Here is a 576,716-nt window from a genome sequence, read left to right on the forward strand (position 1 = left end):
CTATTCCAACAATACTACAGGTATTTGATGAATATGTGGCCAATTCAGGATATAATATATATTGGGATAAATCAAGCTTATACACAAATACTTAGGATGGGTGAAAAAGATCACTTGAGTGGCCCTGCTTGGCTCGGTCGGAGTTTTATGGAAATAGGGAACCTGAAGGGGTTTCGGTCCTGGGATCTCATGAGGATACCTAAAGTAGGAGATGTCTTAGAAAATGGAGAATTGATTCCTTTTACCTCCCTCCAGAAAAAATACCAATTGCACTCAACACAACATTATAGATACTTACAGCTGAAACATGCATGGAGGGCGGAGGGAATAGAAATAGAGGAGCTTCCAGAATATGCCCCACTAGAAGGCAGGCTATTTCAGGAGAGTATACCCGATAAAGTGATCTCATATACGTATAAAACTATCAATAATAATCCTCCCGACAACCTGCAGGAACTTAGAGATATATGGTGTGGGGAACTAGGAGAGGCAGATGACACTGAGGCCCATATTAATACTATTTTACGCAAACCAGCGCCGGTGCTGGTTTGCGTCTAAAAATGTACCACCGCCTAACACCATTCCAACGCGCCATGCGGGTGCCCTATTTAAGGATTGACGTTAGCCGGCGCTGCGGGCTGGTCAGAGTAAAAAAAAAAATTACTCTAACCAGGCAGCACCAGCGAAGGGGAAAATGGGTGTTGTGCGTCAAAAAATGGTGCAAGTCAGGTTTGAGTAAAAAATCATGGCTCAAACTGGACTTGCGCCATTTTTTGACGCACAACCCCCATTGAAATGACTCCTGTCTTAGCAAAGACAGGAGTCATGCCCCCTTGCCCAATGGCCATGCCCAGGGGACTTCTGTCCCCTGGGCATGGCCATTGGGCACAGTGGCATGTAGGGGGCCCAGATTAGGCCCTTCATGCCACATTAAAAAAATAAAAAAATACTTACCTCAACTTGCCTGTACTTACCTGTGATGGGTCCCACCATCCATTGGTGTTCTCCTGGGGTGGGCGAGGGTGGCAGGGGGCATCCCTGGGGGCAGGGAAGGGCACCTCTGGACTGCTTCCATGGTCTGAAACCATGGAAGTGAGCACACCGGTCCCTTAACACCTGCCCTCACCCAGGCGTTAAAAAAACGGCGCACATCAGGCTGTGCACCGTTTTTTTAAGGCCCACCCCCTCCTGTGCGTCAAAATGACACAGGAGAATAAATAAGGCGCACAGGCCTTAAAGTCATTTTTTGGATGGGAACGCCTACCTTGCATGTCATTAACGCAAGGCGGTTTCCCGCATCCAAAAAATGACACACACTGAGGTTTTTTTACGTCTGCGGGGTAGGGCATCATAGTTTAAATATGGGGCAAGGTTTGTGCCGAATGTGCATCAACATTTTTGACGCACATTCGGCGCAAACAGAGTATAAATATGCCCCTGAATGAGAGACATCACTTATGCTTCCTAGAGTAGCGGCCATAGAAACAAGACTGAGGCTTATACAATTCAAAATACTGCACTGCATTTATTATGACCGAGTCAGACTTAATAAATTCAGGAGAGCTGAGTCACCGGAATGCCTGCGATGCAAAACGAGAGTAGGAACTTTCCTGCACATCCTTTGGGACTTCCCAATAATTCAGCACTATTGGGATTTGGAAAGGATTCTTAATGTATCCCTCCCAGCAGATCCAAAGTATGTACTTCTAGGCATCCCACATAGATATCCTACAAGCACAGCTGCTCTTCTGTAACTTGGGGTAGGTGGTGGCTAAGAGAGAGAGAGAGAGAGCGCGTAGGTGGGGGGCTTCAGAACCGCCAATGATAGCCGACTGGAAGAAGGGAATTGATCTATACATGGCAGCAGAAAAAGTCACATATAAAGCCTAAGGTTGCCTGAAGAAATATGACATGATTTGGGGCCCCTGCTGCAGGTACTTTGATCTGGAAAATCCAGATGAAGGTGACATATTTACCCCAGAGAGATGGTAATAACTCCAACTCTTTCGTGTAATTTAAAAATGATTGTTGGCAAAAAGGTTGCTTCTGGGGCAATGGGATACGTTTGATAATTGTGTGCTACGCAGGTGCTCCCTGCTCAATGTCTGGCTTTATCACTTGTTCAAAACCAATAAAAAATATTTTTATAAAAAACAGAACATCACTGACTGACATATGTGGTATTTATAACTGCTTTACACCCTCCTGGATAATCCTTAGCAGCTCTCCACAGCTACCCCTTTGAGAGCTCTGGTTATCTAGTACCTCCTACACTGTCATTAAGGGTTGCCTGGACTCAGTACAGGGTGCCTCACCTACAGGTACACCATATACTGAGCCAGCCTCCTACCGCTGCCACCTGAGAGAGGTGGAGATCAGAGACATCTGGTCTCGGTCAGAAACCAGATTCCACATCAGCCTGTTGGAGCTGCGTGTGATCCGGCTGACATTAAAATACTTTTTTCCCTCTATCATGGAAAAGATGGTACAGGTGTTCATGGACAACACCACCGCCATGCAGTACTGCAACGAACAGGGCAGGGTCGTGGACCCTTTTTCAAGAGGCTCTGTTACTCTGGATGTGGCTAGAACTGCTGGTGGTTCAAGATCTGGTGGGATCCCTGAATGCCAGAGTGGATGATCTCAGCCAAAAATGCTTAGCAGATCACAAATGGCATCTCCATCCGGAGGTGGTGAAAGGTCTCTTTCATCAGTGGGGAGAGCCTTGGTTAGATCTGTTTGCCTCCACAGAGAATGCACAATGTCAGCAGTTTTGCATGTTGGAGTTTTCAAGCTGGCAATCGCTTGGAGATGCTTTTCATCTCGATTGGAACTCGGGCCTCGTGTACACTTTTTTGTCCATGCCACTTCTGCCCAGAGTTATCAAGAAGATCAAGATTGACCAGGCCCCAGTAAGCCTTGTGGCTCCGGACTGAGCACAGCAAGTCTGGTATCTCAAGCTGCTGAGCATGTCCATTGATCCCCTGATCAGACTGTCCATTTGGGAGGATCTTCTGTCGCAGCAGCAGGGCATGGTTCTGCACTCTAACCTGTCTGCTTTCTGCCTTCTTGCATGGTGATTGAGCAGTGACAGTTGACAGCCTTTGACCTTTCTCCTGATGTCTGTAACGTAATCTTGGCAGCTGGGCGTACCTCCACCAAAATGCTATACGCCTGTTATTGGAAGAAATTTGTGGCATGGAACACACACAAGCCTGTTGACCCTCTTTCTGCCCTTCTTTCTGAGGTCCTGTTTTTTTATCCTTTCTCTAGCCCAGCAAGGCTATGCTCTGGGCACTCTAAAAGGTTATCTGTCTGCTAAATCGACTTTTTTGTGGTGGCTTGATCAACCTTCTTTAAGTCCCCTATTGTTCATAGGTTCCACAAAGCCTTTTTCCTCCATTCCCATTCATTATGCCCCAATGGGATCTGAATTTGGTGTAGACCTTTCTGATGTGTGCTGCTCCTTTTGAGTATCTCCACAATTGTCCTCTCGGGCTTCTCACTTTGAAAACAACCTTCCTTGTGGCCATAAATCTGCTCACAGGGTAAGTGAGCTTCAGGCTTTGTCATCCAAGCCATCCTACCTTTCTATCTATCCTGACAAAGTGATGCTTCGCACTAGGGCCTCTTTTCTGCCAAACGTAGTCACAACATTTATTGTCGGCCAATCATTCACCTTGCCTGCTTTTCACACACACCAACAGCCTTTTAAGAAAGAGGAGATACTCCACTGCCTGGACCCAAAAAGAGCATTGCTGTTCTACTTTTATCGTACAAAAGAGTTACAGGTGGATGACCAACTCTTTGTATGGTATGTGGGTGCAAAGAAAGGTTGGGCAGTGCAGAAGCAGACCATCTCCAGATGGGTCATATTCAGCATTCAGCATGCAATTCTATCCTTCATGCTGATAGTTCACACCCTAGACACCAAATAGCTTCTATTCCCTTTGCGGAATTTGTGAGGGCTCGACGCAATTGTAGTTTGGATGAGGAGTTCTTCCAAGAGGTAGATGATATGGGTAGGAGATTTTTAGCACGAGGCTACTCGAATAAGACGGTGAAGAAGGCTCGTTTTAAAGCCAAACGCTTGGAGAGATGTGATACTTTGAAAACTAGAGATCGAAGTAAGATGAGTGATCAATCTAATGTAGTCCGGTTTATTACAGACTTCAATGATGCTTCTTTGATTTAAAAAACAATTTATGAATAAACATTGGGGTTTACTGTCTCAAGATGAATCAATAAAAGAGATGATACCTGAAAGAATACCAATAACATATCGAAAAGGTAGAAATTTGAAGAGTATGTTGAGTCCTAGTTTCACTACTAGTTCTCCTGACAAAACATGGCTTTCTACAAAACTTGTGGGTTTTTTCAAATGTGGCGGCTGTGGAGTATGCCGCTGGGCTTGTCATAACATTAAGGAGTTCTCTGATGGAAAAAGACAATTTAAAATCTGTTCATTCATCAATTGTAATACGACTTATGTTATGTACATAATACGTTGTAAATGCTTTAAGATTTATGTGGGTAGCACAGTACGCCCACTCAAGACTAGAATTGGTGAACATGTCCGAGCGCTTAAAAATGATGATGTTAGATACCCAATAGTAGCACACATCGCAGATTGTAACTCACAATCAGTACATAAGAGCTTTGAATTTTTTGGACTGGAACATGTCCCTAGAGATCCTAGGGGGGGTAATAGAGAATTAGCCCTACGTCAAAAAGAGGCACTTTGGATCATGAGATTGAGGGCTGTGGAATCAGGTCTTAACTCTGATAGGGAATTGGAATTTTTCCTATGCGACTGAAATTTTGATTTCTGCTTATATGATATCTGTGCTTGTGAGCTCTGTATCATCTACTTATGTGTTTGATGCTTTGTTTTTGTATGTCAATGTTTCCCATATTTAAGAGGGACACAACATGGAGTTAACAACCAAAATCCTTCAACATGGTCATTTTGATACTATATAGGGTACTTTTGACAGTAATATCATGTGGGTTGGGCACAACTTAGATCAATTTTAGACTGAACACTATTTTAGAGGAAATATCTCTATTCAATGGATTGGTTGTGGAGTGGGCATTTTGTGCAGTCATGGAGAAGGTCTATTCCTGTTTTGACTATGAAAGAAAAAAGACAGAAAAAAATTATATTTTGCCGAGTTAGTGTAATTGTCATTGGTAACAGTGGAACAGTGAGTTCCACTTGTAGCTTCAATATTGAGGTGGTTATAATGTTGTTTAATTTGAAGCCGAAGTTCGGTTGATACCGACTTATTGAAGTATCGCTTGTCTGCTTTCTCTTTCCATGATTTTACATTAGTATTGCAATCGGAAGTCTATTTAGCTTCCGGTTTGTATACGCGTTGCAGCGGAGTCACATACTCGCAGTTCAGCGTTCTTCGATACATGCGAATGCTGCTCTCGCAACATTACACAACAGTATGGTGAGTGCCGGGTTTGGTGTTGCTTTATCTTCTTGACTCTTTGAATAACATCTGGCTCTGATAGGAGACTCATAGTCGAGCTCCTGTTTATTGGGATATATTGTCAGCAATTTGTATAATTTTTACATTGTAGCGCACGGATGATGTTGAACTAATACGGGAAGTGCTTTGTTACATTTGGACTCCGAATTAAAGGTATTTGACATGGGGTCTTATGGGGCTTGCATGGTATAAATGAGGTTTTAATTGCTTGGCTATACTACTCAGTATTATGTGTTAATGAATCATATTCCTGTTCTTTGTTTACGTGTTAGATCTGGAAGTTCGGTTTACAATTTAGATACCAGATAATGCTCGATAAATACGGTCGATTATTTTTGGATGTGGAAGATCCTACTAATTAGGATTTGGACTCTGAATTAAAGGTATTTGACATGGGGTCTTATGGGGCTCGCATGGTATAAATGAGGTTTTAATCGTTTGGCTATACTATTCAGCACTATGTGTTAATGTATCGTATTCCTGTTCTCTGTTTACGTGATAGATCTGGAAGTTCGGTTTACAATTTACACACTAGATAATGCTCGATAAATACGGTCGATTATTTTTGGATGTGGAATATCCTACTAATTAGGAGGTATTACTAAAGATTTTCGTAAACATGTTGGTTGACACGGAGGTTATTTTCTGCATGGATTTAGGTTTTTTTGGTCAGCACATGCAAATTTATATCCTCTCAATTTGGCGGTTGTTTGTTTTCTTGATTTAATGGGTTTCATTGGTGTTTGTGGGGAACACTTGTCTAATATATATCTCCCATCTGTCCTATTTCACGTTTGGGTGAATTTTGATTTTAAGGGACACTGCACCAGTATTGCTTGAGATTTTTACACTTTAGGTTCAGGTTCTAGGATCTTTACTCATTTATTTACTTTATTTAATTTTCAACGACTAAGTTTAAGTATTTTGGTTTCTAACTCACTGAATATATTTACAATTTTTTAGCCCTGAAGAAGTCGTTCGGGATTTGAAAAAGAATTTCCCATGACGAAACACGTGTTGGCTTGAATTGTATTATTATGGAGGGGTTTCCAAACATTTGAAGAAATTATATTTGGATCTTTGGATTGGATTGGACATTTCAAACTTGTATTAAAATTGGACACTTGATTTCCTCAAGATTATTTATTTGGGTCATATGTTTATTACAATTGTTATGATTGGTGTGCCGCATATTGTATCATTTGATGGTCGATTTTGTATAAACCTGTAAGGGATGGGTGTGTTCCCTTGTGCAGGCACCCTTCTTTTTGATGTTTAAATTAATTTTTTGCCACTTAAGATCCTGAGCGCTTGCACAACCCTAACTTTTCACCCCATCAGCGAAGTCTTAGTATTTTTAGGGGGGCTGCTTGGATCTGAGCTTGAATATTCAGATACTGTATCATGGATAGGACTAAATTAGCAGAAGATTTGTTTGACAGTTTAGCTAGGGGGGTTACACTCCAAAACACGTTTCGCGACAATTCGCGCGTACAAAATGAAGGTTTAAGAAGTAAATTTATTAGATTAGAAAAACTGAAAAAAAGCAAATTGTCTAAATGGTGGGATGGGGCCACACTGAAACAATATAAAACATTGAATCGCATCCCTCGTGGGTTGAGATCCCAGATTTTCCCCACGTATGATGATTTGGACCCAGATTTGTTGGCTCTTTGGGATAAGGAGCTAACAGCTAGTTCAATGAGACTCATGGAGATATTGATTACTAATGCTGAGAGGAAAGTGACCAAGCTGCAGGCTGAGATCGAAACTCTTGAAAGAGAAATTGAGGGTTTGAACTTGAAAGAAGCGACTGACAAAAATTATAAAATTTTAGAAGAAGTAATACTCAAATTTCAAGAAGAGGTGACGCAGAGAAAAGCGTGTAAACTGAAGCGGGATGAGAAAGATTACCTGACAGGGAGGGTTTTCACTTTTTCTAGCAAATATGATCATTTGATCCACACCAATTTGACTCTTAGGAGCCCTAGCACGTCCAATGTTTCAGATTCGACATCCATTAGTACCCCGGCCACAAGTGATAGTGAGGTGGATGGGGTTGCGAGTACGCTTGCTCAAGGATGTGATAACATAGGAGGGAATACTTTTTTACAAGAATTGATGAGGATGAAACGTGGCAAATATATCCAAAACAAAAGTACAAAAAAACAAGGAGGGACAACAGAGGAACAGGTGGTAAAGGCAAAAGATCGAGATGGGGTCACAACAAGATCCCGGGACGAAAAAACTTAGACTTTGATGGGACACCATCCATTAATGTGATCAACTTTTCTAAATTCGAGCTAACTACAGGGGCCAAGAGCCTTCTGGCTAGAGGACTCAATTTTTGTCCCAAATCCTTTGGGGACCCTTGTAGATCAAAGATTGATTTATTCAAATTTGTTCGCAAACTTAAACTCAAGAAATATTTTCATCAGCACCCGGTTACAAGCTCTAGATCTGATCTGCACACATCCTCTTTGAGCACATTGTCCATTGAAGAAGTATATGACACAGCACTTATTGTATCCTTAGCTGAGAGAGACCAAGATCCAGGCATTCTCTCAAGAGTGCTACAGGATTTAGAAGTAGAATCTGACACAAGCATTTCCAGTGGTTTGAAGAAGAAATCCTGTTGGACACCGAGATCTTGGAGCTTGAACTCTTTTGACAAGTTTTTTGATTTGGTATGTCAGGATTTTGATAAATATCTGGCAAAGAATCATTATAGACAATTTACAAAGAATTTGAATTCGGAAGAAGTAGCTGCACTCACAGCACTTAAACAAGATAAAGAGATTATTATTAAGCAAGCAGACAAAAGGGGGAATGTGGTTCTGATGAACAAGATTGATTATGACAATGAGATTTTATCACAACTTAACAATACAATCTGTTATGAGAAGATTTGTGGGAATCCAATCCCTAATCTTACCTACATGATCAACAAGAATTTGTTGACTTGGAGGGATAAGGGGTTACTTAGTAAAGACGAATATCTCTATTTGAGTGTGGATCATCCTAGGTATCCCTGACTTTATATACTACCCAAGGTACATAAGGGTCTGCCCTTTCCACCGGGTCGACCGATCGTGTCAGGTATATCAGGACCTACTGAGAGACTTTCTGAATTCGTTGACTGTTTTTTGCAACCGTTGGTGTATAACTTACCATCCTTCATCAAAGACACCACACATATTCTAAGTATTTTGAATGATGTAGAGTGGGATAGTAACATGTTATTGGTGACATTGGACGTGGTTTCACTTTATACGTGTATCAACCATGAACTGGGACAAGAAGCTATTCGGTTTTTCTTACACAGAAGATCGGCCAGTCTTTGGGAACACACTGCTATGTTAATTGAAATGATTAATCTTATTCTCACTAATAATTTCTTTCTGTTTAATAAAGACTGGTTTAGACAAAAACAAGGTGTGGCGATGGGATCCAAGTTCTCCCCCTCCTATGCAAATCTTTTCATGGGGTGGTTTGAACACAAATGGATTTGGGGCCCTGGCTCAATTTAATGGCAAACTTTTATACTGTTTTGGGGAAGGTATATAGATGATTGTTTTTTGATCTGGACTGGTGGAGAACAGAATTTGGTGGAATTCTGCAATTCTGTTTGTTTTTTTGATTTAATGGGTTTCATTGGTGTTTGTGGGGAACACTTGTCTAATATATATCTCTCATCTGTCCTATTTCACGTTTGGGTGAATTCTGATTTTGAGGGACACTGCACCAGTATTGCTTGAGATTTTTACACTTTAGGTTCAGGTTCTGGGATCTTTACTCATTTATTTACTTTATTTAATTTTCAACGACTAAGTTTAAGTATTTTGGTTTCTAACTCAATGAATATATTTACAATTTTTTAGCCCTGAAGAAGTCGTTCGGGATTTGAAAAAGAATTTCCCATGACGAAACACGTGTTGGCTTGAATTGTATTATTATGGAGGGGTTTCCAAACATTTGAAGAAATTATATTTGGATCTTTGGATTGGATTGGACATTTCAAACTTGTATTAAAATTGGACACTTGATTTCCTCAAGATTATTTATTTGGGTCATATGTTTATTACAATTGTTATGATTGGTGTGCTGCATATTGTATCATTTGATGGTTGGTTTTGTATAAACCAGTAAGGGATGGGTGTGTTCCCTTGTGCAGGCACCCTTCTTTTTGATGTTTAAATTAATTTTTTGCCACTTAAGATCCTGAGCGCTTGCACAACCCTAACTTTTCACCCCATCAGCGAAGTCTTCATATTCAGCATTAAGATCTGCTATGTACTGGCCAAAAAGCAACCCTCCGAGGGGTTGCATGCTCATTCTAATCGAGCTAAAGCTTCAACCACTGAGTTAGCACACAGAGTTAGATTCCTTGACATCTGTCAGGCAGCAACGTGCGTATCTCTGCACACGTTTACCATACATTACTGCCTGGAATGTCAGGCCTGTAAGGATGGGCACTTTGCGTGTTCGGTTTTGCAGAACTTTCTAGTATGAACTTGGTTCGCAGACCTACCTCCAGGGATGGTATTGTCTGGGTATCTATTCAAAGGTAAGCAATCTGCAGCTAGAAGTCTGTCAGATTAACATGTTGCATACCTTCTGTAACACCTTATCTGGTAGATACAATATCTTGCTGCAGATTCCTTGCTGACCCACCCATTCTTCCCGTGAACTGATTTCTAGGGGCAGGGACTCCCCTTTAGGGCCTTAGTTTGGACACACCAGTAGCCCGTTTCTTCATGGCTCTGTGCTTCTGGTGGAGAAAATCAAGAAAAGAAACTGATTTCTGCGCACCAGGGATGCACCTATATTGAACCCACAATATCATATCCAGTGTGGACGATGCCGACAACAGACGTGGAGCCGAACGACCACCTAGCAAGGGTACTGCTCAAGAAAATCTGACGTCTGGGGAGAATTCAAAGGTAAGGAATCTGCAGCTTAATATTGTCTCTACCAGATAAGGTGTTACTGAAGGTAAGTAACTTTTTCATTAAGACATCAAGAGCGATGGCCAAGAAGCAGCCTCCAGAAGGATTGAGGACCCAGTCAACGAGCGTTAAGGTTGCTACAACCAAGTTACCATATGGAGTGCCTGTCCTGGATATTTGACAGGCTGCATTGTCAGCATCAGCAAGAAGCACTTTTGGCTGGACAGCTAGGTTCAACGGGATGGGTATTTTGATCCTTCAGGACATTTAGGTCCGAATCATTCCACAGACACACCACCAAAGTTACTGCTTTGGGCTCTACTTTCAAGGTGAGAAATGTAAGGTTAGAAGTAACCATCAGATGAACAAACTACCTTTGGTAACTGTCTTTCTGGTGGATATCTTAACTGAAGATTCCTCACTTCCTTTCTGCCTCCCCATTATATGGAGTGGGCTTCTACCTCTCTCCATCCCATATATAAAGAGCCCAAAATAGAGATTTGGATATTGCTATATACAATTAGTTGTGAGGCTCTGCATCCAAGGGTGCAGATGATGTCCAGAAAGAACTGACGCCAGTGCGCTAGAATGGCACCTATGTATTTCCAATTGTCAATTCCAGAGCAGAGTGGAGTCAACACTGAGCTGTTCAACACCACCTTTTGGCTTGCAGAGGACTGTGCTGATAAATGTTTCAGATCCATTCTGGCTCTTGGAGATATTTAGAGATGAGCATTCTGTGGTTAGAGTATCCACCAAAAAGATTGTTACTGAAAATAACTTATTTTTATAGCTTTTTTCTTTACGGAAATTATAGAAGGCAATGTCAGCTGAAACTCCATCCATCAGTGTCCTTGGAGGCTTCAACCTTCACTTGGGAAATACGATATCAAACAACTTTGCTGTCCTCTCACACTGGAGGAAAGCTGCATACTTGACCTCCCAATTTCTAAAAAAGACACAATTGAGAGGCAATCACCTATACCTGTGGACTGGCCCAACCGTTTCTTTTTTTTTTTGTTTCTTTATGTACTCCAAAACATCCACCTAAAGGCAACCAAAGAAGCCAAAGGTGTGGTCAGAGATTTCAAAAGGCATTGACCAGACTCTAGTATAAACTGATTGCCAAAAAGATAATGAACACTCCAGGCAAATTGGAAGTTGATGGAAAATGAAGTCCGGTTGTGACAGAGTTTGCAAACTAACTTGCCCTGTTAAAACTAACTACAATGAGGAGTCCATATAGTGGTTTTCAAAGCAACTCCTAGAAGAACTACAACCCTTGAAGAAACAGAACACACATAGAATCACAACCCATTCAAATTGACTCTTGAAACTCTATGAAACAAAAGAAATGAGGAAAACAAATTGAGGTCCAAGAAACGTTTTTCAGAACAATCAGCAGAGGTAAACACGGCGGTGGCACAGAAGGCAAGCCCATCTGCGCCCATCCAGCAACTGGGACTAGGGACAAGAAATGCTGATCCTTCTGGCCCAGATAGTGAAGTACTTGGCAACTCAGTTACTCGCTCTTCGCCCCACAACATTGGACGTATGTTTGCCTATCACCCACTGTAACCTCCTCTTCATGCTGCTGCCATTGTGATTTTCATATGGTAGCCAGGCCTCTAATTATATAACCGATGATAACGTATTCTAGTTCCCATTCCAAACCCCTCTATTAGTAGTTTTGTGGCTCCAGCACTGACGGATTCCAGATTCACTACTCACCGTTTTTTTATGTTAACTGCCGCTCCTTGGTTAAGCATCAGCTGGAAGTTTTTAACTTTTTAATTGCTAATTGGCTGAATTCAGGTTTTCTTTTTTTACGAAAACCTGGCTTAATGACACTTTCATACCTGATATTATTGTATCTCTACCTGCGGATTATTGCATGTTGAGACCGCATCGTCTGGACAGGAAAAGAGGTGGGGTGCTATATTTTTCAAGGCGCAGTATCAGTGTAAAATAGATAACCTGCCTCTCTCAGGCTCTGAGTCTATTTTCTTCTCTCGGTGCTTGACAAGGAATTTCATCTTCTCTGGCGCCTTGTTCTATTGTAACCCTGGGCCAAAGTGCAGTTGGTGCCCTCTGCTGTCGGAAGCTGTTTCCCCTTTTAGTTTCATATGTTCAAATAGTAATATCTTAGGCGATTTTAATGTTCACTTTGATGATCTGAATTGCAGGTCTGTCTCCTCTTTAGTGGCTCATCCTAAGGCACTAGATGTATATCTACTTAACAACCTGCCCACTCATGTAGTAGGACATCTACTTGACCCTCATTTAATCTGACGTCAGTGTCAGTTGATAGCCCAATTTCTTTGGTTTGGTCCGAACACTTCACAATACCATGCTGTATTTCAACTACTACCACCTTAAATTATCAGCCTTGAGGTTCCGCTACTTGGTCTAGACAGTGGTCTAAATGTATCCAGCTATTCTAGGTTCACTTCTGCAGGCAACCCTAGCAGAACTCAGTTTGTCAGTGGACATAGATTACACTGTCATCGACAACTGAGTTCAGCCGTCCTTTGATTTTGTACCCCCACTTAAAGCCAACACTAAATCCAGATTACTTCCCCTCCTTTCCTTGGTTTAAGGATTCCTTACTTGGGCTTAAAAAGAGTGGCATATGTTTAGAGAGGACCTGCCGTAAAACATACCAATAGGAGGACACGATGAAGTATAAGCTGGCTTTAAGGACTTACTATAAAGAGTGTTGCTGTGCTCGGGCTTCCTTTGATTCTGATAAAATCACTTTGGCTCAGAATTGCTCTAAAACATGACTTCCAAATTGTTAATTCTTTATCAGATCCTGCTAAAACTTTCTCGTATGCCCATACTTTTGCAGACTCAGTGGGATGATCTAGATTATCTTTTTTGTAAAAAAAGTGGCTAATATCCAGGCTTCCTTCTCTTATCTGCATGAGAGAAGGGTTGCTATCCTGTCCAGTTTCTCGGCTTGGTCTTCAGGGACTTCTGCCCCCCTACTGAACTCCCTTTGTTTATCTCCTTACTGACCTCTATTAGGTCCAGTTCTCCATTAGATCCTCTACCTGGCATTTTGTTTAGCAAACTGTGTCCCCCCACCTTTTTTTCCACTGTGATTACTCTTCTAAATTAATCGCTATTGGAAGGACTAGGGACTAAAACCTGGAAACATGCTATTGTAAATCCTTTATTGAAGAAACTTGATCTTGATGCTCTTAATTGGTTTAACTATCAGCCCATTTCGCTTCTGCCACTATTTGCAAAAATTCTGGAAAACCATGTTACCGAGCAATTACCCGCCTTTGTGGAAACTAATTTTCTTCACCCCTCACAATCTGGATTCAGAACTGGTCATAGCACTGAATCCACCTTGCTGGGAGTCACCGAACAGCTTAGACACCAGATTGACAGGGTAGGTAGGCTTTTGATGCCGTCTCACACCAGTTGCTCCTTCAAAAGCTGGAGGATTCAGTAGTTGGCCGGTGCACTCGAGGAGGGCTACACACCGGAAAAGGCATGACGTATGCATGCCTTTCACTAATAAAATCAAGCAAATTTTAAAAGGCAAGCCCACGAATGAACGAAAGTGACGGGCATGACGTTGGCGTGGTTATAAGCCCACAGAGAGATTACACCAGGGCCAGAGCACTTGCGCGCCCTCGACCCTAAAAATGCATTATCATGGACTAATACTGGCTGCCAGCTAAGGTGGCAATAACAGGCACATTACTAGGCTGTGCCATACTAAGAGGGTCAGCACAATATAGATTGTCCTTTGTGTTGCCTTATTGCTGTCTATTGTGGTTTTTGTCTTTCAGAGACAACAATCGCAGACAGCTGATGGAACCAGCCCCCTCCCACAGACAATAGGGATTATAGAGATATATTTAATTCCTCAATCTTAACGATTGTGTTGCTAGTTGCAAAGAACATATGGCCGGATATTCCAACAATCCAAGGATGGCCTCTATCCACATTACATGTATAAAGCTTTGCCAGGCATTGGAGTTGTATACACTCGGGTATTTAAACAGAAGCCAATTCCCTCACTGTAACACAACACATCGGACCTAGTCACAGTAAAAAAGACTTGCAGGTAAAATTATGCTTTTATTCAGTATTTGAAAGGTTTAAATCTGGCGTTTTAAACGTTCAACCATTTCATGCCATTGGATATGTAATTAAAGGATCCCAGTAGTTTCATTCAAATCACATTAGTGAATAAGAAATCGCTGATTTCTCCTTATCTGCTGCTTCAGGACTGCACTTTAAAAATAACCACGTTGTCTTTGTTGCCTCCTACATATTGATAGAGGATTTGCTTTTCACCTAGTCTCCGAGAAATGGTCAACCAACCGTTCAGTGTAGGGTGACCACCTGGCATTGAGGCAAATTCTGGACAGGGCTGTAAAAAATTCAGGACAAAGGGTCAAAATTCAGGACAAAAATTCAGGACAAAGGGTCAAAATTCAGGACAAAAATGCAAGAACAAACGTCAGTTTTACAGACACACGCAAGAGAGGCCATGCCTCAGTATGTTGTCAGTGCATTTATGTACTCTTTTTTAACATAGCACTATTTATTCACTGTGGACCTTTTGTGATTGCCTCCTGGTGTGCTACATTCAGGTGTCACATTACGTCCTTGTTCAGTAGTAAATTAATGCCCTTCACAGCAAGGCCATCACCCCTACCCAAATCTACCCGATATTTCCTGAAGAGAAAGTAACAGCAAAATTTTTATTATGTTTCTGAACATTTCAAAATCCCTGGCAAACAGTTTGGAAAACATTAAGGTAATTAACCTTATGCAATTTTAAACAAATTGAACAAAAACATCTGGCTTACCCCAACCGCCCATAGACTTTCAACCTATTTTTTTTTAAAGAGGCAGGGCAGATGGTGTGGGTGACAGTCTCACACCTAATGACAGGATGTGATGTACCCATAACTTGTCTGTAGTCTCACTGCACTCTGCGCCAATGGCACTCTAAACAACTGCACTGTACGCCACTGCCCTCTACTCTGTACCACTGTACTCTACGCCACTGCTCTGTGCCACTCTACTCCACTCTACGTCACTGCACTGACACTCTACTCTGCAGTGTTGCACTCTCCACCACTGTACTATACACCAATGTACTATGTACTACTGCATTCTATGCCACTGAACTCTGTGCCACTCTACTCTGCATCACTCCACTCTACAGCACTTTGCCCTACTCTGCACAACTCTACACAACACCACTGCACTCCCTGCAATGTGAGTCTACTCTGCAATCTATGCCACTGCACCACTCTACACTACTGCTCTCTCTGCTACTCTATTGTATGCCACTCTACTCCACTGCACTCTATGCCACTCTACTCTGTCCCATGCCACTGCACTCTAAACCACTGCACTCTACGCTAATGCACTCAAAACAACTGCACAGTACCCCACTGCACTGTACTTTGCACCACTAGGCTCTACGCCACTGCTCCTATGCTACTCTACTCCACTCCACACCACTATGCCACTAGCTTTAAGCCATGCTGAACAGCAGCTACTCTGGTGTATAACATGGCTAATGGCTAAAACACATTAGCAAAGCCAATAATTATTTCGTAGATGAGACCTATTGGCTTTGCCAATGTGTGTTAGTACTATGAGGTACCGAGGTACCTGAAAGAACTGTGAAAAATACAATTACATCATACTAAAGGCTGCTACAAAATGCGCAAATACATTTTGGTTAAATTAAAAAAAAGTGCTTCTCAAATACAGATTTGAATAATATAGTTTATACCTAGTGATACAAAAAGGGATAACACTCCATTAAAACCACACACTCCACAGCTCACCTTGGAACACCATTACAATACCTCTCTGAAAGAAATATCTTTGCCACCAGAAAACTTCAAGTGAGTCCTTTAAGTAAAGACAATGCAGGTTTTCAAGCCCCTTTGTATTTGCAGATTTACCAGTTGCCCACATTTGCATATATTTAGGGAAGGAGACCCCCCTGGCAAGAAGGCCTTTTCTTATCTGTCTGCCCCTCCCTCCCTCAGAGCACAGGAGACCCCCTGCCTTCCAGCCGGCTGGGGAAACTCCTCTGCCCCTAATTTCGCCCTGCCTCCGTTGCCCTTTAGGTGAAAGGCTAAAATTACGGACAAATGCTGTCCGTTAAAGCTTTCATCACGGACAGCAGGGCGAAATTACGGACAGTCCTTGAAATTTACGGACGGGTGGTCACCCTAGAGTGCTGTTTTATTACATACATTCTCGCTAACCTCTACCAGCTTACAAAGTTTACACCTGTAAAGGGGGGCAACTTTTAATTGAAGTGTGTTGCTTATAACAGCGGAGTTCATTTTAATCGGCGCCAAGACATACCTTTGACTAACGTGTCCTTTAGCTTGATTGACACCTGCTGCAGCTGCGCATCTAAACCCTCTTAGACACACGAGAGCTGACCACTGCAGCCTTAAGTGAATCAAAAGCAAACATTCAGGCCCGTCAGACTGCCGGACTTTGTAAAATATAAGGCAGTCTGTAGGAGGAAAATAAGACTTTTGTTGTATCTTTGGGTTTCATAAATAGGGGGCCCTTTGCAAGGCTCTAAATTCAATTTCTACCATGTTGTTTGGAAGTGAATTGAAAGGAGAAAAATATTTTTCCTTCTAGTTCTGATTGTGTGCATTGCTGCTTCCTCCTCTTCATTATACAGACCCCAGGTCGTGCTTTCTGCGTTCTCAGAATCGTTGTAACCTATTTGATGTGTATTGGACCATTCGTTATTCCTTGCTAAACCTGCTTAATTCTTCTCAACTGTGCCGATTGAGTCTCCCATCACTCACCCATAATGTGCTAAAACAAACCTGATTGCAGTATGACCTTGATGATTTTCTACCTTTTCCCAAGAGGCAACATGTACTAATAAATGTTCTGTTGCCTGCTGAGGTCCCCTACTATTGAATTATAAGGAACCGCGGAAACCACTGACTCGAAGAATTTTATACTGCACACTACTTTTTTCAGATCCACGTTATACTAAAATTCTAAACATACCTATAAATTCCAAAAATGTGATAATACATTACCGCTGGGAAACATACAAAGGAACATTCTGGTATATAATCTTTAAATGATAAACAAAGTCATCCTTCACATCTCTGCAGTAAAAGGTCGGAGAGGTGGGGAAGAAGTCACTGATGGTAACATCATTCTATTGGAAAAGTAGACTAACTATAGAAGCCAACAAGTCGGTTCAACGCTCTTTATTGCTCTTGCATTATAATTAATACTTTCTCTATTCAACCCTATGAATGGATTTTTAATTTGTAGGTAAGTGCTTAAACGACACGTGTAGCTATAACCCGTCATTAGTATAGCAACTTTTCAATGTTGTGGGTTGCAAGGAAGAAGGTCTAAAAATCAAAAATATTTTTGAAAAATATGATGCTTATGTTGACCACGTGGCGTTAGTGCTAGTTTGTCTGTGTTCATTTGTTACAGAAGTTGTGTGGATACATCAGTTAAGACAAGTGTTTAATTTGAGCCTGTGCGGGGCACTGTGACATATTTTGGGAGGCCTGGCACTTATTTTTTCTGCATTAGGCATTTACTGCGAGCGAAAGACAAATGAGGAAGAGAACGACGGAAAAGCTTCACAGAGGGAGAAAGCTAAAAGCTGCAAGAGTGAGTTGAAGCGGCAGGGAGTGGCTGTAAATGGATTAGAGGCCTCATGATTGTGCAGCCTCAGTATTCTGTGCCCCAACATGTAAATGCAGCAGCCACGTGTTTCAGAGGAGAGCTTTGGGCACCGGCACGTAGTTAAGACTAGAAACGTGAAGCAGAGCTATTTTATATCGACTTGGCGCAAATCACAACAGCGATAGCAAAGGCAGTATTTTCTGTTGTGACAGGTTTCTGTATCGTGTGGCACTTTATTATGGTGCTTATGTTTCAGTATCTTGCATGTTATTTACATGCAAGGATAACCTTTCAAGCTGCAACATAAACATTTGAAGAGTGGATGCATACAACATAAAATAACAGTATAAGGGCATGTGGCTTCCGCAGAGAGGTGAACGCATGCTGACCCTGGAAGCATCAAGGGGCAAACAAAACATTAAGGAGCCTCTTGGCATGTATTTATAGTGTCTGTCCAAATCACAAAATGCTACAAAACAAGCAATTGCCCGGTCGGTGAGTTCGTTGTTCCCACTTTGCCTCAAACTATTAGCTTTTGAGTGCCGCTTGAGGAGATGTGTGTGTGTTCACAGGGTCTTAATAAGAAGATGATGTATGTGTTGCTTTTTCTGCTTGAGTTATTAGCATTGTAAACTCCTAACCGGACGGACGTTTCATGCCACATAAACTGATAATGAAAAGTAAAACAGTTTCACATATGCGAGCTGACGGTTGCCCTGAGCATTAAAGAGTCACAGAAAAGGAAACAGAAGTTCGCCCGCAGTGAAACTTATTGGCAAAAGTGCAATTATCCCTGTAACCGGCAAAAGTAGAATTATCCATGTAACCAGCAAAAGTAGAATTATCCATGTAAAAGGCACGATGTCACGCAAAGTGCTTGACTACTGGCCAGTGAGATCACCCTACCTACGAAATAGGAAAAAGTAGTCCAGAAGCCATACGGAAAACATGGAGCCTCGTATCTTTTCAGTAGTTGGCAGGTGCGGTCGAGGAGGGCTAAACACCGAAAAAGGCATGATGTATGCATTCCTTTCACTAATGAAATCAAGTGAATTTTAAAAGGCAAGCCCACAAACCAACGAAAGTGATGGGTGTGACATGGGCGTAGTTAAAAGCCCACAACGAGATTACACCAGGGACAGAGCGCTTTGCACTCAACCCTAAAAATGCTTTTGGTTACAGACCCACGAAAATCAAATCTGATAGGTATCCTCCCAGCAGTGTATTGGCTACTCTCGACAAGCAGGATTTGCAGTGGGTGGGGCGTTATGCTGATTCACTACACGTGTCAGTCCTAGTTGTGAAGTTTTTGCACGTGATGTGACGTGGCGTTGTCTTCTTGATGTTCCTGGTGCGGGATCTGATCGCTGTAATTGGTGCTGGCCAAGTCAGTTTTCAGAGTGTTGTGTGATGAGCTCACCAGTAACAGAAATTCCCATCTGCAGGCTTTCGCAACCACTTCACGTTTTGTGTGGACCAGTCACAGATTTGAATTTAAACACATTCCATCGTGTGCATGCGTGTACCAAGTCATATTTTTATCAGACGTAACTTGTGAATTAATTTACGTCAGTCCCTCCTCTGCATAAAGATTGTGTGTCACATTAATTTCTCTTGAATATGTAGTAGGGCTTACGGAACCGGCTTTAATGTCTGAGTATCTGTCATGTTATGTGTTTAGGATGGGTGGTTAGCGGTTTTTCACTTTACAAATGGCAAAGTGATTGATGCTGAAAGCCCTAGGTGGTAAGGAAAAGCACAGGGTGTAAAAAAAATGAATGGGAGCAGCAAAGGAAAGTGGTACAGGAATAGGAGGCTGCAAAGTGGAGTCAAGCAAGCTTGGCAAGGGGGAGTCGCATTGGAGGGATGGGAAGGATAGTAATGTATGGTTTGAATAAGATTACCAAATTACTTTGTCGCCAGTGAGGCAGTACATCACCCTGAGATTTCATTTAGCAGCCTAATCAATAGTGTTTACCATCTCCATGCGCTTCAAAGATTTCTATAATGCTACACCGCATCATGAAAACAATGACCATGTTAATTTTGGGTAAAGGCAGCTGTATCCCCGGTGCAAGGGGAATTCCATGGTCCATGCTCAAGGTTACAGCTAAGTTGTGACATCTATTTAGAAAGGCTCTTTGACAGAGAAATTTACAACATCAAATCGTCAAGAGATGGCTGCTGATAAACATGGGTTGTGGGCGTTTCCATCTTAATCCACAAACCCAGGGTTTATTGCTCAACAAAAAAGCACTTTGACACCTCGCCAGGGATAGTAAGCGCTATACTCTTTACAGTACAGTTACATTGAGAAGACAGCACGTTTAGGTGGAGGTGCGCCTAGGTGGACTGCTATCCTAACAGCCACGGAATGGGGAGCCATGACCAATAAGTCAAAGGAGCTGCAGGTCAAAAAAGTTTGGGAACCACTGCTTCACACAGTCAGCTACACTTCCCTTCTACAAATCTTCAAAAATTGAATAAGGTTAATTGAAACACTTCTGGTATGGTTCAAGTCATAGCTTTCAATAAGTTAAAACTAGCAAACTCTCTCTCCAGCCTCTTCTGTCTTTAAGGCATGTCCCAAAGTTCCTTCCTCTCCCTGACACTATTCAATGTGAACCCCTCAACTCTCTCCTTAGCAATTCCAACATCTTTCTGTCTATATGCTGATGATAGTTATACTAGAAGGTCTCCTTGATGCAGAACAATGCAGTCTCACAAAGACCCACAGTGACTTCCAATGCATGTGGTAGCTGCATAATTTCAAATTGCCCGTCCCTCCACCCCCTTCTATCTCCACCACGTACCTCCACTAGCAAGCCAGGTTTGGATACCTACCATGCTTCTGAGTTACTCAACTGCAAACCTCCTATTGTGGAGAATGCTAAATCTTTAGGATTAATTCTTGACGAAAACCTAAATCTTTATGCATGTAAACGCAGTTAGAAACGGAGCTCAAAACCAAATGAAACTCATCCTGGCCATTAAATCTCTTATCCCCTGCAGAAGACTTTAAAACCGTGGTTCAATCACTAGACCTCTCAAGACTGGATTATGGCAACTAAATATTGACTGTCATTCCCAAAGTACAAGTAGCTCTCAAGTATGTAGCCTGGCAACTCTCTGGCTCCAGAAGACCAGAGCACATCAGCCAGTCCTAATAGAAATAGATGGTTTCCTGATTAGGAAAGGAGTTAGTTTACATAGCTCTCATGCCTATACACGGGGATACTACTCACTACTTGGCCATCAACATGGTAATGACCCCTGACCAGCTTTGGCCAGGTGAACACCCCCCGCACGCACAGCACCACTGAGCCGTGCCCGTGTCTCCTCGCCCTCGCTGCTACAAGGGATCGAGGCCCTCTTGGACCCGATCCTCCCTGGTGTCTAGTGGTAAGCGCCAGTGTGTCTTTCTATTTTCTTTTCTTTTTTCTCTCTTCCTTGTATTCTGTGTTTTTCTAAATCTGTAATCTCTTTGCCTTTGCACTTTTTGCCTGTGTTTCTGTTTTCCATTCGTTGCGCATTTCTTTTCCTGTTTTCCCACTCTGCTCTCCCCTCCCGCTGCTGTGTCCCTGCGGCCCCACCCCCTCGTGCCCCCATTCGCACACGCCTACCGCCTCCCAGCTGCTCCACCCTCCCCTCTCCCCCTCCCCTTGTTAATGGCGGTAGCTGCGCGCTGAGGTGAGTGACCCCTGACAGGTTTTGGCCAGGTGAACACTCCCCGCACACACAGCACCACCGAGCTGTGCCTGTGTCTCCCCCTCCTCACCCTCGCTGCTACAAGGGATCGAGTCCCCCCTGGACCCGATCCTCCCTGGTGTCTAGTGGTAAGCGCCAGTGTGTCTTTCTATTTTCTTTTCTTTTTTCCCTCTTCCTTGTATTCTGTGTTTTTCTAAATCTGTAATCTCTTTGCCTTTGCACTTTTTGCCTGTGTTTCTGTTTTCAATTTTTTGTGCCTTTCTTTTCCCGTTTTCCCACTCCGCTCTCCCCTCCCGACGCTGCGTCCCTGCGGCCCCACCCCCCTCGCGCCCCCATTCGCCCACGCCTACCAGCTGCTCCTCCCTCCCCTCCCCCCTCCCCTTCTTAATGGCAGTCGCTGCGCGCTGAGGTGAGTGACCCCTGACCAGTTTTGGCCAGGTGAACACTTCCCGCGCGCACAGCACCGCCGAGCCGTGCCAGTGTCTCCCCCTCCTCGCCCTCGCTGCTAGAAGGGATCGAGGCCCTCCTGGACCCGATTCTCCCTGGTGTCTAGTGGTAAGCGCCAGTGTGTCTTTCTATTTTCTTTTCTTTTTTCTCTCTTCCTTGTATTCTGTGTTTTTCTAAATCTGTAATCTCTTTGCCTTTGCACTTTTTGCCTGTGTTTCTGTTTTCCATTCGTTGCGCCTTTCTTTTCCCGTTTTCCCACTCCGCTCTCCCCTCCCGCCGCTGCGTCCCTGCGGGCCGCCCCCCTTGCACCCCCTTTCGCCCACGCCTCCGGCCTCCCAGCTGCTCCTCACTCCTCCCTCCCCTTCTCAATGGCGGTCGCTGCGCAACCGCGCAGCGGGTGCGCCTCTGGCAAGCCCGTCTGCACCCGTCCGCGTCTGGACCGCGCCCAGCGCCAGAACACTTATACCCCACAACAGCCACACCGCCAGACTTCGCTACGACGCCAGCACCCTCCTCGCACTCAACACTGGTCGAGGCACCACCTGCTTCCAGGCCGCCCCAAAAAGCACTCATGGACCCTTCTCCTGCCGCACCTGTAGCTTCACCTGCGACAGAGCCGCTAAACATCCCAGGACCGGATCCAACAACCTCCACTGCATACTCCTCAACACCTGCTCCGCACGCATGCACGCCATCGAGCTCTGGGACCTGCTCGACACCACCACCCCTGACGTAGCCTTCCTGACCGAAACCTGGTGGAACGACACCTCGGCGCCTGACATCGCCATAGCCATCCCGGACGGCTACAAGATCTCCCGCAGGGATTGCATCAATGGAATCGGAGGAGGCATAGCCATCATCCACAAGGCCACCCTTGAAGTCCACACCCACCTGGATGACACCCTCAAGTCCACCGAACACCTGCACTTCAGAATCCACACCGACCCCAATACCACCCTCAGAGGAACGCTCGTCTACAGACCCCCCGGATCCAGGGCACCGTTCAGCAACGCCATCGCCAACCTCGCCAGCACCTGCGTACTCGCCTCCACAGATTACATCCTCCTTGGGGACCTAAACTTCCACCTCGAGAACAACAACAACGCCAATTCCACCTCCCTGATCGCCAACCTCGGGCTCAGACAACTTGTCACCGCATCCACCCACACCCCATCTTCTCCACCAGCGACCACATCGCCTTCAACCACACCACCGAACTCCACTGGACCGACCACCACTGCATCCACTTCACCTTCAAGAAACAAACCAAACACCACCACACCGAGCAACCACCCCGTCGACGCTGGAGCAAAATCACTGAAGATCAGCTGACCAAACGCCCTAGCCCAGAGACCGCCCACCGACCCCACTGACCCTGACAACGCGGCCCACAACCTCAGGCAATGGATCAACGACTGTGCCAACCACCTTGCACCACTCAAAAAACCCTCCAACAACTAAACCAGCAAAAAAGCCACCTGGTTCACCAACGACCTCCAATCCTCCAAGCGCAACTGCAGGAAACTCAAGAAGAAATGGCTATACGAACGCACACCCAACAGCCACACAGCACTCAAGGATGCCACATGCAGACATCACCACCTCCTCAGGCTGGCCAAGAGATACTCCTTCAAAACCCACCTGGAGAACAATGCACACGACAGCAAAGAGCTCTTCAACATCGTGAAGGAACTCTCCAACCCCAGCGCCATCACCAACGACATCCCACCCTCCCAAGAACTGTGCGACGCACTGGCCACCGCTTTCCACCGAAAGATCACCGACATCCACAACAGCTTCAACACCCTGACCACCCCTACCACGCCAATCTCCTCCTCCACGAACCCCACCCGCACCAACCGCCTGACCTAATGGACCACCGTCAACGACGACGAGACATGCAAGACCATGAACTCCATCCACTCAGGATCACCGTCAGACCCGTGCCCACACCACATATACAACAAAGCAGACAGAGCCATCGCACCCCAACTATGGAAGGTCATCAACATCTCCTTCTAAACAGCGAGATTCCCGGAAAGCTGGAAGCACGCCGAAATCAACGCCCTTCTCAAAAAACCTAAGGCGGACCCCAAGGACCTCAAGAATTGCCGGCCCATCTCCCTGCTCCCTTTCTCAGCGAAGGTCATCAAGAAAATCATTAACACACAACTGACCCGCCACCTCGATGACAACAACATCCTTGACCCCTCCAAGTCCGGATTCAGACGGAACCACAGCACCAAGACCACCCTTCTTGCCGCCACAGACATCAGAAGCCAACTCGACAATGGCGAAACATCAGCCCTCATCCTCCTAGACCTGTCAGCCACCTTTGACACAGTCTGCCACCACACTCTGAAAATCCACCTCCACGAGGCTGGGATCCAAGGGAAAGCCCTCGACTGGACCACAACCTTCCTCTCCGGCAGAACCCAGAGAGTCCGCCTCCCTCCCTTCCAATCCAAAGCCACCAACATCATCTGCGGCGTACCCTACGTTTCATCCCTCAGCCCGACGCTGTTCAATATCTACATGGTCCCCCTCGCACAAGTGGCCCGCCAACACAACCTCAACATCATCTCCTACGCCGACACCAAACTCATCCTCTCCCTCACCAAGGACCCACACACCGCCAAAACCAACCTTCACGAGGGTATGAAAGCCATCGCCGACTGGATGAGACGCAGCCGTCTGAAACTGAACTCAGACAAGACGGAGGTCCTCATCCTAGGGCCCACCCCCTCCACCTGGGACGACTCATGGTGGCTAACCTCGCTGGGTGCCCCACCGACACAAACCGACCACGCACGCAACCTTGGCTTCATCATCGACTCCCCCCTCTCCATGTCAAAACAGGTCAACGCCATCTCCTCCTCCTGCTACAACACCCTCTGCATGCTCCGCAGGATCTACAAGTGGATCCCGACCAAAACAAGAAAAACAGTGACACAGGCCCTCGTCAGCAGCAGGCTTGACTACGGCAACGTACTCTACGCAGGCATCCCGTCCAAGCACCTGCAACGCCTCCAACGCATCCAAAACGCCTCCACCCAACTAATCCTCAACGTTTCCCGCTGCAACCACATCACCCCCCACCTGAGAAACCTTCACTAGCTCCCCGTTGACAAGAGGATCACCTTCAAGCTCCTCACCCATGCACACAAAGGACTCCACAACACCGGACCAGCCTACCTGAACAGCAGACTCAGCTTCTACACCCCTACCCGACAACTCCGCTCCTCCAACCTCACCCTCGCCGCCGTCCCCCGCATCCAACGAATATCCTACGGTGGCAGATCCTTCTCCTACCTCGCCACCAAGACCTGGAACACCCTCCGGACCAACCTCAGAAAGACCCAAGACCTGCTTACCTTCAGAAGACACCTCAAGACCTGGCTCTTCGAGCAGTAGCAGCCCCCCCCCCAGCGCCCTGAGACCCTCACGGGTATGTAGTGCGCTCTACAAGTATTATGATTGATTGATTGATTGATTAATTCCAGGGGGTTCCCATCACTCACACTCACTAAGATAAGAAACTCCCTTATTCAAATAAACAAGAGCCTGGATGCAAGTTTTCTCATGGAATGCTCTCAGAATCTGGAACTCAGTTCTTCCTGACATCAAGATAAATTTATCCCATGAGAACTTTGCGTTAAAAAACCCACTGTTCCAGCAGCTTATCCCATTGTAACTGGGGTAATCCAACATCCATAAGTCTCAAGATCCAGTTGGATACGAAGAATCCTTTAATTATTATAGACTGATAGTCATATATCGGCAGGGCTGCAGTGCTGACCTTCTCTTCATCACCTTCGACCAACTCCTGCAAGTACAGCTGGGTGGGTGGTAGCTCCTACTCCTACTGGACTTCACTGTGGCTCTTGGACTTGGTCCCCTCTCTCCATAGGTCTTCCACTCCAGGAATCCACCGCTGATTTCTTGCAGTCTTGTCTGATTGTCTTCTTTTCTTCTTTTCCTTTCTTTTGGGTGGTTTGGAGAAGTTCCAGTGATATACTCCTGCTTTACTAGACGCTGGGGGGTACTGTGTTACTTATCTCTATGGTTTTCTAGTGCTTCCAGTTCCCCTCTACACATTCCACTTATCTAGGTGGGGGTCCTGTGTTTGTATTCCATTTTTTTAGCATATGGTTTGGGCTCCCCCCAGGGTCACTATTGTCTAACTGCTTTTGTACTGTTTTCTAACCTTTTCTAGGCCTTTTGCTGTTTACTAGTGTATATTATCAGTGTATTAGTTACTTCCTATTGGAGGGTTGCCCTTCTAGTACTTTGTGGTATTGTGTGACCAAAAATAAAGCACCTTCATTTTTGTATAGCTGAGTGTTTTCTTTCATGTGCGTAAGTGCTGTGGGACTACAGTGGTTTTGCATGAACTTTGCAGAGGGGACCCACGCCACTGGTCGTCGCTGCAGAGGGGTGCCTGCTGAAGCAGGGAAGTGACTCCTTCACTTCAAGAGAGATTCCTTCGTTCTTATGGTGCCGGCTGAAGACAGGCAGTCCTCAGAGGATGCACGACCTGGAAACAGTTGCAGTTGCAGGCAGGAGCTGTAGATAATGTTGCAGAAGTCATCTTTGCTTCTTTGTTGGAGTTTGTAGAGTTCCTGGAGGGTCCAGATGCACTTTCGTCATCGGTAGAAGGTGAAGTAAAGGATACAGAGGATTCCTGCTGGAGTCTTGCAATCCGAATCTGAGGAAACACCCAGAGGGGAGACCCTAAATAGCTCTGAAAGGGTGATTGGCCAGCTGCACAGGTAAGCACCTATCAGGGGAGGGCTCTGACGTCACCTACTAGCACAGGCCACTCAGATGCTTCCAGAGTGCCCCACCACCTTAGAATTCAAGATGGCACAACCCAGGGACCCTCTGGAGGAGCTCTGGGCACCACCCCTGGGCTGGCATTGGACAGGAGAGTGGTCACTCCCCTTTACTTTGTCCAGTTTCGCGCCAGAGCAGGTGATGGGGGTCCCTGAGCCGGTGTAGACTGGATTATGTAGGGAGGGCACCCTCTGTACCCTTCAAAGCATTTCCAGAGGCTTTGGGAGGCTAACCCTTACATGCCTGTAACACTTATTACCAAAGGAAGAGGGTGTAACACCCGTCTCCCAAAGGAAATATTTTGTTCTACCCTCCTGGGCTCAAGGTGCTTGACCAGCAGGAGGGCAGAAACCTGTCTGTGAGGTGGCAGCAGCTGTGGCTGCCTGGAAAACCTCAGAAGGCTCGTATGGCAGTTCTGGGGTCCACTGTGGAGCCCCCAGAGTGCATGGAATTATACAACCAATACTAGAATCAGTATTGGGTATAAGTCCAAGATGTTAGACACCTTACATGGCCATATTTGGAGTTACCATTGTGCAGCTGGACGTAGGGATTGACCTATGTCTAGTGCACGCGTAACATGGCATCCCCGTACTCACGAAGTCCAGGAAAATGGTCCTGACGATGTGGGGGCACACACAGGTAATTAGCACCTAGCCTTCAGGGTTGGAAGGCCTGACATATAGGTGACTTATAAGTGACCTGGTGCAGTGTAAATGGCAGTGAAAGGGTTCATGCACCATTTCACACAGGCTGCAATGGCAGTCTTGTAGATGCCTTTGCATGGGCTCCCTATGGGTGGCAAAAGTAATGCTGCAGCCCATAGGGATCCCCTGGAACCTCAATGTCCTGTATACCTTGGTACCAAATTCTATGGACTTATAAGAGGGCACCAGTATGCCAATTATGAGTGGAATACTGTGTTAGCAGTATCCAACAACCAAATTTAAAGTGGAGAGAGCATAAGCCCTGGGTTTCTGGTTAGCAGGATTCTAGTGACAAAGTCAAGCACACTGACAAACAGGCCAAAAATGGGGGTAACCATGCTAGGAAGAGGCTACTTTCTCACACATGCTGATAGTGACTGATGAAGGAGAGGAGAGTGCACCCCTTCCAGACCTCTTATCCTCAAATGCACAAGATGGCAAGTGTGAACGGAGCATTTCTCCCTTCCACTGTAATAGAACAGCAACAAAGAGACTGCTTTCAGCTATTGAAGCAGTTTGCTGGACTGTTTTCTCTGACCCCAGGTCTGACAACATGGTGTACCTATGATGTGGACACCGGCAACAGCTTGCCTGGCAAAAGCAAAATATACAGGTTGTCTAACCAGGACAAGGCCAGCATCAAGGCTGAAGTTGCCACAAATGCTGGAATCGCCCTTCAGTAGGCCAGTGGTACTGGTGCCCACACCCAACCCCAAAGGGGGCAATCCTGTAGTGAGGTTGTGTGTGGAATACAGGGGCCTCAGTGCAGTCACCAAGACTGGTGCCTTGCCCACCCCATACCAAAAGCTAATGAGCTCATTGATAGGTGAAGGCAGTGAAATATCTGAATACCTTTGACCTGACATCAGGTTATTGGTAGATGGCCCTCAACTCAGGAGCTAAGGAGAGGTCTGCTTGTTTGACACATGAAGGCCACTTTCATTTTAAAATGATGCCCTTTGGGTTGAAAATACACCTACCACCTTCCAGAAGTTGGTGCATTGAGTAATTTCAGATCTGGGGAACTTAAGTGCAGCTTATCTGGATGATAAAGCTGTATGCAACTCTACCTGGGAGGAATGCCTGGTCTACCTCAAGGAAGTGCTTCAGGCACTGCAACAGGCAGGTTTGACTATCACGGCAAGCAAGTGCCAAATAAGACTTGGCTTTGTTGTGTACCTCAGCCACGAAGTTGGTGGAGGTCATGTACACCCTCTTCAACCCAAGATGCAGACAATTCTGTCTTGGAAAGCTCCTAAGGCTCAGACCCAAGTCACAGCTTTTCTTGGTCTCAATGCTTACTACAGGAGATTTGTGAAAGGGTATGGTACCATAGTGACACCATTAACTGAACTTAATTTCAAAAGGCACACCAGAAAAGTCATCTCGACTGAGCAGTGTCATAAGGCTTTTAACACCCTCAAAGAAGCTCTGTGCTCAGTACCTGTCATGAAGGCACCCGACTTCAGTAAGGAATTCATTGTTCATACAGATGCCTCCGAACATGGGCTAGGTGAAGTGTTGTCACAGGTAAAGGATTTCAACCAGGACCGGTCAGTTGCCTTCATTAGCAGGCGACTCCTTCCCAGAGAGCAGCGTTGGAGTGCCAATTAGAGGGAAGCCTTTGCTCTCGCTTGGTCCCTGTTGAAGCTTAAACCCTTATACACAAGAAGTATGGGGTGTGATTTGGGAACCAATGGCAAAGAAATTGCCCTGGACCCTTTAGTCTCAGACTTTGAGACTTGGTAGTGTGCCAAATGTAGCTGTGCAGATGGGGGGAATTTTTCCTTTACGGACTAGGTGGTCTCACACACTATATAGTGTCTTGCTTCATCGTATGACCACCTAGCCCTATCAGGGTAGGGAAATGCCACCTGGACGGACTCATCTCACTGTTGTGAGAACTCAGAGGAAGTGCTGAGATTAAAGTTATCTGGATAAACCAGGGATCCAGTTGTGCTACAGAAAATATAAAAACACCTAGTCAATCACCTGTGTGATAGTACACCTTTATTCGTGGTGACTGCTGGTGAGACTAAAAACAAGTGATGGGACACCTATTGAGGATAATGGCTTGAAGGGTCACCTATTTATTAATTAATGGTCAACATGTTTCTGCCCTCTACCAAGAGCCGAAGGAGGTCTAGGGGCATTCATCAGGGCCTCAGATTCCTAAATGTATGCACTAAATATGCGAGTGTAGAGGGAAGGTGTATTGTAGGGCTACCTCCCGAACTAATCAGGGGTATGTCCCATGGAGTGTGAGTTGTACGTGCTTTGTTGCTGTACCCTTCCCCCATTGCGTGACTGTGCAAGTCAATTCATATTGGAATTGCTTGTTCCTGATATTCAACTGTGTGCAGCTGCTGTGCACACGTTGTTTGGTGCCTTGTTCAACATGATTTGTGTCCCAGTGCAGCCTCCTTCCAGGTATGGTCCTGCTGCTCCCATCGCAGCTGTGCTGGTGTTGTGGTGGTGCAATTTGTGACTTTTGTCAAACTGTCCCTGTGTGCATTGGGCATGGCATTGTTGGTTCATTGTTGCATGTGTGTGTGTTGTGTGTGTCGCTAGCAGGGTTGTTTGATGGTGGTGTTGTGTGTGTGCCATGGCAGATGGATTTATTTGTGTGTTGTATGTGTGGGCAGTCAATGGTCAGTGTGGGTGTCAGTTTGAGGAATGATTTTTTATTTGTACATTGGTTGTGTTGTTGTTGCTGTTTGTGTGTGCATGTTTGTGGCCTTCTATATCCCTAAGCCTGTGTTGTGTATCCATGCGTATATGTTTGGTATTGCCATGCTGTGTGTGTGTGTTCTGGCTGAAGTGTGCGTGTTGTGAATGTGTGTGTGTTTGAGTTGCAGTATGCAACTGTGTGTTTCTGGAAAGATAGGTGTAACTGCTTGCCTTGGTTTTCCTCCCCCAAAATGTGTTTGGTAAAGGTAAAAAAATGTTATACATATTATTAATACAGGTAGGTGTACTTACGGTTGGTGTCGTCCACGTCAGCGTTGTACCCCTTGTCTTTCGGTGAGCAGGAGTGGTGGCATGACATTTAGGAGTGGCTCCATGGTGACTCCAGACGTGTATTTCTGTCTGCAGGTATGTGTCTTCCTTTAAACTGCTAGTTTCCGCCTTCTGGTACATGGTGGTTGGACCGTGTGATCACATTGGTGGTGTGCAACCTCATAATAGGTCTGGCGGAGACATGGTCTCCGCCAGTCTGTTTATGCCTCCAGAAGACCATGGTGGTCTGTGCTGCCTGGCAGTGTCGGCAGTGCGCTAGTGGTCTTCTATTACTTCGGCTGCCAAACTCATAATATTCTGGTTCGCCCCACCAGCCTGTTGACGGTCGTACTGCCAACATGGCAGTCACAGGACCGCCAAACTCGTAATCAGACCCTTAATTTGGAAACCCAAAAAGATAGACCACCAAAATATGTCTAAGGACTCTTAACTCCACAACCCTAAAAATGTGGGATGATGCTAATAACAAGCTCCACTTGACAGCATACCCATCTTCCCAAGCACCCCTTTACCTTAATCCGCACTTTATACTAGCATTATATCTAGGGCCCTTTGCTACCTGGTATCAAAACAACTGTCTGAGAGTAAGTGGCCTATATTCTAAGAGTGGAATTAAGGGCCTTATTACAAATCTGGCGGTCGGACCGCTGCAGTTGTGGTGGTCCAACCACCACATTACGTGGTTGGCAGGCACACCCGCCAACCTACTGGCATCCCTGCCAGGATCTCCGATGTGATGACCGCATATGGTGGTGTTGCCCAAAGATAAAAAAAATTGGAAAAATATACTGACATGCATCAAAACTATAGTGGGCTATCCCATTCAGGAAACTATTTCCCATATCTTCTTTGGAGCTGCTCCACCAAGGTTACATTATCAGAATAAAGGAGATAAATACTAGTATGGACCCGACTTGGTGGCATCAAAAACCACTGTAGGGAGGAGGGCGTTGCCTGATCGTCCATGCAGTAAGGCATAAAACTCAGAGGTTCCGAGTCCAACGGGGTCTCAAGGCCTTATTATTCGGCGTCCGATTGTCCTCATGAGTGGCTGGAGGCACTGGGAGAGACTGTGTTCACTGCCACAGCTGAAGTCAAAATGGCGCCCACCCAGATTAGCGACCACAAGAAGTGAGGAAATACCAGCATAAAACCAGCCATTGGCACTTACAGAGACGGGGATAAGGAGACTCTGTGTGCATAAAACAAGATTGCTATCCCCATTGGCTCTGACCTGCATGCGGTCCGACACATCAGCATTCCGGGAGCTGAAAGAATCGTCGTCCCCAAGAACAAGCTGATAGTGAGGGAAGAGGAATCGGAACCAGCCAGCTCCGAGAGACGCAGCTCCTGCCTGATTGAGTTACTGGCCAGGAGAGGCAAAACAGAGCTACGGAGAACGAAATGAACATTTTCCACCACCGTCAAGAGTGGTAAATCAGAAGGAGGGGCACGGCAACTACAGTAATTCTGGGTAATCAACTCTCTACAGAGAGAAGTGACACCGTGAAGTCAGGTGCCAGGGAAAAATTGCCTGTGGCTAAGGAAGACTGCAGGGAGGAGTGGGAGAGTCTGCCGTGGAGTCAGAGGAGAGGCGGGGAGAGTGAGATGCACTGAGACTGGTGGACCCTGAAATGGCAACAGAGGCACCCATACCACCTTGCAAGAGTGCCATATTGACAGGAATCAGTCAGGGAGGATGAAAGTGCGGGTGGTGAAGCACCACAGAACGCAAATAGAAGCCAAGTGAGAGCCAGCCCTAGGGAAAGCTCAAGCTCACAACACCTTTTTTGCAGCCCAGAACAGCAGGGGACTCCGACAAAAGAAGGAAGACAACAACGGAGACAGTGGATGCATGGTGAGACCTATCTACTTGAGGGCTGGGGACGCCCCTTTTTTTCTTTCCTCAGCCACTCCCTTAGTTTGTGAAGGGTGAGAAATGGGCTAACTGAGGCCTGTGTGGAGAGACAGGGGAGGGAGTGTATCCAGAAGAGACATGGGACACCTGCCTAAACTTGGATAGATTGACACTGGGTGCTAATGTGAGGGGCGAGATCTGATGACATCTTATGAGTACTGGACATGGGCCGGACAGTGGCCTGCAACAATAGTTGCCATCGGTTTTAGTACCCAGAGTAGAGGCTCAGTATTACAATTTACCATCAGACATGATGAGGGAGAAATTGCTGCACCAGTCATACATCACCGCACCATAAGATGGCCTCCCCGGAGCAGAAGCAGGAGGTTCAGCGACAGAGGGGCAAAAAAAAAGCGAGGATGGTGAATCCTTGGTGATGCATATGGCAACCATTCTACAAGCAATTAAGGGCACCAAGATGTCCTTAGAGACCGAAATAGGGAGTGGTGAGTGAAGTGGGACTGCTAAGAGAGGACACAGGAAACTGACTGGGTAAAAGAGTTGGAAGATCAATTGGGAGTTATCCGGCTGCAAGTGAAAGAACTAACAAGGAAGTGTGCTGACCTGGAGAAGGGAATGAAACTGTTGGCAGGTAGATTGGAGAACACTATTGGATGGTCCCACTGCCACAATGTGAGAATTGTTGGGGTGCCAGAGAAATCGGAGGGACTGAACATTGAACTTTTTGTGGAGGAATGGCTGGACAAGACTGTCCAACAGGGTAAGCCATCCTGGTTCTTCTCTGTTTACCGTGCACACAGAATTCTGTCCTATGCACCACAGCCAGGGGCCAATCATAGTGAGACTGATGAACTTCAGAGAGACTAATGCCATTCTCAAATGCAGCGAGGAAACATGGCCCGTAGTCTATAGAGGGACATGAAGTCCAACATCAGCAAGGGACCTTTGTACCTTTCAAAAACTGTTAAGACAATTGGAACTCAGGTACTCACTTCTATACCCAACAAAGTTGAGAGTGGAACAGGATGGGGAAGGTCACTTTCTAACCGTATTGGATGCCTCTTAATGCCTGGAAAATCGTGGACTATGGTTGAGCCCATCGCTGAGAGAGAGGAGACAAAAGGTGAAAACCAGCACTGTCATGAGGGAGCAGAACAGAGATTCTTCCCCCACCAAGGAATTGGTGAAGGCAGCACAGGAGCAGACCGTCAAAGAGTTACAACAACGCACGGAGGTTCTCAGCAACAACAGGTGGAGGCCTCGTGCCTCAGAGGAAGAGGGTAGTGCTACAGAGCGAACAGGCACAGGGCACGAAACAGAGGACAACCAGATGCCGCTGGTAACACCCATGACTTCAGAGCACTTGGGGTAAGAAGGGCCAGGATTGACGATGTGGTCGGGCACAAATGGGACTGGCCTCTGGGAACAGGGCTCGGGTTGACGCTAGAACTTTCATCATGGACTAGAGACTGCCTAAAGTATTATTTAACATGAGGGCAACCTACTACTAGAGGCCGGCAGCTATGCCCCAGCGACAATTGCACACATTTTTAGTTAATGTTTGGTTTGGGATTTACACATACCATAAGTTGGGGGGGGGGTGATTAGTTGGGGATTCACTGTACAGTAAGGTAGGGAGGGGGGTAAGTTTAGGGAAATTTCACAACATCTTGTAACACTGGAGGTTTGTGAGCATCTTAACCATACAGAACACGGGAAGTCAGACCCAAGCAAGGAAAACTGAACTACATCTAGCATGACACACCCACATTCAATAACTTTATCATGGAATGTCAATAAGAGAGATCAATAGAATTAAACCTGAAGTTGTGTACCTACAAGAGACACATTTAATTGATATGCAACACCGTAGTATGGGGAGAGGAAGGTGTAGATTGGCAGGATACACACAATATACTTCAGGCTTGAGGGGGTGATGATTCTGGTCAGGAAAACACACCCCTTTCACATAAAGCACACATGGACAGATGCATGGTTGTTATACTGCGTTTTTGTGAGAACACGAGGGAGAGGTAGTACTGCTGGTTAATGTATATACCAGCCCGGGGCTCCAGGAAGAAGCGCCAGGGAAAGCGAGTAACATTATGTTTGTGACCCCACTGGCCTTATTTGTTCTAGGTGGAGACTTTAACCTGGTACTTAACACATCGAAAGATGGGATGAGCCCCCAGGCAGAGGGGGAGGCAACTAGAGGAAAACCGGAAGGCTTCACGCAGGCACTAGGTTTATGTGACATATGCAGGACCCTCCTTCCTGAGGGAAGAGGGTACACTTTTTATGTTGGGGCCCATAATAGGCTCTTCAGACTGGACTACGTTTTCACCACAGACAAGTCACTCTCAAGATTTATTGCAGCAAATTACTTAGCTAGGGGTCTAAGTGACCACTCTCCCTTACTAGTAACAGGACCTATTGGCTTTTGGTGATGACTGGCCCATGAAAAGGCTGGGAGGAGACCAAATGAAAGATCTAGAAGCGGATATTACAGAGGAAGAGGAATCATCAGCAATGGGTCAAATGCAATCCGGGAAGGCCCCAGGACCGAACGGGTTCCCGATTGAAATGTTTAGGAGGCCGTGGAGGCAGACGGTGGCTCCTCTCCACTCGTCATATATGAGGGCAGTACAAGAGGGGTAACTACCAGAGGACATGCACACCACAATGGTGGTGCTGATTCTGAAGGCAGGCAAACCTCCAGATAGCTGCAATTCCTACAGTCTGATATCACTTTTGAATGTCAAAATCAAAGTCCTGGCAAAACATCTACGGGACAGATTGAGGGCTTTGGTGACAGACTTAGTACATGGGTCCATGCCAAGTCATTCGACTAAGCTGAATCTAAGATGGCTGCATAACAATGTGGCATCAGCCTGAGATTCACTGGCTGGGAAGGTGATTGCTTCCCTGGATGTGAACAAGGCCTTCAAGTCGGTGTAGTGGGCCTACTTGTTCGGGGATATGACTGAGATGGGATTTGGTCCTACTTATATTAAGTGGGTCAGATTATTATAAGCACAACCCAAAGCTAGAGTGCGGATTCATGGCCACAGATCACAGGAGTTCTGCATTCAAAGAGGAACATGGTAAGGATGTGTCCTCTCACCAATGTTGTTTGCACTAGCAGTAGAAGTATTTGCAGCCATGGGTGCATATGGATGCACAGGTGTGGTGGGTGGCCTGGGGAGGCGGGAGCTGGTGAAGAGGAATGCACTTAAGTCTACTTAGATGACATATTACTTCACTTGACCAATGTGTCCCAGTCGCTAGACAGATTACAGAATAGTTTCCTTATATATTTTGAACACTCCAGTTTTGCCATAAATTGGGAAAAATCACTGTTGTTCCCGATTGGGGGATGTACACCTGGGGGGGGGGGAGGGGGCGGGGATCTCATCCTGCTGCTTCGGATAGAACAGTCAAAGTTTAAATATCTGGGGATCTGGATAACTAAAAACTCATACTCCTACTATGAGGCTAATTTAGAACCCCCACTTTAATGTCTGGAACAGGATGTGAAACACTGGCAATCACTGCTGATCTCTCTGTTAGGGAAAGCATCCATGTTTAAGATGGTGGCACACCCTAGATTCCTTTATATAGTTCAGAAAACCCCCTACAAAATAGCGGAGAGTTTTTTCACTAAGGTGGCTAACTTAGTAGGGACATTGCTTTGAACAGGAAGGCAATCTTGAATATCCATGAAAGGCCTTCAAAGGTCGAAATATGAAAGGGGTATCGCTCTACTGAATGTGCGGAAATATTATGAGGTGTAAGGTTGGGTGATGAATGACTGGGCATACGTAGATTGGAACAACCTTGTGTTTAAAAGAGATAGGAATGAGAGCAAAAAGCTACATTCATGCATTATATGGAGGTAAAGTGTCACCCGAAGCATGCCCGGTGACAAAGACGGTAGTTGATACTTGGAAGAAACTGACCAGGGAAATGGGATGGGGCCACAGACTGACTCCTAAAACACCACTATAGGAGGGATTCAAATTATGGTTTGTAACAGCACTAGGGAGGTGTGAGACCTGGCAACTCTTGGTGTGGTTTCCCTGTACTTTTTACCTCTGATCTCCTGTTTATGGACCCTGTGCTGTAACTCTTTTTTTGCTGGTTTTGATACTTAGGGCACTTTACCACTGCTATTACTGCTACCATGGTTTCCCTAACTCAACTAGTCTCCACTACACTTCCCAGAGTTAGCCTTGCTACACCCTTGGATTGACTATTAGTAGTATTAGTCTTCCCACCATTACTGCTATTGCTAGGGGCACTAGTTGTAGGAGTGGGGGTTGTAGTGGTGGGAGGTTTGGTGCTTTTCTTAGGACAGAAGCTGTCTCCTGCCCTACTGTCTTTATTTCTAGAAATATAGCACCAAAGCTTTTTGTTCTGATTGTTATGTGAAGAGGATTTAGACCCACACCTAGAAGAGTTTTGTGGTCCTGATGAAGACTCTTTCTTATCTTTGTCCCCACCTTTGTCATGAGACTTACCACCTTCCTTCTTCTTGTCTTTGTCACCCCATGTATGAGATTTTCTGCTGACCCTTGTTCTGACTCATTTGTCTGCCTTTCCCAATTCTTGGGGAGAGGTCAGATCTGAGTCTCTCAAGCATTGATGCAACAAATCAGACACACAATTATTCAAAATATTCTCTCTCAATAGTAAATTGTACAAGCCCTCATAGTCGGACACTTTGCTGCCATGTAACCAGCCTTCTAAAGCTTTCACAGAACAGTCCACAAAGTGAACCCAATCCTGTGAGGCCTCTTTTCTGGTCTCCCTGAACTTAATCCTGTGTTGCTCAGTGGTAAGACCAAAACCATCTGAGTGCAGTTTTGAGAATTGTGTAATTGTCTGCATCCTCTTCTCTGACAGTAAGAAGTCTATCCTTCCCTGTGAAAGAGAATAACAACCAGTGGATAGCAGCCCACTGCCTTTGAGCGGCCCTTTGAACTTTACAGGCCCTCTCAAGTGCAGCAAACCACTTATAGATGTCATCCTCCACCTTGTATGGGGGAACAATTTTGTGCAGGTTTCCTCCCTGCCTCAGTGATCCTTGAAGCCTGAGCCGTTGCCACTATGGGGTGTTAGCCCCAATACCTGCCTCTCTCTCTCTACTGCCAAGGCCTCCGTATCCAGGGCTAGCTGTTGCCTCCTCCAGTCTCAGTTTCCTGAGCTCTTTATCTATAGAGTCATCCCCTGAAGTTGTGCATTGTGATCTCCTAGAGACTGAAGTGATGTGAGAGTGAGCAGAGGGAGATCTATTCCCAGGCTTAGTAACCCTTTCTACTTGCCCTCTGGGTGTAAAGGGGGCCCTACCAGTATGGCTTCCCTTGCCACTACCAGCTATGCTAGTGGGTCTGCTAGGAACACAGTGATCCCTTGAGGGTCCCTTCTCTAGATCTAGAATGTTATTTTCTACCCTCAGTTAGGGTCTACTTCTTCCTTCTCCTCCTGGCCACCAGCTTGATCCTGGTCATCCTGGAGGAGAAGGCCCAAGAGCAGACTCTTATTAGGGATCCTCCCCATTTCCAACTTTCTCCCTGCACACAACACCTTCATTTCCTTGAAGGTCAGGTTCTCATAGGGAGAGCCTATGACCTCAGAGCTGTGTCCATTAGCAGACATGGTGTGTGTTAGGATAGTGTAGGGTGTGCCTAACCTACTTAACTCCTAGTCTCTCAGAAAGAAGTTTAGAGCAATACCCTAGCTTACCTAAACTTTAGAGACTACCTTTCTGCACTAGATACTATGTATACCTATAGGTAAGGAGTGGTCTTTCCAGTGGAAAGCACCAGGTGACAGAGTGATAAGACAATTGCAAGTGCTTATCACACGGCTGTCATCAATGAAGGAGGCTGGCCTGGTGTATGGCGGGTCTCTATGTTACTTACACCTGATACAAGGTCCAGGTATCCCTTATTAGTGTAGTATAGTCAGAGGCTAGAAGCCAGGCTCTCTAGAGGTAGCTGTGCATGAGCAGCCAAGGCTTATCTAGGAGACATGCAAAGCTCACGCAATACCACTGTAGTCACACAGTACTTGCACACATGAAAAAAAAACTGTGTTACAAAAATAAAGGTATTTTATTTTGGTGACACAAATACCAAAATTACCATAGACGCTATACTCTCTTAGGAGGTAAGTAATACACAAATTCTATGCACTAGTATGTAGAAATAGGCATAAAAACAGTAAGAAAACAGTGCAATTAGTCAAAATCACAATATAGAGAAATAGCCCTAGGGGGAGCACAAACCATATACTAAAAAAGTGGAATGCGAAAGTCGGTTCCCCACCTAGGTAAATGGGGTGTGTAGTGGGGAGCTGGGGGTACTAGAAAAGCCCAAAGGTAAGTACCACAACACCCCCCAGTGACTAGCAAAGCAGGAGTAAATCACTGTAAATTTCCCAGAACACCCAATTGGGAAGAAAGAATTATTCAAAGCCCTGAAGAGACTGCAAGAAGCCAACAGTGGATTCCTGGACAAGAGGACCTGTGGAAGAAGGGTACCAAGTCCAACTAGCACAGCAGCATCCATGAAGGGCAGGAGCCCCTACCCACCAGGCTGAAGGTGCAAGTGATGAGTCGACGGTGATGAAGGAGAGTCAGCACTGCACCCAAGAAGATGAAATCGAGTTCCTGGAGGATGCTGGTGATGTCCCAAGCCGAAAGGAGAATTGCAATTGGGTTTGCATCTTCGGATTCTGCCAACAAGCCTTGGCACACGCAAAACTTGCAGTTGGCGTAAAGTGGAGCTGCCCAGGACCAGGAAGGACCAGGTGGACTCTACCAAGGAGGGGGAGTCAGAAGGGGCCTTAGGCAAAACACGGAGAGCCCACAGAAGCACAGGCGGCACCCACAGGAGTCTCACAGGACCGGGACATGAAGGTCAAAGAAGGAGCCCATGCAGCACTACAAAAAGTGATCCCACGCCACAGGAGAACCACTCGGGAAGCTGTGCGTTGCAGGATGGAGTGCTGGAGGCTGGAGCTTCAAGCTGCCTGAAGATCCCTGCAAATGATACAGTGCACGGAGGTACTGTCCTGCATGGGCAAGCAAGGGCTTACCTTCACCTAAGTTGGACAGTTGGAAGAGAGAACTGTCGGAAACACTTCAGTCCACCACCCATGATGCAGGATCCACACAGCTCAGCAGGAGAGAAGATCCACGCAATCGGTCATTGTTGCAGTTGATGCCTGCAGATGCATGGGAGTGACTCCTTCACCCCAAGGGAGATTCCTTCTTCTTTTTGGTGCAGGCTGAAGGCAAGCTGTCCTCAGAGGATGCGCAACCGGGGAAATGTTGCAGTTGCTGGAAGAAGCTGTGGATACAATGTTGCAGGAGATGTCTTGCTTCTTTATTGCAGCTTGTCGGGTCTTGGAGGGTCCAGATGTAGTTTCTTCAGTCAGAAGTCGATTTGGAGGGTGAAGAGGGATCCTGCTGGAGTCTTGCAATCCGAATCTGAGGAACCACCCAAGAGAGAGACCCTAAATAGCCCTGAATGGGGGATTGGTCACCTAGCTGGGTGACCTCCTATCAGGAGAGGGCTCTGATGTCACCTGCTGGCACTGGCCACTCAGATGCTCCCAGAGTTCCCTGCCAATTTGGAATCCAAGATGGCAAAACCCAGGGACCCTCTGGAGGAGCTCTGAGCACCACCCCTGGGGTGGTGATGGACAGGGGAGTGGTCACTCCCCTTTCCTTTGTCCAGTTTCACGTCAGAGCAAGGACTGGGGGTCCCTGAACTGGTGTAGACTGGATTATGCAAGGAGGGCCCCAAATGTGCCCTTCAAAGCATTGGCAGTGGCTTCAGAAGGCTACCTCTCCCAAGCCTATAATGCCTATTTCCAAAGGGAGAGGGTGTAGCACCCCTCTCCCAAAGGAAATCCTTTGTTCTGCCTTCCTGTACTTGAGCTTCTCAAGCAACAGGAGGGCAGAAACCTGTCTGAGAGGTGGCAGGAGCTGGGGCTGCCTGGAAAACCTCAGAAGGCTGGAATGGCAATACAGGGTGTCATCTAAGAAGCTCCCAGAGTGCATGTAATCATACAACCAATGCTTGCAAAAGCCTTGGGTATGATTCCAACATGTTTGATACCAAACGTGCCTATGTTCAGAGTTACCATTACGTAGCTGGACATAGGTAGTGACCTATGTCGAGTACACAGGTTAAATGGCATCCCGCACTCATGAAATCCAGGAAAATGGTCCTGAAGGTCAAGGGGGAACATCTGCTAGTGCAGGGGTGCCCTCAAGCACAGGTACTCTGCACCCTGCCCTCAGGGCTGGAGGGCCTGCTATAGGGGTGACTTATAAGTGCCCTGGTGCAGTGTAAATGGCGGTGAAAGGGTGCGTGCACCTTTTCACGCAGGCTGCAATGTCAGTCCTGCAGAAGCCTTTGCATGGGCTCCCTATGGGTGGCAAAAGATATGCTGCAGCCCATAGGGATCCCCTGGAATTCCAATGCCCTGGGTACCTATATACCATATACTAGGGACTTATAAGGGAGCACCAGTGTGCCAGTTGTGGGTGAAATACTGGCTTACCAGTATGCAACAACAAAACATAGAGGAGAGAAAGCATAGTCATTGGGGTCCTGGTTAGCAGGATCCCAGTGAACACAGTCAAGCACACTGACATCAGGCAGAAAATGAGGGTAACCTTGGCAAGAGGGTACTTTCCTACAGGTACAAGCAGTCAGGCTCATCTCAGAGGCAATGTGTAAAGCATTTGTACGAACACACACAGTAACACAGTGAAAATACCACAAAAGGACACCACACCAGTTTGGAAAAATAGCCAATATTTATCTAAATCAAACAAGACCGAAATTACAAAAATCCAGCATACACAAGCAAAGATATGAATTTTAAAGTAAAAAGAGTTTTAATCCAAAGAAATCAATGGATGAGTTCTTTTAGCACAAAGTACCTGGTGTGCGTCAAAAATAAAGTTGCATGGGCGAGCATGCGTCAGAAAAGCAAGCAAAGCGTCTATTCCTTATTCGCAAATAAGACCGTACATCGATTCTTTCTCCGCCGGGCAAGCAATGTGTTGATTCTTTCCTCTCAGGGAAGAGATATGTTGATTTCTGGACAAGCGGCCTCAGGTCAGTGCGGTGATGTTGAAGATTTTGACACCCAAGGTAAATTCCGATGCGCTGTACGAAGGATCCACATTGAGAACAGGCGCTGCGTCGATTCTCCAGCCGCAAGGCAGGGGCTACATTGAATTTTCAGCTGCAGGACGGGAGCTGTGTCGATTTTCTGATGCGCACACAGCGGTCCGTGGATTTTCCCCCGCAGGTTACCAGATTCCACTTCTAAAGGCCCAGGGTCTGGATTGGGCACCACTTAGCATTTCAGGACTCTCAGCAGATCAGCCCAGGCACTGGTAGATGAAGTCTTTGATGTCCATGAGACTTCAGAACAGGGGGTAAGCTCATCCAAGCCACTGGAGAAACTTCACAAGCAGGATTTCAGAAAGCAAAGTCCAATCTTTTCCCTCTTAAGGCAGAAGCAGCAACAGGCCAGCACAGCAAAGCAACAGGCAGAGTGGCAGGCCTCCTCAAGCATCAAGCTCTTCTCCTTGGCAGAGGTTCCTCTTGATCCTGAAGTAATCTAAAGTTGGGGGGGTCAGCAGTCCAATACATATACTTATTTCTGCCTTTGAAGTAGTCAAACTTAATCTCTCTATCTTCTCCATATCTCTATCTTACCAATGGGAAACTGCACTGAAACAATATTTAAAGGCAATCCCCATGTTAACCTATGGAAGAGATAGGCCTTGTATTTCACTATCAGGACATGTAAAACACAACAGTGCATGTAACCTCTTTCTTGGTATGTTTACCCCTTTTTTTCTGCTTGATGTCAGTGTGTTTGACTGTGTTCATTGGGACCCTGCTAACCAGTGATTATACTCTGTCCCAAAACTCTGCATTTCATCCCACAAGTGGCACACTGGTGCCCCACTGTAAGTCCCTAGTATATGGTACCTAGGTACCCAGGGCATTGTGGTTCCAGGGCATCCCTATGGGCTGCAGCATATATGTTGCCGCCCGTATAGAACCTGAGCAAATGGTTCTGCAGTACTGCTATTGCAGCCTGTGTGAAAAGGCGCAAGCACCCTTTCACTGCCACTTTTCGCTGCACCAGGTCACTTATAAGTCACCCCTATGGGTGGCCTTTTAGCCCAGAGTGCAGGGTGCAAAGTACCTGTGTGTGAGGGCACCCCTGCACAAACTCCAGACCCATTTTCCTGGACTTCGTGAGTGCGGGGACACCATTTTACGCGCTTACTGGACATAGGTCAATACCTATGTCCAGCTACATAATGGTAACTCCGAACATGGGCATGTTTGGTATCAAACATGTTGGAATCATACCCCAATGCTTCTGCAAGTATTGGTTGTATGATTCTATGCACTCTTGGTGCTCCTTAGAGGACCCCCAGTATTGCCATTACAGCCTTTGGTGGAGGTAAGAGCTTGTCTCCCCACACAAGACAGAACTCCCTTGCATGGCGTATTTTGCAGTTGCCAAGACTTGTTGGCATCCTTTCACAAAGTTCTTCATGCACTATGCAGCTCCGGCCCTCAGCACTCTAACCTGCAACACACATCTTCCTGAGTGGTTCTCCGGCGGAGTGGGATCCTTTGTTGTAATGATGCATGGACCTCCTTTTGCATCTTCTTTGTCCCCATGCTGTGGGACTCCTGTGTGTGCTGCCTGGTCTTCTATGGGCTCTCTTATTTGCTGAGAGCCCCCTCTAACTCCCACTCCTGGGTAGAATCCACCAGGTCCCTCCAGGTCCCAGGCAGTGCCATTTTCCAATAACCGCTAGCTTCCATCCAGCAATGCAAACCAGACTGCAATCTTCCATCCAGCGTGGGACAAAATCTGCACCAACCAGGAACCCACATCCGTCTTCTTGGGTGCAGTACTGACTGTTGTCTTCACCGGTGGTTCTTCTTTTGCACCTTCATCTGGGTTAGCAGGGGCTCCTGTTCTCCCTGGATTCTTCTGTGCTTCTTGGACTTCGTCCTCTTCTTCCACAGGTCTTCAGGTCAAATAATTCACTGTTGGTGTCTTGCAGGCCCGCCTGGTTCTTGCAGTATCTTCTTTCTCATGTTCTTGTGTGTTCTAGGAAACTTACTGTGATTTACTCCTGCTTTCCTGGGTTCTTGGGTAGGTTCTATTACTTACCTTTGGTGTTTTATAATACTCCCAGCGCCCCTCTACACACTACACTTGCCTGGGTGGGAAACCAACATTCGCATTCCACTTTCTTGGTATATGGTTTGTGTTTCCCCTAAGCCCATTTCTAACTATTGTGAGTGTCACTATTTGCACTTTTTTCTAACTGTTTTCACACCTGTTTCTGCATACTAGTGTATATAATCTTTGTATTACTTACCTCCTAAAGGAGTATAGTCTCTATGGTATTTTTGGCACCAAAATAAAGTACCTTTATTTTTGTAACACTGAGTATTTTCTTTCATGTGTGTGAGTCCTGTGTGACTACAGTGGTATTGCATGAGCTTTGCATGCCTCCTAGATAAGCCTTGGCTGCTCAGCTACAGCTACCCCTAGAGAGCCTAATTTCTAGATACTGCCTACATTTCACTTATAGGGGATAACTGGACCTGGTATAAGGTGTAAGTACCTTAGGTACCCACTACAAACCAGGCCAGCCTCTTACAGTGGCAAGCTACCAATGGAGTGAGCAGGGACTATGGGAGCTGTGTATCTCCCTTACCCTGACTGGAGTGAGGGTCCCTACTTGGACAGGGTGCAAACTGACTACTTACTGGAGACCCCATTTCTAACAGGGGGTTTATGGGCTGGCACTCCATTGACCTGTCAACATTGGCATTTCCCATGGGTAGTCCCCTTCTCCTATTTAAGACAAGAATATCAGAATTCGGAAACACACTGTGGCCCTCATTCTGACCTTGGCGGGCGGCGGAGGCCGCCCGCCAAAGTCCCGCCGTCAGGTTACCGTTCCGCGGTCGAAAGACCGCGGCGGTAATTCTGACTTTCCCGCTGGGCTGGCGGGCGGTCTCCTTCAGACCGCCAGCCAGCCCAGCGGGAAAGAGGCTTCCACGATGAAGCCGGCTCGGAATCGAGCCGGCGGAGTGGAAGCTGTGCGACGGGTGCAGTTGCACCCGTCGCGTATTTCACTGTCTGCGCAGCAGACAGTGAAATACATGTAGGGGCCCTCTTACGGGGGCCCCTGCAATGCCCATGCCAGTGGCATGGGCACTGCAGGGGCCCCCAGGGGCCCCGCGACCCCCCCTACCGCCATCCGGATCTCGGCGGTCCGACCGCCGGGATCTGGATGGCGGTAGGGGGGGTCAGAATCCCCGCGGCGGTGCAGCAAGCTGCGCCGCCGCGGAGGATTCAATGGGGCCGCGGTACACTGGCGGGACCCCGCCAGTGGTGCCGGTCCGACCGCGGCTTTACCGCCGCGGTCGGAATCCCCATTGAAGCACCGCCGGCTTGTCGGCGGTGCTCCCGCGGTCCTCCGCCCTGGCGGTCAAAGACCGCCAGGGTCAGAATGAGGGCCTGTGTCTGTTAATGGCCATTTGAGCCATGCACTCAGGGAAACTGTATCCTTAGACGAGGGAAAGCAAGAAAATTACCTGTTGGAAAACAGACTCCTCCATGGGCAGGTAGATAAGAAATTGATCTCACTCACTTATGGTATGGTGCTGAGAAACACACAGACCTTCTGCTAAAGCTACAGGGTAAATGGGAACAGGACCTGGGGGAATTCGATGAGAGGATTGGCCGGAAGCGATGGAGCTCCCCATCGAAGTGGCAACAGTAGCAAGCTTTAGCCTGATCCATGATGATCATACATAGGGTATATTATAGGTGTTCCCTGCTATGTAGAATCAGCTGGAAGAGGGGTGCAAACTGCCCTAGAAGCTGTGGCTTGGAGGGCATCTTTATGCACACATTGTGGAGCTGCCCCCGTATACGGAAGTTGTGGGAAACAGTGAGGAAATTGTTAGAGGCAGCAACATGACTGACCTTGGATCTGTCACCGCGATTGGCAATACTGGGCGTATGGGACCCAGCAGACCACTCACATTACCAAAAACTGTAAGTTAACCTCTGCTGTATGATAGCAAAGTGGGAAATTTCACAGTGTGGGGTTCTGGGCCCGCCCAACATATCAAACCTGGGAATTGGGGATGGAATTTTGTAGCACAGAGAAGTATGCAAAGAGAGAGGGTGCATAGAGAAGTTTGAGAAAATATGGGGGAAGGGGTCATGAAAACGGCTTAAGAGGGGAGGACTCGATGGACACTTCTTCTGCAAGAAGATTATGGGACAAGAGTCGGACGCTGGGAAGTAATTGTAATAATGTGAATTGATGCTACTGATAAAGGTCTTGTAATAGGGAAGATATTTAACTGAAAACAGTAAAACAGAAAAATGAGTAAATAAATAAAACCACTCTGGAGGCTTATTGGAAGAAGAGGAATCCTGCAGATATTCACCAACGGTATAACTGCTTTCGGCATTTTATGGTCATGAAAAATCTTTCCTGGTGTTAAACTGATGACGCCAAAAATTGTGAGTCTGGGTGGGGACCCCTGCTGAGCTTCCTACTGGAGGAGGAATACCTCTGAGAGCTTGTCCACCTAGATTTAAATATTTCAACCTTGTTTTAATGTGAAATGATTTTACAAGTGAAATGCTCTCTTTTCTTCGGTGACCTCAACAATCTACAACACTTACTTCTTGTATGTATTATATTATGGACTTATTCTGCACTCATGACTCCATATACAACTGATGTAATCTTCTGCGGTGGGGGCAGGGTAATTTATTTTGAAAGGAGGGGAAAAAAATCAGATGTCCTATCTCATGCCTACTTGTAACTATTTTTGATTGCGGTGTTCGGAATGTCATATCGTCTATACTTCAGCATACTACTGTAAACCCTTTTGTTGCCATTCTGTACCACACTATGGAGTTGAAAAGTGGTAACATTATCTTGTTACCAGAAATCGCAAGGCCAACATTTGATGGGTCCAGCGTCTTCCCACACCTAGTCTGGATGCGCCTTTAATTTCCCAGGCCGTCGTTGACTTCGGCCCCCTTGCCTAAGCTTCCATTCTTGCTCCATGGTACAAGACAGTTCCTAATCTTCCTGTGCCGATAATGTCTTTGCTGGCACCATTACTAGATCCAGTGCAGGATCAGTCTCTGGACCCCAAACCGATGTCTGCCTGCACCAGGCTTAGCTTGCTCTATTAAATGACTAAGGGACAACCAACGTGGTACAGCCAGATCGTCCGCTTTAACCTCTCCTTCAACACCAGTACTATAAGAGGCTAGAGGCCTTATTCAGCTGTAACTTCGATGCAGCCTGTCGCATACTTCATGTACCTTATGACACTAATGATGACGAAGAGGCAAACATTTTACTTCCACTCTCATTGCACTGATGAATGACTGTAAGTAGGCTTGCAAAATGCCAGTGGGCTAAATACCTCAGCAAAAACAGAACTAGACTAATCTTTTGATCCACTAATAGAAAGGTGCCTTTTTTGCTGTAGTAGTGTGAAGAGCAGCAGAAGAGCTAGATTTGCAATTGCCTATTCTGGAAACCAAATGCAATTAATTGAATGAAATTAACCTTATTTCACTTAATCATAGCCACTATTACCATTCATAAAGGCTCTTATGACCACTTCGTCCAGCCATGGGCAGCCACTCCTGTGGATAGTCTGCACAGGCCAGCCCCTGGCGACTGACTTTTTGACAAAACACCCAATGCCCTGAAAGTCTTGTGGTGCAGGCAAAACAATCCTTATGCTTATTTTTCAGATTCGGACCCCCTCCCCAATAGGGAGGCTAATTGCACTCTGCTTTGGCAAGAACATGTTTCTCTCTGCTAACCTAGCTTTGGAATCTTTGAATGTGGTGAGATGCCTTCTGAACAGGTATGCCCATGGCTTATGAACATGGCCAGTGAGATCTTGCCGGCTGTCGCAGAGGACATCAGGGCTTCACTGGCCTTGACAATCTAAGATGGGTAGGTCAAGTCAAAAAGTGTGTAGACCTTAACCTGGACACCACTGACTGCATGGGCCATGCTATCAGCACCAGTGTAATGCTTAGAAGGCTTGCCTCAATGCAATTAACCGGATCTTCAGGGGATGTCCAAGCATCCCTGAGTGACATATCCTTCGATGCGTCTAGATTATTTGGTGAAAAGGCAAAAGTGTGGCTCAACAATTCTAAGATAGTCATACCACACCTCAGTATTTAGGGTTATAACCCCCAACCACTCAATTCCACCAACAATGTGGAAAGTTTGAGGACTCCTTCAGAGGCTTGACTGACTGGCTCTATAATGTTTCCTTACCGGTGCAGCCGCATTCTCTGCCATTTTGGCCCAGAGGTTGTGGTAAATGCTGAAGTCATTCACACCAGTGACAACAGGAGTCCTCTAACTCTTCCTCCTCTGCTGCAGCGGTCCCCAAGCTGCTTTGGTTTGTCCTTCCAGGCCCATAACCAGGTGGTAGGGGGCACAACACAACATTTTCTTCCCTAGCTGGAAATCCATCATGTCCGTTTGAATTTTACAGATTGTTCAAAGCGGCTACTTCTTGCCTTTCATTTCAAATCCACATCTTATCTCCCCCCACACCAGAGAGAATTTTTGACAGACCATGCCTCTACCTTGTAAGAAATCAGTCTCCTGGGGGACAAAGGTGTGACGCTGGACTCTGAGAGGAGCGAAGGGTGCCTTTCACAATACTACTTCTTGCTGCAGAAGGATAAAGGCCTCAGGCCTATACTGGACTTCTAGCTTTTAAATGTTCTTCTAAAGAAGTACCATTTAAAATGCTAACCATGGCTGAGATCCTCTCTACTCTTGATTCAGGGGACTGGATGGTGTCTCTTGACTTGCAGAATGCTTATTTTCTTATACCCTTTGTGCAGTCTGGTTCACAGTGGCATCTGAACACTTCCAATTTGTTGTGCTGCCCTTAAGTCTTACCTCAGCCCCACGAGTGTTCATGAAATTACTGACAAAGGTCACAGTTCATCTTCAGAGGTTAGTCTACATGTATATTCCCAAGCTTCGCTGACTGGCTGCTTAAGGTGGGCTCACTGTAATAGGTCTCAGAACACCTCTGCTCAATGGCCAGATTTCTGATCTCCTTGGGGTTTCCATCAACAAGCAAAAGTCCCTTCTGTGTCCTGCATACAGAGTTACCTTCATAGGATCTACCATGGACATGATTGTGTTCAAGGTCTTCCACAGCTGCAGCAAGTCTGTGACATTCAGAATATGTTTTTCACGTTTTGGTCTCAGCCCTGGATGTCTATGAGAATGGTTCTGATGCTTCTTGAGCTCCTGGCCTTGTGAATGTCACTTATCCAATAAGTCAGCTGGAACAGGCAGAGCCTACAGTGAACCTAAGGGTAAATGGGCCCAGCATTAGAGTTGCCTCTCTGACTCATTTCAGATTTTGCAAGAGACGGTTCAGGCCCTCCTCTGGCAGATGATGACCAACCAGACAATTGGGAGGCCTCTCCCCCGCCCCCAAATGTATGTCACACTGGTGACTGATACATCATTATTGAGTTAGGGAGATCTTCTGGGGAGGTGGAGATCCAGGGTCTCTGGTCTTCAGTAAAGAGTCAGCTCCACATCAACCTTTGGAGCTTGAGCCAATCTGCCAGGCCCAGAAAGCATTCTCACCAACCATCAAGGGAAGGTTGGTAAAGGTCCTAACAGTCCTAACAGACAACACAATCACTATGTAGTTCTGAACCAAGCAGGCCAAAATGTCCTGCTGTATTGTTATTTGCAGAACCTGTCTGCAACCCGCATTGAGCTAACGTACATTTTGTACGTATCCCTCATTACTTACTCTGCCATTGTTAATAATTTGTACTCAGGCTGCACTTGAGCTTTTGTGTCAGTGTTTTTAGAATTTGTATCTCATTTGTTGTTTTAACTTGTTACTGGGGACTGTGTGGGGTGGGCAGGATCTTTTTTGCTTCTTTCACATTGGTCGACACCCTCCGGTCTGCCGCAGCACTATTGGCTGTGAAGAGGGTGATGTCTTGTATACTCACTTCCTGGTGAGTTTACTGCCTTTTTTGAATTTCAGCGGTCTAGTTGTTAGCCACTTTCCACTTGGCTCCTTTATAATGAGCATGCCATTATGGACATACAGCGGAACCCTGGCTCCTCGGTACCCGCGTTGAAGTAACGTACATATTTTACTTATCCCTGATTACTTAACCTGCCATTGCTAATAATTGGTACTCTGGCTTCTTTCACATTGGTAGGCATCCTCCGGTCTGCAGCAGCACTATTGGCTGATTGTGCAGAGAGTGTAAAGGCTAGTATACTCGCGTCCTGATGAGTATACTGCCATTTTGAGTTTCGGCGGTCAAGTTGTTGGCTGCTTTCCACTTGGCTCCTTTATAAGGAGAATGCAGCTAAGACACGTACAGCAGGCGTGTCGCTGGTGCGGCAAAGGCAAGCCCAACTGCACGTGTCCGTGTCTAGATGTCACAAGGGGCCAGGGATTCTGCCAGTTTTGAATCAATGAATGGCCTGGTTGTTTGTAAGGGTAAAAATCTGTCTCGCAAACACCTCTTAGACCTCCAGTATTGTAACCCTATAGCAGTTTTACCCTTTATCCTTGATGTTTCGAATCCCCTTGTAAATCAATGTCCAAGCTGTGACTTTCATTTTACAACTAACTTGGACTCCATGACATACCTATAAATATAAGCCACCCCCAGTCAATAACTTTTAGCCTTACGTCTCTACACGTTGGTAAGGTCCAGTGTGCTTTGCTTAATACACATTCTTTGATCAAACACAAGATTAAAACACAGGCTGATTCTAGCAGAGGTGATTGACTAGGTCTAGATCCCATAATCCTGAGTATCAATCACGGGACGGAGGCAGCTTTCTTTAAACTGAGGGTCTCAGCTAAGGACATCTTTTCTGAGATCCTAGTTTCAGACCGCCTGGCACAAGAGCCAGCTTTATCAAATCCCGGGGGCAAGCGGATTAACCTTACCGACTCATCTCCCTACTCTCCTTTCCAGCGAAGGTCATCAAGAAGATAGTCAACAGCCAACTATCTCGCTTCCTGGAGGACAACAGCCTACTCAACATCTCCCAGTCCGGCTTCCGCAAGAACCACAGTACCGAGACCGCTCTCATCGCTGCTACCGATGACATCAGGAGCAGGCTTGACAAAGGTGAAACCGTTGCCCTCATCCTCCTTGACCTTTCTGCAGCCTTCGACAGTCAGTCACCACACACTTCGCACACGCCTCCACGTCACTGGAATACGCCACAAGGCCCTGGACTGGCTCACATCCTTCCTCTCTGGCAGAATCCAAAGAGTCCGCCTCACACCGTTCCTGTCAAAAGCCACCAAGACCATCTGGGGAGTTCCTCAGGGATCCTCTCTCAGCCCCACTCTCTTCAATGTCTACATGGCGCCGCTCGCCAGCATCATCCGATCCCACGGCCTCAACATCATCTCCTACGCAGACCACCCAGCTGATCCTCTCACTCACGAAGGAACCCGCAACCGCCAAGACCAATCTCCACACCGGATTTCACGCCATCGCAAACTGGATGGAGGCAAGCCGCCTCAAACTAAACTCGGATAAGATCGAGATCATCATCTTCGGCTCCAACAAATCAGCATGGGATGACTCATGGTGCCCTGCCACTCTAGGAGCTGCCCCAACGCCCACCACCCACGTACGCAACCTCAGCTTCATACTGGACTCATCGCTCTCTATGACCCAGCAAGTCAACGCCATCTCATCCACATGTTTTAACACCCGCCGCATGCTTTGCAAGACCTTCATATGGATCCCCATTGAAACCAGAAGATTGGTCACCCACGCCCTCGTCAGCAGTAGACTGGACTAGGGCCACACACTCTACGCGACTTGGAAAGCAGAGGTAAGTACCTAGTTTTCCCTAAAACCAACATGAAAACTTTTGAAAAGAATTATGCAAGACCCACCCAAGGCTGGAAGAACCCAAAGGTGGATCCTGACAGAAGAGGCCCTGCAAAGGAAGGGAACCAAGTTCAGTTCGCAATGGAGTGTCCGGTTGTGGCAGGAGCCACTATCCACCCTTCTGTGGTTGCAGGACCAGGTTGACGGTGGCCGAAGGTCAGCAGTGCAGCACAGGAGCCGAAGAGCAGTCCCAGGAGTGATGCCAGTGATGTCCCACGTTGGCGGTCGAGATGCAGTTGGTCAGTGGTGTTGGAAAACCACCAACAAGCCTTGGCAAATGCAAGAGTTGGAGAAGAAGGTTTTGTAAAGCTGAAGAGGACCAGCAGGGTCCAGGGGACTCGTCCCAAGGGGTGAAGTCCGGGGTGACCCTCAGCAGCTGGAAGAGACAGGGAAGAGGAGGCAGCCCCCACAGGCAACCCACAGGTAGAAGATCCACGGAGCCGGTTGTCATTGCAGTTGAAGCCTGTGGATGCAGGGGAGTGACTCTTTCACTTCAAGGGAGATTCTTTCTTACTTCTTGTGCAGGCTGAAGATTCATCGCCCTCAGAGGATGCACAGCCGGGGAAATGTTGCAGGAGCTGGACAGAGCTGGAGAAAGAATGTTGCATAGCAAAGCCATTGTTGGGGTGGCAGATTGTTGGTTCCCGGAGGGTCCAGTTGCAGTCACAGTGGCCAGAAGATGAATAAACAATGCAGAGGAGTCCTTCTGGAATCTTGCATGTTGAATCTGAGGACCGACTAAAAAGGGAGACCCTAAATAGCCCAGGAAGGGGGATTGGTCACCTAGCAGGGTAACCACCTATCAGGAGGGGGCTTTGATGTCACCTACCTGACCTGGCCACTCAGATGCTCCCAGGGGTCTCTGCCTACCTTGCATTCTAGGTGGCAGAATCAAGTGGCCACCTGGAGGAGCTCTGGGCACCACCCCTGGGGTGGTGATGAACAGGGGAGTGGTCACTCCCCTTTCCATTGTCCAGTTTCGCCCCAGAGCAGAGACCGGGGGGTCGCTGTACTGATGCAAACCAGTTTATGCAAGGACGGGCACCAAATGTGCCCTTCAAAGCATACCAGTGGCTTGGGGAGGCTACCCCTCCCAAGCTAGGTAACACTTATTTCCAAGGGAGAGTGTGTTACCTTCATCTCCCACAGAAAATCATTTGTTCTGCCTTCCTTTGCCAGACCTGGACAAGCAGCAGGAGGGCAGAAACCTGCAGCGCAGGCTGCTTGGAAAACCCCAGAAAACTGGTAGGAGCAATGCTGGTGGTCCTCTAAGCAGCCACCAGAGTGCAGGGAATCATACAACCAATACTGGCAACAGTTTTGGGGTATGATTCCGACATGTTTGATACCAAACATGCCTAGGATCTCAGTTACCATGATGTAGCTGGACACAGGTGTCCAGTACACGGGTAAAATGGCTTCCCCACACTTACCAAGTGCAGTGTAATGGAGCTGGAGTTTGTAGGGACACCTCTGCTCATGCAGGGGTGCCCTCACACACAGGTACTAGGGCTAGAAGGCCTACATAGGGGTGACTTACAGTGACCTGGTGCAGTGACCAGTAGTGAAAGGATGCATGTACTTTTTCACGCAGGCTGCAATGGGAGGCCTGCACGCACATTTTGCATTGGTTCCCATCGGTGACACAATACATGCACAGTCCATGGGGAACCCCTGGTGCCCCAAGGGTACTTAAGCACCATATACTAGGTACTTATATGGGGGCACCAGTATGCCACTTGTGGGGTGTGCAAACTGTAAGAGGCTGGACTGGCTTGTAGTGAGTACCAAGGGGTACTTGCACCTTGCACCAGGCCCAGTTATCCCTTATTAGTGTATAGGGTGTCTAGCAGCTTAGGCTGATAGATAATGGTAGCTTAGCAGAGCAGCTTAGGCTGAACTAGGAGACGTGTGAAGCTACTACAGTACCACTTAGTGTCATATGCACAATATCATAAGAAAACACAATACACAGTTATACTAAAAATAAAGGTACTTTATTTTTATGACAATATGCCAAAGTATCTCAGAGTGTACCCTCAGTGAGAGGATAGGAAATATACACAAGATATATATACACAATAGCAAAAATATGCAGTATAGTCTTAGAAAACAGTGCAAACAATGTATAGTTACAATAGGATGCAATGGGGACACATAGGGATAGGGGCAACACAAACCATATACTCCAAAAGTGGAATGCGAACCACGAATGGACCCCAAACCTATGTGACCTTGTAGAGGGTCGCTGGGACTATTAGAAAATAGTGAGAGTTAGAAAAATAACCCTCCCCAAGACCCTGAAAAGTGAGTGCAAAGTGCACTAAAGTTCCCCTAAGGACAAAGAAGTCGTGTTAGAGGAATAATGCAGGAAAGACACAAACCAACAATGCAACAACGATGGATTTCCAATCTTGGGTACCTGTGGAACAAGGGGACCAAGTCCAAAAGTCACAAGCAAGTCGGAGATGGGCAGATGCCCAGGAAATGCCAACTGTGGGTGCAAAGAAGCTTCTACTGGACAGAAGAAGCTGTGGTTTCTGCAGGAACGAAAAGGGCTAGAGACTTCCCCTTTGGTGGACGGATCCCTCTCGCCGTGGAGAGTCGTGCAGAAGTGTTTTCCCGCCGAAAGAATGCCAAGAAGCCTTGCTAGCTGCAAATCGTGCGGTTAGCGTTTTTGGACGCTGCTGTGGCCCAGGAGGGACCAGGAGGTCGCAAATTGGACCAGGAGGTAGAGGGGATGTCGAGCAAGACAAGGAGCCCTCTTAGCAGCAGGTAGCACCCGGAGAAGTGCCAGAAACAGGCACTACGAGGATGCATGAAACGGTGCTCACCCGAAGTTACACAAAGGAGTCCCACGTCGCCGGAGACCAACTTAGAAAGTCGTGCAATGCAGGTTAGAGTGCCGTGGACCCAGGCTTGGCTGTGCACAAAGGATTTCCGCCGGAAGTGCACAGGGGCCGGAGTAGCTGCAAAAGTCGCGGTTCCCAGCAATGCAGTCTAGCGAGGTGAGGCAAGGACTTACCTCCACCAAACTTGGACTGAAGAGTCACTGGACTGTGGGGGTCACTTGGACAGAGTTGCTGGATTCGAGGGACCTCGCTCGTCGTGCTGAGAGGAGACCCAAGGGACCGGTAATGCAGCTTTTTGGTGCCTGCGGTTGCAGGGGGAAGATTCCGTCGACCCACGGGAGATTTCTTCAGAGCTTCTAGTGCAGAGAGGAGGCAGACTACCCCCACAGCATGCACCACCAGGAAAACAGTCGAGAAGGCGGCAGGATCAGCGTTACAGAGTTGCAGTAGTCGTCTTTGCTACTATGTTGCAGTTTTGCAGGCTTCCAGCGCGGTCAGCAGTCGATTCCTTGGCAGAAGGTGAAGAGAGAGATGCAGAGGAACTCGGATGAGCTCTTGCATTCGTTATCTAAAGTTTCCCCAGAGACAGAGACCCTAAATAGCCAGAAAAGAGGGTTTGGCTACCTAGGAGAGAGGATAGGCTAGCAACACCTGAAGGAGCCTATCACAAGGAGTCTCTGACGTCACCTGGTGGCACTGGCCACTCAGAGCAGTCCAGTGTGCCAGCAGCACCTCTGTTTCCAAGATGGCAGAGGTCTGGAGCACACTGGAGGAGCTCTGGACACCTCCCAGGGTAGGTGCAGGTCAGGGGAGTGGTCACTCCCCTTTCCTTTGTCCAGTTTCGCGCCAGAGCAGGGCTAAGGGGTCCCCTGAACCGGTGTAGACTGGCTTATGCAGAATTGGGCACATCTGTGCCCAAGAAAGCATTTCCAGAGGCTGGGGGAGGCTACTCCTCCCCTGCCTTCACACCATTTTCCAAAGGGAGAGGGTGTAACACCCTCTCTCAGAGGAAGTCCTTTGTTCTGCCATCCTGGGCCAGGCCTGGCTGGACCCCAGGAGGGCAGATGCCTGTCTGAGGGGTTGGCAGCAGCAGCAGCTGCAGTGAAACCCCCGGAAAGGCAGTTTGGCAGTACCAGGGTCTGTGCTACAGACCACTGGGATCATGGGATTGTGCCAACTATGCCAGGATGGTATAGAGGGGGCAATTCCATGATCATAGACATGTTACATGGCCATATTCGGAGTTACCATTGTGAAGCTACATATAGGTAGTGACCTATATGTAGTGCACGCTTGTAATGGTGTCCCCGCACTCACAAAGTCCGGGGAATTGGCCCTGAACAATGTGGGGGCACCTTGGCTAGTGCCAGGGTGCCCTCACACTAAGTAACTTTGCACCTAACCTTTACCAGGTAAAGGTTAGACATATAGGTGACTTATAAGTTACTTAAGTGCAGTGTAAAATGGCTGTGAAATAACGTGGACGTTATTTCACTCAGGCTGCAGTGGCAGGCCTGTGTAAGAATTGTCAGAGCTCCCTATGGGTGGCAAAAGAAATGCTGCAGCCCATAGGGATCTCCTGGAACCCCAATACCCTGGGTACCTCAGTACCATATACTAGGGAATTATAAGGGTGTTCCAGTAAGCCAATGTAAATTGGTAAAATTGGTCACTAGCCTGTTAGTGACAATTTGGAAAGAAATGAGAGAGCATAACCACTGAGGTTCTGATTAGCAGAGCCTCAGTGAGACAGTTAGTCACTACACAGGTAACACATTCAGGCACACTTATGAGCACTGGGGCCCTGGGTTACCAGGGTCCCAGTGACACATACAACTAAAACAACATATATACAGTGAAAAATGGGGGTAACATGCCAGGCAAGATGGTACTTTCCTACACAACCCCCCCCCAAACGAAGGACAATAAGACTAGCCATGACCTGATGAGTCTTCATTGTCTAAGTGGAAATATCTGGAGAGTCCATCTGCATTGGAGTGGCTACTCCCAGGTCTATGTTCCACTGTATAGTCCATTCCCTGTAGGGATATGGACCACCTCAATAATTTAGGATTTTCACCTTTCATTTGTTTTAGCCAAAGTAGAGGTTTGTGGTCTGTTTGAACAATGAAGTGAGTGCCAAACAGGTATGGCCTCAACTTCTTCAGAGCCCAGACCACAGCAAAGGCCTCCCTCTCTATGGCAGACCAACGCTTTTCTCTAGGGCTCAACCTCCTACTAATAAAAGCAACAGGTTGATCCTGGCCCTCAGAATTAAGTTGTGATAGGACTGCCCCTACTCGTAATTCAGATGCATCAGTTTGGACATAGAATTTTTTAGAGTAACAAGGGCTTTTCAGGACAGGTGCAGAGCACATGGCCTGCTTCAGCTCCTCAAAAGCTTTCTGACAGTTTGCTGTCCATAATACCTTTTTAGGCATTTTCTTGGATGTGAGGTCATTAAGAGGGGCTGCAATGGAGCCATAGTTCTTAATGAACCTCCTGTAATACCCAGTGAGGCCTAGGAAAGCTCTCACCTGCGTCTGAGTGGTAGGGGGAACCCAATCAATAATTGTTTAGATTTTCCCCTGAAGTGGTGCAATCTGTTCCCCACCAACAAGGTGTCCCAGATAAACCACCTTACCCTGCCCTATCTGGCACTTTGAAGCCTTGATAGTGAGGCCTGCCTTTTGCAGGGCCTCCAAAACTTTCCATAGGTGGACCAGGTGATCATCCCAGCTGGAGCTAAAGACAGCTATATCGTCCAAATATGCTGCACTGAAAGCCTCCAGCCCTTGCAGGACTGTGTTCACCAACCTTTGAAAAGTGGCAGGTGCATTTTTCAAACCAAAAGGCATTACTGTAAATTGGTAATGGCCTCCAATGGTTGAAAATGCAGTTTTAGGTTTAGCATCTTCTGACAATTTGATCTGCCAATACCCTGCAGTCAAATCAAAAGTGCTTAGATACTTGGCAGATGCCAGTGTATCTATGAGCTCATCTGCCCTGGGTATAGGGTGAGCATCAGTTTGGGTTACCAGGTTGAGACCTCTATAGTCTACACAAAACCGCATTTCCTTCTTTCCATCTTTGGAATGGGGTTTTGGTACAAGTACCACAGGAGAAGCCCATGGACTTTCAGAGTGCTCAACCACTCCTAGTTCTAACATTTTCTGCACCTCTTGCTTTATGCAGTCCCTGACATGGTCAGGCTGCCTATAGATCTTACTTTTGACAGGTAAACTGTCTCCAGTATCTATAGTGTGCTCACACCAAGAAGTGGTACCTGGCACAGTAGAGAAGAGTTCAGAGAATTGATCTAGGAGATTTATGCAATGGTCTTTCTAATCAGCAGTAAGACAATCAGCCAAAACTACACCTTCCACAAGAGCATCTTGTTCTGTGGAAGAGAAGAGATCAGGTAGAGGATCACTGTCTTCTTCCTGTCCCTCATCAGTTGCCATGAGCAGGGTGAGATCAGCCCTGTCATAGTAGGGTTTCAGGCGGTTTACATGGAGTACCCTAAGGGGACTCCTTGCAGTGCCTAAGTCAACTAAATAGGTGACTTCACCCTTTTTCTCAACAATTGTGTGGGGTCCACTCCATTTATCTTGGAGTGCTCTTGGGGCCACAGGCTCCAAGACCCACACTTTCTGCCCTGGTTTGTACTGAACCAAAACAGCCTTCTGATCATGCCATTGCTTCTGGAGCTCTTGGCTGGCCTGAAGGTTTTTACTGGCCTTTTTCATATACTCAGCCATCCTTGATCTGAGGCCAAGTACATAATCCACAATATCTTGCTTAGGAGCTTTTAAAGGTTGTTCCCAACCCTCCTTTACAAGTGTGAGTGGACCCCTAACAGGGTGACCAAAAAGAAGTTCAAAGGGGCAGAAGCCCACTCCTTTTTGGGGTACCTCCCTGTAGGCAAAAAGGAGGCATGGTAACAGGATATCCCATCTCCTGCGGAGTTTTTCAGGGAGACCCATAATCATGCCTTTGAGAGTTTTATTAAATCTCTCCACCAGTCCATTTGTTTGTGGATGATAGGGTGTTGTGAACTTGTAAGTTACACCACATTCCTTCCACATGGCCTTTAAGTATGCAGACATGACATTGCTTCCCCTGTCTGATACTACTTCCTTTGGGAAGCCCACCCTAGAAAATATTCCTAGGAGGGCCTTTGCCACTGCAGGTGCTGCAGTGGTCCTTAAAGGAATTGTTCAGGATATCTTGTGGCATGGTCCACTACCACCAAGATAAACCTATTGCCTGAAGCAGTAGGAGGGTCAAGGGGGCCAACTATGTCAACCCCTACCCTTTCAAAGGGAACCCCAACCACAGACAGTGGGATAAGGGGTGCCTTTGGAGTGCCACCTGTCTTGCCACTGGCTTGACAGGTTTCACAGGACTTACAAAATTCCTTTGTATCCTCAGACATCCTAGGCCAATGAAACAAGGGGACAAGTCTGTCCCAAGTTTTCATTTGTCCCAGGTGTCCAGCTAGGGGAATGTCGTGGGCTAGAGTTAGGAGGAACTTTCTGTACTCCTGAGGAATCACTAATCTCCTGGCAGTTCCAGGTTTAGGATCCCTTGCTTCAGTGTACAAGAGGTTGTCCTCCCAGTAAACTCTGTGAGAGTCACTGACATCCCCATTAGCCTGTTTGACAGCTTGCTGTCTTAGACCCTCTAGTGTGGACAGGTCTGCTGTGCCACACTCAGCTCCTCCCTGGCAGGCCCCCCTTCACCCAAAAGCTCAGCAGTGTCTGCTTCCAGCTCCTCTGGTGTAGGTTCTGCACAGGGTGGAAATTCTTCTTCCTCAGAAGTAGAATCCACTGTAGAGGGAGGGATAGTAGGAAGTGATTTGCTTCTACTAGCCCTAGCTTTAGGGAGCACTTGGTCCATTGTTCCAGGATCCAAGCTTCCCTGTCCTTTTTGCTTTTTGGCCTGAGCCCTGGTTAAAGCAAAAATATGCCCTGGGATGCCCAGCATTGCTGCATGGGCCTCCAACTCCACATCTGACCAAGCTGATGTCTCCAAATCATTTCCTAGTAGACAGTCTACAGGTAAATCTGTGGCTACCACAACTTTTTTTGGACCAGTAACCCCCCCCCAGTTGAGATTAACAACAGCCATGGGGTGGCTAAGTGTGTTGTTGTGAGCATCGGTTACTTGGTACTGGTGACCAAGTAGGTGTTGTTCAGGGTGGACCAGTTTCTCTATGACCATAGTCACACTGGCACCAGTGTCCCTGTAGGCCTGAACCTCAACACCATTTATTAGGGGTAGCTGCTTGTACTTATCCATATTAAGGGGACAAGCAACTAAGGTGGCTAAATCAATAGCCCCTTCAGAGACGGCCATAGCCTCTGTGGCCTCCCTAACAAGGCCAACCCCAACTAAGTTACCAATAGTGAGCCCAGCTACTCCCTTGGATTGGCTATTAGTAGGTTTGCTCCCACCACCACTGCTATTAGTAGGGACACTAGGGGTAGCAGTAGGGGTTGTAGTAGTAGGAGGCTTGGTGCTTTTCTTTGGACAACTGGGATCTGTTGTCCAATGGCCTTTTACTTTACATAAATAGCACCATGGTTTCTTTTCTTTGTTTTGATTAAAGGAGGATTTGGACCCACCACCCCCACCAGAGTGTTTTTGTGGGCCTGATGAAGACTCATTTTTAGATTTCTCCCCACCCTTGTCAGAAGACTTACCATCCTTCTTTTTGTTGCCATCTTTGTCACCCCCTGTATGAACTTTTCTGTTCACCCTTGTTCTGACCCATTTGTCTGCCTTCTTTCCCAATTCTTGGGGAGAGGTCAGATCAGAGTCCACCAAGTACTGGTGCAACAAATCAGACACACAATTATTAAGAATATGCTCTCTCAGGATCAAGTTATACAGGCTGTCATAATCAGTAACTTTACTGCCATGTACCCACCCCTCCAAGGCCTTCACTGAATGGTCAATGAAATCAACCCAGTCTTGTGAAGACTCCTTTTTGGTCTCTCTGAACTTTATCCTGTACTGTTCAGTGGTTAAGCCATAACCATCCAGGAGTGCATTCTTAAGAACTGTAAAATTATTGGCATCACTTTCTTTCACAGTAAGGAGCCTATCCCTACCTTTTCCACTAAATGATAGCCATAGGATAGCAGCCCACTGCCTTTGAGGGACATCCTATACAACACAGGCCCTCTCAAGTGCAGCAAACCACTTGTTAATGTCATCCCCCTCCTTATAAGGGGGAACTATCTTATGCAGATTCCTGGAATCATGCTCTTTTGCAGGATGACTATGGGGAATACTGCTGCTGCCACCATGGGTTTCTAAACCCAATTTCTGTCTCTCCTTCTCTACTTCTAAAGTCTGTCTATCCAAATCCAGCTGTTGCTTCTTGAGCTTCAGTCTGGTTTGTTCCACTCTCAATCTATTGAGCTCCCTTTCTAACAATCTGTCATCAGGGTGGGTGGGAGGGACATGCCTTGAAACAGAAGTATGGTGAGAATGGACAGAAGGAGACCTGTCCCTTACAGAGGGCACCCTAACAGCTTGGCTAACAGAAACATCAGTACCACTGTGGTGAGAATAAATGCTTTTGCTATGATGTGAGACAACACTATTTATATGGTGTGGCTCTACATCATTACCAACTATGCTAGACTGTCTAGTAATGGGCAGGCTTGGAAGTTTCTTTCCTGAATCTTTTCCTGGGGGAGTCCCTGGATCAGATTGGGAACCATTAGCTACTTTTTCAACAGATGGGGCACTTCTAGCCTTATCCTGTTCTCTAAGCTTGTTAAGTAACAATTCCAAGGAAGGATTCTTCCCTACACTCAAACCTCTCTCTATGCAGAGACTCCTTGCTCCTTTCCAGCTAAGGTGATCATATGCAAGTTTGGACAGATCAACATTTTGGCCTGTGCCAGACATTTTTTAGAGTGAGTAAAAGTGATAGAAAAAGAGAAAAAGTTTGTCAGAGCTTTTAGAAAGACAGACAAAATAAACTTTTAAAACTTTTTAGAACTTTTTAGAAAGTTTAGAAGTACTTTTCAGCACTTAGAAAAGAGTGAAAAGAGGAAATGCAAAACTTTTTGGCTATGTGTATATACACTGAACTTGTTTTGTATATTTTTCTCTTATGAAAAGTACAATGACAAGAGTGGTAAGTAGTCTCAAAGCACTTATCCCACCGCTGCACAACCAATGTAAGAGGCTGGACTGGCTTGTAGTGAGTACCAAGGGGTACTTGCACCTTGCACCAGGCCCATTTATCCCTTATTAGTGTATAGGGTGTCTAGCAGCTTAGGCTGATAGATAATGGTAGCTTAGCAGAGCAGCTTAGGCTGAACTAGGAGACGTGTGAAGCTACTACAGTACCACTTAGTGTCATATGCACAATATCATAAGAAAACACAATACACAGTTATACTAAAAATAAAGGTACTTTATTTTTATGACAATATGCCAAAGTATCTCAGAGTGTACCCTCAGGGAGAGGATAGGAAATATACACAAGATATATATACACAATAGCAAAAATAAGCAGTATAGTCTTAGAAAACAGTGCAAACAATGTATAGTTATAATAGGATGCAATGGGGACACATAGGGATAGGGGCAACACAAACCATATACTCCAAAAGTGGAATGCGAACCACGAATGGACCCCAAACCTATGTGACCTTGTAGAGGGTCGCTGGGACTATTAGAAAATAGTGAGAGTTAGAAAAATAACCCTCCCGAAGACCCTGAAAAGTGAGTGCAAAGTGCACTAAAGTTCCCCTAAGGACAAAGAAGTCGTGTTAGAGGAATAATGCAGGAAAGACACAAACCAACAATGCAACAACAATGGATTTCCAATCTTGGGTACCTGTGGAACAAGGGGACCAAGTCCAAAAGTCACAAGCAAGTCGGAGATGGGCAGATGCCCAGGAAATGCCAACTGTGGGTGCAAAGAAGCTTCTACTGGACAGAAGAAGCTGTGGTTTCTGCAGGAACGAAAAGGGCTAGAGACTTCCCCTTTGGTGGACGGATCCCTCTCGCCGTGGAGAGTCGTGCAGAAGTGTTTTCCCGCCGAAAGAACGCCAACAAGCCTTGCTAGCTGCAAATCATGCGGTTAGCGTGTTTGGACGCTGCTGTGGCCCAGGAGGGACCAGGAGGTCGCAAATTGGACCAGGAGGTAGAGGGGACGTCGAGCAAGACAAGGAGCCCTCTTAGCAGCAGGTAGCACCCGGAGAAGTGCCAGAAACAGGCACTACGAGGATGCGTGAAACGGTGCTCACCCGAAGTTACACAAAGGAGTCCCACGTCGCCGGAGACCAACTTAGAAAGTCGTGCAATGCAGGTTAGAGTGCCGTGGACCCAGGCTTGGCTGTGCACAAAGGATTTCCGCCGGAAGTGCACAGGGGCCGGAGTAGCTGCAAAAGTCGCGGTTCCCAGCAATGCAGTCTAGCGAGGTGAGGCAAGGACTTTCCTCCACCAAACTTGGACTGAAGAGTCACTGGACTGTGGGGGTCACTTGGACAGAGTTGCTGGATTCGAGGGACCTCACTCGTCGTGCTGAGAGGAGACCCAAGGGACCGGTAATGCAGCTTTTTGGTGCCTGCGGTTGCAGGGGGAAGATTCCGTCGACCCACGGGAGATTTCTTCGGAGCTTCTAGTGCAGAGAGGAGGCAGACTACCCCCACAGCATGCACCACCAGGAAAACAGTCGAGAAGGCGGCAGGATCAGCGTTACAGAGTTGCAGTAGTCGTCTTTGCTACTATGTTGCAGTTTTGCAGGCTTCCAGCGCGGTCAGCAGTCGATTCCTTGGCAGAAGGTGAAGAGAGAGATGCAGAGGAACTCGGATGAGCTCTTGCATTCGTTATCTAAAGTTTCCCCAGAGACAGAGACCCTAAATAGCCAGAAAAGTGGGTATGGCTACCTAGGAGAGAGGATAGGCTAGCAACACCTGAAGGAGCCTATCACAAGGAGTCTCTGACGTCACCTGGTGGCACTGGCCACTCAGAGCAGTCCAGTGTGCCAGCAGCACCTCTGTTTCCAAGATGGCAGAGGTCTGGAGCACACTGGAGGAGCTCTGGACACCTCCCAGGGGAGGTGCAGGTCAGGGGAGTGGTCACTCCCCTTTCCTTTGTCCAGTTTCGCGCCAGAGCAGGGCTAAGGGGTCCCCTGAACCGGTGTAGACTGGCTTATGCAGAATTGGGCACATCTGTGCCCAAGAAAGCATTTCCAGAGGCTGGGGGAGGCTACTCCTCCCCTGCCTTCACACCATTTTCCAAAGGGAGAGGGTGTAACACCCTCTCTCAGAGGGAGTCCTTTGTTCTGCCATCCTGGGCCAGGCCTGGCTGGACCCCAGGAGGGCAGATGCCTGTCTGAGGGGTTGGCAGCAGCAGCAGCTGCAGTGAAACCCCAGGAAAGGCAGTTTGGCAGTACCAGGGTCTGTGCTACAGACCACTGGGATCATGGGATTGTGCCAACTATGCCAGGATGGTATAGAGGGGGCAATTCCATGATCATAGACATGTTACATGGCCATATTCGGAGTTACCATTGTGAAGCTACATATAGGTAGTGACCTATATGTAGTGCACGCTTGTAATGGTGTCCCCGCACTCACAAAGTCCGGAGAATTGGCCCTGAACAATGTGGGGGCACCTTGGCTAGTGCCAGGGTGCCCTCACACTAAGTAACTTTGCACCTAACCTTTACCAGGTAAAGGTTAGACATATAGGTGACTTATAAGTTACTTAAGTGCAGTGTAAAATGGCTGTGAAATAACGTGGATGTTATTTCACTCAGGCTGCAGTGGCAGGCCTGTGTAAGAATTGTCAGAGCTCCCTATGGGTGGCAAAAGAAATGCTGCAGCCCATAGGGATCTCCTGGAACCCCAATACCCTGGGTACCTCAGTACCATATACTAGGGAATTATAAGGGTGTTCCAGTAAGCCAATGTAAATTGGTAAAATTGGTCACTAGCCTGTTAGTGACAATTTGGAAAGAAATGAGAGAGCATAACCACTGAGGTTCTGATTAGCAGAGCCTCAGTGAGACAGTTAGTCACTACACAGGTAACACATTCAGGCACACTTATGAGCACTGGGGCCCTGGGTTACCAGGGTCCCAGTGACACATACAACTAAAACAACATATATACAGTGAAAAATGGGGGTAACATGCCAGGCAAGATGGTACTTTCCTACACAAACTCCTAAGCAACCAAATTTAGAGGGAGAGAGCACAGTCACTGGGGTCCTGGTTAGCAGGATCCCAGATAAGAGTTAAAACACACTGACAGCAGGCAAAAAGTGGGGGTAACCATGCCAAAAAGAGTGACTTTCCTACACACCCATCTCATAAGACTTCTGCAATGGTATGGCACACTATTTTCAACATAAGATTCCAGATATTTACTCCATCTTTGAATTCCCTCTGGTAGATGATTCCCCGCCTAATGGCACGTGCTCTTTTAGCCACCAACTCCTAGAACTCTTTCATTTCTTTACAGCAGACTAAGAAGCTATTATTGAACATCAAATTAGGACCTGTGCTCTGCCAAACCATTTCATCTGGCCCGGACCCCTTTGCTGACTTTCTGCACAACACATTTATTGTTCAAATTTATTTATTGATAATTAAGACTGAAAAAAGGGACAGGGGAATAGGGATGAAGATACAAAAGGGCGCCGCAGCGCCCAACAATCTCCAACTAGAACCTGGCAACAGGCTGGTTCCCCCCCTTAACCTCCCCTCGCCCGCCCCTCCCTCCGGGAGCGCTAGCCTGTAATCGTGGCCATCAGATAGGAGTTGGAGTCACAAGTTTCCCCGTCCCCCGCGTACTTGTCAAATGGGCCCCTGTTCGTGTAGTCGAAGGAGTCGCAAGAGCTTGGGACATGTCAGTTCCCTAAACTCACCAGAAAGTACCATCAGAAATGGATGTCATAGCTCTCTAAAGGAATCCCCCTGCGATGAAAGGGATAAGGAGATCCTCTCCATCCCCAGGATCAGCCATAGACTCTGTAACCACCCCACCTATGTAGGAATATGAGACGTCCCCCAGTGTGTCTGAATATTTTGGAGGGCCGCCCCCAGCGCCAGGCCTATCTGTCGACCCCGCATGGACTTGAGCGGGAACGTCAGGGGATTCAGAAGACCCAATAGAATATAGGCCGGAAAGCATGGAAGTTGGGTGGTCATGCGAGTGTCGATGTGTCCTGTAGGACACCCTCCCAGTACCCAGCCAGCATCGCACACTCCCACAGTAAGTGGGTCAGTGTGCCTATAGTGTTGCATGGTCGATTTGGTGAAGTCTAACCAGGGTAAGATACCAATAAGTGGTTATCTTTATCACAGTCTCCATGCTCGTGGCGCAGCGCGCTGTGTGGTGTGTCCTGTAGTGAATCGCCTCCCACTCCTTCGGTGTGAAGGATCTCCCCAGCTCAGCCTCCAAATGAGTCCAGCCCGGGATGCTAGAAATTGGAACTGCGTGCTGCAGTAGATTGTACAGATCCGATATAACGCATTTGTCCGTTTTCCTGGTCAACAACCATTTTTCGTACTGTGTGAGGGGGCGGCAGGCCTTCTCCCTAATCGAAGGGTGCATTACCCAGTGCCTGATCTGGAGGTATGGCATTCTCTCTGTCTCCGGGAGAGACTGGGACCTTCGAAGATCTTCGAATGAGGGGATGCCCTGTTCGTCGAACAGATGTTCTACAGAGCGACAGCTGGAGATTGTCCAGGCCCGGTAGGCGCGGCTGTCCAGGCCCAGGGTAAAGTCTGGATTTCCCACTATGGGAGTCAAGGGGGAAGGGAAGGAGGTCAAGTCGCCCGAACGATTTGCCTGGTCCCACACCTTCACTGTGGCTCTGGTGATGGGAGACAAATATAAATCCCCTGGCCTATGACGGTGGGAGAGGAATCGGATCCCCCAGAGAGGAGCGGCCGCCACCGCCTGATCCATGAATAACCAGCATTTGTCCGATTCCGATCTGGACCACTCCACCAGGTACTGGAGTTATGCGGCTCTATAATACTGTTGCACGTCTGGAACTCCCAGGCCCTCCCTCACCGGGGCCTGTGCCGCCAGGGCTCCGGCCATTCTAGGTCTCTTACCCCCCCATATAAAGCGGTTAATTTCTCTCTGCAGTGTCTAAAGGGAGCCAGATGGAGGTTCCACCGGCAGTGTCTGAAAAAGGAAGAGGGCCCTAGGAAGGATCGACATTTTAATGGCCGCTATTCTACCAGTCCGCAAGATGGGATAGCGTCACCACTCCGCGAGGTCGGCTTTGACCCCCCGCAGGATGAGGCGGTAGTTGATAGAGGCAGTCTCCGTCACCGTTCCGGCCACCCGGAGACCCAGGTAAGTGATGGAGCTCTCTTCCTATTGAAAGGGGTAGCGCTGTGTCAGCTCGTCCAGTGTCTCCCCCGGTAGTGCCAGGTCAAGCCCCCTAGACTTCGAGAGATTACCTGGAAACCCGATACCGCTCCGAAAACCTCCACCTCCTCTAGAAAAACCAGGAGGGACCTCACTGGGTGGTCAAGTGTCACCACAACGTCATCTGCATAAAGCGCAATCGTGTATGCTTTCCCTCCGAATCTGACCCCGGTTACCTCCTGTCTATCCTGCACTCTGCGCAAAAGATTCCATGTATAGAGTGAAGAGCAGGGGGGGACAGCGGGCACCCCTGTCAGGTCCCGCGTCCCACAGGGAAAGGAGTGGATGACACCCCGTTGATCCTAATCGAGGCCCTCGGCTTGCTGTTTGCCCCCTCTATCCAGGCCCGGAATCGGGGCCCGAGGCCAAAGTGTCTGAGCATTGCATGGAGGTGTGACCACTGAACACGGTTGAATGCTTTTTCAGCGTCTATGCTAAGCAACAGTGCCTGCCACCGCGTGTTGCGCCTTGTCCACCGTGTGCAGAAGACGTTCCGTGTTGTCTCCACACTGTCGGCCCGGGATAAAGCCCGCCTGGTCAGGGTCCACCAGGCCAGGCATCAGAGGGTTCAGACGGGTCGCAAGGATGCCCATCAGGAGCTTAAAATCGACATTTAGTAGTGAGATACGCCTGTAGGAGCCATACTCCTCTGGGTCCTTTCCGGGTTTGGGGATGACCACTATGGCCGCATCCAGCACAATACATTTATGAGTATATTGCAATCTGAAGTCTTTCCTTCTTTATGGAAGAAAGCAATCTTCACCCCATTGTTTAAAAAACATAATGCAGGCCCAGAAGATTTCAAAATCTATCGTCCTATCTCCCTACTTCGCTGGCCAGAGACCTTAGAAAAATGTATTATCTTGAAACTTGTGAAGTTGATTGAGGCCCAAGGCACATTGGATCCATTACAAAATGGATTTAGAGCAGGCCACAACACAAAAACTGCCTTTGTGGTTGTGATGGACTGTATCTGCCGTTAGGTTGATCGGGGAGTGCTAATCTGATGATGCTTTGCCTGTCTAGGCCATGGTCTGGCTGGCATCGATGATTCAACAGATGGACGACATTGAGGTTGAAGGCCTGTCCATCCGCCTACTATTGTCTTTTCTTTTCTTACAGATAGAGTACAAACGGTCAGCTGCAGACGTTTTAAGGCAGAGGCTTTTTCCTTTCAGTGTGGTGTTCCCCAAGGATCGACTCTTAGTCCAACTCTTTTTAATGAGTATGTTGCTCCTCTGGAAGCTCTGGTGTGGTCCTTTGATTTCAAAGTAAAGCTGTATGCTGATGACACTCAAATTATTGTCTCCATTTCTAATGATCTAACCTCAGTTGCTGAGAATTTCAGACAATGTATGACCAACATTAGCAAATGGATGAATGATGATGCCCTGAATCTTAATGCTGGCAAGACTGAAGTATTGATTTTTGGCCCTCAGTACATATTTTCATATCATCAGAATCCTTAGGAAGATTTTTCCTTACATTCCGGAGGACTTACTCCAGTTGGTCAGTATTGCACTCATTACATCACGTTTGGACTATTGTACCTCTTATCTGAACCTCAACGTCTCTTGTATCAACAAATTACAGGTGGTCCAGAATGCAGCTGCCCGCCTCATTCTGAACATCCCTAGGCATGTTTCGTCAAGGAGGGCCTATGGTCTCTTCTTTGGCTCCCTTTTAAAAAAAGGATTGTTTTCAAGGTTTTGTGTATGACCTTTCTGCCCCTACATCAACAAAGCTTGGATCAGATGAACTCTTTATTTCACTGGTATTCCCCTGGTAGACTGCTCACTACATGTACCCAGATTTTGCAAAGCCAGTTGGTGAGTAGGACACTCTCAGTGGCAGCTGCTAGGCTGTGGGACACCCTACCGACCCACATCACGATCGTGATGTCCCTCTCGATCATTGAAAACATGGCTCTTCAATCTCCATCTCTCTTGTACGGTTTCTGTTGTGCTCCTGTTTGTTCTGCTCAACGCTTTGACACCCTCTGGTTTAGTGCACTCTACAAATTTCAAATACATAAACAATACATTGTTTTGTTATTGGTCAAGCACATCCTTGCAGAGAGTACAGTTAAGAGTTACTTGTAGCTATTTCGGCCTTTTCTATGTTTGCCTCGCTTTAAATCTAGGTTGTGATGCATTTTCTGAAGGGCAGACTAATATATTTCCTCCGAAGCTGTTTGTTGTGACTCAGTGGGACCTAAATCTAATCTGTACTTCCCCATGTGCACAATACTTGGGCTTACAACAGTTTCTCGTTACAGCTTCTGACAATCAAAAGTCATTTTTATTAATGACACATGCCCATTAAGTGAATGAACTACATCTGCTTTTTCTGCTACCACTCTACACCACTTTCTTCCTGGACAAATTGGTACTGATGACTTGAACTGCCTTCCTACCAAATCTGGTATCATCCTTTCATGTCGATCAGTCACCTACTCTGTTTGCACAGGAGAGGCTCTGTCACCTTCACCTGAAGCTTTGAGTTTCTACACTGCACAAGAGATAATCAGCTCTTTGTGGGGTTCACTGGTGCAAAAGAGGTCTCTGAGGTGATTCATCCTCTGCATTAAATTCTGCTATGCGCTGGCTCAGAGAAACCTAGAAGGCCTTTGTGCTCTTTCCACCAGAGCCATCACCGCTAAGAAGGCACTGGCAAGATGGTGCTGGTTCTGGACATGTGCCAAGCTGCAACTGTGACGTAGGTGCACATTTTCACGCTTGCACACATCTGTGGCACAATCCCATACACACAATCTCAGAGACACACACAAACCACACATACACAACACCTTCACACACTTGGACTAACTTCCACGCCTTACACACAGACAACCACTCTCTACACACAGAGTGGCACCCACCATCATGATTGCATAGATGCAGCCCCATACTCAAGTCCAAGCAAGCCCACAAACAGACACATGTACACACACATACACACTTAGACCATCCAATGCACAGATATATACACACTGCACCCCTCCCACATACACAGCCCCCTTACACTGTTGTATGATGGAACCACGCATACCATTACCACTCACTACCTTTACAACACAACCATTCACTGTAAAGGCATGCATGGTAAAGATTTATGCGTGGTAAAGGCATTTGTGTTGTAAGGGCTGCGTTGTAAAGGTAGTGTGTGGTAATGACCACGTTGTAGTTGCTGTTTTCCCCCCTTATACACATGATGCCCCCACACACACAGTCACGGCTTCCCTCACAATCCTGTACACCAAATGCCACTAAAACTTGCAACTTACATACCCAATGGACAATGGGTTTTGCTTCTCTTCTGATAAGGTGAGTAGTATGTCATAGGATAATTCCTTGATTTGTTTTGTTATACGCACCTCACTTCTTCTTTTATTGTTATTCCTTAACTCTCCTGCAATTGTGGTTAAGTGTGACTAAAAATGTTAATATAATATAAGTATAGCTCTATATTTCATGCACTGTCAACAATTCGATTCTTTCTCTTTTTTCAGGAATACTTGTGTGGCCACTTTAGGGTTCCTTCCTTAAAGGCATGCAGATTAAGACTAATGTTCAGGTAGGTTGCTCTACTGCAATTCTTAATCTTCGTTAATATTATTGTGTTTCTCTCAAAAGTACTTAATATGTGAGTCTCTTGTTGAATATTGCAGGTTATCAGTAGCTTTACATTTTAGCTTTACCTGGAAGTGACTTGTCATTTAGAGACGCTAATTCCCGTACCAAAGTTTCTCAATATTAGTCTATGGGGCATTTCTCACACCACTAGTCGCCTGAGGTGAGATGCTACTGAACTCAGTGTTTTGGTTAACTGAGGTGGTGCAGCTGCATAACGCTATTCTCTTCAACAGAGATGCATAATGAAGACCCTAAACCTTTCTCTGGTAACTCCACCATAAGACACTACACGGATGAGAAAGAAGGAAGCCCGAGACACTTTTACACAAGCATGTCAAAAACCGATGCCACTACCCTAACTACTAACCGGCGAAATATGGGACATTTGAGAAAGGGAACTTGTCTGTGGAAATTCCTCAGCTCAAAAAGCAGCAGACGCTCAACATTCTACTGAGGAGGAAACAGCTAGTGCGGGTCAGTATCTTGCTCCATGGTGACCATCTTGAGATACCTTTGGTGCAGCCTTGTTGCCCAACTGGACAACTCTGTTTTCTGTGCATGTTGAGATTTTCTCCTAGAACCGCTATAGTTGATGGTGCATACACCATGGGTCTTTTGTCTGGTGCTCTTCTTGTGCACCTTGATACATACATAACACCCTCACACACCTAGATTAATTCCACCTTTTAGACACACACAACTACTCCCCACACAGTGTGTCACCCCATCACAATTGAATACATTCAGTCACACACATAAGTACATGCAAGCTGACATGCTCACTTATACACACATGTAGACATACGTATACAATTACATCATCCAACACATACAACACACCAACACACACATAACTCCCTACACACACAATGCCCCCACATACCGTCACAGCAACCCTCACAATCCCACACACAAATCCAGTAACACAGACAGATGACACACAGACAATACCCTCATACACTTAGACCCAAATCCACCCCATACACACACACCCACTCCCAGAGACAGTGACAGTAACCATAACAGGTGCATAGATACAGCCATGCGCACACATTCATGTGATCCCACATATTCACTTTCACACACACACGTACACAGTTGAGCAAACGCACATACACATCTACCCACTTTCAGTTATCTACATAACAGAGTGACACAGTAACATATACAACCACGCAATCGCGTATACACTCACTCACATACACACTATCACAGCTCCAAAAAGCACTCACATACACACACAACCCAATACATGCATACCCACCTACACCACTAAAGTACCCTTCACACACAGACTTACACTGAGCCTTACAGCACACACAGACACTGTTACACACACAAAACCAGTCTTATATACAGTCACACAACCACCCACAGAACCTTAAACACTGAATTATATATAACCCTTCCTGCGTGACACAACCAATCCCAAATACACACATTCAGTCAAACACACACAATGTACATACATGCAGATAGTGACACAACCCTATACACAGTCCCACACAACTATATACTAACTTACAAAGATACTCACACATCTGTCTAGATGGACCTTCACATCCAAACTGATACACCTACTCACTCAGATACACAGTAACTCCCACACACACAGTCACAGAATGACACGCAGGTTGATACATACACATGTGCACACAGACTCCTACACTGACATACTGATACCCCCCAATAAAGAAGCAGACATACGCCATAGTGAGAGACACGATTAGTCACAAATACACCTTCTCACATTCATTCATATATATCAACTCTCTTGCACGCACCAAGACACTGTTGTACACAGTTCTCTAGAAAGTTTAAAAACAATTTTGTTTTAAAATTTAATTAGATCCGCGGATCCACTGTGAGCAGTTATTTAAATGGAATTGTGTTAAATCACTGGTAACTAGCCTCACGGTGGATCCGCGGTCTGGTTAATAAATTAGAAAAAGTGTTCGAAAAATAAAAATACAGTTCTTTGTTAAGTAAGTGGTTGTGAAATGAAGCCTTTGTGTTTATAGTGTGATGTACACACTTATAGATAGTACTAGAGACAAGCCTTCATGTTGTTGAGGAAGATGCAGTTCCCTTCTGCTATGAAGTGGACTCAGTTCTTTCGAAACACACCTGGCATTTCGAAGCAGCTACTAATATGGTAAATATAGCCCATCTTCTGGTCATGGAGAAATGCTGGAATTGTTTTATTGAGTTGTTTCCTAGATTTCTCAATCTTTGGACAAAACTCAGATGACCACTGCCACTTCTTCCCTTGACATATTTTGGAATATATAAAGGCAGTGTGGGACTACAGAGCCATCAATTGTGCCAATTTCATCGTTATTTCGATTTCAAGACCAGATCCTGTGATTATGCCCAGATCACTTTCACCACAGTGCAGAATGATGAGGTCTGGGCACTTGCAATCCAAAATGCTCTCAAGCATAGGCAACAATAGATACCACTTCATACCTCTCAGGGCAGTCCAAGTTATGTCTACTTGAGGTAATCCTAGATGTTTATCAATGTCACAATTTTTTGAATCCTCTCTGGCCCAAAAGACAAAGCTGAGTCCTACAGTGTACACTCTCACCATGATGCTACTCTGGAGGAACTGGATACAAGAGGAGTCACTAACAGAATGAGATGTTTCAGTATTGAGCATGATAAGAAATAGGGAAAAAGCAACAAAGACTGTGATTGGTTGAAGGTTTACTGTAGTACAGTAAGTAAGGTCGTGAATACATGCCATCTGAATTGTTCACTCTGATTGGGAGATAGCAAAAAGTGTCTGTTCTACATACCGTCATAGGTTTAAAAAAAATTCCAGTGTACACAGTGACGTCTAATTAAATAGTTTTTCAGACTTACAGAGCAGCCTACACTTTATGAACTTATCACCTTGGGCTCAGTTCTAGGGATTTTCAAATTTGTCATCAGGGAAGACCGAGGATGAGTCTGGCTGCAGCGTTCTATATGGTCTGAAGTCTCTGTAGGTGGTGTGTGGTGATTCCTACGAAGAGGGTGTTGCTGTAGTTCAGTCGGCTGATGATGAGGGCCAGAGTCACAGTGCGTTTCGTGTGTAGCGATAGCCACTTGAAGATCTTACGCAGTACGCACAAAGTGAGGAAGCAGGCAGAGGAGATGACATTCATCTGTGATTTCATGGTAAATTTGTTGTCAATTATGATTCCGAGGCTTCTGGTGAGGGAGTGGGTGCAGGTCCTTGGTCTGATGGCTACCAGGAGTTGTTCCATGTGTTGCTTCTGTTGCCAAAGATCAGTACTTCTGTCTTGTTTATGTTGAGCTGCAGGCAGTTGTTCTTCATCCAGTCAGTGACGCTTGTCATGCATCTGTGGAAGTTGGTTTTGCTAGTGGAGCTGTCATCGGTGAGTGAGAGGATGAGTTGGGTGTCATCTGCATAGGAAATTATGTTGAGACCGTGACATTTGACGATGTTGGCCAGCAGGGTCATATATGCGTTAAAAAGCGTGGAGCTGAGAGATGAGCCCTGGGGGACACTGTAGGTGATCTCCTTGGGTTTGGAGGTGTGAGGTGGATCCTCTGGGTTCTTCCAGTGAGGAAGGAGGTAATCAATTTGAGCGCGTTCCCTTGGATGCCGATGCAGTGGAGTCTTTCGATCAGCAGGTATTAGCATATGGTGTCGAAGGCAGCAGAGAAGTCAAGTAGGATGTCATCAGTGGCTGTGATCAGGGCGGTTTTGGTGCTGCGATTGCTGCGGAAGCCAGATTGGGAGGTGTCAAGTAGCTGGTTCTCCTCTAGGTATGTCATGATTTGCTTGTTGATGATCTTCTCCAGTACCTTCGCTGGGAATGGTAGCAGGGTGACTGGCCAGTAGTTTTTGGGTTCGCTGGAGTTGGTGGAGGGTATTTTGAGTAGTGGTTTGACTTTAGCATGTTTCAAGGTGTCCGGAAAAGTTGCAGTAGTGATAGAGGTGTTGAGCAGGGTGGTGAGTTCCTAACCAATCCTTTGGCTTCCAAGGTTGAAGATGTGGGGCGGGCATGATTCTGTGGGAGATCCAAAGTGGATAAATTATATGGTGGAGGTGATGTCCTGGTGTGAGAGGCTGTTCCAAGTAGTCAGTGTGTGGTTCGTGTTGGTTACTGTGGTGGCGTATCTGTCGAGGAAGTCTGTAGGTGTGGGTTGGGGTTCGAAGTTTCTGTATATGGTTGCGATCTTGTTGTGGAAGAAGTGGGCAAGGTTCTCACACAGCTCCTGTGAGGGTGTGATGTTGTTTTCACTGGCAAACAGGTGGGAGAATTCCTTAACAGTGTTGAAAAGTTTCTTGGTGTTGTTGGCACTGGTGTTGACATGTACAGAATGGCCCTCTTCTCTGTTGCCCTCAGCAGGTGGTGGCAGAGTTTTAGGGAGGTCTTGAAGGCTGCCTGTAAGAAAGTAGTCTCTTTCTAGCTTGGGTACCCCCAAATTTGGCTTGCTTGTCAGTGTGTATAACTGTGTCTTCTGGGATGCTTCTAATCAGGACCCCAGTAGTTATGCTCTCTCCCTTAAATTATGGTTATGGCATACTGGTAACCCAGTATTTCACCCAAAATTGGCATACTGGTGCCCCCTTATAAGTCCCTAGTATATGGTACGTAGCTACCCAGGGCATTGGGGACACAGGGGATCTCTATGGGCTGCAGCATTGTTTTTGCCACCCATAAGGAACCCATTTAAAGGCTTCTGCAGGACTGCCATTGCAGCCTGCGTGTAAAGGTGCATGCACACTTTCACTGCCATTTACAGTGCACCAGGTCACTTATAAGTCACCCCTATTGCATGCCCTTCAGCCCTGAGGGCAGGGTGCAGAGTACCTGTGTGTGAGGGCACCCCTGCACTAGCAGAGGTGCCCCCATGACCTCCAGGACCATTTTCCCGGGCTTCATGAGTACAGGGACGACATTTTACGCGTGTACTGGACATAGGTCACCACATATGTCCAGCTACATAATGCTAACTCCGAACATACCCATGTTTGGTATCAAACATATTGGAATCATAGCCCAATGCTTTTGCAAGCATTGGTTGTATGATCCATGCACTCTGGGGGCTCCTTAGAGGACCCCCAGTATTGCCATTCCAGCCTTCTGAGGTTTTCCAGGCAGCCCCAGCTGCTGCCGCCACCTTCTCAGACAGGTTTCTGCCCTCCTGTTGCTTGAGCAGCTCAAGCCAGGAAGGCAGAACCTCGGACTTCCTTTGGGAGAGGGGTGTTACATCCTCTCCCTTTGGAAATAGGTGTTTCAGGCTTGGGAGGGGTAGCCTCCTTAAGCCTCTGGAAATACTTTGAAATGCACAGATGGTGTCCTCCTTGCATAACCCAGTCTACACTGGATCAGGGATCCTCAGTCCCTGCTCAGGCACTCAATCGGACAAAGGAAAGGGGAGTGACCACTCCCCTGTCCATCACCACCCCAGGAGTGGTGCTTAGAGCTCCTACAGCGGGTCTCTGGGTTTTGTCATCTTGGATTCCAAGTTGGCAGGGCACTCTGGGAGCATGTGAGTGGCCAGTCCCAGCAGGTGAAGTCAGAGCCCTCCCTTGATAACTACTCACCTGTTTAGCTGACCAATCCCCCTTTCAGGGCTATTTAGGGTCTCTCTCTTGGGTGATTCTTCAGATTCAGATTGCAGGACTCCAGCAGGAGTCCTCTGCATTCTTTACTTCACCTTCTTACAGAGGAAACTGCATCTAGACCCTCCAGGAACTCTACAAACTGCAAAAGCAAAGACGACTTCTGCAACATTGTATCTTCAGCTCCTGCCAACAACTGCAACTGTTTCCAGGTTGTGCATCCTCCGAGGACTGCCTATCTTCAGCCTGCACCAGAAGAACAAAGGAATCTCCCTTGGAGTGAAGGAGTCACACCCCTGTGTCAGCAGGAACCCCTCTGCAGCGATGACCTCCCAGCGTGGGTCCTCTCTCCAGACAAAGTGCGTGGATCCAGCATCAGGGGGAGTAGACTGAAGGGGTCCCGTTGGTCCTGACATCCACTGTCCAACTTTGGTGGAGGTAAGAGCGTGCCTCCCCACGCAAGACAGTACCCCTGTGCACTGCATGTTTCGCAGTTGCCAAGGCTTGATGGCATCGTTCCATGAAGTTCTTCATGCACCATGCAGCTCCAGCCCCCAGCCCAGCACTCTATCCTGAAACATACAGCTTCCTGAGTGGTTCTCCGGCGGCGTGGGATCCCCTGTTGTAGTGCTTCGTGGTCCCCCTTTTGCATCTTCTTTGTCACCGTGCTGTGGGACTCCTGTGCACGCTGCCTGGTCTTCTGAGGGCTCTCTGAGTTGCTGAGAGCCCCCTCTGACTCTCCCTCCTGGGTAGAGTCTACCAGGTCCCTCCTGGTCCTGTGCAGCGCCATTTTCTGCTAATCTCGAACTTTGCATGTGCCAAGGCTTGTTGGCGGAATCCAGCAATGCAAACCAGATCATTCATCTGGCGTGGGACATCGTCTGCATCAACCAGGAACCTGCATCTGTCTTCTTGGGTGCAGTACTGACTGCTGTTCTTCACCGGGGGGTTTTCTTTTGCACCTTCATCGGGGTTAGCAGGGACTCCTGTTCTCCCTGTACTCTTCAGTGTTTCTTGGACTTGGTCCCCTTCTTCCACAGGTCTTCAGGTCCAGGAATCCATCATTGGTGTCTTGCAGACTCTTCTGGTTCTTTCATAATCTTTTTTCTCGTGTTCTAGGAAATATACTGTGATTTACTCCTGCTTTCCTGGGCTCTAGGGTGGGTTTACTACTTACCTTTGGTGTTTCCCAGCGCCCCTCTACACTCTAAACTTGCCTAGGTGGGAAACCGACTTTCGCATTCCACTTTCTTAGTATATGGTTTGTGTTCCCCCTATGCCCATTTCTAACTATTGTAATTTTCACTATTTGCACTGTTTCCTAACTGATTTTACAGCTATTTCTGCATACTAGTATATGTAATCTTTGTATTACTTACCTCCTAAGGGAGTATAGTCTCTATGGTATTTTTGGCATTTGTGTCACCAAAATAAAGTACCTTTATTTTTGTAACACAGAGTATTTTCTTTCATGTGTGTGAGTACTGTGTGACTGCAGAGGTATTGCATGAGCTTTGCATGTCTCCTTGTTAGGCCTTGGCTGCTCAACCACACTACCCCTAGAGAGCCTGGCTTCTAGATACTGTCTACATTTCACTAATAAGGGTGCTGCAGCGCTACGGAATCCTAACTATTATCTATACTGAATACTGGATTCTGCGCTAGAGGTCAATCGATCAAAGCGACATAGATTTGAGGAGAAGTCATCAATGAGTAATGTAAGCTTCAATAATAATCGACATAAACAAAGATATCGAACTTCAAACAATAACCACACCAGTTTATTCAGAAGAATTATAAAATGTATTTCCCTAGATTAACAACGCTAATGTCACAAAAATAACTCTCAGACACAAATGGTAAGCATATAGAATTAATAATGGTTGATTAGAATGTCTTATATATCTCAATTTAATCAAAACAACCAAACAAATAATCTCCAAGAGAATTACACTTATTAATAATACCAGAACTGGTAATAATGGCAAAGTATACATTAGTACAACACTCAAAAGATGTCAATGTAAGTCATGAGCATTTCAAGTTAATTCCCTAACTAACCAGAAATTAGCACTAACATGTTAGGCTTCATGTAAAAAGAATTTAGAAACACAAATTTAGAAAAACTCTTTAACTCAGCTTATTATTAAAATTATTAATATGCAGCAATCAAATTATAAGTTGCAGCTGGTACCTGGAAAGCAAAAGAGACACATATAACATTACAATGACATACGTTACCAAACTCGATAGCAACAAGCAGTCTACTTCATCAAGGGGACACCATCAGGAATATCTTCAGAAGAACTGGGCCTAACAACAGCTAAACCAACACTGCTACAGGAACACTGGAATCTAACGACTTCAACCTCTCCCGCTAAAATCTGCAATCTCATCTCCTCTTAGAAAATCCCACCTACCTTGTAATACTAATCTGTAAAATAATTATGATTGTTCAGTTCATGGGGTGGTTACGTTTCAACCAATAGAAAACTAAATTGATAACCTAAGATACGACAATACTACATTAACTAGAACATCTTCTCAACAGTAATTTTTCCTTTTCCATCTCGTCTGTAGCTCCATTGTTTCATCTCACCCGAAACTTTTCTTCTCAGGCAGAAACTTTTACTGTTACTAACTCTACTTCCATCCTTGAGGAAAAAATCACGTATTAGTAATTTTTTCAAACAATAGAACATTGAACTTATGCAATGCTCAGTTAAAACATGGCCTTGTAAGACATAATTCAGAAACCCACTAGGGGTAGCTGTGGACACATCTATTAAAGCACTGAATGCACATTTACTTAAGCATTTGGTTTATGGAAAATAACCACAACATTTAGTTAGAATTTTGCTCAGCTAGGAACAGAAAATGAACTGTGGTAACAATTTTCAAATGTCACCCGTTTTACACGTTAATTCCATCATACATTTAGAATACCAAAATCATTAATAAACATATTAGAAAATTCACACTCTCACAATCCCTCCTCTGATGACTATGTATGTCATCTCATCAATCAATAATAAATTCATTTATTATCATCAATTTTCAGAATTTAGTCCCATTTATTTTCGCATTATTTCTCTTTCTCCTTTTATTTTCACCATAAGATGTATTCATCTGAATTTAAAAAAAAATTCTATTCTTTTCCAATTTTCTTCTTTTTAAACATTTTATCATTTTATATATTTTCCAAATTCCAATTAAACAAAATACAGTTATTGACACCCATTTTGCCATTGTCAAAATAATACTTCTTCCCACATTACTAAAAGAATTCCCCACAATCCCTTTGCCAGCTTTTTCCCAAACCGTAGTTTCTGTTAGTCCTTTTAAATCTTCTTTATTAATAGTTACATTTTTAATCAGCTCTTTAACTTTACCTGAATTGTCAGGTATGAATGAACAACAATGATTTGAACCAAGTAATTTGCAAACTCCGCCCTGTTTCACTAAAAGAATGTCTGACGCAAGTCGGTTCTGAAGTGCCATGGCTCTTGTAGCAGCCACTTCTGTATCTAGAAGAATAATAGCTTCAGAATATCTTGTCAACATGTTATCCACTATTGTAGACAACTTTTGTATTTTGATTGAATTCAAGACTGCGCCCGCTGAAGGAATTATAGCCCCAAAAATGTCTCCCACATTGCTAGAAATTGATTCTCGCTTGTGTCTCGTTTGAAATTTCATTGTTTCAGAAATCTTACTCAGGTCTTCCAACTGATAGATTTTCAGAAAGACCATTCCCAAATAACATGTTCCATACCATCCTCTAGGAAGATGGTAATATGCATTTCTCTCACAAATATGATAAATCCCAGGTACTGGTGGATCCTGTCCATTCATCATAAAATCCCACTTACTCCTGAACATAACAACATGTCCACACTCACTCTTTCCTACAAACACTATCGTTCTTACTCCAAGGACTGTATATACAAAGCCTTCCTACATGTTCAGCATCTATTGTTAGTTTTCCTTGTTTAGTAATTTCCGTATAATCATAATCAACTCCAGGGTTTCTACTTATTATTCCCTTATCTGTCTTTGCCTTTATTTCTCTTATTCTGTCCTCTGTATTATCTAAGAATGTATTTTCTATAGGAGTTAGTAAACACAATTGGGGCCATATGTACGAACACATTTTCCCATAGACACAGAATGGGCAAAACTGCTTGCTACATCTGGCCCTAGGTTATTTCTATGAGCAAAAGCAGTACCAAAAGTTAAAGTAGGCTCAAGGAAATCTCTCATAATAACTATGTTATTATCTTTCGCTATTCTATTCAAATAACCTATGACAGGTACAAATGGCAATACCATGTCATAATTTGAATAGAAATATGGGATATATTCTTGATTCTAGAAACGTGTTAGCAAAAGACTGCAACTTATAGCGTAAGTTACAGGCAAACTATGGTAAGTAGTTCCTTCTTCCACTGAAGTCGAAATCTGCGTACATACATAACAATCTTTCGGGTCCATCACGTCAACATACTCATCCAATAAGTGATAGAAAACATTAGAAGAAAGCTCTTTCTCTTCATGTAATTATTTGACATCTATTCTAAATTTATCTTTTGTTAGTGATGAATCAATTATATCTAAAGAACTATCAATTTTCGAAGTCTGGTTGGCTCCATTCATCTCATAAACAGACACTCCTATGAACACCAATAAACATGTTAACACACTCACTACCGCCAAACCAATACTTAACACTTTACAACAACTAATTCTACTGTTTTTGGTTATTAAATCACTCATGTTTTCTATAATCTAAAAAAGTAAAAAAAACTAAGACAAATTCCAAAATGTTAAAAAAATTCAAAACAAAACTCAAAAATCTCTCCTAGAATGTTTTTTTTTTCTTCAAAAATTCATTCACTCTGGACAGTCTCCTTGTCAACTCTGGTATAGCAGCTCGTCAAATCCACCTATTTGTTTGTCAACTCCAGTCAGTATAAGCACTTCTTTCATATAATTTTTCCCAATATCTTTTCCCAAAGTCTTTTCTCGCAATCTTCACATGCCAAATACAAATTTTCAGTGTATCTATCAAAACAAAAAGCGAAAAAATTCTTGTTGCCAGTCATTTAAATTAAGTACGCCCATTCTGGTCCTTCATATCTCTTGCTTGCAACTCTTTTTCTTTTTGGTCTTCTGCCACTTTCACCTTCTTCTCCACTAGTATTTTCTCCTTCATGCAATTCTTTTTCTTCTTGAATTGGTGGAACTACATTAACCCTTCCACTCTTTAGGCCAGATGTACGAAACAGTTTGCACGTCGCAAACAGCGATTTTCGCTGTTTGTGATGTGCAAACTGCACTATGCAATGCATAAAGCCCGTTTTGCGATTCGGTAACCTGGCTACCGAATCGCAAAATGGGTTTGCGAGTCGCAATTATGAAGGGGAGCGGTCGCAAACCAGTCGCAGTTAGCACCCATTTCAAATGGGTGCTAACCCATTCGCAAAAGGGAAGGGGCCCCCATAGGACCCCTTCCCCTTTGTGAATGGCATTAAAAACATTTTTCCAGAGCAGGCAGTGGTCCTTTGGACCACTGCCTGCTCTGAAAAAATGAAACAAATACGTTTCATTTTTTAGTTTTGTAATGCATCTCGTTTTCCTTTAAGGAAAACGGGCTGCATGTTAGGGTTTGTGCACAGCAAAGAGCATGTCCCCTCTCACTGCACTAGTGGGTTCTGTAATAGCTCCCTTTTAAACTTACTATTGAAAGCCTTTCTTGTTATCTCACCTTCCCCCTCCCCCCCCCCAGGCTTCTGTGTATGTTGTTTAATGTGCTGTTTTGTTTACACATTGGGCCTTGCTTTTACCAAGGCTTCTTTAAAACACTCCTCTCTAGGCCATGTGTTAATTTAACTCATTTGCATAATAACTGAAACTCTGCACACCTTTCAAGAACATGTGCAGCATGTGAGGACCACACCCAGCTCTTCAAACCACACCCAGCTTTGCACACCTTTCAAGAACATGTGCAGCATGTGAGGACCACACCCAGCCCTGTCTATAAAAGGCAGCCCCCGAGCCTCACCCAGTGCTTGTGCTCGTCTACCTCCCGCTTACCTGAGGACAGATCCCTCGGCGCTGGCACTCCTGCTCTCTACAGACTTTCATTGGCTTCAATGGGCGCAGCTGCTGGCTCTTCCTTCTTCCGGTTTCCGGTTCCTCCTTGCCTCAGCCTCTCTCCTACAAGCAACCTGCAAAAGAGAAAGAAGACAAGGTTAGACTGATCAGTATCTCTTGCCAGCAACAAGTAAGTGCAAAACTTTTATTACCTGAAAGAACTTTGACAACAATTTCTGGATTCGTGTATAGACAATTTGAAACAAGATACCTTTCACGAACATTGTGATTCAAACTCTTTGTTACAAGAATACTTTGCGGAACTTTGTGAAGCAAACATTTTTTTATGGAACTTTTAAGAATCGAACCGTGGAAACCATTAACAGCAAGGCAAACAGTAAATCAAGGACTTGCACAAATTACATGCTGTATTTTGACGTAAAAGTACAGTATTTGTTTTTATAAAAGATTCTGGAAATATGGGAAAAGTGAGTCTGCTATTGGCAATTTAGGCTTTAGTTATATTAAGATGAATGTTTGATATTGGTAATTCTGATAACGGTATTTGTTTAATGTTTTAGAAGCTTTAGAGTAATAGAAAGCACATCCCAGAGCAGTAACACATTCCAAACCTGGAAACTAGAGACCAGGATCCAAGAGGTACTTTTAGAAGAAAATTTCTAATAAATAAAGGGATAGTCAGGAACCCAGTTAGGAATAGGATGTACTTATCTGTTCTTTGTTTATGTTTCATTAGGCACCAGTTTCTACAGAAGTCAGAGAGGGCCGCAGATTTGTGCAGCACTTCAACAGTGGAAACGCAAGAACGGTGTTGTCTCTTTATTTTATTTTATCCACTTCCCCCCTTCCCTTGAGCTTCTGTTCTTAGTGCACTGTTTTAAAAACTAGTGTGCTGGAACAAGCAGTTTCAGGTTGGGGTCGGATTGTCTTCAACCTCCATCAGAACTGAACAAGGACTCAGGTGAGCTGGGCTTTGACAGAAGCACAAGCCTTAAATAAAAATAAAAAATAAAAAAAATTCAGTTCTGGTGGACGATGAATATCGGGGAAGAAATAGAGGGCATTGACGTCACGGATATGGCACAGGCCCTAAATGAGGACTTGGCTCATAATGAATCAGTGTCTGGCATCTTGCAACATATGCAAGAGGAAATAGAGAGATTAAAGATGGAGAATACCTCTTTAAAACAGGATTTAAGCAGGTATAAATTTAGGGTATCTCAGTGGAACACAGCTTTTACGCCTTTGTTTAAAACCTCCTCAGAGACAGGGGCGCCATCAAAACATACAACTTTGCCTCCCCCAGTTGAGGTCACTGTTAATGTTCCTAATGCTGTTCCCTTAGCAGCACCTGAACGTTTTCATGGAGATAGTAACAAATTCCATGTTTTTATCAATCAATGTCAATTACACTTCGTTTGTAAGCCACAACAGTTCCCTACTGATGCTACGAAAGTGGCATTCGTCTTGTCTTATTTGGGTGGCACAGCAGCGAATTGGTCAATTCCTTTCGTGGAGAGAGATGATCCCATCCTCCATAATTGGAATCAATTTAAACGTACCATGACCAGCCTTTTTGCAAAACACACTTTCATGCAGGCAAGTGATAATGAACTTTTAAATCTTAAACAAGGTAACAAGGATTTATTGACCTATCTCACTAGTTTTAATCGTTTACTCACCGAGACACACTGGCCAGAAGAAAAGCGTGTCTCCCTTTTCTATAAAGGTTTGAGAGACGAGTTAAAAGACGCGCTGGCTCATATCGTTGATTTGCCAGAAGACTATTCGGACTTTGTAGATTTAGTTGTGAAATTAGAACATAGACTAGGAGAAAGAAAGGGAGATAAATACAAACTGGAATCACGGTTAACTTTTATTAGACACGAGAAGAAAGACCCAGATAATAAACTCCCTGAGCCTGAGCCTATGCAAATAGGGACACTCAGAGGTTCACTCACATCAGAGGAAAAAGAAAGAAGGAGAAAACTTCAATTATGTTTATATTGTGGAAGGGCAGGTCACTTTGCCAGAGAATGTCCAGTAAAGCCTAAAAATCCACAAAAGGGTGCTGTTTCCTCCACCTCCTCAACTGAATCGGGAAACGATTAAGCTCGACAAGGGGAGAGGTTACTTGTTCGAGAAAACATCTTAATCAAACCTCTAATGCTGCAGCCTTCATGGTACCGCACATACCTAGACATTTCATAATTCAGGTCGTTTTAATTGTTACTACCCAAGTGAGGCATTCTCTCCCTGTCCTACTGGACTCAGGCGCGACAGGAAATTTTGTGGATAATAAGTTAGCTGAAAACTTAGGACTTCCTATGTGCCTAAAGCCTTGTCCAGAAGCAGTATGTGCAGTGGATGGGTCAGAATTGACCTCTGGATTAATCACAAAACAAACAAGTCCACTTGTTATGGTCTGTCAGAACAGGCACACAGAGGTGATTAGCTTTGATCTGATAGATACTCCTAATTTTGGTTTGATTCTCGGGGTACCCTGGTTAACAACTCATAACCCAAAAATTGATTGGGTGAAAAGAAATGTTACTTTGGATTCCTCTTTCTGTAGAACCAATTGCTATCAAGAAGCAGGTACAGAACAGAGCACAGTATTACACTGTGCTAGTGTTATACAAGATGAACCAAGTCTCCCTCCTGAATATTCTGACTTTAAAGACGTCTTTGATCCAGTAAAGGCTAGTGTGCTGCCCCCACATAGGTCTTATGACTGTCGTATAGATCTTATCCCAGGGGCCCCTTTACCTAATAACAGAGTATATGCTTTGACTGACGAAGAAACCAAATACTTAAGAACCTACCTAGATGACCTACTACAGTCTGGGTTCATCCGTCATTCCACATCTCCGGTGTCATCTCCACTCTTTTTTATCCCGAAGCCGGTTAAATCCCTGCGCGCGTGTATCGATTATAGAGGACTAAATAAGGCTACAATAAAGAATAAATATCCTCTTCCTCTAATACCTATGTTGTTGGATCAATTAAGACATTCTACTGTATACACTAAACTAGATCTGCGGGGAGCTTACCACCTGGTCCGAGTAAAAGAGGGGGATGAGTGGAAGACAGCTTTCAAGACAAAGTTTGGTTTATTTGAGTACACAGTAATGCCCTTTGGGTTATGTAATGCCCCTGCGGCCTTTCAGTTATTTATAAATGAGGCCCTACACGAATTCCTGGACGTTTGTGTCATAGTATACATAGACGACATCCTCATTTACTCTAAGAACTCAGAAGAACATACCCAACATGTTTGTGCAGTATTATCAAAGTTAAAAGAAAATCATCTTTTTGCTAAGTTAGAAAAGTGTACTTTTAATGTCAGCAAGGTGGACTTTTTAGGATACTGCCTGTCACCTCAAGGAATAACTATGGATGTAAAGAAAATCAGTCCTATTGCTGATTGGCCAGAACCATCCTCTGTAAAAGATATTCAGAAATTTCTGGGTTTCGCCAATTTTTATAGGAGGTTTATTGCACATTTTGCAGACATTGCGGCCCCAATAACTACCTTGTTGCGGAAAGGGCAACGATTTCTTTGGACTGATGAGGCGGCACACGCCTTTCAACTCCTAAAACAAAAGTTCACTTCAGCCCCAATTCTGAAACATCCTGATCCTGACTTGCCTTTTTTTGTTGAAGCGGATGCTTCACAAGTAGCTTTAGGAGGAGTTCTCTCTCAACGAGATGCAGTAGATGGCCAGTTACATCCTATAGCCTTCTATTCCAAAAAGTTATTACCAGCTGAACAAAATTACACTGTGGCTGAAAGGGAACTACTAGCTATCAAAGTAGTCTTTTCAGAATGGAGGCACCATTTAATAGGAGCCAAGTACCCAGTTACAATCTTTTCTGACCATAGGAACCTACAGTTTTTTGGATCACTTAAAGCACTAACACCACGTCAGATGCGCTGGTTAAATATTTTTAGCACATTTGACTTTGTAATAACCTATAGACCAGGTGCACAACAAATTCAATCTGATGTGTTATCTAGATATGGACATACTTCAGACATGAAACAAGATAAAATAGGAGAACCCATTGTTCCTCCCCAAAAGTTTTTGGCACCAGTACAACAGAAGGATTTCATCACAGATCTATATAATGCACACATGCAAATAGCACCTCAGGATTGGTTAAAAGATTCCCATAACACAATACAACGAGGTTTATTGTATCACGACAACATGCTGTTAGTGCCCACCTCTGAATTACAAACACAGGTGATAATTTGGCATCACGCCTCACCGTTGGCAGGTCATCCTGGTTGGGTAAAAACCCTGGAAAATGTGCAAAAACACTTTTGGTGGGACACTATAAGAAAGGACATTAAGCAATTTGTCACTACCTGTCCAATTTGTGCAAGACATAAATCTTCTCATAAGGCCCCTGACGGTTTGTTAATACCAATGCCAACACCCAAGCAACCTTGGCACACTGTGAGCGTAGACTTTATTGTAGGTTTACCACCTGTAAAATCTTTCACAACAGTGTTGGTTATAGTGGATTTTTTATCTAAAATGGCACATTTTGTACCATTACGGAAATTACCCACGGCGGCAGAATTTGCCGATATTTTTATTAGGGAAATTGTGCGTTTACATGGTTTGCCAAGCAAAGTGGTGTCAGACCGAGGGAGCCAGTTCAACTCTAAATTTTGGAAAAAATTATGTAAAAAACTGAAAATAGATGTGGCATTATCCACTGCTTTCCACCCAGAGACAGATGGACAGACTGAACGACTGAACCAAACCTTACTTCAAACGCTACGTTGTTTATTGGCTGATTATTCTAGTGAATGGTTGGAAGCTCTCCCTGTAGCGGAGTTTGTTTATAATAATACTGAGCATTCAGCTCTACTTTGCTCACCATTCTATTTCTTGCAGGGGTATCATCCAAGAGCTATACCCATTTTGTTAGAAGATTCTCTGTTACCTACAGTAACGGATAGACTAACAAGGTTAGGTGACATACAAGACAAAGCCAGGAAACATTTATTAAAGTACAAGGAAAGCATGAAAAGACAAGCAGACAAACACAGATCTGAGGCCCCAATGTATAAAATCGGTGACAAGGTATGGCTCTCCACAAAGAACCTAAACATAGAGGGATCCCGAAAGCTGCAACCACGTTTCATTGGAACCTTTAGTATAACTGCCATAGTAAACCCGGTAACAGTAAAATTAGATTTACCAAAAGAATATCCAGTACATACTACATTCCATGTGTCCTTGCTTAAGCCGTACAATCCAAAAACCCGACCTGAACCACCACCTCCACCCATACCAATTAAGGGAAATCTAGAATATGAAGTGAAAAGCATAAAAGACTCAAAAAGAATTAGTGGACGTCTGTTTTATTTAGTAGAATGGAAAGGATATGATGAATCTGAGAATTCATGGGAACCAGCATCATATGTACATGCCCCACAGCTGATTAGACGGTTTTATTTAAAAAATCCAGGAAAACCCCGTCCTGTAGGAGGGCCTTTGAGGGGGGCAACTGTTAGGGTTTGTGCACAGCAAAGAGCATGTCCCCTCTCACTGCACTAGTGGGTTCTGTAATAGCTCCCTTTTAAACTTACTATTGAAAGCCTTTCTTGTTATCTCACCTTCCCCCTCCCCCCCCCTAGGCTTCTGTGTATGTTGTTTAATGTGCTGTTTTGTTTACACATTGGGCCTTGCTTTTACCAAGGCTCCTTTAAAACACTCCTCTCTAGGCCATGTGTTAATTTAACTCATTTGCATAATAACTGAAACTCTGCACACCTTTCAAGAACATGTGCAGCATGTGAGGACCACACCCAGCTCTTCAAACCACACCCAGCTTTGCACACCTTTCAAGAACATGTGCAGCATGTGAGGACCACACCCAGCCCTGTCTATAAAAGGCAGCCCTCGAGCCTCACCCAGTGCTTGTGCTCGTCTACCTCCCGCTTACCTGAGGACAGATCCCTCGGCGCTGGCACTCCTGCTCTCTACAGACTTTCATTGGCTTCAATGGGCGCAGCTGCTGGCTCTTCCTTCTTCCGGTTTCCGGTTCCTCCTTGCCTCAGCCTCTCTCCTACAAGCAACCTGCAAAAGAGAAAGAAGACAAGGTTAGACTGATCAGTATCTCTTGCCAGCAACAAGTAAGTGCAAAACTTTTATTACCTGAAAGAACTTTGACAACAATTTCTGGATTCGTGTATAGACAATTTGAAACAAGATACCTTTCACGAACATTGTGATTCAAACTCTTTGTTACAAGAATACTTTGCAGAACTTTGTGAAGCAAACATTTTTTTATGGAACTTTTAAGAATCGAACCGTGGAAACCATTAACAGCAAGGCAAACAGTAAATCAAGGACTTGCACAAATTACATGCTGTATTTTGACGTAAAAGTACAGTATTTGTTTTATAAAAGATTCTGGAAATATGGGAAAAGTGAGTCTGCTATTGGCAATTTAGGCTTTAGTTATATTAAGATGAATGTTTGATATTGGTAATTCTGATAACGGTATTTGTTTAATGTTTTAGAAGCTTTAGAGTAATAGAAAGCACATCCCAGAGCAGTAACACATTCCAAACCTGGAAACTAGAGACCAGGATCCAAGAGGTACTTTTAGAAGAAAATTTCTAATAAATAAAGGGATAGTCAGGAACCCAGTTAGGAATAGGATGTACTTATCTGTTCTTTGTTTATGTTTCATTAGGCACCAGTTTCTACAGAAGTCAGAGAGGGCCGCAGATTTGTGCAGCACTTCAACAGTGGAAACGCAAGAACGGTGTTGTCTCTTTATTTTACTTTATCCACTTCCCCCCTTCCCTTGAGCTTCTGTTCTTAGTGCACTGTTTTAAAAACTAGTGTGCTGGAACAAGCAGTTTCAGGGTGGGGTCGGATTGTCTTCAACCTCCATCAGAACTGAACAAGGACTCAGGTGAGCTGGGCTTTGACACTGCATTACAACAACAAAAAACTGCTTTATTTAAAAGCAGTCACAGACATGGTGGTCTGCTGTCTCCAGCAGGCCACCATCCCTGTGAGTGCCACGAGTCTCAAGGGGGTTGCAAATTGCGACCCACCTCATAAATATTCATGAGGTGGGCATTTGCGACCCCCTTGTGAGTCGCAAACTGTGTCAGGGACACTGTTGTGCATAGGGTTTTGTGACTCGCAGCTTGCGAGTCCCAAAACCCAACATACCTACATCTGGCCTTTGAGCTTTTCTCTGGCAAATTGTCTCCTTTTAATGCCTTTTTCGTCAACAATTTTTTTTAAATTGAGTCTTCACCTGCCTTTGAACTTTTTTTTCTGACGTTCCCGCAACTGGTTCAGGAAGAGTATAAACCACTTGGGCGGGACTACCCTCAATTCCTTTCCCAGTGGGGTCTGTCCTTTCTTCTGTTTGGTATGTCAAACCGTCTGCTTCTGAGGACACCCTTCTCCGAGCAGATGTTCCTTCTGGTGATTCTTTCTGTTTACTCTCATTCGAGGATACCCTCCTCGGATCAGAATCAGTCTTTTTGCTTTCTTCGAAGACTGACCCTTCTCCTTTTACAGTTTGCTCAACTTCTTCAGTATTTTGCTCTTTCTCTCTTATAAAAGTAGGCACATCGCTGTCATTTTCGATATTTTGCTCACTTTCTTTCTCTTTGTTCCCAGTGTTTTCAACTGTTGGTAATCTCAACAGTTCCTCTTCTCTTTCTGTTGGATCATGCACTTTTCTCGTGTGGCTTGCATGCACCCAATCCGGTAAACCAGAACACTTTACAGCTGTTGTTGTAGTGAGCACAATTTGACATGGACCTTTCCACCGTGGTCCAGGCAAGATTTTCTCACGTGCTTTCGTATGAGCACCCAGTCTCCAGCTCTCAAGCTATGGCCTTGACCTTGCGTTTGTTGTACTGTTGTTGTTTCCACCTTATGAGAAAAAGACCGAACCACATCAGCTAGGCTTTTGCAATTATCTAGCACCATATCATCTGTAATATTCACAAGTGCAGTTGCAGGTATTGCTGATAATCTCATTGTTCTCCCCATCAAAATCTTGTGTTGAGACAACCCAGTCTTCTTATCGGGAGTACTTCTCATTGACATTAGCACTAGTGGTAAAGCATCTGGCCATTTTAAATTTGTCAACGCACACACTTTTGCCAATCGTGATTTTAGTCTTCTAGTAATTTGCTCTACGAGTCCTGAAGCTTCTAGGCGATAACTACAGTGTAGACTCTGCTGAATGTTTAATGCAGAAAAAAGCAATTTTATCACCTCATTATTGAAGTGTGTTCCCCTATCTGATTCAATTGAAACCAGAAAACCAAAACATGTAATTAGTTCTCGCAAAAGTAACTTAGCTACTGTAAGACTGTCATTTCTCCTTGTTGGATATGCCTCAATCCAGTGACTGCAAATGCACACAATCACCAACACAGATTTCAAACCAGCGTACGCAGGCATCTCAATGAAATCCATTTGCATTCTACTGAATGGACCTCCCGCCATACCTATGTGTCCCATGTTGACAATTGTTCATCTGCCGACATTTATATGCTGACAAACCACACACACATGGCAAACCAGCTCAGCCACTTGCCTGAATTTTGGATTGTACCAAAACTGTTTAAAACTCCTGATCATTACATCTCTCCCTATATGTGTCTGACCATGATAGTTGCTAGCCATTTGTGTCAACAAACTGTTTCGTAAGACCTCTTCCTCTCTACTGTCATCCAAATTTCATCATCCCTTTGAATACAACGATATTTTATCCAATCCCTACTCTCTTTTTCTGGAACATTCTTCTGTATAGCTTTCAACTCCTCTAGACTCTCAACACTTTGCATTGTAAAATGTTCACACACCTCATCATTTTCAGACATCAATTCCTAATTTCCTTTGAATGAAATTCCATTCAGAGCACAAACTTTTGCAACCTGGTCTGCATAAGCATTTCCCAATGTTACATAATCTTGTCCTCTCTGGTGTGCACTGCATTTGAACACGACAATTTTCTCTGGCTTTTGTACAGCTTGTAACAAATCATGTATTCTTTCTCCATTTCAGGAACCCCCTTTGTGACCAAATTTGCCCAAACTCGTGTACAATACCAAATCCATACTGACTATCAGTTCAGATCGTTACTTTAATCTGGTCTGACAATTGGCATGCTCTAGTAAGAGCCACCAACTCTGCGACTTGTGCAGAAATACTCCTTTAAGCCATGAAGCTTCTAATATGCCAGTAACTGTACACACTGCATATCCCGCTGTTAAGGCACCCTTGTTGTCTCTTAAGCAAGAACCATCAACAAAAAGAATTTGATCATTGTCTTCCAAACAAGTCTCTTTAATGTCATCTCTTGGTTTGGTGCATAGTTCTGTCACCTCCAAACAATCATGTTCAATGTCATCTATTTTATTTAGATATTCTCCCTAATTTGATAACAATGTTGCTGGGTTAAGCACTGTGCACCTTTTGATTGTTACATTTGGTGCTCCAAGAATCACTGTCTCATATTGTGTTAATCTTGCATTTGTCAGGTATTGCGTTTTTGACCTGGTCAATAAAATTTCTATTGAATGAGGTACCATCACTGTCAAAGGATAACCCATCACAATGTTTTCACTCTGAGTTATACTCTGCTCAACTACTGCAACTGCTCTTATGCATCCTGGTAAGGCTGCTGCAACGTTATCCAAAGTAGCTGAAAAATATGCTACTGGACGATTGACACCACCATGTGTTTGTGTCAAGACAGACAAAGAACATCCATCTCGCTAATGACAAAACAACAAGAAAGGTTTTGTGTAATCAGGCACATGTAAAGCTAGAGCTTAATACAAACTCTCTCTCAGTTCAGTAAATGCTTTCATGCATTCCTCATCCATCATTATGGGATCTGAAACATCCTAATGTGTCAATCTTTGCAGTGGCTTAGAAATGGCTGAAAAATCTGGTATCCACTGGCGACAATAGCCTACCATTCCCACAAACATCCTGAACTCTTTCTGCAAACTCGGTATTTTCATTTTCATTATTGCTGCTACTCTTTCTCTTGGAATTCTCCTTGACCCTTTCTCGATCAAATGTCCCAAATATTTCACCTCCTGCTGACAGTACTGCAGTTTATTAGGAGATACCTTATGACCATTGTCTCCCAAAAAGTTCAACAATGCAATTGTATCCTCCCTACAACCTTCTTTTGTCTTTGATGCAATCAACAAATCATCAATTTACTGTACTAATGTCGATAGGTAAGGCATTGCCAATGACTCTAGGTTCTTTTTCAAAATCTGATTAAAAATTGATGGTGATGCTGAAAACCCTTGGGGAATTCTACACCAGCAATAAACTCTGGTCAGGAACTTGAAACAAAATAGATATTTGCTGTCCTCATGAAGAATTACTGGAAAGAAAGATTGGCAGAAATCAACTACTGTGAACCATTCTGCATCACATGCAATCTGAAACATTATTACTGCTGGACTTGGCACAACTGGACAACATTTCATCACTATGTCATTTATTTTCCTCAAATCCCGGACTAGACAAATTTTCCCATTCGGCTTTTTCAAACCCATTATTGGTGAATTACACGGACTGCTCATCACTTCTTTCAAGACTCCCTGTTCCAAAAACTGTTCTATCAAAGGTCTTATCCCTTCTATTGCCTCAGTTGTCATTGGATATTGCGCAGTCTGCGGAAACACTACGGGGGTCATTCTGACCCCGGCGGTCTATGACCGCCGGGGCCAGGGTCGGCGGGAGCACCGCCGACAGGCCGGCGGTGCCCCGCAGGGCATTCTGACCGCGGCGGTTCGGCCGCGGTCAGAAGAGGCAAACCGGCGGTCTCCCGCTGCCCTTAGAATCCCCCATGACGGCGCAGCTTGCTGCGCCGCCATGGGGGATTCTGACACCCCCTACCGCCATCCTGTTCCTGGCGGTTCGCCCACCAGGAACAGGATGGCGGTAGGGGGTGCCGCGGGGCCCCTGGGGGCCCCTGCCGTGCCCATGCCAATGGCATGGGCACGGCAGGGGCCCCCGTAAGAGGGCCCCGAAAAGTATTTCAGTGTCTGCTAAGCAGACACTGAAATACGCGACGGGTGCAACTGCACCCGTCGCACCCCTGCAACTACGCCGGCTCAATTCTGAGCCGGCGTCCTCGTTGCAGGGGCATTTCCTCTGGGCCGGCGGGCGCTCTTTTGGAGAGCGCCCGCCGGCCCAGAGGAAATGTCTGAATGGCCGCCGCGGTCTTTTGACCGCGGTGCGGTCATTCAGCGGCGGTACCCTGGCGGACGGCCTCCGCCGTCCGCCAGGGTCAGAATGAGGCCCTACATTCTCTTTCAGTGTTACTTTGACTCCTTTGACTCCCTTAATCAAACCAATGTCTTTTCCTGAAAAGTCCCAAACTTTTGACTTTACCCTTTCTTGTAGATCAATCGGCAGATCTTTCTTTTAAAAAACTGGAAAGAAATTAATTAAATCTACCGAATTGATGTTCTCATTTGCCTGCTCATTTTCATTTGTCTGATCATCAAGATTTAACAAAACAAATTCTCGAGGCACCATCTTTTTCCCAACATCAACTGACAAGACTTCTTCTTCATCACTGTTTGACTCAATTTCAATCCCTTTCGTTGAACACATAATTGAACAATTTATCTTGCACAGTAAGTCTCTTCCCAATAATGATACTGGACTAGAATCACAAACAACAAAACTATGGTAATCTCTAGAATTTCCCACTTTCACAAGGACTGGCTCTGTAAGAGTACTGACCAAATGTTTATTTGCAACTCCTACTATTTGCACTGTCCTTTCTGAAATAATTAGGTCTGGAACTTCTACAGTCCTTACTGTTGAGCGTGTCGCACCTGTACCGACCAGAAAATTAACCTAATGACCATGTACTTCAACTTTCACAGAAGGACCTCTCTGATCCAATTCTAATGATGCAGCCATCATACACTCCTCCTCACCTGAGCTATCCAACGGCCATTCAGCTTTTATTTCATCCTCACTGTGTAAAGGAAATTGTTAAGCTGTTTTTACACTTCTGCTGTTACCCTGATTTGTGACCACTTGCAAAAGCATTACCTGTTGCTGATCCATAGGTCTCTGTATCATTTGAACCTGTCTTGGCATGTGCATTTGCTGTATAGGCACCATCTGCACATGTGGCTGCATTTTTGGCATTTCTACCTGATGTACCTGATGTTGTGCATTCTGTACCTGTTGCATTGCCTGTAAATGCTAAAAACATTGCATATTATTCACATTATTCTAGAAATTTTGACTTTGACCTCCCATCCTAGGTTCTCTCATGCTCTGATATGAATTGACACCATTTGTCTAGTGTACACTTGCTCCTTGATTTAACTTCGGGCACTGTCTCTTACAATGTCCAATTACTCCATAAATATGACAAGGTAACACCTTTCACCTTTACTGCTCATCCTGCATCACCACCAAACTCAAATCCACATTTCTATTGACTACTGGAAGTATCATTCTTCCTCGACATCTACCCTGACGTTGACTCTGAAACAAACCATTTGCCTGTGGCAGCTGTTGAAAATTTCCCTGTAATCCTGTCTGTGCAGCCTTGATCTGCATCACCATCGCTTTCTCTTTCAGCTTTTTCTGCTTCATCTTAATTTCATCACTACAGTATTTAGCATACTGCAACACCTCATCAATCATCTTTGCTTGCCAGCAAATCAAATGATTCTTAATCATCTGATTAATTCTGGTTTTAACCCTTCAACAACCCTGAACACCAAACGATTCATGCTCTCTTTCTCAATTGTTTCCACACCACTTAAATTGTTTAAATGCCTTCAACAACCTTTCATAATATGCATGAACCGATTCCTTTCCTTCCTGTGATGTTCTATCTATGTGTTGCCAATCAAAATTTTTCGGCGAAACTCTCGTTTTCAGAAAATCAGTGATCCTAAAGTAATGTTTCATTCCTTCTGGAGATGGCGCACCTGTTTTCAAATCTCTTTGCGGTTCGCTCGTTGGCCAATCAGCACTCCTTTTGCATTCAATCCAAAAATCTGCCGGAACAACAATATCAAAAAGTGTATTCAAATCTTCCCACAGACACTTCACAAGTTTCACAAACCGATCTGTTTGCTGATACCACTCCATTGGTTTCTCTCTCAACCTCGGGTAATCATTTGTAAAACTTAAAATGTCACTCCTATTCCAAGGTACATGTATAAAATTCCCTCCTGGTGTTTCTCTCATTGGCAGCATTTTCACTGACTCTCCTGCCTGTGTCACATCATCTTTCTTCAGTCTTTCTCTTTTCTTGACCCATCTGCCTTCCCATTTGTCTAATGCTCTCCAAACCTCTACTTTCTCAAGTAATTCTCCAAGATGTGTTCTCATCCCCGCAGATCACATGTGTATAAAATCTTCCTCCTCCATGTTTAATCTGTAACTTCTTTTCAAAGTTTTCATTTTTGACAAATCAATGTCATAATCGTCTGCTGCTTCTTATAACTGCTGGTAGACTCTCTCTGCTCCTTGAGTAATTATTTTACATAGATACCTCAACTGAGTTTCGGTATAGGACTCAAGTCTGTTCACACCCATAGTCCTTTCCAGGAGTTCACTTCATTCCATAGTCAATCTCACTCTGTTTATTGTTTCTTCCTCTCTATTTTTTCTCTCTTGCATTTCTGAATTACTTAAATCTTCCAACCATTTTGTTATTTCCTCTGCTGACAAACCTTTCAATGAAACTCCATTAGCTTGTGCACCTGCATCTCGCTCTTGTCCTGAACTTGCACTTTGTTGCGGAACCATTACTCTCTGTCCCTGATTGCTATAGAATATAGTCCCATAATTCTCAACAGGAGACAACTCTATTAAAGAATTAGTCTCACTCAAGCTTTGTCCTTGTCTAGGAACCGATTTTTCCAGCATTCCATTCTGAACATTAATCAATTAACTCACTCCACTATTGTCTAAACATGCATATAATTGAGTCACCGGACCCATCGTAATAGGTACAGTAATTGCATCTAGATTAGCTAAGGATCCAACCCTCTGCATCTGTCCTGCACCCATGCCCTGCATTTGTGGAATTTGTATTTGAACAGGCTCTCTTATGTTCATTCCTTGCGGACCTTGTGATAACACTAAATTAGTAGTCGTCCTCACAATCTGAGCCTCTGGCTGTATTTCAGGAATGTTTATTTCGAACTGCTGTCTATTGTTCAATGAATCATTGAAACTACTCTGCATCTGTACTCTCTCATTGTTCAGGATACCCCTTGATAATTCTGCAGTGGATGGTGAAGTAGGAATTGTATCACTAATTCCACTCCCATTTGATCCATTATCACTCCTCTGATTCATATTTGGTGGGGGATAAGTCTCTAAAATCTGAGAAACTATCTCATCTTCACCCACCTCATCATCCTCATTAAACATGACTCGTTTCAAGTCTTTCAAATTTGGTTCTTTAGTCTCTGTTGAACCCTTTTTCTGTTTCTTCCCATCTTTTGTTTCATCCTCATCCTCCTTTGTTCTTGCAGGAAATAATCTAATCCCCTGTAATGTTTCTCCTCTCCACCTTTTCTGCTCTTCATCCCATCTAGCCTCAGCTACCGTCTTTTCCACCCTTCTCATTCTCTTTTCAAATGTTAATGCCTGTTGCTGTCTGGCTACCAGCTCCCAAATCGCTAAAGCCTCATATTGTGCTGGCCTCGGTGAAGGTTTTAGACTGTACATCTTTGATCTCAAATTATTCTGAATTCTCAAATTAAACGTTCCATTTTCCATAAAAGCCAAACAACCTTCTTTCCTTGTAATTTTAACCCAATGTTTCAACCAAAGGCATGCTCCTGCACCCTTCTCCTCAAACACAATGTATGCCGGAGTATTCTCTGGTGGACAAACCTCTCCTTCGAGTGCCGGAATATATTCATCACCTCTTAGCACACTTCTCAAAGCTTTGAAAACTTCATTTTCAACAGAATTTTATTTAAGCCTGATGTCCACAACAAAATTATTTACGGACTCAATTAAACTAAGCAACACAAATAATAAAAATAACAACCAATCAGAAAAATGATCACAATCCCACAATTCCCTTTGACCCTCTCACCTTCCAATCGCGTTTCTCTACTGTCAGACTGATTGACAAATCTGTGCGCGACTCTTCTCACTAATCAACCAATCCCAGCATGGCACCACTTACGTCAAACTAATACATGCACCCCCCTCAATGGGCTCGCTGAGACACTGACAAAGCCTATCATACCAATTCCTTTCACAACCCACGCATAAAATCAATGCAGTATTAATATTGTGAGCTAACTTAAACCAAAAAATAAGAAAACAAATTCGCTCATTTACTACAGGTAGGTTAATACAATCGCTTCAGAACCTTCCAAAGTAACCTTCAGCTTTCGCCTACTCTATTTCACAGTTCCCACAATCGTGAGTAAAATTCGACCCACGAACTTCACTTCTCAACTGATCCTTGGACTGTTGTCCTAGTGCACTTAGTACTCACCAAGTCTTCAGTATAATTCCAATCACACAAATTCTCACAAACTCGACTTACCAATCACGCCAGATCGGTCTACTAAATGAACGAATTACAACATATATCAAGTGTCTCACTACACTTGTCAATATACTCCGGAGTCCCAGACCTCTCTCCTTAGGTCTGTCATCAACAACCATGTGGATAATTTTTCCTGCATCAAGCATCACACTCAAATGAAGAACGCTGCTTCCCTAATCTCATGGCTATACTAGTAAGCCCACTCCATCTAAAAACTACTTGAGTATCACTGCTCCTTTAAACTCATACTCACCTCAGTCATCTGCAAATTAGCTAAAGCTGTGCAAGCGCAAATCACTCCACTCAATTCAACCAAACACCGCTAAGAACATACTCTTCAACCTAGAGGGTCTCCAAGAACCGGAGAAAGTCACTTAAGGCAACTAGCAACTCATCTTGTTAAATCTGTAGAACATTTAAGAAAAAATCTCAAATTTTTTTTTTTCTCAAAAAGAACTTTACATTAACCTCATTATGACATCATCAAACAATGACGTAACCATAATCTGCTACCAAAAACTGCTGTAGCGCCACGGAATCCTAGCTATTAACTATACTGAATAGTGGATTCTGCGCTAGAGGTCAATGGATCAGAGCGACATAGATTTGAGGGGATGTCACCAATGAGTAATGTAAGCATCAACAATAATCGACATAAACAAAGATATCGAACTTCAAACAATAACCACACCAGTTTATTAAGAAGAATTATAAAATGTATTTCCCTAGATTAACAACGCTAATGTCACGAAATAACTCTCAAACAAAAATGGTAAGCATATAGAATTAATAATGGTTGATTAGAACGTCTTATATATCTCAATTTAATCAAAACAACCAAACAAATAATCTCCAAGTGAATTACACTTATTAAAAATACCAGAAGTGGTAATAATGGGAAAGTATACATTAGTACAACACTCAAAAGATGTCAATGTAAGTTGTGAGCATTTTAAGTTACTTTCCTCACTAACCACAAATTAGCATTAACATGTTGGGCTCCATGTAAAAAGAATTTAGAAACACGAATTTAGAAAAACTCTTTAACTCGGGTTATTAAAAATTATTAATATGCAGCAATCAATTTATAAGTTGCAGCTGGTTCCCGGAAAGCAAAAGAGACACATAAAACATTACAATGACATACATTACCAAGCTCAATAGCAACAAGCAGTCTACTTCAAGGGGACACCATCAGGAATATCTTCAGAAGAATTGGGCCTAACAGCAGCTAAACCCACACTGCTACAGGGACACTGGAATCTAACGACTTCAACCTCTCCCGCTAAAATCTGCAATCTCATCTCCCCCTAGAAAATCCCACCTACCTTGTTATACTAATCTCTAAAAAGCTTATGATTGGTCAGTTCATGGGGTGGTTACGTTTCAATCAGTAGAAAAATAAATTGATAACCTAAGATACGACAATGCTACATTAACTAGAACATTTTTTCAACAATAACTTTTCCTCTTCCATCTCATCTGTAGCTCCATTGTTCCATCTCGTCCCAAACGTTTCTTCTCAGGAAGACACTTTTACTGTTACTAACTCCACTTCCATCCTTGAGTAAAAAATCACGTCTTAGTAACATTCTCAAACAATAGAACACTCAATTTATGCAATCCTCATTTAAAACATGGCCTTGTAAGACATAATTCAGCAACCCACTAGGGGTAGCTGTGGACACATCTATTAAAGCACTGAATGCACATTTACGTAAGCATTTGTTTTATGGAATGTAACCACGACATTTACTTAGAATTTTGCTGTTAGGCACAGAAAATGAACTATGGTGACCATTTTCAAAAGTCACCCATTTTCTAAGTTAATTCATCATACATTTAGTATACCAAAATCATTAATAAATTATTATATGAGAAAATTCACACTCTCCCAAGAGATAACTGGACCTGGCATAAGGTGTACCTTAGCTACCAACTACAAACCAGGCCAGCCTCCCACACTGCCCTGTCGGAGGTGTCTTTGCTGGTGTGCCATCTCCTCTCCAGCTGTTTGCTGTCTTGTTTCCCTGTTTGGAGTTCTTGGGTGTACCAGCTAGCCTTTTTTGGAGGATTTTCTCTGGATGTTGCTCTTGATGAGGAAAGATGTTGTCAGTGCAAATAGTGATTGAGGCGTTGAAGTTTTTCACTCCATGTTCGAGTTTGGTGGTGGTAGCACGGTTGGAGGTGTTAAGCGCATCCGCCCAGCCAGTCTCTGAGATTTTGTTCCACCTCCAATTGGGGGCGCTGGTCACCTTGGGGGTGGAGGTGCAGGGGCTGGAGATGCTGAAGTGGACGATGGAATGATCCGTCCATGTGAGTTCTGTGACTTGGCTGCATTTGAAGCAGTTGCTGTAGGTAAAAATGGGGTCCAGCATGTGTCCTGCGGTGTGTGTAGGGTTGTGGATGATCTTGGTCAGTACAAGGCTGCTCATACTGTCAAGGAGGTGTGCAGTGTTGTTTTTAGGTCGCTGAAAAAGATGTAGTCATTGTAGTCTAAGGCTAGGGGCACAATGAAGTCTGCGATGGTGTTGCAGAAGCTAAAACGCATGATTGGGGGTCAGTATGCGAGGGTGCCTGCAATGGTTGTTTTGTCAGCTGTGTGGAGCTTGAAGTTGAGATGTTCCATGGAGGTGGTGGTGTTACACTGTATGGCCTCTTTGTGGATGATGGCTGTTCCTCCTCCTGGCTTGTTGATGTGGTCCTAGTGAGTGATTTTATATCTGTTGGGATCGCTGTAGCAATATCTGGGGCAGATGTGGGGTTGAGCCAGGTCTCGGTGAGAAAGACGATGTTGGGTGGCGATAAGGTCCCATAATCCGGTAGAATGCTTGCATAGTGAGAATGTGTTGAGAAGGACGCAGGCAAGTTGATGTTTTTGTTCAGGTGGTGTCTGTAGTGTGTTTGGGGTGGGCCTGCTCAGTGGGCTGATATATGTGCTGTGGCAGGTAAAGTGGCAGTGGGTGCAGGTGAAAGGTCCTAACGTGGAGCGTGGGTCTGCAGGGTGTCAGTGTTTGTTGCGGCATCTGTGGTCAAGGATGTAGAGCTCGGTGATGGTGTATCTTCAGGGGAAGGGAGGGCCAGGGGCCGTGGTGCTAGCCATGGTCCAGGTGTGGACGTGCACAGATGGGCTTGACTTTGGTACGCTTTTGGCGCGCTTGTGGCACGTCTGCTGCATGGTCACGCTGGGGCCTGCATGAATTAGGTCCTCGGTTGAGCGGGGCTTCTGTTGGCAGGAAGAATGATGAGTGGGAAAACCCAGGTAGCTGCGGAGTCATTGGATCCTTCTGGAACAAGCAGCAACTGGAAGCCACAGACAAGTGGCAGGCTAGGGGTCCAGGTGCCTACTTCACCTGGAACAGCAACTTTTTATGTACTTGAGATTTATAGGGGCAAACCCCAGATTACAAAAAAAATTTATTTTGTTAGTTTGTGTGCAAGTTGCTTTGCATTGAGAACACTGTGTAGCACTTTAAAAAAATATTTTTTTAATGTTATTCTTTTTAATTTGTGTTGATGAAGTAATATGAAGTAAAGATGTTGTTTTTCTATACTGTTTCTGGCTATGTTGTGCTAATCACCTTCCATTTGGAAAAGATATGCAGGTATGTTTATAAAGTAGCAGATTTAGGCCCTAATTATGACCTTGGCAGTAGGTGTTAAAGCGGCGTTAATACCGCCAACAGGCCGGCGGTAAAAAAAAAATGGGATTATGACCACGGCGGTAACCGCCAACACAGACAGCCACTTTAACACACCGACTGCAAGGGTGGTAACGGCCGCTGGGCTGGAGACTTTGGCTGTTACATTCCCACCCTCTGGATTCTGACCCATCCTACCACCATGGTTTTCGTGGCAATCTTACTGCCATGAAAACCATGGTGATAGGCACTATCAGTGCCAGGGAATCCCTTCCCTGGCACTTATAGGGGTCTCCCCCGCCCCCCTCCCTATCCCCAAACTCCCTCCCCACCCTCCCCCTCCCTCTCCTGCCCCCCAGCACATTTACACACCCACAAGCGCATCCATATACACACATGCACACATGCATACCTACATCCACCCATGCATACCTACATCCACCCACGCATACCCACATCCACCCACGCATGCACACATACATACCCACACACCGCAACACACACCAACATACTTTGTTGCACACACGCATTCACAACATACAACATACGCGGACACTCACATTCAGTCTTTCATGCACTCATTCAACGCGACTCAAACCTGCACGCATACCAAAACATACACACACACAACCCACACGCACACAACAATCCGCACCCCCTCTCCTGTCGGAGAACCCGACTTACCTGCTTGCAGGGGGTCCTCCGGCTGGAGACGGGACACGGCAGTGTCCGCCAGCAAAACACCGCCAGGCTGTATCATTGCTCATGATACGGTCTGCGTTGTTTTGCTGGCGTGGTGGTGCTGCTGACAGCAGTACCACCTTGCCGCCATGACCGTCGGCGGTATTCTGCCAGCTGTCTGGCGGAACACCGTTGACGGTCATAATACTCGTGGACGGCTGGTAGCCACAGTGGCAGTATGTTTTTCGGCCGTCGCCGTGGCAGTAGGCAGCAGTTACCGCCAATGTCATAATGAGGGCCTTAATGTTGAAAAATCTTAGTAACTACTTCCTTAAAATGTTAGGTAAAGTTACATTCACTATATAAAGATAAGTAAGATTGATTAAAAGTTATTGTTTGTAGGAAAAATATGTGAAAAATTGGAAGGAGGAAGGATTTGTAATGACATTTTAGTATACAAGTTAGACACACCAGACACAAGTGGAAAGGACCCAGCACAGTAAAAAAAGGCCACTAAATGAGCCCATGATGTAACAAGTCACATCACTTGCAATAAGTACAGAAACATGCTCGGAGGAACACCCCTCCACCCCTGAGTTCAGCCAGAGCTCGATTCCTCCAGACCACCCTGCACACTCTGCCCACATGACTCCACTTTAGGTCTCGCTGTCATAGGACCATATTTCCTCATCTAGGAAATGACAAGGATTGTCGACTCTGAAGTATAATGCCCTGGTGTTGACTCCATGCAGCCCATATTTTGTAGTGTTTGATTGGGCAACCGCTGGCCTTATAGACAGGAATCTACATGCTCATACGGCGATCCAACCCCTGTTTCCACTGCTCCGAGTACAGACGGCCTCTGATTTTCCAGGCCCGAGTAATATTTTGTTTCAGTACCACCAGACGCAGCCTCAACAGGGCCATGCAATATCTGTCAGCATCTAGACCCTCTGTAGTGTGAGGCATTACCCAGCCCAACACCAGAACTTTAATCTCCAACTCCCGCAACCTTCAATCAACCCCCACAACCGACCACCCGCTCAACGTCTGGAAACAACTCAATGACGCAGACTCAACTGGCCTTATGAGCGCCATCCATTCCAGAGCACCCACTGACCCCTACCCCCACAACTCTAGGGACGAGATCAGGTGTCCTCTCACCACGATCCACAATGCTTTTCTTACCTTGACTACCTTTACTGATACCTGGAAACACATCAAGGTCAGACCCCTCCTAAAGAAACCCTTGGCAGACCCAAACAAACTACAAAACTACCAACCTATCTTGTTGCTCCCTTTCCCTGACAAAGTCATGGAGAAATCAGTCAACCTTTAACTCATTGAACACGTGGAGAGAAACAACCTACTAGATTTGTCCCAATCAGGTTTTAGAACCAACCACAGCACTGAGACAGCTCTGATTGCTGCCTCAGATGATATCCGTTCCATACTCGACAAAGGAGAATCTGCTGCCCTCAACCTGCTGGACTTATCCACCACCTTTGACATGTTTTCCCACCAAACACTCATTCACCGCCTGCGTTAAACGGAATAACATACAACTCACTCAGGTGGATGGCATTTTTCCTCACAGGGTGCATCCAGAAAGTCTGCATCCCCCACTCATATTGGAGGCCAAGCAGAACACTTATGGCATTCCCCTGGGCTTGTCCCTTAGCCCCACACTCTTCAACATCTACATGACTCCCCTTGCAGACACTGTCAGATCGCACAACATCAACATAATCTTCTTCGCCGATGACACTCAGCTCGTCCTATCACTCTCTGCCGACCCCACCAAATTTCTATAACTGCATGAGGAACGTCTCAACATGGGTGAAGGGCAACTGCTTAAAGCTAAACACAGACAAGACAGAAGTTCTCATCTTTGGCAAAAACACTGCCCTCTGGAACGATTCCTAGTGGCCATCAGAGCTCGGCCCATCCCTGTGCCGAAAGACCACACCTGCAATCTCCGCATCATCCTAGACAGCAAACTTTCCATGAAACGTCAAGTCAACTCCATCACATCAGCCTGCTTCCACACGCTGCACATGCTCCAAAAAGGTTTCAGGTGGCTCCCCATCAACACAAGAAAGACAGTTACTCCTGCCCTCATTACCAGCCATCTTGAATGCGGCAACATACTCTATGCAGGCACCACCATCGAACTCACGCCAAGGCTCCAATAAATACAGAACGCATCTGCCAGACTTATTCTCGACCTGTCCAAGGGAGCCCACATCTCCCAGCTCGTGGAAGATCTCCACTGGCTCCCAATCCAGAAGAAATGCCACTTTAAGCTCCTTACCCACTCCTTTAAAGCCCTCCATGACCAAGGACCCACCTACTTGAACCAGTGTCCCCACTTCCACCACCCCAACAGGAACCTCGCTCCGCACACCTGGTCCTCACACAGATCCCTCTCACATGCTGCTGTTGCGCCAGAGGTCGTCCCTTCTCCCATCTCACCACCAAGACCAGGAACACCCTCTACCTCCACCTCTGTATGTCCCCTATGCTGACCAAATTCAGGAAAGGGCTCAAGACCTGGCTCTTCGAATGAGACCTGCTCCAAGCGTCTGAATACCCTCATAGGTGACAAGCCACTCTCTACAAATACTTGATTGATTGATTGAGCATGCATTCCAGGCAGGACAACACCCCCACCTTGAAGGGGGCAGTTCCTTGCATGACCAAACCATATGGAGAAAGCCACCCCATTTCGTTTGTCAGTGCAGGCAAGTCAGTGTGACCACCACCCATGTTTTCCATAGATGCTCCCGGGTATAGTAGACTTGGTGTACGTATCTCCACTGTATTAGATGAAACTGCAAAGTGATCACCCCCCCTTGGGATAAGGTGGAAGCATCCCTCTAGTCATCGTCAGTCAGTTGCCCCACACCACCTGCTCAGGCTTTCCTCAGTCAGTCAAGGGAGTCTGGTGTGTTTACCACTAGGTGTGAAAACACATGTGAAATTTTGTGATTAAGTAGTTCTTCCATGAGGACATTAACCCCAAGTGGGATATAATCCAGAACATTTTAGAGGCCCTTAATGTGGGGGTGAGGGCATGCCTTTGTTGCACATAGCAGATAAAATTGCAAACTTTGTAGGTTGTATCATGCCTGCATCTTCAGGAAGGATTTAATTGAGGGAACCTGACAGGACATTCCCCAACTTGGAGATGTCAAAATTGTCCCATCGCTTGAAGCCCTCTTGGTTTGTAACCTGTAGCTGCCAGGTCCCATTCCATAAAGGGGTTTTATTTGTCAGGCGTCCAACACACCCAAGGGCTAATGAGGGGTCTGCTGTTGCATTGAACCATAATTTATTTATGACAATGAGATGGGATGCCCAGTAGGAGAAAAGTAGATCCGGAGTCACAATGCCTCCCTCGTAAGGGGATTTATAACACTTGGACAGCACAGCCCTTGGGATATGGTGCTGCCACAGAAAGTCATGTAGCAGAGAGTCCAGTCTCCTGAAGACTGAGGTCAAACACAGGAAGGGGTAATTCTGCAGCTGATACAACAGAAGGGGTAAAACGACCATTTTATACATGGCAGATCGCCTCAAAATGGGCAGCAGCAGCATTATCCAAACACTAGGATCTGGGGACGCCCAATGCAGGTAAGGCTTAAGGTTGTATTCCAAAGCACGGGAGGGGTTGTCGGTCACATATACCCCTAAGTAGTCAAAACCTTCTGGAGGAATCCGCATGCCAGATGCCCAGTCAAGCACCGCTGGAGGGCATGCCAGGGTGTATACAGAGGATTTGGATTTATTAATGGTAAGTCTGGAAAAATTCCAAAGAATCCCCAGCATCTGAAGGACTCTGGTTCCGGAGTTGGGGGGGTCATCCAGAAAAATGAGCATGTCATTGGCATACAGCATGACCATATCTGGGATCCCCCGTGCACATTCCAGACCTCTCACCATGGCATCTTCCCTCAACTTTCCATCTAGGGGCTTGGGACCATATTTATACTTTTTGACGCAAAACTGCGCTAACGCAGTTTTGCGTCAAAAAAATTAGCGCCGGCTAACGCCATTCTGAAGCGCCATGCGGGCACCGTATTATTCAATGACGTTAGCCGGCGTTAGCCGCTGGCGCTGCCTGGTGTGCATGAAAAAAAACGACGTACACCAGGCAGCGCCGACGTAGGGGGATATGGAGCTTGGGCGCCAAAAAATGGGGCAAGTCAGGCTGAGGCAAATTTTTCGCCTCAACCTGATTTGCGCCATTTTTTTCGACTCCCAACCCCCATTGAAATGACTCCTGTCTTAGCAAAGACAGGAGTCATGCCCCCTTGCCCAATGGCCATGCCCAGGGGACTTATGTCCCCTGGGCATGGCCATTGGGCATAGAGGCATGTAGGGGGGCACAAATCAGGCCCCCCTATGCCACAAAAAAATAAATAAAAAAAACTTACCTGAACTTACCTTAATGTCCCTGGGATGGGTCCCTCCAGCCTTGGGTGTCCTCCTGGGGTGGGCAAGGGTGGCAGGGGGTGTCCCTGGGGGCTTGGGAGGGCACCTCTGGGCTCCTTCCGAGCCCACAGGTCCCTTAACGCCTGCCCTGACCAGGCGCTAAAAAACGGCGCAAAAGCGGCCGGACATAATTTTTGGGGACTCGCCCACTCCCGGGCATGAATTTTGCCTGGGAGTGTAAATACGGCGCACATGCCTCGGAGTCAATTTTTTAGACGGGAACGCCTACCTTGCATATCATTAACGCAAAGTAGGTGTCCACATTAAAAAAATGATAAATATGGAGTTAGTTTTGCGTCGGAATTGCGTAAAAAAAAAACGACGCAATTCCGGCGCAAACAGAGTATAAATATGCCCCTTGGTATCTATTGCATATAGTATATGTTTTACAGCAGTCAGATCCAGGAGATGAATTTAGACCCAAAATTTAGCTTCTGTAGCAGACAGAACAGGTAGTCCCATCGGACAGAATGAATTGCCTTACGGAAGTCCACTAGGAGAATTGCGTGGGCACCCGACAACCTATGTGCCAATGCCAATGTGTTGTGCATACAGATATTGTGTTGCATGGCACTCTTAGGCATGAAGCCTGATTGGTCTGCGTGAACCAAGGTAGCAATCACAGAGAACAGCCTGTTGGCTAAGGCCTTGGCCCATACCTTAACCTCTGTGTAAAGGAGGGAGGTGGTACCTTAAGAAGAGCAGTCATCATAGGGTTGTCCCTGTTTGGGTATAACTATTTTGGCCAAGCAGAGGTCCGGGGAGAGTGCTTCCTCTTCCTGAGCCTGCATGAACATGTTGAAAATACTATCCATAAGCAGCCCTTTATAAGACCTAAAGAACTCCACTGAGAGGCCATTAGGACCTATGGTCTTGCCATTATGGAGTTGAGACAGGGCCTTTCCCCAGCTCCTCACAAGTGGTATATTTGTTCAGAGAAGCTCATTCCAAGTCAGTCAAGGGGCGTGTAGGCAAATCCCTCACAAAATCCCAGAGGACTTCCAGGCTCCTCCCACCGATTGGGCATACAGTGAAGTGTGGGACACGGCATCCAGTCCCGTCCCACTGATCGGGCATACAGTGCGGTGTGGTGCACAGCAAAGCATTGAGCAATGACATGTGTCTAACTCACTTCCCATCTGTTATGTAAGCGATGGGTGTCCCGTGTTGTTACAGAGCCAGTGCACAGCTTTACTAGTTTTGCCTCTCTCTGGTAGATGTAACTCTGTGTGGCAAGCCAGGCTGTTTGGGCCACATCTACGCACAATTGACTCAATACCTCTTGTTGGTTTAGGAGGTCCCTCAGTGCAGTGTTTAAGCTGGATGTAGCATAAGCCCCCTCCAGTTGGAAGATGCAAGTTTCCAGGTTAGTAATCTGCTGGCAGCGTATCTTGTACCTTCACAAGATATGACTGATAATGTCACCTCTGATGGTGGCCTTTAAGTCCTCCCAGAGGGTCACTAGGTACTTGACATGCCGTTTTTGTGTCCGCACATCGTTCAGTAGCTGCATGGACATTCGCCCTGTCTCAGCATCCTGAAGCCACCAGGCGTTCAAGCGCCAACCCAGCCGTGATTGCTGAGGGCTAAGCTGCAATCTAGTTTCCAAAGGGGAGTGGTCAGAAATACCTCAGGCATGTATATGGGCATCCTGCACCCTGTGGGACTCTGAGGCGTGTAGGAGAAAGTACTCTAGCTGTGAGAAGACCTTATGGGCCCCAGAGTAACAGGTGTAACCCTGTCCCCTGGATGTAAGGCTTGCAATGAATCAACCAGGCCAGATATGACAACACAGCAGCCAAAGTTATTGTGCTTTACCTTCTGAACCACCAAAGGACAAAGTCGATGCACCAGAGTGGCTGTTCCCCTTGACCCTCAGGTGAAGCTGACATGGAACACCTGTGCGTATCCTATGCGAGCAAGGAAAGGACATCTGCTGCCCACGAGATGGGTCTCTTGCAAAAATAAATATATCAGCTGAGTACCTCTTAGTCCGATTCAACACCAAACCTCTCTTCACGAGGTCTAAAACCCCATTAACGTTTCAGGTCAAAGGGCCCTGTGTATCAGGGTCAGTCTGGTTGTTCAGCTGGAAATGTGTTTGCCATGTCTAAACTCTTGGGGGTAAGCCGTCCGTGATCAAAGTCGGGCCTACCCATGTACCATGCTGTCTGGTGTAAGTGTTAAACAATGAAAAAGCAAAACTGAAACCAACCCCTCCCACCCCATCCCTATACCTTGTAAACTTGAAGTGCCTGTTGTGGAATAAACTAGGAACTGTCACCAACTGAGCTACCCAACCTCATGTATCTACACCATTCCCTTAATTACCCCCATAAGAGTACCCCCAAACAGAGGGAAAAAAAGGGCAGGTACCATGGTCAGCACGGACTGTTCTGCTCTGCTGTAGCAGCAAAGGAACAAAATCCAGGTTAGGCTCAAGTACATAGGAGAGTCCATGGGCCTAAAGCTCCTGCTGCAGCCGGAGTGAAGCTCTTTACGATGCCATATCCGGACCCAAGGATCTCAAGTGGTGGGGTGCCGGGGCATCCTCCAAACCCATGGTTGAATGCCGCCTCTGCCGTGCATGCTGAGGCTGCCACTGCAGCTGCCCTCTGCCCCTCAGCATCCTAATGTGTGGGCGAGCGAGCCGTGTCGCATCAAAGAGAGGACTGCTCCTCCAGCCACACCCAAGCTGCCTCAGGTGTGTCAAAAAACAAGGTTTTGTTCTGGTATATCACTTTCAGCTGTGCTGGGAAGAGCAGCATGTACTCAATCTGCAGCTCTTGTATGTTCTGCTTAACTGACTGAGAAAGATACAGAGTTCCTGTTGAACTTTAGGAGTATAGTCAGGGAAGACTTATCACTTGAGCAGAGCCACATGTCAGAGTCTCTTGTTGCCACAAGGCCTTGAAGATGGTGTCACAATCAGCAAATTTGAAGATGCAAGAATTATAGGGTGAGGCCCCCTGTAAAGGTCTCAGTGTCAAGGACCTGTGCGCCCATTCTACTGCAAAGCAAGGACCCTCGCTGTCATGTTGCACAAATCTTGCCTCAGCAGTAACACGTCTTCTTTGAAATCACCAATCGTCCTATCCAACGAAGATCATAGGTCATGAATGGCCTGCAAAATGGGGGCTTAGGGGTCGGCAAAAGCCAGTGTTGCCTCCCTGTCCGCCGCTCCCGTGTTCTGAATGCATTTGTCGACGCCACCCTGCACAGTCCTGGCCCCGGATTGCTTATGGTTTCCCATATTGCTTCAGGAGTACAATTATGGGGTAGTGGCCTCCCGATCGAACTCAAGGTACGACACCCACTATCACTCCCAGGCATACCTGGATCCACACTGGCCAAGACAGGCTGAGTGTCCCCCATAGAGTCGGGCTACTGTCACCACCCACCTCAGGCATCCAAAGGTCAGTTCTCAGTAGGCCCCTGTGCACCTGCAGAGTCTGTTAATGGTGTGCCTCCATCCCTCCCAGGCACTGCCTTTCGACTGGAGCCAAGAGTACCGTAGTGTCAGGTGGAGGCGCTGTCCTGCTGCAGAGACCCACCAAGGTCCCAGGACCCCAACTCAGAAGGCCCCAGCCCCTGGGGCTCCCCTTGTGTCTCCTCTGGGGCCCCCCACAGCCAGTGCAGGCCTTCCACTCTACTGGGCACTCCCCTGTGCGATCCACTTAGTAGTCGAGAGGTAACTGATGCATGCCCTTGCGACCCACCCTTGCTTGTTGAAGCGGGACACTAAATGCATCCACACGGACAGGGTCCCCAGTGCCACGACCATGCTAGTCTAGCCTTTCACTCTGCTCCTGCTTCCAAGATGGGGGCCGCGGGTCTTTAACAGACAATCCTCTCAGTAAGTGCGGAGCCTTCCAGGGTCTGCCTCCTAACTGGTGCCACAGGGCCGGCGCCTGCTAGCGTCATACGGCAGGGAGATGTCCCTCACCACAGATCACAGCCAAAAGCACTGGGGCCCTTGGCCCTCCTGGACCCCAGGCCTCCAATACACTCCCCCAGGTCACTCCCGGCCCACTCAGCCCTTCCAAGCCAGACAGCTGTATTGGGAGGAGTCTAAGCCATGGGCGGCCCGCGCCACTCCTCAATGGTAGGGAAGACCCCGATGGCACAGCAACAGGGCTCCAAGTCTCCCCCCAACTGTGCTTGCAGTCAGTATTGCGGTTCGGACCACTTAGGGGCCTCCCAGTTCCACTGAGAGGCGAATGCGAGTAGCAACAGAGCTCAAGGATAATCGTCCGCCATGTTTGTGTCCTGACCATGCACCCAGGATTACAAACATTTAGCTTTGTTGAATGTTTTAATGTCTGTGATGAAATGACTGTTATTAAATACAGTGGCCATTTGGCCATTTACTATGTAATTCAAATTGGGTTGCACTATGATATTTTTAAAAAGGAGTATTCAAGATGAACTATCTATGTAATAGAACTATGATAAATAAAATACTGTGCTATTCTTCACATTGGTATGTGATAAGCTATGTACAGGGTGACTTGTGCATGTGGAAGAGGCTCAGTGGAATGCCTTGTGGGGGACTGCGGTTCTTATGATAACCTGTGCAGCGGATACAAATAAATTGTTAAAATTGTTTTGCAAAAAAATAGGCGATGTAGTTTATGGTGCAATCTAAGGACACCAAAGCATCAAAAGGGCAGTCCCCCAGGAGCACAGTTCTCCCATTATCAGACACTGGCAGTTCTGTATATAAATGTCCCCCTAAGCAAAGCTCACATCTCAGTGACTACTAGGAGATTCTAGGAGATCAAAGGTCCAGGCCTGTTTAATGTGCATGTTTATCCCTGATCAGAGCTGACTGTGCACTGTCCAGTCTCAGGCTATACATGCCATGCACTGGTAGGTGAAAACACCTGCATACACAGCTTTCAATGTATACAACACTGCTTGAAAAGAACAGTCTCCAAGTGCTCACATCACGCCATACCAGGTTGTATGAACACGTACAACATACAGATGTTATTCCATGAAGAGATGAGTATCTCCCTAAAGAAAGCTCTGCATCAAAAGGCCAGTCCCCAGGGGCACACTTCTCCTAGTATCAGGCTCTGGCACTTCTGTATTCAACTTCCCCCCTAAGTAAAGCTCAAAGATCAAGGACTACTTCCTGCTACTCACATTAGGTAATAAAAGGTTCAACCCTCCTTAATATACAATTTTCTGTCTGAACAGAGCTAAGGTCTTAGGCCATACGTACCGTGTAGTGGTAGGTGAAAGCACTTCCACACACAGCTCTCACTTGCACAACGCTCTGAATCAAAAAGCCAGTTCCCAAGTGCATACATTACCTAATACCAGACCCATACACTGCATGTAGATGTCTCCCTAAGCAAATATTTGAGCTCACACATTACTCTCCCACTAGACATACTGGGTGTTAAAAGGTCTGGCTTCTTCAGTTTAGTAGTTTCTCTCTGAACAATAGTAATTGGGTACGCTCTAGTCTCAACCATACATAGCTTGTACTGCTAGGTGAAGTCACTTGCAAAGATAGCTCTTTCTCTAAAGAAAACTATGCATCAAAAGACCAGTTCTCAAATAAACATATTGCCTAATACTAGGTTCAGATACTTCTATATATAGCTGTTTCCCTAAGAAGGGTTTGAGCTCAGGGAGTACTTCTCTACTAGACTCATTACGTGGTAAGAGGACTGACCCTTTTTAATATAGAAGTTTGTTCCTGAGCAGACCTGAGTATGAACACTCTAATCCCCTACCACACATACCATGTACCTGTAGGTGTTGTCACTTCTACACACAGCTCTCACTTTAAACAAACCTCTGCATCAAAAAGCCAGTCACCAGGTGTACACGTCCCCTAGTGCTGGGCCAAGGAATATCTGCATACAACTGTGCCCCTAAGCAAAGGTTACAGCTGAGTGATTAATCTTGTATTAGGAGTTAAAGGAGCTCCACTTCTTCAACATAAAAATTGCTTTCACACCACGACTGACTATGAACACTCCTGTGCGCTACAGTACATACTATGTACTGGTAGGGGATGTAACTTGTACATTCAGTTGGTTCCCTAAACAAACATGTGCATCATAAGGCTAATATCACAGCCAAGACACTTGTTTTCAGGCCAAGCCACTTCTGCATACAACTCCCCACCTAAGCAAAACTTAGAACTAAGTATAGTGACTACTCCATTTCTATAAACATTCTATGTTGAAGGACTTAAGCTTCTATAATAAACGTTTGTCTGTTAGCAGACCAGAGTATAAATACTCTAGTCTCTGTCCATACATTTGATGTACTTGTATGTGAAGTTAGTTGTACACACACTTACCTCTGTAAAGAAAGCTCTGCATCAAAACAACAGTCCTCAAGTGCACACATTACCTGGTACCACACCCACCCACTTCTGCATAGAACTGTACCCCTAAAAAAAGCTCATATAATGGTACACCATGCCACTTCTATACAATGGTGTTTCAGTTAGTAACGATATGTATAAAGAGCTGGGACCCCTAGTAAACATGCCATCTAATATTGTGCCTAGTGGGGGGCGTAGCTTGGGGCGTCAACATGGCGGTCACACTCAAAGAGTTCTCCGGATCCCTCTGTCATCTGCCGTAATCCGTAGCCCTGTGCGATGCATTAAATGTACTAACTGCATTAACTAAGTGGCGGTACTCCCCCTGACAGCAACACTGGGTCAGAAAGTGATCTGGCCGGAGGGACTGTCTGGGGCTGTGGGCCCTGAGTGGTGCTTTCTACAATCATGGCTGGACCTGTGGGCGAGCCCTGAAGCCAAGACGCTGCAAAGGGGTTCTGGAGGATGAGCGAAAGAGGCAGCAGTAACGCCACCCAGACCAGGTGCCTGGGACATCCCTCAGGACCCCCTGGACGCCGAGACTCCACTGGCCAGCTCCAGACGGTGGGGTAGGGGTGAGAAGTAAGTGGTTGGTGGTGGCAGTGGCAGTGGAGCAACGGGGTGCATCGGCGAGCAGAGGCACATGAAGAGAAGATCGCACATCGAGGAGATGGGATGGGACGCTGCCTGGAGACCAAACTAGCGGGACGCAGACTGTTGCCAGCGAGACACGAGGCCTCATGTGGCGGGCATAATAAGCATAGCAAAGGTGAAGATGGACAAAAGGGCCTGCTGTAGGTACGCTCATGACCCATGAGACCGTCACCGATCCTCTAAATAGAACAGGCTCCATACAGACTTCCCGGCCCAGAAGGTCCTGGCCCCAGAGGAGAGAACGTGCGAGGGCCAGGCACAAACAGAGACAAAGACACTGTCTGAAAAGGTCATGCATGCAGTAAAACTCAATGGCATGCAGTGAAAAGGCCCGTAATGGTAGAGACAATAGCCCCAGACTGACTTCCATTGGCAGAGTTGGAACAGGAACATACCTAGCCCCCAGGACAGGAGGCCTCCCGAGGGTCACAGATTAGGTAGATCGCAAGACAAGGTGCAGGAGGTAGATGTGAGATGGGAACAGACAAGCATCCAAAATCACTGGGATCCCAGACACATTTTGACAACTACACCACCCCCAAAGGGGCCCATGGGGACATTGCCGTGGAGCCCTCAACAGCCAGCATCGGAGACACAGACAAAATCCTGCAAGCCATTCACACCTCCCAGGCAGCAGTTGAAGGTAAAATAGACGAAATATGGGTTGACGTGACTCTGCAAGGCACCATCGCCTGAGTCAGGGAAACAGGGAACCGCGTATCAGTAGTAGAAGATGAAGTGGTGGAGCTGAAAACTAAAGTCAACCGCCTTCTCACTAGAACACATGAACTTCAGCAACGTGCGGAGGATGCAGAAAACCGGTCGTGGCACAATAATCTAAGATTTGGGGGGTTCCCTGAAGGAGCAGAAGGGGAGCAGACAGCAAACTTCCTTGAGGCCTGGCTGACAACATGGGTGCCAATAGATAAATTGACTCCGTGGTTTGCGGTAAAGCAGGCGCACCGGGCCCTGACAGCCAGGCCCCACCTAGAGCCATAATAGGCTGATTTTTCAATTTCCTGCAGGCCGATCCTGCAGGAAGCCTGCAATCATGCAGACCTATGTCACCAAAATACAAAGATATTGATCTTCCCTGACTACACTAGAGAGGTGCAGTCACTTCTCCGCTTATCTGAACCAGTAAAGCAAAAGCTAAGAGTACTCCTATGTCCCACTCACCTCAAGGTGATATATGGTGGCAGAACACATTTCTTTGAGATTTCAGAAGCTGTATGGGAATGGGCGATGGAGGGACGGCGACTGCAGTGGAATGATTGCCCGGCCTCTCCTCAATAGAAGTGGGCTGTGAGACAGGAAAGATCCCAGGCCGCAAAGCCCAGCCGAATGAAGAGTACACGGTCTTGCCATCGGAGGATAGAAGGGGGTCTTGTCTCCCGCTCACCAAGTATGGAAGACTCAACACCATAGTCAGCACAGAACGGGAATGCGTCTCCAGCCTCGACAGAAGAAGATGGAGCCGCAGAGGTCATACGGCCTGAGAAACTGGGTCAAACGCAACTAGTTTGAATGACTTGCCCTAAGATAATAGACTTTATGCAGATTGAACAGGGGACACTCCTATCTTACCACATGGAGGGTTTCACCACTCCACGCCGAGTTAGCATAGTTGCTGGTTGGGGAGGTACATGTGGCAACCAATACTTCTTCTGGTTGGGGGCTGAAAGTGTAGGGTGGGGGGAGTTGGGAAGTACTTAGGCCTGTATTTATACTTTTTTTAGCGCCGCATTTGCGCCGCTTTTTGACGCAAAACGGCGCAAACCTACAAAATACAATGGTATTTTGCAAGTTTGCGCCGTTTTTGCGTAAAAAAACGACGCAAATGCGGCGCAAAAAAAGTATAAATACGGCCCTTAGTTACTTGTATGCTACTGTTTGCGATGTCACACAGGCACGACTAAGTGTAGATACTCTAAAAGTCCCAAGCAGACCAGTCGGTGCTGAAAGATATGGAAACAAGCCCGACTCTGTGACGAAATGGGCTTGGGCCCAATTGGTAATTCAGACAGACCCCACAAATACTACGGTTAAAATAGTCTCCTGGAATGTCAATGGGTTGCAGATAAAAATTAAACGGATGGCGGTGCTCTGCTATATGCAAGGGCTCCATCCGGCCATTTTCTTCTTACAAGAGACACACCTGCTGGGAACATCATGTCCCTTTCTGGCTAGGTATGGGTTTGACCGAGTATACCATGCAGGATTCACATTCGGCTCTAGTGGTGTAGCCATACTACTGCGTAGGGGATTTCCAATGGTGGTACATCAGACATGACATGACCCACAAGATAGCTATGTAGTGCTAGCAGGAATGAATGGGGGTTGCCGCTTGAAACTTATGTGTGTCTATGCACCTCCCACGGCCTTAAGTGGCTTTCTAGAGGAAGTAACAGCAGTAGTGGCACAGATGCCTCCCGGATGTACAGTGGTGGGGGGTGACATGAATGCAGTTCTGGATTCGGAGCTGGACACCACTGGTGCAGCTTCGAAGACAGGAACAGACGTGCGGTGTCCCTGAGGCAGTGGGTGTCCAACTTGGGCTTATGTGAGGTATGGCGGACTTGGAACCCGGGATTTAAGCAGTACACCCATACATCCGTAGTGCACCATACACAGGTATGCATTGATATGGTTTTTATGCCGGCGGCGGTTCTGCCTAGAGTCTAACAGATCCAGATACTGGCCAGGGGGATCTCAAACCACGCCCCAGTTCTTCTGCTCATTAGGTCAACTGTTCCCACACAACATCCACTGTGGCGCCTCAACATCTGGCTTCTCCAGGATGGGGAATATGCTGAGACTCTGCAGGCAGAGATTGCCTGTTATTGCAAACTAAACAAGGGGTCGGTAAGCACAAATGCGATGCTCTGGGAAGCTGGGAAGGCCTCAATACGGGGCCGAGCCAAGGCCCTTCGCCTGGCGAAAGAAAGGGAAAGACAAGCAAGCATTACCCGACCAGAGGTTGAGGCACTTAGTTTGGAAAGATCTACAGTCCAGGGAGATCAAGAAGCCAGCGACTGCGCCTTGGCTCTGGTGCGGGAGGAAATAAGGGCGTAATCATTGGAGACAGCAAAGCAGATATGGCGTGCTTTGCAGGCGAGGATTTATGGGTGGTGCAACAAAAATAGTAAACTACTATATTGGCTGGCCAAAAAACCTATGGAGGGTTGAGTGATACCCGTAGTGATTGATAGGGCCAGACAGTCCTATACTACTCCTTCAGGGATCGCGACTGCCTTCGCGCAGTATTACACTGCCCTGTACGCGGCAACACCTAGGCCTCGGGCTGAGCTCGAAGATCCACTGCTGCAGGAGCTGTCCTTGCCATGTATCCCAAAGCAAAAGAGGGGGGCATTAGATCAGCCCATCACGCTGGAAGAGATAGATATGGCAATTTCAGCACTGAAGGCAGGGAAGATGCGAGGCCCAGATGGCTATCCTTTGGAATTATTTTCCAGGGATAGGGACCTCTTGGGGCCTCGACTGCTTGCCCTGTACGAGGAGGCACTAGAAGTGCGTGCCTTCCCTGACGCCCTGGACCAGGCCACCATGGTGGTCCTTCCCAAGTCTAAGCCACCCTCCTTGTTGTGTGCAAATTGCAGACCTATATCATTGATCAACGGAGAGCTGAAGATATACTCAACAATACTACCGAACCGTCTGCCAGGGTTCTAGGGATGCTGATCCATCCTGACCAATGTGGCTTCATGCCTGCCTGTAGCACTAGACCTTGTATAAGATGACTAAATGTCGCATTCGCTCACAGACATACTCTCCGGGGACCTTTGGCAATGATACTAATAGACTTCGAAAAGGCGTTTGACACTGTTGATTGGGGATACCCAAGACAGGTTCTGATTAAGGCTGGTTTTGGTGACAGGTTCTGGCATACGGTAAACTTGTTATATCACTGTTCCACGGCCAGGGTACTGGTCAGTGGGAAAGCATCAGAGAATTTTCCCATTTGTAGAGGGACACGCCAAGGATGCCCGCTGTCCCCCTTTTTTTGCCTTGGTTATTGAACCATTGGCTTACATGCTTTGGGGAGATCCTTTAGTGACTGGCTGGTGCTGGCCCCTAGGCGAGGAAGACTGCATAGCGTTGTATGCAGAAGATGTGCTGCTATATCTGTCTGATCTGAATTAGAGTGGTCCCCAATGCCTCCACCTCCTACGTCTGTTCGCTGAGGCGTCTGGGCTTAAGATTAACCCAAATGAATCCCTTCTGGTTCCATTGACGGGATCCCAAGAGGCAGTAGACTGGCAATCTGAACTGTCTCTGAGGAGGCTCAGCTTTACATACCTAGGTATCAAAATAGCGCTGGAACCATCCCTTTCATGGGCAGTGAACATCACACCCCTAGTATGCAAGGCTAAAAGCGATTTAAAGAGGTGGAGTACATTACCTTAAACTTATTAGGGCACATTGCATTATTCAAGATGATGGTGTTGCCTCGCTTTCTGTACCTTCTTCAGAACCTTCCACTACAGCTATCATCTCAGTGGTTCAGAGAGATAGCGACCCTAACCACAGCCTTCCTATGGCAGAATAAACGGAGGCGCCGGAGCAAGGAAATATGTCAGCAAAACATGTATGAATGCATGTTGGGGGTGTCCAATATACATTAATACTATCTAGCCTCTCAGGTTCTTGTGCTTCATGACTAGCTCACCAGGAGCTTGGTGGACCCGGCTTATCGGCTGGAGCTCGCGAACCTCGGATTTTCCCGTATCATGGGGATGATTTATGGTAAACCGGTGTCCCAGAGTATCCCCGAGGTGACCAAAATGGTATTCATGGGTTGAAGGGAGGCACAGAGGCACACAGGGTGGTGGAAGAAGCTAACACACATGACTCCGCTCTGGAAGGGATGTGGCTGGGGGAGGTGAGTGCGTTAGAAGGCTTTTCAAGATGGGACACAATTGGCATAACTGTATTGAGTGATATGTGGAATGGGGAACATATGCTTTCATTCCAAGAACTGCAACAGCGATACAAGATGTCACACACCCAGTTCCATAAATATTTGCAGCTGGGCCACGGCAAAAAATGCTATGTAATCGCGACTACCACAATTCCAGAATTTAGTCCAACGGAGGCAAGGGCTAATGGGGACGCTGGGTAAAGGTGGAATATTCCATATATATTGTGCAATTGTACTAAACGCTTATGAGCTGCTCGACACTCTGAGAACTAAATGGGAGGCATGGGTCAGGCAAATGGAAGAAGATGATTGGCGAGACGCCTTGATGGCGCCACGCGCAATCACTATCTCATCCAAACTGAGACTGGTGCAAACGTACTATCTACATGGTGCATATCTCACCCCACTCTGTCTGTACCGTGCTGGCCTCCATTCCGCAATCGCAAAAATGTAAGGGATTGTGGCCTGCTGGGGTCAGCAGACCACCATGTCTGTGCTTGCTTTTCAATAAAGCATTTTTTTCAAATGCATCCAGTTTTAAGGAAAAACAGGATGTGTTTCATACAGAAAAATAAAAAGTTTTCTTTTCATTTTTTAAGAATAGGCAGTGAATCTCTATAAGGCTTCCTAAGAACTAATCTCTCTATGAGAAAGCATCTTCAAACTGAAGGAGTAACATTTTTTGTGTTAAATACTTTTCTGAAGAAATTTCTGCTCACACATTTAATTTGTATTTTCAGACTTTGTAATGTAAGATGTAACATAGCGTGCAACAGCTATGGAATTGTCTGCCACACCGCTAAATTCCATATTTGCATTACACATAGAGAAAATGAAAGGGTTGAAGTCATTGATGAGTTTCAAAACCTCACTTCGCCTTATGTTGCTTGTGTTCTTGGGAGGTCTGCCAGTGACTGTATGTCTGACTCCAGACATAAAACTGTTGACTCTTCCATTAGACATAGCAGTCTGTGGGAAACCACAGCAACATTTGGTGTAATATTTACCTTTGCTTCTGTCTTTCTGAAGACAATATTTTCCATATCTATGGGACTGAAATCTCAACACATGTTGCCTAATAGTTTTGTTGAGGCTCTTATTGGGAATCTCACGTTATATACTGCTCAATGAGTGATAGTACTGACTCATCAACATCCTCTCCAACATTTGGTACATCTGTGGCCCAGAGCAACATGTGAATGAATGGAACACTCCTAGCTTGGTATTCTGTCCATAAAAAGTAGTTAGCCACCTCACCAAGAGGAAGCTTTCTTTTAATGCAGATACAGTGGAGTACGGCTTGAAATAAATGCTTGAAGCACCTGCATACATTAGTAGGATGCACTGAGCATAATTTATCTGGTGTTTTAAATGTAACGCCTGGAATGCTGAAGTTAGCTTCTCTATGAAACTCATGCTAATCATCCCATGCATACTCTGCACAACTTAAAGTTACGAACCAGGTAGTGGCGCCTAGATTTCACAACAGGCACCTCAGCTCACCAAGCTGACGAAAACAGTACTCACTAATATCACGCTGGTATGCCATGAGATTCATTCGGTTACACTCAAGATTTCATTCTTATCCATGAACATTTTCAACAATCTCTTTTGCACTCATATTTTGAAAACATGTTTCTGTTTTCACAATATGTATATGACAGCTGACAGTTCACTTTCAAACAGAAGGTGAAACAGACAGGGAATATTTTGTCTAAATCTGGGATCTTCTGAATATAGTCTAGTTGATTTGTTTTCTGAAGAAGTTTTCTGAACTGGTTTATCATCATAACGACCCTCTTATCCAGCTTTAAAGAACTGTAGAAAGCAGCGAGCTTCTGAGCTCTTTTTCCACACACTAGTAAATTCACCTTTGGCTTGTTTCATTTGATATAATTCCAAAGCATCACCCATTACATCTCTAGAAAGAAGAGGATGAACACTATAGTGCTCACATATCTCTTCAGGTTTTGCAAAATCTACTTTTTCAAAGTGCCCACTCTCATTATACTTTGAAGTGGATGTCCACAGTAAAGTCACATTGTTATCTACTGTTACCTATTTATAGAACATGTTTTGTCTTTGGAAATAGTCAGTTTTTTTTACTTACTATACCAAACAATTCCTGTCAAACCTTTTTATTTTTCATTGGAACACCATTTACTAAAACTACTAAAGGCACCTTTACTTCTCACTCAATCCCAAGAGTTTTAGTGTTTAGTTTAAAATCCAGTGATAGATACACAACCTTTGCTTTTACTAACTCACTTTGAGGTAATTTTGCACTTTTTGTCTGCATTCTGACTATGACTTGAAAAAGGCGCACAATTTGAATCAAAATACTCTCATATACATTTAGCTCTTTCAGTCCCAGAGGAACTGGAAAAAATGTCAAATTATTGTGAATACCTCGGCATTTCATTATCATCAAGTTTAGTGATGCAGTATGTGCACACTACTTGATTGACACATAAATCAAACCATTGCATGCAATTAAATACAGGTCAAGTTTAAACCAGTGACTAAGGTATTTCGCTTAACTTTTTGCACAGATATCTAATTTTCTTGTTAGTGTTTTGTAGTGCGAATGTCGGCAACAAACATTTTGCTTGGACTCTCAACAGATGTAGCACCACATTGGCATATTTACTTCCTAAACTGTTGTAATTTAATACCAGTACTGCCACTCTATCTAGGGTAGGAGGTACACTTCTGTCTGAGTCTCCGACCAAAGTAAGATATGTGAATATCTTCAGATATACTACTAATTTCAGACACATTGCCATGTGAAATTCAAATCTTCTAAATGAAGAGCTGGACTTTTTACAAAATACAACCATCTATCTAGATTGCAAATTTTTGAGTGATGGCAGCATCCGAAAATGAAGGAAAGTGCTATCACACTTGTCTTTGGATAGGCAAGCCAAACAATGCCCTTGTAGGTTTGAAACTTTCCTTCCTCTACAGGGCTCAGGAGTTTGCAAAATGCTGATTTTCTGTTTGGAATTTCGCTGTGAATCTTTGCCAGGAATACTTGTAAACAGATTCTTGCCTTATATTACAGAAAATGCTGCACTGCCACTCATTCACAGAAGCTAGTGGATGACGCTGTAAAATCTAATCCCTGATTACTTCATCTATATTTATAGGTATCAATGTCTTCTTTGCTATGGTTCTGCTATGCTGTGGCTTTTCATTATAGCAAGCTCTTTTTTCGTTTTTACATCCTTATTTGAAAGACTGCTTTTATTCATTATTTTTTTAAGAAATCTTTGCATACCATTATCGATATTGTGTTTTTTCTCTTGTCTTCCTATACTATTTACAGTTGTAATATCACTTTTTTTCCCGTGGTAGCCACGTTTTTGTCTTCTTCTTCTTCTGCTCAGTAGGTGTTGTGAAGGATGTAAAACCCCTACAAAGGAAAAACATACATTTTTACAAAATTATATGTTTTCAGAATTAACATAAAAAAACAATAATGAATTATAAATATGTAATTTTATTTATAAAAAAAATCTTTATACCATGTTTATTCTCAACTTTGTGTAACTCATAGGCACATTTTTTTTTATAACCAATATTTATTCGTTTTTCTCAACATAAAAATACAACTTGCAACATCAGAGCAGACTCAATACAGGAATACATATACCTGTGTCCCGTGCAGGACCTCTTATCTCCTGATCCACATTACAAATACATTTCTCTTTTAGAGCATAGCAATAGGTGTTTTTTAACAGTTAGGTTTCCCTTCGGTTTCTATCCCCAGACCTCCCATCCATTTGGCAAAATGTTATTATGTTTCTGTGGGCAAACTCTGGCCTTGAAGACAGGCCTCTCCATCTGAGCACACCAGTCCCCCCCTCTCTTCCATTGCATCAGCTTGGAGGGTTTGCTTGCTAGCCAGTGTCATGCAATGTCTCGCTTTGCGACCATGAGAGCCGTTCCCACCAATTATTTATCTGCTCAGGAACCCTCCGTCCCCTCCATTACCCCCTACAAGACCATTTTAGGTGACATTTCTAGCGGCACCCCAACCACCGGAGATAATTCTGCCAATACTTGCAGCGTCTTATAACTGGACAGGACCATGCCATATGAAAGAAATCCGCTGGAGAGCTGTCGCAATGCAAAACACACATTTGTATAAGTGTTTTTGCAATTACCAAATAGAGAATTGCAAAAATATGCTTTTTGTTAATCGCAAACCATTCCCTGTGTACACCCAGCCCAATGGCTGTGAAAAAACGGCGGCTTGCAAAAGAGTTGCTTCCTTATTTTGAAAATCGCATTTAGCTATTTCCAAAATTGGAATGTGGTTACATGTAGTGAATGCATTTGCAAACATGCAATTCTCCTTCCTGGTTCAGAGAGATGACCCCTAAAACATGATGTGCAGAATCCCAGAAGCCAGGAAAGGTGCACAGACAGCGAGCTGAGGACCCAATATAACAAATTTTGCAATACCTGGAATGGCCAGCCAAGATCAAGAAAAGGGGGAAGGGGGGTGGAAGCAAAAATTGAAGTTCTCTGAAAAGGAATTTGAGATACTGATCGAGGAGTGCAGCAAGGATCACAACCTCTGGTTTGGCCGTTCATCTATGACTGTGCCTGAGAAACAGAAGCGCAAAATATGGAAGGAGATGCAGCAGAAAATAAATTGCTGTTGGGGTGGCACTGCGCTCCGTAGAAGAGATACAGGAGAGGTGGTACGACCTCCGTTCTTGCACTAAAGAAAAGATTGCAACATCCCTGAGTGAGCCCCGGACCACAGGAGGTGGGCCTTCAACTGCATCCCCACACGCTAGACTGGAGGCAATGGTAGACACCACACTGGAGCCAGAGACAGTCATTGGTTTTGTCAACCTAGACACATCTGCACATGTACCATTGCAAAGTAAATGTAAAACTTCAGTAATTGTAAAATTTCTGAACGTAAAACTTGTCTCCGCATGCAGGTAAAAAGAAACTAAATCAGATATATCTGTTTGGGATTATTCCATAGCAAAAATAGTCCTCCAAGGGCATTATGGGAATCATAGTCAAAGACAAACACAGTCTAGTCAGTGTCAGACATTTATTAAATTAATTTGTAAACTAAAGAGGATTGTGTTCCTCAAGCAATTACATTTTTAGTATTTTCATTATCCAACTAGATGCACCTCAGAAAGACTGACTGCCCAATTGATGAGGGAGAAGAACAGGCACTAATGGTGGATGAAGAAGCAGTAGTGTTGAAGAGTCAGCCCACAACACCTCATGGCCACTCCAACAGTGTATCCTTTTCCCCACAGCCACCATCAGTTGAGTATGGGGATGCCATACAGCAGCCCACTCCAATCCTGCAGCCAATCATCAGGTCTCAACAGCAGTGTGGCACAGGCATGCTCATAGGCACCGTAAAACTTCACAGGCATCTGGATCTCAGGCAACTGCAGAAAAACAAGCGGAGTATACTGGGCTTGAGGCATCAATGCTGCAAGTTCAGCGCGGACAGCACAAACCAACCAAAATGGTCAATAGAAATAGCATAACATGCAGCATTTCATTACTGTGAGTTTCAACATAGTGGCCAATCAGTTGGCAGACAATCAATCCAGGATGCATACTAAAATGGGCAACCTAACAAGTGTCCTTTAGAAACTACGCACACAGATGTCACAGGGCACTAGCACTCAAAGGCACAGAGAGAGGAACAGTGCTGTGCGCATGGATGCCTTGACGAGGTCCATTGGAAAGCTCACACAAACCACCACTACCCTACCAAAACGTACTCTGACGCTACAGGTTAAGATGGGCCACTTCAGTGGGAATGTTTCGAGGGGCCTTGGCCAGATAACCACTGCAGTGGAAGTAATCCAAACAGTGCAAATTGCAAGTAGGTTGGGTGCAGAGCATCCTGATATTGAGGAGTTGTCCAGCGTCAGCAGCATCTCAACCACAGGTGCACATGTGCTGCAATGCATGAGCAGACGTACTCTTGCACCTCAACATGGTGGCACATCCCATTCTGTATGCAGGCACAAAAAGAATTGAGAAGCATCAATCAGTGTGTGCCTATATTTGTTTGTTCATTTATTGTTGGTGCTGTAATCAATGTACATGATGACTTAATCTTGTGTACATTTATGACAATGAATGTTTGTTTGTCAACCTGACATTAAAGGTATCTTTACTTTGATCAATCAATCAAGCGTGGTGCCATTTTGTTACATTTTCATGGATTTGAATATGTCTTATCTTAAGAAGTAATGTGTGGCAATGTGGTCCCTGTGCGTACTCTCCTCCAGGACTCTCTGCTCTCCTCTGTTGGCTGCTGAACAGATGGGCCAGGATCTTCCTCCTCTGAATCAGATTCAGACACCGCAATTTGTAGGCCTCTCCTGCAGGCAATATTGTGTAGGATGGCACACATTGCTACAGTCTTACACATGATTTCTGGTAGATATTATAAGGCACCTCCCCCCACTGTTAAGGAGGTAGCAAAAACGTGATTTGAGTAGTCCAAATGTCCGTTCTATCACAGTCTAAAGCGACGATGTGCAGTGTTGTATTGTCTTTCATTTTGTGTGGTGGGAGAAAGGTAGGGTATGAGAATCCAGGGACGTAGGGTGTTAGAAATGGGGTCTTTGGTTGGCAGTCAGGTTACCCCCGTCCAAGCAAGGACCATCACTCTAATCAGGGCAAGTTAACCCCCTCTCACCCTCTTGGTAGCTTGGCACAAGTAGAAAGGCTTAACCCAGGAGCATTGTGTAAAGTATTTGGACCAACACACACAGTAATACAGTGAAACACTACAAAATGGACATCACACAGGTTTAGAAAAATAGTAAATATTTATCTAAATAAACAAGACCAAATACGATAAAAATCCGTAATACACAGTTAAAAATATGACTTTAGCAATTAAAACCACAAAAATAGTGCCTAGAAGCACCAATACTGCAATTTGATGTTAAGCGTCGTCGTGACAGAGTCGTTTCCCTCAATGTGACTCCTCTGGTGCTGTTTACAGAGTCACACGGACCCCAGGTACAGTACCTTAGGAAAAGTGTGGAAAACAGGCCGGTGGAAGGAGTTGAGGAGGAAGGCGTCGCTGGATCCGATGCAGCGCCAGTTCCAGTGTTGCTGGCAGAGGAGCAGCGGCGTCACAAAGAGGCATCGGGTCCTTACTGCGAAGCGGTGGAGGTGAGGTGGCGTCGGTTGCGAGGTGTTAGTCCTTTGGTGCCCCCAGCAACGACGAAGTCTGTCAAATCACGATGCGGCAGGGCGACCTCACAGGGTCGTGATTACGTCACAGGCACTGCAACAGAGTAGAGTGTCACGAACATCGAGTCTGCGAGTTTGTGCGGGATCAGCGGCTGCGGTGACACGAGGCCTGTGGAGTCGATGGGGTCATCGCGCTTCTACAAGGTCCATGGCTTCAGGTGCAGGTAGCGTTGCAGGATCCGTTCAGCGGTGTCTGTAGTGAAGTCGCACAACATTGTCCGGCGTCATTTGACAGGATTTTCACTAGAATTTCACTTCCAGGTTCCCAGGAACTGGAACTGCACCCTCTGGCAGGCTAGAGTCCATAGCATGCAGACTCCAAGATTTGTTGGTGAAGCCTTTGCTGTCACTGAGGCCCTCAAAACAGGAGACAAGCTCAGTCCAAACCCCTGAAGATACCTCTCAAGCAGGAATGCACAACAAAGTCCAGTCTTTGTCCCCTTTCACAGGCAGAAGTAGCAACTGCAGGATAGCCCAACAAAGCACAGGCACGGGCAGCACTTCTCCTCAGCTCTTCAGATCTTCTCCTTGGCAAGGGTTCCTCTTGAATCCAGAAGTGATGTAAAAGTCTGGGGTTTTGAGTTCACTACTTATACCCCTTACTGTCTTTGAAGTAGGCAAACTTCAAAGGAAGGTCTCTGTTATTCACAAGATCCTGCCTTCTCCAGGCCAGGCCCCAGACACACACCAGGGGGTTGGAGACTGTGTTGTGTGAGGGCAGGCACAGCCCATTCAAGTGTAAGTGAACACTCCTCCCTCCACTCCAGCTCAGATGGCTCATCAGGAGATGCAGGCTACATCCCAGCTCCCTTTGTGTCACTGTCTAGAGGAGATTCACAAACGGCCCAACTGTCAGTCTGACCCAGACAGGTAATCCACAAACAGGCAGAGTCACAAAATGGTTTAAGCAAGAAAATGCCTACTTTCTAAAAGTCGCATTTTCAAATTTACAATCTAAAAACCAAGGGCCAGATGTATCAAGCAATTTTTGCATTTGCAAACGGCCGAATTTTGCGATTCACACCACTTGCGAATGCAAAAATGCCTTTCAAGATGTATGAAAGGCATTTGCTGTGCAATTTTAAGGAAATTCAAAAATAGTGATTCCTTAAAATAGCGACCATATTTAGAGAATCGCAAATTGCGATTCTCCTAATTGGAAATTGCAAATAGGGAATTCCAATTTCCAAAGCATATGTATCAAGCAGTTCCTAAATGCGAATTGGGCATTTAGGAAATGGAATTACCACCAAATCCAATTTGGTGGTAAGAATGTGCAATTTTTAAAAATGCTTTATAAATGCATTTTTAGAAATGACATGTAGCCCACACGTGCCCCTATGGCATGTGTGTGCTTCACATGTCTGCAAATATTTTTTTGGGGTGCATCAGAGGGGGCCTTTGGCCCCCAGCACCCTGGGGTTTGCATTACCTAATTTGCAAATTCCTACCTGGAATTCGCAAATTGGGAAATGCAAAACTATTCGCACTTATGGACCTACAGGCCTATAGGGATGAATGGAGCCCCATTCCCTAATTGCGATTCGGTAATAGCTATTGCGAATTTTAAGAAATCGCTATTAACGTCTCGCAAATGTCATACATCCCATTTTGCATTTCATAAATAGCGTTTTCTTAAAATTCACTATTTAAGAAATGCAAACCGGGTGCTTGATACATCTGGCCCCAACTTCACTAACAGATGTATTTTTAATTTGTGAGCTCAGAGACACCAAACTCCAAACGTCTATCTGCTCTCAAAGGGAAACTACACTTTAAGGATATTTAAAGGCAGCCCCCATGTTAACCTATGAGAGAGATAGACCTTGCAACAATGAAAAACACATTTAACAGAATTTCACTGTTAGGACATGTAAAACACATCAGTGCATGTCCCACCTTTAACATATGCCTCACCCTCCCCATGGGGCTACCTAGGGCCCACCTTAGGGGTGCCTTACATGTATAAAAAGGGACGGTTTAGGCCTGGCAAGTGGGTACACTTGCCAAGTCGAATTGGCAGTTTAAAACTGCACACACAGACACTACAGTGGAATGTCTGAGCCATGTTTACAGGGCTACTAATGTGGGTGGAACAACCAGTGCTGCAGGCCCACTAATAGCATTTGATTTACAGGCCCTGGGCACCTCTAGGGCACTTCACTAGGGACTTACTAGTAAATCAAATATGCCAATCATGGAAAAGCCAATTACACCTATAATTTCCACATAGGGAGCACTTGCACTTTAGCACTGGTCAAATGGTAAAGTGCCCAGAGTAACAAAAACAGCAAAAAACTGAGTCCAGCACACAGTCAACAACCTGGGAAGCAGAGGCAAAAAGTTAGGGGAGACCATGCCAAGGACGCCAGATCTAGCATAGGGCATACGCACTGTCACCTGAAAACCATATATTAGTGTGAGACAACATACATATTATGAGGATTGAGCACTTACATATCAGCATTTACATTAATTGCCAGTACATTATAAGTATCTGTCTTAAAACTCCCCACTTGTCTGTATATGCTTAAACATGAAGGAGTCATGGCTGTTCCCTGGATATTGTGGCACAATGTCAGTTAATATATTGTGGGCATTGCAAACCACTTTAATATTAAGGGAATGAGTATTTTTCCTGTGCCTAAAAAAGTATTCAAGATGGGATGGAGGACACATGGGCACATGTGTCCCATCTATATACCCTAAGACCTGGTGAAATGTGGCAATCCTGTAAAATTGCAATTTGGTAATATACATTTCCTCATCATTCCTGGGCATGTGTATGTAGCGGAGGATGTAGAGAAGCATGGCATTGAGGAATGAGCAGAAGAATTGCAAAATTGCACCTTGCATCACCCCACCTGCAACAGCTATCACGTCCTGGTAACTGCCAGTGGCTAGTAGGTGTAACGAGCACAACACCTGGACATGGGTGGGGATAGAATTGTTGGACAGAGTATTGCTTTATAGGTGTGGCTTTAAAAGGGCTATTAACTCCAAGATGACAGTGCTATTTAGCCTGTATCTGTCATATATATTATCCTCTGTTTAGTCAAAAATGCTCAGCCTGACTCTGAAAATCCTCTCTTGTCTCCACCTCCTCTTCTGCTGAGCAGCCAGTATGCATATCCTCCTTGCTATCACGTACATGGCAGCCATTGTGTAATCCTTTGATGCATTCTGGGCCAACCTTTAGAGTTTGCACCCCATGGGTGGCAAACAGACCTATCCCATGAATATTAACAGTTTGCAACCGATTAGGAATGGCAAAAATCACAGGGTTGGCGGCCTTCCGGGGTCAGCAGACCACCGTGTCTGTGATTGGTTTTCAATAAAGAAGTCTTTTTTTTTAATGCAGCCTGTTTTCCTTAAAGGAACACTGAAATGCATTTCAAAATGAAAAGTCACAATTTTAGAGACTTACATAGGGAATTTCTGGCCTAATTCCACAGCGGCCTTGGGCCCCTCATTAAGTAACTCTCATTCAAAAGTAACCAGAACACCAGGTGAATAAAAGGCACAGGAATACCCCTCAGTTAAGCCAAGTTCACAACTGAAGCAGTGCATGCCCTATGCAAGGACACCTGCTTAAAAATCATAGAATTTCTTACAGAAGTCATGCATTCACTACCGCTAAGAAAGATCTCTTTAATGGCCTTGAAACATTTGTAATACAAGGGTAACTCCAACACCTCATGGATGTAACTGTCTCCTAGCTGATTGAATCTTCCTGCAGGAAAATGTTTTAAGCATGAAGTGAATTGGAATGTTGAAATGGGCAGCTTAATCACTCCACGTATTAACCACACTGATGATGGAATTTCCGCCACAGTAAAAGGCAACTTTTCAATGTTAAGCATGATGTAACTAGCTTTTTGTCTTAGCCATTATCTGTTGTTTCCGTGCTAAATGAAAGGCAGCAAATAATTATTTAGTGTTAACGTGCTGTCAGAGCACTCAGCCATTTTTAATGCATCCTAGCTGCATAAAGGACCTAAGTTGACTCTGTCCATGGTGTAAAAGGGACATATCTTCTTGAATGATCTCAATTGCAGATGACTCAATGTTGTTTATTGAGTAAATGCAGTTGGGCAATGTGTTCATACCATTATTGACAACGACTAGCGCCTTCTCCAAATGTTCCTAATCTATTTGCCTTAACCAGGCTGCAGACTCAATTTGTGAAAGCTTCCATATTTCATCATATATTGGCTCTAAGAAATTTTTTAAGTGTGATTTCTTAGGACTGTGAAAATGTAGCCTCTTTCGAGCGTGGTTACCCCCATTTTTGGCCTGTTAGTTAGTGTGTTTGACCGTGTTACTGGGATCCTGCTGACCAGGACCCCAGTGCTTATGATTTTTGGCCTGTTTGTCAGTATGTTTGACTGTGTCACTGGGTTCCTTCTAACCAGGACCCCGGTGCTTATGCTCTCTCTTCTTTAAATGTGATTGTTGGATACTGCTAACACAGTATTCCACTCATAATTGGCATACTGGTGCCCCCCTTATAAGCCCCTAGTTATGGTACCTAGGTACCCAGGGTATTGGGGTTCCAGGGGATCCCTGTGGGCTGCAGCATTACTTTTGGCACTCCTAGGGAGCCCATACAAAAGGCTTCTACAGGACTGCAATTGCAGCCTGTGTGAAATGGTACATGCACCCTTTCACAGCCATTTACACTGCACCAGGTCACTTATGAGTCACCCATATACCAGGCCTTCCAACCGTGAAGGCTGGGTGCAGAGTACCTGTGTGTGAGGGCACCCCTGCACTAGCAGAGGTGCCCCCACATCATCCAGGACTTGGTGAGTGTGAGGACATGGTTCTCTGGTGGCGTGGGATCCCTTTGTGTAGTGCTCTGTGGTCCTCCATTTACACCTTCTTTGTCTCCGTGCTGTGGGACTCCTATGCACGCTGCCTGGTCTTCTGAGAGCTCTCTGAGTTGCTGAGAGCCCCTTCTGTCTCCCACTCCTGGGATGAGGCCACCAGGTCCCTCCTGGTCCCGGACAGCACCATTTTCCGCTAACTGCGAGCTTTGTGTGTGCCAAGGCTTGTTGGTGGAATCCAACAACGCAAACCAGACTGCAATCATCTATCCGGCTTGGGACATCATCTGCACCAACCAGGTACCCCCATCCATCTTCTTGGGTGCAGTACTGACTGTTCGTCTTCACCAGTGTTTCTTCTTTTGCACCTTCATCCTGGTTAGCAGGGGCTCCTGTTCTCCCTGGACTCTTCTGTGCTTCTTGGACTTGGCCCCCTTCTTCCAAAGGTCTTCAGGTCCAGAAATCCATAATTTGTGTGTTGCAGTCTCTTCTGGTTCTTGCAAAATCTTCTATCATGTGTTCTTGTGTGTTCTAGGAAACTTACTGTGATTTACTACTGCTTTCCTGGGCTACAGGGTGGGTTCCATTACTTACTTTTGGTGTTTTCTTACGCTCCTAGCACCCCCCTACACACTACAGTTGCCTAGGTGGGAAACCGACTTTCGCATTCCACTATTTTGGTATATGGTTTGTGTTCCCTCTTGGCCCATTGCTATCTATTGTGATTTTCACTCTTTGCACTATTTTCTTACTGTTTTTACAACTATTACTGCATTCTAGTGTATATACTGTGTATATTACTTACCTCCTAAGGGAGTATAGTATCTAAGGTATTTTTGGCATTTGTGTCACCAAAATAAAGTACCTTTAATTTGTAGCACTGAGTATTTTCTTTTATGTGTGTGAGTACTGTGTGACTACAGTGGTATTGCATGAGCATTCCATGTCTCCTAGATACGCCTTGGCTGCTTAGCTACAGCTACCCCTAGAAAGCCTGGCTTCTAGACACTGCCTACATTTCTCTAATAAGGGATAACTGGACCTGGTATAAGGTGTAAGTACCTTTGGTACCCACTACAAACCAGGCCAGCCTCCTACAAGTACCTAGTAAGACATCTTGTAGATCTGTGTCTTCTGAGAGGAGACAAGGTGTTTACTGGCCACAATAATCACCAGTTGGGACCTTAAAGTGTTGAATTAAAGGAGGTCTTCTAAACCCAAACATTGAGTTGTTCTTCAGTGACATTTACCACTTTCCACCAATTATCAAATTTAGCTGGTAAAGGAATATTGGGTGCATTTGCTTCTTTTACTCTGCCAATCCTGGGCAAGTTGTCTGCTGAATGGTTTCATTAAAATGCAGAATTTGTAAAAGAATCTCTAAATCTCTAAAAAAGCTCTAAATTAAAGCTTCTGTACCTTGTATTTGCCAATCTTTTGATCCCCACACACTCTTTAAATCAATCAATTTTATCCAATAGTCATAGCCTTCTATTGCCAACTGGAAACAAAGGAACTCAAATAAATTACTTTGATATCTGCTAACAATGTTTCCTTGTTTTGGAATGGAGTAATTAAATTGATAGGACTCAGCATTTTTAACATCATGCCCAGTGAAATATGAAAATGTTTATGAATTCCCCACTCGCGGAGTTGGACAATATTCCCACTGTGTGTAATTATAAACTACTCTCGAGGTACCAGCTCAGTGCAGAAAATGATGTCCAACATGGTGATAACAAAACATTTCCTCATAATTCACTGTTGTCATACAATTATCTTCAAACACAGTATAATATTCAAGATCAGAAAGCTTACAATCAACTGTTCTTACATCCCAGTCATCAGAAACGACCCCCGGAGTAATAATATAATTCAAAGATACTTTAAATAACCATGTAATTTGAATCATTTCTCTGTATGCCTAAAGATAATAAACAACACTTTATCCCAAACAATCCCATCAGGAACTGCAACGGTTGAAATGTTCAGAAGGGACAAGTCTCTTCTGACCTTATGTGAGGATGGGTAAAGTTTTAAAACCTCATCCACCAGTTCAACAACAGAGCATTCAGGAGGATAGTGACCATGTAGAAACAGAAAGAAAATTATGACAAAACCAATCCAAAGAATAAAGGCAAACACAGTCAATAGAATCCAGAGATAGAACCAAGGACAGATTAAATAGTTACATTTAAGCCTTTTGAAGAGCTTACATGCTTTTGATGCAGGTACTGTAGTTGAAGCTGAAAAGTTTGAAGAGAAATCATCAAAGGCAGCCTAGTAACCAGAAGTAGTCTGTGAAAAAACTGGAACCGGTGCAGGTGAAAGAGAATGGGTGAATGTACCCTTTGGGGTTCATAATACACTATTCCATCCATTTGTGATGCACCTAAAGAGTGCAAATTTGAATTTTGGACATTTCTTGTCATTGATGTGGTAACAGGAGTCAACAAAAGTTCATTCTCCACCTTCCCCATACAAGGGGAAATAATTTCAGCATTGTTGAGTTATTGAAGAGGTACTGATAAGAAGGGAGAGGTATATGGGAACTACTGAGGAGACCTCGTGGTCTACTGTGCAGGATCGGCCACATTTGACGTTGTCAATTCAAACAAAGCAGTTTTCTTTAGAAACAGGCAGTGGTGGCAGAATGAGAGTTCTGGTACCGTGTGCTCCCAGGACTGGAACCAGTGCTCTGCATGATGGGCACAGAACTCTTTTCACAAACTAGATCCCCAACTTTAGGAATCCAGCCTGTGGATGTTGGCAAATCGCTTATTCCCAAGATGACGGCATATGCAAATGAATTTTGATCATGGAACTGTTGTAATTCCTGCAAGACAGTGACACATTCATTTATGTCTAAAGGTCTTCCTACTGTCACCATACCAGGGCCATCTAGATCTGGGACATACATTGGTATTGCAAAAAGGACTTCAGAAGGGTATGTCCACCCCAAAGACCGTCTGGGCAGATTGTTTAGTGCTCTCTGGTCTCTATACATGTGTTGAAGCCAACTATGACCTGAATCTAATACGCTAGCTGTTAAGGATTGCTTTAAGTCTTGGTTTTTACGCTCCACAATTGTGTTTCCCTCGGGATGATAGGGAGACGAGAAATGCAGTGGAACACTTTTCATTGCCATGGTTCCCTGAATGCCCTGAAGGTGAAAGCAGGGCCCTGGTCCGAGTGGAATGCCGCATCTCCATATGTCCCGATGAAGATAGGCAAATCTTTAATAACAGTTTAAGCGTCAGCCAATCATTGTGGCCATACCCATAGAAATTTGGAGCATGAATCTACAGCAGCTAGAATGAATTTGGATGCACTATCAGATTGTAAGAGACCACAATAGTCCAGGTACACACACTGTAGTGGTTTGTTGGAAACCAAGAGGGGTATCTGCAGTGGGGATTTGATTGTAAACCTTTTATTTATTGGCAAATGTCACAGTGACATACTGCTTGGTCTGTATGTATAGACCAGGCCACCAGTAGCATTTTTGTAGAAATGAGATGGTAGCCGCCACACCAGCATGGGCAGAATCAACCCCTTCATGTGCTGCTTTAATTGGTTCTACTCTTTGATCTAGGTTGGGGAGCACACATTCTTCCACCCCTGGTATTGTTGCAAAGGAAATTATTTGGTTGCTTAAGTGGTAGGAGTATTTCGCAGGCTATGCTTTCGGTAAGTGCTTGCATCAGCCGAAGCTTTCACAGCAGCCCATGTTTCATCGTCCAACCTCATCTGGCAAACTAAGTAAATGCAGCAACACGTGCCGTAGCAACTCCATATTTGATCGCTTCATCAGCCAAAGAATTTCCTACAACGTGTATTTCATCACGTTGGTGGCCAAATGTATGGACTACATGGGCCCATGGTATCTTCTTTTTGAGATCAACCACCTTCCCCCAGAAGAATTTGTGTTTGATGGTGTTTCCCTTGGAGTCTCTGATCACATTAAGGTGCCAATAATGTAAGTATTCATTATATAGTTGGACAGAGTTATATCAATCACACACAATCAATGTAGAAAGTTCTGGGCTAGTGTGTGTCAATGCCAAAACCAAGGTTTTGAGTTCTGCAAGTTGTGCTGTGCAGTTCTCTAGGGTTTACGTGTAGGTTTGCTTAGGGAGGAATTGACCATCCCTCATTACCATGCAAACAGCTGTGCAAGCTGTGAAATATTGGCGTTAAGTACCTACAGCTGGTGGAATTAAAGCATCAGTGTGAATGATGATTCAGTATTGGTCAAGAGGCAAGATGTTAGTGAGCACCGAGTATTCTAACTCAAATTATAAAAATTCCTGAGGCTCTAATGGTCTTTCCTTTATGACCGCCAACTGAACTCCAGTCAGAATTTCTTCAGTGGGAGCAAAACAATGTCCTCCATTGGAGTATAAATGTGATTTGTATGCTATGGGTACCGTATCTCCTTCGTTGGATGTGACATAGATGAACCCAATGGCACCTGTAATTACCTAGATTACCAAATTTGTTTTGTTGTCATGCTTTTGTAAGTGTTTTGCTTCAAACATGTCAATTTGTAATGCTCTGAGCATTCATGTGTGTTGTGGTGTCAAATGTTTCCTTGAGAAATCTGGGTGAATTAAGTCATAGGATGTTTTTATGCATTCTGAATGTTATGGAATATAGGTACTGCCAAAATTAAAGCAACCAATCAGTAGTTTTCTAAGGGTATTTGGAGGTTGTAGATGCACACACGTTTTCTAAAAAGTGTAGTGCCAGCTTTTTCCCTTTTTTGAAAGTTTGTATCCTAAAAATAGGACACTAAGAAAAGCATTTTTAGTTTTTTTGACATTTAACTTGTAGCTCAACGTGGCAAACCCCAAAACAATGTGATCCACCTGGGCTAAGTGTATGTTGAGATCGTTATCTGTATAATAGATGTCATGGTCGTAGGACAACGCCTCAGGATCAATATCATGTAATATTGATGTCACACAGGCAGAGAACAGTCTTGGGCTTTTCCTATACCGTTGAGGGAGTCTATTTTTCTCTCACAAGTGCTTTAGCCTCGTGCTTTATAGGATATTGAGGTTGTACCTGTCGAGTGGACCGAATTGGTATGACAAGGGTAATCCCTTTCCCACTCACATTGTTGCAGTACAGCGCTGGGCTTCGCCAATGCCCAATCTGCGTAAACCTCTTTTACTGTGCCTGGACCGAGGACTAAGGAAGAAGGCAGAATTACATCTTACCCTTGTGGGACTGTACAGACCAATTCAAGGGGCCTATCTTTTTCCGACAGGAGGATATCATAACTAAGGTGGTCATGATGAACATGGCGGTAATCACCGCACTGCCAGCAGTGGCGGTAACTAACGCAAACAGACTGGCAGTCCGGACCACCAAATAATGAAGCCAATGAGAAACAAGTAGCAGTCCATCCACACACCACCATTTTTGTAGTCCCAACGACGATGGAGGAGGCCACCCTCAGGCCGGGAGAAAGGCCCTACCCGCCCACCAAATAATGAAACACCACACCGCCATCAGTTCCGGGGCGGGAACCACCACCAGGCAAAGTGCAGCAGTACCAAACAATATAAAAGGAAACACTCACCAAAGGTACACAGAACACACCGACGCGAGAGTTGGAAATAATGCCAGTGCTTCTCCTTGCCATATTCCTCCAGGACCGTGACTGACGACGAAGACGACGACAGTAAGTACCGCAACCTAATACACATGGGAAGAAAAGGCACAGTTACCCCACCCTTCCCACCCCGCAACGCACTCCCAACCCCTCCCACCATGACAAGCCATACATCCCATAACAAAATGTACTTACCAGACACAAGCCAACAAATACCTGCACCAATGTACACACCTGTGCACACCACACCCCCACAGTGAAACGCTGAACAACTTCACTATATTGTGCCAACAGCACTGCTGGGCAGTCAATTTTTATTACAAATAACAAAAGTAATGTCCAAATAAGGCCATTGGCCAGTCCATGGTAAAATCCCTGAAGGGCAAATATAGCCCATACTTGACCCCGACGTGTGCAAAGGGAACTCCACTGGAGAGGGGCATCAGTGGGTCAGCCAGGCACCTTAGAGAACAGGGGTAGGGGGTGGTGGGGTGAGGACTCAGGTCTGGAAGGAGGGGTCTTGGGCTTAGGTTTGGGAGGTGGAGGGGGTTTGGGCTTGTCCCTGGAAGGAGGGGGAGTGGGCCTGGACCAGGGGGTGGCAGAGGTACCTGGGGCAACATGGGGATTCTTCCTCCCTGGGGAAGGGTCACAGGAATGGGAAGGGTGGACTGGGGAGGACTTAGACGTTGAAGGAGTGGACTGGGCAAGAGCATGGAAATGTTTAGGTACAAGACGGGGTGGGCCAGTGGGTTCAAACAGGTCAACACGGGATAGGAAAAGCTTCTTAAGTGCAGTTGGAGGGAATCTGGAGCCAGGTCTGGGAGTGGAGGTTGAGGGAGTGCTCGTACCAGGTGTAGGTGTGCCGGATGTGGATGTGGGTGTCTGTATAGTATGCTTATGTGTTGTGGATATGTGTGGTGTGGATGTGCGCGAATGTTTGAGTGTTTTGGGAGGAGGGGGGTGGACACAGTGGGAGAAGACAGGCTGCCAGTGTAGATGGATGTTGTCTGGGTGTCTGCAGGTTTGGTGAGTGTGCTGCAATTGTCTGTGAATGTAGTAGGGTGAGTGCAGGTGTGGTGTCTGGGGTGCATGACTCATGAATGGGGGCAGCAGAAGTGACTGAGGGTGCAGTGCGGGTGGGTGTGCATGGTGAGGTGATAGACAGGGTGGTAGGGGAGGTTGTCACACTGGGGGAGGTGGATGTTGTTGTGTGTGCTTTGGTATGTTGGGTGTGTGCCTGCCTGTGGTGGGAAGTGTGGTGCTTGTGTTTGTGTGTGTGCTTCTTGTGTGTTGATCTGCGTGCATGGCTGGCTGTATGTGTGCTTGGGATGGGTGAAGGGGGTGGGGTGCTGGAAGGGGTAGCGGTGGTGGGAAGGGGGATGGAAAAACTAGGAACACTGGCTGCCGTCAAAGAGGAGGCCAGAGCCTGAAAAGATCTCTGTAGGCCAGACATGGCACCGTGAACACCTTCCATGTAGGCATTGCATTGCTGCATCTGGGACTTTTGCCCCTGGATGGCATTCAGGATGGTTCTCTGCCCTACATAGAAGGTTCTCAGGAAGTCAATAGCCTCCTACGCGAAGGCAGCAGGGCTGACTGGGGCAGGGGATGAGGTGCCTGGGGCAAAGGAGATGCTCACCCTCCTGGGTGAGCGGGCACGGGCAACTCATTGATGGAAAGGGTGGTGGTAGAAGATGGCAAAGAATAGGTGGGCCCAGTAGGGTCCTCCACCACCAGGGAGCTGCCATCGGAGGAAGTATCAGAGTCATTACCTCCAGTGGAAGTTGCCTCCCCCATGGTACTTCCCTTGCCCTCCAACCCACTTGTCCCCTTTGCGTCAGTCGACTCTGCCTCCTTGGAACCATGGGCTGCTGCTACGTCACTCGCCAGTGCCTCAGCTACCTCGCCAGATGATGCTAATGTACACATGGACACAAGAGCACAGGAGTGGGGAAACAAAACAAGAAAGAAGTATGTCAAAACCTGAAAATATGTACATTTTGCGTCACAGACACTCCCACCCAGGTCAGGCACGAACTCTCAGCAGACACAACATACGTTAGGAATGTGCCCCTGACTAGTAGGCATGGCCCCAGCATATACCATATAACCTTCATGAAACACAACTCTGATACACTGTGTGAAGTACACCCATGAGGGACCATGCCAAGCCAATGCAATTACAAGTACATAGCGCCACAATAAATACCAGATGACAAAAAGGGGAACCCTCATAGGTCTACAGACCCTGCCAAAACTAGCTATGACACTATCCAAGGACATGGAGGGGGGCAGGACTGTAGGGACACACCTGTCTTAAGTACCTGGCACTACAATGCTTGCATCCCACAGCACCCAAATACACCCATCAAAGTGGTATCACAACAGTGTTGGTACTCACCCCCTTGTGGCTGCTGTGCTGCCTTCAAGCGCCCATCCAAATCCGGATAGGCCACCACCAGAATGCGGGCCATTAGGGGGGGTCAGGTTCCGACTGGCACCTCTTCCTCGTTGGGAGGCCTTCCCCAGCTAGGCCTCTTCGGTCTTCCTGGCCCAGCGCCTCAGGTCCTCCCACCGCTTCCTGCAGTGGGTGCTCTGCCGGTTGTAGACCCCCAGGGTCCGCACTTCCTTAGCGATGGCTTGCCACAGGCCTTTCTTTTGATGGGCGCTGACCTGCATGGGACACACAGAGCATATAAACAGACGGCAGTGTGGGTGCCCCGTTCACAAATGCCATGCCCTTTCATACTGACATGGCCCATGCATATGAACAAATTACAAGCAGAAAGTGCCAGACAACCTACGGCTGGGCAGTCACACATCGAACACACGTTAATACAGGGCTCTGCCACAATCACACACATCTAAGGATGACAGATGGAAACTCACCTGCTTCTCCTGTCGCCCATACAACTTTGCATACAGGGGTAGGACCCCGTCCATCAGCTTTTCCAGCTCCTCCGCAGTGAAGGCCGGGCCCGTTCCCCTGTGACACTCGCCATCTCAGAGACCAGAGTCAGGACACAGCAGCACACGCAGTGGAGTACTACCCTGTCCAGTGTCAAGGGTCTGTCAAAATGGCAGTAGATACCGCAGTGGTGTGCACCGTCATCGCCGGCAGCGATCATGATTGGCCCAGGTTCCCCATTGACAACCATTTAATCCAATGATCAGGTGCACGGAAGGAATGAGATGGGTGAGTATCATTATAATTATATATTTTATGTGCCTCCTGGCGCGAGTTCAACGCTGCCGCCACCTTCCTGCCGCACTGCTGCCTGGGAAAAGTAGTTTTAGGCTCCCCGGTTCCAGGTGTGCACATCCCCTGGCTAGATGAGATAAAGCCTCCACTGGCCAAGAGACTCTAACTCTGTACTCTAGTTTAGGTATGGAACTTTGCCACTCCGTGCACTCACTTTCAGGTGGTCTGGGACAGTGACATATGCTGCCCAACACGCAGGCCTCCAACTGAGTCTGTAGAACACGTCCTGTGTTTTTGCCCGACCTATAAGGCCAGCAGGAAGAGCTGGCTTTTTTCACTATGTCGAAACATGGGTATCAGGGAGCATCAGGTGGCCCTCAGTATTCTGAGAACTGACACAACTAAGCCACTTCTGTTTGCACTGACTAGATTTTTATTGGGTATGTGGAGATTAAGGTCTAAGGTATGTGCTGCTCTGGATACAGTAGGAAAGGCAATCAGTGTTCTGGGATACTGATATCCTGTGCAACCACACCTACCATCTTTAGTAACATGGTAGGCTACAATCTCAATCTAAATAAAATTGGACTGCACCAAAGACTGCAATTTTTTTTTGGGTTGGGTTGTAGAGTTTTAATCTCATTATTAATAAGCGATGCATTTGAGATTGGACAGTTAATAACTGCTTTTACTTGTGTATGTATTTATTATTTAATGACAAATTGTGTTTTGTTGTGTCTTGTACTTTTATGGCCGAGTGCTGAAATAAAGTGTGTATTGATTGATTGATTGAGTATAGTGATAGCTGTCAGGTGTCTTTAAAATGTACATATTTCTTAAATTATATCTTTTTTCTGAGGCCTCTGAATGTGGAGATTCTCCTCTTTGATCCCTTTATCTTTATTAGATTTTTGTTTATCCCAGCATTTTTTACAGCCCTCCTGTGCTTGCTTGATATTGTCTTTACCAGAGTTACTTTGTAATTGTGGTTTATTTGGTCTGGCTTCCAGACTATTCCGACCTACACTGGTATAAGTTTAGGAAATAATCTTTGGCAGCTCATGATTCCTATCATGTTGAGAAACGTCTCTGAGCCGCTGGCACGTTGCCAATGTTGGTGCTTCCCCTTTAATATTACTTAAAATAATTGAGGATACTGTTTCAAAGTTAAGCATTAACTTCACCCCCAAGATCAGGTCAGGGGCTGGGCCGTGTTAATTTTGAATTTCCTCTAACACTTCCAGAAGATTCGCAAGTGCCGGTTTACAGTGCATAGTGGTATAAATGGCAGCAAAGACTGAGCCCCATGTGGCACAGTCTTCTATTGAGGGAACTATTACAAATGGCATGCACATTGTGAGAATTCTAGGTTTATCTTGGAAATGTCCTCCCATTTGGTGGATGATTTAACCAATACTGTATGTACAGTTTGCAGATTTATCCCTGCTACAGCCAATTGTAGTCCAGCTGGAGCAACTAATGTCCTCATCATGCATTGTATCAAAAGTATTTGTATACCTACAGGTCATTATATACTGTCTGTACTGCTTCTACCGTTATAGCTTGTACTTAGAAATGTAGTGCATATGTAGGCGATGTTACATAAAGGAACTAATCTAATCCATGTAATACTAAAAGAAAAATCCATAGAATCTGTTAATGATTTCACAGAACAATTACCACACCGTAATAAAAGCCAACACCTTCCTCCATGAGCCCATCATAGGAAAAGTATGTAAAAAAATGTGAAAGCAGAAATCCATTCTGTGTATAATCTACAAAAGTTAAATACAGTTCAATATTACTGGTGGAAATCACGGAGTAAGCTCATACAGAATATTTACAAAATGTATCCTCTCATCTTTCATTGAATAAAGATTTCATAGTCTCATATATATATAAATAATTTGTTCTGGGTTCAAAATAGCTCTGGCTTTCCCAGTCTTTCGAACCACCTTTTGTTTCCCTTCTCCTTCCTACTTTTTTTTTTTTATTCGCCCGCACATTCCAATTTTTAGTGTTTGGGTGGAAACTTCCAATGCAACTACATGTACATACACGTTTAAGTGAGCATGCTGTATTACGTGTGGAAGGATGCCTGCAAACCAGTCTTAGTGTTCTTGATAAGTTAGAGGTATCTCCAAGTATTGGTATGCTGTGTACCACTGGGATACATTTGCAACTTTACATGTATGAAACGTATGTGTGTTTGCCTAGTGCAGGAAAAGTGACTCATGAGTAAAATGTTTCAGTTTGGTATGCATTGTGTGCCTCTATCACGAACATAACCTCCCCACCCTCAAAGGTGAGGCCATTAGCAAGTAAATGCTTGGTGATTGGTAGTCTACAGTTTTCTATAATATTAACTGGTTGTGGTTCCGTCATATTAAAAGTTAGGATTCAAAGTTGGGAACACCATGGATGTCTCGGTATGATGTAATTAGGGTACCTTTAAAATGTGAAAGCCAACAGAAACGAGGTCTGAAAAAGTGGAGGAGGAAGCCAAAAAGTTTGGGGTGACCCTTCAGAGAAGTCAATTTTTCAACAACACACTTGTGTGCCATGTCCCCTAAAACACTGCTTGTAATATCTGTAAGTCACCCCACAACAGGCCTTCCAGCCCCAAGGCAGGGTGCATTATATTACAAGTGAGGGCATATATGCCTGTGAAAATATGCCCTTACTATGTCTTTGTCAATTCTTAGACATAGTAAGTTGAGAGGGAAGCCATTTTGAATGCACGTGCTGGGCACTGTTCAGTACAAGTTCCCTAGCTACATTATCGCTTCTCTGACAATAGGGATGTTTGGTATCAAACATCTTGTGTGAATAAACCCTCACTGATTCTAGTGATGGATTTATTAATACATAGACCCAGAGGGCACCTTAGAGGTACCCCCTGAAAACCCAACCAACTACTAGTGTGTTGACTGACTGGTCTGAACCAGCACAGCCACCCTAGACAGATATCTGACCTCCTGTGGTGAGAGCCAGCGCTCTCTGGGGATAGGAGCAAAGTCTGCTCTGGGTGGCGGCGTTATCACCTCTTCCAGGCAGGATGGAAATTCCAGGGTGGGAAGCTTTAAAGGACCAGCCACCTTTTTATGTGACCCAGGTCCCACCACTCTCCTATCCTGACCCCAGTTCTTGGTGGCAAAACAGGCAGGAAAATTAGTAGGATGAGGAGGTGGGCCCACATCATGCCAGTCCTACCCCTAAGGTGAACTAGTTGATGTGGACACCACTTTTCAAATTCCTCCATCTTGTTTTGGACGTAACTAGGCCCAGGGTTATGCCCACTCCCCGCCGGAAGGGTGTATTCACCTCAAAAGAAGACAACCTATTGGCTGCTACCTTGCACTCCCCCTAACGGCCCTAAACTGAGTTCTAAGGGGGCACCCTTGAACCCAAGAACTCAGATTTGACGGAACAAGAGAAGAAGGAAAAAGAAGAGTCACTGCCTGGCGAGAACAGCAGAAGAACTGTGGCCTTTTTAGCGTGAAACCCTGCCTGTTTGCAACTTTCTTGACAATCGTGACAGAGTGGCCTGTCCTGCAAAGCTGGAGAACGACCAAAGCCTCGGGTAGCCTGCCAGCACCTTGAAAATTGCTGCCAGTCTCCCTTGGAGTAGAGGAGCTTCTTCCCTGCAGTCTGCAGGTACCAAGAAACAGAGTCTGGTCCACCGCCTTGCAGATCTCTGGCTCTGACCGACACCACAGTTGACTAGGAGCAGGTAGTAGCACTCTGCAGGACCAGATCTGTCTCCCCATCCGGTGTGAAGACACCAGGACCAAGCATCCATCAAGAGACATCAGAACCACTGAGACTCACTTTATGAGTGGCCCAGCAGTCTTGATTTTGTTCCTACCAGATGTTGGCCCCTAACCCCAAGGAGCAACTTTGTTCGCCAGCGCAGCCGCCCTATCCACTCTACATCCGAGCCACCCAGATCCCGAAGAACCGGCTGTGCCACCTTGCTCTAAGGCCCATTGCAATCCAAGTCCCCATTAGGGAGCTCTTGGACTTGTCCCCAAATGCCCCTATGCAGTTTGTTTCCAGGTGGCGCCCCTTCCCCTGTACCGTGCCCAGCTACAACCTCACCAGCACCCTGCTCCTCGTGAATTCCAGGCACCTCCCGGTGAACTGCTGGTAGTACTTTGGACCTTGGGCCTCTACAACTCCAAATCCTGAAGGTGAACCTCCTGAAACTGACTGTACTTAGCTTTATGTATAACTGACTTCCATAGGACTGCACTGTGCGTAAAGGCACACAGATTTGAACAGTTTACTTACCTGTAGAAATTGATATTGATAACAAAAACAGTACTTATTCTTTAACGAAGTTCTTGGTTTCAAAACATATGTAAAAGTATGTGTTATTTTTCCAAATTCGTCTTGAATGTATTTATTCTTTGAGTTTGTATCTCTTATGTTGCCTCCGTCAGTACAACAAATGCTTAGCACTGCCCTCAGATAAGCCTAACTGCTTGCCCACACTGCCACAAAAGAGAGAGTTAGTATTATCTATTATTGCCCCTGTCAACCAATTGGGGATCCACGGCGTACTTCTTTTTAGTGCACCATATAGAGAGCCAGCTTCTTACACTGAACAAACTGCAAACAGTACAAAATGCAGCAGCACAATTGCTTCCAAAGATCCTTAAATTCCAGTCAGCCTCTAAGGCACTGGCTTCCAGTTAAACATAGAATAGCCTTCAAAGCCTTATGCATCACTTATAAAGTGGTCCATGGCACAGGGTCCCTCTTTTCTGAAGAACTGCTTTAAATGGTATATTCCAGCTAGGAACTTACATTCAGCTATGTCCAAAATAATTGTTATCCCCAGATTTCACAAAGCCTCTTGGGGTGGTAAGAGTTTCGATCTTGGTGCTGCCAAGACATAGAATTATCTGCCCCCTCAGCATTAAAACCATACTGAATCTTCTACCCTTCCAGAAGGCTTGAAAACGTGGCTGTTTAAAAGGTAGTGCGTTCTCTGTCCAAGGCACTGCCGAACAAGCGGCAAGACACCTAATGGTTTTAGTGCGCTCTAGAAGCATTTTTTAAAATAACAATTTTCCAGCTCAGCTATTGATCACAACAGCGTGTCGTGCTGTGTTACCTCCACATTATTAGGGTCACACCTGCTAGATTCCTTAATCCCCAAAATGCAACTGCGACTGTTTGGGAGAAAAGGAAAGCTGGCCAATATCTCTCACTCTTCCCCTCCGAGTTATGCTCATAAGGGGATCAGGGTTAAGAGTTAGATAGACCAGTCAGAATCTGTCATCTGCAAGGAATATAGCAGTGCCCCATCAACATATATTTCATACTATAATTATTATACATTACTTGTCTACATATAACCTGAATGAGTGTAAATAATACGAGCAGCTTTGCAAGTAGTAAATGCATTAGGATACGATTTAGATATGCCCCATTCATATTTCATCACACATCCTAAATCAATCAATGTAATCTCTGCCTAAGTTATTGTAATCTATTACTCATCATCCTCATGTTTTTTGCCAAGTCATGTACTTTTCCCATTTATCTTGTACCATCAGACCTGAAGGTGGAACTCCACAATTCAGCATCCATTTAGCAACTGGTTCATGTGTCAAACCCCAATCGCCAGTACCTTATTTACCTTTCTTAGGTATGGTGCTCTGTCGAACACGAATGGGTCATCTCATGCTTTGTTACACAGGACACTGAACAATGCTTTTCATAAAAAAATTATAAGAAATTATAAGATGTGCACGCAACCTTACTACTACTCTTTGTCCACTTATTCCTTCAAGACGGAATTTGTTGTGCCATTCTCTGCCATACCCACATTTCAGCTGCTATGTTTATTAAAAAGCATCAGAGAATGTACAATTTCAATTCTCTGGCCTTTACATGAGAGCCTTCGAGTAGTGATAATCAAATAAATGTAATTACTTGTACTATTCGAACAGCTTGTGTTAGAAAAGTAAGCAGGCGTGTTTCAAAGACCTTATGGTCTCCTCACATGCATCAATGCCGAGTGATCATATCATGTTCATATAAGTAAAGTCGGTGCTGAAGGTACCACCAAAATCCTGAGGATGCCACACGTTACTGGGCTATTTAGCTGATCTGCAATGGCAAAGCTCTATTCTTCCTGTTTCTTACTCCAGACCATTCTCCCACTTCAAGAGAGTGTTCTCTGGCAAAAGCCTTAATTCTGGAGGTCCTTGCCCTTCCACAAACATGGTGCATCGCTTTACTTTTTGGTCCCCAAGAAAGAAGGACTTTTGAAACCCACCCTGATTCCCCGTCTTCTAAACTTCTCTTTTTGAGAGGACAAGTTTAAGGTGCTGACTCTGAGCCAGGTTCTACTGGCTCTGAATATGAGAGGTGGATTGACATTCCTTGATCCCCAAGACACTATGGCCCTCATTACGAGTGTGGCGGTCTCAAGACCGCCACACTTGCGATGGCAGACGGACCGCCGCAGACAGGGCGGTCCGACCCCCCCTATTATGACTGTGGTGGAGCCGCCACTGTCCGACCAGGCAAGCAGCCGCTGCCCTGGGGATTACGAGTCTCCATCCACCAGCTTTTCCATGGCGGTATACACTACCATGGAAAGGCTGGTGGAATGGGGGTGTCAGGGGCCCCTGCACTGCAGATGCACTTGGCATGGACAGTGCAGGGGCCCCCCTGCACAGCCCCTTCGCACATTCCACTGCCCGAATTACGGGGAGTGTAATGTGTGATGGGTGCTGCTGCACCCACTGCCATGTTGCAGCCGGCTCGATTATGAGCTGGCTGCAATGTTACGGCCCTGTTAACCGCTGGGGCAGAGGGTGGAAACACTGTTTCCGCCCGCTAGCCCAGCGGGAAACTCAAAATAGCGCCAGCGGAGTTTAGCCCACAATGGCGGTATGGTAGTGTGATGATTTTGGCGGGCGGCCCCCACCGCCCACCAAACTCATAATAAGGCCCATGTCTGTGGTTCACACTGATGTCACTACATGTTTTCACAGAAGTGTTGTCAGATGTGGTGGCTTCATGTAGACATTCACGAGTCTATGTGTTTTGATACTTGGACATCTAGCTTGTAACGTTCTTTATCCCAATACCAGCCTTCTTACCCAAGGTGGTTTTGGCCTTTCGTATGACCCATTTTATCATTCTTTCAAACTTCTTCCCTATGCCTCATCCCACTAACGAGAGACAAATGCACATACTAGATCCCAAATGTGGTCATACTAAATTGACTACACTTGACAGAACAGACTAGATCAAAGGTCTTCAAACTTTTTGATGCAAAGAGCCCCCTGTCAAATTCTTTTAGGCGGAACGACCCCCTCCTGACATAAATTTCTAGAACCTGATACTCCTCATCTTTGCCAACCATTGCCAACTATAAACACCCCAAGTTCCCACAGCAAATCATTTTTATGGTGGGAAAATAATATTAAAAAGTGATTAGAAAACCAAATGTTAGCGGGTGACTGTGGTTCAGTGTCAGAGGCTTATCACACAGCTCAAACAAAAAGTCTCCAAAACCAATTACCCAAAAATGCACAATGGTATTTTATTCTTCACAAACAAAACCTAATTTGACAAAACTTATTTAGATGACAACACCTTTCTGAACTAATGTGATGGGCATGCCTGGTTTTCTCCAGAGAGACAGGCAATCAGTGGTTGCATCTCCTTAATTACAGTTTAACACCTAAGTATAGTAATAAGCAACAAAACGGTGACCGTTGCCGTGGCGGTAGGTGTCATTTGCTGCCAATGTCATAATTAGGCCCTATATCTTGGTTGAAGCAGTGGGGAATAGTGACTTGTGTATTTTTAGTGCTACGAGGTCACACACAGCCTGTAATAAAAAGCACTGTGAATATGTAAGTCATTATTTTATACTTGCATTACACACAGTATAAGATAGGTTGCTACAAAATGTACAAAGGAGTTCACGATAAGATGGTGCTTCCAAAATATAGATTTTAGTAACACCCATACTATATTTAACTGTCCCTTCAACACTTCCTCAGGGGTTAAAGTGCTATGCAAATACAATTAAAAGCACACACTTCACAGCTCAGTTGTCAGCTCTTTGCACTACCACTATACCAATAAATCTTTGTCATCACAAAGATTCAATTGATTCGATCAATTAAAGCCAGTACACACTCCCAAGCTTCCTATAGATTTGCAGATTAACTCCATAGCACACATTTGCATTTCTTTCAGGCAAGCAGGGGCACTGGCTGGGCTTTGGTTTCACAACATAGGACACTTTCTGAAAGACACTCCTGGTGAAGCATTTAAACTATTGGATTTAATCACCCTGGATGGTTGTCTTTTCTCAAAAAGAAAAACAAACATTTCCGATTTCAAGCAGGTGTGAGGATGGGGGAATGCGCGACCCCCTTCCCTTGACTCCATGCCCCCTCTGGGGGCCGCACCCCACAGATTGAAGACCTCTGGACTAGATGTTTAGCCCTTAGCGCTTTGCAAAAACCAAGACAGGCAAAGTGGTGACCAAATGCACCATTTCACATTGGGTCTCTGTATTAAGATCTGCTATGCCTCTACCAAGAAAGACCCTCCAAGGGCATTTGTGCTCCCTCTACTATGGCCATGGCTACTTTCATAGCTCTCACTAGAGACGTTCCTCTGTGTGACAACTGCCCGGCGGTCATGTGGTCATACCACATATTTGCTAAACAATACTGCTCCACAGCCGAACTACACAGTGACAGATACTTTGATAAGGGAGTGCTGCATAATTGCCTTGGTTAAATGGTATTGCCAGCTCCCCACTTTTCAGCGGGTATTGCTTTGGGACTCATTCTTCAGGTAAGAAATCAACAATAAGTTGTTGCCTTCGGAACATCAGATTTTTTTTTTAACCTTCACTAAAGATATATCTGGTGGATGTGTAATCTTTCTGCAGATTCCTGTCACACCCATCTCTGCTTACGTCAGTGCTGTATATATCTGCTTGAGACTTCTAACTGCGGATTCCCTACCTTAGATTCATACTGGATCTGGAAGTTTTCAAGCAGTAACCCTGTGCCGGAAGGTGTAGTCATTAGGCTCTGTGTCGGTGTCGTCCACACTGGAAATGATGTGTGTAGTACCTATATAGGTGTCACACAGGCACTCGAACATCAGTTTTTTCCTTTCTGCACCATATAGTGCTGATTAATGAAGAACTACCCTCAGTCATTTTTTGGCAGTGTTTTTTTTCTCTTTTCAGTTTTTTGGGGAGATTGTATCTCCTGGTGTGACAGGATGTCCCCTAAAAAGTCTGCTATTTTCAAATCATGTGGTGCTTATCGGAGGCAGATATCTGTGACAGACTCACACTTGGCTTGTTTGTGATGCTTCGGGAGGGACCACAACTATAAGACCTGCAAAGACTACTTCAGCTGGGAGTCGCCCCTTCTGAACCTTTATGCCCCTTTAGTGTAACCCTTACCAATGTCCTACTCTGGGACTGGTCCAAGCCCTGCACAGGAGCTCATGTGCATAGGGCACTTGCTCACCGCTGTCACCCCATACCTGGGGACTCCAGTTTCCTTACTCAGCACCCCACCTCAGAGAGTTTGGTGGTCTAAGCTGCCCTCCTCTAAAGTCAAACCTGGCACATTCCATACCACTCCACCAGATACGGAATCCAAGAAAGAGAATGTTCTCTTCCGCCAGCCTTCCACTGTGGTTGGTAAACACCGCATGCTTTTTAGGCAGACATTCCCATATGATCTGGGGTTTATGGTGATCTTTGGTCTTGAAAGAGGACGAAGCAATCGTCTCCCAAGTTATTGCTGATGGGAGAGACGCAGCAAAGTTCACCCATATTATGTGGACTGGACACGACTGACTCGCTGGGTAGAGATAATTCATCATCCGTGGCCTTGCTACACCACACCTGGCTGAGAGCCACCAGCTTTATAGAGGATGACCAAGCCTCACTTATGGACATGCCCTTTGATGACTCTTGTCTGTTTGGAGAGAAGACGGACTCCGTACTGGAGTGCTTTAAAGTCAGCAAAGCTATAGCCACGTCCTTGGGCTTCTCTATGGCCCCTTGCGAATCCCAGTACGCCTGCTGCCACTTTTGTGGCTGTGGAAGAGGGTTCCAACTGTGTCCATATCCTCCCAGCCACCACAGCCAACAGGCTTCCCAGCCTTTTCATGGCAGAGGATGCAGGTTCCATAGACCACGTAGGACAAGTAGCCAGAGGTCATGCCAGCCCACCACCCCCCTTTAGTTTGCCCTCTGACCAACATGGGCATCCAGTAGTGGGTAGGATACGCCATCACCTGCACTACTTGCGATAAGTAACATTGGACCTTTGGGTTTTACAAATCGTCCAAAGGGGCTATACCATCCCCTTTGCGACCACCCCTTTACCCATGCACCCACTTACAACTGGCTGATGGAGGGCCACCTCTGGCTCTATTGGCCAAGGGACCCATCAAGCGGTTGCTGGCATCAGAATTAGGTCACAGTTGCTATTACTGCTACTTTCTGGTGTCCAACAAGAGTGTAGGCCTTTGTCCTATCTTAGACATGCTCATTCTCAGTCTCTTCCTGAAAAAGGAGAAATTCAAAATGCTCACGCTCATTCAAGTCCTGTCTGCCCTGGATATGGGAAACTGGATGATAGCATTGAACTTGGAGGACACATATTTCCACATCCCTGTCCTGAAAGCCTACAGGCTCACCCTTTGGTTCACGGTGAGCTAAGAGCACTTTCAGTTTGCTGTGCTCCCTTTCAGCCATACCAGCACCCCTCCAGTGTTCACAAAAGTAATGGTTTGGTTGCAGCTCATCTGCAGAGGTCAGTGGTACAAGTCTTTTCCTTCCTCGACAATTCACTGTTGAAGGCGGGCTTACCACAGACAGTCGCCTCCTACCTCCAGATTATGGCGAACCTTCTGCTCTTGCTGTGGTTCACTATCAACACACCGAAGTCACATCTGACTCCCTCTCAGGCGCTCCCTTTTATCAGACCTGTTCTAGACACACTGCAGTTTCAGGCCTATCCTCCTGAGTGGCGAGTCCAGGATATTCAGGCTATGATACTGATGTTTCAGCCTCTACCCTGGTATTCAGCTTTCTGCATAACACATGCACATTGGCATATGCAGGCTCTGCATTGGGATCTGAAGTCTTGGTGGGCACAGCGTCAGGGTAATCTCTCTGACATGATCCAGATTTTGGAGGGGAACTGCCGAAGATCTGCAATACTGGCTGATGAACCACAATTGGGCCATTCACAGACCCCTCTTCCTTCCCCAACCAGAGCTGACTGTAGTGACAGGTGCATCACTTCTGGGATGGGGCGGTCATCTGGGGGAGGTGGATATAAAAGGACTCTGGTCTCTGTCAGAGTACAGGGTCCACATCAACTTGTTGGAGCTTTGGGTGATTTGCTTGCCATTAAAAGCCTTTCTTCCTTTGATCAAGGGAAGGCTGGTGCAGGTGTTCACTGACAACACCACTGTCATATGGAATGGCAACAAACATGGTGGGGCCATGGACCTGTTGTCAAGACACAGTGCACCTTTGGACCTGGCTGAAAAGGTGGTGCAAAGTCTCTTTCAACAGTGGAGAGAGCCTTTATTAAGGTGGACAAACTCAGTCGAACATGGCTAATAGATTCTAAATGGTGTCTCTGTCCAAAGGTGGTATAAAGTCTCTTTCAACAGTGGGGAGAGCCGTTGCTAGATCTGTTCGCCACCACTGAGAATGTGCAATGTCAGCAGTTTTATGCATTGGAGTTTCCAAGGTGACTCTTGCTCAGAGACGATTTTCATCTCATGTAGAGCTCAGACCTACTGTATGCCTTTTTGCCTATACTACTCCTGCCCAGAGTTCTCAAGAAGATCAGGAATGACCAGGCCCAAATTATTCTTCTGGCTCTGGATTGGGCACAGTGTGTCTGGTATCCTGAGGTGTTGAGAATGATTAGTGGTCCTCTAATCAGGCTGCTTCTTTGAGAGAATCTTCTGTCACAGAAACAGGGGAGGGTTCTGCACCCAAACCTGTGCACTTTACACCTCCATGCATGTAGATGTAGTGGCAATGGTTGACAGCTTTCAAACTTCCTCCATAAATCGAGGATGTAATTCTGGGCAGCCAGGCATCCCTTAGGTTGGGATGAGTTTGAGGCATGGTGTGATTCTAAAAACATCAACTCTCTTTTTTGCACCTTTCTCTAGCATTCATCTACTCTGCTCTGGGGACCGTTCAAGGTTATCTATCAACCACTTTGGTATTTTTGGGTTGCCGGACCAACATCCTTTATTCAAGTCACCTATTGTGGATAGGTTTCTCAAAAATATGTAGTACATGTTTCCCAGCAGGTCATTCATCATGCCCCACTGGGATCTAAATCTTGTTCTAACCTTGTTAATGTGTGCACCTTTTGAGCCTGTGCTCTACTGCCTTCTCCAGCTATTTACCATCAAAACTACCTTTTCAGTGGCCATTAAATCGTCCAGGAATGTCTGCTAATTGCAGGCACTCTTGTACACCCTTCCTATACCACCTTCTGCCTGGACAAGCTGTTACTCTGGACACATGCCTTCTTCCTTCCAAAGGTTGTGATTCCTTTACATGTGGAGCAGAACATCACCCTACCTACCTTTTCTGCTCCACCTCACCCCTCCAAAGACAAGGAGAGACTCTACAGTCTGGACCCAAAAAGAGAACTATTGTTCTATCTTGATCATTCAAAAGAGTTCCAGGTGGATGATCAACTGTTCGTGCGTTATGTAGGAGCCAAGAAAAAAAAGCTGTTCAGAAACACACCATTTCAAGATGGATAGTTCTGTGCATTAGTGTCTTCTACGCACTGGCCAAAAAGCAACCCCCTGAGGGTTTGCACGATCATTCCATCAGAGCTAAGGCTGCAACCAGTGTGTTGGCCTGCAGAGTCCTTGCCCTGGAGATCTGTCGGGCAGCAACGTGGACATCTTTGCACACATTTACCAAACACTGCTGTCTTGACAGTCAGCTCCGTCGCAACAGGCACTTCACTTATTCAGTCCTGTAGGCCTTTCTGGTTTAAATTAGCTTTCTAGACCACCTCCTGGAAGGCAGTGCCTGGGTGTCTATTCTAAGGTAAGGAATATGCAGCTAAGAGGCTCTATCAGATGAACAAGTTACATACCTTCGGTAACACCTTATTTGGTAGAGACTATATCTAGCCATAGATTTCTTACCGGCCTTCCTATCCTCCCTACTCTGCGTGCCAATTGTAGTGTAAGGGTCACTCTTCTCAGGGCCTTAGTATTTTACAGTAGTAGTCAGTTCTCATTGTAGCTCCGAGTTCCTGGTGTGGACAGTTACAAAAGTAACTGAAGTCAGGGCGCCTGGGTGGCACCTAAATAGGTGCCCTGCATGTAATTTCCGGGCTGGACAATGCTGATGCGGAGCCAAACACCACCACTTATCAGCATGCAGGGGGATAGCTCAAAAACTTCCAGATGCAGTCTGGGGAATATTCTAAGGGAAGGAATCTGTGACGAGATAGTCTCTACAGCTAAGGAGTTAACAAGGGTAAGTAACTTGTTCAATAAGATCCCAAGCTGTGCAAACATGTTATGTGCTGTGCTGCTGTGGCTGCTCTGGGTTCCTTCCAGCACGCCTCATAGAGGTGCAGAAAAAGTATGAGGAACTGATGTCAATGTGCATGTTGGTGCCTAGTTTATACCGGTGAAGTCATGTCTGGTGAGTCTGAAGCTGAACGGCACCACCTAGTGACGCTGGAAAAATACTGATGGGAAAAAGCTTTTACAGACCAGTGTGGAGCCTGGGGAATATTCTTATGGTGTGGAATCATCAGTAACATTGTGTATCCACCATAAATATGTTTACTGAGGAAAAGTAACTTTAATGCCAGGTTCTAAAAGATTCACAGTTTTAAGGTTACCTGTACCACCTTCATGAACAACCCATCAGTCCTTTTAGCTTCTCCTCAACAGCCTTAACTGCATCTTAAGGTTTTAGATTTTATGTTAAGGTCAGCTTTAGGAAGTTATCTGAACATAATAAAGCCTGTTCACTCCTTTGCCAATCTGAAAATTCCATAAGATTCTCATTCATCGTTGAAAGATGTCACGTAACTTGAAGAACTCTTCTATGACTTTTTATTCTGCCCTCATTGTAAACAAAGTTCTGTCATACTTGCAAGGTCTTTCAGTCACCTATGGGGCAGGAGAGTTTTTCGCTTGTGGTACACTGGTTGGTATAAACCACATGTATTTCTGTGTCTTGGTGGGCTAGCCCCAACGTCTGCTGACCATAAGTGGCCTTGCAAGCGAACTGGGTCAAAGCAAGAAAACTGTTAAAGAATACAGAGGACTGATGCTCACAGCCCTGCATAAAAAATTTCTGCTGGTGTGTTCCCCCCAATCTACACAATCAGAGCGAGGCAACAATGCATCCCATCAGTGGCTCCAGTTCAGATGTGAGCTTCACCCAAGGGGGTGCAGTCCACTGCTCCTCTGTCATACCATTCCACCATCTGGGTCCCCTTCTAAGAGAGTGACTGAGTGAGCCAGGCTATCTAACTCTCCAGCTCTGGTGCCCTGGACATCCAATATTTCTATAGAAGGGAAAATTTGCACCATACAGTAGCTTCCAATGATCTACACTTTCACTGCTGCCTTGGTGTGCACCATTACTTGGTGCTCTCAGCATGAAAATCTTTTGAGTGCCAGATGCCTCAAACCAACATGGACTAATGGAAGAATGGAGCCGTCACCCACACCTTCAAAGTAATGCAGCCATCTTTGCCCAAGTTAACCCCACCCACATGCTGAATGTTAAAGCCTGCCTTTACCGGGAACTGGCTCTTCCTGCTGAAAGTTGTGTATGGGAAGAGGAAAGTATGTGCAGACATTGCTGCCAGTGGTTCTCTTTCTTCTCTAGCAAGTCCACTAGTAGTGAAGACTAGAACAGCCTAACTAGGCCCCACCATGTGAAGCGGTTCAGATCACCTCGTCAGTGCCACAGGGAGGCTGGACCTCAGGGCCGGCACTAGGCATGGTCAGTGTTGGCGGTTGCCCAGGGCCCCGCACCCACCCCATCAAATGGGGCCTCGCGTCAGTGACTTACAGTCTGGGTGGTGCACTGATCCTCTTGTTTTTCTCCCAAACAATTAACAGTAAGTTTTGTCTCCTTGCTGGGAAAGGAGGGGGCCCTCCTTTAAGCCTCACAGTTATAATGTAGTGCTGCAAGGCCCAGGGAGAAGGCCCCCATCCCTGGCCCAGCTAGGCGGGACACACTGTGAAGGACTTAAAGCAATCCGGTTCTCACCCTGAAAAGCACTGTGTGGATGCCCATTGCCACTTAGTCAGTGCCCAACTTCTTTAACCCTTTCAAAGGCTAGGCAACTCTTTCAGCCCTTTAAGGGCTATGAAAGGTGTGCAGGGCTGGACTGGCTGTAGGGGGTATCAGCTGTTTCCCCAGGAGGCTGGAAAGGTGGGGTCTGCTTTTGTCACTGGGGGGGAGGGGTTGTAGCAATGCAGCAGTTTTCAATGGACTGCAGCTTTCTTTGCACATCCAACAGTTTTCAGCCAACAATAAAAATGCTAAGATAATTCCAGTGATTAATGTACCTGATGGAGAAAGATTGGAGTTTTGTCTAGTGGCAGTTGTGACACATGTAAGGTAGCGCAGATGGGTAATATGCCTGCTGCAAATAACTTGTGATATACAGTATTTTATGTGCATAGCTTAGTGGGAATCTGCTTTTTTCATAGAGATCCTTTTGTTACTGTGCAGTTCATAAATTACAATAATAATGTAGCACAATGAGCTATGAACTGCCATCAAAGAGCTGCATGCAAACTGCATGGTACAGGTTAAAAGGTTATGGGGGTCATTCTGACCCCTGCCGGCGGCGGAAGCCGCCCGCCTGGCGGGAACCGCCAGAAGACCGTATCGCGGTCAAAAGACCGCGGCGGTCATTCTGACTTTCCCGCTGGGCTGGCGGGCGACCGCCAAAAGGCCGCCCGCCTGCCCAGCGGGAAAGCACCAGCAACGAGGAAGCCGGCTCCGAATGGAGCCGGCGGAGTTGCTGGTGTGCGACGGGTGCAGTTTCACCCGTCGCGATTTTCAGTGTCTGCTAGGCAGACACTGAAAATCAATGTGGGGCCCTGTTAGGGGGCCCTTGCATTGCCCATGCCATTGGCATGGGCAATGCAGGGGCCCCCAGGGGCCCCACGACACCTGTTGCCGCCAGCCTGGTTCTGGCGGTGAAAACCGCCAGAACCAGGCTGGCGGGAAGAGGGTCGGAATCCCCATGGCGGCGCTGCTTGCAGCGCCGCCGTGGAGGATTCACAGGGGCAGGGGAAAACCGGCGGGAAACCGCCAGTTTCCCTTTTCTGACCGCGGCTTTACCGCCGCGGTCAGAATTGCCCTTGATGCACCGCCAGCCTGTTGGCGGTGCATCCTCCAACCCCGGCCCTGGCGGTCCATGACCGCCAGGGTCGGAATGACCCCCTATGTCTTTTCTCAGTCTTGGTTATCCTAATTTTGCTAAAAAGGGTGTTTGGGAAGAAATAAATTAGTAAAGTTAACTGTAACCACTGTGTTATGTGCTGAATCCTCAGGTTATGCTTCCCAACCTAAGTACTCTTAAGAATGTCTACCAGTGTGGATGACGTGAATCCTTTGTCCTATGTAACACTTTCTATACACTGATTTACACACGTATGATTCATTGTCTTTGTATGTGATGTAAAGTTCTCCAACACCCTATTCTGGTAATAGAGGTTCAATAAAACAAATGAAATGCATGTGAGAGAGGGGCTATGGAGAGGTGAGAGCACTGTTAGAGGATGATGGTGAGGGAATCATTGAAGAGCCCCAATAAAGATTCCTGTATCCTGGTGCATTGTAAGGTCATAATTTACTATGCTTTAAAAAAAAAAAAAACAATTGAATATATAATGAAAAATGTGTCGTAGAATGCACAATTTTTGCAATTTTTTCCCAAAATTTCTTGGGGGGGTAGAACCCCCTAAACCTTGCTGTAGTGGTCAGGCTTGCTCGCTATGCTTCCTGTGGGGGCTGGTCTGACAAAATTTGCCAGGCTGCTTTGAGTTACGAGTTTGGCCCTAAAGATGTGTCATGTCGGTCACTTGCAAATAGTACATTTATTTGACTTGTGAAGCTTTGACATCAATATGACACATTTTAGCACTACACTGAGAAGTACTTATTAAAAGTAATAGTTTTAAAACCTTAACCATTAGTAAACTAAGAGGCAAGGCAGTTGTCATGTAAACCCTGTATTTTTATAGATCAACATTTTAGTCTAATAAATCAAACACAATAGGTTTTTGTACAACTGGTATTCTATTTACATGTTTGAAAGTGAATTTGTTGTGAAATAAGATCACGATCACCCAATTTAAGCGTGGCATCCACAATTTATTCAGGTTTTCTGAAGTCACTTTGTATAAATAAGCCACTAAATAGGTATCTACTTGTCTTTCCTTTTTATGTTACCACTATTTTCACTTTCTTAATTTCTCTACAGTTTGTATACAGCACGAACGTGAGCACTTATAACATTACTCTGGGACACATTCTTTTTTTAGAGGTATAGATAAATTAGTCATTTGTTTAGAATCACAGATTATTGAGCTGAAGCAGAATCAAATGTGGTTCTCTGGTTCCAAAATTTGCAGCTCTCTCTGTAACGGCTCATCCTGGATAGACAGGGGTCCTCAGCCACGGGCAACGGAAGCACCGCCAACAGGCTGGCGGTGCTTCAGTGCCCATTCTGACCGCGGCGGTAAAGCCGCGGTCAGAAAAGGGGATCCGGCGGTTTCCCGCCGGATTTCCCCTGGCTGGGCTGAACCTCCATGGTGGCGCTGCAAGCAGCGCCGCCATGGGGATTCCGACCCCCTTCCCGCCAGCCTGTTTCTGGCGGTTATGACCGCCAAGAACAGGATGGCGGGAACGGGTGTCGTGGGGCCCCTGGGGGCCCCTGCACTGCCCATGCCACTGGCATGGGCAGTGCAGGGGCCCCCTAACAGGGCCCCAGCATGATTTTCACTGTCTGCATAGCAGACAGTGAAAATCGCGACGGGTGCAACTGCACCCGTCGCACCCCTGCAACACCGCCGGCTCCATTCGGAGCCGGCCTGTGTTGCAGGGCCTTTCCCGCTGGGCTGGTGGGCGCTCCCTAGGCGGGCGCCCGCCGGCCCAGCGGGAAAGTCAGAATGGCCTCCGCGGTCTTCTGACCGCGGAGCGGCCATTTGGCGGTACCCGCCAGGCGGGCGGCATCCGCCGCCCGCCTGGGTCAGAATGACCCCCAGGGTGGCAGGCAGAAGCCACCTGAAAGCTTAGTTGAGTATCATAGGCTTTGCAGTGTTGAACTATGGCTGTGAGGCCTATGTAATAGGGTCTACCTGCAGCTATCAATAGTACAACAGGTGCAATGGTACCAGGGTGCAGGGGTGTAAGGGACCCAATGCATCCAGATTTTAGCTCAGTTTTACTGTCCAGCATAATTTGCTTCCATTACAGGTCATTGCTATGCTATTGGCCCAATCATTCATGTCCCTTGCAGCCATTATCCAGAGCTGAAAGGCTCATCAACCCCTGCCATGGTCCAGTGCTGTGAGACCCAAGTGAGGGAGCCTCCTCCCTTGGGCCTCATAATACCGGACAATGGCTGCCAGGTCAAGGGGAAGAGCATCTCTGAATAGCATATCTATCAATAGTGTTGGAAGTGCAGTGCCACTGTGGCCATGTAAGGTTATGGGCCCAATGCACCCAAATTCCGGCTGTGTTTTACTGCCAAGTCAGTGACTGGGGTTCAGATGAGCAACAATTTACCTTGCCTGCACCAAAGCTTGTTGCACCATTGATACGCCACTGTAACTCCTCACGTGGTCAACCAATGCTCCCCTGTGAGGCCTAAAGAAGAGGGGTGCAGTTGGGGGTTAGGAGGTTGAGGCAGGCTTCCCTAGGCCTACAGCAAAAGGGCCATTGCTGCGAGGCCCAGGGGATGACGATGCTCTAAAAGGTATTGCTATCAATAGTGCAGCAGGTACTGTGGCACTGGAGTCCAGGAGTCTTAGGGCCCAATGTATCTAGATTATGACTGTAGTTTACTGTCTAGCCACTGGATGGTGGGGTGAGGGGAGAGAGATTGATCCATTTATCTTGTTTTCACCAAGTCCCATTGCACCATTGTTACTCTACCGGCCCCACTTTCATGGCCCTCTCTGCCCCAGTCCACTGTGGTAAAGTCCAATCTAAGGTTGCAGAGTGCAGGACTGTCCCTCATTTCAGACGTTTGTCCTGCATTGTCAAGTAGGGCTCCTGCAGGATGCCAAATGTCCAATTTTGTTTTGCTTACCAAGGGAAAGATGCAGGTAAAGAAGCTACTCAGTAGAGGATATAAAACACATAGGCCAGCTGCAAAGCCTGGAGGTGCCCAACCCAGAGGGAAGCACTGACTCTGGAAACAACCACCTTAAATATGTGTGAGGAGGACATGTATCACTGGAGGTGATAAACACATACTACTTTAATAAAATGTGTATCTTTACACGTGCTAAAAAAGAGGAATGTAAAAAAAGAAAATGAAATGGCTCCAAATAAGCAGGCACCCACCATCAAACATTTACTTGTAGATTAAGGCCAGTCAACCCATGTGATAATGGCAAATAAGGAGAAAAGGCCAAGAGAGAACATAATGTGCCCAAAATCAAACTATTTGGTCAAGTGGGAGAGCTAGGACTGCAACACAAGTCTGCTTTTTCAAGACACATACATTTCTGATTATACCACATACTTCATCTGCTAAAGATTTTAGGGGCCTGAATTAGAACACAGTAAAATGGGAAGAAAACACCTGCTGGTGGCCAGATAGAATCCCATTTGACTCAGCAACTCACTCCAAACTTCACTTCTCCGATGGCGTTTTTAGGATGATACATGATAATGAATGCTGTTAACAGGTCTAAAAGAATTACGGCCTGATTACAACTTTGGTGGAGGGGGTTAATCCGTCCCAAATGTGACGGATATCCCGCCTGCCGTATTACGAGTCCATTATATCCTATGGAACTCGTAATACAGCGGGTGGGATATCCGTCATATTTGGGGCGGATTAACCCCCTCCGCCAAAGTTGTAATCAGGCCCTTATTGTCTCAACATCTCCATTGTCAACCATATGACAAAGATCAACCAAACCCAATGGAATCACCAGATCTGTACAGTTTCCTGTGTAGAATCTATCTTAGAAGGTATCCAAAAGATTGTTTTCAGAAAAACTGTTTGAGCTGTATAAGAACAGTTTTTTCAAACGTTTGCCATGAAATGGTACAAGGCTAATTGGCAGAAAGTTGCTGAGATCTTGTGGGTTAAGGTTTTTTTTTTAATTGATTTCTCTGTGACTCTTTTCCATGTCGTGGAGAAAATACCTTGTCTTAAAGAACAGTTAAACATGTCCAGGAGTTGAGCTTTCAGAAAAGGGAACGGAAGAGCATTACTTTAGCTGGGTGTAAATAGATATGATGACAGCTTGTAGCAGGGGAATCAAGATCAGCCCCATCAATAGGTGTGAAAGAGTTTAAAGTATGGTTATTTTGAGTTGTTACAGAAGGGTTATCAGGTGTAGGAATTTGTTCTGCCTGGATGTTGACATGTAATAGTTTAAACTTGTTGAAGCCGAATCAACCAAGCGTATTAAATAGATGTTTGGAGTGTTGAGATGTAGCTGGGAGCTGAGGAAGGTGATGGAGGTTGTAGTTCTAATACAACATGGAATAAGTCTTTCAGTAGGACCAATTATGATTAGAGAAGTAGCTTTAATTGGATTTGCTGATTTCAAAATGATATGTGGTAGCTATGTTTTATTCTTTTTAAATACTGATTTGTTCCTCTATCCATTTTTTCTTCTATTTAAACATGTAAATACTGGCAGTGTTAGTGGCCCCACTCACCAAGACCTTGCAGCCATAGTCCAAGGAAACCAGCCTGCATCATCTACAAAGCCATAATGACTGGTGCCTTTGCCTACTTGGATGATAAGTCCTCTAGCTCCAGTGGTCTTCCACACATCCTCAGTGTTAGAATTTGGGTTGTCTGTTGACTGGGGTCAAGCGGCAACTACAGTTTTAGTCAGGGTAAGGTGCAAGCAATCCTAAATTAACCCGTGCTTACCCTCTAGTAGCTTGACACAGAGCAGTCAGGCTTGACTTAGAGGCAATGTGTAAAATATTTGTGCAACACTTCAAACAGTAAACAGTGAAAACACCTCACAAAAAGATTCCATACCAGTTACAAAAAAAGAGCAGATTTTAATGAATAAACAAGACCAAAACAACAAAAATCCAATACGTATAGCTTGAGTTATGAATTTTTAAAGATTAAGCTGTAAAACAGCGCTTAGAACCAAAAATCACCATCTGGGGATATCTAGTCACGCCGGACCTGTACAAAGTAAAAAGTTCAGGCTGGCTGCGATGGAGCGTGGGCCAGATATAGGGACCTACTGAAGCCCTGTTGGAGGCAGCTCAGTCCGTTTGGCTAAAGCATTGGCCTAGCCAGACAGAGCGCGCTACTCCTGTCTGGGGTGGTCAGGTACACCCGATAGATAACCTGTGCTCACCCTTAGGTAGCTTGGCAAAGAGCAGTCAGGCTTCACACAACCACCCCAGTTGAACAATCCCAAAATGAGTCTTCACACTGGTTAAACAGAAAACTAGTATTAAACACACACACATGATCAATGTTCAATTACAATGTGATCTCCATCTATAGGTCAAGGAGCATACAACACTGATGGAAATGGCCTCTCTGAAGGGTCACCCCAAAATGTTTTGCCTTCCTCCTCTTATTTTTATGACCTAAGTTTTGCTGGCTTTAGGGCTCTGGACACTTTACCACTGCTAACCAGTGCTAAAGTGCATGTGCTCTCTCCCTAAAAACATGGTAACATTGGCTCATACCCAATTGGCATGTTTAATTTACTTGTAAGCCCTAGTAAAGTGCACTACATGTGCCCAGGGCCTGTAAATTAAATGCTATTAGTGGGCCTGCAGCACTAATTGTGGCACCCACATAAGTAGTCCCGTAACCATGTCTCAGGCCTGCCCTTGAAAGGCCTGTGTGTGCAGTTTCACTGCCGCTTCAATTTGGCATATAAAAGTATTTGCTAAATCTTAAAATCCCCTTTTTCTACATATGTCACCCCTAAGATAGGCCTGCGGTAACCCCTAGGGCTGGGTGCTATGTAGGTAAAAGCCATGACATGTACATGTGTGTTTTATATGTCCTGGTTGTGTAAAACGCCTAAATTTGTTTTCCACTACTGTGAGGCCTACTCCTTTCAAAGGCTAGCATTAAGACTACCCTCATATACTGTTAGAGTGGTAGATTCTGATCAAAAAGGGGTAACTAGGTCATATTTAGTGTTGCCAGAATGGTAATAGAAAATCCTGCTTATTGGTGAGGTTGGATTTTATATTACTATTTTAGAAAAGCCACTTTTAGAAAGTGAGCATTTCTCTGCACTTAAAATCCATCTGTGCCTCCAATCAATGTCTGGGCTGGGCTAGTTGATAGCTTCCTTGTGCATTTCACCCAGACAACCACAAACCCAGGACACTCAGTCACACCTGCACTCATCTGCATTCTGAATGGGTCTTCCTGGGATGGAAGGGTGGAGGGCCTGAGACTTACATTTCAAAGGCTACTGGTCTGCCCTCACAAAGTGGACTGCCAAACCCCCTAGTGGGACCCTGGCATACAGACCTGTACTAAAAGGGGAACGTATGCACTTCAAAACCACCCTTTGAAGTCTTCCCCACTTCAAAGGCATTTTTGTGTATATAAATTGGGCCTCTGATCCCAACAACTCAGACACTTCTGGACCGGAACCTGCCACTTGTCAAGAAGAACTGTCTGGCTGCCCAAAGGACTCATCTGGACCGCTTTGCTGAGAAGGACTGCTGCCCGGCTGTTGTTCTGCTGCCCTCTGACTTTGCTGAGAAGTGCTCTCCAAGGGCTTGGATTGAGCTTGCGTCCTGTTTTCTGAAGTCTCAGGACCAAAAGGCTTTATCTCTTCAGGGAACTCCTTGTGCAGCGAAAATCGCCACACAGACTGCCGGAAACGATGCACAGCAATCTTGCGACCAAGAAATCGCTGCACAGCCGAACCGGAACGACGCAGCCCGACTTCCCGAGTAAAGATTCAACGCAGCACCTGCTTTGCGACAGGGAATCAGCTGCATTGTTCTGCTGTGTGTGGATCCAGTAGGGCTATGTGTCTAATTTTCTGTTGCAAGGCAGTTGCTGCGTCGATTTTCCACTCAGGGAATCAGCTGCATCGTTCTGGTTCTGCTGTGTCTGGATCCGGTAGGGCTATGCATCAAATTTTCTGAGTGGAAAATCGACGCAGCGCCTGCTGTGCGACAGAAAATTTGACGCATTATCATACCGGATTGACGCAACACCTGTGACTTCTTCCAGCAGGCCCAGGATTTCCCCGCATCATTCCTGGGTTTTAAAAAGATCCCCGCATCGTAGTGAGGGAGGAACCAAGACAGCGCACCGAAAAACGACACAAACCCCTTGCAGCATGGAAAGAAATGACACATCATCTGTGCTGCGTCAGAAAATCCGACACACACCTTATTTTTCCACGCATCTCCTCTTTTGCGGTCTCTGTGCTTGTTATTTTTGAAGGAAACCAGGTACTTTGTGGAATTTAAGAGACAACAGTTATTTTCTAAGATTTAAGACTCTTTCTACTCTTGCAAAAGTGATCTCTCAACTTCTGCTCATTGTATCGTTATCGTTTTGACCTTATTTTATTCAGATAAATATTATCTATTTTTCTAAACCTGTGTGGTGTATATTTGTAGTGTTTTTACTATATTACTGTATGATTTATTGCACAAATACTTTACACATTGCCTTCTAAGTTAAGCCTGACTGCTCAGTGCCAAGCTACAGAAGGTGGGCAAAGGATAATTTTAATTGTGTGTGACGTACCCTGACTAGGATTGTGGTCCCTACTTGGACAAGGGTGTATACCTCTGCCAACTAGAGACCCCATTTCTAACAAACGCATGATAATAAACGCTGTAAACATAGGCATGAATCTCAATAAACAAAGCAACACATGATAATAGGCCCCACTGTGTTAAATATCCACAACTGTATATACGTATGGAAAAAACACCTTTCCTCCCCGCTCCCCCAAAAGGTGCCCACTTGCTGTCAGCACTAGTCCCACCCTCACGTCCCCCACATGCAGTGTCACACATGTAATTCAGGCTGTGCGCTGGGGCTGGCAGAAGCAGCAGAAAATGTATATCACACTGCTCATACTCTCCCACACTCAGACTCCTGACTTAAGCCGCACTAGTAAAGTGCTTTGTCAATCCTAGGACCTACCTGGCAGGACCAGAGTACCCTGTGCGCCCGGACTCCAGACTTCTTCCTTAGGCCACACACACTTACTTCTCCTGCCAGGTGGATTCTGGCATAGTGTACACGAAACAGAGGGCATTGCTCTCCAGATATTACAGATTATGATGTAGTCCCCCTCTGGAGGGCATTGATGTCCTTGAGACCTCCACCGAAAACAGGGGGCAAGCCAACGTGCCCTTGGACATCCACTCTCAGGATGTCGCACTGCAGCAGGCAATCAGCCACAGGCCAGTCTCTTATTCTGGAAGAGTGCGCGGATCCCTTCCTTGGCCATTTATCCTCCTATGCACCCAGATTACTCTGCCAGTGCACCGACACTGTCCAGTGTATACATAGGTGGTACTCTGAGTTGCAGATGTTAAGTACCCCTTTTTATATTAGGTAAAAGCTTTGAAGTCGGGATGGTTCAAAGAATATTCCTTTGAACCGCAGATGTCTCCCTTAATTTCCTCCCTGTCTGCCCTGGAAGGTAGATCTGTATCTTTATGGGTGCCAGGCTGTGGCTCCAGGAGGCCAAGTGTCACAACCTCTCCCCCCATCTATGGCAGGGATCTGTCTTTCTGGATGCCTGAGTTTTATAGTGGTCATCAAGGGAATGCACAGATGTGCTTTTCCCTCTGGAATGAACCCTAATTTACAGGGCACCAGAACTAGTCCCGACCTAGAAATGCCTACTTCCCCCGAAGTGGCACTTCTTGGGCAGGGATGATATCATCAGTGGGAGTTTGTCATTCCGATTTCATTGATTCCAAACAGGATTAGGTTGCTCTCCTGCAATCCAATAGTGCAACCGGACCTAATAAGCCTTGGCTTCCCACATTGTATATGGGTAGAGCAACTCTCATGGGTAGTGTGAACATGAGTGGGTGTTCGGAACTTCCCAGGCACACATGCCCTGGAACACGCATCTTCCTCCTAACGCAGGTGATACTTTGGCTATGGACGTCTATATGGTGCTTGAGCACCTTGATTAGATCGAGACCAAAGGCTTTGTTCCTATTAGGAAATACTCGGGTGTGAATCGGCACTCAGTGATCAGGATGACCATATGTGCCCGCCTGTAGGGAGCAATCCGCCTGGCTGTGACCATGCACGCTGGGGTCAGAAAGACTAAACCCCATCCATACCTGGCTCTGCCTGGGTATGCTAAACTTGTATCCCGGGCATCAGAGCCAGTTTCAATCCGTATGGATGGTGTGTGCGCTTTCACTCTGCATTGCAAGAGAAAAAGGCTCTGAGCCCTAGATATTTGGTCATATGGTGCCCCGATGCAGTGTTATGTATTGGATGGCCTTTGTCTCAGCCCTCCCCAGTTTACCTAGACATAGGTGGACACCCTACCAGGGTCTACCCACAGCCAGCAGGGCTCAAATCAAAATCAAATCAAATCAAATCAAAAACATTTATAAAGCGCGCTACTCACCCGTGAGGGTCTCAAGGCGCTAGGGGGAGGGGGTTACTGCTGCTCGAAGAGCCAGGTCTTGAGTTGCCTCCGGAATGAGAGGTGGTCCTGGGTGGTCCTGAGGTTGGTGGGGAGGGAATTCCATGTCTTGGCCGCCAGGTAGGAGAAGGATTTCCCACCTGCCGTGGTGCGGCGGATGCGAGGGACGGCGGCGAGTGCGAGGTTGGCGGAGCGAAGTTGACGGGTGGGCGTGTAGAAACTGAGGCGACGGTTGAGGTATTCGTGTCCCTTGTTGTGGAGGGCTTTGTGTGCGTGGGTGAGGAGCCGGAAGGTGATCCTTTTGTTGACGGGACGCCAGTGCAGGTGTCTCAGGTGGGCGGAGATGTGGCTGTTGCGGGGTTAGTCGAGGACGAGGCGGGCGGAGGCGTTTTGTATTTGCTGCAGACGTTTCTGGAATTTAGCGGTGGTTCCTGCTTATAGGGTGTTACCGTAGTCCAGGCGGCTCGTGACGAGGGCGTGGGTCACAGTCTTTCTGGTGTTGGCGGGGATCCAACGGAAGATCTTTCGGAGCATGCGGAGGGTGAGGAAGCAGGAAGATGATACGGCGTTGACTTGTTTGGTCATGGTGAGAAGTGGGTACAGGATGAATCCGAGGTTACGTGCATGGTCTGAGGGGGTTGGTGCGGTGCCAAGGGCCGTGGGCCACCAGGAATCGTCCCAGGCAGACGGGGTGTTTCCGAGGATGAGGACTTCCGTTTTGTCTGAGTTCAGTTTCAGACGGCTGAGTTTCATCCATTCTGTGACGTCTTTCATTCCATCTTGCAGGTTTGTCTTGGCGCTGGTTGGTGAGGGAAAGTATCAGCTGAGTGTCGTCGGCGTAGGAGGTGATGTTGATGTTGTGTTTGCGTACGATGTCGGCGAGGGGGCTCATGTAGACATTGAAGAGAGTCGGGCTGAGCGAGGAGCCTTGTGGGACGCCGCAGATGATCTCGGTGGGGTCTGAGCGGAACGGTGGGAGGTTTACTCTTTGGGAGCGGTTGGAGAGGAAAGAGGTGATCCAGTCCAGGGCCTGTCCTTGGATACCGGTGGAGCGGAGGCGGGATATTAGGGTTCGGTGGCAGACGGTGTCGAAGGCAGCCGAGAGGTCGAGGAGGATGAGGGCGACTGTTTCTCCGTTGTCCATCAGAGTTCTGATGTCGTCTGTGACTGAGATGAGGGCGGTTTCTGTGCTGTGATTGGCTCGGAATCCGGACTGAGAGGGGTCGAGTAGGTTGTTGTCTTCAAGGAAGTTGGTAAGTTGCTTGTTGACCGTCTTCTCTATGACTTTGGCAGGGAAGGGGAGGAGCGAGATGGGGCGGAAGTTCTTCAGGTCGCTGGGGTCCGCCGTAGGTTTCTTCAGTAGGGCGTTGACTTCTGCGTGTTTCCAGCTCTTGGGGAAGGTGGCAGAAGCAAACGAGCTGTTGATAATGGTCTGGAGATGCGGGGCGATTATGTCGTCGGCTTTGTTGAAGATGAAATGTGGGCAGGGGTCCGAGGGGGCACCGGAGTGGATGGAGTTCATGGTAGCTTTGGTCTCTTCCGTGCTGATGTGAGTCCAGGCATTGAGGGTGATGGCTGGGGATGTAGGTTCTGTGGTGGTTGGCTGGGTCTGGTGTCCGAAGCTGTCGTGTAAGTCGGTGATCTTACAATGGAAGAAGGTGGCGAGGGAGTTGCAGAGGTCTTGTGAGGGCGTGATGGCGTTGGCGTTAGGATTGGAGAGCTCTTTGACAATGTTGAAGAGTTCTTTGCTGTTGTGAGTGTTCTTGTCCAGTCTGTCTGTGAAGGAAGTTCTTTTGGTGGCGCGGATCAGTTGGTGGTGTTCGCAGGTGGCGTTTTTGAAGGCAGACATGTTTTCTGCGGTGTGGTCCTTGCGCCAGGTTTACTCGAGGGTGCAGCAGTTTTTTTTAGATTCCTTGAGGGTGTCTATGAACCAAAGAGGTTTCCTGGTGCTGGTCTGTCTTGGGAGGCGTCTGAGGGGTGCGAGGTTGTCCGCGCAGTTGGTGATCCAATGCGTGAGGCTGAGGGCTGCGTCGTTGGGGTCGGTGGAGAAGGTGGGTTGGTTGTCGCTGAGAGTGGAGAGAAGTTGTTCCGTGGGGATTTTGTTCCAATGTCAGCGTGGGATGGGTTGTGTGCAGAGGTGGAGAGTCTCGCGTCGGAAGGTGAAGTGGACACATCTGTGGTCGGTCCAGTGTATTACGGAGGAGTGGCTGAAGGATACGTGGTTGCTGGCGGAGAAGATGGGGTTGAGCGTGTGTCCGGCGATGTGGGTGGGGGTGTTCACCAGTAGCTTGAGACCGAGGTTAGCGAGGTTGTCGAGCAGGGCGGTGGTGTTGGTGTCGTTGTTCTGTTCCAGGTGGAAGTTGAGGTCACCGAGGAGGATGTAGTCCGGCGAGGCAAGGGTGTGTGGTGAGATGAAGTCAGTGATAGAGTAGCAGAAGAGGGCACGTGGTCCAGGGGGTCTGTAGATGAGAGTTCCTCTGAGGGTGGTCCTGGGGTCGTGTGGATCTGGAAGTGCAGGTGTTCGGCGGCGAGGGGGGTGTCTTCGGTGGAGGTGGTGACGTTGATGGAGTCCTTGAAGACAATGGCGATTCCTCCACCGACTTGGTTGGTGCGGTCTCTCCTGGAGATCTTGTAGCCGTCGGGGATGGCTATGGCGATGTCGGGGGCCGAAGAGGCGTTCATCCAGGTCTCAGTGATGAAGGCGACGTTCGGTGCGGTGGAGTCCAAGAGGTCCCATAGTTCAATGGCATGCTTGTGGACGGAGCGTGCATTGATCAGGATGCATTTGAGGTGGTTGTTGGCGCGTGGGCTGGCGGGCGGGGTGGTTTCGCGGTGGAAGGTGAGTTTGCAGGTGAGGCATGCGAAGGGTCCATGGGTGCGTTTAGGGTTGGCTTGGAAGCAGGTACTGGAGCGCCCCGGGTTGAGGGCGTGGAGGGTGTTGGGGTCGTAGCGGTGCTGTGGGGTTTAGGAGTGCTGGGGGCCAGGGGTCGTGGCACTGGGTGCGGTCCAGGCGCGGACGGGCGCAGACGGGCGCAGACGGGCGAACTTTGGTGCGCCAGTGGTGCGCCTGCTGCGCGCGGCCGCCATAAGAGGGAGGAGGGGGGAGGAGGGGTCTGCTGGGGGTGGGGGGGCAGGAGATGAATGGGAGCAGGGGGGGCGGGGCCGAGCAAGAGGTGGCGACGGGAAAGCGGAGGGTGGGGGGTCAGGTAGAGGGGAGGGGAGAAAAGATAGGGGAGGGGGGATTACAGAGGAAGAGGGGAGTCAGGAAGAACAGAAGAGGAGAAGAGAGAAGAGTCAAGAGAGAAGAGAGAAGAGTCAAGAAGAAGAGTAAAGAAGAGTCAAGAGAGAAGAGCGAGGAGTCAAGAGAGAAGAGTCAAGAAGAAGAGTCAAGAAGAAGAGGAGAAGAGTCAAGAGAGAAGAGTCAAGAAGAAGAGGAGAAGAGTCAAGAGAGAAGAGAGAAGAGTCAGGAAGAAGAGTCAAGAAGAAGGGAGAAGAGTCAAGAAGAAGAGTCAGGCAGAAGAGGAGAGACCTGAGAAGCAGAGGGGAAGCGTCCAGAAGATGAGGAGAGGCCACAGAGGAAAAAAGGAACACGCAGAGAAAAGTACAGAAGAGGAGAAGAATACGCAGGTCGGGTGCAAAGGAGAAAGAAGAACACAGATGAAGAAAGAAGAAAGAACACGCAGGTCGGGGTGCAGAGAAGAACACAGATGAAGAAAGAAGAAAGAACACACAGGTCGGGGTGCAGAGGAGAAAGAAGAACACAGATGAAGAAAGAAGAAAGAACACGCAGGTCGGGGTGCAGAGAAGAACACAGATGAAGAAAGAAGAAAGAAGAAAGAACACGCAGGTTGGGGTGAAGAGGAGAAAGAAGAACACAGATGAAGAAAGAAGAAAGAACACGCAGGTCGGGGTGCAGAGAAGAACACAGATGAAGAAAGAAGAAAGAACACGCAGGTCGGGGTGCAGAGGAGAAAGAAGAACACAGATGAAGAGCAAAGCAGGAAGAGAACGCGGTGAGGAAGAGGAGCGGGGCCGAGGAAGAGCAGAACACACAGCAAGTGGGCTGCAGAAGAGGAGCAGAGAGCGAAGGGAAATGGACAGCAGAGGTGCGGAGAGAGGTTGGAGGAGAGAGCGGAAGACAGAAGACAGAAGTACAGGAAAAGAGAGGTGAGTAGCGCGGGGCTGGGCGAGCAGCTGGACAGGGGGGAGTACTTACGGTTTTAGCAGGTCTTGCTGGGAGGTGTCAGGAGCCTTGGCTGGTAGAGCTGCAGCGGCAGGGGGAGCGACCTACCCTTGGGTCAAGGGTCGCTGACTCTGCCGCGCAGAGGCCGCCATAAGAGGGAGGAGGGGGGGAGGAGGGGTTCAGCTGGGGCCGGGGGGCACGCGACGAATTAGAGCAGGGGGGGCGGGCCGAGCAGGAGGTGGCGCCGGGAAAGCGGAGGGTGGGGGGGTCAGGTAGAGGGGAGGAGAGAAAAGATAGGGTAGGGGGGATTACAGAGGAGGAGGGGAGTCAGGAAGGACAGAAGAGAAGAGAGAAGAGAGAAGAGTCAAGAGAGAAGAGAGAAGAGTCAAGAGGAAGAGTAAAGAAGAAGAGGAGAGAAGAGTCAAGAGAGAAGAGCGAAGAGACAAGAGAGAAGAGAGAAGAGTCAAGAAGAAGAGGAGAAGAGTCAAAAGAGAAGAGTCAAGAAGAAGAGGAGAAGAGTCAAGAGAGAAGAGAGAAGAGTCAGGAAGAAGAGAGAAGAGTCAAGAAGAAGAGTCAGGCAGAAGAGGAGAGACCTGAGAAGCAGAGGGGAAGCGTCCAGAAGATGAAGAGAGGCCACAGAGGAAGAAAAGGAACACGCAGAGAAAAGTACAGAAGAGGAGAAGAACACGCAGGTCGGGGTGCAGAGGAGAAAGAAGAACACAGATAAAGAAAGAACACGCAGATCGGGGTGCAGAGAAGAACACAGATGAAGAAAGAAGAAAGAGCACGCAGGTCGGGGTGCAGAGGAGAAAAAAGAACACAGATGAAGAAAGAAGAAAGAACATGCAGGTCGGGGTGCAGAGAAGAACACAGATGAAGAACACAGATGAAGATGAAGAAAGGAGAAAGAACACGCAGGCCGGGGTGCAGAGGAGAAAGAAGAACACAGATGAAGAGCAAAGCAGGAAGAGAACGCGGTGAGGAAAAAGGAGCGGGCCGAGGAAGAGCAGAACACGCAGCAAGTGGGCTGCAGAAGAGGAGCAGAGAGCGAAGGGAAATGGACAGCAGAGGTGCGGAGAGAGGTTGGAGGAGAAAGCGGAAGGCAGAAGACAGAAGTACAGGAAAAGAGAGGTGAGTAGCGCGGGGCTGGGCGAGGGGCTGGGCGGGGGGAGTACTTACGGTTTTAGCAGGTCTTGCTGGGAGGTGTCAGGAGCCTGGGCTGGTGGAGCTGCAGTGGCAGGGGGAGCGACCTACCCTCGGGTCAAGGGTCGCTGACTCTGCCGCGCAGCGGCCGCCATAAGAGGGAAGAGGGGGGAGTAGGGGTCAGCTGGGGGCGGGGGGCAGGAGGGAGGGGGCGACGAATGGGAGCAGGGGGGGCGGGGCCGAGCAGGAGGTGGCGGCGGGAAAGCGGAGGGTGGGGGGGTCAGGTAGAGGGGAGGGGAGAAAAGATTGGGGAGGGGGGATTACAGAGGATTAGGGGAGTCAGGAAGAACAGAAGAGGAGAAGAGAGAAGAGTCAAGAGAGAAGAGAGAAGAGTCAAGAAGAAGAGTAAAGAAGAAGAGGAGAGAAGAGTCAAGAGAGAAGAGCGAGGAGTCAAGAGAGAAGAGAGAACAGTCAAGAAGAAGAGTCAAGAAGAAGAGGAGAAGAGTCAAGAGAGAAGAGTCAAGAAGAAGAGAAGAAGAGTCAAGAGAGAAGAGAGAAGAGTCAGGAAGAAGAGTCAAGAAGAAGAGAGAAGAGTCAAGAAGAAGAGTCAGGCAGAAGAGGAGAGACCTGAGAAGCAGAGGGGAAGAGTCCAGAAGATGAGGAGAGGCCACAGAGGAAGAAAAGGAACACGCAGAGAAAAGTACAGAAGAGGAGAAGAACATGCAGGTCGGGTGCAGAGGAGAAAGAAGAACACAGATGAAGAAAGAAGAAAGAACATGCAGGTCGGGGTGCAGAGAAGAACACAGATGAAGAAAGAAGAAAGAACACGCAGATCGGGGTGCAGAGGAGAAAGAAGAACACAGATGAAGAAAGAAGAAAGAACACGCAGGTCGGGGTGCAGAGAAGAACACAGATGAAGAAAGAAGAAAGAACACGCAGGTCGGGGTGCAGAGGAGAAAGAAGAACACAGATGAAGAAAGAAGAAAGAACACGCAGGTCGGGGTGCAGAGAAGAACACAGATGAAGAACACAGATGAAGATGAAGAAAGAAGAAAGAACACGCAGGTCAGGGTGCAGAGGAGAAAGAAGAACACAGATGAAGAGCAAAGCAGGAAGAGAACGCAGTGAGGAAGAGGAGCGGGCCGAGGAAGAGCAGAACACACAGCAAGTGGGCTGCAGAAGAGGAGCAGAGAGCGAAGGGAAATGGACAGCAGAGGTGCGGAGAGAGGTTGGAGGAGAGAGCGGAAGGCAGAAGACAGAAGTACAGGAAAAGAGAGGTGAGTAGCACGGGGCTGGGCGAGGGGCTGGGCGGGGGGAGTACTTACGTTTTTAGCAGATCTTGCTGGGAGGCGTCAGGAGCCTGGGCTGGTGGAGCTGCAGCGGCAGGGGGAGCGACCTACCCTCGGGTCAAGGGTCGCTGACTCTGCCGCGCAGCGGCCGCCATAAGAGGGAGGAGGGGAGGAGGAGGGGTCAGCTGGGGGCGGGAGGGGGGGCGACGAATAGGAGCAGGGGGGGCGGGCCGAGCAGGAGGTGGCGGCGGGAAAGCAGAGGGTGAGGGGTCAGGTAGAGGGGAGGGGAGGGGAGAAAAGATAGGGGATGGGGGATTACAGAGGAGGAGGGGAGTCAGGAAGAACAGAAGAGAAGAAGAGAGAAGAATCAAGAGAGAAGAGAGAAGAGTCAAGAAGAAGAGTAAAGAAGAAGAGGAGAGAAGAGTCAAGAGAGAAGAGCGAGGAGTCAAGAGAGAAGAGAGAAGAGTCAAGAAGAAGAGTCAAGAAGAAAAGGAGAAGAGTCAAGAGAGAAGAGTCAAGAAGAAGAGGAGAAGAGTCAAGAGAGAAGAGAGAAGAGTCAGGAAGATGAGTCAATAAGAAGAGAGAAGAGTCAAGAAGAAGAGTCAGGCAGAAGAGGAGAGACCTGAGAAGCAGAGGGGAAGCGTCCAGAAGATGAGGAGAGGCCACAGAGGAAGAAAAGGAACACGCAGAGAAAAGTACAGAAGAGGAGAAGAACACGCAGGTCGGGGTGCAGAGGAGAAAGAGAAACACAGATGAAGAAAGAAGTATGAACACGCAGGTCAGGGTGCAGAGAAGAACACAGATGAAGAAAGAAGAAAGAACACGCAGGTCGGGGTGCAGAGGAGAAAGAAGAACACAGATGAAGAAAGAAGAAAGAACACGCAGGTCGGGGTGCAGAGAAGAACACAGATGAAGAAAGAAGAAAGAACACGCAGGTCGGGGTGCAGAGGAGAAAGAAGAACACAGATGAAGAAAGAACACGCAGGTCGGGGGCAGAGAAGAACACAGATGAAGAACACAGATGAAGATGAAGAAAGAAGAAAGAACATGCAGGTCGGGGTGCAGAGGAGAAAGAAGAACACAGATGAAGAGCAAAGCAGGAAGAGAACGCGGTGAGGAAGAGGAGCGGGGCCGAGGAAGAGCAGAACACGCAGCAAGTGGGCTGCAGAAGAGGAGCAGAGAGCGAAGGGAAATGGACAGCAGAGGTGCGGAGAGAGGTTGGAGGAGAGAGCGGAAGGCAGAAGTACAGGAAAAGAGAGGTGAGTAGCGCGGGGCTGGGCGAGGGGCTGGGCGGGGGGAGTACTTACGGTTTTAGCAGGTCTTGCTCGGAGGCGTCAGGAGCCTGGGCTGGTGGAGCTGCAGCGGCAGGGGGAGCGACCTACCCTCGGGTCAAGGGTCACTGACTCTGCCGCGCAGCGGGCGCCATAAGAGGGAGGGGTGGGGGGCGGGAGGGGGTCGACGAATGGGAGCAGGGGGGGCGGGCCGAGCAGGAGGTGGCGGCGGGAAAGCGGAGGGTGGGGGGGTCAGGTAGAGGGGAGGGGAGAAAAGATAGGGGAGGGGGAATTACAAAGGAGGAGGGGAGTCAGGAAGAACAGAAGAGGAGAGGAGAGAAGAGTCAAGAGAGAAGAGTCAAGAAGAAGAGTAAAGAAGAAGAGGAGAGAAGAGTCAAGAGAGAAGAGCGAGGAGTCAAGAGAGAAGAGAGAAGAGTCAAGAAGAAGAGTCAAGAAGAAGAGGAGAAGAGTCAAGAGAGAAGAGTCAAGAAGAAGAGGAGAAGAGTCAAGAGAGAAGAGAGAAGAGTCAGGAAGAAGAGTCAAGAAGAAGAGAGAAGAGTCAAGAAGAAGAGTCAGGCAGAAGAGGAGAGACCTGAGAAGCAGAGGGGAAGCGTCCAGAAGATGAGGAGAGGCCACAGAGGAAGGAAAGGAACACGCAGAGAAAAGTACAGAAGAGGAGAAGAACACGCAGGTCGGGGTGCAGAGGAGAAAGAGAAACACAGATGAAGAAAGAAGAAAGAACACGCAGGTCGGGGTGCAGGGAAGAACACAGATGAAGAAAGAAGAAAGAACACGCAGGTTGGGGTGCAGAGGAGAAAGAAGAACACAGATGAAGAAAGAAGAAAGAACACGCAGGTCGGGGTGCAGAGAAGAACACAGATGAAGAAAGAAGAAAGAACACGCAGGTCAGGGTGCAGAGGAGAAAGAAGAACACAGATGAAGAAAGAACACGCAGGTCGGGGTGCAGAGAAGAACACAGATGAAGAACACAGATGAAGATGAAGAAAGAAGAAAGAACACGCAGGTCGGGGTGCAGAGAAGAAAGAAGAACACAGATGAAGAGCAAAGTAGGAAGAGAACGCGGTGAGGAAGAGGAGCGGGGCCGAGGAAGAGCAGAACACGCAGCAAGTGGGCTGCAGAAGAGGAGCAGAGAGCGAAGGGAAATGGACAGCAGAGGTGCGGAGAGAGGTTGGAGGAGAGAGCGGAAGGCAGAAGACAGAAGTACAGGAAAAGAGAGGTGAGTAGCGCGGGGATGGGCGCGGGGAGTACTTACGGTTTTAGCAGGTCTTGCTGGGAGGTGTCAGGAGCCTGGGCTGGTGGAGCTGCAGCGGCAGGGGGAGCGACCTACCCTCGGGTTAAGGGTCGCTGACTCTGCCGCGCAGAGGCCACCATAAGAGGGAGGAGGGGGGGAGGAGGGGTCAGCTGGGGGTGGGGGGCAGGCGACAGATGGGAGCAGGAGGGGTGGGGCTCAGCAGGAGGTGGCGGCAGGAAAGCGGAGGGTGGGGGGGTCAGGTAGAGGGGAGGGGAGAAAAGATAGGGGGGATTACAGAGGAGGAGGGGAGTCAGGAAGAACAGAAGAGGAGAAGAGAGAAGAGTCAAGAGAGAAGAGTAAAGAAGAAGAGGAGAGAAGAGTCAAGAGAGAAGAGCGAAGAGTCAAGAGAGAAGAGAGAAGAGTCAAGAAGAAGAGTCAAGAAGAAGAGGAGAAGAGCCAAGAGAGAAGAGTCAAGAAGAAGAGGAGAAGAGTCAAGAGAGAAGAGTCAAGAGAGAAGAGTCAAGAAGAAGAGAGAAGAGTCAAGAAGAAGAGTCAGGCAGAAGAGGAGAGACCTGAGAAGCAGAGGGGAAGCGTCCAGAAGATGAGGAGAGGCCACAGAGGAAGAAAAGGAACATGCAGAGAAAAGTACAGAAGAGGAGCAGAGAGTGAAGGGAAATGGACAGCAGAGGTGCGGAGAGAGGCTGGAGGAGAGGGCGGAAGGCAGAAGACAGAAGTACAGGAAAAGAGAGGTGAGTAGCGCGGGCTGGGCGGGAGGAGTATTTACGGTTTTAGCAGGTCTTGCTGGGAGGTGTCAGGAGCCTGGGCTGGTGGAGCTGCAGCGGCAGGGGGAGCGACCTACCCTCGGGTCAAGGCCTCATACACGGGCCTGCGCGGTCTCCATATTCAGGGAGCACCTGCGCTTGCCTGTTCCCCCTCCCTGCCCACACAGGGGGTCAGCGCCTGTGGCCCACAGCCACATGTCCTGGATCAGGCTCCCCCCCTTGGGGTCCCGATGGGTTCCCTTCAGTAGGGAGCCCTCCTTTTAGGAGGCCTTCCTGCCTGGCTTTACCTCACCCTCTGACCTCTCTATTGGGTCACTCTAGGGACAAGGTAGGGCCCACTCATGGGTGGCTCCCCTTCAAGGGGTACTCACCCAGACCGTGGGTGCCCATATACCCACTCTGTCAGGCCACAGACGTGGCTACGGGTGTTGCTAACGGGGGCTGCATAGGTGCCCAAACTTCTTTTGTCAACGAGGGTCCCCCCACCCCAGGTATCTAGTGTACCTCTCTCCTGGGGTTAACCAGGGTGCAGTGCCCACCACGTCATCCCCACTTCCTACTACAGGTAGGCTGGGGGCTCACTTCCCCCCTGCCAGGCAGCAGGGAACTGTCCAGCATCCTAAGGCCCAGCACGGGGAGACAGAGTATGCAAGGTGGGAAAATACGTAAAGTTTTCAGATTTTTCCCTAAGGAGAGCCATGTCCTACAAGCCCGCTGAATAAAAGTACCTTATCCTGGTTGCATCGACAACAAAAATGCGGGATGCTTCTGAAGCAATGTTCCGATGTCAATACCTGCAGCAGAAGAGATGCGTTGATTTTTGTCCCGCAATAGAGGAGATGTAGCGATTTTCTCCATGCAGCGATGCATTGGTGCCAGGATGCTGCAGCTCAGAAGGCAATGGCCAGAGTCGATTCCCGCAGTGGAGGAGATGTGTCTAATGCCCCCACGGAGTAGAGGGGATGCATCAATTTTCTCCACGTAGCAGCAGCAAAGTGTCAGTTCTGAGATGGGGCGGGTCTGAAGGCCATGCACCGGTTCTGTTGCAGCAACAGCAGCAATGCATTGGAGACAAACACTGCAGCAGAGGCTATGTGCCAGTTTCGATTTGCGCAGTGAGGGCGATGCACTGGTTCCAATCCACGCAGGGATGTCCATGTGTCGGGTTGACAGGAATGCGTCAGTTTGGCTGCAGCAAGCACCTCAGATCCACTTTCAGGGGTACAGGACTGGGGTCGTACCACATGGCAGGGCAGACTCAACAACAGCAGAATCCAGGTGCAGAGGTTGTTTGGTTGGAAGTCTTTTATGCCCCTGAGAATTTAGATCAGGAGACCAGTGAGCTGGCCCTTGGAGTCACTCTAGGTTCTGTGCTGAAGAGATGCAGGTCCAGTCCTTCTCACTCCCAGGCAAGAGGGCAGCAGGCAGAAAGTCAGCACAGTAAATCAGGAGTCCAGCAGAGTAGCAGTCCAGCAGAATGGCAGTTCTTGTTGCAGCACAGCAGTTCTTCTTACTGGCAAAGTATCCAATGTTCCAGAAGCGTACCGAGTTAGTGGTGTTGGAGGTCTAGTACTTATACCCTATTGGGCCTTAGAAGTGAGGGAGACTTCAAAGACAGGCCTTTGACAAAGGACCTGCCCTGGCTCCATACTCACTACTGGAGGTTATGCGGCCAATTTTGTGGAGACAGGACAGAGCCTGATCAGGCGTAAGTGAGGCTCTGGCCAGCTTTTATCTCCCATCCAGCCAGGATGACCCATTAAGTCACACCAAAGCTCCCATTATGTGTGGCTGTCTAGGGGGAAAACACAAAGCCCAGCTGTCATTCACCCCAGAAAACTGATCAGAGACAGCAGGCACCAAATGGCTAAAGTAAGAATTTACCAAATTTCTACAAGTGGCATTTTCAGAATTGCAATTTAAAATCCAACCTCACCGACATGAACTCTCTGAGGTCTTGGAACGAGGCCTTGAATTAACCCACAGGGTGGCCTTATTAAGCATGGTCGACAAGACTGACGCTCTACGGGCAGACTGCATGTTTGTGGGCATTGCTACACTGGTCGCTGAGAAAGACATTGCTCGAAGAAGGAACTCCCCAAAAGCCCCCCGCCTGGCAGAATGGAGAACAGGTGTGGACTGGTGTGCCAATTTGGAAGAGCCCATCTACATTGCATGAGGTTACTGGCAAAAACAGGACAAGATATGGAGGAGGTGGACGGGGGCATATTATGGTTTGTTGTGGTGATTTGTCAAATGGTTTATTGTACTGTAAAGGTGTAATGCAGACATAATTGTTCTCCAAGTGGTGGATTTCAAAAATGTAATAAAATGTTGTTTTTAAAAAAAACATACATTGTGAGTTTAAATTGTGAGTCCAGAGACACCAAACCCAACAGGTTTATCTCTTCCAGGTTGTAATATGTAATATGGTAATCCCAGTGCATCCTATGTGTTAGACCTGGCATCTCTTGGTGTGGTTTCCCTATACTTTTTGCTTCTGACCTCCTGTTTTTGGATCCTGTTCTGTAATTCATTTTTGCTGGTTTTGATACTCTGGACACTACCACTACTAACCAGTGCTAAAACTGAAGTGCTTTCTGTCCAAATGATATTGGTAATTGGTTTATCCATGATTGGCATGTTTGATTTACTAGTCCCTAGTAAAATGTACTGGAGGTGCCCAAGGCCTGTACATCAAATGCTACTAGTGGGTCTGCAGCACAGATTGTGCCACCCACATGAGTAGCCCTGTAAAAATGTCTCAGACCTGCCACTGCAGTGTCTAAGTATGCAGTTTTTAACTGTCAGTTCGACATGGCAAGTGTACACATTTGCCAAGCCCATCCCTTCCGTTACTACATGTAAGTTGCTCCTAATGTAGGGCCAAGGTAGCCCCATGGGCAGGGTGCAGTGTATTTAAAGGTTAGGGCATGTACTGGTGTATTTTACATGTCCTAAAAGTGAAATACTGCTAATTTGTTTTTCACTGTTGCAAGGCCTATCTCTCCCATAGGTTAACATTGGGATTGCCTAGAAATGCCTTCTAAGTGTAATTTCCCATTGAGAGCAGATAGAGATATGGTGTTTTGGATGTCTGAACTCACAATTTAAAAATACATATTTTAGTGAAGTTGGTTTTTAGAATGTAAGTTTGGAAATGCCACTTTTAGAAAGTGGGCTTTTTTTTGCTTAACCATTCTGTGCTTTTGCCTGGCTATTGAATAAACATCTGGGTCAGACTGACAGTTGGGCTGTTTGAGAATTCCCTCTAGACAGTGGCTCAAAGGGAGCTGAGGTGTGTCCTGCATTTTCTGATGAGTCTTCCTGGGCTAGATTGGGACAGAGGAGCTGTCACCTGCACTTGAAAGAGCTGTGTCTGTACCCTCACAATACAGTCTCCAACCCCCTAGTTTGTGTCTGGGGCAGGGCAAGGAAGAGGCAGGGTCTTGTACACTACAAAGACTTTCTTTTGGAATTTTCCTACTTTAAAAGCAGACATGAGTATAAGTATTGGACTGCTGACCTCACAACTTTAGATTACTTCTGGATCAAGAGGAATCTCTGCCAAGGAGAAGAGCGCAATGCTTGAGGAGGACCTGCCACTCTTCCTGTTGGTTTGCTGTGCTGGCCTGCTGCTGCTTCTGCCTTGAGAAGGAAAGGACTGGACTTTGCTTTCTGAAATCCTGCTTGTGAAGTTCCTCCAAGGGTTTGGTCTGAGCTTGCCCCCTGTTCTTTAGTGTCAGGGTCATCAAAGACTTCATCTGCCAGCCCCTAGGCTCTCTTGCTGAGACCCCTACCCTGCCAAGTGGTGCCACATCCAATCCCTGGGCCTGTGAAAGGAGAAGCTGGTAAACGCAAGGTGAAAATCCGTGCACCAGTGCAGAGCGTCAGAAAAATCAAAACAGCACCTGCACCGCGGTTGAAAAATCGACGCATCGCAGTTGTAATTGTAAATGTATTTGTAACGCGTGTTCCGGCTGTAGTATCGAAGTGCTAAGCGGAAAGGAGTGCAGTGAGTACAAAAGAAGATGAGGGAGTAGCAGCAGCTTACAAGATGGTTATAATTTGAGGGAAACGAGCCAGGTTTTTAGCTGTTTTCGAAAAGGCATGAACGTTTCCTCTTTCCTGATACAGAGCGGGAGAGTGTTCCATAGTTTAGTTGCCGCCACCGAAATGCTCTCTCACCCCATTTAGACAAGCTATGGGGGATTGATGCCAGATAAAGACTTGTGGACCTAAGGTGGCGACTAGATACATACCATCTCAGAGTTGTGCAAAGGTATTTGGGCCCTTCAGAATGGAGAGCCTTATGTGTGAGACAAAGGGCTTTAAAGAAAATGCACTTCTCCACTGGTAACCAATGTAGCTGCCTCAGGCTTCCACTGGCGGACGCCGCACTCAAAAGGTCCAACACCAGGCGAGCTGCAGTGTTCTTTGTAAGTTGCAGCTTGTGGACAGAGCCTTTGTTGATATTTTAGCATCGGAGAGTTGCAGTAGTCCAGTTTAGATATATCTAGAGCAAGAGTTACCGAGATTCTGAAATCCTTCTGTAAGAAGGGTAGAATTTTCTGGAGGGTTTTGATTGCCCACCAATAGGTTTTAATAGTATGATTAACCTGTAGGTTAAAAGACATAACATTGTCAAATAAGGTCCCTAAATTTCTTGCCACTGGTATAGATGCAGGAAGGTCACCACAAGATTGCGGCCACCAGCGACAGCTCCATAAAAAGCTGTTTACGCCGAAGAACAGGATTTCAGTTTTCTCCCCGTTCATTTTCAGCCAGTTTTGGCACATCCATTTATTGACCTCATTCATACAGTTGTGAAACCTGGCAGCTACCTCCTCCCAGTTCCTATTGACTGGGATAATGAGTTGGGTATCATCTGCATATAAGCAAACCTCAAAACCATATGATCGGACGAACTTCGCCAGCGGAGCCACATAAAGATTGAACAGGGTGGGGCTAAGAGAAAACCCCTGGGGGACCCCACAAGGAAGTTGGAATGGGGCAGCTCTGAAATCCCCACAACTCACAATGGTTGATCTTTCACACAGAAAGGACTCCAGGGTGCTGTCTCTTACCCCAGATTGATGGAGACACTGCACCATCTGCTGTGGAGAGACGGTGTCAAACGTCAAGACCAGAATGGCTCCCTCCCCTTGAGCCACCATTCAATGGATCAAGTCAGAAGTGGCAATAAGAGCATATTCAGTACTGTGAACTTTACGAAACACGTGCTTGGGATGGATCTAAGCAGCCACTTTCCTGGAGAAAGCGGGCTAGTTTGATATTAATATTCTTTTCCTGAATTTTAGCCGGGGTGGGCAATAGAGAGATGGGACAAAGATTCTTGAGATCATTAGGGGCGCCTCCTGGTTTCTTTTTGAGTGGGATTACAACTGCCTCTTTCCAGGAGAGGGGAAAGACCCCGTGTGCAGTACCTCCTGGTAAGCCAATGCTAATGCTTCGGACACCAAATCAGGAGCGAGCCTAAGTATTTTAGGGGGGCAAAGATCATTAGGGAAGCGTGACCTAACCCCCAACAGCAGTGCTTTAATCCTGTTCGCTGACAATGGGAGGAATTTGGTGAGTAGAGGACTATTGTTAGTCACCACCTCTACCCTAGAAACAGTAGGGTCCAGATCCACAGGGTGCTGGGCAAAATTAGCAGGGATCTATAAGCCTTTGTTTTTAAAAAAAAGTCTGCAACCTTATTACAAAAGGCTTGAGAATTTTGTAATTCCGGGGAGGTGGCTGAGAAAGTGAGAGAGCGGACCACTCTAATAGTTCCCTAGGTGCATTGTCTGCTTCCTTAACTTTGCGAGTGAAAAAGTCCGATTTGGCTTTCTTAATCACCAGTTTGTAGTCCCCAAGCAGAGACCTAAGCTCTACTGAGTTTTGGGCCAGTTTCCATTTGCACTCCTGCCACCTGTAGCGTCTTTGCAGATCCTTGTGATCCTTGTTATACCAAGGAGAAGACTCTTTCTTACTGGCCATGGGTCTAATGTTCCTTAAGCAGGTCAATAGCTGCTCTTATTCCCTGTTCATACCTTTCCACCAAGGAACTAAACAGCCCCCCTTCCTGCTCCCACCTATCCTTCAAGGCCTGTGCAAACTTCTGCTCCTCAATTCTGCTCTAATGTCTACTCGACTTGGTGGCCAGAGGGATATGAGTGGACACCCCCCCCCCTTCAGGCCACATTAAAGGCATGCAGATGCTGATCGGACCAGTCAAGGGCCGTATTCTCCAAAAAGGTGCAACTATCATGGCGTGCAACAATGCCATCCAGAGTGTGACCCGCCCGATGGGTAGCTGATGTGACCTTAAGGTCCCAATCAAAATTAGACATCAGGTCAAGAAAGGTGCTGGTAGCACAGTCCTGTTTATCCTCAAGGTGAAAGTTAAAGTCACCCAATACAATACACTTAGAAGTTACAATAAGTGGTTCAATAACAGACGGCCAGTGAAGTAAGAAAGAGTTCTTAGGACCAGGGGACGATGGATCAAAAGGCCCTTGAAGAACACCACATTCCTCAGGCGAACCTCAAATAAGGCGCCTTCACAAATTTCTGGGCTAACATTGATAGGATCTAAAATACAATGAAGATTATTCCTAAATATTACTGCAAGCCCACCTCCCCTCTTGCAAGTTCTGTCCATTCTAGAAGACTCAGCCTGGAGGTGAGGCTGCCGTAAAATCAGGCCCGGAATCTTCCCTGACCCAGGTTTCCATAATAAACAGACAATCCAGGTCTAAGGATTCAATCATACCACCAATTCAACACTGTTTAATCAGTGAGCGAGCATTAGTTAAACTACACTTTATCTGACTCGAATCGCCGGCCCCATATTCCTTTGGCAAGAGGGAAAGGTCCTGCTGAATAGCACCAACGTGCCTGTGGGGAGCCATCTGCCCAAACTCCCAGGCGCAATCACCGCACCTCCAACCCTCCAGCCGATCTGTGCAGGCCCGCTCGCAGTCCCTCGAGATTTGCCTAGTGGCCACGTCCAGTAGGACCTGACGGGGGTACTGGATATGAGGGAGGTTCCAAACCATTGGGGCAGAGTCCCCAGCCCCCATGCACGGAAAGACGCAGACAGGCTTGCCTTAGGTGCGCCTTCAGCGCAGATTCATCGCTGCTGTGCATCCAGGTTTTCCACGCATCATCCCTGGGCATCAAAATCTTCAACATCACCGTACGGACTTGAGGCTGCTTGCCCAGAAATCAGTGTATCCCTTCCCTGCGAGGTACGAATCGAGAAATCGCTTACCCGACAGAGAAAGAATCAATGCACTGCCTCACCTACAATTAAGGAATCGACACATCGCTTGCTTTCCCATCATAGCTCATCCCCGCTGCTTTATTTGTTACGCATACCAGGCACTTTGTGCTAAAACAATGCATCCATTGATTTCTATGGATTAAGACTCTACTTTAAAAATGTATATTTCTTCTTGTGTATGTTGGATTTTTGTTGTTTGATTTAGATAAATATTGGCTATTTTTCTAAATGGGTGTGGTGTTCTTTTGTGGTGTTTTCACTGTGTTACGTATGTGTTTGAGCAAATACTTTACACATTAGCTCTGAGATAAGCCTGACAGCTTGTGCCAAGCTTCCAAAGGGGTGAGCAGGGGTTATCTGAGTTATATATCTCCCTTACTTTTACTAGAATGAGGGTTCCTACTTGGGCAGGGTGTAAACTGTTTGCCAACTAGAGACCCCAGTTCTAACACTATGGTAGAGGCAGGCCTTGTTGCTGTTAAAAAACTACTTTGAGAGTTAAAGATATACGTTTTGTAGAGATCTGGAAATTATTTGTTAAGATTAGTTAAAGATATACATTTTGAAGAGATCTAAGCAAAAATTGTCCACCCAGTGTGACAAATACAATGTTTTTCCACTTGACAAAACTTTAGAAAATATATGTCCTTACTTTATTGGCGTTGTTATTTATATTTTTATTGTTTTACTGAAATCCACACCAGGAAAGTAGCTTTTCCAAAGTTGCTTCGAGGTGCAAGGGGACTACAATTGATGGCACTTCCTAGGATGTAACTTCCAGGGTTGTCATATGGTATACAAATTAGAGGGGGCCTTGCATGTTCCCTTTCTTCCCATGGCCCCACAAATCCTAGAACCGGCCTCGCTGGACCTAGTCGGTGTGCATTTCTCAGCATATTGTGCCCCATAAGCGCAGGTAATGCTGAGGCCATCGAATCTCTGCTGCATTATCTCTCTTCCATCCATACCTGCTGACTCTGCACAATCTCTGCAAAAGCCAGTCACAGTGATCTGATGGACGAGTTAGGCCGTTCTTCTTTTCCTCCCTCTCCAGCAGAGGGTTCCGAGGGAGGGATTAGACATCCACCTCAAAGAAGTTCCCAAAAACACCTTCGACGTAGACTGAATTTGAAGATATCTCAAACAGTCTGGGCTGACCTAATGTGGACCACTTGGTCTCTTTCAGCTTGGATTTGTTACATATATTACTGAACTACTATTGTTATTCATTTCATAGTAAGCCATAATACACATGAAAATTAAAATGTCCGCATGGACCCTTCGCTGGCACTGGTAATGAACTGTCATTCCGACATGCTTCAATGAAATCTATATAACTGAAATGTCAAGTAATTGTTTTGTTCTGTAAAACTCAACATTGCCCTGCAGTGATATTCACTGCATTGCCACTGCCATGGGCATTCGAAATTAGAATTAGATTTTAATTAAAATGCTAAAATTAATCCCTTAACCCGCCAACATTGTTTCTTCTTGTCCAGCTAGACCCATCAGTAGTATTTTCAGGTAGCCTACACTGCCGTCATTTGTTGGGCTTCTGATGCCTCTGAAAGTAATGCATATCGAATTTCCCTCTGCCTTAAAACTAATGCCAAGAGTTGGTATTGTGTCGCCGATATTCTTAAAAGGGTTGGTACATGCTTGCATGGCCATGTGCTTGACAAGTTGCATGACCACTTACATAAATCAGAATGCCTGGCCATGTGGTGTGTCCTCCATTTCGCTTCAAGCACCTGCATCCACGCAACACATTACAAAAACAACATAACTGATACCACCCATGGCACTGCCATGGAGTAGCTTGCTGCCCGTCCTCACAACGCTTCACCTGCTCGTCAGGGGTAGTTAGTGCTCTATAAATGTAATTATAAAACCATCATTAACAGTTGGACTCAGATCCGGTTCTAGGGGTGGCCAAGCCAGGCCCACCCAAACATGACCTTTGGCCCTCCCAGTAACAGCCAAAGAGGCCACAGAGAAAGCACCTGCTAAGTTCTTCCTTCGTGTCGGTTAATGTGATTTTTTGTTTCACTTTTGTTTACTTCAATTATCAGTCAGGGGTCAATGATAAATCCCTAGAATACATTTTATACTGCATTTTTTTTAATGAAAGCTATTTTACTGGTGTACTGAAAGGGAGCAAAATACCACCTTAGATGATTTTCCTTATTGTTCTACTGTTTGAGACACAACTCTGGGCATGCCTGTGAACAGAAAACAGTCCGGTGGCGACCTAAGCCCATGTGTGAGGCAAGTTGCAGTGAGGAGGTGCGTGTTGGGGAAGAGGAGACAGGGGTTAAACTGCCAATGATTCAACAGGAGCAGTGGCACCAGAGCCCGGGTTGTAGGCTACCTCAAGTATTGTCGAAAACTGGCTACATATTGGTCCACCCAAACGCACTCTTAGCACGTCCAGATATAACTTCTTGGAACCGGGCCTTGTTGGACTTTTAACTTCTCAAGTCCCACTAGTTAACTCTTGGGCTCCTCTGAAACTTATGTGAGAGCGTAATGATGAACACCACAGCTTGTGCATACGTGCACCAGAATATCCCATGAGAGTGTCGCTTCCCGAGCAGGACTGGTATTGCCCACGGTCGGGGTAGATACGCACCCCGGCCTCTGACGCCGCGGCCCCCGCACTGCATCAGCAGCAGCGGCCGCCGGAGTGCAGGCAGCGTTGGGCCGCACCTACTGACAGCGTCACTTCAGCCTTAGGGCCGACCTGGGCCGCCCACAGTCCCGACGCCGCACAGCCTCCTGGTACCCCGGGAAATCCCCCGGTGACGAGAGCAAGCTGAAGCCGGGTGAGAGTGTGTGTTCGGGACAGAGAGACCCAAAGGCTAGCAAAGGAGACTCCGTGGGCGGTGAGGGATACGGGGGCTGCCGACTACATATGAGTGCAGTGCGCCGCCCGCCAGGGGAGTAAGGCACTGGAGCGGATAGCGCGCACTGCAGCCGGAGGCTAGCAGCGCCTCTGAAGGAAAGTGACACCGACACTGTGAGGCGAGGCATCGCCGACAGCAGCGCCTAAGGGTCTGCAGGCGGGCAATGACCATGGCAGGTGAGTGCACCCGCTGCCTTGTAAAGCGAGTTTGGGCTTCATACACTGCTAGTGAGCGCTACCGCCTCGGTTACTTCGCCCTCGTGTCCTCATCCCATCCTCAAAAAACGCAACCCCTGTGTTCACAGTACCTGAACGTTTCAAAGTTGGCAACACGTTGCATGGGGGAGGGGGGCCGTCAACCCATCCCCTTTTGTAATCGGAAATTGGCAACATTCACCTTTATGTTCTTGGGCATTTGTGGACTGGTGGCAGCAAATTTACTTTTTGTTATTACTTTGAATCCCCCATTTTTTAAATTTCATTTCCTCTCTCAACTTATGTACAGCAGCGCATGTACGTTTTTTATGCTGCGACATTTATCCTTTTTGATCTTTCTTCCGGGTTGCTGTACAGTCTTTGCGCAAATTCCATAACTGGAGAGCGTAGCGAAGATACAAGAGCCTCACACTCACCGTCGCCTGTCGCACACAAGTGATTTTGTATGTAGAATGTGGCCACCCAAAACAGCCTCTTTTCAAAGCTAGGGGAGACTCGAGTGTCAAGGATAAGTGCAAGAGGCAAGGTCCCCCTACTTACATTTACAAAAGATTACACACTGGGTCACAGTATACCCCCCCCCCCCCAAAAAAAAAATGCATTTAATATTTGTAAGTAGCAATCTTTTATCTTAAGAAAAACAAAGTGGTGCTCAGAAGTTACTGGCCATAGTAATGTCGTACTGCAGGTGTATAGTTTAATACCATTGTAAATGAGGCGTGAAGATAGAGACGCTTTTTTCTTGCCTTACTATGTGACCCACGTTCAAAGATTTGTAAAATTGAGGAAGTTATATCAGCTGCCTATGGAGGAGGGGCTGCGGCTTGCTCACTGAGGGGAAAGGGGAGGCTGGTACTGTGGTACAGTTTCCTGGCATTATAGATTGCACTTCTCGTTGTGCCTGCGCCGCACTGCACAAACGGTTGCACTTTTTCAAAGACGTCTTAACCTGCGCGTAACCACGTGAATGACACTTTCCTGCAAGCAGTGGCTGTTTTTGACTTTCCTATTCCACACGTTCTTGGCCGCTAAACACTGGTAAACAAAACCAGCCCTGGCGCAAATGTCAAAAGCAACACCATACTGCTGTGAGGCGAAACTAGAATGCGGCAATGGGAACTTTTATGCTTGGATCACGGCATCTAGGTATGAAAGCAGTTCCCAACTTGCTGTCTCCCAAGGAGCTAATTTGTATGGATTATTTTTGTTGTGAAGTGTTTGGGAAGTCCAAAACATATATAGCAGGCCGTGCAGTCCCCATTCCGTATAGTGCAGTATTACTCAGCACGGGGTTAGTATCACTGTGTTCTAGCAAATCTCTGAAATCCGATTTAAAAATGCAATTTGGCCACTGCTACAACCTCAGTAGCTCTGTTTTCTGCACACCAGTCTACTATCTCCTCTTGGTGTAGGCTCACCCTGACCATAGACAGCAATGGTAGCAGAATATGATTTGGGCATGGTTGTTATTGTCTAAATTGGATTGCTTTCGTAAACATATGAATTCTGTTGATTTATAACCAAACTGCAATTGATACTTGAAAGTGATACATTCTAGAAATTGTACTTACCTGCCATAAAGATCCTTTTGGTTCTAGAATTAAACTAAGAAATTATGTTTTTCAACACATGAACATTGGACTGGTGTTAGTCATTGAGAGTGCCTCATTACTTGACTGTGGAACAAGAGCTTAGGACTACCCTCTTGTAAGCCTAACTGTTCACCCACACTACCACAAACAAGAGCATTAGAATTATCTAGTTTGGCCTCTGTAAAGCCTCTGGGGAGCCACTGGACTCTGTACACACTGGTATAGTATATATAGAGCTTGCTTCCTACAGTGCTCCTTCCAGTTGCCAACCAGTTGCCTACCAACTGCAACATGCTAGATGCGCACTCACCAGTCTCCTCAGGGCCGAATCACTGCATGACTCACCATGCTATGGCTGTACCCCAGCCCCTCCTGCACCTGTGAGCTGGACCGTCCTTAGCACGTGGGCCTCATGAGCGACTCCCGGCAACATCCAGGAACAGCTACTTTGTGCGTTTTCCTCCCCCATCATTGAGGGCAGATAAGGGGGAAATCACTGTGCCGCATTCTGGTCTCCTCGCAGCCGTTTAGAAACCCCCCGGGATCCCGAGGCTGAGACGTTATGTTGAATGTATAAATTACCATCATGGCTCTAAATGGAGCCCCATTTTAAAGCATTGTTTTGAAAGTCTTGAAAAGCGAATAACCCTGGTCTACTGATTGGATTTTTGTCGTTTTGGTTTTGTTTAATTAGTTATATGGCCCGTATTATATGGATAACTGTTATATATTCTCTCTGCCTCTCCATATATGCATATTAGAAATGTTTTTTTGGGTTGGCTAAGGTATTCACCTCATCCAGGCTGTAACCACCACACTGGTCAGGGCAAGGGAGCTACCCACCTAAGATAACCCCTGATCACCCCCTTTGTAGCTTTAGCCAGAGCAGTCAGGCTTATCAATGTGTAAAATGTTTGCACAACACATACAACCCAGTGATGCAATAAATACACTACAAACGAGACTTCACAACAAGCTATATAAAAAGAAACTGTATTTCATGAAAATCACAGACCAGTACGACATAATTCAATAATACGTTTGCCAAATAGGCAATTTTCAAAACCAAGTGAAACCACCAAGAAATACTCCCAACATGGTACGTATCAAATGGAACTTCATCAGTGAATCGGGCTGCATCTTGTCACAACGTCACAGTAATGCAACTGGAGAAAGATTTCTGTTACACATATTATGAGCATCTATCATGAACACACTCTCCCTGAGTCCTGCAGTCCTGAAAGTGTGAAGATTACCCTGATGAGGCCAAAAAATGACATCATATTACATCAGGCCTGAAAATGTGGTAAATACACTGAGGGTAAAAGATATCATGTGGATAGGCTGAATCACAGGAATCCACACATCGGGTGCATGAGATCCTACTACACGGGGGTAATTTCCCTTAGTGAGAACGGGGTCTCCGTTGAGGTTTCCGTCTTGTTTCGCTCTTTGCCCAACAAGTGGCCCCTAATACGGCATACCCCCAAAGCAAATGAAAAGAAGGGGGGCACATAACGCTCCCACTGCAGCATGGAGACCTCACTGGGTCCCTTGCATGCGGGAAAGCACTAAGCAGTTGCCCGCATACATGCAGGATGGCCACTCACTTCTATGGTGTCCTCGCAAGCCACTCACCTCTGTAGAGCGTCCGGAGCCCTCCAAGGCTTGGGGACGAGGAGCCCAGCACTCCAGCCAGGCCCGGCCGACTCCTATGGTGGGAGCCCGGCCTCCTCCTAGTCATCAGTCCCTGGCTGCAGTCTATTTGGACCCACTGAAGGCCGGCTGCTCCTCTTCTTATTTCGGCCCGGGTCATGGCGAATATACCAAGGTAGGTGCCTCCTTGTGTTCCCCCGGGGGGCACTACCTTGGGCGTGCCTCGTCCGCTCTGGCTGGTAATTGGCTCCACACGACCCACCAGAAGGGAGGAATGGCACAGTTGGGAGAGTGCCTCCCACGACAACTCTTCCTGGTCACTGCGCCTCCCCAGCACTATCTCCTATGAGGTTTCCAAGCAAAGTATAGCACTCCCCAGGCGCTTAAAGTCGAAGTACCAGGTGCAGCCCCTATTGAGCCTCAGGAATCCTGGCTGGCCCATGGGAGAGCATTGGGATGGGGGCCCATGGGGGCCCAGAAACAGGAAAACATCAGCAGACTTGCATATTAGGGTCCTCTACTTATACTCAAGAAGTCTTTCATCTAATAGGGCAATTAAAGAACCTTCAGAAGTGCACAACACCCCCTTTCAATCCCAGCCCTGGCTCCAGACTTCAGTAGGGAGTAGACAAGCCCTTTGTGTGAGGGCAGGAAACAGCCTATACAAATGTAAGAGCACCTCGCCTCTCAATCTCCCAGCCCAGGAAGACTATTCATTATGCAGATGTAATACTGTTACACCTCCACCCTGTGATGGCTGTGATGGAAAGTATACACAAAGTCCAGCTGTCACTCTATCCTAGATGTGGATTGTAGTCAGGCTGCAAAACACAAGAGTCATAAGCACAGAGAAATGCCCACTTTCTAAAAGTGTCATTTCTACAATAGAAATAAAAAAAACACCTACACCACTAAGCAAGGTTTTTCATTACCATTCCAAACATATTAAACATGCTCAAGCTCCTCTTTATAGATCAGAAATTACCACTTAGACATATATAAGGGAATTCCCAACGCAAACCTATGAGAGGAGCAGCACTCACACTAGTGATAAACTAAATAGGTTGTTTGTCACTACTAGGACATGTAACACATAAAAATATGTGTCCTACCTTTTACTTACACATCACCCTGCCCATAGGGCTATAAAGGACCTGCCTACCTTAGGGGTGACTTGGGTGTAGTAAAAAGAGAGTTCAGGCCTTGACAAGTCGTTTGCCAAGTCAATGTTGCAGTAAACTGCGCACGCAGGCACTGAAGTGACAGGCCTGAGACAAGATTGAAAGGCTTCTCCTGTGGGTGGCGCAATCTGCACTGCAGGCACACTAGTAGCATTTAATTTACAGGTCCTGCGTATATTGTTTACCACTTTACAAGGATCTACAGGTAAATTAAATACGCCAAACAGGCATAAGGCAGTTATACAAAGTTTTGTGGGAGAGAGAACATGCACTTTAGCATTGATCAGCAGTGGTATAGTGCCCAGAGTCCTAAAGCCAACAAAAAGAGGGTCAGAAAAAAAAGGAGGAGAAAGGCAAAACGTTTGGGTATAACCCTGCAGAAAGGGCCATTTCCAATACATATATATGTGTGCAAGTGATGTAAGCATGTAACTTACATTTTACCTAAATTGTGCACATAGTCCCATATTTTTGTGAATCTGCCGTTTTGGGTGGTAATATACTATGAAGCACTTTATAAATGCAATTACAGTACAATGCAATAAATGACGCACTGGTTCCATAGTGAAATACATTAGATAGACACGTATTGAGAGAGCCTAGAGGAAACTGAGAGCCTACTCGAGGAGTGGGACGGCTGGCATCAAAAAACAGTTACATTACTGGTACCCTGTGCCCGATTTTGCAATACATTTTTCAGGTCCTATTGCAGTTTCAGTCCGGCACCTTTGACGTGTATCAAATCCTTACAATAAAGTTTCTAGGGGCTGACAAAATTGAATGTTTTCATGGATAGCAGGGTGAACTAACTTGTTCATTGGCACTTCACAAAGGAGAAATCCATTGGCGCTCATTGTATCAACTTTGAACAGATGGAAAAAGTGCATGGTGATTCAGACCGTATCATGCATGCAGAACTGTTGTGCTGGCCTTTGGATGGTTAATTTCACACAATTAGAAAACAGTCGTTCCCACAAGTGCCGTGAAGCGTCATTGATTGTTCATACCGCTGTACGAAAGCACCTATAATGTTGCATAGCCACTAGGATGCTCACACGGTGGGGTAAATGTTCATTTTTGGCCAAGTTGTAACTGCAGGAGGATGTTTTCAGCTTAAGGTGCGTGGATCCAGACAGATACAGTATGCAGATAATGACTTGAGTAAGACAGATGCAACCACTTTGTGCTTCAGAAGGATTGGATGGGGGTGAAGGGGTATTGCCGTTGGTACTTTTAAAATAAATACTTGCTATTAGTTTTTATTTTGGGACAAATTGCACAAACCGTCACTTGTTCTCTGCCTGTCATGCACAGTTTGTCTGCATGTATTATGTGTACAGCAGACTTATAAATATCACGAGTCCCCCAGAGTATACAGGAGACCCTTTTTGTATGATTTCATATTGCAGACATTTCCATAAAAACAAAAAATATGACAATTTGAAAACGTTCCATTGTTTATATCACTGTTAAGTGTGGAATTTGATGTGTGCAGTGCTTCTACGAAGAGGCGTTACACTGATGTTTTTACTGGCCTATATTAGTCCATTCCACGTGAAATGGGAGGGGTGCTATTTATGCTTTTCGGATGCCCAAGTAAATACCCTCTACTCTCCAAGTCGTGCCCACAAGTTGAAAGTACACGTGCATCATATCTTCAAACTATTCAAGTTCATAGCGGCTGTAGAATCGCCCCTTGTGCACCTGACCCAGTCCTCTGACTGCAGGAAGAGCTCGTGTCACACTTCCTTTGTCAGCATGACGACACAGTATTAGTGGCACCGCACGCACGCAACGCAGGCAGTGCCTTTTCCTGTTCTACTGCATTATTCACCCTTCTCACTCTGCTCAGCTGTAGAAAGCGAGCAGATGATTGTTCGGCACCTCACACAATCTCCACTAAGAGGGCTACGCTGTTTTACTCTGGTTAGGTCTGGTTTGCCGGTTACCTCACATGATCACTAGAAAAAAAGCTTCAAGAAACACTACAGAGAGAGTAGGGTTTTGTCTGCACCCATGTTGCTTACCGCGAATACAGGATTTGACGGGGCAGAGGTTGTGTGCTGCAGCTGAAAACAAAAAGGGCCTGTTGGACTCCTATTGGCTCTTGTGGGGTTTCCCCTTATCTAAGTTGGCCTTTGCATCAAAACGTAACGATGCAGCAGTTAGTGACCTCTTTAAGGCTGCCAAGTAGGGCTGGTGCCCCATCTGTAACTGTCTTGTTCCCTCACCCCACTTTGTCCCACCACCGGCAATAGCCACAGTTAGCAAAACCAGACCCTGCCCTCTCTGTCTGGGATCAGCAAAGTTGTTCCTCCTGACATTTCACATTTTACTTACTCTTGCATTCCCTAAGCGTATTTGCGTTTTCCAGGATAGTGCTTTTCTGCAGCTTTTTTTCTGCAACCTATTACTCTTCTATAGTGCCTTCTCTGAAAAAAGTCACCTCTCAATCTGTGTGAGTTCAAATTGTAGGTGGATGTTTATAAGAGGCCTCGAATGAGAGTTGTGTAGGTCAGACCGAAAGCAGTGCAAATTTCTCACAGTGCCAAGGTCAGTGGGTCATAAAGGGCTTCAGAATATATGCTTATCTAATCCTTGTTCTCTGAAGAGCACAGAGCTGTGGTCAGGTGTGCCAATTGTAATTGTTGTTCTATGCCAAAATGTTCCTTGTGTGTGTATGATTTAGTGACGTGAAGGAGATGCAAGTAAGTACATGTAGGAGAGAATGAAAAGAGGGCGCTGAAAAGAAAAGATGTGAGGTCTGAGATGTTAATAGTCTGTTTCAGAAACATATGAAGAGGAAGAGTGTAAGTTTCTAAACAACACTTCACAAAAGACTGCTGTAAAAAGGAGAACAGAGTGATTGTGACACTCCCAAGATCTCTACTCCTTTCACATACCATAGGGATATTCATTTCGGTCTTCTGTATTAAACTTTTACATTACCTTGTATGTAAATGCGTATATATATATATATATATATATATATATATATATTTTTTTTTTTTCTCACTAAAAAAAGCAAAGCTTACAGGGACGTTATAGCTAGGTTCACATTTTACATGTACAAAACCATAGAAATTCAGCAGTTAGTTATCTCAAGTAACTATAACTCACGCCTCTGCCATGCACCGTTTTCTCATCAAAAAATTTACAGCAATGTTACAGAGAAATTTCAATGATGTAATAGAAGACGTTATGAGTGTTGTATTATGTCAAGTAATTAGCAGTGCACGACAAGGGTGCGAGTTATAGTTACCTTAGAAAACGAGTTATAGTTACTTGAGATAACTGTAACAATAACTGCTGAATTTCTATGGTTATGTGCATGTAAAATGTTAACCTAACTATAACGTCCTTGTAACCCTTGTTTTTATAGTGAATTTCTTTGTTTTTTTAATGTAAAAGTAATATTTAATTACCATACGGTAATCCAACATTCACTGCGCATGGCCTTTGGCTGTGCGCAGCAGGGGTGTGACCGCAGGGCCTTGCCTATGGCCAGGTCCTGCGACCAACCCACCGCATGCAGCCAACCCCGCACAGTGCACAGCCTCTGGCTGTGAGCGGTGGGGTGTTGGCCCCTGTTCTTGGTCTGCGGCCAGTCCCTGTCACCAACCCCCAAATTAAATGAAAAAGTTTGCAAAGCCCAAACAAATGCCCAAAGTCGTCAAGGATGCTGGTAGCAGTTAGTCCTGAGGAAGTGGGGGAAAAGTGGTGAAAGAAATCAAAGAACATAAGCCCTCGGAAGTCAATAATGAATAAAGAGCCAGTTTTTAAGGCTTTGAGGAATTGCATATTGGTGATGGAGTGAGGAAGAGAGTTCCATAGCTTGGGTGCAGCCACCAAAAAAGGCTCTACCGCCCCACCTTGCTTTTCGGGGTTTAGAAACAATTAAGAGGTTTTGACTTGAGTATCGAAGCTGTCTGGAAGAAATGCACAATTGAAACATGTATTTAATTCCTCCATGCCCAATGTTATACAGTGCCTTGTGAAAAATACATAAAACGTTCAAAGTAATAAGTTTGTTCTCAGGGAACCAGTGGAGCTTTCAAATTCCTGCTGAAAGTGATTGAGATTTGGGAACATCAAGAAACAGTCTTGCTGCCGCACTTTGGACCAACAGAAATTTAGGCTATAACTGCCAGGTAGAGCGCATTACAGTAGTCTAACCTGGATGAGATAAGTGCCAATGCAACTTGCTTATATGCCGAAAAGGAAATATAACAAATACTTTCCTAAGAGTCCCGATTGTCCAGAAACAGGCTGAAGCCGTCCAGTTAACCTGAAGGCCAAATGATAAGTTCTTGTCAATCAGTACTCCCAGGTTCTTCGCAGAATCTGTTGGAGTGGGTAATGCACCCAGCATGCCTGGCCATCACAAGTGGGTCCAAATGGATGGTTGACTGCCAAAGATCAAGAGCTCCATCTTGTCTCAATTAAGTCTAAGATAGTTTTTTTCCCATCCACCTGGACACTGCCCGCATGCAGTTATTAAAGTTTGTGTCAATTTCCCCCATGTCCTTAGAGATGGGCACAATTATTTGTGTGACATTGGCGACAAAGCCTGAAACCCAAAGGACCTTTTATGTTTTGCCAGTGGGAAAACATAGAAGTTGAACAATAATTCATACTCAATGAAGAACCCTAATGAACCCCATATGGCAGAGTGATGGACTCTAAACAGAACTGATCCACAAAGGCAGTCAACACGGGTGGGAGGTACACAGCTCGCCCCCCCTGGGCCAGTTTTGTCCCCGGGGATGCCATCCTCCTTGTCCTACCATCTTTTTAAAGAGGGGGGAGGTATGAGGCACCCCTCCCTAAGGCAATATTGGCCCTGGTGACCCCAGCACCTGGGGCCTAGCCAGCATCAAAAGGCAGGAGGCATGCTGCTTCCTCCCCAGGCCAGTATTGGCCCCAGGGACCCCATCCCCAAGAGCCTGCCCAGCATCTGAAGGGGGGCAGCCAGCCCCCCTCCCCGGGCTGATATTGGCCCGGGGCTCAGGGCCTTCCCAGCATTTAAAGGGGGCAGGAGGGCACACAGCCCCCCTCCTTGAGCGAATATTGACCCCAGAGACTCAATCCCCCAGGGCATCGCCACCATTTAAAGGGAGAGGGGGGCATGCAGCCTCCACCCTGAGCTAGTATTGGCCCCGGGGACCCCTTTACTCAGTGCCTCTCCTCAAAAATTGGGTGTTTTTGCCCCATCCAGGGCACCTATTTCCTCACTGGAAGGCCGTGGGGGAGCATCAGTGCCCCCGCAGCTCCCGTGGCCTACTTGAGGGAGCCATTTTTTCATCTGCTTCCCTGCACGCTTCACAGCGGGCAGGAAAACAAATGAAAAGTCTCCTCCCAGCTGGCCGGAGCATTTTTTCTGCTCCTGCCTACCAGGAGCGGATTTACTGTCTGCTCCCGCTTGGCAGGAGCTTTAAATTGCTCCCTATGTCCTGGGGTACGCACCTCGGGACATAGGGTACCGGCCCTGAGGGATTGGGTCCCTAGAGCCATTAATTGTTCTAGAAAGGGGGGGTCTCTGAGGCTGATTGCGGCCCAGGAATGGGGCCCTCGCAGCCCCCCTTTCCCATTCTTTAACTTGGCCTGGCCCTGGAGAGGTGGTGATCCCCTAAGCTGAAAATGGCCTGGGAGGGGGCTAAGTGCTCCCCTTCCTTTTAAACTTGCACATCTGGGCCCCGGGGGCTGTTGCCCCCCCACCCCCTGAATTTATTCAGTCAGGCCCCAAGGGGTTGACGGTCTTCATTGTCGATATTGGCCTGGGGAGGGTGGGCATGCATATGCCCCCCCCCCCATAATATTATAAAAGGGACCTGCACACATGGGGGGGTCAAATAAAAAACACAAGCGTGGGAGACTGCACTTTTTAAAATGTTTGCATGGATTGGCGTATCCTCTGCAAATTGGTGGCAAAAATGAAAAAAAATGTTTTTTGGCCCTGGCGGTGTTTGCCTGTGGGACCACACTACCAGGTCAAGGGCGTCAGGGTATTCCTGCCTTGCCCCCTTCTGCATTTGTTTTTAATGTGTTTCTTGAAACCCTGCTAGCTTTCTGCCAAATGTGGTGTCATTCCGTTCAGCGGTTCGGGCTGTAGTCCTGTCTATAAAAGCTATGGGAAATTGCACAGGGTAAATACTTTTTGGGCCTCTCCCCCTTTGTCTAGGTCCCTGCTTGACGGATCACCCTGTCTGTTTCCAGACAACAGCTGAAGTGACCAGGATACTAGTTTTGAAAATTTAGTGAAGATTCATCATTCGGCACTGAAGTTATTAGCCAAACAGGCAATGGAAACTAGGTCCTAACAATGACTACCTACTGGCCACCGCCAGTAGGTAATATGTAGATGTGCATATATATATATATATATATTATATATAACACCAACTCCTCCACAATAAAAAGGACACGCTCGGACACTAGTCGTCAGTGCATATGTTTAGTGAAGCAATGACTCCTTGAACATATTAAACATATGCACTGATGACTAGTGTCCGACCACGTCCTTTTCATTGTGGAGGAGTTGGTGTTGTATATAAGTGGATTGCTGGGTCAGTGCTCGGACCGCCACCGTTTTTGAGCCTCGGGATTCCAGCAATTGTGTGCTGATATATATATATATATATATATGTGTGTTTATAGTGTTTTTTTGCCAGCTCTTTATCCTTTAATCTGTTGTTTTGTCTTCACATTTTTCTTCTGCGTATTGCAGCATGGGGCTGTGATTAAACCCACTTCATCTATTAGCTGACTTTAGACTTTACTGTAAGTGACTGCATTCTGCTTTTTCACAAAGAGCACATCTGCCCACAAAGTACTGCCTTTAGCCATTGTTTTTTTTTTTTAGCAAGGGACTGGCTACTCACCCAGCAACTGAGTTATACAAAAATCTTGACAAAACTAAAAGGCTACCAGCCAACATCACACTTATTGGCTTTGCTTGTGTTTTCTTCTGTCTAACTTTTGCCTCCAACAAAAAGCTGTGTGGCACTCACTGTGTAATATTTACAAAAATGTGTTTGTCCTAATTTAGAATACTCTCCATCCTATTTGTGTTTGTTTGAATTGCTTTCCAGTTGTACATGAACATAAAATAGGAGAATCACACAGTACATGGGGCAAACATGATATGTGAATGTGTGTGGTTAAATAATTTTGACACTCTTCACAAACTGTCCTTATGTCTTGTGTGATAAATTCAGACAGTCCATACTATAACATTTTCTAAAGTAGGTATGGGCCTCCAAATCCAGTACATCTTACATTTCGCTATGAATTATTGATGAAAAGACACAATGGGGGTCATAGTGACCCTGGCGGACAGTGGTATTTTGGAGAAAGGTACTGCCAACAGGCTGGCGGTACCTTTCCTCAAAATATGACATTGGCGGTTTGGCTCAAGCCAAACCGCCAATGTACCACTCCGTCCGCCAGGGTGGTAACAGCAGCCACGCTGGAGACTTCAGTCTCCAGCCAGGCGGGCGTCACTGTCCCACCCACGGCATAATGACCCCACCTACCGCCATGGTTTTCGTGGCAAACTTACCGCCATGAAAACCATGGCGGTAGGCACTATCAGTGCCAGGGAATTCCTTCCCTGACATTGGTAGGGGTCTCCCCTGCCCCCCTCAGAGTCCTCCTCCACCCTCCCCCTCTCCCTCCCAAACCCCGACATACACGCACATTCACGCACCAACATACACACGCATACACACAGTCATACCTACATCCACCCACAAATGCATACATTCATTCACACACACATCAACACACACTGACATACATTCTAGCCCACACGCATTCACACCACACAACATGCACGCACACTCACACCCATTCATGCACACACGCATTCTACATGCCACACACCTGCATGCACGCACACAATCACATACACACACACACACACAACACCCCCCCTCTCTGTCGGAGCACCGACTTACCTACTTGCAGGGGGTCCTCTGGCAGGAGAAGGTACGCGGCACTGCTGCCAGCAGCAGAGTCTGCCAGCAGAACACCGCCAGACCGTATCATGTGTCATGATACGGTCTGCTGCGGTCTACTGGCGTGGAGCTGCTGCTGGCAGCAGCGCCACCTTACCAGCCTCCGCCGCCATGACCGTAGCCGGAATTCCGCCAGCCCTCTACAGTCATAATATGGCGGACGGTATGTAGCCGCGGCAACAGTATTTTGGCAGCCGTCGCGGCGGTGGACAGTTATTACCGCCAGTGTTATAATGAGGGTCAATGTTCTTTACATTTCCATATTGTATGGACAAAGGTATTAGACTCTTCTCTACATCTCTGACGGGTTGGATAGTATACCAACCCCACTGAGTACAACTTCGACCTGTGGTTATAGATTCTCTGTAGCACTTTTAGTTGAATGATCCTAAAGATGAACTCAATAGTCACATCATAGGCTTTCTCTGTTTACTTCTAGCTTGTGGCTGTTGCTATTTTCTTCAACTTTTTAATCCTCTAGTATTCTTCTGTCTGTGTATAGTACTATCGGTATGTTTGGTGCTTGCATGAATATCTCCAATTCTCTGTCAATAACCTAGGTACTGCAACTGTGCAAGGCATCATAGTGCTTCCCAAACTCATTTACCTACCTTTCATCAGTAGTTAGTCGGCGGTTTGTTTAGTTTGTCATCTCTCCTTCCCACCTGGTAGTTTCTTCACATTTTCCCTGCTTTATTGCTAATCTCGTAGATCCTTTCCCTAGTTCCCAATTAATGGACTTTAGCTGTCTCATTGACCATTTTCTTATATTCATCTTTAGGTCAATCCACTATCTATAATGGCTCGGAGTCTGTCTACATTGATAAGCCATCACTGCTAATAGTATTTCTGTATCCACAACTCAGAGCAGTGCCTGAAACACTAATATTGGGAGGTCGAGATTTAGCTTATGAAAGGGCTTCTCCTGGATGCCAAGACTGAAAACCTGAAAAGGGAAGAGGACTGGTGTATGCTTGAGGATGGGGGGAGGGGCAGATGGGGCTATGAGTTTCCCACCATGAGGGCCCACCAGAAGATTCTGCATTTGTTCCAGGGCTGAATATGGCAAAGGAACATTGCCATGTACTTAGTGATTGCCTGTTGAGTGAAATGTACCAGTGATTGACCAGTGGTCATCAGGTTTGTATAGAACAATTAAAAAATGTTTTTAAGGTCTGATTGAGTGTGTTATGCATCACATGGAGTGACTTAATGGCGGTGCTTGAATTCTGTGTTTCATTTTGCCTCTGTTCCAAAGAGAAGTATGTTCCTGGCATCAATGACACGTGAGACCCTCCTTTTCAAAGAAAAGTTTTTATTGTAAAATTCTACTTGTAAATACTCTCGTTCATTTGAATGGTACATCATTTAGAGCAAGACTTTAGATGCTGTGACATGAGGTCAGAGCGTTAGCAAACAGCCAGACCTCAATGTACAGTGAATGTGTTTCAAGAGTCTAGTCAACACTTGGGGCCAGATGTACCAAAGGATTTTACACCTTCTGTGTCTATGGGAAAAAGGTTTAGTACATATGGCCCTTGCTGCTTAGAAACTTCTTCCTGTGTTTTTGAAGTGTCAGAATGTGGTCTGGCTCTCATTGCATGGTTCATGCTAACAAAATAACAAAAAAATATGTATGATATTGGCTCCTAAGATGGTAATCATATGTTGCATTGCACTGTTGAATCAAAGCACAAAGTAAGGCAGAATTGAATATGTTTAGATAAAGTGTTCCAGAAGCGGTGTCAGCTACTCAAATGGATTGACTCAACAGAGGGTGAGTGAGAATAGGTTGTGGTGTGACTTATGAGTTACAATGCTTCTTAGAAATAGTCAGGTTTTCTCTTTGAAAGTTCTGGAGACTATGTACATATTTTCAGTGGCTCAGAGGGCTCAAATCATGCCATAGCACTTAACAAACTGTACCAAAGTACAGCATGAGGACCAAAAAACACGGTTGCAGTGGTCTGATGAGAAGACATCAAGGAATTAGGTGACATTTATGAAGTGGTTAGTCTGGGTGTAGTGAATGGACAGAGTTTTGAGTATGTTTAAATTACCATAACAGGTTTTTCTTCATATGAACTGGGAAGAGGAGCTCTGGATCAAACTGGATATTTGGTATTTCGTGATTAAGCTGCTCTTGGATTAGTGGAGTGGGAGGAGTGTGGCCAGTTAGGGAAAATAACTTTGGTTGTAGCATTCCATTTTGTTGTCAGCGTGAGACAGTCCCTCTCATGGGTGTGCATAGCCGAATCTAATTCAGACAAACGGCCAACATTTTCATGTCTTTAAAAAATATTAAATGTTTGCATACTTGATGACTAAGAAGCAGAGTACGCTAACTAGCGCCTAAACGAGTGAAGTGTAAGCACTGGAAAGTTGGCTTGAGAGGATGTATTACTGCTGTAGTTCAGACAAGTGCTCAAAATCTGTGCGAGCCCAGGACTACTGATTAGGTTCTGTTTTGAAGGAAACACTTTATTTAGGTGAGCGCTTTCTGCAAGTCTATTCAGTCCTTTAGATATTGGGTTAGGATAGTGTAGGTTATAGCTTCAAAGACAAGGGAGAGGTTGAGGAATCATCTACATCATGTAAATGCACATAGTGAATAACTTTTTTGGGAAAGAACAAAGCACTGTCATTGTACTGCAAAGGACAGAAATCCAGATTGGTATGTACTTACAGAATTATTTGATCCGATTATGTTTTTATAGTTGTTACGTGGCAGCTTTGTCCAAAATGTTTCAGAGCAATAGTGATTTTAACGAAGTAGTTCATCAAGTATGATTGGAGTAAGGGCCTATTGAGTAATATAATTTCTAGAGCTTGTCTGAGAGAGTTTCAGAGCCTTCGGACCGAAATATTTTGATGGCAGAACTATTTTGAGGGCGCTGGGCTCATAGTGAGTTGTGACTGTTGAAAACAGATGAGGTGCAAGCATATAAGGCTGTTTTTTATATTTGTAGGACCCTTTGGATTTGAATTGACTTGCATATTTCATTGGTTGTCAGGCGCTCTGCTCATGGCTAGTCCAATGTTGAGATTTGTAAACAGAGGAAGTTCTCAGCTTCTTACTTTAAAGTGTACACTGCTAGCTGCAGTTGAGTCACACTATTTGCTTTATAAAGAGGAAGTGTGTGAGGTAGTTAATTTTTCGAACACTGTTTTCATGATAAAAGGTGAATGTACTTCAAACCACCACCTTATCTATTTTAGCATTTTACTGACGCCAAATCTATACTGCAGTGACACACTCAAATAAATATTGCTGTGAATAGTTCATAAATCACCTGTTATTCAATTCAACAATGTATGTTATTCTTATCAGTCCAACCATGATGTGAATTGCATTGCCTGGTCAACACTAAGAACAAGTGAGGTCCAACAGAAGGAATAATTATTTTAAATGTTCAGATGACGACTCAGTGGTTGTTGTAGATAAGCATTTTTTAAAACCTTTATTTTTCAGTTTTATAGCAAACAGCAGTAGTTGGAATATAAGACATACAGCATTGTGGGCATATTACGGGAAAGTACATCAAAAATCAATCGGCCTTTACATGATTTCTGAGGGCCCAACCAGAAGACAGTCTCTCTCCACTCATAGGCACTTCAGGTTGTTCCAAGCCGTAGGGTCCTCTCCCCCATCCACATGTGTCCCATCACCCCCCTCGTCAGCCATGCTTTCACTGTCTGAGGTGACCATGGTGGCCTCGGGGTCTAGGAATGTGTCACATTGCGAGGTCCTAAACCACGTTGTCATCTTTCCTATTGAGATTTATGTGAGATTCCTTAGCCAAAGCCCATTCCTGTATATCACTATGCCAGTGGTTAAAGTCCGATGCTCCTTGTCCCATCCAGGTAATGGTGATCCTGCTTCTGGCCAGAACTAGCGTCAGAAATTGGCGCATCATCTTCCTACCTTTTGGACTTTTAAGGTTGCCCGGTAGGCTGCTTTGTGGTGTAAGTTCAAGGTGTAGGCCATGGTCCTCTTTAAATCTGCAGCACCCGGTTCCAAAAACACTGCACCTCCCGGCACTGCCATGCTAAATGTAAAAAGCCTGCTCTGCTATCACCTCATCAAGGAAAGTAGATAAGCATTTTTAGCTGTCTTTCCCTAAAGCTATTGGATGAATTGTTTAAAAAACACAGTTTATCAGTGGTTTCTAAAATACTGTGTATGCACCAGCTGCCTGTCCTGAGGGAGTTGCAGACCTGCTAACTTCAAAACAGCTTTCACTGTGTGAGAGGGGATAGGGTGATGAAGGGGTGTTATGCCAAGCACTGACCATTCCTGCCTTCCCAAAACTCAAAGAAAGCTTCCGAGGCTGCCACTGATGTGCAGTTGCGATGACAGCCGCTGGACATCAAATGCACAAAATACACAACCCACCACACACAACCCTTTGCTTAGGTTTCCAGCTAACGTTACGTGTGACGTGTTATTGGCTCAGCACCAGGTGACTGTGTGAGTTTTTTTTTTTGTAAATGCAATTTTATGGTTTTACATAATCAAGCAACAACTATATCTTGTGCAATGGTTTATAATATTCGTTATTCACCTGCTCGAGCAGTGTGGTCTGATCGGAGAAGGATGTTCATCCATCATTACATTTACCACTATTCATTATTATGCTGTGAGTTGACCAGAAATATGGAAATGAGTGCAGGCAGAGAAAGAGAAAAAAGGAAAAGAACCAATACATTAACAACACGAAATTACCAGTGTGCCTCAGCGATCCTTAATAAACAGGTTGTACTGTGCAATGTTTGTTTCCTTAGCTGCACCAACCGTGGTATTATATCTGTCCTCAAACACCTTCTGTTTAAAGGTGGGAAGGGCTGACATCTGCGGCCACTAGGGACCGTGTACGTTTGGTAGGTTTGGAGTTGCTCAATGTTGAGTTTCACCAGTTACAACGTCCACCGTACTTGTTCCTTCAATTTTCGATAAAAAATGTAAAAATCATACTACAGAGCGGTCAGACTAATAGATTCAGTTTTGAGGGGATTTTTTTTGCAACTAAAACTAGTTGAAGTAAAAGAGGAAGAGGCCAGTTTCGGGAACATTTTTGAAAGAATACATTTTGAACGAAACAGTTACCAGAAAAAAAAATATTTCTTGATAATCTTCTATGCATGGATATTCGACAGTGATTATTTTGGAGGCTACACCTCCTAAAGGTGTCGTCATTAGATATCGCTTTCCCACACAAAACGCCTACAGATTCACAGTGGGCTGCCCGCGACCTTCAAACAAACCACCAACTCTTTGCACGGGTCGCGGATACATAACTTTTAAAATGCCACTGCAGAAAGAGTGAAATAGAAAGACACTTTCATTTTAAGGTAGGTGACGTTGAGCAGATTGTCAGTTCGGGTGATGGGTGACATTTTAATGTGCAAATGTCAGTTTGCAAAGTGCAGTGCACCTCCCTTAATGACACCAGAAATGCAGCCAGCTGCACGCCCTACTTCGGAGACTATCACATCTGACTGCCGTTTTCATACCTCGGAAAAACAATTTTCTTGTTCTCTTGTGATGCCACAATGGCTTTACATGGGTTTGCACTCTCACTTGCAGATTACCCATCTGAGGAATATACTCCTGTTCTTGATTATCTATGGTACTCCATGATCGTTTTACCTAATGTTGTGACTCCACGGGGGCATGGGGTGGCTTCCTAGAGTTGCTTAGTGCTGCTCCTCGCAAGATACAATTAATTTTGGGGAATGTCCCTGCCCTGTCAATGCTCCACTTTTGTTTAGTCTTGAGACATAAAAAGGAAAATACCATAAACACTCAATGACTCAATTTATGGATTGGGCTCATTGTGATCTTTTTGTTGTTTTCTCCTCTTGCTGCATTCATTCCTCTCACCTATAGTATATCTCGTGTAAGCAAAGGATATTGTCTGTCATTGATTATGGTGGTGCAAATAAGCTGTTTGTCTTGTATTGAAAAACAATAAAATGTATTAAAAATAATGACATAAGCAAGCTTCTGCCTTTAACCCCTTCGCTGCCAGGCCTTTTCCCCCTCCTGTGCCAGGCCTTTTTTTGCCTATTTGGGGCAGTTCGCGCTTAGGCCGTCATAACTTTTTGTCCACATAAGCTAACCAAGACAAATTTGTGTCCTTTTTTTCCCAACATCCTAGGGATTCTAGAGGTACCCAGACTTGTGGGTTCCCCTGAAGGAGGCCAAGAAATTAGCCAAAATACAGTGAAAATTACGTTTTTTTTTTAAAAAAATGGGAAAAAGTGGCTGCAGAAGAAGGCTTGTGGTTTTTCCCCTGAAAATGGCATCAACAAAGGGGTTGCAGTGCTACACTCACCAGCTTCCCAGCTTTCAGGAACAGGCAGACTTGAATCAGAAAACCCAATTTTTCAACACAAATTTGGCATTTTACTGGGACATACCCCATTTTTACAATTTTTTGTGCTTTCAGCCTCCTTCCAGTCAGTGACAGAAATGGGCATGAAACCAATGCTGGATCCCAGAATCCTAAACATTTCTGAAAAGTAGACAAAATTCTGAATTCAGCAAGGGGTCATTTGTGTAGATCCTACAAGGGTTTCCTACAGAAAATAACAACTGAAAAAGAAAAATATTGAAATTGAGGTGAAAAAAAACATCAATTTTTCTCTTCGTTTTACTCTGTAACTTTTTCCTGCACTGTCAGATTTTCTAAAGCAATATACCGTTACATCTGCTGGACTCCTCTGGTTGCGGGGATATATAGGGCTTGTAGGTTCATCAAGAACCCTAGGTACCCAGAGCCAATAAATGAGCTGCACCCTGCAGTGCGTTTTCATTCTATACCAGGTATACAGCAGGGATGTGGAATTCCTATTGCCTGATGCCCAGGACATCTGGTTTGGGGTCAAGGCCAACAAGTTTTTATGTTTACTTTGTCCTTGGGACAAGTAGGCCCAACCCTCTGCAGCACAAACCCTTTGGTTGCCTGTTTACAGAAAGTGGAACTCTCTGCAGTTGAGGTAATGTGTTTCCAATAGATAATGCTGTTCGAACTTGTATTTATGGTTCATTATTTGAAAGCCTTCATTATTAGGGTGAGTGCTGTAAATAAATGTTTTAAGGTCACACTTCACTACTGACGTTGGTTCGAGTACAAAAAAAACCAAACGTGTATACACATGTTTGAAAAGTTTAGGCTATGAGGCTAAGTATAATGCTCCCAGAATGCTCTCTGATTAGATGCAAATGAAGTGTCATTTAGTAAAATGTTTTGATGCATGCTAGTTTTTCCCAAAAATATTTCTAATGGAAAATCAGTGTAACCATTTTCAACACGATTATGGGAAGCATGAAAATAAACAAACACTGACAAAGCCAACTGATCTGACATATTTTTATAAGTCTTTTAGTTTCATCAATGCGTGTCTTGTTTTGACATGGCTTTTGTAACACTTTATTGTTGTGGGAGCTACCAGGCCCTCAACATTGTAACAAACACTGGCAACAAAAAAACCAAAACGTTTTTGAACTCTAAAAGCACACGTTGCCACCAGTGGCATAACAAAGGCCCCGCAGCCGCCCTCCAGGGGGCCCCTTCAGCACAGCACCTGCCCTGAGTGAGTCTGGATAGGGGGCTCCTCCATGTTCTTTGCAAAGGGGCACCCTCCAGTTTCGTTACGTCACTGATTGCCACTGTAGTTCCTGACACTGAACAAAACTACTTTGTGTGCCAATATGCTCCTTGTGGAAAAGCAGAATGCAATCACTCACAGTAAAGCCAGCCAAAAGAGAGAGAAATAGAAGTTTAATAAAAACAAAATGTCTTTGTTAACACCAGACCTAATTAGGGACCAAGACCCACATGTAGGTAGCTTTTTGCATGTCACAAACAGCGACTTTCGCTGTGTGCGACGTGCAAAAAGCACATTGCGATGCTTAAACCCAGTTTTGCGATTCGGTAACCTGGTTACCGAATCGCAAAACGGGTTTGCGACTCGCAATTAGGAAGGGGTGTTCCCTTCCTAATTGCGACTTGCAGTGCAATGTAGGATTTTTCTGTGAACGCGGGCGCAAACCAATCGCAATTTCAAATGGGTGCTAACACTTTCGCAAAAGGGAAGAGGTCCCCATGGGACCCCTTCCCCATTGTGAATGTCACTGTAAACATTTTTTTCAGAGCAGGCAGTGGTCCTAAGGACCACTGCCTGCTCTGAAAAAATGAAACGAAAACGTTTCATTTTTCGTTTTTGTAATGCATCTCGTTTTCCTTTAAGGAAAACGGGCTGCATTACAAAAAAAAAAACTGCTTTATTGAAAAGCAGTCACAGACATGGTGGTCTGATGTCTCCAGCAGGCCACCATCCCTGTGAAGGCCGCCATTCGCAAGGGGGTCGCAAATTGCGACCCACCTTATGATTATTCATGAGGTGGGCATTTGCGAAGCCCTTGCGAATGTAGGATGGTGTCAGGGACACCATCCTACATTCGGATTTGCGACTCGCAAATTGCGACTCGCTCTGACTCACAATTTGCGGGTCGCAAATCTGAACCTACCTACATGTGGCCCCAGATTCTTAAAGAAAGTCACAAAAGTGCACCCATGGTATATGTCGTACCCCTATAAAATATTTGTGAACTGTATTTTAGCATGGGTAAATACGCATGTGTAGATTTGCTCATGTGAAAATCTATTGAGCATTTGCAAGTTCATTTTCCCTCCAGCCACTTTCTTCCCAACCCTGGAAGAAGTTCTAATTCTGCCATTGTCAGGAGTAAATGTCCAACCTTTCTTATTATGGGAAAATATTAGAGAGAAGCTGGTGAAAATCTTTAAAACATGCAGGTTAGTAGGTTTGCAGACTCAAAGGCATTCCAGCCCTGGAACTATTGCTTACTGCTTCCTAAAGCCCCAGTATGCAGATCTGCAGAAAGGTGGCAAAATAAGGAAATTGCTACAGTAGGGATTGAAACTGCAAGTATTCATGCCCTGCTATGGTAGTAGCCCTGGCATAATCAGAGAGGTTATTATCAGAGCTCTTATATAATGAGATTGCTGCCATAATTTGGCGCCACACTACATGGCACCAAAGGGACAAGTAGATCATTTTACAGGACAAGTAGATTTGAGAAGCAACCTGTCCCCTGGACAAGTAGATATTTTAATAAATTCCACAGCCCTGATACAGCAATTAATTTGCTGAAATATAAAGAGTAAAAAATAGCTATCAAGAAAACCTTTGTATTTCCAAAAAGGGCACAAGATAAGGTGTTGAGGAGCAGTTGTTATTTGCACATCTCTGAATTCCGGGGTGACCATACTAGCATGTGAATTACAGGGCATTTCTCAAATAGATGTCTTTTTTACACACTCTCCTATATTTGGAAGGAAAAAATGTAGAGAAAGACAAGGGGCAATAACACTTGTTTTGCTAATCTTTGTTCCCCCAAGTTTCCCGATAAAAATGATACCTCACTTGTGTGAGTAGGCCTAGCGCCCGCGACAGGAAACGCCCCAAAACGCAACGTGGACACATCCCATTTTTTTAAAAAGAAAACTGAGGTGTTTTTTACAAAGTGCCTACCTGTAGATTTTGGCCTCTAGCTCAGCCGGCACCTAGGGAAACCTACCACACCTGTGCATTTTTGAAAACTAGAGACCTAGGGGAATCCAGGATGGGGTGACTTGTGGGGCTCTGACCAGGTTCTGTTACCCAGAATCCTTTGCAAACCTCAAAATTTGGCTAAAAAAACACATGTTCCTCACATTTCTGTGACAGAAAGTTCTGGAATCTGAGAGGAGGCACAAATTTCCTTCTACCCAGCGTTCCCTCAAGTCTCCCGATAAAAATGATACCTCACTTGTGTGGGTAGGCCTAGCGCCCGCGACAGGAAATGCCCCAAAACGCAACGTGGACACATCCCATTTTTTTAAAGAAAACAGAGGTGTTTTTTGCAAAGTGCCTACCTGTAGATTTTGGCCTCTAGCTCAGCCGGCACCTAGGGAAACCTACAAAACCTGTGCATTTCTGAAAACTAGAGAGCTAGGGGAATCCAAGATGGGGTGACTTGTGGGGCTCTGACCAAGTTCTGTTACCCAGAATCCTTTGCAAACCTCAAAATTTGGCTAAAAAAACACATTTTCCTCACATTTTGGTGACAAAGTTCTGGAATCAGAGAGGAGCCCCAAATTTCCTTCCACCCAGCGTTCCCCCAAGTCTCCCGATAAAAATGATACCTCACTTGTGTGGGTAGGCCTAGCGCCCGCAACAGGAAATGCCCCAAAGCACAACGTGGACACATCCCATTTTTTGACAGAAAACAGAGCTGTTTTTTGCAAAGTGCCTACCTGTAGATTTTGGCCTCTAGCTCAGCCGGCACCTAGGGAAACCTACCAAACATGTGCATTTCTGAAAACTAGAGACCTAGGGGAATCCAAGATGGGTTGACTTGTGGGGCTCTGACCAGGTTTTGTTACCCAGAATCCTTTGCAAACCTCAACATTTGGCTAAAAAAACACATTTTCCTCACATTTTGGTGACAGAAAGTTCTGGAATCAGAGAGGAGCCACAAATTTCCTTCCACCCAGCGTTCCCCCAAGTCTCCCGATAAAAATGATACCTCACTTGTGTGGGTAGGACTAGCGTCCACGAAAGGAAATGGCCCAAAACACAACGTGGACACATCACATTTTTTCATAGAAAACAGTGCCTACCTGTGGATTTTGGCCTGTAGCTCAGCCGGCACCTGGGAAAACCTAGCAAACCAGCGCATTTTTGAAAACTAGAAACCCAGGGGAATCCAAGATGGGGTGACTTGCGGGGCTCTGACCAGGTTATGTTACCCAGAATCCTTTGCAAACATCAAAATTTGGCCAAAAAAACACTTTTTCCTCTCATTTCGGTGACAGAAAGTTCTGAGAGGAGCCACAAATTTACTTCCACCCAGCGTTCCCCTAAATCTCTCGATAAAAATGGTACCTCACTTCTGTGGGTAGGCCTAGCGCCCACGAAAGGAAATGGCCCAAAACACAACGTGGACACAACATATTTTTTCACAGAAAACAGAGGTGTTTTTTGCAAAGTGCCTACCTGTGGATTTTTGCCTCTAGCTCAGCCGGCCCGGGGGGGGGGGCATAAATGGCCTAACATAAATTTGACTCCCCCACCCCCCCAAACCCCTGCTGCCTGGGAGCGACCCCTGCCTACGGGGTCGCTCCCCCTGTGTGACATTGGCGCCAAAAAAAAATCCCCGGTGCCTAGTGGTTTCTGCCCCCTTGGGGGCAGATTGACCTGAAATCGGCCAATCTGCCCCCAAGGGGGGCAGAAATGGTCTAAATACAATTTGCGCCCCAGGGCAGCGACCCTTGCCTAATGGGTCGCTCCCCATCTCTAAAAAAACAAACAAACAAAAAAAAAAAAACACAAAAAAAATTGCCCTGGTGCCTAGAGGTTTCTGACCCCCCTGGGGGCAGAGCGGCCTAATAATAGGCCGATCTGTCCCCAGGGGGGGCAGAAATGGCCTAAAATAAATTTGCCCCCCAACCCCTCCCCCCCCTGGGAGCGACCCTTGCCTACGGGGTCGCTCCCCCTGCGTGACATTGGCGCCAAAAAACAAATCCCTGGTGCCTAGTGGTTTCTGCCCCCGTCGGGGCAGATTGACCTAAAATCGGCCAATCTGCTCCCAAGGGGGGCAGAAATGGTCTAAATAAAATTTGCCCCCCAGGGGAGCGAACCTTGCCTAATGGGTCGCTCCCCATCTCTAAAAAAACAAACAAACAAAAAAATAAAACACAAAAAAAAAGTTTGCCCTGGCGCCTAGAGGTTTCTGCCCCCCCCAGGGGGGGCAGAAATGGCCTAAAATAAATTTGACCCCCCTTGCTCCCAGGAGCGACCCTTGCCTACGGGGTCGCTCCCCCTGCGTGACATTGGCTCCAAAAAAAAAATCCCCGGTGCCTAGTGGTTTCTGCCCCCTTGGGGGCAGATTGACCTAAATGTCTAAATATAATTTGCCCCCCAGGGGAGCGACCCTTGCCTAATGGGTCGCTCCCCATCTCTAAAAAAACAAACAAACAAAAAAAAAACACAAAAAAAGATTTGCCCTGGTGCCGAGAGGTTTCTGCCCCCGCTGGGGGCTGATCGGCCTAATAATAGGCCGATCTGCCCCCGGGGGGGGGGGGCAGAAATGGCCTAAAATAAATTTGCCCCCCCAACCCCCACCTCCCCCGGGAACGACCCTTGCCTACGGGGTCGCTTCCCCTGCGTGACATTGGCGCCAAAAAACAAATCCCGGTGCCTAGTGGTTTCTGCCCCCGTCGGGGCAGATTGACCTAAAATCGGCCAATCTGCTCCCAAGGGGGGCAGAAATGGTCTAAATAAAATTTGCCCCCCAGGGGAGCGACCCTTGCCTAATGGGTCGCTCCCCATCTCTAAAAAAACAAACAAACAAAAAATAAAACACAAAAAAAAAATTTGCCCTGGCGCCTAGAGGTTAAAATAAATTTGACCCCCCTTGCCCCCAGGAGCGACCCTTGCCTACGGGGTTGCTCCCCCTGCGTGACATTGGCGCCAAAAAAAAATCCCTGGCGCCTAGTGGTTTCTGTCCCCCTTGGGGGCAGATTGGCGTAGCAAAAAACGGCCGATCTGCCCCAAAGGGGGCAGAAATGGCCTAAATACAATTTTCCCCTCTAGGGGAGCGACCCTTGTCCAATGGGTTGCTCCCCATCTGTAAAACAAAAAAACAAAAAAATCCCCAGTGCCTAGTGGTTTCTGCCCCCCCTGGGGGCAGATCGGCCTAATCAAAATAGGCTGATCTACCCCCCAGGGGGGCAGAAATGGCCTAAAATAATTCCCCCCCCAGGGGAGCGACCCTTGCCTAAGGGGTCGCTCCCCTTGCGTGAAATTCACGAAAACAAAAAAAACTCCCTGGTGTCTAGTGGTTTCTGCCCCCCTTGGGGGCGGATTGGCCTCATCAAAATAGGCCAATCTGCCCCCAAGGGGGGCAGAAATGGCCTTCCCAAAAAAATGCCCCCCCCTGGGAGCGACCCTTGCCCGAGGGGTCGCTCCCTTATGTCTATTTAAAAAAAATAAAAAATCCCTGGTGTCTAGTGGGGTTGCAAGCAATCTGGCTTTTGAAACCCTGGAAGAGACTTCAAAGGGAAGGAAATACATTTCCTTCCCTTTGAAGCCTCTCCTGGCCTCCCCCATGTGATTGAAAGAGAGCAGAGCTTCCAGCGTGATGGGGGAGACCCTGTGACTAATCAGCGCGCGCTCGCGGGCTGACGTCAGAGAGGGAGTGGGGGGGGTCGGGGGTGGAAGGGCTTCCCCTTCCATCCCTGCGTTGGGGGGGGTGGGGTGGTGCACAGGGGGGGCGTGCTAGCGCTCCCCCCAGTTCCCGTGCCTTGGACGAGGTGACCTCGTCCAAGGCACACGGGAACTGTAGCCTTGGACGAGGTCACCTCGTCCAAGGCACAGAACGGGTTAAAGAAAGCTTGGATTCTGAGCACCAATAGTTTATGAATGGTGCCTTTGGTTGTAGAATTGGTAGATTCAAATGGTTTCTGTAAAAGATAGTCTCCACTATTGCAAACTTTAAGGATATCTCAATTCATCAGTGATCTCCAGGACGGTGAGGAGCGAGGTTGAAGGATGAGCTCATTTAGAAATGCATGGAATCTTGAGGTTACATGCAATATCCTTTTTATGCAAGGGAGGGTGAACATTATTTATTTAATAGAATTATTGGTCACACCATAACCATCCTCTATGTTTTGTCTCTTGCCACTTCAGATGAAACAGACACTCTAGTTAGAGATATTTTCATTAAGTACGTAATGTTTTGCCTGTGAAATTAAACAGATAATCATTTAGCTTGCAATTTGTTGTCGGATTATTTAAGCCAGCATTTCCCATACTGTGGATTGTGACCCACTGATGGGTGGAGAGCTGATTTTTGGTGGGTTCTAGTGATGTGCGGGTTCTCGGCATTGTTTATGTTACAGCAAATTAACCACTGACATATTTCCACATCTTCACATTTACCCATTTGAATGACAACATTCCCACATTCCTCGTGGGAAAGTTGATGTCGAAGATGGGTAGATGTGAAAACTTGGAAAAATGTCAGTGGTTATTCTGCTCTAACAGGTTTTAAATTGGACAATGCTGAGAAGACACACATCACTGGGATCACGAGCGCACCTATTCTCTAGTCCATGTTGCATTTACTACGTAAACAAAGTATTTTGACATTTAGGACTGGGGAAGAGTACGTTACAAATCAAGCACAAGATTTAAATGTGACTGACTCTGATTCCACCTTACTGGCTTTCTAATAGGACTGGTCTGCAAGTAATTCCATTAAATCGTCTACACAACTTAGCCCCCTTGTGGCCCTAAAGAGAGGGACGTGCAGTTCACAAACGAAGACACTGCAGGCTGCAGCCCTAAACTCAGTCCGAGAATATTGTACAAATCAACAGAAAAGCAAATACTGCGAATTTATGAATAAACAGGGGCCGAAGCAAAATATACTCATATTTTATTGTTTTTAACCCAAGCTGAGGAAAGTCCCAGGGACTCGAAAATCTGACTACGTTCTACCAGACTGCATAATGGTGCCATAACACAACTCCCATGACAATGTCACAGCTGCCTGTGCGCCAGCAGGAGCTGATATTACAGGCAACATTTTGTCTTTAATAATAAATAAACAAAATAATAAAAAAATAATTACATAAAAAATTGTCTCTGCCTCATGTCCATTAAACGTAGGTGGCTTGCAAAAGTTTGTTGTTCTAAAAATTGGGTCATGGTTCTAAAACGTTTGGGAATCACTGTTTTGAGTAGTTTAATGAAAGTGCAATAAATTAACAGGTTACCATAAATATCTCCTTATAAGTAGAGAAGGACTATTCATTAAAGGCAACTGAACTGCCATCGTTCCTTTGAGAGTTGGTCCTCTGTCAGGTAGCTGCCTGCTGACATTTTATAGAAGTATAGCAGCGTTCACCGAATTAAAATACATTTTTTTTACAATTTTGTTTTAATTATGTTTCAGCAAGTATAGTTTCTTAGATTAAAAAGACACACAATGGAATGTAAAATCACACGACTCATGATTTTAAGGACTTCTCAAGTAGATTGGATCGAGCAGTGACAAGACTAAGAATACATTTACGATTGTTGATGAGGCTGCTCTTTGGGTCTTTAATTTTTTGCTTTATGGGACTGGCATACTGGTCTATTTTTGCTGGATCACAAAGAACCACTTTGCTTATATTAGCTCCTGCTGACTTTAGCTCATTTGGGCCTCGGGCCTTGTATTCCTGGGTCTGGCCAGTACCGGAGGTCGAATCAAATCAGCAGCTCCTGCTTCCTAGATCGCCTTCCCTTGCATGTATAAAAAGCTTTCTGTAGAGTGTACATACACAGTAGACACTATAACCACTGCTGCAATGTCGGTGGTTCAGCTTCTATCCATGCCGTCGCTATTAAAGGCGTGCTACTGTCATAGATACAAAAGCTGAAATAAAGCTCCCCCATATCCCCTGAGAAGCACTGATCAATACCAAATTGATGGTGTGATGCCAACCTCTAGTGTGAGTGCCTTCTTCAGAAAAGCCTCAATTCCATCTTTTAGTGCCTGTAACTTTCCACATTCATAGAACACATGTGCCATATCTGCAGAAGCCCCCCCACACCGAGTGCATTTATTGTCAGCTGTTTTACGCCAGCTAAACAGCTTGGTGGGAGTATAATGAAGATTGAGAATAGTTTTTATAGTGCTAGGTTCTTAGGCTTGCAGTTAGCAGCACTTTCATACCAACCTCGAGTGAGGCATAGATAACTATACCCAGTATCCCCCTATCCTTCCTCCCAGCCTCCCCCTTGAGATTCAAGATCATTCGATACCAGATCATTTAACATTTTATAAATCTGCCCAATTTTTTTTCCTGCTGCATGATAAGATCAAGAAGGGGGATTTTCTCAACAGATAGGAGCTTACTACTAGGCTTTGATATGAAATCTCTGATCTGCAACTATTTTTAAAAAACCTCCCCCCACCCCATCAAAAATCTGCCTGTAATTCGCTGAATGAGAATAATTGACTTTGGCAAAATAAATCACCCATCATGATCACTCCAGCTTGCTCCATTAAATTACAGACCTGATCATGAGAAACTGAAGGAAAATTGAAGATCGCCACAGAGGGGTATAACAGTTGTATCTTTTGGGTCCAACTTTGCTTTTGAGCCCTTTCCAGATTTTCAAGGCTGCACCTTCTTGTAGTAACAGCGCTTGATAGGTCTTAAAAAGCAACCCCTAATATCCTCCCACAGAGCCAATTTGTAACTGGGTCGAGGTTCTAGCTGTGGAAGGCTATTGTCCTCCCAGTTAGGAAGCATTTCACTGTACTAACCTGTAACCCTGACCCTGCCCTGCCTGTATATGTGAGGCAGCATTATTTGTAATTGTAATTATATAGTGCTTACTACCTCTGATGAGACATTGAAGCACTTTTCGGCGAGTAGTACACTACTCCGGAACCCAAGAGGAAATAGTAGTGGATTAGTATATGGAAATATGAGTACAGTATTAGTATTAATATGAGTTCATTTAAGCAGAGGATATGTGAGTTTGTTAGTTGGGTTGACTAGAGTAATGGAAGGATAGAAGAGGGAAGAATCCAGAAGTGTTAATTGCGAGTTTATGGTAATAAGATGAGGCTTGGGATGAGTAAAGGAGAGATGTAGGAGGGAATAGTTTGTGGAAAGGGATCATAGTGGTAAACTGAGGTTTGGGGTGAGCTAGATGCGGTAGAGGAGGGAAGGGCTTAGGCAGGGTTATTTTGGAGCTGAAAGTAGTAGAATGGGTTTAGGATGAGTCAGAGTTGGAATGGAGGATAGATTGATAGAGACATAGGGTGATGGGGAGACAGAGTCAAGCTTACGAGACAGTAAAATTTATATTTGTTTTTATTTATTGATTATTTATATAATATAACGGCTGCTAAGTTTTGTGGTCATTGATCAGATCAAGTCTACTGCTCGGGGTGGTAACAGAGAGAGAAAAATTTGGATTTTGGAATCCAAGATGATAATCAGGCTCAACACCCTGAGCCCTGTGGGGCTTAACTCAAGCGAGGAAATGAATGTACATTTGGGCTGAAATGAGTTTTGTATTTAATATTTGTTTAGTATTTTGGCACTTTATGGGTTTCTGTATTTATATATGTAGATGTGTTGGACTGGGGTTAGCTCACATGTTAATATGAAATAGTGGGGTATGTCATAAGTTTGTTGTTGTAGAGTAATAGATTTATTGGTATGTCAGAATTACGGAGATAGGGGATGCAATTGAGTGATCCAGGTACCAGACATAGGGTTTTTTTACAACTTTGGAGGAGGTGTTAATCCGTCCCAAAAGTGACGGTAAAGTGACGGATATACCACCAGCCGTATTACGAGTCCATTATATCCTATGGAACTCGTAAAACAGCTGGTGGTATATCCGTCACATTTGGGACGGATTAACACCTCCTCCAAAGTTGTAATAACCCCCATAGTATGGGGGTCATGATTTAATTTATAATATCGGATTAATTCACATTATTGGATCAGTATTAGGAATTGTATTAATTTTATTCTTAAATATAAATAGAAACATTATCATGACGTATGTATTTATACAAGTTACACATATTATAAGATGCATACCTGGACATTTAAAAATGGCGCCCATGTTTTCTGTGGATTGTAAGTAATTGTGCTGTGCAGTCCTTTGTTTTTGTTTTATGTTTGGTATTGGTATTTAATATGTGTAGCAAACTACCAGCCTATATGTGAACAAGGCTACGTCTGAAACGCGTTGTATGTGAGGAGGCATTTGGTATTAAAGTAATTTATGGACTTCAATTCCGAGCATTCTTCGACATATTATTTGGAGGAATTGCTGGAATATATATATATTTACTCTTTGCTTCTCGCTCTCCATTTAGTAGCAAAAAATTTAATATTATTGAGTAACTGTGTACCCTGGGCCATTACTATTTATTACAACTATGGCTGAACGGAGAAGGCTGTGGTAACAAGCAGCAGCCGAACTGTTTGATAATTCCAAAACTAACAATGGAACCCCAGGGGTTCAGATGCACACCACCTCCAGCATTATTAATCAATTAGAGAAAGCACGTATTTCGGAACTCAAAAAGTGGTGGGAGATGACATCATTAACTAAATATATCGAAAGTGGTAGAGTGCCAAGGGGTCTCCGTATCCTAATATTACCCACTCTAGGTGATATGGACCCTGATTTGCTGGAGGAGTGGAGAACGCAAACAGCAGATTGCTCCACTAAAATTATGGGAACCCTAATCACTCAAGCAAAAAGACGAATGGACGAACAAATTACAAAGATCGAACAACTAACTAAAGATTTAGAAAAGATAGTGAATCAACAAGAAGTTTCTAATCAGTTAGCTAAAATGGAAGAACGAATCAAAAATAAGGAAGAAGAAATTAAACTACGGAAAGCACATAAATTCAATAGAGACAGATTAGATTACGAGCATGGAAGAATTTATACGTTCACTCGAAAATATGATAATGCAAGAACAAAGGATGTGTCCAAGAGTGGAGCAGATGATGTCATACATCACATATCTGCGGATGACAGCTCAGAGATAGGGTCCTATGCTGATGAGGCACCACGAAATAAGTTGGATTTTCAGGGGGAAATGCGTCTTATGCAAATGGTCACGCCACCCTCGGGCCAAAATCGCAGACATGGCCGAGGAAGCGGAAGACAAGGCGGGGTAAGAAGAAGAAGCAACCAACAATAGAAAGAGATTTGAACCCCCAACTTGCCAGCAGTCTGAATCACTCGAGCACTGTCGTTAACATCTCTCATAGTACATTGACAGATAATCAATTACGCATACCTGATTTAGGATTAAGCTTCTGCCCAAATGTCCAGTGGGACTATGTTGGTACACGAATTGAGCTCTATAAATTTGTTCGCAAATTACGTTTAATTAAAAATTTCTCCAATAAGGATAAAAGCTTATTTGTGGACAATGTGAACAGAAGGGTTCCAGTCTCTGGATTTAATATTGCGGACAGTTCACAATTGACGGCCATTAATGATTTAGCCAATGAGAGGAATGAACTAGCATGCTCAACACATGATGACACTAATACTAATACCTCTATGCTTAATTAAATGGGATTTATCACCAATTCTCATGAAAACAGCCACTTGAAATTGGCGAGCAGATTCAATCCTCAACTACCAAATGGCAATTTGATTGATACATTCCATGAACTAGTAATTAGTGATATTGACAAATTCCGCACTAAAGGTCCATCTAAAACAACAAATAGATCCAATTTTACACAAAAAGACTGGAAAGATTTAAACACACTTAGATCCAACACGTCCATTATTATGAAGCCCTCAGATAAGGGCGGTAATATTGTTATCATGGACACATGTGATTACACCAAAGAAGCTTATCGACAACTGATGAATACGGAGCATTATGACAAGCTACGGATTAACCCTATAAATCAATATCAAGTGATATATCATGAGATGCTTAATGAGTAGCACGCCAAACAACTTATGGACTATGATGAATTTATGTATTTAAAGATTGACCAGCCTAAAATTCCATGCATTTACTTTCTGCCAAAAATCCACAAGAATAAATCACATCCCCCGGGCAGACCCATAGTTAGCATGAATCAGTCTCTGCTTGAAAATACTTCACGATATTTAGTCCTTTTTCTTTGCACCTTTGTCACTCAATTACCATCTTATCTATGTGACACCAATGACTTTCTGGCTAGGATACACAATATTCCATGGAATACAGACTATCTAATGGTTACCATGGATGTGGCCTCCTTGTGTACCTCTATCAAACATCAATATGGGCTAAAAGCATGTAGATATTTTTTACAAACACGACCTATTGAATTTCTTGAGCATACTGATATGCTTTTATCCATGCTACAATTCTGTCTAACCCATAACCTGTTTCTTTTTGACAATGACTGTTTTTTACAAAAACAAGGGACGGCTATGGGGGCTTCTTTTGCTCCCACGTATGCATACTTATATATGGGCTGGTGGGAGAAGAAGGTGGCATGGTCTGAAAACAATAATATCTATATGGACAGAGTCGTATTGTGGGTGCGCTATATCGATGAACCGTTTATCATTTGGGATGGCACTGATCAACTATTGTTGGAATATATAAACATACTAAACAATAATGAATTTAATATTCATCCTGAAGCCACGTTTAGCAGGAGAGACCATCGAATTCTTAGATGTCCTATTAGAAGTAAAAAATTATCATCTAGAGACCACCATATATTGCAAACCCACTGCATGTAACTCCATATTACATGCCAATAGTAGGCATCCCATGGCATTGAAATGGAGCATACCATATAGCCAGTTTCTGCGGGCTCGCAGAATATGTTCAGATGAGAGTAGATGTGATTTGGAAATCAAGACTCTGATGGAAAGATTTCTAAATAGAGGTTATCCTCTCAAAATTCTAGTGGATGCACAGAACAGAGTTAAAAACAAAAGTAGAGATGAGTTACTCTTCAACAATATATCAACCAATAGTGATCCAAAACAATCATCTCCCAGAATATTTTTGCAATATAACCAGCAACATGATTCATTGAAAACCATACTTCAGAAAAACTGCCACATTTTACAGAATGATCCCATTATTAGGGACAGCATTGGCCCTCATCCATCCATAACTTTTCGTAAGGCTTGCTCATTAGGGGATCATCTAACTAAAAGTTTTTTCTCTACGAAAGCTAGTACATCTTGGTTGAGCCAAAAAAGTTTGGGTTTTTGGAAATGTGGCCACTGTAAGACTTGCAAGTATGCACAAAATATGCAGAAATATCAAACCTTTGATGGTCACTATTGTGATGTTAAAGATCGCATTACTTGCGATACAGAATTTGTGATCTATGTTATCGAATGCGGCTGTCACAAAAAATATAGCAGTAACATCCATAAGTTAAAAGTTAGATTTTTGCAACACTTTAGAGCCATTAAAAATCAAGATAGAACATATCCCCTGGCCAAACACTTTTGGGATATACATAAAGGTGATTCTAGCACATTATCATTCTATAGCATTAAATCCATCAAAAATAATCCCAGAGCCGGTGATAGAACATTGGAACTTAGACAAATGGAATCAAAGATGATTCTATTACTAGGTTCTGAATCTCCTTGGGGACATAATCTTGATGCTGAATTACATGAGATGAAATAATGATTGTTTACTGCATTGATGGAGAGATCTTGAGTGTTGGGAGGTTTCATTTACATTTAACTATGGTTATAACATCATCATTTTCATTGTTATAACTGCCACACATAAGGGGTGTCTTTTCTGTTATAAATGATTTTGCAGATAATCAGGAGAACAAATTTGTCTCGAATTGATGTTTGATTAATTTTTTCACACAAAATTACTTTTACAATCTTGTAAGATTTTTCTTCCCTTAGAATCTAATATTTACAGAAGAGTGAAAATAGATATGTGATTTTTGTATTATATATAAAAAAATGTTTTTAGCACTGTTTTGCACCAGTTATATACACTTTATTTATTATAGAAATAATTTTATATTATTAGCACCATGCACTTTAGTCCATGATCGGCCTCTTTTATATTCTAATTTTAAATACATGCACAAATCAGGAAACCTATAATTTAGATCTAAATAGGTAAATATTTAATTCGCAACAAAAAAATATGCATTGCTTTCTGGATATTTATTTATAACATCTAGATATAATGAGACACAATTTTGAACCAATGTATTTATGGGTTAAACCTAAATGGACATTATGTAGATAGATAGTGAAGTGTCAATATATTTGATTGTAATAATGAATATGATTTTAGATATTGTAAATTATTATAATTATATTTGACACTAACCAGTATTGAACAATAGGATAATAATTATTTTATTGATGGGCTTATATGTACTGACTAATTTCTTATATAAAATAACTATTTTTAATGTTTTTTAACATTGTATAATATTTAGAATATTTATGATAATCTTATTTGAAATATGTATAGTCATCCATAGATAGAAACCCACATTGAAAAATATGTCCTACAAATATTTGATAAATTAAAGTGATGGTGGTTGATAAAAAAATCGCCAACATTGGTCTAGGTCACCTATCAACACATAATTTCATGCTTACAACATTTATTTAATGAATTTTATCATATTTAATTAATGTTATGTAATATGCATTCATGATAATTATGTGCCATGTATGATACATTGGTGTTCAAATTGTCGGAAGCGATCCTTATAATGATAGCAAAGCCAAAACCTTAGGTTTTTGCATGTGTTAAGATGGCCGCTATAGTAGATCACATTAGAAGGCTATGGAAATAAAGGATGGAGTTTAACCAGTATATATACGGTGCCGGCTTGTTGGCCGGATTTGTCCAGTTGAAGGCGTTCTGCCGAAACGCGTTGACATTTCTCTCCAGGACTCTGTAAACCTTTACAACTAATAAAATTTGATGAATTCAACACGGCTTTGTTGAATACGACTTTGTTCCGATGGTCTGGATCGAATTCACGGGATTGGTGCAGCCGTTAGATGGTCATTGTTCCATCTATTGAGGATTATATATATATATATATATATATACTGTATATACATATATATATATATATTATATAACCGTGAGTAAATATACATTTGTTAAATAGGCTTAAAGAGTATGTGTATAATTTATTATTATGAAATAGAAAATATACATATTTCTTAAAGAACTATACATACCTAGAATATACACATAATCAGATTATAGATATTTATCAACACAGGCAAATGCACGCCATTGCTGTTTGGATATGGTGGTGGTTATGAAGGAAACAGCCAACTCTTGAGTAGTCTTCTGAAGACAAGATAGTTATCCGTGGATCTTATATTTGGGAGTAATGAATTGCATAGTTTGGCTCCTTGAGCAGAGAAGGATGTACCACCTATTGTCTTTTTCTTGTATGGTGGTGTTTTAAGGTGGGTTGCCAATCTTGATTGAAAATGTCTTTGGTGAATGTATTCGGTTATTTTATTTCTGATGAAAAGCTTCCTGTTCCGTGATTATCTTTGTGGGTGATTCAAAGCAGCTTGAAGGTGGATCTTCTGGCAATGGGTAATTGCTTTTTATTTTTTCTACATGAATGGCCCCCTGGGGCTGTTTTTCGAAATACACAAAGGCTAACATTGACTTCTGCACTCTAATATGTTTTCTTTGGGCATTTTCCGAAGAAAATGTTGTTTTGATGTTGCCTTGCTTGAGTCAGCCCAACATCCCAGCCCCTTACTCCTTCAAAGACAGGCGATATCTGATGCTGCTGCCATGGTCTGATTTGGTTGAAACAGGAAGAACAGACACTGTTGGCACAACAGTTAAGCAACTGAGATTGGAAATAGAGCAGCTAACTGCAGTGTACTTTGTTGGGTCCCTTTTAGAGGGTATCCGCAGAACTGCGAAATGTATTTTGCCAACTCCCACCCCACTAGCAACCATCCACCATCCCTGGAAAACCAACAATACTTGAAAACAACCAGGGTGGGAGCTTGAGTTTAAAAAAAACGAGTAGGTGACCTAGGGAAATAACAGTATTGTGGACGACATATTACTTCTAGAAATGTCACATTTTGTAAATTTTTTAAGATATAGCACAATGTAGGCTGCACTTCTTGGCACCACGTGCTACCTCCAAAGGGTTGGCTGGCCAGATCCCAATACCTGTTGCACGCTCTTATGTATCCGTAATATGTGTGTGTGTTTAAGTGCATGCATGGGTACTGGTCTGTATACATGTCTGTCTTTGCATGCAGTTTGTCAATAAGTACATGCTGTAAGCAATCCAGAAATTGTTGAAATGTTAGCAAAATGCGTTTTGTTGTAAGCAGTAAAACCACTCATGTTGTCTTCAGCATATAATTCCCCTCATTCTCATTTGTTCTATACAGTTATAATGGTTAAACTGACAAAATCATGAGGAATGTTTTTACCACGAAAATTACAGTTTCACATGCAACCTATTGTTTTTTTCTGTTTTCTCTTTTATACAAGATGTGTTTCCACTGTGTCCCTTGATTGCCTTCATTTTGTTGTTTTTTTCTCTATTGTGCCATTTCAGTTGTCACTATAGGCTCGCTTTCCCCTTAGTATACGCTGTACTCCTTAGTCCCCCTCATTTCCTGGCTGCCATTTCTGAACATTCTGGCTAACTTTATTCTCATCTTTGTCACTTTCACACATCTATGTTTCTTTGGTCTGACCTTCGCCCTCTGACTTGATGTCCTTACATCTTCTTTGTCCCCCTCACCTCCATTCTGAGCTTCCTAGCATCTCTCAACACCTTCAACACTACATCTCCCTTAACGAGTCATCTTCGACTTTTCTTTTTACGATTTACTTTAATTTAGAATTCATTTATTTGCGTTGTTCTGCCTTGCCCTTGACTCACACCCCCGTTACCTATCTTATGAATTTCCCTCTTATGTTCACATAAGTTTCTTTTGTAGAGAACATGGAAAATACACTTCTAAGTTCTTCTAGTCTTCAAAAGTGTGATACCTCAGGTTTTTCGTTAGTTCATCAGTCAACATTTCTTGGTGGAGTCAACGTTTGCTAAAGTACTTTTTGAATGAATTGCTATAATCATAATTATATTCTTCAGGCTTATTATTCGTTGAGCAAGACAACCACACTGGATTTGGGTGTTCTGGAGCTCTTATAAACAAGACAAACATTTGGGAACCCCTTGATTCTGCAGGGCCGTTAAAACTACAAATTTGTGCTCATTACGGTCACTGTAGAGCGGCCTGATTATAACCTTGGCGGATGGGATACTCCTTCACAAATGTGACGGATATCCCACCTGCGGTTTTACAAGTTCCATAGGATATAATGGAACTTGTAATATAGCGGACGGGATGTCTGTCACGTTTGTGACAGAGTATTCCATCTGCCAAGGACGCAATCAGTCCTTAGGTGCCACCAGAGACCTTAAATATGTTGCACTTGTATTGTTTTAAATGGTTAGAGGGACTTTCATCCAAGTCCTGGTTTTGGTGACTTTTGCATGGGAAGCCGTCCATAATTTTATGAACGTCGACTTATTTTTATGTAAATGTGCCTATTCATATTTCATGGATTTAATTGGGTTAATGGCATTTGGTGTGTTGCCTTTTGGCTCCTTCATGTAAATTTAATCCAGAGGCTTTGAAAAGTATAAGGGCCTTTGTAGTGATTATGTGCTGAGTATATGAAATTCTGTTTATAACTTTTCAGACTGATTACAGTCATCATAACATTTGTGCTGGGTAAATGCATTGCAAACATTACCATTGCACCATCACTAGAATTACTAGTAGGTACATGTTGAGCATTTATTTTGAAAGAATGTTAGTTTCATTACTGATGCTGTCCGCAGAGGGCAGACCCTACCCCCACTTCTTCCTCTGTTGTTTGTTTTACCTAGCTGTCTGGAGGTTACACAGAATAATTTCAGCCAGAGAAGCCTCATAGGTATACTCGAGCTTCTATCTGCATGCAGAGTTCCCTGCATAGCATTCAAGGAATAGGATCTTTCCATACCTCTTGGAGGAGGAAAACTGTGCCCAGCCTAGTTGGCTGGATTTTGATTTGCTAACTAACTGATAGGTACATATAAGCAGTGCCCCCTCAAATTTGGGGAACACCATTCTAGGCCTGGCTATTTGTGGACTCTATAATCACAAACAGTAGTATAGTTGAAGATGAGTACTTCTCACTTCCACTTTTCTGGGATCTTGTGTGAAGTCACTGCTGAAGCTGTTCTGACCTGCCCTGCTGCTGCAGAACTTCATGTATGGACACCCCGCAGTCAGTGCAAGGAGTTAAGAAGCATGGACACAGTCCTTAAGAGCTATCTCTCTTCCTTACCAGATTCTAGAGAGAAGTATAGCCCAGGAAAAATACAGCTATGAAGGGCTGATGAACTGAGTTGTGACTGCATATTGAGGAGATGCCCTCACTGAACCATGTTTTAATTAGCAGTAGCCGAAACTCACAGAGTTTCACTCTGTGGAATTGCGCCGAGTTACATAAAAGCTCTGTGAGACTGCGCAAGAGTTCAGCAGGGGGAAATCAGTACATCGCTCTGATTTTTAGTGACAGGAGCTTAATCTACACTGAGAAATCAGCGAGAATGGCTCCACACGAAGTTGCTGCTTAAGTTGGTTTTACTGCAGTTGGAGTAGATTTTCTGCTCAAGCGTCAGATTTCCTAACGCAAATGGCCATGTGGCCCCCCCTCCATTAAAAAAAAAAGTAATTGGCCCCGAAGAGTTAGTGGTCCCCAGGGCCTGGGGTGGGGTGGGGAGTGGGAGGTCTGCTCACCCACCATATTCTTTTAAAATGTAGCCCCGTTGAGGGGGTGGTCTATGAGGCACAGGGGGGTCTGTGCACCCCCCCCATATATTTTTTATATGTTGTCCTGTGGAGGTGGTGGTCCCAGGCAGGGGTCTGTGTGGCACCGATGTTTTTTGGATTATGTACCCCAGGGAGGTGGTGTTACCTGGGGTGGTCTTCACCCCCCCCCCCCCATATGCTTTTAGTGTTGTTCCAGGGAGGTGGTGGGACTGAGGCAGGGTCTGTGTGCACCCCCCCCCTAATTTTTATTCTGGCGCCTCAGGGAGGTGGTGATCCTCAAGGCCCAGGGGTCCCTAAATATATGTATTTAATACTTCCCCTTCAAGCTCCAAACCCCTTTGGCGTGCGTTGTGCGGGATTTGGAGCTTAAAGGGGGTTGACCGCAGGCCAGATCTTGTGGCCAACACCCGTGCATGACCAAAGGCAGTGCCTGAGGCTGGATTGTTGTGATTATAGTGGGTTGGCCGCAATGCCTGGCCTACCTCTGCTGCGCATGGCCAAAGGCTGTGCGTGGGGTCGGGTGGTCATAGGTGGGTTTGTTGCAGGGCCTGGCCGCAGGCCAGGACCTGCAACCAACTCTTGCCACGCACTGCCAAAGGCCGTGCATGGTGCAGGGTTGGGTTGTACCTGTGGTCAATCCCCGTTCTCCACGGACAAAGGCTGTGCGTGGCACAGAGTTGGGTGGTTATAGGCGGGATGGCCGCAGGACGTGGTTTGCATGGGCCAAGCAATCAAGTCTGTAGATGTTAAATGGATGAATGCACAAATACATTGATGGATGGATGCATGGATTGAAGCAAGGGTACATGGATTAATAGAAGGATAAAAAGGATGATTACAGTCAATGGTTAACACATGGTTACATTAGGCATTAATAATGTTGAACGTTTGACTTGGTTATGGTTGGTAAAGAAAGGAAGACACCCGTATAAAAAGGATGTGTCATAACTCTGCTCACACCTCTGCAAGAATGTCCTGGACATGATACACACAACACTGTCTCCTACCTGAGTCTCCTCACTTGCCAAAAGTAACTGGAGTGAGAGAATACTCCCCAGGGAAAGAGAATGTTGAGAAGAGATGATATTAGCTGGCACAGGGAAGGAGTATCAGTTCTTTTGTTTTTTGGTTTGGACACGTTGTCTCATGTTTTGTTCGGTTGACCATTCTAATTCTGTAAGACTTACTGTGTTTTACTTCCTGTCAAGCACCGCTACGTGCATTCGGGTTTAGGTTTCAGCCACAAGTCTCTTGCAAGGCAAAGAAGCCATTTATTTGAAAGTCCTAGTCTTCCCATATTTTTCTAGGTCTAATACTTGTTTTTCGTTTGTGGGGCTAGATGGACGACCCTCAGTGTTTGTGACTTGCAATTTGCATTTGTTTGAGACTCGCAAATTGCGAGTCACAAACACTGATGTACAACAGTGTCTGAGACACTGTTTGCGATTCCCAAATAGGTTGCAAGGGAACTGCGTCATTAATATTCATGAGGCTGGTCACAATTTGCGACCCATTGGGAATGGCCGGCACTCACAGGGATGATGGCTTGCTGGGGTCAGCAGACAACTATGTCTGTTACTGCTTTGCAAATAAAGCAGTTGTATTTTTTTAAATGCAGCCTGTTTTCCTTCAAGGAAAACAGGATGCTTGTAAAAAATGAAAATGAAAAGTGGTATGTGGAACCACTGCCTGCTCTGAAAAAAATGTTGGCGCCTCCATTCACAAAGGGAAAAGGGTCACTTGGGGACTCCTTCTTGTTTGCAAATGGGTTACTGCCTCCTTCAGGGAGACGTTAAAGTATGAATATTTTGCGACCGTATTCCCGGTTGCAAAACATTGATACATACCAGTGCGACTCACTATTAGGAAGCGATGCCCTTTACATTCACCTTTCTAATACCGAATCACAAAAGCAAAATGTTAGTTGGTAACAAGTTACTGACTCGCATTTTGCCTTTGGTATATGCCAAAAATGCATTTAGTGGCAACGGCCTGATGGGCTGATTGGAACTAGTAAAATGTGTTGTGCATCTGGCCCCTGGCCTTCATTTAGCTCTGGGGTACGCTGGAAAAAAACTGTAATAAATCCAAAAAACTGTAACAATACTTTCCCATTGCAATATTACAGCAAGTCCAATTTTATCATGAATTAGGCAGCATTTTTCATCACATTCCACCACAACAATAGCAAAATATGCCAATACTCCTGACCAATTCTACCTATATATTTCCCTGATTCTTATTACAAAAACGGAGAAATACAGGTCACCTCTGTGGCAAATGTACCACTTTGTCCCATTGGCTCGGTCAGGAAAGCAACATGAATACAAAAAATTATGATTAAATGCAGCAAGATAGATGGTTTCCGATAATGTAGTCATACGAAAATTGCATCTTAGATTTTCTCTTCTTTCATCATAAGAAGTGGTAGTACTTTCATTTTCATCTTCAGCAACAACGCACTGTCAGATTTTTTATTACTGCACAACGGTATACTTTTTGCGACCTGGCTTTAGCTTAGAAACAAATGCCATTTGGGGGAGGGATGGTGTGCGTGAGAGAGATTTTAATCCCTGCAGCCTTCCCCATTATGCCTTCTGTACTCAATGGGCCTGTCTGCAATCTCCCTGTGTTTATCCCGGCAGCTCTCTTATTCTCTCGTACACAGTGCTCTGTCACTGTAGTACCCACTGTGTTTACTCTGAGGTTGCCTTGGTCATTACAGGATGTTAGTATTCAGAATTGGATGTTAATGATAACATTATTTACAAACATCTAAGATATCCTATATATATATAGTCAATTAGCCTCACTTTGTCAAGCTTTCTAATTTTCTAAACCCAATATTTATGTGTGCTAATGTGCTTGTGACCTTGAAACAAAAGATGTGACTTAGTTGTTTGCCTTATACAAGTGTAGTGTGCTCTGAGCTCTTTCTTATCTTACTCTTCTGTTCTTGTGTACTTGATTTTATTTTCCTGGTCTTGCCCCTTGCTTAGTTAGGTAAGTCCACACAGGCATGCCAAGATAAAGCTAGCCTAATCAATTACATGGTGGGTAAGTGTTAGACATTCTTAGCTCTAGTTGGCTGTGGTTTGCACCCTATACAAGTAGGGACCCTCACTCTACTGAGGGTAAGGGAGTCACACAGCTAAGATAACCCCCTGCTCACTCCACTGGGAGCTTGGCATGAGCAGTCAGGCTTACCTCAGGGGCAGTGTGTAGAGTGTTTGTAAGTACATGCACTAACACAGTGAAAACACCACAAAAGTATTCCACACCTGTTTAGAAGAATAGTCAATATTTTTATCTGAGTAAAACAAGACCACAATGACAAAAATCCAACATACACAAGCAAAGATATGCATTTTCAAAGATTAAATCTTAGTATAGCACTTAGCCCCAGTTGGACCTATTGTGTTTCTATCACGACATCTTGATGGAGTCGTTCTCAACAGTCCGAACGCCACTCGCAAGGGACTGCAGGCCAGTCACGAAGTTGCATGGAGCCCACATCTGTACTTTAGAAGACAATGGGGAAACAAAGACATTGCATGGAGTTGGGGAGGTGAGATGTCGCCGATGCGGCGTTGGTGCCTTTCCGTGGAGGTAAGGTGACGGTTCCTAACTGCTAGGCATGGGAGGTGAGGTGTCGCTTCCTTACCGTTGTAGGGGTGGTGATGCAGCGTCAGTGGCAAGGCGCCTGTTCCTTACGACAAGGCGGGGTTGATAAATCCAGCATGTACAAGGCGCGAGGTGTCATCTTACGATGTCGCAATCACACCACGGGGACACAGGTGCTGCGGCGAAGTCGGGTGTCACTGATATTGTTGGCACTGCACTTGGGACTCACGCTGTGACGAGACTTTGACCGTGCTGCAGTGGCGTTGGGCCTGCGGTGTCGTCGCAGTTGTTGCACTCAGCGGGGACCACTGCTGTGGTGCAGCAGCAGTGCGGATTCAGACACTGGTGCTAGTTCTGAAGTCGCTCTGGAGTCGATGTGATGGTTTCTTCTTGGTTACACCAGAATTCACTCCCAAGGACCCAGGACCTGGATTTGGCACCACTTGGCAAGTCAGGACTCTCAGAAAGAGAACACAGGTGCTGGCAGATGAAGTCTTTGATTTACCTGAGACTTCTCAACAGAAGGCCAGCTCAGTCCAAGCCATTGGAGAAACTTTGGAAGCAGGATGTAGAAAGCAAAGTCCAGCCCTTTCACTCCCAGGACAGACACAACAAGCAGCAGGTCAGCAAAGCAACAGGCAGAGTTGCAGTCCCAACCTTTCCCTGTCCTCGCCCCAGACAAGCTTTAGGGGGTTGGAGACTGCTTTGTGTAAGGAAAGGCACATCTCTATTCAGGTTCAAGTGTCAACTCCTCCCACTGCAGCTCAAGAAGACCCATCAGGATATGCAGGGCACACCTCAGCTCCCTTTGTGTGACTGTCTAGAGTGAATTTCCAAACAGCCCAACTGTCCCAGACATGTATTACCTAGACCCCCGCCTGCCAGCGCCACTCCCCTTTATTTGTTCCGACTCACGTCACACACTTGGCTCACACAAACTGCCCGTGGTGAAGGGGTCACAAGACAGAGGATAAAATATCCCCTCCACATGTTCCAACAATGGCAATGCCTGCGCTCCAGTTTACGTCACTGGGCGCGACATTAAAGGGGGGCACCTTTGCCTCATTTTCCTATGTGATGTACAAAGGGTGGGAACGTGAGCTTTGTGATTCATATTTATAAGTCATAATGCAAATTTGTGCAGTGTGATGTCAGACTTTGCATTCACAAACTCATTTGTGCCCACTTTGCAAACGCAATTTGAGGATCAGGCTTGTTATCTTTTTAGATTCAACTTTTTTTCAGTTGTCATTCACATAGTGTGTAGTTGTAGGAGAATAGAAAAGATCATATGCATCAAAATAAACATTAATACACATTGTAAAAGATCAGGAAACCAAGAAGGGACATCCTCCCCAAGTGTAGTAGATCTCTGGAAACATGATACTCCGAACCCCTCCAGCCTGATTCCCCTCCCATTAATAGAATAACCTTTGTATAGTTGCCATCCATTTCCTGGGACAACCCCTACTTTGATACAGGACCTGCTCGGCCATGCAACACCAGTCCAAGTCCATCTCCCAATCTGTAACTCTAGGAGTTGCGGCTGGACCCCAGGCCATTGCCATGTTACGCTTAGCCACCATCATGGCCACCACAAACCAGATTTTATTATAGTGGGGCCAGGCTTCCGCCCATGATGTTTAGAAGATGCCACCTAGCCGAGAGGGGGACATCCAAGTCAGCGACCCGAGCCCTAATCCAAGTTACTTCCATCCAATAATCCTGTATCCTGGGACAATCCCATATTGTATGAAAAAAGGTGCCAGCTTGGCCGCAGTCCCTGAGACACTGGCCTGTTGCGCTCTGTCCCATTTTATGTAGAGGTGTTCTGGAGTAGTAGGACCTATGTAGTATCCGCAGCTGAACCAGGCGAAACCTGGCTTGTATCACCATGTTCCGAGGGCTCTTTGTTGCCTTCGACCAGTCATTGTCCTAAAGTGGTCCCAGGTCTCTTTCCCATGATTCTCACAAAGTACTGAGCAAGTTAGGGGAGTTATTAATTAACTTATTATGGACAAGAGAGATAGCTTTATCAGTCATAGCGTCTAATAGCAGACGGTCCTTCAGTGTATCCACCTCAGGTAATTGCTCCCCTTCCGGAACATGGCGTTGAGTGCATGGTTTAACTGCGAGTACCCGAAGTGTTGAATCTCCGTCAACTCAAATTCCTGCTGTACTTACTCAATTGTTAAAAGGGCCAAACCTCTCCAGATGTCGCCTAAATGCTCCAAGCCTAGTGGCGCCCACCTTAGAAAACCTCTGAGATGGCCCACCTCTTTGAGTGGGTCGGTATCCCAAAAGTGGGTCCTGTCTGTCAACTTATATTCCCATTTCAAGTATCTCGTAGCATTGTGCCATACTCATTGGGTGTGTATCGGCAAGGTGCAGATCGGCCTCCAGCGATAAGGTAGCCCCTTTCTCTCATCACCTTTCGATCCATGTGAAGGGCAGGCTCTGAGTAATCAGCAAACACCCATTCATTAACCACCATTAGTTGCGTCACCCAATTATATTTGCGGCAATCTGGGACTGCACTCCTCTCTAAAGTGCAATCTGCGACTGCCTCCAGCCCGCAATAGCTGTTGTAGCTTGTGATTGATATTCTTAAAAAATTCAGATGTGACTTTATAAAGAGTGTTTTGCAAGACATATAGAAGTCAGGGGAGGGTCATCATCTTAAAAGGGGCCACTCTGGCCATCAGTCACAAAGGCAGAGCTCTCCAGTGAGCAGTCTCGCCACAAAGGCGTTGCAACGGTGGGAACAAGTTGGATTAAAAAAATGCTGCAGGGCCCCGCGTAACCCTGATACCAAGGTATTTAATGCCATCATGCACAACTGGAACTGTACAGCTCTACGGAAGTGTAAGGGACCCCTCCATCAATGGTAATATGAGGAACTTGTACCAGTTGATCTGATATCCAGAATAGTCCCCAAAAATATTAAAGATATGCAGGACTCTCCTGACTGTGTGGAGGGTTTGTGGAGTGTAAAGTAGGATGTAATCAGTGTATAGTGACGGGGGTCTTCCCAGCTGCCATACATGTCTACTCCTTGAATGAGGGAATCCTGTCAGACCTGGGCTGCCAGGGGATACAAGTGCCAAAACAAAAATCAAGTGGGAGATTGGACACACCTGACTCGTGCTCCGATGAAGGGCAAAAGTCAGAGACAGTGTGCCAGTTACCCATTTTTTTTTTAAAAACACATTTTTATTGTTTTGCAGGAAGAGGACACCGGAAAACCATTAGTGCATATAAGTCACAGTAATTGAACAACATTTAGCGGATACTGAATGCAACCTAAGAGTCCACTCTTGGTTAACACAGCATGCCCCGTCCACCCCAAGTCAACCCATCTCCCTCCCCCTGCGTGCAGTGCAGAACTGTAGTATACCTCCAGTCTCCCTGCTCATCCATCTAAAATGCTATTTGTGCCCAGCCTGTGTCAGACCCTAGGACAGCTAAGCACCAGTGGCATTTCGGCTTATTCCAGCCCTAGTGTGCAATTTACCCATACTGTCGCCAGACGCCCACTGTAGAGGAGCCGGACTGACCTGCAAAACTTAGGGCTGAAACCCAGCCTCTTCAGGGCAGTGAGATATCCCCATATAATGCTGTTGGATGCCATTCTTGCACCCAATGAGAGGAGGACAGCTGGTAGGGAGCAATACATATAACAGATGCAGGTTCAGCCGGGTCTCCCTATGCGGCATAAACCCAAATGGTCGGGGTGGACCACTGGTGAGGTCACCGTCCGAAATCTGGTTGCCAGCGCCTTTGCAAGCACCTTAGCTTCTATGTTTAGGCGGGAAATGGGTCTATAGGAACTGCATTCATCAGGTGGCTTGCCCTTCTTCAGAATCACCATGATTGTGGCGACCCTTTAATCCACCAGCAGAGATCCCTTGTCCAGCGCCATTCTAAACTTGTCCAGCATATGAGTCGCCACTTTGTCGGACATACATTTAAATAGTTCTACTGACAGATCATTAGGCACCACTGCTTTCCCTGATTGCAAATCTTGGAGGGCCCCAGCTACCTCCTCAATTGTTAAGTCTTGTTCCAGGGCGACCCTGTCATCTCCCAAGAGTGACGGTAGTGACACATCTTTTGAGAAGGTCAGTACAGTCCTCCTGAGACCAAATAGTTTGGAGGATGTACACATCCTCGTAATATGCAGCAAATACTTCCGCTATCTCAGTGCTATTTCTTTGGGGCGTTCGCAGAGCATCAGGAACCTCTAGGACTCAGCCCTGCTCTTGTTCACTCCTGTATGGCTACACCAGTTATTTATTGGCCTTATCCCTATATTGTATAGGCGCTGCTGACCAGCTAAAGCGTGGGAACGCAGCCTGTCCACCACTAAGTCACGAAACTCTCCCTGCTTAAGCCTACGTTTATGACACCCCTCCCCCCGCCCGTTACACAAAATCACAAAGTTACTTGAAGCGCCAACAAATATCAGGAGACAATCAATACATCCCTCTGAAAAACAAGTACTGTGGCAGCTGTGCATGGCGCATAGCAGTTTCAGTCAGCATTCATAGAGAAAAGACAGTGCAATTGCTCAGTGGGCCCCCTTTTTCCAAGGCCCAGTGTCTCAGCTAGTACTCACAGCTCTGCGCCTCAGTGTCATTCCCCACACACATGATCTTCCTCCAGAAAGTGTTGGCCATCCATCTGCCTATTCTCCTTGGTGGGGTTTTTGTTCCGCTTCCCTGCAACCCTTCTACCCTCCATCCAGTCCCATGCCTGCTCCGGGGAATTGAAGTGCCATGCCTTACCTTCAGCAATGACCTGGAGCCTGGCTGTGAATAACACTAAACTTCAGGTTCGCCTCTTGAAGGGCTCTTTTGACGTCCATGAAGCTACTTTGTTGTCGTTGTCCCTGTAGCGTGAAGTCTGGAAAAAAAACAGATTTTCTCATTTTCAAACTGAATGTCTTCCCTCACCGAGCCGCCTGGTGGAGAACATCTCGATTCCTGTGGTTGAACACCCTTGTAATTATGGCGGTGCACCCAGTTTCGGCAGGGGGATAGGTGCCCTGTGTGCCCTCTCTATCGTAAAGAAGTGAGAGAGCCTCTTTGACTTAAGTTGTTTAATGATAAGCTCGTCCAGGGTCTCTGGCACTCCCACCACATGGATATTGTTTCGTCTGGCCCTCCCCTCCTGGTCCTCTAGCTTAGCTGCCAATAGAAGTGGTCCTTCACAAATTGCGGGACCTCTCCTCAAGGGACTTTGTAGCCACCTGCAGGGAGGCAATGTTGGACTCCATGGACATTTTGTCCGACATATTGTGGTAGTCCACTCAGGGGAGGGTGACATCAATAGTGACAGGACTGAGTTTCGGTTCCACTGTACCTTTCAAGTCATTTATGGTTGTGATTATTTCTCGTAAGGTAGGCTTACTGTTGGGCATCTCCTCTCTCTCCTACGCATCCACTACAGGGCCATCCACCCCCCAACAGCACCAGGACCAGACTCGCCACTTTGTATTTTTCCATTTTGTTCGACTGTAGGGGACGCCCTCCTTCGCCCCCCCACCATGTTAGAAAAAGATGAAAACTGTCCTGTCCTCTATTTTCCTGCATTATGTGTCACAGGACGAGGGCCTGTCCCGAGAAGTGCGTTTGTTGTAATAAGTCATGGGTAGCGTCACCACAATCAGTTAGTAACAGGACTACAATAGGCAAGTCTCAGGCCCTCAATCCGCCCAACTTTGCGAAGAGGGCCTCATGATCCTCTCTTGATCAGGCCTCCTTCACTCTCAAATCGGGCGAAAAGAGTGCAGAGAAAGATTAAAGTATTCCCTAAAACTCCCAATCCGCTGAGCCCCCCCAGAGCAGCAATGTATTGTAGTCCCTGGGGCCCAGCCATCACTTAAATAAATTATTAGCTGCTGGTGTGTGGGCTAGTTGGTTCCTTTCCTCCGGTTCCTCAGATATCCCCACAAATGCAGCACTGGCGACTAGGTGAGTGGGCACAGTACTTGCCCACTAAGTAAGTAATAATAATAATAATAATAATAAAAATATTAATAATAAAGTGTCCCCAAGTGGATATTAGCTGCTGATGAGTCTTCGGTTCTTGCACTATCCTTACCTATGTGGAACTGACAATATCCGAGGCGGGCGGGTTCACTTCTTACCCGCTCAGCACCTCCAATTTGCTGCAGATGTGCCTGGCGCCTCACTGCCTTTGGGCTTGGGGTCAGGAGCCGCCAGGCCTCAGATCCGGCGCTCCCTGCTGGTGTGGTGTGCTACCGGGGAGCGCTGATGTTCCATCAGTGAGGTGGCCCATCCGGAGGCAAGCAGCAGCAGTAAGACACCGGGGTCCACCTGCCCCAATTGGAATTCACGATCTGCTACCAAGCCGCAGCTTCTTTGGGCCGACCCAGGCCTGCCCACCTGTACCATCACCACCGCAATGCCAATTCTTCGCCTTGCGCTCCCCAGGCCCAGCAGGCCACCTTTGGTCATGTGTGCCTCTCAGAGACACTGTAAAAACACCTCGGGAACCCCTCTGAGCTGCGAGGAGAGGGAGTGGTCGCCACTGCTTCTGCTCACAGATGACGGGCGGTTGGAGTACTTGAATTCAGCTTCGGAGCTGACCTAGGCTCTGGCCATTTTCATCAACGTCAAGCCACGCCCCCTCTTCCTGACTAATTTAAACAAGTTCATCTGTTTCATTCAGGGAATCGAGTTGTGCAAATTTATTAGATAACGCAATGCTGTCTTTATTTTTTACAAACCTTGCCCTTTCCTTATGGTGATTGTCCCCATTGTGTTATGCTCAGATTTATAAAAGTAACCCAAGGGCAGGGCTTCATTTGTTTCCCCAAGCTGTTATCTAATGTTCCGGTGGGAGATAACCATGATAGTAAAGATTTAACAAAACTGAGGGTGCAAAATTACCCAGTCACCCTTGCTAGTGTTTCTTGAGTTTCCTTCCCAATTTACCCTCTTTACTTTATAATTTCATTATTTAGTTGCTGCTTGCTACACGCCCTGCAAGGTAGTCTGTGAACCACCTTGATTTTCAGCACCCATCAGTTATTCTCTAGGTTATAGTTTGGTGGTGGTACTACCTTACATATTATCACATAAGGAGTACCTTCATATGGTAAATGAAGAATACCCTGCGGGCATAATTTATGACTCTTTTCTATAACAACGGGTACATAGCCAGGTCCTCCTGGTAACATATGAGGGGGAAATAACTGGTGTTTGCTTTCGGCTGCACCCTCTCCCTTATCAGCCTTATTACAGATATTACAAGTGTGTGAGGCATTTTGTAGAATTCCTCTTAGTGACTGAGCTTCACTAGTTCCCTTCTATGGACTTCAATATTGATCTTATTATAGTTTGTTCAATGTTATACACTTTATTTCTTTGTTTATTAGAAGAAGTAGATTCCTTCATTAAAATCTCCTTCATAATCGTTACCACACACTCATATGATTCTAATTTACTTTTGACATTCTCTAAGGCTGACTTAACATAGAAATATAGACAATCCAGTTTTGTGTTTCACACTTTCTATAGGTGAATCAATATCTTATTGAGGTTATCTGTGGGCAATCAAATTATTCATTGTGAAGTATTACATCTTTCATGTAAACATTTTTTGAGCCTGCCTTCTATTTGTGCAAGTTACCCTGTCTTATTCTCTTTTCTTAGTTGCCGATGGGGAGGGGGGGAATCGGGGGTGGGTGTCAGGGTCAGGGGGTATAGGGTGTTCTGGCGCATTGGGATATAACTAACTGACGGAGTAGACTGTCATATCATTAAGTGAGGTGTTTAAAACACATGGATTGCTATTCGTTTTAGAATTTGAGGCAAAAGAGCATGCCAATCCCGAAGTTTCATCTGGCCCCCCACTATGACATCACTTGATAGCTTGTCAGGACTCGTATTTGCTGCACATTGGGTAGCTTCAAGTCTTTTTTTTCACAATTTTTATTTTGCTGTTGATCAAGCCCATAGCCCTAGATCAGTGGTTCCCAACCTGTGATCCGGGGACCCTCCTCATGGAATCCACGACTGCTTAGAAAATGAAAAAGTATTAACAGATTAGGTCCCCAGCTTTCAGTAATGACTCAATGGAGGCGGGGGGAGTTGTCCATGGATTATGCCAGAAGATTACCCATTAAATTAAACTTCCACAGGAACAGATGCCTTTTACCCAACTTCCTCCAACAAATGCGTGCTCATACTTTAACTGATTATCTGAATCCTGCATCCGCTAGGGGGAAGGGGAATGGGAATAGAAAAAGAGAGACTGCCTCCAGATCCAGTTCCAGCCTGTGTTTCCCACTTGAAAATAGGATATTCAGTGTGTGTCTCTGAAAACCTGCACCTTTCTTCTTATTGGGGTTTCTTTAAAGGAAGGACCTGCAGTCGGGTGATAAGAGCATAGATAAGTACATTACAACAGTTCTATTGTTCTCCTAACCTGGATCTTTTGAGAGACTAGCCTATCTCTCACAGAACAATGTTAACTTAATATCTTCTTTTCTCCAGGAGTCAGAGAGGTTTCCAAGGTTCACTGGAGAACAGTTCAAAAGTTCACAAATATACAAACTACTAATGTCTTCTCAAGGTTCAGTTTTCTTAATCACAGTCTCTAGGAATTAGTCTGAGCACTGAGGTTTGTCTCTAAGACTGACAAGTCTGCAAAGCACAGAGTTCTTGAATATATATGAACATATATATATATTGGCAAGTCTGGAAATCACACAAAAGGATTCCTTACTGCAGTTGCTTGAAGTTCTGTTAAGCCAAAACAAATTCTCCTCAGAAAGCCGATAGCCAGTTGTTGAAGAAGAAAAAAATTCAGACTCTTCAAAAGGGAATAAGTAGCTGGTGTGCACACCGTAATAAGAAAAATAATTATTTACTCAAAACTGGAAGAATGCTCTATGAAACGAAGCGCCTCAGGAACACTGCTCATTCTTTTGAGGATGACAGTTGAAGTGCAGGGCTCCCAGAGAGGTACAACTGGAGGGAAGCTTCAGCACAAGACTAAGGTAGAAACACTAGAGCGCTGACCTCATAAGGATTAGCGGCCACCATCTTGAGTGGCAGTGAAACCTGTAGAAACTAGTTCGAAGAGCAGCCTCCTCAAGAGCCACCGGGAGTGAGGACGCCACAGCAACCAATGTGGGTACAAGGCAAAGGGGAATCGTTTTGGCGGAGGGAAGAACTTCACATCGCTGGCAAAAGTTTTCCTGACAGATTCCAACAAAGGTTCAGTGGGGGTCCCTGGGCTCCAGTAATGATAAGGTGGGGTTCACAGAAGTCAATAGGCTGGGACCCCTGCCCTAGATAATTAGTGATTGAAATGGAAACCTGAGTGTTGTTATTCCTTTTTTCCTATAATGAATAGTTGTATCCACAATTGTAGAATGTAGAGACTGTTTAACCAAATATCTGGAGCCAGGTGTCAGAGGGGCTACCCAGCACAGTCTTGTTCAGGCTCAGATGCGCCAGTCTTGGCTCGATCTTCATCTGGGCACAGCCTGGGCGTGTCCACAGTCCAGAACATTGCACTGAATTTTATTGAATTCCCCATCCTCCTTTACGGGCCCGCAGCACTCTGGACCTTGGAATCCACACAAAATGCAAGCTGCCAAACGGAAATGTGTGTGTGTTTATACATGTATATTCATTGAAAAAAAGCAAAGGTTAAAGGGACGTTGTATTTAGGTGAAACTGTCAGTTACAACATAATGTTTTAAAAAACAAAACAAATGACATTTTCCAGCTATAGTTACTTCAAGTAACTATAACTTGTGCTTTAAGGTAACTATACCTTGCTCCCCCACCATGCTCAGTGTTCTCATCAATGATGACTTTTCAGATGTTACAGTGATGCCATCAATGATGTCATAGAAAATGTCATGAGTGATATAATATGTGGGGTAATTAGCAGTGCTTAAGAAGAGCAGAGGTTTTTGGCTTATTCTCGATCTGCACTCTCAGCACCTTCCTCCGGAAGAAGAAATTCAAGATGCTCACCCTCACCCAGGTCTTACCTGCCCTTACCCACAGAGACTGGATGGTGTCGCTGGACCTGCAGGACGCCAATTTTCATATTCCCATAATGCTGGCCCATCGCACTACCTGTGGTTTGTGGTGGGAGAGTAGCATTTTCAGTTTGCTGTATTATCCTTTGCTCTCACCGGCACCCCTCAGGTGTTCATGAAAGTAATGGTGGTGGGGGAGCACACCTATGGAGGTTAGGGGTGCCACTCTCCCTCCTACCTTGACCGCTGGCTGTTGGTGGCTGTCTCACCCCAGGCAGACGTCAACCACCTCCATACTACAGTGAACCTCCTGTCAGCTTTAGGGTTCACTGTCAACCTGCCAAAGTCACATCTGACTCCTTAGATGCTCACCTTCATTGGAACTATTCTGGACATGGTTCGGTTATGTACCTTTCTACCAGGAAAGAGAGTCCAGAACATTCAGGCTATGATGCAGATCTTTCAGCTTGGGTCCTGGATTTTGGAGGTCTACTCTGAGGCTACTGGGAGGGATAGATTCCTGAACCCTGCTAGTCAAGCACACCAGGTGGCATATGATGGTCCTGCAGTGGGATCTGAAGTCCCAGTGAGCCCAACATCAAGGGGACCGCAGAACACATTTTGACTTTGAAGAATACTGCAAAATACCTGCATTTGTAGTTATTAGATTTTGACTGGGTCAGTTGCAAGCCCCTCGCCTTTCCCCACCCAGAGCTGACAGTGGTGACGGTTGCATCGCTTCTTGGTTGGAGACTCCATCTCGGAGAAGCGGACATTAAAAGCCCCTGGTCTCTGGCCGAGCCCTGGCTCCACATCAGCCTTCTGGAGCTGAGGAATTTCCGCTTGGTGCTGAAAGCCTTCCTTGCATCCATCAAGGGGAGGCTGGCATAGATTATCACAGCCATGTGGAACTGCAACAAACAAGGTGAGGTCGTGTTACAGACCCTGTGCAAGGAGGCTTTACGCCTCTGGAAATGGCTGGACCACCAAGGAATTTTCCTGGTGGTGAACATTCTGGCAGGATCTTTGAATGCCAGAGCGGACAAGCTCAGCCATCAGCACCTAGCAGAACATGAATGTCAACTGCACTCAGAGGTGGTGCAAGGTCTCTTCTGCACCCGGGGAGAACCTTGGATTGATTTGTTCACCACTGCAGAGGACGTGCTATGTCAGCACCTGTGCGCGTTGGAGTGTCTGTGGTGTCTCTCTCTGAGACACGTTCTGCCTCAATTGTAATTCAGGACTCCGATATGCCTTTCTGCTGATACCACTCCTGCCTGAGTTCTCAAGAAGATCAGGACAGACAGGGCAGAGGTCATCATAGTGGCTCCGGATTCAGCACGGAGAGTAAGGTATCCAGAACTCCTGGGCTTGGGTATATGTCCTCGGATCAGGCTGCCCCTCCAGGAGTTCCTGCTTTCGCAGCAGCAGGGCAGGGTCTGCACCCATGCCTTTGCAATCTCTACTTTCATGCATGAAGATGCAGCCCTAAGAGCTCAGCACCTGCTATCTTCCCCTTGAGATTGTTGGTGTCAACTTGCCAGCCAGGCGTTCCTCAACGAAAATTGTCTATGCCAGTCATTGGGATAGGTTTGTGGTATGGTGTGGCGCTTGACAGATTCTCCCCCCCACTTCCCCACCCAAAGCCCACAGCAAAGCCTCAAGGCTTTGTTCTGGACACATTTAAGGGTTATCCTATGTCTCTCTTGGCCTTCTTAAATTCGCCTGATCATCCCTCTTTGTTTAAATCACCAGTTGTGATGTGTTTCTTGAAAGGCTGCAACATGTTTCCCACTTCTCCTTTTGTCATGCCCAAATGGTACTTTTATCTAGTCCTCATTTATCTGTTGTGTACTCCATTGAGTCACTTCATAGCTGTCCACCATAACATAACATATTATGCATAACCTCTGCATGGCATGTGAGAAAGCTTTAGGCTCTTTTTGTTATTCCACCATACGCTTATTGTGAGAAACCGGGTTGTTGGTTGACTCGGGTGTGAGTCCTGGTCAAGCAACAGCCACAATCCCTTGCAGGGTGAACCACAAAGTCACTAAATTAACCTGTGCTCAACCCGGGGTAGCTTAGCACAGAAAGAAATCAGGCTTAACTTAGAGGCAATGTGTTAAGTATTTATACAGTACACAAACAGCAATACAGTAAACCCACAACACAATCAAAACAGCAAAACTAGCCCTTGGAGTCACTTCTAGAAGTCCTGGGTGGAGGTGAAGATGCATGGCACCACAGCAGTGATGGCCTCTGAAGTTTCAAGCCAGGTTCCAGGCAGCAAAGCAGTCCTTCCCTGTACAGGAGCAGTCTGGTAGAGTGCACAGCAAGTCACAGCAGCAGGCAGTCCTCTTAGTGTCCTTCTGCAGGTCCATTAGTTAACTGAAGAGTGGGTGTGAGAACCCTATTTTAATACCCTGGTGTCCTGCTTCTAGAAAGGTGGGAGGTTTCCAGAAAGGTTCTTTGAAGTTCCAGGAGTTTCTTGCCTCCCTTCCTAACTCCTAGCTGGCTGCACTGACAATACAGGGTTGTCAAGCCTATTCTGTGGTGGCAGAGCACAGCCCATTCAGATGCAAGTAGGGCTGTGCTTAGCTCCGCCCCCATCAAGTCAGTTAATGGCTCATTCAGGCTCTGCTAACCCCACTATTGTGTGACTGTTTGGGAGGAATTCACAAAATCCTGTCAGTTACATCCAGACATGTGACCCAAGGCAGGCTGCAAGCATCGAGGGATAAGTCACGAAAACGGCAACTTTCTAAAAGTAGCATTTTCAAACTTGTAATGATAAACCATGTTAATTGGTAAAGTTTAACTTACCATTACAAGTTCATAGGTACCACACATGATATAGCTACCACCTCTTGTTTAAGAATTACAGCTATTAAATATAATACGGAATCCCCAATGTTATCATATGAGAGGGGTAGGCCTCACAGTAGTGAAAAACAAATTTGGGAGTTTTTACTACTAGGTCATGTAAAACTTAAAAGTACATGTCCTACCTTTTAATTATCCAGCAACCTTCCCTATGGGCTACCGGGGGCCTACTTTAGGAGTCTATTATGTAATAAAAGAGGAGTTTAAGGCTTGGCAAGGGGTTTTAAATGCCAGGTCGACCTGGCAGTGGGACACTGCCTCCAGGCTGCAATGGCAGGCTTGGGACATGTTTTAAAGTGCTACTTAAGTGGGTGGCACAATAAGTGCTGTAGACCCACTGATAACATTTAATTTTCAGACCCTGGGTATATGATATAAACTCTACAAGGGACTTAAATGTAAATTAAATATGCCAGTTGGGTATATGCCAATCAAATCATGTTTTAGTGAGAAAGCATTTTAGCACTGGTTAGCAGTGGCAAAGTACACAGAGTCCTAAGGCCAGCAAGCAAAACTCCAGCAAAAGATACGTAGAGGAAGGCAAAATGTTTGGGGGTAACCCTGTAGGGAGGGTAATTTCCAACACGACCCTCTCCATCCTAAGGCCAGGGTAGACTAATCAATATCTTGATGGACTTCCCTGCTTAGATGATAGAACACTGATAGTGGCCCTCTACTGCAGGGGCACTTGTACTTGAAAGGATTCAGCAGAGATCCATGAGAGTGATGACTCTGAGGAGGAGGACCCCTTTGGAATTCTAAAGAACCCAAAGCCCTGGAACTTCCCGGATGGTTCAGAGGATCAAGAGAGCTGTGACCCTGAGGATGAGGCAAAAGAGGAGGAAAATGACTTTGCAGATGCTCCAGAGAAGAGAGGGGGCCCACAGAGAGGGTATCCCCTGCTGGATCCACTGCAGGAATCGGTGTCTCCTCACACACCCTGTATCCTGAAGAGCTAAAGGGCAGACAGGCTGAAAAGGACCTGAGGCTGCAGCTGGCCCAACTGGCTGCAGAGGAGAGACTAGCTGAGGCTGACAAAGCCCTGGTGGAGAAGAGAAAAGCTGAGAGAGCCTGGGAGGTAAAGAGACTGACCATGGAGGAGAAGAGGATGACCTGTGGGCTCAGTCTCAAGGAGCTGGACTTGAAAGCCAAACAGCTAGTAGCGTCTCTCAGGAATGGTGGCAGTGAAAGTTCCATATCTAGTGCTGAAGGAAGGCTCCACCCACCCAGAGACTTGGTGCCTGATGTCCGGGAGGGGGGTGACATAGAGGTACATGGGTCACTCTAGAAGCACACAGGATCCCTGAGTAGGAGTGGGGAGCTGTCCTAAGGAGGCAAACACCTGGTGATGATAGGGAAGCACTACTGGCCCTAGAGAAGGGGGACAGTCTGAGTTACCCCACCAAGATGGAGACCATTGTCAAGAGATATGGCTTCACCCCATAAGAGTGCAGGGTGAGATTCAGGGGCAGTAGAAAGCTGTCTCACCAGTCCTGGGGGGATTTTGTGGGTTACTTTTGCAAGGCACTGTATGGTTTGGTGAGAGGCAGCATGGTACATTCTGTTTTGAGGGGCTGTACAATTTGATTTCTGGAAAGCACATGTTGAGTCACTGTTTGCCAAAACCTGGTGGATTGTAAGCTCAGTGACCCCAGGGAGCTTGCAAAGGAGGCTGACCTCTGGATCAGTACCAGTTTGTCTGGGAAGGCATTGGGGAGTGATGTACCAATCATATGTTTTAGGGAGAGAGCACAAACACTTTAGTACTGGTTAGCACTTTTAAAATCCAGCAAAAAGTATTAGGAGGAAGTCAAAAGGTTTGGGGGTGACCCTGTAGAGAGGGCAGTTTCCAACACTTCCTCCTTCCCAGACAATCTAGTTTTGCAGGCGTGGGCATCTTTTCCTCTGAAACGTGTGACGCTGTTCCACATCTGTGAAACCATCACACTGGTGAGGAGACACTTCATTGCTTAGACCCCAAGAGAACGTTGAGTTTTTACGTAGATCACACCAGTCTCACTGAACTGACCCATGGAGAACTCTTCTCCTGTAGACTCCAACTGTGCAGTACTTAATCTTTACTTGCTCACAGATGTATCTCAGTACGCAGGCAGTACCACAATGGTCAACAAAGTTATTTGGCCCACGTAGACCCCAAGAGAGCGTTGAGCTTTTACATAGATCACACCAAAGACCACCAGGTGGATAATCAGCTTTGTGGGGTTCTCTGGAGCACAAAAATCAAGGCAAGGCAACCCGGAAGAGAACCATCTCCTGTTGGATCATGTCCTGCTTTATGATCTGCTACGCACTGGCCAAAAAGTACCCTTCCTAAGGGACTTGCATGCTCATTCTTCCAGGGCCAAAGCTGCCACCATTGCGTAGGCACATGGAGTCTCTGTTCTAGGTATTTGCCAGGCCACTACCTTGGTGCACCTCCTTACGTTCATGAGGCATTATTGCATGGACATTCAGGTTCGCCGGGACGGGCATTTTGCCTACTCGGTACTGTGTTTTGCCCACTCAGTCCTGCAGGACTTTCTGGTGTGAGTCCTCTCACAGACCCACTCCTAAATCGGTATTACTGTGGTATCTATTCCATAGGTGAGGAATCTGCGGCTAAAAATCTTTATCAGAAGAACTAGTTACGTACCTTCTGTCATACTCTGTTCGATTGAGATTCTGTCTAAATGCAGATTCCTCATAGACCCTCCCATCCTCCTTGTCCTGTGTTTGGACTCTGTCCTTTAATTAGATCCCAAGTCTAGGAATCTGCACACTGTCTACTAATTTGGTTTTGGAGCTCTGCGCCTGAGAGCCCCACATGTTATTTCCGGAGCAGAACGGCATCACTGTGGTGCCACAAAGCGCCAATTTGCAGAGCACAGAGATATGGCTGAAAAAGTTTTTGAATCCACTGTGACGCCTGGGGAATATTCGAAAGTGGTGGAATCAGCAGCTAAATAGACTATTTACCAGAAACAGCTTAAGTGAAGGTACGTATCTTTTTCATCTGCCTTTCTATAAATAAAGCAATGCCAAGAAGAGTTTGGCAGTATGTTTGAAATATGGTATATTCAGGTTGGAGCAAGTTATCCACGTGAATTAAGTGCTTAAATACAACATACAGGGTAAGTACTGGATATAGTTACTTGATGTAATTGCATGCTTCCAAATGTCTCTATTGTTGAACATGGCACATTGTTTCATTGTTTTCAAACATTTTGGACACCTGTATTCACATATTTTCGAGTGATCATCTGGTGACAGTTGCCAGAAATGCAGGTTGGATAGAAATTATTTTTTATTTGTTTATAAGATGGCATAATACACTTTAATGTTTCAGAGTCTTTAAAACATAACCAATAGATCCTGCTTAGATGAGATACATTATACAGGTTTTATCATTATTTGAATTTTCTGTTGTTCCTTGCCCTCTGTGCTCTATGCATTATAAGAATAGTTTCTAGCACTTCTTTTCAATACATGCATATGAAGCTGGATAAAATAAGCAGATATAGGCCAGGACTATTCAGTTTTATTTACAATATTTTATACCTACAGAGTTTTCTGTGCAATTTTGTAGGTTAAGCTACTTTACACACAGATAGATTTCCAATCTTAACTTGAAAAGTTTGATATTTGCATCAACAAGATTTGACTTATGTTAACCGATACCTTTATTTTAAAATTCACTGCTTTCATTAAGTAGAAAACTTTAAGTCCTAAGCATTGCTGCCTCGAAACACTGCCCCAGAAAAGAATATTTCTGCCAGACTTTACTTAACTAATTTTTAACATGGAATTTTGTTAAGTAGGCCCCAGGAATCACAATGTCAGTGACTCTTTATTTTTTTCTCATTTAACTTTATTTCGGTAAGTAAAAACAAACCATTAAAGTACAATACACAACAAAGAAAGAAAGGACTTCTAAAAACACGAAGGTAATAAAAACATAGGTAAAAGTACAGTTAAAAAAGGGCAAGACAGGTTGTTAAAAAACAAACAAGAAATAAGCAGTCAGATAAACATCACTTAATATAGTAAAAGGCAATACTCAAAAATGAAAATGGTTTCATGGATCAGCACTAGTTAAAAATATAATACACCAATATCTGTATACTGTGGAGCAATCACACATCCAATTTGATAAATATAAATAGATAAGTCTAAAAATTTAAAAATTAGTTCCCCACTCTTGCTCCTTGAAATTGCTGAACTCGGATATCATAATAATATAAGAATTTTCCCCTTTCCCTGATTTTCATTTACAAATTCTCATAAAATAAGGGAACAGTTCCATAGGTCTATAAATAATCCATAAGGAATCAAGCTAAAATCCATGTCCTGTACAGAGAAAAGCTACAATCATACATCCAAATTGGAAAAATATACATAAATAGGACTAAACAGTAACTACACCATTTTATCCCTTAAACTTGCTAATCTCAACCTCCAGATAGACTCGAGGAAACTTGCCACTGGTAGAGCTATCTTGACGGACGAGTCGCTTTTTAAAATTCTCTCAGCATGGAGACAGGATCTAGCTCCTAATTGTTTAAGAAGCGGGAAAAGCCAAAGTGCTCTTTGTTTGTGATATGCTTGACAGTGGAAAAAAACGTGTGAAACAGTTTCTGCATCTTTACAACCCATCGGGCAACCTTTAGATCTATTAGTTGAACTGGACCATTTGTATGTAAGGCAGCACAGGGGGAGGGACCCAATCCTAAACCTAATAAAGAGGGCACGAGCAAATGGAGATAACTTTGCATCCAAAAAGGGCTAAAATTTGTAATGGCATTTGACAAGTAAAACATTGTCGGACATGGACAATGGGATCGAACCAGCAAATTGCCCAACCTGAACATTTTTTTTTTTTTATGTTGTAGGCAAGTAGTACCTTTCTGACATTGTTACCCCCACTTTGTGCCTGGTGTCAGTGTGTTTAGTCTGTAGTGCCCTGGGATCCTGCTAATCAGGACCCCAGTGTCTGTGCTCTCTCCTCTAAATTTGGTTGCTTGTAAACTTTTTACACACACAATTGGCATACTAGTGGACTCATGTAGGTTCCTAGTATACAGACTTGGGTACCCAGGGCATTGGTACACCAGGGGACCACCCATGGGCTGCTGCATGTATAGTGCAACCCATGGGGCTCATGGAAACTGTCTGTAGGACTGCCATTGCAGCCTGCGTGAAATGGTGCATGCACCTTTCACCTTTGACATAAGGTTTGCCTTATATCATGGTCACTGCACTTAGACACTGTAAGTCAGACCTCTGGTAGGCCCTTCAGCCCAAGGGCAGCAATCATGTTCCTAAGTGTGGGGGTACCCCTGCATGAGCAGGGTGCCCCTACAAACCACAGTCTCCATTCCCTGGGCTTTGTAAGTGTGGGGAAGCCATCTTAAGGTATGTAGTGGACACAGGTCAACACCAGTGGTCCAACTACATAATTGTTTCTCCGAACCTAGGCTTGTTTGGTATAAAACATGTTGGAATCATGCAACTACACCGCTTCCAGTGTTAGCTGCATGATCCTATGTACTCTGGGGGTTCCTTAGAGGATACACCAGTTCTGCCTGTGCAGCCTTACTGGGTGTGGCTGCCAGCCGAGGCTGCTGCTGACCCAAGACACTGTTCTGCCCTCCTGCTGGTGTGCCTAACTCATACAGGGGAAGGCAGAAGAAAAGTATTTCCTGCCAGGGAGAGGTGAAAACCTCTCCCTTTGAAATAGGTGTCTCTGGGCTGGGATGGGGTGGCCTCTGAACACCACCAGACTGCTTTGAAGGTCACATTTGAAGCCCTCCATGCATAATCCGGTTTGCACCACTTCAAAAACCTCTGGTTCCTGCTCTGGCGTGAAACCACACAAAGGACAGGGGAGTGACCACCCCCCAGTCTAGCTCCTCCCCTAGGGCCCGGTGGCCACTTGATTGTTCCATCTTGAAAATAAGATATGCAGACGCCCCTGGGAGCATCTGACTGGTTAGGCCAAGTAGATGACGCCCCTGATCCCTTCTGATAGGTGGGTCACTTCAGAGTGACCAAGCCCCTTTTAGTATTACTTAAGGGCTCCTCCAAGGATGGGTCCTCAGATTCATCAAACAAGGCTCTTCAAGGAACTCTCTGCAAGGCATCTTCTGCTCCTGGCCTCCAGAACCGCTGCTGATCTGCTTTTGGAACTAAAACAAGACTGTATCCAGTTGGGAGGGCTCACACTGTTTCTCCAGCTCCTGCAATATTTCTGCAACATCTGTGGCTGTGCATCCTTCAAGATCAAAAGGGATTTGCCTGCATCCAAGAAGCAAGAAGTAATCTTCCTTGGGGCGAAGGAGTCACTCCCCTGAATCTGCAGGCACCTCAAGACAACGACAACCGGCTGGTGGATCCTGCTGTCCTACGGACAATGTAAAGGCTCCTGATGCCTGCTGCCAGTGGGTCACTTGTAGGGGCTCCTCCAACTCCAGCTGGCTTTCCTTCCTGCTGAAGGTCTGTCCTGTCTCCCCAAAGGTTTGGTCACTAGGACCTTGCTGGTCCTCCAAAATCTGCAAAATTCCTTGCAACAGCCATTTGCATTTGCCAAGGCTTGTTGGTGGTCCGGCTGGCCACTGACCCTTCTGCAATCCGGCGATCGACCTGGGACCGCTCGTGGGTGACTCCAAGGATCACCTGCATCCTCTTGGACTCCGCGGCTGGACTTCTTCCCTCACCGCCCTGGAGGAACTTCACCTTTAAGAGGGTGAGCATTGCCTACTTGCACTGCCTGGACATTTCTGAGTGGTCAGGACACTGTCCCCTTCTTTTTCAGGTTCTTCTCGTCCGGACTCTACCTTTTGGTTCTACTGGCCTGTTCCACGGGTCGAGACAGCAGCTGGACAACCGAGGCTTCCATTGATTCCAATGAGGGTATCCAACTCCTCTTCACCCCTATGCACCTGGGCTCCCTGGTGTAGGTACTCCAGTCTTCTGGGTATCCACGGATGAGGACACTCTTCGACCTTCTTTGTGCCAACTGGTTTCCACGCCACTGGGAAGGGTCCTGAATCCATAAAAATCCGATCGCGACAGTCCTGCCTAGAGGACACCCAGCTCGATAACAGCTCAGCACCCGGGAGCATGTGGGATTTCTAGTACTTACCTCTGATGATTTCCTACTCCCCTAGACCCAAGAATCCTATCATACCTACCTTGGTTGGGCACCTCCATTCTTATACCACTTTCTTAGTATATGGTTTGCCCCCCCCTCCCCCTCCAATAGGGCTCTATGTATGTTCATGCTTTTGCTTACTGTTACTAAATATATTTTTTGTATATTGATATACCAATGTTAGTTTAGCTTTAGTGTTGTAATAAAGAAACCTTTAATTTTGCAATGCCTGGTGTGGTTCTTTCTTTTTGGTTACTGACTGACTGTTGTGGTATTGCAAGTGCTTTACACTCCTCCTAGATAAGCTTTAGCTACTCACCACAGCTCCCCCTGCAGAGCTTTTGCTATCTGGACACCTAAACACTATCACTAAGAGTTGCCTGTACTCAGTATAGGGTGCCACACCTTAGGTGTACACCATAAATTGAACCAACCTCCTACAATTATTCTCTTTTCACATACTGCCAGCCAACACTTTAAGATTCTCAGATTCCATGAGCATACTTTAATGAAATGGCTTCTAGTGATTTTGGATTTGGAATGATTTAATACCTTGAATTCTATATGTTCTTTTATGGTGTTTAGCACAGAAGCAAGGAAGAAATGTTGAAAATGTGTTGATGTGTATATTGCTGATCTTAGGTCCCAGAGAACTGGTTTTAATTCTGTTTATAACAATTAAACAACATTTGCATGTTTCTGGGAAAACACTTGGGGCCTCATTACAACCCTGGCGGTCAGTGGTAAAGCGGCGGTAAGACCGCAAACAGGCCGGCGGAAAAAAATGGAATTGTAACAGCTGCGGTCATCCGCCACTTCACCATTCCGACCGCCATGGCAGTTAAGACCGCTGGGCTGGAGATTGCGGTCTCCAGCCCGGCGGTCGTCACTAGACCGCTGACGGTATCAGGACCCTGCATACCGCCATGGATCTCGGGTGGTTGGGAACCGCCATGAGATCCATGGTGATAGGGGTCTCCCCCACCCCGCTACCCTCCACGAATCTTCCCCCCACACCCTACACCCCCTGCCACCCCCCAAAGGTGGCACAACCCCCCTCCCCACCCCGAACATGCACATATACACAACCGTACACGCACACACCCCCAACATGCACATATACACTCCCCTACACGCACACATACACCCCGACAACACATACCCGCACACATACAGACATGCAAACCGTCCGACCCGCACACATTTCCCATACACACAACACCCCCCCGCACGCATACACTCACTCACTCACTCACTCACCCCCTCTACACTCTCACACGCACACCCCCATGCACGCACACAACACACAACACCCCGTTCCCTAACGGACAATCAACTTACCTTGTCCGTTGATCCTCCGGGAGGGGACGGGATCCATGGGGGCAGCTCCGCCACCAACACACCGTCACCAGAACACCGCCACACCGAATCATGGGACGTGATTCAGTGGGCGGTGTTCTGTTGACGTGGCGGTGGAGGTTGAGCAACCTCCACTTTCCCGCCGTCCGCCAGTATGGCTGCTGGCGGCTTTCCGTACGAAAAAGGACGGCGGGCTGCCAGCGGTCATAATACGCGGCACGGAAGACCGCCACCACTGGCGGTCTTCAGCACGGCGGTACCTCGGCGGTCTTGCGAAAAGACCGCCGAGGTCGTAATGACCCACTTTATCTTTCTGTATCTCACATTCTAAAAGTGTGAAATGAAAAACACTCCTTTACAGTGAAGGGCCCCAATGTCATTTTCCAACCCTGCAATGATTTTAGGTTTCTGTCATTTTTCACCACTGCCATCCCTGCCCACACATGCAAATTCCACACTTTTTTTATGTACATTGTTTTATGGATAAGATTTTCCTAGCTATAATAGAGACGTTCTCTCTGAAGTACCTTGCTGGCTCGTGAAGCCTACTTTCCTCTGTATGAAGCTAAAAAGGAAAGGTGAATAAGTCTTTCAATACATCTCCAAGACACACAGTGCAGACAAACTCTATTGTAAACTCACCCTATTAATGTTTGTGTGTATATTTTGGCTTTCTGTATGTCTGAGCTATGATTGCACTGTGGACCTTGTAATTACATACTTGCATAAAATCTACAGCATCACAATTGCATCTAGTCCTTGCCTTAATAGCACACGTAATCAGGCCACAATGTAATATTATAATTATTGTTGATCACCAAGTAATTTATTTCCTAACATTTTGCTTCAATCCATTCTTTTACTGGCAGTGTAATTTATCATATGGTAATCAATTTTCTCACATTTTGGCTTCAGTGCAATTTCTGATAGGTATTTTACTCTGTTTGGAGCTCCTCAGACGAGCGTAGGAATTCACTGGAAAGTTTTTTAAGCTGCTTTGATGTAGTGTGCCAATATTTGGTTTGCATATCAATTATAGCTTTGTAGAGGCTGTTGGTGACATACAGAGGGAAGATAGTCCATTTGGGGGAAGATTGTTACTAAAAAGCACTGAAGCATTATGTTGTGAAAAGTTAACAGAGTTACAACTGACACTGCTGCACTTCTCTGAAGAGCCCCATGTAAAGACAAGTATGTATCAGGAGGGCCTTCTGATCTCTGTTGCATTGGAATGCAGTCTTGAAGCAGTGTTTTTATGAAATATCATTCTGACTTTGTGTTGTATTTGGTGGTCCTCTAGAGTTAGTTGAAGTGAAAGTCACATGCATGGAGAAAAGGTATTGATGTGCGAGTGTGGTGAAGTCTGGTAGGAAGTGAACCTAACTGCATGTTTTCTTAGATGTGATCAGTCTTTCCATATTGCTACACAACTGTCTTTGTATTTAATATCAAAAGCATGTTGACGTTGTAGCATTATATGTCAAGTTATGAGTTTCTCTAGAGTGTATGCAATCCTCAAGGATTTTGATGTTTCCATTGGAGTTCTATATGTGAATAAATTGCAAAATAAGATCCTTTGTTAGGTACAACAACAGTAGCATTGCTTACAATTGGTAAGATACATAGTATTTTACTCACAACTCAAGTTGTGTAGATGAACCTCCATGTGTCACAAATAAATTATACCATTACACAAAATTATACAATATCTCATCAGAAATTACTATGATATTTATTGCACATGTGATATTTTGCATTTCTAATGCTTTGAGTGCCTCTGCAAAGTTCTTTTTAATATATCTAGTGTGACCACACATGTAGTTCCATTGTTCCTGGAGATGTCCAAAATAATGAACTATACACTTAATTATCAATTCATACATTCAGTTAGAATTAATCCAACTGTTCCATGTGATAAAAGAAATAAGAACTCCTCAAAGTTTACTAATTTATGTGTTTTGGCCTATTGAGTTGGGCTTCCTCAGGACAAACCACAAGTGCTTGACAACTTTCAAGGTACCTGTCGGTGGACAGTCCCATCGGGTAGTTTCTGAGGATCACCCCAGTACAAAAATTGGATTTTCTCAACTATCTAGCATAAATAATGTTAGTCCTGTAGGGTAAACATTGGCCTCGTCCGCATCAGTCGGAACCTTGCCTATGTTTGCATTGGATTATTTGGGCTTCTATTTTTATCCTTGTCCATTTGGAAAGCATCAGGTTTGTATGCAACGTGTGCATTGTGTTCTCAATACCCAGAGTTGCCTAAGATCTCAGAATTCATATATGTTTCCGAGGCCACCATTTCCCTTATCACATTTGATAGAAACTTTAAAAAAACATCATTTCAGGAAACAAGCTGTACAAAAACCTATCTTGTGTACATTACAGTGGAGTATAGTGTTACTCCATCAGTAACAACAACATAGGCCACATATAGGGTACCATGGCAACTAGCTGGCCCTAATCATCAGAATGTTAGGGAGGGACATGAATGTTTCTAAGTTCATGTTTGGAAGCTATCACTTCTAGTAGATGCCACTCACTGCATTGATACAATCTAACGTACTAAGGTAAAACACTTCCTTGTGTTCAAGAAACACTTTTTTTGAATTTGGAATAGTCTTTACCATATTTTAAATAACGTTAGTTGCACATTTAAATGGCAAATATCTTGCCAGCTCGGTTCTTGTTTGGGCTCTTAGAGCCAAGCCAAACTGTTGAATTTGGCTCTCCCTTTTAATTTGTTGGCCTGACCACCTCTAAGTCTGAGTGCCAATTTTACTAAAAGTTCTAACTGTATAATACTTCATTTATGATTATTTTATTCTCCATTTGGCTTTCTCACCCACCTCTTATGATTTTTTTTTCTGTAGTGCCAAACCATCACTCCCTGATGCAGAGGCCCACTCACCTAGGTAAGATTTTCTGATTTGTAAATGATTAGGATGAGATTTGCTCATAGTGTGTGTGCTCAGTGTATTCTTGATTTGTAACTTGGTATATGTATGTATTTTTAAGGTGTACAACAACCATATGTTGAAATATTCGAACAGCCCAAACAGAGAGGTATGCGATTCAGGTACAGGGTTGAAGGTCGATCTGCAGGCAGCATTCCGGGAGAGAGAAGTACTGACAATAATAGAACCTACCCGGCCATTCAGGTAAAAAAAAGTAAAATAAAGATCCAAAAAGCTTTCTTCTGCATTTATCTTCTAGTGTATTCTACATAAAATGCCTGTATGTGTTTTCAGTATCTATAGCTCTTAAACTTAAGGTTAAACTAGCACAATATAGTGTCTTTATCAGTTTCAGTTGAACTTATTCATTATATTTGTTGAAAACTAGTTTTTGCCACACACCCACTATATGTTCAAAATGTTGAAAACAAGATTACCTAGAGGGCAATTACGTTCTTGATATAAAATTTTCTCTTGCACTTCTTATATTGAAACGTATGTTCTCTGATGGAAAATGACTTTAAAAAGTCTCGCCTGTTTGGAGGATACCATCCTCAAACCTCTCTGCAATAGTGAACAAGTGATGGTTCCAACATTTTCTGTATGGCTGCATAATTTTTTGAATGTGTTCAAGATTTTCTTTAACTGATTATCATTTGATGTATTTCTATAGCATAGACCTGGACACAGGGGCACCAGAGTGCTTCAAATATGGCATATCAACATTAATGCTCATTACAACAAATGAACAGTAGTAATAGGAGTGAACATTGAGACACATTGAGTTAGATGTAAAGAACTGCGATCTCACCCTTTTCAGCGTAGAGTAGTATTTTTTCTAATGTTGTCATGTTTAGCTTTCATAGGCAATATGAACATTTCAAGTGTCTGATACTTGCCCACATTCAATTTTGTATTATACTTTGTGTTATACTTATCATTTATCATGCCTTTCCGTAAGCGGTTTTGTAAACATTCCCATTCATGCATTCACCAGTAAATATCACTAACAAATTATTACTGGGAATATTTGATTATAAAGAATATATTTTCTAAACCTAGATCCTGTTTCAGGACCTATATGTTGTGAACAAAGGCAATTGTTTTGAAATTCACCCTCCATGTTCTTCATTTCATGTGCTTTATTAATTAAAAGGAATTCTGTGCTACACAGAAGGAGGGAGTTCTTAGCATATTAGGCTTTCTGTAATCCTTACCCCTAGTGAGGCAGTATACCTAAATAATGCATCTAGTCCAATTCATCCTGCCAATACCATGAATTCCTCTGCCTCTGCATTACAAAACTTTAAAGAAACTTACATCAAAGGTTATTTCCAGGAACAATACTGTGTCAATACATTCATATTTTCTCCACATAAACACCATTTAGGTGGGCTCTTCTCCCACATCTGTTTAGTCACCCTAACCATAGTCTTCTCCACATTAACTTTCAGGAATATTACCACACAATACCTACCTTGTGTTTTGTTGTATGCTATAACCCTATTGTTGTTTTGTCTAATCTTAATGTATCATCAGTTTACCTGAGTTCCTGTACTGAAGTATCAATTAATTTAGGTGGAACACTCAGTCCTTTCTCGAACTACTTGACTACTTGGGAAACTGTTGTTTAGAGGGCAAGAAACAAGGATGCTAAGATAGTTTATTTTTGTGCATATAGAGCCTTACAAGGCATGCCCACAGGTTTGAGGTTGCTTGTGTTCTAGTTCAGGGGGAGTACGACTTGCCACTTTGGGCTCAGCTACTCCTATTGGAGTGGGACCATGCCTAATTTGCATATGGCTGGTTCCTGTCTGTGGTGGCACAGTGGGGCTCCAGTTAATACCAGTGGCTGGGTTTTATTCATTATTGTTTTCCTCAGTACCTGTAGGTCACAGCACAAAGAAACAGCTTCCGTCTATACAGAACATTGGAAATTCAGAGAGAATAACATCGTAGAATATTATGAACCATAACGGCTGATTTAAACATGATTTGTGAATCACCAGAAACATAGAGGGAGGCATTACATCCTAGAACTTATACTCATTTTGAGTGGTGGTGTTAAATAATGTAATTGTATTACTTGACGTGTTTTCAAAGTGGCCTGAAGATAAGGTGTTGACAAAGATTGATCTGTCTGGTGTCATTACATTTTTAGAGTCCTTTATTGTCGAGGGAAGGGCTTCATAAGTGTATTGTAAGTGACAATGGACCTCAGATTTGTTTGAAAGAAGTTTAGGATTTCTTTTCTAGAAATGGCATAAAACATAACTTAACCTTTTTTGTATCATCCAATTAGCAGTGACAATGTAGAACGGTTCAACAGAGTCATCATGGGGAGGATACAACTTGCAGTAAAGAAAAGTTTGTTGTGGGAAAATGAGTTATTGAGATTGATAGGAGCATATCAGATAACCCTAGATGTTTCTGGGGTCAGTCACTCCACGATTCTAAGAGGAAAGGAATCTTATATAGGAATAACTTGTGTTGGGTGGCGATTGAAAGACCTAGAGATTGGCCTCCCACCAGAATTAGAGAGAACATTAGACAGACACAAACTGTGTACAAGGAATACTATGACCAGAAATGAGGGCCAAAATAAAGTTAGAGATAGGAGATTGTAGGAAAATTAATAATCCTATCAGGTCTTTTAAAGGTCAAAGCAAGTTTTCTGAACCTTCCCACATTAAGGAAATCGTGGCTAATTTAGCCATGTTGAAAGTTGGGCATTTCAGTAGGACGTCAATATGCAGGGATCACCAAGTGAGTTTACATAAAACTTTAGAAGATTTCAGTTGTAAAGGAGGAGTGTCTTTCCTATGATCATTCCTGTGTTCGTGTTCGGATATGAGGTTTGCACTTTGGAAATTATGGTTACTCACTTCAGTTTTCCAATATGTGTGAAGAAATAGACCATGACAATGAGAGTTTTGTCGAACAATTTACGGATGAAAGTGAATTAAAGGAATATTTTACAAAGGTGTGACATGTTCAGTGATATAACCCCAAAAAATAGCTTATTTTGTCATTGGACAAAACTTTGCTCTGATTGTTTTCATCGTTTCGTATTGCTGTACATAAATTGCTCAACTTTGTAGGTAGTATTACTATTTTTTTTAATTTGTTTTAGTTGCCGATCCTTCATCTATGTCATCTTATAGCTGTTTGTAATTCTGTTTGTATTTGGGGGTAAGAACATTTAAGGTGTTCTGTTTGTTGTGTAAAGGAGGAAGATGTATAGTGTTGCTTTACTTTGTTCATATAGTGATGTTCCAATGTTAAAATTGTATGTTATGGGTGTAAATGTTCCACTGCAAGGTTCTAGAGATGGCAGTTATCTCCAGGAGCCAGGCAAAGCAGCTGCAGATGGGGGTTGTCACCAATAAAGCGTTTCAACCAGAACCTAATTGAATTGTTTTCACTACATAAAGCAGTCAACATGGCGTTCATTTTTCTACCTACCTTAGCCTATCCACCATATGGACTGTGAGGGTTGGGCAGTAACACTAAGGAAGGTTCAAGGTGGTGCTTCATTAGAGTCCAGATACTGTAGTTGCAGACCGTTTGTGGCTTGGTATGTCACTGTCTATATATGCTGGGTCCTCAGAACAACATTTCCCTTAAGGAATACCATAGAGAGGTCTTCAGAAGGAAAACCTTTAAACTCACTAAAGCTCTTTGCTTACATAAGGCCAGTTTGAAAGGTTGACTGTATTGTTACCAGTTGATATCACCAGAGGTCAAAGTGTCAGGAGGAATGCATTGTAGAAGAGGTGAAGTAAAGCGTATATCCTAAAACAATGCAGCATATGTTTGTGCGGTACACTATCCCTTATTAGCTGATTAAATATTTATTCCTTCTTTCTTGTTTGATACAATTGACTATGAATTTCTCCTCTAATCACTGATTCTTAAGTTTCATACACAGCATTGGGGTTGTTCAAAATCAGCTTACCTGACTTGAACATCAAGAAGACAGTGAGCATATCCATAGTAGTGAAATTCTTACGCCAGATACCTATGGAGAAACAGATCACCTATGTTGGAAATGGCCATTTCTGCAGGGTTATCCACAAACCTTTTGCCTTTCTCCTATTTTGCTGACCCGCTTTTTATTGGCTTTGGGACTCTGGGCACTTTACCACTGCTAATCAGTGCTACAGTGCATGTGCTCTCTCCCCTAAAACTTGGTATATTTGACTCACACTTGTTTTGCTTATTTATTTTACAAGTAAGTCACTTGTAAAGTGGTATACCATATACCCAGAGCCTGTAAATTAAATGCTACTAGTGGGCCTGCAGCCCTGATTGCGCCACCCACAGAAGTAAACTTTCAAACTTGTCTTAGGCCTGCCACTCTCATAGGTTTACATTGGTAATGCCCTTAAATATGTCTAAGTGGTACTTTTTGATCTGTAAGGAGCAACATGGGCATGTTTGGTATGTTTGGAATACTAGTGAGAAACCCTGCTTACTGGTGTAGGAAGATTTTACACTACTATTTTAGAAATACCACTGGGGCAGAGTGACAGCTCCACTTTGTGCATACTCTCCAGACAGCCATCCATCAGGAGGGTTTGATGTGACAGGGTTACCAATGCAATTATCTACATACTGATGGTCTTCCTGGGCTGGGGAGAGGGAAGGTGTGCACAAAGGGCTTGTTTACCCCCACCTGATGTAGCCAGAGTAGGGGAGAAGGGAAATTATTGGAACTGTTCAGATCTGGCTAGAACTTTCTCCCACCTTCTAGAAATTGGACACTTGGAGTATAACTATAGGGGCTTTTGCCCTTTGATTTTTAGAGCACATTTGGAACTGGGACTGAATCTCTGCCTCTGCCAGAAGGACTGCTGGACTGCCCAAAGGACTCATCTAGACTTGTCATCTGTGATTGCCCTGCTACCCGCTGCTGCTGAGTGACATAAAGGACTCCCTGGATTGCTTTTCCGCTTCTTTCCCTGCTGCCAGCTACTCCCTGACTCTGTTCTGCCAAGGCACTGTGGTGCTGCCTGGAAGAACCACCATTGGAGTTACTTGCTTTGTTGCACTGTCCTGTTTACCTGCTAGGTTTCTAAACAATAATCTTTTGTGCTGGTCTGCAGCCCCCTCTGTGCCCCTAGTGCTCTCCTGGGGCTGATGGCTGCCTCAGAATTGGCCTTGGGACTCTGAGTCCTGCCTTCTGCTATATTTTTAATTAGTGCATGGTAAGCACCTTGTTCTCATTTTAGCACGAGGTGTGAGCTTTTTACCCTCCAGTACGTAGGGTTCTTTGTTGCCATCCCCCAGAGCAGCGCTTGCCTTACGTGCTTTGTGCCTCTCCTGTGCTGCCCTCTACAAAGGGGGAGAGACACCAGCACTTCCCAAAGGGTGCAGGGAAGTTGCCTACCCGCTACAGCCTGATTGCCTCTGCAAGGAGTGCAGAGGGTGAGCCGGGTCTCGGGGGAAGTTTTGTATTCGTCCACCGCTATCTTCACGGGTGACCCAATTAGAGGAGGAAAGACACCCTGGTGCCAGCTGCTGCACTGCACGGGAACCCCTTCTCATGTTGGGGAACATTCTGTGCGGGCTTTGGTCTCTGCTGCATAAAGGGGAGAACCCTTAAGGGAGGCTTCTCATTGAAGCCTGGCGGGTGCAGGAGCCCTGCAATAGGGAACTTCCGTAAATAGCCTAAGACAGGCACGGGCCCACCTATGCTCAGCGTTAGGCTCTGAATATATTCTTTCTACCAGACACGAACATCTACTGTATTTGACCTAGAAGGCGTGCAGGTGTCCTGACGCCTGATAATTGTCTATAGTGATTTGTGTGCTGTCACATCCGAGATGCCTTACGTGCACCATTCTGATTCATGTACCCTTTTGCTGTCATGGACTGAGGCATTACATGGCTCAGGTAATTACTGCCCCTTTGGATGCATATTATCTTTATAATACATACCATGTTTTGTCTTTAACAAGATCGCGTACCTGGAAAGGTACTGTGTGTTACCATCCTTTAGAAGTGACAGGTGCTTCTGTCCCCAAGGTTTCTTTAATGCATCTAAGGTTACACTGTACAAATACCTACATTTAAAAGTACTTATGCATCACGTTCATGGAAAGTAATACCAGTATACTTTCTGAATGCATTTCTAATCAGCCTCCTAGTAAGGTTTTTTTGATAAACAAATTTTTATTGTTTTCCGAACATATACAGAAAAGGAGAAAAAAACAGGTTCAAGTACAAAACAAGGACGCATTAAATTTGTACATCTTATCATTACTGTGGCATCATTGTTCGACAACAACATTACTGGGTTGTGGCAATCTCGGCAGCTCTTGTCCCCACAGTGTTCCTGTGAAACCTCATGTATCCCATTACTTATCTGGTTTATGTCATTGAATCTAGCCATCGTCCCCATATCTTTCCGAATTTGTGTGGGCACCCTCTAGACTCAAATACCAGTCTCTCTTGATTGGCACACCAGTCCACCCCCTTTCTCCATTTTTGGATCAACTGGCCTTCTGGGGACGTCCACGCTGCGGCAATATCTCACTTAGCGACCAGCAATGCCGCAGCTGCCAGTGCTCGTTTAGCACGTGAGCCTCCCATTTCTTCCATTACCCCCAATAGGATTAGCTTAACTGATTTTTGTATTTCTTGGCCCAGAGCCCTTCCTATGTCCTGGGTCACCCCTTCCCAGTATTTTTGTAGTTTTTGACAGGTCCATCCCATGTGAAAGAAACCTGCTGGTTCATATGGGCATCTTGGGCATTTGGCAGACGGGAGGGCTCCCATTTTATGTAGTTTGGATGGTGTAAAATAGGCCCCGTATAAATAGTAGAATTGTATCATGCGGAACCTTGGCGAGATTGCTAACACCTTGGGTGCCATCAAGGCTTCCCTCCATTCCGTTTCTTCTAGGGGTCCGACCCATGATTCCCACCTAGCCCTAAAAATGGCTACGTTGTCGGGAGTGTTGTTGATTAAAGCTTTGTAAAGTTGAGAAATGCTTTTCCCCTCCATCTTTCCCATGAGCACTTTGGCCTCTAGTGGGTTAAAGTCTGGTATGGGGCCTGTGGTGGGCAAGTGGGTTCGCATTGCGTGTCTTAGTTGAAGGTATCTAAAGAACTGTGTCTGGTTTAGTTGAAATTCTGTTTGTAGGTCTTGGAATGATTTCATGGCCCTCCCCTTCCATTTGTCTCCAACTAGGGAAATGCCTATTTGGTCCCATATTGCAAATCCCTCCAGCGTGGCTGAGGCAGACATCCATTTCCCTCTCCATAGCGGAGTCTGGAGGGTTATAACGGTATTCCAATGAATGTGGCGTAGCGCAGCTTGCCAAGCCAAGAAGACCACTCTGGTTGTTTCCTCCATGTTGCGAGGAAGTGATGCTCCGTACAGTATGTCTAGAACCCGCGGAAACCCCAGGAGTGTCAATTCTGTCTTGTACGCCGGGTCATCCCATCCCCCATTAAACCAGTCATGGACCACTATCTATTGGGTAGCCAGGTAATAAAGAGAGGAGTCTGACACACCCAGACCTCCGTCGTACATTCCTCTCCGGCAATATTGTACCGCTACTCGATGTCTATTGCCTCACCATAGAAATCTTCCTGTGATGCTTTCGAGATTTTTGAACCACGAGTGGGGGATGAGGGATGAGGATGGGAACGTTTTGGAATATGTATACTAGTCTCTGCAGGATCATCATTTTGTATAGGGCCACCCGCCCCATCACATTCAAGGGGAGGGTCTGCCATCTCTGCATGTTCGTTTTGATCTTTGTTAGCATTAGAGATACATTTTTGGCCCATGTTAATTCAGGCAAAAGGGTTACCCAAATCCCTAGGTATTTAAAACTTAATTTGCTTATGGGTATGGTACTCTGCCAATCGAAGCAATCACATGTGTTTTCTAGTGGGATCAGGATTGATTTGGCTGAGTTCATCCTGAGACCTGAGATTAGTTCATATTTCCTTAGAAGGCAAAGGCTCCTTTGGCCCATTACACTGGGCTCTTCCATATATAGCAGAACGTCATCTGAGTATAGGGCTATCCTGTCTTCATGAGATGGATCCCATTTTCCAACCTCGGTATACTGAGTCCGTTCTGATCATCTGGGCTAGAGGCTCAATGGCCAGGGTATACAACAGAGGGGACAAGGGACATCCCTGTCGGATGTCGAACCTGTAGGATATGGTCCCATTAACCTGTACGCAGGCCGTAGGGTTAGTGTATAGTGCTTTAATTAGGTGGCAGAATTGTTTTCCCATTCCTGCCCTTCGGAGCACCAGCAGAAGGAATCCCCAGTCCACTGAGTCAAAAGCCTTTTCAAAATCTATGAGCAGGAGGGCCAGGCTTCGGGGCAACCGGCGCCTTTCCGCCAAGGCTACATGTAGCCGGCGGATGCAGTGTCTTGTGCTGCGGGTTGCCATGAACCCACATTGGTCAGGATGGATTAGCTGCAGCAGGACCTTTTTAATGCAAGAGGCAAGGATAGAGGCGAAATTTTTTATTTCTGTGTTAATCAATGATATTGGTCTGTAATCTGCGCAGTGGGGTGAAGGGGGTTGGGTTTTGGGGAGCACCACGATCATGGCTGTATCTGGTTCTGGAGGAAAGGATCCACCTTTTCCTATTTATTCAAAAAGGCATAGGAGACGTGGAGTCAAGTTTTCTCTAAATGCCTATTAAATCCTGGGGGAACCCATAAGGACCGGGCGTCTTGCCAGCGTTTAATGTCGAGATCGCCGTCTCAATTTCCTCCTCACTAATGGGTTCCTCTAAAAGCTGTGCTTCCACCATAGGCAACTGTGGGAGGGGGATCTCGTCAAGTAGTTGACGTGTTTGGTGTAAGTCTATTTGTGTATATTTTATGTTGTTGGCAACACCTGATCTTATACACTAACCATGCATCCTTTGCACTGATAATCTTGCTTTTGAATAATATATCATACATATTTTTAAATAAACGTGTGTGGAGTCTCTTTTGTAGTGTAATCATTGTGTTACTGGTCGGAGTGTGTTGCGCAAACGCTTTACACATGACCTTTGGGGATAAGCCTGACTGCTCTGTGCCAAGCTACGAGGGGGTGAATGCAGGTTATCTTTGGTGTGTAGCTTACTCGCCCTGACTGGAGTGGTAGCTTCTGCTTGGCTGAGGTACCTACCCTAGCCAACCAGAAACTCCATCTCTAACAGGCTACAAAAATGTTGTTTGGCATGTAAATGTTTGAATAGTTTAGCTCCACAGTATCTTCAGTCGAACATCACGAGACGTTGTTGTGGCCAAACCCTCAATTCTTAGTCTTGTGATTATTACGAAAATTCACCTTTAAAGTTTATTGTTGCTTCTCTGTGACAGGATCAAAAAAGTGCAAAGCCTAATCAGTCGACCTAAAAAAACAAGCTTACCTTCTTGAGCATCTGAAGAGCTATCATGACCAGTTAGGGTGTTCAGTTCAATGAGTTTGCCCTCTAGTGTTTTATTGTTCTTATCTATGCTCATTGGTGTACTTGAAGACAATTCACCTAGTGATGCAGTATGCCATTTAAGGGTTTAAATAATAGATAAATAAAATACATTGAGGCTTCCTTTCTGCCCAGAACATCAACAAGACTTTTTCAAGTTAACTTCAGGCTCAAGGACACAGAGATAGATCCTATGTGTTGGAAACGATAGAGGCACTAATTAAACTTCTCCGATAAAAGTGTGATACAGTGACTTAATCAACTAAAGCTTTACTGAGAAAAAGTATGATAATGTGATCTAGAAAAGTAGCTATATCAGCCTTCCCCTGCCAAAGCTGAGAACCCTTTTCGTAAAATTCTGTTTGAGTGTGATACCTACAGCTTGATATGTTCAAGGACAGGTTTCCTCATTTTTCAGCGCCTTGCCTCCTTGCGCTTCTGCCCCCGTCGTGCCCCTTCTGTTTGTGCCACTTTTCGCCGTCCTGTAAGTGCGTTTTTACTGTTTTCAAGCGCCTCGCCTCCTGCGCATCTGCCCCCGTTGTGCCCCTCTGATTGCTGTTTCCCCGATTGTATACTGTGCCATTAGTGTATTTCTGTGACTGTTTTAAAATTGTGACTGTTTTTAAAATTGTGCCTGACTTTTTTGTGCCTTGTTTTTTGTGTTTTCTCCCCATGTGCGCTCCCCCTTGCTCTCTGCTCCCTGCCGCTGCCTCCCTGCGGCCCCGCCCCCCTCGCGCCCCCATTCGCCGCTCCCTCCCGCCTCCCGCCTCCCAGCTGCTCCTCCCTCCCCCCTCCCTTCTTAATGGCTGGCGCTGCGCGTCCGAGCCGCTGGCGCGCCGTAGGTGCGCCAGAGGCAAGCCCGTCTGCGCCCGTCTGCGCCCGTCCGCGCCTGGACGGCGCCCAGCGCCACCCCCACTGGTCCTCACGCCCCCCGCACCTCCTCCTTCCGATACTCGGCCCCCGAACTCCTCGCCCTCAACCCTGGCCCCTCCACAGAGTGCTTCCTGGCCATCCCGAAGCACACCAAAGGACCTTTTTCCTGCTGCACCTGCAACTTCTCCTGCAACAAAACAACGAAGCCAGCAACAACCAACACAAACCACCTGCACTGCATCCTCCTCAACACACGCTCCGCACGAAAACACGCCATCGAGCTCTGGGACTTGCTCTACACCACCGCCCCAGACGTGGCCTTCCTGACCGAAACCTGGTGGAACGACTCTTCGGCCCCTGACATCGCCATCGCCATACCTGACAGATACAAGATCACCAGAAGAGATCGCACCAACGGAATCGGCGGAGGGATAGCCATCGCCCACAAATCTACCCTCAAGATCCACACCCACACGGACGACACCCTCAAGACAGCCGAACACCTCCACTTCCAGATTCACACGGACCCCAACACTTCCCTCAGAGGAACCCTCATATACCGCCCTCCAGGACCAAGAGCCCCCTTCAGCGACACCGTCTCCGACCTCGCAAGCACCCACGCCCTCGCCTCTCCAGACTACATCCTCCTGGGAGATCTAAACTTCCACCTGGAAAACAACAACGACGCCAACACCGCATCACTGACCACCAACCTCCTCAACCTCGGACTCCGTCAACTGGTCAACACTCCCACCCACATCGCCGGACACACGCTTGACCCACTCTTCACCTCAAGCAACCACATCTCTTTCAGCCACACCTCCGAACTCCACTGGACCGACCATCACTGTATCCACTTCACCTTCAAGAAAAACACCGAACACCACCGCATCCCTCTACCGCCTCACCGCCGCTGGGAAAAAATCACTGAAGACAAACTAACCAGCACACTTGCCAAATACCCACCACCCGAACCCACCGACCCGAGCACCGCCGCCATCAACCTCCATCAATGGATCCTCAACTGCGCCAACACCTTAGGCCCACTCAAGAAACCCACCGCCAACCAAGAAAAGAAAAAACCAGCCTGGTTCACAGACGAACTGACCACCTCCAAACGCACCTGCCAGAAACTCAAGAAGAAATGGATCCGCGAGCGCACACCTGACAACCTTGCTACCCTCAAGGACGCCAACCGTAAACACCACCAACGGATCCGACTCGCCAAGCGCGCCCACTTCACAGAACCCCTCAACAACAACGCCCACGACTGCAAAGAACTCTTCCGCATCGTGAAGGAACTCTCCAACCCTAACGCCAACGTCAACGACGTCCCTCCCTCCCAGAAACTCTGCGACGATCTCTCCACCTTCTTCCACCAGAAAATCGCAGCCATCCACGACAGCTTCAACACCGCACCTCCGCCAGACCCCACCCCCGACGACTCCTCCCACGCATGCCGCCTCACCACCTGGACCCAAGTAGACGACACCGAAACCCTAACAACCATGAATTCCATCCACTCAGGCTCTCCCACGGACCCGTGCCCACATCACGTACTCAACAAAGCCGATGCCACCATCGCCCCCAAACTCCGCAAGATCATCAACCTCTCCTTCAACACCGCCACCTTCCCGGACAGCTGGAAGCACGCAGAAATCCAACCCCTCCTCAAGAAACCCAAGGCTGACCCCAACGATCTCAAAAACTTCAGACCGATCTCTTTCCTCCCTTTTCCAGCGAAAGTCATCGATAAGATCGTCAACGCACAGCTCGCCCACTTCCTAGAAGACAACTCCATCCTAGACCCCTCACAATCTGGATTCAGACGAAATCACAGCACTGAGACCGCACTCCTCGCCGCCACAGATGACATCAGCGAATGGACAACGGCGAAACCTCAGCCCTCATCCTCCTCGACCTATCAGCCGCTTTCGACACAGTCTGCCACCGCACCCTGCTAACCCGTCTCCACGAAGCCGGCATCCAAGACAAAGCCCTCAACTGGATCTCACCCTTCCTCTCCGACAGAACCCAGAGAGTCCGACTCTCACCCTTCCGCTCCAAAGCCACCAACCTCATCTGCGGCGTCCCCCAAGGCTCCTCTCTTAGCCCAACGTTGTTCAACGTCTACATGGCCCCCCTCGCACAACTGGCCCGTCAACACAACCTTAGCATCATCTCCTACGCCGACGACACCCAGCTCGTCCTCTCCCTGACCAAAGATCCGCTCACCGCCAAAACCAACCTCCACGAGGGACTAAAATCCATCGCCGAGTGGATGAGCAACAGCCGCCTGAAGCTCAACTCCGACAAGACGGAAGTCCTCATCCTCGGATGCACACCCTTGGCCTGGAACGACTCCTGGTGGCCCACCGCCCTCGGACCCCCACCCACCCCAGCCAGCCACGCACGAAACCTCGGCTTCGTCTTCGACTCTGCTCTCACCATGTCCAAACAGATCAACGCCGTCTCCTCTTCTTGTTTCAACACCCTCCGCATGCTCCGCAGGATCTTCAAGTGGATTCCAACAGGAACCAGGAAGACGGTGACTCAAGCCCTCGTCAGTAGCAGACTTGACTACGGCAACGCACTCTACACAGGCATCCCAACGAAAGACAACAAACGACTCCAACGCATTCAGAACGCATCCGCCCGCCTGATCCTCGACATACCCCGCCGATGTCACATCTCCCCCACCTGAAGGACCTCCACTGGATCCCCGTGGAAAAAAGGATCACCGTCAAACTCCTCACCCACGCACACAAGGCACTACACAACACCGGACCCACCTACCTGAACACCAGACTCAACTTCTACGTCCCCACACGTCAACTCCGCTCTGCCAACCTCGCCCTCGCCATAGTCCCCCGAATCCAGCGCAAGACCTCTGGCGGCAGATCCTTCTCCTTCCTTGCCGCCAAGACCTGGAACTCTCTCCCCACCTCACTACGCCAGACCCAGGACCTCCTCACCTTCAGGAGACTCCTCAAGACATGGCTCTTCGAACGCTAGCAGCACCCCCCCCCCTCCCCAGCGCCTCGAAACCCTGTCGGGTATATAGCGCGCTTTATAAATTCACTGATTGATTGATTGATTGACTGTTATCAAGGGTTTGTTTTGTATGCCATGATGCTTACTTCAGGTCCACACACACATTTACTTTGTCCATTATATGCATGAATAAGATGTACGTGGGCTTAACTCAGTTTAAGATATTGTGACATTAAAAATGTATTGATAGCAATCAAACACACAGAAATCGAGAGCATGCATTTTGCTACCTCAAATTGTATTTGAAAAGCCTGGAAAAAAATAATGCCAGTAACAACCTGCTTATCTAGCACGTGATTCTACGGCTACATACGGTAAATAACAGGTGCATCTATTGCTCAGTTTAATGGTAATAAATTCCCCACCTTGGGGGTGGTGAAGGGTGAATTTGGCCTTTGTGTTTTCTGTACTGGGCGCCCGTGAATAGGCTTCTCTGGAGTGTAAATTCCGGGGAATGAACTAGCAACCTACCGATCACACAGAAGTCAGCACCAAGTGTGTAATTCACAGAACAACTTTGCTAGCTATATTGTCAGAAGGAATATTGTGCTTCACAGTTTTCTTTGCCAGCACTTGCCCTTTCCTATTTGTTGATGCCATTGGATGCAGTGTAGTATCCTCGCTCCAAAACCGGATAAATGTCACTTATCTGTTGTCAGGATGACTAAGGCAGACAGGGAAGATGTGTTGGTTTTCAAATGTTACCTTTTATTTTTTATTATTTGTTTCTGATTCTGCATTTTTAGGAGACTTATAATACACAAATCCACTCACACTTGATTAGGGTGACCTCTTGTTTCTTGGTTAAATATACTCGAGAAGACCCCCATTCATAATTGTTTGTATTTTCTTTCTGCACATAGCGTAATCCTGGAATAACCCTAACTAGCACGGCTGTTGCTAATTTCTGATTCATTTCATAATATCTTTCACCATCTTTGGCACTGCTGTCGATGAGTTAATCCTTCGGTGGTAGTGGGATATGTTAACAAGTCAGACACCCAAAACATTTCAGGTGAACGGGAAGGAAGGGTGGTATAAAGTGTACACACCCACATACAGTTCAATAAAAATAATTGTGTGAATATATATTTAGATTCGAAGGGGAATATTTTGTCTCTCACTTACCACCCACATCCTCTCTCTTTCTTTGTCTCACAAAACACTTTAAACTTGATGTAACTTTTATATGTTTACAAAATTGATTCGTAGGATACACTATACACATTAATACTGTTGAAGCGTGCTGTTAAGGCAGTGGCGGTGTTGCCGCTTCCAAACACCTCTGTTTGCAGCCAAAACCATACAATGAAACTCGGCATCCTCGCACGATATAATTGTGAATTAAATGACCCAGAGCCCCGACTCACCTGCTTACAAATAAATAGAGGTGTGGAACTCTCCAGGGTCAAATTGCGATGTGTGATAGGACCCCCACCCCAAGTAAATCAACCGCGTACGCGCTATCGGTACTGGGCACCTGAGTAGGCTTCTGTGGAGTGTAAATTCCAGGAAAATCGACCAGACTTGTGGCCTGCTTAGTGTGAGTAATATGGAATGGAGGAGGCAGGTTGGTGCTTAACCCCTTCCCCGCCACGGACTTAATGGGTTACGTCCATGGCAGCCCCTGTGTGGCGCCATGGACGTAACCATTACGTCCTGAATGCTGCCCTCGGGAGAAGCGCTAGCGCTCCCCCCGAGGGCCGACCCTCGCGCGCTGACAGTCACACAACCTCCCCCATCGCGCTGGAAGCGAAAGAGAAATTCTCAGCATTTCTCTTTTGATCACGTGGGGGAGGCAATGAGAGGCTTCAAAGGGAAGGAAATGTATTTCCTTCCCTTTGAAGTCTCTCCAAGCGTTTCAAAAGCCGGATTGCTTGCAATCCGGCTTTTGAAACGCCCACTAGACACCAGGGATATTTTTTTGGGGGGGAAAGTGACAAAAAGGGAGCGACCCCTTGGGCAAGGGTCGCTCCCAGGGGGGCATTTTTTTTTAAGGCCTTTTCTGCCCCCCCTGGGGGCAGAAACCTCTAGACACCAGGGATACTTTTTTTGTTTTTTGTTTGTTTGTTTGTTTTCTTTAGTGTTTTAGGTGTGGGGAGCGACCCCTTAGGCAAGGGTCGCTCCCATAGGGGGCAAATTATATTTAGCCCATTTCTGCCCCCCTTGGGGGCAGATTGGCCTATTTTTATGAGGCCAATCTGCCCCCAAGGGGGGCAACCACTAGACACCAGGGAGTTTTTTTTGTTTGTTTGTTTTTTCACGTAAGGGGAGCGACCCCTTAGGCAAGGGTCGTTCCCCTGGGGGGCAAATTTATTTTAGGCCATTTCTGCCCCCCATGGGGGCAGATCAGCCTATTTTTATTAGGCTGATCTGCCCCCACGGGGGGCAGAAACCACTAGGCACCAGGGATTTTTGTTGTTGTTGTGTTTTACAGATGGGGAGCGTCCCCTTAGGCAAGGGTCTCTCCCCTGGAGGGGCAAATTGTATTTAGGCCATTTCTGCCCACTTTGGGGGCAGATCGGCCGATTGTAGGTCAATCTGCCCCCAAGGGGGGCAGAAACCACTAGGCACCAGGGATCTTTTTTTTGCGCCGTCGCGCAAGGGGAGCGACCTTGTAGGCAAGGGTCGCTCCCCGGGGGGGGGGTGGGGGGGCAAATTTATTTTAGGCCATTTCTGCCCCCCCTGGGGGCAGATAGGCCTATTGGTATTAGGCCGATCTGCCCCCAGCGGGGGGCAGAAACCTCTAGGCGCCAGGGCAAATAGTTTTTTTGTGGATTTGTTTTTGTTTGTTTGTTTTTTAGAGATTGGGAGCGACCCATTAGGCAAGGGTCACTCCCCTGAGGGGCAAATTGTATTTAGACCATTTCTGCCCCCCTTAGGGGCAGATTGGCTGATTGTAGGTCAATCTGCCCCCATGGGGGGCAGAAACCACTAGGCACCAGGGAGCTTTTTTTTTGCGCCGTCACGCAAGGGGAGCGACCTTGTAGGTAAGGGTCGCTCCCCGGGGGGTTTGGGGGGGCAAATTTATTTTAGGCCATTTCTGCCCCCCCAGGGGGCAGATCGGCCTATTGGTATTAGGCCGATCTGCCCCCAGGGGGGGCAGAAACGTCTAGGCGCCAGGGCAAATAGTTTTTTTGTGTTTTTTTTTTTTTTTTTTTTTTTTTTTTTAGAGATTGGGAGTGAACCATTAGGCAAGGGTCGCTCCCCTGAGGGGCAAATTGTATTTAGACCATTTCTGCCCCCCCTTAGGGGCAGATTGGCCGATTGCAGGTCAATCTGCCCCCAAGGGGGCAGAAACCACTAGGCACCGGGGATTTTTTTTGGCGCCAATGTCACGCAGGGGGAGCAAACCCGATAGGCAAGGGTTGCTCTGGGGGGGGGGTCACATTTATTTTAGGCCATTTCTGCCCCCCCTGGGGCCGGCTGAGCTAGAGGCCAAAATCCACAGGTAGGCACTGTTTTCTATGAAAAAATGTGATGTGTCCACGTTGTGTTTTGGGACATTTCCTGTCGCTGGCGCTAGGCCTACCCACACAACTGAGGTATCATTTTTATCGGGAGACTTGGGAGAACGCTGGGTGGAAGGAAATTTGTGGCTCCTCTCAGATTCCAGAACTTTCTGTCACCGAAACGTGAGGAAAATGTGTTTTTTAGCCAATATTTGAGGTTTGCAGAGGATTCTGGGTAACAGAACCTGGTCAGAGCCCCACAAGTCACCCCATCTTGGATTCCCCTAGGTCTCTAGTTTTCAAAAATGCACAGGTTTGGTAGGTTTCCCTAGGTGCCGGCTGAGCTAGAGGCCAAAATCTACAGGTAGGCACTTCGCAAAAAACACCTCTGTTTTCTTTCAAAAAATTGGATGTGTCCACGTTGCGCTTTGGGGCGTTTCCTGTCGCGGGCGCTAGGCCTACCCACACAAGTGAGGTATCATTTTTATCGGGAGACTTGGCGGAACGCTGGGTGGAAGGAAATGTGTGGCTCCTCTCAGATTCCAGACCTTTCTGCCACAGAAATGTGAGGAACATGTGTTTTTTTAGCCGAATTTTGAAGTTTGCAAAGGATTCTGGGTAACAGAACCTGGTCCGAGCCCCACAAGTCACCCCATCTTGGATTCCCCTAGGTCTCTAGTTTTCAGAAATGCACAGGTTTGGTAGGTTTCCCTAGGTGCCGGCTGAGCTAGAGGCCAAAATCTACAGGTAGGCACTTTGCAAAAAACAGCTCTGTTTTCTGTGATGTGTCCACGGTGTGTTTTGGGGCATATCCTGTCGCGGGCGCTAGGTCTACCCACAAGAGTGAGGTATCATTTTTATCGGGAGACTTGGGGGAACATAGAATAGCAAAACAAGTGTTATTGCCCCTTGTCTTTCTCGACATTTTTTCCTTCCAAATGTAAGACAGTGTGTAAAAAAGACGTCTATTTGAGAAATGCCCTGTAATTCACATGCTAGTATGGGCACCCCGGAATTCAGAGATGTGCAAATAACCACTGCTTCTCAACACCTTATCTTGTGCCCATTTTGGAAATACAAAGGTTTTCTTGATAGCTATTTTTTACTCTTTATATTTCAGCAAATGAATTGCTGTATACCCGGTATAGAATGAAAACCCACTGCAGGGTGCAGGTCATTTATTGGCTCTGGGTACCTAGAGTTCTTGATGAACCTACAAGCCCTATATATCCCCGCAGTCAGAAGAGTCCAGCAGACGTAACGGTATATTGCTTTCGAAAATCTGACATTGCAGGAAAAAGTTACAGAGTAAAACGTAGAGAAAAATTGATGTTTTTTTCACCTCAATTTCGATATTTTTGTTTTTCAGTTGTTATTTTCTGTAGGAAACCCTTGTAGGAGCTACACAAATTACCCCTTGCTGAATTCAGATTTTTGTCTACTTTTCAGAAATGTTGCGGTTTCTGGGATCCAGTGTTGGTTTCATGCCCATTTCTGTCACTGACTGGAAGGAGGCTGAAAGCACAAAATATCATAAAAATGCGGTATGTCCCAGTAAAATGCCAAAATTGTGTTGAAAAATTGGGTTTTCTGATTCAAGTCTGCCTGTTCCTGAAAGCTGGGAAGCTGGTGATTTTAGCACCGCAAACCCTTTGTTGATGCCCTTTTCAGGGAAAAAACCACAAGCCTTCTTCTGCAGCTCCTTTTTCCCATTTTTTTGAAAAAAACGAAATTTTCACTGTATTTTGGCTAATTTCTTGGTCTCCTTCTGGGGAACCCACAAAGTCTGGGTATCTCTAGAATCCCTAGGATGTTGGAAAAAAGGACGCAAATTTGGCTTGGCTAGCTTATCTGGACAAAAAGTTATGAGGGCCTAATCGCAAACTGCCCCAAATAGCCAAAAAAAGGCTTGGCACCTGAGGGGGAAAAGGCCTGGCAGCGAAGGGGTTAAGGTATACCGTTCAGGCGCTTTCTGATGAGCATTTTCCATCTGGGCGGGTGTTGCCATTAGCAGCAGGTCCTGCCGCCTGGCTGGGACAATGCCAGCTGATGAGATTAGAGGAACTAGTGAATTGCCAGCGAGCTCTTGGGTAGAGTTCCTGAACTCCACAGTTCGTAATGAGGCCAGGCAGACACTGTGACCAAGAACCCCTGAGGCAACATGGCTGAGGGAGGTCATAGCCGAAAGATGTGCAGGAAGTAAAACAAATATGTCAGAAATAAGTGAGCTTTATAGAGCCCCTATTAGAGATGACGTGTGATTGTTCTGTGGAATTGAATGCATCAGAAAGAGCTAACTTTTGAGAAGCTACATCAGAAAAAGCTAACTTCCATGAGAAGCTATCATCAGGGGATAATAACCAGTCTAGCAAAAGATTAAATTGTGACAAAGACTGAATGACGTGGGCTTGCAGCACAATAATGTTAGGTTTAGCAGAAGAAGGACAGCATAGGTTCTTTTCCTCAGCAGTTAGTCCCCGCTGCCTTAACAAATCATTAACATCAGCAATGTACTGTTATTTTTTACTAACCTATTTGATTGCTTTTTTAAATAGCAAATAACAATAATATTATGTCTTAGTGTTGGTTACATCACATTTCAGTCAGCATTGTATCAGTTACGCCCCAGTTGAGGTGACCAGAATTGATACATTATACAACATTAAAACCAACAAGTCTGGAAATATGGTTTTGTATTTAGCGACATAATATAACATACAACAAGAAGGCCTCTAATTATACCATACCCTTCCCCCTGCCCAGTAACGTTTGTACCTTTACAAACCCATGATCCTTACATTAGTTATATTGAAGTGTAAAGAGTGTCCCACATTCTCAGGAGTGTGCCAGCTAAAATTAGTGTTTGTTGTCACAGAGATGCCAAGAATGTGTGGGATCTAGGAGAGCCATATGGGCTTCAATCGATGTCTTCCACCTGAGATATGAATTGCTCTAGTTGGGTGTCCCAGGTCATTGATATGGTCCATTTGCCCAGTCCTTTGTATTCCTCCCTCCAAAGTGTCAACCCTTTGGCTCAGCCCCATTTATTTACTTCATCATTCCAGCTCATTGTGAGAGGTGGAGTGGGTGATTTCCAGCGCCTAGTGACGTGTCGCTTGGCTAAGAGGCGGGCCAAATCAATAAAACGTGTTTCTGCCTTAGACGTTTTAGGTCTGGGATTTAATCCCAGTATGCAGTGTTCTGCAGTGTTCCAGTGGCGTTTGTCTATCAAGGCACTGAGTGAGTCAGTTACTTCTGCCCAGTAAGAGGACAGGGAGGGGCATGACAACATAATATGTAATAGATGGTGTCCTCAGTCCAACATCGAGGACAGGAGGAAGTGGCTGCAGTGAAAATTCTATGTATCCTAGTGGGTGTTTGAGATGCCCTTGTAATTTTGTAAATTGGATTCATTTAAACTGTGTTTTTCGATGTATTATACCTGGATATTCTAGGAGAAACTTCCATTCTTTGTCATGGAATGGACGCCCCGTTGTTTCCCAGTTGTCTCGAAGCATGGCAAGTGGTATATGCAAATGTGAACGCAGACCCTTGTACAGCCATCTAATCAAGTGTCTTTCCATGCCCATTTCATATACTGCCGGTATCATTTCATGGGTGTTTGGCTCTTCACCTGTCAGGGACCAGTGTTGTCGTATATAGTGTAGGATATTGGTGTGTGTCAGAAAAAGGGGGCCAGGCAACTCATGTAATTGAATGAAGTTCCTGTGTGAGATCAGTGTCCCGATCGCAAACAAATCCCCTACGGTGTAGACTCTAACATCTGCCCAGGTCTTATGGCGCCCATCGTGAAGTGTTCCCGTGGGGTAGGCAGGCCGCATAGTGGGATATTAGGAGACTAGGGTGAGTCTATTTTGTGTGTGTCTACATGCAGTTTTCCTGTATAGAAGGGCATTATGTAAACGTAAGGACAAACCAGATAGTCTCCTACACCCAGGTAGTAGTAGTGAATGTAGATACCCTGTGTACATTGTGGATGTAGCCTATTTCTTGTAGATGGAGACCTGCTAACAAGTGGGAGAGCCACTGTAAATGGACAGCTATGCAGTATGATTGGAAGTCAGGTGCTCCCAGTCTACCCTTCTCTGGTGGTAAACACAGTTTAGTGAGGCTAACCCGACAGCAGCTCATTCCCCATATTAGATCAGTCAAAAGAGAGTCTAACGTCTGAAATACCAAACGTGGTACAATTATTGGTAAATTAACAAAGTAGTAGAACAATTAGGGGAGCATCACTATCTTAGAAAGGGCCAATCTACCAGTAACCGAAAGGGGCAGGGTGAGCAAAACTTTACCTGGGCTCTTAATGTGGCAATGGCCTTATTAAGATTGCCATATAGGTCTGCATGTGTCCGATAAATTTGGATGCCCAAGTATTTAAATGTGTTGTGGGACAATGGAATAGTATCTGTTCCCAGGAGTATCACATCTTGCATAGCAGTATTTTTAAAGAAAAAAGCATGAGATTTGGTGTGGTTGACACACAGACCAGAGAGGTCACCAAAGTTCCCCAACAATATAGAGACAAGCGTAAGGTCCATATTAAGGTCTCGTAACTAAGCATGTCATCTGCGTATAATGACACTGCATGTGACTGAGGGCCATTTATGATACTCCAGTCTGCGGCCTCTTGCCGAAGATTTTGGGCCAGAGGTTCCATTGCCAGCACAAATAGTAAGGGTGACAACGGACATCCGTTGCACGTGCTGCAGCCTATTGAATATTGTCAGGAAGTGTGTGCACCCGTCTTGGCACGTGCTGTTGAGTTGGTGTAGAGCACCTTAATCCAGTGGATAAATGTGGAAGGAATGTTAAATGTACTCATCACTGCAAGAGTGTACTCCCAATCTAGGGAGTCAAATGCCTGTTGTAAATTCAAGGAGAGGGATCCCTCATTAGGGAAGGTGTACCCTGCTGTCTCCATTACACAGGTATAGGTGTTGTAATTATTAGTGAAGTGTTTCTGCATGCTACAAAGCCGCATTGATCACCTTCTGTTAATTCCGGGAGGAGGGGGGAGCAGTCTCTGGGCCAGCAATTTACTGAGTATTTTATATTCTGAAGTTAAAAGTGAGAGTAGCCTATAAGAAGAAAGGCCATCTGGGGGCAGTTAGGTTCAAGCAGAGAGGTAACAAGTGCTTGGCTGGTGGTAGAAGGTAAAGATCCCATCGCCAGGGATGCTTTATAAAGTGCCTCTTCTCTGGGAATCAAGCGCATCGCAAATGTGGAGTAAAATTCAATAGGCAAACCATTATTATGTGCCATGCCTTTAATAGCTTCCCAGTGCTACCCTGCCCTCGAAGGGAGGTCCCAGCATTGCACGTGCCATCTCTGATATCTGAGGAAGCTTCAACTCACCCAGAAAGCTCTCCCTTTCCTCAGGGGAGGTAGGTCTGACTTTGTAAAGATCAGTGTAATACTCACGAAAGGAGTCATTAATATCTAATTGTGTAATGATGGGTGTCCCGGAAGGGGAGGTGATAGAAAAGATTGGTGTAGGGGATGGCGGAGCCCTTATCATACGTGTGAACAGTGCACCAGCTCTGTCCCCTTCAGAATGCGGTGACTGTGTTTTATGATCAATAAGCCTCAGGGTTCAAGTGCCTCAGCATGGCTTAGCCTGCTTTCTTGTAGAGCTTTGGAGCGTGTTTGGTCATGTGCAGTCTCCCTTTTGAGCACCCCCAGCTGAGATTCAATTTCTTTCAACTCGCAAAACACCAAGTGTTGGGCTCCTACTGTCATGGCTATGGACACCCCCCCCCCCACCAAATCACAACTTTAAAGGCTTCCTACTCGACGAGGGAGGCCGTGGCTGTGTCTTCATTCTTGGTAAAATAATTATGGATGGCAGTGCCCAGGGTTTCTCTGAAAACCACACCATCCAGGAGGGTTGGGTGCATGTGCAATGTAGGAATCGGGGAGGGGACTTCGCCTCAGTACAGTACCACCTCAAGCGGGTTGGGATTCATTAAGGTTTTACCTGAATAAGTTGCATCTGTGAATTTTCCAATTCTGTGTGTCGGACTGAGGATACCATCTAGGTGAGTATGAAGGCCATGCGATGGTGAGAAAAATACATATTCCCGCATACTCATATTGTGAGCTCTCCAGATATCTACTAAGGGCCAGTGTATGAGCCAAATGGACAGTGCCCGAGCTTGTTTAGTTGAGTTAATATTTGATAGGGGAGGGTGTGAACGATCAAGATCAATGTTGAGGCCTGCATTGAAATCTCATCCTAAAAAATACAGGAGGTGGGACTATTCAGACAGGACAGATGTGTTGAGAAAAACATCTTGTTCAGAATTAGGTGCCTCTGTACTACCCAGAACCACCATTTCACCATCTAATAGGCCTTGGATAAAGACGTACCTTCCCTGTATATGATATTTTGTTTCTTGTATATCAAAAGGGACCCACACTTTCAACCATATAACTGTTCTCCAAGCATATTCTGTGTGGCAAAGAGTTGTCTTCTCCACCTCGTGCGGAGCTTCACTACCTCTTTAGAGGAAAGGTGTATCTCTTGAAGACATACTATGTATGCACCGTGCCTATGTAATTGTGCCCAGACTCTATTTATGAGTAGATCCCAGTCTCCTGATATTCCAGGTCAGTAGTTTGTAATGGTATTGTATAGACACCATTTTGGTAGGATAGGGGCAGACTCAACTATAAGGACATTATACTTATGATGAAGGGTATGTATGTCACAAGAACACATCTGGTGCAGCAGGGAAAATTTCCCCTATAACAGGCCCAACAGGCAACATCCGTTCGACTAAACAAACGAGAAGTAACAAACATAACATATTAAAGAAATAACGCTTTGTTCAATTGCCAATGGGGAGTGTGTACGCACAACCTAAGTATAACCCCGTTATCAGGGGGCTAGTATATCCTAATACTGTATAGGGGCAGCTCAGGAATCGGTACAAGGAGTGAAATAGAGAGGAGAAACAGCAGGTATCCAGGGGTGTTAAGTGTATCGCAATAGGAGAACTAAAAGGGTGTATAGTCATCTGGGGGAAGAGGAAGGTAGCCTCATCACCACATGCCCCCCGCAATATAGTCTCACAGCAGCATTCTCCCTGGGGTTCAAAGCATTGGGACCCCTAGATTGGGAAAAGTAGGAAGGAGAATGGAAGGAGGGGAGACAGCTCTAGTAAGCACTAACTGAGGGGGGGAGACATTAGCAGTGATGTACCTGGGCCTATCTTCTGCATAGATTCAAAGAGTCCATTGAAGGTTTAACACTACATAGAAGTTAAATAACTCTGTCAGCAGTCTGTGGAGTTACAGTTGGAAAGAGTGCCATACTTGCGTTTGAGTCTGAATCAGATGCAGTGCCAGCCAATGGGATGGACGGAGGCCATCTATATTGTGTGCTAGCAGCAGACACAGTTGGACGTACTGCTTGCCTGTCTTTTCGGGCCTGTTGAGGTGACAGCACTGCACTCGACGCCAGTCGTCTGGGAGTTCTAGGGCATCAGCAGATCTGCTTACTCATTTTTGGCCAGCATCAGATGAGGATGAGATCTCGCGCCCAGGTACAGCCACTCCAGCCAGTCCCACGCCGCCTCTGGAGTTTCAAAGGAGAAGGAGTGTTGCTCATGTAGGATCTTCAGGCGTGTTGGGAACCTTAGGGCGTGCGTGATGCCCTCGACACACAACCTCAGTATTATTGTCTGAAATAGGCATGTTTCCTCTGCACCTCCAATGTATAGTCTGGAATGAAAGACACTGTGACATTATCCACTATTATGGGTGTTATTTCCCTTGCCCTTTGCAGTAAATGATCTGCAGTTTAGAATCCATGCCAGCAAGGGACATGGCGGCATTCCCAGTGGGGCGCCACCGTCGTCCAAAGCTGCTGTTTAACAAACAATATTACATTAGGGCCTTCCTTACCTTCTGGCAGTCCAACAACATGTATGTTATTACAGCGTGCCTGGCCTTCTGCATCTTCCGCTCTCTCGTTTAAGGCCGCCTACTGTTTGCTGAGATCAGCTATAGCAGATGTATGCAGTGCCTGTTGTGGAGCCAGCTCCCAGATCATGGCCTATGTTGTTTTTAAACTTTTGTTTACCTTGTGATGTTTCTCTCGCTGCCAGCAAATCAATGTCATGTTCAATGGCTGTTGTCAATTTTCTGATTTCTGGAGTATCATGTGCAGTTTATCTGATGGGGGAGGGGTAGGGCAGGTGTGTGGGTGGGATGCAGTCATCCTGTGTGTATGTGGGAGAGCCATCTGAGCAACTTTTCTGAGAAAGCTCGTGGGTCCTCTGCGAGGACGAACATGCATTTTTGGTGCTGCCCATGGCGATTTAAGTAACGGTCGGTATCTCAGGTTGTCGCGTAGGCTCTCATTATTCTAATGAGACTACTGGATTTTGAGCTGCAGGATCGTCCACAGTGTGGGAGACTGAGTCTGACCCACGGTGGGTGACACCTGTCGCTCCAAATCCGGGCTTTGCTCCGGCTAACTAGCAGTGCCTCATCTCTCCCGGGAGGTAGGGAAGGTTGGGCAGCCGAGCGCATGGCATATTGTACTTCTCAGGGAAGTCGTGGTCACTCAGGTCGCATCCGGTTCTCTCACTCACAATTGGGTCTCATATATAAATGACAATAAGAGCAGTATAAGTTTTAAAGGTTGGTTTAATAAAACAACTGCATTTTAGATAGCAAAGCGTGAGCTGCAATAACCAGAACGACACAACAAAACAATATTATAATGGTGACGATGAGAGAGAAGCATAAGAAGAATGCTATTATATTGCCACTAGAATCGATGGGCTATTTCCTATCTAAATCATATTTTGAGCACGGCATGTTAAGCTTTAATCCTGCCTTTCAGGTTCCCCTGGGAGGACATCGACCCTCATACCTGAGCAAAGGCCTGTGATCTGCGTCAGCATCTGCAGCGAAGCATTCAGCATACAGTTGTGGTTCCTTGGCTGGAATCTCCCTCTTGATGTGTAATGGGACTAGAAAGTGTTTTTATAATTAACACAGCCGATGTTCTAAGAAAATGTCCCTACGTAAGGATGTGTATTTTCTACGAATGTGGAGACTAAACTTCTACCACGTTCACCGGTAATGTACCAGACTGTAGCCTTGACTGAAGCACAGAGTGATCAAGAATATGTTGTTTGAGAACACAGTGCTGCCCTAAGCAAAACAGTTAGATAGAAGAAATTAAAATAAGACCGTAAAACTGGTTATTGTAAAAATAACAATGCGAAGCTGAATAAAATATATCTCGATCAAGGTGCACAGCGGCCTAGTGTATTAAACTAACGTGCATGGAGCTATAACTAAAATGGCTTCACAACAAGGTGTTGTAACCTGATCCACAAGGCTGCGTGGGTGGCACCAGAGAAGACACTACAGGGAGAGCACGGCGGGAAGACCGCTTTCTGAAATCTAATTACTCAATTATCAGTGTACCTACACCTAGTTCACTGTAACAAAATCTGGCAGTGGCAAACTAAACATGGCGGCCTGCTGTCCGACTCTGATATTGTAAAGGGTTAGGCCCAGATTGTGCCTCTGTTCATTTTAGTGATTACTGCAAGTACTGGTTGATCACATACACCTTATTGAATTGTACAACTCAGATAGTAGCATAGGTCCATCAATGGTGTTTATGGATCTGTGTCAGGTGGGTAGGATAGAGGTTACCCTCCATCTAGAGACCCAGATCCTATCCCCAAGTGGCATCCTCGCAGTATAAAGGGGTTCCTGTGGTCAGCGGAACGGTATGGTCATCGTCCCCAGGAAGCAGAAGTCATCCACGTAGGCATAGGATCTTTGCACCAATTCTGGAGCAGTTCACATCACGGGTGCACATAGGCCCTGGCTTCCCTCTCATACGCTACAGTATGCAGGCCAGAAAGGGAGCTCCTCCTTTCATATTTGCCTGTGCTACTGAGGCTTGGGCCATCCGCTGCATGTCAATCTCTCTGACTCACTTGCTGCCCCAATGGCCTCTCCTCTTTCAGGATCCACGCAGCACTCACTGGTACTCCTGTTGAGGGCCAGTTCAATCCGCAAAAGCCGGCGTAGCTCCAGAGGGGCACTACAGGCAAGTCAGGGTATGTCAGGGCATTTAGTGCAGCACAATTGAATAGCATGTAATTATTGACGTGTTGGTCTATGCCCCACTCAGCTAGGCACCCTCAGGGCACAGTACCAGTTTGAATTGCTTGACCTCAGCCCACAAGTGCTGCGAGTCAGGCTTAGTCAGGTTACACTAGACAGGAACCGCCGCCTCTACAGCCTGGCTGCAGCCACCGCCCCGCTCCAGGCAAGCCACAGCAGGACACGTAATGAGTCTGATGTAAAGGCCAAACCCAGAGACATTGTGTCTCGTCCGGGAGTAGGCCGGGAGTAGGCCCAAGTCAGCCACACTGGCTCCCTCCGTTCATCCAGGCTGTGAGCAGTTTGCAACATCAGGTGCATCAGCCTCTTCAATACGGTGCAATATGTTGCATTTTCAGCCCAGGATGATTGCCGGGTGATGGGAGACTCTGGGCGCCTCACTGGATCTTCAGTGAAGCACACCCCCCATTTTTGGCTGTTGGCCACCCCCATCTCCTCCCCCCCCTCCTGCAATGTACTGTTATTACGGCACAAAGAATCCTATTGCAGTTTTGCCTCCTAGACTTGTGCCTAGAAGAATCCTGATATAATTGTTAAAATATTTTTTTTTATTTCAAAAGATATTTTATTATGTTTTATAGGAACAAATCAGAAACGGAGTGGGACTCTATAATGAATGCCTGGAAGTTATGCAAAGTACCACTAATTAAGAAGAAAGTACATAGGATATGATTCCAAAGAAGGGATGTGGAATTTAATCAAATATTTACTTGTCCATGGGACAGGGTGCTTCATAAATCTTGTCCTGTAAAAAAAATCTCCTGGTCCCTTTGGTGCTTTGTAGTGTGGCAACAAATTATGGCAGCAATCTCATGATATTAGAATTCTGATAATAGCCTCTCTGATTATTCCAGGGCTTGTACTATATTAGGGCTTGAATACTAGCAATTTCTTTATTTTGCCACCTTTCTATAGATCCACATACTGGGCCAGTAGGTAGCAGTAAGCAATAGTTACAAGGCTGGAATCCCTTTTTTAGTCCGTGCAAATCTGTTAATTTGCATTTTGTAAGGGGTTTTACCAGCTCTTCTCTAATCATATCCCATACTTGATTGGGGAAAAAGTGGCTAAAGGGAAAGTGAACTTGTAAACACTCAACAGATTTTCGCATGCGCAAATCTACACCTACATACTTGCTTGTGCTAAAATACAGTCCACAAATTTTTCCTACAATTTCCTGGTCCACTTCTTTAGATTCTTGTGAATTCCTGAAATACACAAATCTGCACTAATGCAAAGACATACACCATGGGTGCAGTTTTGTGACTTTAAGAATTGGGCCCCTAAATAGGCATGGCGATAACTAAGACCTTTTACTTTATTAAAAGTTTATCTCTTTCCATCCAGCTATGGGCTGGCTTAACTGTGACTGATCCTACTTGCAAAACCTTCTCCTACTCCGCACCTAAAAACACTCACACGTGACACGTTCCATACTCTACAAATCCATGTTACATTACATTACAATGATCACAATCTGCTCTTTCACAAGGAGCACATCGGAACACAAAGTAGTTTTGCTAAGTGCCAGGAACATCTGTGGTAATGTGTGCTTTTTGCATCCAAAACATATTTTTTGCTTTTTTGATAATTCTTGTGACAATGATGAGGACCCAGCAGCTGCCACAACAATAAGGTTTCACAAAAGCCATGCCAAAACAAGACACACATTTACAAAACCAGAAGACTGATCATTAATGCCTGACCTATTGGCTTTTTCAATGCTTCTTTATATTCATATTTCCAATAATCTTGTTGAAACTGGGTACCTTGACTTTCTATTATGAATATTTTTGGAAATATTAGCATGCATAAACACATTTTACTAAATGATTCCTCAAAGAAATGTTACCTAAAATTTCACAGTAGTTTAGCAAAACATTTTTTTCCTGGCTGCTTTTTTTAACATTTTATTTTGAAAGCAAAATATCATCAATCTTGCATTCGAGCTTCTGCAAATATTTGCTTTTAATCAGTGAGCATTCTGGGAGCATTATACGTAGCCTCATATTTTAAACTTTACAAACGTGTACACAATTTTTTACTGGAACCACTGTCAGAAGTGCAGCCTCAGCTTACAACATTTATTTAGAACGCTTACCCTAATAATAAAGGCTTTGCCTAAATGAACCACATATACAAGTTCGAACAGCACTAGCATATGAACAAGCATTACCTAAACTGGAGACAATTCTCTGCTCTGTAATGTGTTACTGTAAATTAGCAGGGTTTGTGCTGCAGGGTGTTGGGCCTACTTGTCCCAAGGACAAAATAAACTTGAAAACCTGTTGTCCTTGACCCCAAACAATATGTCCTGGGCGTACGCTATGGTAGTGTGGGAGGGGGCGAAGGTGAAATAAGATCCCCTAGTTGGTAGAACAAAACATAGTGTTCAAGAGAGCTCTGTATTTAGTGCAATGCAACAGTTTTGGACCATTATCATGGTTCAGTACATTCAACATGTCAAGTTTTCCCAAAGGTTCCTTTTTGGATGGACGTTGGTTAGGAAGGAGTTAAGGGTATTGTCCACGTCCCTTAGGAACTAGTTCCATGCCCACCATATAAGGAGTGATAGTTGGGCAAAGTCTTTCCACTGTGAAGGAATAGATTTCATTCCAATAATTGGTAGAATATCTTGTAGGAATATATCCCAGAGTGCCTGGATACTTTTGGGAGAAAGATCCCTAGGATGCTAGGCAGGAATCCAAGTTACGTTTAGTGCTAGGGAGGTAAAGTTGCTGATGTCGTTCTAGAGTTCTTTGACTAAACTGTAATCTTGGAACATGTGTTTGAGGGTGCCTTGAACTTCCCTGTAACTCCAGAGTCAGTCTGAGTCAATCAGTCTTAGTCTGTGTAATCTAAGAGGAGTCCATTGGGCCATCTATGCTAACCAGTATTTACATTAAGACAGGATAGAGGCAATTTTGTGCTGTGTATCCAGGACCAGATACCTTTCTACGTTGATGGGATAATCTTCTATGAATGATTGTCTTTGAATAAGAGATCCCATTTAGTTTGGAGTCCCGTTGTAAGTGAAGAGTGATTTGGGGTAAGTATGTGTAGATTTTAAAAGCACAATGTTCCCCTTTATCAATTTTTTAGTGTAATGGGAAGATAAGGTTTATGTGTGGGTCTCGTTTTAGTTAGGGCACATTTGAATTCAAGATTGTTCTAGAAGTTAAGGTTGTTTAAATCAAATGGGCATTTATTTGAAGAGAAAGTTACAGGGTATAATTTTACCCCTAAATCTTTTACTAGATTAATTGCTTTAACAACCTAGTCTCTGTAAATCAGTGTTTTACCTTCTGATTTGATGTTTTGTTTGCACTGTAGCGAGGCTAATGTAAAGTGTTTCATTTTGTTTCCCAGTTTGTTGTCTATATATAGAAGGGCCTGCACAATCCATGTGAGGATTGATAGTGAGTGTTCTGTGGTGATTCTTTTCGTTGTAATGTGTGAAGTTAGAGTCAGTGGATGGATTATTTTTTGTTCTATTTTCAGCCACATTAAAGGAATCAGAAGTGGTTCTAAGAGCCATTATATGCCTTGCCTCACAGGATAAGCTGTTTGGTATGTACAAACTTCTGCAAGGTTTAAGCTACTTCAAAGGATATGTCAGAGAGTGAGGAGACATGCTTGAGAGTTGCTAATAAGCAGAGATGCCATCATTGTGATAGTCTCAGTGTGTCCCCACAGTTATTAATATTGGAGACCAGTTCTCTAAAAGATCCTTGATGTTATGTAGCAGTTTGTTTTCATTATATTTTATAGATTTGTTTAAGTTGCATGCAAACCAGATCCCCAGTGTCACTGATTAAAGAGCTGTTGCAGAGGTTTTTAAGGGGAAATAATTTGTTTTTTTCATTGAGTGTTTAACCCACGACTTTTGCAAATTTCTCTATTGTATTGAGAATTGCTGGAATAGCACTTTCCGCTTGTTCGGAGAAAATCATCTGCATAGGCTTCCATTTTCTGTGTGCCAGATTTGAAGGAGATCCCAGCTATTTCTTTGTTCTCCTTATTTGTAGTAAGAAGCATTGTTTCATTGTACGTAACTAGAGTAAAGGTGGGAGGAGCAGCCTTCCCTGTGCCTTCTTGTAATGTGAAACTATTTGATAGATGCACATTAATATTGAATTTTGAGGAGGGATTGTTTTAAAGTGCAAGGACCATTTTAAGTAAAGGTGGTGCTCAGCTTTAAACTTTCTTGTGTTACCCGTAGAATAATCCATGAGACTTTATCAAAGGCCTTTTGTGTGCCTAGGGCTAAGGACAATGATGGACTTACAAGAAATTTGCTTTTCTACGACATGACTTAACAATTCAGTGTTTTCTGTAGCTAGCCTGTCCTTGATGAAGCCTGCCTCAGAGGAGCAAACAATTAATTTAACGAAGCACTTGAACCTGTTGATAAGCATTTTAGCAAATACCTTTCATTGCAAGAAAGGCGGAAAGCCGTCAGGAGCTGGTGTCTTCATGAGTTTTAAGGGATAGATTTTTTAATTTCCTGAAGTGTAATTGGGTTTCTAAGTATTTTCCTTGCTTTTTGGTATTGTGGGGGTATTCGGTGTTTTTTAAAGTATTAAAGAATTATGTTTTAAATATAGTTTAAAATAGAAATCTTCAACTTTTGAAACAATGTCTTCTTCTTTGTTAGTCATAGTCCCTCTTTGATTTTTAATGCCAGTATTTTTGGTTTTGGTTTGTTTTGTTTTAGATAGGTGGCAAGAAGTCTTCTAGATGTTTTACATTCACAGACATTTGGTCCTTGTGTTTTGTAATAACAAGGAGAGCTTTATTTGACATATTGTTGAAATATTCATACTTTAGCTCCTGTTTGCTAATTTTACCATTGTCATGATGATTTAATAGGCATTGTTCTAGCTTTCTATTGACATGTTCAAGGTTCTCCATTATTGGGCTCCCTTTCTTATTGTTCCTTATGGTTACCCCCTAACTTTTTGCCTTTTGTTGATGCTAGTTATGATTGAAAGTGTGCTGGGACCCTGCTAACCAGGCCCCAGCACCAGTGTTCTTTCCTTAATTTGTCTCCACAATTGGCACAGCCCTGGCACACAGATAAGTCCCTAGTAAATGGTGCCCCTGCTACCAAGGGCCCTGAGGCCAGGGAAGGTGTCTAAGGGCTGCAGCATGTATTATGCCAACCTAGGGACCCCTCACTCAGCACATACAAACTGCCTCACAGCGTGTGTGTGATGGTGGGGAGAAAAAGACTAAGTTGACATGGCACTCCCCTCAGGGTGCCATGCCCACAACACACTGCCTGTGGCATAGGTAAGTCACCCCTTTAGCAGGCCTTACAGCTCTAAGGCAGGGTGCACTATACCACAGGTGAGGGCATAGCTGCATGTGCACTATGCCCCTACAGTGTCTAAGCCGATTCTCAGACATTGTAAGTGCAGGGTAGCCATAGAGAGTCTGTCAAACACGAACTCCACAGTTCCATAATGGCTACACTGAATACTGGGAAGTTTGGTATCAAACTTCTCAGCACAATAAATCCACACTGAAGCCAGTGTGAGATTTATTGAGAAATGCACTCAGAGTGCATCTTAGAGATGCCCCCTGCATGCCAACACAACTGCTAGTGCTAGGCTGACCAGTCTCTGCCAGCCTGCCACTTCCAGACTAGTTTCTGGCCACATGGGGTTAGTGCCTTTGTGTACTCTGTGACCAGGAACAAAGCCTGTCCTGGGTGGAGGTGCCTCACACCTCCCCCTGCAGGAACTGTAACACCTGGTGGTGAGCCTCAAAGGCCCAAGCCTGGTGTTACAACGTCCCAGGGCACTCCAGCTAGTTGAGATGCCCACCCCCTGGACACAGCCCCCACTTTTGGCGGCAAGTCTGGAGGAGATCATGAGAAAAACAAGGAGGAGTCACTTTCCAGCCAGGACAGCCCCTAAGGTGTCCAGAGCTGAGGTGACCCCTTCCTTAGAAAATTCTCCATCTTGCTTTGGAGAATTTAGCCCAATAGGATTAAGGATGTGCCCCCCTCCCCAAAGGGAGGAGGCACAAGGAGGGTGTAGCCACCCTCAGGGACAGTAGCCATTGGCTACTGCCCTTCAGCCCTAAACACACCCCTAAATTTAGTATTTTGGGCCGACCCTGAACCCAGGAAATCAGAGTCCTGACAACCTAAGAAGAAGAAGGACTGCTGACCTGAAAACCACGCAGAGAAGAAGGAGACGACAACTGCTTTGGCCCCAGCCCTACCGGCCTGTCTCCAGATTCAGAGAACCTGCAACAGCTACGCATCCAGCGGGACCAGCGACCTTTGCCGACTCAGGAGACTGCCCTGCAAACCCAAAGGACCAAGAAACCCCCGTGGACAGCGTCTCTGTCCAAAACAACAACAAGAAACCATCTTTAAAGGGACTCCCACCTCACTCCTGAAGCGTGAGTCCCCACCACTCTGCAGCCGATGCCCCTGGCCCATGTCCAGAGAAACCAACACTGCAGAGAGGACCCTCAGGCGACCCCAACAACGGGTCCTCCCTGAGACGACCTTCCTGCACCCCCCACGACGACGCCTGCAGAGAGAATCCAGAGGACCCCCCTGACCACGACTGCCTGGTAAAAAAGAACCCGACGCCTAGAAGAGCACTGCACCCGCAGCCCCCAGGCCGGAAGGCAACCAACTACCAGTGCAGGAGTGACCCGCAGACGGCCCTCATCTTTGCCTAGTCGGTGGCTGCCCTGAGAAGCCCCCCTGTGCCCTGCCTGCTTCGCCAGAGTGACCCCCGGGTCCTTCCATTGATTCCAGTACAAAACCCGACGCCTTGTTTGCACACTGCACCCGGCCGCCCCTGTGCCGCTGATGGTTATATTTTGTGTGCCTGATTGGCATCCCCCATCCCCAGTTCTCTACAAACCCCCCTGGTCTGCTCCCCGAGGACGCAGGTACTTACCTGCTAGCGGACTGGAACTGGAGCACCCCTAGTGTCTATAGGTGCCTATGCTATTTAGGCCCCTCTTTGACCTCGGCACCTGACCGGCCCTGTGTTGCTGGTGTTGGGTGTTTGGGGTTGGCTTGAACCCCCAACGGTGGGCTGCCTATGCCTCGGAGACTGAACTTGTAAGTGCTTTACTTACCTGATAAACTAACCTTTACTTACCTCCCCCAGGAACTTTGCACTGGCTACTTTTAAAATAGCTTATTGCCATTTAATGCCAAACTGTGAACATTACTGTTTTACTTCAAAGTTCTATATTTACCTATGCCAAATGCCTTACAATGTATGTACTTACTTGAATTCTGAATCTTGTGGTTCTAAAATTAATTAAGGAAAGCATATTTTTCTATATAAAAACCTATTGGCCTGGAGTTAAGTCTTTGAGTGTGTGTTCCCATTTATTGCCTGTGTGTGTACAACAAATGCTTAACACTACCTTCTGATAAGCCTAGCTGCTTGACGTTACTACCACAAATAGAGCATTAGTATTATCTATAATTGCCACTATCAACCTCTAAGGGGAACCCCTGGACTCTGTGCACACTATCTCTCACTTTGAGATAGTATATACAGGGCCAGCTTCCTACAGGATTGTTCTAGCTTTCTAGTGTCATTTTCAAGGTTCTCCATTATTGGACTTCCTTTCTTATTGTTCCTTGTCTTGAGGCTAAACATAGTGCTTTTATTGTGGCATTTAAGGGCATTCAATAAGGTTTGAGGGTTCTGACATGAGGGAGAGTTAAAGTCTAAAAAATCCGTAATATGCTCTTTGGTTATCTCCAAGTACATCTTGTTTTCTCTAAGTAGGCTGTTCATTCTCCATAGTTTTTTTTATTTTCATATGAGTTATATTATAAGAGATTGTAATACAAGTATGGTCTGAAATTAATATTGGTTCAGTGGTAGGCTCTAAGGCCTTGCTCACATGGGATTCGTCTTCTGTTATGTGATTTATTCAGGGCAATGTTTTATATGGCTATATTCCCTACCCGTTGGGTTAGTATTCCTCCAAATAGCTTTAAGCTTATACGTATTGCATAGGTTTGACATTTGTGATATTTTGTTTGGTCTGAAGAAACATATAGAAATTCTGCCATTGACATCATCCCAAGAAAGTTAAAGTCTCCTCGTAGTAGTAATTTTACTTTACATGGGATTTGTGGAAGATGTCTTGTTGAGTTGGATCCAGAAATCAGGTTTATCACTGATAGATGCATATATGCTTATTACATAGATTTCAATGTCTCCTTTTTGTAGTCTAGTGAGTAGATAGGTACCCTCATTATCTTATTCAACAGTGTGAATTTTTAGGCCTGACGATCATGAGATTAGCATTACTAGACCGTTCATTATCTTCTGTGCTGGGGCAAAGGCAAAATCATCAATCCTACCCTTGTGCATTTGGAGTGCTTCTATGTAACCTATTCTCATTTCTAGCAATAGAATTAGCTCTCCTTGTATTTAAAAAAACTGTTTGTTTAAGAGGTTTTTGATGTTTGGGTGATTAGACCTTGTGTGTTCAGGTCTGCTATATAAAACTATAGAAAGCTAGTTGGTATAATTGGTATACTGGTGTGATTTTCTGTTATAATGCATTTTTTGTTACTGCCTCTTGGTCATTCAGTCTTAAGATGGAAGTCTGACATCGGAGGTAATTTTAGATAATAGATAAATATGTGGTTTTAAAGGGCTGTTTCTAGTGTGCGTTAAGGGTCCTACTTGGGGGAGGGGGGTGATGAGAGAGAGTGGTAATAGAATAGAGAGGGGGGCATAGATTGAGGAGAAGGAGATAAAGACAAACAGCACTGAAAATTAGAAGAGTTTTAAGAGAAGGCCACCCCGAATAATAATAATAAAAATGCTCTTCAGCCGCCCCCCCAAAACAATATATGTAAGGCAGCGGATGCCACGGGTTGCCAGCATTCTCCATTTGGCACATCACCTTACTAAACACTTGATTTCCAGGTAACTCTTAACATTCATGTAGGTTGAAGGAGCAAGTAAGTTGAGATTACATGGTGTGAAGGTGGGTGCAGAAGTTGAGTGGGTATGTATTACTGGATAGAATGATTGCTGAAAATAGTTTTATATTAAAAGATTCCATATCAGACATGGATAAGTCTTTCCTCTATATTATCTTGCAATACGTCATGCCATGTTAAAACATAGTAAATCACAATGTATCTTAGGCGTGACATATCAGATCTCGGAGCATCCAAGTGTATTGTAACATAGCATGAGATAGTATAATGTGTTGTAACATGAGACAGCATGACTTAAGATCCTAATGATAACATAACATGATTGTCTTCAAATATATTTGTATATTCTAAGTGGGTTGTGTAGAGTTACTCTAGTCTATATAGTAGGCTTGGTGACGCAATAACATTGTAAGTGATATTTGTTGTGATATTAATTATGGTTTTCATAGATGAGAAAATGTAGTTATAGGGATTAATTGTGTTGGAGATGGGTTAGAGTTATGGTATTATTGTACTAAGAATGTGGAAAGGGGACCTGTTTTTAAGATTTAGTTGGCTAAATGTTGAGTAGTGTAATTTGTTTGTAGTGTTACTTAGTATTAATACTGTTAATAATGGAGTGTAATCGACTTAGTTAACCATTTGTGCATCATCAATATTGGAGATGAAAGTGTCCAGGTCATCAGGGTCATGAAATACATTGTTTTCCATTCTACATGACTTCAAGTTATGCTGATTCAGCTAAGGATAACTAGATGGAGAGATCTTTAAGAGCCTTTATTTAAGAGAGAAATATTTTCCTTTTCTCACAGTTTCCTTTGTGTGATCTTGGGATGCCCCAATTTTGAATCTTTTCCCGTTGATCTGTTGCTGTTTCTTCACGTAAGCCATTACCATATCCATATGTGCGTATCTGAGTGGTTTAAAGATGGTGTCTCTGAGAGATGTGAGGTTTTGTGGTTTGAAGATAGATATTCTATAAGCTTAAGTGATATCAAAGTGTAGTTCAAATTTTATGCCTTGGGTCTGCGGGATCCAGAATTCCAGAAAGGCTGTACAGGAAAGTGCATGGTCCAGTGTTCTTTCAGGATGGCTGAAGATTCATAAATATCCACTCTATTTTGGTCATCTTGTTCTGCCTCACATTTCTCTAGTAGTACAATACTGTTGGTGTGCTTAAAATTTACATTTTCTGTGTTTAGTGTCCAGCTGACTTAGGAAGCAATGAACGGTCATAACATGTAGACCCTGCAACACATGAGTACTAATCAGCTCCCTGCGTCTCCCTGTATATTAATTTCTGTTTTTAATTTTACCAACGGAAGCCAAGAATGAATGATCAGATCATGCAGTAATTTTAACTCACCTGTGTTTGATCCCTAGCAAATCAAGAGTTCCCTTAGGAAGATTAAGCCAATCCACAGGCACTGTCAAGTCTGGATGAGGGACTCTATGATGAAGAATGCCACAGACAAACTGTGGTTGAGAGTTCTTTTTACAAACCTTTTGGGGGCTTTCAACAAGGATTTGAATACTATGCTGGAAGCACCACCTTGATCCACACCACATAGTTTTTTGAGATAGTAGGCCTTATCGCCTACATTAGTTATCAAGGTCTCCTTATGTAGTTTCGACTTCCCCATTATCTGCTACAGTATTAAGGGAGGAGTAGTGTATTAATTACATGAGACAACTACTGTTTACCAATCACCCCCATCGGGGCCCATCTTGAGTACCATCTGAGTTGATATTTGCTCCCCATGTTTTAGGTTGAAACACCTCTTCAGAGTAACAAACAAGCATAGTGTAGGGGATGGAGTGTAAAGAGCTTCAGCGGAGTCTCAACATTTGAGTACAAATTGCAAGAAATCAGACATAAAATAGTTCCTGAGGCTGTGATTATTATGATGGTGAAATGCAATATGTATACTGATAAGTGTTTTAAGCACAAGGTTCGTGTGGGTAAAACAAGGAAACCATCAGTATGGCAGCAGCAAATGTCATATAATTGAATGCACATGGTGTGAATGAAGCATGTCATAGTGGTCCTGCTGCAAGAAACATATCTTGAAGAGACTGGTAAGAGAACATAAGATTAAAGACCAGTGGGGTGAATAGGTGTATTCCGCATCCTTTATGTCCAGTGCTTGGAAGAAGTTATTTTGGATGATGTAGTAATCCCATTCTGAGTACTAAAACCATACATTGACAGTTCTTAAAGGTTGTGTTAGTAAAGGAGACCTATGTAACAAAATGATTTTAATTTTGATTTGCCTGCTCCAAATATACAGGAAAAATGTATTATTTTATGTAATGAAGGGTGCACTTATTTAAGGTTGTACACCTCATACTGGGTTTACATGTTTTCAGCTGTATTCTGGAGGAGACACAAGTCAGGTCAAATGGTAAGGCTGATGCATCTTAATGAAGTTGTGAAGAGCCAAATAAAAGCATCCTGTTTTTGAAGTATAGTAATTTCATTCATCTATGCACAATCTGTATACCAGGATGCAAATGTGTTTTGTTAATGAAGGCAATTTGCATATTGTGATGGGTTCATTATTTGGAACATATCAGATCATGCACCCCGAGTTTCAAAGTTATGTGGACTGACAATAGGCTGCTTAGTCCCACCACACGGTTGCAGGTAGTCTCTAACTGCCATAGTATTTTTAGATTAAGTGAGCTCGAACATTATTGTAAACTAAATGTTGACTTGGTGTACCCTAATAGTGCATTCTGGGAAATTTTCAAGATAACATGGACAGTTTGCATCTCGTTGAATTGGGTAAGCAGGGGCTCAACAAATTAGCAGATCAAATTGAGAAACAGCAGAGAGTAGAGTCAGGGAATTTGAAACTGGTAAAGAGTTAGGGCTTGATTTACAAAGGTAACTTACACTTTTGAGTAATTTACACAGTTGCTTAAGTTTACAACTTTTTTGGCTAGTCTTAAAATCTGAGTGTAAATTTACTCCAAAAGTGTAGGTTCCAGCTGTTCAACAAATTGAATCGTCTGTTGGCTATATACTTTGAGTAAGTGTGCTCCTTTTTGGCTATTCACAAAATGTTAGTGTAAATTTACTCCAAAAGTGTAATGTACACTTAGATTTTGTTACTTGGTGGTAGGAATGCTCCCTATCTGCCAGAGGTGCACTGCATGGAAAAAACTCAGCAAATGTATTTAAATTGAATTAGCCCAAGGTGGGATGAGATGGCCAATGTGTGTGAGGCCATTTCTTCCTCAGTTCACTAATTTTCCTCTAGCTCTCCAGGTTCCTCCTGGCAGTTTTCCTTTTACCTTCTCAGACGACCAGGCTAGTTGAATACTATTGATTTGTGTTTCTGGAAATGCCTTTTTTCAATCTGTTCTATAGTTAAGTTAGGTTAGGGGGGTTAAAGTTTTGGTAGGGCAGTTAACTTATCCTGGTAGGGTTCTAGGAAATGGCGAAACTGTAGGTATCTAAACACTTGCATTTTGTATAGAGAGAATTCCTGTGAGTTATTCAAATTAATTCATATACTGTGAGACCCATATGTCCCACAGGTTCCTTCGTAGAACCCCTCTAGCTTCCTCCCTTGGGGAACTACATCATTTTTTGTTGAATAGTTTATTTTGTTAAGCTTCTCAGCCATTCAGTGTATTTTAGGCCCCTCACCAAAGGAGTATATGTACCATAGTGATTGGTGGCAGTGTGTGGGAGATTTTGGTCTCATATAGGAGGGAGTGTACAATGGTCTCTCCAGCAGGGTGAATTCCAGTCTCACTGCAGTGTTACTTCTGTTTCAGAAAAGCCAGTCATTAATTGGGATCACCTGCGAGGCCCAGTTATATAGATGGAGATTGGGTATCGCCATCAGACCTTCACATGGCTCCTACTCACATTTGGCAAATGACACCCGGGGAAGTCCCCCTGCCTGTAGGAACTTACTGACCATAGATTACAATTCTGTGAGGAAATGTGATGGGATGATTTGCAAGTTGTTCTGGAGTCCATCTAGAATTTGTGGTAAAGAAATCATAATAACATGTTCACCCCTACCTATTATAGAAATTGTTGGGGAGGCTGATCCCACCTTCTTCTGTTTTGTTTATTTAGTGATGAGAAATTTAGGTCCCAATATGTTTGTGGGTCTGTCCCCACATGTATGACTAAGTATTTACAGTGTTCTTCTGTGAAACACAGTTGGGTGTGTGTTAAGCATGACAATTAATGGCCCTTCAGTGGGACAAAAACCCAACCTTTACCCAGTTGAATCTAATTCCTGCTGTGTTGATCTGTAGGATTTGAATAAACTTCTGAAGAGATGTGTAGGGTTGTTAAATGTAGAGAAGCATGTCATCTGCATGTAGCACCACCCTGTCTTTGTACCCATCCCTCCACCGAAATCCCTTCAGCTGCATGTCTTGCTGTGTCCACTCTGGAAGTGGTTGAGTCACCATTGCAGAGAGTAGGGGGTGAAAGCAGGCACCCCAGACTGATGCTGCTCTCTACTGTGAATGGGATGGATATCACTCTGTTTACTTTAACCTGGCCCCAAGAAGCCTTGTACAGATCTGCATTATATTTAAGAAAGAGAGAAACAGATTTCATCCTCTTTAGGATTTAGTGCATGAAGGGCCAGTGGATGAGTGAAATGCTTTCTAGAGTCCACTGATATCAGTGGAGCCAAACCCTGCTGCTCTTCTCTTGCCAGAGCAATATGATGGTGCTGGCTTGTACTCTTGCCCATCGTAAAGCCGGTTAGATTACTGTGGACCAGGGTGCGTACCACTTTGGCTAGCCTGCTGTCGAGGACCTTTGCCAGTATTTTGACTTCACTATTTATGAAAGTAATTTGACTGTAGGAAGAACACTAGTCCAGTTGTTTATTGGATTTCAGTATCACTACTATTGTGTAGCCTAGTCGTTCAAAGTGGTAGTTTTTATAGCCTTCTCAAACAATGCTTTTAGGTGTAGGATGAGGAGCGAAGCATATTTTTTAAAGAATTCAGGAGTGAACCTGTTCCGGCCAGCCTGGCGCCTTACTCAGTGACATATCTGAAATTGCCGTCAGCATCTCATTCTCTGACAAAGGGAGGCCCAGCTTCTCTGTAATGTTAGTCATTAAGGCGTGAGGGATCAGACCTCAGACTGTGGGGCAGGCAAGTATGCCTGTTGTGGAGTTTGATCCTTATAGAGGGATTTCTATTACTTTTCAGATGTTCCAGCAACTTACCTTAGGTGACCAGTTTCCCCATTGCTATCAAAGGTTAAGCAAACAATCCTAGTCCCCTCTTCTTCTGAGGCCAACCAGTATAGCAACTTACCTGCTTTCTCTCTGTATTTGTGCACTCTATGCTGAGAGGCCGTCCATGCTCCTTTTCTGTGTTCAATAGCTTTTTCTTTAGTATGAGCTTGACCGTCTCAAGTTGCCTAAATGTTGAGTCAGTGTGTGAACCCATCAATTGTGCCTCCAGTTAGGAGATTTGTTTCTCCAAAACGTCCATTTCATGTTGTCTATCTTTTGCTTCCCCCAAGGAGGATCATGGCTCGCCCTCAAACAACGGTTTTAAATACTTTGCAGAGCCTTGTGGGGGAAGGGATGAAAAGGTGTTCAGCAAAACATATTCAGTAATATCATCCCTGAGCAAATCTGATTGGTCGTTGCCCTTCATCTATCATGCATTGAGGCACCATGTGGCTCTTAGCCGTTGGTTGAGGTTGAAAAGTGTTAGTTGTATTGGGGAGTGGTCAGACAGCTCTCTTAGGCAGATATGCATATTCAACTGTCGCCTAGACCTTTATATAATTTCTTCACAAGAAGGGAAGAGGGGGGTTTGACTAGTAAGTGTATTAACTGTCCCTTGCTTGTCACCTTTGCTAGGTGTTGAAAAGCCCCATCGAGCATGCCCACTTTGGTAATGTCTTGGATCTGTGTATGGCTGCCCCGCTGTTGAGATCTAGGTCTGGGTTCATAATGAAGTTAAAGTTCCCACCTCCATCACCCACATGATTGCCAAGTATCTGCGTAAGTGTTCAGGTGTGTCTTTGCTGCCATTATCTCTTCACTTAGTGCATGACTGCCCCCTCTTAATGTTATCATTAAGGCAATTCATGTTGCAAAGTATAACATAATATTGTCTTTATTATCTTGTGTAGCATGGAGGGATATGGAGTACGGAGGGAGTGGCCTATTTTGCACCAAAGTCAGGTCCTTGTATGATCACGCCAGTAGTGTATCTAACGTTTCAACAAAGAAAAACAAATCAGTTCCCCCTAATGATCTCCCGACCCCATACTTCTAATCTTGAAGTATCTGTTACCCGTATAAATTTCTCACCTTAATATGAAAACAACAATGAGATTTGTAACTCAAGCAAACACCCTCTGGGTGGTATATGTTGTGTCATCCTTCTTTCTGTCTGTGATGGTGGCATTTTGGGACGAATAGATCATAATAGCTTAATTATACTGACCATTTATAGAGTAGCAGTTCCTGGAGTGGATAAACTCAGGGTAACTTTGTACAGTTTATGCTTGCGGCTGAGGCAGGACCCAATGTGTATACAGTAAATGGTTCTTATCCTCATGCTCCATCCACCTCATCTGCCCCTTCATATTTTCGCTGCGGCCCCTGCTGAACCATCAATCATATTTCCCCACCCCAAGTCTATGCCACCTTCTTCTGATGGTAATCATATTGCAGCCTTCCCTTTCAACCCAGGGCCTGGCCTGGTCAGGGCTCTCAAAGAAGATAAGGATTTGCCTTGAAAATATACTTTTTATTTGCTTGGGTAGATTAGCATATATTTCTCATTTTCGGGTGGCTTTGTGTTGAGAGATTGCTTTTTGTGTTGAGAGATCGTGCGCTTTTTCCACTAGAAAGCACAGGTAAAGCCTGCCCACTGACCAAAGAACCTTCAGCCAAATTTTGCTGGCGTTTTCTGGCCTAGGGCCATCCACTCCATCATAGAAGCCAGGAAACTGCAAATTATTGTGACAGAACTGCCCCTCGACATCTTATTTTCTAGCTGATAATTTGTTAGAGGCCGCCTTTAGTTGTAGTTTTAAGTTCCCTGATAGTGTCCTCCTGCTCACTGACATGGTCCTGTGCTTTTTGTCATCCTGTCCATTTGATCCTGAGATCCTGCCTCTGAAGGGTGACCTCCACCCCCACCTTGTTTATTTTAGTCTCCGGAGCCTGCTTAAATGATCCTGCATGCCATACAAAAATTGAAGTTGTCAGCTTGCACTGACTATTGTCCTGCGTGGCTTGTTTGGGGGGAATCCACTTTCCCTTTATTATGCCACCTGCATAGTTGCCTTTTAGATGTGTAGAGTGCAGCGTGTAGTTTTATCTTGAATATTTTAGGGGAGCAGGGTCACTGATCTGCCTGCTTCAATGACTTTGGGTGGCATGAGCTATCCAGCAGGGAAGCCTGATACACCTGTGCTTTTCAGGCCTTTGGTCTCCTTAGTCTGCTTCGTTGTTGCTGAAGACCTTTCTTGCCAACCCCACAGTGCCTTTCTCCTTTGTTGATGGGCCTGTAGGGTTATCCTGAAGGTCCTCTCCCTGCACAGCATTGTGCTTATTGTGGGAAGTGGTTTTGAGTTCTATTTGCTCTCTTGCAAGTAAAGGGCTCCTCAAGGTAGCCACAACCACTCCCAGTCAGTCTTTCCCTCCAAGATCATAAATTCTTCAAAAGTTATATTTTCTAAACCACTGTCCGCTGTCCAGGTGGCCCAGATGATCTTGGCAAAATCTGGAGAGCTGGGCCATGTAAGACGAGATCATTGAAGTCTCTGGCATGTGGGAACAAGGTTTCCCCTCCCATTGGGAAAGAATTTCCTGGCACAGTGATATGGCTGTGCAGGCGGTCACCCCCACAACCCAGTGGGGTGGTTAGAGCTCTGAGCAGGGGTGTAGAATTTAATAACATATCTACTTGCCCATGGGACAGGTTGCTCTATAAATCCACTTGCCCTGTGAAAAATGTTTACTTGTCTCTTTGTTGCCACGTAGCACAGCGACAAATTATGGCAGTAATTTCATTGTATAAGAGCTCTGATTATAGCCTCTCTGATTATGGCTAGGCTCATACTATAGAAGGGTTTGAATACTAGCAATACCCTTACGTTGCCATCTTTCTGCAGATGTGCATACTGGGGCTGGAGGTAGCAGTAACTGATTGTTTCAAGGTTGGAATGCCTTTATGAGTCTGTGCAAACCTACTAACTTCCATTTTTAGAGGTTTTTATCAGCTCTTGCCTTAGCTTTTCCCATACTAAGAAAGGTTGGAAATTTAACGATGACAAGAGCAGAAGTACAATTTCTTCCAGGGCTGGGAAAAAAGTGGTTGGAAGCAAACTGAACTTGCAAATGCTTAACAGATTTTTGCTAGAGCAAATCTACAAATGAATATTTGCTTTTGCTAAAATGCAGTTCACAAATATTTTGTAGGAGTACGATTTCCAAACAAACTTCTGTAAATTCTTCTGAGTTCATGAAAGCCCTAAATGTATGCACTTATGTGCCTTTCTTTTAGAATTGGGCCTCTAATTAGGTCCGGCATTAACCAAGACGTTTTGTTTTTATTAAAATTCTATCTCTCTCTCTGTCTATCTATTGACTGGTTTCACTGTGAAAAACAGTATTCTGCTCTTTCACAAGGAGTATATCAATGCCAAGAACGTTGTGGCAATGTGTGCTTTTTCAGAACAAAAAGATATATTTTTTAATAGAAATATTTTATTGCTTTTGCACAACAAACAAACAATAACAACAGTTGCTTTGTTCTGCCCAGTTTAAGAAGTACAATGATCCATTCTGGTAATATGGTCCCAGGTCCAGTTCTAATCAGTGCCCACCAAAATACAGCAAACGTGATATTGATGTTTTGCTAACCCATATGTCCATGGTATTCCACATTTTCTTCCACACCTTTTGGAATTCTTGGGGGGAACAAAAAATATTTTTATTTTTGACAGTGTCTGTTATAATGATGAGGGCCCGCCAGCTCCCACAGCTATAACGTTGTACAAAAACCATGTCAAAACAATACATGCATTGACAAAACCAAAAGGCTGACCACCAATGTCAATGTCAGACCTTTTGCCTTTGTCAATGCTTGTTTATTTTCATGTTTTTCATAATCCTGTTGAAACTTCTTATCTTGATTTTCCAATATGAATATTTTTGGAGAAACTAGAATGCAGCGACACATTTTACTAAATGATGCTTCAGAGAGGTAGTACCTAAAACTTTACAGTAGCTTAGCAAAACGTTTTTTTTCTAGTTGCATTTTTTGTGAACAATTTATTTTGAAAGCAAAGATTCAACAACATCGCTTTCAAGAGCCTGCAAATATTTGCAGTTTGTCATGGAGCATCATGGGAGCATTACATGGAGCCTCATATTGTTAAACTTTGCAAACTGTCAGTAGTGTAGTCCAAGGCTTTCTTTGAGACTACGTCAAACTTCCAGTCAACACTGCAGTCAAAACAGTCGGGAGAAAATAGGACTGCTATTGAATATGCCGAGCTGTTTTGACTGAGGTGTTGACTGGGAGTTTGACGTGGTCTAGATGTATTTGTGACGAGATGAGAAGATTATTAGGATGTTCTTTGGTGTCTCCTTCAAATTTGCTGTCCTGATGATGACCCTGTTCTGATTAGTTTGCATTTGGGGTCGAAACGTCGACATAATTTCGAATGCGGACGTTTTTTTAAATTTTACTGTGGATTATGATACTCAAAAAGCGAGTACATCTGTGAACATCATACCATTCCTTACAGTCACATATATATTAATGTGTATAGCACCAATGGACCTTTTACTCACCTTGTCACTTTGCACTGCGCCGTCACTACTTAGGAACACCTTTTTACAATACTGAGATTGATTTGGTTAAAATATGAATAAATTACATTGAATGTACGGGTAATCCTTATTTGAGAGGAAGGGTTCCTTAAATAACTACTGCCGCGTAAGTCACGGGCTACACTTCCCCCTTTGGAGACCACTTGTGTTCGTCATATTGTGCAGTCGGAGCACATCTCCCCTCATGCCAAATGTATTTCCTCTTGATTACTTTTCTTCCTCCTATTTGCCTTTCAGCCGTTTACCTTAAACATCTTCCAAGTATTTTTCTTTCCTTCTGTATATACATTTGATATGGACAGACTTGAAAAACACTAGCACCAATTATTCCTTCCCCTACCTTTGTGTGTTTTTTGTATGTATCACGTTTGCCGCGTCCCATTAGTTGTCTTGAATTCTTCTGTACTTAAGAACCTTTTGATTCCCCTCCCACTTTGTATTACTCTTAATAATTACTTTTATAAAATAATGTACATCCTTGAAAAAGTCCTAGTTTTAACTGCACTTCGATCAAAAGATTGGGTGATCAGCTGTGTTATGAAATATTGCAGTACAAGTAACTTTAGAAAGAAAAGAAAGATGCCCATGGAAATATGGAGAGAAGAATAAAACAAATCTTTGTCTATAATGTCATGTTTTGTAAATCCTGACTTATACTTATGACCTTTGGTACTTTGCACACTCTTGTCTTTAACGTTTGTAATTTGAAGATAAAGACTGCCTTGCCCATAGTTTTAAGAGTGCTACTTGTACCCTAGACCATCCTATATCTCACCCAGTTGGCGAATTAAGTGTAACCCCAAGTTATCAGGGGGCCCTACCCGCTTTCATACTAGAGTTTGTCTATGTCTGCAGTCGGTGTTTTACCATTGATTTTGTCTTTGCAGATCATGAACTATGCAGGGAAAGGTAAAGTGCGTGTGTCCTTAGTGACAAAGAATGAGCCGTGCAAGCCCCACCCCCACGACCTTGTTGGAAAAGACTGCAAAGAAGGCTACTACGAGGCTGATTTTGGACCAGAAAGAAGAGTTTTAGCGTAAGTGCCAGAAATATAACGCACATCCCTAAGTATTGAATGATCTTCCGATGAATGAACTGGCGCTGATCTGTTTGAAATGGTTTTACTTGGACTGCATTCTTTGTAGACCCGAATTACAATGGACTGGTGAAAATATTTGCGAGGAAAGAGGCATGTTAGCATATTGTTGTTACAGGAACATTAGCCGTCCCTGTAAATTAGAGGTAGGTGTAGCACAATTCTAAATATTGACTGTTTATATCTCAAAAGGATACAGGCCTCTGACTGACTACCTTTCGTTGCAATACGTTCTAAGGGAAAAACATGTCCTGTTTCCTTACCTTGCTGCCAGTGGCCTAGTTGAATGTACGCCTGACTTAGTTTCAGTCCTGCATATTCCACTTAATATAGTTAGCTGGATGACAATGACCTGGTTAAAGAAAACTTTGCTTTTGTTTCATTCATGTATGTCATTGTGGCCTTAGCAAAAACTTTTGATATGAATAATTTGTTTATTGATGACCGTAGGACAGACAGACTTGTTCGAAGCTCTAAACCTTAAATTAAAGTTCAGTCACGTTTTCATGGTACCCGACATGCATATGTAGGGGCCAATTTGCATATGAATAGCTTTGGTTGTTTCTATTCAATGGCTTGAGAAAACTTAAACGTGACCACAGGTCTCAGTTGAAACTATGGTAAATGCAAGCTTCTTTTGTTTGGATGTGAACTCTTGTGTCATTGAATGAGCACCTTGTTCTCGAAACATTCTGCTATTTCATATGAACTATGATTTGCATGGAAACTCATATCTGCTTTTTAAATAACATATTGTGTCCCTTTAGCTCTAAGCGCAAACTAAGGAAATGTATTCAGTGTAATGCATTGGTGCTATCAAAGATACAAAGTTAACAGTGTACACCTTCATTAATACTCCAGGTTACAATGCTAGTGATATATATAGTTGGTGAAGGGCTATTGCCTTAGTCTCTTGCAGTTTTAACCACCAGGTTAAATATCAGCTGGAATTACTTTTCAGAATGATGGAATTCAAGGAGTAACTATATGATAAACATCTACTTTAATGGTATGCCACAACGGTGTGCAGCAATCTCTGCATTTCACTTTTCTGCGGTCAAATGACCATGAACAGAGCTATTGCAGCCCCTCTACATTAAGGGTAGCTCGTAGATCCTCTGAAGTCTATAGTAAAAGGTCATTCAAGAAACAAACTACATTTTAACCATTTAATAAGATGCTAATTATCATTTGGAAGAACGTTCATGCCACTGGTGTTCCCAATCCTGCCTATTCAGAGGCGGATCATACTAATAGGACTTGGACAGTGATGTGCAGAGTAGGTCCAAGAAGGACAGATAACTGCCAAGTTAATAGGATAACCACAGCCATTATAAAGGATTCACATTTAGGGGGTCATTCTGACTCCCGCCGGCCGCGGTAACCGCAGGGCCGGCGGGAGCCGCCGAATGACCGCGGCGGCCATTCTGAGTTTCCCGCTGGGCTGGCGGGCGACCGCCAGAAGGCCGCCCGCCAGCCCAGCGGGAAACCCCCTTCCATGAGGATGCCGGCTCCGAATGGAGCCGGCGGAGTGGAAGGGGTGCGACGGGTGCAGTTGCACCCGTCGCGATTTTCAGTGTCTGCTTGGCAGACACTGAAAATCTTGGTGGGGCCCTGTTAGGGGGCCCCACGATACCCGTTACCGCCAGCCAGGTTCTGGCGGTCAAAACCGCCAGAGCCAGGCTGGCGGTAAGGGGGTCGGAATCCCCATGGCGGCGCTGCTTGCAGCGCCGCCATGGAGGATTCCCTTGGGCAGCGGGAAACCAGCGGGACACCGCCGGTTTCCCGTTTCTGACCGCGGCTGTACCGCCGCGGTCAGAATGCCCATGGGAGCACCGCCAGCCTGTTGGCGGTGCTCCCGCGGTCGCTAGCCCTGGCGGTCTATGACCGCCAGGGTCAGAATGACCCCCTTAGTTTCTTTGTATGTAATCCTAGTTCTGGGGCTCAGCAAGGAATATCAGGACATCTACATAAAGGGTCACACTGTCTCCACAGCCCACTCTAAGCCCCGCAGCAGGCCATCCACTCTGCACCATCGGCTCAAGGCCTCTATCGCCACTGCAAGGAGGAGCGGGGACAGCGGGCAACCCCAGCAGGTGCCCATTTGTACTAACACATCTGACATTGAGTTTCCTATCTTCACATGTGCCACCAATTCTGTTTACATTAGTTGCAACCATTCAATAAATTTAGGGCCAAAATTTGTCTTTGTCAGAAGGGTGAATTGACAATCCTATTCCACCAAGCTCAAGTCCTTATGGAAGTCTACTAGGAGGAGCTCATGGGCTCCAGGCCAACCCGTCAGCTAAGACATTGCCATTGTATACCTTCCTGATGTTGTGCAAGGTGGCCCGGTGGGTCATGAACCCAGATTGGTCTGGGTGGACCAAAGACAAAATCACTCCCACCAGCTGGTTGGCAAGGGCTTCTGCCTAAAGTTTTGTTTCAACATTAAGGAGGGAGATAGGGCGGTAAGAAGTACAATGATCTGGTGGGTGCCCTGGCTTGGGGGTGTCCACTGTCCCTGCAGCACTAAGGTCCAATGGCCTCAATGAACTCCGCCCTCAAAGACAGAGACTGCTGGGGCCTGGAAACCTTAAAGTATGCCATTGGAGCGCGGGGTTTCACCTGACTGTAATTGTCCAAGAGCTTATCTGAACTCCTCTATGGAGACCTTTCTTTCCAGACGTTCTGTGTCCGCTGAGTTGGGAAGTCCCAGTGAAGCCCCCCAAATCAGTGGTATCTAATACTGGAGCCTGAGAGTACAAAGACGCATAGTATTAGATGCAGCAGTTTCTGTTCACCTCAGACTTGAGAGCCCTATTCAGGGATTATAAAAGTGATTATAAAAGTTGTCGAACCGCAGCCAGGCACAACCAGTGAAGGGTCATACTACATTTGTCTCCACATTGGTAGATGTGGCCCTGTGCCGCCAGCCACACCCACTTGACTTCCTCTAATTTAGTCTGTCTCAGGAGCTCCTGAGTGTCTAGAGAATCCCGAATGAAGGTGGAGAATGCCTCGACCAGCTGTCTTTCTAGGACCAAGACTCTGGTCTCAGGATATGCTACTTCCCTCTCCATGTCTCTGCACATGCCCGCTTGAAGGCTAATTATGTCCCTTTGTAGAATTGCTTTGAATGCCTCCCAGATTATTTGTGGGGAGTCTACTGATTTTATGTTTACGGCAATGTACTGGGTATATCCCTCATGTAGGCGCCATCAGTTTGTGGGGTCAGCCAACCACCAAGCACTGAGTTGCCAGCATGATCGTGGTAGACACGGCTCCCAGCAGGGAGCACACTCCACCGGGCAGAGGTCCAAGAGGCCCCACACCCCTATATAGAACTCTGTTACCCAAATAACCCAGTGTATGGCATGAGAAAGTAATCCAGGCTTGAAAATGCCTTATAGGCACCAGCATAATAAGTTTAGCTTTGCTCTGTAGGATGTAAAGCCTTCCACAGATCAGAGAGTCCGAGTGTGTCCAGGAATATTGAGAATAAGAAAGGACCTTACGAGTGGCCAGTTCAGCTACTCTGGATCGGTCCATGCAATTTCTGCCACTAATTTAAGATCTCTCCTACACCCAAGGCCCCAAGGGGAAAAGAGCCACTAGAGCACAGAGGGTTTTGAGAGAATCATATGAAAGTGGAGTTGGGGGTGGGGCACAGACGCTGAGGAGAGAGAAAACTTCTCATGTAGAAAACCGGACACCGATGCATATCTACCCAGGTTGCCATGCTAAATCTGGGTGACTTCAAATGCTAAATGGCTATAGAGCAATATAGCCGTCCTCTGGTGAAGCCTGCAAGGAAGGTATGAAGGAAGTAGAAGGGGTAACAGTTAAATCACTGGCAAACTGGAGAGGAGAATTAGATTCCAGAGGAAGAGATGTAGAGAAGTCAATATCGGTTACATCAACATTTGCAAAGTGCACAATTGCTTTTGTGTTCTATTCAAATGTCTTTCGTTCGCCTGATAATATGTATTCCTAATTGCTTCTACTTTTTCATCCGATTTACTAAGCATTGCATGTAGTGTTAGTGTAGCAGCACAACAGCCTGTGGCAAACAAAAATATAGTATTTGCACTATTGATACAGGAGTTTTTGTAGCTGGTGTGGTACATGATCTAATCTCTCTCTCCTTGCACCGTTTATCCTGTCGCCGAGTTCTCAATAGGGAAAATTGCTGTTCAAATATCTGGATGTGCATACTTCACATATACAGGTGTATGCAGTCCCATCGTCACATTGACATTCTGTAGATGGACTGGATAAATCCATGAATCTCATCATATTTAGGAAAGTATATTCAGCAGAGCTCAATATGCTCATATTACAAACCCTCCTATAAGTGGAATACAAACGTTGTCTCACAGTGAGCTCTTTTCAAGACTGAGTGTATGGTATTATAATTGCAATTACTTTGTGCTTACTACCCCTGACTAGGTGTTGACGTGGTTTATGCCAGGCGGCATGCTCCTCCGAAACCCAATTTTAGTGGTTAGTCCAGTAGGTCATTGTTGGCTGTTAGGATTAGTCTTGTGTGCCCAGGCAACCCATTTCTTGCATAAGCACCAGTTTATTTGTTGTGTCTGAAATGAATAGGAGTTAGTTCTGATCATTAGTGGCTGAATTCATGCACATTGTTGGTGATTAGGTATTGTTAGGTTGCAGGGGTATGCCTTTCTGTGGAAGGAGGAGAGGTTATAATCTTGTAAATGAGTTGTGAGCAATTTGCAGAAGTACAATCATAATAAGGCAAATGTCTGTTACAAAGTAGGTTGTGCCCAGAGAGAGGTTACATGCAGTGGATGGAAGGGAAGGAGAGGATCACTAGAAATTAGGTAGGAAAGGTAACAATTTGAAGTTTTCATTAAAGTTCAGTTTTTTTTTGCTGTATTTTACAGATATAGATGATATTTCTGAGGTAGCATAGAGTTTGAGGGTGCAAGACTTTAGAAAGAAACATTACTTGCATTGTGTGTATGATATATCAGATTCATTTTTTTGATAAGCACTAGAATCAGGCAGATAGTGTGTCTGTTAAGCTACTGCTGGGCCACCACTCCAACTAGGTCAGTTGATCAGCTCAGATTATGGGGCTATGGTTAGTAAACAGGAGAGTGATCCTCACATTTTTGCAGTCTGATGGTCAGCAACCTGAGCTCTTGCATATGAAGTATGTGATTGGATAATCTAATACCAAGAGATCCTACTTTGTCACGTGAGTCAAATTACCAGATTATTCATCTAGTTAGTTTTGGTCTACAATGCTTATATCTTTTTGGCTCTTCACCCATACAGAATGCACAAAGATGTATTAGTCCACGTAAAGACAAACCTGGCCAAGTATGAAATTATGTCAATAGATCGCATTTTATGTCCACTATTTTACTCATACTGGCCATAAATTAAATTTGGTGGCATGTATTCTCTTTATGGATGGAAAGGTTATCCTAACTGTCAGTATTTATTTCTTCTGCTTTTCCCTTGAAGGAAGGCATCCCAAAGGGGTCCTGCAGGAATTTCATGGTAAACCACTGCTTTTCTATCAGAATACCCTTTCACAAGTCACTGAATGCCTATTCCATCATTTATACCTATGGAGGTGTGTTGTCGAACAGCAATTGCATCATACAGATGTCATTAGGTGATGTTAGACCTAACTGCCGTAGAGTGGTTATCCCCCCAACTTTTTGCCTACCTCCTCCATCTTTCTGACCTAGTTTTTGATGGTGTAAGGACTCTGCGCACTTTGCCACTGCTAACCATCACTAAAGTGCTTGTGTTATCTTCCCTAAACATGTAACATTTGCTTTCCCCCAATTGGCATATCTAATTTACTTATATGTCCTTTGTAAAGTTGTACTACGTGTTCCCAGGGTCTGGAAATTAAACGCTACTAGTGGGCCTGCAGCACTGATTGTGCCACCCACTTAAGTAGCCCCTTAACTGTGTCTTAGGCCTGCCGTTGCAAAGCCTGTGTGGGCAGTTTTACACTGCCATGTCGACCTGGCAAAATCCCCCTTTTGCCAGGACCAAACCTTCCCTTTTTTATACATATAAGCCACCCCTGGACAACCGAGAAGGCAGGGTACAATGTATTTAAAAGGCCGGACATGTACTTTTTCATTTGACATGTTGTGGTAGTGAAAAACTCTCACTGTTGTAAGACCTACCTCTCCCGTAGGAAAACATTGGGATTACCTTATTACATTTTATAAGTGTAATTCACAATCTGGAAGGGATAAACTTTTTGAGTTTGATGTCTCTGTAATCACAATTTAAAATCACAACTTACAGTAAAGCCAAATTTTAAATTGCAGTTCTGAAAATGCCACTTTTAGAAAGTTGGCATTTTCTTCTGTTAGCCATTTGGTGCCTGCTGCTTGTCTCTGATCACTTGTGAGGGGTGGGTGACAGCTGGACTTTGGGTATCCCCCTGAGACAGACACACACAATGGAAGCGTAGGTGCGACTTGACCTGCCACCCTGGGAGGATGGGAGGGATGAGCTGGGCACAGCCTCACCTACACTTGAATAGGCTATGTCATTTCCAGTCACAAAGGGCTGCATACTCCCCCCCTCCATAGTGAGTCTGGAGCCAGGGCAGGAAGGGCAGGACCTTTGTGCACTTCAGAGGCCAAAATGGGTATAATTACTGGACCTCTGACACCACCACTGTGTGAATATTCTGCCAGGAAGAAGGACTGCTGTACTGCTGAAGGACCAAAACTCTGCTGGATTGCTGCTTTGATGGACTTCTGCCTTGCTGTTCTGCCCTGTTGCATGCTGTACCCCTGCCTGGGTGAGAAGGTCTGGACCTGCATCACTTGAACACAAAGGGCCTCATTACAACCTCAGCGGTCTTTTGTAAAGACCACCGAGGCTGCGGGCGCCAGTATACCGCCAATGCTGGCGGTATATCTGGCTCACTATTTTGACTTTTCCGTTGGGCCAGCGGACAGTAACAGTGTTACCGTCCGCAGGCCCAGCGGAAAACTCACATCAACATTGCAGCCAGCTGGTAATAGAGCAGGCTGCAGGCAGGCAGTGAAATGAGCGATGGGGCTGTGCCTGGGGGCGCCTGCACTGCCCATGCCAAGTGCATGGGCAGTGCAGGGGCACCCCGAGTCCCCTTACCGCCAGACATCGCCATGGACAGGCTGGCGGTAAGGGGAGTTGAAATCCCCAGGGCAGTGCTGCTTGCAGCCCTGCCCTCGTGGATTACGACCGCCGGGACCGCCATGGCAGTATACCGCTGGTCCCGGCAGTATTACTGTGGAGAAGCGCCAGGGTTGTGATAAGGCTGGCAGTACCGCCAGCCTGTTAGTGGTACTACCGCCACTATAGCCCTGGCGGTCACCGACCGCCAGTGTTATAATGAGGGCCAAAGTGACTACAAGGGCTAGTTGGCTTATCTCCTTATCTGAAGTTTCAGGGACATAAAAGACTTCCAAACACCCTGCTTCTGCACCTGAATTCTGGCATCTGTGTCTTCCTGCCAAATGGTGCACACCAGTCCTGGACCCGTGGAAGTGGGCCTAAGGTGCTTCTACCGCAGAACTAACGCATCCTCGAGCAGAACCAATTCCACTCTTTGGCTGATTGGTGCATCCTAGAGGAGAACCGGCGCATCGCTGCTGCTGCCTGGGTTGGACCTGTCGCAACCTGCATCTGGGTTTAATGCATCACCTCTGGATCTGCCACTGTGCAGTACTTTTCTTGGCGCAAGATTCTTTCATCTCCCCTTGACAGCAGCCGAGGCATCTACACCAAAACTCTGCATCACAGCTTCATCAGTCATCGGGTCGACGCATTTCCTCAGCTGCGCAACGCATCCTCAATATTGGCCTTCGCATCGCAAGCCCCATTGACAAGATTCTTGACTTCAACCTCCCCGCATCTTGGAACCAACGCATTACCTCGTCTGCGCAAAGCACCTTCAACACGGATCCATGCATCGCTCCGCAGCCAGGATTTAAGGTACATTGGTTCAGCAGGTCTAACTGGGTCCCTGTACCTGACCTGTACTCCATCACGGCCAGCCTGAACTTTTGACTTTGTCCCGATCCGGAACAACTAGAAATCCCCAATCGTGCTTTTTGCTTCTTACCTCTATTTTTACATAACATTTTGAAATTCAATATCTCCAGTATTACTTATTGGATTTTTGTCGTTTTGGTCTTGCTTTATTTATTAATTCAGATGTATTTTTCTAACCTGGTGTGGAATCTTTTGTGCAGTATTTTCACTGTTTGACTGTTCAAAGTGTTGCACAAATACTTTACATATGCCTCTAAGTTAAGCCTGACTGCTCTGTGCCAAACTACCATAGGGTGAGCATAGGTTAATTTAGGGTTTTCCTAACACTTACCCTGACTAGTATTGTGGTTGCTTCTTGACCAGGTCTCACACATCAGTCATCCAGCAACCCAATTTATAACAGGTGATATAGGGCTATGATGTTATTTGGACCATAATCTGATAAATTCTGCACCTAAAAGCCAGATAGGGATTTTCTCAAGGGTTTGGTAAACATGGCATTCGTTTTTCTGAACATGAAAGACCATAAGCACAGAACAGAGGTGAATACTTTCATTTAACCTTTTTTTATTTTTACCTTAAGCAGCAGTCATTAACTGATTAGTGAACATTTCAGGTAAACCAAGTTAAGTACATTGAGAGATCATTTGATTTGGATTTCAGCATTAAAGTTAGGCAAGCATTCTATATGAGAATTCACAATATTCATGTTTGACAATGGTTTGCAAGAATCATGAGAAATGTCACTTATGTAGTGCTTGGCCACAAATACAAGTATTATCTTTAAGCACAATGACACTGTATTCCTAGGAGTATGGCCCAACTACAGAAAATTTAGAAATGAATTTCCATACATTCTACTGCCTGGTAAGTGTCCTGTTAGGCGATTCATCAGATGCAAGCTATTTCCAATTTAATTCCCTTTCCTAAATGGTAATCTTTCCAATTACAGGGTATATCGGACACTATTTGTCCCTACCTAACACTGAGCGATTTGTTTTCTCACCCCTTTGGACTCATTTCTTTCTCTTGCTCATTCTGCCTTTTATACTTCCTACCTTACTGACATTCCTCTGTCAGCATAAGGATAACTCTTTGCCAGTGTCACCAAAATGCAGTTTGGCAACTCTCCACAATCCTGTATTTGTGGAGTTTGCTTCTCATCCAAGTGCTTCATTGACAGAGCAAATGTCTTTGACCAACGTTTCCTATGTATCTGGGAGACAAGGGCCCTCTATGTATTAAGTGTCACAAAGGGTCTTACATATTACTTTTAACATGTATTGCTTTGGATCTTCAAATTCAGCAGACTGTACAATCTGATGCTTTCCCACCAGAACTCCAGCTGGCTCTTTGACACAAAATGTGATCAGGTGGCCTCTGCTTTCCAGTATGATATCACAGACTCTGAGCTAATAAGCTGTTCTGGTCTGGATGCTTACCTGCAATCCTGTTCCAGGTTGTTCCGATGTACAAGCAACTGTTTCTGGAAGCCACAATGTTACCACACACTGGAATATGTGGTAGGAAAGAATCCAAAAGAAGCTGTCACCCTGCATTAAGACTTCAAGGGTTGAAGAAAACCAGGAATCTGAATGAAAAAGTGAAATTCTTCAGGAGTCGGAATCAGCAAGAAGAGGGGGTGATAAAACAAGCACAGGAACACAGCTTTGTGCAATGCAGCCACTAACCAAACTGAAGTCGTATATAGTTAAAAAACTGGAAAAAGGAAATGACATTAGATCATTGGAATGTTGGCAGCTCCATTGAAAACAATGGAGTGCTTCGGGCTTTTACTGGCCGGTTAAAGCCCGCAGCGCCAACATTCCAATCTTCTTTGTTCACAGCAGGAGCTGTGAACAAAGCCTCTCGGAGCCTGAGGGGATTGTAACCCCCTCCAGTTCCGTGAAGCCTTTGTTTTATTTAGGAGAACATTCTGCCCTCTAATGGCAGAATGTTCTAATAGCCTTAGAACCCGCCGTAGCGGGCTCTACCGGCTATTAAAGGCCCTCTCCCGTGTTAAAGGCCCTCACCTTTGGCTCGGGCCTTTAACGCAGGAGCGGGCCTTTATTAGCCGGTAGAGCCCGCTACGGCGGGTTCTAAGGCTATATTAAACATACTTGACAGGAAACATAATGGATCTGGAAAATAAAAAGGGAATCAAAGTAGAAACCGCCATGATGGAAAAGAGAAAGAAATAGAAATAAAAACCGGAACCAGACAAGCTGCAGAGCTGCTGTAAAAAGCAGCTGGAAACCCTCACACAGGTGATTGCCATTTTGGAGCAAGGAGCAACAGCTAGGAGCCCAGGAGCATGAGGGAAGGCAACTCCAGGTGTGTCAAAACGACAGCCTGGGCCTCATGCTGCATTTTCTGAGATCCAGCAACCACAGGACCACGCCAAAATGCTGTGGTTGTAAATCAGCTGCAGTTACAAGGCCATTGCAGCACAAAGCATACACAGTCACTAGAATGACAACTGCTGTTGGCCATATAACACATTAATTCTCAAACAAAGAGCAGACAAAAGTGAAATATAGCTTTCAGGGAACAAAGAAAAACATCAAGACTGACAGACAAGCCATTCTGAGGTAGTATTAATTCACTAACAGTATATGTCAGGGCTAAATGTAAATAATTACCTTGAGTTTCATTTTGTATACTATATGTTTAGAAAGCTCGTAGCACTGCTTCCACAGATACAAACATCTGCAACTGCTATTGAGTTGTGGAGTCTGAATTTCCTGTGAAATGTTGTTCAGTCAAACTGTATTTGCTGCAGCCAAATGCCTCTCTGGCTTAAGAAAATATGTACAATATCACTGGATTCCATCCTGCGTCAAACCTCCAGTGTCTGACATTTAAACTGTTGCAGCGTAGATATTGAGATTGCAAGAGTCCTGAAGCCCAACAGTTAAGGGTTTCAAAATTAAACCCTGTTCTGGTTGAGAAGCTGAATTGCAAATACTCTGGTAATAAGGAAAATTGGATAGACTTGCAGAAAACATGCATGGACCCTGTTAAGGTTTAGTATGATGGCACTTTGGTGGAAACCATTTGATTGATTTTGAGTGAGGCATTAAGCAGGAAGAGTTAAGTCACATTTCTCTAGTCTGCTAAACTATGCTTCCCTTCCAGAGTTGCATGTTGCAGTGCACAATTGTGAGTGCAAGTTGCATGAAATGTGTCTTGTGCAAATCCGTGTTTTTCTTTTATTGATTAAAAATGAATCTTCTTGACAGTTCTCTGCTACCCACTGATGTTGCTATTTTCCACAGCTGTGTGCTTCCTGTGCCGTTCCTTGACCTTTCTGGTTTTCCAGTTTGATATCTTCAAATGAAGAGAACTGGGAGAAGTTCCGGACCAGTATACGCTCTCCCAAGTAAAATCAATATTAATCAAGCTTACTGTTCTGCTTGGGGTCCTACATACTACATTCAGTATCTAGGTCCAGCTAGGTCAGTGGAAGTGTTTGCTGTGTGGAGCACAAACCCTCAACCATCCAAACTTGGCATGATTCATCATTAAGCCATTCTCCTCATTGGGCTGGCGGTGCCGTTCCCTATGGACAACTCTAGGGGGCTCTTTGTTGGAGATATTTTTATCGCCAATCAGGTTGCAAGCATGCAGCTAGAATGTCTCCAACGTTGAAGGACACTGAAGACTATCTAAGAATATTGGTAAGGCATCATGACAATTAAAATTAAATGTAGAACCCCCTACTGCCCGTGTTTATTAATTCCTGGAGTCTGTTAACTTTAAAAACAAATCAAAGAATGCGTAGGAAAGTAATGTTTGTGAATTCCCACATGGTGATTATTGCTTGATATTTGGTCTGGTAATAATTGATGGATATACTCTACATAGATAATGCTTCCATTGACCTAGTTGGATCTGGATACTGAATGTACAATCTATAACCCCTACTAGAACAGCATACTTCATTAATATTGATATTTCTAGATTATTATGTTTTCTCTCCAAGCCACTTATATCCTTGTAGTTTCCCTTTACTAGTGTTTGTGTTTCTTTTGCTTACCCTGTTACAGCCCCAGCCACTCATGTCCCTGAAACTCTCCATCTGAAAGCAACGTTTCTCTATACAGTATTCACCCAACTCACTCCTTTCCCCATAAACTGTTGCCACCAGCTCCACCTCATTTCCCTTCCTAGTTCTCTCCCTCTCGCTGCTCTTATTGCCTTACTTCCTTGACATTCTTGTGTGCCTTGAGCAAAGGTAAAAGCACCAAAAATGTAAAAGCACCTTGGAAGCGTTGGAAGCCTACGCTTATTCTTTTCTGTGTCCTATTGTCCTCCAATGGTATCTGTGTCCCTACTTGACCCCGGCATAGTCATGTTTCCTTTGCCTTACACCACTGCTGCGCAATATTCAGTCCCTTATCTGAATTCTTGTGGTGCCCAGTTTTCAATCCACTATCCTCACTTTCCTCACATCCTGCCTATATACCTCCCCTTTATTCAGTACCCTGCTCCCAGTCTTTGTTCTTTCCAATCCAGCCGTGGTGGTTAGGTCCCCATTGCTTTTTTCTTACATGTACCTCACCACTTAACACCTCAATTGTACATGTGTTATTGCTTTGCTGCTGCATTTATTGTACTTGGTCGGGTGTCCTCCACCTCCTCCGCCTCTTCCCTCTTTCATCATGCCCATCTAATGGTTCTGGTGCTCATGTTCCTCTCTTCCCTCTGCCCTGATTTCTGTCCCATTCTTCTTATTCCCATCATGGTGGTTTATCTTCTGTCACTTTCTCCTTTACGCGTTTATCATATCTATCAGTTCTGGTCTCATGTGAGACTTGATCTGGATTCCTCCTGTGGCATAGACTCAAAATCTTTGTGTTAACCGATTGAATCCAGCAGGTTGATGATGGATGGTTTTACTTGTTGCAGAGGTCTCCCTGTGTGATTTCACCAGTGCCTCTCAACACTCTCAGGGGTTCAAAGTATACAGCTCAGGTTTTATGTAGGCATAGTGAGCCATGGGACCATTGTCAAAGCTCTCCCCACCCGTGCTAAGCACCTGCTTTTATATTCATGTCAAGCAGGACCCTCTTGCACTTCCCCTTCCTTCCTGCTCTTTGTTTTTACTTAACAAGTTTGACCCAATTTCTGGACTATGAGAAGCAGAAACTCCAACCATATTAAGAAATGCATAAAATTTGTGAAGTTTGCAGTGATCTACTGTAGGATGTCCATAATTGTATCAGCATTGTCCTTCAGTGCCCAAGGGCAGCTCTACTTTTCTGCATGTCCGGCAGGAGTATGTGTTTCAGCCAACTCTTCTTTTCTTGTCTGATCTACTACACCAAGTTAAGGATGGGGTGCTTTTACAAGCTGCCTTCTGATGGGACACAACTGACACTTCACCTGATGATCTTTTCAGTATCTGGAAAACAAATAATATATTTGGGCAGTTTGTCATGCAGGAGTGGAGCTTGTGAGTTTTCTGTTACAGTAAATGGCACCTATAATAGAAGTAAAACCTTCAGTGAAAATAGAATGGCAGTAATAATGATGGAAGGAATACCAGTTGCCTTGTTCCTAGGGCACATTAACGTTTACATATGCTTGTGTCCATTTTAAACATATATCCACAGTATACTTTTTCTTCCAACCCTCATTCATTGTGTTTTGTCACCGCTCTCCTTCTCTTCCCCCCATCTGTGTTGCAGCATTCTTCTTCACTCTGTTTGTATCTGTTCCCACTCCTGTCCTGGTGATCATGCCCTTCTCCTCTTTTCTCTTCCCCCATCCAAGCACCTCCCTACATTTTATCATTGTGCTAAGGCCTTTTCTCCCCCAACCATACCCCACCTTCTTTTGGTGTGATTGTTATCAGTGAGCTCCTGGCTATAACATGGCACAAAGGGTTTGAACTTCATGACGTGGAATTTGGGCGGGACGTGGTTGTCAACTGTCATCTGCAGGGTCTAGTTTGAATCATGAAGTAGTGTTCACAATGTTGACTTTAGAGTGGTGAGAGGCAGCCAGAGCTGTCAGGGTTTTGTGGTGAGTGCTGAAGCAGAAGTTTTTGAAAGACCGGGTCAGCTGTTTAAGTGGCTTTGATTGCCCTTGACATGACCCTGTGTACATAGAGAAGCAGAATACATCCAAAACATTCTCCTTGATGAGTGGGGAATGAAGTGAGTGTTTTTGTCAGAAATGTGTCTTTTATGGACTTGGTTGTTGAATTGACCAGGAGTTTGATTTCATTGAGCAAGATGTCAGCATAGCTGGTTGATGAAGCAGTAATAATGTCTAATGGTTTGTAATGAAGGCTACTTTGGTTTCGTGGTGGCCAGTAGATTAGTTTGAAGGGAATGGCCCGTGTTGCTGACAGCTGGAAAAGGCTTGTTGTTGCTGTAAGTTTTAAGACTAAGATGATAAATTGATAGCCAAGATGCCTCATTCTATTCTGCTTGATCAGTGTGCATAATGTGTGTTTCTACAGAATCCGCTTACTGCGATAAAAATGGCATCAAGGTTATGAGAGGCCATGACATCTGCTATGTCCACTTATGTTTTACTGGGGTTTATATATTTGTCAACATGAAGAGAATGTGCATTCAGTGTGTTTTGTGGGAAGTGTGAGTAGTAGAATACTGCTGAGGTTGTTTCAATTAGTAGGGGGTGTCTGGAATGTTTTGTGGACATATTTACTTGTGTGTGATGTGGTGATGGGGCTGTGTGGGGCTTATAGATTGAACATGTTGTTTAATGGTATGTGGTGTGATATGAGGGGAGCAAGGATTCTGACTCATAGCCCCTATACCTAAATGAAACCTTACAGGAAAAGCGTTCACAAATATAACATGTTCTTGTTGTCAATTCTTGAGTCTATGGTGTCCATGTTGTTGTTTACCATTGCCCTGCAATCATTTCTGCATGTCTTCTTCGTTCAGAAATTATTCTGATGTTCAAAATTATTTTGAAGTATGTCTTTTTTGTAAAGGTTTTTAAGATTGATGAAGGAGTGCCGAGTGTGTGGAGGTCGCCCTTTTCATGATAAAATGTCAATGTAATCAGAAAGCAGAGACCATTTTATTTACCAAATTCTACTCTGCCATCAGTGTGCCCACAATTAGTACCCTCGTCTCCTTTCCCTTCTTATAATGTGAAGTGACTCTCTTTTCCTTGATGAACTCTACCGCTTTTGATTGGTAGCAATACTTCCACATGCTCCTTTATGCTGCACCAGCCAGAAGCACTCACCTTTGCTTCTGAACCTTGCTCTTGCTTCAGTGCAGTTTCTCAGGCGCTTTAGTCATACATTATTGACATTAGCCTAAGAAGCTGCTACTACCTCTATCTCAAAGTAATGTCCTGATTTCAAACTTGCATTTTGAACGCCACAGGACAGGTATTGCTTTTGGATCCTTCATTCACCCCCACCTCCTTTTATGGAGATTTTCCAAGTACTTATTGGTATTCTATTACTATAAATGTTTCCATTATTACAGTTGTTACTGGATGACGCAAGTAAAATATTATATTTATCAAAAAATAGGGCAAACTCTACAACCCCTGGACCCGGGTATTGAATCTATATACAAGAACTTGGTCCGTGCGGGGGAAGTATATGCCTTGACTCCCACGGCAAGAAAGAAAGAAAAAAGAAAATAAACGAAAAAGAAGAAAAAAAGAGAAAGAAAACTGCTAGAATAATACTACTTTATTCTTTTAAGAATCAAACTTATTCATAAATCAATGTACTTAGTTCAATTAGGACAATCAAAAATATCAATAAAAGACTAAAGAATCACTTATAACAGTGCTCCTATAAAGTGACGGTGCAGTGAAAAGTGAATAAGTGAAATTGAAGTGCACCAGTGATATTTACAGATATCTAAAACAATAGCATGTGGCTGTCACGAATTTGCAGTGATTCCATAGAATAACACCCAGAATTTTAATGTTTTATAGTCAAACAAAATCCCCTGTCTTTCATCCATATTCACACACATTTTAAAATCAGAATTCTGGTACACGTAGGATCCTTTTCAGTAAACAGTCCTTAAACAGAAGACTTGAAGGTACTGTTATCCCGTCCAATACACCAAGCTAAAAACATGCATGTGTCAGTGAATACATAACACCATCTTCAGGACAGTTACATATATAAACAGTTCTGGTATAGGAAAAACTCCCAACAATTTTTCAGAGGGTTCCTTTATTATATAGTGTCAATCAGCATTTTCTGAACTGTGGGTCAGGACCCACTGCTGGGGCACGAAAGTCCTGGTCTGTGTGTAATATTTAAAATGATTAGCTCTGTTTGTGCACCATTGCAAAAAACACATGCTGCCAAATATTGCCAATCAAGACCCCAGGAGAATCTTCCTGTATTTGTTGCTGCTGTTTGTTTACTACACAAATCTATTTCACCACACACGATCACACACAACCATACTACTTGTGTATGACTTTTACACATAAATTGATAAATATGGGTGTGGCCTTAATGGTCAGAGCTGCTGGCTTTGGTTCCGGGGAACCATGTTCTCTTGTAATTAGCTCATCATCCTTTATTTCTTAAACTTCTGTACTTGCAATAAAATTAATCTGACCCTTTGTAATCTAATCATGTAAACTGCCCCAATGCTATATATATATATATATAATTGCCAGTTATATGTCCTGAAATAACGAGGCTCAATTGTGGCGGTCTGACCATGGGATCGGGAATCCCATAAACATATATCAAAAGTTTCCTTGTCCAATTACAAAGAAAAAAGTCAAGACACCTTAGGAAAGTTGAAAAATATATTAAAGATGGCACAAGGTTGTTCCTCCCAACGCGTTTCAGCCGTAGCCTTGATCACGGATGGGGAAGTCATAATTCAAACTACATAAATAGCAAAATATACCAACATAGAAAATGGGCTACAAATACAATACAAACTACTCAGAAAGGTGGTCGCCATCTTGGAGTGTTGATTTTTCTCAGTTGACTCAAAATTAATTTAAGAAATCTTTCAATTATCCAAAAAGGATTATCATAATGGAAACAAGATTAACTCTAAATATATCTCATTTGTTTAGCCTGTAGATGATAAATTAATATTTTGTCTATGATTCCAATTTCTGCATATACTATTTTTACTACATACACCAATCAGAGTATATTTAGTTTCCTTATATTCAATCTACATCATTTTCAAATCTTCAATCCCTGTGTGTCATTACAGTCTGGCGATTTCCACCTAAAGTCTATGTTTGAAATGAATTGCCATCTAACACCCCATACAAACACATCATATTACAATTTACAAAAATATCAATTAGAAGCTCGACTAACATTATTTCCTCCAATTATACACAATTCTAGAACCTATCAATCATGGCGTCACGAGTTCTGTGAACAAGGCCATGTACGTGGCCGAAACGCATTAATGTTGAGATGTGTATAATAAAATAAAGAAGCATCTGTGAACTGAAGTTGGTCTGTGCCTGGTCTTCACGGATTAACACAGTACAGGTGAACTTGCTAGGTGATACGGTGTTGCTGTCTCTGTTCGCAGACCCCCTTCCTGCTGAGGTCAAGGTAGAAGCAGATGGATCGGTATTCCCAAAAGGAGTGTGTGAGGAAGTGCTGCTTGACCCCCCCACCCAGGACAGATTATGCGGTCTGACAGGCATCAGGACGAGTTGGAGGACCTGAGCCGTGTGTTCTTACATTGTGGCAAATGAGGGCAGAGGCGGGTTGGAAGGTGTTTACAGATGCAATAAGTATAAACAGCATAATAAAATGTCCATGGACATGTACGAGCCGAAAGCAGCTGCCGATAAATTGTTTGACAATGTACCCTGCATGAGCAGCCGTATTCAGTCGACTTAGTCTAGAACCAGTGCGGGTAGCGAAGATATTAAGGTTAAACTCAGACTATTATAAGACTTATCGAGTGAACAATCAAAATGATGGGAAAGAAAATCAGTTATGAAATATCCAGAGGTTGGGCATATACTGCGTGGCCTTGGTATCCTCACAGCCCCCTGCTATGAAAATCCAAATCCTTTAATGATGCAGTAATGGGCTGAAAGTCACATCGAAGCCTCTGAGCGCCTTATGCAAATTATAGTAAAATATGCTGAAATCAATCACACGATCTGCAGGCAAAGATGGAGCAATTGGAAAGTGAAATTCATACATATGCACACCAAGAAGTTGTACAGAAATTCAAGAGTGAATTGGTGGTGCGCTTGAAGAAGCAGGAGGATATATTAAAAGCAAGAAAAGCCCCAAATTTTCATTGTGATAAATTGATTCTGAACAGGGTCAAATTTATACTTTTGCAAGACGCTTTGATACCATAATGAGGCAATGAATAACGGAAGGAAACATGGCTGTGCAGGATACGAGATTGAGTGAAACAGGTCCTGAGCCTAGCTCAGAGTTTGAAACTGACACAGAAGAAGGGAGAAGTCGAGTGAGTGTCATTGAGACTTTGAGTAAACCTACATTGGCAGATGAGATCAATTTTTTTATGACAGGATCGACGCGAAGCACTCCGTCCACATGATCAGAGGCTCAGACAAGACAGAGGAAAAACAATAAAACGAGAGAGCGTAAGTAGGGATGTAGAGTAAACAAAGACAGAAAAGCAATCGAAATAAAAGAGGAGATAATTAAGGATGATGCTGAAACAGTGGTAAATCTATCAAATTAAGTGCTCACTTAAAACGGAAAAACACATTTTGTCATTAGGACTTACATATTGTACAGAAAGCTCATCGAATTATTGCCAGACAAGAAAAGATGTCTTAAAGTACATCAGGAAACTGAAATTAGCTAATACGATTTTAAAAAAGATGTAAGGACAAAAACACTAAGGAGTGACAGGGATGAGAGCCCAATTGGTTTACTTGTATCTGCTTTAGAATTGATGATGGAATTACCGTAATTGGAGAATAAAATGAAAATAGTTGAGGAGATCACGGAACAACAAGTGACTGAGCAATTTAATTTGGATGTAGATGCAAATCAGCGAGCCCATTTAAGCCAACATCAGCATTTATTCCTGTAACCAATAAAGATGCTATAGATACTTTTAACGACTGTGTGATAGATGATTTAAAGAGATTGAGTACATCTATGGCCAAAGAGGGAAAACGTAACCATCAAGATAGAAGATTTTGGAACTTGATGAACAAGCTGAGAACAAAGAAGGATATAGTAATTAGAAATTCAGATAAGGGTGGCAATATAGTGCTGTGGCCACTTGAAATATACCTTAAAGAGGCATACCATCATCTAAATGATACAAATTGTTACATCAGAAGTAATAGGGATGGCATGAACCAGATCAAAATTCAATATCACGCTGAATTAATAGAATGGAGGAATAATGGTTTACTGAATCAAGATGAATATCTCTATTTGAGAAACGATTTTCCAAGGGGACCTTATTCCAAAGATCCATAAAGAAAATATGCAACCACCAGGAAGGCCCATTATCTCAGATTGTGACAGTTTATTTGAGAACACTTCAAAATACCTTGATTTCTTTTTGCAGGAATACATGCATAGTTTTCGGTCATATATTAGAGATACTGGGGACTTCTTGAAATCAATCTATGATATGCCTTGAGCCAGTGATAATTTGTTAAAGACGTTAGATGTAGCTGCATTACATTCAAGTATCTGGCATGATGATGGCCTCCGAGCAGTGAATCCGTTTTTTGAGTGGTAGACCATTAGAGCTATACAAACACTCTATAATGTTACTTGATATGATAAGATGGTGCTTAGAGAACAATTTATTTTTATTCAACAAAGACATCTTTTGGCAAGTGTGTGGGACCGTGAAGGGTACCTATTTCACCCCCAGTTATGTTTGTTTACATATGGGCTGGTGGGAGGAACAGGTACTCATCAAGAACTACGGTGGTATTGGGTGGATCACATAATTCGTTGGCTAAGGTTTATAGATGACCTATTTGTGATATGGAAGGGTGCTCAAGAGTCAGCAGAATAATTTGTGCAAGCGATCAATGGGGATGGGCTTAGTTTACACTTCACTAGTCACATTAGTGAAAAACAAGTGGAACTCTTAGATCTACAAGTGTATGTGTCTCAAGATCAGTTGGAAAATAGGCAATTTCGTAAACCAACAGCAGGGAATTATATTCTTCACGCTAGTAGCATCCACCCAGTGCATACAAAAGCAGACCTGGCTGAGGAGGGGTGATACCCCGAAACCGGTCCCAGGATGCTTGTTTCCAGTCCAGGGACCTGCCCTGGCAGTTCGGGCTGGACTGTTCCCATAGGGAACAGGATCAAGACTGATTTGCATATGGCTGGGTCTGAACTGGAATAGCATAAGTAGCAAAAAAACATGGATTTAAGCCCAGATCTCTGTACGGGGGTGAATGTCTGACATTGTTCAGCATTCCGTCCATCACTTCTTCTTTTTGCATTTGTCGCCCTAAGTGGGAAGGGCATGCCCAGACGTGAGTCCCGTACTCCCCATGCCACTGGATTCAAGCTAGCCTGGCTGAAGAGGGGTGATAGCCCGAACCCGGACCCAGGATGCTTGTTTCCAGTCCAGAGAAGACCTGTCCTGGCAGTTCGGGCTGGCCTGTTCACATGGGGAACAGGATCAAGACTGATTTGCATATGGATGGGTCCAAAAAAACAATGGATTTAGGCCCAGATCATTGTACTGGGGGTGAATGTTTGACATTGTTCAGCATTCTGTCCGTCACTTGTTCTTTTTGCATTTGTCTACTAAAGCAAGTATCCTCTAAGGGGAAATGCTTAGAATAAAAGCAATTGTAGTACCACTCATGACTGGATTACCATCAGGGACCAATCACTAAAGAGATTCCGACAAGGAGAGTATACTAGGGAGTGTCTTGAAAAGTCAGTTGCATCAGTAAAGTGAGGAAGAAGGGGTTCCATAGTGTTTTCACATAAGAAAAGATCATCAGGTAGGCCACCTATCAGGTTTATAACAACATACAGCAACAAGGAGAAGGAGTTGAGGGCGATCCTGAGAAAACATTGGCACTTGATTAAAGGGGATCCGATATTAGGTCCACTATCTCCATATTCCTCTCTGGTCACCTTTCGCAGAGCCCTGTCCATGAAGGAAGTATTGATCAGTAGTAGTCGAGAAATGAGGCCCGGGGATAATTGGCTACAGCAGGCAAAATGATTTAACAAATGTCATAAATGTAAAGCCTATACAATTGAGGTCAATATAACAGAATAAAGCACACCATTTGCAGGCAAACCAGTACTTATGAAGGGTTCATATAACTGTAGAACCAGCTACACTGTATATGTACTACAAAGTCAATGTGGCCTGCGCTACGTAGGTAGTACAATTTTGCCAGTTCATAAGAGAATTTTACAGTACATGCATGCCATAACCAATAAAGATTGGTCTTATCTAGTAGCTAGATATGTGCATGACTGCCACAACAATGATATGAAAAGTCTGAGATATTTTGCCATTGATGATGTCCCAGTACAGAGTAGAGGTGGATATTGGTAACACTTATTAAGACAGAATGAGAGTAAATGTATAATCAGACTGGACTCAAAAATTCCAAATGGCCTAAATATGGTAGATGAATTGTTTAACATTTTATTAGAGACCAATGAATTCTACGGTGAATGGGGTAAAAGATAGAAGAGTGAACTGATAACTGTTTGGATGTCCTAATATAAATGCTTTTCTGTGAATTCTTTATTAAATAATGATTTTAGTGTGAGTGTTTCTGTTGTCCAACATTTGTATGGAATAATTAAGGTTGGTTTCTCCAAAAATGTTAGGGTTGTATGCAAGGGATTTAGAATATTTATGCATTTAATCTTGATCTTAGAATTATGTTTGAGGTTGTCACTGGGTTTGAGCATAATTTGTGCAAAAGATGGGACATATAAGATATGGTGTATAAGTAAAATGTATTATTATACACCTCATACACAAGCTATTAGTCTTTAGGGAGCCGGTTGATGTATTGAATTTCCCACTTGGGCTTTATTGTTTTGAATTTTGATTTTTGAATTATGGTTTTAATTTTTATATAGGTCTCATATGGTGTTCTATGAGGGGGACATATGACTCCAATATTCCATAATTACTGTATCTCCCACTGTGAAAATTCGATAGTATGATTGTACAGAGGTAACAGCACAATGATGTAATTAAGAGTTTTCTTGACAGTAACAATCAATGCTAATTTAATATTAGACTGTTGCTTATTGTCAACTGTAAAAAGATTGTTAAAAAATGTTTAATGGAAGCAATGGCAACAGATTTATTATGCTGCTCAGAATATGGTGTATTTGTGTTTTTGAATAGTCTTTTTTCTTTGGTGTTTATTTAAACCTATCAGTCAAGGCACCACACGTATTGTGAACAAGGCCATTTACATGGTCGAAACGCATTAAGGTGGAGATGTGTATAATGAAATAAAGAAGCATCTGTGAACTGAAGTAAGTTGTTCTGTGCCCGGTCTTAACGGATTAACACAGTACGGGCGAACATGAGATATTTATGTATGTGTGTGTGACTATATATATATATATATATATATATATATATATATATATAATATATAATCTCTTCAAACCACCAAAGAGATGACCAGCACTCACTGGGTTAATTCAAGAGCTATACAGAAAACAAAATGCAATGTAGGATATTTGTGATAATATTTGAGGAATATAATGTAGATTTATTTCTAAAGAGAGAACATTGAGTACTAGCCGCCACATTAGGTAGATGAGGACTTCTGTATGTTAGTCCTTTGTTGATGTTGATTACGTGACTGTTTCCAATCATATTAGTGTTTATAGGAGAGCGATAATCCTGAACATGAGTGACACTGACGAAAGTGCATAGCTGAAACGGGTCTGTTTTGCTTTCTGTATAGTTCTTGAATTGAGGAACTTTTCACACTTCATGAGTGCCGGTCATCTCTTTGGTGGTTTGAAGGAATAAATGCGAGTGGGGCACCTAAAACGGACCGAGCACCCGCCGTGAGTTCGGAAGCAATTGGTGCCAGGATAGTGGATTTATATATATATATATATATATATATATATATATATATATATATATATATATTAAAAATCTACATCCTTGTGACTGCAGAGTTCTAGGATTTTGTAAGGTGAACTGTGTGACCTATGAAATGAAAGTCCTTTGGAATCAGGTTTTTTCCAACCGACAACATTTATATAACAAAGTCAATTTTACAAACATTTCAAAATATATTTCAGTAGATGTGAAAGACCATTTTTTGTACTTCTGTGTGATGAAAAAAATATTTTAATAGGATGAAAAAAAGACAGAACACTTTACTTGGTGATGTGCAAATGATAAATGTTTTCTGAAACCCAATTTTCACATATTATTGTTAATAGACTATATAGTTTCATCAGTAAAGCTGCAAGTTAGTCTGAGGTTTTTGGACATTTCTTTGAAATTTACTGTCTGTAAATGACAGTACGCTACCACATCATGCTTTTGTGATATATTTATTTAAAGTGAGTGTTTAAACATAAACTAAGAAACTCCCCTGTCCTTATGGCAAAGCTATTAGTAAACTAAGAGGCAAGTCATGCATGGATTATGTGCACCCTATATGTGGGCTGGATTTATTGTACATGGAGCAAACGTTTAGTGTTTTTAATCAAACAAAGTCGATTTTTTTACTGCGGAATGCTGAACTCACATATTTGAAGGTGCACTTGTATGTGAGAATGAAGAAAAAGGTGACTGTAAAATAAAATATTTGCCTAGGACCACACAATTTGAGACCCGTTTCTGGGTCAAGTACATTACAGTTATGTCGAGTAGATTATTCAAGCTACTCGACCTGCAGGTCTAGTAACATTTTTATGATTTTTCGAGGCCTGAATATATATAAATATATATATGTATATATTACCTACTGGCGGTCGCCACTAGTTAGTTATAGTTAGGGCCTAGTTTCCATAGAAGTAGTCTTTTTTGACTTGCCTATGTCTTTGGTGCCGTTTGACCAATCTTCACCATATTTTGCAACAAAAAAAATGTGTGCCTAATGGCCTTGTTGTGCATGGAAAGTTTTGTGATGATTCGTCAAGCGGGGGCCGAGAAAGGAGGGGGAGGGGTAAAAAAAATGCTTTTATCATGATTATTTAGATGCACCTGCAGCCCAAACCGCTAGACGGAATTACACCAATTTTGGCAGAAAGGTATCTTTTGGTCCACAGAGCATCCTTTTTTTCTTATTTGGTGTAAATCAGTTCAGTCGTTTTCGAGATACTCCAGGTACTAAAGGAAATCCAAAATTGTATAGCTGGGCAAAGACTAAGCACAGATCTTATGATGAGATCTGATTGGCTGTCAGTACTTCCATCAGAAAGTGATGGCAGCCAGCTTGGAACCAATATACATGTTAGCACCCATTGAAATGCATTGTAGTGAATGGCAGGTTTTGAGGGTCACGACAAGGAGAACATATAAAGGGTGATAACAGATTTTATTTACAATATAGATCATTTTTGCTAAGGTGATTTTACCTTGTGAAAAAGCCTTTTGCTGAACTTTCATGAATCATGTTTGACAGAAAGGGGGTTATTCCAACTTTGGAGGAGGTGGTAATCCGTCCCAAATGTGACGGATTTACCACCAGCCGTATTACGAGTTCCATAGGATATAATGGACTCGTAATACGGCTGGTGGTATATCCGTCACTTTACCGTCACTTTTGGGACAGATTACCACTTCCTCCAAAGTTGGAATAACCCCCAAAATGTTTTCTCGTGATTCTCCCATAGAGTTTATGAACGGTTAATGAAAGGTCCTCCAGAAGCTAAAATTAGAGCATATTTCCTGAAAATTCACATTATATTTCTTAGCCATATGAGAATAAAGTCTAACATTCTCAGTTAAACATGTACTTCCAACAGGAGCAGCCTGTTAGTTGATGCCCTTATTTTCTACTGCAGTCTCCCAGAGTGTTCTAGAGAACAACTAGAGCGCTAACAGTCTTACGTATGACAAAACTGTGGCCTACCTGAAGCCATCTTGATTGAATCAAACTGGTAAAACTTATAACATTTAATTTAGAAAGGATTAAAATGAAGGGGGTAATTTTGTCATAAAAAGTATGGTTAGTGCTGTAGAAAAAAAATGAGGACAAGTTTTAAATGACTTCTCAAATATCTTCCCCTTCTATTTCATTAAAACATTCTGACATGTAGACTGAAACACGCACATTCTGAATCTATGCCAAATGTGTGGCACATCTGACCACCACCTTGATGGAATCCAAGAAGAAAACTGAAAGCATTTTCCACTGAGGATACTGCAGTAAATGAGGAGATTAGGGAGCTTCATAACAAAGTAGTCCCCCAAGATGGCCACCAGAGGAAAAAAGAGCCCAGATGTAGCACAAATATTACCCAAATGTAGCCTTAGTACAGCCCAATGACATAATTGTGCAAAACATTTTTACTTGCAGTTTTGTGCAGAGCAGACTTGACCCTAAGGTATTGGAGTGCTTTACATGAGCATCAGTTACTTTACACAAGATGACATTCATTTTGGGCTTTAGACCTGGGGATATTAAGTGATTTGCCCAGAATCACAGGATGTTGACCTGACGCCCTAAACACGAACCTGGTTTTCCAGTTGCAAAGTCTGCAGCTCTTGCCGTCACACCACATTCTGTACCCTGAGTACAACATATAATTAAGTGATAAACTTCATAAAAAACATCAAGATAGCAAATAATTTAAAAGTGCTTTGTCGCTATTTGAGAAATAGGTCCTCGTTTTTGTTTTTTTGAACACTAATCATAACTTCTATGGGAATAAGACCCTCTCATAATTTTTTTTTTAAGGAAATGCTTTATGTATTACAGATATGATTACAGCAGTGATTACATCAAGATAACAGGTGTGTCACACATTTGTAATAAATATATAATATTAGCAATCTAGTTGTTTATTAGAATACTGCGGGGAGGCAGATGTCAGGGGCATGGACTTGGATAATTAAGGGCCCGAAGGAGGGTGCAGAGGCAGCAAGTTGACCACGTTGGGCAGAAGGGAGAAGCAGTGGCAGAACAAGGGATTATGGAAGGGAGGGGAAAGTGGTGCAGGGGCAACAAACCAGCCATGCAGGACAGACTGTGGCAATATAACAGACCATTAAGGGCAAAAGGAAGAGGGTGTCTGTAAAACCATACATGTGAACGGACCAGATTCAGACAGGAGACTCTGAATGTTTTTAAGCCCAAAAGGGTTTTATTTTATCTGCCTCCTGCCTGAAATTAAAATCTCTTTTTCAACGTAAGTCAATTTCTCAGATTTTTTTTCAAAATCTCTCTCTTACTAAGTTCAAATAATTAGCAAGTATGGTACTTTGGATCACTGAGGGCAGGAGACATAGGGAAGGGACATGGACTCGGATAACAGAGGAGAGAAGGGAAATGAGCAGGAGCACCAAACTGACCTTACAGGACAGGTGTCAGGGGTTGTAGCAGCACACCACACAAGGTAAGCAGGGCGGCAGTGAAGCACAACAGACCATGGAAAGCAATAGGGAGGGGTTATGGCAATGCACATGGACAAAATTGAGCAGAGGGCAAAGACGCAAGGGCAGTAAGCTGACCATAGCAGACTGACAGGAGAGACAGTTGCAGCATAACAGACCACGAAGTGCAGGGACAGGCAGCAGTCATCTACCCATGCTAGGCAGGTGGGAGGGGCAGTGGCAGCTCAACAGAACACTCAAAGTAGGTAGGAGGGGCAGTGGCAGTTCCATGGAATATGGTGAGCTAAAAAGAAGGAGCAGGGGCAAGCACACAGACATCGGAGGGCAGGGGAAAGATGGTAGTGGGAGCAAGCTAAGCATAAAGGCTAAGCCGGAGGGCAATGATGGGGCATAGAATTAGGCAGCGAGGGCAGGAAGAGTGGGCAGGGACATCAAGCTAAATGGAGGGCAGTGGCATCAGATTGGACTATGCAGGGCAGGAGGGAGGGGGATGGCGCATGGACTCGGACAACAGAGTGTAGGGAGGAGGTGGCTGATGCAACAAGCTACCTGTTCAGGGCAAGCAGGCAGTGGCAGAACAACAGCCACACAGAGCTTTAATGTGGAGCAGGGGCATTGACTTGGACAATGGATGACAAGGAGGAGGGGACAGGAGCAGCAGGCTTGGATACTGGCAGCACAATTCCCGGCCAGGCCCCGCGTTGAACTCCCCACCCCATGTGCATTATGATTGACATTTTACATAACATTAAAAAAACATAGAAATTTACTGTAAAAACCAAAGATTACAGGGATGTTATAGTTAGGAAATAGAATGTAAAAAAACATAGAAATTCACTCAAAAAAACAAAGGTTACAGGGATGTTATAGTTAGAATTTTTAAAAATCATAGAAATTCACCAAAAATGAAAAGTTACGGGGACGTTATAGTTATGCTTGCATTTCAAACCTACAAAACCATAGAAATTCAGCAGTTATAGTTAGTTATTTAAAGTTACTATAGCTCGTGCCCTAAGGTAACTGTAACTCGTGCCCTCGCCATGCACTTCTAATTACCCCAGGTATTACATCACTCATGACATCTTTTATAACCTCACTGATAATATCACTAACATTTGCAGTAACAATATTGATGAGAAAACTCTGCATGGCGGGGGTGTACATTATAGTTATCTTAAGAGTACGAGTTATAGTTAATTGAAATAACTCAAACTATAACTGCTGAATTTCTATATGTATATATAGAGGGAGAAAATCTGCTCCACACTCCTCCCAGGCTCAGTCAGGAATGCAGCACAATCTGGTGTCTCACATGAAGCTCATTTATTTCTCACTCCATGTTACATCTTACAACAGCCAAACATGAATGGTGTGTACAAACAGCCTACGCGTTTCGGCTGGAGCCTTCAACTGGGCCATAGAGTCGTGCGAGTTGAGTGTGCCATTTAAAGGGAACTATTCCTCCATACTGCCACCCTCCATTTAAAAAGGCCAGAGCGAACACATAACTCATCATTCACTATGGCTTTTCCCAATCTCATAATCGAGTGCACACTTCCTAACGTGCTCGAAATTCAAACCCAAATTCATGACATTTCCAATGAGCTGCATGATTTTGGTTAAAATATATTCCCATATGTTCACATTTTTTAAAGAGACCTAAAATTCCTTAGTGCCACCTATCAACTCTCATTGTGATTCATGCAAGCATACTCTGATTCCATATATGGTACAGTACCTGAATAAAACTGTCAGACATGTTACTCCTACATGAAACCTTTAGAACATTGTTAGGTGACACCATGGGTCACTGCATGCACTTCCATAAAAAATAGTTTCCTCAAACATATGTACAGATAAATATTACTATACAGGAATTGAATGAGAATCAACAAGCTTTTCTTAACCCACACACAAAGCCAAACAGCAACGCCGGGTAAAGTACCAGGTCATCATTTCATCCTTCTGCCTCATGGTGTGTTTTCATTCTCAAATAAATTTCTAGTAACATGACCCTCCTACTCTAATCAGTATGGACCTATTCAATCTAAATAGCTCATTGTTAATTCTAGCATTCTAGCTCAGCCATGTTAGTGTGTGTGTAGATATATATATATATATATATATATATATGTATATATACAGTATATATATATAAAATCTTTTTAGAGATTTTTAGAATGCTCTACAGCTAAAAGGGCTGAATACCAGATTTGGCAGGAAGCTAGATCTTGGTCCAGAGAGTGTGCTTTTTGTGATATGTTGTAAATCTGTTCAGTAGTGTTTGAGAAGTTAAGATTCAAAAATATTTCCATATCTGGATCATTGATTTGACTCTTGTGAGAGTCCCACAAACAGAACTTCAAAAAATATGGAGAATTCTGATTGGCACAGGGTTTTTTTTTCTATTCAGCCACCTCGTTCCCACGGGAGTGAGGGTCCAACAGGAGTGAACGCTCTGATTGGCTGGCCGCAACATGATAAGAAATGTATGACAGCCATTACAGGATTCGGGGTCTAGCTTTCTGCCAGATTTGGTGTAAATCAGTTCAGTGGTTTTGGACTGTGGCTGTATCTAAAGTTGTGTGTGTGTGTATGTGCGTGTATGAATATAAATATATATATATATATATATATATATATATATTTATATGTATTAGCAGCAAAGGTTAAAGGGACATTATAGTTAGGTGAAAATGACAGTTAAAACACACTATTTTGAACCAACAAAACCACTGAAATTCAGCTGATAAAATTATCTCATGGAACTAAGACTTGTGACCTAAGTAGCTATACCTTGCAGTAAACTTCTAATTTTTTTAAACAAAGTAAATTATAAATACAATTCCTAACTATAACATCACTTTACCCTTGGTCCATCACACTTCCAAGCTGAATGGGCATGGCTTCTGTTATATTGAAGCATATGTCTTCAGAGCTGCCAGTCAGATGAGCATGGATCAGTTAGTATTATTCTTAGATATTGAGGAATTCCAAGTCTGAAATAGTGGGCCAAGCTCCTTCAACTTATAAAGGATAGTCCTCAGTACACAAAATGTGGTCTCATCACCATCTATCGAGAGCCCTATCAGGAAAGTATTCCGTGTATAGAAAGTGCCAGAGCCTGTCCTAAGAGGTCCCCTTTTTGAGGAACTCTTGATACACAGTACCAGAAATCTGAATTTTAAATGTGTGAGGGTATATAATGAGTGTTGAACTGCGCACGATGCTTCCCAGTTCTCCTCACTGAATGCTTTGTCTTTTCTTTGTTTTTCTCTGCTTAAATTAGAACTATCTGGGCGCAGTGCTATAAACAGCTTTGTACACGAGAGCATCGGTAAACATTCCGAGCGGAATTGTTACAGTTTAATCAAGTACAGAAATGGAGATGAAGGGGAGCATTGTGAGAGATAAGATGTATTTTTTGTTATATGAACGAAAGATTATGTAATGCTATTAGGTGTACGTTTTAAACCAAGTAGACGGGTCCTTTGCTTTTTTGGGAAGAAAGAAACATGGATAGGACCAGTGCCCTTCGCACGAGCGATCGTACTGTGAGGTGAGAGCCTGGCGTATTGCACTGCGTGGCTTGGCTGTCTCTGAGAGAGTAGCTGACTTAACTCTATGCCCTCCAGCCGGCAGCTCTGACAGAGTCTGAACAAATAGGTTTAAATGCAACCCCTAAGACTCAGCTAAAAAGAATAATGGCTCAGAGAGGTTTACTATATTGTAATTGTGTTTATATAGCGCTTATCACCCTTGAGGAGGCGTTGAAGCGCTTTACGCCTGGAAGCACGCTGCTCCAGAACCGAAGGCTAGTGATGAGTCCAGTGTTATTGGTAATCGTTAGTTATTGGGATTCGTCGTGGGCGATTACACAATTTCATACATCCGTTCCAGTTTATTTATGATAGATTACATTAATAGCATCTGGGTGTTTATTTTAGTTGTTTGGCACTTTTATATAGCTCAGTCGTTCACTTCAACTGGTCATTGGCCTGTGTAGTTTGTCAAAAGTGTTTTGGCAAGTCCATAAACTAAGGATTACTTTGTCAGTGCGAGCTTGATCGCAATATCAGCTTCTACTTCCTCTTTCCTGCCTGACACCCACCCCCATGCTGCGGTGATGTCACGGTTTTTCCAAGTAGGACACAGCGAGAAAAGGGAGGGGATTCCCCGGCCGTGACCTGGCAGCGTCATTTGCAAATGAAAGGCAAGCCTCTGTTTAAAAGCTTTTTCACGGCGAGAAAACGTAATGTTATGAAATGTGCTTGTGAAAAAACAAAACAACACCAGCTTTTATCTGTACCGTGCACTGTGATTATCTCCCACGACACCTGGTGTATGAACCGGTTAGGTTAAACCACTTTAAATGATGACGCGTTACGAAACAAGATAGCAGTTATTACCATCTTATAGCAGACTAGTGCAGCCAGGTGTGCAGCTAGACCAGAATTTCGGGGACGGGGTGGGGGTTGGGTGGGGGCGGGGGGAGGGGAAGCGGGCCTGGAGGGGCTTAACAGGAGGCAGGTCTAACATTTCAGATAATGGGGGCGGAGGTATCCCTAGAATACGTACCAGAAAATAGTGCTAACTTGCGCAATTCAAACATAGCCCTCAAATCTGATATGATTTAGTGGATTTTCCAATGTTTGTAGGCTACCGACCTGTTTTAGTGGATTTGACAATGGTTAATAGACTACTGAGGGAAATCTTTAAAAAGGCAACTGAGTGATTTGACAATTGAAAATCAACTTCTACAGATATAAAAAAGACCTTAAAATCAGTTTTTGCAAAGTTGCTTCAAGACAACGACCATTTTTTTGCCAGCACTCCGAAAATTCCTTCTGTGAATTGACAACGAGCTCATTAAATCTTTTTAATTTCATCTTCAGAAAAGCGCTGCTCCCTGACTTGGCCAAAGGTATGCTTTCGGCACGATGCTTGTTTGAGTTTAGTGGTTAATTCACCTGATTTTGGGACATGTGACCAGCAAGTCACAGGCTTTATTCCTTAAACATCTTCATTTCCTTCCTCGATTGAATAAGTCAGTGCCAAACAGTTGCTACCATTGCCTCTCGTTAATTACTCTGCGAGGAATCTGTGCTATTCTCAATCAAAATAAAATAGTAAAATTGTATCCCACATTGAGTAGTTTTCATATGATATGACTGAACATCCATGCAGAAAACCACCAAACGTGGAGAACTGTCAAAAAGGTAGTTGCCTTGAAATAACTTTGCAACAAGGTGTTCTAGCACAGCAGTTCTTAACATATGGCCTGGGACCCTTCGGGGTCTGTGACACAGGGCCAGCTTTAGGGCAGTGCCACTTGTGCAGCTGCAGTGGGTGCTGACCTGGAGGAGGGCACTAACACTATAGGGGGGCTGCTGTGTTTAGCAATACTTTATGTTTTAAAAACACCTGCTTCAGAGTTCCTTGTGAGTCCAGGTTTCAGGCAGCAATAACAATGTCAAGATAACTCTTGTGATTAATGTTCCTGTGAGAGAGAGGGATGGAGTTTTGTTCAGTTGCAGTTTTGATTCCCTATAAAGTCGCACAGAGGGTTAATTTACCCACAGCGAAGAACAGATTTGTATTTTATGCGGATAGCTGAGTTGATTAGCAGAGCAAGCCTTTACCAGCACTTTAAAACAAATGAAATTGATGTGAGAGAGGGGCTATAGAGAGATGAGGGGCACTTTTACCAGGTGATAGTGAGGGAATCCGAGGAGGAGGTGATGGGGGTGGCAGTGCACTGGGGCACCAAAAAAGATTGTTGCACCAGGCGCCACCAGCGCTAATGCCGGTCCTGCTGAGACGCCCACTCAGGACTGCTTCGAAAATTAAATAATATTAACAGATTAATAAAGTGTAGATAAATAAAGAAGTAAACTTGAAAATCAAACAGAATGCAGTGCATAGTATGGACAACTAATGGTCTCAGTTGCATTTAGAAAAGCTCCAAACTTCGCACTAAATTAAAATTGTGGTTTTAAAAAAAATACTTGTTCATGAATTAAATAAAATATTTCATTATTTGTGTATTTGTCTGATGAATGATTGTTTCTTTATTTTTGTCTTTTGTGGTTCAAATCATCAAAACCGCTTAGGCCGAGTTCACTGAATTGCAATAATGTCTCAGTGGGGGCTATCCAGCTCCAATAATAATTTAGTGGTGGTCCCTGGATGCCAGGAATGATACAATGGGGGTCCACAGAAGTCTAAAGATTAAGGACCACTGTTCTATTATAAAAATAATACAGATATTCCTTCAGTGTCCAGAATGTGACTGATGGGCAATATCCTGCAAAGAGATAACTCCAACAGAAACAATGATCATGTCTCTTAATAGCGTATGTTATAATAACGAAAACAACACTTTGAAGTTTAGTTCTATAGCCCCAGCACAAAGTATCAAATCCACTAAAATATCAGTGTTGTTGTTAAATCACATAGGAGCAAAGTACACTCTAACATGCACCATTTGTTACAAATTTCCTCAAAATTCCTTTAAGAAGAATGTCTGTATTATCTATAATGGTCGTTCCTAAATGTCTATACTGATTATAGCACTTAGGATGGCATGGGTAGCAAAAGGACACCCTTGAATGAAACAGAGCAGAAACACCAGGCAGACAAGATGGTTACCAGTTTGTATTGCAACACTGGAACAAATAGTACACAAAGTAGTGTTTTTTATTAGGCAATGCTTTTGCATGGACAATCTGTCATCTACAGTACCAAACTCATGCTGATTTTGAGAGACTTAGGCTTAGCTTGCTGCCACACAAGGTTTTGCAAGAATTTTTCTGCCAAACTACTCTCATTTGAAGAGACAGGACGCAGTGATGCGCAGTGCCTGTACAAGGGGGGCACTGGTGTACTTTCTCTGTATAGACACCATCTCAGAATAGAAACACACAAGCCATGGGTGAAATCAAATTCTACATTCATCTTACAATGCACTCTGAGAAACCGATCATAGAGGTGTTTAGTTTATGCAGAAGTGGTATGACTCTGCTTAGACATAAATTATATATTCAGATTTCACATCGGTCTGATGTGTAAACACGAAGAAGTAGCTGCTCTGAACAGTGAAAAATGGAAATACCTTCTAAGAGATTAGCTTCAATAGAGGAATAGAGCACAGAAAAAAACACAGTTCTCATTTATTAAAAAAAAAACACTAATATAAATTTACCAATACAATAAAGTATATAGGGATTCCTATTGATTTATATCTATACATATATTGCTGAGAAAACGTCATATGTTATGCTAACATGCCTCAACTCAATGTATAACTAAATACCTTGCTGGGTCTCTTACATATACACTTAGATACACCAAATAACCCAATCATTTACCATACAAACACCACACATCACCACATCATAAAAAGCACAACTAATATAGTCTTAACATTGGACTGGCACATTTACCACCAATTTGTCTGTAGAACGTTGAATGATATAGATGCTTTTATGAGAGCACAACAGGTTTAACAAGTGTAACTTTGAGTTTCATCATTAAATCCACCAAGGTATTTTAGTTTGTCACACATCCATAGCAATCTGCCCCCATAATAATTGAGGTCAATATTGTATCCATGAATTTTTTTGTCCAGTCCAGTTTTTCAACGTCGGTGAACCCACTCCTGCTTGAGCCACCTTCTTCAGGGCATGAATATTAAAATATAAAGAGACTTTAGCAGAATTCTGAAAAGAGATATAAGGATAAATACAGGCTCCAAAATCCTACCAATGCACTAAAATAAAAAGTTGAAAACATGAGTAAAAATACAAAGAGGCTTGAAGATATACCTGACACCATGAGATAAAAACAACATAGTGCCCAATGATACCAAACCAACCTAATATTCACCAAGACTCTACCTTTACCAGTGCTCAATAAACAAACACCGAATGTGTCAACACAACAATCACATGCACAGTCATTTGCAAATGACACTCATAAGCTGCAAAGGAAAAAAAGCTTACCACGAGAAGGCAGAAAAATACTGGAAACCCACTATCAACAGATAGCGATATAATAGCTAAGCTATGGAGGAGGCAGCCAGAACAACGTAAGTTGTAAACAATTCACAATACCTCATCAGACATAAAAAATACAAAACGCAACACACAATTACATCTACTTGCGTCATAAAGGGCAAAAAGAAACATCATTAGGAGGGAAGTGGGCGGGATCCAAAAATTCAGAAATAACTAATGGCCCCAACGGAAAAAAACACTCAGGTTCCAAGTCGACTTGAGATTTGAGAAGGGAAAAGCAGATGGATGCAGTGGACTGCACCGGTGGAATAAAGGACAAGGCTGTGTCCCCCAGATATCTCATGACTGAAGTTGGGAAAGGAGGTTCCCCCAGCTCAGAAGCCATAATCCACTGGTTCCCAATCTGTATCCAGGACACTTGGTGGTCCGCGAAGCCTCCTCCGGGGGTCCGCGACTGCTTAGAAAATTAAATAATATTAACAGATTAGATCCCAGAAGTCAGTGGCGGGGGTCCTCGGATTCTAATAATGATTCAATGGGGGTCCCCGGGTTCCAGTAATGATAAAGTGGGGGTCCACAGAAGTCAAAAGGTTGGGAACCACTGCCATAGTCTACCGGTGTCCAATGGGGGAAGAGTCCCCGAATATCATGATTTTGGTTTTGTTTGAATTCAGCTTCAGCCAGCAGCTATGTATCCACCCAGCAACGTTTGAGAGACAACCCTGGACGTTGCCGGCTGTATTGTAATCTAGTTGTTTAAACACAAGCATTACCTATGTATCTTCTGCATAAGACACAATATTAAAGTCCCAAAACTGGGCTACATGTGCCAGCGGGACATACAGATATTGAGCAGGGTAGGGCTAAGTGCGAACCCTGCTGGAGGCTGCATCTCATTTCTCTAAAGCATGAAATATAGGGTGGTAAATAGACAGTTTGTATTCTGTTGGAGAGGAACGATTTCAACCAATGCCAGACCTTATCCACCATACCAGCCTTATCCAATCTATGCTAAAGGATGCCATGCAACATTGTATCAAAAGCAGCATAAATATCAAGCAGGATGATTACTGATTTGTTTACTTAAACATTTGCACTTTAGGTTGCCTTGCAGTATTCACTCACCCTCCCACTATACCATAAGGGTGTACTTGTGATGTAAAGGATAGGTTTTGTAGTGGAAGTGGACCCTCTCACTTTGTACATGTGCTGTAAACTGCAGCACACAAGGAAGGTTGGAAAAATGTAACAACTTTTTAAAGTTCCTCTGCTGTTACACCTGCCTTGATGAGGCATACGTTTTGGTGCAAATCCCTGTTTACTAATGTTAATAGACAGAGTATTTCAACAAAACCCATATTTGGTTGAATGGGAATGCACATGTTCCACTCATAGTATGCCCTATTGATGTGAACTAGTGCAGTGGTTCCCAACCTGTGGGCCGGGAACACCTAGGGGTCCGCGAAGCCTCCTCAGGGGGTCCGCGGCTGCTTAACAAATTTAATAATATTAGGTCCCAGCTATCAGTAATGACTCCTTGGGGGTCCCCGTGTTCCAATAATGATTCAGTGGGGGTCCTCGGGCTCCAGTATTGATAAAATGGGGGTCCACAGAAGTCAAAAGGTTGGGAACCACTGAACTAGTGCATAGCACTTCTTGGCATTGTTTTAGGCAACTTTCCAACATAAATCATGAGTTGTGTTAGTAAGTATCGTACAAAACAGATTGCCCTGGGTTTGTGTACCTTTTATGATGCAAATCCAGAGCAAAGTGTTAGTAAATCTGGATCTATATCTCTTTGTACATTTTGTGGCAGCCCATTTTAGTGTACCAACCAGAATTCAGTTATATGACTGGTTACAGGCATCCTCAGAGATCACATTAACCAACTTAGTCTTCATAATATTAAGTAATGCATTTCCCATCAATTACTTTAAAACACTTTCCATTCTGTTTTTTGCACTTCAACCTGTGGATGAACAGAAAAGTACTTTGTAGAAGGCTACATCTCCAGTGCAGTCCAGCACAATTCAACTGAAGGACTGTGTGTATCTTGGTAGCTACATCACCCTGGACTAAGACACACAACATGTGGGTGGGTGCTGAATCCCTTTTAGCCTAGTGGGCACTGTGCGCCTTTCTGCAACTGTGAATAACGTCCAAGGTGTCTTCATTCAAGATCAAGAGTACACGGTGAGTGGGAAGACATTCAGCTGCAGGCACTCTTGGTGACATCATTAACACCTTCACCCAGCCTCCTCCAGCATCAGAAAATAATCTGTTGCCTGGCTTATTTTTCTGTAAATTCTTTGAGGCTGGTGGTTTTGTGGCACCATCTTTGAGGCCTGTTTCCTGTTCAGCTTCTGCCAAGTTGGCAGAGAGAAAAGAGGCATAAGAAGAGGGAGATTGGCTCACAGCGGGACAGTAAAGCTTGGAGTAAAGGCACTTTCTCTTCGATGAAAATTCTTTGAATAACATAATAGGATGGGTTCACACACATGAACGTCAATTCACCAAAATCCAAGGGATATCGGAAGTGACGTCGCACACCCGTTTTGACCTTCAATTCCATTCACACACATGGTTACAAATACACAATTCACACTTACACGAACACTAGCTCCTCTAAACACACTCACCCTGAAGCACGCTGTGGGGTAGGGTCTAATCTGGCTAATTGTACTCCATTTTTTTTTATTACACTGATAGTGAATAAAAACATTATTTACTAGCAGTGTAATACAAACAAATGAGAAAAAACAAAGATAAAGGAGCCCCAACCAACGACGGACGTACTGCCACTGTGTTTCTGGCACCGCTTTTGCAGCCTCTGAAGCCAGGGGCCGTAAAGACAGTATCACAAAATAAAATGATGGACGGAGTGTTGAAACCTTTCAAACACTCACCCCCAGTCACAGATCTGGGTTTAATCCATCGTTATTTTGCTTGCTACGTCACCCCAGTTTGGACCCAGCTATATGCAAATCAGTCTTGACCCTGCTCCCGACCTTTCAAACACTCACCCCCAGTCACAGATCTGGGTTTAATCATAAAGTGCCAGGGGTCGCCAGAGGCAAGCCAGGGGTCGCAACAGTGACCGCTGGCAACCCCTAAATGATGTCCATGTTCAGCCACACTGTGAGAGAATGAATGTTTGCACTAGTTCATGTTTCACGTTATCGCAACATTGTTGTGATATGTCACAACAATATGAGGAGTTTTCAGTGAGCCATGAATTACTAAGTTAACAAAATATCTTGTTTAAAACTTGCAACCAAAAAAACATTTCCAGATAGTGATCAATATAAACATAAGGACGGTGTGTGAGGGTTCATGGGGGGAAGGTGGTTATTTGAAATCTCCATGCTCTCTGGGTCAAACTCTTTGCCTGCAGATAGGACCTTTCCTATTCCCTGCTCTTAAATTAGCCTTTTATTCAGTCTGCAGTTAGTAGTTACTTATAAGTAAGGTTCATTCTTTAGGCTGAAGTAAAAAAGGAGTTGACAGCCGCTTGACAAGGAGTGACATTCACAAGCAAAGGCTCAGATCACATCACACCCAGAATATCCAAGTGGTGGGTAGATTTGGAAAGCTGACACGTTTTCAGGAAATTCTTACCCTGGTTAAGAAATGTGGTTGCCGATTCTTTATCACGTTTACTCCTAGCTAATGTAATAGGAAGAATGTATGGATAATGTTGCCCTGAAAGTGGTAACTGAGAGCACTTTAAGTTACTCTTAATACAGAACTTCAGTGTAGTTGTGGCATTGCCCGAAAAACATGTTTTGGTTAGAAACCCCTGGGCTTTTAGGGAAATAAAGAAGGAGCTCCAGTTTTACAAAGGAAATCTTTTTAAAGGTGAGAAATTCATAGGAAGACCGTCTGTTAACAACTAGGACTGTAGATCTAGGACATGAGGCCTATTATGGGAGAAGAGTAACTAAGAACCAGGTTAGATACCATTACTGGTGGCCTGATCTTTATTCTATGGTTGAACATAAAGTGAGGTTTTGTTTTAGCTTTGCTAGTAGCGACTAAGGAATTGTGATGCACATATCACTGTTATCTCCATTGGAGATTCCTGCCTGGCCTTGAACTAAATTAGCCCTATATATAATTGGTCTTGTCACTTTCAAGGTATTAGAAGGATAACTCATTTTGATATTGGTAGAATACCATTCCAAGTGATTTGTTATTAAGGTCGGAAACCATACCTCTACCAAAGTACTTGCAGAATTCTTTAAAGACATGTTCCTGGGGGAATGAATTCTCAGGACCTTAGTGACTTCCAGCAGGGTCCAATTAACCTCTGAGGAAATGGAGGAATTTATGCAGGAAATGAAAATCACACATTTGTAAACAGCCTTATATTGTCCTAGAGCCAGTGTTATGGTGAAAACGTCAACAGGATGACTTGTCTTTAGCTGACTAGGGTGAATAATTATAAGGAACCGATGTGTTGCAAAACGTAGTTTTGGAATATTGCGTCACTCCCCACACTGTGACTGAGGAATCACCCTTTTATCTCCTTCACAGGAAGCTTACCTAGCACTAAGGTGTCTCTTTCCTCAATACGTGATGATAAAAGGTACAAAGTAACAGAAAGCATTCTATAGAGGGTCAGAGAACACCAAGGCTGATACATGGAGAGAAAGATGATCAGTGTCAGAGGGTAAAGTCCCTCAAGTCGAGCATGGGGGATTTGATGTAAATTCTAAGACCTGAATTAAAGGAAAGCACAAGAACTAACTGTAAGGACACTTGGCCACCAATTTAAACTCTTCACATAGTTCCCGAACCAGTCCCCCATTTTTACTGTGCTCCTGAGGAAAATTCTCCCTGGTCCATCCAGAGCACCAAACCACCCCTCAGAATCTTAGTCCATGGCTTCAAACCAAGCTTTCCAAGCACCCCATATTTTTGCAAACTTGTTCAGACAGTCCAAAACCTTGTGACCCTATTCTTCCACTCTCATGCACCAGTCCATGTTGACTTCCGAGGAAGCCACTCTTGGAACACTGCACTGCTCCATTTCTGGACCACATCGCACCTGGCCAGCATTATAGCTACATAACAGAATAGATGGGTGTATTTGTCCAATGATTGCTCAATCCGGATGCCAAGCATTATTAATTTAAGCGTGGGTTCCAATGGGGTTTCTATGACCTCAGACACCCTGGCTGTGGAGAAGGCACCGATTTCAATTTCCCCTCAGCATATAACTACCTAGTATAGCTTTCTGGCTCCATTATACTCCTGTTCGCTGCCAGGAGGGCTACTTCTGCTCTGCGAACATCCAGTCATTAATGACTTCTAACTGGTCACCCAGTAATATAGATGGAGGTTTGGGTGGGCAATACCCCCTTCAAAACTTTCCTAGCCAGTGCCAACATCGCTATTTTGGGGGCTCTGCCATCACACAGTAACAGCCTCAGTTGTGGCCGCCACTTGTTTGAAAAAGCTGTCCGTAATCTCAAAAAGGGAATTCTGCAGGGCGTACAGACATTTGGGCAAGTACATCTTTTTGTAGTGTGCATGCCCTCAAAGCAACAACAGTAGTCTACACCAACATCCCACCTCTCTCCTGTAGTCACTTAGCAGCCTGCCCAGGTTGTTATCATAGAAGAGGTGGTGGTCCCTGCTCACGTATGATCCCTAAGTATATGAACCCCAACTCCTCATTGGGAACCAGACAGCACCATGTCTCCCTGGGCTGCCATCTCCCCAGCGGGTAGAGACAACATTTGAGCCAAAGAGATCAAAGATCTCAAGTATTCTATTAATGGATTTTTCTGGCTCAGCTAGGTATAGGAGGGCATCATCTACATACAGCGAAACAAAATCCTCCCACTCATGTTCCATGCGGAGTCCATGCGCCAGGGTATCCCTGCGTATCCAGCTCGCTTTTGGTTCTATGGCTAGTGCAAAGAGGGTCGGGTATGGGGCAGCCCTGTCTCGTTCCCCTTTCCAGGGCAAACTCTGATGAGTGTTCTGCTAACCCTGACACGGGCTGCAAGATGGGTGTACTATAGTCGACCACAAGCCCAAAAGGATGGGCCAAAGCCAATCCTCTCCAGTAGAGCCATGAGGTAGGGCCATTCCAAAGAATCAAATGCCTTGGCGGCGTCCAATGCCAACAGCGTTGCATGCTCCCGCAGACGGTCCTCCTGGGCTAACCAGCCAAATAGGTGTCTGAGGTTATGTATGGTGGACCTTTAGGGTATAAAGCCTGATTGCTCCGAGGCCACAATAGTGTGGATCACTGGCAGCAGGTGATTAGCCAAGACCTTTGTTTCGTGTTGACGAGAGATCGGTCTGTACTAGGAACTTAGTTCAGGGGGCTTACTCTGCTTGTGGATTAAGACTACATCTGCCTGTCTAACCTCGATGCACAGCCCCCGGGACCTTGTGTCATTGTATTTCATGTGAAGTAATGCCACCACCTGCCGATTCCACTTTGGCAAGCCATTGGAGCCTAGTGACTTACCCCCTTTCAGCTGTTCCAGGGCCTCTGCTGTCTCCCCCTACTGCAAATCCCCTTCCAGGGATTTCACCGTCCCTTTTTCCAGTTTCACTACTGGGATTCCCCAGAGGAAGGCACCCAGCTCTCTGGAGAGACCATTGTCCCAGTACTGAGTATAAAGATCTGCCAAAAGTTCAGCGAAGTCCAGTGCTTTTTCTGCGGCTGTCTCCTGTGTGTCATCCCAACCCCCATCAGCATTCTGAGCACACACCAACAGTCCTCCTCTCTCCATGCCAACCGCACCAGCAGCTTCCCTGCCTTATTCCTCACTTCATCAAGTGTGTGTTGTTCGGCTCTAAATAGTGACCTGGCTTCCTGGTGAGCCAACCCACGGTATTCTGCCCTAGCTGCTTCAATGCAAGCGGCTAACTCCTCTCTGTGGTGTGCTACGTATTGCACCTCCGATACCAACAGCTTTTCCACCAGCTCCCTACAGGCTCCCTCTCCCTGCTGATCGGAAGGGCTATGAACTGGCTATTTATCGCCATTACATAATTCCTGAGGTTACTGAGCCCTTGTTCTCCTTAAAGTATGCCTCGTTGGCCTCCTTTGTATTGCATTTTGAGGACACCCCAATAGGACCCTTGGATCTAGTCTCCACCCAAAGGCCGCAATTACAACTGGGCCAGTCAATTGCATAATCAGTGGTGAGTGATCCGAAACACCCCACAGCAGATACCTCATGTTCCTCCACCTACTTGTTTGCCCACAGGAACAAGGAAATAGTTAATAAGTCAAGTCAGTCAAGCAATGCAATAGCCATATAAGAGTATTACCTCTCCCTGGGGTGGGTGAATTGACATGGATCCTCCAGCCCCAGCACCCCCAAGAAGCTACTCAACCTAGCATCCTCCCTGGGTCTTAAACCACCTTCTTCTAATCTGTCCCGTTCCCCCAAAGAGTAAGGTTAAACTCTCCACCCACCACCAGCAGCCCCTCAAGAATTGACATGATCCATCCCAACTTCTTATCTAGGCCCAGAGCCTGGAGGTCTGTCCAAAAATACCAGGATTCCACATATCATTTCTCCCCCTGCTGTGTGCTTCCCGTGGCCACCCAGCAGACATGGGGATCCACCCACATCTCCGTCTCCTGGTATGGGAGGGATTTGCAGGCCAATATATAGGTATCAAGTGGGCCTGTTGTGAATCCTGAATGGGAAAGCAAAATGTATTTACCCTTACCCAGGAAGCCACAGTTGTTACACAGTAGGCGGTTCTCCTGCAACAGGACAATGTCAGGCGTGTGCTTGGCCAAAAATTGATTGAAATGCCGTTCCTTATTTTAGTTTGTCACCCGTGCCATTTCCATTCCAGAATACCATTTCCATTCCAGAATAGGACTGTGAGGGATGCTCCACCCATGCTAAGTGGAGTGCCTGCATTGTGTTTGCCCCTTAACGCAAACTGCCCCCAAGCAGCCACAACTCCCTGACAGTCCTTGTTTCCTCATGCAGTGAGTTTGCAACTGCCCCCCATGCCCGAGGTACCTGTCACCCTCCCCCCAACATATTATACTTAACCCAACTAGAGTTACAGTCTTGCTGCTCCACAATGTAAGGCTGGGCCCTGCAGCTCACCAATTGTCCTCTGCTCCGGATTGGCAAGCTCCACAGTCCTCAGCACCAGCCAACAGTCACTTCAAGGCGGACACAACTCGGTTAGGACCCTTAGACAGTTTTGTCTGCCATCATGTGGCTGACCACTGGTAGGATCGGATCTCCCATTCAGTTTCAGGTCAGCTGAACCTGACCTGAATTCTTTCCCTTGTACGCACTAGCGTGCGTTTTTGGGAGGTGCCTGGCTCCCGTGCGCATTAGCAGAGCCATCTTCAAAGGGCTCGTCAGTCCTTCTACATTTTGCTTATTTTATGCTTTGCTAGCTTTTACCTTTTTATTTTAGTTTGTATTTCATTACCAGTTGTGTCTGCCACAACGGAACCTGTAGCAGAATACAAGGGGTTGCTGAACCCTTGTTTTTATTGTATTTCACCCTTTCACTTGTTTCAGGCTGGGCCTCCCCAGACACGTCCCCTCGGATGCCAACCTTTAAAATCACTGCCATGTCGTGTATGCACTGAAGGTGCACCTGGATAGCCCGGACCACGCTCAGTGCCAGCCACTCTGCCCGTTTTATCTCGCAGCCTAGAGCCCCTATTTTCCACTCAAAGGACCAGCTACTCAGCATGAATCCTCTAGGTAAGCGCTGCCATGGCCCCACTTTAAGTCCACTGGGCCCCTCAGACTCCTTCACTTGCCCTTACTGGAGGCTCGCCTTATAACTGAGGGCCACTAAGACCTCCAGCCATAAGCCACCCAATCACACGTGTACCTTTATTATTGCCCGCTTTCTCATCAAGCACGCACTGGAATTCTCATACCTTCCCGAATCCCAGTCACTAGATATTGCCTTCATCACTGAGACCTGGGCTGATGCAGCTTCCAGACCAGAGTTCTCTGTGGCAGTCCCTGTAGGGTACTCACTTCCCAGATTAGAACGACTGGGGAAAAGAGGCGGGGGACTAGCCATTATCTATTGCAGCCTCTTCAAAGCCTCATTTGTAGGACACGCTTGTTCCTGGGAGCTCGAAGTGATGTAATTTAAAATCGAGTTAATCAAGAGTTACTAGTTTAACAGCTTACTTATATCCCGCCCCCAGGGCCTTGTACAATTTGTATTCAAAACCTCCGCCAACTATTGGACACGAAATTTGAATAATCCGACTTTACTATCCTCTTTCCAAAAGAGAGGTTCTTTTTTACTGTCATTGTGCAGAGAGCTATAGTAACATTCTATGATAACCCTGTGCTTGTCAGGGAACCTGAGTGTTGGTTGTCATTGCAGTGTCACTGTTCTGTTAATTTCTGTCAATTCATTATGTCTGCTTCTTGGGCAAGCTCCATTGCTCCTGTGGCTGGCATGTGCAGCCGCGTCACATAAGCATTGATTCTCACATTTTGCACCTTGGTATTGTAATTGACATCTCCGGTTCTGCAGGTTCAGTGTACCTTTCCTTCGAACAGATGATAAATTCACACAGACTTAAACTTGTAACAAACATTCACGTGAAACTAATTTAAACATATAATAATGTAGACCAGGAAAATTCTGTTTCAAAATAATCCATATGCAAAAAATCTTTAGTAAAACAGAATAACTCTGTTATGAACAAATTCAAGCATAAATAACTTAAGCTATCCAACAGTATGTATAATTGTTCATCTAAATCTAATTCATAAAAAAAAAATCAGACATTTTTTTTAAAGCAGTAACTATCCACAGTCGAATAAGTTGTAAGAAAGTTATTCAGCAGAGCCCCAAGTGAAACAAACCAAAACCAAGGAAACATTGAAAAAGGTGTCAAATAGTGAAACAGCCAGTATATTGGTATAAATCGGGTGCCCTCAACCAGTCTATTGGGAGCTACCAGTAACTCCCAGACCCCTTCAGAGTATGTCACAGCCAGGAGTTCATTTTTAGGTAAGCACAGGGTCACATTTTTCTTTTTAAAGTTATGGGAAGCCTGTGTTTATTTTACATTAATATCACCAGGCTGCAGACAGCAGGGCCTGATCAGGAGCAGTGCTGGAGTCAGATTTATGACCCAGGTCACAGAGGTGACTAATTGAAGCACTCAAGTATTTAACTTTTAAATAAAAGTCCTTGTCAACTCAGTATTGGAAATGAGAACAAAATGATGTTTCTCAATGCTTTTAAATTGATGAACATTAAAAGTTACCTTATAATTAAATTAACTTTTCATTGTAATTTTCTCAAATTAGTTTTCAAAGTTTTACATTTACAGCAGGCCTCTTGCTCCCGGTGGCCGTTAGAACACTGTGCAATATTTATAACTGAAATGTATTTAAATGGGAGACATTTAAAGTGCATAAAAATGTTCCACATTATGAACATTTTTGCACTTTAAATGTTTCCCATTTAAAAACATGATTGTGTGTTTGTGTTATAATGGTGTCACATATGGTGAAAGGTATTCCCTGTGCTACAAGTACATATGACACCGGCTCTCAGTTACCTATACACATATATCCCATTCATATGCACACATGTTCATACATCCCCAAAGACCATGTTCTCAGTGACACATGTGGCAGCCGTGTCATAGTGCTCCTAGTCAAAGTATTTTGTTCAAACCATAGGGTCTGGCTCTACAGACATTAGGCTCAATGTCAGGGAAGTTTGGCGTGGGGGTGTCTGGTAATGTGCAAGTTGCTTAGCCTTCGGTAGCTCACAGTGACTTTCACTGATCAGAAGTAGCTCTCGCTACAGAAGAGGTTGGAGACTTCTGGTAAAAGTCAAAGAACAACCAATTCAAATATATACACTTTGAAAATACCAGATAAATTATCTGGAATGTTTGTACAATCTTAGGTCTGTCTTTGAGTATTTCTTGATGACATTTAGACCCTGTATCGGATGTGAGGGTCTCATCTGGACTATAAATAACAAGGGGAATGTTCAAGATCTTTGGGAGGCCTAGGGCCAAACTCCTAAAGTGATGCAATAAGGAAGAGAGATCAAGTAAGTTTTGCGTTGTATAAGAGGCACGAGACATCCTTTCTGATTATTGTAGTGTATGATATAAATTAAGAAAACCCTATGAAATAACCCATGGTGGTGGATGACCACAGAGGATCTCTTATGTCTGTGTATCATTAAGAGTGGAAAAAGTAAAGGTGCCCCGTGGTGGTACTATTTAGGAGATAGGGCTTGTAATGGATCAGTTTGATCCGTATTTGGACAGCAGTTCAAAGGTAATGTCATTGGGAAGACCCCCCTATCGGAGACTCCTTACTGCAGGAGTGGAGATAAATGGGTGTGTATCTCCACGTCCGCAGAAAGAAGTCTCTTTTGGACTGCCGCCCAAATACGATAAATAGGATAAAAATGACAAGACACCTTTAGCTCATTAGAGCAATTCTAGACCTAGAAATCTGAAGGAAAATTCTTTCTTGATCTGCCTATGAACAAGGTTGGGGTGTATCATGCTCTCCACTTGAACTCAGAGAGTGGAATTGCCCTTTAAGGGTCTTGACCCCTGCACTGCCTTAGGGATACAAAAATATAATGAGGGCTTGATGCTGTGTGGGAGCATGAACTGCACCATTGGGAATGGACTTCACTGAATATTGTGGAAGCCCTGGCTGGATAGAGACTTAGACGCCAGGAGCCTTTAGTGGAAGCGTGGGAGCTGTGAAAGAAACAGGAGTGACTTTTCCAGCATTTAAAAGAAAGTAGGCCTTTGTCATTTTTTGGCCTCTGGGGTAAAAAAACTGAGTTCTCTAAAAGAGGTGCAACCTTATTAGCTACATATTGCAAGTTTAGCTTACTGAGAGCTTTTTTCCATTAAAGTTTGAGTCTGTTGTGGGACAGCCAAAAAGAAACATCCGCCCTGTGAACTTCTCCTTTGCTACAGCTTTTTCCTCTTGCCCAACTAGAGATTTCAGAAACCAAAAAAAGACTACATACACTTTGGGACTGAGATAAAATTGAGAGTCTTCCCAGCACCAAAGCGCCCGCAGCTACCGGATCCAGCGTAGTCACTTGGAGCATTTGACATAAAAACTGAAAGCTTCAGTAGGAGCCAAAAGCTGATGTATTTAACATCCACTTGCACTTACTGACTTCCCTGCCCCACAGGAAAAGCTTGACTTCCAGAAAAAACAGTGATCTTAAGGGACAACGTTTTATCAGTGTGACCGGCTAGAGTCACTCCACCAGTGCTCCACTGGGAGTTATATCGTGCCACTTTAATGTTTTTTGGTACAACTTCCTGCTCGTGCCATATCGTCTAGAACTTAAGTAAGGTTTTCTCAGTGAAATGTGTTTTGGCCTTTCAAGATATGGTCTCATTAAGTTGGTGGGGTACACCCTCCCAAGTATGAATAAATAATAGCTGATGTTTCTCAAGCTTTCCATATCTGACAAGGATGCAATGAATGACAAAGCGAGGGTATTTACATTACGCTTACGTGCATATTATTGTGTTCTATGTTCTAGTTTTCAGAACCTGGGAATTCAGTGTGTGCGAAGAAAAGAGGTTAGGGATGCCATCCACTTAAGAATATCCAGAAAAATTAACCCTTTTAATGGTGAGTAGATTTTTTTTCTACTTTTGTAATCCTGTAATGAAGGCCTACAGATAGCACATAAAGTCAAGTGTTCGATGGTGGAGTTCAGTAATGTATTTTTCATGAGAGCAAAATATGTTTTAAGGAAAAAACTGGCAAAAATGTTAGTTATTGCTTATACATGATTCAATGTAAATTATTTCACTTAGTTGAACACGTTATGTTTATGTTATGTTTATGGATCTTTAACGTTGGCACTTTAATTTGTAAGGTAAAGAGAACTGTGATTACGTATATAATAAATAGTTATTGATGTGAGGAACACCTACCTCCAGGTACTGTCTGACTGTAAGCTGTGACATTCATGAATGTGGTAGCAAAAAAGCTATCTTCGAACCAGGGCCGCTGGAATTAGATGGTAGTACTAGGTCTAATTAAATGGCAGCATTGACTAAATTATTTTACAAAGAAAGACACATTATGTTGCATAATTGTTATGGGATGGTTGATCATCTACAAATTTTGACAATTTAACACACTTTGGCCTAGTACATTTGACAATTTAACACTCTTTGGCCTTCATTACACATTTTCCTGAATAGGGCGGTGTATTTACCGCGGGAAGTAAATACCATTACCTCAGGGAGAGGTGTTTACCACAAGAGGTAAATACCTCGTATTTCAAGTTTTCAACAGGAAAATAAGGAGTAACATGCTTAATCGATTTCTAATGGTGTGCCTTTTTTCTGGGACTTGTATTCCAGGAATTTTCAGCAGGTTTGAGTTACTGGAATTTATCAGGGGGAGTCTGCAAGGATGTGATAATTATCACACAGCTCTCAGCTCCAATCCCTGTGCAGACACTGGTTTTCACAGGGATCAGCATATAGCCCTGAATATGTAATAAAGGCCTAAAGCAATAGGGATTCCATAGCTGTAAAATACATAGGTTAATTAAAAATAAAACTATGCACATCAAGCAAATCCTCTCCAGCAGAAAGCAGTGCCATATATACACATTTATAGTACTACACAGGGTGTGCCTCATTTATTCTGCTGATCCCAGTTAGACTTTAAAGCCTGTCCTCAGTTTTAGGTTTACCTTGTGAACACACAACCGGGCCTCTGGAATCACTTCTTTCACACAAGAAACAGCCCTGCAGAGCTATGCCATTTCTCACATTTACCATGTCCCCTGTCTCACTACGAGGTAATATGGGATTTAAGGAATCGGGCCTTAAGAAGAGATGCAGCATTTTTGGAAGGACACCCAGCTGCTAATTTCTGAACAGTGTTTCCTTTGTCAATATGCAATTGAATGAATTGTGAAAGCAAATATTTTCACGACCAAGAATGAATAGTTCGTTCTCCCACGTTTGACTTACATTTATCTATTTCAGAATTTATTTTTCTGTTGCTAACAAAAGCACCCACTATCTTCCCGTCTACTGAAGGTGGACAACTAAGTATGTTTGTTGAAAGCTGCAAAATATTTAGCAGCTTTTGTATTATGCGGCAAGTGTGGCAAAGCCATATATACACAGATAAGCAGTGGCCGCACAACCTTGTGTTTTTCAGAGGGCGTTTTTATATCAAATGGGCCATTGAACATAACATCATAAACAAGAAGTAAGTACAATTGTATAAAACCTTTAGGAGAATGCCCTATAAAAATAAACATAACCTATTGCACAATAGATGACCTGGAGCCTAAATGCGTTTCCCAGAACCAGAGGAAAGAGGTCCCAATTCTGGTCTTCCTTTGTTTTGGCTGAATCCATTCATGGATACAATCAGTATCAGGCTGGCCTGTAGGGCAATCAGGCGGTGTCCGAATGGGTGATCGGACTAGTCAGCTTGGCTGTTTGTGTGCCTGTTTTATGATGTCTTGGACCGGTTTGTACTGTCAGTTTCCGGGTGTTAAAAGACCATCGACTGCAGCAAGCTGAAATCCATGCAGTGTTCCATACTTCACAAACCACTTATATAGCGTGTATTTAAAAGTTCAAATCTGTCACAGTTTGCAATGTGGGGCACCTAGTTAGCGATTTACTTCACTGAAAAGGGCTACTTTTATGTTAGTGCCCGGCCTATTTTCTGTCCTAGTTTTCCACCTGTGGCTCTGGTTTCAGATAAATTACCCCCCTTGAATTAGTAGCATGTATTTGTCAGGGCTTCTAGAGAAGCGGTGTTGCACCATCGCAGCAGGACATGTGACTGATATGAGGACTCTGAAAGTTTCTGTTCTACAATAGGCTGGTAACAGCCCTAGGATTCTGGAAAAAGCCCTGCTCCTCTTCTTGGAAGAAACGAAAGCTGTACTGCCTCGTGATGAGTGGTGGAAATGAAGGAACCTCAGTGGATTGAAGCCTGCGTGGAGATCGTCCTGACGAACTGTACATCCCAGAATACACAAGGACCTTGCAGTCCACTGGTGCAATCCTAAACTGAAGAAATCTGTATTACAGGAGGCTTGAGGACTAGAAGAAGACATTCCAAATCTGAGAGTACAGTGAGCCTTCATCTCCTTGCACTCCTCATACTGCCTCAGAATTTGTGGGAATTCATGCCACCACAACTAAGCCTGAGAGGAAAACAGGATTTTCCTTTTAGTGTGTGCCTTAGTGTATTATCCTGACAACTGAAACTGGTTACCAAGCCCTCATTCTAGAAGCATTTAGAAAATCTCTGTACCCCTGTTTGGGAGATATCTCGGTTTAAAGATACAACTTTAAATCATCCTAAATCATGTTTCATTGTTTGCTAGTGACAACCTGTGTGTTTAGTGGGTGTGGATTCTTTGGTGTATCTGCGACCTGAACATTTTAAAGGCAGCCACCAGGTCTCAAGCAATATGTCTGTAAAGACAGGTACCCCTTTGCATAATTTACTTTGCATAATTTTTGGAAGATTTTGAATTCCTTGTCCTCAAAGTAACAGAGTTATCCCCCCTTTCGGGACTGTTGACAAACTCTGACCCAAAGAGGGGGGGATGATCCGATAGGCCTTCAGGATAGATACTCTGCTCGGAGGACCATTGATGCCTCTTCTGCAGGCACCAAACGATAATCTAACATTGTGCAGCTTTGAAAAGTAGGAGTATTCCCTGCTTCTTTGATGCTGCCATCTCCATAAATCACAGAGGCCTAGGAAGTGTGTGAGTTTCCCCAAAGGCGTGATTCCTGTTGAGGCACCTCCTACACTCGAGTGATTCAATGTCGGGAGCATGACATTGTTAAAATTCCCTCCCACCACGTGGACAGCCAAATGAGCCTCCAAACGTATCACCGACACCTGATCAAGTACTGGCTGTTGGAGGCCAGGCGGTACGTAGACATTAATCAATTTGCAGGACTTCTGCCCAATTGTCCCTGAACTCCCAAATATCTTTCACCTTTGTCTGTCTTCTGGACACCTGACATGGGGATGCTTTGAAACAGGTATTGCTACCCCCTTGAAGTAGAGGTGTATCCCACTTGGACCAGGAGCATGTAGGCCCCTCTACCCAGCGAGCGACACTGAGTCCTCTTTAGGCGGGTCTGTTGGAGCAGGATGGCATCTGGTTGCAGACATTGTATGTAACGCATGACCAGGTCTCGCATCACCTTGCTTTCCAACCTATAGACATTCCAGGACAGGATGCAGGGCGTTTGGTATCTCGCCCTGTGTCATACTGTGGCAGTTTCACAGTGCCAGCTGCCCCTGCTAACCTCCCATACGTGGTGTACCCAAGCGTCCCCTCTCCCCTAAATGTAACTGAACCCCCCAAATGATACTCCAAGTTAGCACCCTATCCATCTCCCTCCCTATTCACCGCCACCTCCCGACAAGCATAAAAAGCATGTCAACTGGACAACTACTTGTATGTGAGCCAAGAGAGGTCTGTTACCTGCCCACAAGCCTCCGGTTACCCAATCAATGTTTTAACTACCGCAGACTGGAATGACCAAGAAAAAGAGAAAGACCCACCCCGAAGTGAAGTAAGAATAGAATGGAGAAAACAAAAAAAATGAGTCTGCCCTGCAGAAGGACAAACCATGCAAAAATATGTGTTTGTGTGTGTTGGAGTGGAGTCACAGGACCTGTTTGGTGTCTTATCTGCGACTCCGCCATGACCTCTGCAGGACCCTCCCCACAAATCTCCTGCCAGTCCCACACTTCCTCTGTGGTGGGAAAGCAGTGTGCATGATTTTCGTGAAGCACCTTCAATTTTTGGGGATAAAGCAGCATGTATGTAAGGCCCATGGCTGTCAGTTTTTGCTTGACCCCTGCAAACCTCAGCCTCTGTTGCTGGACCAGCTCGGTATAGCCAGGAAACAAATAACATGGTTGTTGAACCTCAGGTCTACCTAGTGTCTTACCTCGCTGGTGATGGCCTCCCTGTCTCTGTAATTAATGAGTTTTGCTATTTTTGTCCAGGGTGGACCAAAGAGTGATGCGCCCTCTCTACCACAAACATTGAGGAAAAGGCAGTCTCAGGGATTTTCTCTCTGAGCCACTGTTCCAGGAATAATTCTGGAGTAGTGCCCTCCACCCCCTCAGGGAACCCACAAATCGCAGTTTGCACCTTCAGGCTCAATCCTCTGCATCCTCCGCAGATGTCTCCAAATCTCTGCAGCTGTGTCCTTAGGATTGCTACGGTGGTCTTAAAGGATGACAATACCTCCTGTATCTGGACAACTTGTTATTCCTTCACCTTAGATCTGTCTGCAGCCTTACAGAGGTCCACTCTAAGGAGGTTCACCTCCAAAGCTACGGAATCTATCTTGGCCTGGACATGGCACTGGAGGCCATGATAGCCGCCAGTATCTGCTCACCAATAGGTGCCTGAGGTGCTTGAATATCTCCCCTCTCCGCTGAGGTGCTCGATTGCTCCCTAGGTGGGCCGGTGGCAATGTACGGATCCATTTTTCTTTGTTGGGGTCCACGAGGTGCCCTTTCCCCTCCCATTGTAGGGTCCAGCAGGAGAGGAGATCAAGGTCACTGTGTTCAATGCCCCAGTTCAGCGCTGTGGGTGCAGGGTGGCTCACTGCACTCCTAAGGGATTTGCCCCTTCCTTGGAGACAGCCCGCGCAGGGCCTAGTCCAACAGAGCACAGACAGCCCCGGGGCCCTATCGCTCGCCAATGCCCAGTTCAACAAGGTCCAAGCTGTATTCCCCTTCTAGGCAGGTGCCATCACCAGAGTCCAAGCGCCGTGGGTGGACTTATGACACCAGGAGCGGGTACAACCCTGACAGCATTCTCCCTTCGCCCTTCAAGGACCCCCTCCACCGTAACAGTCTTTTAGGTGGAGGGAGGCAAGAGAAGAAATGAATCTCCAGTTCTCTCCGAACTGGGAGGGACAAGAAGTGTTTACCGTTGCCCACCATACAATGGGGTGGTCACACCCTGACAGAGAACATGCTTGTGGTTCCATCCTCTGCGTCACTGGCGAGTCAATGCACTATGTATGCCAGGTTGGTGGGGGGGTGCTGCAGATGGAGGCCATGGGGCCATTGTGTTTCCAGGGCCATCCTCAGTACCTCCCCCAGCCCTGGGATGATGAGGATGCACAGGTAGTTACAGAAGAGGGGGAGACTTCAGCCCTCCTTTGTAGTGCAGACATGGCCGCACCAAGCACCTGACTCCATTGGGGCACCCCGGGAAGCTGGCACGCTCTCTCCAGGCAGGCCTCGGACTGCCCTAGATGCACCTTGTGGCCGGCCAGGCAGTCACTGCCGTCAAAGCATTCTGCAATGTGAGGCACAGACAGCCATCACTCTCTCCAGGCATATATGCCCTGTGGGCCAGGAGCGGGGGTGAGGGGACACTACTGCTGCGCTGCAGACAGGAGTGTATGGGTCATAGCTTGTGAGAAGGCGCCAGCACAGTTCCCTTAGGCTGGGCAGCACCCCGGGCATTGCAACAGATGCTGGCAAGTCATAGTATCGCTATGCAACCCTACCTCCTGGCGAGCAGTGAGCCGAGGACCCACGCTGCCTCCCTGTCCCCACTGCCTCAGTGGCCGATGAAATCCCTCCTTCGGAGCTGATATCAAGGGAGGAGGTGGAGCTCTTTCTCTAATGGTGGTCCAGGTCTCTCAGGCCTCACCTGCCACACCATAGAGTTGTGGCCCTCCGGTCGACTTCTCTGCCCCAAAACACATTCTCAGTGGCCTCCTAATCTGCCCTCCAGATTCAGCTACAGGTGTTGAAAGATTTTGGGAATCTTGGGCCCTGGCAGGCGGGAAGATTTTATAGGATACTGTAAGCGGGCCATGAGCTCCAATTTTGCACACTCGGTCAGCCATCTCACTGGCCACACCCCCACAAATTAAGTCTATTTTCTTTGTTATTCTTCTAGAAAGAGAAAGTGTTCACTAGAGGTCACTGTCCTTAGAAATAATGACGTTTGCATGATTTAGTTATGCTACAAAATGGAATATCACAGTTGGTATTTCTAGCTCCTGAGCTATTTAAAATTGTGGAGTCACCTATTTTTATAGCTTACCTGCAGAAAGCTTCAGTTTTGTTGGCAAGAACTCCTGTTGTCACGCACACCATACATCACACAACAGATGAGGTGGACAGCCTGTGATATACTGCAGTTCAGCTGACTGTAACTCTTGGATGGATTTCCAGCTGTGCCAACACACTGGCCCCACTCAAGAAACCACCCAGCAAGCAACTCGCCAAGAAAGCCAGCTGATTCTCCCTCGCTGTCCAAGAAACCAGACGCAACTGCAGATTACTTCAGAAAAGATGGAAGAACAACAGGACCCCAGAGAACCTCACAGCCTTCAAATCTGCAGTCACCACACACCACCAGCTCATCAGATCAACAAAGGGAACCGCCATTCAGGAATGCATCCTTGCCAACGCACACAACAGCAAAGAACTCTTCGCAGTAGTCAAGGAATTCCCTAAACCCAGCTTGGAGTTGGCAGACATCCTCCCCTCTCAAGATCTATGTGACCAGCTCGCCACCTTCTTCCACCTCAAGATAAAGGACATCTACGACAGCTTCACCACCCAAGACCCACCCTCCAAACCCACAATCACCAAACCCGACTGCCCCAGACACCAGCAGACTCTGCACAAATGGACCATGCTCACCATGGACGACACCCTGAGGATCATGAACAGCATCCATTCGGGAGCCCCCTTGGACCCATGCCTTCACCACATCTTCAATAGAGTCAGCGCCTCCATCTCACCTGAACTCTACTTCACTATCAACTGTTCCATCTAGTCTGCCACCTTCCTCGAAGACTGGAAACACCCAGAAGTAAATCCCCTGTTGAAAAAAACACCTGTGGCCCCAATGGACCTCAAGAACTACAGGCCAATCTCACTACTCCCCTTCCCAGCAAAAGTAATTGAGAAGGCCATCAACTCGCAACTCTCTGAATTCATCGAGATGAACCACATCCTGGACCCTTCCGAATCAGGATTCAGAAGCAACCATAGTTGCGAGACCTCTCTCCTAGCTGCCACAGATGACATCCGCACCCTACTCGACCAGGGAGAAACTACTGCCCTCATACTCCTGGACCTCTCATCTGCTTTTGACACTGTCTCCCACCACACACTCTGCGCAAGACTCCATGACGCTGGGCAAGGCCTAGCCTTGACCTACTCCTTTCTCAGCGGCCAAACTCTAAGAGTCAGACTCCCACGATTTTTGTCAGAACCCACCAAAATCAGCTGCGGAGTGCCGCAGGGCTCCTCTCTGAGCCCCACCCTCTTCAACATTTACATGACCCTGCTGACAACCATCGTCAGAGAACATAGACTGAACATTGTCTCTTATACCGACGACATGCAGCTGATCCTCTCCCTCACCAACGAACCCAAGGCCGCCAAGAACAACTTCCACAATGGAATGAAGGCAGTCGCCGTCTGGATGAAGGACAGCTACCTCAAGCTCAACTCTGACAAGACCGAAGTCCTCATCATGTTCCCCACCATCTCCACCTGGAATGACTCCTGGTAGCCCACAGTGCTTGGAACCTCCACCCCCCTGGACCATGCAAGAAATCTTGGCATCACCCTGAACTCATCACTCTCGATGAACCCCCAGATCAACGCCGTCTCGTCATCCTGCTTCCCCACGCTCCGCTTACTCCGGAACATCTTCACATGGATCCTCATTGAATCCAGGAAAACAGTCATCCATGCACTTGTCAGCAGCAGACTCGATTAGGGCAATGCTCTCTACACCGGCACAATCCCTGAAGATCCAAAGGAAGCTCCAGAACATCCAGAACGCCACTATCAGACTCATCCTAGACATCCACCGTCACAGCCACATCTCCACCCACCTGCGAGACCTACACTGTCTCTCAATCAACAAGAGGATCACCTTCAAACTCCTCATCCATGCCTACAAAGCCCTCTGCAACGCCGACCTGGATATCTCGACTACCGCCTTTCCTTTTACACACCCACCAGACACCTCCGCTCTGCCCAGCTGGCCCTGGCCACCATCCCACAGATCCGCAAAACCACAGCTGGAGGAAGATCTTTCTCCTACCTGGAACTCCCTGCCCTTGCATATCAGGCAAACTCCATCCCTGCCTCAATTCAGAAAGGACCTCAAGACCTAGCTCTTCGACTGAACCATGGATGTTTCTCCCCACTCCCCTCAGTGCTTTGAGACCCTAGTTGGCAAGTGTGGGGTGATACCACTGAGTGGTTGTGTTAAGGAACTGCCTGTTAAGTGGGCAGTTATGGTTTCAGAGGTAGTCTACATCTTTACCACTGTAGGACAGGCTTTGGGTGAGGAAAGCCGATGATGCACTATTGTGAGAGGGTTGGAGTGTCGCTGAGTGGTGGTTTATGGCTCACGGGAGTGTGGATATGGAATGCATTAACTGTAGGAAAAGATTGGAAAGGCCAAGGGGCACAAGATGGTTGGTGACAGAAGAAGCAGTTTGGAAAACAAGGTAGGGGTTTTAAAGTGTTACCATGGTTGAAAGTTGATATGAGTTGGATAGAACGAGGTATTTGAGGGCACAGAGAGCATTAATGGTGGAGGGGGAATGCTAGGATTCCTGTATGTATTCGTCAGGCATGTTTTATGATGGCATACAAGCCTGTCCTATTAAAGCTCCCTTTTTGCACTCTAATTTCCTGGACTATAGTTCTTTCCTCTCTCTGCTTTGTGATGCTACTGTTCTTTTCTTTGGCCTTCTTCTGAAAGCTGCGGTGAACAGCCGACAAGGGGATTATTTTACCGTTCAGTTATTATTATATCATTTGTCTGTCTAATCAAATGAGACATATAGAACCACTCACCTAGAATAATCAAAGCTAAATAGCATAAAAGAATTAAACAAATAGAAAAAAATAGGTGTACAAATATACGAACAATTCTTTCATTCAAGAGAATTTTTCATGATGAAAGTCAATAAAAACTCCATCCGGTACAAAACCATCAAAATTCATACATTTATGTTGTACACTTGTTATGAATTTTGATTATGAGTATAGAATGACAAAGGTGTGATTAATGCACTGTTGTTGGGGAATAGTTAATAAAGTGAAGCATTTCATGAATAGATGTTCCCACTTTGATGATTATAGAACAATGAATTGAGCCTTAATGCACTAAATACGCAAGAACATTCTCCGGACTCAATTGCATGTAAGATTCCCAAACATTTCCTGGTAGAAGAAAAATATTAATAATAGCGAGCTAACATGTCCACATAGATAAAATCAGTGGTGTTGGAAGTCGCGCAGAAGACATGGAGATCACACGTACATTACTTCGAATCAAGTGTAAATATAACACTGTGCATGGACTTTGTGGTATTCAATTGATTCAAACATTCTCTATATGGAATTCACTTAAATGTAAAAGCATACCAGACTCTGTTGGTAGAGCAGGGTCGAGTTGTTGATTCTTTAACAAGGAGTACAGTTGTGTGAATTGTAAACATACTCAGAGTTGAGACTAAGTTAAACATCCTATACACACACTTTCAGTCTCAGAATTATTTGGTCACCCTGATGGTGTGGTTATGCCGACACTTAATACTGCGGTCTTTCTGAGAGAAGAATCACAATAAGCAAAGTGAAGTTTACCAGAAAAGGATTGAATGAAGCAAATTATCCTGCTTTGGGAGGATCTCACCTTATTATGAGTGAAACTTATGAACAAGGAGTGGTCGCAAGCTTGCTAAGGGAGACATCGGCCATAAACCCATCCTCCCAAACTCTTACTATACAAAAACCATGGGTTGCCAGGAAGGATGGACCATCAACGGATCCAGTGACCTTATTGGAGGGATGAACTCAGCACATATGTAAATTGTAGTCTACTGGGTCTATTACATTTACTTTAAAATGTCCCATTGGTAGTCAATGTTCATATTGCTAAACAACTGGACTTTTTATAAGCATGTGGGGAAAAAACAGTGGGCCATAATCCACTGCGGCAGCGATATTGGATTGATCTAAATGGCATGTCTAAATTCTCATGCAGAACTGAGAGCCTTATTACAACCTTGACGGAGGGGTTTCCTCCATCACAAATGTGACGAATATCCCGTCCGCCATATTACGATCTCCCTTTAATATAATGGGATCACAATACAGCGGACAGGATACCCTCCACATTTGTGATGGAGGAAAACCCCTCTGTTAAGGTCGCAATAAGGCACTTATTCTGTTTTAATTGTTTACTTTGTTTTAGAACCTCTTACTTTAAATCTTCATTGTTCATTAAATTGGGCAAATTCATGGCATGATATATGGGTATGATGGGTAGATTATTGGAATAGTGGTCAACAGTACTAGTTACAGTGGTTAAATTCTGCCAACAAAATGGACTGTAAAATTCCATAAAGACGGTGGCCATAGTGAACAACATAACTATACGGACGAATAGGGTCTGTTTTACAAAAATATAATGATTACAACAGCCATGTTGGGTGTTACACGAACACATTTCATAGAAAATGTCAGACCATATAGATGGTGATTAAATGTTGTTTTGAACAATTTTAGGCAAACATTTATAAACAAGTTAGAGTATAAAATGTAAGGTGCAAGAAACTAGTTTAATGATAGGAATCATATGACATTAAATTACATCCAAATTGAAGGACTTGCAATGGTCGTTGGTTTAGAACATCTTTCACAATAATTAAAAGAATAGTGAAGATGCAGTGCAGAACCAGAGAATCAGTTGATCAACATAGTAGCCATTCCCAAAACCATGCTGAGTAAAGGTTTTACTGTTGGTATCAGACAAATGTATCATGGTAATATGAGCTAATAACAGGCCTATGAGTGATACATGGTATAATACCCTAGTTATATCATTACATAGCCACGCATGCCCATTCCACTGAAGCATTTAGACCATTAGTTACACTCTGTTCTTTTCCAAAGTAATGTATGCAGGTGCATATTCCTCTTTCCCAACCCTAATTCATGATTGTGTACAGTACAGAGCTGATAGGCGTGAATGAACATCGCATGTTTTTTTTTATTTCCATTTTTCCTTAATAGGAAAAATGTCAGCTGTGTAAGAAACTCCCCTGTAAGTATTGCAGCCCTTTTCCATGCTTACTACACATCTTACAAGTACCTCATTTACTTATAAGTTTGGAAGTGCTTTGTGATTTTGTGATTGTTCACCACATTATCATTATCCAATCACACGGCCATCCCAATGAGAAGTCCATTGCCCCACCACTTGGATACGCTTACAGCTGTTGATATATCTTCACAACTTGCATATTTTTCCAGTTGTGAGTGCATTTATTGAATGGAGACTCTCCAGATCCTGATTTTGTGAATCAACTTTAAGGATTTGTGAGCAGACACATCTACTTACCCTACTTACAGAACAGTGTGCAAAAACTACAGATTTTTTAGGCTTTTCCCAAGAGTTCTGATTCCTAGGTGTTATCTGTTACATCTTGAGAGTCAATATGGAGGCCTGTTTGTTGGGAGCAGTGGTGGTCTTGATTTCCATCTCACTGTAGTGCCAATTACATGATGAGTGGTTGTCATGGTTGTAGGAAGCCGTCTGTTAGAAATGGGGTTTCTGGTTGGCTAGGGTGTGCACCTCAGCCAGGCAGAACTTACCCACTCTGGTCAGGGCAAGGGAGTTACACGTCCAAGATAACCCCTGCTCACCCCCTTGGTAGCTTGGCACGAGCAGTCAGACTTAACCTGGAGGCAATGTGTAAAGCGTTTGCATAACACACACAACACATGTGACACAATATCCCCACCACAAAGGAAACACAACACCAGATTATATGAAAATATACTGTATTGTACACAAGGCAATTATCAGACCAAACATCACATATCAGTTCTATCCTGCTACCTTAGCAGTTGTCAGAACGTTACACATTAGTTACTCTGCAACCTAGCAGTAGTCACACATAACACACAGGGTACTCAGTATTCTGCAACATAAGCAGTAGTCAGGAAAACACGTTATTACATCACATCACTTGTCATAAGAATATCATAAAATGCCCATAGTAGGAACATTAGAAAACATATGGCAAGTTAGAAAAACATATTTGCAAGCATGTCCATAAAAGGAACATTTGCATACACATATGTAAAAACATCAAACGCAGGTAGGTAATATATGAATCAAACAAAAGTCTGTAGAAAGAACTTTGGATTGCAACTATATTGGTCCTTTAAACAGTACCTGGTTGGATGAAGGCACCTCCAGTGCCTAGAAGGCGAACACTGGGGCCCCCGGCACTCCTATTCGCAAAACGGGGGCCTCCCTTATACTCTGGGGTCAGAGGAGGGCGACATGCACCTCCTCTCTTTTATAGACAGGCCCCTCTGGGGACCGTGATTACTGGGGCCCCCCCCCCCGGGGCCTCAAGCGGCCCTCACGAGGGGGGCCAAAGCCAGCAAAAACAACTTAGGGCAGGAGGGGGGCACCACGCACCCCCTCCGGTTTAATGACAGGCCCCTCCCGGGACCCGTGATCTCTGGGGGCCCCCCGGGCCTCCACTGGCCCTTCCACCAAGCTGGGGGGGCACAATAATGCCCGTTTTACCTAACAGCAGAAAAGGAGCGTCCTGCTCCTAATGCAGAGGCCAGGGGGAAGGGGGCACTCCCCGCGCCTTCCCCTGGTCCTGCCGTGAAGCCACAAGAAGATCAGACCACTCCTGGGGCCCGAGCAGACACTCGCCTACACCCGATGCGGTGCGCCAGTGTTCTTCCAGCTTCCCGGGTTGCTGCAGTGATCTTATTTAAAGGGGCACAATGCCTACGAGCTCCCAAGGCTCCATAAGCGCGCTGGAATCAGTGCTATGGCAGCCACCACCACGGAGAAGCACCCCTCGTGAAGAAATGGATGCAGGGGCCACAGCACCCTGCCCCTGGGGAGCAGAATCTTAAGACAAGGTCCTCAGGTGGAGGGCCCAACTACAGGCCAGCACAAGGGAAAGGCAGCAAGTGGCAAGTCCTTCACAGTGACCAGGCAGGTCACAGGTCACAGGTCAGCACAGCAGCAGCAGTCCATGGCGGTTCCTGGTGAGTCCTTTCAGCCTTTGGTGTCCAGCTCCAAGATGATTCCAAGAGTCTCCAAATTGTGGCGAAAATTCCCCTGTACTTATAGTCAGTTCCTACAGTGTTTTACCATGGTAGGGAGAGGAGGTTCCAGCCAGTTACAACTGGTTCTGGGAGTGCCCCCTCTCTCTTTTCAGCACAGGCTCCAAAGTGGGGGGTTAACAACCCTATTGTGTGAGGCCAGGGCACAGCCTTTACAAATGTAGGTGTGCCCCGCCTCTCCCTTCCCTCAGCCCAGGAAGACTATTCAGTATGCAGATGCACCTCTGTGACACCTCTACCCTCCCTGTGTACAGGCTGTCTGAAAAGTATGCACAAAGCCCCAACTGTCACTCTGCCCAGACGTGGATTGGAGTCAAGCTGCAAAACACCAGAGTCATAAGCACAGATAAATGCGCACTTTCTAGAAGTGGCATTTCTGTGATAGTAATAAAAAATACACCCACACCAGTAAGCAGTATTTATTATCACCATCACAACCATACCAAACACGCCTACGCTACCCCTCATAAATCAGACAATACCCTTTACACATAAGGCAGGGCATTTCTAATGCAATCCTATGAGAAGGCAACACTCACAGCAGTGAGACACCAAGTTAGGCTGTTTGTCACTACCAGGACAGGCCATGCAATATGGCACATGTCCTGCCTTTCTACATACATGGCACCCTGCCCATAGGGCTTGCTAGGGCGTACCTTAGGGGTGACTTACATGTAGTAAAAGGGGAGTTCTGGGCCTGGCAAGTAAGTTTAGATGCCAGGTCCCTGTGGCAGAAAACTGCGCACACAGGCCCTGCGCTAGCAGGCCTGAGACAGGTTTGAAAGTCTACTTAAGTGGGTGGCGCAAGCAGCGCTGTAGGCCCACTAGTAGTATTTAATTTAAGGCCCTGGGTATAGAGGTACCACTGTACAAGGGACTTATAGGTAAATTAAATATGCCAATCATACCAACTTTAGATGGGAGAGCACCTGCACTTTAGCACTGGTCAGCAGTGATAAAGTGCTCAGAGTCCTAGAGCCAACAGCGAGAGGTCAGAAAAACCAGGAGGAAGGAGGCAAAAAGACTGGGGATGACCCTGCGTAAGGCAAAAAGTCCAACACCGTCTCTGTATATACTATATCAAAATGAGATATAGTGTGATCAGAGTCCAGGGGTTCCCCAGAGGCAAGTCTAAAGTAGATGATACTGATGCCCTCTTTGGTGGTGGTGTGGTCAAGCAGTTAGGTTTATCAGAGGATAGTGCAAAACATTTGTTGTACAAACACACAGGGAATAAAGGAAGCACACACTCAATGACTAACTCCAAGCCAATGGTTTTTATATAGCAAACATATATTTTGTTACTTTATTTCTAGAACCACAAGATTCAGTTTGCATGCAAGTATATTTGCAGGTAAGTATCAAACATATGTATCAACACCACTTTGTTTCATTTTGGCAAGTTAAACGGCTTTCAAGAAAATAGCAAATATATTTTCTAAAAGTTGACAGTACAATTTTCAGAAACATTTCATGGGGGTGGAGAAAAGTTTTATGATTCTGAGGTAAGTATAAGACTTACAGTTCCTGTCTCAGGGGTTTAGGATATGCACAGGTTGGGGTTCAAGTTGACCCCAAACACCCACCACCAGCAACACGGGGTGGCCGAGTGCAGCGGTGCAAGAGAATGCAAGGGTTAAAATGGGCTCCTTTCGAGACTGGGGGTACTTGAATCAGGCCTGTTTGCAGGTAAGTACCTGCATCTTTGGAGGGCAGACCTATGTGGTTTAGGTGAGTATCGGCGGGGGCACAGGTCAGCACCAAACACACACCCTCAGAGGCGTAGGGGCCGCCAGGTGCAAGGTGCAAACACATCGTCGGGCTCCCAGTGCTTTTCAATAGGGTGACCCTTAGGATCACAAAGATGCTGCAGGCTAAGTCCAGGGGGTCGGTTCCGGAAAATCACTGGCTGTACAAGGAGCAGGGCTGCCTGCTGGGCAGGTGGTCGGATTCCCCAAGGCCAGGGGACTGCGGGTGCAGGGGTACCTTTAGGCGGCAGGAATCTTTGTCCGGTTCTCTCACGGTCAGGGGGGTCCTCCGGATTTCGGCTGCAGGCGTCGTCGTGTTGGCCAGGAGGGTTCAACCCAGGGTGGACACAAGGTCAGAATCGCCTGGGGACCTGCTCGGGACCAGTGGGCCACCTGGACACAGACTGTGAGCGTCGGGTGCAGAATGGGCAGGACTCACGAAAAGAATCTGTGGCAGATATGGAGCCCTTTGCTGGAGTTTATTTCTGGACAGAAATGCTATCCACTGGAGATCTTAGTTCTATGGTGTGCAGGCAGTCCTCTTGAGGCTTTTAAGAGGTCACTGGCCCTGCAGGATGCGTCACCTTTTTGTAGCTGGACTTCAGAAGCTGGAGACAGGCTTTTAGGGCTGGAGCCAAATCAGTTGGTGTCTTCAGTCTTTTCTGTTGGGGGTCAGCTTAGCAGTCCTTCTTCTTTCTTCTTTGTTTTATCTTCCTCAGGAAGTCCCTTAAATCCTGGATATAGGGGTGTTATAGGGGTCAGAAGGCAGTAGCCAATGGCTACTGTCCCTGAGGGTGACTACACCTTTCTGCTGTCCACCCCCCTTGGGGAAGGGGATACAGTCATAACCCTATTGGTCCCTGACCTCCAAACCCAGATTGAGGATTCTGCATGGAGGGGATCACTTCAGCTCTGGACAATTTAGGGGTGGTCCTAACTGGAGTGGTCACTCCTCCTTGGTTTTCCTAAGTTTCCTGCCGGACTTGCTGTCAAATGTGGGGCTTCGTCTTGGGGGTGGGCACCTCCTTTAGCTGGAGTGCCCTGGGGCCTGAGCCTTTGAGGCTTACCACCAAGTGTTACAGTTCCTGCAGGGAGAAGGAGCAAAGCACCTCCACCCAGTGCAGGCTTTATTTCTGGGCTCAGAGAACAAAGGCTGTTACCCCTTGAGGCCAGAAACTTGTCCTTAGTGGCAGATTGGCACAGGCTGGTCAGTCCTACACTAAAGGATTTGATTAAATACAGATGCCCTCTGTGTGCATTTTGCAATAAATTCAACACTGGCATTAGTGTGGATTTATTGTGCTGAGAGGTTTGATACCAAACTTCCCAGACTTCAATGAAGCCAACATGGAGCTGTGGAGTTCGTGATGGCAAACTCCCAGCCCATGTATTTAATATGGCCACTCTGCACTTACAATGTCTAAGAATGAACTTAGACACTGTAGGTGCATATTGCTCAAGCAGCTGTGCCCTCACCTGTGGGATAGTGCGCCCTGCCTTAGGGCTGTAAGGGGTTGCCATGTCGAATTTACCTTTTGTTCCCCACCAGCACACACAAGCTGCATTGGCAGTGTGAATGTGTTTGGTGAAGGGTCCCTTAGGGTGCACAATATATGCTGCAGCCCTTAGAGACATTCCCTGGTCACAGGGCATTTGGGTACCACTGGTACCTTTTACAAGGGACTTAGGTGTGGGCCAGGGATGTGCAAATTGTGGAATAATGGTACAGGTTTAGGGAAATAACACAGGTGCTGGGGCCTGGTTAGTAGGATCCCAGCAAACAGTCAAGTTAGCATCAGCTATCAGGCAAAAAGTGGGGGGTACCGCAAACAAGGGGCCAGTTTCCTAAAATGATGTTCCAACACTTGGACTTTCTGGGTGGTAAATTTGCTTTAGGAAGGGATAGGCAGCACAACCCGGCTTCCTCCTGCCTTCCTTCCACGGCAAGTATAGAGCATGCAATTGTCTACCCTGCAAGTCACTTCTCCCCTTCACTTAGCCGCATTCCTTCCCCTGCCCCAGCCTTGCGCTCACATTTACCTCCTGCTCAAAGCAGTTCGTATATGCGAGTATTACTCCCGATGTAAATGAGGATCTGTGCAGAATTCCGCATGGAAAAACTGAGCTCTCACATTTATTCTCCATTCTTTGGAGGTTAATTAGTAGTAAGCGGATTTAGGTGCGGCGATAGCGACCAGATTTGTAAATTCCACACCACTCGAAATCTGGACCTTTGAGATGCAGTGCGGTAAACGTGTGCCTTTGCAGCTGTAACAACACGTAAAAATAGTAGCTATGAGTTCTGAGAAAATCATCATTTCATATTGTAGGTCCGACATCAAAACAGGAAGTGGACTTGTCGAAAAAAAAATAGCTTTAATGCTTTCTCCTGCAGTGTTATTTTAGAAATGAACTTCCCTTGACATAAAAGAGTGAACAGAAAAGGCATAGCTTCATATTGAAAAGTACTTCGGCAGACTAATGAGCGCCTGGGTTATGTGTTCTCTATACTTTTAGGGACTTAAATAGTGGTATGGCTCAGCACCACACCATGGAAATAATTCCATATATGGGTAAATAGGGTTTTGTATGTTGGGTCCCCAGGTATGACGTACTACAGGCAAGCGTAGCAGCAATCTGTTGAATAAGAAATCTGAAACTTTCAATGCTCTTGTTTTACGTCGTCCTCAGTGTTCTATTTGCGTCACAGCACGGGTATCGTGTGGGAGTACACTCGCCACCACCGATGACAGGCTTGTTTTCTCACCAGCTCTACTGCCTGAATGAAAGCAGAGGCAACTGCCGATCTCCCTTCGCCAAAATTCTCACGTAGAGCCGACCACAATATGCAAAAGAGCGTTTACAAGTACAGTTAGGCTTAGCCTTTTAAAGTGTTTTCTTTGTAGAATTGAAGAACCACTGAGCGTATACGGCCCAGTGCAGAAAGTTGGCCCACTGGTTTGCAAAGTGTCAGTTTCTGTGCTTGTAGGCCATGATAACTGATGGGACTCGGTGAGCATGGGCACAGCTGTCAATGGTGCAGCAGGCGCAGTGGAAGTGGGTCTAGTACTGGTTTCTTCAGCAGTGGTTTAATGTAGGCTATTTTGAGAAAACTTGCAAAAGAGCCATTGAGCATTGGAGGATTTTACTATAATTCTGCCAATTTTGGAGAGGTTGATAAAAGGATATCCTTGAAGATGCCAGGTTGGACATCTCTGGGAAGCCAGATGTACTGCTTGACTATATTAACTCAAATATTTTTTTTTGTCTGTGAGTAGACAGCTTCTAGGTAACAGAACTGGCTAAGACTTTATGTCAGAGATGAAGGTCTGGTGGTTGCGTATGCTCAGAGGGTTGTGTCCATATCAGATGCTTTGATGGCAAAGTGGGTTTCGAGGAAATCTATAGGTGAATTCCATTAGGTGGTGTTGCAAGTCAAGTATTGGGCCCTCTTTGTTTTTTAGATGGACCTGTTTTGCATCTTTGTGTGCTGCAGAGGCATAACTTATCTACTTCATTATAACATTTCTTCTGACACCTCTCCAGTGCCCCGTTTCATGTGCTGAGTTTCTCTGTGACAAATGAGCAGTTTCACATCCTTCTTGGAGGCTGGCCTTCATCAATTGGCATGTGTTTGTAGAGGACAGAGATCAGCCAAAGATATAGGTCCTCAGCTGAGGCAATCACATCCACAGGTGTTCACGAGAGTAGACCATCCAGACCCTTTCTCTTGCTTGTACTTTGGGAGGGTCTCCAAGGCATCATCTTGATCTTTTAAGTTCCGATGATTGTTATTGTATTTGTGGTGTTTTCTTGTTTGTATGTAAGTGGTTTAGTTGTAGTCTGGTTTATCAGTGGCCACAGTGCAGTTTTATTGTAGTGTTGTCTTGTGGATGTGTAGTGCTTTAGTTGAATGCTCTAGTACTGAATTTGCAGTGTTGTAGTTGTGCAGTTATTGTGATGTAGTGTCAGAGTATTAGTGTGGTAGTTTAGCAGTGCTTTATTTGTGGTACTATAGTGCAGTTCAGTTGTGTTGTAATGTGTAGTTGCACTATTACAGCTGTAGTGTTGAAATTGTAGTGCAATGGTGCTATACTACTGTAGTTGTTTTATAGATGTAGGGTGCTGTACAGTGGAGTAACACTTAAATGTTCTTAGAAAAAAGCTTTGTGAACCTGCTGTTCTGTTGTAGCTGTACTTTTGTTAGAGGAGGCGCTAAGAAGGATGACCTTTAAAAAAACATCCATTTCTCTACCTAAGTGCGCTAACTTCACTAAACAATGTGAAAGTCAACACTTTGGTGTACTTTAATTTCTAAAAAAAAACAAATGCAAAGATTTACAGGATTTATTTTGGTAGCAGGGCTGCTTCAAATGCGAGGCATATCTGCGTGCTCGTGAACTTGTAAAAATGCCAGCACTCGGAGAGAGAGGCAGCAGCGTATGACAGTGGAGTCACTTAAGTGTTTTGATAGGTTCACATAAACAGAAGCGTGTGCCAGCTAGGCAGCATGACTCAGACCAAGAACAGGAAGTCCGACATCGCCCAGGGCATGAGACACTCTTGTTTTTGTGAATATTAATAGCAAGAGCAGGGTGTGCTTTATCACCCAGAATGCATTTTACTAATTTCAGAGTGTGTTTCCATATTAGTACCCCACCCAGTTTAAAATAAAAGTAGTGCTGAAATACTAGTGTTTGTACAACCGGATGAGGTATCTAACCGTGTATTTCCCTTGTACTACCATACAGTTGCTTTCAGTCTCAACATTCTTAAGAGGCAGACTACGAATGCTCAGTTCCTTCCTTGTATATACCGCTGTTTACACAGGGATCTGAATTATAATCAAGGTGGAATTTACAACACCCAGTAATTAGTGGGTGAGATAAACTCCACGCCCTCGCGACTTTCCCCAGGCTCATATCAGCAGGTCTACATTGCCGAAGTAATCCAGTGGGAAAAGTCTGGTAAATACCGGATATGCGGATTATAGGGAAAACTTGTAATACGTGGAATATATCAGTCAATAAATTCCAAATTCCAGGGTAATAGATTTTATCGGATGCAATAAATATCACAGTCCCATCTGGTGATTTCATCACAGATTTAAAGGAATCCTAATCCATTTATAACACTCATCCATTTAAGACGAAGAGTACATAACTTTCTATTTTATTTTGTACTTTTTTATACGTATGCAGAGAGGAAAGGGAAGCCATGCTTGTGAGGTGGAGTACTTAGATGTATTGTGGAGTAGGGGCAAAGAACAGACATGAACTCTGTTTTAATATCACCATTGCACCTCCTCGAAAGAAATTAAAGAACTGGCGAAATTATTTTGTAGCACAATTTCCAAACTTACAGGTAAAGGGCCATAGGTTATACAGGTAGTTCTGAAGAGGAGCTCACAAAATATTCCTGTGCCCCAGGATGTGACACAGCACCCAGTGGCACTAGTCATGCGTGTACTCCATCAGAGCAGAGTGGAATGCCTCTTGCCATCCAAACCAGAAAGCATCCACTTGTACTTCCGCCTCTTATAGGCTTTTAGTCCGGCATAACCATCCAGCCCTGCATAGATGTAAAGATACATAAAAAGTGATGGTAGAAAAAGCCCATGAGGGATCTCTGCGGTGAGGAAGTGTAGTAGCGTATTTCTGGGGTGCAAATAAAATGCTTTGGAAGAAACAAAACTTAATCCCTAACTAAAAGTGGTAAGCTGAGCCCCAGGTACTGGTATGTCTGGGGGGAGAATTGAATTGAAATATAACACCATTTTTTGTTCCAATCTGTTCTTGGCTAGTTAAAGTCTGGAGACTCACACTGAGATGCAAATCGAAAGGAGGGAAAAGAAAGGCTTACAGCTTGTTATCACTTTACAGGTGCTTAAGCAAGGCATATTTTTGACTTATTCAGTCCCTGTTTACAAGAGAAATGCCTCCACTGTAAGAATGTCAGATGTGTTGATCCGTCCCAGTATTTGCACAAATAACACTATAAATGCACTATTTTATTTCTATTAAAGCGCTACTCATCCACAGACAGGATGCCAGAGTGTTTTAAACAACATACATATGATACATTTACATTAAATCATGTTAAGTATGTAAATCAATGTACAGGATGTTTGTTGCATATAACGTGAGGTTTGCAAGGTGTAGGAGTCACGTGTCCTTTATTGCTCCCTGTGCTATATCAGAAGGTTTACAATTTATTAACTGCAAGTAACAAAAGGATCTTTTTTTCTTTTTTCTTTTTGTATTGCATTTATTAAAGAGTAAAACATGTCAAGACATTAACCATCACATCAGTCGAAAAGCACAGAGAGCAAAATGTGATAGACGAGCCTCGTGTCTATACATTACAAACAGTTTTTGTCCAAATGCCCCCCCCCCAGATTCATTTACAGGTGGCCTACCCTATGGTATAGGGTCATTAAGTCAAAACATAGGACGATGGGGTTATATACAGCTCAGTTGTATAGGTCAACGTCTGTAATGGTAAGCAACAAAAGAGAATATAAAAACAGAGAGAGGAAGGAAAGAACGGGAGGAAGGGAAAGATGAAGAGTAGTCCGCGCAGCAACAACGTCTCACATGAAGATGAATGGTGTTATCTCGTCACCCCAGAGGAGGTTTCATCTAGGTTATTTTTGGATCCATGTATCAGTGGCCACTTGCACCACTACGGCCTGGACATAAAGAAGGATCGCAAGGGGGTCCATATGTCTTGTGGCTGGGAGCTAGACGGCATCAGTTCCCAGTAGGCTATTAGTTGTACCTGACAGTTCGCAGCATCACGCAGCCACTCCTTACAGCGGAGTATCTGTTTGTTCCCCCAACACATCGCCCCTCTACGCTTGGCCAGCACCAATAGCAGCCCCACTAGTATCCTGTGTGCGGGGGACCTCCTTGACATACCCCATAAGGCCAAATTTAGGAGGACGCAACAGTTCAAGCCCGACCATTTCCTTAAGCGCACCTAGCACACCTATCCAGTATCCCTTCAGCGCCCCGCAGCTCCACAACAGGTGTAGCAAATCCACCTCCGGTGCTGAGCATCTTTCGTATCTAGCATTTGACTGGACGCCCATCCTCTTAAATTGCCTCACCATATAGTACAAGCGGTGCAGGAATGTAACATTTATTAGGCGCAATCTGTAATTGGGGGAGAGCTCTTGCGTATGCGCGCAGCAATAACGCCACACATCGTCCAGAAGGGTCTCACCTATGTCCGCTTCCCAATGTGCTCTGGCCTTGGGCGTGGCAGAGGTTACAGACGTCTGCATGCAAACAAACAGGCCTTTGATGAGGCTACGTGGAGACAGTGATTTGTACAATAACTCCAATGCGTGGCACACCGGGGGCGTCTCGGGGAAGCAGGGGTATCTAGCCCGCAAAAGCGCCTTGATTCTTAGGTAAATGAAGTGATATAGCGCAGTATCATGCGTTTTGCAAAGCACAGCTTCTGAGGAGATGAGCAAGCTCTCCGGATACCAAGACCCCAAGGTAGCCATATTCAGATCATGCAGGCGCTGACAGAACCGTCCTCCCTCCAATAACTGCGGATTCATGATGTCTTGCATCGGCGTCAAGAGCACAAAGGGCTCCCCAGCCTCCGCACGCTTCAGGAGTGCCCTCCAAGCCAGCGTCGTGCACGTAACAGTGTCGACTTCTCTTGACCTAGGTCTGGGTGGCCCATAAATTACTCCAGAGAGCCTATTAGGCCAGACTGAATCATGCTCCGGAGCTACATGTGGTAAATATTTTATGGGGTGCAACTAGAAATAAGCGAAATGGACCTGTGCGCAGTTATAATAAAGTTCCAGATCAGGGGCTGCCAAGCTGCCCAGCTTAAACGGTAGCGTCAATATGTCCCATGAGATTCTGGGCTGCCCTCCAGCCCAGGCCAGTGCTCGGAGTGAAGAGCTAAGCTTTTTCAAGAAGTTGGACGTGAGGACGAGGGAATGTTAACAAACAGGTAGAGACATTTTTGCAGAATTACCATCTTGGCTATGGCTATGCAGCCGGTCAACAAGAGCGGAAGGGAGCGCCAGGTCGCCACTTTGTCTTCCAGCCACATAATGGCCTTGCCATAGCTGGCCGGCCACAGCTTGCCCACCTCTCTGCTAAGCCATATGCCCAGGTAACGTACTAGGCCATGAGCCCAGCTCAAGGGGTATTTGGAGCGGTACTGTACTGTTGCAGTGGGCAGGGGTAAAACGACTGACTTGGACCAGTTGATCGTGATCCCAGAGATCTGGCCAAAGCGTACAATCTCGTCTACCAGTATGTCAAGATGAAGCTGTGGGTCCCATATATATAGAGCAACATCATCCACATACATAGAGACCAGGATTGGGCGTTGTCTAAACGCCAATCCTCTATGGTTATGATGTTGTCTCAAGTGTGCTGCCAGTGGCTCCATCGCCACTGCGAATAGCAGCGGGGAGAGGTGGCATCCTTTTTGAGTACCTCTAGCTATTGGGAAAGTTTCTGAAATCATCCCATTGATTCTCAGTCTCGGGGTTGGAGTCGAGTCGAGTATAATAAACAGATTAATTGGATGAATCTAGGACTCAATCCCACCCTGGTCAATAGGCAGAACATATACGGCCATGCGAGGAAGTCAAACGCCTTAGTGGCGTCCAGGAACACTGCCGCCGCGCGGTCTTCAGGATTTATCATTTGAGTCACAGCAGAAAAGGTATGGAGGTTATACAAGGTCAAGCGACCAGGCACAAAACCAGATTGGTCCGGAAGCACCAAAGATGGGAGCAAGGGCTGCAATCGAGTCGCAAATAGCTTTGCTAGTATCTTATTGTCTATATTTATTAGCGGTAGTGGCCTATATGAGTCACAAAAGCGTGGGTCTTTACCTGGTTTCAATATGGTGACGATCAGGACCTCACGCAGCGAAGGCAGGAGAATCTCACTCTCGAGCGCCTCTGCATAAACATCTAGCAGGTGAGGCGCCAATAGATCTGCGTATTCCTTAAAAAAGGCCATTGTGAGCCCATCCAGCCTCAGGGCCTTGCCTCCCGGCAGACTACGTATAACCTGAATGACATCCTCAACCATGAATGGAGTGTCTTAGTACTGCCTATGCGTGTTCTCGAGCCAGAGCAGCATGTCATCAAAGTATTCTGTGTACACCGCCACGTGCGGCCCCATGGTTCGAAATATAGGGAGGAGTAGAAATCAGTCAAGGTCCGATGGACCCCTTCAGTGCCAGCATGGCGTACTCCAGCCAAGTCAAGCAGCTCAACAACATAGTTCCCCGCCCACGGCAGTCAAAGCATTGCGGCCAGCATTTTGCCGGCCCTCCCGCCCTCTCCATATCTCCTTGCCTTGGCTTCCTTTCCCAAAAAACAAACCTTGCAGAGTGACTCATATTGTGACAGCTTCTCTCTTACTTCAACCAAAAAGGTGCTGGACATTTCTGTACATATTTGTTTCTCCAGAACAGCGAGCTGGGACTCTAAGTCTGCCAATTTGTGACGGATCATTCTAAGTACACCGTGCTGCTTGGCAAGGAATACCCCCTGGATTAGTACCTTGAATGCCTCTCATAAGGTGCCCGCCAAGGATACCGAACTCTGGTTAACAGTGAAGTATTCCGCAATAGCAGTTCGAATCTCCTCCCTAAAGGCTTCATTTCTTAACGCCCCATGGGGCAACCTCCACGAGAATTTGCAGAGAGGACCCCCAGGGATCACCAATTCCAATATAACCGGAGAATGGTCTGACAGAGTGCGGGGCATATGTTCAATAGATTCCGTCCAGAGCGCTACAACTCTAGTTCCGAGCCATCTATCAATGCAGGACCAGCTATTATGTACTGTATTAAGGCATGTTCCTTCTCTATCCGCACCATGTTTCACTCTTCATAGATCCACCACAGCACCTTCAGCCATAATAAGGGATAAGGCCTTAGCAGCTGCCACATGTTGGGGCCAAGCCCGACTGTCACGATCTGCCTCAGAGTCCAATACCACATTAAAATCTGCACTCCATAGCAGAGACCCTGAGCCCAAGGAGTTCACCAGACACCATACCTCCCTGAAGAACTCTGGGTCATCAACGTTGGGACCGTAAACTGATAACAGACGACACGGCCTGTCTATTAATGTACCCTCCAACATAACGTAGCGGCCATGCGGGTCTGTAAGCACTTTCTCATTATGCCACTACAGTCCCTTTATGAGCAGGATGGCCACCCCTTGCATAGCTCGAATACACTGTTACATGGCTCTCACCCTAAATTTTGTGGCACTAGTCCGGTGAGTTTCTTGAAGCATGCAAATGTCTATCGCATGACGCTGCATATAAGCGGATATCAGTGTCATTTTACAGCCATCGTTCAACCCCCGAACATTCCATGTCAAACATCTCACAAGAGCGCATTTTTAGGAGACATCATGATAAACATTGCAACCGCTCCACAACCACCCCCATCCATATGTAAATCGAGTCAGCTACGAGGACGGAAATGTATGGGTAGAAAAGAACAGAGGGAAAACATCAAACATAGTGGCCAACAATAAATCTGCCACCCCCCTCCCACTCAGGCCCCCCAATAGGGCCCAACCACCCTTCCCACCCCCTCCCAAAAACATATCCCATCTCATAACCACAAACAAATGATTTTGGACTCATCCAATGGGGTGCTGGCGTGGCCATCGAACTTCCCACCCAGTATGTGTAGGTGGGCAGGAGCCGCTGAGTAGTCTGAAGCCCAACGGGCCGGTCATCTCCGATGTGCAGTTTGCCTACGGGCCCGAGAGGCCACTGTGCACAGTCCAGACACACCGACACTCCTTATGTGCAGTTGTTCTCAGTCATTGTCGCTCAGGTGATTCCCGTCTTCTTCATTTGCTGGAAAGCAGCCTGGGACAATTTTTTTGGGAATACTTTTCGCACATTTTGCTGCCTTTTTCGGATCCGAGAAAAAAATTTAATTTGCCTTTATGTTGAACACGCAGCTTAGCCGGGTAGATAAGGGAGTATTTAGCATCCGTGTGGCTCAGAGTGCACTTATCCAGGAGAAATGGCCGGCGGGCTGCCTGCGCGCCGGGGGTATAGTTGGGAAAGATGCTGAGCTCGTTGTTGTTATATACGATGGGGCAGCGGTCACAGGCGAGGTGGAGAACCGTGTCTCTATCTCTGTAGTTGAGCAGGCGTGCAGTGACAGGCCGCGTCAGTGTCTCAGGCAGCGGCCGCAGACCCAGCAATCTGTGCAGCCGCTCCACCACCATCACTGGAGAGAGCTCACCAGAAAGCATCGCCTCCACAAAGTCCTCCATGCGCTTCATGGCTTTCTATTCCGTAAGACCTAAGATGCTGATGTTGTTTCATCTGGAGAGGGCTTCAAGGTCTTAGTCTTTATTCCGGATGACTTCCAGCACTCGCTTGATTTGAAGAAGTCGCTCACCCTCCCTGTGCTGACCATCCTCCAAGTCTGGAATGAGAGATTCCGCCTGCTCAAGGCGAGTATGATGGTCATCAACCCTATCTTTCAGACGATCCATGCGATCGGTCAGATGATCTAGCTTAATATCTAGTTTAAGGTCCAGAAACTGGGAGGCTTCCTCTTGAGGCAATTCGTCAATCTACTTGCCCGCATGTCTGTATGTTTTTTTGCCCTCAAATGTCAGGTTAGATTGTTTGTGGTCCGCCTTCGTCATCGTGGCCGGAACTCACCCCTGGGGGGGGGGGGGGCGCCACACCATCCCGGGCCGGCACCCCAGAACTCAGTCCAGCACCAGGCACCTCCAGCCGTCACCACACAGCTTAGCCAGGCGTCACCCACCTCAGGGGGCCACCAGCAATGTGCCGGACAGGCCACCCGCTCCTCACAGCAAAAACAACAAGTGATGGACGGAATGCTGAACATTGTCAAACACTCACCCCCAGTCATAGATCTGGGTTTAATCCATCGTTCTTTTGCTCACCATGCCACCCCAGTTTGGACCCAGCCATATGCAAATCAGTCTTGACCCTGTTCCTCATGGGAACAGTCCAGACCGAACTGCCAAGCCAGGTCCTCACTGGACCGTAAACAAGCATCCTGGGACCGGTTTCGGGGTTTCACCCCTCATCAGCCAGGCTAGCTTGAATCCAGTGGCATGGGAAGCACGGGACCCACGTCTGGGCATACCCTTCCCACTTAGGGCGACAAAGCAAAAACAACAAGTGATGGACGGAATGCTGAACATTGTCAAACACTCACCCCCAGTCATAGATCTGGGTTTAATCCATCGTTCTTTTGCTCACCATGCCACCCCAGTTTGGACCCAGCCATATGCAAATCAGTCTTGACCCTGTTCCTCATGGGAACAGTCCAGACCGAACTGCCAAGCCAGGTCCTCACTGGACCGTAAACAAGCATCCTGGGACCGGTTTCGGGGTTTCACCCCTCATCAGCCAGGCTAGCTTGAATCCAGTGGCATGGGAAGCACGGGACCCACGTCTGGGCATACCCTTCCCACTTAGGGCGACAAAGCAAAAACAACAAGTGATGGACGGAATGCTGAACATTGTCAAACACTCACCCCCAGTCATAGATCTGGGTTTAATCCATTGTTCTTTTGCTCACCATGCCACCCCAGTTTGGACCCAGCCATATGCAAATCAGTCTTGACCCTGTTCCTCATGGGAACAGTCCAGACCGAACTGCCAAGCCAGGTCCTCACTGGACCGGAAACAAGCATCCTGGGACCGGTTTCGAGGTTTCACCCCTCATCAGCCAGGCTAGCTTGAATCCAGTGGCATGGGAAGCACGGGACCCACGTCTGGGCATACCCTTCCCACTTAGGGCGACAAAGCAAAAACAACAAGTGATGGACGGAATGCTGAACATTGTCAAACACTCACCCCCAGTCATAGATCTGGGTTTAATCCATCGTTCTTTTGCTCACCATGCCACCCCAGTTTGGACCCAGCCATATGCAAATCAGTCTTGACCCTGTTCCTCATGGGAACAGTCCAGACCGAACTGCCAAGCCAGGTCCTCACTGGACCGGAAACAAGCATCCTGGGACCGGTTTCGGGGTTTCACCCCTCATCAGCCAGGCTAGCTTGAATCCAGTGGCATGGGAAGCACGGGACCCACGTCTGGGCATACCCTTCCCACTTAGGGCGACAAAGCAAAAACAACAAGTGATGGACGGAATGCTGAACATTGTCAAACACTCACCCCCAGTCATAGATCTGGGTTTAATCCATCGTTCTTTTGCTCACCATGGGGAAACAAGCATCCTGGGACCGGTTTCGGGGTTTCACCCCTCATCAGCCAGGCTAGCTTGAATCCAGTGGCATGGGAAGCACGGGACCCACGTCTGGGCATACCCTTCCCACTTAGGGTGACAAAGCAAAAACAACAAGTGATGGACGGAATGCTGAACATTGTCAAACACTCACCCCCAGTCATAGATCTGGGTTTAATCCATTGTTCTTTTGCTCACCATGCCACCCCAGTTTGGACCCAGCCATATGCAAATCAGTCTTGACCCTGTTCCTCACGGGAACAGTCCAGACCGAACTGCCAAGCCAGGTCCTCACTGGACCGGAAACAAGCATCCTGGGACCGGTTTCGGGGTTTCACCCCTCATCAGCCAGGCTAGCTTGAATCCAGTGGCATGGGAAGCACGGGACCCACGTCTGGGCATACCCTTCCCACTTAGGGCGACAAAGCAAAAACAACAAGTGATGGACGGAATGCTGAACATTGTGAAACACTCACCCCCAGTCATAGATCTGGGTTTAATCCATCGTTCTTTTGCTCACCATGCCACCCCAGTTTGGACCCAGCCATATGCAAATCAGTCTTGACCCTGTTCCTCATGGGAACAGTCCAGACCGAACTGCCAAGCCAGGTCCTCACTGGACCGGAAACAAGCATCCTGGGACCGGTTTCGAGGTTTCACCCCTCATCAGCCAGGCTAGCTTGAATCCAGTGGCATGGGAAGCACGGGACCCACGTCTGGGCATACCCTTCCCACTTAGGGCGACAAAGCAAAAACAACAAGTGATGGACGGAATGCTGAACATTGTCAAACACTCACCCCCAGTCATAGATCTGGGTTTAATCCATCGTTCTTTTGCTCACCATGCCACCCCAGTTTGGACCCAGCCATATGCAAATCAGTCTTGACCCTGTTCCTCATGGGAACAGTCCAGACCGAACTGCCAAGCCAGGTCCTCACTGGACCGGAAACAAGCATCCTGGGACCGGTTTCGGGGTTTCACCCCTCATCAGCCAGGCTAGCTTGAATCCAGTGGCATGGGAAGCACGGGACCCACGTCTGGGCATACCCTTCCCACTTAGGGCGACAAAGCAAAAACAACAAGTGATGGACGGAATGCTGAACATTGTCAAACACTCACCCCCAGTCATAGATCTGGGTTTAATCCATCGTTCTTTTGCTCACCATGCCACCCCAGTTTGGACCCAGCCATATGCAAATCAGTCTTGACCCTGTTCCTCATGGGAACAGTCCAGACCGAACTGCCAAGCCAGGTCCTCACTGGACCGGAAACAAGCATCCTGGGACCGGTTTCGGGGTTTCACCCCTCATCAGCCAGGCTAGCTTGAATCCAGTGGCATGGGAAGCACGGGACCCACGTCTGGGCATACCCTTCCCACTTAGGGCGACAAAGCAAAAACAACAAGTGATGGACGGAATGCTGAACATTGTCAAACACTCACCCCCAGTCATAGATCTGGGTTTAATCCATCGTTCTTTTGCTCACCATGCCACCCCAGTTTGGACCCAGCCATATGCAAATCAGTCTTGACCCTGTTCCTCATGGGAACAGTCCAGACCGAACTGCCAAGCCAGGTCCTCACTGGACCGGAAACAAGCATCCTGGGACCGGTTTCGGGGTTTCACCCCTCATCACCCAGGCTAGCTTGAATCCAGTGGCATGGGAAGCACGGGACCCACGTCTGGGCATACCCTTCCCACTTAGGGCGACAAAGCAAAAACAACAAGTGATGGACGGAATGCTGAACATTGTCAAACACTCACCCCCAGTCATAGATCTGGGTTTAATCCATCGTTCTTTTGCTCACCATGCCACCCCAGTTTGGACCCAGCCATATGCAAATCAGTCTTGACCCTGTTCCTCATGGGAACAGTCCAGACCGAACTGCCAAGCCAGGTCCTCACTGGACCGTAAACAAGCATCCTGGGACCGGTTTCGGGGTTTCACCCCTCATCAGCCAGGCTAGCTTGAATCCAGTGGCATGGGAAGCACGGGACCCACGTCTGGGCATACCCTTCCCACTTAGGGTGACAAAGCAAAAACAACAAGTGATGGACGGAATGCTGAACATTGTCAAACACTCACCCCCAGTCATAGATCTGGGTTTAATCCATCGTTCTTTTGCTCACCATGCCACCCCAGTTTGGACCCAGCCATTTGCAAATCAGTCTTGACCCTGTTCCTCACGGGAACAGTCCAGACCGAACTGCCAAGCCAGGTCCTCACTGGACCGGAAACAAGCATCCTGGGACCGGTTTCGGGGTTTCACCCCTCATCAGCCAGGCTAGCTTGAATCCAGTGGCATGGGAAGCACGGGACCCACGTCTGGGCATACCCTTCCCACTTAGGGCGACAAAGCAAAAACAACAAGTGATGGACGGAATGCTGAACATTGTGAAACACTCACCCCCAGTCATAGATCTGGGTTTAATCCATCGTTCTTTTGCTCACCATGCCACCCCAGTTTGGACCCAGCCATATGCAAATCAGTCTTGACCCTGTTCCTCATGGGAACAGTCCAGACCGAACTGCCAAGCCAGGTCCTCACTGGACCGGAAACAAGCATCCTGGGACCGGTTTCGAGGTTTCACCCCTCATCAGCCAGGCTAGCTTGAATCCAGTGGCATGGGAAGCACGGGACCCACGTCTGGGCATACCCTTCCCACTTAGGGCGACAAAGCAAAAACAACAAGTGATGGACGGAATGCTGAACATTGTCAAACACTCACCCCCAGTCATAGATCTGGGTTTAATCCATCGTTCTTTTGCTCACCATGCCACCCCAGTTTGGACCCAGCCATATGCAAATCAGTCTTGACCCTGTTCCTCATGGGAACAGTCCAGACCGAACTGCCAAGCCAGGTCCTCACTGGACCGGAAACAAGCATCCTGGGACCGGTTTCGGGGTTTCACCCCTCATCAGCCAGGCTAGCTTGAATCCAGTGGCATGGGAAGCACGGGACCCACGTCTGGGCATACCCTTCCCACTTAGGGCGACAAAGCAAAAACAACAAGTGATGGACGGAATGCTGAACATTGTCAAACACTCACCCCCAGTCATAGATCTGGGTTTAATCCATCGTTCTTTTGCTCACCATGCCACCCCAGTTTGGACCCAGCCATATGCAAATCAGTCTTGACCCTGTTCCTCATGGGAACAGTCCAGACCGAACTGCCAACCCAGGTCCTCACTGGACCGGAAACAAGCATCCTGGGACCGGTTTCGGGGTTTCACCCCTCATCAGCCAGGCTAGCTTGAATCCAGTGGCATGGGAAGCACGGGACCCAAGTCTGGGCATACCCTTCCCACTTAGGGTGACAAAGCAAAAACAACAAGTGATGGACGGAATGCTGAACATTGTCAAACACTCACCCCCAGTCATAGATCTGGGTTTAATCCATCGTTCTTTTGCTCACCATGCCACCCCAGTTTGGACCCAGCCATATGCAAATCAGTCTTGACCCTGTTCCTCATGGGAACAGTCCAGACCGAACTGCCAAGCCAGGTCCTCACTGGACCGGAAACAAGCATCCTGGGACCGGTTTCGGGGTTTCACCCCTCATCAGCCAGGCTAGCTTGAATCCAGTGGCATGGGAAGCACGGGACCCACGTCTGGGCATACCCTTCCCACTTAGGGCGACAAAGCAAAAACAACAAGTGATGGACGGAATGCTGAACATTGTCAAACACTCACCCCCAGTCATAGATCTGGGTTTAATCCATCGTTCTTTTGCTCACCATGCCACCCCAGTTTGGACCCAGCCATATGCTCCTCACACCTGCATGCCGATGAATCCTGTCACCACAGCCTCACGACCCCTCACTAAGGCCAGGAGATCTCAGCACCTCATCTGCTCATATGGGCAGCCTTCTGCAAGGGAGGCGTCCATTCTCCGTTTAGGCCATTTCCCCACAGCAGTCCTACACAAGGCAATGTGTCACAGGTGTCAGCCAGGTAGGCCCCGCAGATCGAGGCTGGGCACTCCGACAGACACAGTCAGCGGGTCTCTCTCCAGCCACTAGTCAACAGCATCCAGCACCGGGGTGGCAGGGTCTTGGCAGCACGCCCTCTGCCCGACCTTCTCAGCCATCGGTTCAGCCCCGGGCCTCACAGCTGCAGCACACCCAGCTGCCAGGACCGCGATCCAGCACTTGCCGCCTGCTTAGTCCCGCAGGCGCCAGCTGCCCGTCCAACACAGGGAATCCAGGGGTGCTGCGGCTCCAGCCAGCCAGGCCATATCGTCTAAAGGGGGTGGCAGGCGGCAGCTCCAACCATGCCCACGTCCCCCGCAGCCCACGGTTCTCACCAGGAGCAGGGCGATCAGGCCAGCATGTGGCGCCCACCACCGAGCTGGCCCCACCTCGGCAGCCTTCGCCCCCTCAGTTGTTTAGCACATGAAGTGCAGTAGATTGAGCACCTCAGGCGGCTGATCCGTTCGGATTTACGAAGGATCTATGCCCCTGTCCTGCAGAGCCTCACATGGTGACGGCCATCTTGCAAGACAGCCAGGCCACGCCCCCAACTAAAGGATCTCTTTTGAAAGCAGAAACCCACTGACCTATCTAGCTAAAATAAAAATCTGTCATCCGTATGTTACATGATGCGCTGTTAAAGGGTTATGTTCCAGCCTCGTAAATGGAGCATAGGAGGGGCACGAGCAGTCTCAACGGGGAGAGTAATCTGTATTCCTCTTTCCTATAAAGGCTCTCACTTTGAAGTCAGCAAAAGCAAACACCAAGCTCCCTCAGAAGACACAGCTTGACCTTTGACCTCTGTCTTTGAATGCACAGCAAATGTGACAAGATAAGAACAAGATCTAAAGGCCTGTTTTCAGATAGCGAGTTTGGAGTGGAATACAATACACACAGTTTAGGCAACGGGAGGGACAAACTCACACTGGACAGCCTAAAGCAAACATAGCCAGCAGATAGAAAGCCAGAAAATGTTAGTTACAAAGCCAGTGGTAATCAATGTGCGGAATGGATTCATAGATCAGCTTTTTATATAAAGCAAGGAGGAGCCGTCTCTTGGAATAGGTGTAATGACTGAAGAACTGTACTAGGCATATCATACATTACAGGAATATGTAAAACCGGACCCCCTGCTTTCCATTTGGAATTATTCCCAAGCTGTCCTAAATCAAGCAATAATTAATGATTTCTTAATTTGTGGCCATGGAATGAAAATACTTTAGCTTGCATATGTTATGCAGAACTGTTAGACCTGTCAGCCTTAGGGTGGTCTTCCCCCAAACTTTGTGCCTGCTTGCCGCAGTCTTGTCTGGATTTTTGCTTTGTTGGCCTTAGGACTCTGTGTACTTTACCACTGATAACCAGGGATAAAGTGCATTTCCTCGCTCACCTCAACATGGTTAGATTGACATACTCTTGATTGGCATATTTAATTTACAAGTAAGCCCCTTGTAGAATGGTATACCATATACCCAGGACTGTAAATGTAATGCTACTAGTGGGTTTGGAGCACTTATTGTGCCACCCACTTAAGAAGCATCTCAAAACCTGTCCCAGGCCTGCCACTGTATCCTGAAGGCAGTGTCCCACTGCCATGTTGACTTGGCATTTAAAAACCCTTGCCAAGCCTTAAACTCTCCTTATATTATATATAAGTCATCCCTAAGTTAGGCACGTACTTTTTAGTTTTACATGCCCTAGTAGTCAAAAACACCCATATTCGTTTTCTGACTACTGAGAGGCCTACCCCTCTGATAGGGTAACATTGGGGATTCCTTTTAAAATTGATATGCTGTAATTCCTGAACTAGCAGTGGTAGATGTGTCATGGTTGGTATCTATGAACTTGTAATGATAAACCCTCTTTAATGGCAAAGTCAGATTTATCATTACAAGTTTGAAAATGCCACTTTTAGAAAGTTGGCATTTTCCTGCCCTTAGTCCTCTGTGCCTGCAGCCTCCCTAGGCCACATGATTGGGTGTAACTAACAGTTGGGACCTTGTGGATTCACTCCAGACAGTCACACAATAGTGGGATTAGCAAAGCCTGAAAGGCCTTTCTACTGGCAGGATGGAGAGGCCAAGCTGAGCACAGCCCCATCCACATCTCAATGGGATGCCGAACAATAGGATTAATGGCACTGCATTGTCAGTGCAGCCAGCTAGGACCCAGGGCAGGGAAGGCAGGAAATTCCTGGAACTTCAGAGAACCCTTCTGGAAACTTCTCTCAACTTCTAGGAGCAGGGCACCAGGGAATAAAAATAGGGCTGTCAGAGCTTCTCCTTAGTTCATTACTGGACCTGCGGAAGGACTCTGAGGACTGCCTGCTGCTGTGACCTGCTGTGCACTCTGCCAGACTGCTGCTGTACCTGGAACGACTGCTTTGCTGCCTGGAGCCTGCTTGGAACCTTCAGAGTCAACCCCGGCTGTAGAGCCCTGCATCACCAACTGCACCCAGGACTTCAGAAGTGACTCCAAGGGCTAATTCATCTGGTCTCCTGTCCTGCACCACAGGATTATAACAGGCTGCCACCATCCTAACTCTGCACATGTGAGTCTTGAACCCCCAAGAGGTCTCCACCCACTCCTGGACCCTTGTTTGTGGTGTTACAGGTGCCCAGAGAACCAATTTCCAAAAGTAATGACTTAGACAAAATTTGGCTCAAAAGTCACCTGAGAACCAGGAGGAGACTGGGACCAACCTGCTTGCCTATCCGCGGTGCATCACCGGTTAGATTGACTTTGCTGCTTCTCCCGATACGTTCTTCTCAGCAGCAGTGAATCCTCTTCCGTGGCTGGTCGCGAAAGGGGAATCCAACCCTGGGGAACTGTCTTCGGCTACAGCCTCCTGCCTCATCCCGCTTGAAGATTTTTGACCTACATCTCGACGGCTAAGTCTGAAGGTAAAAATCTTCACTGCGGCTTCGCTCCACAGCTACCCAGCGATGTAACTACCTCCTCAGACACTCCTGCAGCCTTGCCCCACTGAACTTCTACCTCCCCAGAGACTTTTTCTTTAAAGAAATTCTTGGTCTGAAGGTAAGCGCTGACGGGGCCCAGTCTACTTTGTGTATTCAACCCGCGCTCCATTGCGGTCAGCCTTAACTTTTGTTTTGCCCCAGTCTAGCGCAACCAGATGTCCACGGTTGACAGTTAAAACTTTTAAAATTCTTAATACCGGTTCTACTAATTGGATTTTGATGGTTTTGGTGTCAAATATTTTGTTTATCCTGACTGCTTTTTGCGCATATGTTAAATTAGTGACTATTTGTGATTCATCCTGCAAGGCATTGTGGCTGTTGCTTGACCAGGGCTCATACACCAATCAACCAACAATGAAGTTTCTCACAAGAACCTAGAAGAGTTAGGCAGATCCTTCTTGTTCAAAAACCCACTATGTGTCTGTAAGGTGGATAAGATGCATGTTAAGTCTACGTTTTTGACAACAAAGGTGTCAATAGAGAGAAATTGCAAAGCTGAGCAGATCGTTGGTGAGGAAGTATGTAATTTTAAAATGTTGCTGTGCTACGAAGCAATATCCGCCCTTTGAACGAGGTAGTTGGGACAGGACTCTATCACTGAGGTCTAGAGCTGGAATAATTTGTCATCTTTTATGCTTTCCTCTGGGTCAGTTGAGTAGTGGGAGTGCATGCTTATGTCCTTGTAACAGTGTCTCCACCCAAATTATCTTGCATTTTATCTTTTTTATGAATATACACAAGTTTTTAGAAATCAATTTTTGCTAACCACTCTTAAGGGATTACAGATTTATCCACTGCAGTGTAGCCTTTCGGTTTAATCAGGATGTGTGTTACATAGTAGGGTATTTTCAGCCGATAACTGTTGGAAAAATATGTGCAATTTTAGTTACTGTCTATGTGGTAGTCATTTTATATCTGTTTTTTATATTTTATATTTATGCTTATACTTTTATGATTGTCTCTGACTTTCGATTAAAGTTAGTTGAACATGACTGAAGAATTTAGGCACAGCACCAGGAAAGAGCATGATAGGGCATCAAAATCAAACAACCTTTGGCTAAACAGTCACCAACGGATCTTCCTGTTGTTAAAAGAAGTATTGTTCATTATGAAATTGTGGTGGTGGGCGAGCCAACAAATTAACAGAGAGAGTTGGGACAAAAGCCTGGCTGGGCTCTACGAGCCGAATCCTGAAAACATTTGGCATGTAAATCATTCAACATCACGTAAAAGTACAAAACAGTTTCTTTGAAACTCATAACAATGTATTTCTTTAACATGTTAAAGTTTTTACCTTACATCTCATTGTATCACTGCTTTGAGAAGTAATAGTTTTCAAACGGTCCTGCCCCAACTCCCCGCCTTGACAATAATGCCAGTTATGAACTTGAGGGCAAGACACTTGTCATGTGCTTGGTTTAATAAAATGTGGCCTAGGTTGTAAGATAGAGAGAGCAATGCTATAATCTATTAAATCAAGCACAAGAGACTTTCATACAGTGGCTTATAAACTCACATATTGGAAGGTGTTCTGATATGTGATAATTGAAAAAGGGAGGCTCAGTAAAATCAAATATTTGTCACAGATCACACATTTTTATGAAGCAGAGAAATGGGGGTTGATGTGAGGTTTTTCTTTAGTTCCACATTGTACAGGTTAGCAACTAAATAAGTATAAATATTTATGATTGATGCCAACTGCACATTTCTTTCTCTTGTCCATTTTACATAAAAGGAAAGGGTTTCTGCTTTGCCTATAATTTCATTACACAATCAGAGGCTATCATTATGCATGAAATCCTTTAACTCCACTCCAAGCAGCAGTCTTTAAAAGTAAAACAGAGAACATTTCAAAATAGAACTTCAAAACTCATAAGCAGTCTATGAACAGAGTCCTCTTCCTCTTTTAATCGCTGTTCCATTTCAGACAAATAGCAGTTACGTTTATTGCTTCATTACATAACTGTGTACTTTATTTGTTAATTTAAAAGCTTGTATATTTCCAATTTTTGGAAATCTGTTTTCTTTTCGTAGTAGGTTACATGTATATTTTATTTGTAATCTTTTTAGATGGGTCGTTAGGCTGTAAGGTTGTTTGTTTTCTTTTTTTTCAAATATATTTAGGCCTGATCCCCCCTCCCTCCTTGCTGCAGGAAGATACTTAAGTGACACAAGCAGTGACCTATACATAGTGCCCAAATAGTCTTCACTCCTACTAATAAGGAGACCAGCTCCAGGCCAGACTCCTGGCTTACAACATTATTACCGCTTTATAAAATAGCAGAAATAAAAAGAAGTGAAGCAGCCCTGGTAGTTGAGGCAGAAAGATGAGGGAATCAAATATTGTTTACAAAATCTGGATGGTAGATTCTTCCACTTGAGCTGCTATGCTGTATTATGTAAGCCACAGACCTTGCAGAACTAGCTGTATGCTCTGTATTCTAAAAACTTATCATAGTTCAAAAGCAGTAATGATAAGGACAGAAAAGCTGAAAGGACAAGTTTGTCTAGAACTCTGAAGGCTGTTAAGCAAGTCCACAGGAACAACAGCATTAAATGAGCAAGTAGATGAATTGAGACTATGTGATGTACGTACTGGAGGAAGGAGCACAGTTTACCTTAAGCAATTGTAATTTAAATTATCCTAATCTCCATGCATAACCAACTTAGTAGAACTGAGCATGGCTATAGACAAGACTGGAGGAACAAAAGATAGGCAGGAAAGACCTTCCGAGAGAATCACAGACCTCACATCATTGCCACAGTTTAAGTCAGAGTCAGATTCATCATTGAAAGGGCTGCTACAAAGTACTCTTTACAAAGTGAAATCAAATAGAACAAACAGAGCAAACGGCCATTTCACCCAGCTTTCAGAGCAAGTAGATGTTCTCAGTAACAAAATAGAGATGCTAACTGAAGTTTGTGGAGGCACTAAGAAGCAGATTACAGACCTTGAGACTTTTGTGCAGGAATAAAGTGAGAAACAATTAAGCAGGTGTAAAGCCCTAGAAGAGAAATAAAAAGACCTTGAGAACTGCTCTTGGAGAGCAAATCTTCAGTTAGTGGGAGTGTCCGATGGGAAGAAGTTGGCAATGAAAAGGCAAGAGAAAGTGAAACCATGACGGAGTGGGTGGCAAAACTACTCAAAGAAAGTATTTTCACTAAAGAAAGCAAACCTCTCCCTGAAATCCTTACTAATGCTTTGCACAGAGTCCCTCTTACCCTTTATAAGTCCGGAGGCAAACCTCGAACAGTGATTGTGTTTTTCCAGGACATTCTTTTGAGAAAGCAGATATTAGCCAAAGCACAGAAGAAATACTCAAAGCCCAATACGGCTACATATTTTCAATGTATTCTGGCTTTGAAATTGAAACAGCTAAAAGACAAAGAAAAATGCTTATCTAGAAAATGTTAAAGTACAAGTGGTGATGATTCAGGAAACGTGTATACAAAAAACAGAAAAAGAGAAACTATTAATTAAGTGGACTCAAAGGTATACAGGGAACATAGTTTTTATGCTTTACGGTGGCACATCAGGGTATGACATACTCTTCAGAGGTGCTGAAAACTGAGTCCCATAAGTATAGAAGATGGTTGATATGCTTCATTCAAGTTGAAGGTAGACTACTTATCTTATATTCTTATTATGGCCCTGTCAGGGATGATTAGGCAGCTCTCAAGGGCTTCAAATGCAGTTTGTCTGATGATTCATATCTTTTGATCAGCCTAGTGGGTGTGTGTGTGGGGGGGGAGTATTTCTCTGAAGCCAGACAAGGGTCAAAGTAAGTGTGGCTTATATAAACCATCACACTTCTCAATAATGATTAAGAAATCATTATCTGTAATCTTCATTACAATCATAACTACTAGTCTGTCATTGATATTGGGAAACATTGTGGGAAACGCCCAGGTATAGTTAATAGTACACTATTCACATAAACAAACTCATCATAGAGATAATATTTATGAGAGGTGAAGAAAGGTGACCTTTCTCACCGGCAGAAAAGTATTTTCATCTAGTGAACTGGAAATTCCTCTGGGAAGTTTTAGGAGAGTTAAGATTCCCATCACTGATCATTAAATCAATAGCATTAATCCTTAGAGAGCTGCAAAGATATAATTGCAGAGAGAAACAAGCCAGGGCTGTTCGATGTTCCTGCTTCTTTTTGCTCTATACATTAAACCCCAAGCAATCAACATTAGAAATGACATCTTACTCCTTATCTGTTTACCAGGAGATCATAAAACAAAATGATATAGAGACAATGTTTCCTTATATATGGCTGCAGAACAAATAAAGAGCACAGAAACTTTTCTTGGTTAGTGGGATTCAACATTAAACAAGACAAGATGGAGGGGTTTCTGTTCCTGGCAGAAATAAAAGTGTTCACTATAAAGCTGAAAACTGCATTCAACAACTTCCCCTACCTCCTTTAAAAATACATTCAGGGTGAATAAGGATTTCCCACACTGCTTATTCATCTATGAAGACTGCTGGAAAAAAAGCAGCAACTGCGTCTCCCCCTAGTAGGAAGGGCAAACTTAATCAAAGTGTCAATCCATCCACAGTGTCTCTTCCTGCTTCAGGTTGTCCCATTCCACTTAGCTATGAGATTTTTCGCATCTCTGAATTCAATAATCAGTCAATATATTTGGGCTGGAAATGCTGCATGGTAAGTATGATGAAGATGTGTCAGCCTGTATTTTCTGGGGGATGGGGTTTGCTAGAAATGTAACAGTACCTTTGGCTTTTTTGGTGCTACCTAAAACATTTGGTGGACCCAGACTTATCAGGAAACATGGATGTAAGGGCCATTTCCGAAATGACACGATCTCATGCAATAAACGTTTTTTTAAAATTTACGTTTAGCCACCCACATTTCTTTTAAGAAAGTTAGATTTTGGGCCACAGAGAGAACGTAATACGTATATATCACGTATATATCACTAAACAGCGAACATGCTGAAGATCCTGAAATAGCTCAAAACTGCTAACCTCAATGGACTAATTCTTCCATTATCCCAGAAGTTACAGAGGAGATGGGGAAAATGGTGGGCCCAAAAGAGCAGAATCAGTAGTGACCCAAGGCCAACTCAAGACATTTGAGGAATTGCTAAATGGGTATGAATTGCCAATGCAAGTTTTTTAAAAAAGTTTTTGCATCTTCGCTATCAGTTCCTCACTGTCCAACACAATATAGGTATTGTATGGGGAAAACTAAATAGATTATTAACACTTACACAATTAGAACGAGTCCTCTCTCAATATAAGGCATTAGAACACTCTGGAGAGGTTGATTTAGATAAAATTGATATTGACGTGGTAACAAGCAGGTATAGATCTTACTAGAGAGTAACTCCGGCAAACTTTCTTGAAGATACATACCTTACTACGTAGGGTAAATGTGAGAAACTTATTATCTGCAGATTGATTCGTGGGAGCAGTGCAGATACATCAAACAGAATGTAGTATGGATGGTATGTGGCTTCAACTGAATTTAGAAAAGCTCCAACTTTCCTATTTATTTTTTATTATTATTTATTTTGTTTGCAAATTAATTAAAATGTGTTATCATTTGTATATCTGTTTGATGGAATGCGTGTTTCTGTATTTTTTGTGTATTGTTTTGTAGTTTAAATCATCAACAAAGTTTAGGACTCGGTCCCCGGCTTCAAGTAATGACTCAGTGGGGGGGTCCCCGAATTCCAATAATGATTCATTGGGGGTCCCCGGGTTCCAATAATGGTAGAGAGGAGGTACACAGACGTTAAAAGGTTGGCAACCACTGGTTTAATAGGTTCTGGATCTCATGGATCTTAGAAACATGGGAACACAGGACATTTTAGGGGGCACATAATAGAGGTTTTGCACAACAAAAAAGAGGAAAGAAATTAAATAACTACTGTACCAATAGGAACCATGTTCCTGCCTTTGTCGGTTTGGAAATGGAAGGAAATTCTCATTTTTTGGAGACCCTAGCAGCAAGGCGAATAATAGCAAAAGAAAATGGAAAACTAAAATCTACTCATAGCAGCAGAAATTCCCGGATCAGATAATCGGACAGCCGTCCTAAGAGAAACTTGCTGATGGGGTCCAATGCATGCACAAAATTGACAAAAAATGAACAGAATACCGTACATTTTTTTCCTCCTCCATCACCACCCCACTCCACCCACTTCTGCCCATACACAGAGAGGGAAATATGTTGCATTTTATTTTATTGCCTACTTAATGTATGTATTTGTGAAGCAATCAAAATATTTAAAAAATATTGCAATGGCCTAGGGTGCAGCATATGTAAAGAAGGTTTTTTAAATGTTTCCGATTACAGCAGTACTGTACAGTGAGATCCACACATCTAAGGGAGATAAGGAACAGAGTAAAAGGGTGAGTGAGTGAGAAAGAAAGAGAAGCAAGATTCAGTGTCAGTTTGAACATCCATGAATCCCACACATTATAGGGGTGTCAAGCAAGACAGAAATGCAAGTGTTTAGCTTGCTGCATGCTGACTTTATAACCCAACCGGCGGGGCAGAGTTTGATTTTTAAGGTGCCGTACAGGTTGGTAGGTTGACCTTATTAATGTTAACTGAACTCTGCTAGCTGTGGGTCTTGGAGGATGTGTTAACTGCAATAATAATGGAGTGAATTAGTACAAGCTACCACAGGCACCTAGCTATGAAACAAGTCTATTAATAATGGTTAACAAGGAAATATGTTATATTGTTACGTATTGTAGCATTTAATATGTTTGAAGCCCATGACCGGATCAAGAAGCACTCTAATTTGCCAATGCACAGTTAACGAAAGCAGGGTTAGTTATAGAATGACCTACAGGGTAGTTGCTGGATAGGTTGCTTGAGGTTTGAAGACATGCTGTAAATATGGTGCCACTGCATCGCTGCCTGGACACATGAAGAGCTGAAGAACAGTGCACGAATATAAGCCTTCCATAAGCAGATACCTACAAATATAGGAGCTATTACAACATAATAGTCATAGATGTGGGAAGGGTCAGGTTTTAGTGCTCTTTGGAATTCAAGATTGTTGAAAACCACTCTTCAGCTTCGCTCAATCCACTGGATCACTAAGAAATTGGCCTCACAATATCAAAACCCCATACTTACGGAGGAGCCAAATAACACCTCCCACTGTCCGCACCTTAGAGCAGCAGCCATAAGAGTAACTTGATAAGTCCTGGGTGAAGAGGTGAGGATGGAGACAGCAGGGAATAGATCCTGCAGCATCAGGAGGTGACGTCAGTGTAGTTCTTTCAGATGATAAGTTTAAAACACATAATAAGAGTTGCCTAAATCTTCTGAAGTTTCCCTACGTGTAGACCATATGGGAATGGCTCAGGGCTGAGCACTTGCTTTCTGAAATAATCACTGGTGGAAATTTCAGGAATTGGATAAGACTGACATTGAAATAAAGAACACCATTTTTATCGTAATCACCAGAATTCGGCACTCGTAAGGGATGAAGATCATCACCCATGGCATTATCACAGCCATTCTACTAACACCAGTTCTGTATCTTCACTCATGACCTACATAGATTTAATCAGTATTATGGATCTCTAAGCAAAGGCTTTCTTGTCCAGACTGTTACTTCCACAATCGAGACAAAGATGAGTCTATGGTATTGACTCAAGTTCTACTGGAACCCCTTCTGGGCTGTTGCTTTCACAAACTGACGAAAGGATATGCTTCTTTCTCTGCTTCTGGATAATACTGCTCCTAAAAAAGCTCTTTTGTGTGCTGTCTCTCAAGTGCCTTTTGTCTCACAACTTTAATGTCTCTGTTGTGCTTCCTTTCTTTTCAATTGCACCAGTCTCAAAAATTGCAGGATTATACAGTTTCTAGGAAGGGAACTCCTTAATCTACCTGGGGGTGCATCCACCCTCATTGATTGTGAGATCAGACTCTTACAAATGCCAGGGGCTCTCACATTAAGTTCTGGACACAAAGTCCAAAGATAGCAAGAAGGTAAATCCTTACCTCCCATCTCGCTGACAACCAGATCTGCATGCAGGAATCTGCTCTTGGAGTTTGAGCACAAGTGCTCCTATGCTGCTGCCGAATAACCGATTTGGCAAGTGGTTCTGTCTGGGAGCACCTCTGTTTTATATCGAAGCAGCACCCAGGCTAATTTCCGGATCTTGTAGCCTTGCGAGATATCTCCAGAAGCCGCAGGATCCAAGATGGCTGACGTCATCGAAATCCTAACTAGACATATGCCCACCTACCCGCTTGGGTTCCAACATGCCTCTGGGCCACACCAGGGCCCCCGGTAGCAGCCCTCTATGACGGCTACTACTAAAAGGACATCAGGGCCCCTGTTACTCCTGATATACAAGAACTCAATCCTGACTTTCAAACCAGTTTTTGAAACTAAACTCAGACGAAGCAAAGTTGCTGCTTTTCCCTCCTAATAACAAGTGCACCTTGCTCATAATCTGGTCTTGGACTTAAAGGTTTTTGATACCAGAGTGCTTACTGCAAAACAAGCAAAATCTTTGTTTTTATTCTGGACATGAAACTCTTTATGCATGTTTGTATAATTTACAATGCCAAGAATGGTATCTACTAACCCCACACAAACTAAGGACCTGGTCCCACCTTAAGACCATGGTATAGTCCATAGTTCCATCCTGATTAGGCTACGAATTTGTGTGCTCACAGGCATCCCCAAAACAAGCCTTCTCCCCCCGACAGCACTCCTGAGCTCAGTTTTGAGACTTAACTCTAACACAAAAAAGTATAATCACAACTCTCCAGTTCTAAAATAAATTAAACAGCTCCTCAAAGACAGAAAATGCTTCATAAGCGCTGCATGTATCAGATCTAGGGCCCTAAATCATAACTCAGCATCACATCACATCTGGCACAGAAATTAAACATTTCAGGACAAAAAAACTGAACTATAGGTTTAAAGAAATGATTACTCTAGAAATCAAAAATGTAAAAAAACACTCCTCAACCAGTGCTTTACCAGAACGGCACCAAAAATCTGAGACACAACTGCATCCTCCCCCAGAACTTCTGAAAACAAACACTTTCTATGCCTTCTAGAAGAGATAAAATAATTCCTGGACAAGAAGGCGGAATTATGGGGAGATTATCTGTTTAAGTATTAGTGTGTTTCAGGTGCAGCGCTCTAACTTGGTGACAAGTGGAATCTATGGTGTTTAGGTTAATTCACAATAAGGATGAGTATAGGTTAGGAGTGATACAAAATATTGAATACAAACAGCACTGGCACAAAATATGAGCTCCTATAATCTGACATCATAAATGCACCAAATACCTATGCAATGAAAGGAAAGGCACTGCCACTGGAACTATTTCCATTTGACTACCCAAGAGGTAAAACTCCAAGATTCAGTTGGCTGATTTCCTGTTACAGCTCCATGGCCATAAAATCTGAAGAAGCCACCTTGGCGAGTTGGTAGCCACAATCGCTTGATCGTCAACGACTGCTGAAGTGCAGCATGTGAGCCTGAATCCTGACCCTCATAAGTTGCACCCGAGTCCGGTGGACTCAGAAGAGTAGTCAGTCAGTGCAGTTTGGTCACCCAGGATGGGCACTAGCCTTAGTTAAAGGGAACCACTGGTTTAGCTGTGACTAGTTGACCAGTGGCAACTGTTTTTTAACTGGACTTCACCTGGATTTCGAGGGACACCGACCTCTGTGGCCATAGTCACCCCACTGTGTTTGTGGATGGAGAGGTGGCCCCCAGGAAGACCCCCATTGACTGGATCATCCCCTGCATCAGGACCACTCCATTGATATCTATGGTGGTTTGCCATAGAGCCTGGAACTAGACTGGAGACTGCTTTGACTGCATGTTAAGTGTTCTGCTAATCCTTACTGGCTCCTTTGACTTGCCCCTTGCCGGTGTTGATCGCTCAAAGTGGACCGAGTACCCAAATACAACTTTGTGACAGGTTTTCAAAGTAACTGCTGACCACAGCAGCTGCCAATTCTTTTTTGCATTTTGAGTGAAAATCAGTGATTTACGAAGTGCTTAATAATTTATATCTCCAGAATCCTCTGTGGATTTTGTTCCTTTTGATGTCTAAAAAATCATCAAAATAAGATCTATTTTTGTGAATTGGTGTTGGAGTTTCTTTATGCCATGTTTCTCTTTTTATTCAGTTGTTTTATTCAGTTGTTTTGGTACTTCTAAATGCTTTGCTCTTGTTCTTTTGTTAAAGCCTGGTTGACTGAAGTCACACCTACCTAGGGTTGAGCTAAGGAGGTTTCACAAACGAGCCTAACTGGACCAAAAACTGATTTGTGGGTTAATTACATGGTGTTATGGCACGACCACACCATATAATAAACAGTTTACCTCACAATGAATTGAAGACTAAACAAGAGACAGTGATGCATGATGTTGAATGGTAGTTGTTCGAAAGAAAATTAAAATAGTCTGACCTTTGCAAATTAGTTGCTGTTCACACTTTCCTGTTTGAGGCCTACTTTCTATTTACATCTGACAAATCATTGTCAATAACCAAAATCATTAAACAATATCTCATATATTTCTGAAATGTAATAAAAAGAAATAACAGATACAGATGTACTATAATTATTAGTGTCAGTATCCTGTGACGTAATATCAATGTCTATTCAGTTTGGCCAAGGTAGTCATATGAAGTATCAATCCAGTCCGTAATCACATATCAGTATCGAAAGACAAACGATCCATCCTTCCACGACATTTGGCAAATGTGTTGTTCGGTTTGATCCTGTTACCGCAGCCAACACGTGTTTCGTCTGGGGATTACCCCGTTCACTTCATCAGGTCTGCAAGTTGCATCATAATAAACATTCGATGAGTATAAATACAAATGTCAAGTATCAGATTAGAAATATAAGACCACCACCAATTCACCAATGGGTGAGATGGAGAATTATGAGTTGAACGAAGAAGCAGGCGTGATGAGGAGTATTAGTTACGTTCTTGTGACACTCAGTTTTCAAATGGAGCTGATATGAACTTGTGATATTAAAGAACACATGTGCAGAATTAAACGTAAGATAGATAAAAAGTACGTGAATTGCTGAAAAACATACAGAATCCCTAGATGCCCCGCCCCAGTCAAATTGTAAAATCTCATGCGGTGTAATCCCAATATTCACCCAAATGTAAATCAGCCAGTGACATAACTACCTGAATACTGTATGTGTCGTTAAATTGATAGAACTACGAGTGCAGGGAGCGCAAATCGTTGCATCTACACCCGCATTTATTCTGCTTGGTAAGTGTTCATATCAAACAACCAGTAATCACCTGTCAGATAAATCAAATAATGAACATTTGATATCTGTGCCCTTTAACATAGAGTAAAATTGGTCTAATACATCATAAAGACATCAGATTTGTATTAACCAAAAAAGGCTAATCCCAGTGTATATGCATAAATACGCTTTTATATATTGACAATCAAAATAGTGTGCCTTTAACCCAAAATAAATGCTGCCTCTCCATATAGATAAATCCATAGTGACTAAAACAATCCATCTGCCATCCACTAATAATACACCCGTCCAAAGCACTTACCCGATCATATAACATTGACATCAAAGGGATCCAAATGTAAATATAGCGTCTGATCACGAGTACGCATCGGACTGTTGTCACGCCACAATCGAAGCTCGTGATCTCGCTACAGATGACGGACTACCCGTCTGTCCCAAGTGTCCTCATCATTAGCATAGAAATAGGACTACATGAAGGCGGCCATTCTGAGAAGAAACTCGGTTGCGAGTACGTGAACCGTCTATGCCAGACATCCCTTTGACAGTAACATAAAAAATAAGGCTACTAAACGGCGGCCATTTTGAGATGACTAGATACTAGTATGTGAATACAAGACAAAAGTATTGATATATGGTCAATCCGAACTCACAACATCGCTATGAACAAAAGAATACAGTATACCAAAAACAAATATCCCATAACTATTAACCCATTAATAGGACTACTTAAAGGCGGCTATTTTAAACAAGGACTGCTAAGTCAAATATCTTAGAACTAACTAACCAAAGAAAGTAAGAAGAATGAAGATAGTTCCCACACAAGAGTTAGTAGAAAAAAACAGTGAATTAGTAAACCAGAAAATAAAAATATCCGTCATGTTGTAAAGTTACAATAGATATCAATTACATACATTGACACAAAGATGATCCATAGTAGACATAAAATATCTACATTGGATTCATTTGATGTTAATGTTATATGATCGGGTAAGTGCTTTGGACGGGTGTATTATTAGTGGATGGCAGATGGATTGTTTTAGTCGCTATGGATTTATCTATATGGAGAGGCAGCATTTATTTTGGGTTAAAGACACACTATTTTGATTGTCAATATATAAAAGCATATTTATGCACATACACTGGGATTAGCCTTTTTTGGTTAATACAAGTCTGATGTCTTTATGATGTATTAGACCAATTTTACTCTATGTTAAAGGGCACAGCTATCGAATGTTCATTATTTGATTTATCTGACAGGTGATTACTGGCTGTTTGATATGAACACTTACCAAGCAGAATAAATGCGGGTGTAGCTGCAACGATTTGAGCTCCCTGTACTCGTAGTTCTATCAATTTAACGACACATACAGTATTCAGGTAGGTATGTCACTGGCTGATTTACATTTTGGTGAATATTGGGATTACACCGCACGAGATTTTATATTTTGACTGGGGCGGGGCATCTAGGGATTCTGTATGTTTTTCAGGAATTCACGTACTTTTTATCTATTTTATGTTTAATTCTGCACGTGTGCTTTAATATCACGAGTTCATATCATCTCCATTTGAAAATTGAGTATCACAAGAACGTAATTAATACTCCTCATCACGCCTGCTTCATCGTTCAACTCATAATTCTCCATCTCACCCATTGGTGAATTGGTGGTGGTCCTATATTTCTAATCTGATACCTGACATTTGTATTTATACTCATCGAATGTTTATTATGATGCAATGTGCAGCCCTGATGAAGTGAACGGGGTAATCCCCGGACGAAACACGTGTTGGCTGCGGTAACAGGATCAAACTGAACAACACATTTGCCAAATGTCATGGAAGGATGGATTGTTTGTTTTTCGATATTGATATGTGATGACGGACTGGATTGATACTTCATATGACTACCTTGGCCAAACTGAATGGACATTGATATTACGTCACAGGATACTGACACTGATAATTATAGTACATCTGTATCTGTTATTTCTTTTTATTACATTTCAGAAATATATGAGATATTATTTAATGATTTTGGTTATTGACAATGATTTGTCAGATGTTTCTGCATTACTTTGATTACTTATTGAAAATGTATTGAGTGCCTCTTGTTGTGTAGTATTTATAACTGTAAGGATTACCATACGGTTAGGATTGAGGGGTGAGATCCGTCAAGGGTGCACCGTGTAAGTATTAGGATACTAATTGATATACACCTCGTTAGCTCTGAGCGCTATTTGTCCCCAATAGATCACACCTGCATAGAATAATACAATTTACTTTCTATTAAGTTGCAGTGTTGCCTACAAAAACATGGATTATTTATTGTTTAAAGGTGCTTTTTCTTGTATCCAAGCAGTACTATAATGCTTCTGAAATGAGTCTGAGATGCAGCCCAAACAGCCCAATGTCACTCATCTTGCGTTAGAATAACACATTTCCGGTCATTTGCCCCCATTACCGCAAAGCCTGAGATTGTCACGCAAGTCCTGAAGTGAGGTAAAACCTTCTTGTTCCAGTTTCTCACTATGCTAGGTAAGCTCAACTAGTATTATCAAAGGCCACAAGGTGGCACTGGTGTACAATGGGAGGTATAGGATTCTCAATATTGATTGCGATATTTATATGGTTTCCTCGTCTTCATCCCTTGCAAGAAAGTGTCACTCATAGTTGTTGAAATGTCACTCATAATTACACTGAAATGTTGAAAATGTCACACATAGCAATCTGAAACCTTGGCAACTATGCCCTTTTGTTGTGAATTCGCCAGCCACGCACAAGGCTGATATGTAGTGGTACTGGATAAGAAAAAACACACAAAAATGTATACTATCCATAGTAGAGCAGGAAGTGGAAAGGTACTGGACAAGAATCGTACCTTTTGTGCTCCTCCTGAGTCTTAATTTCTAGATTGCAACCCACCCTCCTGACCAGTTGTGCAATATGGGTAGCACCATAGAACACAAAACCATACGGCCAAATCAGCCAGTGAAATTATTAAATGTTATATTTGTTTAAGAAACACGTGTAGACAAAGCTTTTAGGGCTTTCTGAGTGCTACAACAACAGGCCAAAATCAGTCAATTGGAAATAAAAACATGGAAAGGGAAGCAGTGCGTAGTGTAAGGACTTCAGTGCGTAAGGAGTGGCGCTGCAATGGAGAAAGCCTGATCTGGAGAGGTAACAGTTCTGGGCTTTCGTACATAAAGTAATACTACTGGTGGCAAGCGAAACATGCAACATGGTGTTGTGGCATCTAAATTCAGATGCCAAGTACTTATGAACTCTTTGGGAAATGGTCCTATACGTGACGATCATGGCCTAAAAAGAACAGATCTGTTGTGGGCCACAAATCTCTAATCTTATTCATAAGAAAGTTCCTGGAATAATTTCCCAAAATATGTGAGGAAGGAGATAGGGTGAAAGCTGTTTTTAGGTCGAGTGCAAAAGGGTTCTGGCCTGTTGTAATTTATCTATGGGCTTTTAACCATGCCCACCGCACTCCCATCACTATCACTCGTTCATGGGCTTGCCTTTCAAAAATCCTTTGTTATTGGTAAATGCTTTACGTTTGTGCCTCCTTGGGCCAGTTTTGTTACCGCCGTGGCCATCGACCCTGTTGCATAGTTAATTGCACATTTATCGATACATTTGGGTGCGAGCAAACTTCTTTTTCCTTTTGTGTCACCTTCGCGCTCATTCTCATGGCAGCCCTGTCGCTTAGAATCGGCTTGCTTATGTCATCTGTTTTACTTTTCATTTTCAATTCATGTGGCAAGAAAAGTCCAGTTAGGAATTTACATCGCTAATAGCTCTAACTGAAGCAAACACGAGACCCATTGCATTGCAAATGCTTGTTATTTATTACCGTGCAACATTGGATGCATAAGAAAATATTTTTTAGTCAAAAGGCCACTTTTCCTAGCATAGCAAGAACTAATCATGGAGTGCTCTATAGAAACTCCATGATATAAGAGGTGCGTTGGTAAAGCTCTAGGAAAACACAGTGAAACTCGTTGGAATCATGTATAAAACAGACTAAAACAAGATAACCAAGTCTAATGAATACTCTGAACCAAAATATATGAATGGAGATCGTTTAAAAAGCAAGCTAGATTAAAATGTGATTTCTCTTTTCCTTAACAGTGCCTGAAGATAAGCTGCTTATCATTGAGGATTATGACCTTAACGTGGTCAGGCTATGTTTTCAGGTGTTCCTCCCTGACGAGCATGGGAACTGTACTATACCGCTTGCTCCTGTTGTGTCCAATCCAATTTATGACAACCGTAAGTATTTCAGACTGCTAGTCGCCTTTAGGCTTTTCATTCGTACAGTCGAGACATCACACACATTGGGGCCTATTCACAAAGTCATTTTGGGCTATGTAAATTAGTACTCCTGTAGTAATCCTTTATGTAACTTACATGCCTTTGTGAATTGGCCCCAGAACATCTAAAATGGGAAAACTCTAATTGTTAATTTACAATTAATACAAATAAAATGGTCTCGGCCCTCCCCTATTACTAATAGGAAGTTGGATGGTTTTTTTTTGGAGGGGGGGATTCACAAAGAAATATTAGAATGCGTAAAAGAATACTGCTACTTTCCTTTTCTGAGCTGTCCTCTGTTTTTGTCTCTAAATGCATCGATTTGGTGTTTTGGGTATTTGTTGATTCTGATATTTCAGTGACATTAAGAGTTGAAATATCAGGAGAGTGGGGGAATGTATCATCAGAAAAAGAAGCGATCAGAGGACAATTGTAGGCAGAAAGAGCAGAATTGGTAATCATATTCTTTATATGCCATTTTGGATCAGTAACATTTTCTCTCAGTCCGCAAATGGAAAAATATTCAAACAAATAAGGTGCATCAAGCAAAGGCATGCGTTCCAAATGACTCTTAACACCAATCGATTATCATGAATGTGGGTTCTCATCATTTAGCAAGGAAATAACAAAGCATAAAGCTATAACTACTCCCACACTTTATAATTATGCTTCGCTCACAGCACTTCCTAAGATCGTCACTGATACGACCAGGTACTTCAAATACCTGTTGTGCAGATTCTGGGAGTTATTTACATTTCCTGGACTGTCAGGTTTGACCTTCAAATTGGTTAAAGTCGATAATTATCTGTTAACTCATAGGACAAAGTGCTGTGACATGGAACTTCCCTTGCAGTTTTGACCCTGGTGCCAGATGTTGTTCAAGGTCCCAGGGACATTAGTTTAGTTCTCATAGACACCTATGAGGTGACTATGTGATGCACTTTCTAAACAGGTGGAGCACTAGGTTTGTCCCCCATTCTGAAACATAGAGGATACTGCTCTTCCTGGAAACGACTTGCTAAAACATAACTTAATACTGACAAGCATGATATCTGCAAGAGGCACTTAGTAAATTACATTGCCTTCTAAATATGATTCAAGGTATGACATAAGCTTTGTAGAACATATTAACAGAGTGCTGATGATGGCATAGGGTTACACATATGTGACGAAACACGTTATATGGCTGGAAATTCATAAACCGATCAGAGGCAGGAAATAAAAAGAAAACTTAGATTAAGGGGTGTTAATAAATCAGTTATTAGTGGAGTGGTGTTGCGAGTAGCTTCCTAAATTACTTATTGGGGGTTATGGCAATATTTATGCTCATGCCATTTAATTGAAACTCACATGGGCCCAGTCTGTCCACTTGAAAATACATATGCATTTAAGGAATGTCTCATGATGGGTCACAGCTGGTGAATGGTAAGAAGAAAGCAGTCTTTAAAAAAGGCTTTGGCTCTGTTTTATAATAAAATAACCTGAATAACGGAAAGACGTTAACAGTGAGTGCATTCAAATACTGCAGAGCAAGCAGAAGGGAATATGGCAGCCTGTTCTCTGGTTATATGGAAATCAATAGAATTAGAGGCAACAGTTATCTTGGTGACATACCAGTAGCTTATTTTCATATAGCATTTAGGCCCATATTTATACTTTTTGACGCTAAACTGCGCTAACGCAGTTTAGCGTCAAAAAGTTTTGCGCCGTCTAACGCCATTCTGAAGCGCCATGCGGGCGCCGTATTTATGGAATGGCGTTAGACGGCGCAATCAGACCGGCGCTGCCTGGTTTGCGTGGGAAAAAACCACGTAGACCAGACAGCGCCGGCGTAGGGGGAAAATGGCGCATGGGCGTCTTAAAATGGGGCAAGTCAGGTTACGTCGAAAAAATCGTCTTAACCCGACTTGCGCCATTTTTTAACGACGCCCATCCCCCATCAACATGACTCCTATCATTGTAAAGATAGGAGTCATGCCCCCTTGCCCAATGGCCATGCCCAGGGGACTTCTGTCCCCTGGGCATGGTCATTGGGCATAGTGGCATGTAGGGGGGCACAAATCAGGCCCCCCTATGCCACAAAATATTATTAAAAAAAAAAAAATAAATACTTACCTGAACTTACCTGAATGTCCCTGGGGTGGGTCCCTCCAGCCTTGGGTGTCCTCCTGGGGTGGGCAAGGGTGGCAGGGGGGGTCCCTGGGGGCAGGGGAGGGCACTCTGGGCTCATTTTGAGCCCACTTGTCCCTTAACGCCATGCCTGACCCAGGCGTTAAAAAGCGGCGCAAATGCGCCGTTTTTAGCCACGCCAACTCCCGGGCGTCTCTTTTGCCCGGGAGTATAAATACCACGTAAAGGCCTGGGAGTCATTTTTTAGACGGGAACGCCTCCCTTGCATATCATTAACGCAAGGAAGGGGTTCACGCTAAAAAATGACGCACATTCCGGGAACTTTGGCGCTATTCGCCTCTAACGCCATAGTATAAATATGGCGTTAGTTGGCGTTAGTTTTGCGTCGAAATTGCGTCAAAAAAAACGACGCCATTTCGGCGCAAACGGAGTATAAATATGGCCCTTAATACTATGATTCTGCCATTTCTGTGAGCAGATCGAAAGACCGAGTTGTCCCTTCAGGGATTCAAACTCACCATCTTTAAGTCACACCAGTTGGTAGCAACCACGGTGGCATCTTTCCAGTGAATGGTGGCCACAGCCGACATGAGCTCAATTACTGTTGAAAGCAAAGATTCTCTTAACACATAAGGTTATGTTTTTGTGAGCTACATTGGATGGCGGACACCTCATCAGAGACACACAGAGGATAACAGTGGGAGAGTCCACTAATAGGGCAGACAGCCATCCTAGCAAACAGGACCTGTTGCGCGGGCCAGGTAGATTGCTTATAGGGAGGCCATCACCAGTTAACATCTGATCTGACCTCTCCTTACTGCAGTCACGCTTACAAGCGCAACAACGAGGCCTGCTGATCCATAGTGCAAGCAAGGAATATTGGCACTGCTCTCCTATGTTGAGTAATAAAATGCAGTAATACGTAGGGTCAAATAGGCCCCTCACATCTCATGGCGCCAGTACCACTGCACATGATGCATTAATGATTGCTACTTCTCCGCCCTTCTGCCACGGATAAAATAATGCACCAAAAGGATGCAGACTTTATTCGGAGTGCTTTGAATGAGTCAGTTGAAGCGCTAAATTCTCCATAATATTCATCAATACAATGATGTGAGTTACTGAAAGGCAGAATTTGAGCTGAGTCTAGAGTTGCAAAGCAGCGTAAGGGACTGCAAGTTTTACTTGGCTCAGTTCCATCAGTACAATTTGCCTCGTTTTAAAAGCTGCAGGTTTGCCTACAAAGTTTCAGCTAATGCATTGTGTGCCATTTCAGACGGTGGATGAAAAGTGCAGCTATGGGTGTTTGTGTGCGTCGGTTCACCTACCTCACATCAGGCCTGATGTGTTAAAGGATTTTCCTTGTAGGCCTTCATGCTGCAGATGCTTCGAGAAGGCTCTTGGTGGGAGGCAGCAGAGGCCAGTCATACAGCAGAGGAGGTGCACAGTTTGAAAATTCAATTCATCTCCAATATGAAGCTCATAAGCAATCTTCCTTTCCTCTCCTCTCTCCCATTGTAGTATAGATGGGATACACAAACCGCAAGTTAGGAAAAGGATTGTTTATACTTCATGCAAAAACAACAAGTGATGGACGGAATGCTGAACATTGTCAAACATTCACCCCCAGTCACAGATCTGGGTTTAATCCATCGTTTTTTTGCTGCCCATGCCATTCCAGTTTGGACCCAGCCATATGCAAATCAGTCTTGACCCTGTTCCCCGTGGGAACAGTCCAGCCCGAACTGCTAGGCCAGGTCTTCCCTGGACTGGAAACAAGCATCCTGGGACCGGTTTCGGGGTTTCACCCCTCCTCAGCCAGGCTAGCTTGAATCCAGTGGCATGGGGGAAGCAAGGGACCCACGTCTGGGCATACCCTTCCCACTTAGGGCGACAAATGCAAAAACAACAAGTGATGGACGGAATGCTGAACATTGTCAAACATTCACCCCCAGTCACAGATCTGGGTTTAATCCATCGTTTTTTTGCTGCCCATGCCATTCCAGTTTGGACCCAGCCATATGCAAATCAGTCTTGACCCTGTTCCCCGTGGGAACAGTCCAGCCCGAACTGCTAGGCCAGGTCTTCCCTGGACTGGAAACAAGCATCCTGGGACCGGTTTCGGGGTTTCACCCCTCATCAGCCAGGCTAGCTTGAATCCAGTGGCATGGGAAGCAAGGGACCCACGTCTGGGCATACCCTTCCCACTTAGGGCGACAAATGCAAAAACAACAAGTGATGGACGGAATGCTGAACATTGTCAAACATTCACCCCCAGTCACAGATCTGGGTTTAATCCATCGTTTTTTTTTCAAGCTTTTTTTGGATTCAAGCTAGCCTGGCTGATGAGGGGTGAAACCCCGAAACCGGTCCCAGGATGCTTGTTTACGGTCCAGTGAGGACCTGGCTTGGCAGTTCTGTCTGGACTGTTCCCATGAGGAACAGGGTCAAGACTGATTTGCATATGGCTGGGTCCAAACTGGGGTGGCATGGTGAGCAAAAGAACGATGGATTAAACCCAGATCTATGACTGGGGGTGAGTGTTTAACAATGTTCAGCATTCCGTCCATCACTTGTTGTTTTTGCTTTGTCGCCCTAAGTGGGAAGGGTATGCCCAGACGTGGGTCCCGTGCTTCCCATGCCACTGGATTCAAGCTAGCCTGGCTGATGAGGGGTGAAACCCTGAAACCGGTCCCAGGATGCTTGTTTCCAGTCCAGTGAGGACCTGGCTTGGCAGTTCGGTCTGGACTGTTCCCATGAGGAACAGGGTCAAGACTGATTTGCATATGGCTGGGTCCAAACTGGGGTGGCATGGTGAGCAAAAGAACGATGGATTAAACCGAGATCTATGACTGGGGGTGAGTGTTTGACAATGTTCAGCATTCCGTCCATCACTTGTTGTTTTTGCTTTGTCGCCCTAAGTGGGAAGGGTATGCCCAGACGTGGGTCCCGTGCTTCCCATGCCACTGGATTCAAGCTAGCCTGGCTGATGAGGGGTGAAACCCCGAAACCGGTCCCAGGATGCTTGTTTCCGGTCCAGTGAGGACCTGGCTTGGCAGTTCGGTCTGGACTGTTCCCATGAGGAACAGGGTCAAGACTGATTTGCATATGGCTGGGTCCAAACTGGGGTGGCATGGTGAGCAAAAGAACGATGGATTAAACCCAGATCTATGACTGGGGGTGAGTGTTTGACAAAGTTCAGCATTCCGTCCATCACTTGTTGTTTTTGCTTTGTCGCCCTAAGTGGGAAGGGTATGCCCAGACGTGGGTCCCGTGCTTCCCATGCCACTGGATTCAAGCTAGCCTGGCTGATGAGGGGTGAAACCCCGAAACCGGTCCCAGGATGCTTGTTTCCGGTCCAGTGAGGACCTGGCTTGGCAGTTCGGTCTGGACTGTTCCCATGAGGAACAGGGTCAAGACTGATTTGCATATGGCTGGGTCCAAACTGGGGTGGCATGGTGAGCAAAAGAACGATGGATTAAACCCAGATCTATGACTGGGGGTGAGTGTTTGACAGTGTTCAGCATTCCGTCCATCACTTGTTGTTTTTGCTTTGTCGCCCTAAGTGGGAAGGGTATGCCCAGACGTGGGTCCCGTGCTTCCCATGCCACTGGATTCAAGCTAGCCTGGCTGATGAGGGGTGAAACCCCGAAACCGGTCCCAGGATGCTTGTTTCCGGTCCAGTGAGGACCTGGCTTGGCAGTTCGGTCTGGACTGTTCCCATGAGGAACAGGGTCAAGACTGATTTGCATATGGCTGGGTCCAAACTGGGGTGGCATGGTGAGCAAAAGAACGATGGATTAAACCCAGATCTATGACTGGGGGTGAGTGTTTGACAATGTTCAGCATTCCGTCCATCACTTGTTGTTTTTGCTTTGTCGCCCTAAGTGGGAAGGGTATGCCCAGACGTGGGTCCCGTGCTTCCCATGCCACTGGATTCAAGCTAGCCTGGCTGATGAGGGGTGAAACCCCGAAACCGGTCCCAGGATGCTTGTTTCCGGTCCAGTGAGGACCTGGCTTGGCAGTTCGGTCTGGACTGTTCCCATGAGGAACAGGGTCAAGACTGATTTGCATATGGCTGGGTCCAAACTGGGGTGGCATGGTGAGCAAAAGAACGATGGATTAAACCCAGATCTATGCCTGGGGGTGAGTGTTTGACAATGTTCAGCATTCCGTCCATCACTTGTTGTTTTTGCTTTGTCGCCCTAAGTGGGAAGGGTATGCCCAGACGTGGGTCCCGTGCTTCCCATGCCACTGGATTCAAGCTAGCCTGGCTGATGAGGGGTGAAACCCCGAAACCGGTCCCAGGATGCTTGTTTCCGGTCCAGTGAGGACCTGGCTTGGCAGTTCGGTCTGGACTGTTCCCATGAGGAACAGGGTCAAGACTGATTTGCATATGGCTGGGTCCAAACTGGGGTGGCATGGTGAGCAAAAGAACAATGGATTAAACCCAGATCTATGACTGGGGGTGAGTGTTTGACAATGTTCAGCATTCCGTCCATCACTTGTTGTTTTTGCTTTGTCGCCCTAAGTGGGAAGGGTATGCCCAGACGTGGGTCCCGTGCTTCCCATGCCACTGGATTCAAGCTAGCTTGGCTGATGAGGGGTGAAACCCCGAAACCGGTCCCAGGATGCTTGTTTCCGGTCCAGGGAGGACCTGGCTTGGCAGTTCGGTCTGGACTGTTCCCATGAGGAACAGGGTCAAGACTGATTTGCATATGGCTGGGTCCAAACTGGGGTGGCATGGTGAGCAAAAGAACGATGGATTAAACCCAGATCTATGACTAGGGGTGAGTGTTTGACAATGTTCAGCATTCCGTCCATCACTTGTTGTTTTTGCTTTGTCGCCCTAAGTGGGAAGGGTATGCCCAGACGTGGGTCCCGTGCTTCCCATGCCACTGGATTCAAGCTAGCCTGGCTGATGAGGGGTGAAACCCCGAAACCGGTCCCAGGATGCTTGTTTCCGGTCCAGTGAGGACCTGGCTTGGCAGTTCGGTCTGGACTGTTCCCATGAGGAACAGGGTCAAGACTGATTTGCATATGTCTGGGTCCAAACTGGGGTGGCATGGTGAGCAAAAGAACGATGGATTAAACCCAGATCTATGCCTGGGGGTGAGTGTTTGACAATGTTCAGCATTCCGTCCATCACTTGTTGTTTTTGCTTTGTCGCCCTAAGTGGGAAGGGTATGCCCAGACGTGGGTCCCGTGCTTCCCATGCCACTGGATTCAAGCTAGCCTGGCTGATGAGGGGTGAAACCCCGAAACCGGTCCCAGGATGCTTGTTTCCGGTCCAGTGAGGACCTGGCTTGGCAGTTCGGTCTGGACTGTTCCCATGAGGAACAGGGTCAAGACTGATTTGCATATGGCTGGGTCCAAACTGGGGTGGCATGGTGAGCAAAAGAACGATGGATTAAACCCAGATCTATGACTGCGGGTGAGTGTTTGACAATGTTCAGCATTCCGTCCATCACTTGTTGTTTTTGTTTATACTTCATGTCATAAAACTTGATACACAAAAAACAATTGAAAATATTCTTTAACATATGGCCACATCTGTTAATGCCTTACTGGCAGGAAGAGTTGTGGACCCACAGTCAATTAACTAATGTTCCATTTTCATAGGGTCGCCCAACACTGCTGAGCTGCGGATTTGCCGTGTTAACAAGAACTGTGGAGGCGTCAGAGGACAAGAGGAAATATTTTTGCTATGCGACAAAGTCCAGAAAGGTATGTTGGTTGTTCACTTCCATTTACCTCATTTATTTTTGAAGTGACACAAAACAAAATGCAAGATCTGTGTAATAAAATGTAGTAATCTTCCCTTACTCTATGTCTTAATTGTTTTTCACATGGGCCCTCACCTTATCCTGCCCTCCACAATACCTTTAAAAACAATTGACCATTTTAGTTTTAGATTAAAAGGCAAAAACTGTGTGCGGCCTGGTGGAATATAACTTTTTTATCATTTATTTTGTCAGGAATCCTTATACAGCCTTTTACAACCAAAATATGTTGCTGGTATAGCACTGTGCAAACACATATATTTTAGATTATACTGAACTTTTTGAAGTGCATGGTCTGAACTGTGTTTTTTGCAGTTTGGCATGTATGGGAAATGGGTGAGGTTTGTACCACATGGTGCAAGCACAGTGCACCTAATGTCAGTGTGCATAAGCATGGGGGGTAGTGGAGAGTGTGAGAATAAATGCCATCGCACATGCACGTGCTTACAAACTTTAGTATGGGCAATATCAAATTTAGGATCTGCCTTTGATGTTCATCAGTTGGGTTTGCTAGAGGTATTTGAAATTTACTCAGCAGTATCAAATGACCCATCCCTTTGAAGGCACCGTTAAGTGCTTTATGGAGTGCTATATATATAGTTAACCCAGGAGTGATAGACAACACACCCATTGGAGGTGCTGTTAAGCCTGTAGGAATATGTTATGTTGCTTTGTTACATGGAATATTTGATTAGCAAGCATCCATAGAGTGTTTGTGTTCAACTATGTTAGGATGTTTTGTGTCAGTTGAAGGTTGGACACTGGGATGAGTGGTTGGCCAAAGAAAGAATCTTTACATCCAGCCATTAAACCATATTGGGAGATAAGATCAGAGTTGACAGTTAATGAAGAGACCTTGTCAAGAAGAGAAAGGATTATTCTCCCAGTAAGTTTACGTGAACGTATCATGGAGTTATGCCATAAAGGCCATCCCGGAAAAGTTAGATCCAAGGCAGTTCTCAAGAACCTGTACTGGTGGCCTGGAATGGATACACATATTGAGAGGAATTTAAGAGAATGTGGTGCATGTTCTGCCGCTGATAAATCCTTACATACACTACATCCACCAATGAGTAAGGGACTTCTTCCTAAGGAGTCATGGAATACTATTGCCCGTGACATTATGGGACTGGTAGGTGAACAACAAAATATTTGTTAGTATAAATAGATTTATTTTCTAAATGGCTTGTGTTTAAAGTGGTTGAAAAGGCTGATATAGATTCTGTGTTAGATTTCCTGGTTAGTAAATTCACATACAAAGGAATTCCGGTTTTATCTAGAAAAGCCAGAGCATATTTTGACAAACTAGGAATAACACATAGAACCACCTCTTTATGTAATCCCAGTGGAAATTGTATAGTGAAAAGATTTAACCATGTGTTAAGTGGTTCCATTCAGTTGGCTGTAAGGAACAATGAGGATTGGGTCAATATGATTGGGAAAACTGTGTGGGCATATCAAGTCACATGTAATGAAGCTACTTTATTACCCCGGTTTGTGGTTATGAGAGGTAGTAACCAAAATCTAAGTATAGTCCTTAGTGGTTATTTTCTACAGGGGTAGAATTTTTGTTGGAAGTTGAAGTACAGAATAAAATACAACTTGCCCACGATAAAAGTAAAGTATATTATGGTGCTAAACATGGTGTGAGATCGGCAAGAATAGAGGTGGGAGATTAGGTACATGTAAAACAAAACAGGATTAGTACAAAAGGGGGAGAGTACATTTTATGACCCTGAGGAAGTGGTGGAGGTTTTACAGAATACTGTGAGATTAAGGAGTGGCAAAGTGTGGAATTTGAACAGAATAGCAATAGGATGAAAGATTGAATGTAAGAAAGACGGAGGATTTGAATTGTATTGTATTATATTGTATTGGTTTATTTATAGAGTGCATTCCGGCCGAAGCATCGAAGCACTAGACAAAACCAGAGACAATGGAAAACAGCACAAGCTACCCTAACAAAGTCTAATTTGCAAAAAGCCAGGCTTTAAGGCTATTCCTAAAGGCCAGGTGAATCGTCATTTGACGGAGCGAGAGGGGCAGGCCATGCCAAAGCTTGGCCGCTTCCACCGTAAAGGCCCGGTCTCCCCATCTGGCCTTGTTACAACGAGGAACCTTGATCATAAATTTGGAAGAGGATCTCAAATATCTTGACGGTTGATAAAAATGTAGCATAGACTTCAAATAATCGCATCCCTCCGACTGCAATGCTTTGTGAGTAAGGCAGAGTGTTTTAAAAATAATTCTCTTCTTAATCGGGAGCCAGTGTAAAGATGAAACACATCTACTAGCTGATGTAAACTGCGGGAGATTCAAAGTTAAGCGTGCTGCCGCGTTCTGAATAGACTGTAATTTGTCTAAAGAAGATTTGTTCGCATTGAGCAGCAGTGAATTACAATAGTCAAGTCTAGAAGTGACTAACACAAGCACCACCGGCCGCCTTAAGTCATCCTCTAAAAGATGTAAAATTTTCTCAAGTGTTTTTAATATCCAAAAACAAATCTTGACTATATGATTAATCTGTAACTTAAAGGAGAGTGTGTCGTCAAAAATAATCCCCAAATTGTTTGCCACGGGCACGGGTGACGGACAACCCCCACACGTCGGGCCACCAACTGTTGTCCCAAGGGTAGCTATTACACCCAAAGCACATAATCACCGTCTTATCCCCGTTAAGTTTGAGCCAATTACTGGCCATCCAATTGTTAATTGCTGTCATGCAGCATTGAAAATTCTCCTTAGTGTCCTCCCAGTTACGAGAAACGGGCACAATCACCTGCGTATCGTCTGCATATGAGATAATCTGGAAACCAAATGAACGTACCAGGTTGGCCAGAGGCGCCATGTATAGGTTGAAAAGTGTCAGACTGAGAGAAGACCCCTGCGGAACACTACATGGAAGATGGAAAGAAGAAGCCCGGTGGTCACCACAGGCCACCGTAATTGTTCTGTCCATAAGAAGGGAGCTAAGAAGCTGCCAAGCCTTCCCTCTCACTCCAGCCTGGAACAGACGATTAAGCAGAATGATAGGGGAAATAGTGTCAAAAGCTGCTGACAAATCTAGCAAAACCAGAATCGGACCTTCTCCCAAATCGCCACTGTGACGAATAATGTCAGAAGTAGAAATAAGTGCTGTTTCTGTACTGTGAGCACCACGAAAGCCATGCTGAGATGGATCCAGTCTGCCATTCTCCTGAAGAAAGGTAGATAACTCATGATTAAGGTGTTTTTCTAACATTTTTGCCAGACCCGGCAGAAGAGAAATCGGGCGAAGATTAGTAAGGTCCGCAGCATCCTTTCCTGTTTTTTTAATGAGAGGAATCACCGTAGCCTGCTTCCAAACAGCCGGAAAAATCCCTTCCTGAAAAATCTCTGCAAATACTGGCTCCAAGGCCTCGGCCACCAGCTGAGGGACTAACTTTAAAATACGAGGTGGGCAGAGATCTGTGGGAGCACCTGATTTTAAAGTCATGAGCAGATCGCAAATTTTATTGGCAGAGAGAGATTGAAAGCTATCCAGAGTATGCGCTAGTTCAACATGACCCGAAGAAGCTTTGCCCTCTAAATCAAGGAGGGGAGGACTGAAATCCGTCAGCAAATTAGTGATTTTAGTGTTAAAAAAATCTGCCACAGACTGACAGAATTGAGGAGAATTTTCTAATGGTGAGACTTTTGACGAAGAGGATGTCAAGGCCCGAACTGTATTAAACAGTTCCTTAGATTAATTCAAGGCTCCTCTAATTACTATGGAAAAATGCAAAGTTTTCGCAAGCTTAATGGCTGCTTTATACTTCCCCAGGGCTACCCTAAGTTTTGCTCTTTCTAAAAGGGATTTATTCAGTAGCCATTTACGCTCCTGCCTACGATAAATTCTTTGGAGATCTTTCAGCTCCGACGAGAACCAAGGAGCCGATTGAACTTTGGGCATTATCACAGCTTGTGGTGCAAGCGTATCAATGGCCCTTCCAAGCCCTGGTCAAAAATCTCAAGCTGAGAGCCTCCTGCAAGCTTAGCCTGGGTCCAGCCCACTTCAGGGCCTGAGGAAAATTAAATTTGGTGATTTTGTGCCATGGTCTTTTTCAGGACAAAGCTGGGAGGAGGTTTCGGTATAGGGGGCAGCCGAGAAAGCATAAAAGATAATAAAAAGTGGTCAGGCTCCAGGATGAAGTAGTGATACCATGTACTTCAGGAATAAATGAGCAGAGGGATGCTATCAATTCATTTGATAGTAACGAACTAAATGTCCAGGGAGATTTTATGCAGGACGCCAATATAATTGAATCAGAGAGTCTTATAAGGAATAATAAGGGGAGTGTGATCACACAATGTACCGAAGATGACAAGTCCAACTCAGATGTTTTGGGAGAACAGAATTCCAATCTAAACACTAAAAGGAGAAGGGGGGCTCCCGGTCGGTTAAAAGATTATGTTGTTGAAAAGAAGAGGTGATTAAAAAAAATTATATAGTTGAAAATATAAGTGATTTTATTCCACAAACTGTATAAATTGCATATAATTTTAAAACATATTTATTACTAATAATATTTATAGATTTGTTAATGAGGAAAAGGGGGATGTGTTATGTTGCTTAGTTACATGGAATGTTTGAATAGCAAGCATCCATGAAATGTTTGTGTTCAACTATGTTAGTATGTTTTGTGTCAGTTGAAGGTTGGACATGGGAAGTGAAGCTGTGTCCAGATTGCTCCCCAGCTACAATAAACATAACTGCTGATATGCAAATCTGAGTGTTTTGTGCTTAACAGACTGCTATGTGAAATCCACTAGGAACCACACTGCAGACACTGTTAAATTAAAGTGCTATATGGAGTCCACTTACATGTGACTGAGGGCTACGTCATTTGAGGCACTGTTAAGCCATCAAAGCAGTGTTATATTGCATCAGCTCCAAAGCTACTGAAGGCCAGCTCATCTGAGGCACTGTTTAACCACCAAGAGACTGGTATATGGAGTTCACCCAAGAATGGCAGAGAGTCGAAACGCTAGAGGCACTTGTTACGCCACCAAGGGAGCAGTTTATGGATTTTATAGAGGAGCCACAGTGGACCAGATAATTTGACGTACCCAAGAGCAAGTGGGCGGGAAGGGGAGGCACAGGTTCTGGTCCAAGACTCTATTCTAGTCATTAACAGGCCAGACACTACAATATGTCGCTTTTAACATTTCCGCGCAGGTTGAACACTCTTGGTGGAAAAATTAAGAAGCATTAGGTACTCAGGAATGGGGGGCTGACCAAGAGAATATGAGGGAAGGAGTCCAAAGCTTATGCCAAGGGAGGAGCAGGGGGTCTGGCTGGAGTCACATGGTGGGATGAGAGCATCTGGGACAGAAAGGCTGAATTTCCAGGCTCTATATTCCATGTGGTAAGTATACATGCATTACTATTTTAAGAAAATACACAGGCAAAATGAAAAAGATAAATGCATTTTAGTCCCATTATTCATTGTGAACAAAATAATACCACAAATATACATGCATTCTGTTTTTTGAAAAATAATAATGAATATCACAAGCAAAGGGATTCAGACCCAGTGCAGACAATGTAAAGCAGGGGTCTAGAAGCTTTTCTGTACTGAGAGCTACGTGTGTTCGAAGAAAACATCCTGAGCTACTAACAGATTTTATCCTAGTACAACTATCAGCTTTTAATATATTTTGCACATGCAACCATTTTGTCTTTATCAGCTTCTGAAAATAAACATATTTTTCTACCAAATAGGACTTCCATTTTAGGCAAACAATCTTCTTTTCCCAGTTTTCTTTTCTGAAAGAAACCTGAGTTTTGCCTTTAAAATACCACTTTTTCTCTTTTAGTAAATATGTAGCCCCCCCCAACATCATCTTGCCATTTTTATCAAATACTTGCATGTACAAATGTTTCACATAAACAGAATCTGCTTCAAATGTACTCTATAATCACATGCCATGAATGCTTGCCATAACACCAGGGATACCTTTATTATGTCTATAATTCTCAGTATAAAATGAGAAGCATCACTGTGCAAGCACGGACACCAAAATGTCCAGGATTCTTACTGTATAGCAGTAATGCCCACTATTATGCCAATCATGCTCACAATATGTTAAAGAAAGCCCCAAATATGTAAAGAATGACAGTTATTATTCAAGGGCCACTACTATGCCACAATTTGAGACAATGGTGCCAGAGATGAACCCCAGCATGATAGGGAGCCGCAACTACTTTTTGTGGTCCTCAACACAAAGCAGAGCTTCCAGGGCGCAACAATGTTCAACAGGGAGACAGACAATGCCAAACACACACACTCAGGCAGACACACAGTTATGTCCTTCATTTTTAACCTTTCCTCTCTCCTTAATCTGCTAGATGACATCGAAGTCCGGTTTTTCACAAGCGAGTGGGAAGGCAAAGGAACGTTTTCACAAGCAGATGTGCACCGGCAAGTGGCCATTGTTTTCAAGACCCCAGCATTTTACAAGAATATTACTGAGCCTGTCACAGTGAAAATGCAGCTTCGAAGACCATCAGATCAAGAGGTCAGCGAACCAATTGACTTCAGGTACCTGCCAGATGAAAAAGGTGAGGTTCCAACAACAGTTCCACCTTGTTAGAGCTAAGCTGGTTGCCTCTGATGTTATTTTTGTTACTTAGAACATACCAAAGGTGGCTCTGAAATACTGCATCTTTGTTATTTTAAGTCTGGCTAGGATGAGGCTTAGATTTATTTTGGCTTATGGTGATTGCATTGGTCTGGGGTTCACAGGAAGGAGGTTTTATATCCTTCATGGAGGTCAAGAAAGGAACGTATATCTTCCATACATCCAATACCCTGCATTGTACCTCAAAAGTCATGCCCCGTGTCTTCTTTTCAACATTTACTTAGGCCTCTGGCGCAGTTCCTTCATTTGTATCAGGGGAGTGTCTGGTAACTATGCCAATGACACAAAAATCCAGTTTTGCCAGAAAGACAGAAAGAGGTTCAGAGGGTCCCATTGACATCGCCACTTGCTTGGCAACCAAGTGTCACTCACATTTGATTGAGAGCTTTCTGTGCATGAACTTGCCAAGGCCGAAATTGTAGAACTGTGAGTAACTTTACCCTAAACACCTTCCCTGTGATTGACCCTCATACCTTTGCAAGCCCCCGACCCCTTCCGCCAGCCACTTCACCAGAAGTGATGGACTTCGCCGACTAAAGGCAACATCCAAAACGGTCATGTCCTGCTTTCCACAGGAGCCCTCCACTTTCAAAGCACTAGAAACTGATCAATGTCAAGACATTAAGGAGACTAGTAGTGACATTATGCTTGGTAGTGCAGTTGGTAGCCCCCATTTGTACTTCAAACCCGAGGACAAAATGGAAGATATGCTTCAGTACTCACTTTCAGATAAAGTTTGGCAGTACTGCTGCTCCCAAACAACACTCCCGATGCCGAGCAGTAGGCTCTGAATAATTCACTTCCAATACCTACATGTGGTATATTGTACTCCACTTGGCCTTTGCAAGTTAAGTCTACATGTACAATCTAAGGGTTTAAGATGCAGTGAGACAGAAGCTGACTTTTTGTATTTAGCCTGGAGTTGCCCCATATATAGTTACTGGAAACGTGTTAATGTGTGTGTGAGTGTTTAAAAGGTGTCAACTCTCTGACCATCATTTTACTTTGTGGTGTTGCTATGTGGGCCCTAAGTGGCTAGGTCATGCCCAGACGTGGGTCCCTCGCTTGCTGCGTCACTGGATTCAAGCTAGCCTGGCTGATGAGGGGTGATACCCCAAAACCCATCCCAGGATGCTTGTTTCCGGTACCGGGAGGACCTGGCTTGGCAGTTCGGGCTGGACTGTTCCCATGGGGAGCAGGGTCAAGACTGATTTGCATGTGGCTGGGTCCAATCTAGGGTGACCTGATGAGCAAAATAACGATTGATTAAACCCACATGTGTGACTGGGGGCGAGTGTTTGATAATTTTAAACACTCTGACCATCATTTTATTTTGTTGTTGCGATGTGTGCCCCAAGTGGCTAGGGCAGTGGTTCCCAACATATGGTTCGGGAACACCTGGGGGTACGCAAAGCCTCCTTAGGGCATCCGCGACTGCTTAGAAAATTAAATAATATTAATGGATTAAGTCTCCATCTTTCAGTACTGACTCAGAAGGGGGTCCCCAGATTCCAGTAATGATTCAGTGGGGGTCCGCGGGATACGGTAATAACAAAGTGGGGGCCCACAGAAGTCAAAAGGTTGGGAACCACTGGGCTTGGGTATGCCCAGATGCTGATCCCTTGCTTGCTTCACCACTGGATTGAAGCTAGCCTGGATAATGAGGGGTTATACCCCGAAACCAGTCCCAGGGTGTTTCCGATCCAGGGAGGACCTGGCTTGCCAGTTTGGTCTGGACTGTTTCCATCGGGAGCATTTTCAAGACTGATTTGCATATAGGTGGGTCCAAACTTGGGTGACGTGGCAAGCAAAATAACAATGGATTCAACCGATATGTCTGACTAGGGATGAGTGTTTTAAAAGGTCCATCATTTTACTTTGTGGTGTTGCAACCACCCTCCTCCAGACCTCAAGACCTACAAATCCCTCTGCATGAAAATCTCTTCAGTGTGGAAGTGGAGGTTGCTCAGACTTCTCTAGTACTCCAGCTGAATCGCCAAAGTGGCTTTACAAAAATTGTATGTGAGATATGTAATGCCTCAAAAACATGTACCTACCCATAGTAGCAAAGATTTTTGGAGTAAAGAGATGATGACACTAGTATAATGTGTTGATGGTTGTATCTGTACAGTTGTATGGGCGATTGGCACAACTGTGTGATGCATACAATCCTTCCTGACGTTCTACAATATTGACTATGTAATCAGCATTGTCGGGACTCAAATGAGCCTGTACCGAATTCCTGTGTTATTTTTCTGCATTAAACTTAGTAAATGTTCAAATAAATAAGTGAGGAACTTTAATGTCATTCTCTCTTTTTTTTCTGAAGCCGACACAGTGTCAAACTGTATAAACCTACAACTCTCCCTTCTGCAGAAAAATCCTCCCAAACTTACAAACCAGCCAGAAAAATGAATATGCAAGAGCCGTTACCCAAGCACTGTTTAACAATTGCAGAATTATTCCCTACGGCTGCCCAGAAAAACTCATTTCAAACCTGCAAAGACTCCCGAATGAGGGAATCAGAATGTGTCTTAGCCTTCTCAAGCAGGGCCACATCAGACCATCCTTTAGAGAACTCAGTTGGCCCTAAGTGGATATCACAATGAAATTCAAATTGTTGTGCAGCGTCAATGAAGCATATTGTAGGATACCTGAGGAACGTGTCACCTGACTAAACGCTTTCATAGTACTTTGCTCAACAGTTCCCACCTTTGTAACCAGTGATCTTCCAGACGTCCAAAACATGGCGTGACATCCCTGACTGTGCAGATGCAGATTTTGGGTGCCCACAATCCAAACTCAAGGTCTGAACCCAACTAGATGCAGGTCAGGAACTCTTTAAAACTGACCTTACCAAACTGGCTTTCAAGTAAATTCATCATAAAAGGGGTTCATACATAAAAGGGGTTTGCGAGATAAGAATTTGGATTCAGTTTCCCCACATCTCTCAAGAAAACAAGCAAACCTTACTACTCAGCTAACAGGTTCCTCAATGTCCAGACATGTTTGCCTCCTTTAATTGCAGAAACAGCACTGTGTCCAAAACCCCTATTTCACCGGAAAGATGGCATATTGTAAATATTATTCTAATTAACATCACTCCCAAGAATTACTTTTGTAATTATTGGGAGACTATTCACTGGTTGATTTTCCTCCCCTAGTTAATTTGTCTGCCTGCACTACATTGCATTTAGATAATAAAAGGCCGGCCTAATAGACATGCACACTTAGGTGCACTCTGTCCTCCTTTCCCTTCCCTCTCACCCCTCCCGTGGCCCAGCCCTGAACCTCCCTGCACATGCTGCTGGCTTAGCCAGCAGCTGTAAAATAAAACCATAATTTAATATTATTTTATTTTACAGCTCCTAGCTGGGGGGGAACACTCCTTCGCCATTGAGAAGGAGCCACCACTGCTTCTGAATATAGCAAAATAGATAATTCATAACTTGAAGTCAAAGGGTTGTATATATTTATACACACACACATCCACCCATCCATAGTATTAGGCCGACAGGGTGACCCATCTGTCAGTACACTTGCATCCCATTATTTTTTTATGTTAACCATATTACCTTTAACTTTTGGTCATGCACTTGTCATGTGCACTTCCCTTTGCTCACCGACCCTTTTTGGAATAGAACTTTTTAAGCCGCTTTGTTATTCTGCTGTGTGGGAAGCTTTTACTGGAGTTATAAATAAATGAGTTCTGAGTAGATAAGCAAAGCTACTTCTGCATTCCTAGTTTCAGGTTACTACACGAGACAGTGCACACATACTGTTCCAAGTGCTTTCATCCTGCCTCCAGAGTTTCTTACTTTCATCAGCCACATCTGAGGTGCAGCTCTGAAAGTCACAAAGCGGACAACGTAGATTAAACTAAACTTTGGTCAATTTTCAGTGGGATTTATACCAACATTGTGGCTACGGTATCCAACACAGTGTTGTGCTCCTCACCACCCTTGCACTTGTTTTATTTTTAAACCTCTCACTCTCTCGTCACTTCCTGACCCTCCCATCTACTTCATTTTTCTGTGGTCAGAAGTCCTTCCCAAACATTAGTAGCTACATGAGCCATATTTGCTTCCCACCCACCTGTTGGAAATGCCCCTTTTTGCAGGGTTATGCCTTTCTCCTCCGATTTTTCTGACATTCTTTTGTTGGCTTTGGGAAGCTAGGCACTTTACCACTGCTAATAAGTGCTAAAGTGCATGTGTTCTCTCCCCTAAAACTTGGTATAATTGGCTTACACCTGTTTGGCTTATTTTATTTACCTGTACGTCCCTTGTAAATTGGTTGTTATATACACAGGGTCCGTACATTAAATGCTACTAGTGGGCCTGCAGCCCTGATTGTGCCACCCACATAAGAAGCTTTTCAGGCTTGTATCAGGCCTAACAAGGCAGTTCCTGCGTGCACAGTTTACTGCCACTTTGGCTTGCCAATTCAAGCTACTTTCCAGGGCCTAAACTCCTTTTTTTACTACACCTAAGGTAGCCCCTAGATAGCCATATGGGCAGGGTGCTGTTTTTGTAAAAGGTAGGACAAATATATTTAGGTGTTAAATGTCCTAGTAGTGACAGACAGCCTATTTCATTTTTCACCACTGTGAGTGTTGTTCCTCTCATAGGTTTGCATTGGGAATTCCCTTATATATGTCTAAGTGGTAATTTCTGGTCTGTGAGTAGCGTGGGCATGTTTGGTATGTTTGGAATGGTAGTGGGAAATCCTGCTGACTGGTTTAGTAGGATTTTATATTACTGTTTTAGAAATGCCACTTTTAGAAAGTGCTAATAACTCTAGTGCTTTGCAGCCTGACCCCAATCTATTTCTGGGGCAAAGTGACAGCTGCACTTGGTGCATACAGGAAGGGCTGGGTGTGACAAAGGAGACATCTGCATCCTGATTGTCATCCTGAGCTGAGGGGAGGGAGGGTCGCTCACATGTGAGTAGGCTGTGTCCTGCCCTTGAACAATGGACTGATTACCCCCTACTGATGTCTGAAAGGGTGTTGTGCTTCACTTATAAAGGTTCCTTTGAAGTTACTCCCTGAACAAAGGCATTTTTGAGTATAAGTACAGGGGCTTTTACCCCATGATGTTAGAGTAACTGGGACTGAACCTCTGTCAGAAGGACTGCTGGACTACACAAAAGGACTCATCTGGGCTGCTCTTCTGTTGTTGCCCTGCTACCTGCCGCTGCTAGGTGGTATAAAAGACTCACTGGATGGTGTTTCTGCTTGTTGCCTTGCTACCAGCTGCTCCCTGACTCTGGACTACCTAGGCACTGCTGGACTGCCCACTGCTGCATGCCTTCCGTCCCCTTCAGTTCTCCCAGGGGCTGGCATAGGATGACTGCTGTTCATTGGTTGCCCTTGGTCCTGCAACTGTATCGCTTAGAGAGCGCTGTATCTGGTGACCTTAGTTGGGCAGGAATTTAGTATATGAGGAGTGCTATGTATGGCTCCTTGTCCCTGTGCGCTTGGCACGTAGTGAGCGTGTTATTCCCCCTTAACACAAGAGGAATGCTTAATATCTCCCTCAGTGCTTGAGAGGTGCTTTTCCCCTGGTTACTGTCAGTAGTGTGCTGGGGCTTACTGTGACCAGAGCCCCACATTTGCAGGCAAGGAAATGCCATTTCAGGGCACCACTTCCCAGCAAGACACTAAGGAGAGACAGGCACGACCTCGGAGCTAGCCCACTCGTGACCACTGTGGAAACTGGGAACAGCGCCGTGCCTCAGCCCCTCTTGCACTTCGGAGCTGCGTCCCAGCTCCAGGGGCCCGCAGACGAGGCTGCCCCATTGGAATACAACGGAGCTGCCTCACTGCACCTACCTAGGCTCGTAATAGCCGGGGAGAGACCAAGGGAGGTGCTCCGGCTGCCTGCATTTGGCCGCCATCCCAAGAGACCCCTTATTTAATCAGTTTCCCAGCATGCCTGGGAGTTGCCAAGTGGGCTTCCCTCCACCACCTTTACCTTGTGAAGCCTGCAGAGGGTACTGTTACAGGCCGAATCGTCGACGGAGACACCCCCTCAGTCGCATTTCGGATTCGCCACAGCCTACCCTACTCCGTGTAGTAGGTGTGCAGGCCTACAAGCTTACACAAAACTAACTTCCCTCATTTCACAGAGGCTCCGGAGCTACTGCATAATGTCAAAGAAGAAAAGATTGGGTGGTGCACCACTTTAAGTTGTAGACATATTCTTTATATACTAATTGTAGAAGAGTCCCAGATAATTAAACGGGTGATGATACACGGTTTCTGTTCTTTTTCTTCCAAAAATTCTTTTTATTTGATCAAGAATACTTTTTATAACAGTAAGTTGATGAAAGCAAGCAGCCAACGCGTTTCGCCCTATACACTTGGGCTTCTTCAGGGCTGCAAGAGTAACATATAACCATAAAAAAGTTGAATGATAGTGGTATTCCTGATATCATTTAATATGTAAGAACAAACAAGAAAAGTTTTTTACATAAATTTTATAGTGCAAGGCACAAAACAATATTTATATACAGTTGTGATTTATGTCCCAATGGAAAGAAACGATTTTTTATATTTGCCATAATTCCGTGTAAAAGTCAAACTCGAGTTATAAGTATAGAAAAGAACCGGCAAGGTTGTAAGTAGAATAATTTAGTGAACCCTAAACGAAAAAGTGCCAGCATTACCATACCAGTGTGTTTAGAGAATATCATTGTGCATGCAATAATGAAAAGCCCTAAAAGAGAGCTGAAAAGTAAGATATTTTAAGTGAAACTAAAGTGAGACAGAAGTAGGATAAATGAAAAAATATATAAATTGGTATAACCAACAAACCACCTACCAAATGGTAAGTTCCAAACTGTATTGAAAAGTTGTTTGCAAAATATGACTGAGCACAACCAAGTTTCAGAGTGCTAAAAATAAATAAGAGAAGACAAAAAGAAAAACTATTCATATATCCAAGAAGATGTCACCGATATTGGACAAAAGCGGACTGGGGGGCTTTTGTAAAGGCTCAAGGCGGCATGAAGCCATAACAAAATACATTTAATAAGATAAGGTAAATGATATCCAATTTTAATTAAATACATGGGCCAAGTCGTAATTGCGAGTTAAAGTGCCGTATATCAGCCTTACCTGAAAAGGTATGAATATATGCCGTTTGTCGATAGATAGGTGTAGCAGGCCGGTCAGCGGCAAACCGAAAGAGCAGAAAGACGGGCCCGGCCGTGTTGCCGCCCGTCAAGTTAAACAAAGTGAATAGCGCGTGTTGCGGTAGAAGAGAATACTACGAAAAATGCCGGAAATTTATAAAAGACGCCGTACGCGGAAGGGGAATGTAAACATAGTCGACGGACTATGTCTAACGGGCCGCATTGCCCAAATGAAATAAATAGCGGCCATATTAGAAAAGGCAAAAGTGAGCAGTAATCATTTGTGGAAATGTTAAATGAAAAAATATGGAGGATACTTAACAAAAATAAATAGTGAAACAGAAAAAACTGGAATATGTACATATATGTATGTGTGAACAGGGGGGAAAGAAGGAAAGCACAAGAAAAGGAGAAAGGAAAGAGAGCAAACCGTCCATAGTGGAAAGCCAATTAGGGAGAGAATAACAAAACCCCAATGTGAAAGGAGAAAGTATATATACTCAAGATTGATATTACAATGATAGTTATACTAATGGTCAGACCAATAGTCCCTATATTTATACAATCTCCGTTATAATAAACAAGTAATCCATTAGCATAAAACAAACATTTGTTACAATAGTGATATCATAACAGCAAGATAATTACCACCTGGTAGTCATGTAACCATAAACAAAATATTGTCAAAAAATAATAAGTCATATATTGCAAAGTATAGAACAATCTCAATCATTGTATACAAAGTTGTAACATTTTTTAGTAAGATACTCAAAAGAAAATAACTATATACTGAAAGGGAATATTGATATATACAACAAGCCCATTACAGGAAATAATGAAACTCATGGTCAGTATTATGTCCCAACTCGACTGAACGTAAACGACAGATCCAGGCTGCTTCTCTCTGACGTAATTGCAGTTCTCTATTACCCCCCCTGGGATTTGGTGGGATATGGTCAATCCCGTGAAATGAGATTACATCATCATGTTTGTGCATCAATGCCATATGCAATGAAAGCGGATATCGGTTATCATTGTTCTTAATAGCACGTATATGCTCCTGTATTCGGTGTTTGAGCAATCTAATGGTACTACCCACATAAATTTTATTACATGTGCATTTGAGAATATAGATCACAAATTTAGTGTTACAGTTGATAAAACTTTTGATGGTAAAGACCCCTGTATTGTTATAACAGAAAGTGCTAGTTTTATCCAGACCAAAAGCACAGACATTGCATTCATGGCATGTATAAAAGCCCAAAGGCTTGGCTGGGAGCTTGTGAAGCCTGCAGAGGGTACTGTTACGGGCCGAATCGTCGACGGAGACACCCCCTCAGTCGCATTTCGGATTCGCCACAGCCTACCCTACTCCGTGTAGTAGGTGTGCAGGCCTACAAGCTTACACAAAACTTACTTCCCTCATTTCACAGAGGCTCCGGAGCTACTGCATAATGTCTATTAGCAGCGCAGGGGCACTGCCACTGAGGTTTTACTGTGCTTCAGGCCAACATTACCGTACTGCCCTCGTGGAAAATCAAATGCCTTCCTGAACTTGCTGCATCTCATACCCTGATGCTATTATGTATGAGGTTGGGATTTCCTGAGGCATTTATCAGGATACTAAGTACGAATTCAGTAGTGGCAGAGTGTGCATAATGTTTTTCATTTACATGGTTTGTGTCTTATGATATCTAATGGTGTATATGAGATTATTATGATGACCTACCCACTGTGCCTTATACTCTGATGTGATTTTCGCCTAACCACGATCATGAGTACTGACTCAGGATTTGTATAGTGCGCACTGTTGTTTTGATTTATGTAATACACAATATATTTATATAACGATGTGTAGAGTCTCTTTTTGTGGTATATTTATTGTGTCACTGGTTTGAGTGTGTTGCACAAACGCTTTACACGTGAGCTCTGGGGATAAGCCTGACTGCTGTCTGCCAGCCTACCAGGGGGGTGATCACAGGTTATCTTTGGTGTGTAACCGACTTGCCCTGACTAGAGTCGTGGGTTCTACCTGGCTGAGGTGCATACCCTAGCCAACCAGAAACTACATTTCTAACACCACCCTACAGCCAGCCGCTCCCTTTGCAGCCTTCTCATCTTCCAGGCCCTTATCTTTTTTCACAGGATCATTATTTAAATAGCTGACACCAAGCATATTTATCGATTGTTTAGGGTTGCAAGTCTTAGAAGAGTCACAGTCATGTCACGGGTTGAAATCTCCACCGTTTGGCACAAATAACAAAGACCAGCAGTACCTCACCTACACTGTACATCTTCAATTTGTCTATTCCATGGTCGCACAGGAAGGCCTGTCACTGTGCATGTTGCACCGAATAAATGGGTCTGTGTGGTACATACAAAAGGACTGTCCAACAACGTGTTTCTTTTCGTTTAAAAAAAAAATATATATAATTTTGTTAATTACCAACGTGACATGTATTCATACAAATAACTCAGCTTTGTCTCTGTACTATGTTTCTTTTTATGGTTCTGATCTATATATATATATATATATATTTTAGATCCGTATGGCAACCAAGCAAAAAGGCAAAGAACAGCACTTGCTTTCGAGAAGCTCATGCAAGACTACGGTAAGAGATACATTTATATATTCACACCTGTTTGTGTTATGATTTACTTTTCTGTCCTTTCTTAGAAATGTTAATAAGGTTATTGATAGTTCCTACGGTACAATGTAGCTGTCCTTTTCAATTCTTTTTTTTATTTATAGCTCCAAACTTTTCAGAACGAGTAAAGCCAAGACCAAGCAACTTTAATGGAAATGCAAGATTAATAAAGACAGGTATGTTTCCCTTGACATTCCAATAACTGTCCTTGAGGTGAGTTTACGGTATTAATATTAGAATTAGTATTAGTGACAGGTAGACTCATTCTTTCATAAGTCAGTAAAATAAATACCTTAAATTGGGTAATGATAATATGGTTAATTACAGCGCTTAAAAATAGCAATCATACAAAATATAGTGCAATATAAAACACAAGTTATAATAATAATACTAATAATTACTATTATTATTATTATTAGCCTTTACAAACAATGCAATGCTCCGGCCCTCAAAAGGGAGAACAAAGTCACTACAATTGAAAGATTGAGCGATTCCTTTAATTTGACTAATACTTGAAGCAACACATCACACTCATGCTACATGCACAATACTTAAGTCCTCGCCCAACTTACACATCCAATTCCTGAACATACTTACAGACCATAGCAGAAGCATACATAAGAAAGGATACATATGTCCCCTGGAGGTATCCCATCAATTCATCCCAGGCCATTTCCCTTGAAAACATTGCACAGTAAACATGTCTTTGAAAAGAAAACAATTACATAAAACCAAAGCCAAAATAATACGAATTAGAGAATGCTTTTCATTAAAGCTTGTAAAATAAGATTAAGGAAAGGGGAGTGGTTAGGATTAGAGGTACACTGGTGTTAAAAAATTCTCATAGTAACCGCTAAGTATGTTTTTTTAAATCTGTGGATTGGTTTTTAATACAGTGCAAGATTAGATGAGTAATTATTTTTCTGCTCAAGTGGTCTGGTGTCAATGTTTGTATTGCTGGACTACTCTAGTGTTTGGTTGTTATGTTCTGTCAATACCTTTTCAGTATGCATCTACTGATGGCTGTCATCCTTGTGCTCAGCAGCCGTTTTGACTTTTTCTGGTACAGTTTCCAGATGGAATGGCACCGGGAGAAGATGAAGTGTTTTCCTTGGCATGCCACTTGGTCATCTTATTTTGGGCAGCTAATGTGACCGGGTCTGAGATGTGTTGGGGTGCTGGGCTACACCTTTGTGTGCTGCAGTGTGTTGCCCTTGTGAGGATGTGTGTTTGTGTTGCTTGTTGAAGGTGGAGATGAACATCTTGAACGTGTATACCTAGGGATGACAGGGAAACCCTTTATCAAAGAAAGTTGGGGAGTTCCGTGCCCTGGCCGTCACTTGATTGAGCGTCCATGACTACATGTCCTGGGTACGTAAATGTTGTATGGTGTTATTGCGAATGCGTAGACATGTGGTGGTAGGTTCTCAGTTATACATGTATGTATATGGTATTCCTATAGTGCAAACTTTGGCAAAAGACAGTGGAGCACTGTACATAGTCAATGATAAGCATAAGGTCAGTGAGTAATAGGAGAGGAAGCTGGGTTGTGGATGGTTAATGCATTGTGATGTGTTCTTTAAAGTCATGAGTCTTGGACACTTTCGTAAATTGGAGTAGCTTTGGGGTAGTCCTGATGGACGTGGGAATGTTGTTCCAGATTCTGGGTGCTTAGATAGAAAAGGCCTACTGTCTTGTTGTTTTCTATTTTACACTTCTTAGTATTTAGTCTGATTGTGTACTGCCTGCAGGAATGCTGAGAACCACCAGAGATGACAAGCTTGTCTGCAAGGTAAGCAGAAGCTCTAGTCGTGATTACTGTGCAAATTATTCAGCTGGTTTCGAAGATGGTGCGGGCCAGGAAGGGGAGCCAATGAAGTTCCATCAGGATGGGGATGATGAAATCATATTGCTTCAGGCCGTCGATGAGATGTGCTACATTCATGTAGAATGCCCCTATTGGTTGGCATTGTGGAGCCCATGGACTAAGCATTACCAGCTTCCAGATGTGAAAGTAAAAGAGCTTGAAAAGCAGTTCTGAAGTAACTTACTTTTTTCGCAGTGTGGTCCTTGATGGCAAGGTTGGTGTCCAGGATGAATCCAAGTGAAATGGTATTTGGTGAAAGCTGGCAATCAAATCCATCAAGGTTCTTGTCATTGAGCCAAGTTTGCACTGTATCTTGGTTGTTGTTCTTGGCAAATAAGAATTCAGCCTTAGTTGAGCTGAGCCTCAGGTAGGTGCTAGACATCAAGGTCTGGAAGATGTGCAAGGGCATTGGATGTTTGAAGCAGAGCAGACTGCCAAGTAGAGTTGTGTTAATCTGCTTATTTGGTGAATCTTGATGCTGTTATCTTTGAGTAGAGAACCAAGCAGCTCCATGTAAAGGTTGAAGATGACAGTGGACAGTATGGAACCCTGGGGTAATCCACATGTGATAAGGATCCTTTATGACCTGGAGGTGACCATGTGAACAAACTAGCGTCAGTTGGAAAGGCAAGAGGAAAACAAGTGAGGGGCATTGTTGGTGAATCCCATTCAAAGGCGGAAGGTCAACAGTGTCAAAGGTAGCTGAGAAGTCTAAAAACATCAGGTGGAAGGTGTCATCTACATCCGTGGTCAAGAGGGCATCGCCTACAATGTGTAGAATAATCTGAAAGCAGACTGGTAGTCATGCAGGAGATGGCTAGCATTAATGTGATCTTGGAGTCGAACATAGGCTGCTCTTACAATGACTTTGCAGATGAATGATGGGCTGGTAGTTGGTGAAGCCATTAGGATCATAGTGTAGGTTTTGTTAGGAATAGGAGGATCTAGCCCAGGGGTCATCCTGAGCTACTAAAACAGATTATCAGTGTTATAATAGTGACCACTTCAGGAAGGATTCGATTCATGATCATTGCTTGCAGAATTGCTAGCAGTGACCATCCCAGCACATAAAGGCAAGGTTTCCAGCAAAAATGTAAAGACAAAGATGTATCAGTGGTCCCTCTACATGTCATAGCACTCACAAATGCTGTGTCAGAAAAATCAGCAGCCATAACACTCCCTGTCGCTGCTTGAATTAACATTTATATATCAGCTTTGGTTACATTTTTCAGCACACATCAGCTCATCAGTTGTGAAAATACCCACACTGTACTTTTAAATATATACTTTTCAATGTGGAAGCATGCCTAGTTAAATCAGACAAATGCTTTTCATGTACTAGGTTGGGCTACAGATAGGAAAGCAACTCGCAAGAACCTGGAGTGCTATCAGCAGCAGTTGGAGAACCCTAATCTAGCCTGTAGAGAGGGAGGCATTGACAGTGCCCCCAGAGAGAGCTTTGACGAAGGATGATTGTAAGGAAACAAGCCATTGGTTGAGTGGCCTGCAGAAGTAATGGGTCCATATTCACACCTTCACTGGTAACCAAACACCCGATTGTATCACTTGACTCTCTCAGGGTAGCAAAGCAGAGCAGTCTAAAGCCTACTCGAGGGGAGGGAGGTAGTGTGGGCTAGTAACCACCATTCAATGGCATGCAGTAATCACACTCAATAAATGATCGTCCAATCTGTGTTTTATCTTTAGAAAAGGCAAAGTACATTTATTACATGGACACTACTTAATTATGTGCAGTAATTTACAAATATATATAAGGCTGGTGGAAATACCTTTAGCAACACTATATTTGACTCCTGCTGGACATGACCCCAAAAATCATAGTTCTCCTAACTCCACCATGTACAATTCAGCTTGTAACTATATAGGGGGGTGTTACTTTACATCAAGTCAGTGTCACCACACTTCAAGACTAGAATCACGGGGGCATGGCCAAGCCGGCAACCAAGATGGCTGCACAGCATGGATGCTCTGGTGAGCTGTAACCGCCTTCCTCAGTTTCTGCTGCCATCCTCCCACGTAATGCTGCCTCACCAGATGACTTCCACTGGGTATACCCGCCCGCACCCAGTGGTGATTCCCGCTCCATTACTGCCACCCACCCAATTATCCACTCTGGGCCGGTGGTCTGATGCAGCCTTCAGAGGCCCCCTGCGACGACGGGTCATGGATGGGGCTGCGGCGTGAGCAGCCCCACATGCTTCGGGAGCCGACGCTGCTGGTCCATTAATGCTGGAGTGACCCCCAAATCTGTGCTCCCTGTCGCAGAATGCTACGGACACACCTGAGCTTTTTGCCAGCTGCCTTATCTCCGTGTTGGCTGGTTGGCACAGCGCTGAGTTGTGGGTCTGCTCTAGAGCAGCCTGTGGGCTGCCCCTGCTAAACATATATGCGGCTGATTGAATTCTGATGCTTTCCTGGAGGGGCTAATATCGTGCCATGTGTGATTGACTTGGGTACCCTTCTCTGCACTGGGGTTTTAGATGCAACTCCCCTCACCTTCCTGCTCCTGCAACTCTCTCTGTACCCGCTGCAGGTTCCCCGCCCCCTAACTTAACATCGGCAGCACTGGACTTTCTCCCGGGAGCCCATCGTCTCTGGTAGGCCACATTCAGCCATGCACTGCACCTGAGACCCTGAAACCACGGTCTCTCCACTGAGAGGCTCTCTTCCTGGTGTTCTGCTCTGCCACAGCAACTGGGGCACCTGCTAACACTGCTTTCTTCCCCAGCAGATGGCTGTGGACGGATTCACTCCCACTTTAGCCTAATCTGCTGTCCGGGCCCTCAGGGTGCCGTGCTTCCTGCATTGCTCGCCTCTTTCACTCTTCAGTGTCATTGTGCTCCGTATACATCCCCCCAGGCTCCTCAATCGTCCTGAAATACAGCTACTGCTCCGCCTGCGGCTCAGCCATAATTGACACCAGAACCAAGCTACCTGTTGGTCCATCCTCTATAATCAAGTGTCATGTGCCAGGCAAAAAGGCTAACCTTTGATTCAGTGCATGGCCCACAAAACCAACACTCCTCATCGAATACTCAAGACGCTCCCTGCTCAGACCCTGGCACACTGCCGTCAGATACCACGTCCGCCATCATTGTGGAGCTGAGGGCTGGTTTCCAATCTATCACAACATGCCTGGCCTCACTTAACCGTCACTTGGACAGCATGAGAAAGTGCTTCAACTGCCATACCACCTGTCTAGAGGGAGCGGTACAAAGGATTTCAGACATGGAAGATGGTTATTCCGACATCACAAGGCACATGGAGAGTGTTGAGCGTCTTCTCAAGACTACTGTGGCAAAAAATGAAGATCTAGAGACAAGATCCCAGTGCAACAACCTACACATTTTGGGAATAGCCAAGACCACTAACATGGGCCGCCCTGCTCTCTTTGTTGAAACGCTTCTGGTTGAACTCTTTGGTCGCCAGGTCTGACACGTTTGCAGTGGAGCAAGCCCATTGATCCTTAGGCTCTCGCTGTCCCGTTAGTGCCACTCCCTGCCCGATTATGGTCTCACTCTAACTATCAGGACTGTGGTACGGCGCTCCACCTGGCCCACAAGCGTAGCCCTCTTAAGTATCAGGGCTCCACCTTATCTCTCTTCCCTGATTTTACTCTGGCTGTGTAGGAGTGCAGGTGTAAATGTAATTATGTTAAGAACACCCTCAACAAGCAGGTCTTAAAGTACAGTATGCTCTATCTGGCACGTCTTCATGTTGAAGCTGATGGTCATCAGCATAATTTCAGCAGTCCCTCTGAGGTGGCCCAGTTCTTTAAACAACAGGCAGGAAGCAATCATTTGTCGAGACAGACCACTCCTGATCGGTTATCCAGGGCTGCGGACCTTCCTTCGATGCAGATTCCACTGTACTGAGCCCCTGGCCGCTGCCATCTCTTCTTCCCACCTACTCATGGCCAGATGCCTGCGGCTCCTTCACCTTATTATACTGCATTCTTAGACCTAATGCACTTCGTACTTGCCTTTCTCTCTCTTGGTGATGGCTTGAACATTTCAGAAACTCTCATTGACATAAATTTTCTTGACTACTGTTATTTGTGATGTGCACACTCCCTGAAGCATTGTCACTTCCCTGAAGTGTACACTATTTACTGTTATGTTCTTTTTATGTTTTCATAGGTATACACCAGTCCTTGGGACTCTGGTGTGAAGGTGGGAGGGGCTCCTGTTGGATGTTTATGTTCATTTAGTTTTGCTGCTAATCTTGCTGCACTGCATCCATGCGCTTCGCAGCGTCAGCACCCTTTTGTCACTCCACCCTATTCCCCTACGCTTCAAGTCATCCTAGGAACGCCTATGGATTAACTCTTACGTCTCTACCATGGAACAACAGCAGGTTAAATAACCCAGGGAAAGGGAAACAGGTGGTGTCCTATCTTAATAGACACAATATCAAACTGCATTTATCACCCTGCGAGAACTGCAGGTTTGCATCTGCTCGGGCTGTGAACACGTTCTCTTCCTATTATAGGTCCTACTCCAGGGGGGTGTGCATCTTCATTCACAAGTTTTTTCCATTTATTTACCACCTTTATGTAGCAGATATGGATGGCAGATATTTATTAGTAAAGTGTTCCCTAGATGGCAAGACAGTCCTTCTCTTTAATGCATATGCACCCAATGTAGATTCACTTGAATTCAATCACAAGCTTGCCTGCTTGCTAGGCCGCTTTCCATCCAAACTTGCCGTATTAGGAGGTGACTTCAACATCACTCTCCATCCCCCGATTGACTCAACTGGCTTCTCCACCATCACTAAACCCCTCTTGCACCAAGCATTGCAGGATATTCTGGACACCTATCAGCTTAGCGATTCATGGCGCACCCATCACCCTCACAATCAGGGCTTCGCCTTCTACTTACCCCTTGCATGACACCTGCCCACATAGACTATTGGTCCCTATCCCTCACTGTCTTGCCTTTGCTTAGAAGCCGACCACTGTCCCCACACACTCTCCGACTCTCCGACCACACTCCTGTCCGTATCACATTAGTTATCCCATCTCCTGTCACTCCATCATGATCATGGCACTTTCCAGAAAATGCACTACTTGATGCTGCATTCAGGTCAGAACTATTAAATTCGATCAATGAATGTTTCGAATTGAACACTGGTTCCCTGCCCAAACACGCACACTCTGGGAGGCTTTCAAAGTTTACATCCGGGACGTTTGCATATCCAAACATGCAGTAGTCCTTAGATGCATTTGCGCTGACTTGGCCAAGGTAGAGCAACAGCTTCTCACCCAGGACTTTTATGGTGATGGCACTGCACAGGGCCAAATATCCCATAGACAGACACTCTGTTCTACTGCAGGAGTTCTGAGAACTTGCTGATCGCGAACTTGCCTTTCTTGGCAAATACACGTATGCCCGGTCTACAGTGAGGATGAGACACCTGGTCGCACCGCTGCAAGTCTCCTTCATCCCACCTACCAGGGTTCCTATATCATGAGTGTCATCACTGAGACAGGTTCTGCCGTCACCAATAATGCCACCATAATCCCAAAATTTAATCCTACTACCAGCAACTCTACACCATGCGGCTTATAGATAAAACAAACGTGCTTAACTTCTTCCTCTCTTAAATAGCTATGGTGTGGATAACTGATGGGCAGATGCATTTCTTGTGAACCCTCTGACATTCACACCCTCTTCACAACTTGCTGGGCCTGGTCCAAACGCTGTAAATTTGTGGGTGCTACCCTTTTATATTCTCCTTTTATTCTCCTCACCAATAACCCATGGCTCCGATTGACACAAGAGATATTGGTTCAGCATACACTCTCTTCCTGTCAACTGCATACTATGGGAGATCTCTTTACAAATATCAGAGTCGACCTACACACCGCTTTTGAGTCTGCAGGGACCCCATCCTCCATCGATAGGTTTATGTGCCTGCACCTTCATAGTACCCTGCACGACAAACTCCCTGAAGAACCTGCCGAGTTCCCTTCTCTCACCTTGGTGATATCCTCTGCTGACAGCTCCAGATTAGTGTCCAGTCTCTATCACTCCTGCCTTGCACTTAAGCCAGTAGGTATACGTATGTCTCACGTGGCATGGGAACACCATCTAGGTTACTGCTTCCCTGATAAAACATGGGCCTTCTGTTGTACACAAACTAAGTAATTATCCTGAAATAACAGACATAAACTCCTGCATTATAAATACATGCATAGAGCATACACGACCCCCAAAAGCCCTAGACAATTATAACCGTGCTCGCATCAGTGCCCCTGATGTGCAGCTGACCATGCCGGTTTTGAGCACCTTACATGGAATTCCAACATTTTTTTGGACCTATTGGACCGTCATATTTGCTCTGATCTCCATCATTCTAGAACACACAACAGATCCAGATCCCCGAATGGCACTCTTAGGGTACATTAACCCCTTGAGCCTTGGCCTTCGGAGATTCACCGCCATGGCCTTGCTCTTAGCTAAACGGCATATAGCCCTTCTATGGGGCAGTAATGCGCCTCTCGCCACTGCTGATTGGCTGAAAGATATGCAATACTGTAATACGACCAGTGAACAATATGCCTCACTGCAGCCTCCTACCACCAGGCCTAAAGACATTTGGGCACCTCTCTGAACATACCTTCTGACTCAGGACGCTTCTGTTGCCAATGGTGCCACTGATTGAATCACCAGCTTCCCCGCCCTTTCCCTTCCCCCATTTTCTCATCCTATTCCTTCAATGAGTACTGCTGATGTATTCACTGATATTGACGTCATATATGTATTATGGAATGTACTGTTTGCCTATGGGTATGATGAACACATTCTCTTTTTTTATACTATGGCAACATGGTTTGTTTCCTTATGAATATTTAATTTAAAAAAAAGACCAGAATCACAAGTCAGTATACCTTATCCCTGACTTCAGTACGATAATACATCTGCTGTCATTATAAGTAATAAAGTGTTGCAACCATGTACATACATTATAATTAATAAAGCATTGCAGCCTTTCTAGATTAACATTTACTGTCAGCACAATAACACTTTTGATTAAAGCACTGTAAATAACACCTGTAAATAAAGCATTGTCAATAAAACATTTAAATAAAGCACTGTTAAAGCATTGTACATACCAGTTTTAAATAAAGCCTTTTGAAAACATAATCCATGTGTCTTTGACTTTTCCAAAAAACCTTAGTCTACATAAACTGCAGCCATAGAATCATCCCCTAGAGGTCACTGTACTCCCAGCCATAAAGTGAAAGCTCCATTCTTGGGAGTGCTTAAATACCAATGAAAATCCTAGGGTGGTCACCTTGTCCTAGACCCTGCAAACATAGGGTCTGTACTTTTGCTCATCCTTTTAAAAAATCCTATGGGGAAGCAGCTGCACTCCTGAAGCACTCACACTCTTTTTCCACTGATGGAGGTGCCCCTGCCATCCTGGGGCTACCGTATTTGTAGACAAACTTTTGGTTGAGCAAAGCCCCATAGGCCATTATGGGGGACTACCTCTGGGTGCCTGAATATTTAATTAGCAGCTCCAGCCGCTTTCTTTCCCAACTGCCACACGGCCTTCCTTTTTTATGTTCCTTTTTTTTCTTCCTCTTGAGGGTGCTAAGTCCCACTCTTTTTCTGTATGGGGCAGTTGGGGAGCCCACCTACAGCCCGATCCCCACCTACTGCCCCTTCCTTGGCAGCCACAGGGTCTGGAGTTGGGAACCAAGGCCCCTTTCTTGTTCTCTTGGTAGGGTTTTGACAGCCCTCACCAGATTCCTCCTAGTGGTGGGGCCCCACAGTGGGGGTCCTGGGAGCCCCAGAGGAAAACATTGGATCCCTGGGCCTCATGAGCTTTGGGGGAGGGAAACCTCATGCACACCCTTTCCTAGGATTATAACTTCTACCCTGGGGCCTAGCCTAGCCCCGAACGGGTTCTTGGAAATCAGCTGCAGAGCTCCGCGTGCTCCATGTCCTTGAGGAGTTTGGGAGGTATGAGGTAAAATGTCAAATCCTTCTCCCTTGGAAACCTCAGGCCCTTTTGGTAATTTTGTCTGATCTTATTTTGCTCCTGTTGTCGAGCCTTAGCCGCCTGGAGCCTTTGACCTATGCACACTTTTCAGGGAGATGGGTCCACTGGCTCCCTGCTCGAGCCTTTCTCCTTTTTCTCCTCTGATGCTTCTCTCTTCCCTGGTGCAGAGGTCCAGTCTTTCCCCAACTATTCCTTAGGGGGTTAAGGGGAACAGTTTCCCTGATCCTGGGGAGAGACCTATCAGTCCTGCTGTCAACTGTTAGAAGAGTCCTTAGTCCAGGTGGGCATGGGGAGGTTCCTCCTTCCAGGTGTCCGTAGCTGCTGCCTCCAGTCTTCTAGCACCAACAAAAAACACACTCTTCCCATTGTGCAAAACCTTTTAAGGGAGGACAGAAACTTCTAGAAGACAGGCACCCCTGGCCAATCATATGGAGCCATATCACTTCTCTGCCTCTGTCCCAACCCTCCTGCACAGCATGCTGGGACAATTCAAGATGGTGTCATCAATGAGTCACAGGTTACATCTCCTCTGGGGGCCTTCAGCTCCACCTCTTGCTGTCATCAGGATAGGACCTTTCCCACAAAAACGTTAAAAGAGGAGCGTCCTACAATGTTGGCTTCAGAGGTCTGGACTCCTTTTTTCATTGGGCGATGACTGCCCCATCCTTGGTACAGTATGACAGCTATTTGATGGATGCAGATGTTTCTCCACAGCTTGGCCCCTAGTCCTGCTCACAGTGAAAAGTTTTGCAGAGCTTCCCCTCCACATACAGACTTGTCTGGCTGCTTGGCAAATGGTATTTATTGGGGTCTCAACCTCCCCTTCTCATAGTCCATTTGCAGACACCAAATGTGATTTAGGGTCTTAGGGCCAGATGTAGCAAGCAGTTTTGCCCATTCTGTGTCTATGGGAAAATGTGTTCATACACATGGCCCTTAATCTTTAAAGTTTTATGTTGCAGTTCTGCTTTTTTGATGTACCCACTCCCCTACTTGCTCTTATTTTTGAAAAAGAAGTCTGTCATAGCAGGAATGTCTCAAAAGATGATAGCCCTACAACACAGACCATGGAAATGACTGGAGTTCACACCTGGATGTCAGCCATAGTGATATGTGCATCAAAAGGTTAGACCAGGGCCCCCCAGCCTTACATCTTTTGATTCTCTTATCAGCCCTATCTCCTTCCTGGGTTGTGTCAAGGCTCCTTCCTTGTGACTTCTCACTGAATCAAAGAGCACCCTTTGAAGTGTACAGGGGAAGGCTGCTCATCCCCCTCCAGTGTGTGTTCCACCCAGCTTAGGGAATGCAGCAATAAGCACATCTGTGTGGTAGGATCTCTCCACATCCTCTGTATTTCATCATGCAGGTTTGGGTTTCCCAAAATTAAACACAGGGCCCTTCATTTATTGTATTATCCATAGGCACACATACAATATACATATATCTTTTTTTTCACTGAAAAAAACAAAGGACACAGGGACGTTATATTTGAAGTTTTACCAGTACAAAAGCATAGAAATTCAGATTCAGCAGTTATAGTTATACTTATAGTTATACTTATGGTAGGAAACTATTGCTCGTTGCCTAAACTTACTTTCCTGGACGAGTTATAGTTTCTTCAGATAAGTAGAACTATAAGTATAACTATAATTGGTGAATTTCTATGGTTTTGTACGTGTAAAACGTAAGCTTAACTATAACGTCCCTGTAACCATTCATTTTGTCGGTGACTTTCTCTGTTTTTTTAACACGCACGTTGTTATAACCAGCATGGAAAAAACTTCAGCTGTGCCCGGCAAGGGTCAGCTTCATGCACCCAAACCCAAGCAGCACACAGCTGAAGGCTGTGTGCAGCATGGGGTTGGCTGCAGTGGGTGCTTTTTCCCAATTTTTCTCTCGATCTGCAGATTCACCGTGTATTTACACAGGGAGCTGTGCTGAGCCCCACGGAGGACCCGCGGATCGGCCGGAAAAAAAATTGGGCAAGTAATCTTCTGAAGCTAAGATGGTTGTCAGTGGATCTTATGTGTGTGGGTAGTGAGTTCTATAGATTGACTGCTAGAACAGAGAAAGATGTTACACCTGTGTTATTTTGCTTGTATGTGGGAACGTTGAAACCGGGAGAGATTATTGAGCCTAGGTTCCTTTGTTGTATATATTTATTGATTTTCTTCCTGAAGAAGAGTGGTCCTTTGCCATTTATTTCTTTGTGTGTGATACAAAGCATGCAAAGGTGGATCTTCTGGTAACTGGTAGCCAGTGTAGGGCATTCAACATAGGGAAGATGTGTGCTTGTGGCTTTACTTGTAGTAGTCTAGCAGCCGTGTTCTGAATTCTCTGTAATCTTCTCATAGTTGATAGAGGTGAGCCATGATACAGAATATAATGTAACCGTCATCAGATGTGAATCTTGGAGTCATCAAACTGAATCTTGGAGTGTGTTTGCTTTCCGCACCATTGCTGGCTCTGTCCTTGTCCCTTCATTACATCCAGTTCGATCCTTTTAAATATTTGTTGTCTATTCATATCCATATGTTAATGGGTAGATAACATTTGGTATCATTTTGTAGGAAACTAGAACAATGTTTTACTTTCCCTAGTCATAAACCCTACTTCAAGTTGTTGAAGCCAACAAGAACTGTTCATTTGCCCAAGTTTAACACTGTAAAGTTGGAATTTATATTGTGTAGGTCACTTTTGTGTCCAACCTATCTCAAATTATGAAACTGTGTTTTACACTCTGGCTGTTGTCTGCCATTGGTCAGTTTGATTGGTTCTGTCATAGTAATTTTACAAAACGAATTAATTGTGGGTTCAGTTAGAAAACAATGCTAAACACGAGAAGAAACCTTCCATCTTATATACCTTATGAGATTAGATCAATGAATAAGATTGACTATTTGCAGAACGTACAGAACAATTGATCTTAGTCATCTGAGCAGCATGCTATCTGCGTCCAACTACAGTGTGGCTGGGACTTTGTCAGACAGAGACATCAAAGATCTTCAATATGTACATGTTTTAGTGTGGGCTATGAGACAATACCTGTCTGTTACTTTTTATGGGATTCACACTGATTTGTGGACAGAGTAACAGTGTTCATTAGCAGGTTCTTCTAGCAGTTTTACTTTGAATCAGCATGATATTGCGCTCTCTCCACATTAATCATTAGGTTAGGCAGATGTAGAAAATCGGACATACTCTTAATTAGGCAGACAGGAAATCCTAGTAATCAATACCGTTGTTATTGACTAATTAATACTACTGGTATCTTTCAACTATTTTGCTCTTTAGCCACAGACATCCTTTCACTTTTTCTGGAGCATCTGAGGGATATATGAAAACAGTACTGTACTGAGGTCTCGCCAATGAAGAAAGACAAAGATAACTAAGAGATTGATATAGATTTGGCGGCTGTAAGACATCTGCCACAACTTGGCGGATGTACAGAGGGCTCTGCTTATAGTGTCATGCGTGGGGCATATGCCAGACCTAAAGCTACCACTACGTTATCACAACTTGGTTAGACCTTTGTTATTTACTACGTTCCTATATTCCTAGGTTGTTCCAATTGACAAATGAGTTGTTTTATGTTTAGGGAAAGTGGGACATCAGCCAAAATTGTCATATGGCCCATCTGCCCTATTTAGAATATATACAATGGTATACACTCTAAATTAACGGGACATCCTCCATTTGTATATACTCTGAAAAATGTGGACATTGGCCAATTTTCAGCAGATCGCCCACATCTTCCAAACCTAAATCAGCCCCTTAGTTATCTGGAGCTTCCTCTCACCTCTCAGCGACACTTTTAGGGTGCCTTTTGACAAATTTTAGGGTGTGCAAGTGATGTCACCTCCTAAAACGACAGGTTTTAAGCCCTTGAGGGACAGTTGCAAACAGATGTCTGTGACCCATCCCCATCAGGGGCTGTATTATATATAAAGCGCACTTTCCCTGTTTGAGCCACAGCACAACTTTCAAATGGTGCACTGGTGCACAATGGGAAAGTGCACCCTATTATGGAAAATGTGTTGCCCCCATTGCAGCCAGAAACTCGCTCTGCCCCTAGAGCAGCGCATTCGAGTGAACTGGGGAACATCTCCTTCAACGCTGTTCTGTGTTTCACAGTGCAGACTGCACTTTCAAAAGAGGAAAGAGATCCCCTTTGAGGCGAAGCAGTGACTGATTGCACCTGCCTGCAGGGGGCTATCTGGGGGGTCCATGGGACCCCTTTTTTCCCACCCCAGAAGGCTGCTTTTAGAAGGTGCACTGAAAGTTTGCCACCTTTTTTGTAGTGCACTCCTACAGTTATGTTCGCCTCTGCTCCCACATCAGCAATATGGCATTGGTTTATCAGCAAAAAGATTTCTTCATTTGCATGGAACCACGCCCCCATGCAAATGAGGGAATGCCCTCTCATTATAGCGCTGCTGCTACATGTGCACCAGCACTATCAGTATTACAGAAGGGGATGCACAAGCATCTGCGGCTCCATCAGTAAAACCATTGTGCCCCTGGGCGCACTAAGCGGCCGCACACACACATTATGCCCCTAGAGCACAGTGTACAATACGGCCCTATATGTGCCTGTGGTGTCTGAGGTTGAGCCACAACTACATAATCTGCGGAGACTGTATGTCGATGAACCCGAAGTTCATCAGGCGACACTTTACAATCACACCATGCCAGATCGAAGAGTTCCACGCAGCTATGCTCAGGCTCTTTGGTTCTCTGCCGACTCCCTCTAGTGCATCTGCAGGCCCCATGGAGCAGAGAGGTCCTCCTTCTGGATTACCGCTGGCGAGTTTGCCCTTGGCACCAGCAGGAGCCTCTGAGCCTCTTCTGGCCTCTGCTCCAGTATCGACACTGTCTCTGGCGCCCACTACCGTGCGAAGCCATGGTATATCAAGAGTAACACAGAATTACTATACTCCTACAATTCTGCCAGCTGAATTGCAAATTCTGCCTATCCCTCAGAGAATCTATTGTTCCAGCAGGAAGCTTGGGTTCTCCATCCCTGCCTCCGCAAACTCCACCTTCAAGCATGGCGATGGATCTGTAGCAGCAGATACCTTCTACCTTCTTTCGGAGGTAGTTGATGTCATCTTGCCAGCCAGGCGTCCCTTGACAAAAACGGCATACACTTGCCACTGGGACAAATTTGTGGTTTGGTGCAACACTCTTTGGTGACCCCCTCCAGGCCAAATTGTCAGATGTTTTATTATTTGTTCTGTCACTTGCCCAGCAAGGCCTTGCTCTAGGATGTTAAGGGTTTTCTTTCGGCCATCTATTCCTTCTTACGGTTGCCTGATCGGCCCTCTTTGTTTAAATCACCTGCTGTGATGCTTTTTTTTTTAAAGGGCTGCAACATACGTTTTCTTGTGATGCCCCAGTGGTACTTCAACCTTTTTCTAATATATATCTGATGTGTACCTCATTCGAGCCGCTCCACAGTTGCCCTTTATGACTCCTTGCCATCAAAACGGTGTTCCTACTTACCATCACCTCAACAGTGCATGAGTGAGCTCTGTGTGTTCCTCCACCATACCTTTAAGAAAGAGGAGCGGGTCCATCACTTGGACCCCAAGAGAGCACTCAGCTTTGACATCGATTGCCCCAAAGACCACCAGGGGGACGATCAGCTCTTCTTTGTCATTCGCAAGATGGGAGGGGGAAGGCTGTGCAGAAGTGAATCATCTCTTGCTGGATATTGCTTTTCATTAAAATCTGCTACACACTGATGAAGAAGCAGCCTCCAGAAAGACTGGTTGCCCATTCCACCAAGGCCAAAGCTGCTACCATGGCATTAGCACGCAGAGGCCCTGTCCTACACATGCCCAGCAGCTACATGAATGTCCTTCCATACGTTCATGAATCCCTATTGTCTGGACAGCCAAGTCTGCCAAAAAGAAAGCTTTGCCTGCTTGGTCTTGCAGGACTTTCTGGTTTGAGTCCATCCAGAGCCCTCCTCTCATTAAGTATTGTTGTGGTATCTATTCAGAAGATGAGGAGCCTGCGACTAGAAGTCTCTATGAGAAGAACAGGTTACTTAACTTTGATAATGCTCTTTCTGGTAAGCACTCTATCTAGCTGCAGATTCCTCACCGATCCTCTCCGTTCTGTTTGTACTCTACTTTTAGTAAGAGCCCAATTCTAGGAATCTGCACACTGTCTACCAATTTGCTTTTGGGTCTCCACATTCGGGGGCACGAACTGTCTTGAAAGCAACTGATAGCAGCATGGGGGTGTGACTCCTATATAGTCCCTGCACATCATTTCCAGAGCAGTACAGCGTCAGTGCCGAGCTGCAAGGTGTTACCTTCTGACAAAGTTTACTGTTTCAGTCTGACACCTGGCGACTATTCAGAAAGTGAGGAATCTGCAGCTAGATAGTCTCTTCCAGAAAGAACATTACCAAAGGTAAGTAACTTGTTCTTTATGTAATTGTGAAAAGAAGAAACAGGTATAATTAGGCCTACAGAAATTGAACAGAAATTTATAAAAAGTCAGGGACCTTCTTTATACAAATATGTTGTTCATGTGCCCTGGCGGTAGGAGTGCGTACGCAATTGAAGCAGTCCTAACCTGTTATAATCTTGGTGTTTTTTTCCCAAAGACCATTATGGCTTTTTATGCTAGTCCTAGTGTTGACGTTAAGGCCCATATTTATACTCTGTTTGTGCCGGATTTGCGTCTTTTTTTTTCACGCAAATTTAGTGCAAACCTAACTCCAAGTTTATACTTTAGCGCTAGACCCTTCTAGCACCAAAGTTATGGAGTTTGAGTCATTTTGTGGACGTGAAAACCTACCTTGCGCTAATGATATGCAAGGTCAATTCCTGTGCAAAAAATGACTCTAAGGCATGTGCGCCTTAATTATCCTCCTGCGTCATTTTGACGCACAGGAGGAGGCGGGCCTTAAAAAATGGCACCCAGACGGATTTCTGATGTTTTTTAACGCCTGGGTCAGGGCAGGCATTAAGGGACATTTGAGCTCATTTCCATGGTGGGAGACCATGGAAGCAGTTCACAGGTGCCCTTCCCTGCCCCCAGGGACACCCCCTGCCACCCTCGCCCACCCCTGGAGGACACCCATGGATGGGGGGACCCATCTACAGTAAGTAGAGGTAAGTAATTTTTTTTTTTTTCAGGTGGCGTGGGGGGCCTAACTTGGGACCCCTACATGCCACTATGCCCAATGGCCATGCCCAGGGGCGCAGGTTTGCGTCAAAAAGTATAAATATGGGCCTGAATTTAATAGTTACACATGTGCTTCCTTTGAGTTGAATCAGGGTACTCAGCAGGGATGGCCCTTATCCCACCTTCTTTTCCTTCTTGCTATAGATCCATTGCTCCATATGCTAAATACATCTTCTGAAATCAGAGGCTTCTAGTTTGATAATTCCTGCTTCAAAACTGTGGCTTATGCTGACAACATTCTGTTCTTTACAGAAAAACCTGACACAGCTATCGTGGCTGTACTCAGCATTATCCAGACCTTTTCTACATTTCCAGGTTACTCGCTCAATGTGGATAAAACTGAAGTTCTAGCCCATAACAAACACTATCAACCGTCCTAAATCGGCAACACTGGTTTAGTGTGGCAATCAAATTACATGACTTATTTGCGCATCTGGTTTAGCTGTGATTTTACTGCCTCCGTTTTGTTCAATGAACAAAAATTGTGGACAAAATCAGGGACCTTTTAACTGAGTGGTAACATAAACAGATATCATGGTGGGGAAGTCTGGAAGCCTTGGAAATGATGGTTACTCTGTTAGTCAGTGACTTGTCCTTTATGATTCCTGTATGACGTTCTCCCTCATTTTTCTCCACGATAGATAACATTACCTCAGCTTTCCTGTGGAATACCAAGAAACCTAGAATCAACTATAGTAAGCTACACTTAAATCATAGTGCAGGCAGTTGCTTATTGATTACAAAACTGTATTCTTGGCAGTTCAGAGTTCAAGGTGCTCACGGGTTTTCTCGGGATTCTATTAAACATCCACCTTAGTTGCTGATTGTGCACTCTTTGTTCTCCTTGTTTCATCACTGCCTCATTAATCATGTCCTCAATTGAACCTTGCTCATACTTGTCAAATCATTCTGGACATCACGGAAGCCCTAAAATTGATGGATAAGCACCTCTCTGGTGACTTCTCTAACTCTAATCATATGTCCCTATGGAATAGTAAAATGATTAAGACCATAGTCTCTAGTATTATTGTGCCCAATTACGTGGCTAAGGGTATTAATATGATCGGTGACCTCTACTTAGATTTGCAACTTATACCCTTTGCATCCCTTCAAAACAAACTTTCCCTGCCCAAAATGGATTTCTATCATTTCCTGACAATTAAAAGGAAGATCTCCAAATTAGGTCCTCTTCAGCCTCCAGCTTAGGTCACTTTCCTCGATCAGTGTCTTCCTACAGGACACACTGCTTCTAAAATATACACTTCACTGCACTCCTCTACTAACGTTCCTTCCACTTGTTCAGACCAAATGGTCTAAGTATTTCCATAACCTAGACAGACTATCCCTTCATCAGATATGTGGGTGAAGATTTATACTCTTCCTCTACCGAACAAATGTATTCCCTCTTTAGGTCAAACTAAACTAGATTGAACTGTACAACGTTACAGTATGTAATGTTGATGCTATCTAGTCATGTTGTCATATATGTGATCTTTTACCCATGTACATTTTCCACCCATCTCTAGTTGTCCACTCTTGTCATTACTTGGTGTGTTCATTCTGTTCACTTTCTCAGAGACCTATTCTGTTTTTTCATCATTCCGATGTTCTGTAATTTGTTCCAAATAATATCACATTGCCTTTGATCGTTACATATGCTTACACCTCTGTGCAATTGCTATGCTTACTTTTTCTGTTCTAATGTTTAATTCCTATCATAATATATAAATAAAATATTTTGAAAAGGGAGGGAGGCGCTTACGCAAAGTCTAAACATGACTTCCAAAGGATGCTGCCAGCAAAAAAGAATACTGAGAGGAACCACTACCCATCAACCTGAGAAGAAAGCCAGCTGGATATACAAGGGGATATAGCTCACACAAATCTCCTCCAGCTTCTTCCGCCATCTTCTCCAAAGGCCTAATATCCAGTACAAAACTATACACCACACCTTCGGAAGATCTGGATTTTTTTTTGCCTTCTTTTGAGTGGTGCATGTGCAGCATATTGGCGGTCTGCCCGAGACACTTTTAGGTGTAGTGGCTCCATGGAAACTCTTCAACTTGGAGGAAAAGGGCCAGACAGGTTCTGTGCTGACGGTATAGCACAGGACCCCTCCACTCACCAGAGACATTTGCTCCTTGCAGTTCAGTGGAATGATGGGCAGCAAAGTGCAGAAAGGAAGGAAAACGGAATGCTGAATTCTTCACACCATCCCACATGGAGAGGAAATACACTGTCCATCCAGCCCCGGGCAGACTGAGATTCATTGTATTTCTTGTGTAATGAGGGCCTGAAGTTTTTCAGTTCTGACTGACATCCAGGAAGAAGTAACATTTGCCAATTTATTTTAGATCGATTATTGTTCATAAATATATTCATATAGGTTTGTCTATTTGACATTTATTTTTATTTTATGTGTTGCCATACAAAACAGATACAATTGTACGAACACCGTATCATCACCGTATCAGAGTATTAATCAAATATTACAACCAATTCCTGTCCCCACCTATCCCTCCCTCCATCCATATATCAGCAATATTCTCGACCGAATGTATGGCTCGTTATAATATACAGTTAGGTGCTAGTCCATTACATGTTCCCATGTTCCTGATCCTTCCTCTGTGCCCCTGCCCTTTGTCTCAGACGATGCTCAGGTGCTCCCAGTCTGACTGGTGCAAATTTCTTGAATCCCATGTTCCCCAAATCTTCTCATATTTTTTCTCACAGCCCCTATCCTTATAAACTTCGCTTTCCAGGATTTTGCAGCGTTTCATGCCCTCCTCCAATCACCTAAAAAAGGGGGGGTTCTCACTTCCAGATGACTGAGCGATGTCCTGCATTGCCATCATTTAACCCAAATTTACCAGGATCTTATGGTATCTCATGAGGTCCGAGGTTTCCCATATACCCAGTAAAGCCGTTTAGGGTTTCATATTAAAGGCAGTTCCCACGGCTCCCACCAATGAGTTTGTTACTTGCTCCCAAAAGTGGTGTACTGGGCATGTCCACCAAGTGTGTATGAATGTCCCTTCAGCCCAACATTTCCGGAGACACAGAGCAGATCCAGCCTTCCCTATTTTATGGATCAGTGTTCTGGTATAGTAGGTCCTATGATAGAGTTTCAGTTGTATTAACCAGTAGCTAGCCTTAATAGCTCTTTCAAATGGGAAACTCAGGCCCATATTTATATTTTTTGTGTGCTGCATTTGTGTCATTTTTTGACGCAAAAGCGGCGCAAACTTACAAGATATAATTGTATTTTCTAAGATTGCACTGCTTTTGCATCTAAAAATGACATAAATGCGGTGTAAAAAAAGTATAAATATGGGCCTCAATGCTTCTTGCCAGTCTTCATCGTCAGGCTCCCTGACATCCCGTTCAGACGTCTCCTTAAGGCGAGTCCCTGTGTGTTTCACATTAGTGTGTCGTACTTGAGGGATATCAGTTTGTTTCACCTGTCAGACCAGTAGCCTCTGTTCTAGCTGGCAGTTTGCCTGTGTTTCCTCAGCTATATTTATGCTATGAGTGAGTGCATGTCTAAGTTGTCTGTATTTACGCCATTGTGCAGTGGGCATGTTGTATTCTTTTGGAGATGATGAAAGGGAACCACCCCAATAGTATCCCGTACCTCTGCCAAGGTTGATGTACCAATCGCATTCCACCCTTCTAAGCCCTGCAGGGCAGTCACTTGCCTCAGTAGTGTGCCTTCCCAAAGCGGTGTGCGAGGTGTGAGTCTTGTGTCCCACTTCATCTCCTTGAGCAGACCATTCCATATCTTTACTACTGTCCCTGATGTTGGGCATGCCCTCTCATGCAGTCCACTCCCTATAGTGCATGCATGCAGCTGTAGTCTCCCATTCCCCATCTGCCAATTCTGAACACCAGGTCCTCTCTATCTGCATGCACCCAATCGTTCACTATACTGACCTGCTCCGCCTTACAGTATTTCTGTATGTTCGGGAATGCTATCCCTCCCTCCAATTTAGAGCGCTGTAAAGTCTGTAATGCTATGAGTGGTGGTCCACTCACCTAGTGTAGAGTCCTTAATACGGTGTCTACTCGTTTAAAGAAGGACTTCAGTATTGTAAATGGGCTATTTTATAAAATGTATAGTAGTCAGGGAAGAGCGATCATTTTAAACATAGCTGATTTACCCAGTAGGGACAGTGGCAGTGTACATCAGTGTTTCACATCACTTTCCAATCTCTGGATCAGCTGATTGAGGGGTTTTTGGATATAGGAATCGGCATACCCGGTTATCTAAATACCCAGGTTTTTGAATCTGTGTAGCTCTACTCATAGCAGTAGTTGCAGAGGGCCGGATGACCTCCATCCCCCCATTGGGAAGAGTAGCAATTTCTCCCAGTTAACCACAAACCTGGGGTCTTCCTTGCTTGCAGCTGAGCTAATGCCACTGTTATTTCTGCCTCTGTGAGATCCTGATCTAATATTTCCCTCTGTTCTCGGCTCAGAGCCCAGTCTCAGGGGTCTCGACATTGGGGACAAAGAAGGCGACCATATATGTCGTGGATGCTTCTGTGATTTGTGCACTGCCCCTCACAGTTTCTCCTGTTTCTAGGTGGAGCTTTCTTATCGCCATAGATTCCTGCTCCCTGGCTCCCACCCTGGCTAGCAGCTTACCGGCCTTATCTCCGGCTTCATAAATACCCTTCTGTTTGACAAGAAAGGAAGTCTTCACTTCATGGTGTGTGACCTCTCAGTATTCTTGTTGTTTTCGCTCTAGCTGCCATTAGACTGATGCCATAGCTTGGGCGACATGGTCTTTTTCCAAGGCTTCTATTTCACATTCTAGTGCCTCCACCCGTTGTAGCCTCGCCCTTTTATCTCCCACTTCCCCCCACTATCAGTACATATCTGAGAGTCGATTTATATGCCTCCCAAACTATACTAGGGCTATCCACAGTTCCTTCATTGTCCTGGAAGTAGAATTTGATGGCCTTATCTAGTGTCTTCACTACCTGTTTGCCAGCCATCCTCCAGGTAGCCATTCTCCAACCCTGTGGAGCCCTGTCTCTACAGATGTTCAGGTTGACCTGCAGCAGAGAGTGATCGGAGATCCCTCACGCCAGGTATTTGGCCTCTAGGAACCTGCCCACTGTCTCTCTAGGTATCTGGATATAGTGAAATCTGGAGGACATGTTATGTAGATGTGAGTAGCAGGAAACCCCCCATTTCTCACCCATGAAGTGCACTCCATACATCAGTCAGTCAGAATGCCTGTATGAAATCCCCCAACTTCCCCATCGTAACGGTCTCCCTCTGGTTTGGTGCTCATTCTGTCTATGTATGTGTCGTCTACCAGGTTGAAGATCCTCCCCCCCCACATGATATAGGCCCGTCGTAACCAAACCAGGAGTTGCCTCCCCGTTTGCAGTGTCTGTAGTTGAAAGCCTAGTGGGGCATGTTTATGAGGAGAATCACATCTTCCCCTTACCATTCTCCCAGTATGGCTGTGTAGCATCCTGCCCTGTATGAGCATGTACGAAGGACATGGATAAGTGGGGACTTTCAAAACAAGAGTGCCACACCCGTGAACCCGAGGTGTACTGCACGTAGAATGCCACTCTATATTTGCCCCGTCCTAAACTTTTGTATTGTTCGTCCATCAGGTGGGTTTCCTGAAGAAATTTCCCGTCTATGGTATATCTACTAAAGGCCCCTGTTACAATGCCTCTTTTTACTGCATTGCCTATGCCATTGGCATTCCACAATATCAAGTTCATGGTTTGTGTCTTTGTCACAGCAATCCTGAATGACCATACGGGGCCATCAGTGCCCCAGCAAGGGTTGTATCTCCTCCACTACATTTGCGGTATGGTGTCCTTTTGTGCATAGTGATTATAACATTCGCCAACCGTAACACACTCCACTCCACTCTCCTGCCTTTCCGTGCTGTGGTCCAGAACATGGCCACTACCCCAGTTCACGGTATGTGGTTGCCCTTAACCAAGTGAAACGTTAAGGAAAGTCTTCTGCACTATATTATGCAAGAGTAGTCCTTGCAGGAGCTAAGCAAAAATATAGAAAATCACATGGTGTACTGCGCAATGGCTCCTCACCATCCCTCCATTGACCCAGAGCTTATGCTTCAAAAGTACTAATTGTTGGGCATGTGTCCGCACTTAGTGGCATCCAGCCCCACGGATCCGCATATCCCATGTCGTACTTACAGTTCTCACATAGGTGTGATGTCAAACAATATGATCCAATGTCATTGGTGTGATCATAGGTAGGTGTTCCCCCTTAGTCTCTGTCAGACCCTCCAGAGTCTGTCCCACTCTCCCCTCCTCTAGTGCTATTACCCTCCATTTATTATTGCCGAGAATGTCACTACAGATTTTAATTTCTTCCACCACCTTCATCTGTGCTTTCGTCAGGGACAATCTGCTGCCTGCGCCTCTCCTTTTCTTGGTTTTCCACTGCTGCCATGCGTGACCTCCCTCTGACGGGGCTCCCAGGTCTGACCACAAGCCCTGCTGTCCCATCCACGGCCACCCCTCCTGTGAAGATGTTAGAAAATGTACCATGTCTTGGTGGACTACCCTTCGCGGCGCCGGAAAGAATAGAGAGTATTTAATGCTTTGTAGTCGCAGTGTCTTCTTGATAGGTATAAATGTCACTCTCTGCCTTTGGCCCAGGGTTGTGTAGTCTGGGTATTTGTCAACTTCCTTCTCTTCAAGTGTCCAGGGGCCATGTTTATGGGAGATCTAGAGGATATTACCTCGGTCTCTGTAATTCATGAGCTAGACAATGATTGGTCAGAGGGTCGCCCTGGGGATGGTGCTCTTGCTGGTATCCTGTGCGCTCTTTCGACTGAGAAAAACTGCAAGGGTCTCCCTTGTAGCACTACTTTTTCTAACTAGTCCAATAAAAAGTTCCATGCTTTGCCCTTCAGCCTTTTCAGGCACCCCTATGATCTACACATTGTGCCTTCTGGATCTCCCTTCCGTGTTTTCCAGATGGTCTGTAAGGCCAGACATCCCCTTCTACAACTGTACGCAGCATTTTGTGAGATCTTGTACCATCGGGTGGGTTGTGTTCAGCTTATTTTCTGCCTCCTAGACCCTTTCTGCCAGCTTTTTGTGGTCTTCTCCCAGTTCGAGATGTAGATAATGGGGGATATGTGGCCCCCGAGTGAGGTCAGGCTTCCTTACCACAGGGATCAGTTCTTGTCACCCCCTATTCTGTATTTCACAAATATATGCCCTCAGGGTGCAAGCCTCGCTGTCCGCCGACTCCATATCACATTTCCGATGCAGAGCTTCCTGGGTCCACCCCCCCCCCTCCCCCCCCCCCCCCCACATCCACCACAGCTAGTTGTGCTTCAGGTATTGTGTCTGTCCCTTCACTTGGTCTTTCTTAGCCCCCAGGCACCCCTGCCCCTTGCCAATTGGGGTATAGTGGTCTTGCAATATTCGATCACCAGGCCTCACTGCTCAACAACTGTCACCAGACCCAGGGACTTGATCGTGGCAGGTCGCGCACTCCACAGGCTTCCTGGTAGTCTGGTGACTCCACCGCTTACCAGTCCTGACAAATTCTCTTGTGACCACCATCAGCCACACTTTGTCAGATTTAAGGTGTTCTGTAGGAGCCTCTGCGCTCCTGATGTACACTTTCAGCGGGTCCGCTTGCTGCACAAGGCTCTGGGTGCCATCTTGTAGACCTTCCCCTGATGAAGAGGCTCCCTTCAGGTTATCCAGGGCTCTGGTTACTCCTCACCCTGGGTTCATTGGGCATGTTAGGTCCAACAGCTCCTCTGTTCCTGTGTGGGCTGGGGACAGGATAAGTGGCTCCAGGTTGCTGTTGACGGCGGGACCTCAGCCGAGCATGTCTGCCACTATCGTACGCTAGGCCACGCCCTCCATATATCTATTTCTTTACTGCTTGAAAATGATGTAAATTTTGAAGTTTTGTGACCATCTATAATAATAATGAGTATATTGCACAATTGTTAACATACATCTTTTGAATTATGCAACTTTCTTCCTGTGCTCTTTTCCAGAACCATCTAATGTGTTTCCCCAGTCAACATGTGTGAGACAGGCGCCTGGAACATCTTTTGCAGCTACCCACATCCCATCTTACCGCGCAATGAGAGATTCCATCACAAGTGCATTTCCTACTTCTGAAGGACAGACGGTGGTTCCACAACTCCAAAGTGTGACCATGGCTCCAAGCTGGTCTTCACAATATTCAGCTGCACAAAGAAATACAAAGAATACTTCTATTAATGCCATTAGCATGCGTCCATCAGGACATACGGCTGTACTTCAGTTCAGCCCACAAAGTAGCCTACCTACACTATCTGAAGATCTTTTGAAGTGTTTAGATCTTCCTAGTGAGCCTATCAACAAGGATAGCGTTGGTTCTAATGGGTTTGGCGCAACATCCTCCACACAGACAAGTTTGTTTCAGGTCTCTGACAACAGCATAACACAAGGATGTGCCATGAATGTCATTAATGTTGCACCCCCATGCAGTGATAATACTCAGATTAGCAACCTCCGGTATGTAAGCCAAAACATGGAAAACGTAGTATATCCTCCTGCACCAGCACTAACTGAGCATGACAATCAAGTACTCCAAATGCCACTTGACACCTTGATGGAAGCAGCAGCATCAGGTCCACTCAGCTCAGTTTCTCTTTCTGGACAAACCTGCAACTTCGGTCAGATGGACTTCAACTTCCAGAACAGTGATATCCTCAGTGAGTCAAAACCAACTGTTGTTCATCTGCAACATAATCAGAATAGTACTCAGCTGAATTATTTTGGTATGGAAAGTGCTCAAGCTGAGGAACATTATGCTCGTACCAGCTCAATAGAAGAACACAGTTTTGCCACAATCTCAGATTACGAAACATTTCTGCAGAATTTATCAGACATATCGGACGTTTACCATCCACAAAAGTAGAGTTTTGTAAGAAATCATTGCTAAATTGATAAATTCATAGTATAGACTACAAGACGGATCATTTTCTACAGTTTATGGACTCATTCATGTTAACTTTTTATTTATTTTATTATTTTGTTTATCGAAGCACATACACCACTTGTAAGTGTTGGACCACTGTTCATTTTACAAGGGAAATTCAACTAATTTCCACATTTTATCACATGTTAACAATGAAAAATCCTTCCAATGCATTTACAGAAGCTTGCAGACAGACAACAAATCTGTGACCAATGTAATTTTCTGGACAGTAGTTGTTTGGTTCTTTCTTAAGTCCAACAAGCAGCCAATTGATGCTTAGCCATGTTTTAATTCAGTCTCTGCAATAATATTTTAGTCAATATGTACATATGGAACTATTGTTGCAATTCACACTAGATTATAGAAAATATAAACTTCCACAGTGACAATGCCTTATTTATTGCTGTGTAACTACAATATGAATATAGCTAAATGCAATTAGGAAAGAACTTAAACTGGCAAGGCACATTTTTTATGCCATGACATAATTATATTGATAAGTAATTCTGTTAGCAAGGTATTTCAGTCTTCCCTTACAGCTGTGTTAAACTTCAGAATCTGGAGTTGTTCCTTTGGAAACAAATCAGAGTGTTGTATTGCATATAAAGCAGCACATAGGATCGTTGATTGACACTGATTTACAGAACAACTGGTCTCCAAGCATTGCACATTGACAACTAGCTTATCTCCTCTCTTCCAAACTGGATGTACTACAAAGCCACTGAAACTTCACCTACTAATCATATTGTGCTACGTAGTAAGAAGGTTTATGCTAAAACCCTAACAAACTATTTTTTCCCCGTATGGAAGGGTTCATAGTTTCCTGGCTTTGAATGTTAAGCAACAGATGTTGAAGGTCTGGCACGTTTCACTTTAAAGAATGTGCAGCTTGACTTGTGTTGGGGTAATATGGATAGATAGTTGTACAAAGATATTCATCATGCTGCAGCATGGAGCAGTCTTCACGGAAGCAGATGTACTTTTCAAAAACCTGGTTGCAGAGCTTCCAATTGCGTTGTCTATCCTGAACCACAAAAGAACCAGATAAATTGAGAGAAGTTTTTGGATGGAATAAAGTTCTCAATTTGAGTTAGTAATTAGCTGCCATGTTAATCACTTTGACATATGTGTTGGACTTTAAAGCAGACCCAGGATAAAATACTGTGACTTCTCTTAGTGAGGATCTTCTCAGTACTACAGCCTGCATCCAAGTCAGCTAAAGGAGACTACATAAAGTCACAAGGAACAACAAGAACTGTGCCTTTGTGGAGCCTAAGCATGGGTAGTTCTGTGTCACCCAACCACTTCTCACTTCAACACATTGCTGCAGGTGGTTAATGTACATCATCTGCATACTAGTGCACTATAATGCCTTTCATATGATGTGGGTTATATACAAAGATATGGGTGTCCAAATCATTACAGAACCCATTCAATTCAGGATCCGTCCTGGATTCAGGATCCTTCCAGTCTCGTAAATAAGTGAATGTATATTGTGAAGATGTAGTACGTGATCTTGCGCCAAAATTTGTAGGCCTCTCACTGTGTTAATAAAAGCCTGATGATTGGAGGTATTAATGGCTGCAAAGAGCTGAACAGAACTAGTAAACAAATACTAGCTATACCTAGTACTGAGACTGAGAGAGGTAGCATCTGCTGTCACCTGCAGAGTGGCTTTCTATATACCTTTGTTTATAACAGTCCAAAGTATAGGGCCCCGATTGCAAACTATATTGCACTACTGCAAATGTTTGTGGTATCACAAAAGCTTGCTCTTGCTGGTAATGAAATAATTGTTGGCCAGGTGGGAAAAAGGCCATAGTGAAGTTTAATATTTAACCAGGAATATACCAATCTTTGTAGGCCGTAGCACACAACTGTGTCATGTGTGTGTCAATTCATTCTGTAGCGGAAGAGAAGTCATTCAATTGATGGTCTTTTTAGTTGCATTATTTGCCTCTTATGCATGTCCTCTTGGATGTCGCCTTAGAAAATAAAGATCTCCTGAGCAAGCAACTCTGCAAAATGGTTGCATCTACCTCCAACAGGGATGTGCTTGATATATTGTGGTCAATAGGAAACAAACTGTATTAATACTTAACGTTTGAACTAGTGACTACATTTGGGTCAAGGCCTTTCAAATGAGCTTTCTAAATCTTTGGTATGCTACTTTGCAGAACTTTACGTGAGACCCAGTTCTTCAGAAGATCAGGGGGCTGGGAAATTTGACCTTTAAGTCATACTGGGATAATGATGCCCATGAACAACTTAGTTCTTGAAAGATAGTTCTAGCGAATTTGTTCAACTGTAACCCATTAAAAGATGTGCATGTAGCGGATTTGACTGATGCTTCATTTGCTGCTGATGTTATTTGCTTAGAAGGTTACCCTGATTGTTTTGTACTCTCAGCAATTCCTTTTCATGTTGGTCATATTTATCCCTCATGCAAAAGAACTAATGAAATGATTGCACCAATCTGTCTTTAGAGATGGCTTTCCAGCAAGCATTGGCAGATGGTGAACACCTAGGTGTAACCCATTTTACCCTGGATCTGACGGGGAAGGCAAGAGTTCTGTAAAAATCATTTGCATTTGAAAGCTTACCAAGTAACTCAACAGCTGGTGAAATAAGGGAAATCATCTATTGATCATTGACATACTCATCAAGAAGTGCTTCACTGTGCAACAAAAGTGTAGTACGAAAATACAGAAATTGCTCATAAAATTATGTAACTTGTCTTGATAGATAATGTTATTGAATCTTAGACTGAAAACTGATAATACTGACACCAAATTGAAACATTATGTATGATGTAGGAAGGGCATTTAACATTATTTTTGGAAAATGTTTGTGAATCTCATTCGTCACTGCTGCATAGCCAGAGGCCAGTGCTTTTATCATGATCTATGACCTCACTGCAATGCAATGTAACAGCTGTTCTTTTCAAACAAAATTTGTCTTTATGAGAATGTGTTTTTTCATTGTACAAGCTTCTGTATTTTGTGAATATATGTTTTGCAGGAATAACGTATTTTTAATTCATTTTTTTGAATTATCTGTTGTTTGCTGTAAAGCAAGCCCAGTCTTAACAAATGTAATGACTATGTCATTGTAAAGTCCAATGGGAAATTGGTAAATTAATGAACTGACTCTATCACAGCTGAGTAATGGGTCAACTTAATCACCATACTTTCCAGGACTCCAGAAAGCTTTGGAAATGCAATAACGAACAATAAATCTCATTTTAAATGGGCCCCACTGGCCATTCAGTAAGAGTGAATACAGAGAGACAATAGCAAATATAGGGCCTGATTCTAACTTTGGAGGACGGTGTTAAACCGTCCCAAAAGTGGCGGATATACCACCTACCGTATTACGAGTCCATTATATCCTATGGAACTCGTAATACGGTAGGTGGTATATCCGCCACTTTTGGGACGGTTTAACACCGTCCTCTAAAGTTAGAATCAGGCCCATAATTTTTTCTTATAAGGTAGTCTTCATTCTTCCATGCCTCTAAACCTTCCGCCCTTGTCAAAGTTGTATGTAAAGTTCAAAGCAGTACGAAGTATATCCCTGCCCCCGTGATGGGCCACTCCATCACACCCTGCTTTATGACTCTACAGAGTTGTACTCTTTTTGCATCATCAACAGACATTTAAATTTAAAAACTAGTAATGAAGTAATACCCTTTTCTGTCTCATTCTCAGGCAGCACTAAAGTTTGGCCTGATTGGGCTAGGCTTTGTTGCACTTCAGTGAGTATACATTTTCCATCTATTTTCTTCTTCATATGGTGCTTAGCATTATAGATAACAGTGTGAGCCCTTTTGGGAGTATACCATGAAAGAGAAGTACCTTCTTAATCAGTAATAATAGTTCACCACTCATCAAGATGACATACATTTGTACACATAAGCTTACAACTGTATTGTTTTATGTTCTTCTTAGTAGAACGTTCATGTACATAAAGTAGCATGCATCAGGATGTAGTGGCTCTTCCCATGGAGAAGAACTTTGGTTCATAATATATTTTTACAAAGATTGCATATTCTTAACACTGGATGCTATTTCATTCAAAACTGAATGAATCCATTGGAAATACCATTATGCTCTTATTATCTTCCCCCTTATAGTCTCTGATAATGAGGCAGTCGCTTCCTCTTATAGACCCGTACCTCTTGCTTTTCTAGTTATCCTTCTTGAGTAGAGAACAACACATTGTTTCAGGGGTGCTGGAAATGCAGCCCAAAGTCTTCTCAGATCTCTGTACCACTCACGTGGTGCAGGTACATCAGCCAGAGCTTATCATCTTATGTGCTCAGGGGACCCTTTTCAATCAAAAAGAGGGTGGAAGCACACTGCCTACCATCCCAGCATCAGTTGGCCCCAATGCATCATAGTAAATACAGTGCATGATTATTCAGCAACTTTAGTGAGCTATTGGGCCGATGGGCTCTGAGATGCACCTCTTCCCTGGGAGTGGTACTAAACCCGAAAATACTATAAGCAGCATTGCCACCACTCCCAAATTTCACCTGTTTCTCTCTATTGGAGAAAGGCAACAATTCTGAAAGATGTGTCTAGAGATGCACAGCACTGGCTGAACCAACAATGGCAAATAGTAGACTTTCAACTGAAGTGAGTGTTATCATACAATGTATTTACCGTAGTACACCTGGGCTAATTGTGTGCTGGCATGCCAGGCATTGTGCTCCCTCCTCCTACTGTATAATTTTAGAATTGGAAAACTACAAGCAAAAATCAAGATTTAAGGAAAGACCGCCATATTTTGCCAGTGCAGCAGATGTTTGAGCAGACTTGCATATGGAGCTGGGCTTTACGCACCAACTTGAGACGCCGTGCGGAAAGGACCCAGAACAGACTCTCAATGCACTGGCTCAAAGGGGTGGGGCCTGGAATTCTGAATTGCCCCTACATTCGTGGATCGAGGGGAGTTGACATGAAAAAGGCTGCTCTCTCATCAGGTACTTGGCTCCACTCTATAGTTTCAGTATGGAGACTGTTTTTTAGCGGCCTATACTATTTAATACTGTAGTTTACTCAATTCATTAGTGACCTAATGTTAAGGTTTTAGATTCTCAATCTGAACAATGGAAATTCGGGTCTGGCCTCCATATTTTCATATACAGGCTCAATTAGGAAAAAGTAACAATTAACACAGATATCTATAAATGTACTGTTATTGGTATGAGCAGATACCCCGCCTACAGCACAGTATCATCTTCAGGGTTCCTTAGGACCTTGCCAACCTAAAGAAACCAGATGTAAGCATTTCTTTGACACCCTTTAACCATTCACTAGGGGGGATTACAGGGACTATCCCCTGGATTGGTTACAGCTCGTGTCAGCCTGTAGCTAGTGAGCATGTGGTCCCACGGTAGCCATGGTCGCTATTTAAGAGGAGCAGTGATTTTTCTTTTCATTACTCGTGGTGACTATAGCGAGAAACGGAACTGAAAAGCATAAGCACCGTGAAGTGATTTCTTTGACTGAGGAAAGGGATAAAGGGAGTAATACATCCAGGGGATCTTCCTCTTCAGCCAAATCTGTGTCAGTGGACCCAGTCGTGCAGTGCCTTTTTGATGCAGCTGTGGAAAAGGTGTTAGAAGCGGAGAAAGAAAGAAAGAAGCAGCACCATAGAAATAGAAACAATTCTCCATTTTTCAATTAGTCTTCACCAGATACCGCTGGTGCTTTCACTGAGGGGAGAGTGAACTGATTGTCACACTTCAGACATAATCCGAGCTTTCCAACAAATAAACTGATAGAAGGTGAGGGATCTGACAAGGTTAAGACCCTTATCTTAAAAAAAGTCAAATGATCTAGGTCATCTCACAATACCTAGATTATACAGATAAAATGTACATAGTGGAAGATGCAGATTCATTTCTCCCTCAATATTGATTCAATATTGGATAACCTGGCAGGAGAAACGGTGGTCAGCCTAGAAGACTGTATACCTTCAGATGTCATGGATAAAAAGACAGAATGCGCACTAAAAGCACCTATGCAGCATCAAACTGTCCTTTTGCAGAGGAATATGCTATATATTCAGTGCATTCTCTTGTCAAAGATTTTGATAATCTGGCGACAGCAATGTAAGTGGGAGAACATTGCTCCAAACGTGGGCCACCATGGAGTTGCAAGCAAGATTTCTACCTGATGTATCCTGTGATGCTCTCAAAGCGTCGGCAGTGGTGGCAGGAGGTTCCATTCTGGCAAGAATGCAAATTTGATTATGGGACTGGAAGACAGGTGGATCTCACCTGTAGGTTGCGTTGATTGTGTGAAGTTTATTTTTATTTAGGACAAGATATTCCGTTTAATCAATGCCAGAGCTACATGTCATTCATTCTGTTGCCATAACATACAAGAATACATTCTTCTGTTGGGTAATGAAGGCTATATTTTTTGCTTACATGTAGCACGGAAAAATCCTCTTCATAGCGATCGTTTCCCCATATGCTTTTTATGGAATATAAACCACTCATATTTGAGTAGCTAATGAAGTAAGCAAACAAAAGCAGTGGTTTGTACCTCAATCATCATATTGTATCATGCTTGGTACCACAAAGATTTTTGCAGGGTTAAAAAGTCCAAATTTATCACACATCATTTTTCCCTTTATTGTTTTCACCGGGTTAAACTTTACGAGTGTATGCAGAGAAAAACTGGTGGCAAATTCTGAGACACATATAATATTACAGTGTTATCCCCCATTCTAGCATGCTGGATTTGGTACTAGGAGGTTATAATGCTCGTAGTAAATACTGTACCTAGTATTTACCTGGTGCAGTATTACTTCCCAAATATAGGGGGTGATTCTGACCGCGGCGGACGGCGGTCGCCGCCCGCCAAGCGGTTCCCTCCGAAAGACCGCGGCGGTCATTCTGGCTTTCCCACTGGGCCGGCGGGCGACCGCCGAAAGTCCGCCCGCCAGCCCAGCGGGAAACACCCTTCCCACGAGGACGCCGGCTCACAATGGAGCCGGCGGAGTGGGAAGGTGCGACGGGTGCAGTTGCACCCGTCGCGAATTTCAGTGTCTGCAAAGCAGACACTGAAATTCTTCGTGGGGCCCTCTTACAGGGGCCCCTGCAGTGCCCATGCCATTGGCATGGGCACTGCAGGGGTCCCCAGGGGCCCTGCGGCACCCCCTACCGCCATCCTGTTCCTGGCGGGAGAACCGGCAGGAACCGGATGGCGGTAGGGGGTGTCAGAATCCCCATGGCGGCGGAGCGCGCTCCGCCGCCATGGAGGATTCTCAAGGGCAGCGGGAAGTCGGCGGTACACCGCCGACTTTCCGTTTCTGGCCGCGGCTGAACCGCCGCGGTCAGAATGCCCAGCGGTGCACCGCCAGCCTGTTGGCGGTGCTACCGCCGACCTCCGCCATGGCGGTAATTACCGCCAGGGTCAGAATGACCCCCATAGTGTGTTGAAATCAGGGCTACAATTTAGTAGCTTTGTAAAGGCGAGTTGCTGCTAATTCATTTACAGTGATACAAACATGTTAACATGGATTAATAATTCATAATGTACTGATGAGGCTGACAGGCTGTAGAACGGTGGTCTTCAAACTGTTAAATGCCGCCTCCCCCCAGTAAAAGCAGAATCATCGGGGCCCCCACTGAATTTTTCACAATTATTTGGTTAAATTGGCAATGTTTAAATATGTCTACACTTATTTAAACATTGCAGTTAAGTGCGGTTACTGTTTTAAAATGCAATCAAATACATGATGAAAAACATACTATTCATCACCCCATCCCCGGATCACCAAGGGGTGACCGCCGCCCAGTTTGAAGACCCCTGCTGTAGAAATAGGTAAATGTGTGAGTCCAATGTGTAGAGAAATATGTATGTATATACTGGATATTGAACAGTGCTCTCTGGGAAGTTGTCATTTGCATTGATCAAGATATAAATTAGTGCACTGAATGGATACGAGATTACTGTAACATACTATAAACTGTTAAGTTCAGAAAAGACATTGAATAAAAATGTTTTACTATAGTTCTCAGCAACTTGCTTTCATATATATTGAAAGCATGTATTTGTATTTTTTGTCATGTAAATAAATATTTTATCACTTCCCAACGGTGTACTGTTTTTTACCTTAGAGATAATGAATTGGGAGCATTTTTTTCTGTCACGCGGGGGGGAGTCATCACTGCTTTTTGTCAAAGCGTATGCCTAAGTATTTCATATCCTTTGCTATCTCTAGGTCAACTTACCGTTTAAATGTTACATTTAGACTATATCCAGAAAATCTTGAGCAGTACCTCTGTGCACTGGTAGGTGGCATCAATTGGCTCGTCTGCATCGTCTGAACCGAATGTGACAATGCATGGAGCCTCTTTATGTGCCACCCCAGCATGCTGGCATCAGTTATTTTCTTTCTGCGCCATCATCCAGATCCATAGAGAGGTACCGCAGTCTCTTTTTTGGACTGCCTTTTTTTACTTTTGTTGAAATTCTTTTTGAGCTAAAGTTACTGTGTGCTTTAGGGATATCCCCTTAAAAACCTGTGGTGTTTGAACCACGTGGACCCTGTCACAGGCACAAGTCTGTGACAAACCCCTACTTGGTCTGTCTTTAGTGGTTGGAGCTGGGTCACGACTCCAAAGCCTGCCCTAACTGTCGAGCAATGAACCCTAAGGCAGTCCAGGAGCGCTTCATGAAGGCTGTGCTCCAATGTGTCAGCTCACCACCGAAAGAATTTTATGAGGCCATGCACCTCATACTTGGGCAGGCTAACCCTTCTGAAGCGCCTTCAAGCCCCATGGATTTGGCAGGTGCCCCATCTAGATTCCTGCTGGTGAGTTTGCCCTAGGTGCCAGTCAGGTCCTTTGGATCAGCTCCTGGATCCAGATCGGCATTCACAAGACTGCAACCTTCCCCGGAGCCTGTTCCTCTGGTGCCGTTCCCAGTGCCACAGACGCCTGTTGAGGAACTGACGGATGCCAGAGGTCTAGACACCTCGAGATACTGGCCTATTCACCTCTCCTTATGGAGGGAGGGGCTTCATTTTCCATGGTAGTGAGGAGGGCAGCTGAGATCTTGAAACTTATGCTGCCCTCAGTGGCAGTCAAGATGAACATCTTGACAGATGTGCTTCAACTGGCCGTAGCCCTTATAGAACCTCATTTTCCTTGTAACAAAGCCCTCACAGATGTCCTGCTCTGTGCAGGGGCCACACCCTGCACAGAGGCTCCTGTGCACAGGATGATTGCCAGCCACCTCCACGCCACTCCTTGGGACCTATCTTTCCTCACCCAGCACACCACCCCTGAGAGTTCGGTTGTCCAGGATTCCACATCCAAAGTTAATCCTGGTACGATCCTGTTGCATAGGCTCTCTTTATTCTAATGAGACTACTGGATTTTGAGCAGCAAGATCGTCCAAGGTGTGGGAGACTGAGTCTGACCCACTGTGGGTGACACCTGTCACCCTAAATCCGGGTTTTGCTCCGGCTAACTAGCAGTGCCTCATCTCTACCAGAAGATAGGGATGATTGGGCAGCCAAGCGCATGACATATTAGGCTTCTCAGGGAAGTCGTGGTCACTCAGGTCGCATCCGGTTCCCTCATTCACACTTCGTCTCATTTATAAATGACAATAAGAAGCAGTATGAGTTTTAATAACTGGTTTAATAAAACAACTGCATTTTAGATAGCAAAGCATGAGCTGCAATAACCAGGACGACACAACATGACAATATTAAAATGGTGACGAGGAGAGTGTGTTAAACTAACGTGCATGGAGCTATAACTAAAATGGCTACATAACAATCCCTACCACACCACAGGATAGGTAATCCAAAAGGCAGAACCTTTTTGGTAAGAGGATTTCCTCTTCCACCAGCCTTGCACTGCAATCTGTGAATACTGCGTGTCTTTTGGGCTGGTATTTCCACACGTTTTTGTTTTTTTGCCCAATCGCTGACCATGGTCTTGGAGGAGACCGAACCACCCTGTCCCAGGCTAATGTCAATGGCAGGCATGCAGCAAAGTTCACTGTACACTGCAGACTGGCCAACCTCACTCTCCCTTTTGATCCCTCTGTGACTACGGAAAAGGCTACCAACTGCGTTCCATTTCCATCCAGCCACCAACAGGCTCCCCAGTCCTTTCGTGGCCGCGGATGCGGTTTCCTGCAAGTCCTGTGGAACCCAAGGCCAGAGATCTGCCCAGAACGACAGCAGCAGCCTCCAAACTCCTTTAATATGCCGTCTATCATCACAACACACTCAAGCACCACCTGCCCCAGTGGCAGTCTATAACCTTGAACAAATGGGAGCTCCAAAATGTTCAGCTGTGTTATCCTCTCCCATTCACATAAACGTTGCTGCCTATTCCACCATCATCAGACCGGCTGACCGAGGCCCAACTCTTCCTGCTGTGTCAGGAAGTGGACGCTGTTTTGGCCAAGGGAGCCATTGAAACGGTGCTGACATCAGAGGTCGGATTGGATAGATAAGGTACTTGGGGCCATATTTATACTTTTTGACGCAAAACTGCGCCGATGCAGTTTTGCGTCAAAAATATTACTGCCGGCTAACACCATTTGTTTGCACCAAGCGGGCTACAAATTTATACTTTGATGCACGGCGGCGCAAACCACAGGTGTAAGTCATTTTTTTTTACGCACACCGCAGCGTCATGTCATAAAGGAAAACGACGTTAACGCAGCGGAAATTACTGTGAGCCGATTTACGACACCGCAAACCGGATATGCGGCGTTTATATAGCGTCAAAATTCCCCGCAAACACAGCCATTTCAGCAGAGGAGAGCCAAAATGGATTCCACATGCCTGTACAGACCCCAGGAAGATGACAACAGACCAGGAACCAGCCAGGAGGACCCACACAAGAACAAGGACAGGGAGAAGCAGAAAATAAAGTGACGCTTCAGTGCAGAGGAGCAGGAAATTCTGGTAAAAGAGGTGACGGAACACCAGCACCAACTGTTTGTCACCTCAAAGTTGCCAATCAGTAGGAGAGAGGCTATATGGCAACACATTGTTGACAAGATTAATAGTGTGGCAGAAGTACGCAGAACAGTCATCGAGTGCAAGAACACTGGCATGACTTCAAGCGCAGGACCAAGGAAAAGATGGCCAGGAACAGGAAGGCAGCACTGCAGACTGGAGGTGGGAGTCCAGCACACCAGGAGCCCCTGGACCACATGGAGGAGATGGTCGCAGCCGTCATCCCTGAGGAGATCGTCACAGGGATTCAGGGACAGGACAGCGCAGACTACCAGGAGACAACGCACATGCAGGCTAAGTCACATGGGGAATTAAAATGCACTAATGTCAACTACAACCGAGGGGGATACCGACTACAAAATGCATGGAAGTCATCATATACATGGAGTGACATGGGTAAAGGGGTACAGCATGGGGGCATGGCCTGTACAGAGAATAGATGGGGCACACCATAACACAACACCAACAACAGTTCCATGGGGGTATACTGCCATGCCAATGATGTAGCAAAGGTAAGGCCACCCCAGGAGGGAAGAGCACAACGTCAAACTGACATCCTGTCACACGTCAGCCACTATACCCCCTACATTAACTAAGGCCCAATTAACAACCTCTAGCCATACCGACAACTGGAATGTAACAGTGACATTTGCCACTACCACCTCCGCTGTGTGTGCAGCTCAAGTAGCCAATGGCAGTAACGTCCCCATGGATCATACACACCTAAATTAGAGGGTTCAGGATGACAACATTAACAATCCCCTGAAACAAGACAAATGTTCCAGTCCTGTCAATTGTGAATGCCCATAGTTGCCGCAAACATCAGCCAATGTCATCAACATTAGGAGTTACACAGCACTAAGGTCACACCCATGCAGCATATGTCAGGGTCCATCCTGTGCCTGGGTCACAATGCAACATCCCAAATGTCATACTGCCCAGACAACAGCATTGAGGGGGAGGACACATGTAACTGATCACTGAAATACACCTGCACAGTCAGAGGAGGAAATAGGACTCTGCTACGACTATCAGGGCAATCCAATCTCCACACATTCCCCAACATCAGCTGTACACATTACCAATGCTGACATCCATATCGTGCCATAACAATGCTATGCATAGTATACGCTACATTTCAACTACATATAAGTGGATGTGAAAGATCAGAGACTGGGGCAGGTCCAGATTGTTAAGTGTGCTGCTAGTGCCATCAGAGCACCCACAGCCAGTGAAAGGTCTCATCATGAGAATGGATGTAGACGGAGGGTTGAGTAGGACAAGAAGGTGGCAAATCACTAATTGGCCAAAACCGAAACCTAGAGGAGATGATGCCGACAAGTCAAATAACTTACCACAATACATGTGACATGCAGGTGGGGCATAGGCCTGGGAGAATGCCCATCTGAAAGACTGGAGCAATGAACAGGAAACAAGATCACAATGTGAAATCATCACAAGGCAGGCATGTCACATCACCAATGCCACAACACAGACACACTAATTGTACCCTATTTCATTGCAGAGGATGATGGATCACCGGATATGCCTGTCCAGGTCTACCCTGATGACATGGATGACGAGCTGACAAACATCAGCCACCAGACCCTCCAAGATGTCCTTGGAACCCTCCAGACCCCACCTTCAGTCACAAGGAGGAGCACAGAACAAGCAGCCATCACAGAGGACCTACCCACCACCCCAATTGTAAGACCTGCCAGCTCCAATACAGCTGAGGACTCAGATGACACAAGCACCAGCTTTGAGAGAACTGTAGTCGGAGTACAGCGGGAGCTGGCCAAGGAGGTGCGGGTGGGGGTGCAAAATATGGCAGCCAGTCTAGAGGGGGTGCGTTCGTGCTTGATGTCAACTGAAGAACAGGCAGCAGCTATGCAAGGGCGAACAACTATCTTGCAGGAAGTAGAAAAAAGGCTGAAGGAAATCAAAACAGCCGTAATACAACAGCAATCCTGTCAACGCGTGCACGAATGCAACATTGAACCCCTCAGGGCTGACCTGGCTGCCTACCATTGTGATGTGGCTGCTATTCTTAAGAACCAGCAGATCCTCCTTGCAGCAGTACTGCCCTTAAGACCCTCACAGGTAGCAGCTACCGGGATGTCTGACTCCACATCTTCAAACACTGAGGTGTGTGTTGCCCCTTCACAACCACCACCACCACCAAGGACAGAGGAGGCAACACACACATCAGAAGAAGACATGGAATAGATCACCTTCACGCGTAAAAGTACCCAGAAGCACTAGTCCCTGCCACATGGCCACCTATTACCAAGGTCCTGCGCTTCGTAACATGCCAGTCTTGCAACAACTGTACTCAATGACTGTTCTGCAAACCACTGTATATCTTGTCAGCCTGCCTTGTGATTGTCTCTCACTTACTCATTGGAAAATCCTGTCCCTCTGCACTGTCTGACACATCACTATCATGGATAATGCACATATAGCACTACAGCACTTTTCAATAAATAGCACTTACACAACCACTTTGTCTCTGTGTAATGTGACACATCAACCGTGCAGTACACCACTGAATTTTGCCTCCTGTCAAATTACATAGCTTGTCAATACAACTGTCCTGAAATAATGTAGTCTGCTAACTATGCACAGTGGCCTGGATTCTACCATACTCTGCCCTTCTTGAGGGTAATATCTGATGAAAAGAGAAACTATACACCACAATGCTGTGTTGGACAGAATAATGCTTCCTCAAGGGATATCTAAGCCATTAAATAGTGCCAGCAAAATGTTGCCTCCATGCAAAACTAACACATATAACATTGCCCACAAATCTAAGCGAAAAGTCACCAAACTGCAAGAATGGAGGTGCCTGAGTTTACATCCAAATAAGTAATCATGCTGAACAGTGTAACAAATGATCTATGTGAGTCCTGAACACGATACTACAAGAGTGCTTACTACCACTCACCTTATAAGGGTTTCCTTGAACATCAGACTGCAGTCAGACATAACACAGTGTCCCCAATACCAAATCTGGAAGCACTGTATGTGACATTGAAAACATACTTATTGAAAAAAACACGTTGGGATCCATAGTAACTGTGATTGGTGGTTGCAATGAATGGTCTAATCTTTGCAAGGTTGCTTTGGGGTAGCTGCCAATGTTACAGCTAATTTGGGATTTGTTTGTAGCATAGGACACAAATTGTAATACAAAAGAAATCATGTATACTCATGCCAAGGCCCTGATCTACTAGCATGTCACACATACTGTAAAAGGTTTACTACATATTTCTTAAACTGTCAAAACAGAAGAGAAAACTCAGGGAAAAGCCTTACCTACCCTAAACTCCCCTAACTACTCATTACCCACAACTGTCCCTAACTAACCTAAGCTAAACTTACTTATCACATTTAACAAAACGTTCTAAACATCAACCCTCCACCCCCTTATGAGACAGGACACATGGACAACAGATACTAACCTAAACACATACTATCCTATACTAAACAAATATATATTTTTTTGTAATTATTTTGTTTTTATATTTTTTTATATTTTTTTAATTTTTTTTTTTTTAAACACACAAGAACCCCAACATTGCCCCCCAACACACTCAAAAAGAAACAGTAGAAATAATCAGGACTCCCCACCCACTAACACTAACTAAACTCACAGCCTGTACTAACCTAACACTAAGCCCCCTAAACCCACAAAGTATAAGAATAAGGAAAGAGGAGGGAGAGGAGGGAATCATGTCTGTCAAAATGTCTATAGTTTGGCCCTCTGGAGGGTCCGCTTGATAGACCGCACCCGCCGGTTTATATGTCGCACATCCTGCCGCAGGCGACTCATTTTTCGCAGGACACGGTCCAATTTACGCTGCATATCAACAAAAGCAGCAGGGTCGATAGCTGCAGCTGGGGTGGTCTGGATGCCAGCTTAGGAAGTGTGGGGCCGTGTAGTGTCCATGGCTGTGGGCTGCCCTGCAGGTGGTGCTACGCTAGGGCCTGAAGCACTTGCTGATGTGGTTGCCAGAACGGTCCCAGCTGTTGGTGGTGCCACCTGGGTGGTAGTGGTGGTGGTGCTGGTGGGGCTGTGGTGAGCAAAGAAGGGCTGCCCTGTGGGAATGCCCTTCAGACTCCAGAGGCCCATTCGTTCCTGTATCTGCGGCCCATTCTTCTGTACCCAGACTCTACCTGAAGTATATGGTGATACCTCATTGCCCGCCTTTGGAATTCCTGCACCTGGATGGGTGTCATATTTGCAGCAGTGAAGACAAATCTAAAAAATAATATTAGGAACTGCATTGTGTGAAATGGCACAAGAAGTAAATCAGGCAATACATCTACTGTACTTGTAACAGGTCATATAATCATACAGATCATTGAATGTCCCTGAGGAAGTACATGCCAGGCCAGCCTACAAAGGTTCTATCACACATAGCACATCCAAACCCTACAAGATGGGTAACAACTGGCATGTTTTGGCATCATAGTTATGCCAGTTGTCAGCTAACAATCATGCAGCATATCCTCCGCCGATGCCAGGGCTACAGATGTCATTGTACGGGATGGAAATCTAGGGCCACATGACCTGCAAGTTGTAAATGGACTTGCTAGTATAGTACTCATGTGAGAAAAATGAGTGTGTATACTAGGTTCAGGCAAAAGATTCACTGATTTTCATGTCTGTGTACCAAACTTGTATCATCAGTCCTAGGTACACTATTCACAAACCCATGCCTATGTTTGAGGGTGGGGGGGTTGAGTAACAACTAACAATTTCAAACAACATAGACACCTAGGAAGCTTATGAAAGCTGGACATGTGAATGCCTCTACACACACACCACAGGTAAGGTGTACCTACAAATAGGAGACAGCAAGCCCTTGACCAATCCCAGCGCCACAAAAGTCTGGAAATGCAGACCTTTGTCCACATCTTATAGTTCCAGTAAGCCATGACTTACAACTAACACATAGATGCAAGAACACCCAAGGCCATGATTTGCATGCACACCTAAGCCATTGCACTCAAGTGCCACATACTCGTAGCACTACATGTGGAGCTACATGCTGCTAGGAAGTTCACCCTACAGTTTAATAAGTACATTAGTGAATAGGGAAGCCGAAGTCTGTGGGTAAGCATTTAGCAGCCCCATTCTGGGAGAATGTGGGTCTGACAGGGTGACTAAATCACAGATTAGGTCCAGTGCGACTCTTGCTGATACAAGTGTTATCCACATGACTCCTCCCCATTCACATTGCGGGGCCTACAGGACTGACCAAGAATCCCTAAATAAGACAATAGGTTAAGCATTGGCCAACTCTAAAATGGTGATAAAATGAAATCCCACTCATGGAACAAGACAAATGATGGGCCAGCGCATCACACCTTGCTATGTGTTCAACACACAGGAGTCCATCACACATCACCAGCAAACACAACACTTAACAGACATATCAACACTTACTGGAGTTGTCTGGGTCCTCGAATGAAGCCACCTCGCCCACAGTGTAGGGTGCGGGTCCACCTGTAAGGCATGGAAGGGAGAAATGTGCTCAAAATCTGTGCATTGTCCAACAATTCCAAAGACAAATACTATGTGTAAGAGTACATAAGTAAGTAAATCCACTCAGACATGATGATACTGCATCCGATATACCACGGCTAAAATGTACATACCATGGGTCTCCTGTGAATTTTACACACATATCTGCATACATGCAGTGGCCCTAACTATCATGTGGTGGCAAACATGCTCCTTCATTAGTGAGCAGACATAATAATGGAGTGTATTCGTCTCATCATGTGTATCCAAGAGAGACATCCAAAGCCACTTTCCTTGGTGAGTGCATTACCATTTAACCAGCCATTGTGGCCATGACAAATTTATGACACACAGGTACAATGTACAGAGGGGCAGGGACAGTTGTTAGCCCTCATGTTGTTACATTGTCTTCATTTGATGTGGCCCAGCTATGTTGAGTTGCACCAGCCATAGAGATATGAACCCATGTGCATACCTTTGGCCAGCCATCCGTAAACTAAAGTTGCAACAACAAACACCAAATACCAGTCTAAGATGTTAGCTGAGGGCACCTTGAACTTTTTCCCCTATGTCTCCAAATCCAGATCTGACATGTATCCGAAATGACGAAGGGCCACAATAATCCCGAAGATTTTTGGATTTCCGTAATTGCTTTCCTTACACACTCACCAGACACACAAGACATGTTTCGGCCACATTGCTATCATCAATTGGCGTGAAGCCTGCACTCATTTTCAGCCTCATGTAGTGTTTCAAAAGTCAGTCTAGCTGTTGCGTCAACAAATGTAGGTAATGATTTTGAAAATCTATACCTCACAGGCAAATGTGACCTATATCTATACATAATTGGCTCCTGATTTGTGTTGCTGTTTGACACAAAGGCGGCACCAACTTACATTAAGCAAAAGTATTCAGTAAGTTTGCAGAGCACTTGCTTCCTAACAGCTAGCAATTGTGGTCCTTAACATAGTCCATAAATGACCCTGTATGTTTCCATAGCATTCCACACACTCAACAACATTGCCGGCAGATATTGTACAAATCATCTGATGTCACTACAGAGCATTTCATCGTGCACATTTACATGATTTGTACTCACCAACAGGGCTACCAATCACAATTCCCAGGTGGTCCAGCAGATCTTGCTCCCTGGAGATGAGGTCAGCCCAGCGGTGCTTCAGCTGGTGGTCATTCCTTGGGGTCCGATAGACGCGTTGCAGTTGATGCACTACCTTTCCCCACCGGAGCCTCTGTGCCTCGGTGTGATACCCCTGTATCACCCGCCCACCTGCCTCAATCATAAGGGGGAGGAAATGGCACACCAGCCATATGAAACACCCAAGTTCCTCCTCACCCATCTTGCCAAGACAAGGCCTACCCAACATCTTAGCAGAAAAAAGGGAAATAGGGGATAAAGGGAAACAAAGGAGAATAGGGGGAAAGTAGAATATCAAAAACGTAAACTAAACAACTAAAACAGCCCAACTATCCCCAAACAATCACTACCCACAACAGACTCCCAAAAACAACAAAGACAATACAATACTAGACAATTGTACACAATAAACACTCAGACAGGATACAACAACAATATTTTATTCACAAAATGACTAGTAATGGACCACACAGGAGACAAAAGCACAATTTAACCAGACAAAACTCTCAACACAGCCACACAGTCTAGAAGAATCGCAGACTGCAAAGTGAAAGTGAAAGTACACCCACTGTACCCAATCTGTAAACAGGATATCCTATTACATCACTTCCTGCCTAAAATGGCGGCCGTTTTTATCGTTATGCGTCAAAACAATCTGACGCATACAGTCTGGGCGTCTTTTTTTGCGACGCACAGGAGTAAAATTGAGCCCGCATCCATATATTTGGAAATAGTCTAACACTTAAACAATTTTCTAAGGTACAGTGTGGAAGAGTCAATGGTGTTTTCAGGGCATTATGCGTTGTTTTTCGGGCATAAGTGTCATTTTTTTACGTTTGTGCATCATTTTTTGACGCTTATGCGTCACAATTTCAGGGCATTAACTAGGTTTGGGTCATTTTACCATTTTAACGTTATGTAACATTTGTGACACAACTGATTGCGCCCACTTTGGTCTTGACGGTGTATGGTCACATGTGAGACATCATACTGCTGCGGACCATGATCCGCGACTTCATTAACAGGATTTTCACTCTTCACTGACACACTAGATGGCCATATGTGTGGCCTACATATATGTATTGCACAAATTGGGCATGTGTGGCATCAGGAGAGGATAGCAATGTGACGCACATAAGTACAATACCTCAATGCCTATGGCTCAATGTGTGTGCATTGGCTATTAATGTAGTTGTTGACCCAGTGTGTGTGATTCACAAGATGCATTATTGCAAATATGCTTGTATGAATGTGAAGTAAATGTGTCCAAACCTTAGATGCAAATCAATGTGGAAATGAGAGAGGACATGTGTTAGTCTTACATGTAGCAACATCTGTTGTGTGCACTTCCAAGATTTTGGGTAACGTAGACACCACAAATGACAAAGCATGCACCGGATAGATGGCAGACGCTTGTTCATGTCAATGATCCAAAAGTTGCCCATCACATATCCAGGAAATTTGGATACTGCTTCCCAGGCACTTGTTGGTGAACCCACTGTGAGTGAGGCACATGTACAGACTAAGTGGGTACCATGTTATTGACACGGAAAGCCAAAGGTCACCCACAACTGTAATATCACCCCACAGTTGTGGTCATATGACTGAGCCACAACTCTCCTGTGGCAGTGGTGGACCAGCAGACGAGGCAGCATGTGGCCACATAATTCCAGTGATCAATTGCACAGAGGTGTCTGGTTCATGTGTGTGGTCCAATGTTGATCCTGTATATTTTTAGGGGTCTATGTTGTCACAGTTACGTCCAGGTCTCATCATGAGTCAGTGGCGGCTATTCCTGTATCTACTGAGTATCCTTCGGAGATCAATGGAAGTAAAGTTGATGAGGACATGAGAACCTACATGGGGTTGGTCCCACGCTGTCACTGCAGACGTGTTATGAGACTGTCAACAGCGCAACCTTGGTGTGCTGAGTGAGATCATATCTCAGGAGTCATGTTCCGGCAGGTGTCATTACAACATTTGTACACAGGTTGGCCTGTAAAGTTCCCACTGCATCTGGGAACATCATAGCCTCTGTGTTGATTAATCTAGCAGCTATTCAGCACGCACAGGCCATCAATATGTTGTGAGAAATCTGATTCAGCATGTGAACTGTCAGGGTCCTAACATGTGTGGAATTTTCATGTACATTATCAGAGTTGCTGGTTCTGCTGGAGGCACCATACCCAATTCCTGCATATGGCCCTGGTACACTGTCACAGTTTATCGTTCATGCATACATGAGACCCAGACAAGGGATAGGCCATGATTTTGGTATTTGGAGACAAGTTTACAAGTATGGTACCAAAAAAAGCAGATTATGCTATGCAATGTATTTGAGTATGCATTGAGGAAGCACCTGACAAAATACCCCCTGAGGAATGTGAGGTTTGGGAAAGCAAGTGTGGTACATATGTAGACACAAGGAACCTTTAAGGTAATGCACAGACAGGTGCCAGTCAGGCTGACAGGATGCAGGCTCAATCAGGATCCAGCAATTTCACAAGGTACATACTCAGCGGTCTGACTAAGACCGGTCGGAGGACGAACAAGAGAGTTGACATGGAAGATTGTGTTTGTCCTGTGTTTTGGAAGGTGACACATAGACCCAAGGGCTGTGTTACACGGCTTATTTTTCTAGCAATGCATAACAGTGTAATCGACAAAATGGCAGCTTCTATGCTGTTCCAAACATCTGCAAGGGCAGTGCATGTTCAAATGGGTGGTCTGCATGGAGGTGCTCACAGGTGTGTGCTGCATCAGTTTCTCACAAGTGCTGTAAGTGAGATTTGAGTTAAAATGGCCAACAGTACCTTTCACATGGGAAGCAATCTACAGGTGATAACAGGGCTTAGAAAGTACAAGCCAGTGTATTAATTGACCTGACTTCCATGCAGTCTGATGTACTATGACAATGGCATACCATACGAAAGGGTGAAGCACACTGGATTACTATTGTTAGTCTGTGTGTGTAGAGGAGGTATTATCTGGGTACACATATTACCATTCCAGGGACCTTTTAAGACAGGTGGGGTGAGACCGGGAGCATGGGTGTGTCAGGAGTTAGGACATGGGCTGACATGTACGCGGGATGTCATGTGCGCAATGCTTGTCATAGGTGTGGCACTTGTGCTGTCTATGTTCTGCTTATATGGAACTCTAGTCACAGATAGTCCTTGCAAAGATAGGTGCTGTACGACTTACTGCTGTCAAGGGTCTGGTCATACATTCCTGTTACCAATGCAATAGCACATCCACTGCCTCATGTATGAGGCATTTTTTTCCCTTATAGACTGATAGTGTCTTACTTGTGTGCCATATGCTGCGATGAACCATGTTGACAACATGTATGTGTGAAATAGGTGTGGTCCTCTGCTATTGCCCTTCAAAGGTGAAATGTACAGGATATATGTAATTTACAGTGTGTGTGTGTATGTGACTGTTGTGTAATACGCATCACAATTGCTTTGGCATTTTCTGTGTCCTGATCGGTATGTCAGCAATGCTCCATGAGGCTACACTCTTATTCTGATAGTTAGAGATTAAGGAGAGCAAAAATGATTACCCAGACCATGATATGGTGATTATTATCGGTGTTTATTTACATATGTTGATACAGTGGTGATGGTGAGTTGTTTCACAAGAAATTGTTCACAATATGTTGGCGCCTACGCAATCCAGCGGCTGTGTTTTGTTGTTCCGCCTCATGTTGCAGGCCGGCGTCGTCCTCTTCCTCCTCTTCAGGCATTTGTGGCTCTGGTTCTAATAGGGGAATGGTCCTTCGTATACAAATGTTGTGCACAATGGCACATGTTAAAATGATCTTACAGACCATTTCTGGTGAATATAGGAGGCTGCCACCAGTGATGTCGAGGCACCTGAATTTCGACTTGAGGATGCCAGAGGTCCTCTCCACTATGGTGTGTGTCCTCCTATGTGCCTCATTGTAGGCACACTCTGCTGCAGTGCTTGGGTTGCCAAATGGTGTCATCATCCATGGCTGGATCCCATACCCCTGATCAGCTGAAAGAGAAAATTATTGGGATCATGTTGACGTAGCTTGCCCCATTTATATCACCTTGCATAGCAGTAGTTGTCTTGTGTTGTCTGTGGCTCTTTTGTGTTATTATGTTGATTCCTAGGCTTCTAGGATGTGACATCTGCATTGGGTTGTTTCCTTGGCTGAACGGGTGTTTGCCTGCTGACCGGTTGTCATCAGTATGTTTAGGGATTTGCAGTACAGTGTGCACTCCCTAGCATTGTGACTTGTGATACAGGTGTCCCTGTGTCTTCACTGGGGGTGAGATGATAGTTCCATACACAGATTCAATTTGACAGTGGTGGTAACACGTTAGCATCCATGTACCCTGGACATCCCATACCTTTAGACATATGCAATGGATTAATTTAACCATCAGTGAGACGCTTACATTTTGCAAGGTGACAATTAGCCAAACCTCTCCATACGTTGTGATCATTGACGTATTGACATTAGACTGTACACTAATTTCAGATGTGTGACACGTTCACTGCAGACCTATCAAACATGGCTAGCGGTGTTACAACCTCAGTGTGTTCCTGTCCGCATGTTGCTGTTGTGGTGTATGTGTTGTGAGTCCTAGAGGGTTGCTGTGCAGTGTGTATATAAGTAGGTTTCTGTACTTACCAACAAGTAGTCCATTGCCATATCGTCCATCCTGGAAGTGTTGATTGATGGTAGAGTGACGGAAGATGAATGAGTCATGAACACTCCCAGGATACTTTGCCACGATGTTGGTGATCAATCCTTGGTGATCCACAATGGCCTGCACATTGATGGAGTGTGTGTGCTTCCTGTTGCGGTATAGGTGTTCAGTTGCAGCAGGTGGCACAAGGCGTACATGTGTGCAGTCAATGGCACCAAGGACGTGTGGGAATCCATTTATGAGGTAAAACCCCTGTTTTGTCTCCTGCTGCTTCTGCTGTGTGTTTGGGAAGCAGATGTGGCGGGGTGTGAGTCCAATGATGGCATCCAGTACTTTGGGCAAGAAGGCAGAGAATGATAGCTGTGATATCCCGGCGACCACGGCGCCAGTGGATTGAAAGGAGCCACTTGCCAACATGTGAAGTACAGCTAGCAGCTTGGTTTCTGTTGGGATGGTGCGGGGTGTCAGCAAGGTGGGTGCCAACTGTGGCTCAATGTTGCACAGCAGCTGCTGAATGGTTTGCCAGTTCAACCTGTACCTCTGGATGATGTCATGTTCCCTGAGGCCATGAAGGGTTGTCCTGGTGTGGAATATCCTCTTCTGCCTTCTGCGTTGACTTTGGGGTCCCTGCTGGTGTTGTGGTAGCTGCTGTTGTTGTTGCTGTGCTCTGCGTCTGCGTGCACGCTGGATGAGAAGCACCTCCATGTCTCCCTTTTGCTGCTCTGCTGTTGCTTCTGTGTGTTCTGATTTAATACAGGTGTGTTTGCCCCATTTTAACGCCTGCCCTGACCCAGGCGTTAATTTTTTACACAAATCGGGCTGTGTGTCATTTTCCGCCTCCGCCTCCCGGCGGTGCAGGACTTTTGCCCAGAAGCATAAATACGACGCATGGGCGTTTACGTCATTTTTTTGGACGGGAACGCCTACCTTGCATATGATTAACGCAAGTCGGTTTCCCGCATCTAGAAAATGACACACACGGCGGGATTTTGACGTCCGCAGGCTCAAGAGTCAAAGTTTAAATATGGGGCAAGGTTTGCACCGAATATGCGTCAAAATGTTTGACGCACATTCGGCCCCTTGGTCCCTCCCCTTGGCCCGAGTGAGGCCCCAGTCATTTGGATGCTCAGAGCAATCACAACTACAAGTGGATGTAAAGCAGCCCATTCTGCTAATCTCCCGAATCCACTCCATGGATCGGGAAGTGGTATGGGGAGTACGGGTCTGACTTTTAAAGGCAGTCCACTAAGTGATCCCACGTCTTGGCCTTGTCAGTTGTTCCCTGTTCCTTTCTCGCTTCCTGAAACAACACTGTGCTCTCGCTTTCTGCCCACCTGCAGAGGTCCACCCTCCATCTTGTTCGGCTGGGCCTCTTTGGGTCTTTCAAGTGCATAGTGATCTCCCTTCGTGCAAATATCATGGTTAGATCAATAAAATGGGTGGTAAACTTGAGTTTATTCGGGAAAGGGTATCCCCCTAGTAGGCAGCACAGTGGGGAGCACGGTAAGTGTCTGTGTATAATTTCATTGACAGTGTGAATTACTGTATCTCAAAATTCTTTAAGGACCGGGCACGCCATTATAATGTGTAATAGTTCGGCTCCCCGTTCTCTGCAGAGGGGACAGGCTGCTGTAGTTAAATGGAATAGTCACACTATTTTACCTGGGGTAAGATACGCCATATGGAGGAAGTAGTAGTTGATGAATTTGAACCGGGCATTTCTTGATACCTTGTATATTGCAGCGAGTATGGAGGTCCAGTGCTCTGCCTCAACTGTGGCCCCAAGGCCTGTTTCCCACTTCTCCCTCAGGCCCTGTAGTGGCGTGAAAATGTCTGATCTTATTGCACTATATAGGAAAGTTACCACTCTGGAGCATCCAGTCGAGGTGCATAAAGTATGATAACTATGGTGGAGTTTTGGTTTGTCTGGGCCCGTCCGCCAGTGCAATCTAATCACTGCTACCAAGGCCCCATGGTGTGAGAAATGGCCTTCAGGGATCTCATAAGTCGAGAAAAAGTCCTTGAACACCAGGAGTTCTCTGTCTCGGAATAGGTCTCCCCCTCTCCTCCCTGGGTAACCTGTACTGAGACCAATCAGATAGTCCCTATAGGGCTGCTCTGGGTTGTAGGGACTCAGTCGCTTGCAGTGATAGAGCAGGAGAGTCTGGTTTTGTGGTGCATTGTAGAGTACGCTTCCAACAGTGGTTGGCTACTCTTATTATTAGGGAGTCTTTAGGGGTCTTTGACGTGAGTTCAGAAGCATTTGAAATAGCGTGGAGAGGCGGGCATTGCTTCACCTGTTGTCGCACCAGGGTACATGTAGGATGAGATCCAGCGGTTTAGCCACTGGAGTTGTGGTGCCAGATAATAGCTCTCAAAGTCCACAGCCGCTAAACCTCCATCATCTGTCCTTCATTGTAATTTGGACAGGGCCACCATGTGTCTTCCTCAACCCCATATGAGGTCCACTAGTAATGTGTCAGGTCTTTAAAAAAAATGACTGTGAATAATAAGGGGCAGGGTCAAGAAATAATATAATATGCAGGGGAGTGCCACCATCTTGGATAATGCAATTCTGCCAGCCACTGATAGAGACAGGCTCTTCCATAATTCTATACTGGTCCGCAGACCTCTGATGGCTGCTCTGATATTACCTAACAGGAGATCCCGTGGGCTGTGGTAAATTGTGACACCCAGATATTTCAGACATGATCCCTCCCAGATAAGGCTGTGTAAGTTTGGAGGAGGTGGTGCATTGTGGCAAAGGGGAAAGAGTTTAGATATTTGCCAATTGATTCTCAAACCCATTATCCTCCCAAAGTCCTCCATCAGCGCTATTGCCCTAGGGAGGTCACCTCGAATATTCCGGAGGAATAAGAGCAAGCCGTCCACGTGTAGGGCAGTGTGGTGTAGCCTCCCCTAATATTCAGACCTTCTGAGGCCCCTCCTGCTCTCAATATGCTTGTGAGTGGTTCTGTTGCTATCACAAACAGCATTGGAGAGAGGGGACATCCCTGTCTCGTTCCCCTGCTCACTTCATAGGAGGTGGAAATAGTTTGCCCTGTGCAGACCCTGGCTCTCAGGGCAGTGTACAGCTATAGGAAAGTACCCTCTTTTTGCCATGGTTACCCCCATTTTCTGCCTGATGTCAGTGTGTTTGACTGTGTTCACTGGGATCCTGCTAACCAGGACTCCAGTGATTATGCTCTCCCTCCTCTAAATTTGGTTGTTGCATACTGGTAACCCAGTATTTCACCCACAATTGGCATACTGGTGCCCCCTTATAAGTCCCTAGTATATGGTACTTAGGTACCCAGGCCATTGGAGTTCCAGGGGATCCCTACTGTCTGCAGCATATCTTTTGCCACCCATAGGGAGCCCATGCAAAGGCTTCTGCAGGACTGCCATTGCAGCCTGCGTGAAAAGGTGCATGCACCCTTTCACTGCCATTTACACTGCACCAGGTCACCTATAAGTTACCACTATAGCAGGCCCTCCAGCCCTGAGGGCAGGTTGCAGAGTACGTGTGTGTTCGAAGGGAAACCCCCGCACTAGCAGAGGTGCCCCCACGACCTCCAGGACCATTTTCCCAGACTTTGTGAGTGCGGGGACGCCAAATTACGCGTGTACTGGACATAGGTCATGACCTATGTCCAGCTACATAATGGTAACTCCGAACATGGGTATGTTTGGTATCAAACATGTAGGAATCATACCCCCATGCTTTTGCAAGCAATGGTTGTATGATTCCCTGCACTCTGTGGGCTCCTTAGAGGACCCTCAGTACTGCCATTAGTCTTCCGAGGTTTTCCAGGCAGCCCCAGCTGCTGCCACCTCTCAGACAGGTTTCTGCCCTCCTGTAGCTCAAGCAGCTCGAGCCCAGGAAGGCAGAACAAAGCATTTCCTTTGGGAGAGGGGTGTTACACCGCCTCCATTTGGAAATAGGTGTTACAGGCTTGGAAGGGGTAGCCTCCACAAGCCACTGGAAATGCTTTGAAGGGCACATTTGGTGCCATCCTTGCATAATCCAGACTAAACCAGTTCAGGGACCCCCAGTCCCTGCTCTGGCACGAAACTGGACAAAGGAAAGGGGCGTGACCACTCCTATGTTTATCACCACCCCAGAGGTGGTGCTCAGAGCTCCTCCAGAGGGTCCCTGGGTTTTGCCATCTTGGATTCCAAGTTGACAGGGAACTCTGGGAGCATCTGAGTGGCCAGTGCTAGCAGGTGACGTCAGAGCCCTTCTCTGATAGGTGCTTACCTGTTTAGTTGACCAATCCCACTTTCAGGGCTATTTAGGGTCTCTCTTTTAGGTGGTTCTTCAGATTCGGGTTGCAAGACTCCAGCAGGAATCCTCTGCATCCTCTACTTCAACTTCTCACCAAAGAAACTGCATCTGGACCCTCAAAGAATTCTACAAACTGCAACACAGAAGCAAAGACAACTTCTGTAACATTGTATCTTCAGCTCCTGCAAGCAACTGCAACTGTTTCCTGGTCGTGCATTCTCAGAGAACAGCCTGACTTCAGCCTGCACCAAAAGAGTGAAGGAATCTCCCTTAGAGTGAAGGAGTCACTCCCCTGCATCAGCAGGCACCTCTCTGCAACGATGACCGGCTGTGTAGGTCCCTTCTCCTGATGAGTTGCATGGATCCTGCATCACAGATGGTGGACTGAAGTGGTCCCAACGGTCCTGACGTCCAGCTGTCCAACTTTGGTTGAGGTAAGAGCTTGCCTCCCCACGCAAGGCAGTACCGCCATGCACCGCATGTTTTGCAGTTGCCAAGGCTTGTTGGCATCCTTCCATGTAGTTCTTCGTGCACTGTGCTGCTCCGGCCCTCAGCACTTTTTCCTGAGACACACAGCTTCCTAAGTGGTTCTCCGGCGGCATGTGATCCTTTGTTGTATTGCTGCGTGGGCCTCCTTTTGCACCTCCTTTGTCCCCATGCTCTGGGATTCCTGTGCACGCTGCCTGGTCTTCTGTGGGCTCTCTGAGTTGCTGGGGGCCCCTTCTGCCTCCCCCTCCTGGGTAGAGTCCACTGGTTCCCTCCTGGTCCCTGGCAGAGCCATTTTCTGCTAACCAGGAGCTTTGCGTGTGCCAAGGCTTGTTGGCGGAATCCAACGACGCAAACTAGACCGCAATCTTCCATCCGGTGTGGGACATCATCTGCACCAACCAGGAACCCACATCAATCTTCTTGGGTGCAGTACTGACTGTTGTTCTTTACCAGGAGTTCCTCTTTTTCACCTTCATCCGGGTTAGCAGGGGCTCCTGTTCTTCCTGGACTCTTCTGTGCTTCTTGGACTTGGTGCCCTCCTTCCACAGGTCTTCAGATCCAGGAATCCACTGTTGGTGTCTTGCAGTCTCTTCTGGTTCTTGCACAATCTTGTTTCTCGTGTTTGTGTATGTTCTAGGAAAGTTACGGTGTTTTAATCCTGCTTTCCTGGGCTCTGAGGTGAGTTCTATTACTTATCTTTGGTGTTTTCTAATACTCCCAGTGTCGCGTAGGCTCTCATTATTCTAATGAGACTACTGGATTTTGAGTGGCAGGATCACCTGCGGTGTGGGAGGCTGAGTCTTAACCCATTACAGGTGACACTTGTTGCCCTTAACCCAGGTTTTACTCCTTCTAACTAGCAGTGCCTCATCTCTACCCAAGAGCGGGGATGATTGGGGAGCCAAGCGCATGACATAGTTGATTTCTCAGGGAAATCGTGGTCACTCAGGTCTCATCAGTTTCTCTCAGTTACGGTAGTCTCACATACACAATGAAAAACAGAAGCAGTTTATGTTTCAATAAGGTTGAAGCGACTGCATCTTAGATAGCAAAGCATGTACTGCAATAACCAGGACGATACAGCATGACAAGATTAGAATTGTGAAAAGGAGAGTAAAGCATAGAAATAACACTACCATATTATCACTAGAGTCAATAGGTTAATTCCTACCTAGGCTATAATAGAGCACAGGATGTTAAGCTCAAATTCTGCCCTACAGGTTCCCCTTGGAAGACATCATCCCCCCTAACTTGAGCAAAGGCCTGAAGTCTGCATAAGCAGCTGTAGCAAAGCGTTCAGCAATCAGCATACAGTTGTTGTTCTCTGGCTGGAATCTCCCTCTAACGTGTAAGAGACAAAGAAGTGTTTATATAATAAAACAGCTGATGTTCTAAGAAAATGTCCCTACGTAAGGATGTGTGTTTTCTATGAACGTCAGAGACAAAACATTTTCCACGTTCACCAGCAACCTATCTTACTACAGCCTTGAAAGAAGCACAGAGTGAACAAGAATGTCTTGTTTAATAGCGCAGTGCTAGCCTAGGCAAAAACAGCTAGATAGAGGAAAATAAAACAAGACTGCAAAAGTGGCTATTGTTAAAATAATAAATGAAGCTGAACAAAATATATCTAGGTTAAAGTGTACAGCAGCAGGCCTAGTATGCTAAAATAACGTGCATAGAGCTATAACTAAAATTGCTACACAACACCCTCCCCTTGTCGGTTGAAGGTGGTTCAAAGTCTAAATATGTATAAAGCTACTAAAACTCAACCTAAGATATATGTGTAAAAAGTGTCAATAATGACAAGTTAAAAGGACACATGAGCATATATAAAAGGACAATTTAAAATGTTAACATGTTGCGTAAAAGGGGTCGAATTTAAAGAGACAGAGTCATTTTGAAAGTTGCCAGTTGAATCCGGGACAATCGACAATAGAAAGTCTTCCACTTTGGCAGGTATTAAAGTTGGAAAGGCATCGCCAAGAAGGACCAAGGAGCAATCGTGTTCCACAGCCTGAGCTTCAGCCAAGGCAGCAGCATTCCGTGGTGTGCCCCGTAGTGAGTTCAGAGCCACGTCCTCCAGGAAGGGCAACTCACAAGCAGCTTCCCGTAGGAAACGCACCCTCAACACACATGTCCGGTAATGAACCCTCAGCGAGAACATCCGCAGATCAGCGTCCAATGAAAGCAAGCGCTGCATAGAAAGACAAACTTTCAGTGCATGTTCGAACAAGCACCAGAGGCACCAAAACACGGGCTGCACACAATGCAAAACCGTTCTGAATGACAGATACCAGTCGCACTCCAATTCCTCCAGGAGTGTTGCTGCAGAGTACTGCATCATGCGTTCACGACACTGGTGGGAGTGCTATCATTCCTCCTTGTTGCAGCAGGACAGCCATTGGCATGAAAAGTAGCAACAGCAAGATGCCAACTATTATAGCCAAAGTTATTGGAAATCCCCCGAAAATACTGGAGAATATTGAGTGAATGGCTGATGGTATTAAACCAAATATGGAGAAGGTGTGAACGAAACCAGAACCAACAGCCTTGAAGGAAATTGCGATTCCAGTAATACTGGATGCATTAAATATTCGTCCCACGAGTTCACCAAAGTGTCTCCCAAAGTTCATACTTAAAAGGGACTGTATGTCTGCTGATGAGCTTGCCACCTGAATTGCGTAGGTCTCGCGTGCAGATGTGAGAGACACATGTTTTTGGAACAGTAAAGCTTTGAGTCTGCTCAACTTGTCAAAATTCACATTAGAAGTAGAACTATAGGGCCAAATGTCAGCCCCCTCTTTTAATTTAGTGGGAGGAAAAAGTACGTTCTCGCAGCATGTAACAATCTTAGAGACCGAAACAACATAAACTATTCCGGCTCGCATCCCACAACAGTCTTCACTATTGAGGAGAACATAGTTGCCATTTGAAAGCACCTGAACGTAGGTCTAATCAAGGGGACTGGAACTCCCTTCAGAAAACAAGCCAAGTTCGCTGCAGACGCGTTACACGCCCCATGCAAGGACAGCTGTTTACAAACAATTGAATGGCTGACAGAAGTCTTGCATTCACTACCACTAAGAAAGACCTCTTTCATGCCACTGAGACATTTATAAAAGAAGAGTAGCTCCCACACCTCATGGATGTAACTATCTCCCAGCCTTTCATACCTGCCTACAGGAATGTGTTTTAAACAGGACGTAAATTGAAGTGTGGAAATAGGCAAAAAAATGACCCCGTGTATTAACCACTCAGCAGATGGTATTTCAGCCACAGAAAAAGGCAACTTTTCTAACTTTTCGATGTTTATCATTACATAAGTTACTATTTTCTTAGCCATTAGTTGTTGTTGTCGCGTTAAAGTAAATGTAGAAAATATGTCCCTTGAGCTAACGTGTTGCCAGGGAATGTGACCTGCCTTCAGTGTTTGTGACACTGAGGCCCATATTTATACTAAAATTGTATTTTGCAAGTTTGCGCCATTTTTGCATCAAAAATGATGCAAATGCGGCGCTAAAAAAGTATAAATATGGGCCTGAGTATTTTCTTTCATGTGTGTGAGTACTGTGTGACTACAGTGATATTACATGAGCTTTGCATGTCTCCTAGATAAGTCTTGGCTGCTCAGCTACAGCTACCTCTACAGCTACCTCTAGAGAGCCTGGTTTCTAGAAACTGCCTACATTTCACTAATAAGGGATAACTGGACTTGTTATAAGGTGTAAGTACTTTAGGTACCCACTACAAATCAGGCCAGCCTCCTACAACAGCATTTTGGTCCAATTTATATATTTATTTCCCAAGCCCATTTTGTTCATGGTGGCACAAAGAAAGTCCCATCTGAGGCTGTTGAAAGCTTTTTCAAAATCTATGGCTATCGTACTTGTTGGGTAGGTCTGCTTCCAATATCGAGAGGGACCTTCGAATATTAATGGCCATGTTGCGGCCAGGGATAAACCCAGTCTGTTCCGAGTGGATCAGGGCTAGCTTCAGGGCAGGAGACGGGAGGTCAAGATGTGGCTGAGGATTTTATAATCCATGTTTAGCATGGGGAGAGGGCGGTATGCCCTAATATCTTGAGGCGTCGTCCTGGTTTCAGGAGAGGTATAATCAACGCCTCCCTGGTGGATGTGGGGAGGCAACCAACATCATGTGCAGCTGAATAGAAGGCGGCCAACTGTGGGGCAACGTCATCCACAAATTTGGCATAGAACTCCACCAGGAGTCCATCCCACCGGGGGACTCTGCCCAAGCCATTGTTTTGATTGCCCCATGTATTTCTGGGATAGTGATGTCCTCCCCTTAAGCCTGTATTTGTAAGTGCGTGATCCGTGGGATGGTGGTCCTGTTAAGAAATGGCTCTAGCATTTGTGACGGAACTGCAGGCGGGAAGCATAGAGGGTGGAATAATACCTGGGGAATCTGTCATTTATGTCTTCTTGTGTGTAAAGGCAATCACTAGTTTCAGATCAGTTCCAGGATCAGTGAACCCCCTGTTAGTTGGGTTCGCGAGCCAAGCTTGTAATGCTCCCACCTTATCCCTTTCCCCGTGGGCTCGCACCATATATGTCAAAGCAGCATAGTTTTTCTATATGTACAGATGGTTCGCCTTTTCCCTCTAGAAGTGGCTGCATGAGGACAGGGACAGGACGTTATTTCATGGTACTTTATTTCCCTGATCAAAGTGTGTCGTACTCCCACTACCTCTGCTATGCACTTTCCGTGTATAAATGTTTTAAACGCATCCCACTCTACCATTGTGGAGGAGGCCGTGGCTGTGTTGTCTGGAAAATATGAGTGTATGGCAGTCTCCATCAATTGCGAGAACATGGGGTCCTCCAAGGATTCTACCTTCAGTCGCCAGGTCAATATGCGTGCTCTTTCCCTGTGCCAATTAAGTGAGAGTAGGACTGGGTTATGATCGGAAATGGTTCTACATAAGTATTCCATGTTGTGGACCTTCCTGAGGACATCTGGTGAGCAGAGGAAGGTGTCTAGGTGTACGTGTAAGTCATGTATGTATGAGTAAAAGAAGTAATCTCGGGTTCCGGGTTCAAGTGCCTCCAAGCATCATGCCATTCCCATTGGCATTGCCAGGAGCTGAACGTCTGGGCCACACGGTGTGTCGGGAAATCCCTCAGCGGAGGGTGAGATCTACCCTATGTTGGGTCAGCCACACAGTTGTAATCCCTCCCATTAGCATGGAATGAGGTGTGTAGGGCACTAGAGTTCGAAACATTCTGGTGAGGAAGCCTATTTGGTCAGTGTTAGGTGCTTTTATGCCCGTTAACGATAAGTCCTGACCTGTCAAGCGTCATGATGCTATCACATATCTCCCATTGGGGTCAATAAAGTCTGCAGTTTGTTGGAATGGGACGCCAGGACGAATCCAAATTAGTAACCCCCATGTGAAAGCTGTGTTGAAAGTGACATATAACTGACCTCGCCATCTCTTGTAGGATACAGGGTCTTGGAACTTCCTTGGGGGAGTCGAAGGTTAGGGTAGGGGCATGCCACTGGGAAACTTTATTGAAACTAAACTGAACATCCCAACTCCTCAACCCCAGGACAAGAAAGAAACATCTCCCCATCCAAACAATAATTTAAACTAACAACAAGCGCGTAAGTGTGTCACACACTCTTCAACAAGGTAGGGGGGCTGCACGTGTTGCAGCGCATCACAGCCTCAGATCAAGCCATTCAGATAGCCTCAGGGTGTACAGCCTCAGTTTGTTATCGGAATGTTGACACCTACTATGGCAATCAAGACTGGTGCTTTATTAAATAATCACATCTGATGTTCCTGGGATAATGGTCGGCAAGGAATAGGGTGAGGCCCTCGAGGAAACAGAAGCATTGTCCGTGTCTGAGTTACATTCAGCCTTGTCTCCTTGTACTGAGGACAGGGGAGAGTTCGTACTGCTTATGGTTGCTGCCACCTCTACTGTCCGCCTCTGTTCATAGTGTGCTTGGGATCGCAATGGTGACGATGATGTAGCCCTTTTATGTTTTTTAGTCGAAGGTTTGTGGGGCTCCCCCCTTCCATGGGACGTGTCAATCCATTCCCAAAAGGTCTGGGGAGAGCTAAAGAAGTGCACCAGGCCATCATGAGTTACTCACAGCTTGGCAGGGAAGAGCATAGCATATGAAATTCCAAGTGTCCTGAGGCATTTTTTGGCAGCCACAAAAGAGGCCCGTTGTAGCTGCATCTCTATGGTGAAGTCTAGAAAGAGCATGACCCGTTTGTTGTCTACTATTATTTTTCCTCATAGGCAGGCTTGTTCCAGGATGTGATCTCTGTCCCTATAATGTAATAGTTTGTCCACCACTGGCCTGGGTAGATTGTCCAGCAGGGGTGGGCGTGCCGGTACCCTATGAGCATGCTCAACTGCATAGAAGCCTGAGAGACCCTCCGAGGCTACTTTGTCTCAGAGCCAATTCACCAAGAATGGGATCATGTTTGAGGCAGAGCCCTCAATTTGTTTTGGGAGCCGAATAATACGGATATTATCCAATCAAATCCAATACAATTTTCTGTGTCTTCTGCTCTGCTCTCTAGGGCTTTGAGTTTGCTCTCCATGTGAAATATCCGCTCTCTCAGGGCCGCCACCTTGGGAGAGGTCTCTGCTTGTGTGTGTTTTCATTGTTTGTGACTCGTTCTGCCAATCTGCGGTGATTGTCCTGCAGGAGGCAAAATATCCACCTTTACTGTATACATTTTTAATTCAAGAGCCTCCCTGAAGTATCATGTTGAGTGTGAGCCCTGGCTGGGTTGAGGGAGGGGGTGTCGTTCCCCAGTCCTTGTCTCCTATCACAACCATGCTCTGGGAAGTAAGAGGGTCCGGCATGTCTTTTCTACTTTGGGGGTTTGCCCATTGCAGAATGCTGGTTGGCCAATGGTAGGAGATGCCACCCGGGCAGACGAAGAACAGGCAAAGGAGGTGAGACCGCTGGGGAACCTCGACGCACAGGCAGGGGCACGTAGCTGAGGTGGTACTCCTTACCCCATTGGCGTCCAGTGCAAGGTTTTTATGGGGTAGTGCTAATCAGATGTGGATTCCCACCAGTGCCAGTGTCTGTCAGGGTGCGGGGGTATGCAAGATAATCTCAAGTTTTCAGGAAACACCGCACTGGGAGGTGAGACCACGCTGTGTCACATCCACCTGGCCAGCCACCTCTGAAGCGCTGCGCCTTCCCCGCAGTTGTTCCTCCCGCCGTGGGGGGGCATCCCCCGTTCGTTCCTGGGCCTCCATTGTCACGTTCAGAGCAGGATAAAGGTGGGTGGTCAGTGAGGGCTGTTGATCTTCCTCAAATGGGAGTCCCTGCACAAGTCTCAGGCGGAACAAGCGATTGCATCCTGGTTAATCAGGCCCCTGCTCCAGGTTGTGCAGCAACAGTAGGCAGAAATCAGAGATTGGAGCAACATCCTTCAGGGGGACAGTCCAGAAGAAAAGTATGTCCCGCGTGTGGTCCCCCGTCCCTGGGCTCTACTTACGGCTCAATTCTCCATATAGCTGAGTCCCCGCTGCAGCCCGCGACAGGCCCCACAGTCGCCCTCCGGGATGCCTGCGTAGCAGACAAAGGTTTACGGAGGCACAGTCTGCTATGAGCGTGCGGACAAAGTCAAGGCAGGTGCCCATTCCCGCACCAAGCAGCTCCCCCAGCGGTTGGGTCTCGTTGCACTCCTAGGGCTTCAGGCCACAGCCCCGCAGCCGCCGCTCCTCTCATTCGCAGCCTGGGTCCTCCATTCCCCAGCCACTCGCTATCCCGATCACAGCGGCCTCAACGTGTCACCAGGCCTCAAGCCACAGTAGTAGTCCTAGTAACTCAGCATGTACCGAGTAGGCCTGCAGATGCCCTGACTGTTTCTTTGGATTCAAGGTATGCCACTATCTTGTTGGGTGGGTGCAAAGCCGGCTGCGACTTTCCCTGGTAATAACTGCCTGGGTCCTCTCGTTGTTCCGAGAGAGGAGGGCCCAGGAGTACAGGAGTCCCAAGTGTGTTCAAGTCGGGCCGGTTGAGCCATTTTCGGCCGATGATGGTTCTGGAATGTGGAGTTCATCTGGAAGTGCTGCAACTTGTGTCTTATTCCATCAGTGCTTGGCTCCACCCCTGCCGTCCCTGGAGACTTGAGCGACAAGACAATAATGCCTGTTGAAGGTGTGAATGGATATACGTCTAGCTGCCTGGCAGATCTCCAACCCTGGAACATTTCTTGCCAGTGCTGTAGTGGTGGCCTTGGCTCTGGTGGAATGACGTGCCTTTGAACGATGGTTTGGACTTCGAGTCACCACTGGAGCCTCAGTGCCCCCACCACAGTTTTCGCAATACCATACCTCTCTGCTTGTTGCACTACCACATGGCAACTGGGTAGTATGTAAAGAGCTGAACCATCATCTTCCAATGGGTGGGGAAAAAGGCCTCAGGGCCTGCTAAATGGTATGTAGTTCCAGAAGATTGATATGGGGCCTCTGCTGTACCACAGCCCAAAGGCCCATGAGTTCCACCTCAAGTAGGTGACTGCCCCACCCCAAAGATGATGCCGTCATCACCACTGTGAGCTCTGGCTGGGAAAGTGAGAACGGCCTGTCACAGGTCAGGTTGCAATCTGTTAGCCACCAGTAAAAGTCATGGGCTGCCTCATCCAAGATATGGATGTTGTCTGAAATGTCCAGTGCTGAGTCCACTGCAGACATAGCTTCCACTGCAGAACCTGTATGTGCCAACAACTACTGAGAGCCAGTAAGTGTGCAAGGACAAGAGTCCAAGAATCCTCAAAACTATTAATGGTCTACAGGCGAGGAAAGGCCTTGAAATCCAGTGTCAGCGATGGCTCCCAAAAGGGAACCATCCGTGTTGGTTGCAGATAGAATTTTGATTTGTTGATGAAGAACCCCCAGTAGGACAAAAAAGCTTGCAACTGACTGTTGCGAGCTCACTTTCAACAGCCAATCATCGTGGCATGGGAATACCCAAGGTACAGGAATATGTGTATTTCCAATCTGTGAAGGTGGGCCAAGACCACCAGCATCACCTTGGTAAACACCTACGGAGGCCAAGGTGAGGCTGAAAGTAAGGACAATACATTGAAATTGTTCCATGCCCACCGCAAGCTGAAGAAAGAAGCTGTGGAACTGCAGGAAAAGCACATGAAAATATGCGCCCTGCAAGTTCAAGGACTCCACTCTGTTTCCTGGATCCAAGCCAGGAAGTGCCTCAGCAAGAGTCCTTTTCTCTGCTTCTGTAATTCTTTTTAGGGCCGATTTGGCAAACAGTTACCAGACTTCCTGGGCATCAACATAGGCATGGTTTGCTGTAGTTCAAACAAAAACAGGATTCAAGTGTACACAAACGGGATGTTATAGCCAAGTTGAACAACATGCATCACCCACTGGTCTGAGGTAATTGCAGCTAAAAATATACCCTGCCCTCTACTGGCTGCCTATGACCATGGGAGGGGGAATCAGAGTGGTTTGGTTGCTGTCCCAACTTGCGATGAGAAAGACCATTTCTGTTGCTAGTTGCCACAGTCTCTGTCACCACATGAGGCCTTGAACAGTTATGAGGCTTGCCTTTGCTGATATGCAATACTATAGGAGTATCCTATGCACATTCAGTACTTTTGTTGGAACTGGCAGGTTGGAGATAGCAGGCCCAAGGAACGGCAGTAGCACAACAATTTAAGGTACTCTAAATGCAGAATCAGTTTTTTCTTCACAAGAGCTGGAGCCATCAAATTGCATATCCATTAGGGAATCCTGCACACACCTAGACAAATCTGTGGCAGCAGCTATGCATTTTTTCTGTTCACACTAGTGCCAATCGCACAAACCACGTAACCTGTCAAGGTCAGACCACCTGTCTATATGTACTCAGCCTCATCGTGGATCGTGTGAATGCGTCCTTAATTCCTCTGTAACAGTGAGTAAAATCCAACTGACCATATTCCAGAGGGCTTGTGCATATCGTCCTGGCAGATGAGAAAGCCTCCTTTCCAAACGTGCCAAGGCACTTTGATTCTCTGCGTGGTGTGGCAGTGGGGAGCACATTAGGGTTGACCATAGGCAGAACTATGATTCCTAACTATAGGGCGAGTCATCGGCCAAGCATTGTTTAGGCAAAGTCTTGGTCAAAGCTTCTGCTAGAGTCTCATTAAAAGAGAGAAAGGGCTCTGAAGTCACAGGTTCAGACTACAAGATCTAAATAGATTTGCCTTAGTTTCTACTACGACTGAAGAATCCACTCTTCCACAGCTCTGCAGACTACTACTAAAAATTAAGCACTCTATTTAGGGACCCTCAGTGAGAAGTCCAACTCTGTCACAGGAGAAGTATCCAGGCCATCATTCTAATGATGGGTAGCAAATTATCGGCCTCTTCATCTTTAGAAGAAATGTTTTGAAGGCCCTGGTTTGTGCCTGAATCTGATCCAAATAAAGACTCTGGCCTCCGGCAATACAGGTGTTAAGGAAGAGGCACTACCAGAGGCCCTGCCTTAGGTATTTCATAACAAGACATTATCTGAACTTGAGCGAAAGTCCGCTCAGGGTCCTAAACTGACAACAGGGTTTCTTTGGTCAGCACCTCTGGAGGCAAGGCCCTTTGTCAGAGTGGTTGGAAGTGACATGGCCTTTAGCGCAGCTGTTGAGGTATGGGGCAACCCCAGTTGGGGCCAATGAGTCCAAGGACAGACCACAGCTGTACAAGCCCACCTCAAGTCCTTGGAGCCCGAAGGTGTTCCAGAGGAACTTGTAGTCGTCTGAAAGATTTGCAGTATGGTCTTGATGAAGACCTCTACCTGCTGCAAAGTTGACAATGGCCTGAGGATCTCAGGCACGTCAGGACCAACATTGGGACAGGCTGTGCGCAAGATGGTGATAAAGGCTAAGTTGGATCCTTCAAGTGTCGACTGCACAACTTCTCCCAAGACCAGGAGTGATAGGAGGGAGAAGACTCCTGTTTGTTTCTTAAGCTTATGGCAAGACTTGTTTCGACTTCATCTTCCCTGAGATGGTGACTTGTAGTGGGACTGGGACTTGTAGCTAGAGGAGCCCCATGATTTGGAGCAAGAGTGGCTCTGGGGCTCGGAGCATGATCTGCCTTTCTTTTTGTACTCAGCAGCATATAGGTTCGTCTTGCACTCCCTGATGCCCTTCGGGTGCACCAGAGTGCATTTGTCACAGGGCTACAACTCATACTTAGACCCTTGACTACACAGGCAGACATCATATGGATCCGTGGCTGTCTTGTGTTTCCTGAAGTGACAGCACAGTTTGAAGCTTGAGGTCTTTGGGTGGAGACTTTGTCCAAGCACACTATCTGGAATAAACATCTTAGGTTCAGTGAGACAGTAAGGGCATGTAGCACTGGATCCGCGCAAACGCTGCAGAAAAAAACAAAGGAGCTGATAGCACACAAGGGTGGCACCTATATAAGCTTCTGTGCTGCCTCTTCCATAGGTGGTGCACCGTCACTGCACTTCCAGTAGTGCCACCTACAGGAGTGTGTGAGCAGTTTCTGAAAAAAAGTTCCAGAACCAGTCTGGCACCTGGGGATTTTTAAAGGTGATGAATCTGCGGTTGGCATTGTCCTTCAGAATAGTAGCTGTCAACCAGTGCTAAAGGTGGACGCTGAAAGATGAACCTAAAGGTCTCTGGGACTTGCAGTTGCAGGGGCTACCAAGCATGCTATGTTTCCCTGGTAGTCAGGACACTTGAGTATTCAATCACAGATTAAAATGAATTCTTACTAAGCTTAAACTTGCTGACTAGGTGTGGCTCAATGCTTAGCTCATAAAAGGTGGTATGGGGGTGACTTTAGGTACAACATAATTATCATGGTTGCTGAAAGGATGTGACTGTCCAGACAGATACACAACACTTTAATAATAAAACATAAATATATAAGTATACTCACAGTATAAATGGAAATTCAAATGGTACAAAGCCCACAAAAACAGTTCCCAATAAACGATAATATAATGCAGCATAGTAGAAAAAATGGGTACCCGTCAATGCATGCTATTTAATATTCACAATAACTAAACAATTGCCTGTATTGGCACAGTAATGAAAACCAAATAGATGGCCAGTGTTCGCAGACACATTCTGTTCACAATCATTATTTGACCATGATCAACAGACTACGAAATGGAGGATCACAATCTTACTAAATGGAGTTTTAGCATTAGGATTCTGTAACATTTTCTGTATATGCTTTTAGAGTTTCCAAATACCAAAAGCAATGCAGAGAAAAATGAAATCTATAGACAATGGTACAAGGTGTACTGGCTAACCGGCAAAAAAAGGGTCAGTGTCAGAAAGTGTGTTTACCTGTCTAATCCATGTGTGGTTTTATGAATTGTGCTGGAGCTTCATCACTGACCTTGACTTTGTGTTTTGTGTAGTTTTTCATTGAGTGAAATTCCATTATGAATGCTTAAAAAAGAAATTGTGTTTACCAGTAGTAACAAGGTGTTGGGTTTAGGGTTTTAACCTGTTGGGTTTAGGGTTTAAACCTCTTGGATTTAGGGTTAATAGAGTTGGTCACCCAATATGGAGATAAATCGTAACCTGGAAGCACTACAAGGTCCAAGTCCACTCTTCCTAACTAAGTGAAAAGACCAACTTCAGTGATGATGAGCAGCAGAACTCTGCCAGACCCATTGAAATAGCTGCAAGCACAAGTAAGCCTCTGTTCATACAACTAGCTGGCAAGTCAACTGGGGTTTGGACCGCTGCAATAAAATAGAGTTAAAAATGCTAAAGTTAACACAAGACTTTGGAAAGAGGAAGTGTGCTCATTTGGCAGGGTCAAAACTGAGATCCCGTGCACTTGTAGCAGTAGTTCTCTTGAGATTACTTGCACATATAGCAGTAATTCTCTTGGGCAGCTATGCTCCAGTCTCTGGCCCTCTCATCTTCCTCTTCCTGGTGAGCACACTCCTTCTTTGCACCACCTGTGTCTTTGACTCTGGACTGTTTGGCTACCAGGAAGGAATGGCAAGGCCAGCAGAGCTTCAGCATTGGCCTTAAGAGTAGGGGGAAATTGGCAGTAATTAGTTCCATGTTCTTGAACCACCCTTGAAAGCAGTGCCTATGCAGGTCCTTTTTCCATTTTCAAAATGTGTTCAACCATCTGCACGAAAGTACAGTTTTCCCCCTCAAGTCTTCTCATCAGAAATTTGGACTGTTCACTTGCTACATATAGGTGTCCAGATAACACCATGCAGGTGGCCAGCTGTAGCAAGGAAATTAGGTTGGGTGGGCGGACGGGTTATTTAATATTATTTTGGAGTGTTGGATGCTTGAGAGGATTACGCATCTTTGTGTTAGAGACAGACACTTTGCAATACTTCCTACCCCATACATCTGAGGCCTTCCTAAAAGCTAAAAATGGTGACTACAACCCTGCCAATACAAAATCAAGCCCAAGCCCTCAAATGCAAAGATCTCGAAAACATGCATGAAAATGTATGGATACAAGGCTTAGAAGAAGACGCAGAAGGTACATATTTTGAAGCCTTCCTATTGGTATTGATTTCAGAGCTCCTGAGAAAAGACAGTCCCAAACCCATCTGGAGAGAGCACACACAATTGTCCCCGTTCAAGCAGGAGAATTTAGTGATTAACAGACATTGGGCCTGATTCCAACTTTGGAGGACGTGTTAATCCGTCCCAAAAGTGACGGTAAAGTGACGGATATACCACCAGCCGTATTACGTGTTCCATAGGATATAATGGACTTGTAATACGGCTGGTGGTATATCCGTCACTTTACCGTCACTTTTGGGACGGATTAACACCTACTCCAAAGTTGGAATCAGGCCCATTATGATGAAATTCCATAACTTCAAGGATAAAGATGGAGTCCTGCAAGCCTCAAAAAACAAGGGCTCAGCAAGTTCCTGTTATTACAGAGAAGTTAAGAAAGAAATAGATATGCTACTGCTGGGCCTACCCGTTTGGTATTTCTTTCAAGTGTCACAACAAATCCCAGTACTTTGCTGACAACATCAGAACAGCAAAATAGTGGGCATCCAGCTCAATGAAAAACAGAGGGACGTACCAAATATCGAAGGGGCACTGAATGGGCAAGTCAAGAGATTCACGCTCAAGATTCAGTGGACCACCCCTAGAGCTCATCGTAAGCAACATGAATGGAGACACACAAGAGAGAAACAGACAGAAATCTTTGAATGTTGATGATGCTGAAGCATCCTTACTACAATATACAGGATAAAGGAGGGAGCAGAGATTCACCAAACCAGAGCCCTGCAACACACCTCAAGACTGTTGCTATTATCTACATTTATTTTTCTATCCTATAGTCTGACATACTAACTAAACACAAAGTTGAAGATGCAACAGGAGGAAAGGTGGTGTTGGGTATCTGGACATGGTTACTACACACAATACAATGGTGTTCCACCACAATTGGCCCTACTGTGATAACCTCTGTGGGGAGGGAAATCATATTAAGTGTGTTTGGCAAACTCCACCTCAATTCCAGCTTTACATGGCTTAAAATTATTAGTTATACAGATCAAATGTTAGGGGACACAGAGTTCTCCCTCACATCTCTGTGTTTCCCCCATCCAAGTACATGGGTGGGAAACACAGATATATGAGGAAACCATAGCACTCACTGCTCGCAATATGACACAGCATACTATATTGCTCCCCATGGCACCATAAAATATGACAGAATCCTATCCAGGAAAAGGGAAGACTATGACATCGTTATCGGATCGGTAACTCCCGCCTTCCCCAGACATGGAACTTCAATGCCCTTAGGTGATTCTTCTCCTGATATTCGTCGCATAGCCCGAGGACGGGTTGCAAGAGGTGGAGGGCGGCTACAAAGAGTCAAACAGCTTGGGATCACAAGCCCCCATGTGCCTGAGAGATATCAGTGACAACTGAAAGTCACTGGTGGGCAGTTTTGGAGACCATCTAGTGGTTCCACAAAACCTTGTATGCATCAAGGCCCTTATGCATAACACAGTGGTGGGTAGGGCTGCAATCTCATAGCCCTGCCTAAGAACATCATTGAAATACCATAAAGGCACCCTGGTAGTGTAGGGGGCTGGCCTGGTTTGTAGTGGGTATCTAAGGTACTTACACCTTGTGCCAGGTCCAGTTATACCTTATTAGTAAAATGTAGACAGTGTCTAGAAGCCAGGCTCTCTAGGGGTAGTGTGGATGAGCAGCCAAGGCCTAATGAAGTACTGGGTTTTTCAGAACCCAGTGGTGCCAGGGAACACACCCTAAGACTTCGAGTCCTTCCTGTCTCAGACTACAGAAACACAGAGTCTTCTTGGTGAAGTCAAAGATCTTGTTTATTGGCTGCAGCCAGTAACAGGTATCCTAGAAGTACAACACGGTGTATATTCTTAGGAGACTGCTCCTCTTGCAAAGCTAACCTTCTCTTTTATACAAAATATTATGCTTTAGGCAAACACTCCTTATTTTACAGTTGACCATTCACATATTTTCACTACAAAGAAATAGCAGGGTTATGATGACAAGCCCATATTCCAGTTTGTCCAGCCCTCAATCAATTACCCGGCAAGGCTTAGTACTTTCATCAGATATCGACGGACCCCCAATATAAACGGGCACCTCCTCCTTGTAAAGCAAGTCATAAAGAAAGAAACAGGGACAGGTGTGTGTAAGATTAGGCATGGTTTGTGTGTGATGAAAGGTTTTATGATGTGTTGTGCCTTGATACTAATCTCATTCGGCCACTGGGAAAGAAACTGGCCAAACAGGTTTGGCTTCAGGCAGTGAAGTCAGCTTGCCCAGGTCACAGAGGAGTCAGCAAAGATGTACGTGTCCTTCAGACTCGTTTTCGGCATTAGACATTGGCCTATGTGAGGGCAATCACAAAATGGCTGTCGTTTAAAGGGAACACAAGGGTTCAGGATGGAAACTCTGATTGTCGGGTGATTTCGTTACCCGAATATGAATACAATGCTTGTGCATACTATTCTAATCATTCTCGGTCTGCTGATACCAAAATCATTGTGATACGACGATGTTTATAACACGGGTCCAGAATTTTCAGTACCACAGACCCTCCTTTTGCCCTTACATAGGCAATAACCTAGGCAATAACCTATACTCACGCTAATCTGAGTCCAGGTCTATATTCATAAAGTCGTTGAGATGTTGCTGTAGCATCATCCTATTACTTAGCTCGTCCCTTGATACAGGTTTCCTTACACACGATGTAGCACAGAGGCCACATATTGCAGGAGCACACTGTACACACAGACAGGACAGGAAAAGAATGGCTAAGATCATCCCAATGACTACCAGAGTCTTCCATCCCCAGGCGGATATCAGCTCCCAGAACCACCCCATCAATGACCAATCTCCTTTATCCACGTGAATAGATTCGGAGATCTTATGCAGTTTGGAAATGGCCTGGTAGACTGTCGGAGCGTTATCTGGGATGAAAACACAGCAACTTGATTGGATCACTTTACATACCCCACCTCGGTCTGCAAGTATGACGTCTAATGCGACCCTGTTCTGAAGAGTCATAAGGCGATCCGACTGGAGCTCAGCAGTCAAATTACCAAGGGCACCGGCGGTTTCAACTACCGTGGATTCAACCACCTTTGTCAATTGCCTTATGTTCCTGCTGTTAACCATAGGACCCCAAAACGGCAGAATACCCTTTGCGAAATCTCCAAATTCTTGTCCTGTAGTGTCTTCTTTACTTATGACACCTCTAACTATCCTTGTCTTATGGTAATCTGCTGCGGCCGTGTAGGTGGGAGTTAACAGGAACGTAACAAAACATGTGCCTGAGAAGTCAGGGGGCAACCATGTATAGGCTCTATTATGGCAGATGAAATAGGTACCCTTAGCTGCTAAGAACGAAGGAGAAGTCTGAGATGCAAAAACATATGTTTCAGTGCAGATACTTTTCCCTAACTGAGCTCTGGGATTCTTGCCAATACCTTGCAGACATAGGTGACCCTGATAGGGTACAATCCAAATCGGGGAGGATCTCTTTGCTCGCTGGTTCCCACTCAGAGTAACTCCATATCCTGTTATGTTCCATCCAATATATGCTAGTGTCTCATCTCTCGGGATAGTCTCATAGGAAATATCTTCCCTAATCATCTACTATACCCTTAGCTAGAGCACTATTCTTAGGATTATCTTTCACAGAACGTAGGGGGTTGGCTTCATACGCGTATATGAACACCGTTCTATATGCCCACACAGAACCATTATGGCTGAAAGGCAGGACCAGATAAGGGATACCTTTATCAGTAGTATGAGGCATAAGACCACACACCCAACAGTTAGTTGTGTTCACTACTAATTGGTGTTGGTGTAGAAGCTGAATGAATGAATTGTTGACAAATTCTAATCTTCTGGCAGACTCATGTTCAGGCAGGGGGTGAAAAGAATGCGAGGAAACAGTAGAAGGAGGTATGGGCTGTGTAATGGGTGCAAATGTCACTTGAAAAGCGAATAAAACATATCCTATTAAAAACGTCATTACACTAAGCAACATGAAAATACATAATATCAAAAATCGTTTCTTTGTCATTATTATACCCATTCTGGCTTTAAAGTCCATCTGTCTGGCAGGTCTCTCATTCTTGAAAAACTCCATCCTCTCTAATTGCTGCTCGTGGTGGTAGGGTGTTCTATGCTAGGGAATGCTTCTGTCAGTCCAGGGCAACTCCCTTAGACTGACCAGAACTGTCGACCTAACGTCTTCAGCTGCACTCCAAAGACTTGGGCAACCACGACCCTACAGCTGAACCCGGATGGCGGTTCGAAAAGAAAAAAAAACAAAAATAAGAAAGGTTCTCAGATGAGAGAGCCGCACTTTAAAAAAAATAGCAAAGGAACGGGAAAAAAATTATTTGTCCTTAGTTCTTGGTCTCAAATTATAACGGCTTTTTCCAGGTACTGTCTGGTTCTGGAACAAGAGTTCAGGCTCTGTAGTGTTCAATCGAATTGACGGTGGCACAGCTTCTTGCAAATTATTGTCACTTTCTCGTTCAGAAATTGTTCCTTTTACACATGCATCGCTAAATGGCAAAAAACGAGGCACAGTCTCAGTCTCAGAGTCAGCGATCCTCTCCTGGACCCATCGGTAGTGCGGTAGAGGAAAAGGGACCCTCTTGCAGTGTACGCCGTGGATCCAGTTCTTTTTCCCTTCCACTCGAACAGCTGATCTTGTTGAGAGAAGGACGAGGTAGGGGCCGGTCCAACGGGGCTGGTCATTCTTTGTCCGCTGGAAGTTCTTGACCAGCACCCATGATCCAGGATCGATAAGATGTCCTGGAGCTTCAGAAACCTGAGGCAGAGTATCGTGAACCTGTTGGTGTAGAACACGCAATTTAGCCGTCAATTCATACAAATAATCAAGCAGTACAGGGTGTTCGATCTCACTGAATTTTGTTGGTCTTGGCACTCCCCATATGTTGGCCGGGCGGCCGAACACAATTTCATAGGGACTAAGTCCCACTCGCGAATGCACAGTCATTCTTGTTGATAGGAGTGCTAGAGGCAGAGCGTCAGGCCATTTAAGACCAGAGCTCGCTTGTATCTTTGCCAACTTCAGTTTTAGCGTGCCATTATAGCACTCTACTAGTCCAGCTGATTGGGGGTGATTTGCAGCGTGGAATTTTTGCTGGATACCTAGCCCCTCACATACTTTTTTCATCACTCGACCCACAAATTCACTCCCATTATCACTCCAGACCATTCTCGGCATTCCAAACCTAGGGAAGAATTATTTGGCAAGGGCTTTAGCTGTGGATAAGGCAGTGTTGTCTTTTAATGGATATGCTTCTACCCATCTTGAAAAGGCACAAACAACAACGAGTACGTATTTCAGATTGTTGCACCTTTCCATGTGGATGAAATCTAGCTGCAAAACCTCGAACGGATACGTTGGAGGCGCAAAATGACCAGCTGGAGTTGGGGTTCCCCTACCAGGATTGTATTTCAGACACACCATGCAATTCTTGACCACATTCTCTGCACATTTAGGAATTCCAGCATTTTGCCATACTGGAGCCAACAACTTACAAATCCCTTTCACACTGATATGGGCCATTCCATGAGCCATTGTCACCACTGCAAGCACATACGCATCGGGTAACAACCATCGCTGATGTTCTGATAAGTCAACCCAACAACCATTTTCATCCTATTTACCCGTACTTTCTTTCCACACATTCAACTCTTTCTCTGAAGCTTCAGCTTGAAGAGACTTCACACCCTCTATCGTATCTTCACATATTCCAACGTCACCAACCCATCTTGCGGGGCCTGCAACATACATTCAATTCATCACATCTTTTGCTGTTTCTTTTGCGATTTCGTCAGCAAATGCATTGCCACGACCGAAATCATCAGTAACCTTTTTGTGTGCACTGCATTTCACAATCGCAACTTGTAATGGCAAGGTCAGTGACTCAAGAAGCTCATTCACCAACTGACCATGCTGAATTTTAGCTCCATGCGAAGTCAGGAACCCACGTTCTTTCCACAATCGTCCAAAACTATGGGCCACACCAAACGCATACTGGCTGTCGGTATATATGGTCACTTTCATTCCTTTCGATAACACACACGCTCTCGTAAGTGCAATTAGCTCTGCTGCTTGAGCTGAATTATGTGGTATACGTGCAGCTTCAACAATCGTATGCAAAGTTGTGACAGCATATGCTGCAGTCGTATCACCATTCGGAAGCTTGAAGCATGAACCATCCACCCATAAGGTACCATCACACTTTACAAGAGGAGTATCTTTAAGATCTACTCTCCCTTTTGTTTCTTCTTCTGTCCTAAGAAAACAATCATGTTGTTCAACATCATCTGTCTCTATTGAAATCGGCAATAACGTGGCTGGATTCAACGTATTGCACCTCTTTATGTGCACATGACTCGCTAACAGTGTCAACTCGTAACCTGACAATCGAGCACTAGTTAAATGCTGTGTCTTGGTCCTGTTTAACAACGTGTCCACTGCATGTGGAACCATCACAATCAACATATTATTCATCACTAACCCAGCAGACTGTCGAATAGAAACAGCTGCTGACGCTGTGGCTCTCAAGCAACTCGGCAATGCTTTAGCTACCGGATCCAAAGTCGACGAAAAATATGCGCATGGGCGCTGCTTGTCTCCAAAAGACTGTGTCAGCACTGACAATGCACAACCCTCTTTCTCATGAACATACAGTGTAAAGGGCTTACTGTAGTCGGGGGTACCCAACACAGGAGCTGAACACAATGCATTACGCAATTCGGAAAAACTTTTCTGACAATCTTCAGACCACGGAACGGGGTTCGGTGTATCTTTATAGGTCAATGCTACCAAAGGTTTGGCCAGCAAAGAAAAATTCGGTATCCATTGTCTGCAGTATGATGTAATGCCCAAGAAAGCACGTACTTCTCTCTGTGTCTTTGGCACACTCAATTTTGCAATTGCCTGAATTCTTTCTGAGGTCAGTTTCCTTCCCTCCTTCGATAAGAGATGACCTAAGTAGGTCACTTCTTGTCGACAATATTGCAGTTTTGAAAGGGACACTTTGTGATGTAAATCAGACAAATGACGCAACAACAACAAGGTGGCTTTTTTACAAATCTCTTCAGTATCTGTAGCGACTAGCAAATCATCGACGTACTGAATAAGGGTAGCGCCGTCAGGTAAAACAAGCGCATCAAGCTGTGTTTTTAAAGCCTGACTATATATTGATGGACTTTCACAGTAGCCTTGTGGAGCGCGTTTGAAGCGGAAACTTCGGCCTCCTAAACTGAAGCCAAAAATATCCCTGCTCTCCTCTGCAATCAGGATGCTGAAGAAAGCATTCTTTAAGTCAATCACCGAGAACCAGGTGGCGGAAGCTGGAATCATAGTCAATAGGGCAGTGATATTAGGAACAACTGGAAACTGTGGCACAACTATTTTATTTACCTCTCTAAGATCAATCACGAGCCTGTAAACAGGTGGCTTAGAGGGGTCAGTACGTTTCAAAACAGGCAAAACAGGACTATTACAAACGTTGCCTCTTGTCTCTTCAATTACATCTTTTTCAATTAAATCATAAATGATCGCTAGCAACGCCTTTTCACCTTCACTAGAGATCTTGTATTGTTGAATGCGTGGTAATTTAACATTTGCTTTCAATGTCACAACATAAGGCGGTATTTCCAACAGACCCACATCATTAGGACCAGTAGCCCAAATGATATCAGGAAGAAACTACAATTCGGTCGGAAGTTTATCCTTCGACAAATACATTGGAGAGACCATTTTCCTACCCAGTGTAAGTTGTACTCCCGAAGGAGAACAATATAATGTTGCATACAATCTTTTCAACAAATCCAATCCTAACAAGTTTTCACCACAACCTGTCATCAGAATAAGGGGTGCTTCCAATTCACAAGGTCTAACAGAAAGGGGCATAGGACTAGAAATCGGGTTCCTAACCGGGGCGCCAGAAAAACCTACTGAAACATTCATCTCGCCAGACAAAGGTGCGCCAGGGAGTTTTGAGTGCATAATAGAACTCTTTGTAGCACCAGTATCCAACAGAAAAGGCTCCGACACACCTGATGTAATCACCTTAACATAAGGTCCATTCTGATCTACTGGAGCTAAAAAAAACTCCCTCTCTTCGTCTATGGCTGTCCTAGCAATTATTACCTTCCAGATTCTCATCTTCTGCATAGTATTCGTCAGCATAGTACTGAGCCGTCCTACCAGACGCGTTATGTTGCTGGTCAAAACTATTCATTGAGTTTTGAGACGGAAAGGAACGCGTGTTCTGGGGGAAACTTCCACGTCCTCTACCTCTAGGAGCTTGTTGAACACCTCGACCTCTTGCGCCAGAAGCACCATTCGTACGCTGTAATAAAATAGGACAACTATACTTGAAATGACCCTCTTCTTTACAATATGAACACTGATTGGGACCTACAGGAACACGTGGTTGAGAAAACTCGAACCTTTGCGAGTTTCTCTGGAACTGTTGAGGTTGCTGATAGTTACTCTGACCACCACGCGGCGGATACGCCTGTTGTAAAAGAACCTTTGTCTTCAATTCTTTAGTTTTCTTGTCTGCTCTATCCTTCTCATCTTTATCCCTATTTTCGTAGTATTGTGCAGTAGCCAATATTTGTGCTGAAGAGGAAACGGCCCAAGAACTCTCTGAATCCTTCAATTTCTTACACAGCTCGGCAAGCAAATTGTGCAGAAACTTGTCGACGAACAACCGTTGACCACCTTCTGTACTCATATCTTGACCACTGTGGTCGATAAACGTTTCCTCAAACCTGGTGAAGAAATCGGACACTGTTTCATCTTTCTTCTGCTTACACGCAGACAATTTATCCCAATTCACACGCATCGCAGGCATTAAAGTCTTCATGTAAGTAATGATCCTAGCAGGCAGTTCTGCTACCAAAGGCTCAGGCTTGGCACCACCAACTTGTCTATCATTTGCAGCACTAATATTAGCCCATGAGTCACCTAACTCTTGCGCATGATCTGTATGGCGAATCAATCCCCACAAAGGCTGTGGAACAACATTCCCAAATAACATGTCTATGTCGGCTAAATTCATAATGCCTGAGTCTGCAGTTTGTGATAATTCCTTATAATACCCTGCAGGGTTTTTACGGGGATCAGGCAAAGTCTGCTTAAGGGCTAAAACTTCAGCTCGCTTCCACGGAACATGTACCCAAACACGATGAAAATGAGCTGGGACAGCATCAATTTGATTAGCAACATCAGCCGCAACAGCGTCCTTCCATACCGGAGGGACTTCTCTCATTGGGTACTGTCGCACCTTTTTTTTAACAGAGGAGTCATGTTCGAACAATGACTGAGAAGGATCCTTATTCCTAAAGGACAACAACGTCGCAACTGCTTTCTCAACATCGGAACCCACAATCGTGCCGTTTTCAAACTCAAACCGTACACGGCACAAATCAGGCGGATTTGTTTGCAAACCATTATCCTCCAATTCCTCACAAAGGAAAGCACACATTTTCTCAAAAACGTATCTTTGTTTCGGTGCTTCCCATTGACGGAAGACATCCATAACAGACTCTACATCGTATCTTAAAGGGTAAACAACCCATTTACGCGCCATACGGTCAAACATTTCTCTCTCTTGAGAATTAGGCAGTTGACTACACGACTGCTTACGCTCCGAATCTGGGGTCACACCAGACGAACCAAAGAGAGGAAATATAAGGCTGGCAACAGTATCTGTCATTCTCTGTCGGACAGAAGGAGAAGTTGATGAAAGAACAGGAGGAAAAACAGAGGGAGGCAAGGCAGACGCAGAAGCAGACGCAGAGGCAGTATCAGGAAGAACACCAGAAGAGGCAGTCGATGTAGTACATAAAGTCGCAGGAGGTACAGATGGAGCAGATAGCGAAGTCGGTGGCCCTTGAAGGGGCTGCGCCATAGTAGTAGGAGCCAACTGAAAAGGAGCTGGCGGCTGTGGAAGAACCTGAGGCACAATAACCGGAGGTTGCACAGCTAAAGGTTGCGGAGGTGCTGTAGCATTCTGCGCATAAGGGGGTGGCGAACTCAACAAGTGTGACATTAAAGGATCTTTCTCAAGTTCTTTTGCTGCATCTTGCTGAAGAAGCGGAAAAACTGGATAACATTTATCGGTCACCAATTTACGTTGCCTGTGCAACTGCTCATTCATCTGTTCTTCTTCATCATCTTTAAACTGCATGGCAGCTTGCATTATCGAGATACCCTCTTCCCTCTTATTTCTCTTTGCTAATTTAATTTCCTTCTGTTTGGCTTCCTTACGCCATAGGCGGAAAGAGTCAAACATCGCCGGCCGGGCTTTCTTCTTAAAAAGTTTAACCTCCAGATTATTCAGAATCTCTGTGTCAAAACTATCATATTGGGGCCATTTTAAAACTCCATCTTTCCTGGTGTATCGGATCCATACTTCATTATATATGATGGGGCCTATGCCATGTTTCACATATAGGTCCGTATTTATACTTTTTTTAGCGCTGCATTTGCGCCGCTTTTTGACGCAAAACGGCGCAAACCTACAAAATACAATGGCATTTTGCAAGTTTGCGCCGTTTTAGCGTAAAAAAAACGACGCAAATGCGGCGCAAAAAAAGTATAAATACGGGCCATAGTTCATAGGTTGGAGTTCCAATCGGAGGAACCGGACACGAGTCCTCCAATCGGGAATCCCTATTATAACCAAGACAAAACAAATTTCCATGTCTGCTAAGACCAGGCATCTTCGCTCTCTAGTCTAGCTTCAAACTTCAAAGGATTATCGAATACGATAGTCTCGTGAATACATGAATCCCTCGTCTTTGGTACTTGCAAGTTCCAAATCAAAGATCCCAAGGGGATACCAAACTAAGAACCAAACTAAGGACTGGGAGACGCTCCACTTATACTTAACTGAGGTATCGATGATGTCACCAGAAGACTCGTTTATCGTTTCGCTCTACCAAATCATCAAGGGTCCAAAACAGGGCGATAGTCAGGGCAGCAGTCCTTCGTAGCCGTCGGGAAGCAGGGAACCTCGCAGCAAAGACTTTCGGGCCACGTCCACATACGGGGGTCGATGAAGTGGCGGCCTCCCTCCAGAATTTTCACACGAAGCTCCTCACGAACCTCTGGCTTGGACCGGTACCGCTGAAATCGCCCCACGTTGGGTGCAACTGAAGTACTGGGTTTTTCAGAACCCAGTGGTGCCAGGGAACACACCCTAAGACTTCGAGTCCTTCCTGTCTCAGACTACAGAAACACAGTCTTCTTGGTGAAGTCAAAGATCTTGTTTATTGGCTGCAGCCAGTAACAGGTATCCTAGAAGTACAACACGGTGTATATTCTCAGGAGACTGCTCCTCTTGCAAAGCTAACCTTCTCTTTTATAACCAAATATTATGCTTTAGGCAAACATTCCTTATTTTACAGTTGACCATTCACATATTTTCACTACAAAGAAATAGCAGGGTTATGATGACAAGCCCATATTCCAGTTTGTCCAGCCCTCAATCAATTACCCGGCAAGGCTTAGTACTTTCATCAGATATCGACGGACCCCCAATATAAACGGGCACCTCCTCCTTGTAAAGCAAGTCATAAAGAAAGAAACAGGGACAGGTGTGTGTAAGATTAGGCATGGTTTGTGTGTGATGAAAGGTTTTATGATGTGTTGTGCCTTGATACTAATCTCATTCGGCCACTGGGAAAGAAACTGGCCGAACAGGTTTGGCTTCAGGCAGTGGAGTCAGCTTGCCCAGGTCACAGAGGAGTCAGCAAAGATGTACGTGTCCTTCAGACTCGTTTTCGGCATTAGACATTGGCCTATGTGAGGGCAATCACAAAATGGCTGTCGTCTAAAGGGAACACAAGGGTTCAGGACGGAAACTCTGATATTCGGGTGATTTCGTTACCCGAATATGAATACAATGCTTGTGCATACTATTCTAATCATTCTCGGTCTGCTGATACCAAAATCGTTGTGATACGACGATGTTTATAACACGGGTCCAGAATTTTCAGTACCACACTAACATCGAGACATGCAAAGCTCATGCAAAACCACTGTAGTCACACAGTACTCACACACATGAAAGAAAATACTCAGTGTTACAAAAATAAAGGTACTTTAGCTTGGTGGCACAAATGCCAAAAATACCATAGAGACTGTACCCCTTTAGCAGGTAAGTAATATACAAATTATATACACTAATATGCAGAAATAGCTATAAAAACAGTTAGAAAACTGTGCAAATAGTGAAAATCACAATAGTTAGAAATGGGCCTTGGGGGAACACAAACCATATACTAAGAAAGTGGAATGCGAAATACGGTTTCCCACCTTGGAAGTGTAGTGTGTAGAGGGATTGCTGGGAGTATTAGAAAACACCAAAGGTAAATAATAGAACCCACCCCAGAGCCCAGGAAAGCAGAAGTAAATCACAATAACGTTCCTAGAACACACAAGAACACGAGAAAGAAGATCATTCAAGAACCAAAAGAGACTGCAAGACACCAATGATGGATTCCTGGGCCTGAAGACCTGTGGAAGAAGGGGACCAAGTCTAAGAAGCACTGAAGAATCCAGGGAGAACAGGAGCCCCTGCTAACCCGGATGAAGGTGCAAAAGAAGAACCAACGTTGAAGAACAACAGTCAGTACTGCACCCAAGAAGATGGATGCGGGTTCCTGGTTGGTGCAGATAATGTCCCACACTGGATGGATGATTGCAGTCTGGTTTGCGTCGCTGGATTCCACCAACAAGCCTTGGCACACACAAAGCAGGCGGTTAGCAGAAAATGGCACTGCCCGGGACCAGGTGGGACTTGGTGGACTCTACCAAGGAGGGAGAGTCAGAGGGGGCTCTCAGCAACTCAGAGAGCCCTCAGAAGACCAGACAGCAAGCACAGGAGTCCCACAGCACAGGGACAAAGAAGGTGCAAAAGGAGGCCCACACAGCATTACACAAAGGGATTCCACGCCGCCAGAGAACCACTCAGGAAGCTGTGTGTCGCAGGATAGAGTGCTGGGGGCTGGTCCTGCATGGTGCATGAAGAACTTCATGGAAGGATGCCAACAAGCCTTGGCAACTGCAAAACATGCAGGGCACGGGGTACTGTCTTGGGTGGGGAGGCAAGCTCTTGCCTCCACCAAAGTTGGACAGAGGGACGTCTGGACCATCGGGACCACTTCAGTCCACCACCCATGATGCTGGACCCAGGCACTTTGTCAGGAGAGGGGACCCAATCCACCGGTCGTCGCTGGAGAGGGGTGCCTGCTGAAGAAGGGAAGTGGCTCCTTCACTTCAAGGGAGATTCCTTTATTCTTCTGGTTCAGGCTGAAAACAGGCAGTCCTCGGAGGATGCACGACCTGGAAACAGTTGCAGTTGATGGCAGGAGCTGAAGATACAATGTTGCAGGAGTCGTCTTTGCTTCATTGTTGCAGTTTGTAGAGTTCCTGGAGGGTCCAGATGCAGTTTCTTAGGTAAGAAGGTGAAGTAAAGGATGCAGAGGATTCCTGCTGAAGTCTTGCAATCTGAATGTGTAGAACCATCCAAGAAAGAGACCCTAAATAGCCCTGAAAGGGGGATTGGTCAGCTACACAGGTAAGCACCTATCAGGGGAGGGCTCTGACGTCACCTGCTGGCACTGGCCACTCAGATGCTCCCAGAGTTCCCTGCCAACTTGAAATCCAAGATGGCAAAATCCAGGGACCCTCTGGAGTAGCTGTGAGCACCACCTCTGAGGTGGTGCTGGACAGGGGAGTGATCACTCCCCTTTTCTTTGTCCAGTTTCACGTCAGAGCAGGGACTGGGGGTCCCTGAACTGGTGTAGACTGGATTATGCAAGGAGCGCACCAAATGTGCCCTTCAATGCATTTCCAGTGGGCTTGGGAGGCTACCCCTCCCAAGCCTGCAACACCTATTTCCAAAGGGAGAGGGTGTAACACCCATCTCCCAAAGGAAATGCTTTGTTCTGCCTTCCTGGGCTCGAGCTGCTTGAGCACCAGGAGGGCAGAAACCTGTCTGAGATGTGGCAGCAGGTGGGGCTGCCTGGAAAACCTCGGAAGGCTGTAATGGCAGTACTGGGAGTTCTCTAAGGAGCCCTCAGAGTGCATAGAATCATACAACCAATGCTTGCTAAAGCCTTGGGGTATGATTCCAACATGTTTGATACCAAACATGGCCATATTCGGAGTTACCATTGTGAAGCTGGACATATGTAATGACCTATGTACAGTGCACACGTAAAATGGCGTCCCGCACTCACGAAGTCTGGGGAAATGGTCCTGGAGGTCGTGAGGGCACCTCTGCCCTCCCACACAAGTACTCTGCACCCTGTCTTCAGGGCTGGAAGGCCTGCAAGAGGGGTGACTTAAAAGTGACCTGGTGCAGTGTAAATGGCAGTGAAAGGGTGCATGCACCTTTTTTCACAGGCTGCAATGGCAGTCCTGTAGAAGCCTTTGCATGGGCTCCCTATGGGTGGCAAAAGAAATGCTGCAGCCCATAGGGATCCCCTGAAACCCCAATGCCCTGGGTACTTAGGTACTATATACTAGGGACTTATAAGGGGGCACCAGTATGCCAATAATGACTGGAATACTGTGTTAATAGTATCCAACAACCAAATTTAGAGGGAGAGAGAAGATCTACTTGGGTCCTGGTTAGCGGGATCCCAGTAGACCCAGTCGAACACACTAACAAACAGGCCAAAAATGGGGGTACCCATGCTAGAAAGAGGCTACATTCCTACACCGAGATTGGCTAAATATCGGGTGGCAGAGAGGAAGTACCTTTCTCAACATGGAGTGCCCTACTGGCTCATATTGACATTACATTTAACAATAATCCCAGGGGCCTTCGACACGTAGATGGCCCATTGGAACACACCTGGATTCAATAAACACTCGCCCTACTTTTCATTCTTATATGGTCTACACAGTCCCCAGAGAGGGTCGATACCCCAAAGAAAATTAGTTGCTTAATTAAACATTGTGAACATCTTCTCAGTAAACCAACACAGTTCCACGGAACAAGCCGAGGAAACAGAAGGTGATGCTTGAAGAAACAACATTCGCTTCGTCGGACACTGTGAAAATATTGAGCGAAATGCACCAGAACAATTCCTGCAACAATGGATTAGAACCTTTGTACCTGAAGAAAAACTCATGCTTCCTCATTGAACAAGCGTATCGGACACTCATAGAGAAACTACCATTGGGGCAATGTCCCAGCCCCATAATCGTACATTTTCTGGATTATACTTAATACTGCCCAAGAAAAAGGTACACTACAACATGAGGCAAACAACATGATGATATTTCCGACCAATCCAAGCAAATGCCAAGATGGTCTTTGAAGGAGAAACAGTGTGCACTGAACTTGCATTTCACATTGCTTATCCCGCCAAATGAAAGACTGTATTTTAATTCTGTACCAATTTGTCTGATAACCCCAAGGCGGCTCAGGAATGGCTGCAGGGGAGACATGACATAAGGCTGAACAGACATTCTTCTCCTTGGCCAACTATCTATTTTAACCAATAGAGACGGACCACCCAGAGAACAACGCCCTCAATGCATGACAGGGAGCCATGCAAAAGGCATCAGTACAAATAATTCATTGGATTTGGCCTGAGGCTAGAGGTGAAGCCTGCCCCCTCACCCCCATAGCTTCACATCTAGCCTCAGACTGGATCATGCACATGTAAGAATCTAATTTGAAGGTGACGTCAACGAGACATAAGTATTATGAGATATGAGTTGTGATAGTGAAGCTTGATACTTTTCCAATTTCTTACCAGGTGGCACTACCACAATCACAATCCCACATAATAAATGCAGGCAACCAAGCCAAGTACCCTCCATACCAACATCTGCACACTTTGGGGCTTATTTACAAGCTCCTTGCACCTCCGGTGAGTCACTTTTTAGGATGCTCCAGGGGTGCAGAGTGCAGACCCATATCTACAAAGCCACGCAAAGCCACTTTGTGGGGCTTTTCATGGCTTCATAGATATGGTGTAAGGCAGCGCAGCACAAGTCGCTACAATGCCTTACACAGCATCAGTGGGGCGTTCCATGGGCATTGCAGTGGGTTTACCCAAGCAGCACCCATGGGTTTTGACGTATTCCCAGATTTATAAGGATCTGTAAACCTGGGAATGTGTCAGAACTGTAAGCCCCCCAAGGCCATATCTTTATTTCTCCTAACTTTTTCCTTTTTCTATGTGTGCTGCTTTCTGCAGCATACATAAAAAGAGGAAAATGCCTCCATGGATTGTTTATATGCAGGAAGATGTCCCTTTCTGCAGAAAAACAATCCTGCCAACAACGCAGACACCCTTGAACCATGGTGCAAGGCTGCCTGCTTTGGACCTATGCACCAAATTGTGAACCCGGCCGAAAGGACAGGAATGCACCAAATCCTGTCAATACGGTACATTGCTATCCTGTGAAATTGGCACAGGACAGCGCAGCAAAAATACTTGTGGCGCTTCCCCACGCCAATTTTGAGAAAATATGGCCCTTTTTTTTATTATACACAGCTGCTTACATTTCGGATCACCAGATAGGCAACTAATACTGTACCATATGTTCATGTTCATTCGACAGATACTCCAAATTCTGAAGTATAGGAAGGGAAAGGAGCAGTGTACAGATCTCCTCAAAGACAATGCACAACCTTGTGTGGGCATGGGAAACCTCAACCCAATATTGACTAAACATGATGCAGCCCACTTGCAAAACGTTAAGCCCCAATTGAAATGCCTTTTGTGAAATGTAAACAGACTCCTCGACAAGATTAACAGAAGTGCAGTCTTTAAAAAGCAAAACCATAGGGGGCATGTAACTTCTGCTGATTATTCATTACGCATGGACAGGCAGCTTGGGTGCTATATAATGCTAACTGGTCCATATATAATACGCCAACGATGGAACATTTCGGCCTGTCTTTCACAAGCCTTAGGTGAAGGATCTGGTTCCTTCGAAGGGAAAGATGTAAGGACTTAGCTGTCAACCAGATCCACATTAAATTAGAGTGGAACCAATTCAGCCACGCAATAAGGACCCAAATCAGAAATGAAGTTAGGGATTTAATTACAAGTTAACAGTCAGGTTAATATAAACAAATCTCATAAACATGCTGTAGAGATACAGAATAACAGCAGGATAACCAACTCTCCTGAAGAAGTTTATTCAAATTAGCATAAGAAAAACCAAGACTTTGGTTACAGCAATATAGAATATCAGCAATAAGATCTGATGTTCAGAGAACAATCTTCGATTTTCTCTCCTAAACATGAGTAATGTCTAAAGTCACCTAGCTTGGAAGCTCAGGTAATCAGGATTTCTAAGTCTAAGGAAATTCTCTAAAAAATGGGGAAACTATGGAAAAAACAAAAAACGATATGCAGAGGCATATAGGAAAGAATAGATGGTGTAGCATCTCAGAAGCTCGGTCAAGAGTCTTCTTGAGAGTTAAGTGTTAGCCTAAGCCACACTCAACAAAACATAGAAACACGGAAAAAGTCAGAGGTCTGTACCTCTCAAAGTCTAAAGGGATAGTGTCTGAAATCAATCTGTGAGAACACTAGTTAATACCACTCAAATCAGTTAGGTCACACCCATTATCACGATATCAGGAGCTTCATTGTCTTCTCCAGTCTCACATTGTAAGTTATAACGTCTACAGCTTCTTTCAGAGCAATCCTAAGGATGCTGTTGATCTTTTTTTTTTATTTTTTTTTAAACCAAATTCAAGATTTTTAGTGAGTCACGTTTTACTTCGACAATGCAACCTTTGGCAAAGCAATTTCCAAAAACATATTTAGCAGGTTGGCTGCGTTACATTGTAAACCAAGAGGCCTAACAAGTCGTAATCAACAAATTACTAAGTTATTACTTAACAATAACCCTCCTACCGGATCCCGCCCCATTCCCTTCCCTTAGAGAGCCCTGAATCATGTGATAATACTTTTCGTGGAGTAGCCCATGTCATGCCTGTATGGAGTCTAGCATCTAAGACTAGGAGTGGCGCAATCTTTCTTGTTCTAGTCTCTCGGTCCCAAGTTTCAAGTCCCAGGCCGAGGAACCCATAACCATAAGTTCTTGTATCATGTAGGCCCCTCGACTCATGGGATCAATAGGAGAATATTCAAGTCTGGGTTTCTGCTTTAAGAGTATCAAGTAACATCTCCCAGCCCTCTGCAACTTCTGGGGGGTCTGATTCCTCTCTTGGCCTCACGATGGAGGATAGTCCCTTCGCTACTAACCCACTTAGATAACTCACTTTTCCATTGGGGCGTTCTGGGTCCCCTCGGGTTTTTCCAAGATGATGCGATCTCTCGCCTGGACAGTGACAAGGCCAAGTCCTGGAATCTGTCAGTGACTTTGTTTTTAGCAGAATGAGTAAAACCGTTCAAAAGGCAGTGGTCCATGGTACAGGGGACCTCTCTACCCAGTAGGCGTGCTAGGGTTTGACATATCTCTGTCCAGAATGGCTCTAGCTCGGGACAAACCCAGAACATGTGTCTGAATTCAGCCCCCACCAACCCACATCGCGGGCAGCACTCAGTCGCCTTCCCAAAGTATTTGTTGATGCATGTTGGTGTCAGGTATGCCTGGTGGAGCACATAGAAATTTATGAGCTTGAATGTGGCATTTTGTGTCGCCTTAGGGAGGCCCTTCAGAATGCGCCCCCATTATTCCTCTGGGATATCCCGGTTCAGATCCTTCTCCCAAGTTTGTTTAAGGAGGGTCAGGGGGGTAGTTCTGTCTGCTCGTAACAGGCCGTAAAGGGTTGAGACTGCTTTAAGTTTACTGGTTGTGGAAGACAGATAAGTGCAAACAGCCTCCCCTCCTCCCCCACCAGTGCCTGCGAATACTGCCCGCTATTGCCCCATGTACTAAAAAGTGCCCCCCTGGAAGGCCAAATTCCATCCTGAGGGCCTCAAAGGACATCAATGTGCTGTCTTTAACTAAGGCACCCACCTTAAGGATCCCGGCCTCCATTCAGGCCTGTAAAGACAAAAGGGGTAGCTCTGGCGTATAGGGTGTCTCTACCTTGATCCTGTGCAAGAAAGTCTTCCAACACTGAGTCAGGCTTTTTAATTCAGGAGGGTCTTGTTTCCCATCCCCGGGGGCTCTTAATAAGATCTCAAACAGTCTATGCCCCTGTGGAGTGAACGCCTTCACGTTCAGTCTCGCTTCTGATCTACACGACATCCAGTGCGCTAACCATTGAAGCTGTGCCGCCAAATAGTAGGTTTCGAAGTCGGGATCCGCCAGACCACCATCCGTGGACTGTCGCTGAAGCTTAGATAGGGCTACCCTCCTCCGCCCCTCTCCCCATATAAATGATGTTACCATGGTGTCTAAGTCTTTAAAGATGGTTTTAGGAATCCAAATCGGTAACACTGTGAAATGATACAGCAGTCTTGGGAGTCCAATCATTTTGAGGGCTGCTATTCGCCCGGCTACTGATAATGGCAATGCCCGCCAAAAATCCATACAGGATTTTATGGAACGCATGGAGCCTCCAATATTGCCCTCAAGGATGTCTTGGGAACCATGATAGATTTTCACCCCAAGGGAGCCCGTTCGGAACCCACCTGACCAGGCCCAGGTTCAGCGGCGGTGCGCGGAGTCCCCCCAATGGGAACATGCCCATTTTGTCCCAGTTCACTTTTAAACCTGAGTATCCCTCAAACCGGGAAAGCGTTTGTTGCGCTTGGGGTAAATCTGTCTGGACATCTTCTAGGAATATTAAAAGATCGTCTGCATAAAGGGCTATATGATGTCTCTTGCCTCCCGCTAGTATTCCCGAACCCCCTTTTCCTGCTCTGGCTGCAGCTGCTAATGGTTCCATTGCCAAAGCAAATAAGAGAGGAGACAATGGGCAGCCCTGCCTTGTACCCCGCTCAACCATATACCTATTGGATATTGTCTGCCCTGTGCACACTCTAGCAGTGGGTTCGGTGTATAGTAGTTTCACCCAGGAGATGTATTCGGGTCCAAGTCCAAGTTTCGCCATCACCGTGTATAAAAATTCCCAGTCTAAGCTATCAAAAGCTTTCTCTATGTCTACCGCCAGGACTCCTGTAGGGGTAGCTGCAGAAGCCTGGTCTCTCATGATGGCTATTAGTCTGCGGATGTTCCCAGCTGTTTCGCCCAGGAATGAAAACTGCCTGGTCTGGGTGTATCAATGTGGACATTAGTGGGAGGAGTCTAGTTGCCAAAATCTTACTGAGGATTTTGTAATCGAGGTTCACCATGGATAAAGGTCTATAGGCCCCCACCTCAGTTGGGTTTTTACCAGGTTTGAGGAGAGGGGCTATGACCGCCTCACGGGTAGATGCCAGTAATGCGCCCTGTTCCTTGGCAATTTTATATAGGTTTTCTAATCTAAAGGAAAGTATGTCTGTATAGGTGGCGTAAAATTCAATGGGGAGTCCATCCGTCCCTGGGAATTTCCCCCTAGCCAGACCTTTTATGGCCTCCCTAATTTCCGCTAATGTGATGGGCCCCTCTAGTTTCTCTGAGACCTCAGGTAACAGTGGGCTCAACTGTAGTTTGGTTAAGTAATCTTCAGTGGATTCCCTGACGTAATTGAGTCTTTTCCTATATAAGCATTTGTAGAAGGTTGTGAAATGTGAGTTAATTTGTTCTTGCCCGTATATGTGGATCCCTTGTTCAGTAGTTAGGTCCATTATAGTAGGGGACCTGAGGGATTGAGACACCACCCATGCAAGTAGTCGGCCTGCCTTGTCTCTCTCTCCGTGCATCCGAGTGAGATCATTTTTATAATCAAAGCACCGGAGGCGTTCAGTGCAATTGGCCACCTCCGCTCTAAGCTCCTGCACAGAGTTCTGTAGTTGTGGATTCCCAGGTCTGTTTTTCTCAGCCTCTCGCAGCTTGTCCTCAGCCCGTTCTGTGTCCCCCAGAAGGGTCCTACGCACACCCACCGTCCCCGCTATACATCTCCCTTGCACCACTACCTTAAAAGCATCCCATTCAGTCAGTGGACTAGCAGTGGAAGCTTCATTATCTTCAAAATACTGAGTGATATGTTGTCGTAACTCAGTCCGGAAGAGTGTGTCCTCCAAAATTTCAGGTTTGACTTTCCAAGTGGGGATGCGAGGAATAGAAGACCCCCACCTCAAAGACAGTAAAAGGGGATTGTGGTCAGAAATCGTGCAAGTCAGATATTCTGCATCGTGTATTTGTGGGTATACATCTGAGGAGCAGAGGAATGTGTCCAAACTGACATGTAACTCGTGTAGGTGGGAGAAGAAGGAGTAGTCCCTTTCGGCTGGATGTAATCTACACCAGGCATCGGTTAGCCCCCAGTTCATTTGCCAGGCCAAGAATTGCCGAACCACTATCACTAGGGAAGAGTTATTCAGCGGTGGATGTGATCTATCCAAACTGGGATCTCCCACACAATTGAAGTCACCCCCCCAGCACCACTGATGATTGTAGGTATGAGGCCAATAAACCAGATATATGTGAGAAAAACTCTCCCTGGTCCGTGTTGGGAGCATGCACATTAATCAGTGTTAAGTCCCTGCCCTCCAACCTGCCCCGGACTGCCACAAACCGACCCTCAGGGTCTATAAGGTTATCTAACGGTTATATGACGGAACACCGAATCTTAAACTACTACTAACCTTAACAACGAGGTCGGAACACCGACCTCGTCTTTACTACTAATGATTTTACCACGAATGCCTTAACAACGATATTTCGTTGTAAAGGCATTCCTGATAAAATCATTAGCTATAGGCACTATTCACCCTACATCCCTCACCCCACCCCCCCAACCCCACCCCAAAACCTAAAACCCCTGACCCCCCACCCACTCCCCAAAACCAAAAACGCCCCACCCCCCCAACCCCGCCCTAAAACCTAAAACCCCCTGACCCCCCCACCCACTCCCCAAAACCAAAAACGCCCCACCCCCCCAACCCCACCCCAAAACCTAAAACCCCCTGACCCCCCCACCCACTCCCCAAAACCAAAAACGCCCCACCCCCCAACCCCACCCTAAAACCTAAAACCCCCTGACCCCCCACCCACTCCCCAAAACCAAAAACGCCCCACCCCAAAACCTAAAACCCCCTGACCCCCCCACCCACTCCCCAAAACCAAAAACGCCCCACCCCCCCCAACCCCACCCTAAAACCTAAAACCCCCGACCCCCCACCCCCTCCCCAAAACCAAAAATGCCCCACCCCCCAACCCCACCCCAAAACCTAAAACCCCCGACCCCCCACCCCCTCCCCAAAACCAAAAACGCCCCACCCCCCCAACCCCTCCCCAAAACCTAAAACCCCCCACTTACCTGAGTCGTCACCTTGTCATCTGCGTCGTCCTCCTCAGCCGACTCCCTTGTTTGTACCTTAACCATGCATGTTCGTTGTTCAGGACATGCCTGGTTAAGGCACAAAATAACGAAGTCGTGGTTAAAGAAAGCGTTGTTCTGCTTTCGTTAACCAGGACTTCGTTATAAAAAATTCGGCATAAAGGATGTTTACCTTATCTAACATCTGGAAAGGGACTCCGGCCCAGATCCAGACCAGGGTGCCCCTTGAATAGGCGGAATAAGAAGTGTAGGATGCCTGGCCTCTCCATCTCTTTTGAAGGACCTTGCCCTCTGCTTGTGTCAGGTGAGTTTCTTGGAGCATTGCTATCTGAATTCCCAGTCGCTGTAAATATGAAAAAATCTTGTATCTTTTAACTATCGAGTGCATGCCCCTTATGTTCCACGTGAGGAACTTATAGGATTTTAGCATCGCCATGTTGAGAATTTTCCCCCCATTCTCAGGCAAGCACCGCTTGACTTATGCCCGCACATACTCCAGCCAATTTAGTAGTTTCAAGGGTCAACTCCTTTTTCTCTGTAAAGACTCTTAAAGGTTCATTTATCCCCATATTAGAAACCCAACATGTAACAACCCAACTCCCCATCCCCAGGACAAAAGTAAGAACGTCTCTCGCCCAAACTAAATAAAATTTAACCAGTCTATCAGGGTAGGGGGTACTCTTAGGTCGAACCAAGAGTGTACCATAGCACCGTCCCACCTCCTCATGGCAGAGTATAACACAGGGATTTCGTAGCCCCTGTTCTATTGTAAGCTCAGACGATCTCTTGATACAGGGTTAGGTGGTGGTCTCGCCTCCGACTGCTAATGTAGCTGTAGCCCTGGCAGATCTCCATTCCTGAGCTCGTAGTATCCCTGTGGGTGAGTCCATTAGGTGTTCAGTCAGATGAAACAGTCCGAAGTACCTGGCGTCACATCGGGCCCGATCTTGTCGGAGTGCGAAAACTCAGATTCCTGTTCTGACTCTGATCGTTCTAGTTCTTCTTGAGGCTGGTTAACGGAACCACGGTCAGAGCCGCTCAGGGAGGCAGCTGCTTCCATCGCCTTTTGTCTTTCTTTCAGTATTCCAAAGGGGATGGGCTACTTATTCTGCCGGCCTCGAGAATGCTGTTGATCTTGGTCCCAGGAACTCCAAACGGGACCGAGTGGGCTCTTCAAGCTTGTATACCCCACCTTCAATCCGTTACAGTGACCTTGGGTTTAAGTGTTTCCTAGAGACATCACCACTCAGAAGCTGGGTATACACCTTTTTTAACTGGAGTACATAAATCATTCTCTAGAGTAGATTTTTTTTACTGCCACAGCCTACCTAATTCTCATAACGGAGGCAAAGGTACATGTGCTGCCTATCAGATCATGCTCCTATCGAAATCCTGAACTATCACAAAGGCTCGAAATCGCACCCAGGATTGAAACTGAGCACCTTGTGCTTGACTAAACAGGAATTCGAAGATACATTTAGAGAAGAAACCAGGCAATTCCTTTGGCTTAATACCATCTCAATAGACACCCCTACCATCCTGTGGAAAGCTATCATGTGGTTATTAGGGAGAGAGTTATTTCAACAGTATCCCAGTAAGAAAGTAAAAGAAAAAGAATGGCCACTGACTTAGAGACAAAAGTACAGTATATGAGGCTTAAAAGAAACCCAGAGAAGACGACTCTGAGGCAAACTTTTGGTAAATGACACAAGGAAAATTACAATACTAGAACCAGCACACCAGAAAAATATGGTTGGCATCTCAAAGCTGACTCTACAAACATTGAAATGAATTGGGCAAACTATTCCACTGCCTTAGCCAAAGAGAAGAAGAAACAAGGCACATAGCCCAAATCCAGGATAATAATGGGGATGCTATCTTCACCATGCCAGAGGATACAGCCCGTTAATTCATGCAGTTCTACAAATACCTACATGATTATACTCGCCCTACTCCAAGCAAAAAAACTAAAACTTACTAGAATACCTTGCCACATCCATCTTCCTCATCTCTCTCTCAACAGAAATGCCCTTACACTTCAAAACCCATCATCCAATTAGCATCTGCCAAAAAAAAGCACTGAGCCCCAATTGGCTTACAAATGAATTCATTATGGGCCAGATGTAGCAAAAATAAAAATTGCGAGTCGCATTTTGCGAGTTGATGCGACTCGCAAAATGCGAGTCGCAAATTGGAATGCCAGAAAAAAAAGCGATCCGATTTTGCGACTCGCAGCCGGACTCGCAACGCTGTGTGCGAGTTCGCAGTTTGCGAGGTCGCTGTTTGCGAGTGTGCAAAAACGAACTCGCAATTAGCGAGTGGGTGTCGCAAATTGCGAATACCTTCAAAATTGCTTGCAGATGCAGCAGAACACTCCAGAAAGCATACCAGAACACCCTGGAAACACTTCCTGGCACATGATGATGACATCACAGCCAGGAAGTTAACAAATACACCTGGGAGGAGGGCTCAACAGTGAGCAGTGTCTCTGCCACTCACAGTAGGGTGCTGAGGAGTGGTAGGCACAGCACCATGGACGCAGCAGGGACCAGCCAGGCTGGCAGGAGGGGCAGGAGATCATAGATAACAGCCAGGACAGATTCATGTGGCACATGGCGTTAATGTGCCACATGACTGGTTGGCATTTTCCTGCCCATGGACAATTTCAACTTGTATATAGTTTCTTCATGACATTAATAAAACAGTTATTTTTGTTCCACTTAACAAATGGTTAATAGGTGAGTATGGTGGGAGTTGACACGTACCGTCCAGAATATTGCGTTGCAATGTGGTCCCGTCTCAGTCTGCCTTGATTAGCTAGACTCCTATCCCCATGATGGCGATGTGGTTGTTCTTGCTCTTCATCATCAGGATCTGGGTCTGCAGGGGTGAGAGGTAGCCCACGTCGGGTGGCTATGTTGTGGAGGATGGCGCATGCGACCACAATTTTGAAAGCGGTAATGGGGGTGTATTGGAGGGCGCCTCCACTGCGGTGGAGGCATCTGAATCTTGCCTTCAGCAGTCCGAAGGTGCGCTCGATCAGGTTCCTGGTCCTCTTATGCGCACTGTTGTATTGCCTCTCTGATTCAGTTCTTGGTGTTAAAAACGGAGTCATGATCCAAGGCCTGAGAGCATATGCACTGTCACCTGTTGGGCACAAAAGTACACGGTTAGGAAGTCCAGATTGTCGTGCACAGTGACCTGTGTGTATGTCTGCAAGTGTCTGTGGCTCTACCTAGGAGGTAACCGTCTCCAAATTCCCCACGTTCCAGGCGTTGATGTATCCCACTATGCCTAAAAATGTATGAGTCATGGATACTGCCAGGAAACTTAGCTACGATGTCCGTGATGACATAATGGGCATCACAAACAACCTGTATGTTGAGTGAGTGGGTACACTTCCTGTTGCGGAAAATGTGTTCCAGATTAGCAGGGGGGCATATTTGAATGTGTGTCCCATCTACACACCCTATGACATGAGGAAAGTGGACAATGCGGTAAAAGTCCAGCTTGGTGCTGTTAATTTCTGCCTCATTCCTTGGTAAGTATATGAAGTGAGACATGTGCGTGACTAAGGCATCTAGGAATGCCCTGAGGAACCTTGACACTGCACTTTGGGATACCCCACCTGCCACGGCAATGACCCCCTGATAGCTCCCTGAGGCCAAGAGGTGCAGTGCGCATAGCACTTGCACATGCGTAGGGATGGCGCAGCCACGCAGAGTCTTGTGTTCTAGCTGTGGTTTCAGTAAATCTATTAATTCTAGGATGGCTGCGCTGCTAAGGCGGTATTTGTCATAGATCTCCTCTTCAGTTTGCTGAAAAAGAGTCTGCCTGGTTCTATATATCTTCTCCTGTCTGTGGCCCCTCCTCCTCCTCTGCTGGGCTGCCTAGACTCTCCTCCTCACTGCTATCAGGTATATCTCCGCCATCTTGAGTAACCCAGATGCCTTCTGGGTCCCCTTTTATACTTTGGTAATGGTTACCACCTGCTCTGAGTTAGTGGTAAATGGGACATGCAAACTGGGCTTTTTGCGACTAGTCGCAATTTGCGAGTTGCATTTGCATAAGGTTTGCGACTCGCAAATTGCGACTTGCAAATTGCGGGTTGCAAAATGGGGTTGCAACGGATGCGACTCGCAAACGGGTCCCATCGCTTTTTGCGAGTCGGAAATGGGCTTTTTGCATCCCATTTCCGATTTTGCACTGTCGCAAATTGCGAATCGGCCCGTTTGCGAGTCGCAAACGTTTGCTACATCTGGCCCTATATGTCTCTTGAACTTCCTTGCCTCCCAATAGTCTTGAAAGAGGCACACCTAACTGCGATTTTGAAACATGACAAAACCACCGACCACTGCATATCATATAGGTCACATTCCATAATTAACTGCAAAGCCATCATACTGGCCAAAGTCTTAGCCAAACCCCTCTCCAAAGGAATCACCCACCTGGTATACACTATACAATGCCATTAGATTGGCTGACAGAGTGCATGTACCACTAGTCCTATGGCTCATAGACTTTGAGAAGGCTTTCAGCAGCATCAAGGGGGACTAACTATCTCTTTTCAACAAACACAGGATTTGGTCTGCCCACCTTACACGTGAAACTACTGTATAATAAATGGACCAGTGGTGTGACCCTATTTAAACTCTTTCAACTGAAGAGATGCTTGAGGGCTCTCTGCTCTGGCTATCAATCATTAGCAAAATATGTGAAAGAGCATGTGCATATCACAGGATTTAAGTTGTCAGATAATATAGAAGACAAGGTAGCCTTATAAGATGATGATTTCTTAATTTACTTAAGCAACCCAGAGATCTCTGTACCCAAGACAATATGGACACTAAATGAATTTGGAAAGTGCCCCGGGCTCAAAGTGAACTGGAACAAGACTAGAATGTTTTCCCTGAGCAGGAGGTTTGGGCTGACTGAGCAGGGATAATAACCAACATATGGTGCTTTAAATACCTGGGCTTCCAGCTAGCGAAGAGCAAACTTTTGCTTGAGTAGAAAATGTATATGGGATAAAGTACCCCCTGCCATGCATTGTAAGGATATTGCAAGTCACTGTGGAGTTCCACAACCGTATAGAGTTCCTTCATAAAGTTATGGAACTCCGAGGTGACTTGCAAAATCCTTATCATGGACACAGGTGGTACTTTATACCATATAATACATGGTCACACCACCACCTTTGCCACAAACCAATCAGAATCTTGGTGCATAGTTCCTTCATATGAAAGAGTGAGCATGTTTGCAAACATGAAGAGTAAAAACAAAACCTCTAGTGCAAAATGAAACACATCAAAAACCTGTTAGATATTTATTGTAAACATATATTAGAAACTGTTCAATACAAGTCAGTTTAAAAAAAATAAAAAAAGCTGCAGTAGCTCTGAATGTGTAGAAAGATGCAGAAAGATTCTAGCTTTTCTCTATCTAAGGGGTACGACAAATAAACGTATTGTCTCTGCTTGGTTTTGTAAACTATTAAAAAAAGAGCAGAAGAAAGAAAAGCACCATTGTGTTTTTATTGCTTTAAACAGCTTCTCTATTTATGCTCTGTGACCTGATCGGCCTTTCATCTCTGCTGCTGACTATGGCAGCAGGCATTGTGATGTCAGAACTTGGTGGCTGTAATAACCTTAAAATAGTCAAGTTCTGACTTTGTTTCTTCATAATCAGCAACTTGGTGCGTCACTAGTCATTGATTATAAATAAATTAGGGGCATATTTATGTGTTCTGATGCAATGCTGCGTTATCTCAGACAAATATGTGCTGTGTTGCAGCATTTTCTTGTTCTATGGATGTGCTTTATTTATAGTACGGCGCACAATGGCACAAGGACCAAAGATGTGTCAGAAATTCCAATGCAACATTGTCGGGAATGGTGCAAGGTGCTGCAATGCAAGTACTCCCTAATTCATGCAAAGCTGGTTTGCATGTTGTAAAGCACCTTTACATGCCACAAATCAGTATTGCGTCATGCAGGAGTGCTTTGCGTCGGAAGAGCCCTTGAAAAACATTACGCATTCAGCCTAGCAATGCTCCACAACATTGACGGGCATGGAAGGAGCCTTGGGGAGCCTTCAGGGTAACAACCTCATCCCAGAAGACTTCCCACCATCCTAGGGGAACAGGAAGAAGAAGTCCAACTTCGTTGAGGAGAACCAGATCTTAATAGTGAGGTACAAAAAGTGAACATCTCCTTTTTGTCACTTCAAAATTGTGGAAGGAGGCCATTTGCAATCCATAGTGGACACAATCAACTGTGTAGCACAAACAAAGAGGACCATTCTAAACTGCAAGAAGATATGACACAATTATAAGAGCAGGACCAAAGAAAAACTGGGCAGGAACCTTAAGGCAGCCATGATGACTGGAGGAGGACCTGATGTCTAGGAGGATTTGGATCCATCGGAGGAGCAGGTGGCATCCCTCATCCCAACATAGTTGGTAGCTGGAGTGGAAGCGCAGGACAGTGCTGAAGTGGAGGACCAGGAAGAACTACAGGGTGAGTCAAAACAAGGGACCACATATTAGCAAACTGACATGCATCCCAATGCAGCAACACACTCCACTGTGTTGTGCAGTGCTGTTCTGCGTTGCGTGAAAGGGAAAGGGCAGGAATGCCCCACATGTCAACTCATCCTTCATATAACTGTTCTTTTCTTGTGTAGTACCAATTTTACCAGCAAAGTCGAGCCCTACCAAGTTTCCCAGGTCCATTTGTGATGTGCTGCCCCAGTAAAGGTTTTACCTCTCAATACCGGGACTTGTAGTGTCATTTATCTCTTCACAAATCAGGACTACAAGTTACAAAATACAAAGTTGAAAACCTGCACTGGAGCAGCACATCATGCATGGACCTTGGAAACTTGGCAGATATGCTAATGCAAATGCAGGCCCCCTTGCACCATGACACAATTGTGCTTGTGTTTGGACTAGTTAGCGAAAAGTGTACTGTAATATAAAAACTGTTAATGTGTCTTTGTAGAGGGTGAATGTGTCACCAAGAGGGCCTCCTTATACTGAGGAGGTGCATGCACTGCAAGTAGTATCACTCCAAGAGCCAGGTGTACAGTTTCTAAGACAAATCAATATTTGACACAGCTGATGTGATGGGGGAGGTTGTCCCATGTGTAGGCTTCCATGTATGAGAACACCCTTCCTCCTAGCATGATCATATGGATATTGGGTTGTGGTTGAGTACAAGTGGTACAGAGCTGAGGTTCATGATTGGTTGGTGGAAGCGTAGATGGTGTGTGAGCTAGGTGGGTTCTTGGTAGTGTAGTGCCTTGTAGGTGTGGCTGATCATCTTAAACTGCCAGTGTGTCTGAATGGTAAGGCAATGTAATTTTCTGAGGTGACTGCGATGTGCATGCCTCAAGGTAAGCTGAATAATAGTCTGGCAGTGGTGTGTTGGATAGTTTGCCTCTTGCCTAGCATGTGTGCAGAGATGCTGCGGTAGACGTTGTTGGTGTACTACAGTCAACATGCGTTGATGGTCTAAGTGAGAGCCATATATAGGAATGTCTGACCATGCAAATAAAGTGAAAGCAGGTGGAGGTGAATCTGCCAATCTGAAGTCTCATTGTGAGGTAGGTGTCCAGGATGATGGAAAGGTGTCTGTGGTGGTTGGAGGATGAGAGTTTTGGGCGTAGTCATGTGGGCAACCAGGGTGAGTACATATTGCAGAGTGTCATTACATCTATCTTGTCAAGTATGAGCAGCCAATCTCATATATAGGTAGCCATGTTGCTTAATGGCATGATGTAACTACTGTTGTTGGTGTCTCCTGAGAGTTAATGTATGATGTGGGTGTCATCAGTGTAAGAGATGATGTACAGTTCCTAGGTCTGAATGATGTGTGGCAGAGGAGTCAAATACATGTTCAAGAGAGTGGGTCAGAGTGAAGAGATTTGCCAGACTGCAGATGAGCTCTTTGGGTTCTGAGGGAATGGAGTGATGGGGAGCTGTTGCATATCACCAATAATGAGGGAGGCTATCCATTTCAGATATGCTACTTAGTTCCTAGTATTGAGGAGTCTGGAGTCGACTGTGTGTGTGTGCCAGAAAACCACAGGATTCTCCAGAAATATTGTGAATATGGCATGAACAGGCCCTTACATGCAGTGCAGCAAGGTGTATTGCTGTGTAGTGCTGTGTGGGTGTTTGTGAAAGATGAATCCAAGGGCCCAATAATGCACAAATTGCATGCAAGACATTACAGCAAGGGAGCTTGCTCTGTAGTACTGTGTAAAAGGCAGAGTGCAGGATAGTGTGAGGTATAATAATATTTGACGTCTTTGCCAGTGCTGATCCACAAACAGACTGCATGGTAAGAGTTGTGTACCCCTGGCCAGAGTTCCCAACTGTATTGTTGTAAGGATCACTAATGTTGGTATATTTCCATAATGTAACATGGACTATACATACTCCTCCTCCGATACATGTTCTGCTTTCCCTGGAAGTTATAGTGTTTGAACGGGAGGCAGCTGAGAGATGTTGCTAGCCTCAGGGACACATACAACAAGGGCAGAAGATGTGGCTGCCATGTTCTCAACATTTGTGAGTGCCTGTAACAGAACTTGTAGGTCACCCCACCCTCATTCCACATGTGTTTAAAGTAAGAGCACATAAAGTTGGCACCTCTGTCAGAAACCAGCTCCTTAGGAAACCCTGCCCAGGTAAAGATACCATTGAGGGCTCTGGCTACTGCAGGAGCTGTAGTAAACCTAAGGGGAATAGTTTCAGGATACCTAGTAGCATGATCCACTACTACCAGTATATATTGGTTTCCTGAGGCTGTGGGTGGCTCAAATGGACCTACTATGTCCACACCAACCCTTTCAAAGGGGACCCCAACCACTGGTAGAGGATTTAGGGGGGCCTTTGGATGGCCACCTGGCTTGCCACTGGCTTGGCAGGTAACAAAAGAGCTGCAAAACCTTTTCACCTTTTGTGACATGTTGGACCAGTAGAAATGGCTGACTAGCGTATTCCAGGTTTTGGTTTGGCCCAGATGCCCAGCTAGAGGGATGTCATGGGCTAGTATGAGGATGAATTCCCTGAACTGTTGAGGCACTACCACTCGCCTTGAGGCACCAGGATTGGGGTCTCTGTCCTCAGTGTACAAGAGTCCCTCCTCTCAATAGACACTGTGGGAGCCTTTGACACCCCCCTTCTCCTGTGCAGTTGCTTGCTGTCGCATGTCCTCAAGAGTAGGACAGGTTCTCTGTCCTTGGCACAGCTGTTCCCTAGAGCGTCCCCCTGGGCCCAAGAGCTTAACCTAGTAAGGTTCAAGTTCCATTGGCTCAGTTCCCTCTGGAGTGGGTAAGTCCTCTTCCTGGGAAGAGGGGTCCTGAGCTTTCTATTGTTCAGAAGCGGTACCCCAGTCTTCTTGCCCTTTCTCTTAGAAGTTTGGGCCATTATTCTACTTCTTCACCCTGTGCTGCTTGGCTCCGTGCTCTGGTTTTCACACACACCATTTCAGGGATTCCCAGCATGGCTGCATGGGTTTTGAGTTTGGGCACCTATATCCCTCAGGGCTCCTGCTCTAGTCCCATTAATCAAGGGATGCTGTCTGTATTTGATCATATTAGGGGACCAGACAGCAAGAGTGGCAACATCTACCCTACCCTCAGAGACCAAACTAGCTTCAGTGTGGACCCGGAATTGCTCTGGGCTCACTGCAGATCCCACCTGGAGACTGGCGATACCTGTGCTAGCTGGTGCAGTACTAGAGGGATTCTTTTTGGGACAGGCTAAGGGCCATATTTATACTCCGTTTGCGCCGAAATTGCGTCGTTTTTTTTGACGCAATTTCGACGCAAAACTAACGCCAACTAACGCCATATTTATACTATGGCGTTAGAGGCGAATAGCGCCAAAGTTCCCGGAATGTGCGTCATTTTTTAGCGTGAACCCCTTCCTTGCGTTAATGATATGCAAGGGAGGCGTTCCCGTCTAAAAAATGACTCCCAGGCCTTTACGTGGTATTTATACTCCCGGGCAAAAGAGACGCCCGGGAGTTGGCGTGGCTAAAAACGGCGCATTTGCGCCACTTTTTAACGCCTGCTCAGGGCAGGCGTTAAGGGACCTGTGGGCTCAAAATGAGCCCACAGGTGCCCTCCCATGCCCCCAGGGACCCCCCCTGCCACCCTTGCCCACCCCAGGAGGACCCCCAAGGATGGAGGGACCCACCCCAGGGACATTCAGGTAAGTTCAGGTAAGTTTTATTTTTTATTTTTTATATTTTATTTTGGTGGCATAGGGGGGCCTTATTTGTGCCCCCCTACATGCCACTATGCCCAATGACCATGCCCAGGGGACAGAAGTCCCCTGGGCATGGCCATTGGGCAAGGGGGCATGACTCCTATCTTTCCAATGATAGGAGTCATGTTGATGGGGGATGGGCGTCGTTAAAAAATGGCGCAAGTCGGGTTAAGACGATTTTTTCGACGTAACCTGACTTGCCCCATCTTAAGACGCCCATGCGCCATTTTCCCCCTACGCCGGCGCTGTCTGGTCTACGTGGTTTCTTCCCACGCAAACCAGGCAGCGCCGGTCTGATTGCGCCGTCTAACGCCATTCCATAAATACGGCGCCCGCATGGCGCTTCAGAATGGCGTTAGACGGCGCAAAACTTTTTGACGCTAAACTGCGTTAGCGCAGTTTAGCGTCAAAAAGTATAAATATGGGCCTAAGTCTCCAGTTTGGTGTCCATTCTGTTTACAGTTGAAACACCAGGCCTTTTTGGGATCAAAGTTTTAACCTTTGTACCCATGCGTGGATGGTGAAGAGGTTTGGGGCCTGTAGGAAAGCACCCTCTTTCTTGGCATGGTTACCCCCTTTTTCTGCCTGATGTCAGTGTGTTTGACTGTGTTCACTGGGATCCTGCTAACCAGGACCCCTGTGATTATGCTATCTCTCCTAGAACTCTGTATTCATCCCACAATTGACATACTGGTGTCCCCATGTAAGCCCCTTGTATATGGTACCTAGGTACCCAGGGCATTGGGATTCCAGGTGATCTCTATGGGCTGCAGCAGTTATTCTGCCACCCATAGGAAACCCATGCAAAGGGTTCTGCAGGCCTGCCATTGCAATCTGCGTTATCCGGGTGCGTGCACCCGTTTTCACTTAAGATCACTGCACCAGGTCACCATAAGTCACCCCTATAGTAGGCCTTCTCAGCCCAGAGGGCAGGGTGCATGTACCTGTGTGTGAGGGCACCCCTCCACTAGCAGAGGCACCCCCACAAACTCCAGACCCATTTTACTGGACTTCGTGAGTGCGGGGATGCCATTTTATGCATGTACTGGACATAGGTCACAAATAATGGTATCAAACATGTTGGAATCATACCTCAGTACTTTTCCATGTATTGGTTGCATGTTTCCATGCACTCTGGGGGTTCCTTAGAGGAGCCCCAGCATTGCTCCTACAGCCTTCTGAGGTTTTCCAGGCAGCCCCAGCTGCTGCCACCTCACAGACAGGTTTCTGCCTTCCTGTTGCTTGAGCAGCTCAAGCTCAAGCCAGGACAAAGGATTTCCTTTCGGAGAGGGGTGTTACACCCTCTCCCTCTGGAAATAGGTGTTACTGGACTTGGGAAGGGTAGCTTCCCAAAGTCGCTGGTATGCTTTGAAGGCACATTTTGTGCCCTCCATGCATAAATCAGTCTACACCGGTTCAGGGACCTCCAGTCCCTGCTCTGGTGCAAAACTGGACAATGGGAAGGGGAGTGACTACTGCCCTGTCCATCATCACCCAAGGGGTGGTGCCCAGAGCTCATCCAGAGGGTCCCTGGGTTTTGCCATCTTGAATCCAAGGTTGGCAGGGAATTCTGGGAGAACCTTAGTGGCCAGGTCAGGCAGCGGACGTCAGAGCCCACTCCTGACAGGTGGTCACTCAGTTAGGTGACCAATCCCTCTTTCAGGGGTATTTAGTGTCACTCCTTTAGGTGGTTCCTCAGATTCGGCTTGCAAGATTCCAGCAGGATTCCTCTGCATCCCTTACTTTGACTCCTGGCCAAAGAAACTGCATCTGGACTCTCCAGGAACCGACAATCTGCAACAAAGACGAAGACTTCACCTGCAAACATTGTTTCCACAGCTCCTTCCAGCTTCTGCAACATTTCCCCAGTTGTGCATTCTCTGAGGACAGCCCGTCTTCAGTCTGCACAGGAAAGAAGAAGGAATCTCCCTTGGAGTGAAGGAGTTACTCCCCTGCATCTGCAGGCACCAACAGCAATGTGTGTGGATCCCCTCTCCTGCTGAGCTGTGTGGATCCTGCATTACGGGTGGTGGTCAGAAGTAGTCTCGTGGGTCCTCTCTACCAGCTGTCTAACTTGGGTGGAGGTAAGCCCTTGCCTTCCCACGCAGGACAGTACCCTTGTGCACCACATCTTTTGCAGCTGCCAAGGCTTGTTGGCATTTTTTCCTACGGGTCTTCAGGCATCGTGTAGCTCCAGCCCCCAGTACTCCTTCCTGTGATGCACAGCTTCCTGAGTGACTCTCCTGCGACGTGGAACTCCTTTTTGTTTCGCGTCGTGGGCTCCTTTTACATCTTCTGTGTCCCTGTCCTGTGAGACTCCTGTGAGTGCTGCCTGTGCTTCTGTGGGCTCTCTGCGACGCTGAGGGCCCCCTCTGACTCAGTCTCTTGGGTTGAGTCCTCCTGGGCCTTGCTGGTCCCAGGCAGCACCACTTTCCACCAACTGCGAGTTTTGCCTGTGCCAAGGCTTGTTCGTGGAATTTGAACACGCAAACCCGACTGCAATCTTTCTTCCCGCGTGGTACATCACCTGCATCTTCCAGAAACTCAACTCCGACTCCAGGGCTGCAGTGCTGACTCTTCTTCCTCACTGTCCACCAACTCCTGCATCCTCAGCTTGGTGGGTAAGAGCTCCTGCCCCCACTGGACTCTGCTGTGCCTTCTGGACTTGGTACCCTCTTTCGAAAGGTCTTCCTCTTCACGAATCCACCATTGGTTTCTGGCAGTCGCCTCTGGGTTTTGCAAATTTCGTGGGTGTTTTGGGGAAATTCTAGTGATTTACTCCTGCTCTACTGGTTGCTAGGAGGTATTGTGGTACTTACCATTGTGCTTTCCTGGTACCCCCAGCACCCCGCTACACACCCCACTTACCTAGGTGGGGGTCCAACTTTCGCATTCCATTTTTTGTATATGGTTTGTGCTCCCCCTAGGGCCACTATTCTCTATTGTGTTTTACACTGTTTGCACTGTTTTCTAACTATTCTTATGCATATTTCTGACAACTAGTGTATATAGCTTGTGTACTACTTACCTCCTAAGGGAGTATTGGCACTATAGTATTTTTGGTTGTGTTACCATAATAAAGTACCTTTATTTTTGTAACACTGGGTTTATTCTTTCATGTGTTTAAGTGTTGTGAGACTACAGTGGAATTGCATGAGCTGTGCATGTCTCCTAGATAAGCCTTGGCTGCACATCCACAGCTACCACTAGCGAGCCTGCTTCTAGACACTGCCTACACTACACTAATAGGGGATATCTGGACCTGGTATAAGGTGTAAATACCTTAGGTACCCACCACACACCAGGACAGCTTCCTACAAGGCCCACCCTCCTGAGCAGGTTTTTGGGGGCCTTTAGAAGACTGTTTACTTTTATCCTTAGGTATCTCACCACCCTTCCCCTAGGGAGGCTTAGTAACTCCTTTCTTTTGGTCACTCCCAGCAGAAGTCTTGGTCACCTTAGTCTTGACTCAGTGGTCTGCCTTGTTTCCCAATTCTTGGGGAGAAGTTGGACCTAGGTCTACCAGATTTTGATGCAACTTTTCATTAAAGCATTTACTGAAGATGTGGTCTTTCATAAATTATAGAGCCCATCATAGTCATACACTTCACTTCCAGTTAACCACCCATTTGGTGGTTTCACTGAGTAGTCTATAAAATCAACCCAGGACTGGCTCAAGGTTTTGTGAGCCCCCCTGAACCTAATTCAATACACCTCAGTGGTGAGTCCAAAGCCCTCAGTCAGGGTAGCCTTCATAAGATCATAGGACTCAGCATATGCTCCAGTGAGTGTGAGGAGTCTATCCCTACATTTACCAGTGAACAGTTCCCAAAGGAGAGCTCCCCAGTGAGACTTTTGTACTTTCCTCAATCCACAACTCCTCTCAAAGGCTGTGAACCATTTGGTGATGTCATCACCACCTCATACTTGGGGACAATCCCTTTGAGGATTTTAGGGTCATAAGATTGTTCTCTGTCCCTGAGTATTAGGTTGCTGGGACCATTAATGCGTACTAAGCCTGTCTCTCCAAAGCTAGTCTTTTGGCAATTCTTGCTAAAAGGAGGTCCTCTTCACTGAGGCTGCCCTCAGTGTTCCCAGAGAAACCTGACCCCTGTGGGAGACCCAGGTCCTGTGAGTACTATCCTTGGAGTCAGAGGCACAGAGGCCCTGTTCTCTCTAGTTAGGTTAGAAGGGGGCAAGACATCCTTCTGATTTCTAACTTCTTCCCCATCTGAGGGGAGGTCTTCCTCCTCAGCAGGGTGTTCCTTTGCATACTCTGCCAAGAGCTCCTGGAGCTGGATCTTGGTATGGGTGGAAGCAGTTTTAATGTTTTTGAGACTGCAGAGGGACCTTAGCTCTCTCATCATTAGAAGGAGGTAGGGGGAGAGGTTGAGGTTGAGTTCCACAACTATGTCCTCTGAGCAGCTCATTATGTTATTAAGGTTGGGGATTTCTTTTAGGAACTAAAATTACTTCTAGTTACTTACCCCTAACTATAGTAACTTTTTAAACGTTTTAAGAAATGCTAAAAAAGGACTTAAGCAAGGCCCTAGCAGACTTATAAAAATTTGGAAAAATTGTAAATTCAAAAATCAATTGAATCTAAAGGCAATTTTGGAACTTAGTTGGGTGATCAGATGTTGCCTGAGTACTCCAGCAAATCAAAGTCGCATACCCCACCGCTGATCCACCCATGTAGGAAGCTGGCTCTGTATATACTATAACAAAGTAAGGTTTAGTGTGCACAGAGTCCAGTGGATCCCCAGATGCTTTACAGAAGCTAAAGTAAATAATACTAATGTTCTTTTGTGGTAGTGTGGCCGAGCAGTAGGCTTATCAGAGGGTAGAGCTGAGCATTTGTTGTACACACATAGTCAAGAAATGAGGCACACACTCAGTGACTAACTCCAGGCCAATGTTTATGTATAGAAAAATATACTTTGTTACTTTATTTTTAGAACCAAAAGGATCTTTGTTGCAGCTAAGTACAGTTTCAAGATTGCATCACTTTCAAGTATCAAATGCACTTTGTTTGGAATTCACAGATACAACAGCTATCAGGTAAGTAATACTTTTCAATCTCAAAAGTAGACACAGTGCAATTTCTCATAGAAAGCAATACAGTCCTAGGGGAGGAAAAGTAATAACACAATTTTCAGGTAAGTACTCGACTTACAATCCCAGTCTTCGAGGGTTAGGGTGTCCACAGGGCAAAGCTTAGGAAGACACCAAGGGAGCACCTCCAGCAACACAGGGCCGGCAGGGTCCTGAGTTCAAAGTTGGTGTTGGGCCCCCAGTGGAATCCTATGGTGACTGGGGGAGGGCTTAGAAAGAAACAGCTTTCAGGTTCTTACCTGTGACTTCAGGGCACAGATCTGGGGAGTTTAGATCAGCACCGGGGGGCAACAGGTCAGCACCAAACACACACCTTCAGCTGCATGGGGACCGCCTGGTGCAGGGTGCAAACACTGCATCGGGCGCCCAATGTTTTTCAATGGAGGAACTCCAGGGGTCACAAAGAAACTACAGGCTTCGTCCAGGGAGTTGGATGGAGAAGACCAATGGCTGTACAGGTAAGTAGAGAGCCCACTGGGCATTGCTGGGCCGTCAGTTGGGTTCCCCAAGGCCAGGGGGCTGCGGATGCAGGGGTACCTTTAGGCGTCGGGAAATCTTCACCAGAGCCAGTCACAGTCAGGGGGGTCCTCTGGATTTAGGCTGAAGCTGTCATCCTGTTGGTCAGGAGGGGTTAACCCAGGGTAGACGTAAGGTAATAATTGCCTCAGGGCCTTCTCTGGACTGGTGGGCCACCTGGACTTGGGCCATGGGCGTCGGGTGCTGAGTAGGCAGGACTTGCGGGTCTGGGAAAGTCTGGAGTCCTTCTTGGAGGTTTCTTTGCGAAGGGGGCCTCTGTCCTCAGGAAATCTTGGTCCTTGGGTAGGCAGGCAGTCCTCTGAGGGGTTGTAGAGGTCATTGGTACTGCAGTATTTGTCACCTTTTTGTAGCAGGAGTCTTGAAGCTACAGACAGGCCATTAGGGCTGGTACCAAGTCAGTTGTCATCTGGAGTCTTCTCTGCTGGAGCGGCTCTTGAGTCCTTCTCCTTCTTTCAGGTTGCCAGGAATCTGAAAGCCAGGGTTCATGGGTGCCCCTAAATACTAGATTTAGGGGCAATACAGAGATAAGAGGGCAGTAGCCAATGGCTACTGAAACTGATGGTGGCTACACCCTTCCTGTGCCCACTCCATTTGGGGAGGGGGCACATTCCTACACCTATTGGCTAACACCCTACAAAACAAGATGAAGGATTCTGCCAGGAGGGGTTCACCTCAGCTCTGGGTACCTTAGGGGTAGTTCCAGTTGGGGTGAACACTTCTCCTGGTGTTTACTAATTTTCCTGGCAGACCTACGGCCAAAAGTGGGGCCTGGTCCGGGGTGTGGGGGGGGGGAGGATTGGTGGGGAGGCGAGCATCTCCACCAGCAGGAGTGCCCAGAGGCAGTAAAACAAAAGGCAGGATCATTTGATGCTCACTGCCAAGTGATGCTTTTCCTGCAGGGGGGAGGTATGAAGCACCTCCGCCCAGAGCAGGCTTTGTCCCTGAGTCCTGTGAGCACAAAGGCTCTAACCCCATGGGGTCCAAAACTCATCTGGTAGTGGCAGACTGGCATATACTGGTCAGCCACACACTAGTGAGGTAGATCCTTTTTCAGCCTCCGTCTGTGGGTTTTCGAATGAAGTCATATGCCATGGCTGCAGCCCATATCCTTGCTCACCTGAAAAGTAGAAAATAACAACAGTCAATGATTGTGTACAGTGTTACTTAGACATAAGTGACTGTGTGTTATGTATGCAGGCAAACTCATACACATTTCTTTCACTTTTAACCCCTTTAGTGCGGGCCTCCCTGGTGCGGGTCAGGACCAGTGGGCGACACAAGGATGGGGGTTCGCCCGAGGATTTTCTTTTTTTTTTTAGAGCCCTGGGAGACACGGAAACTCTTCCGTGTCTCCCCCCGCCCCCCCCTGCCCCTTTGTGACGTCACAGTGTTGTTTTCCCCATTGGAGCAGGAAGCGGTCGTAGGGACGCTTCCTGCTCCGATGGGGAAAACTGCCCCAAACGGCCTTCCCCACGTTCGGGAAGGCCTCGTATGAAAGGGGAGCCTTTCCCCTTTCATACGAGGCCTTCCTGAACACGTTTCCTGGCCCTCGATCGCAGCACAGCCACCAGAGGGCCAGGAAACGCCACTAGACACCAGGGATTTCACTTGGGGGGTCGTCCCCCCTCGGAAAACGGGCCACCCCCCTCCCCCCGGGCCATATTTTTTAATTTCAAGGTTTGGCCACCCTCAGGGGCTAATTATTTATTTTTTTAAATAAAGAAATTGACAGGGGGTCAATACTTTTTCTTTGTAGTTCTAGGGTTTCCCTGGGGGCCATTTTGGCCCCCAAGGAAACCCTAGAACTACCAAAAAAGTACAGATCCATATATATATATATATATATATATAGAGAGAGAGAGAGAGATAGATTTATATATAGATATATCAATCCATGTAGACAGATATATATATATATTTATATATATATATATATATATATAGTTATAGATATATCTATAGATATATCCATGTAGATATATATATATATATATATATTTATTTATATATATATATATATATATATATATATATATATATATATAAATAAACATAGATCACTTTTGGCAGTGCATGTGTGGTTTCCCTGGGGGCTGCGATCAGCCCCCAGGAAAACCAGACCCACATATAAAAGTGATCTATATATATATCTTATATATATATATATATATATATATATATATATATATATATATCTTATATATATATATTTGCCACCAGTAGTCTTGCAGTTGCAGCTTGTGTCTTCAAAGCAGTGCACATACTTCAACTGACGCATTTCACTGTAGCTTTTAGGCAGCAATAAAAAAGTCAAGTAAGTCTTGTGATTATGTTTCTGCTGAAAAAGGATCAGCAGTTTTAGTGCCATACAGAAGCGCAGAAGGTTTATATGACTACTGCAAAGAGCAAATCTGTATTTTAGGTAAATAGCTGAGTCCAATAGTAAGGTCAGACACTACCTGCGCTATAATACAAATGAAATGTATGTGCGGGGTGGGAGGTGGCTATGGAGAGATGAAGAGCACATTTGCTGGGTGGTAATGAGGGAATCCGAGGAGGAGGACATGGGAGTGGGAGCACCAATAATTATTGTTGGACTGGGCGCAGGAGGTGCTAAAGACTGTGACGAATGGTATGTGACAAGGTGTTTGAGTGTCTTGAAAGAATGTGCTGATTGAGGGAAGAAGCGCAGGTAAGCTGGCCTCTACTGTTGCACGTGTCACACACACACACCAGCAATTTTGTGACTGTCTATGTAGGCTAGTGTTTTAGAGCAACAGTTTAGCCAATAGCAGAGATGGCATCTTGATGGATGACCGCTGCTGACGTCACTCGGGTTACAGAGGACAGCTCTGACATAGGATCAGAGACTGAGACTGCAGATACTGAGACAGCATCTGAGGGATAGGACAATGGCGCAGACTCTGGGAGTGATTTTTCAGTTGGAGGAGTCCCATTGAATAACACCTTCCAGTAAATTGTGAGGGAGGTGATGAGGGCAGTCCTGTTGTCCCTCCGCAAGCACAGTCTGTGCAACAGGGCAATAGTGGGTTAGCCCAACCCAGAGAGCAGGTGAATGCGGGGGCAAGCACAGAGAGGGTGCTCTCTTGGGAGCTCCCCAATTTAGTTCAGTCCTAAATTCCACTGCTCAAATTGTATTGTGGAGACATCAAAACTATCTATCACAAAACAAACTGGTTTTGTAAGGCAGGCACCTGTGTTTTTGGTCCTGGGTTTGGTGGCTATATAGGGAAACATACTAATCCCAATCATTTCTGGAAACTAGACATCCGGGGGAGTCCACAGAGGTGTGACTTGTGTGGATTCCCCAAAGCTTTCTTACCCAGAATACCCTGCAAAGCTGAAATGTTGAAAACAAACTCTATTTTTCATGCATTTCTGTCACACAAACTACAGGAATATGCTGCGATCCACAAAATTCCTACCATCCAGTGATTCCTCACCTGTCCTGATAAAAACACTACCCCACTTGAGAGCCTATACCTAGTGCCTGCGTAAGGAATGGATCACCCCAGGGTCAACAGTTGCCTCATGTAAGTACCAACATTGACCGTTGTGTGATCTATTCCTGTCGCGGGCACTAGGCCTACCCACACAAGTGAGGTACCATTTTTATCTGGAGACTTGGGGGGAATGCTGGGTGGAAGGACATTTGTGGCTCCTCTCAGATTCCAGAACTTTCTATCACCGAAATGTGAGGAAAAAGTGTTTTTTGGCCACATTTTGAGGTTTGCAAAGGATTCTGGGTAACAGAACCTGATCAGAGCCCCACAAGTCACCCCATCTTGGATTCCCCTAGGTGTCTAGTTTTCAAAACTGTGCAGGTTTGCTAGGTTTCCCTAGGTTCCAGCTGAGCTAGAGGCCAAAATCCACAGCTAGGCACTTTGCAAAAAACAGCTATGTTTTCTTTGTGAAAATGTGATATGTCCATGTTGTGTTTTGGGGCATTTCCTGTTGCAGGCACTAGGCCTACCCCCACAAGTGAGGTATCATTTTTATCGGGAGACTTGGGTGAATGCTGGGTGGAAGGAAATTTGTGGCTCTTCTCAGATTCCAGAACTTTCTGTCTCCGAAATTTGAGGAAAAAGTGTTTTTATGGCCACATTTTGAGGTTTGCAAATGATTCTGGGTAACAGAACCTGATCAGAGCTCCACAAGTCACCCCATCTTGGATTCCCCCAGGTGTCTAGTTTTCAAAACTGTGCAGGTTTGCTAGGTTTCCCTGGATGCAAGCTGAGCTAGAGGCCAAAATCCACAGCTAGGCACTTTGCAAAAAACACATCAGATTTCAATGTAAAAATGTGATGTGTCCATGTTGCCTTTCCTGTCGCAAGCATTAGGCTTACCCACGCAAGTGAGGTACCATTTTTATCAGGAGACTTGGGGGAACACAGAATAGCACAACAAGTGTTATTGCCCCTTGTCTTTCTCTACATGTTTTCCTTCCAAATGTAAGACAGTGTGTAAAAAAGACATCTATTTGAGAAATGGCCTGTGATTCACATGCTAGTATGGGCACCCCGGAATTCAGAGATGGGCAAATAACCACTTCTGCTCAATACCTTATCTTATGCCCATTTTGGAAATACAATGGTTTTCTTGATACCTATTTTTCACTCTTTATATTTTAGCAAATGAATTGCTGTATACCCGGTATGGAATGAAAACCCATTGCAAGGTGCAGCTCATGTATTGGCTCTGGGTACCTAGGGATCTTGATGAACCTACAAGCCCTATATATCCCTGCAACCAGAAGAGTCCAGCACACATGACGGTATAGTGCTTTGAAAAATCTGACATTGCAGGACAAAGTTACAGAGTAAAACGCTGAGAAAAATTGCTGTTTTTTTAGCTCAATTTCAATATTTTATTTTTCAGCTGTTATTTTCTGTAGGAAATTGTTGGATCTACACAAATGACCCCTTGCTGAATTCATAATTTTGTCTACTTTTCAGAAATACTTAGCTTTCCAGGATCCAGTGTTGGTTTTACACCCATTCCTGTCACTAACTGGAAGGAGTATGAAAGCACCAAAAATAGTAAAAATTAAGTATGTCCCAGTAAAATGCCAAAATTGTGTTGAAAAATGTGGTTTTCTGATTTAACTCTGCCTGTTCCTGAAAGCTGGGAAAATGGTGATTGTAGCACCACAAACCCTTTGTTGGTGCCATTTTCAGGGTAAAAACCACAAGCCTTCTTCGACAGCCCTTTTTTTCCATTTGTTTGAAAAAAACAAAGTTTTAGGTGTATTTTGGCTAATTTCTTGGTCTCCTCCAGTGGAACCCAGAAACTCTGGCTACCTTTAGAATCCCTAGGATGTTGGAAAAAAAGGACGCAAATTTGGTGTGGATAGCTTATGTGGACAAAAAGTTATGAAGGCCTAAGCGCAAACTACCCCAAATAGCCAAAAAAGGGCTGAGCACCATGAAGGCCCAGTAGCTAAGAGGTAAACAGACATGTTAACTACTGTTGACCATTGCTTTAAACATGTATGTTCAACTTCTATTGTAGTGAATCCTAGTTCATTTTAATGGGATAACAGGAGTTAGCTTAGCCTCTGGCTTGCAGACTCGTGCCCCTGTCACCTAGTGACTTTTAACCTACTTAGCTTGCTCTGTCTTAGCCCATTTAATTATTTAATTATTCTAAGGTGGCTGCCTTGTTTATAGTTAGGCCACTTGTTATGATTTACATTATCAGTGTCACCACGCTAAGGCGTCAAGATCAAGCGGAAAAGACAAACAAACAGTAGGTGTTCACACTTAGGGATTTTCCCTCTCTATACTTTCGAGGGATTGTTTACATTAATTGCCGTCCGAAGCATGTCTGTTATCTATTGTTTGGGAACACACCTACGCCAGGGGTCCCACGTTAGACAGATAATCAGAGGGATTCCGACCAGAGGGTATCGCCACCATCGCTGATATCGATGCTGCATGTCGTCTTGACGCTGACCCAGTCTTCGTGTCCCTGCGGATTCTGAGATAGAAACCTCATTCCAAAGTAACAAGGTTTGGGGGCTCCTCTCATGGACATAGCATTGGCAGATTAGGTTTAGAAAACCCAGCTCTCCTTTAGGTAGGAGGTTAGGCCTCTCACATTAGGGTATTAGGGCATATTACATCTCGTATGTCTTTTTTATGCATTGCAAGATGGTGAGGGTCTTTGTAACAATGACTCTCGTCTTCACAATTCTGTTTCTTGCATTATTTATTATCCTAATCATTGCAGCCAATGGCACTTATCGCAAATTGCAGTCATGTTAAATAAAAACTATTGAAACTTTACTGCATCCGTGTTATTGCCTGTGTTTGTATAAGACATGATATATCTGTGAGAAAGGGGTAATATCTGTTTAACCACGACACTCCCTGAGATGTCTTATTCTCGAGTCCATGCGTAAAGGCTGCCTCAAATCACCTTTTATTATTGCGTTTCTGGTGAGGTGCTCCTAGTGAGCCGGTAAGGTTGGGACAACAGTTGCAATTTGTTGTAGGATAGGCATAGTCGCCTACAAACAAAAGTACTGTCATCCTTTAACCAGCAGTCTTGCCCAGAGCAAGGGTCCAAACTACGACACTATGGGGGTCATTACAACAATGGCGGTAAAAGCTGCTTACCGCCATGCAGAAAACCGCCAACACACCGCCGCGGCTGCGGAAGTCCGCCACGGTCATTATGACCCAAACCCTGGAATCCGCCAAAATCTAGACACCCACACAAGTCCGCCACACCAAAGGTCAGTGATAAACTGGCGATAACAAAACCTCCACCGTCACGCCAACAGGGATACGCCCACACTACCACGACCCACGAATCAACGCAGAGGTCTTTCAACCACGGTATTCCATTGGCGGTACACACCGCCGCGCTCAAAATACACACACATTTACAAAACACTACCACATTGGACAAATCGAAATACACACACCTGATACACATACACACACCACTCCCACACACTCAGTACAATATAAAACACACACCCACATCACCCACAAACCCCTACGACCACAATTGCGACTGAAGGCCAGAGAGAGACACCACCATCTACAAACTAGCATCCACAGGCACTCAACACCATCACTCACATAACATCCACGCACCTCACACAACACACCTCTAAATATCACCCCACACATCACAACACACACCACCCCACACATCACCGCACCACCCCATGGCACCGCAAAGACACCCCAGGTTCTCTGAGGAGGAGGTCATGGTGGAGGAAATCATCCGGGTAGAGCCACAGGATCACAGGTGCAGCACACCTCCATAGCTAGGAAGATGGAGCTATCGTGAAGAATCGTTGACAGGGTCAACGCAGAGGGACAGCACCCAAGAACTAGGGATGACATCAGGAAGAGGTGGAACGAACTACGGGGGAAGGTGCGCTCCGTGGTCTCAAGACACCACTTCGCGGTTCAGAGGACTGGCAGCGGATCCCCACCTCCTCCACCACAACTAACAACATGGGAGGAGCAAGTCTTGGCTATACTGCATCCTGAGGGCCTCGCAGGAGTAGCTGGAGGAATGGAATCTGGTAAGTCAAATCTTTACTACCTTCACCCCCCACCCAAACTGCATGCCATCACATAACCCCACCCTCGCCCTCACCCCCATCACTCCAACTTCTCACACATGTCCCAATATCACAAACCACACATCCCAAACCCAAGCCCTGCATGCAACACCAAAGCATGGACACCCATCACCAAAGCATGGCCACTGCACATACCCATACACCCCCCTAACCCATCATCACACAAGGTCCTACACAGGAATGCAAGCACTGGGGTACACAGTCACCCACCCATTGCACACCATGGCACACACAGATGCAATAATCATGCTTTTACACCCCTGCAGGACCCCAACCCAACGTCACCGGACATGAGGGTCCAGATATGTCCACTCCACACACAGAAGAGACCCACAGTGATGACAGCAGCTCTGTCCAACTGGATCTAGATGACCAGCCCGGCCCATCTGGGACCTCGGTACAGTCGGTTCCCCTCACAGTGGCACAAGCCACTATAGAGCTTCCCCCCTCTGGAAACACCAGCACAGCACCCACCCAGCGGGGCCATACCTCTGTCCCCAGTACACGTCAAGCAGCAGTGTGTCCACCACTACAGGGAACCCAGGCTAACCCACCACCCTAACAACAATAGGGACCTGGGGGCAGTGGGCACACGGTTCAGGGGACAGAGGCCCAGGAACACAGAGGAACTGGGAGGGCTGCTGTGCGACAGGGGGAGGACAGGCCCAGGGAACCCACTCTCCACGAGGCCCTCTCCAACATCATGGGAGCCTACCACCATTCCCAGGAGACGATGGCAACGGTACTGGCCAAGTTTCAGGAGACCCAGCGGCTGCAGGAGGAACAGTATTTGGGCTTCAGGGAGGAACTCAAATCCATCAATTCCACCCTGGGCACCATTGTAGGGGTGCTGAAGGAACTCGTCAACACCAGGAGGGACACTGTTGCAGAACAAGAGGCCCCTGACACTAGCCTGGACGATGAACTGCCCACCACCTCCGCCGGCGCTAGTTGACAGGAGGCACCGCCACAGGACCACCACACCAGCACCCCACCCCCTGCAGAGGGAGAACCACCCCGCAAACGGTCCCTGAGATCCAGGACAAAGACAGAGAACGATGCCAAGATCCCCGCCAAGAAATGAGACCCTGATTGTCATCCTTTTATCCCACCTTGTCACCCTGTCCATCCATAAACTGCCCCAGCTCCACTTCCTATGCCCCTTTGGACAATGCACCTGTGAGACTAATAGACTGGACTCTGCCATGGACATTCCTCCACCATCACCCCTCACCATTTTACAACCCCCTCCAATATTGAGCACTTAAATAAACACCCTTAAAGCACAAAACAATCAGGAGTCTGTCTGTGATTTCGAAATAGTGTATTAGCAATTACAGTGGCAAAATGCTCTTTCAAATGTAATGTCAACATACCTATGTCACACAGCTCTAGTCCATGAGGAAACAAAGCAGAGGTCACACAGTGGGACCCACATCTGTGAAATCGTAAGGGAAAGTGACAACTCAGTGGCCATACACTGGGTGAAAATGACAGACAGTAGAGAGGTAGTAGATTAAAATCAGATGTAACAGGCAGTGTTGTCTTCTTACCTGTGTCTCACTGGAAGTATTGCAGGATCACTGTGTTCCTGTTGTCGATGTCCTCTTCTTTTGCTTCCTCGTCTTCACTGTCCACAGGGTCCACAGCAGCCACAAGACCTCCATCTGGACCATCCTCCTGCAGAAAAGGCATCTGTCGTCGCAATGGCAAGTTGTGAAGCATACAGCAGGCCACGGTGATCTGGCATACCTTCTTTGGTGAGTAGAATAGAGAACCACCTGTCATATGGAGGCACCGGAACCTGGCCTTCAGGAGGCCGAAGGTCCCCTCTATAATCCTCCTAGTTCGCCCATGGGCCTCATTGTAGCGTTCCTCTGCCCTTCCTCACTGGGATCAGTAGCCATGACAGGTTGGGGTAACCAGAGTCATCTGCAAATGGCGAGGGACAACTGTTAGACACACACTAACTCATAGGGACATCCACAGACCCAGACAACTATTCCCACTGTATTGGTTCCATGGCCTCACCTAATAGCCACACCCGGTGCCTCTGGAGTTGCCCCATCACATAAGGGATGCTGCTATTCTGCAGGATGTAAGCGTCATGCACTGAGCCAGGGAATTTAGCATTAACATGGGAGATGTACTGGTCTGCCAAACACACCATCTGCACATTCATGGAATGGTAACTCTTCTGGTTTCTGTACACCTGTTCACTCCTGCAGGGGGGGTATCAAGACCACATGTGTCCCATCAATGGCACCTATGATGTTGGGGATATGTCCCAGGGCATAGAAATCACCTTTCACTGTAGGCAAATCCTCCACCTGAGGGAAAACGATGTAGCTCCGCATGTGTTTCAGCACGGCAGACAACACTCTGGACACCACGTTGGAAAACATAGGCTGGGACATATACAATCGACAGCAAATGGCAACTCATTAATTGAGATAAATGCACATTCTAATTTCAAAAAGAACTATATGGGTGCTCATACACTGAAACACATTGTTGCCTTGATGTGTAAAACTGGGTTTACAAAAGTAAACCCGTTCTAGAAACAAAAAAACAGACCAGTGGGGCACACCAAAACAGTCAATATCTTTACATGTGATATCTAATGAGATGAATTGAAGAAACACAATAAATTTCACTACAATGCTTTTTTTGTGTCCTCTCCGTTTCTTAAAAAGTGTGGGTGACTAAAAGACTGACCAAAAAATGAGACATACACAAAAATATTACTATCCACAAAAAGGATATACCCATACAAATGAAAAAATATTTTAATACAAGAAAAAATATATATCTTCTTATACACATAGATATATACATATATACACAAAACGTATGGATACAGAATGGAAAGCGATCAGCCGACACGTGTTTCGTCCTGACTGGACTTCTTCAAGGCTGAGAAAATCACAACAGACAACAACCAATTACGACAAACATATATATACAATTTTACACAAAGATAATACTTATATACATCTAACATTTTTTTCTTTTTCTAAAATAGATAAAGGATTTTTTTGGTCAGTAAAATACACAAAATGTCACATCAACACCGTGTTTAAAGTATAACTGTTGACTAAGGACTGGACAAGAAACTGCACAAAAAGAAAAGAAAAGAAAAGAACCACCACCACATATCCTTTGTGGGAAAGTGTTATTTAATGTATGAAGGTATAGCATGAAAACACTCCCCATGTCTCCAAATATTCGATATATGAAAGCCACAGTAATGATTATACATGCCACATGCAAACCCAAGTGTGAAAGAATTTCTCTTTTATGGACATTAGGTTGCATCATATCCAAAGTAACCCCACCTTGTGCCATGGTGAGGAAAAAAGGTATCCGATAAATATATACCTTTGATCACTTATATGTCCGTTTCACTCATATCCCATCTATCATGCACTGAAAAAGGGAAAGTGACAATTTCATTAACCTCCTTTCGCTCACCAAATATATTCCTTAAGTGTATGAATATAATTTGCTGTTACGCCCATACTGACCTGTTTCTAACTCCAGTCAGTCACCTCTTTTGTCTCTTCAAAAACAAGTCTTTTTCATATATTGTAGAACCAACTGAAACACAAACAATTGGAATAACTCCAATATCCTCTTCTACAAAAACCGCAGTTTCTATGATAACTATAGAGTCACCGTCTGCCCCTATAACAAGAATTACACCAGTGTCCACGCAGTTTTTAGTACTGGAGCAGACGCTCTAACAAAGCTCAATTTATCCATTGCTTCCATTTGTATACACTTCCCAAACCTCCACTATTCACTTACCTATTAGTCCATCTAACTATTCAACGAGTTCACCCCAGTTGTGTTTGCTGGTATAATCCGGCATAAAATGCGAGAAATTACGTCCCTCCTATATGTCTTCCGGCTTCCTCATAGTGAATGCGAGCCTCTCGCGAGCATTTTTAAATGCCGCGTTCGTGTACAAAAAAAGCTAGTTAACGACAACGACGGACTTACGCCTATCAACTATAGCTGCAGCGGCCATTTTGAAGTGGTTCATGTTCAGAAGAAAGTTACCAACGAAGACGGACTTCCGCCTATTACATATGACCGCGGCGGCCATTATGAAGTAATGGTTCTAATATTGCGGTCCTTTCAGCTAACGCACAAGCCACATTACCTAGTCAGAACCAATTTAAAATCTGGCAATAGAATCATATCCCAGATCCGATTTCTCTCTACTAGGCCATACTAGACCATAATAAGGGCAGGACTCTCGTAAGCAATTATAATTGTCTTGCTCCAAGTTAGATGTTACATCGCAAGAAAGAGAACTATGCCATATCCAATTAGGTCTATTCCCAACAAAAGGAATATATTTTCCCTTAACTTCCAACCATTGAATTTCTTGGTAGCAACGTGATTCATGCCCCATGTATGTACAAAGATGTCATAACAGTGCCCATGCAGAGAGAAAAGGTGAAAAAATCCCCCCAATGTATAGAGGATTAGGGTGTGCAGTGTATGTCACCAAAATACAGTTAATCATATTGTATACATATTGTTCTGATCAATAGTGTACCAAGTAGATGCATTCAAAGGAAATGGTACAATTCATCATCCAAATTCATGCCCATTTCGATCGTTCTTAGTTTAATAATCCATTTCGATTCATTTTTCCGCAAATCTAATGTTCTATTGCCACCCCTAGCGTTTATCAGGATGTGATTAATACCCATGTATTTCACTAGTGGGACCTCAATTTCTGGATGTTTGTCATTGACGTGCCGTACTACTGGCGATGCTATGTCATGATTTCTTAGGGCTCTGATATGTTCCTGAATTTGTTCCTTTAAGGGCCTGATTGTGCTGCCCACATATATCTGGCCACATATGCATTCCAATATATATACCACAAATTTCGTATTACAGTTAATAAAAGTAGAGATTTTGTATTTATTACTACCATTATAGCTGAATTCAGAAGTTTTATGCAATGCCATATTACACATGTTACAATTCCCACACCTATAGAAACCCACAATTTATTTAGGAAGCCATGTTGCTTTGCTTTCCATTATAGATGGTAAAAAACTTTTACAGACTTCATTTCTAATAGTTTTGCCTCTTTTGTGGATCATTTTTGGCTTCTTGGGAAGTAGAGCAGCAAGTGTATCATCTGTCTGTAATACGTTCCAATGTTTGCATAGAATGCGGTATATGTTATGACTACTCTGGCTATATGCTGTACAGAAACTTATTGCTCTGTATGAAGAGCTGTTTCGCATTTTCGTATCTTGACCCAATAGGGTAGTTCTACATACTTGATCGATCTTTTTTCTTGATGTTTTTATGATACGTTTGGAATAGCCTCTCTGTGCGAACCTGTTTTCCAATTTGTTTAGTTCTATATCACATACATTAGGATCACTACAATTTATTTTTAGCCTGGTCATTTCCCCAAATGGAATAGCTGAGATTTTACTTTTAGGGTGAGCGCTTTCCGCATGTAATACAGAATTACAAGATGTTGGTTTACGATGAACTTTTGTATGGATCTTGTTGTCCATAATGGATATCTCTAGATCCAAAAAGCAGACATTGTTCTTGCTGAATTCATACGTCATTTGAATATTGAAAATGTTACAATTGACATAATCATAAAATTCAATTAATAGTTGTTCAGATCCAGTCCAGATCATTAAAACATCATCAATATATCTTCCCCAAAAGAAGATATTATCAGTAAATACAGAGGGGCCCTTCTTCCAAACATGTATTGCCTAAAAAAAAACCATATATAGATTCGCATATGATGGAGAGAACCGTGAGCCCATGGCTACTCCTTGTGCTTGCTTAAACCATTGTCCCTCATGTATAAATACATTATTTTCCAATGTAAAGTCGATCATACACAATATCATTTCAGTATGTTCCATATGGGATGCAGATCTTCCAGATAAAAAGTGCTGCACTGCTTGTAAACCCTTATCTTTAGGGATACATGTATATAAAGAGGATACATCAAGAGTGACCAACATCATATCTGGAGTCCAACTCACGTCCTCCATCCCTGATGCTATGGCCACTGTTGTCTGAAAAGACCCACTTGCTAGGAAATGGAGTACTGACAGCACCTGCACTTGAGGGGGGATACCTGTGGGATGGCGGATAGCTGACATCAGGTCTGGCTCCAACTGGGCACACAGTTCCTGGATTGTGGCACGATCAAGCCTGTAGGTGATGATCACATGTCGCTCCTCCATTGTCGACAGGTCCACCAGTGGTCTGTACACCGGAGGATGCCGCCATCTCCTCACATGCCCCAGCGGACATTGCCTATGGAGGAGAACAGCGAGCAGAGAGTCAACCAACTCTGAGTCTGGAAGAGACAATGGCTTGTGTGTCTGGGGAAAGGACCCCTGCCTTTAGCACGGAGGAGTTGGAGAAACTCGTGGATGGGGTCCTCCCCCAATACACGCTACTCTACGGTCCTCCAGACAAACAGGTAAGTACACTGTGAGCATGCTGTATGGGCAATGCCTGTGTGGAGTGGGGTGGATGAAAGATAGGGGTGGTGAGAATGAGGCGTGCATGAAACGACGGTGAGTGCATGTGCGTTATGGCAAGGGTAGGGATGGGGACCAATGACTGTGAGGCTGCAGATGGTAATTACTTCTCTTTTTCCCCTGTACAATTCCTGTAGGTTAGCGCCCACAAGAAGAAGGACATTTGGCGTGCCATTGCTAAGGAAGTCCGGACCCTGGGGGTCTACCACAGATGGAGCACCCACTGCCGGAAAAGATGGGAGGACATTCGCCGCTGGAGCAAGAAGATGGCGGAGGCCCAGCTGGGGATGACCTCCCAACGTGGGAGGGGTGCCCGTCGCACCATGACCCCCCTGATGTTCAGGATCCTGGCGGTGGAATACCCGGAGTTGGATGGGCGCTTGAGGGCATCACAGCGGACACAAGGGGGTGAGTACACTCTCATTCTGCTGATTCAGCACGCATTGTAGGTGTCTGGGTGGGAGAGGTGGGCTGTGGGTTCCCCTAGGCCAGGGCGAGTTTAGTAGGCAAGGACCCTTCTTAAGGCAGGCCCTGTGGCACCCCACCTGTGTACAGTGCCTACTACCCCTAGTCAGGCTCCTGTGACATCCATGTGGGCAGAAATCAGGCATAGCCTTGTAACCCATGTCCCTGGGTTTGAATAGTGGACTCCAAGTGCGTGGCGTAGTGCAGGGGGCTTCTGTGTCTGTCGTGTCCGCCAACGGTAGCGGTATTGCATGCACTCAACATGTCTTTCTTCTGTCTTTCCCCCACTTTTTGTGGTCTCCCTGTTCTTGTGTGCATTAGCATCATCAGGCAGAGGAGCAGTGGCACCGGAGCAGGAGGGAGCTGCATCCCACATGGCCCTGGAGGGCGACACTACGGAGTCTGAATTCACCAGTGGGACGGAGGGCGAGGGGAGCTCCACAGCGGGGACAGGAGCTGACACCAGCGATACGGACTCCTCCTCTGATGGGAGCTCCCTTGCAGTGGCGGGCCCATCTGTGCCCCCCACATCTACAGGTACAGCTGCCACCCACCCCCCACCAGCACCGCCCTCCCAGCAGCCCCTCAGCGTTTGCCCTGTGTCCGCTCACCCAGGATGGTAGGCATCACCTTCGCCCCAGGCACCTCAGCCTCTGCCCCAGTCACCCCTGCTGCCCTCGGTGAGGAGGCCATTGACATCCTCAGGTCCCTCACTGTTGGGCAGTTTACCATTTTGAATGCCATCCAGGGTGTAGAGAGGCAGTTGCAACAAACCAATGCATACCTGGAGGGCATTCACTCTGGTCAGGCAGCCCTTTAGCGAGCTTTTCAGACTCTGGCCTCAGCACTGATGGCAGCCATTGTCCCTGTCTCTAGCCTCCCCCCTCCAACTTCCTCCACCCAGACCCACACCCCTGTACCTCAGCCTATCCCAAGCACACATCAGACCAGCATGCACACACCTCAACACACAAGGGAAGCTCTGGCAAACATAAGCACCACACATCCCACAGGCACTCACGCAAGCATCAGACACATGCAGACACACCAACATCCACTGCCTCCACTGTGTCCCCCTCCTCCTCGTCTCCCTCCTCCCTCCGTCTCGTCTCCACTCACACCTGCATGCACTGCATCCTCAGCCACTACGTCCATCACCAGCACACCCACCACCACACCCCGCTCACGTGCAGGCACCACCCCCACTACCATTCACACGTCCCCTGTGTCCTCTCTGTGAGGCCACCTCCCAAGGTACACAAACGCAGCCACACACCCATCCAACAGCCATCCACCTCACAACAGCCTCCAGCCCATGCACCTTCACCCAAAGTCACCAAACGTACACCTCCTACAACCACTACCTCTTCCTCCACTCCCAAACCCCCTCCAGCTACCCGTCCCAGTGTTCCTAAGAAACTTTTCCTGTCCAACCTTGACCTCTTATCTTCACCTCCACCACCCCTTCTGTCTGCTAGGGCCCGATTCTCCAGGTCCCAACCTAGCACCTCAGCCACAACATCGGCGGGACCAGTGGTAGTTTAAGGTCACCGGATTCTGGAGTGCACCAGTCATCAGGGCAGCCAGTGTGGCAAGGAGCCAGAGCACGGGACCCCGCCGCCAGCAGCACTGCTGCCCAGGACCCCGCCGCCAGCAGCACCGCTGCCCAGGACCCCGCCGCCAGCAGCACTGCTGCCCAGGACCCCACCGCCAGCAGAACCGCTGCCCAGGACAAGACCGCCATCAGCAGCACCACTGCCCAGGACAAGACCGCCACCAGCAGCCCCGCTGCCCAGGACAAGACCGCCACCAGCCCCGTCGCCCAGGACCCCGCCGCCAGCAGCACCGCTACCCAGGACCCCGCCACCAGCAGCACAGCTGTCCAGGACAAGACTGCCACCAGCAGCACCGCTGCCCAGGACAAGACCGCCACCAGCCCCGTCGCCCAGGACCCCGCCGCCAGCAGCACCGCTACCCAGGACCCCGCCGCCAGCAGCACCGCTGTCCTGGACAAGACTGCCACCAGCAGCACCGCTGCCCAGGACAAGACCACCTCCAGCCCCGCTGCCCAGGACAAGACTGCCACCAGCCCCACTGCCTAGGACCCCGCTGCCCAGGACAAGACCGCCACCAGCCCGCTGCCCAGGACCCCGCCACCAGCAGCACCGCTGCCCAGGACAAGACCGGTAGCACCACTGCTGCCCAGGACAAGACCGCCAGCACCACCGCAGGACAGTGAGCGCCAATGATTACAACGCTACTGAGGTCGCCACGGGCAGGATGAAGCACTCTGGGCACCAAGCCCCCTCCAGAGCCAGTGGAGACTGTTATCCACTTGAGAGACTGTGGCTTTGCACTCCCCAGGATTGATCAGTGGGCAACCCACCCACTGTAGAGACTTGATAGACTGTGGCTTTGCACTCCCCAGGATTGAACAGCGGGCATGGAGCCCCCTCGTGGATCTGGCGTGGTGCACTCATCCGGCTGAGGTGCTCCCTCTTCCCTTCCCCCTGAGGTGCCTGTTTTATTTAATCTGATGCCCAAGCAGTGTTCTCTCCGTCTTGTTCTGGTATTGAGTGTGGGCCTCGCCCATGCCTTTTGGGCCCAGTGGTCCACGGACTATGATGGTGGAATCCCTTGGACTTGTGTTCTTGGTGTATATAATTGTTTATAGTGTAAATGTATATATATGTAAATATTTTTGATTTATGTAATTGAATATATCACAATTATTTGACTCATTTCCTTTTGTCCTTGCATTCTTCCAGGGGAGTTTGGGGGGTGTAACTGTAATGTATCATGCAGCATTTGTGTGTGTGTTGTAGTGGGTGAGGGTGGGGGTGTTGCGTATTGCGTGTGTGTGTGTCACTGTTTCCCCCCGTGTTGTAGGTGCAGTACTCACCATGGTCTTCGCCGCCGGCGTTCATGCTCCCGGTAGAGGAGCAGGAAGATAAAAGCTGAGAGTATCTGAAGTTCTGGTTCCATGGCTTCCTGGCTCCTCGTGGGGTGTGTAGAGGTGAGCGTTTTCCCTTCCAACTCCTGTTTCCGCTGTGTTTTTGTTTGCGGTGAATCCGGCCCGGAAAAGGTGGCGGATTGGACTGTTGTAATTCTGTGGGCGGTACATTGTCCTCCGCCTGTCTGTTGGTGGTTACCGCCGCGGTGTTTGTTTGTACAGCCTTGGCGGTCGGAGTGTTAAAGTGGCTGTCTATGTTGGCGGTTTCCGCCACGGTCGTAATTCCATTTTTTTTACCGCCGGCCTGTTGCCGGTTTTACCGCTGCTTTAACATCGACCGCCAGGGTTGTAATGACCACCTATGTGTCAATGCACATACTGTTCATGTTGTAAAACATAGAACACATCTACATGCTGGATTTCATGTTTAGCCAGTAGATTACTATGGTAAGTACTTTCAAATGTTCCTAATAGCTCTATGTTATTTGCACTCAGTATGTCTGCAAAGTAACAAATTAATGATCAGATGCTCTTACATACATTTAGCCCTATATAAGTTGTGACAGTGCCAACATGTTTGACACTCACACATACACCTGTCCTTTTATTACCTATGATGTTCTTGCTTGCCTACATGACATTTGCACAACCGTTGATTTGTTTACTTAATTTAGCATGGTGATTTGCTTAGTAAATGCATGCAATTCCCAACATGTGACATCAATATTTAAATTGTTTTTGTTCACACATCAGCTATTTCTTTTTGTATAGTAAGTTGTCATGCTGAATCTAGATGGACACATAGGTCTGGCAATGTAGGCCTTTTTCATAAGGGACAACATGGTGTGGGTATAGGTAACTCTATACTACACACCTCTACACAACAATTTCGGTTTTCACATGTATGTATGTGATTTTGCTTTGTAGGTGGATTCTATACTAATATGACTTGATTCTGACATCATTGATGTAGCATGAGAGGGTTCAGTTTAGGATTGTGAGTACACTGTGCTACCTTACCTTGCTTGCATTTCCTCCTACGTTATTTCCTAGTGTATGACATATTTCACAGCATATTCATTGACTATGTCAGTTTTACATTGATGGACTAAGATGCAGGAAATGAATGCAACTTGAGCCGACAAATTGTTTATCTATCACATTGATGAAGTATGTCAATGTGGGTTATTATCTATGGGCCATATTTGCAGGGATTTGGCGTAAGGTAGCGCAGCAAGTCACCTTGCTGCGCTGCCCTACCCCAACATTAAAGGGCATGAATGCACTGTATTTATGCAGTATGGCGCATTCCTGTCCTTTCCCCCTGCGCTGGTGTCATTTTGGCAGCCTAGCACATTGTGCCTGTGTTGTCGGCAGGATTGTATTTGTGCAGTATGCAACACACATTAAAAGAGGAAAAACAAGGAGAAATAAAAATATTTCTCCTTGTTACGCCTCCCCAGGGTAGGTGTAAGGTTTTGATGCATTCCCAGGTTTACAAGTCTAGCCCAATGGAACGCCATCCTGGCAAAGAGTAAAGCAAGGCAGCAACTTTCTCTATATCTAAGAGGCCATTCAAAGCCACTTAAAGTGAATGCGTGGCCTCATAAACATGCTTGAGAGGTTTGTACCACTTCTGCGTCACTAAAAGTGACACAACTACTGCTCAGATCTCTCATAAATATGCCCGAATGTGTATGTTTGAACCTAGAATGTTTGAATGGCTGAAAATTAGGTGGAATTTGTACTTTTGGTATCACCCCTGAGGTTGTAATGAGGGCCTTAGTGCTGACAGTGACCCCCGGGCATGGCGCCTGGGGAGCGGCCCTCCCGCACGGCAGGAGAGGAGGGGAGACGGAGGAGGGCCCTGTTGGGGGCCGGCCTGGGGTGCCATGTGCTGGATTGTTTGAGCCGGGAGCCCTGCAGGTGGAGTTGGGCAGGCCTTGAAGCACCACACGTTTAACTGGGTACTCCAGACGCCGTGAGGACAGATCAGGACTGGTGCAGGAGACCTGTCCAGGTACTGTCCAGTGCAGAACAGCAGCGCTATTGCAGGAGGCCAGTCAGGGAGGCCTGGGGGGCCTGGCACAGCGGGGGCCCCAGACTTGAAGACGACGCTGGGCACGAGGGGCCCGCTGGGACTCCCCTTCCCGTGGGGGCCCATGGATACAAAGCTGGGAGGAGCAGGGGCTCAGCAACTGCAGATAAGAAGTGTATCACCGGGGTGCTGCCCCTCTCCGATCCTCGGAGGGTCCGTGGAGAGGCCGCGCTTGAGAAGGGACAGAGGCATTATCGGGGAAGTCAGAACACACAAATAATGAGACCTCAGATCCGATTTTGCAAATCAACGGGGCACACACATAGGAGTAAACACAAGTGAAGACAAGGTGAACACTGCAATCCATCGGGAAGAGTCCCTAACAGCAAATGGTAGAGTAGGACTCTGAGGAGTGCACACCTGTGTGGACGGCTGCCCTCAGAGGTGGCAGGGGGCTGAGCTGATGGAGAAGTGTGGTGGCGCGGTCCTGGGCCCCCTAGCTGACACTAACACGACTTTTCACCGATTGGCAGCGGCTCTCTGTCCCTGGAAGACCCGGGAGACACGCAGAGGAAAATCAGGAGCAGATGAGACCGGAACAGACCCCACTGGCATGAGGAACCTGAAGGGCAGCTATTGTCTGTAATGCAAGACCATTCAGGAGCTCGAGAAGGCTACTAATTTTCTCCCAGAGGGAGCACCCGAACGGAGGTGCTCACCACCGCACAACATGGGAAAGGCCCTCAAAAAAAGAGATGAGGAGCTGGGTGGCCCCCGGCGTATGTGGGCTACCAGCGTTGAGACTAAACAAACACTGACAGTGACATCGGCAATGTCAACCACCACTCCTACACTGCAGGACGTACTACAGGCCATAGCGGCATCTTGCACAGCACTGGAGGTCAAAATCGACACTTTAAGCATAGACCTGGGCCTCCTACATGATGACCATTGCCGCCTGGCAGAGCGGGTCACCGCAACGGAATGGGAAATATCAGTGACAACTCCTACCTTGGCACTTGTGGATGGTCGCCTGCCGACCATTGAAGCTCACTTAAAAACACTAGGAAATAGAGCAGAAAATGCAGGAGAATAGGGCACGATGTGGCAATATCAGCGTGGTGGGGCTTCCCGAAAAAGTTGAGGGCTCGGACATGGTAAGCTATTTGGAAGCCTGGCTCAGGTCTGCGGTGGCTCCGGAGGGGCTCTCCCCCTTCTTTGCACTGGAGAGGGCCCATAGGGTGCCTGATAAATCACCGCCCCCAGGAGCTCCGCCGAGGACAGTGGTAGCACGACTGCTCCACTTCCAGGATCGAGACTACCTGCTGCAACAAACGAGGCTGCATAAGAACTTAATGGTGGAAAACAGGAGGGTTTCATTATTACCCGACTTCTCTAAAGAGGTCCAGTGACAGAGAGCAGCTTTTGTGACAGTCAAGTGGAAACTTAGGGAATTGGAATCTCTTATTCGATGTAGTTTCCTGCCCCGGCTCCGGGTGGTTACCCCGACAGGAGTGGAATTCTTTACAACAATGCAGGAAGCATGGTCTTGGCTGGAGCGTATGCCTGACCTGGACCTGGGCGGCTCCTCCAAGAGGCAGAAGAGGAAGAGGCTTCCTTGCTCCCACCTGCAACAATCAACAGCCAGGCCTGGTCCACCCACTGCTGAGGAGGCACAGGAGGAACGGCAGAGAGTGGTAGCGGCAGTCACATCAATGAGAGATTCTTCACTGAGCAACATGTCTCCAGCCGGAGAGATGTGCAGGGAACAGACAGAATCGGACAGTGAGTCTGCAGCTTTGACCCACTCGAGTGTGATTCTCCCGTTGGTCACCCCAGGCACTGTGGATGAACTTATCTAAACGGACGCCCGACCAATGCAGATGTACTCATTCAATGAACCATTAAACTCCTTCAACAAGCACCTGCCACCGGTCGACGTGAAGACAGATACGCCAAACGCCTGCACCGTCTGCGCAGGACTACATGTAACTTGGTTGCATATGGGTCCCACATTACAGCTACACAAAGTGGGGGCGAGACAGGGGCTGGGGATCTCTGGTGCCCACTGCTACATAGCAACGGAGCTAGCACCCCCTCATAAACCGTAGCCTGAACAATAGATGGCATGAACAAGTTTGATTTCTGGTTGTTTAACAGTTTGGGCAAGAATGTCACATCTCTTGCCCTGGGAGTTGGGGACAATGTTTTTTGATTGATGAAAAACCTATTGAGTGTTGCCTAGCTTTCTCCCACACGAACATAGCTGTGAGAGCTTTTACCTCCAAGAAGGGTGAGAGGCCCCTATGCTTGCTACCATGTTATGAATTATTCCTCCAATGGCCACGTCACTGAAGATTAAGGACCTAACCTGGAATGTTAGGGGAATGAGGTCCATCGCTAAGAGGCATAACGTTTTTTCACACCTTACTAGGTGGGGAATCCATAGAGCTCTGCTGCAGGAGACGCATTTAGGCCTATATTTATACTTTTTTTGCACTGCATTTGTGTAGTATAGATACGGGCCTTAGATGCTATTGAGGGAAAGGCTCTTGAGCGGCGATGGAGGGGCCAGGTCTACTATACTACCTATTCGGCATATGCCAGGGGGACGTTAGTGTGGGTTAGTCCCACATCAGCATGTCACATCCCTCATTGACCCTTTGGGGTGATGTACTATAGCCATAGGTAAATTGGATGGGCGGGAAATAGTCCTTGGGCGCATAAATGGCCTTAACACAGACCAATCAAGTTTCCTGGCATCCCTTTCTGAGTGGCTGGCCTTACACTTTATGGGTTGCATACTGTTGGGAGGGGATTTTAACTGCATTGCAGACACAACATTAGATAGATTAATCCCCCGATTCCATCTTCCCCAATTAATCAGACTGCTAATCTGTACCGAAATTGGCAAAGGGAGTGGGGCCTGATTGACTCCTGTCGAGCTCATTACCTGGGGCTCTGAGACTACTCTTTTTATTCCCCATTATATGATTTTTACGTACGACTCAACACATTCCTTTGCTCACCGGATGTACATGAGACAATACAACTGTCTAAATATCTGACCCAAACTGTCTCAGATCATAACCCCCTCCTACTGACGCTGGGATGGTTCCATGTCCCGACACCGATACCCACATGGCGTCTCCAGCCTGCATGGTTGGAGGATAAGGCTTTTGCAGACACCATAGGCACTGCTATAAATGATTACTTTGAGACCAATGAGGGCTCGACACACTCGAAACTGATAGAATGGGACGCATTCAAAGCAGTGATTAGAGGAAAATGCATCTCAGCAGCCAAGGGGGAACGCAAGGCGCTGCTCCACGACATAGCAAAAGCAGAACGAGAGCTACGCTTACTTGAACAAAAGAAACCAGAGGACCCAGACCTGCAGACAGCACTTTTCACCGTCTGGGAAAACACATTACTGGCAATCGAAAGACTTTGTTGTTATGATTATAATACCTATATGCATGTACACACTCAGAAGGACACCGGTCCAGTTCCCTTCTGGCTTGGCTGGCGAATCCAGCACGCAGGGGCTCAAATATAGTAGAACTGACAGACCCCACAGGTGATAGCATAAATACCCAGGCTGCTATTAACAGGGAATTCTATAATTATTACGCCAACCTCTACACAAGCAGAGTGCAATGTAATGGGTATGGCCTGCCACTAGGAGTCCTCTATAAGCGTTTCCCTTTCTAGCTATACAGGCTAATGGTTCGATAGCAAGAGCAAAAAGCAAGGGGGAGAGTGGGCAACCTTGCCTGGTCCCCCTCGCTACCCTATAGTTAACTGATATGGTGGCCCCTGTGCACAACCCTGGCCGTCAGACCAGCATAGAGCAGTCGGTTCCACGCAACAAACTGATCACCAAGACCGAACTTACGGAGCACCTCATGCAAATATTGCCATTCCAGGCTATCCAGAGCTTTTTCAAACTCAATGGCGAAAACCATCACCTCCTGCTTATCATAAGTATCACTATATAGATTGGAAAACAATCGCCGTGTATTAGTAGCTGCATGGCGCCCAGGGATAAACCCGGCTTGGTCTGTGTAAACTAAATGTGGCATATGTCTTAAGAGGCACACAGCTAATATTTTACATAATATCTTATAGTCTACTGACAACATCGACAGGGGCTGATGAGACGTAATGTCTGTGGATGATTTCCTTGGCTTTAACAGAGGAATAATCAGGGCTGGAGGAGACTGGCGAGCTGGGAGGCGGCTGGGGCGACGATCATAGGAACCTTGTAAAACGCCCTTCTACCGATGGAAGACTTCTGTAGTCATTATGATCTCCCCCCAGGCCACTTTTTACTTTATAGAGCCGTCACCGAGGCGATTGTGGTGCACTGGCAAGTTGGGCGTGCAGAACCCTGCCTTTCTGAGATATGTCAATATCTGACGTCTGCCACGGACACCTATAAAGCAGTAACCTGCCTTTACAATAAAATACTGAAAACAGTATGTACACCGCTTACAATTCTTACACAGAACTGGGTAGTAGACCTAGGCACCACAATACCAGATGAAGACTGGGAGGAGATATTGGCCTGAACCCCAAGGGTCTCACGGAACGCTCGCTTCAAGCTTATAAATATATATGTCCTACGTAGCGCCTACCTGACGCAAGGGAGACTTCAGAGACACTTTGGGGTGGAAGAGACCAAGGGGGTCATTCTGACCTCGGCCGTAAAAGGCCCTTACCGCCGGTCAGAAGTCCGCCATTCTACCGCCGCGGCCGCGGTAAACCGCCACGGTCATTCTGACCACCAACTGTGAAACCGCCAAAAATCCGACATCCAAGGAAGGCCGCCTCATCAGCGGGCCAGGGAAAACTGGAGATGACCAAACCTCCACCGTCACGCCAACATAAACACGCCCATGCCATTCTGACCCACGAATCCACGCGGCGGTCTTTCAACCGCGGTATTCCATTGGCGGTACACACCGCCGCGCTCAAAATACACACACAGCTCCAAAACACAGCCACATTGGACATTTTGAAATACGCACACCTGAGACACATACAAACAACACACCCACACATCCAATCAACTATAAAACACACACCCACATCACCCACAAACCCCCACTAGTTGGAAATCGGAGCGAAGGCGAGAGCGAGAGAGATAGAGATAGAGAGAGCGAGCACAGCAATAGAAAACCCCAACACACACAGGAACCCAACTTCATCACCCACACCACATCTACGCACACATCACCACATATCACCACGCACATCACCACAAACACCACCCCACACCTCATCCACACCACCCCATGGCACCCCAAAGACACCCAAGGTTTTCGGACCAAGAACTCCGGGTCATGGTGGAGGAAATCATGAGGGTTGAGCCCCAGCTCTTCGGCACACAGGTGCAGCACACCACCATAGCAAGGAAGGCTGAGCTATGGCAAAGGATCGTAGACAGGGTCAAGCTGTGGGACAGCATCCCAGAAATCGGGAAGATATCAGAAAGCGATGGAACGACCTACGGGGGAAGGTGCGCTCGATGATCTCCAGGCACAACATCGCTGTGCAGAAGACTGGCGGCGGACCCCCACCCACTCCTCCCCAATTCACAGCATGGGAGCAAGAGGTGGTAAACATCCTGCATCCTGATGGCCTCGCTGGAGTACACGGAGGAATGGACTCTGGTAAGTCGAATCTCAACTACTTCACCCCCCCCAACCACCAGCATGCCAACCCCCCCCTTCACCCCCAATCTCAACCCCCCAGCACACAACCTCCCTGCCAATGTTTCACCAGCACAACCCACCCTAAACATCACCAACCCCTGAATGCCAACACAAACCATAGACAGCCACCACCAAAGCATGACCATTGCACATACCCATACACCCCCCCCAACCCTCACAACACCTCCCACAAGGGAATGCCAGCACTGGGGGACAAGGGCACTCAAAATGCACGCCATGGCACACACAGAAACAATAACCATACCCCTTTACCCCTGCAGGGCCCGAACGCCAACACACCGCCACAGAGGGTCCAGATTTGTCCATCCCACCCCCAGAACAGGCCCCCAGCGAGGACAGCAGCTCTGTCAACCTAGAACCTGACGACCAGCCCGGACCATCGGGGACCTCTGGACAGTCGGTTCCCCACACACAGACACAGGCCACAGCAGACCCAAACCCCTCTGGGAACACCAGCACAGCTCCCACCCAGCGGGCCCATGCCTCTGTCTCGCGGACGCGTCAATCAGCGGTGTGTCCGCCACTACAGGGCACCCAGGCTGACCCAACACCCCAACAACAACAGGGACCTGGGGGCAGTGGTAGTGGGCACACCGTCCAGGGGACAGAGGCCCGGGGAAACAGGGCAACTGGGAGGGCTGCTGTGCGACGGGGGGGGGAGGACAGGCCCAGGGAACCGACTCTCCAAGAGGCCCTCACCACCATCATGGGAGCATATCTTCACTCCCAGGAGACGATGGCGACGGTACTGGCCAGGTTCACCGAGATCCAGGCACAGCAGGAGGAACGGTACATGGGGTTCAGCAATGAACTCCGGAACATCGCTACCGCTATGGGGACCCTAGTCCAGGCCCTCAACCGGATAGAAACCACATTGCGGGACCATGTGGCACCACAAAGGGCCCCTGTCACTAGCCAGGAACAGCCTACCACCTCCGCCGGCGCTAGTGGTCAGGAGGCCCCCACAGAACAACGGGCCACCAGAACCCCACCTCCTGCTGAAGAACAACCACCCCGCAAGAGGAACCTGAGATCTCAAAGGAAGACAGAGTAGGATGCCAAGCCCCCCGCCAGCCTAATATCCCCCCGGATGTCATTCCACTGTCCCACAGTGTCACCCTGTCCAACCTTGAACTGCCCCTGCTCCATCCTTCCACAGGCATATGGACAATGCACCTGTGCGACCGAGAACTGGACTCTGCCATGGACATAACTCCACCCTCACCCATCACCGTTTTAATATCATGTACCAATATATAGCACTAAAAATAAATCACTCATTGCACAGAAATCATTCTGGAGTCAGCCTGTATTATTTACAAATGTATAACACATTACTTATCAATAATGTTCTGTTATTTATGTGTGGACAACATACCGATGTCAATAAGCATTAGTCCATGGGCTAACCAAGCAGAAGTCACGCAGTGGGTCATACAGCACTGAAAAGGGAAGGGAAAATCAAACTTCAGTTTAAAAGAACTGGGGGGAAATACACAAAGCAAAGATGCAGGGGGCTTTCAGTAAATGTTAAATGGCGTGGGTGATTCCTACCTGTGTGCTACTGAAAATACTGTTGGATAACTCTGTCCCTGTTGTCTGGGTCGTCCTCTTCGTCTTCCTCCTCTTCACTCTCCGCAGGCTCCACAGCTGCTTCAACACCACCATCTGGACCATCCTCCTGCAGGAAGGGCACCTGACGTCGCAATGCCAGATTGTGAAGCATACAGCAGGCCACGATGATCTGGCACACCTTCTTTGGTGAGTACATCAGGGATCCCCCTGTCATATGCAGGCACCTAAACCTGGCCTTCAGGAGGCCAAAGGTTCTTTCAATGATCCTCCTAGTTCGCCCATGGGCCTCATTGTACCGTTCCTCTGCCCTGGTCCGGGGATTCCTCACTGGGGTCAATAGCCAAGGCAGGTTGGGGTAACCAGAGTCACCAATTAGCCACACACGTTGTCTCTGTAGCTGTTCCATCACATAAGGGATGCTGCTATTTCGCATCACATACGCGTCATGCACTGACCCAGGGAACATGGCATTCACATGGGAGATGTACTGGTCAGCCAAACAGACCACCAGGACGTTCATCGAATGGTAACTTTTCCTGTTTCTGTACACCTGCTCATCGTCTTTTGGGGGTACTAAAGCCACATGGGTCCCATCAATGGCACCAATTATGTTGGGGATATGTCCAAGGGCATAAAAATCACCCTTCACAGTGGCCAAATCAACCTCCTCAGGGAATACAATGTAGCGCCGCATGTGTTTCGTCAGGGCAGACAACACTCTAGACAAGATTTTTGAAAACATAGGCTGAGACATTCCAGATGACATGGCCACTGTTGTCTGGAATGAGCCACTTGCCAAAAAATGGAGGACTGACAGAACCTGCACTAGAGGGGGAATTCCTGTGGGTTGGCGGATGGGGGACATCAGGGCTGGCTCCAGCTGGGCACACAGTTCATGTATAGTGGCTCGGTCAAGTCGGTATCGTAGTATGATGTGGCGTTCTTCCATTGTCGACAGGTCCACCAGCGGTCGGTACACGCGAGGATTCATCCTTCTCCTCGCAAGTCCCAGCGGACGGTGCCTAGGAAGGACAACATGGCGCACAGAGTCAAGCAAATCACAGGTACGTTCACCACTGCATGCATAGCACACGATTATCTATGTATTGAAAGGCGTGTATGTGTGGCAATGCAAGGCCTAGGCCTGTGTGACGCAGTACAAATTATGCCATGTGGGCCCTTGAAATGGCGGCTGCCTGACCTGTGAAGTGGGACAATGGGATGTGAGGTCAATGCGCTGGTGTGGCACACCGTGGCGGTAGGCGGTCGAAGACCGCTATACGAAGCTGCATTGGCTAACATTGAGGCCTATGGGTTTCAGGAGCCAATGACGAGGTGCGCCGGCGGTCGCGGTACGCACCGCCACGGTACGCACTGCCGCGGGCGTGACCGCCATTTTCTATCTGCTTAATCACTCGAGACCTGATCATCCACAGGAGAGGACCTATACTGCAAGTGCTGCTGTGACCTCGGTCTGGAAGTGACAATGGCTGCTGCGACTGGGGAAAGGGCCCCTGCCTTCACGTCTGAGGAGTTGGAGAAACTTGTGGATGGGGTCCTCCCCCAGTATGCGTTACTCTACGGTCCTCCAGACCAACAGGTAAGTACACTGGGTGCACATTGAATGGGCTATGCCTGAGTGGAGTGGGGTGGATGCTAAGTTGGTGGGGTGGGGGGCGAATGAGGAGTGCAACGCACGACAGATGAGAGCATGTGCCATATGGCAAGGTTGGGGAGGGGGGGGCAATCGCATCTAACATGCAGAAAAATGATGATATTTCCTTCCCACCCTGTACATGTCAAATAGGTCAGCGCCCATCAGAAAGTGGACATTTGGCGTGCCATCGCCAAGGAAGTCTGGGCCCTGGGGGTCCACGTCAGACGGGGCACCCACTGCCGCAAGAGGTGGGAGGACATCCGCCACGGGACCAGGAAGACCGCCGAGTCACTGCTGGGGATGGCCTCCCAACCTAGGAGGGGTGCCAGTCGTACCCTGACCCCCCTGATGTCCCGGATCCTGGCGGTGGCCTACCCTGATTTGGATGGGCGCTTGAGGACATCACAGCAGACACAAGGGGGTGAGTATCAGCACATTCTGCTATCTCTCTGCGCAGTGGAGGCGTCTGGGTGGGGGAGGAGGGTTGGGGGTGACATTAGGCCAGGGCGCTTTCTGCAGTGTAGTCCTCTCCTTTAGGCATGGCCCTGTGCTCCCGACCCCCACCTCTGTAGGGTGACAAGTACAGCTATCGATGGTCCAGCATCACACATGTGCGCCTTTGTCGTCTCTAGACCTGTTGTCCTAGTCCGAAGTACTGAGTAGTGTACCCCGAATGCGCGGCTTAGTGCATGAGGCTCCTGTGTCTGTCCTCTCCGCCAACGGTGTTGACATTGCATGCACTCAACCTGGTCTTCGTTTTTCTCCCCCCACCCTTCTTCTTCGTCTTCTTGTGCATCTGTGCATTAGCATCATCTGGCAGAGGAGAATTGGCATCGGAGCACGAGGGAGCTGCAAGTCACAAGGCCCCGGTGGGACCAGGAACAGACACCGAGGGCACCAGTGATCCGGAGGGCGAGGGGAGCACCACAACGGGGACCGGTGGTGACACCAGCGACAGCGACACGTCCTCGGATGGGAGCTCCCTAGCGGTGGCGGCAACATCCGGGCCCCCCGCCTCTACAGGTACAGCCGCCACCCAGCGCACCAGCCCCGCCCTCCCAGCAGCCCCTCAGCCTATGCTCCGTGCCCGCTCGCCCAGGAAGGCGGGCGTCTCCTTCGCCCCAGGCACCTCAGCCCCTGCCCCTGTTACCCCTGCTGCCCTCAGTGAGGAGGTCATTGACCTCCTTCAGACCATCATTGTTGGGCAGACTACCCTTTTGAATGCCATCCAGGGGGTAGAAAGGGAGGTGCATCGGAGCAATGCCTACCTGGAGGGCATTCATTCGGGTCAGGCTGCCCATCAACGATCGTTCAATGCTCTGGCCTCAGCACTGACGGCAGCCATTGTCCCTGTTTCCAGCCTCCCTCTTCTGACTGCCTCCAGCCTGTCTCTGTCTCCTGTTCCTCAGCCTATCCCATCCACACCATCAGACCAGCCTGCACACACCTCAACACCCAAGGGCAGCTCATCCAGACACAAGCACCACAGAACCCACAAGCATTCACGCAAGCAACACCCAGATGCAGACATTCCAACAGTCACTACCACCTCTGTGTCCCCCTCCTCCTCGTCTCCCTCCTCCCTCCCTGTGACGTCTACACTCACACCTGCATGCACACCACCATCAGCCAGTGCTTCCATCACCAGCACACCCTCCAGTCCAGTCCGCACACGTGCAGTCACCACCCCCACTACCATTTACACGTCCCCTGTGTCCTCTCCCACTGTGTCTGTCACCCCCTCTTCCAAGACACACAAACGCAGGCAGACACCCACCCAACAGCCATCCACCTCACGACAGCCTCCAGCACAAGCACCTGCACCCAAAGACAGCACACCTGACTCTCCTTCAACCACATCCTCTTCCTCCACTTCCATCACCACTTCTCCTACCTTTTACCTTGGTCCTAAGAAAGTTTTCCTTGCTAATCTTGACCTCTTTCCCTCCACTGACCCACCCCCTCCATCTGCAAAGAGTCCCAAGAGCACCTCAGCCACCACCAGCCCAGCTTCGAGTGTGACTGTGGTGCATGGGTTCTGGAGCCCACCCTTTGCCAGCAGTGACACTTCAATCAGCAGCAAGGGGACAGCCAGCCCCTCACCAGGCAAGAAGACCAGGAAGCTAAAGGGCCGCCGTGAGAGGACTGACACGGCTGCCCCCAAGGAGCAAAGTTCGCCCACTTCACCAGCCACAACATCTAGGGGAGGCAAGGGCCCGAGAGCCCCATCTAAGGAGCGAAAGGGCAGCAGGGCGGAAAAGTCAGCCAGCAGGAGCGCGGAGCAGGAGGGGCCCACAAGCCCCATCCCGGGTGTTAGGAAGAACACCAAAGGGCCCAGGACTCCGTCACCGAAGGGTCCAGCAACAGCACGGTCGGAGGGCGACTGAGCAGGGAGTCCAGGCCAGGTCTGGCTCCCTTGACCTACTGGACGAGCACCGCTGAACAGGGCCCCGTGGTGGAGAAGAGCACCACTGAACAGGGCCCCGCCGTGGAGAAGAGCACCGCTGAACAGGGCCCCGCCGTGCAGAAGAGCACCGCTGAACAGGGCCCCGCCGTGCAGAAGTGCACCGCTGAACAGGGCCCTGCCGTGGAGAAGAGCACCACTGAACAGGGCCCCGCCGTGCAGAAGAGCACCGCTGAACAGGGCCCCGCCGTGCAGAAGAGCACCGCTGAACAGGGCCCGGCCGTGGAGAAGAGCACCGCTGAACAGGGCCCCGCCGTGCAGAAGTGCACCGCTGAACAGGGCCCCGCCGTGAAGAAGAGCACCACTGAACAGGGCCCCGCCGTGGAGAAGAGGACCGCTGAACAGGGCCCCGCCGTGCAGAAGAGCACCGCTGAACAGGGCCCCGCCGTGGAGAAGAGCACTGCTGAACAGGGCCCGCCGTCTCAAGCACCGCTCCGCTGGGCACCGCCGTCTCTGAACTGCTCCGCAGGGCCCTTCCTGTCAAGCACCGCTCCGCTGGGCCCTTCCTGTCAAGCACCAGCGCCGTCTCAAGCACCGCTCCGCTGGGCCCCGCCGTCTCAAGCACCGCTCCGCTGGGCCCTTCATCTCAGGCACCGCTCCGCTGGGCCCCGCCGTCTCATGCACCGCTCCGCTGGGCCCTTCATCTCAAGCACCGCTCCGCTGGGCCCCGCCGTCTCAAGCACCGCTCCGCTGGGCCCTGCCGTCTCAAGCACCGCTCCGCTGGGCCCCGCTGTCTCAAGCACCGCTCCGCTGGGCCCTTCATCTCAAGCACCGCTCCGCTGGGCCCTTCCTGTCAAGCACCGCTCCGCTGGGCCCCGCCTTCTCAAGCACCGCTCCGCTGGGCCCTTCCTGTCAAGCACCGCTCCGCTGGGCCCCGCCGTCTCAAGCACCACTGGCACAATGACAGTGCCGGATCTGTCTTGAGCTACTGTTCACGGTTCACTGTGCCCACCATGCCTCCTCCTTGACCGGTGGAGACTGTTATCCACCTGATGGACTGTGGCTTTGCACTCCCCAGGATGGCAGAGTGGGCAAGCCACCCACTGTAGAGACTTGAGAGACTGTGGCTTTGCACTCCCCAGGATGGCCGAGTGGGCAAGCCACCCACTGTAGAGACTTGAGAGACTGTGGCTTTGCACTCCCCAGGATGGCCGAGTGGGCAAGCCACCCACTGTAGAGACTTGAGAGACTGTGGCTTTGCACTCCCCAGGATGGCACAGTGGGCATGGTGGCCCCTTCGTGGATCTGGCGTCGTGGACTCATGTGGCTGTGGTGCCCCCCCCTTCCCTTCCCCCTGAGGTGCCTGTAGTTTTTTCATCAGATGCCCCTGCAGTGTTCTCTCCAAAGGACTCAGGTCTCCTGTGTGGGCTTTGCCCTTGTGTTGATACACTTTGGCCCACGGACACTTGGAATCTCGTTAGATGTGCAGGACTTATTGCCTCGGTTTATCGTATGCACTGGATATTGAATTGGTATTTTTGAATTGTTATTGCTATTTGACCGTGACTTATCAGTGTTTTTTATTTCCCATAAATTTCGAGTCACAATTTAATTATGTCCTTGCTTTTTTTACAGGGGTTTGGGGGGTTTCACTGTGACTTGTTGCTCTGCATTGGTGTGTACATGGTTTGGGGGGGTGGGTGTATCGCGTATGTGTGTGCACGTAACCTTTCGCCCTCCCCTGTGTCGTAGGTGCAGTACTCACCGTTGTCGTCTGCGCCGGCGTTCGTACTCGTGGTAGATGAGCAGGTAGACGAGAGCAGGTAGGATGTTTAATTCGGGTTCCATGCTGTCCTCCTTCCTCGTGGAGTGCGTAGAGGTGCGCGTTTTCCCGTTCGTAGTCTGTTTCCGCCGTGTTTTTATCGGCGGTGCACCCGCCCCGGAAAAGGTGGCGGATTGGCCGGTCATAATAGTGGGGGCGGTACATTGTCTGCCGCCTGTCTGTTGGCGGTGACCGCCGCGCTGTTTGTCGGTCCCGCCGTGGCGGTCGGAGTGTTAATGTGGCGGCCTGTGTTGGCGGTTCCCGCCAGGGTCAGAATTCCAGTTTTTGGACCGCCGGCCTGTTGGCGGGTTGGCCACCGCTTTATCACCGACCGCCAGGGTTAGAATCACCCCCCAAATGCCCAAGATGTGGGGATGTAGAGGCAGAATTCCTTCACATGTTTTGGACTTGCCCGAATGTGAGGGACTTTTGGGAAGCTGTTATTAACTCATTAACTGATGTGCTGGAACGAGAGGTTCCCAATGACCTCAGACACAGTTTACTCAGGGTGTAGACACATAGCCCGTAATAGAGTGACCGATCAGTTCGGAGATTTAGCTCTGTTGCTGGCTAAAAGAGAAATTGCAATGAATTGGAAGGTGCCTCACGGCCCCCGGGAGGGGACGTGGAGAAGGGAGGTGCTGAAATGGGCATGAGCAGAAGAAACAGGGAGGTACAGGGAGGCTAGGAGAGGTCAGGGACTGACAGAGAGGGCACGAGCCCGGGGTACTCTGGTATATGATTGGGACAGACTGAGAGAAGCACCCCGAGATGAGACACTATCCCCTTAAGGAAGAGAAACTGACATTTCCTACAAGAGCCTGGAGACTAATTTCCCAGCACTTAACATAGGTACAGTGGTAAGAGCAGGGGAGAAGAGGACAAAGACCGACCGGGGGACGCTCATCACAGCGACAAGAACACTGAATTCTGAGATATCCAGAAATAGCTAGGCACACAAGAGGCAGGGGGGTGGGAAAAGGGATTAGTTGCCTACATGGGAGACCCACCCTAAAGAGAAGAGGACCTAAAAACTATGCACCACTAGACTACAAGTATGAGATGTTACATATAGGTGCTGAGAACACTGTTGAATATGATTCTATGCAACATGAACAATTGTTATATTTGTTCTATTGCTATGGATACTACTGTCTGTGAGTCTACGAATAATCAATATGAAATAACAGAGAAGTGATGGTGGTGCACCCAAGGTATGCAGTGCTTTGTTTTGTTATGTTTCAAAACTAATAAAATGTGGTTAAAAAAACAAGGATGCTGTTGTGTCATGCATCACAACTTCTTAGTTAGTATAATATATAATGCTTTCCTTACCAATATATAGGCCATTCCCATATCTGCCATTCTGAAACAACTAATTGATGGTACTATGGTGGAAGATGTACGCATCATGTGTACTTCCAGGATATTTTGCCAGAACATTGATGAGCATTCATTGATGGGCCACTATGGCCCGGACATTGATGGAGCAGGGGTGCTTGCGGTTTCTATACAGCTGAGATGTTGCAGCAGGGGGCACCAGTTGAACATGTGTGCAATCTATTGCTCCAAGAACATTAGGGAATCCAGCTATGGCATGGAATCCTTGTTTGATATCCAGTTGTTGTTGGGTAATTTTGAGGATGAGAAGGTACTAAAGTGTGAGCTTAATGATGGCATCCAAAACAGATGGTAGAAAGGCAGAAAAAGCTCCCTGTGAAATTCCTGCCAATCTGGCTGCTGCGACTTGGAAGGAACCTGAAGTTAGCATGTGGAGCACAGCCATCAATTTTACATGTGGTGAGATGTTATTTTGCCTTGCAATCTTCTGCAGTAATTCCATGATGGACTCCCTCTACAGTCCGTAGAACTGTATGACCTCCTCTTCCCTCAGGTGAAAGAGGGATATGCGCTGCCAGAAAACACTCTCCCTCCTCCTTCCCTGCTTACGTCATGGTGGTAGTCTCCTAGCTACTCCTAATTGCAGTATGATGACCTCCATGACGTAGTTGAGCTGGCCAACTGTGATGTGAGCTTTTTATATTACAGCCACTGCGTCATTTTCTATGCCTGGTTTGCCGATGTGCAGCAATTCTGGTGCATTTCTAGCGTTGTGTTGCGCTACTCCACGATGTGTGACTCAGTGCTACACCTATATATACCACTGTGTTACAGATGCATCAGATTTTGCAGGGGAATGCCTGCATTGCGTACATTAAATAGTGCGTGCCACACCTTGATTCAGCAAAGCTTTTGCCTCACGCATACCTTAAAAAACAATGCATTTTTTGCAGATGCGTTGTTTTTTTACTGTGACTTACTGCTTGTATTGGCCTTGCATCACACAACGTGATATAAGGCCGGCGCAAGCCTCTCAAAAATATGCCCCTAAGCGACTGATGTTTATACAGGGATCATAGAACCCCATGTAATGCACAACCATTACTACAGCAAATATGTAAAGACGCACTCCATTGTTCAGTGCTCTGAGTTTCAGTACTTGGCAAATTGCCTTAATGAAAATGATACTTCTCCCCAAAATAATGTGCATACTTCAAAACTACCCATTTCGCCTACCAAACGTCCCCCTTAAAATGCTAGTCCTTTAAGGACCTGCCCCTGGCAGGGAGGATCCTCTAGAGTTGCCTTTGCCAAATGTTGTAAATCCACAACTGATGGAGGACTGAGCATGGTAGAGCCAATACAAGTGGTTAATGATTGGATATATACGCTCTGGCAACAGAACCAGCATACAGGCTTGACATTTGAGCCCCCCATTCCGTTCTGTTTATAGAGCCAAACTTCCTGACAATACACACCCTGTCACCAAACTGGCAATTGACTCTTGGAGGGCTTCACTCAAACAGACAAAATCGGCCAACAAAAATAGGGTAAAACTCCATTGTGGATAACAAGCCGCTTCCTACAGGTAACTGCATTCAACGGCCACAAAACATGGGACTACCTTGGTACCTCAACCTTAGGTAACATAACTGTCTCTAGTTCTATGAAATCCTCTGGGGTGTTACATAAGGAGTTTGACTTAGAAAACTCCTGTTATTTTTGATACCTACAACTGCTGTATGCAACATGGCACAGAAATCCCTGATTTCAATCCTCTGAAGGCCAAATTTACTATGTCACAGCCACATCTGGGAGGCCAAATATCTGCTCTCTATAAATCCTTCATAATCAACATCTAAAACACCTTTTGCCAAAACTGGTAGATGAACGGGAAATTGATGTGGGACCAATTGAAAAAGATGGAGGGACCTTTGCGCTGACAGCCCCAAAAGAATATCTACTTGATATAGTCTGTTACAATTTACATACTTACACAGAATCCACCTAAACCTTCAGCACCTGTGGCACATGCAGTGAAGCCCACACCCATTGGGGCATATTTATGAAAGCAGCCGGAGCGTAATTTTTTTTGACACTCCAAAGGCACAAGGCTCTCAACCAAATCTATGAGGCCACGCAAAGCCTCTTTGCATGGCTTTGCATAACCTCATAGATTTGGAGTACAACAAAGCAGCGCAAGTCACTGCGTTGCCTTACTCTGCACCAGGGAGGTGTTCCATGGTCATTGCAATGGGTTTCCCCATGTAACACCTACGGATTTTTCTGCTGCCCCACATTTACTTAATCACGTAAGGCTGGGGCAGTGCCAAGACCTTACGCCTCCCCAGAGCAAGCGTAACGAGGAGAAATATTAACATTTCTCCTCATGTATCCTCTTTACAAGTGTGTTGTATTCTGTAGCACACATAGAAAGAGAAAAACGCCTCTTCAGATTGTTTGTGTTCAGGAAGATGTCCCTTGCAGCACAAAAACAATCCTGCATGCAACCCGTGCACCCTTGCACCATGGTGGAAGGGTGCCTGCCTTGGTGCTAGGCAGCCAATTGTGTGCCAGCGCAGAGGGAAAGGGCAGGAATGCACTGTATTTGCTAAATACTGTGCATTCCTGCCCTTTTACATTGGCATTGAGCATTTCAGCAAGAAGACTTACCACGCTGCCCTATGCCAATTCCCCATAAATATGGGCTAATATGTCTTACATGCAAAGCAAAAGTAGGAGACTTTAAGCATATGATTTGGCCATGTAGAATAATCTGCCCTTTTTGAAGGGACAGCGGCAATACATTACTAGAGGTTACTGGTCACCTATTACCTATAACACCGAACATGGCCTTATTGACTATTGTAAAGGGCAAGAAGAGTTTTACATATACTAAAAAAAATCCTGCTTAGACTAGGTCTGGTCATTGGAAAGATAAACATCTCTCAAAATTAGAGTAGTCTGATACCTCAGGCAAATAGAATGGGAATACCGCCATTGCTACAGAAAAAGAACTGAGCCATTATAGGTTAGGGATCTCTTGTTTTATCCTGATCAGTAGTAAATATTTTTGCATAATGCTGTGGGAGGGTTGTATGCTAGGTGAAAAACAAGCAAGTGAAGATGCATGTGCTGAAGGGGCTTGTGTTCCTTGGATGGGGGCTATTGGTAAGTGCTATGAAAGTGTTGTTTTTATTTGTGTTGGTAATATTTAAAATTCCAAGAAGAATGATGAAAAAATAATGTCTCATTGAATACTAAGGCCCATATATATGGGATTTTGGCGCAGGGCAACTGAGCAAGTCACCTTGCTGCGCTGCCCTGCATCAAAGGGAAAGATCAGGAATGCACCATATCTATGTCATACAGCACATTCCTGTCCTTTCCCTTGCATCCACGGTGCAAGGGTGCCTGTGTTGCATGCAGGATTGTTTTTGTGCAGGAAGGGGCAGTTCAGACTTCTGCAAAGCACAGCTGAAAGGCAGAGGAGAAGCAGAGGCAAAGCCCTGTAGGTCTCCGATGGAGCACCGTGTGTGCCTGCTCCACCCAGTCCTAGTATTATTTGTGTGCTGTTTGGCATTGTAAGCAGCAAGAGAGCAGTGCTTGGATTGGCTTGGATTGGCTTGGATGCTATTATCTAGCAAGAAGTGTGAGGCAGGAGGACCTTCAGGTGTATTTGCAGCTAAGCCGAACCTGTGGTGTGATGCAGAAGATCGTCAAAGGTAAGCTCATTTTTAAAGGCTTTGTTGTAATTTTTCATCTGCCCCACCACTTTTAAAACATAGCAGTCACCACTGGTGAAAGGTGAGAGTACGAATGTTACATATTTACAAAGATATGTAGCATTTCTGCAGGTTTACTAGCTTTAGTGAATCTGGGGATGCACCAAAATCCATGGTTGGATGCATGATAACACCCATGCTCCACCAATGGAATACCTGCCAAGTTGAAATGTAACATAACGCAGTGCAAGCAGCTGTGTTGAGTTATATTTCTTTACCAATCAATACAAGGTGGCGAAATTGCCCCTTGGATTTCTAGGTTTTACTGACGCCTTCGCGTTGTCCTTGCATTGCCTTGAGCAATGCAAAGACAAAGCAAAGGCTACACAAATCTTGGCCTCAATGTCTTGGCTGGTAACAAGCCTGAAATGACCCTTCTATATGTTAAAAATAACATATTATGAACAGGAAAACAAAACAGGCCAAAAGGCAAAAACTGGAGATGGGGTGCATAGGGGATATGCAGACTTCTGGGACACACAGATACCAAGGCACGAGAGAAGACTGAAGCATCCAGAGATTTTGTGCAAAATATTATACGGCTCATTCATTCGCGGAGGATGAATAAACCAGCTGTATAGCATCTGAGTGTCTCTCATCAAAATATTCTACAACCAGAAAAATGAGATTGAAGCTCTGCATATATACTCAGAAGTTCTTGCAGCCATTAAATCTTTAAGTCTCGGAAAGCACCAGGCCCTGACAGCTGATTTCTATAAAACTATCACTAACACATTGGAAATCGACTTGGTCACGCTTATCAACACATTTCCAAAGTAAGTGAGGGTCTGCCCCACACTGGTTGAGGCCAATTTCTTCTCTGATCCCGAAACCAGGCAGGAACCCAAAGGAGCATATTTACAAGGAATTGGTGTTATACATCGTCACAAGTTTTTCTGCGGTGCTGCCCTACACCAATTCAAAAGGGCAGAAACGCACCATATTTACTAGATACAGTGCATTTTTGTCTTTCCCCCTGCACCGGGGCACAAATTGCTGCCTATCCCCAACGCAGGCACCCTTGAACCATGGGGCAAGGGTGACTGTGTTGTCAGCAGGATTGATTTTGGGCAGGAAGGAAACCCTTCCTGCACAAAAACAATCCAGAGTGGCATTTCCCTCTTTCTATGTGTGCTGCAGAATGAAGCACACACATGGAAAGAGGAAACAAAGAGGAAATAAGATATTTCTCCATGTTGCGCTTGCCCTGTGGAGGCGTACAGTTTTGATGCATTCCCAGGTTTACACATTCTTGTTAATCTGGGAATGCATGAAAACCCATGGGAATGTGTCAAACCCCATAGGCGTTGCATGGCAACACCCACTGCAATGCCCTGATACACCTCCCTGAAGCAGTGTAAGGCAACGCAGTGACTTGCACTGCATTGCCTTCCACCATATCTACGAGGTCAAGAAAAACCACACAAAGTGGCTTTGCATGGCCTTGTATATATGGGTCTGCACTATGCACAAAAAGTGACGCATCAGCTGCGCAAGGGGCTTGTACATATTCCGCTAAGTTTCTCATGCTATTGTTTCGAGCAATGGGCTTTGGACACTACATTTATATTTAATGGTCTTTGCAAGCTATTACAATCCCACTTCAAGGGCAGGCGTGATGTGGTGACGCTTCCTTTCCTTTAAATTCAGAAGAGGGAAACTTCATGGATGCTCACGTTCCCCTCTGCTATTCATATTGAGTATTGAACATTTTGCAGCATTGGTAAGAGCAGACCAACAAATATAAGGTATACAGTTGGGGGGATACATGCATAAGATATCATTATTTGCAGATTATGTGCTTTTAACATTAATGTCATACCACACCTCCACCCTGACCATTTAAGAACTTACAAACCAGTGGAAGGATGTATGAAAGTAGCTTCTTTCTAGCTTGGTTACCCCCACGTTTGGCCTGTTTGTCAGAGTGTTTGACTGTGTGTACTGGGATCCTGTTAACCAGCACCCCAGTAGTTATGCTCTCTCCCTAAAATTTAGTTGTTGGTAACTGTTATCACTGTATTTCATCCACAATTGCCATTTTGGTGACCCATTATAAGTCCCTAGTATATGGTACCTAGGCACCCAGGGCATTGGGGTTCCAGGAGATCCCTATGGGCTGCAGCATATATTTTGCCACCCATAGGGAGCCTAAGCAAAGGGTTCTGCAGGACTGCCATTGCAGCGGGCGTGGAAAGGTGCAAGCACCCTTTCACTGCCACTTTTCACTATACCAGGCCACTTATAAGTCACCCTCAAGGCAGGCCTTCCAACCCAGAGGGCGGGGTGCCAAGTACCTGTGTGTGAGGACACCCCTGCACTAGCAGAGGTGCCCCCACAAGCTCGAGGCTCATTTTCCCTGACTTCATGAGTGCAGGGATGCCATTTTACGTGTGTACTGGACATAGGTCTAGCTACATAATGGTAACTCCGAACATAGGCATGTTTGGTATCAAACATGTTGGAATCATACCTCAAGGCTTTTGCAGGCATTGGTTGTATAATTCCATGCACTATGGGGTCTCCTTAGAGGACCCCTAGTATTGCCATTACATCCTTCTGAGGGTTTCCAGGCAGCCCGAGCTGCTGCCACCTCCCAGACTGAATTTCCATCGGGAGAGGGGTGTTATACCCTCTCCTTTTGGAAATGGATGTTAAAGGCGTGGGAGGGGTAGCCTCCCAAAGCCTCTGGAAATGCTTTGAAGGGCACATTTGGGTCCCTCTTTATATAAACCAGTCTACACTGGCTCAGGGACTGACAGTCCATGCTTTGGCACAAAACTGGACAAAGGAAAGGGTAGTGACCACTCCCCTGTCCATCAGCACCCCAGAGGTGGTGCTCAGAGCTCCTCCAGAGGGTCCCTGGGTTTTGTCATCTTGGATTCAAGGTTGGCAGGGAACGCTGGGAGCACCTGAGTGGCCAGTGCTAGCAGGTGACGTCAGAGCCCCCTCATGATAGGTGGTCACCCAGCTAGTTGACCAATCCCTCTTTCAGGGCTATTTAGGATCTCTCCTTTAGGTGGTTCCTCAGATTCAGATTGCAAAACTCCAGCAGGAATCCTCTGCACCCTCCACTTCGGCTCCTGGCCAAAGAAACTGCATCAGGACTTTTCAGGACCCTGCAAGCGGAAGCAACGAAGCAAGATGCCTTCTGCAACACTGTATCCATGGCTCCTTCCAGCAACTACAACATTTCCCCAGTCGTGCATCCTCTGAGGACTGCCCGTCTTCAGCCTGCATCAGAAGGAAGAAGGAATCTCTCTTGGGGTGAAATAGTCACTCCCCTGCTTCAGCAGGCACGAACTGCGACGGCGGCCAGCTGCGTTGATCCCCTCTCCTGCTGAGCTGCATGGATCCTGCATCACAGATGGTGGACTGAAGTGGTCCCAACAGTCCTCTCTTCCAACTACCCAACTTTGGTGGAGGTAAGCCCTTGCCTCTCCAAGCAAGACAGTACCCCTGTGCTCTGCGTCCTTTGCAGTTGCCAAGGCTTGTTGGCATCCTTTCCTCAAGATATTTGACCATCCTGAAGCTCCAGCCCCCTGCACTCCATCCTTTGATGCACAGCTCCCTGAGTGGTTCTCCTGCGGTGTGGGAGCCTTTTTTGTAGTGCTTTATGGGCCTCTTTGGCGACCTTCATCTCCCCATTCTGTGGGACTCCTGTGGGCACTGCCTGGTCTTCTGTGGGCTCTCTGTGTTGCTGAGGGCCCCCTCTGACTCCCCCTCCTGGGCAGAGTCCACCTGGTCGTTCCTCGTCCCCGGCAGCGCCATATTCCACTAACCGCAAGCTGTGCATGAGCCAAGGCTTGTTGGCGGACTCTGATGACGCAAACCGAACTGCGATCCTCCTTCTGGCATGGGACATCACCTGCATCCTGTAGGAACCCAACTTCATCTCCCTGGGTGGAGGGCTGACACTTCTTCTTCACTGGTGGTTCACTTCTTGCACCTTCATCCTGGTGGGAAAGGCTCCTGCATTTCCTGGACTCTGCTGTGCTTCTTGGACTTGGTCCCCTTCTCCTGCAGGTCTTCTTGTCCAGGAATCCACTCTTGGTGTCTTGCAGTCTCTTCTGGGTTTTGCAATATTCTTCATTACTTCTGTGTGTGTACTGGAAAACTTAGTGTGATTTACTCCTGTTTTCCTGGTCGCTGGGGTGGGTTGTGGTACTTACCTTTGGGCTTTCCTAGTACTCCCAGCTCCCCTCTACACACTACACTTGCCTAGGTGGGGGACTGACTTTCACATTTCATTTTCTTAGTATACGGTTTTTGCTCCCTCTAGGCCCATTTCTAACTATTGTGATTTTCACTAGTTGCACTATTTTCTAACTGTTTTAATGCCTATTTCTGCAAACTAGTGTATATAATTTGTGTATTACTTACCTCCTAAAGAAGTATAGTCTCTATGGTATTTTTGGTATTTGTGTCAAGAAAATAAAATACCTTTATTTTTGTAACACTGAGTGTTTTCTTTCATGTTTGAAAGTACTAGTGTGACTACAGTCGTATTGCATGAGCTTTGCATGTCTCCTAGATAAGCTGTGGATATTCATCCACAGCTACCTCTAGAGAGCATGCCTTCTAGACACTGACTACACCACACTAATAAGCGATACCTGGACCTTGTATACGATGTAAGGGCCATATTTATACTTTTTGATGCAAACCAGCACCGGCGCTGGTTTGCGTCAAAAAGTTTACCCCCGGCTAACGCCATTCCTACGCACCATGCGTGCGCCTTATTCAAGGAATGAGGTTAGCCGCCACTGCGGACTGGTCAGAGTAAAAAAAAAAATTACTCAAACCAGGCAGCGCAGGGGAAAATGGGGGTTGTGCGTCAAAAAATGGTGCAAGACAGGAGTCATGCCACCTTGCCCAATGGCCATGCCCAGGGGACTTCTGTCCCCTGGGCATGGTCATTGGGCACAGTGGCATGTAGGGAGGCCCAAATTAGGCCCCCCTATGCCACTTTAAAAAAAAATACTTACCTCAACTTACTTGTACTTACCTGGGATAGGTCCCCCCATCCATGGGTGTCTCCAGGGGTGGGTGAGGGTGGCAGAGGGTGGCCCTGGGGGCAGGGAAGGGCACCTCTGGACTCCTTCCATGGTCAGAGACCATGGAAGTGAGCCCACAGGTCCCTTAATGCCTGCCCTCATCCAGGCATCCCCTCCTGTGCCTCAAAATGACGCAGGAGTATAAATAAGGCGCACAGGCCTTCAAGTCATTTTTTGGGCGGGAACGCCTACCTTGCATGTCATTTAGCAAGGCAGTTTCCCGCATCCAAAAAATGACGCACACAGAGGTACGTCCGCGGGCGGCAAAGTTTCAATATGGTGCATGGTTTGTGCCGAAGGTGTGTCAAAATCTTTGAAGCACATTTGGCGCAAACAGAGTATAAATATGCCCCTAAGTACCATAGGTACTCACCACACACCAGGCCAGCATCCCACACAGGATTTAAAATCAATCAGACAAAATTGGAGATTCGTAACTTAGCACTACCATCACAATAGGTGGTAGCACTGAAGGCCATCTTACTTATCATTGGGCTTTCTGCTCGAGCAACTACCTAGAAATATACACCACCCCAAAACCATCTGACCTTTATAACGCAAACTACCCGCCACTTCTTGCATCCCTGTGGGAGGATTTCTACAGATGGCTCCCACATTTTCTATCATGGATAGACAGGATAACCACTGTATAATAATGTCTTACCAAATGACTTCACCTATTCCCAGTACTAACTATTATAATTCATAAATGTTTTTTTGAGAAGTTCAAACCAATGATATTAGGCTTCATATGAAAATGAAGGATTGCAAGACTTACCAATATAACTTATTTAAGCTTAAAGCATATGGAAGCCTGATAGTGCTAAACTTGATCATATACTATACATCTGCACAACCGCTAACGGGCTAGCTCCTGGAGAAATTCTTAAAATATGAAAATCAAGCAGGGTGGGCAAGTGACATTCCAGAGGTGCACAGGGCCTTGTAAATAAGCCCTCGATGTATTAGTACCATGAGAAACTCTTCATATGTATTCCGTAGTAAAATGTTTCTTCTTGCCTGTTTCCATTGGTGTGACTCCTGAGAACCATTGATCGTATAAATGTCTGTTTACAGTACAATAAAAGGACTTGTAGATTTTTATGTGGGGAGACACTTTTCCCTACTTTTAGAAGGGGAATCTATGCCAGATTTCACTTAGAACTGTACTGAGTTCTTTGTACTTATGATGTGTATACTTGGCTGGTAAACCTGCTGATGGCATGTTCTATGTAAACTGCCAATTAATGTTTACATAAAACTTTGAAAATGACAATCCTTGTTTATGATTTTTACAAAAATGCTGGTCACCTGCTACTGGGCTTAATTTATTCAATTACCAGTGATGATTCTAGTCGACTACCCTGCTCCCTGTCCCACCCCTTGGCATGTCGCTTGAGTCAATCTTAATATAAGCTTACTTGCCAACAAAGGCATGATGTTTGACAAGGGGAACAGGTGTTCCTTTGATGGCTACAAATGAACTTTTCAATTAGATGAAATGGAGGAATTCAATTAAAATCAAATCAGACACTCGGTTGTACACCCGGAAATGAGAAAAGTAGCCACCCAGGATCTAATCCTCCTAGAAAAAATTGAGAAACAGGTAAAAAAGAGAAAGGGAACAGTCTCCACTTTATATAGTGTTTTGATGGAAGCCCCCAACCTCCAAAATACCATCACATCTCACTGACACAGGGTAATGGGCAAATAGAGGGCACTCAATGAAAGTACATATCGAGTGATATCACACAGATAGTCTTTGATCTCATTATTTAGAACACCAAACAAAAGCGGACCTTATGATAATGTGTAACTGTTGAGATTTGTGAAAAACAAATTAGCATCTAACTGGAAGAGATACCCCCCACCCTCCTATCTCATACTGGCACTCAAGACTGGTATTTCATCGAACTGGAAAGGCTATTGGTGGGTTACATGAACAGATTAGAGACTTTGAATGAATTTGAATTAATTATTAACCTATCTATCAATGTTCTTCCCTTGTCTATCCTAACCCCACAGTTTATAAGCGTTTAACCTGTTCGCATAGAGACTGCAAGATGGTATACCTGGCTCTAATTTACGATAATCTTTGAATGATCAAGCAACACTGTTATCCTGAAGAAGGACACACACTTGTATTTTCAAATTCTATCACAAACAATTCCATTGTAACTACTCTAGTAACATGTAAGCAAACATAAAAGAGGGAGGAATTGTGGGTACTTTGGGAAGAATAGTGTTGCTGACATGAATCGAACGAACAGATGAATAAGGAGCTGTAATACCCCAAAAATGTTTCCGTAGCAAAATGTTTGTATTACTTCATGAAATAATTTTTTTAATGAAATATGATATAGTTAAAATATATATTTTAAATATATATATTTTTAAATAATAACAGTTATTATATTGCCTTATGCATTCTCTCTACCAATAGGTGAAAAGATATTAGTAGAGACTTTCCACTAATAAATTCTTCTGTAGCAGGCTCCATCCCAACCCCTCATTTGAATAATGGGAGACATGTGATGTAGCAGAAATGTTAATACTGTCCTTCATGTCACAGTGATTATCTATACATGACATTTATGTATTATGTTAATCAAAGTAGTATTAGTTTGAACGTAGAGTGATGCACTGAGTATCTATGTTAGTGTACATTCGTATTAGACCACTCAATGAAACATAGGTGGCATCAAGACTTAATTACATGTTTTAAGAATGTATCTGTCATTATGTTGTATTTGAGAGTCTACACTAATAGTCTGCATTGAAATGATAATTAATTTCTTGTGATAAATGTTTTAAATTCACTTGCAAAAATAGAGAAATGCAGTTTTGCGCCACATTGACCTAATGTATAGGTATTTTGTTTAAAGTTATTGTAACATGAATACTAATGAAGATTTATTAACGCTGAATTTATAGTTGCATATTGAAAATTATATCATTTGGAAGTATTAATGTGTTATTTTACTTCACTTGCATTAGCCTAAGTGAGGCCTGCTATTTGTCACAGTCCAGAAAATGTCAAGTCATCTTATTAATGTGTACCTTTCTTTTAGACTTCACTCACATGAGAAAGCTAGTTTGGTAACATATGTTTATTGTCTTACACATAAAGAGTGTAAGGAAAATGACCTTGGATGTGGACATCCTGGAATATGGGCTGACAGTTTATACATTTGTTTCAACCTCACATGGAAGCATACAGATGGACTCCGTTCTCACGACAAACCTGGAAAAGCATGTGGACATTTCAAGTTGGAGTCACATGATCTATTTCTATTGGATGTTGTCCCTTCAACATCAAATGAACTGTTGCATTGACAAATCAGCTTCCTCCATGAACTTTAAAATATTGATTCCCAGCTGGATTTTGACCAGATTCCCTGAAGCAGATTCATCAAAACTTTCCTTGCCATTTTTCTCTGTATGCTGACCTGTTGGAGAGGTACCTTCCTCTCTATTCTTGTCCCTTTGAAATGCCTTGCTGAGACTAAGATTTTTTCCTGAACCCTAAGAAGAAGACACTTGACCGAGCTTCTGATATGCTGATGCTTTCCCTATTTACTTACTTTATGCCCATTTTAGTTAGGGCCCTGTTGTCCGAGATTACCTTTTTTCAAAAAAAATTTACCCTTTTTTAGGGTCGAGCCTGCGTCGCATGCGCTTGCGCATGCGTATTGCAGCGAAGACGCTTTCGGTATTAGAAAAGGGCTCGGAGCCCTGTCGACGTCAGTTCGTGGGCTTGCCTATTAAAATCTGCTTGCTTTCATTAGTCGAAGGCATGCATACGCCATGCCTTTTCTGGTGGCTAGCCCTCCTCGAGCGCATCGACCAAGTACAGAAAACATGCGAGGCTCGCTGTTTTCTGTCCAGCTCTTGGACTACTTTTTTTCTCTATTTTCCTAGCGTGATTTCGCTTGGCAGAATTTGAGCGCTTTACACAGATAATTGTACTTTTTTGGGTTACGTACATAAATGAACTTTTGCGGATAGGTGAAAAGTCGGGTTAGGAGTCTACAACGCTATCAGCTCTAACATGAGCAAACTCGAGACCCGTTGCATTGCAAATGCTTGTTTCTTCTTGTCTTTGGAATGCATGTGTTTCCCCCAGCACATGTTTTTCCCCTATTGGCTAATCTTTAGGGTTTTCCCTTGTCCAAAGTAGCTGAACTTTGATTGGTTTAAGTTGCCAAAACGCTCACTAAATCTGAGCAACACCTGTTTCCTAAACATCAGGTTAATTTACTCATGTTTGTATCGTCTTTGTTGAATGTCTAGTTCTCTTAATGTTCATTTGGCTGAACTTATTTTGTCACCTCAGTTCTGAAGACAGATAAAGTTCCAGCGTCGTTCTGCCAGAGATGGATGTATAATAGGGTTTTGAGCTTGCATTGCTTTGGCCTGAAGACTGCAGTAAAGTGTGATGTTGTGAAGTATTTAGCAGAGTTTCATACTCGTTTGATTGTGGTGCTTGTTGCTAAAAATGTCCGCGATTGTTTGTTGTTGTTGACGGGTCCGTTGTGGCCTAAGATCCTGGGATAACATACAAGTGTAGAAGACCATTGGTTAATTTATTGTCTGCAGTGAGGTACTTTCATGAGACATTGTTGACAGTGCTAATAGTCTTCTTAGCGTGAGTGAGGGTTTGGTTGACATAAAGTGAATTGTGAGTGCACATGGAGGATCTGTACCAACCAGAGTGAGGTTTACTGGTCAAGTTTCACTTGTTGTATAATTGTCAAAGCTACAGTTGGAGAGCATATCTCCATACAGCTTTGAAGTGTTTGAGTTCCTACCCTGTAGTGTGCAGACAGGTTGTTGAATTTTGCTTGCAATATTTTTTGCATTAGGTGTATGTGAGTGATTGTGTGAGAGACAACTGCGAAGTGGCCGCACTGCTGAAAGAGTGTGTCGTCAATGTGTGCTGCGCTGTTTTAGGCCGGTTGGTGTAAAGCTGCGCTGGTATTGGTGGACACTGCTGCGTTGCTCTTGGTTAGGAACATCAAGAGAAAAGGATTGTGGATTAAAGTTACTTCCCGATTTGACTGAAAGGTTATTGTGAATTGTTGCATTGGATAAAAAATGAAATTCTTTAAGGTGTTAAAAAGTGCATTAAGTGGAGATGTGTTTATTCCTGTTAGAGAGGATATAGAGATGCCATCTGAAGAAACTTCAGAATATGTGTTCACTGGAAAACAATTTCTTGCATGTTTGTGGCTTGACAATGGTGCAAAATTACTGAGAAAAAAGCTGCATCAGCATTTCCCCGTATGGAACTTTTAACATAAGCATTTTAGATAATCTGAGGCAAGTGCTTTTTGAGATGAAATCACCTCCAAGACCTGCACAGTTTGAAGTGCTTGGTATTTGGAAACACATAGCAAGACAGAAACTGAAGAACAAGTATGAGAGTAGAGTACAGAAAGCAATAAAGACAATTGCTGTGCCAAATTTTGTTCCGACTCAACTTGTGTAAATGTTTAGTTCAGGTCAATGACAAGATTTTCCCTGAGTCAAACAGGACAAAGTTTCAGTACTGTTTTAACAGGACAGAGTGTAGAATGAATCAGACAAATCATACTGGTACAGATGCATTAACAGTTCCTGTGACTATAGGTCCCGTTTTTCCTGTGTATGATCCAAGTGTGTCTGGAAGCAACGCACATTCATTAAGTGTCCCGACAGTTCCAGATACTCCAGTTACATCCGCTGGGAAGTCACCAATTGGTATGCATAAATCAGTATATTCCAACAAGTTAGAGAAGGAAAAAATAGGTTCTCTTGTAAGACCGTTAACCCGTACACAGATTGCAAATCCAACCCCAATGGCAAGCCATGCAGGATTTACCCTGATGCAAGGTTTCCTCAGAGAGACACACCTTATTTTGTGCCCAGATCAGATCCCGAATGCTAATTGTAGCACTCCACAAGAAGGTGTACCTGTCAACACACCAGAGAACGTGTCTATTTTTAATAAATCAA

The 576,716-nt window shown here is 45.4% G+C and overlaps 1 protein-coding gene across 1 annotated transcript; it reads left to right on the plus strand.

The window, feature by feature from the left end:
* The first annotated feature begins 185,648 nt into the window (after window positions 1-185,648).
* REL (REL proto-oncogene, NF-kB subunit) lies at window positions 185,649-451,717 on the plus strand. Its single transcript, XM_069234380.1, has 11 exons — window positions 185,649-185,927; window positions 252,832-252,873; window positions 252,977-253,119; window positions 299,645-299,793; window positions 346,991-347,082; window positions 398,036-398,176; window positions 405,971-406,075; window positions 412,502-412,714; window positions 422,478-422,546; window positions 422,687-422,758; window positions 447,725-451,717. Exons 1-11 carry the CDS (start codon window positions 185,915-185,917, stop codon window positions 448,633-448,635), a joined length of 1,950 nt encoding a protein of 649 aa, XP_069090481.1. The 5' UTR covers window positions 185,649-185,914; the 3' UTR covers window positions 448,636-451,717.
* Window positions 451,718-576,716: the final 124,999 nt, after the last annotated feature.

This window comes from Pleurodeles waltl, chromosome 5 (genome assembly GCF_031143425.1).
Source record: "Pleurodeles waltl isolate 20211129_DDA chromosome 5, aPleWal1.hap1.20221129, whole genome shotgun sequence".
In the NCBI taxonomy this organism is placed as follows: Eukaryota; Metazoa; Chordata; class Amphibia; order Caudata; family Salamandridae; genus Pleurodeles; species Pleurodeles waltl.

What these genes read in the sequence shown, in the direction of transcription:
- REL (XM_069234380.1), top strand. An exon ending in GCAGAGGCCCACTCACCTAG is followed by an intron (nt 252,874 to 252,976) that starts GTAAGATTTTCT and finishes TGTATTTTTAAG; the next exon opens with GTGTACAACAACCATATGTT. An exon ending in ATGCGACAAAGTCCAGAAAG is followed by an intron (nt 406,076 to 412,501) that starts GTATGTTGGTTG and finishes TTAATCTGCTAG; the next exon opens with ATGACATCGAAGTCCGGTTT.